Here is a 565,197-nt window from a genome sequence, read left to right as displayed (position 1 = left end):
CCCCCCCCCCACTTGGTAAGGCAACTTCTATCTTTTCATATGCTATGATATACAGTCTTCTTACTGGTTTCAGAGTAACAGCCGTGTTAGTCTGTATTCGCAAAAAGAAAAGGAGTACTTGTTGCACCTTAGAGAGTAACCAATTTATTTGAGCATAAGCTTTCGTGAGCTACAGCTCACTTCATCGGATGCATACTGTGGAAACACTTCTTACTGTATTTTTCACTCCATGCATCTGATGAAATGGATTTTAGCCCAAGAAAGCTTATGCCCAAATAAATTTGTTAGTCTCTAAGATGCCACAAGGACTCCTCGTTGTTTTTGCTGATACAGACTAACACAGCTACCATTCTGAAATCTGAAGTTACTGGTTTCCATGCCTGATTAAGAGGAAGAACATAAAAAGAGCTTAGTACTCACTAGCTGAAAGAGTGATGGGGGGAATTGCAGCTGGTAACTGTTAAGGACAAAATTGCTCTGTTGGGATGGAGCTAGCTCTTGCTCCCAGATTGAAAGGGCCAACTTGTGACACAGGAACCTCTTGATGCTACCTGGCAGAAGGCACAAGGGGGTGCACAGATCTCCTGGGTGGGTTATATGCATAATAATTCATAAAGGGTGGCATGTGAGATCTCTGCTAAGAGCCAAAAACACCCAGATCATCATAACCATTTCAAAATGTATGTAAAGATAAGATTATAAGGAGTTATGTACTTATACTGGAAATTATGTTCTTAAGGTCTGTGAGTTAAAGCAGGTCACCATGAGGTGACAAACATGTTTCTTTCAGACAGGCAGGAGACGCTTATCTATCTGTCTGGTTGTATGTAAAGTGAATATTGTATACTTCACAGTGGATGCCTATTTGCATACTAAGCAACCAGATAATCAAGATTAAGAAATTAACAAGAGATCATAAAATCTACAGGAAGGAACACACAGCCAGATGGTGTCTGGTTTATGAATAAAGATCAAAGGGCTCTTTTGATGTATCTAGGGTTGCAAAGGCACACCCTGGTATCTTTCACCTAGGACGGAAGCTGACAGTGGGCTTGCTTCATGACAGTGGGCTTGCTTCATGAATGAAAGATCCCAACCAGGCGGCTGTAATTCACTGAAAGGATTTTGCGTGAGCTTTTGGTCTTATGACATAATCATGTCCTATTAGTTAATTTCAGGCTCTGGTATGTGTGTCATGCTTTTATTTTATCTGTAACCCTTTGTTTTCAATATTGCTGCTTGCTATAATTTGAACTCTGGTCTTTGATCAATAAAATTATACTTGCTTTCTCTATAAACAAACAAAGTGCTCTGAGTTAAGCAGAGGTGTGTTTGGTAAGCTCTGGTGTACAGCTCCTTTGGGAGCAGAGGAAATGGGAATTCTGTGAGTGTCCAGTAGCTCAGGAGCTGGGCACTCTAGGGAAACACCATGGAGGACTTGAGGTTGGAGTGTGCCAATCGCTAACCTGTAAAGAGAGAGTGAGGCCTGCAGAAGGCTGGAAGTCAGGGCTTGTATTGCCAGAGGCTAGTGGTGCTGGGGAACTGGTTCACAGGAGGCACATACAAGGCTTCCTCGCCCGAAAGGCAGGTGGTAGTGAGGAGCCTCACAACCCTGGGTACCTCTGGGAACCATCACATAGCTATTAGGAGAGCATGCTCAGAAAGGTGTCCACGAAAAGTGGCATTGGTAGCTAGGCAGGGAAAGCAGGGAGGGAAAAGGGACTACATCTCTCAGCATGTCACCACTTGAACATTGACAGATGCTTCATACATATGACAAAAGAAACTTTATGTATCACCAGGACCAGCGTCTTGGCCCATTAATCTATTCACAGTGCTAAACTCTGAGGGTGCAATTCTGGCTCTATTGAAATCAATGGCAAAAATCCCACTGACGTCAAAGGGGCTTGGATTTCACCCAAGGCCTAGATTCAAAGACTCCCACTGACTTCAGTTGTCTTAGAATCAGGGCCTGAAATCCTCAAGAGGAAAAATATGTATTCTGCAGCTCAGTCTTCCACAGTTCAGACACGCAGTTTTGTAAGTTGGCCACTCCCCCTTGACTTGTGCATTTGTGCAGCCCTCTAGGACTTCTGCCACCAGGACAACAGTCAGTGGCAGTTTGCTTTGCTTGTGACCATTTCATTGCTAACTTTAATTTTTAAAACAGACTGGCTCAGCAGATGATTTGTCAGTAACTCTGACTAATGTCTGAATCAAGAAGTTTTCAGATCTGATCTGCAGAGGAATTTTAATGTATTGAAAAGCATACATTGCATATTGCACTTGCAATGGTTGGATCCACACAATACAACATGTAGATTAAATGAATTCCTAAATTTAGTTCATTAAGACATAACGCACTGTAACCTTAACAGACATCTTCATGGAACTTTTGTTTTTGTCACAAATATTGCTGCCTGGTCTTGCATTATTCAATTCCACTTAATTGTAATAATTATTGTTAGAGCCTTTCTCTAAATTATGATAGCATTTGTGTTTTAAAAATAAGTTAACATATCAGAAATTTATTATATTCATTGCAAACCCCTAAATAAAACAGCCTGCTATATGCTGGACTTGGTTTCTAAGAAAAAGCATAATTCAATCACGATAAATCAATGCCAAATGATCATGCAAATCAACACAACAATCTGATTTAAATTTAAGTGACAGAACATAAATTTAGCATGCCCAATGTTGCTTAAAATGTTACATATGTCTTTTAAAAAAATGCAATTAACTTTCATTTGTCTGGCAACAAACAACACTGCACATACTTTTTGCTACCAACCTGAGTAATAAAAATAGAGGCCATCTCAGTGTGTTTGTGGCAGTTTTAGACACAGTTCCTAACAGTTTCGTCTACACTGTGTTAGGAAGGCTTATCACATACATTGACCACCCCTTTTTAATGGTGCTTTTTGGTGAGAATGGAATGGAATCCTTGATTTATGGCAATAACTGAATGCATCTTGGTTTGGGGAAGAATTCTGAGATTCCAACAGATGTAAACATTGATTGTACAATCTTTTAAGGTAGGGATTTTTGGGGTAATGGAGAGGGGGAAGGGGATTGGTCACTTGTAAAAATTAAGAATCCCCAGTGCAGTGTTTTTGGGAAAATGTTTCCTCAGTCATGCTTTGTACAGATTAATTTGTAAGTGGGTAAAATTAGAACTCAGAACCAGATGGCCGGTGTTTTCTTTTTTTAAAACCAAATTCTGCCTGTCAATGTGGAGTGAGTGAGAAAGTGGCCATCGCATAAGTGAAATAACTTGGATATTGCTCTCTGATGAAGGAGGCCAGTTAATCAACCAAAAAAGGACGTTCAGATAAGATGGTGGGAGTCTCTGATGTAAACGCACAAACAGCTAGAAAATCCAGAGTTAAGGCTGCAAATCTATTCTTAACGCCCCCTGGTGCTAGCAATAGTCCAGCGCATACCCGCTATGTTAGACCAGGCACAGAGCCACAGTCCCTAAACACGCAGACGAGCGTGCCAGACTTTGTGGATCAGGTCCCGATCTGCGGAGTGGGGATTAACCCCCCGACAGACCCAGACACCCCGGGCCGCTCGGGTACATTTCCCAGGCGCTGCCCTAGGGGCACTGAACTGTGGGTGGTCGCACAGGGCCTGCAGCCCGGTCACTGCCCTATATAGTCACAGCAGCTACCTGCTGGCTCCCAGCCCTGCCCGGGGCGCTGCCTTACTGGGGCACGTGTCCGAGGGAGGAAAATGAAGGGGAACCGCTCAGCCCTGTCACTGCCACGACCCGCGCCAGCGACGCCCCCAACCCTACCTGAGAACATGGGGTGGGGAGCGGGCTCCGCCGGGCGGTGCTGCCGGCTGCTCGGGCTGCTCCTGTGTCTCAGCAGCGGGCTCCAGCCTGCAGGTAAAGGAGGGATCCCGGGTCCCATAGGGCGGGGGAGGATCGGGTCCAACTTCGGCTGCCCCTTGGCAAAGAGGGTATAGGGGCAGGGTCACTGGGGTCTGCGGATTCTCCCAGACCAGGTTCCTGGTCCTCCCCACCCCCGAATACTCGCCTGGAGGGGGAGCTGGAGTGGGGGTGGGACCGGGTCTGTCTGGGGGGGTAGGGGTGACACTTCTGGCATCCCAAGGCTGAAGCTGGTTCCTTAGTCCCAGGTCTTGATTCCAAAGGCCATCAAAAGTCACTGCTGTAGGCTTCTAGTTTTAGAAATTTCACCAGACTAAATGCTCTTGTATGTTGTAACAATATATATTCGACCAAGACCCCCAATCCCACATGGTGTAATGGCCTCTCACTTGCAATAAGTAACTGATGTCTGAGGGTGTATAACTGACAAATAACTTGACACATGCCTGCAACTATTAATCTGTTCTGAGGTAGATGGCACATGCCACTCCCTGACCTGAAGCTTTACTTCTGTGCAACATGCTGTATATATCACCCCCACCCAATTTTCCAATTTGCAAATGCTGCTTGAGTAAGGAATCGGCTTTGAATAGCTGTGAGAAAATAATTGGCACGCCAAGGGCCTCATCCTTATGACCATTAGGCTGTTCCAAAGTAACTGGCACATGCCATTCCCTGACACACAGCTTTATTTCTGGTCCCTTCCTTCCTTCCTTTCTTATTCAAAGAGCATTAGCAAACTGCAAGGGGGGTCGGGCTATGGGGTGGCAGCAGTTAGCACAAAAATATCACCTGGGGTCAGAAAGTGGCATGTACCAGCTCCTTCAGAACAGTTTAACAGTCTCCTCTCATTGACAGCAAAAGGTGCATACAGCCTTTAACAGCAGAAAGGTTAATTTGACACATATTCTCTATAAAGCTTCACTCCAAACTGTAATATGTGAGCAAACCTAAACATAGTGCCAATAGTATGGAATAAATATTCTATCCCAGGAAATGATTTCATATCTAAGAGACATCCTATTGGGAAAAACCTTAAGAATTAGAGCTGAGAAGCTCTCAGCTGAACTATTTTTAAGCCACAGATGGATTGTAGCCACTCAAGCTAGACAGTCACTAAAAATAGACATGTAAAAGGGAAGTACTATGCTAGCTATTCCTGGTGGACCAAATCCTCAAGGCTGGTTATTCAGTAACAGTGGATAGGGTAACCCCCCATTGCCACATAAACTGGCCATGAATTGGGCAGATTGATCCTCAGGACAGTTGGCTCAGTGTGGAACCGTTGCACCTCTTCTTCACAGAAGCAAGTTGAAGAAAAGGAGCTCACCTAAATCCTGACTTCTCAGATTAGCTCACAATAATCCAGTGCCTCTCCCTTACTTGGCCAGCAGGATCCCACAGCCACTCCTATGGGAAGGGGGATGGAGAATTCCTGTATTCCAAAAGATTTTTCTTTTTCTTTTGTTTTTCAATGCCCTTTTAATTGTCCACCTGACCTTATCACCTCCCCTGGTTGCCAATTTCAGTGCTGTCAGCTGAAAATGCTGCATTCAGGGAGCACAGTCCTTCTAAAGTTCCTCTGGGGACAGTGGGAAGAGAGAAGAAACCAACCCCCCCTCCCACATCATAGCACTAGGAGTATGTAGTGCCTCCCCACCACTTCAGGAACCATGAATTCTGTCCCGGAGTAGGGGGTGGGGTTGAATTATTTGGTCACCCATTAGGGAGGAGTTTCCCCCTCCATATCTGATGAAGTTGCCTCCATGACTGTAGTGCCCAATTTTGCTGCATAGGTATGGTGGGTGGGTTCCCCACTGCCTGAGGACTCTGTAGTAACAGTTAAATTCGTGAGACCACCATCAGACCTCCTACGGTCTGTATAGGTCTTCTCAATGCAATGAGTATAGTAAGGAAGTGATACAGCCTTTACTCTATCCCCTGATAATCTTCCTCAGCCTCAGCACATGCCATCTTGTGTCATCTCTCCACCTGAGGGAGTGTTATACAAGGATTCCTGAAGCTCCTGGTATGTGAGCAGTATGAGTCTGAGCTCAGAAAGTTGAAAATGAATAACTTTAAACCATGTGTGAATGCCCAACACTTAGGGGGAGCCCACAAATTTGAGAGGCTGAGGTCACGGTTCTCGTCATCATTGAGTGATGCTGCATTACACCGTCCTGTGTGTACGGAACACGGCAAATGGAAAATAGGGACAAGAGCAGAAATGTACCTAAATGGAGACCTAAAGAGTCCCCAAGCCAGGCCCATAGGCAGCCAAGCAAGAAAATGTGCATACGGTGCCATTTCTTTTACTGTGATCACTTAGATTTGCCAAAGATTGAGATCATTATCGGGATCCTGGAGTTGTTTCCTGGGTATTTTGAAACACCCAGTGAAATTCTGAGTAATTTCCAAAAGATATATTAATAGAATCATAGACTTTAAGGTCAGAAGGGACCATTATGATCGTCTAGTCTGACCTCCTGCACAACGCAGGCCACAGAATCTCACCCACCCACTCCTGTAACAAACCCCTGACCTATGTCTGAGCTATTGAAGCCCTCAAATTGTGGTTTAAAGACTTTAAGGTGCAGAGAATCCTCCAGCAAGTGATCCGTGCCCCACGATGCAGAGGAAGGCAAAAAACCCTGAGGGCCTCTGCCAATCTGCCCTGGGGAAAATTTCTTCCCGACCCCAAATATGGCGATCAGTTAAACCCTGAGCATGTGGGCAAAACTCACCAGCCAGCCACCCAGGAAAGAAGTATCTGTAGAAACTCAGATCCCACCCTATCTAGCGTCCCATCAGAGGCCATTGGGCATATTTACCGCTAATAGTCAAAGATCAATTAATTGCCAAAATTAGGCTATCCCATCATACCATAAACTTATCAAGCTTAGTCATGAAGCCAGATATGTCTTTTGCCTCCACTGCTTCCCTTGGAAGGCTGTTCCAGAACTTCACTCCTCTGATGGTAAGAAACCTTCATCTAATTTCAAGTCTAAACTTCCTGATGGCCAGTTTAGACTTGAAATTTCACAGGGTGGGGAAACTACGGCCCGCAGGCCAGATCTGGCCCCTCAGGGCTTTGGATCCAGCCCGCGGGATTGCCTCCCCATGGTGCCGCAGCCCCCGTGCCACTCTCAGAAGTGGCTGGCACCACGTCCCTGCATCTTCGTGGGGCGGGGGGCAGAGGGCTTCGTGCATTGCCCTTGCCTCCAGGCACCGCCCCCCACAGCTCCCATTGTCTGGGAACAGGGAACCGCAGCCAATGGGAGCTTCGGGGGAGGTACCTGGAGGTGTGGCAAGGGCAGCACGCGGAGCCCTGTGACCCCCTCCCCCAGAGGCCGCACAGGGATGTGGTGCTGGCCGCTTCCCGGAATGGCGTGGCGTGGCGTGGGGCCAAGGCAGGCATGCAGGGAGCCTGCCCTGGCCCCGGTGCGTGCTGCTGCCACCCTGGAACCACTTTAGGTAAGCGGCACCAGGCCAGAGCCTGAACCCCTTCTGCACCCTGCCCCACAACTCCCTGCCTGCACCTCACACCCCTCCTGCACCTCAACTCCCTGTCCTGAGCCTCCTGTCGCACCCCACACACCCCCGAACCCCAACCCCCTGCCCTGAGCTCCCTCCTGCACTCTGCACCCCTCCTGCACCCCAACCCCCTTCCCTGAGCCCCCTCATATACCCCGCAGCCCTCCTCTGCCCCAATCCCTTTCCCTGAGCCTGTTCCTGCACACCACCCCCCCCCCCCACACACACCCCGCACTCCCTTCCACATCCCAACCCGCTGCCCCAGCCCTGCATACAATTTCCCCACCCAGATGTGGCCCTCAGCTCAAAAAGTTTGCCCACCCCGGCTCTAGTAGCTTTCTTCCCCAATGTGATTTTTACCCAGACAGACTGTCTTATTCATTCCATCGCTTCTTATTTCTTTTTAGTCTACCTCATCATCGATATACAATGCTACTCCACCACCTTTGCCTTTATTTCTGTCTTTCCTGAACAGCACATACCCTTCAATACCTGCACTCCAGTCATGACTACTATTCCACCATGTTTCTGTTATCCCTATAATATCTGGTTTCACTTCCTGCACTAATAGCTCTAGTTCCTCCATTTTGTTACCTAGGCTCCTCACATTGGCGTACAAACATCTTAATTTTTGCTCTTTGGCTTCGCTCACATTCTTTACCCAATTAGGCACAGACATTCTACTGCCAGTATCACCTATTAGACTGGTATCTACACTACCCTTCCTCCTTATGTCCATTTTCCTACCCATGGCAGTATCCTTTCTTACTTCATTTTCTTCCCTTTCAATGTTAAAATCCGGTGTGGAGATTACCTGGACATCTCCCAACCATCTCCCCCAAATTTCTAGTTTAAAGCTCTCTTAATCTGTTGTGCCAGCCTCCATCCTAGAAGTCTATTTCCCTCCCTACTCGGGTGATGTCCATCCCGAGAGAAAAGTCCTCTGTCCATGAATGCTTCCCAGTGGCATACATCCCAAAGCCCTCCATCTGCCTGAGTCATCATGATCTTGTCACACCTTTGTTGCCTTTCTCTAGGAACAGGCAGAATCCCACTGAAGATCACCTCGATTTCCTTAAGCATCGATTTCCTTAAGCATCTTCCCCAGCCTGGCATAGTCTCCTTTGATACGTTCCAGCGAGAATCTAGCCATATCATTTGTTCCCACATGAAGGATAATCAGTGGATTATTTCCCGCTCCCGTTAGGATCCTCTTCCGCCTCAGGTCCACATCCTGTATTTTAGCACCCAGCAGACAGCACACCCTTCTGTTCTCTGGATCAGCTCTGGTTACAGGCCTGTCTATTCTTCTCAGTAAGGAGTCCCCAATCACATAGATCTGCCTTTTCCTGGAGATGGTGCGATTCTCCGGTCTATCCCCTATTCCCTCTGGCTGCAAGTCCTCTCAATTCCTATTATCCTTTGCAGTCCTCTGCAACCCATCCTGTATCCTCCTGGGGCTCACATTTGGTGTTGTTATCTCCATTGACTCTTCCCCTCTTCCTATAGGACTAGCTGCTCTTCTCTTCTTCATTGCCCTCTCACCATCAGTGACCACCTGCTGTGCCCCTTCTTCATTTTCCAACTCCGCAAACCTGTTCCTGAGCTCTATTTCGCCTTCACTAGCATGTCTTTTCCTCTGTCTGGTTCTCTTAGTCACATGTTTCCACTGTCCACTTTCCTTACCCAGCAGGCTTCCCTCAGAGTTCTTTGGTCCATCTGCAAGTCTGAGGTTTTCCCTTCAACCTCCTCATGTCTTTGCTCCATCGTCCGCTCGAACCCCTTTCTAAACCTGCATCTCCAGAGTTTCCACCTGCATCTCCAATTCTCGGATCTTTTCTTCCATCAGTTCTATCAGATTTTTACAAAAATTCTATCTGTATTAATTATTAATTTGTCTTTCTCCTCAAGGGGAAGGGAGAAGAAATAGGTGATGATGTGTCCCTCTCCCCAGCAGTGATGGGGAGCCAGCAGGACAGTTTTTCCTTTAAAGGAGATGGACAAGTGACTCCTGGATTAGGGCACTAGTCTGGAACTCACCTGCATTAAATTCTGTGTGCCACCTTCCTACTTGGATGTGGGCAAGTCACTGAGTCTCTCTGTGCGTCACATCCCCATGTGTAAAATGGGGATAATAGCACTTCCCTACCTCACAAGGGTGCTGTGAGGATAAAATACATAAAAGAGTCTGAGGTGCTCAGCGATTATGGTAATAGGGTCCACATAAATACTTGGAGTTGCAGGGATACATAGAATGCACATTTCCCTTCCATTAGGTGCTGCTGTAGTTCCACCACAAAGCTCCCGTGTATAACATGTAATATGCAGTGTATGCACTGCTAAAGTCCCTCCTGCACTGTAGTTCCCAAGAGCCAGGGCCACCCAACTAGCCTGCGTTATCTCTATTATTTCATTCAAATAAAAGCAAAGATCGTTATTTATAAAGCCATTAACAATTTAGGAAGGAAAGTGTTCATTAGATTACCATAGAGACAGTTTATAAAGTTTATTATGAGTGCGGAAACAGGCTACTAAAAAACGGCATGATCCTTGAGCCAATAATAACTCCTTTAAAAGGAACCTTTAGGATGTATTTCTTCAAATATACATTTTCTGTTTTTGAAGAAACTCTCCAAGTGCTGATGGGAAGCACCCCACAAATAGTGTCACTGAATGATAACATCTCCATACCATGCAATCTCTCTGGGTACAATACAGCAGAACTGGATATCAAGAACATGGGAGTTACCTGGTATCTTAAGACTCCAAGGGCAGACCAAGAAGAAAAAGTATTCACATTTCATGCTGGAGCGCATATTTCCCATAGAAATGGGGCCAGTATGTCTGACAATGACCTGAGAAGAGGAAATGCTGCACTCTCTCTCCCACAGATACAGTTTAAGGAAGCAGGAATATATAGGTGCTATGTTATTGTCGCCCCTTCTGATGCTCATGGAACATCTGTTTTAGAGGTAGTTGGTAAGTGACTTTATTGTACCATTTATTTTATACTGCATTACCTGGGGACCTGAAGGCAGAAGATTAGAGTCCATCTTAGTGGTACCAGTTTCCCCGCCCCCCTGAGCCTCTGTGGGGATGGGGTGGGGGTGTGAATTGCATTATATCAGTGGAATAGCCAAGGCACCTGGGTAAACTGTACTAACAGTTATGGTGATGGTGTGGTGAGCCCAGCCGTCTGCAGGAGATTGTATATGGGCATTAGCAGTCTTCATCAGGCAAATGTGTTTGGGGTTTAGTCTGGTATTTTTCATCTCTCTCCATCATAGTTGCCTTTAAAAGGGCACAGTCCCTATTCCTTATTCACTGTCACTTTCTTTGCCACAAGCAGAGAAGACTGCAGTTCATTTTCCCCTGCAACCTCTCCATAGTTGTATCAGTCTAAATATTCCCCTTCCATGAATTTTTTGCAGGTGAGGGGAAAATAGGGACCTAAATAGCCTGTTTGTCATAATCTCTAAGGTTTTGGCCAGGTAAGGTTTTCCTTTATCCAATCCTCAGACTTGCAGTGGCATTTTCAATATCCAGATATGCTCTAAATCTGAGAAACTCTATTAATTTCATAGATACTTATTTACAAAGAGCAGAAAATAATAAAACTACTAAAGTCCTAATGATCATAAATGCTATTTATCTTCTAAAGAATATTCACTCTTGTGATCTTGTTTCTGGGAAAAAATGACTCGATTAGCAAAAAACAAAAACAAAACAAAAAACCCCACTTTTGCAATGAACATTAAACATTGCACATATCAGACATTTAGGAAAGGTGTATATTCAGTGTGCATAAACACTGTTAAAGAGCCAGAATATCCCTGATGATGATGATGAAACTGTTCAGGAAGGACAGGCAGGGCAGAAAAGGTGGGGAAGTTGCACTGTATGTAAGAGAGCAGTATGACTGCTCAGAGCTCCGATATGAAACTGCAGAAAAACCTGAGTGTCTCTGGATTAAGTTTAGAAGTGTGAGCAACAAGGATGATGTCGTGGTGGGAGTCTGCTATAGACCACCGGACCCGGGGAATGGGGTGGATGAGGCTTTCTTCTGGCAACTAACTGAATTTACTAGATTGCAGGCCCTGGTTCTTATGGGACACTTCAATCACCCTGATATCTGCGGGGAGAGCAATACAGCGGTGCACAGACAATCCAGGAAGTTTTTGGAAAGGGTAGGGGACAATTTCCTGGTGCAAGTGCTGGAGGAACCAACTAGGGGCAGAGCTCTTCTTGACCTGCTGCTCACAAACCGGGAAGAATTAATAGGGGAAGCAAAAGTGGATGGGAACCTGGGAGGCAGTGACCATGAGATGGTCAGGTTCAGGATCCTGACACAGGGAAGAAAGGAGAGCAGCAGAATACAGACCCTGGACTTCAGAAAAGCAGACTTTGACAACCTCAGGGAACTGATGGGCAGGATCCCCTGGGAGAATAACATGAGGGGGAAAGGAGTCCAGGAGAGTTGGCTGTATTTTAAAGAATCCTTATTGAGGTTACAGAGACAAAACATCCCGATGTGTAGAAAGAACAGTAAATGTGGCAGGCGACCAGCTTGGCTTAACAGTGAAATCCTTGCTGATCTTAAACACAAAAAAGAAGCTTACAAGAAGTGGAAGATTGGACAAATGACTGGGGAAGAGTATAAAAATATTTCTCAGGCATGCAGGAGTGAAATCAGGAAGGCCAAATCACACCTGGAGTTGCAGCTAGCAAGAGATGTTAAGAGTAACAAGAACGGTTTCTTCAGGTATGTTAGCAACAAGAAGAAAGTCAAGGAAAGTGTGGGCCCCTTACTGAATGAGGGAGGCAACCTAGTGACAGAGGATGTGGAAAAAGCTAATGTACTCAATGCTTTTTTTGCCTCTGTATTCACAAACAAGGTCAGCTCCCAGAGTGCTGCACTGGGCAGCACTGCATGGGGAGGAGGTGACCAGCCCTCTGTGGAGAAAGAAGCGGTTCGGGACTATTTAGAAAAGCTGGATGAGTACAAGTCCAGGGGGCCGGATGCGCTGCATCCGAGAGTGCTAAAGGAGTTGGCGGATGTGATTGCAGAGCCATTGGCCATTATCTTTGAAAACTCATGGCAATCAGGGGAGGTCCTGGATGAGTGGAAAAAGGCTAATGTAGTGCCCATCTTTAAAAAAGGGAAGAAGGAGGATCCTGGGAACTACAGGCCAGTCAGCCTCACCTCAGTGCCTAGAAAAATCATGGAGCAGGTCCTCAAGGAATCAATTCTGAAGCACTTTGAGGAGAGGAAAGTGATCAGGAACAGTCAGCATGGAATCACCAAGGGCAAGTCATGCCTGACTAATCTAATTGCCTTCTATGACGAGATAACTGGCTCTGTGGATGAGGGGAAAGCAGTGGACGTGGTGTTCTTTGACTTTAGCAAAGCTTTTGACATGGTCTCCCACAGTATTCTTGCCAGCAAGTTAAAGAAGTATGGGCTGGATGAATGGACTATAAGGTGGATAGAAAGCTGGCTAGATTGTCGGGCTCAACGGGCAGTGATCAATGGCTCCATGTCTAGTTGGCAGCCGGTCCCAAGTGGAGTACCCCAAGGGTCGGTCCTAGGGCCGGTTTTGTTCAATATCTTCATTAATGATCTGCAGGATGGTGTGGATTGCACCCTCAGCAAGTTTGCAGATGACACTAAACTGGGAGGAGAGGTAGATACGCTGGAGGGTAGGGATAGGATACAGAGGGCCCTAGACAAATTAGAGGATTGGGCCAAAAGAAATCTGATGAGGTTCAACAAGGACAAATGCAGAGTCCTGCACTTAGGACGGAAGAATCCCATGCACCGCTACAGACTATGGACCAAATGGCTAGGCAGCAGTTCTGCAGAAAAGGGGTTACAGTGCACGAGAAGCTGGATATGAGTCAACAGTGTGCCGTTGTTGCCAAGAAGACCAATGGCATTTTGGGCTGTATAAGTAGGGGCATTGCCAGCAGATCGAGGGACATGATCGTTTCCCTCTATTCAACATTGGTGAGGCCTCATCTGGAGTAGTGTGACCAGTTTTGGGCCCCACACTACAAGAAGGATGTGGAAAAATTGGAAAACATCCAGCGGAGGGCAACAAAAATGATTAGGGGACTGGAACACATGACTTATGAGCAGAGGCTGGGGGAACTGGGATTGTTTAGCCTGCAGAAGAGAAGAATGAGGGGGGATTTGATAGCTGCTTTCAACTACCTGAAAGGGGGTTCCAAAGAGGATGGATCTAGACTGTTCTCAGTGGTAGCAGATGACAGAACAAGGAGTAATGGTCTCAAGTTGCAGTGGGGAAGGTTTAGGTTGGATATTAGGGAAAACTTTTTCACTAGGAGGGTGGTGAAACACTGGAATGCGTTACCTAGGGAAGTGGTGGAATCTCCTTCCTTAGAAGTTTGTAAGGTCAGGCTTGAGAAAGCCCTGGCTGGGATGATTAAGTTGGGGATTGGTCCTGCTTTGAGCAGGTGGTTGGACTAGATGACCTCCTGAGGTCCCTTCCAACCCTGATATTCTATGATAGTAATATAACCTTTATCTCCAAACAGCTCAACCGGAAGTCAGCCTGTCTCCAAAGGAAGTTACAATAGAAAGCGACAAGGAGAAGACCCTGTCGTGTGAAGTCAATAAGTTCTACCCAAATTTGGTTGATATTAAGTGGATGAAGGTATCAAAGAATAACCAGGACAGTAGCGTAGCAGCAGAGGATATCCGCACAGGAGCCTCTGTGGAAAATGAAGATGGCACATTTAATGTCACTAGCATACTAAGGCTGCAACCGTCTTTGCAAGATAATGGAAATGTCTATAGATGTATTGTGAGTCACAAAACATTTCCAGCCAAGTTACTTCTCAATAGCACCTTGACTGTCACAGGTATCCACCCCCTTTAGGGTCTTATCTCTTTTCTTTTTTATATATCATGTGTTCCGGAATGCTGTGGCTAGACTTCTTTTGAAGGAATTTGAACCGTGTCAACCTTATGTTTTCCCAGCGGTGCAGTGAGACCAGGTGTCATTTGAAATAGACAGCAGGGCAGGAGAGCTGGCCATGCAGTGACATTCAGAACAATTGGCTTGCTGACACGTCAGCTAGAATGGGAGTGGGAGGAGTGGCAGAGAAGCCAAGGAGAGTCAGTTCAGTGAAAAGAAGGGGCTGAAATGTGGTGGCAACATGTCACAGGTCTGACCTTTCGATATCAGGGCTTTTCTGGGTGCACCATTTTAGTGCCATATATTTGTGTTGGTAAGATTGTGTGACACATGCCACATTTTAGGGCCTCTCTGAGCTAATTGAGTTGATCCACAGGTATGTTTTACAAAAGCCTGTTTTGACCCTACATTTTATTATCCTCATTCTATAGAATGTTGTTAATATTTAAGTTTTTAAGTGGGCATTTTGATACCCTTAATGCTGTCTACTTATGGGGAAAGCATTTTGAAGCTGTGATTTGATACAACACAATGTGCCTGGCAGTTATTCTGTGCTTTCTTTAGTAGTGTAGTGGCTAGTAGAAGTTTTGCTCCTACTTTGACTTTCTTATGACATCAATTTCAAATACTCAGCCAGAAAAATAACCAGTTAATCACTTACTGTGAAAGTGTAGGTGCAGTCAACTAAATTTGTTTTTTTAATATGAACAAGCATAGAATCAGAATTTTCTTTATTTTTTTCATTCGCAGCCCCCAAGGCAGATTTGAACAGTATAATTGGAGCAGTCATTGGAACAATAATAGCCTGTATTATTGTGCTCGGTTTGGGTACTTTCGTGTACTGTAAGTGTTTGAAGAAAAGTAAGTAGTTTTAAAGATGCACTGTGCTAAGGATATCTTAATGGCAACTTAGTAGCTCTTGTGAATGCTTGAATTCTGAGCCTTAACACTACTAACAATAATCAAAACAAACTAACAATAATCAAACCTTAGAATGTTCATTATCCACTCACCCATTAAGTGAAGGTTAGTCACATCTCCCAAGAGCCGTGCACACCATGCTTTTGCTCCCTTGTTTATGAAAAAAACGTTTGCTAAATATGTCAGGTGCCTCTGAAGCCCTTTAGGAAAAATTGGGGTCATATTGTATGTGACTAGAACATTTTAAACAACCTGGAACATGATAGCTATCAATTAGGAGAAATGACAGGCTTGGTAAGAAATGCTCTGCTTTCATATACTGTCACATAAGGATTTGCTCTTAAAGTCGCCTTTTATTGGTTTAGTAGCAGGAAATTCTTCCACACAAACACAGCATCAATAGTAACTGGAACTAACTTAAAGTGACAGGTTTCAGAGTAGCAGCTGTGTTAGTCTGTATCCGCAAAAAGAAAAGGAGTACTTGTGGCACCTTAGAGACTAACACATTTATTTGAGCATAAGCTTTCGTGAGCTACAGCTCACTTCATCGGATGCAGTGAGCTGTAGCTCACGAAAGCTTATGCTCAAATAAATTTGCTAGTCTCTAAGGTATCACAAGTACTCCTTTTCTTTTAACTTAAAGTGGTAACTCTTAACAGTATGATGATCCATTTTTGTTAGTGTAACTGTGCAGAAAAAACACTGACTCTCACACACACACAAAGGGAGAAGTAACTCTTGCCCAAATCACTGCCTTCATGAGAGAGATTCATGTAACAGACTGAAAAGTCAGAGGCTGTAAGTAGCTGACCATATAGTCACTTATCTGCCAAGAACTATGGATAAGAAAGAAAAAAAAACAATTGAGGGATTTGAATCAAGCGAAATCAACTGGATGGTTTATCAGTACAAAAAATTAAAATATAAAATATGGCAGCATTGGCAAACATAAGTACATAAAACATTTAACTACATCAGAAGCAGGAAGCCTTCTAAACAACCAGTGGGGCCACTGGACGATCGAGGTGCTAAAGGAGCACTCAAGGACGATAAAGCCATTGTGAAGAAACTAAATGAATTCTTTGTATCGGTCTTCATGGCTGAGGATGTGAGGGAGATTCCCAAACCTGAGCCATTCTTTTTAGGTGACAGATCTAAAGAATTGTCCCAGATTGAGGCGTCATTAGAGAAGGTTTTGGAACAAATTGATAAATTAAACAGCAATAAGTCACCAGGACCAGATGGTGTTCACCCAAGAGTTCTGAAGGAACTCAAATGTGAAATTGCAGAACTACTAACTGTAGTCTGTAACCTATCGTTTAAATCAGCTTCTACAGCAGATGACTGGAGGATAGCTAATGTGACACCAATTTTTAAAAAGGGCTCCAGAGGTGATCCCGACAATTACAGGCCTGTAAGCCTGACTTCAGTACCGGGCAAACTGGTTGAAACTATACTAAAGAACAATATTGTCAGACATATAGATGAACATAATTTGTTGGGGAAGGATCAACATGGTTTTTGTAAAGGGAAATCATGCCTCACAAATCCTCTAGAATTCTTTGAGGGGGTCAACAAGCATGTGAACCAAGGGGATCCAATGGATATAGTGTACTTAGATTTTCAGAAAGCCTTTGACAAGGTCCCTCACCAAAGGCTCTTACGCAAAGTAAGCTGCCACGGGATAAGAGGGAAGGTGCTCTCACGGATTGGTAACTGGTTAAAAGATAGGAAACAAAGGGTAGGTATAAATGATCAGTTTTCAGAATGGGGAGAGGTAAATAGTGGTGTCCCCCATGGGTCTGTTCTGGGACCGGTCCTATTCAACATATTCATAAATGATCTGGGAAAAGGGGTAAACCGTGAGGTGGCAAAATTTGCAGATGATAAAAAATTACTGAAGATAGCTAAGGGCCAGACAGACTGCGAAGAGCTACAAAAGAATCTCTCAAAACTGGGTGACTGGGCAACAAAATGTCGATTCAATGTTGACAAATGCAAAGTAATGCACATTGGAAAGCATAATCCCAACTATACATATAAAATGATGGGGTCTAAATTAGCTGTTACCACACTAGAAAGAGATCTTGGAGTCATTGTGGATAGTTCTCTGAAAACTTCCACTCAATGTGCAGCGGCAGTCAAGAAAGCAAACAGAATGCTGGGAATAATTAAGAAAGGGATAGATAGTAGGACAGAAAATATCATGTTGCCTCTATATAAATCCATGGTATGCCCACATCTTAAGTAATGTGTGCATATGAGGTTGCCCCATCTCAAAAAAGATATTTTGGAATTGGAAAAGGTTCCGAAAAGGGCAACAAAAATGTTTAGGGGTATGGAATGGCTTCCGTATGAGGAGAGATTAATAAGATTGGGACTTTTCAGCTTGGAAAAGAGAGGGCTAAGGGGAAACATGATTGAGGTCTATAAAATCATGACTGGTGTAGAGAAAGTAGATAAGGAAGTGTTGCTTACTACTTCTCATAACACAAGAACTAGGGGTCACCAAATGAAATGAATAGGCAGCAGGTTTAAAACAAAAGGAAGGATTTCTTCAGACAACGCACAATCACCCTGTGGAACTCCTTGCCAGAGGATGTTGTGAAGGCCAAGACCATAACAGGGTTAAAAAAGAACTAGATAAATTAATGGAGGATAGGTCCATCAATGGCTATTAGCCAGGATGGGCAGGAATGGTGTCCCTAGCTTCTGTTTGCCAGAAACTGGGAATGAGTGACAGGGGATGGATCACTTGATGATTACCTGTTCTGTTCATTCAACTCTGGGTCACCTGGCACTGGCCACTGTTGGAAGACAGGATACTGGGTTAGATGGGCCTTTGATCTGACCCAGTAGGGCCATTCTTCTATTCTTATGTAATTGATTTTGATAGGTTTTTAGTGTATTGAAATACAGTGTAATGTTATGCTGCAGAGATAGGAAAAATTTCAGTTAATTTTTTCACTTGTCTTTCTTCATAATGTGGTGCACCAAGCAACTAATTTACATATTTTTCCTTGCAGTTCCACCTGTGACGTGACACTCCATATTAATTATAGAAATATGTCTATGATATGAATAGGGCATAACTAAGATAGATATTATACAAGATGACTCATGTAAGGTATAATTGGAAAGGTTATGATTTACTGAATGTGATTATCCAATTTGTATGCATGTATCATTTCTGTATCTGGGTGTAGGAATATTGACTATGTAACAATTACAACCGTGGTTATACTTGGAGATGCCCACCAGAGAGTAAGCAATCACCCTTGATGGACCATTAGGAAAAGACAATGAGTCTTTAAAGATGTGGATCTCCCATCTTCTGGGAGTTCCTTCCTGTGGACATGGCAAATAAACCTGGTTTCAGAGTTGCTTTGACACTGCTAGGTCACTGGATAATGTCACCTGGTACAGAATACCACCTTGGACACTGCTGGTACTTTTCCACTGGAGACAAAGGCTTCCCGCCTTATGTAAATTCTATTTAAGGCAGGGGAGTAAGACAAACAGGACTTTTCTCCATTGCCTTCCTGCCCAAGAAGAAAGACTGCTGAAAGTATCTGAAGAGATGAAGGAACTGAGCTGAGGGCAAGGCAATGGCTGAGTCCAGGCTGAGACAAGGGGTCCAGTCTGTAAAGAGAAATAACTGGAACTCTAAGCTACAGAAACTCTGCCACTTGCCTAAAACAACATTTAGGGTTAAAAATTACATTTTGTAACCTTTCAGAGTGGTAGCCATGTTAGTCTGTATCAGCAAAAAGAACGAGGAGTACTTGTGGCACCTTAGAGATGAACACATTTATTTGGGCATATTTTGTAACCTGTGTCTTGAGTGTATTAAGCTTCGTTTGCGTGTTTGGTTTTAGTTGCTCATTAATTGCCTTGTTCTGTTTGCTATCCCTTATAGTCACTTAAAATTTACCTTTTGTAGTTAATAAACTTATTTCTTGTTTATAACATAACCCAGTTTGTGCAATTCATATCGGGGGGGCGGGGGCAAGAAGCTGTGCATATCTCTCTCCACATTGAGGGAGGGGGCGATTTTTATGAGCTTACACTGTACATATTTCTCTCTACAGCGCAAGACAATATTATTTTGGGTTTACACCCCAAAAGGGATGTGCATGTGAGTGCTGGATATAATCCCTGAGCTGCGTCTTCCCACACAGAGCTGGCTGCATTCTGTGTCTCTAGCTTGGTGTGGCCTTACCTGTGTCTGTGTCAGAGAAGGCTTGAGAGCCTGGCACAGCAAGAACAGGGTGAGGAAATCCAGGCTTGTGGAAAGGGTGGGCTCAGTGGGACTCCAGCACATCAAGTGGCATCCCGGACATGGGGTCCAACCCATCACACCACTGACAATCAGGGCTGGCCTTACCATGAGGTGAACTGGGGTGGCCACCTCAGGTGCCAGATTGGGAGGAGGTGAGGCACCACTAGGACCCAGAGTTTCAAAGTTTTGGCCCAAGCGAGGGGGCATGGGGGCGTCATTTGAGCTCCCTGCCTCAGGTGCCAAAATGTTGTGGGCCGGCCCTGTCGACAATAATACCATTCGTAAGGAATGTGGAAGTGAAGCATTTGGAAGATGCTTTTTTGCATTGCCAGATTTCAGGCTTTTGTACAAAACCCTTAACTGTAGTCTTTTTTCTAAAAAAGTATCAACAAGAACAAAAGGAGAAATGTACTCTTGGAACAGTGAAAAGGGTGCCCTCGAAGGAGATGTGGAAAGTGCTGCTCTCCTGACTACGTCAAAGAATTTTCAGTTTCAGATACATTTGAAGTCACTAGGTAATGGCACTTTCGAAGTTCCATGCACTATTCGTGTATCTTCAGATGTGCATGAGCTTGACGAGGCAGAGCGCTCTCTTGAAGTGACACATAAGGCCCTTCAGCAATGTCCTGCTGTTCAGTCAAGAACACTGACGGTCACAGGTAAGCAAAATGCTTTAGAGTATGTGAAGCAGTTGGTTTAGCTTCTGCAAGTGCAGTAGGTTTCCTGTTGACAGGTTCATAGCTGGCATTACAATAAAACATTTATCAAAATGAATATTGAGTCTCGCTCCACACAGCAAATCCGCATGGTGGGAAATTCAGGCAGCAATTTATTTTTTTGCTTCATGGTATTGAGGCTGGGTGTTTTTTTCTGAGGGTAAGAGCCATTTGCTCTGTCCCCGGCTTCCTTTCCTGGGTGACCTCTGGGCTTTAGTTATCCTGATCTGAACACATAGCATTGCTGGTGGTAAGATAATAGGTCCTGCCTATGTGGCTATGTTGTTATATCAGTACTGAATTCCCTGGTATCTAGTCATTCTCCTTGTTCCCCGCCTCCCCCGTATAAGATGTTAAAGTCACAAAGTGCTTCCCTAGTTTGCATTTGAAATTCCTAGAAACATGGATACTTGAGAATGACAGGTCCTTTTAAATATCATGTACGTCTTGCAATGGACAACTCAAAGGGTACACTTGAGATGGACATAAAGTCTAAAGGAATTACAGATGGTGGGAAGTATGCCTGGCTAGTATACTGGCCTGCCACCTTAAAGAGGGCATGGTCTGTGAGTTGGTGGCATGTTTAACCTCTGAAAAAACCCAAATCACTGGCATATATGTTGTCATTAGCAAATGATGGCTGGTGACACTCCTTTTGCTACTTCTCAGAGATGCAGCGATATGAATTTCACAACACATCCCCCTATCCTGACCTGGGTCTTGATCTTACATGCCTGAAGTCAATGGAAGCTTGACTATTGATTTCAATGGGCACAGGTTCAGCTGGTGGTCAGAACACACATGTGGCAGCTCCCTTTTGTTATGTAAGTTAGGGCACAATTCAACCCTTACTCTGTGGTAACAGTGCCTCTAATTTGGTAGATGTGTGCATGTGAACCCTATTTTTTCATACATTTTTGTACAACTTAATGCTTATGAGCAAGAAGAATTAGCAGCAATGGCTTGAAGCAGACTGGTGTAGGTAGGTTCCCACTCCAGCTTTGCCAATGGACCTCACTACTGACTGGTAGCATCCCTGCAGTCCCAATTCCTTATTTTTCCTTGAGGGGAGATACACAGTTTTATTTGAACATGGTAAATGTACACACACATATATATATTTTGCATCAGATATAATTCAGCATATGACAGAACTTAAAGATGAATATACTACACAATAGTTGGTGGAACAGTGTCAATAAGATAGTATTCGATAACATTCAGATCTAGTATTTTATTACCTGATAATATTCAGGTGGAAACTCCTACATATATTTGCTCTTCCATTTAATAATACAGAATTTGACATTTAAATTTGTTATTTTAAACTTTGACTACTGTGGCCCCTTTAACTGGAATAAGATCTACATCTACCAACTCTCATTCAGAACCAGAGACTACTGTATATTGGGCTTAGATTTCACAGAAGTTTTCTACTGTGTCAAAGACAACATGTACAAGTTTGAGTTGCTTAAGGTAGATATTGATGTCACGGCATCACATATTCAATGTTGGAATGGCAGGAGTTACATGTAGATTCAGAATTACCCTGTCACCCAGTCACTGACATTGCATTCTTGATGCCAAGCTCTGAATCAGTTAATTGATCTTTTGTTTCTGCTTCTGAAATTAGGATATTAGGTCTAGAATTGAGAAGATAGTCAAGCTTTCTCAAACGGATTGACTGCTTAGCAGAACAGATGTGTAAGGGTGCCACTTCAGTGTATCAATGAAGCAAACTTCTGCCCAAAGTTAGAGGTATGTAATATTTGCTTTCTGTTCAGAGCCATAGGTGAGTAGTAGAGCCTTGTAGTATAAACAACTGCATCTCTTTGTAGGTACTGCATATGGATGTTTCAAACGCATATTGCAAAGTGCACGCTCACAGTCTATTTTCCATGCTAGCTTTCAGAGCTGTAGGTTGTGATTTGTGATTCAGAGCATAATTTTGGGAGTATTTTGTTCTAAATAAAAGTATATAGTATTGATAGACATTCAAAGGAATACTTACTGGTGGGAGGCAGTTTGATTTTTCCTGAACAGACATCAGAAAATATCTCATTTACAAATACATATAGAATACATCAGTGAGAAACTAAAATTTGACCTTTGTTACATTTACTTTGTGATTTTGATTTTTTTAAGTTCACTATGTGATGTACCTGAGGACAGCATTTCATTTGGCACAATGTAAAATGTTTTACTTTTGAGTGAAACTATGAAACTTGGGAAAATGCATCAGCCCTTATAAAACCTCAACAGTTGTCATTTTAAGAGATGCCCCAGCATAAGAGCTGATTGCGTGCGGTTTCTGGCAGGAGAGATGCAGCACTTTATAGGACTGAGACATATATTGTTCATCACATTTTAAAAAGTGTGCAAATCTGATTGTTTTCCTTTCTAAACTGTACCAGTGTTGGATCCAGTGCTGTGTTCCACAGATGTGCCAAGACCAGATGAGCATCTAACTTTGACTTGCACAGTTAATTCTTTCTTCCCTGAAACAATTGATTTGGTTTGGTATAAAGATGAACAAGTGCCAGAGAAACCCTTAATTAGTGATGTGACTAAGGGACCAGAGGGGCTTTTCTTTTGCACCAGTACATTAACATTTTGTCCTAAAGTTGAGGAACTTGGAAATAAATTCATATGCAAAGCTAAATTTAAAGGCTCACACCAGTATAGAGAATGTGCTTGGATGCTGAAAAATTTGAGTGACTTAAAATCTCAAAGCGTTATTTATTTTCTTTTAGTAGAATGAAAACTTGGTAACTGTCCCCACTCAAACCCTTTATGCATAATAATCCTAACCCCCAACTGCCCACTTCATTTCAAGTGCCTACCTTCAATGTGTGTTACCCCTTCCACTTAACAGTCTGTCCCAACTTGTATTTAGCTCACAGGAAGGGAAGAACAGGATGAGGTCATCCTGCCTCCTGAAACAAAGTAATTGAACTTTGGAAGATATAAGCAAGGAGAGAAGCCATCATTGGTATCCATCACTAGCCAGACACAGGGGCATAGAACTCTTATGAGCTGAGACAGATAGGTCCTTCAATGACAGAGTGGGAGCTGAAGTCTCTGGAACCGAATATAAGTGAGAAACATGCAGGAGAGAAGCTTGGCCTGGGTTTTACTTTTGAAAGAATACATTGCAAAAGTTTACTGATCTATAAAGACAGGGGGGCTGAAACTGAAGTGATAAGCAACTGAATCAACTGATTGTATATAATATTACTGTATTATACAAATATATAGAGTGAGGTCATTTCTGAAAGCTAATGACAAACTGGTGATTAATATCATTGTGAAATGTATGTATTAACACTTTATAAGGAGTTATGGATGCTCATTGATATTAGGCCATATGGTCTGCCCAGACAGGAGGGAATGTCACAGATGTCTTCTGTGTAAATTAAGCATAGTGGAATCAGGAACAATGGAAGTCTAATTTACATAGAAATCATTCAGAATGATGCATTTGTAGAACTTTTTCTTATTGCCTTTTGTGTCCTTTGCTCGGCATAACTCATTTTGTAGCCTTAGCCTTTCAGATTTTTTACCTACATGCTTGTGCTATTCTTTTGTCCTTATTTCTAGCAATTTGTCCATGTTCAACTTTTGTAGGATTCCTTTTTGATTTTCAGGTCATTAAAGATCTGATGGAGCCATATTGGCCTCTTACTATTCTTCCTATCTTTCCTTCACATTGGGATAGTTTGCTGTTGTGCCTTTAATATTGTCTCTTTGAGAAACTGCAGCTCTTCTGAACAACTATTTCCCTCAGATTTTCTTCCCACAGGACCGGTTCTCTGAGTTTGTTAAAATCTGCTTTTTAAAGTCCATTGTCCTTAATTTGCTGCTTTCACTCCTTCTTTTCCTGAGAATCATGAAATCTATTATGTCATGATTAGTCTCCCTAAAATTGACTTCAGTTGTCAGATTCTCAACTAATTCATCTCTGTTAGCTGGAATCAAGTCTAAAATGCTGTTTCCTCTGGTTACTTCCTCCACCTTCTGAAATAAAGATGTTGTCCCCAATACATCCCAAGAATTTATTAGACATTTTATGTTTTGCTGTATTACTTTTCCAACGGATGTCTGGGTAGTTAGAGTCTCCCATTACTACCAGGTCTTGGGTTTTAGATACTTCTGTTATTTGTTCTTGAAATGCCTCATCCACCTCCTCTTTCTGATTTGGTACTTTATAGTAGACCTCCACCATGATGTCACCCCTAGTTTAGTCTTGGAAAAGCCATACTTGAAGAAGAGCTCTATGTAGCTCAAAAGCATGTCTCTTTCTCTTACAGAAGTTGGTCTAATAAAGATATTACCTCACCGATCTTGTCTCTCTAATATCCTGGGACCAACATGGCTACAACAATACTGCAAGTAACATAGTGGAAAGTCTCTACTTTTACTCCTATGCTCTTTTACTTCCTAATCATTTTCCTTTTGCCTTATTTGTTGTTTTATTTTCAGTATTTACTCCAGAAGCCTCAAAAATTGTATGTGAGCCCAGTATCTCTGTGAGTGGGGAGGCTGTCACATTATCTTGCCAGGTGACAAATTACTATCCAGCACAGTGTCAGGTGTGCTGGATGAGAGTTGTTGAAGAGCTCACCGAGGCTGCAATTAAAACCTCAGCTTGATACAGCAACAAATCTGTACCACAGAGAAAGCCAAGTGACATTTACAGTTGAACCTGAGGACCATGCATTAGAGTTCACTACTGAAGTCATCCATTGCAACCAAACTATAAGAAATGCTTGTCCCCTAAAATTTAAAAGGTGACTGGTTTTGTGCAAGGCACTTCTGCTCTCTCCATTTTTCTGTTTCACATTATAAGGGCATGGCTCAGACCTAGAATGGAAGTTGATGCTGTTTGGGACCAGCATTAACTCTCATATGGATATTTGATCAGTGACTCTGGTGGGGAAATTCTGTTGAGCATAGCTTCACCCTGGCTATTCCAACCATAGTACAACTCCTCCTATTCTACAGAGCCCACCCCTAACAAACATGAGGTGTTGTGTGGGCTGAGGATAAGGAGTGAGCTTGCAGTAGAACTGCTGTTCCTGTCCTCTTCATCATCCAGTCTGGTTCCGCAAGGTTCTGCTCCCTTCCCCTTGTATGTAGAGTGGAGTAGGTATGTAGAGTATCTCAAACATGTAAAGCTTAAATTCAAAAATTTGTCCCAGTGTCAAAAGCCAGAGATTTCTTGCAAGCAACCCTACAATAGCAAGCCAATGTGTGCAAGGGAGGAAAAATATTCAGCAAAGAAAGATTTAGACTAAAAATTTCAAAGCTGCCAAGGGATTTGTATATCTGATTACCATTAACTCTAATGGGAACTAGGTATCCAAATCCCTCAGCTTAACTTCAAGCTTTCAAGAGCCTCTTAGGAACAACAAAGAGAAAAGAAACACACTTAGAAGCTATGGAACATTACCCTATCCATATCTTTTAGAAGAATAAAAGTATGAATATCTCAGTGAGAGCTGTACCAAAAAGATAAGAGGGAATTATTCTTTAGTAAAGCTTGGTAGTTAAAAATTATTTATATGTTTATAATGCACAAGTATAAAAGGGAGTCTGGGAAGTTATCCCTTGTGCAATGTGTTTTAAGCCACCAAGAGCAAAATCTCTCTTTTCATTAACAACTTCTTCATTAGCACTGAATCTTTGCTTTCCAGCTTCCTGCATATCAGACTCTGTAGCTACCAACTATATGTTTATTTGATATAAAATTCTTTCACACTCCTCTTTATATGTCTATCATGAGCACATACTACAGCATACCTAGTACCTTCCTTGAAGTTTAACTTTGTTTTTATAGATTTAAACATATTTATTTATTTCCACACTTTTTGCAGGTTTTCCAAGAATTACAAGTATTGTTCTTAGTCCAAATGATGCGGAGTATGGAAAACGCTTTCCCTTACTTGCAAAATCATGGACTTCTATCCCAAAGATATTCAGGTCCATTGGTTTCAGGAAGATGGTAAAATCAAAAAGGGTTCATCAGTACAAGAGCCAAAGCAGGATACAAGGGGCTTTTTCTATATGTCTTCTAATCTTCAGCTAACAGCCTCTGCTCTAGATTATGGCAGAAAGATTGGTTTAATGGTGCTGCACAAGACTCTGACAAAGCCCATTACAAAAAATGTGTACCTAAAACTCCCAGGTATGTATAACAAATGTATGGGTTGTTTTACTTTTAGGCATGATAGGGCAATATTTGAACTTGAGGAAAAAGAAGTATTTTTGTTTTATGGATAGCGGGCTGGATCCCCTAAGTGTGGTGCAGGAGGGTGTACATTATGCCTCCCAGCTACAGAGACTGACCCCAGAGAAGGGCAAACAATGTTACTAGCCACTGCTCTCCGCATTTATATTGTGCTGGAACATCTTTAGGCTTCAGTCAGGACTATATGGAAATTCCATAGGGGGAGTCTGATGAAAAGATCTAGGGCCAGATTTACAAAGATATTTAGGTGCCTAAAGATTGAAGATAGGTGTTTTTGTAAACCCTACTATGCACTGATGTTATGTCAGTGCCAAACCAATTGATTTTCAATGGCAGTCGAGTGCCTATCCTGCTTAGGTGTATTTGTAAATCCCTTTATGCATTTATCTGCATCTTTAGGCACCTGAAGTCCTTTGTAAAGCTGTCCCCTTGACTGTATCCCACTGCTGACTACTTTTGGTGTAGCAACAGAGCTCTCCCTTCTTACAAATGCTCATGATGTTTTCAGAATATTTTGGAGTATAATGTAGCCAGTTACAATTTCTAGCCCCAGGTAACAGGACTTTGAAGTGAAATTGAACAGTTTTACCTTTTATATTTATTTATTATATTTATGCTGTTGAAGAAACACTCTAAGAGTTATAGAAATTAATTTAAACAAAGATATCTTTCAGGCACCATATACATAAGCACAATGTACTAACTAGGACAGTTCTAACAGTGGAATGCTCACATGTAGACAGGGCCTCAGTTTTCCTGTAACAGTCATAGGTAAATTTCCAACAAGATTTTGCCTATTCCCTATGGTTTCTAGTTTCCTACTGCAAATTCTACAGACTTCAGACAATTACTGTAAATTGAATCTATCTAACATTAACACAGTCTTCAATGTTACTCCTACAGAGTAGATAAATACATTAACAGGGTTTTATTTTTGTGACCCTCCCTATCAAAATCACTATCACTTCAGAGAAACAATTTTCTGGACAATTCACTGACCTCTCCCTATTCCCTTATCAATCTACAGTCCACCTGGGAAATATGCTAACCTTACCCCTACTCCCCAGGCTGGTTCTCTCCTTTTCTTTACCAGACACCCACTATCTTCCCTTTACTGCCAATCCCTACCCTTTTGCCTTTCAATTTGTCTTCCCACTCAGCCTGTCTTCCAAGCTACTTGTTTTCAACCCAACAGCAGAGTTACTGACATCTCCACCCCAAAAAACACCTTCCAGGGCTAATTCTCCAAATCAGCAAAGGGGTATTGAGAGTAGTAGTCACCCACATCCTACCCCAGTGTTGTGTGTGCATTCCAGTAGCTTTTGGGGTTAAAAATTTAATTATCTTAAATGAACAGGATCTCAAACAAAAGACATTGTTCAATTTGTTTACATATCTGTGAGATTATTTACCGGCTTCTCAGGGCAAAGAAAAAAACCATACAAAAAGAGTTAAATACTCACAAGCTGGAAAGGTGAGAAGGAGTTACAGCCTGTAGTTGCTGAAGACAAAATTGCTCTTTTAGGGGCACAGCTGGCTCGCTCTCCCAGATTAAAAAGGCCAGCGATCAAGAGAGCATGCTCAGAAAGGCTCCCAAGACAAGGGAAGGGTCACATTGGTCACTAGGCAGTTAGAAAGCAGGGAGATTTCAGGATAAAGGGGCTAAGCACCTTGCCCCCTCCAAGGCAAGTCCATTTCCATGTAAATAAAAAAATATTTCTGCTCAGAAGTACATTACGTAGCTCTCAGTGTCCTCCACTATATCATGGATCGCAGACTGCTGCTGCTATAGCCCTGGGAGCCAATGGTACCATGGAAACCGGGGCAGCCATGTTGCCATGGCTGGCAGACTGAGAGAGGAGAATTTTGTGCAGCTGGTGCCAAGTCTGTGGGATTTGGCCAAGGGTTTCCCAAATGCTCAGTCTACACGTGTCTCTGCAGCAGGCCCTATCCCCGCCAAACCATTTTAGGAAAATGTATTCTGTGCTTACTAGAAAATTTCTTTTGAGTGCTCAGATCCATAGATCCATTACAATGGGTATTTCAGCCTGCTTGGGGGCAGAACCACCACCTGTCAGGCATTGGAACTGTCCCTTCAAGTGGATTAGCTTCCCAGACAGGAAGGTTGGGGTAGGGTGCTGCAGAAGCCCATGTTCTGTTAGGGGCAGTTGGAATGGAGAGGATCTCTTTCAAGCAACTTGGTCCCAGAGTGATTCCTGAACACCACACAGGGGAATGTCCCACCCCCTACAGCTCACTTCAGATTTTTCTGCCTCCTCAGTGGTTGGCAGCTAAGCCAGACTTCCCTGCTGCAGAACTTTGCTGGGGAAAATTCCAGACTTTATTTCAAATTTCTGACTAATACTTCAGCTCAAAAATGTGTCCATGTAATTCCCAGGCATGTCGCAGGGCTGCATTTGATTTCTGGGGTGACTTTCTCCTTCAGCTCTGTTTCTCCTTCTGAGGTGTTTGCAGCAGTTGCTGCCCCATCAGGCTTCAGGGAGAGAGCTAGGCTGACAAAAACAGGTGAAAGGAATGGTCTGTGTCCCTTGCTTCCCATATCCAGTGTCCCACTGGGAGCTCATCTGGCTTTGTGGGAAGAGTGCAGTTTTCCTCTGAGTCCAGTCTGGTGGTGGGGTCCCCCGGCCCTCCTCTCCCACTCCAGAAAGGCACTAGGCAGGACTGGAGAGGTCAGCTCTGACGGGATGCAGGATACAGGTTACAGCCCAGGGCAGGGCAAGGTCACCTAGACCCCCCTATCCTTGGCAGAAAAGGAGGCAGGTAGGAAACATAGAGCCCTCAAAGAGTTAGCGTCTGTGGGTAAGTGCAGATATTTTAATCTGTTGACTGAACTCAGTATTAATAGGTGTGCCAGAAGACAAACAGGAAATGGAGTAAAGAGAGACTGGAAATGCTTTGCCTTGGGAAATTCCTCCAAGTCCGTCATTGCAGACTCACATGTGTGACAGTTCTTTAAAGCTTTATTTTGTTTCTGCCTCTGAGTGGTTTGTAAATGTCACGGTAAACCAGAGCTGCATGTAGCATACAGCAACTCATAAACCCCCAGAACTGCTAAGAGATGGTGATATCTAGACACTCTCAAGAATGTCTTCTGCTCTTTTAATAGCACAGCTTGGGCAAGGGTGTATAGGTTTGTATCAGGTATCTTTCTCCTGTTGCTAACATCAAAAATAGTACACAGAGTCATTTGTTACAGACAGTGAACAAAACACCCACCAGACATTTTGAACACACTTCACATAATCTTGTAGGACCTAAATCCTGAAATATTTTCCTAGTTTTTCTTCAGGCAAAGTTCTCATTGATCTCAGCAGGAGCTTCGCTTGAGTAATGACTGCAGGACTGGCCCCTCCATCTTCTCTGTCTTTGGGTTAACTCCTTCCTACCACTGACTTCAATGAGACTATATGTTTGTGTGAAGTTAGACAGGTGAGGCCCTTTGGGTCTGATCGAAAGCCCACTGAAGTCAATGAGAGTTTTTCTATTGACCTCTATTGGCTTTGTATCAGGCCTGTTATGCTTCTGTATACTGTGGACATGGCCTTTTACACTTCTCAAATTGGGGCAGTTATATCTGACTGAATGTAAGCCAGTGTGTGAGGTCAAAATGCAGAGAGTACCACTAATCAGTTTTGATCTCACAAATTTGAGAGGAAACACAAGTGTGGCACTGCAAGAGAGGAGGGGGTGAGGAAGAGAAATGCCAGTTATTTAAAAATCTCTTCTTCCCATAAGTCCTGTCACTCCATCCTCATGGCCGCTTCGCTTTCATTGCTTCCATCTTCCACCTAGTTAAAAACATAAAATCTTATTTTCTCCCTGTTGTTCCTAGCCCCAAAGCATCAACTGCTGAGGGAAGATGATACACAGAGGGGGCACTATAGGGGAATCATTGACTCTTACCTTTAATTTCAGGGCCTTGCAGCAGGTCAGATTCCATTGCTAGTGAAATTGGAGTTCATGCAGTCCGGCATCTTCTAGTGTGATTTATTCATTCACACTATATATATTACATGTTGCTGGTTTTCAGCAGAGGGAGTCACAAGCTGCAAGCAGGCAATCTGCTTTACAGGGACTGACCGAGCTTATGTCCCCCCCGCCTCCACATTACCATAGTATCTGAGTGTTTCACACTTTTTAATGTATTTATGTTTATGGCACTCCTGTGTGGTTAAGGAGCACTAAAATACCAGTCTCACAGATGGGAAACTGAGACACTGCATGACTAAGTGACTTGTCCAAGGTCACACAGGAAATCTGTGGAGGAGCAGGGAATATGGCAGTAGTCCCAAACTATTGCCCTAACCACTAGACAGGCTTTCCTCTCTTTATTTCAGTCATCACAGCCTAGCTGCCCAGGAACAGCTCCCTTCAGTCTGTCCCTCTAGTCTCCAACTGCCTTTTTACACTCCTCCCTGACCACCCTCAGACTCCCTACCTCTCTCTGCAACCATCCCACAAGTGGCATGGAACCTGCGTGTCTTGGCAGCCTATAGCCCACCAGTGCAAGGGTCAGAAGAGCAGCAGATTCACTCCCTAGTATCATAGAATCATAGAATATCAGGGTTGGAAGGGACCCCAGAAGGTCATCTAGTCCAACCCCCTGCTTGAAGCAGGACCAATTCCCAGTTAAATCATCCCAGCCAGGGCTTTGTCAAGCCTGACCTTAAAAACCTCTAAGGAAGGAGATTCTACCACCTCCCTAGTAGAGTCATCACACTGCCTCTGGGACCTACAACTGCAGAGGCTTCATCCACATTTGTCCCACCTCCAAAGCCATCGTTCCTAATAATTCTTTTCATTCTGGAGGGAACTCATAAAAATCCACAAAGCCACTACTCTATCCTCCTGAAAATCCACTTGTGTTGTGATACCCACAAACTACCTGACTGTGGGTAGGCAGCTGATATGCTATGACTGATGCTTAGTCACTAATCACATGGCTGTCTCAACATTCCCTTGTGCTCCCTGTCTGTTTGTAGTATCCAGCTGTTGTCTCCTGCCTCACCCTTTGCTTGTAAACACATTTGAGCAGGGTCATTTTTTCATTGTTTGTGGCACACTAGGGCCCTGCCCCGAGCTGGGGCGTGGAGACACAGTACATATATTAATTAATACAACTAACAGGGCGTCTTTCATCCAAAGCTCACAGACTGCTAAGCATCAGCTAAGCCTCACAACGACTGTGTGAGGTGTGCAAGTGCTCAGACAGGATGGTGATAACTGGGGTTTAAACACCCAGACAATGGTTATCACCATTTTACAGATATGTTAACGGAGGCAAATCCTACACACTGGTGATCTGCGTGTTAAGAGCATTCCTGTAAAAACACACGCACAGACCCCTGCAGCAAGGTGGCAAAGAGCTCTGGGTGGACACAGAATCTACCTGTGCAGAACAGTTTGCAGGATTAAGGCTTCAGTGACTACAGCAAAGGCACCAAATAAGTAAATAACTGAGATGGGACTAGAGTGCAGGATTAGACTCCTTCCCTGACCTATTCCCCAGTATCTAAACCACACTCCCTCCCACAATGCCCTGCAACATGAACAAAACAAGATGCTTTGCTAGACCTTATTAGTATCCAATAGATATTAATAGGCCACTGATTCTTTAAGTTTTATTAATAAGAATCAGTGTGAGGTGAGAGGCTTGATATTTCACATAACTGTTTTCTGTGTTGCTGAAATCTATGACATTCTTATGGGTTTTTTTTGGAAACAAATTCTTCAGTGCTTTTTTCACAAAATCAGATCTGTGCTACAATACTTAACCAGCGTATGTTTGTGTGTGTGAAAGAGAGAGAGGAGGATAGGGAAAAGCTTAAAGAAACAATTACAACTTCAACGCGCATTCTGTTGATTAATAATTAGTATTACATTATTAACTAGGAATAAATAGCCAATCACTCAATGAGACTCAACTACTGCAGTTCCCTCCCAACAAGATTTCCAGCAGGGCTCCTCTGTGCAAAATGCAGCAATGCGTTTACTCACTGGATTGAGCAACTGTGATCATACTACATTGGACCTGCATTCTCTATTATGACTTCTATAAAGGATAGATTAAAAACCAGCAAGGCCAATTCAAAATCAAAGCCCATTACATTATGTAGGATCTGGCTTTATTTGGTACCTGCTCCTGTCTCCTGACCATCCCATCCACCTTTTCGGTATTCAGTCATCTCAGCTTAGGTCAGTAGCTGATCAAGCCTTTGCTGTGGTGACTGCCCAGGCATGGCCCTTACTACTCCTTGATATCTGTCTCAGTTCCTCTCCCCCCCACCATCATATTCTTTTAAAGAAGTATTTAAAAATATATTTGCTATGACGGTTATTTGACCTTCTCAGCCACCACATGCATCTGCCTGAGTTTGCTTCTGGTTTTTAATATTTTTTGTTGCAGATATTGTAATATTGAGATTTTTATTGTGTTTTATACTATATTATTATGACTTGTCCATCAGTGCTTTGTGGCAGGGTCATTTATAACTAATATTGGGCTCTATAATGCTATCATTTAAAAAAAATAGTGCCTATTGATTTCAATGGGGAGCTCTGCATAAAACTGACGGCACAACAGGGCTTATTATTCTTATTAACAGTGACTAAAAATTATGTTAAAACTGTGACAAATACCTTGACTAGCCTTCAATTGATTTTTTAACGATTCACCTGTTTTTTCTTGTGATCCCATCTGTTAAATTGAATCTTCTCCATCCCTTTATTGCTATAATATATTAATATCTGAGTCATGACACTTGGCTTTTCACAGAAACTTATTCAGGGTGTGATCCTGAGTTAAATGGGACTAAATGTATTTGTGAATAAAGTTTCTCGTGTCCATGTTTGCAGAATTGGATCCTTTCTTTCATCATTCAAACAGTTTCATTTACCCTGTTTAATATTGCCAAATAGAGTACTAGGCAGCATGAACTGTGAGCTTCTCATAACTTAATAACCATTAATGGGCCACTTCAGGGTACTTGCTAGGGATTACTCCCATCAGATATCCAGGGTACTCTTGGACAGTTCAAAACCCCCACTCGTGGACTGTAGAAGAAGTCATTTAGCTTCATGCTAAGATAAAGTTTTTTTCCATACAGAATGATAGCACTAAAGCTCTAACCGGATCACTCAGAAGAGAGAATGTGCTTGGTCAGTGTAAACCCAAACTCACAGAAAGCTTCAGATTTTGGGTGTTCTCACATCCCTTGTAAATAACAGTTGATGGCAACAAAATAAAATGTTCTTCACAAATTTTTAATGTCTGGAGGCACTTTTTAACATTTACCTTTTTTCCCCATGACATTTGACTTTGAAAATTCTTTTTGTGTGTGTTTAAAACCTTTAAAGAAGAAGGTAATTTAAACTGAGAAAAATAAAAGACTGGAAACAGATTTATGAAAGTCTTGGTTAAATTCATGAAAATCTTGGTTAAAGCCACAGAAACCATTATTTTGTGATTCCTTTCCTTTTCATTCTCTTCCTTGAGATTCCTTTCTTTGGCATCTGTTACTCCAACACTTGAGAAAACTAGATTTCTTTTAAAGATACACAAAAGATGGTCCTGAAAACAGTTCAGTAACAGCAAGCTCCTCCTCCCAGCTTTGCCCTCCTCATCTCACAGAAAACAAAGAGAATCCATGTAGCTTGAGTAATACAGATTCCCTTGAGGGAAGAATAATCACGGGCACTTGCATGGTAGTGTTGCTTAAATTGCTTCTCACGTAGGCCAAATCCTAAAAAACGCTTTAGTGTAATAACAGCTTCCAAACAATTTCCAATAAACATCTACAAGTATCTCTTATACACTGATATAAGGCGCAACAGAGAAAAGACAATGACTTTTCAGGTCATTTGAAATTCCCCTAGTGATATTTATCTATGCATTTTATAATGACAGGATGGTAGGATAGTGACAGGTAGCAAACAGAAGAGTAAATTTTGAAAGGGGCATACACCTTCCACCTGCACCTAGGAGAAACATGCAGAACTACCTTTCAGGAGCAGAATGGCACAGTAAGTAAAACAAAGGGTAGGCAAATAACTTTGCAATTAAATTGAATTTCAAAAAAGTAACTTCACCACCAGAAACATTTTTTAGGCTTTTCCTATTTTTTTTAAAAAAAATGTAGCATTTGTTTTTATTTTACCAAAATATAAAATGTATATGTTCAAATTTTCCTTGCATGTGGCTATACATTAGTCCTATTTTGATCATAAGCTGTTCCGGACAGGGACCTTGTTTTCTCATTGTGAAACACCTAGTATACTTTTAGCACTGTACAAATAATAAAAAGTTTGTTAACCCTTTGGAAAATTAGACACATATTTACATGCTCCTTAGCATTCATTTAGCTGGCAGCCTGGATAGGGCCAGTGCAAGTCTCAATATTGCTAAAATATGCAACTATTAACAATATAAATAGTATTTCTAATATTCTAAAATGGACTGAGATTTTGTTTCTGGAATTGCATTTCATTTTACCATAGATTCTTATTTCGTGAATATGCAACTTGCCTTTTCCCTTTTAACCTTAGCTTGCGTGACTGTGTTATGATACTGACAAGTCTAAAAAAACTGACCAGAGCAACGCTAACACAAATTGCTTTCGGAGTTGTCTTGTCTTAGTGCATAAGAGACAAAGAGTTGTCCCACTGAAATGCCTTTGAATAAAAGACCGTTAGTAATGTAACCTCTCACAGTTTCTTATGAAATATCAACACCACACAACTTCTGTCATGAGTGTGGGCCCAGTCTCTGTTCAGGCTTAGACCAAATTCCCTTTCACTTCAATGACAATTTGAGGTATTTGTAAACAATATATTGTAAATTGCATTATCAGGGTCCTATACTGTAAGCCTTCCACACATGGAAATGCTATTGTTGTTAATGGGGGGTTCCTCCTGTAGAGGATTTACAGGATCCGGCTAATAGGGACTGGCTATCCAGTTTTCTCTCTTCTATTTGTAAACTGAGTGAATTCGTTGTATGAATATGGATAGTTTGTTTTCCATTAAGTGCCTGATCCTGTATTAACAGCTCACACACAATTCAATATAGGCAAGGAGAATTTAAGGTATGAGGGGAATTTAGGCTCAGACCCTAAATGAAAAGGAAACAAAGGTGATATGGCACCCAGGAAGTGGATTGCATTGTCCCAGAAGTCCTTTTCATGACCACAAATCACATTAACATCACATTTAAACCTGAAATTTTTTTAAAAGGTGTTGCTGAGTGCATGCAAATACTGTTCAATGTAATTTGGGTCTGCTCTTCTGCAGATGACTTTCTACATAAGATCTCTGATTTTATTTAATTTCCATCTTATTTGATGGCATTTACTCTGATGTGTAGGACTGGGAAATGAATTTTCATAAGTGTCCTACTTCATTGTGGCAGGGTTTTTGTTTGTTTTCTTACATACAGTCACTTAATATATTTCATTTTTTTCTATGTACAGTACATTTCATTCACGTCATAGCAATTAATATCTGCTGTTCTTTGTAAAGACAAAATATTTTTAGAGCCATAGTTGCATCATTCACTGTCAGAAATGTATATTAAATATATTAAATGTTTATTTTGTAAAATGGTTTTAAAATTAACAAAAGCATGCAGTTTATATTGCTTTTTCAATCAACAGATCCAAACATACAATATGGACTAAATAATTCTGTAAGTTTATTTCTTTAAGACATAAAGCACCACAATCTAAACAGACACCTTCACATCTGGACTTTTTTGGGGTGCAAATCTTATTGCATGGTCTTTTTGTTGTTATTTAAACTCCATTTAACTTTAATAATTATAATTGAAGACTTTTTTCCCTGTATTGTGATTGTTTATAAAACCAGTTTTAAAACATTAACTTTCTGAGGGCATTGCAAGACCAAAAATAATGCAACCTGATAGGCTACAGATAAACTTACTTTTCAAGAAAAGGCATTATTCAGTGTGCATAAATCATCCAAAATGATCATGCAAATAAACAGGACAGTCTGAACTGAAATTACAAGCAACAGAATAAAATTTTTCCACCCCCAATGTTGCTTAAAAATGTTGCACACCTTTAAAAAAATAAAATTAACTTTAATTTATCCTGCAATAAATAATACTACACACACCTTGTGCTCCCAACCTGGCTAAGAAAAATAAGAGGCCATCTCAGTGTTCTTGTTTATTGCATCTTTCCTCTAAAAGGGTGTCAGGAAGGCTCATCAGTTATGGTAAATTTGGGCTTTAACCTGAAAGACCTCTTCCTGCTGGTGCTTTTAGGTGACAATGGGATGGAGTCTATGATGCTCCTGTCTTCCTCTAGCTGCCTGGCAGTGCAAGGGGGGGTGGGTACTCTCACCGTGTTGCCAAACTTAGAGTAGTCCACTGAGTACCTACCATCTTCCTCAGCCACGATGGGCACAAACCTTTGGCCCCAGAGGATTTCGTCGGCCAGATAGGAGGTCCTGGCTTGGGTGGTGATGCCAGTGGTCTCCACCACCCCTTCCAAGATGACGATGACTTCTAGGTCCTCATGGTGGTTGAGGTGTTGGGGGGAGATGTCGTAGAGGGGGCTGTTCTTGTCTATCACATGGTAGATGATGAGCGGGGAGACCAGGAAGATGTTGCTGCCCCCGACCGGGTTCTCCATCTGGATGTCGACCTGGTTGAGGGGCACCACCTCGCCCTCCAGGCTGGTGGTCTTCTTCACCACTTGCATGCGGATGGTGGCGCTGATGATCATGCTCTTGCGCAGGTCGCCCACCCGCAGCATGAAGCAGAGCCTGCCCTCCCGCAGGGCGATCACGGCGTGCTTGCTGAAGATGAGGGTCTCGGCCCGGCGGTGCGCCTGAGCCGTCTTCATGAAGATGCAGCCCAGCATGATGGCGTTGATCACCAGCCCCACGATGTTCTGCACGATCAGAATCAGGATGGCGGCCGGGCACTCCTCGGTCACCATGCGGCCCCCGAAGCCGATGGTCACCTGCACCTCGATGGAGAAGAGGAAGGCGGAGGTGAAGGAGTGGATGCTGGTCACGCAGGGCACGAACCCCCCAGCCTCCGCCTCCCCAGCCCCCCGGCTACCCCCTGCCTGCAGCTGCGTGCTGTGGTCCAGGTCCCCGTGGGCGAAGGCGATCAGCCACCAGGTCATGCCGAAGAGCAGCCAGCTGCACAGGAAGGTCATGGTGAAGATGACCAGCGTGTGCGGCCATTTGAGGTCCACCAGGGTGGTGAAAACGTCCTGCAGGAAGCGGCCCTGCTCCCGGATGTTCTTGTGGGCCACGTTGCAGGTGCCGCTCTTCCCCACGAACCTGGCCCGCCGCTCCCGGGCGCGGTAGCGGGCGTGATCCGGGACATCCTCGGCGAGGCGGGTCAGCACATACTCCTCGGGGATGATCCCTTTCCTGGACAGCATGGCTCCCCCGGGGCGCTCAGCAATGCCCCATGCCGGCTCCGGCGAGCAGACCGGCACAGGCGGATCCTCCCCACCCTCCTGCTCTCCCTTCCCCGGCTCCGCTCCCAGGCCCCGCTGCCTTCTTCCTCCAGCCCCGCAGCCCAGTCCTAGGCAAGCCCCAGCTGCTCACGCCAATCACCGCCCCGGGAGCGGCGCGGGAGGGTGGGGATAGGAAACGGGGAGGCAAAGGGTTAGCATCTGGTGCACGGCTCCGGATTGCAGCAGCCAGGGCTTCGGGCATGCAGAGCCTGCGCCCGGGCCTGTCCCCAAAGGCGGGGAGCTCCCCCCACCACCCGTGAAAGGGACGATGCACGGAGAGGTGCATTCAGCCCCCCTGCGCTCGGCACAACTGCAGCGCTCTTGCGCCGCCCAGTGCAGGGTGGGGAGCACCAGGGGGCGCCTCGGCGCCAGAGATTCCGGCTCAGGTAGATGGAGCGGAGCCGGGGGCACCGAGAGAGCGGGTGTCACGAGGCGGAGCGAGCAGGGGACACACAAATCCTCTCTCCTTCAGCCGGGGGGCGGGGAGAAACGCGCAAAGGGCCTCACCGTGCAGGTCCCTGTGGGCCTGCGAGTGTCGGCTCATTTCCCTGCAGCGCTCTCCCTGCACCAGCTCCGTGTGTGCCCTTCCTCGGGGACAGAAAGTGCCCTGCGGTCATCGCCAGCCTGCTCGAAGCAGAAGGGAAATCTGCCGCCAGCCAGGTGTAAATAAAGCTAGCGGAGTAAAGAGAATGGAGTGACCACCAGGGAATAGCCGCGGCTTTAATGCCGTGCAGTGCAGCTTTCCTTGCCCTAGTGAACAGGCTCCTGGTAGAGCAAGCCGTTCTGGGGCTTGAGCTTGATGGTCTTCTAACAAACAAACAAAAAATCCCCATCGTTACGCATGCTGCGCACTGCAATTAAAAAGGGGTGGTTTGGCTCTGTTTATATTTACATTCTGCTGCTGCACTGAAAGCTAGCTCTGTTCTGTGCAAGGCTTGTTTCCTTTTAGCAGTGGAACACGGCAAGATTATAAATAAAATGTTTTTTAAAGGGAGGTTTGGCAAGTTTTTCCAGGGGGAGGTTTCTAGTCAAATTGTTGCACTTCGTAAACCGGTTCAGATCAGGGGCAGAACAGATTGGGGTAATGCAGACCTAGACAAAGGTCACTGGGCAAATTCATTTATAACCTAAAAATTAAGATCATTTTTAGCACCATGATTCTCTGAATCCCAAATCAGTATGTTGGGGAACCAATCTTGTTTTTTCTATCAGTTTCAAACATTGTATCTTGTACAATTAAAAAAAAAGTTGACGTTTTGATTAAGTTATATGATATTGCTTTAGCTCAATGGGGCATAAAACTGCAGAAATTCTCAACTTCTGGTTGCTGATCCATGTGATAAATAAATACATACATCTCTGAGCTATTTCTGTGGCATATAGACTGCTGGTATGTAGGCTCCATAAATATTTACCTTAAATTTTATTAATTCTCTTGTTTATTGAGTGGTGGTCTTGATTGAGAGTATTTTGAGGATAGCTTTACCTTTGTTCATATTTTTAAATATGATTAAGTTTTGTGTTTGTCTAACTTGTGCTGACATATAAAATGGCTCTTTTTAAATAAATCTTTATTAAAAGGAAATTCAGAGGAGGTTGCATTGCAATTTTTATTTAAATAGTAGGAAAGGCTGCATTTAAGAATCAGATGGTTCAGCTGGATAATGAAGGATGGGAACTTTGTTTACAGAGGTCTTGATCCAGCAAAGCACTTAAGCCCAGGCTTAAATACAAGCTTGTAAATACATTTAAGCCTAGGCTTAAATGAATCAGTGCCCAAACCAGCTCTAATTGAATTGTCTAGAATTATTTATCATTTATCCCTAAACTTTTAAAAGAAAGGTTGCTGAATGGATAGCTAATAAAGCAGAAGAAGTAGTTTTCTAAAGCCAAGAACCAGTGCTCCACTATGAGAGGTGGAGAAAATGTGAGCCATAGCAGGAAGGCACATGCAGCAAGCAAGGGGTTGTTGGATGGACCCTGCAAATGCAGTAGAAGAGAAAGGAAGGAGGGAAGGCTTAATCGTACCCCATGTGTATTTTAAAACAACAACATGACTTCAAGAGATGTTAAAATTGCTAGAGGAGGTAACAAAAAAGAAGAACCCAGAGCTTATGTTTGTGTGTGCACACGTACTCACACACCATGTGCAACCAAGAGAATTTCAATTATTTAATTACAGAATCTGGAATGATTTTTCCAGAGTGTATAGTTAGCAATAATTTTTAAAGGGCACCATCAGAGGGTTTATGCTCAAAACTAATTGAATAAAGACAGTAAATAAGTATACTGTTTTATATTTGTGCCTAGATAGTAAAATGATTGAATTGCTTGAGTTTACCAGCATGTACGGCCTGGGGTGTCCTTCTTTCGTGTTAACATTAAAGAATATACACAAAAACAATTGCTTTGCCCTGCATTAAAAGGAAAGGGTTGGAGGTTTCCAGGGGTTTGCATTGGTCAGATCCCCCTTAAGCTTCGGAGGATTTAAGTGTTGTGCCATAAAATCTAAGCAGTTATGGGTATTGATTTACTGGATACTGTATCAATACTATAAAGCAGGTTAGTGGGTGGGAGCCAACCAGCATTTGAGGTTGAAATGAACTATGCAACTTCTGCATCTAATGTTCTCGTGACCTGACTATTGATTTTAGAATAAATATTGCTGACTATACACTCTTAGCCTGGAAAAATCATTCCAGATTCTCAAATTAAATTGATTAATGTTGCCTGGATAGTTTTAAAAATATGGATAAACAGTTATATACACACACACACACACCCCCCCAAACATATCTTAGATTGACGTACATAGTCCTTTGGGAGGCTCTATTTTCAATATTCTCTCTCTCTCTCTCTCTCTCCTGCCCCTGACATTCTGGGGCTGTCTTTCATACCTTTTTGATCTCTAACACAAAGATGGTGGTGAAATGCTCAGGCACCCTGGTTCTGTGGGCTGTGCTCTGAGCCAAGTATGCTTTTAATTTTCCTGTCCACTTTATTTTTCTTGCAGATATTTTGGTGCTGAACTCTAAAGTTCACCCCTTGTACATGGCAGATGAAAATCTTGAATGGTAAAGAATCTATGTTTAAATTCACACCCTTCACACACGTAATATGAATAGGTTTTACTCAAACAGGATTTTTTTCTACATTTTTCTGACTATTTTTAAAAATGGGGAAACTAATTTAAAGATCAGATGCTAAAGGCCCAGTTCTGCACCTCATTGCATCTTGTGCAGCAGTTACTTACACCTGTGTAACATAAGTGCAAAGTCCATGTAAAATGCTTCTATACTTACTTGGTAGCGTTTTATACTCACTTTACTAAAGCTATATATTCTCAAATAATAATAAGGTGCTGGGGCACTAGACAATCAGGCCCTTGTTGAAATCAATCCATCAATCACAAAATCATTTTCTTATTCTTTCCATTGTCCTCCAGAGGGCAGTAATTACATTCACTTGAAGTGAAACTGAAAAGAAAGAAAAAAATGCCTGACACCGTTTGTGTTAAAATAATCCTATCGAAAGGAAGCTAGCTCACTACTAGTGCACTAATTTCAATGCTTGGGGCAATAAACCAGCAGTGGAACTTTGAAATAGTTTAACATGAGCCAGAGTCAGATTTAGGGGCAGGTGACTGCCTGGGTTGCTGTGCTCAGGGTGAAATGGGCTACAAAGGCTATAAAAATAAGGCATTCAAAAGTTTAACAAATGGAGGAGGGGGTGGAGTGCTAAAGACATTCCTCACCATTTGGCCTAGGGCCAGCCCTGACACGAGCTGCACTATCAAGGATGAGCTGGCTTTCTACTTTCGTTTCAGGAATGCTCAGTATTGCAGATCTGGCAGAGGGTTTCAGTGTCCCTCACCTCTGGTGGCTGTCACCCACTTACTCTATTCTCCTCCACCTCCAGCACTGGTTGTCGGTGCACATAACTTCAGTCTGGGACAGTAAAACCCGTGGCTTTTTGATGAAGAATGTAAATAGCAGAATAAAGAGGTGCCCTGTCTCTATGTATCAAGTAACAGATATTTAGAAGAAAACAAAAGGTGGCAGTTCTTTATGCAAAAAGAAAAGGAGTACTTGTGGCACCTTAGAGACTAACCAATTTATTTGAGCATGAGCTTTCGTGAGCCACAGCTCACTTCATCAGATGTGTACCGTGGAAACTGCAGCAGACTTTATATACACACAGAGAATATGAAACAATACCTCCTCCCACCCCACTGTCCTGCTGGTAATAGCTTATCTAAAGTGATCAGCAGGTGGGCCATTTCCAGCACAAATCCAGGTTTTCTCACCCTCCACCCCCCCACACAAATTCACTCTCCTGCTGGTGCTAGCCCATCCAAAGTGACAACTCTTTACATAATCAAGTCGGGCTATTTCCTGCATAGATCCAGGTTCTCTCACTTCCCCCCCACCCCCATACACACACAAACTCACTCTCCTGCTGGTCTAAACTGACCACTCTCCAAGTTTAAATCCAAGTTAAACCAGAATATCTGGAGGGGGGGGGGTAGGAAAAAACAAGAGGAAACAGGCTACCTTGCATAATGACTTAGCCACTCCCAGTCTCTATTTAAGCCTAAATTAATAGTATCCAATTTGCAAATGAATTCCAATTCAGCAGTTTCTCGCTGGAGTCTGGATTTGAAGTTTTTTTGTTTTAAGATAGCGACCTTCATGTCTGTGATAGCGTGACCAGAGAGATTGAAGTGTTCTCCGACTGGTTTATGAATGTTATAATTCTTGACATCTGATTTGTGTCCATTTATTCTTTTACGTAGAGAAAGAAAAAATCCGCACAGACACACCCCTGGAACCCCGACCTGGGATATTCTATCTACTACCCAAGATCCATAAACCTGGAAATCCTGGGCGCCCCATCATCTCAGGCATTGGCACCCTGACAGCAGGATTGTCTGGCTATGTAGACTCCCTCCTCAGGCCCTACGCTACCAGCACTCCCAGCTACCTTCGAGACACCACTGACTTCCTGAGGAAACTTCAATCCATCGGTGATCTTCCTGATAACACCATCCTGGCTACTATGGATGTAGAAGCCCTCTACACCAACATTCCACACAAAGATGGACTACAGGCCGTCAGGAACACTATCCCCGATAATGTCACGGCTAACCTGGTGGCTGAACTTTGTGACTTTGTCCTTACCCATAACTATTTCACATTTGGGGACAATGTATACCTTCAGATCAGCGGCACTGCTATGGGTACCCGCATGGCCCCACAGTATGCCAACATTTTTATGGCTGATTTAGAACAACGCTTCCTCAGCTCTCGTCCCCTAAAGCCCCTACTCTACTTGCGCTATATTGATGACATCTTCATCATCTGGACCCATGGAAAAGAAGCCCTTGAGGAATTCCACCATGATTTCAACAATTTCCATCCCACCACCAACCTCAGCCTGGTCCAGTCCACACAAGAGATCCACTTCCTGGACACTACAGTGCTAATAAACAATGGCCACATAAACACCACCCTATACCGGAAACCTACTGACCGCTATTCCTACCTGCATGCCTCCAGCTTTCACCCTGACCACACCACACGATCCATCGTCTACAGCCAAGCTCTGCGATACAACCGCATTTGCTCCAACCCCTCAGACAGAGACAAACACCTACAAGATCTCTGTCAAGCTTTCTTACAACTACAATACCCACCTGCAGAAGTAAAGAAACAGATTGATAGAGCCAGAAGAGTTCCCAGAAGTTACCTACTACAGGACAGGCCTAACAAAGAAAATAACAGAACGCCACTAGCCGTCACCTTCAGCCCCCAACTAAAACCCCTCCAACGCATTATTAAGGATCTACAACCTATCCTAAAGGATGACCCAACACTCTCACAAGTCTTGGGAGACAGGCCAGTCCTTGCCTACAGACAGCCCCGCAACCTGAAGCAAATACTCACCAACAACCACATACCACACAACAGAACCACTAACCCAGGAACTTATCCTTGCAACAAAGCCCGTTGCCAATTGTGCCCACATATCTATTCAGGGGACACCATCACAGGGCCTAATAACATCAGCCACACTATCAGAGGCTCGTTCACCTGCACATCCACCAATGTGATATATGCCATCATGTGCCAGCAATGCCCCTCTGCCATGTACATTGGTCAAACTGGACAGTCTCTACGTAAAAGAATAAATGGACACAAATCAGATGTCAAGAATTATAACATTCATAAACCAGTCGGAGAACACTTCAATCTCTCTGGTCACGCTATCACAGACATGAAGGTCGCTATCTTAAAACAAAAAAACTTCAAATCCAGACTCCAGCGAGAAACTGCTGAATTGGAATTCATTTGCAAATTGGATACTATTAATTTAGGCTTAAATAGAGACTGGGAGTGGCTAAGTCATTATGCAAGGTAGCCTGTTTCCTCTTGTTTTTTCCTACCCCCCCCCCTCCAGATATTCTGGTTTAACTTGGATTTAAACTTGGAGAGTGGTCAGTTTAGACCAGCAGGAGAGTGAGTTTGTGTGTGTATGGGGGTGGGGGGGAAGTGAGAGAACCTGGATCTATGCAGGAAATAGCCCGACTTGATTATGTAAAGAGTTGTCACTTTGGATGGGCTAGCACCAGCAGGAGAGTGAATTTGTGTGGGGGGGTGGAGGGTGAGAAAACCTGGATTTGTGCTGGAAATGGCCCACCTGCTGATCACTTTAGATAAGCTATTACCAGCAGGACAGTGGGGTGGGAGGAGGTATTGTTTCATATTCTCTGTGTGTATATAAAGTCTGCTGCAGTTTCCACGGTACACATCTGATGAAGTGAGCTGTGGCTCACGAAAGCTCATGCTCAAATAAATTGGTTAGTCTCTAAGGTGCCACAAGTACTCCTTTTCTTTTTGCGAATACAGACTAACACGGCTGTTCCTCTGAAACCAGTTCTTTATGAGCCAACCTGTTTTTGTTTTAAGTGGTGTAGGACAAATAAGGGTTTACTAAGCTCACAGGAACAACCCCTCAGCCTGAGGGTTGACACATTGAATAAAGATGGGATAACAGACCTTTTGTTCCTACAAAATGGATTTCATATTTTTATACATTTTTCTTATTGGTTTGTCTTGCTGAATCGTTTCCGATGGGAATTGTGGTTTTATTATAAGGGACCCATAACTATAAAACAACATTAAAATGGCACTCTGATATTACTGTTTACTTTGCACTTATATTAGACCCTTAGTCCAAGGATCACAAAGTGCTTCAAAATATGAATTGAGCCTTGCAGCCCCCTATGAGGTCAAAGTATTATCAGTGTAGTTTTACAGATGGGTAAACTGAGGCAGAGAGAGAGCGTGCACTAAAAAGTAAGTCATTAGCAGAACTGGGAATAGAATCTAAGTGACTGATAGTCACATTATCCTGACATCAGTGGAGCCAGAATTTCACCCTAGGAGTCCTGATTCCTCTTGTCCACTAGACGGTAATACAGCCTCTCTTGAAATAGAATTAAATGTTATTTAAAGCACTGATTTTTATAATACTAATATTTATCCTAGTGGAAGCATTTCCATATTGCAGCACTATAGGACAAATCCTGACTTTGCAACACAGCAGGTATAGATTCCAGAAATAGCTTCATGCCCCAGCCAGGCTCCATGCCCAAGGATAGGTAAATTAGGGTGACCAGATGTCCCGATTTTATACGGACAGTCCTGATATTTTGGGCTTAGTCTTATATAGGCGCCTATTACCCCTCATCCCCGTCCCAATTTTTCACACTTGCTGTCTGGTCACCCTAAGGTAAATGGATTGAGAAGTGGTAGACCTCCCTCTGCACAGTAGCCTTTGAGTTAAATAATAATCCTGATAAACTCCTTCCAAGGAAAAGGGTGGTTGTGGAGGCATCAGACCCCCCAAGGCATGCAAAATAATTTAGTCTTGTGGGGCTAACGTGCTGCTGCCTCATGCATTACTAATCTCTGGGGAGACAGGGATCAAGGATCCCCTAAAGGACAGTGAATTTCCCAGCCTCTTCTAGGGTTTCACAGCTCTCACCACAGAGCAGCCACTCTGCATCGGTCACTGCATGTGCCTGACGAGCCCCAGGATTTTAACCTCACAGAAGTAAGGGCCCTTTGAAGCCCTTAGGATTTGGCCTTTGATATGGGTGAAGTATTTCTCTCTGGTATAACATATAGATATAGAGTGCTGGGAAGACATGCTAAGTCTATTAATCTTAAGTGGCATGTATTTAATCAGGCCTCTAAGGTCACACTATCACTCACCAGCAAGCTACCACACAGAAGGAAATTGTTAGCTATGAATCAGAGGCAACTGTCATATCCTAACTCAGGTGAAGCGACTCCATAAAATCCAGAAGCCATTTTGAATGCCCTCACACCAACAGTTTTATCAGTGAGAAATCTTTTTCTTATTGTATTTTAGTTGTATCCTCTCAACATTACTGATGCTATAGCAGATATAGTTGCTACATATCCTATGATACTTGCGCACTATAGAATACTTTTTTGTGGCACAGGACTTTAAATAATTTTACTGCTGTAACACACTAGTAATACTTGTAGTTTTGCCGCTGATTTTTTGGAAGTTCTCCTTGCCACCAAGTTTCTTTGGAAGAGGGATGTTTCCTGATGCTTGTTTTCCAGCTCTTCAGATATAGGTGGCGGTGACCGATCTGACACATTTTATTTATGTAACTGTATTGTGCCTCTCCATTTTTACTGTTCCTAGTGCTAGAAGCTCCTGTTGGTTGTATATTCTCACAATCCAGTTTAATGCCATTTCACATGCATTGTACAAATAACAAGCCAGTGGTGCAAGAAGAGCATCATTTCTAAACTTGAAAAACTTTGCATAGCGGAATTTGTAAGCCTCCACTTAAGCAACACAAACATTCTTCAGGTTTTCCTGCTCCTCATTGAGGCACTGGAAGAGAATAACTAGTGCATGAAAAATGTCCCATGATAAATTTGAGGTCACTGGTTGCAGAAAACAATCTTTTGAAAATGACAGTCTAGTGCACTACTCCATCTGGATTTCCCCAGGCATGCCTGATTTTCCAAATTCTATGAATCCCTACCAGGGAAGAAGATGACAAGGATGTGCAGCAGAAGTCACCTGAAAGACAATACCAGAATAACACTGACTGCAGCCTTCTACTGACTCATTTACGTTGAGAATGTTTAGAAGTTGGTGTATTCTCAAAAGACTGCTTCTTTAGATCAGGGAATAGGAGTGAGGATGGGTAGTTGCCTAGCAATTAAATAAATAGTAGGTTGATTATAGTAGGTGTCAGCGCCCTTGATAAAGGATAGTCCATATGCATGTATCACTTATTGATAAAAGTCACAGCGAACTGGAGAGACAATGTGATAGTGAGTTGAACATATGGAGGGCTTGGAGACAATGAACTATATTTTACACCTGGCTTTTCCACTCACTTGTGTTAGGCAGGTAACAGCCTTTCTGAGCCTCAGTTACCCATCTTTATGAGGGGCATAATAGATGTTTACCTGCTTCACATGGATGTTGTGAGGATTAACTAACATTTGGAAATAGTGTGCATTATGTATTGTTATTTTGTCACAAGTCTGGCCTGCCTCCGTGAAGGGGGTGGCTGAGAGCACTGGAAAACTGTAGTGGTTATATGGCCTTTTAAAAACTCAAGGGTCTTTATTGTTAGTATGATGAATAGTACCTGAACAGGCTTATCTAGCCCAAAGTCCCCCTCCTCATAGGTGGCTGGCAATCCTATGGATTTGCCCAACTGTTCCAAGTCTTGTTACTGGGCAGCATAGCAGTGGTGAATTGAAACTTGTGATGTGGGCTGCTACTTCAACAAAGCAGGTGAAACAAATAAGATGCATCCATGGAATTTATAAACTAAAACCACCCCTCCCTGCCTGGGGGATGTTTTAATTCCCCATCTAAATGGCAATTATAGGGCTACACAGTCTCTCAGAACTTAGTTCAGGCACTCACCGATCTGCCAACACTTTGGTTTTCCCCTGTAAACTGGGGGTTTCTGACCCTTTTACCAGAAAAAGCTGTTAGTCTAGAAAGAAATCTCCTCTGATTGGCTGTCCTGCCCACTCCTAAAGCAGTCACCTCTTCTGCTTCCCAGCTAGATTATGATTTCTACCATCCCATCCCAGCAGGTGATGACCTTGCTTTGGTTATTATACACTCCTTCATCACCTCCTATCTGGACTATAGCAATGAAGTGTACATGGGCATGAAGCCATCAGCTTTTGGGAAACCCCAACTAGTATCAAACATTGTAGCACGTCTCCTCAGCAACACTGGCTACTGCAAGCACCAAAACCAAAACCTTGCCAAAACTAAACACTGCACTGCATACACAGTTCTCTGTCGGGTGAGAGAATGAGAGAAAGAACAAACCACACATATCAGACGTCAGTCACACCTCTTAATGCATTACTGTAGGGTACTCAGGTACTACTGTGATGAGAACAGAATGAGAATTTATGTAGAAGAGACTAGAAAAATGGAGTGATGGGAGCTGGGGTTTTAGTTCATGCCCCTCTCTAATCAATAGAGTGTTAATGATAGCAAACGGGGGACATCAGCAAAGCACATGATCTCCCAGAAGATACATACATCCAATACATCTCTTGAATGTACTTAGAAGGGAGCAAGAGAAAAGGAATTCTATTCTCTAGCTATCCTGAGCTCACTCCATCTATTCGTGTGAGTAAAGAGATGGTTTCAAGGTCTTTCAGATCTCATCTTGCTAATTAATAACACCAGAGATGAGGCTGAATCTCAAAATTCAGATCTAGATTTCAAACATCCAGAAGTTTGGGCCCATGGTTTTGCTTTGACCCATTATGGGAACAGGGGTGGCAGAAGGGCTGGGAGTGAAGCTCTGAAGTTTGGATCAAAATGCTGGGCAGATTCTGAACTTCTTCAGTGTTTGGGAGGGGTCTTTGTATTGAAGATTTTGTCCACATTTCTAGATAGTACAGCTCAATAAAGGCTGAAATTAGCTTGAGTGAGAATAAGGAACACGGGCAGTGACCAAGGATGCTAACTGGATGCAATGTAGTAAAGAGGAAGCCAAGGGGACATGATCAGCATCAACAAATAACAGTGTACTGTATAAAGAAAGAAAGGAAATTATTAACAGCCTCAGAGAGTGGTAGGCTAAGGAGATCAATGCTTTAGAAAAAAACCTTTGATGCACCTCTTACCTGCTGCTGTCTAGGCTAGTACTTTGTGGTATACAGAGTAGGGATAAACTTAGCATCATCTATGACATAAAGGTCCAGTTACAAGAGTGAATTTACTGTACCAAATATCATTGTGGGTGTGTATTGGATAACCAGATCCTGAGAAAGAATGCAGGTGTAACTACTTCCCCCCATGAATTATAGATCTCAAGTGTCCCTCCACACCCAAACTGTGAGACACCAGCAGTTTTATTGTTTTCAACCATTTTTACTGTACTGTGGCATATTTTTTTGATATTTTCTGCTGAGCACCTATCCTACCCTCATCTTTGTGATGGTAGAGAAGGCGCCGTATTGAAATTGCATTGTTTCAGTGTATACTACAGATAGGAAAATATTTTCACAAGGACTCCACGCATGAACACTTGATATCTTAAGGCTGCAATGTATCTCTTTCTCTCCCCAATCCACTTTAGTCTCCAGAACTATTACTTAATAGGAAGTTGCAATTGGAACTTTTGAGACCGAGTAGTTATTTTTGTAAATATAGAGAGAGAGCAATTTCCTTCGAGTTGCACCTGCTATTCTCAGAAAAAAAAATGCAGTAATGAAATATTATCAGCAGAGGTTTCATTGTTAGTAATAAAACAAACCCTGTGCCAGTTGTTCATATTTGCTGTACATTGTGCCACGTTTCAGAAATCTATTTATCTCAAATCACCCAATTCACTAGTCCTTAGTACCAAAATAATCCAGCAAACAAAAAGGAAAGGCCCATGGATAATTCATTAAGAGTTAACAAAGACCCACTCAGGTTATTTCAAGAATGGAAAAACTCAGTCTTTTATTATGAAATAATCAATATTTTATTTACAGGTAATTTACATAATTAGAAAATGAGTAATACAATTGCACTTTGAAAGGCTTCATTTTATCCTATTATTTATCAGCTTGTACAAAAGAAGCAAACACACTCTCTTCTTGCTCCAGCAGAACCTCAGGCTTATCATACTCCAAAATAACCCCTCTCTTCATTACAATGACTAAATCTGCATTCAGAATAGTGTGTACCCTGTGCTGAAAAGTAAACAGATGAAATACAAGTTCAGTGTATTGAATATAACTATGCAAGATAAGACAGAAATTAGAAATTCTAGAAATCAGTATTCCTATCAAAGTTCAGGCTTTATGGAGATATCTTAATCCAATTTAGTGAAATCTCATTATTATGCCAATTATGTAGATATATATTTAGGCCCCAATCCTGAAACTGGCTCCATGGGCATGGATCCCTGTACCCATGCATAGTCAATGAAGTCAATGGAGCTCTGTGCAAGCCCGGGAATCTGCACGCATGGTGTCACGTGCAGGGTCAGAGCTACAGATGCACTTTTACAGTATTTTGATATTGCTAAATATAGATTAGACAAATATAGCCCTTTTCCTACAATTTATCACTTCATCTTTATTAAGATGACTGTGTTTCTAAAACAAATGCAGCTGCTGAGATTACATTTACAACTGGGGCTGTAATAAACTGGGTTTATTTAAAAATATTTATGTATGAATTGTGTATTTTAAAACCTGTTTTAGAACCCAGAGGCTAAATGTGCACGCACTGGCAACTTTAATAAAAAGACAAACAAAACCAAAAAACCCTCCCTCCACACATTCCCAAACAAACAAAATAAGGAACTCAAATGCAAAAAGCTCAGTGCAACACTACCTAAAAATTTTAATGAAGAGAAGTCATGAAATTCTAAATTATGATTCCTGCAGCAATTGTATATTAGACATTCAATGTGTATAAAATAACAGTGTACACTAATACGTAATATTACATACATGCAAGAAGGTCAAGTTATGAGTCCTGCAGTAACTAACTATGAATTTCCTGACTTTTGTTTGCATAAATGTCAATTATAATATAGTTTTAACATTTTAAAAAATATACAGTAACCTCTTATTTCATTGCCCAAAGACACATTTATCTTTAGAAAATAAAGGAGTGAAAGATATTTATCAATAATGACATGACTGTCAAGTACATTTCTTTGGTTCAGTTCAAATCTTCTCTTTATTAACTAATTCTAGTTATTACTATTTGAAATAATTATCTAATCATTTTAAAATACATTGATTAATAAATCTGATTATGTTTAACAATAAAACCAAATAATATTTTGAAAGCTGCTAAAATGCTTATTTGTTTAACTTATCCAACAGCAAAGCTATATTGTTATTTTTGTTCTTCTTAAATTAAAGTATCATGGCTTAATAAGGGCCAAATCTTACTCTCAGATAGGCATGTACAATTTCCATTGAAGATAGTGGAGTTACACCACAGTTGAACTTGGCCTAAAATGAATAAGTCACAGAAAGTACACAATATCCTTATATGTGGTCCTTTAAAGTCAATGGTAATTACTATTGTGGAGCACATTTCAGGATTACGCATTAAATATTTAAAATACAAATATATGAACTACTTTCTAAATGGTTTAAATGGAAAATAAATGTATTTTTAATTAAATAAGTGCCATATTAGAAAGCAATAGACTAGAGAAATCAGAAAAATTAACAAGGTACCTGATGCATTGTTTTACATTTCAGATACTTGTTTGCATTTGAAGAAGCCACATAGAGTGTACTTACTGCTATGGTTACCACAGTACGGTCAGCAAACGCCGTCATTACAACCTTCTGAAGAATGTTCTCCTACATAAAGGAACAACAATTATTATTTTTTAAATAACAGATTCTTCAGTGATGGGCATAACAATAAAAACAAGTGTCAAACAATTAATACTAATTTTTTTTTATACCTGTAAAGATATGAGAAATTAACAGTATGCTAAATTAGGGTATTCTAGAATGATCATCCAGAATGGGCCTAATTCTGTGAGGTACTGAGCAATGTTCCTTCTAATTTTTGACAGGCTGCGTGCACAAAACATTTCTTCTGTGCAAATTTTTGACAGGCCGTGGGTACAAAAAATGTCTTCTGTGCAAATTGTTGTGCGTGAGGCGTTTCGCTGTGTGTGGGGGGTTTAGGATCTGTGTGCATGCGCACACGTGCACAGCTTAGAGGGAACAGTGGTACTGAGCAACCTCAACTTACTGAATGTTGATACTACTACTTAGTTAGCTCTTACATAGCACTTTTCCTTTGCAGACCCTAAAGCACTTTACAAAGAAGGGTGCATATCACTATGTCTGTTTTAAAGTTGAGGACTACATTTTAAATCATGTTGTTGCAAAGGAATATTCACTTTGCTACCAATCCCGCTCCATTCTGGCATTCTTTCTGTCCCGCTGAAAGCATGGAACGTTACGACATACTCGATACAGTTGACAGCACTGGAGGTGCATTTTGCTAGATGTACCTGGCCGGTACAACAGCAGAGGAGGTCTTTAAGACAGTCTTAAAATACTCAGCTGTCCTCACAGAGTGTTCACCATTGCTGTTTATGAATGTATTGGTGCGTTCCAAGCTCAGCAAGGCAAGATTGTTAGAATAGTTATCTTCATATTATCTGTGCCCAAGGTACAAGTGCCCCAATGAATGGAGTGCTTGCTTAATACGTCAACATTCAGAATGTGTTTTAACTGGTCTGTGAGTAACTGCTAACTTGGCCCTCAGCACCACGGTATCAAGGCTTGACACAGCAGTAACTTACACCAACCGGTACTAAAGATATTTAGCTACTATAATAAACCACTGCAATAATATTCTGCACTTATGTAGTGTCTTCCTTCTGAGGATCTCAACATATCTTATGACAGCCTTTGATAACAGAGTTTATTGAAACTGGGAACAAAGCAACTTAGAATATTCTATTGTATTTGACTAAGACCAACCAGGGCAGTACTAGTGTGCAGTTTATCCTCTACTAGGGACTCTAGCTTGCACCTGCAGGAGGATAGATGCAATGATCTAACAGGTCTTTTTTATTTCTTATTTATTTACTTGACCTTACTTTCAACCCCCTGCAGGGTGAAAACTTCTTCATCACTTGTCCTCTCCATCATGCTGAAGAATTCACCAAGAAACTTGCTATGCTTGGCTAGTACAAGTTGGAGGAGGCATAACATTACCAGCCAAGTTTGTCCTCAACTGACCACCATAGCTAAGCCTCTGAAGACTTATTTACTTTAGGAAACTGAACTGTCAATAAAAAAAACATTTGCATCAATGCTTGAATTTAGTATATAGTGAGGGACTATCAAGATAGGTTTGTCAGACTAGTTAACAGTGACTCTCATATATGGGTCAATGTCTATATGGGGCATGGGGCCAGCCTGTAAACACACTTGCAAGGAAACTTGTGTTCACACATTATTAAGTAGAATTATTTTACCTAAGTTTCATCTCTGGTTACTAACAATAGCGTGGCTACCCTCTCTGAAAAATCATGTGCCATATAAAAAAACTTGAAACTCTGAACTCACCGTTGCCATGTCAATAGATGCTGTGGCTTCATCCATGATGAAGATACTTGTCTTCCGCACAAATGCCCGTGCTAAGCAGAACAGCTGCCTTTGCCCCTGGCTAAAATTTTCTCCACCTTCTGTGACTATGGCATCTGGACAACAAAAGTAATATTTAGGCTGTTGCAGGGGTGGGGAGCACAGAGAGCATGCTGACAAAGTAAGATCTCATACTTATATTAAGAATTTTTAAGATAATAATTTATAAGTCTTAAGTTGCTGGTGCCCAGTTTTGCCACTTTTACTCACATTGGGTAGTAACACTGGTTTCAGCAGGATTACTCATGAAGTAAGTTACTATTCCTCATGAGGATGGCAGAACAGGACATAGTTATTTTCAAAATGGATGTATCTTATGCACAGAAATGAAAACCCAAAGTCCATAACACACATAGTTAAATATAATTCTTCATATAAATAAAAATGGGCATAGTGTTCTGACATGTTGTCTGAAGGAACAGCATGACAAGAACTATGCAAAGTAAATAAGAAACTGAAATACCATATGGAACCCTCCCCTCCAACATATTTTGATGTACATCAAATGCAAAGGGGAGAAACTAATATATGAAATGTGTCTTCCTGTTTTATAAACCTGCTACAATGCCTGTGTGTAGATTAAAGCACTCTAACCTCATTTGTTGATATATGTCTCTTGCAAATCAGACAACAATCCCTGGAAGATCTCCCTTCTACAAATTTGGTTGAGTGTATCATTTTATCTAGCTTACCCCAATGCTGAATACCTTCTGTATATACACATTAAATTGAGGAAAAGGAAACACACTGTTAAAAATGAGACTGACTTCAAAGGAACTTGTCAGAACAACTAGTTGTTATAAGCTATTTTAAATGGAGTTGTATCTTTACAATGCTGCCTTCTTGAAAGAAAACAACTTTACGTGAGGCAGCACCGACTGCTTGTGGGCCCAACCCTGCAGTCCCTACTCAGGCAAAATCCTACTGGAATCAAAAAGAGCTTTGTCTGAATAAGGTCAGCAGGATCAGACTCCTTGTGCACTAAAAGAAAGGTACAGCAGGTGTCATGCAGCATAAAAAGTGACAGTAAAAGACAGGTAATATGCATTTTCCAAGAGCAGATTGATTTGAAATCACAAATGTATCCCTTGTAACATTGCACATTTGGGTACTACTAGTTACCTGGGATGTCGTCAATAGAGATTAAAGTCATTGGGATTTTGAACAGTTTGGAACTATGCTCCATGACTGCGCAGTCAGCTGCTGGTTGTGGTTAGGAATAGCATGGGTGATTAGGTTACCTAAAATTCATGTTCAGGAATTTTTTTTTCTTTCAAAAATGGATAGGGCTAGTATTGATAAATGCATAAAGAAGGGAAAAGTTTTGCTCTCACTAACTTCAGTGAGGTAGAACAGGGGTAACCAAGAGCAGGAGGTAGCTCATGATACCATTATTGTTGTTTGTTGAGCTTGGACAGTGTGCTCAGCCTTGTGCAGAGCACAGAGTATCAGATAGTCCCTGTCACAAGGAGCTTACAATGCTGTTTGTAATTTATTGTGCATTTCATACTTGATTTTATTTTATTAAAAACAGCTGTCTGGATCAATTTGTGCAGTACATTTCATTTAGCACACAATACCTGTTTCATTTGCCTATTCTAAGATTCATTTTATGTGTCTGAGTACTGCGCTCAAGTACTTAAATGCATTTGCAATAGTGAAAGTAGCTTACAAGAAATGCTGGAATTCTAAAGAAGACCTAATCACCCCACAGAAGTCCAAGGGCATTGCTCTTTCAAGGGAAAAAAATAATCTGGGGAAATGCTGCCTTCTCGTGCATATTAGAACACAGGGCAGCACTCACAAACAATTCCATGAATACCAACATTATTTTAACATGTTTATGTGACAGATTGTATCTCTCTCTTTAGTATATCTATTCTCAGTACCACTCCAACCATGCAGTATTCTTTGAATCTGTAACATAGGTGGGTGGCTGGACTTATTTCATTTCCTGAAACAGGGTCTTTCTTTGATTTTGTGTGTGGATTGGGGCATTATATCCCACTGCCAGCTTATATGTCCATCTTTATTTTCCATCCCACAAGACAATAATTTTCTCTAATTTGTTTTATATTTCCATTTTCAAGCTCCTTAATATCTCAATTACCTTTATACCTGTTTGCATACACTTGACTTATTAGCCACAGTCAGTGGTGTACCATTACATTTTTAGTAAGGCAAACAAATCTACACTTGCTTGCAGGGCGTGACCTTGCACACACTATGCTGTGTGGAAGATGCCATTTTGTTATACAAAACTGTGTACTTCATGTGCGTTTGGGGGCCGGAAGGAATTGTCCCACAGACACAGCTGGTCAGGGCTTCTGTATTCTTGTAGAACTTATTTCTGGGGCATGCAATGCATGCATTATATACATAGGCGGTATGCCACTGGCCACAGGACCAGAGACCAAGAGTGAAAATCTGGCCTTACTGAAGTCAATGGGAGTTTTGCTATGGGTAAAACAGAAGAGGGAGTTGGATGGGACCCAGCACATTTATCTGACTTCATACAGGGCCCCACAAAACCTTGGGCCAGCCTGCCTGATCCGAAGTTGCTTCAGTAAGAGCCATTTTGCTATAAGTTACTAACTAAATGTTAAATAGAAATGAATTTAACACTGAAAGCATTTTCCCAAAGAAAAGAGAAGTATTACCTAGACCCCCTGGTAGTGCTTTCACCACATGTTTGAGTTGTGCTATTTCCAAGGCTTCCCACAGCATGCTGTCTGTGCATTTCTTTTCTGGGTCCAAGTTAAACCTATGATTCAATACAGTTAAAAGTTAACTACGAACATCAAATTCACCCATGCACCTTTATAGTTGTGTGGTTAAAAACAAACACAGACATAATTATATATACATGGATTAAACACTTTGGGCCTGATTCTGATCTCACATCAGTCTAAGTCAGGAATAACTCCATGGAAGTCAGTAGATTTGCTCTGAATTTACACCAGTGAAACTAAGATCAGAATCTGACCCTTCGAATCCAACATGACCCCCTTTTAGTTTTTACAATACCAGTTTGTGGTACACAGAATGATCAGCATCATGCTGAATTATGAAACACAAACGAGCATCACCACAGCAGAACAGTAGCTATAAATTACTCAGCAGTTGTTATCAACCACTCTGAATGCATCCTTAGTCTATTATCACTCAAAATAGGCAGCGACAAGTGCTAATGTCCTTCATGTCATATCATGTTGCTTAAAATAAAACAAGGCTCATTCATTTTATTCAGGAATAAAAGACTCACAGCAGCAAATGTGATCTTTGATTTACTTTTTACTGCTAGTGTACATGAGGTGAATGTCCAGTGTTGGCCTAAATAAAATCTTGAATAAGTAAACAAACAAAACAAATATATACTGCCATTTTATCTTCTGATATAAATGATTCATGACCTATTCAAGCAAGTACAGCTTGAAGTCTTATGGAATCAGTAGGCAAATTGCAGCAGTTTCTAAGTCATTATAAATGAAACTCCACTCTAATTACTTTAATGCCAAAATTAGCCTATGTAGGCAGTATAACTGTTTATTAAGGGTCAGATTGTCCCCTTTTGTGGAAAACGTCATAGGAGGGGATGGCATTTGTTGGAAACTCTGTGAAGTTCTCTTCTCTGAGTTTCCATTTCATCTTCCCCACATAGGAAAGAGTTTTGAATCTCATGGAGGACGGAATGGGGCAAGGTCCTGGAAACCTAACAGAGCACTAAGCTCCAAATCAACAGAACCTGAACTCCATTTACACGGCTTCTCTGATTCCCTTCCACTCTCCTTTGTTATGTGCCATGGCTGTCGTCCCCCTCACCTACATCTTCCCCACTTCACCTCTAAAGGGCTGGTGAATGCCAGTCTCACACTCTCCTGAGCTGACTTCGGCTGGCAAACCCACTGGGTCCTGAGGGTAGCAGGTCACAGACGGTGACTAGACCCAGGCCCCACCTTAAGGAGCACCCCTCCCAAACTGTGGAGCACTGACCAGGTGCAGTTGCTCTAGAAGGGCTCCCCGGGCTCTGAAGAGGATGTGGGGAGGAGCACACAGAGAAGACAATGCTCCCCTCTTTTAATTAAAGGTAGTGGAGCATGAGGCCTCTTAAATGCATTGTTTGCTGCTGCTCTCTCTGTGAAAATCATAATCTGTGATAACACAAACCCTAGCTGTTTCTTGTTGTTTCTGCTTTATGCTTACCGGATTGTACCGCTGAACAAAATAGGATCTTGGAGAATGATGGACAGCCTGGATCTTAGCGTCTGTAAAGGGAGCTTTGCAATGTCTATGCCATCAATGATAATCCTCCCTATTCAAAAGAACATTGAGAGTCTGCTAGATTGTTCATCACATCATGTAGCTAGCAGCCAACAACACAACTTGATTTTAGTTTGCATTATATTACAGAGAAGCATGCAAGACTAACCCATGGGCTACATATTACTTTATTCACCAGTGAAACGAGTTACTGATAAGCGAGTGCAATTCCCTTGAGACTAAATCATGGAAGATGCCTGTTATATTTTATGAATATTGTATGTCACATCTGGTAGTTTGTTGGTTATTGTGTGGTTTGCTATATGATTACAAGGGGTAAATTCAAGCAAAGGTTAGGCACACAGGAAAGGGGACAATAGCTTCAGACTGCCCTATTTACTATACTTGAAGGACAATGCTGGTGTCAATCACTTTGAAGTTTTATATCTAGCTATGCTGATGAGTTCAACAGTCTGGCTTGGTAAGTGGGGGTGGGGCGTGGGGGGACTACAGCCAGCAAAATGGAATAAAGAACTTTTAGGAAGGATAAAGAGAAGTCCCTGAAGCACAGGGGATGAGAGTGCTGGGGAACAGGCTGAACCCCATCCCCTGACCTCTAGGGTTTCAGTTTGGTCCCCAGCACTCTCTGGGATGTTTAGGTCAAGCTCTGCCCACCTAAGCTTTAGGTTAGGTAGGTATGTGTATACACCTTTTATTGTGTTAAGCTCCCTTTTCTCTTGTTGTGCTTTGTTCCTGTGATTAAACAATGCTTTGTTTAGAAAAGGCTGTAGTGGGTTACTGTATATACCACTGGTCAGGGCTCCCAAAAGGAAGACTTGCAGGTAGCTGAACCCAGTCAGACCTGCTGAACAATCACAGTTGGTAATCGGGTTATTGTAGCCTTGGGCCCACTCTGAAAGTGGGAGAATCAGGGGATTCCACTCCAGAAGAGGCAAAAGCCTAGCACCCGGAGGGATGCACACAGAAAGACCTGGAAGGGGTCAGAGAGGACACTAGCCCTGAACAGTGAGAAGAGCCACACAAATAATTATATATTTAATTTGCAGGATGTCTAATAACCCAGAATAAATGATCAGATGTTGATTTAGTGCAATGTCATAAAGTTACCTGAGAACATAGCTAAGGTGCATTTGTTAAGAAGGGCAAGTGCAGGGTGAAACTTCTTCCCTTCAGGTCTCTAAGGTTCATACTCTGTATGCCATCCATGAGTTGCCCATGCCCCAAGCCACAGAGAGATCCAATTCTATTCTGTTCTAGTCAGGTTCCTGTAGTCCCTCCATCACAACCATATGCAAGTGCTTTCCAGAAGTGCATTAAGTGATGTGACTAACCTCTATCATGAGTGGTTCTTTCTTTCTTTCTCCCTCCCTCTCCTCTCCTCCCCATGTGAAAATGTCACGAAGAGTTTGTGATATTCTAGAGCAGGGCATAGAGGATGAGGAGTGTGCTCCTCAAGCTTTAGCACATGCCCTCCAGATCTTCCTGTGCCCTCTAGGCTTCCTGCCCTGCTTGGTTTGCTCTGGCAAGTGTTAGTCAGAGGGGATGGCTGTGCAGGAATTGTATGTGGATAGGCCAACCAGAAATGGATTGCAAATGAATGGTGCTTCTACAGAAAAACATATCCATATTTTGCTGAAAAGTGAACAGAGAGAGATTTTGGCTCTAAGAATATTCACAGGGGGAGAGCGCACCTCCTCCGAGTGGCAGCTAATATGCACTTGTAGCTTAGGGGGATGAAGGTTCTTTTCACTAGCATGACACAGGGGGTGTATGAGGACTACTCCATTGTGCCTGTGTTCAGAGTAAAAGGCAAATGAACATTATTTCCAGATGAGTTGAAATAGAGACATCTAACTCAGACTGGTGCACATGACAATTCCCCAAGTAGCCTCTGTACTCATAGTAGACCCAGGAGGTACTATTTGCTATTCTTACACATCAGCCCTGGAAATACTGCTTCACAAAGGAGATCATAGCATTGTGCAGTGATGGGAAGTGATTTTGAGATGGAAGTAACCACCTGTTTGGACACAGCATGGGTAGCAAAAGCTCCAGGTTATCCTTGGAGCCCTGAACAATTCTGTCCTTGGAGTAACCTGCACTATAGCATATCTTTTCAACCCTCCCTGCCACTGATAAACACTATGCTTGTTCGTTTGTGCTGGAGACAGAAATATGCTGCCTCTGCACCTTTGCCTACCCCTTTAATGCGTGCTGGTAAACACTTAAGAAAAATGACATGCAAGTCTACTTCTGGAAATAACTGTAATTAAAGGCTCAATCCTGCTCTCTCTGAAGTCGATAGGAATTTTGCTATTGACTTCCAAAGAAGCAGGTTCAGGCCCTATAGGAAATCAATATTGACACAGAATATGGATTTTTTTTTAAAAAAATACACATTTGAAGTCTTTTTCTATTTTTAATGGAAACACTTGCCTGAGGCTGCTGATGGCGTTAGAAAACACTGATCACGTTGAATGAGATTTTATATTGACCTGGGTTATCAATATGGCAGAAGCTGATGAAAGACAGATGGTCCCTTACTTGGAATAAGCCCAGCAACAATGCCTCGCACAGTTTTACCGTCTTTGTAATTCACAACTGCTAGGGTCAGAGGAACAAGGTTCAAAGTTGCTTCCCCAGGGATCTAACCATGACGGGATGGAACAGCTATGAGCCTACCTTCAAAGGTGTCAACCATTCTGAAAAAGGCGAGAGAGAAGGAGGATTTCCCACTGCCAGTTCTGCCACAGATTCCAATCTACAACACAGAAACAAGATGAGTAGAACATTAAATGAGTAGGAAGGAGAAAGCATTTGCAACAAACATCTTGGGGTGAAATTCTGGCCCCGTCTGAAGTCAATGACAAAACTGAATTGTTTTCAGCAGAGGCCATATTTTCGCCCTTTTGTCTTTTAAAAGAGAAACTGACATTCAGGGTTAGATTTTGGCTGGCCCTCCATGGGGATGCTAGGGAACAGTGGGTCACAGGGAGTCCTTCTGGAGCACAAGGAGAGTTGGCTAGTGCTGCCAGCAAAGCTTAGAACCCCAGAGGGGGTGTGTCTGGGTGGGAGAGTCCATTGTACGATGGGACACTGACACACAAGATTAAGGAGATGAAAGAAGATTGAGGGGAAAGGGACAAGTGGCGAGAGATGACCAATGAAGGGATGGGGTAGGGGAGCCATTTGGGAATGATGGAGTATATATCTCACATTGCAAGTGTCAGTGTCCCTTATTTTGGGGCCCTATGTCCCACAGCGGAGCACCAGAAGATTAAGCAGCACTGTACATCACTGTAACGGTACACATTTTTGAAGGCATCAGAGCAAAACTGTAAAGAAACCGGTATCAGGGATTAGGACTGGAGTATATTATTTTGGAGGAAGAAAAACTTGGTGGAGGAAAAACTTTGGAAATCATTAATAAAAAATAGCTTAGTACGTTCTCACCACTCTGTGGTTTCTATTACAAGCTGGTCTGACTGGGGAAAGAGTCATTTCTCAAATCATCTCCGCTTTTTTACCTTTTGCCCTGGAGAGATGTGAGCACTGACGTGCTTTAGGACTGGCTTTAGGTTGCTGTCATACCGGACACTCAGGTTCTGTATTTGGATCTCACCTCTGTCAGGCCAGTTCTGAGGAATCTGTGAAGGAGCTGTACCCGGAGCATAAAAACCCACTTGTGATCAATTCATCAATTCATTAAATGCTCTAATAAGTTATTTATGGCAATTCACTGTGAATCATTAAATATTTAACGAGTTATTTTCTGCAGCGATACTATACCACACTCACAAAGGAGCCCTTCATAATTTTCAGCTTCTGTTTTTAGAAGGCCATTGATCCTTTTCACTGCTCCCAGCTGGATCTCCATATCAGCCAGGTTACGAACCATCCAGTTCAGGTAATTAGACACCTGAAATAATATAAATAAATAAATTTCACTTTTTGCTAATATGAAATACTGGAAAAGAAACAGCATAACACTATTAGGCCACCAAGCACTTCCATTCCTCCAAGACAGCTTTTTAATTGTTTCGGTGAAGTTTATTCAGAGTACAAAGTCTTAATAAGCTGGACCACTGAATGAAACATTTGGTGCACATTAAAACAGTGGCAAGACTGGTTGCAAGTTAAATATTCTAGTCATGGTGCTCTGGTATTATGGTGCTGCATGCCAATATTCAAAAAGAAAATAAAAGCTGAGAGAGAGAGAGAGAAACAGATATAACTTTTCTATAAAAAAAAAAAAGCCTGAATATCTAGAATGAGAGATTGCAGCATAATGGTGAGTAAATTAGTGATCTAGTAATACTACTTTTCAATTAGTATGAATGATAACATTTTGATATATTTATTAATAACTGCAATATATATTACTTAAATGGGATTTAAGAACTCAGAAAAGAATATGCTTAACAAACATATCACCCACGCAATGTGAATTGAAGTTAATGTACTATTTCAGTGTTTTTTACAGCTTCCCAATAAGGATGTGTAAACAGCACCTTCTGTCCTTCCCATCTTTGTGTCCTGAAGAAAGCAGTGTGTGTGTGGGAAGCCACTCAATGCATGATTTAACTTACCATAAGAGCATAGGTTAGTCCTAAACCCACAAGTCCTGAAGAGAGCTGATTGTACAAGGAATTGGTAATAGAAGTCACAGCTGCTATGAGAACCACACATGCCCCAATGTATTCCTGAAGGAATATGAACAAGCTCCATCACTATATATCACACACACGCGCACACACATAGAGAGAGAGAGAGACACCATGCAAATGTTTCGGTAAGTTCAGTTTGAAACAATAAACCCTTTACACGGCTAAGACTGAAACACATGCAGAAGATTTTAAATAATCTGTGGGTAGAGATGGCCATTTAACCCCCATTTTTGTTTCAGTGTCCCATGACCCCTCTCTCACTTCTTGGTATTGTCGGTTGTATCCACTGTTGTGTCCCCATCCCATCTTAAATTAGGCTTGGTCTACATGTAATTTTTGTACCAATACAACTATCTCAGTTAGGTGTGTGATGTTTTACTGAAATAGTTATACTGATACAATGCCTAGTATAGATTCAGTTATACCCATAATATAAAGGTGCCATATATTAGAATAGCTTATTCCCTACATTTACAGGATTAAGCTATACTTGTATAACTGTGTCCACACTAGAGGTTATGGAACTGGTGTAGTTAAAGTGGTACAATTTTTGCATACAGATAAAAACTTTAGAATGGGAAGTCAGTGGGGCAGGGACTGGCCTCCTCTATGGCCACATCTATGCTGGCAACTGGACAAAGGTAAAGGCTGTGTGTACACTTGCCCACATAACCCACACCTGCACAGTGTCCAAATATGCTGTGCTGGACACGGGTGTATACTCTGAACCTGGGAATACCCATGTCCACACAGCTTTTTTTTGGGTAAGCAAGGTTAGCACTAGTATTTCAGGGGCAGTATCCCAAGGCTCTATGAGTCACAGAATACATTCTAGGATCTGCCTTGCTGTGTGTGTTGGTGGGACTGCAGATGCCTTCACACATTTGGTGATGGGAGCTCCCACTCACCCCTCTCCTGCCCAACTGGTGGAAGACATGGCATTAGTGACCGATGGTACCCTGCTCCTTCTTGTGAGACAAATGAGAGTGCATTGCAATACAGGACCGGTGACAATTTTGGGTGAAAGGATTCGGACCTCTCTCACAAGCCAAAGAATGGTGGCCAGGATGGGGAGTAATGCACTGTTGCCCCATGACACAGAGGACTACCAGCATTGCAACTGTAAGTCCATGGGAGGCCACCACTTCTGGACCAGGAGAATCAGCACCGTGTGTTGGGATTACATAGTGTTGGAAACTTGAGATGACGACCAGTGGCCACAGAACTTCAGGATGAGGAAGCCAACATTCATGGAGCTCTGTGAAGAGCCGGCCCCAACCCTACAGTGGGAGAACACAAGGGTTTGGAGACCCATCCCAATGCAGGAGCAGATGGCTATAGCCCTCTGGAAGCTGGCAACATCAGACCGCTATCAGCCAGTGCCAAACCACTGTGCGGGTTGTGGTGGTGCAGGTTTGTGAAACCATCCATGCACTCATCTACCCACATGTGGTTGCCATCACCAAAGTTCCAGAAATTACAGTGGGGTCCCAGAGAATGGCCCCATGCAATTCGGAAACACCATCAATGGCACCCACATCCCCATACTTTGCCCACTGAAAGGCATGAGTGAGTACATCAGTTGAAAAGGTTACTACTCACTCGTTCTTAAAAGCTTAGAGGACCACAAAAGCAGATTCCTGAATGCTGTCCAACACATAGGACAGGCCATGACACTGAGTACTGAGGAGATTGGGATTGTACTTGAAGGGGGAGGAAGGGACTTTATTCCCCAGAAGCAATGTGGTTCTCTTTGCCCACAGTTATTCTGGGGGACCCCCACATACTTGCTCCCACACTGCCTAATGAAACCCTAGCCCAGCTTTAAGCACCTGGCAAAATGGAGATTCAACTTCAAACTAAGCAGCTGCAGGATGATAGTGGGGAATACCTTTGAACGGCTGAAGGCTTGTTGATGATGCTTATGCTCTTGGTTGGAGGCCAGTGCAGCCAACACTGTCTGCATTATTGTGGCATGCTTCATAACATTTGTGAGATTAAAGGTGAGTACTTTAGGACAGACTGTGTACAGGACAAGATGGGCTTGCAAAACCTTTACGGAGCAGCTTGATCCAGTGAATGTTCATACTGGGTGCTGGACCACAGTGGGCCAGGGAAACCAAGGATGCAATTTGTGCCTACATTATGGATGAATGGGCGGGCAGGTAGGTAACTGCAGCCTGGTCCCAAACAAAGTGCCACACCCCATGCATCTACTGTAAAAATAAAAGAGGGAACATTTCCATTCACTTGTGTTTCAACACAGCTTTTTTACCCTCCCACTGACTGTCATTAGCCGATTGTTTAGGTAATGACTCATTACAGGTAACTGGGGCAGGGCACCTCTGCAGGTATAGCACCTTCTGTTCTGTGATTGGCCTGCAGATGGTATCTGGCCAGATAAATTGCACTTACACTTATTGTTCTTTCATTTTGTGTTAATGTTCACAACTGTTAGCCAGACCAGTTCAGGTGGATTACTCAGTCTCTGAAGGACCTTGAGAACAGTTGATGAAGCGGGTGGGAGGGGCTTTTACATCTCATTTCTGGTGACTGTGATTGTGGGGGGATTTACCCACCTTCTCTTCCTCCCCACTCCCCTGGCCCAAGTTAATAAAATTACTTGTTATTTCCATGCACACTGCACTTCCAACATGTCTCCAGCTTACTTATATTCACATATACTAGGACAGGGAGAGTTTTGGGGGGTGGGGGTGGTTCTGGGAGGGTCAGACTGGACTTTTCAGTTTTCTACCCCGGAGAGTTATATGACTCAAAGCACTGACTGATAGAGCCCAAAACTGAAAGGGAAAAAACGCTGTACCTTTACCAAAGCCCAAATGACAGGTCCACACACAAGTAAAAGAAACAAACATTTATTGAAACTAGTACATGTAGCATAACTCTGAACATTTTTTTAAAAGAACTGTGAATGAAAACGGAATGGATCAGACTTCCTGAAGAATGTTAAAACTTTATTCCCTATGGCCCCATCTTCCTGGCCCTGATCTTCCCCTACTTTGTACAAGGAGGGGGAATGTCTTTAAAACATTCAGGGGGGTGGGGGGAAGTGATGTCTCCTGAATGGGGTTTGGGGGCTAGACACACGCTGGCCTTCAGGCAGTCTTGAGCTCATTGTTTCCCTCCTCCACGGTCACAGAATTTCCCCGGGAGGGGTTTTGGGTGCCAGTACAGAGTATTGGGCCTGGAGTCTTGCAGCCTCCCAACCCCATCACAGAGGGTGGGGTTTGGGTCCCCTAACTCAGCAGCATGGTGGGCTGCAGGTGCAGGAGGAGTAGTAGCTGGAGGAGGAGGTGCCAATTTATGGATACTGGCACAGCTACTGCGGCAGGCAGGACCTGAATCCATTCCACCTCCCCTTGTATCAGGGACTCCAACAGGGCGTGCTCCCAGTCCCCTTGGGCAACTCCCATCCCCTGTACCATGTGTCCTGCTCCAGGAACCAGATCATTAATGACTCCTGCCTTTGGAAAAAACGTTCCTCCCACTCCATAGACTGTCGCTCCAGCCCAATAGCCATTCCTCTCTTGCCCTTAAAGTCAAACTTCTCCTGGCTCCTTCTGTCGACCCCAATGAGCATATCCTCCAGTGTCATGCTTTGTCTGCCCCTACCGCCCTGGGCTGCTGCTCCTGGATTCTAGGCAGAATGGGTTCACTCTTCTCATTCTTCCTGCCAAGTCAATCACAAGAGCAGCATTATAATTCATCTTTTCTTGGAAAGCAGGTAAGAAATCCTCCCACATAACATAACACTGCTGTGGAGGTCGCAATAGTGATACTTCTCAGCATTTCAGGAATGTGATTGTTTTAGTATCCTTGATTCTCAGACAACTTTTACAGCCCCCAAGAAAGGAACACCTGCTGACAATGGGAGTTAGCATCAACTAATGGTTTTGAAAAAATTAATGTCTTAAAGCGTATGATTGGGCTGGTGGGGGCATTTATTTCTGGGGCAGTAGTAACTGTTCTTAATTCCTTCTTTTAAGGCTGGCCAATGACTGGAGAACCTAGTAGTTTTAAAATTACCAGACTGGGAAGGGGAGATAGATTTCTAGTCCCGTGGTGGGGATCTGCCAATCTGTGACAGAGAGATGTTTGTGCTACTGGTCATCCTATTGATATCACTGAACAGGAGGGTTTGGTGAACTCTGAAGGTGGGCCAAGCACATTTGTGCTGCCTTTGAACTTTAAGAAACCAGTTGGAGTTTCTGCTGCACCAGAAATTTTTTTGACCTATGCTTACAGGACTGGGAGACAATCTGAATGGAAACAGACTGCAGTCCAAGATATCAGACTGAGCCTGCTTGGAGGGGGAGAAGCAAACCACTGCAATTGCCAACCCATCTCCAAACCAGGAAATCATTTCCCTTTTTCCAACAAATAGTGGAGAAAGGAACAGGGAAAGAATCATAGAATCATAGAATATCAGGTTTGGAAGGGACCCCTGAAGGTCATCTAGTCCAACCCCCTGCTCGAAGCAGGACCAATTCCCAGTTAAATCATCCCAGCCAGGGCTTTGTCAAGCCTGACCTTAAAAACCTCTAAGGAAGGAGATTCTACCACCTCCCTAGGTAACGCATTCCAGTGTTTCACCACCCTCTTTGTGAAAAAGTTTTTCCTAATATCCAATCTAAACCTCCCCCACTGCAACTTGAGACCATTACTCCTCGTTCTGTCATCTGCTACCATTGAGAACAGTCTAGAGCCATCCTCTTTGGAACCCCCTCTCAGGTAGTTGAAAGCAGCTATCAAATCCCCCCTCATTCTTCTCTTCTGCAGGCTAAACAATCCCAGCTCCCTCAGCCTCTCCTCATAAGTCATGTGTTCTAGACCCCTAATCATTTTTGTTGCCCTTCGCTGGACTCTCTCCAATTTATCCACATCCTTCTTGTAGTGTGGGGCCCAAAACTGGACACAGTACTCCAGATGAGGCCTCACCAATGTTGAATAGAGGGGAACGATCACGTCCCTCGATCTGCTCGCTATGCCCCTACTTATACATCCCAAAACGCCATTGGCCTTCTTGGCAACAAGGGCACACTGCTGACTCATATCCAGCTTCTCGTCCACTGTCACCCCTAGGTCCTTTTCCGCAGAACTGCTGCCTAGCCATTCGGTCCCTAGTCTGTAGCGGTGCATTGGATTCTTCCATCCTAAGTGCAGGACCCTGCACTTATCCTTATTGAACCTCATCAGATTTCTTTTGGCCCAATCCTCCAATTTGTCTAGGTCCTTCTGTATCCTATCCCTCCCCTCCAGCGTATCTACCACTCCTCCCAGTTTAGTATCATCCGCAAATTTGCTGAGAGTGCAATCCACACCATCCTCCAGATCATTTATGAAGATATTGAACAAAACCGGCCCCAGGACCGACCCTTGGGGCACTCCACTTGACACCGGCTGCCAACTAGACATGGAGCCATTGATCACTACCCGTTGAGCCCGACAATCTAGCCAGCTTTCTACCCACCTTATAGTGCATTCATCCAGCCCATACTTCCTTAACTTGCTGACAAGAATACTGTGGGAGACCGTGTCAAAAGCTTTGCTAAAGTCAAGAAACAATACATCCACTGCTTTCCCTTCATCCACAGAACCAGTAATCTCATCATAAAAGGCGATTAGATTAGTCAGGCATGACCTTCCCTTGGTGAAAAGAAAGAGGGACATCGCACCTGTACTGTGTTCCCTGAACTTCTTGATCAAGGCCGCAAACCAATGACCTCCCTACTGCAAAGTGAAACTGGATTGTTTGTGCAGCCACCAGCACAGATCCCAGACTCTTTCTCCCGGCTTATGGAGCACAGCACTGAGGGGGGAGAGGCAGGACACCAGGGCAAGGTAATGTTTGAAAACATTTATACTGCGACAGAGGGCTGCTGTTGTGTTCCTCAGAGAAGCAAAGGCTCCCCTTCTCTTTTCCTGTACATAACCGATCCTGATACTACACCAAAGCCCAGTTCTGCACAGCTCCCATGTGTGTGTTGTGCAACTGCGGGGAGGGATTATTGTAGTGAAAGTTTGTAATCTTGAAAGGAGCTATAACTCTGGAGAACCATTCATCTAGTACAAATGTCCTGTCCCCACAGCTGGATCTTTCCACCCCCCTCCCTCTTTGTCAGCCTGTTGGCCAATAAACTCACATACCCAGGGGCAATAGGTTAGTTCACGAATAATCCGCTCTATAGCTTCGGCAAAAATGCTTTGTAGTGGTTTACGGTCGTTCAATAAAATGGAATTTACAGTTGTATCTTGGTTGGGGACCATCTGGGTGAGGGTGGGGTTTAACTTACCAGCCTCAGGTTCTAGTTGCTGCTGAGTAGAGAGGTTCTCCTCTTGCTCATCAGGAGGGGCTTGCTGAGCCGTCTTCTCCTTGCAGAGGTGCAGGATGACATGCTCTTCTTTCTCCAAGGCCTCCTCCTCTGCAGTCCCCACCATGGCCTCCATCACCATCCCATCAGCTGATGAGGCTGGTGCAGGTTGAGGAGGGAGTCGTGCATCACCACAGGCTCGGTAGCGGGAGCCTGGGAGAACACTTGGTCCAGCTCCTTGAAGGATAGGCAGATTGGAGGACTTCTCCTGGAGCGACTGGTGGAGTCTTTTGCCTTCTGATACCAGAGCCTCAGGTGCTTTATTCCTTCCCGGGAGTGGGCCAGAGTACAGTGAATGCCCACCTGCACCAGCCTATCTGAAACTTTCAGTTACAGGTGTAAGTTCCTGATGCTGTGGGAGAAGTTGTGGAAAACAGTGAACTCCGACCACACATTTATTGGGACCTGGGTGTGGTTGGCTGACTGGGCGGCAGCTCGTGGAACATGTTCACTTGTACTGATGAAGAGAGTCCAGTGGAAAACTGTTGTGAAGGGGTCAGTGCAGCTCACTGCTACTGGTGAGAATGAGGAGGCAAGGACCTTTATCGATTTGGATAAGGGTCAGGCAGGAAAGGATTCAGTACATTGTGGGAACAGGACTGGAGGACTATTGAACTCAAGACACGCCCCTTACCCCATCCACTCTACGCATTGGCATGGGTACGGGGCCATGCGACAGCCCGAGGCATGTTCATACCCACACCCCGCAGGTCTACTAGCATTCTTTCCCTGGACAGGTCTTGAAACCTGTATTTCTGGGGTTTAGATGTGGACGCTAGGGGGGTTCTGGCACAACCATGTGCTTGGACCATGTCCAGTTGCCAGTGTAGATGTAGTCTATGTTTATACAGTGCCTAGTACAACAGGATCTCGATCATCTCTAGATGCTTCTTCATTATTATTCCTTATTTGCTGAATAGAATACAGGCTAGTTCGCTTTCCTCTGAGTCACCCAAAAAACTGAGTTTAGGTGGCAAATATACCAATATATGTGAAAGTCTAAAATTAATGTGCAGATTGACATGAAATAGACACACTGATGTACTTGTAATGTATATGGAAGAATCACACATTTATAACATGACTAGCAGCAGCTTTGCTACATCGGTGCCTTGCAGAAACAGATACAAATGCCAACACCACACAGCATAAGAAGCTCTCTGTATTGCCTTCCTGAAGACTCATTTTTAACAGATAATTTCTTTCACCTACCTGCTGTACTTGCACTACAAAGGGAACAAGACCACAAAAGGCAATAGCCCTGTCCTTTGGCTGACTCAGGAAGGGCGTAGGCCCAAATCCTCACACACCCTATTGGTGCAGAAAGCAGCCAATACAGTGGAACCTCAGCACAGGTAGCTGGATGGATGAAGCCCAGGTGTACTGACATGCGCAGCCCCCTGTGGGATCTTGATAGCACAGCTAGAGGATCTTTGGCTCTGATCATTCCTCCCCAAAAGGGGAAGGGCGGAGGTGGGGAGGCAGGCAAAAAGGGCCATGAATCCTATTCCTGCTCTGGAATAATTCCTCCCCTCTTGCACTCCATTGGACTTTCATTGATGGGGTAACTTGGGCAAATTTTCTTTAAAAAGACATGTACATGGCAAAGGTGTAGGCTGGATAACTCATATGCATCAATGGAGCGCCAAGATCAAAGCGAAGCATAACACTGCCCTCCCCCGCCCCAAACAGAGTAATGTACTTACCATGCGGACTTCCAGCCAACGATTGGCAGCTGTAAGGAAAAGGGAAGCAATATTGTTGGAATCTGTATATTCAAGAAGCTTTTGTCGGAACCGGCCTTCATACCTTCAAAACAGAAATGGCAAAGCAAGGAGTCAGTGTGTGTCATGAGGCCTTGGAAAAGTGTAAAAAAAAAAAAAAAAGCAAAAGCATTTAATAGGCTGCATTTTTAAGAGCAATTCAACCCAGCCTCTTAATCCGAATACCCAGATATTGGAGTGTATATATTAGACACACACAAACAGAATTTGCATGCCCAAATTATGGAGCTGTAAGTTGCAGCATGCTGCCACAGCTTCTAATTATAGATAAAACTTTAATTTTAAAGGTCTGCATCACAAAACAGTTCAAGAACTGGAACCTCCCGAGTGTCCTAAACATGACCATATGCAATCATCCCTCAGCCACAATGTCCTTTCTTTAGGAACAAATAAGATTTTGCTATCTTCTTAAACTGGAGCTGACATTTTATATAGGACTCTGGGACTAACATTGGCTAGCTGGGCAGTTCATATTAAAACTATAATTTATAAACGACAACAGACTCTGGCTAGTCATTCACTACCATGGCAGCAGTGAGGAAGGTGGCTTGAAATAAAGAAAAAGATAAGAGTCTGAGAAAGTGTGTGCACGCACACACGTGCACAAGAGAGAGAGCAAGAAAGTGAGCAATTGAAAGATGTGTTAGCTGTACAGAAAACACAACTCCTCTTTTCACGACCATATAAAATTGAGTGGGTTATTTGCTATTTGTATTGCAGTAGTGCCTAGGAGCCCCAGTCATGGATCAAGACCCCACAGTGTTAGCGACTGTCTCTTAATTTGTGCATAGACAATGCCCAGTACATTGTGGGAGCCCCTGAACTACAATCAATAAAAGTAGCAATAAGACTTTTATAAACCAGTTTTTCTCTCTTCAAAATAAACCAGCCGAAGAGTACAAAGGCTGTTAAATACAGCAAGTTTGTTTTACATTTACTACTGTAGAACTACACTGATGTACACTAACAACTAGAAGAACATTTGCTAGTTAGTGAAACTTCTGCATTAGGCCTTGATCCTGCAATGATGTCAGTGGGGCTCCATGTGGATGCAGCAGACTGCCCACTCTAGTGCTTTGCAGGATCAGGGTCTTAGCTAGTACTCAAATCAGCCAGGGTAATATACCAAAACATGCACTTTGTACATTTATTTTGATAGCTACTAATAATACTACACAGCATACCAGTAAATGGACTGTAAAATATTTTGTAAAAGAAATGAAGCCTTGGTTATAAAATACAGCTGTTATCAAATCATTACACCGACATGAGGAGAGAGACAGCCAACATTTTGTACAAATGATAAAGCCCGAGTATTAATGAAGTTTTACTGTGTGTCAATTACCAATATTCCTGTATCCCCTTCCAGGTACAGGCTAAAAAGTAATTACCTTTAAAAAATCACAGACCCTCTTTATTAAAATGTCCAGGCTGTTCACAGATTATCCCAGTGGTCATGACACTATAAAACGCTAGGGATTCTGGCAGTGTGCAGTCAGCAGCGGAATGTGTGTGGGCGGTGCAATTGCTGACGAGTACAATTTGTCATTAGAGTGCTGCAAATTTCTCAGAATCTCACTACAGAAATTGTCCCTAAAGTGAAACCCTTCCATGGGGAAACCTTGCTTACATTTTATTTATTATTTAGGACAGACCATGTCAAAGTCCTTTATACACCAGACAACATATGGAGAAGGTATATTTACACCCAGGATACTTGATGAAGGATTCTTTGTGGCTGCAGCGACAGCAGCTGCTGTCTTTCTGATATAATTCCTGGATTTTTATAAATTGCTCAAAATGGCCCAGAAAAAATATAGGACAGTAAGGGTGCCACAGGAACAACTGGTACCTGTTAGCCCTATGGCTGGATTCCTCCTATATTACTGTGTTATTTTTAGGAATGTAGGAGCTGGGTACTTTGTTCAAGCTTTAATGTCTAAACTTCAAATGCCACCGCTACTACTCAGTATGCAGCTGAAAAGCAATATACTCCTAAAAATAGCCAAGATACAAGTTGACACAGAAGCTTGGCATGTAGATGGAATACAAAACCTACTGAATGTCTCCTGCTGTTTGGGTCAAAGATTCATCAGTTATTCTGGGATTTCAAGCTGATGAAATCACAAACATGAGGCTCCCTAAATTCTGAACAGGCTTTGCTGGAGCAGTTCATTTCATGGTGACTGGGGATGGGGTATCACGAGGGAGTGTACTAAACAATGAAGGGTATCAGTGAGGTGGTATTAGGAGTGATTTATTGTAGCAAAACTCTTAAGCAGTGCAGCACTAATGGTCACAACATCTCTGTTAATTTCTGCCAGAGTAGAAGAGGATTAGGATAAGAGACAAAGAGAAAAGCAAGGATTAGAAACCAGAATGGAATAATAAATTTCCTTAATGGGGCACACAGGAGAACACATACCAATAAACTAGAGAAGACTGTTGGCACTTAAACAACAAGCATAATCATAATAATTAATACTGAGAAATACTATGCTGTTCTCCAAACAGCAGCAATATGCCAGCATACTGTACTCTCATTCAGCTACGAAGTTCAAAGCCTGATTGGGATAATTTAAATACCAACATAATTAAATACAGGCAATATGTTTTTGATCTCCATTTTTTCTGTTCTTAAAAAAATTAAACAGAAAAGAAAGGAAATTAAATGCTAAAGACCCTATAGGTTCATAACTTTGTGGACGAAAAGTATTATACAATTATGTAAATGAAACATTAAGGTTGTACAGGAATGACCACAAAGAATTATGGAATTCCAAAGGTGAGTTGTTAGCAGCAATGTTAACTTGCAACATATGTGTATGTGCAGATGAGACGGGGCTCAGAAGACTCAGCTTTGACTCAACCTAGAAATGACAGAGATAATGTTGGTTTGGGGAAGCAGCTGGTAGGTTTGGCAGAACTTTTACTGGCACACCAGGGAGATTATATTATATTTGTAATACAGAAGCACAACTCAGGTGTGTTATTAGATCTTCCTCAGCCGTTTCCAAAAGTCTAAATAGATGTTATGGACAAGGACCAGTCATGCAAGCAAGGACTTAAAAGATCGTTGTATTGTAATTCAAATTCTTCATAAATGCCCAGATTTGTAGCCACCAGCCTCCTTTCTTGCAAGTGTGGATCAAATAACTGGGGGTGCAATTTTACCCCCCCCCTAAAATTATTGGCATCCACATTTTAGATCACTTAAGTGTCCAAGAACTCCATTTACTGATGCAGTGAGGTACTTAAACTTCTAAAGTGACCCAAACCATAATTATCTGCACCTACAAACCGTAGGTGCAAAAGTGGGTGCCTAGTTAAGGGTAGGTTGAACATTTCATTCATGACATATATCCTATGTCTCGCATATATCAAAACAATACAATTTTTTTCTAAAAAAATATACCTGAAAGCTCGTATAGTGGTTAAACCCTCCATAGTCTCTGAAAAATGGCAAAGTAATGGCAGCTGGGTGCTGTCATCCAACTGTTGCAGGTCCCTGGAAACAGTTTTAAAAAGAAAATCAGTTTTAATAATACAGTGATCCTTTTGAAATAAGCACTACAGTGTCTTGGGGAGTAAAATGGAACATCTACAGAACAGAATCTCATGCCCGTGAGCCTAAAACGGCAGAATTTCAAATGCAAAGACTCTGAGATGTTGCTAATGGGACTCTTGCACTAAGACAGATACTCCTAGAAAAGCAAGAGGATCATTCTTACTAAACGCAAACACACAGTACTGGAGCTCTGAGCGGTCTTACTGCACTTCACCCCAACATGCACCTTGTTCCTACATTCCAATTTCTCATGTGGAATGATTTACTTCTGAAACACCATTCTGGCTTCAATTAACTCAAATGAATAGAAGCAATTAATTTTTGCTACACTGCTTAGCAATAACCACCAAATCAATGTAGGCATCGATGATCTATGTAAAGTTAAATTCTGTTTAGTCCTGTAGGAAGTGGGAAAGGGTACAGGTAGCCCCTTCTCAATTTGTGCACATATGCAGGATCTTGGCAGAACGCTTCCACTAGCACTCCTTGAACACTGTGGAGAGGGGATCTACGTGGCTTTATGGGCCTGATGGCATCTAATAGCAACTGAGGGTGAGAGTGCTGCATCTTTTAGAGGCAATCGTGGTACAGATGCGGAGTAAGCTCCACCCCTCAATTTTTCTCCTAGATCCCTGAACTTTTCATTTCCATCTGCCCTGGTCAAGCTAAATGCCTTTGGCCATTTCTGCTTTGCTGCTATATCTTCACACTTCTCCTAAGGCTCAACCTCACCGGAGAGGCTAGCATTTGGCCCTTGTTTTGTGGATTGTGAATTCTGGTATGGTCACTGGTTTAATGATGGAAACAAACTTTTCTCCCACTCAGAAATTCTAATTTAATAGTTATAAACAATGCAGCTGTAAAATGATACATTTTTACTGTGATAGACCTGACTTGCTTTCATGTACGGATACAGCCTTGGCAGGGCCCCGTTTAAAACTCTCTATTTCCTGGTACCAGATCATGAATTTCAGAGTACGTTTTAAATACCAGAATGAGCCCGGTCAATGCTCTTACCTTGAGGCCACTCGAAAGTATTTCTGGATGAAATAACATATGATAGCAAGAGGAAGCAGGGCAATGAGAAACATTGGTGTGACGTAGGAGATTACAGCAAGAGCAGATACACATAGCAAAGTGGAGCGGCTCAGGCACTCCAGGGTAGCAGGAATGTGCTGGATAAATAAAGAACATTTAATATCAAAGGTAAGGCAAACAAAGGAGTAACACACAAGTCAACATCTTATCTCATTCTTCTTCTCCCCATTCACAAAAAGTTACCATAACTTTGAAGATTAACATTTCTGAACTGGCTGATGGATTCTGGGCAAAACTGATGGTATTTTTATGTGGCTCCTCTACACGCATACATTGCACAGCACATTCCTCCAAAAGAATTCATGTCGCACAGCTAGCAATAGAGATGAGGTTAATAACCAGTCAGCTTCAAGGCCTGTGACTATCCTAGGTACCCTCTTTAGTTGGAGGTGCTCTAAACATCTTTTTAGTTCATTCTGGCGCAAGTGCTCCAACCCTGAGACAACGCAGTGTCCCTTTACATTTCTTTACAGAAGAAAAAACATACCCAAGACCCTTCAGCATCTGAAAAGCCTCTAACCAAACAAGTTTTTCAGCATGGATTTTAAAAATAGGATTCCCTTTTTCTGAACACTGCAAGTCATAATGACTTATGAGGAGAGGCTGAGGGAACTTGGATTATTTAGTCTGCAGAAGAGAAGAATGGGGGGGGGGGGGGAGATTTGATAGCTTCTTTTAACTACCTGAAGGGAGGTTCCAAAGAGGATGGATCTAGACTGTTCTCAGTGGTCGCAGATGACAGAATGAGGAATCATAGAATCATAGAATATCAGGGTTGGAAGGGACCCCAGAAGGTCATCTAGTCCAACCCCCTGCTCGAAGCAGGACCAATTCCCAGTTAAATCATCCCAGCCAGGGCTTTGTCAAGCCTGACCTTAAAAACCTCTAAGGAAGGAGATTCTACCACCTCCCTAGGTAACGCATAGGAGTAATGGTCTCAAGTTGCAGAGGGGGAGGTTTAGGTTGGATATTAGGAAAAACGTTTTCACTAGGAGGGTGGTGAAGCACTGGAATGGATTACTTAGGGAGGTGGTGGAATCTCCTTCCTTAGAGGTTTTTAAGGTCAGGCTTGACAAAGCCCTGGCTGGGATGATTTATGTGGGGATTGGTCCTGCTTTGAGCAGGGGGTTAGACTAGATGACCTCCTGAAATCCCTTCCAACCCTGATATTCTATTCTATGATTCTATGATAATGGAAACAAATATAAAATGCATTCAAAAACACAACAAAATTTTCAGATCAGTTATAGCTAAATGAGATTTAGTCCATCTTAACACAACATGGCGGCATTCAGACACGACATTTTCCGGGCTGAAGATGATAGGGGAAAATTGGCATGCATTTCTGGAGAACAGATTTATTTTGTCTCTGTACCTGGTCGATGGTGTTGCAATCAGCTGAAAATCTGTTCAAGATGCTTCCCAGTGGTGTTGTTTCAAAAAATCTAAAATGGACAGTAAATGGGAAAGGTCATTGCGACAGTGCCCCCCATAAGATTTTATGGAAATATGCTTATGGATATACATGACATAACTGGAATATGTTCTATGCTACATATACGATATTACATATCTATGTAAAGGTTATGATCTACTGAATCTATTAATCCTATTTGTATGCATGTATCATTTTTGTATTTGAAGTTATGAATATTGGCCATGTACTGGCTTGATTTCTAAATAACCTTAGTAGAGTATTTGGTCAGTTCCTGGAGAAAGGAATTCGCAAAGTTAAGCGCCCAATCAAGAAGCACTTAAGGAACAATGCATCTTGGAATGCTCCAATCCACATAAGAAGTCTTCCTGGAGACATTCAAGATACCATGTGGGCAATGGCTTCTGCATGTAAAAACTGAGAGTCATGTATGGACATGTGACTTGCCCAGGTGACTCCAGAACTCCATCTTGGAGCTGGACTTTGCATAGGAGAGAGGAGGGGGGTCTCCACCCAGAAGAGAAAGTCTATTTAAGCCCGTTTTGTCTTCAGCTGACTCCATTTTGTCTTCAGCTGGCTAAGGAGACAGCCACTCCACCCACAAGGATCCCTGAAAGAAACTGGAACAAAGGACAGTAACTACAGCAGGTGTGAGTGCTTGCTGGATCCAGACTAGAAGGAGGCTAGTCCGTAAAATAGAGCTTACTGGAACTGGTGAGGTTTTTATTTGTATTTAGTTTGATTAGACATAGACTTGAGTGCTTCATTTTATTTTGCTTGGTTATTCACTTTGTTCTGTCTGTTACTACTTGGAACCACTTAAATCCTACTTTCTGTATTTAATAAAACCACTTTTTACTTATTAATTAACCCAGAGTATGTATTAATATTTGGGGAGGCAAACAGCTGTGCATATCTCTCTATCAGTGTTATAGAGGGTGAACAATTTATGAGTTTACCCTGTATAAGCTTCATACAGTGTAAAACGGATTTATTTGGGGGTTTGGACCCCATTGGCAGTTGGGCATCTGAGCGTTAAAGACAGGCACACTTCTGTAAGCTTCTTTCAGTTAAGCCTACAGCTGTTAGGGGACCTGGGTCTGGGTTTGCAGCAGGGTAGCAGGTCTGGCTCAAACCAGGCAGGGCACTGAAGTCCTAAGCTGACTGGGCAGGAAAGCAGGAGAAGCAGTAGTCTTGACACATCAGGTGGCTGCTCCCCGGGGGTTTCTGTGATCCAACCCATCACAGTCAAAGTTAATACGCAAGTAGATATTAAAATACTTTCCCATTTCTTTCCATTTCTCTTGAGCTCTATACTGAGCTGGAACACAATCTATTGATAACAGTGGGGAATGAGTAATAGGTCTATAGTCTCTGTTGTGCTGAAGTCAGCCCTAACTTATTGCATTCCAAAACCAGGCATAATAAAGGAATAACTGTGTCCTAGCACTATGAATCATCACTCCAGATTTCACAAGACTTCCCTGCACAATACAAGTAACATAACTAAACAAAATATTTCATATTATAAATATATTATATATACATAATATTAACTATGTTGTTTATTTAATTATGTATTAAACACACACACAAAGCACTCCTCAGTGAGGAAAAATACAGACAAAATGTAATTGCAAGTCTTGCATGATCATATTAATTTTTCTTGGACCAGCAATATACCGTAGTCAAAAAATTATCAGTGTAAAAGGATTAATGACATTTTAAAATGAACCTGAAGTTATTGTGGGGACATGACAGCAAGGTGACCATAGGGAGGTGTCTATTTTAGGTTACAGTCCACCAAAGTCATTGGGACCCTTTTTAGTAGAGGAAGGAAAGGATATCAAATAATTTAGAAAGGATTTTTAAAAGGACGAAGAGAGGATGTTAACTCTATTGTTGCCTATTTCATTTTCTATTTAGTGTTCATTTTATATTCTATCCACTAAGTATGCATACATAAAACAAAGATTAAATGAAGGTTACACTTTTCCATCATTAGGGTTAACTTTAAAGTGTGGTTCTAGTCTGAAAAGTAAGTTTGCAAGAATAGTGTTGTAGGGTTCCATGCTTATTGTCCCTCAGTGACTTCCTTGTCAAATGAAGCTTGTAAACAAAAAGATGTTTTTCTAACTGCCAGCCCTGTCCTGGACTCTGACAGTGAAGCTGGGTTCTTTCCCTCTCATGCATCATCACCAGAAATAAAAATTATAAAGGCCAAATGAGGACCACAGCAACACCTGTGCAATCCCACTATCTTTAATGATGCCCTTGGTGATACTTCTTCCTTTCTGTTATCTTCAATAGAGTTGCTCAGGTGTAAATATTTATACCTCAGCAAATGTTTCCATTGATGATGAATATCATGGAATAGAATCTGCAGCTCATGGACTCCTCCTCCTGTTTTCTCTTGGTCAAAAGTGTAAAAAGAAGTAAAAAAGTATTTTCATCAGATATGACTCTGGGGAATCAATCTGTTGAATCAGAAGGTAGAATTTTTATATAGCGTAAAAATGGGCAGTGTCTATTGACTTTCAATGAGTCATGTCACATTTTTTAATTCATAGTAACTTCAGAATGGAACTGCACAGGAACAGCTGCCTTGACATAAAGAATATCAAGTCTCTACGCTGCACTACTGCTTGCATTAGAATCAAAGTAGTACCTCATTGGTGCCAAAATAATTTTATTCAGCAGACAATAGTGTAGTTTTTTGGCAACTTTTAGACCAGTCCACTCCACTGCTATTGACGTGACAAGACACAGTATAATCCCAAGGCAGCAGAGAATGCTGAACATCCTTGAATAGCGAGAATGATTAAATTCCTAAGTAGTAAAGAAACAGAAGCAAAAATATTATTTTTAATGTTTTAATCATTTAAAATACAGTTTGCGTTAAGAGAAGTGGAGGTGGGATTGACAGCCTTGAGGAAGAAGTTCTCTTTTCCTCTACACAACAGGGACAAAGAAAAGGAGGACTTGTGGCAGCTTAGAGACTAACACATTTATTAGTTATTATTAATTTATCATTATTAAATTTGTTGGTCTCTAAGGTGCCACAAGTCCTCCTTTTCTTTTTGCAGATACAGACTAACACGGCTGCTACTCTGAAACCTGTCACATCAGGGACAGTACAGGCAGAGGCAGCACAAGCTTCCCCATTTTGTTTTGCCAATGATTCTCTGCCATCTTAAGCCATAATTAAGTATTATTCAGGAAAAAATGCTGTTTGGATTAGATTAAAAATTCAAAAAGCCACAGAATCGCATAAAAAGTTTCCAAAGATTTTACGCATTAGTTACTTCCAGTTGGGGACAAATATACCTGTAAAGACTGTAATATGACATGCTAGTAGCCCTTTTTCAGCGGGAGCTGGAGAGAGGCCAGAAAATTTTTAAATAAATTGTTAATAACTTCACATTAAAACTTGGCTTTAATAAAATATTCTCTAGGAATGAAAACAAAGGCTTCACTGAAGTCAATAGCAAAACTCCTCTTTGGCTTTAGTGGCATCAGGATTTCACCCTAGATTTCCATCCAGCCACTACTTGTAATACCTTGGATTGAAAAATGTTGAAAACCATAGTCAAGACTGCTTCTTTATAGACATTAATCCCTTCATAGAAGACAACTGGAATTTTAATGAAATAATGTCATTGTTGTTAACTAATTAGATCCATGGGGATGGCTAATTAGTCTGCCTTAAAAATACGTTAATTATGACGATGTTGTTCAACACAAATTATGCCTTTTTTTCCTTGGCAGGATAGAATCTCCTGGGAGGTGATGCTCTGGTTCACCTGAGCAATTAGCAAGGTAAATTAGGGGTTATTGGTAATTTAATGCCAAAGGAGGCTGGGATGGAAATGTGCATGACTGCGCTGTACATGTCACATCTTGCCAGTCTTAGGCAAGCCTACCATTCTGTGCAAAATTAAGATGAAGTCAATCAAAGAGGAATAACCTGGAACAGAGAGTTCATTTTAAAAGATCTTTGTTCCCTCTTGTTATGAAACTCAGCCTGAATGCTCTACCAGCAGCCAGAATGCTGCAGCACAGAAAGAAAAAAAAAAAAAAAGAGCTGTGAGTTCTATCAAGACTATTTTAGAGATGCGAACATAGTCTATCAAGCAATGCTAAGGGTGGCAAAAAGAAAAGAAAAGCAGAGAGAGAGAAACTAAAAAACAAAAAACAAAAAAAATAACACCCCCTCCCTCAAAAATGTGATGGGCCTGAAAGCATTCTGTGATGTACATTTTAGTAGGAATATAGCATATTGCATGTTAATGGTCAAGCAGAAGTTAGGATTGGGCGATGTTTCTTTTTCAAATAAAAGAACTGACTTAGAAGTACGGTACCTGGCATACAGAACAATTCTTTTGTTCTAGGTCACTCTTTGCAGAAATTACATCAGATGTCCACTTTGCAAGCCAGTAGTCAATAGCCACCATAACAGTGTGTTTCAAGAACTGTGAAAGGATCAGTAAAGGCAACAGCAGAATCCCTGCCGAGCTGAGGTACTTCCCACAGGCTCGCCAAGGCATCTTTGCTCTCTGATGTAGCACAGAAGATAGGTTGTCGTCATCATCATCACTTTCTGTTATTTCTTCTGTAATCAGCAGGGGAAAAAAAGACTGTTGGATTGTAACGTTGCCCTGGAAACCTTTTATATTCATTTTTTCTATACCAAATAGCAGGTGCCAAATTTCAAAATAAAAGAACAATTCAAACTATTTCACATGCCATGAAGTTTTCATAAATGTTTCTGTCTGTTAGTTACACATTTTTATATATTACTTATGTAAGCCCCAAGTCAGCAAAGTCCCTAGGCTGGTGCTTAGGAGTTTTGCTGAATCCTAACCACAATGCTGCAAATTAACATGCTCTCCGATGGCTTAAATATTATGGCAAACAAATATGCCAACAAATTGCATTTTAAAGGAACAAGTAAAATGCAGTGCACAACACTCAGAAATTGTAGGGGGATTATTATAGCAAATATTCCTCACAGAACCAGCAGGGGATCAGAGTTGTTTTTTGAAGGAGTGGAGTGGGTGCTTGGCAAATATTCCAGGCATAAGGGATTGCATGAGATGGAGTGAAGTGGGAGACAGGAGAAGTAGTATAAGACAGCAGTCAAGACTGAAACTGAGGTAGAACGTAAAGAATGGGAGTTTGTGTAGAGGCAATAAGATCAGAGATGAAGGCTGGGGTGGGGGTTGCACACAGTTTGAAACTGAGGAGAGGAGCTTTAACTTAATATAAGAGGGGAGAGAAAGCGAGTAAAGGAGCACTTGCATCTGCATACATGGACATCATGCTTAGCTTACTGAATGGGATACAGTTTTAGGGTGAAATTACCTCCTCGGTTACCAGCACAACACCTTTGGATTCAGTATAGTTGCATGGTCATAAGTGAAGAAAAAGTTGGCCCTCAATAATCAATGTCTTTACACCAATGTATTTGTGATATTTATATCTTATTGGTTCAAGGTTTTCTTGATAATAATGAAATAAAACAGTGATTTTCTTTTCTAGGTAAAAGCATAAGCCAGTGTTCCCAGGCTATAGAGAGGTCTGTAGATTCAGCTGGCACTAGCTATTCATCTTTAATTCATCTATTCTCTCACATTCAGATAGGCATTTAAATTATTTAACAGGTACTCTGATTTTTTTTTCCAAGATGCCATGATTTATACATGATTGGAATAATTTAATCTTATAATCCAGAAGAAAATACAACCTTCGCATGACTCTTCTCCAGTCTATCACTATGAAAGAAATAGCACGGGTACATGAATGTTACATTATTATAGCTTCTTAGGCTCACCTAAAATTAGTTTTCATGAAACATAAGTTTCCTAAATAACTGCTAATAAATTAAAATGTGCACAGTAGGATTTGTGGGCATTGTAGAAAATTTCCCCTTAAATGATCAGGTAGGTTTGTCAAATAAACATTCAAATACTTTAATACACATGGATAGCTCTAAATACATTGTGGATACACTATTTCCTTCTTGAAAAAGGAACAGAAAAATCTCCAGCAAGCAGCCTATTTGAAATTTAAATAGCTTAAAAAATCATTGAAGCAAAGAGGGCAGATGCCCATGTGCCTCAGAACTCATCTTGGTGCATCTGAGCAGAGGAGAGGTATCTTAAAACCACTTTTGTGCTCCCCTGGTCCTGGGGCCAGCTCGGGGTCATAAGGTGAGCATAAGACGAGCAGCCTCATGTTTGCATCCCCCATCCTGAACTGCACTGTGTGCTCCTCAGTCATAGCCGATAATATGGGCCACAGTTCCTGCCCTCAGGCGCTAACAAATCCGTCAATTGATAGTGTGTGCATGGAGTGCTGTATCCATGCAAAGCTCCACTGAAGTCATTAGGGCTCCATGCAGGAGCAGTACTCAGCCCAGGTGCTAATTGCAGTATCAGGGCACAATATCTTAAATTACACAGTCTATAGTGCCATAAGGGTGGATGGCCTAGTACAGAGAGAATGGCTACACCTTCTCTGCCCTGAGGCTTCGATGATCCAGAACCATAAATTACAAGCTGCGGAACAACCTCTGTTATTTCCTATATTAACTACCAAATCAAGTATGGGATTCTTTTTGTGTGCGCATTTTTCTGACTGGAAAAAAAAAGACAAAATGTTTTCAAAATGTAGTGATATTTTTGAACCGCGAAACAAAGCAGTCCAAATAATATTGGCCTAGATTTTCTGCTAATGCAATTGGACAAAACTCCACTGAAGTCAGCAGACCTGTGCTCTTTTACACCATCAAAAAATTGGGCCCACTAACTCTTGTGTATTGTTGCTGGAAAGTTTACTAAAGCCCCAATTCAGGAAAGCATGTAACACTTTCTTAAATCTATCCCTACTCAGGAAAGCATTTAGAAGCCCAAGGTTATGCTTAAGCATATGCTTAAGTGTGATTGAGTTTGATGGGAGTTAAGCAGATGCTTAAAATGAAGTATGTGCTTTAAAAAACTTTCCTCACTAGGGACGCTTTTCCAAATCAGAGATCCTGTGGGAACAATTCTGACGGCTCTCACAAGGCCATGGCTAACCAGCACCTTCAGATTGCTCTCTTTAACTATCAGTTAAAGCCCAGTTTTAGTATGTAACACTTAGGAGCCATGATCCACACAAAGAAGCAGGCCACAATTCCTCCTGGAAAAGACTGATTTGGTTGCGAACTTGAAATTTGTGAATTGACTCTATCTAAAACAGTTTGAACTGTAAAACGACAACGCAGTCAGCACTGGGTTTCAGGGTGCCCTTTTAGAAAAATTACTTTACCTTCATCCTCTTCATCATCTTTTAGCAGAGCTTCTCGGGAATACCTGGTCCTCCGGAGGTTCTTCCTCTCCAAAACAGTTTTTCTTTCAATTATAGTTTCCTAAAAGCAGGACAAGTCATGTGGCTTCGCTTGATAAAGATTTTTAAAATTACATGTCACAAATGTATTTTCAAATCAGTGTGTCAGGAAAAAGGAAGGGAGAGGATTACAATTGGCTGTCATGAATGTCTGATGTGCCATCTATTTTTAAATCCAAAAGCCATAAATCATGCAAATGACAATGTCAGTGTGACAAACGCTGCAACCCCATGCAGTACCTTTGGGGGACCATTGTATTAAATCTATGAATCGTTTATTTGTGATTGCATTCTATTACAAGGGAGAGGGTTACTACAGCTCCTCCTGGAACTAAAAAACAAGCGTGGGCTGTATTTAAGGCTACCCTCTGAAACTATAAACAACCCAGGGAGTGGTACAATTCTGGAAGTGTCCTGCTTATTCTGGTCCAAACTGCGCAGAGACTGGGACACAAAGAAAGGACTTTTGGTGGAAAAAGTTGAGCTTGAACTGACACAGGACCTTGTTTCTGAGCCAGCAAATGGACATGAACTTTTCTCTGAGGGGCCTCGATTCTGCTAAAGCAGAGGCGGGCAAACTTTTTGGCCTGAGGGCCACATTGGGGTTGCAAAACTGTATGGAGGGCCAGGTAGGGAAGGCTGTGCCTCCCCAAACAGCCTGGCCCCCGCCCCACTTCCCACCCCCCTCAGAACCCCTGACCCATCCAACCCCCCCTGCTCCTTGTCCCCTGACCGCCACCTCTCGGGACCCCACCCCCTATCCAACTCCCCCTTCCCCCCCCGCCCCCCCTCCGGCTCCCTGTCCCCTGACTGCCCTGACCCCTATCCACACCCCTGCCCCTAATGACCCCCCAGGACCCCACCCCCTATCCAACCCCCCCGCTCCATGTTCCCTGACTGCTCCTGGGACTCCCTGCCCCTTATCCAACCCCCCTCTTCCCCTACCATGCTGCTCAGAGCAGCAGGAGCTCGCAGCCAGGCCGCCTGGCCGAAGCCAGCCATGCCGCCACGCTGCCTGGCAGGAGTAGCAGGCCAGAGCGTTGGCGGCGCGGCGAGCTGAGGCTGTGGGGGAGGGAGGACAGCAGGGGAGGGGCCGGGGGCTAGTCTCCCCGGCCAGGAGCTCAAGGGCTGGGCAGGATGGTCCCGCAGGCTGGATGTGGCCTGTGGGCCGTAGTTTGCCCACCTCTGTGCTAAAGGCTTTGGAGGCCTTTGGCCTACTAAGACCCCATAAGACTGATGGGTGTTCCATGCTGTGTTTAGTGTGTGTTTAAATCTGTGTATTTATTATGTTTTCTCTGTAATTCTTTTAATTTAAGATTAAATGAGAAAGCTGTGTGGGAACTTGCAACTGTTGGCAATACACAGTTCACAGTCCCTGGAAAGAAAGCAATGTACAGGTCCTTGCCATTAGGCAGACTGACTTGCCAGGATTCATAGTGTAAGGCAGGGAGCTGTGCAGCCTTAAACCCTCCCCCCTTCCTCCCTCTGCCCCCGGTCAGAAGAGAGTGGGACATGGGCCCGGGTCCCTCCCAGATTCAGGTCATGGCTGGAGTCCTGAAACCTGACTGCGTACTCCTGGAGTAGACCACAGAGAGGGAATACAGGTGACATCCCCCTGAAACAGTGACAGTCAGGACATGAATTCCTTCCACCTTTGGAGGCTGATTCTGCAGTCCTCACTCAGGCAAAGCTCCCACTGAAGAAAGTACGTGCCTGAGTAAGAACTATAGTGTCAGGTGCTGGATCTTCCTAACTCATAATATTTTAATTAACAAGATCTAGTCTAATTATCATTTGTGGCTTTTATATAAGAATTTTAAAAAAAATTAAAAACAGTACAATGGCTAAATTCAGCAACATTTCCATTTGCAGCGTAACTATTCCTGTACATGCCACTAACTCAATTTTCTCTGTACTGAATGGTCCAATTCCATACTCCTAATGCAAGAAAATTTCCCATGGGACTTCACTAAAAAGGGTGGGCGTATGTCCTACCTAGTATGGAGAAAATATGATACATTCAGATATAAGGTTTTTGTCTTAATAAATGGAACAAAGTTCATTCAAGCGAACTTCAAACACACACACAGAGTATGTGTTACTAATGTTTTCAATTTAAAATGCTTCACCACATAAGGAATAAATTTTTTTTAAGATGCTGAGAAAAAATACATAATAAACCTTCTCCAGTTCTTGGTCCTGTCGATTCATGAGTGTTTTCCAGTGTTCAAAGAGCTCAGACTCTGATTTCTGAATGTCCTTGAGTGTCCCCTCTCTTTGAATGGTACCATCCTTCATTGCAATGATCTAAGAAGTTAGGAATACAAACTGTCAAAGAGATATTTGGTTATATTTATGAAGCTCCCATCCAGTGATCTGGGCACTGTACAAAAAATTAAAAAAAAAACAAAACCAAACCAATACTATTCCATAGATCAATATAGACAACATGGATACATAGAGGGAGGAGGTTGATGTCCTACTTGACTATATGACTCAAGACACTTCCCATTTTAGCAAACCCCAGCCTCTCTGTCATTCCCACCTCAGAGTGGGCTGTGAAGTGCTGCCAAGGACTTAGCTACCCGTTAGTCAGTTGTTCCCCTTTCCCTTCTTTAAGAGAAACAAGCAACTCGCCCTTCCTCAGGGAGGCATTCACTTTTTACTTCAGAATGGACCCAATACTTCCCAATAGCTGGCACCAGCAGAATAAGACGGGTGTCTTATTTGCAGTTACAATCCCCAGAATCTTCAGAGCTTCGGCAAGCATCATGGCTGAAATCCAAGCAGTGATAACACTGGTTCAATCCTCTGATGTGCTGCCTGAGCTCAGCGTGGTGAACCAGAATGGGGGTTATGCCAATTTTTTGTTCCTCCCAATCCTGGGACTGGCTAGGGCTTCTTCCAGCTACCAGAATAAATTAGAGCAGCCCTGGCTGTTTTAAATTGTACTGTCCAGGAATGGTTCCTTGTAGGTTGCTCCACTGACCCAGGATCACTAAAGCATATAATGCTCAGGCCCCTCCCATTCTTGATAAGCCCGCCTACTGCACAGGGGATGGGCAGAAGGAGCTGTTTTAGAGCCAGCTCTTCTGGTTTTATGTCAGCTGAGGATTCCTTTATGGTAGAGGGGCACAAAAGGATTTATTGCAGGGCGGGATGGAGCCCCTTATGTTCATCCCTCCAAACATGAATTCCACTTTAATGGAATAAGTAAACTCAGGATATGAGCCCACAGAAAGTCTGCTGGCATTTTGGGCTCCTCATCCACAGATGACATTTGTTATTTCCAAATGACACAGGAAATTCCCTCTCCTCTTCAGCAGCCTCTGAATGCCAGGTTCCATATGCCTTCCTTTCCCCTTACATCATGGCATCATTTGCTTTGAACCCGTGCAGCATGTATGCCATAACGACATCTATTTTTTGCTTCATTTTTAGGATGACATGTATTATGTTTCAAGCACCATCAGTTGTAGTCAGCATGAGATACTCTTAGATGTGATGTGGCTCATTGATATGGCATATTACCTGAAAACGATTCAGTATGCAGCACAACCTCTCCAAAAGCCACATTCAGCTGAATTTACCTTATTGCATAAAGCAGATCTTTTAAAAAAAAAGACCTCTTTTTAGTTTTCACAGGTTGAAATATCTAAAAAAATGTGGAATGGGAGTAAGCAGCAATTGAGGCTACTCAGCAGAAGAGCTTCCCACAGTGAGTTTAAGGCAACAGATTCTCAGAATGTCTCTGTTTTATCACAAATGCATATTTCCCTTAAAAAAAATCCTTTGCTTGGTGTGATAATTTTTAGAATTAAAGAGGGTGGCATGAGCTAGTGGACTGAGAACAAGTTTGGGCACAGAAATTACATAACATGGCATTTGACTAACATTTGAATTACAAAAGTGCCCGCATCCCGCTTTGAGTATTGGGACCCCACCGTACCAGGTGCTATGCAAACATATGTGAAGAGATGGTCCCCAGCACAAGGAGTGTAGCTGGTCCTAGACTGTATAAAGAGAGAGTGAGCGAGCGAGCTAGCCAGGAACTCCTGTATTTTAATTCCCTGCTACTGACTTGCTACATGACATTGGGCAAGACAATTAACCCCACAGTTAAAGTGAGTTAATGATACCTCCTCTGTTGTGTGTCATGAGAATAGGGCATGAGTCAAATGCTGCTCTTACTTATGCAGTGAAGTCAGTGGCATTGTAGTAGCATAAAAGAACAGAATTAGGCATGCTGGGTCTGATTCTCCACTGCCTTACACCTGGTATACGCATCACCCCTTGTGCAAAGGGGGTGCAAAACACTATTATTCTGAACTGGTAATATTTTATACCCCTTTTTCATAGATGTAAAGAACCATACAAAGTGCTAGGCAGTGGATAATCAAGTCTGTTAATTGGATTTTATCATTTTTTATTTATATCACTTTAGTTTGAGGTACGGTGGTGCTGGGACAGATTTTTGCCTCTGCGTTGAAATAAGTTACTGTTTCTGAGAATTAATCCGTCTCTTAAAAAAAACCCCTGTTTATCCTTCAACTCTTATTCCCTTTAAAAACACACCTCAGCATTCTATGCCTCATATTAATGACACAGATTGCTTTTAATTCTTTGTTCCTAGCTTACCACTCCCTGGAGGATGACGGAAGATACAGGGAGCTTAGAACTCTCTCTAAACACAGTTTATTAACAAGATAACAATTTTCAAATTAGAGCTGTTACCACTGAAAAATGAAAGCACAGACTTCTACCTACATGCTGTGCCCAGCACCTTGGCCCTTCATGCAGGAAATTACATGTAAATATTCTGGTTCCACAGCCTGTTTGCCATCATGAGCCTTTGGGAAATGCTGTGGGGTTCTGGTTATTAAAGTTTTCCAAACAGTAAATGTTAGGTGGAAGAAACACACCTTTCTGCAGGAAATTATTATAGTCACATAGTCACACTGAAGAATGGGAGGCCCTCTGAACTCCTATTGATTTCAAGTCAATGGGCCTCCTGATCTCACTTGCATCAGTTTGAAAATAACAGAACTCCAGTCACTTCAGCGGAGTTACTTCTGATGAACACTGAGGAAAGCTGGAGGAAATGAAGCTCAGTGACTTGGACTGATAACTTCAGCTGAAGTCAATGGGAGCTGAGGGTGTTCAGCACCTCTCAGGCATAGGGCTAGTCAAAAAATTTCAGTCAAAACTGTTTTTCAGTGGAAAATTTGGCTTAAAAAACCAACACTTTTTCAAAATGTGTCTGTTTTCTATGGAAAAGTTCAATTTTTCATTGAAAAACGAATGCCTGAAAACTGAAAAATTTTGAACCACCTATATACTTCATCTTCCATGATGCATCACTGCCATGATGCGTCACTTCCCCTCACCACACGCTGGACTCTGGTGCATCACAGGAGATGTAGTCTGACAGGGAGTCCAGTCTACAGAGACTAGGAGCACAAGGCATCCAAACTACAACTCCCAGGAGGCACCACAGCAACATTTGTGAATTGAAATATTATAGTCTTTGACCAAAATATTTCAGATTTGGATTTTTCACTGAAAACTTGACTTCCACGGAAAAAACCTGAGTTTTTGTTTTGTTTTGTTTGTGCCAAAAATTTCCACAGGAAAAAAAGCCCTATTTTTTGATGACCTCTACTCAGGAAACACCTTCTAAAACAGGGACTTAAATTCTCTCAAAGGTTTTGCAGGAAAATTTAGGAGTGTCATTTGACATATATAGTTCACATTAAAAGTCTGAGATATTTCTAAATGAATAACAATAGCAACAACTAGTACAAGTCCTGTTGCCCTGCCTTAGACAAACTCCCACTGGCTTTAATGAGAATTTTGCCTGAGAAAGGACTGCATGATCTAGCTTAATAATAGATAATGATGACTAATTATAATTTGCATTTTAAAAGCCCCTTTGCACCCTGCATGCATTTGCCTATACAGTATTACAGTAACAAAAATACAAAAAAGAATTTCTTATTATTTTTAATAACCATTCTCATAACATTTCAAATTAGGACAACAGACATGTTTGACAAATGAAAAGGAGGGAGAGGTTATTAATATGAGGCCAACAGTTGTACTTATTTAAAACATCATCTTTGGAAAAAATGCGTATAGGTGTTTAAAAATGGGAAGGGACGGACTAAGACAGATGTCTAGAGGGAGGGAATTCCATATCTTAGGAATCACCACAGCAAAGGCTTGCTCAGGCCAGAGAATAACTGTGCTGCTGCATTACATATGTTTTGCAAGTGACTGAAGCCCTGCTAAGAGAATTAATTACAATAATCAATCTCGTGGTCAGGAAGACATGTGTTGCTGTTGCAAGATGACACAGTGAAGAAGTGTACAATCTGATCAAAAACCAAAACAACAAAACAAAACTTTCCACTCCATCTGACTCACGAAATCTTTGGTGTTTGTGGCTGTGAGAGTCATTACATAAAAATGCTACTTCTATTTTGTCTATCAGCTACAAGATATAAAATAGGTTTCAGAGTAACAGCCGTGTTAGTCTGTATTCGCAAAAAGAAAAGGAGTACTTGTGGCACCTTAGAGATTAACCAATTTATTTGAGCATAAGCTTTCGTGAGCTACAACAGACAACTACCTAAATAATGGAATTATTTTGAAAGGGAAAGTGCCCATCTCAATATGTTATTTACTACACATGAATTAGGCATGCTGTCCATTTCCCCCCCCTTGTGTCTTCCTTTGACTCAGTCTCCTTATAATGGTTTTCTTCTGTGGTAATAAAGCAACTGCATAGTAATGTCAAAAATATAAACAGATGTATCATTCCAATAGGTTCAGTTGTTTAAAGGACATCATGTAGACCAGATTTTCAAAAGGGACTTGTGATTTTGGGTATCTGTTTTTCGGTGCTCAACTTGAGATGCCTTAAAAGGGACCCAATTTCCAGAATTGCCCACCTCTGAAAATCAGGCCCCTTTAAGGTGTTTCAAGTTGAGAATGAAAAAAATTAAAGGCACCCAAAATCACTAGTCAATTTTAAAAATGTTAATAATGTACATTCTCCCTATGCAGTCCTTTGTTGATACCGAAATGCAAAAATATTATTTTCAGTAATGTTTATTTTATAGCAATAGAAGTTAACAAGTCACTTTTCGATTTCATCATTAAAAATGACAGCTTTCTTACCCAGTCAGCATGTGGCAGGTACTGTAGTTTGTGAGTGACCAGGATAATGGTCCTCTTGTCTTCCCTTAGCATTTTAAGGATCCCTTCCTGCATAAGATGGTCACTTAAGTGGATATCCAGTGCAGAAAACGGATCATCCTAGCCACGGGAAAAGAGATTAAGTACATGCCATATTGCTGCAGCCAAGTCTTTACAGGATTTAATGGAAGTGATATATTTTAACACTAGTGCTGTCTTCAGTCAAGTCAGTTAGATCAACACAGACAACCAGAGGGAGGAGAAGATTAACAGTAAATCAGTATTTTGCAGTGGCAGGGGATTCTCAGATGGATGGCAACAAAGCATGAATTATCTTTGTGCAATGACTAAGCTGAAAGATGGTAATTTTAGCTAGACTTGTGCTGTGGTTTACTGAGCCTTAGGGTAACTGCCAGTTTATTTACCTGCACATTTCAAATATTGATATACTGGTGTAACTAAGGGCTTGTCTACATGGCGCCGCAGTACTGACAAGCCCCTATTTAGGCCTAACATAGTGAAGTCAACAGTAGCCTAAAACTATGGTGTACATGACTTGAAGTCCTCCAGAGAAAAAGAGTATAAGCACATCTTGGTGCTTTTCTTAGTGACATACTTGCTCCCTTGTGAGTGATCTATTCCCACCTCTGAGAAAAATTTCCCTATTAAAAAACCACTGAGACAGAAAGATTGATCAGTTGTATGATCTTGATTAGCGGATTGCTTTTAAGGGCTAAAATTAGATTAATCCTGTCCTATTGACTCACTGATTTGTATTTAATTTACTGAGGAAAGATCTAACATTTATTGAGGATTTATTCATTTGATCCCATTTATATTCAGAGTTACAAACACAACATGTGGATGGTGGTACTGATATTACTGGTAGGATTTACATTGTTTTCCCACTGGATATTGTTTATTAAAGGAATTATACTGATTCTTTTTATGTGGAATTTTGCTCTCTGAGCATTGAGTTAAGTCTGCTCTCTCCCACTGAAATCAATAGGAGTTTTGCAATCAAATTCAATGGGGGCAATTAGGTCAAAGTTGGATGCTTTTGAAAATTTGATGTCCTTACTCCCTCCCCCCCCCGAATTTTGGAATAATGTCATATTGTAATTACATTTAATATATTTATTGTTGTATTGGTACATTTACAAAAAATCAATAAAAATAATTTAAAACATCTAGAAGCAATGATGATGTAGAGATGATGATTTTTGAGGGTGCAAAATATCAGAATATAATAAAATGAAGGAAATTCAAAGGTGCCAGGTATTGTCGCACATATTGTCACAACCTCAGGGGTTCCCCTGAGGAAGGCAAATTAGCACTGCATGTTGCTAATGCTGTTGCAAGCATTGCAAAGCATTTTGGGGAGGGTCAAAGGTGTAAGTGGGGAGTGAAAAATTCTTTTGCAGGTTGCAAAAGGAGGGGGAAAAATAAAAAAGCAAAAAGCAAAAAACGGGTTAACAACACTGCAGCTAGCAAGCTCTGTCCAACGATAAAACGCTGGCCCCAGTCCAAGGTCATGGCGCTAAACAAAAAGTTTATCTCTCACCCAGCCATAAAAAAACCAGGGCTGAAAAGATAAAAAACACAGGCAAGACGAGATGAGGTCGGGGGGGGGGGGGGGGGAGCAGAGCTTCATGTCCCTGAAGCTGTTGTGTTTTGGGAAAGTGAAGAAGACCACAGAAAGCCGGTTTGGACTGGCACAAAAAGCACCAGGAACAGAGGTCGCGGAATAAACCCCGCCCCCCCCCCCCCAAAACCCAGAACTTAAAACCCTCCCGAAAGCTGGAGTAATTCAAAGATCACAGCGGACCCTGGACAACCCGTGCACGGGACAAAATCTCCCATCCACCCCTCCCCCTCTTCTTACGTTACACCGAGGCTTGACCAGCCTTGGGTAGTGTGGGTGTAAGTATAAAAGCGGGTTAGGGCTTGGGGATTTTAGCGAAATATTTTTACTACAGGGCTTTGGAGCAACAGGAAAGGACAAGCACACCCACTTTTGGGGAGTTTACTTGGTACAACCTTTGGTATTTAATAGGTTTTTTTTTTTTTTTTAGCCCACTGGCTTGAGGTTTGGGGTAGCCAGAAAGATTTTATGTTTCATATGAGGAGTGGGTGAACTTTTTATATTTTTGCTTTTAGAGCTTGTTGGTGTGCGTTTTTAACAACAATTTTTTAAATTAAAAGGTTTGGCTTTACTAAGCCAGAAACATATTGCATTTATTTGTATTAATAAGTATTGAATAGTGATTTTTTTTGTGCTTTAGGAAGTATATTAAAACCTTAGTGTTTTATGATATTACCCAAAACATTTTGTATTTTAAGGTGAACAAAGCAAGTATTTGCATTTTAGTACATTTTATAGCTATAGCAGTATGTTTTTTTTATTGTTATTTGTTTTAGTATTAGGCTGTTTTGTAGCTGGGACAGAGAGCTTATTTTTAATTACCTTTAGGTTTATAGCATTTATAATTTTTGCTTTAAAACTAATTTTTTTTAATATGGTGTTTGCTACCTGTGGTGGTTTTTTTTTTTACAAAACAAAAACTCCTGTCCACCCCACCCCCTCTTCTTCTTACACTACACCCAGGCTTGGCCAGCCTTGGGTAGTGTGGGTGTCCGTATAAAAGTGGGTTAGGGCTTGGGGCACTAACGCTTTCTTCCTTTCTCTAAGTAATGTGGGAACCGCCCTCCCTCCAGCACTCTAAAGTTTTAAAATTTAAACACTTGGAGTGTTACATCATCTCCTCCCTTATCAATCCTGTGGCCTCGGCCTAATCACCTAACGCTTCAGGTAGATTGGTGGTAAAAATCTGTTACAATATGTTACAGTAACCTCTCACCCTGACAAAGTGTATATTCTCAAATCTTTCCATGGAGCTTTAGTCACCCAGTTCCAAGTGAAGTCCATGGGAACCATACATCTAAAACACTGAGCAGGGTTAAAAAAAATGTATATGAAGTTGTCAGGTGAAATGCTGAACTCCCTTGAGGATTCCCTTGAATCCCGTGAGGATTTGGATCAAAACCGATCTTCCTTAACTATAGTTTTTGTGCATGCCTGCTACATATGCAATGTTGTACTCTTCGTGATAGACAAAGGCAACTTTTGGCCAAGTATTGGCCATGCTCCACTGCAGCACTTGGCCGGATAATGCAGCGATATAGCACTTGTGCTATATTCACTGTCCGGGAAGAGCTACTCATGTTGTGAAAGGGTTTTCACTCATTGGGGCAGTCACATAATTGCTATGAGGCCTGCTCATAAAGACAGGCCTATGAATCTGCCTCCCAGGCTCTTAGGGACGTTTTGTGTGTGTGTGTGGCTGGGGGGGAGGGGATTACTTGATTCTTCCTCATACTAATCCAAGGACCTAATTCCTCTCCCCTCTCCCCATAGTACCTCCATTGGGGCAAAATATGCAGAGAACTGTTCAAGATGGCCAGAGAGATTGTTTCCACAAAGAAAAGAGATGCTTTAGGCACAGGGCAATATTAATTTTATGGATGAGAATTTAGGAATTTTTACAAATACTGCAGGCAATATTTGAAATGTACTAGCTCAAATAAAATCTCAAAGTACCAAAAATAAATGCACTGGTCAAAGCAGCATTTCAAGTAGAAACTGAGGAGGGCGTGTTTTTTGCAGCAGGGGTGGTGTGGACCTTGTGACATGGGTGATGGCATGGGTCAGCCACCCAAGCTCAAACCCAGTGGTCAGAGGGACTTGGACTCAGGCAGCTATCCCATGCTGCCATCCATGCCACCACATCCACAATGCTATTCTTAGTGCACTAACTTGAGCCTGTCTGCTTGGAGGCATGTTCCCAGCCCCAGAGTAAAGTGAATGATCAGATCCATGATTTCTATTTACATTTATTTATCCCAAGATCTATTTTTGGTGTTTATGGGTGGGTCCGTCCCCTGGGTATCCCAGCTATCACAAATGTAAAATAAAGTAGTGCACATTTCAGCTGCGACTACCCCTTTTGGTTCAGTGGAGCAGAATTTCCTGTGCTGCCCATTAAACATTCTGAATGAGTGTACTTGCTGCTGCAGTTTACAGCTCAGACTCAATGGCATCTACGCACCAGGAACACAACATTTGTCTGCTGGTAAAGTGCTCTTGCCACACTGATGCGCTGGCGCTGCCCTCCAGAAAGATTAATACCCTGAAAGTAAACAGATAAAAAAAAATAATCAATTGATCACAAAATCTCTAATCCAGCTCTAAAACCAGAATACTCAATTTTTGCTTTGTTAGAAGTTTCTGTGGAGAAGGCACCATGGAATGAAAGAACCCAGGCATATCCTTTTGAAAAAGTAGCCCAACTGTTCATTTGGGAAAGCAGCAGACTAATTGCCTTGATATCTGGAACGCTCTACCATGAATTCTGGGCCATATATACACAACCATAAAATTGTTAAAGCTTCCATTGCTATTGAGCAAATGCAATGCAGATTACACTGATTTGCTGAGATGTTCCAGATTTCCTCTTACAAGTAAGAGGAAACTTTTAGATGACCTCAGTTGTATGCTACCCGCAGCTGGAACTGACTTTTTAATGTTCTTTGTCCTCGCTCAAACTGTACTTCAACATCAGCGGAAAACTTTTAGTGCATTTGACCAAGATTTTTAAATTCTTATGTCCATATTCAGTTCCACGGGAAAAGCTTGACACTTTTGAAAAAGCAGACCATTTGTTCAGGTGCTAAAATAAGGTCTCAACCGTTTAAACTTTAGCCCTTAGACTCATTTTTCAGTGAGAAGGTCATGATGCGTTGGTGGTACCACTGAAGAGATCTGGGTTTGTGGATGATCTTTGGACTCTCTGTCCTTAAACTAACATTTTCAGCTTCTGGTGGGGTGGAAAGGAAGGGCAGAGTTTGCCCATAACACATTTATTTTTCTTTTAAAAGGTAGCAATTTTTAAAACTACGTTTTAACTGGCACTCCCCCAATCATTTATTCAGAAACATTAGTCTGAGAACATTCTTGAGGCATGTGAAGGTTTGTGTAATGCTGTGATGCTATATTATTTATCTAATGTATCATAATTATACTAGGTAACTGAATTACAAGAGGTAATTTTTAAATCACAATATCCGACTATGTTGAGATGAAGCATAATCTGGTGGCTATGAGAGATCTAGGTTCTATTCCCAGCCCTGACCCAGATTTAGTGTGTGTAGCTGTAGGTGTGTTGGGCCCAGGATGTATGAGAGACAATGTAAGTAAGGTAATATCTTTGATTGGACCAACTTCTGTTGGTGAAAGAGACAAGTTTTTGAGCCACACACAGCTCTTCTTCAGATATATACCCAAAGAAGAGCTTTGTGGCTCAAAAACTTGTCTCACTCACCAACAGAAGTTGGTCCAATAAAAGATATTACCTCACCCACGCTGTCTTACAGATTTACTGTGTAGCTTGGAGCAAATTACTTAATCTCTGTGCCTTGGTTTCTTCAGCTGCAATGTATTAGCATTTTCCTACTTCACCAGGGTATAGCAAGGCTTAATTCATTAATGTTTGTTAATTACACGATACCTTCAGATGGAAGGTGCTCTAAAACTGTAAAGTTTCATTTTTATTATTTGCCTGTAGACACCAAACTACAAAGAGTGACACTTGGGCACTGATATTTCAGATAGTGACTGTGGGACTAATAAAACATTCTGGTAGCAGAACATTTAAACCAGCACATTTCACACAAACAGCAATGTTCCCATATTTACTAAGCGATGAGCTTTCAGACTAATGATCCAAAAGTATATTTAACTCAAAGATTTATTTGGCAACTAGAGTACTGAAATGATTTAAAATCAAAACAAAAACAAATCCTGTAGATGGTTACTGACCCTCTCTCCAATCTGAGTTTGGTCTCCATGAGGAAGAATGTCAATATCAGGCTGAAGGGAGCAAGCATCAATTACTGCTTTGTACCTGTGGAAACAGAAAAGATAATGCAAAATCCACACAGATATTGCCAGAGAAACACACTTTCTACCTTCATAGGAGCAAAGATTAACCAGCTGTAAAAAGTCACACAGTGGAAAAGACTCGTTTGTTAGGCACTAATTGTTCTAATGGAATCCCTTTCAATCATAGTCAAGTAAATACCATTTTGGCAAGCAAAGCACCTTAGGCCAGCTCCCCAGACCAATTAAAAATATTTAAAGGCTAAAAATAGGCAGAATAGGCACTGGTTCTTTTATGATGCATTGTTCCCCTTTAAGGTTTACTTGTTTGCAGCATCAGGACCTTAGTTTCCTCTGTTTGTGTGGCCTTCACAGAAACAAGAGAGAAACAGTAAAAACATATACAATGTGATTGTATAGCCAACAAAATTGGGAGAGGGACTCAGGAGTGGAGATGGATGGGAAACGGTTTTCCTGTCCTGCAAATTTTTTTTTCCTTGTTCATCATTGGAACAAAATGGAGATCTTCAAAAATTTTCCACCAAAAAAACCCAGAATAAATAATAAAAAACCAATGAACAACAGAGAGAGTAAGAGACACCCCCAAAATAGCCAATACTTAGGGCACTTGGCTGGGATATAGGAGACCCATGTTCAAGACCCTGCTCTGCTGATGCAGAGATTCTGTTCTGGAGTTTCTCTCATTCTCATTCTCTCATCTCCGAAATCCTACTCTGACCCAAGAAACGCTCTTCACACCTAGTCCTTTCCTGCAAAAAGTTTCAATTTTGAAAAACCGACATTTTCTGACAAAAAAAGTTTCACTGGAAAATTCTCAGCCAGCTCTACTCAGGAGCAGGTGAGGCACCCAATACTATTTTTAACTCACTTTAAGAGACTTTTTAGGTTTCAAGTTAACAGGGAACTTGTAAAGATCTTATTCAATCAAGTGGGGTTGTTCTATCAATATTTCTAATTAAGCTTGTTCAACTGTTTTATTGGATGGAACCCAAGCAGCCAAATTAGAGAGTGCAGGTCACTGGTGGCAAAAATGAAGGGACACATGACAACATTCCTAGATTCAGAAGCCACCAGGGCCAGATTTGTCACTGACTTTTATTCCATGCAATTCCACTGGAGTCAGTGATTGCAAAGGGTATAAATCTGAGCAGAATTTGGACCATAATGATACTATTTAATCTCCTGGGCAATACAAAACAGTCATTTGGAAACAAAAATGTTGCAACAGAGCACTTAGCACGACCCCTTTAAATAAAAAAAAAAAACCTACTCAAACAATTTTTATTTTTCAAATAGCATTTTTTTTTTGCTATTCCCTCTTTCCTTTCCAAAGTCAATAATAGTAGAGATTCAATGCCAAATGCTATTTCAGAATGTAAAAAAACAGAGTTCAAAGATTAGGTGATCCACTCAGGTTAAGCACAAACATAGCATTTATCTTCAATAACATTTCAAATTTTTAAATTTTAAAAAAGTTTTAAGATCAGCTTACAAGAGAGTTTACTCAAAAGTGCCACTCTGGTCTATTAAATCCTGTGCATCACACATAGATGTTCTTTGGAAGGAACAAAAGCGCCTAAAATGATTTTTTGGGTGGATCTCCATGTGTGATGAAGCCAGCTGAACATTTACCGTACATACACTTTCACAACAAATTGATCAAAATACATCAAATATTTGGCTGAAGGAGCAGTTTGTAAATTTATGCCTACGAAACATATGGTCAGTTGTTCACCTAACAGATGGCCCCAGACCTGGAGCTGAAGTGTTTGTTTAATGTTTTCCTTTCAAAAAACACAGAATGGGTTGTCTAGTAATTACTTTTGCTGGCACACCAAACAGCATTATTTAAAGTGCAGTTACATTTGTAGTAAAAAAACAGGATTCCAACATACAACCTAAAAAGATTGTAACACTGATATTATTCCCAACAGTACTGAGCAGAAGCTGCAAATGCCACAAATATGGGAGGCTGGCTCTGGAAGTGTAAGACATGGGTAAATACAATGTCATGTATCTGGGAAATTATAAGGAGTTTCACAGTTTTCTTGTGAAGAGGTAGTTCAATATTGAATAATAAATGTCAGTAATGGTATGTGTATCTCTGGGTTAACTGAAATAATGTTATCATTGGACATTTATTGTGGTAATCTGATGTAAACACTGGATTCTTTTGCAATGAAATGAGTAACTTTAGTACCAGAGTCTCAGCCTTACATGAGCATAACTCTGTTTTCTTAGAAAAATTAACCGAATTCTCCTCTCCTCTATACAAATGCAACTCCCATGAAAGCCAAAGGGCTCAATTAAGCTCTTAGAGCCAAACCCCTGCTAGAGGGAGTAGGAGAGGAGGGGCATCATCTGAGCAGCTGTGACTGAAGGTATCAGGACCAATTTTGAGTTCGCTTATGCCAATATAAATCAGGAGTATCTTCACTGAAGTCAATGGAATTAAACCAGGACAAGTTGGATCAGCATAATGCCCATTGTGTCTGTCTCATATAGGAGCAGATAAAATATACCCAATTCTTCTTCCATTACACTAGTGTAAAATCAGAGTGATTAAGAACAGAATTTGGTCCACAACCACTGAGCCTGCTGAGTGGATGGCTATCCTCTCTCTTAGGAACATATGTCCACTGGGGGGGACATGGACCACTATCTAAATAGCTAGAATTTCCCTCTTGGATTCAACAAGAGTATTATGTCTGCTGTCAGTACAGAACTGCTGGCGAGAAAGAGATCCCTGGGTCACCTGACCATGCCGTACATCATACCAAGACACCATTATTGGCAAACCAAGTAACCAAGGAGGAGAATATGACTGGTTAGCCATAAACAGCCAATGCAGTTGTCTCTGTGAAAGGCAATTAATCTTTCCCTTCCTTTTATTGGCAAGGTGCTGAAACATGTTACCTTTGTTTGTTGAAGGGGCTTTCAAAAGTGATATTCTCTTCCACAGTAGCATTGAGCAACCATGGTTTCTGTGAGGCATATGCCACTGATCCTCTTTTCCTGGAAAAACAGGAATTCCCACCTCATCAGTACAATTAAAAAACAAAACAAAACAAAAAACAAACACAACACGCAGAAACTGGTAATGAGTCTTCACTAATGCAACCTTTCTATTTCCTTTCATTAGGGCAAATGAGTTTTCCACGTATCACATCTCTCACCAAAGAAATGTTATACAATTAGAATCCGTCTTGCACATTGCCATTGTTTTCCTAACAAAGGTTTTGAATAGGAAAACACATTTGTTCCCTAATTTATTTTCCTCTTTGACATGACTTTAAGAGAAAGCTAACACACTCCATATTCTGCTTGAGTAATGAGGGTATTGTGAGGCAAGCCAGCAAATGCAAGGAAGTCTGCTTACAGCATTGTTCCGAGAGCCTAACAGAAAGAGTATAGCAGCTGACCAGACAGGTATCACAGAGGAATACATATTACATCACAAAAGGGATATTCGGAAAATGGATATTTAAGGAGTTCAAACAAACAAACAAACAATAAAATAAACACACTGTTTCCCCAATATAATAATAGTTCTTTGGATTTCTCAGGTAAAATATTTTTGAGTCAGGCTGCCCCATAACATAGAAAAAGTAGTACGAGAGGGCTAGCAGTGAAGAAGACTCTGATAGATTCCCCTTGTGAAGTTGTCCCCATTTTGCCCCACCAAATGGGATGTTTGCCCTCACTGTGCAACAAGTAGGTAGGGGTCAGCCTCAAGAATCTGCAGGTCTCAGAGGGTACGCCCAGGGTATCATCACAAAAGGCTTGTTCTTCCACTCCACCCCCGCCCCATTTTTAAGAGGCATGGTTGCTAAGGGTTTCTCACCAGCAATAAACCATGGTGCCTCCTCCATTACAGGGTGGGAGGTTACCTCAGTGTGGAGTCGGCCTGACTGTACTGACTTTAATACAAGTTGAGGACTCTCAGCACCTTGTAGGATCAAGACCTTAATTCCCACATATGTAGCGCAGACAGTTCTTGGATAAATATAGGATACTGACCCGTGGTGGCCTTCCTCATTCAAGAAGTCAGTTTCAATGAGACTGCTCATCAAAGTAAGATCAGCAAGATTTGGCCTGATGTGTTTTATTTAAATTAAATAGTTTTTTTTCCCTTTTAAAATGTTGCCTGCCTTCCCCAGATCACCATCTTTGTCTGCTGGAGCAACCATTTCATCATTCCTCTTCTAGCTGGACATTAATGCAGTTCAAATCATGTGCTGACAGCCAAGTGCACTAGGCACCTTTCTTATCAGAAACTGAGGTCTTCTGCCCTGATCTTCTCTCAAGTATTCACCAGACTTGCCTAGAAATATTTATGAGACACAAGGTTCTTTGATGAGCTGTGAAGACTCAGTGTTATGCTACTCAAAAGGCTTTATTAGCACATTCTAGACATCATTTCGGAGCACAAAAAGTATGTGCTCAGTTGGTATTTTAATTATGTTTGATGAATATTCCTGGCTCACAGCTGAAGTGGAACATCCAAAACCCTTTACTCCTAGGTCTAACTCCTCACATTCATTCAGTCCTAACTCAAAAAGAAACCATTAGTTAAATTAGTGTGAAGTTTATGTATAAATAATTTTTAGAAGAAATCAGTGCATATGTTATAGGATTAATATGTATTCAGCAATTCACTTTAAAGTCCAGAGTGTCTTCCATTCACTTGCTATGGCTTAAAATTGTACGTGTTCTGAAGATTGCTGAAAGGTTACTGCAAATTAGTTTTTTCTGAATAGTTAATTGCTAGTGTGATTGTGATGTTTCAGGGGGGAAAGTCTTCTAGGAAATGTGTTTTGTCTTTCAAAACATTGCTACGGAGACTAGCACACTCTGGGTGAAATTCACCCATGTGCAGTGAACCAGCACAGGCAAATTGCTTGAGTCCCACTTAGCCCATATTTTGAGCCCTTTAGTGGGAGTTAAGTGGCTCATAGGACTTGTGTTGGCTCTCTGCACAGGGGTGAATTTCACCCTCTTTAAATCCAATTCTTCTTAACTGGAAGCTGAGATCAGGTTGACACACAGGGGTAGATCCTATATTTATTACATGGGCAAAATTCTCGTGAACTCTTACCTGCATGAGAAATTTATGCCCAAGCCCATAGTGTCTCTCATAAGGAATCCAACTGCTCATTCAAACCTCTCATTCAAATCAAAAGAATAATCATCTGAATCCAAACACAGGATCATAATATGAGAACACAAAATATTGTTAGTTGAGCCTGAGCACTTATATCTCTGAAAGTCAGGCCTGAACAACCAAACATTTCAGTGAAAGAGTACATGCAAACACAGTTAATTTAACAGAGAAAGACACACTGTGACAAACCTACTTTCTGTAGGTTGCAAGTAAATAACTGCAACCACTGGATAAATATCTCTCTTTTTCCAAGAAGTATAATTTTTCATGACAAAACGTGATGGACTGTTCACATTAGCTTAACCAGTGCAAGGAGGCTGATAGTCAAATTCAGCCTTAGAGTCAGTGGGCACAAGTCCATTAATTGCACTGGAGTGTACCCAGTAGACTCAGAGTCAATTCCATATTGATGTATCATATAGGAAAATGGGAAAATAATTCAAACTTTTGACCTAAGTCCATATTCAGGCCTGATTTTCAGAAATCAATTCAAGTCAACGTACATAATTAGCATCTCTGAAAATAAGGCCATTTATTCAGTTGTTTATATATGGATGCAGGTGCTTAAATTTTGGCCACCACATTTGACCAAACAAAAAACAACACACTTAAAAATGTTGTGGAGTTAGAATTGGTCAAAAGGTGAGATACAGTATGTTGCAAACCCTTTATTGTGCTTCTTGAGCCCTGGGTCAAAATTTAGGTTGAGTGTTTCTCAAGTTTTTGCAAAACTCATGAATGTCTACTACTGATACAACAAAAACATTACAAGTCAGCACTGAAGTTCCCTGGCATATCTGAGGGAGGAACATACACTGTGTTGGTCTTTATACCAGTCTGTGCCACTCTTTCATTTTTACAAAAAATAAAATGAGTCCCTGCTTTTTTTTCCCCTCTAGTCTGGCTCAGGTCCCAGGGTAGTAGAATGCTGCTGCATTACCACCTACGAATATGCAGAAACATCCATTTATGTCATTGTCTAATTTATACCAGAAAAGTCTACACACTTAATTGCTTTTCTGTTTGTTTTCATCTGTTCTAAAGCTTTCAGCAGCTGCACAGAAAGTAAAATAATTCAATCTGATTTCCCAGGAGGCTCAATAGTTGCTACTCATTAATAGGAGACTGATTTCTTTCCAATTAGGTTTTAAAATATTGTACCTGACTTCCATGTCAACAGCGGTTTCCTTCTCTGGGCTGCAGAAACCAAAATATCAGTTATTTTTTAAAATCTGTAGACGGCTCACCAGACACGTTAAAAATATTCTAATACAAAAAATGTGAAACTAAGTAAGTAAAAAGTTACATCACTTCTTTATGGTTAACATTCCAAATATAGTATCACAATTATAGCTATATATAGAAACAAAGCTCCTTAATAAGTACAATGATTTTCTTTATGATATGGAAATACAGCAGAGAAATTGGTAACTCAGGCCCCCACCTGAGAAAAGCTGTATACCCTTAATGGGAATTGAGGAAATGCTAATTACACAACACTGTTATATACATTGCCTTATTTGTTATTAATCTCTTTATAAAAATGTTAAAATCTTGTAGGTTTCTCTAATTCTGATCAGTTTTTATGTTCTGTTTCAAATCACCTTATTTTTTATTTAATGCAGATACTGTAAAGCATTCTTGTACAGAAGCAACTATCAGACAACTGAGTGCCTCTCCTCCACATTCTTGCAGCCTTTATGTACACAAAACTCCCATTTATCCAAAGGATATTGCTAAAGTATTGCAGAATTTGTATACTGTTGCACATTTAGCATATTTCTCAATTCAGACACAAAAAACATGTATTCAAAGTCTGGATTATTTAAACATTTTTAAAAACAGAAAGCTGATGGAGATGATAGCTGTATACTTGGAGCCCAATCCTGCAAGATCAGGACATTTATAAGCAGACAAATATCAAGTTATAGAAATGAGGACAAAAGAAACATTACAATATTCAGGTTTCTGAGTAGCAGCCATGTTAGTCTGTATTCACAAGAAGAAGAGGAGTACTTGTGGCACCTTAGAGACTAACAAACTTATTTGAGTATAAGTGAGCTGAATGCATCCGATGAAGTGAGCTGTAGCTCACGAAAGCTTACTACAATATTAATTGTTATGAAAACAGTAAAAAAACAAAAACAAACAAACAAAACCCCACAACCGCCTCCCCCCTGCTCAGTACCTTTTGACCAAAAAAGAGTAAAAGGGGGCTTAATTGCAAGGTACTGCAGCTGTTTTTCAGTATATCATATAATCCTGGAATCACATAATACACAGTCAACTTCTGCTCTCGTTCTCCCATGCAGTCACACTGGTTTTAGAGGGGTTGCACAGATGTGAATTAGGGCAGAATTTTGCCTATAGTGCAAACACACTGTATAAGGATTTCACAAACTGTTTAAAAATTCAAAACACAAACACAAAGGAAGATTAGAACCTTTAACAAACCATGTTCCGTGGGAATAGTAACAAATAAGTGCAGTTTTATGCTAAAAAGCCTCCTGAAATACAAGGAGTTCTATCTATATGTAGCTATCAATACACACACACACACACACACTACTAATGCACGACAAGATGTTACAAATTTATAACAAAATTCCTACATCTGAATGAAACATGAAGGTTATTCCTCTTGTTGTTAGTAAGGTTAAGGATACTCAAATGACTTCTAATAATTTGACAATTTAGTGCTAAGAATGAGCAGATATAGCTATTACAGCAAATGGTGCGCACTAAATTACTGTTTTTTAAATAAAAATTAATCTTTTCTACAGTTTGTCAGCGGCCTTTCTATTAAATTATTTACATTGTCCTGGCTGCATTTTGAATATAACTGATGACACAAATAATGAAATAACTACATTTTGCACAGTGTATTAATCCAGTGTAATGCAAACCAATAACGAATCAGCAAGCCATATGACTTCTGTCTCTTTATAAGCAGTCAATTGATAACCCTTCTTCACAAAGAAATATTAGTTGGTTTGACAATTCGGAACAGGTAAGGAGAACAGAAAACTTGAAATCTGGCTCAGAATTAGACATAAGGAACCGCTTTATAGTAGTGGCAGATAAAGAGGCTGTAAAGGAACATTGGAGAGTAAGAGGGAAATGTACTGAAGGTCAGGAATAAGATCTTGTCAAAGGGATCTATCAGATGCATACTTAGGTGGGAAATAAGCACAGTCAAAGGTACTCAATCTGATGGGTTGGGGGACAAATTTGAGAAACAAGCAAATCAGTAGTGGAGGAGCATGAGGATCCAAAAGTAACAGCAGTAGAGTAGTTAATGCTTCAGAGAGCCAGGAAGACATTCTGGTCAGCAGGGGATATACACTATAGGGAGAGTCAGAAAAAAGGACATAGGGTGAAATCCTGGCTCCACTGAAATCAATGACAAAGGTCTCATTGATTTTAAGGGGCCAGGATTTCACCCCTGATTTTTTAGAACTGTCACCTGTACAACATTCCAGACATTTGCATGCCAGGCTAAGATGCCAAGCATGGCAATGTCTGTTCCAGAATGAGATTTGAGAAGTATTCCAGAAATCTAAGCTGAACTCAGCTCTCAAATTAGCTATAAGGCAAACATGATTTCCATGTCAGGATGCCAGGCCAAGACATGGACTAATCTGGACTCCCCAGATATTTTTTAATTTCCCACATGCCCGAAGACCTGGGGCTGTGAAAATAAAAGCCTCATGACAGGATGAAGGAAATGAAGACAAGGGTAAAGGTGAAAGATTGCATTAACAAATGAGACTTTTAAAGTGATAGTGCTAGAAAGTGCTGATTAGTGCTGAAAATGTGGAATTAGGGAATAACCTGATTGAGGAATTTACAGTGGGATTCATGAAAGCACTTAAGTGATTTAGGAGCCTAAGCCATTTAGGTGCTGTGGAAAATTTTATCCTAAGTGCTTTAAGAGCACAAGCCCCACTGACTTTAAAAAAAACACTTCACCTTAAGTTTTTTCTTTTTAATAGTATTGAATAGTTTGACAAGCTGAATTCCCCTGTGGTTCCTTCCACTGTGATTAATTCAGTAGAAAGTAGAAAGACCAACAATCACATATAATACCATACCTGACATCTTCCCCTGTCTCGCTGTCAGGAATACTGCTGTATCACAAATAAAAAGCAGACAAAGATTGTTTACTTAAGTAAATATGAGCAATCTGCCCCAGAAAGAGTAACAATTAAATTCCACTTTGCGTATAGACTGCAAACACTGTTTATCACAGGCTGCTGCTGTTTGAAGACGGCAGCATCTGTTCCTTCTACAGAAATTGCACTTTGTTTTAGCAGTCATAAAAAAAAAGTGAATTTGTGACCAGCAGTGTTTTCCTCATAGTCAGCTCATTCAGCTCTGAACAACATTTGAGGCTTCTATAAGTGCCTAGGGGCATGTCTTCCCAGCCGGGGTCAGCACTGTTCTTAGGAGGTGTGTATATGTATGTAGGTGTGTGAGAGGGACGGAGGATTATTGCCTAGACTATTTTCAAATGTATCAAGCTGTCTAAAAACCAAGGTGTTTTGATACAGTAATCTATTACATATATAAATGTGCCATCCCTTTTCTGAGTCATGCTAATTTCAGGTCCAGTGAGAAGAATGGAAATCAGTGTGTGTGTCCAATGGGGAAAACCAAATGAAATTAGGAAGGAGCACAATTTTTGTGCTTTAACGGGAGCCACCTAATTACCCTATTTCTGCTAACAAATGCAAGTTTGTGCAGGCACATGGGAAAAAACTACACCTGCTGTTTAAAAAGCTAGGTTATGGTCCCTTTGAAAAGTTAGTCCATAATAAGCCATCATGGTACCTAAATTCAATTGCCTACAAAATTCCCGACTGCAAAATTCTCAACATGTTGTATTTTTTCTATGCATTATTGTACTAAAAAATTCTCTCCCACACACAATTAACGTACATTTTACTCACATAAGCCACTACATAATCAAAAGTAAACCCCACCACACCTTCCTGTCCAAAAGCCCATGAATCTCAATGCATAGCAAGTTTATTCATAGTATATTAAGTTTATTCAACAGCAATATATTGTTTATTGAAACACTGAAAGGGCTGATATATTGAAAATCTTCTCCATCCCTTGCATGCCCTGCACAAGGACCAGGGACAGTCTCAGTCCCTGTAGCACACATTGCCCCCAAATGGGGTCAGGGAGAGATAGAGACTTGGCCTCACTCCCCTATGTCAGCCTGTGGAGTGGGTTAGGAGCAGGATTATGCAGTCTGTATGGTCCTTCTCTGCACTGGGTAGTGCAGGAAGGGACTGTATCTCTCTCAGTGTGATGGGTAGTACAGATCCGTTCAGCCTCAGATGGGTCACTCATGGCCTGTATCATGCATCCTACTGAGTTCTCCCCTCAGGCAGTTTGTGCCACTCTACTCAAGGCAGTGCCTGAGTGGCACCATCATCCTCTGAACAAGAAACACATGCTGCAGCAATACACTGTGATGAGCCTGTATCTGACTTACTGCATTACCTGAATCCTGATCCTAGAAAGTGGTGGGTTTTGTACAAGTAATGCTCAATCAGGTCCTTGCTCTGTGTTTCTGTAATGTATTGAGCACATGTTCTCTAAAAATAATCTTGTCAATATACAGGGGCAGTCAAAAAAGCGACCAGAACATTAGGAACCTTTAGGAAAGGGGTAGATAAGACAGAAAATATCATAATGCCGCTGTATAAGTGGATAGTACGCCCACACCTTGAATACTGCATGCAATTCTGGTTGCCCCATCTCCAAAAAAAGATATATTAGAATTGGAAAAGGTGTAGAGAAGGGCAACAAAATTATTACGGGTGTGGAACAGCTTCCATATGAAGAGAGATTAAAAAGACCAGGACTGTTCAGTTTAGGAAACAGACAAATAAGGGGTGATAAGATACAGGTCTATAAAATCATGAATGGTGTGGAGAAAGTGATAAGAAAATATAATTTATCCCCTTCACATAACACAAGAACTAGGAGTCACCCAATGAAATTAATAAGCAGCAGATTTGCTTTAAGCATAAGGACGTACTTCTTCACACAACATACAGACACCCAGTGCAACTGATCGCCAGGGAATGTGTGAAAGCAAAAAGTTAACTGGGTTAAAAAAAAACACCAGATACATTCATGGAGGATAGGCCCATTAATGGCTATTAACCAAGACGGTCAGGAATGCAACCCCATGCTCTGGGTGTTCCTAAACTTCTGACTGTCAGAAGCTGGGACTGGATCACTCGATAATTGCCCTGTTCCATTCATTCCCTCTCAAGCATCTGGCACTGGCCACTGTCAGAAGACAGGCTATTGGGCTAGATGGACCATTGATCTGACCCTGTATGGTCATTCTTATGTTCTTAGGATAACATTCCCACAAATTCAGTCTTCTTTTTGCTTTCCTCCGTGTCCTCCGTCTTCTTCCCCTTGCTTTACCTCCTTATCCCCACTATTCTGCATATTTATGACACCTTAATTAGAGGGCATTTGATTTCAATTCTGATAGGGCCATATTCCAGCATTACAGCTGTGACCACTGCATCTAGGGCCAAATATTAAGATTTTTAGGCATCTGAAGATGCAGATAGATGCTTAGTGGGAGTTTCAAAAGTGAGTAGGCACTTAACTCCCATTGATTTCAATGGGAATCATACATTTTCTCTTTAATATATATGAAGGATAGACCTTCCAATTTCATTAGAGCAATGTCCTTGTGGGAAAGAATGTGGAGCGATGGAATTAAGAGTTATTTTGTAATGTGAAGCCAAGAATTGCCCTGTACTGTAACAAAGCCCATACTACCCTGCATGGCACATATCACTGCCTGAGCTAGTACAGCAAATGATGCTGATTTTTTGATGAGATTACCCTCTTTGAACCTGAGGCCTTGCCTACACTGGCAAGTTTCTGCATAGTAAAGCAGCTTTCTGCACTGTAACTCTCGAGGTGCACACGCTGCCAAGCCACTTAGTGCACAGAAACTGCACCGTTACAGCGCTGTAAGAAAAACACCCCGACGAGAGGCGTACAGCTGTCTGCGCTGGGGGTAGTGCGCCGCAGTGCCAGTGTAGACACCCTGGTCAACTACAGCGCTGTGATTGGCCTCCGGGAGGTGTCCCACAATGCCTGTTCTCGCCTCTCTGGTCATCGGTTTGAACTCTACTGCCCTGCCCTCAGGTGACCAACCATCATCCCCACCGTGTAAATTCCTTTGAAATTTTGAAAGTCCCCTTCCTGTTTGCTCGGTAATGCATGCAGTGGTCTCAGCACATTTTTCCAGGTGGCCATGCCTGCTCCACACCCCATGGACCTCATCAGCATTTGGGGAGAGGAGGCTGTCCAGTCCCAGCTGCGCTCCAGCCGTAGGAATTAGGATACCTATGGACAGATTTCACGATGCATGACAGAAAGGGGCCATGATCAGGACACACTGCAGTGCAGGGTCAAAGTGAAAGCTGTGGAACGCCTACCACAGGAGACAAACCACGCGGGAGACAAACCACCACTCCGGTGCTGTGCCCATGAGCTGCCAGTACTACAAAGAGCTGGACGTGATACTTGATGATGACCCCACCTCCACTGTGAAGGCCACTGTGGATACTTCGGTGGCTCGCGTGCCAGTCCAGAGTGGAGCGAGCCAGGAGGAGGAAATCTTGGATGAGGATGTGGAGGGGAGGGTGACCCAGAGGCAGAGGATGACTTGGAGGTCAGAGCTGCATGCAGCCAGGAGCTCTTCTCTACCCTGGAGGAGGCTAGCCAGTCACAGCTGTCGGAGCTTGGCAAAGTGCAAACAGGAGAGGAGGCCCCTGGTAAGTGGCTTTGATTTTGGGAACCACTGAAGCGAGTTGTTGGGGGCAGGAGGGTTGCAGAAAGCAGGCTTGTGTTTGTTTGATTCGCGTACCACCACATGCCTAGTCTGAGTGGTGGAACAGGCTGTTGATTGACTCCCTCACTTCACGGAGATCTCCAGGAAACTCTCGTGGAGATACTGGGCAATCCACTGCTGCAGGTTCTTTGGCAGAGCTGCTTTGTTTCTTGCCCCACTAATGGTAACTTTCCTGCTCCACTGTGCCATCACTGGGGCGGGGACCATTGCTGCACACAGATGAACCACATAAGGGCCAAGGCAGAAGCTGCAGTCTTGAAGAAGACCCTCCCTTGATTCCCTGCTCACCCTCAGCAGCAAGATATCTTCCATAATGAACACAGCCTGTGGAAAATGTGGGGACAGGAATGATCATCAGGCATCCCCTACAGTGTTGGATCTCCCCAAGAGCCATGTGCCCAGTGTACAGTAGGGTCCAGGAACACTGATTTACCCTGCCCCTGCAGCTACTCACCATTTTAGGGGGCTTGTAGCTCATGTGTGCTTGCCTGGGGTCAGCCAGTCAGTGAGAGGTATATGAATAGTGGCTGTGTTTTAAATCACTGAATCAGTGGTTTGTGTGTTGCAAACAACACTGCTTCTGTAAAATGTTGCATTTTGGCTTGACGGAGATGACCTTGAGAGCCCAGCCTCCCTCTTTGCTATAGCCAGCTGAACGGGACAGCAAGAAGAGGGACCGAAAGGTGAACGCAGCGCGCCAGAATGGAGCCATGGAGCGGCTCTTACACGTTACGGAGCGCCAAGCTGACACGCTCCAGGAGATACTAGCACTGCGAACCGAGCAGCTCCGCGCCCGCCCTCCCCTGCAGCCGCTGTCACAAAACCCTTTCCCAGGCGCCAGACACTGCCAACAGACTCTTATCAGCCTCCTGGCTCCAGTCTGTACCCACTGCATTCCACCCCTCCCCTGTCACAGTCCAGCACTGTGGACTTCACTAACCACTGCACTCAACACCCATCCGCCTGCATTTGGCCCTGCTAAAGTACTCCAAAGGAGAAGGTTGGATATGATCCCTAAACATACACAATCTTTAACGGTCTCGGGACCCCACCTCCTCCTGGGACCTTCCTTTCCCTCATATTGATATCCTCAGTGCTGATTTTTTTTTTTTTGGTCTCTCTCCTCCATTTGTTTTTTAATAAAAGAATTGTGTTGATTTGAAAACAATCTTCATTCTATTAATTGAAAGCAAACAGAGCCCTGCAAAGCAACAGAATTATCTTAAATTATCTTAAACCTTCATAGTGCATCGTCTGCACCAATCACAATCACCTCCTAGCACTACAAGCACTGCACTCCTGAGCATAGCAACAAATATTAGTGGCTTTCAGCTTCAAATTGCTGCCTCAAGGCCTCCCTGATCCTTATGGCCTGGTGCTGCACCCCTCTAATAGCCTGGTCTCTGGCTGTTCATATTCACCCTCCAGGCACTGAGCCTCAGCGGTCCAGCCCTGAGTGAAGCTTTCAGCCGTCCCTTCACAAATATTTTGGAGCGTACAGCACGCGGCTATAAGCATTGGAATATTGTCATCGGCCAGGTCCAGCTTCCCATAGAGGCAGCACCGGTGGGCCTTTAAATGGCCAAAAGCACACTGAAGCCGTTCTGCACTTGATGAACCACTCCCTGCTGCTGTCAAGGTGCCCCGTGTATGCCTTCATAAGCCACGGCATTAAGGGGTTGGTGGGGTCTCCGAGGATCACAATGGGCATTTTGACTTCCCCTACGGTGATCTTCTGGTCCGGAAAGAAAGCCCCTGCTTGCAGCTTCCTGAACAGGCCACTGTTCTGAAAGATGCATGTGTCATGCACCTTTCTGGACCAGCCTGTGTTAATGTCCGTGAAATGCCCACGGAGATCCACAAGCACCTGGAGAACCATAGAGAAATACTCCTTCTGACTAATGTACTCGGTAGCTAGGTGGTCTGGTGCCAGAACTGGAATATGCGTGCCATCTATCACCCCTCTGCAGTCAGGGAAGCCCATTTGTGCCAAGCCATTCACAACGTCATGCATGTTGCCCAAAGTCTCAGTCTTTTGGAGCAGGATGCGATTAATGGCCCTGCACACTTCCATCAACACAAGTCCAACGGTCGACTTCCCCACTCTGAACTGGTTAGCAACCGATGGATAGCAGTCTGGAGCAGCCAGCTTCCACGGTGCAATCGCCACGCGCTTCTCCAGTGACAGGGCAGCTCTCATTCTCATGTCCTTGTGCCACAGGGCTGGGGAGAGCTCACCACACAGTCTCATGAATGTGGCTTTCCTCATCTGAAAGTTCTGCAGCCACTGCTCATCATCCCAGACCTGCATGACGATGTGATCCCACCGCATCACTCAGTGCTTGTTTCCCGAGCCCACTGTGGTCAACACCTCCATGAATGCCACAAGCATTCTCATGTCGTAGCTACTACGCGTGGTGAGATTAATGTTGCACTCCTCTTGCCTTTGTCATTTAAGGAATAACTCCACTGCCACTCGTGACATGTTAGTCAGAGTGAGTAGTATACTGGTCAACAGTTCGGGATCCATTCCTGCAGACCGAAGAGGCAAAGCGCGCAGTACACAAACCATTGAAAGATGGTGCCAAATGTGGACGGAAGCACAGGGATTGCTGGGATGTGAAGCAATGCATCATGGGGCATTGGGACAGGACTCAGGATGCCCTGCGACCTCCCTCCACCTTCCCACAACTCTTAGTGGCAAAAGATGAAGAGCTTCTCTGTGGGATAGCTGCCCAGAGTGCACTGCTCTGAATACCGCTTGAAGTGCGCAAGTGTGAACACGCTATTGCGCAGGCAGCTGACAGTGTGAACACACAACAGCAGTTTCCCTTCAGTGCTCTCTGAGCGGTGCTGTAACTCTGCCAGTGTAGACATCCCCTTAGAATCTGCCTGGCCAGAAACTAGGGCAGTCTTATCAAATCAGTGCAGCTCCCATCTGGTAGCTGTACTGCAGGTGTGCACAGTTTATATACAACTGAAGCCAACACTCAAACTGGGACCCCTGCAGAATGTTCTACAGACAGTGGTTCTGAAAGATGAGAAAAGAATCTCACCCTTGGGAAGTCAGTAGGATCTGTGCTAAGGTTGTTTCAGTTGGAAGCTCCTGTATACACATGTGACAGATAGCAAAGCAAATGTGATAACTGCTGTATTTGAACCTGTCATACTTTGGCATAATGGGAGAAAAGAAATTGAAACCAGTCATGACCTTTACACTGTTATTGAGCACATACTTGGTCAACAAGCCAGTACTATTTATAAACAGTCTGATAAGACTCATAATTTCGTCGGCTTTAGTTTAGAATCTGCAGTGAAAACAACATTTTTAATGATATTTTTAAATAAAATATTTACAGTTTTACTGAAATGGAGTTATTTCAGCTAATCAGAGTGAAAGGATGCTGTACAGCTGCTGATGCATAACTTTCTTGTGGTTATACTCTGGTTTCTCTCCAAAGCTGTGTGGCCTAATAGACAGAGCACTGAACTAAAACTCCAGAGACCTGCTTTCTATTCTTGGCTCTGCCAACAGCCTGCTGGGTGACCTTGAGCAATCCACATCACCTATCAGTGCCTCAGTTTCCCAACCTGCAAAATGGGGATAATATTGCCCTCCTTTGTAAAGCACTTTGAGCTAGGTATCATCAATTATGAAAAAGAATATCACTCTGATTGGCTGAGGGTGAAGTTACTTCTCTGAAACAGTGCAGTATGTAAAATCCCTGTTCATTGATTGGCTGAGAATCATTATTAGCCAATCAGAGTGTCCTATAACTGCATGGTTGTTCCTTAATTCCCAGTCAGCTGGAAGAAAAAGTATTAATATCTGCTAGATTCCTCTGCAACTTGTCCATAGACTTCATGCAAGCAATTGTACCTTAAAGAGTTTTAGGACACAGTGCCTAGTAAAACTGAAAAAAAAAAAATCTATTCTTGCAATAAGCGCAAGATGAAAAACATTCACACACATTTCTCTGATCATGAGCAGAGATGGTGGGATGTTACTGAAAATCTTATAAAAGCATAGTATACAGTACATTAATTGAAATTTGACTTGATATTTAAAAGACCAGACTGACTATCCCTTATTCAAGTTTTGGGGTGCAGTCGCTTTCTCTCTGCATTGCCCATACAAAAGCCAGACATAATAACAGCCTGCCCTTGTGGGAGCACAGGAACAACTTCTTCTGTGTCCCCTTGAGAATGGCATATGGACAAGACTATGCTCCCCCAGCCTGGCCCACAAAGCAGGCCAGGTGCATCTGGGAAGTATCCTGAGCACATTGTGATTTATCCAATACCTAGGATGCGAGACTATGGATGAGACAGGGTGACCTTTAGGACTAACTTCTCCCCTTGGATACATGTCCACAACACGCACAGAATTCACAAGAGCTGTGTACATGGCTCTGAGGGTAGAATCTGGCCCTTTTCTGACCTATTACCATTCAGCACAAACATGAAATCTTTAAATAAAGTTACCTGTTCCAGAATACGTTCCCGGAAGTCTTCTGCATCTCCCCAAGTGTCGCAAGCAAGAGTGAAGACTTACCACAGCCCACCTGTCCTACGATCATTGTTAACTGACCTGGGAGAGTGGGAAGCATATTTGAGGTTCTGATTACCAGACATTTGCTGAACATGTGTTATTCTATACATCTGCTGTGGTTTTTTACCTTGAGGGATTCGGATATCAATGTTGGACAATGCTGCAGATCCTTCTGGTGTCCAGGTGAAAAATCCATTTGTGATCTATAGCAATACGTTGAGAAATGAAAAATGGAAAAAAAAACCCACCGTCAGGACACACCTGTTTGTTTTTGGCGTATGAGAGAAACATCTGTTGTCATCCTTACATTGGACATGGGACCAGAGGCTGCCTCTGCTCAAAGAAGAGAAGCTGAAACTTTCAGTGCCTGATTTTCAAAAAAGGCCCTCCTTTTCTGTGTCTGATACTCTGCACCCATGTGACTGCGAGAGCTGGTTGAAAAATGGTGAAAAGCTTTTGTGAAAAGTTTTTGAATTATTGTGTGAAACAATTCTGATGAAATTCTGAAAATTAAAACAATTTAACCCGCTCTTTATGTGCAGGTGTCAGCCTTCATGTAATTCTACTACAAATTCTGCAGCTTACCTTGTGGGTTTGCCACATCTTAAGTGTTAGGAATATATCAGCAAAACATGGGTGACATTCATCCCTGTGCAGAGAGCAAGCACAAGGTCTATGTATCACTTAAATGGTTCAGGGGCCTTGGCTGCTCTCTGTAGACCCCAGAATGTCACTCTTTTACATAACTACAGTCAGAGTCCCAGGTATAATAGGCTTACAGAATTTTCCACATAATACATCTTCTGAAGCAGAAATTAAGTATTGCTGCCAATAGTCACTCTTACGTTATTTTCTTTTGTGTTTCTTATGTATGATTCTCTGCCAGGTTTTGAGGGAACTTTTTCCCTCACCCGGATTTATCTGATCCTTTCTTCACTCCTTTTAAAAATTATTGTAGAGTAGTGCTCCAGGGCTTGAACTGGAGTGAAGCTTTCCTGCGATACTCCGATAAATGGGAACTTGGGGAGCAATTTTCCAGCACGGTAGATAAATTGGGCTGATTGTCCTCTCTTACTGAGTGCGAAGCAGGAATGACTCCACCAAAGAAGCCAACAGGTTTGCAGCGATGTAAGAGCTCAGAGTCTGGCCCAGCATATTTGGACCTGGGAAAGAGGTAGAATGGGGCACCTTTTTGTGTTGGCTTGCAACTTCCACAGGGGAAAAGTGACATTTGTTACCTTGGGGAGCCACCAAGAAAAAATGAGAGAAAGGCTTTGGGGTCCTTCCCTGTCTCTCTAGAAGAAAGGCAGCAGCCAAGGAATCCTCACTTGAAAAAGAGACTCCCCGGGGAAAGGAACAGCAAGGAACTGCCTGGGATGAAAGAGAAGCCAGGAACACCAGGGGCTTGGGAGCAGCCCTGGGTCACCTTGTGAGAATGGTAACAGCTGAGGGAGCCAAAGATTACAGTTGCTGGCAGCTGGCCCTTGATCAATTTTTTTTTTCTACCCTATTTGCAGTCAAATCCTGCATCCATAGTTTCTGGCTATATCACTACCGTTCCAGAGTCCTGGGGGCTGCAAAATTCTCTCTCTTGTCTCAGCGCTGCCTGATGTTCTTTTCCCCAGAAAGAGTTGATCTCTGAGAAGGAGCCTATCTTCCTGGCAGTCTGCCCCATGCTAGAAGGGCTCAAGGACTCAAAAATCAGAACAGTAATCCCATTTCACCTCTGAGCAGAGCCAGGATATGTACTGGATTCTTCCGAGTGTAAAAGCTAATGCACTAACCAGTTGTCCTACTTAGTCCCTTTAGTAGTAAATGAACTGGCACAGATATCACTCATTTTGTTGTGTCAGGGATGTACATGCTGTCGCAGACAGGCTAGATAAATAACTCCATCATTATAACAGGTATCAACATTTGTTACTGCCAGACAGTTCTATAGCAAGTCAGACACATCCATCTTTAAAGTGGATTGAGGGCTTCCAATCCTTTCTTAGGAGAAGCTGGAGGTTTTTGTTTTGAGGTCAGGGCTAATTGTTCAAAAACACATGAAATGTAGAAGGGCTGAAGGAGTTTTAAGGAGGACATACACACAATTATTCAAAAGCAATAAATTGAAAATCAATTCAGCAATCTGTTCTCTACTTGAAGCAAAATGGATGGCAACAGCTTCTTTAGAAAACAGTGGGGATAAAAATTACTCTTTGCTTTTGGTTTCTTTAAGTGGAATTAGGTGTCTGGCAGCTCTAGATTATCCAATAATTTTTGAACTTGTAGGAGTTTGAGAATGATTATTAGTCAAATTTAGTAATAGCATTGTTAGAAAGAGTGACCTTAATATCACCTTTACACAAAAATCATCTCCTTCTGTGATGTTAACAGGTCTTCTCATGTGAGAGCTGTAATTGTTCCAGTCTTCTCTCGCAGGCCTCTTGCGGTTAACAACTCTGAGGGGCTGTGCAAGATCAGGAAGACAGAAATACATGGTGAATGGTGATGGGACCAGGAGAGTGTCTTCAAAACACTCATGCTATGATCTACAGGAAACAGGATATTAAGATGGATTTTTGCAAATACAGCCATTAATTAATAGGAAGTGGACAAGATTATTGGAGTGATCTGCCAGGAATTAGCAAGGGGAGTAAATCAGTCCACCCACACAGTGTACAACTGAACATTACTACTTACAACCACCTGGTATTTGCTGTGGTTGTCTGCATTTCTTGACTCTGAACATTTATCTTGCTCTTCTCCAATTTCTTCACTTGATAAAAATTCACTCAGTTTCTGCACACTGAAAGCAGAGAAAAGGGATTGGGCAGAATGTAGAATGCAAAATTTTTGATCAGTGCAATGTTCATTAGAGGATACCCACTGCAGTGCCCCAGCTATTCAGTTTACTGGGTGGCTTATACATTTGTTCTCTATAAAAATATGCAGTAAGGGATGTTTCTGCAGTGAAATTTAAAAACTGTGCAGTGTTCTCTATCACAATCAATGACTTCATAATGATTATTTTAGATACTTCTTGGGTCCTTCTTCTACTCACACCGTCAGTGTCTAGGAAGGAGAAATTAGGACAAAATATTTCTTTAGTTTAAACAATGAGTCAGAGATTAAACTTAATCACAGCTAATTTTGATGCCACATGCTAAAGCAAAACCATTAATAGGTCACTTAAATTAATAAAGTGCCACACAATTAGTCCTGAGCAAACTGACAAGAATTAGGACCTCGAGAGAGTCTGTTTTACTTTCAATGGCCCAAATTCATCTATTGTGTCAGCTTCAGAGACGAATTTAGCCCACTATGGCACTAAGGATGAATCTGTCCCAGTGTGTTTACAGAGGCAGACCTGCCTAACAAATACAATTGTAAAAAGAATCCTGGAGACCAGCATTAAAGAAGAATGAACAAAATACTCCTTGAATATTTAACATTTAGTTTGTTAGGAGGCTAAATATCTTTATCCTATCACAGCCCATGAAGTTGACTCTCCTGTGTGCCTGCACATGCTTTACAATGTCCATCCATGTAAACTGCTAAGACAATAGGCAAATCCATTCTGCAGCACTAGAATAATGGGTTAAATCCTGAACAACTCAATACCAAAAAGACTGTGACAAAAAGGAAGGAGTTCAAATAGCAGCAACCAAAATGAGGAGGTGCTGGAGGTACCGATCACGGCTGGTCCACTCAGTTTGGCACCTGAAGCAGGGAGCTCAAATGATGCCCCCATGCGCCCTCACTTGGGCCAAAACTTTGAAAGGTCTCAATTCTGCCTTCTTCCTCTTCTACTGCTCTCATGGTACTGCTCTGCTACCTACCCCAATAAAGGAGAACTAACAACTTAAAATGCCTTGTTCAAAAATTTTAAGTAACACTTAACTTTCAAACACCTGAACAGCAAATGTAACTTTTCTTGTCTGCATAGTAAACACTGGCATTTTTAATCTGTTTCAATAATCAAAGTGGTGCTTTCCGTGTCTTCTTGGTTGCAAAGATTTGAACTGCTTCCTGCTGAAGGTCCACTGTCTGGGCCAGCTCATGCTCTATTGAGATGGTTGCAAGGCCGAGCAGCCTCTCCTGTGTCATTGCGGAGCGTAGATGTGTTTTTATTAACTTCAGCTTGAAGAAACTGTGTTCTCCACTGGCAACTGTTACAGGAAGCGTTAGAAGTATGCGCAGAGCATCAAAAGCTCTTGGAAAGAGGGTGGTCATCTTATTTGTGCACATAAATTCCAGAACAGCCTTTGGAGTTGATCCTGCTGAAATGTATCTTGAAAGGGCTTTCAGTTCATCACCTAAATCACTCGCATCAATATCGCGCATGTCATCAAGTGTCAACACTGTCTCTAGTGCCCTGCATTGCTGGTGTAGGTCTTCTTCAGGTATAGTGAGGAGCTTTGAAATATCATACAACATCCCAAATATACTGCTGTGTTCCTTGAGCTGCATGAAACGTTCTTCAACTGACTGTATTGCACAATCTAGCACCTGGTTAAAGAATTCAACTTTGAATTGTTGTTTGGAGTCTCTTATGGGATTATCCAGTGCCTTGTAATCAAAATACCTTCTTCTTTGGTGACTTGTATTCTTGAAGACCGTAGGTTTGACTTTGCTTTGTCCAGTTGTTCCATTGCTCCAGATATATGGAGGCAAACACCTTGGAGCCTCTTGCTTACAACATTTATTTCAAACAGTATGTCATGCCACAACACTAAGCCACACAGAAAATTTGAAGTTATGTATGTTTCTGGTGATTCCATTTCCCTCTGCCCCTGTTCTCCCACAAACAGTTCCTGTCATAGCATTATCCTCCATAATGGCAACTATGGCATCATCTATCTTCCCAATTTGGTGTTTGATAGGCTTTATCGCCTCCACTCAACTTTCCCATCGTGTGGCACTCAGTGGTTTCAGTGTCAGAGAGGATGTTCCCAGATGTTGCTTCAAAATTTGCCATTGATGAGTTGATGCAGAGAAAAATACATAGATGCTTTGAATTACATTAAAAAATTCAGCAGCCTCACTAGAAGCTGATGCTGCATCACTGACCACCAAGTTCAATGAATGAGAACTGCATGGGACAAAAAAAGCTCGAAGGTTTAACTCTTGGATCCATGTCTGCACTCCTCTGTTCTTTCTTCTCATGTTGGCACCATTATCGTAGCCCTGACCTCTCATGTCAGCTATCGCAATTCCCGTATCTTCCAGCTTTTTAAGAAGCACATTAGTCATACCAGCTCCTGTAGTATCATCAATGTCAATAAATTCTAGATAATACTCTCTGAAAGTCACCATTGCAGGGACATTTTCACTAGGTTCTGTTGTTGTTACAAAACACACCATTAAAGTCATTTGTTCCGTATGGCTGATGTCAGGTGTGCAGTCCAGAATAACAGAGTAATATCTTGCTGACTTCTGTTCTGCCAAAATCTTCTGTTTGACTTTTGTTGCCAGTAACCGTATGATCTCATTTTCAATTGTTTTTCCCAAGGTAGTGTTGTGTGTACATTTCTTGGGTGGTGACTCTTCTTAGATGCTGGAGTATAGCATCAAACTCAACCTTCAGCTCCACAGTTTTAAGGAAGTTTCCGTTGTTTGGCACATACAGCTGATCTGAAGTGCCACGCAGTGCTAGGTTTTGGGAAGCAAGCATCCTTCAATGACAATGAGTCTTTTCAGAACATTTTGCCAGTAAAGAGACTCTGATGCAATCTTCTCTTGATGCTGATCATCTATGGTGGCCTTTAACCTTAGTCTCATCTAAAGCTCTTTCCACCTATGGAATGATCTCTCGTGATTTGCTGCCTTCTCATGGCATGCCAGATTTCTAGCTAGATTTTTCCAGTCCTTTGTTCCTGTAGAACCCAATGTGGCTGGAACATTAGACTGGAAGAGTCTGCAACAAAAACACTATGCAGCATTCTGGGTTTTTGAGTACATAAGCCATGGCCTCTCCACTTTGTCACCATTGGGGATTTCACGCCAGTAATGTGTTGGATAGAAATGTCTATTTTCATTGTCTTTGGGGAACATGAAGTTTTTCACTTGCTGTGGCCCATACAGTACGAGGAAGTCCCTCAGGCTACTGCTCAAGTGGGTCCACAGTCTTGGATCACCTAGACTTAAGGAATTAAACTCAGCAGCAGCTGTTTCTTGCGCCTCCACCACACTCTTCTCTGATCTATACTTTCCTTCAGGAATGTGCATGGTTACATCCATTTGAGATGGAGACATGGATGCTGCAGTAGCTGCCAGGTCACCTGCACTCTGAGTAACTGGAAGATCAGGTATCTCCTCACACATTCTCACTGGGGCCGGAAGGCTCACCGTGAACAGATATCTCAGGAGAGCTCCTTCCTGCTTAGATAGAAAAGCTTCCTTTGCCTTCTTTCTTTTTCTGAATGCTGCCTCAGAGGGGCATTTTCTTCTTTCATGCATGACTGCTGTTCTGTGCCAGCTACAGTGGCTCTCAACACTCAAGTGAAGGGACAAATAAGCAGGCTGGTAGCAGGGCCTGAGTGAGGAAAGATATCAGCATCTTAAGGGCCTAACTGGCTCCTACTACTTCAGTTGACTACCTGTTCTCCTCAAGTGGGTTCAGGGAAGCAGCAGAAAACAGGAAGCTCTGTGAGAAGCTGGTGTTAATCAGTCCAGGCTCCTGGGGCTGCCAGAGAGGTACATAAGAGGCTCCTCCTCCTCTCTCTCCCTGCAGCTCCTGCTGCTTTCTGTTATTCCCTCTCACCTTTTCTCCTGCCTGCCTGTTATGTCTCTTGTGCCCTCCTTCCTCCAGCACAGCACTCCACCATCTCTGTGCATCTAGAGAAGAGAGAATACATATGCCCCAGCAGCAGACACAATTTTCTACACTCTGGGTCCTAGTGGTCCCCCCCACTCAGGCCGCCTCAGTTCGCCTCATGGTAAGGCCAGCCCTGGTACCGATTTATGAAGGAGGACTGAAATAACTGATTTAAATATGTCTCTCGGCTCAATGGGAGCAAATGTGGGGAGCTACACTGACTGTGCCATATTAGCATAGTGGGGTGCAAACCATGCCTTGGTGTGCCACTCTCAGCAGGGGAGCCCTTGATGAGGATAGCAGGTGGTATTTCTACTGCACTCGCTCACTGCAGGTTCCTTGTTGGGAGGTTAGCTTTAGTTTCCTTTATGGACTCCACTGGAGCTCCACTTAGCAGGTTGATGCTCTGAATCAGTTCATCTGTGGCTGCCTTGGACACATTCCCTGCACGGCCACCAGTGCCCGCTTTGGGATTGGTACAGGCCACCTGTGGACTCCCCAATACAGGGGTGATTGCTGGGCCCTGGTGCCAGCACAAATCCACCTTTCGACCTTGGGCAGCCTTCCTGTGGCCAAGAGACTGATGCAATAGTTTGCTTGACTAGGGAATGAATCTGGTCTAGTGGCAACAAGCATCTGAAGAATTTAAAAACCAAAGATGGGAATTAATTATCTAGTGTGGGGCAAAGGGATTTAGCTAGGAGTAATGATGGATACCAGGACAACAGTTCTCAATGGGGAGGTCTATTAGACCAAGGGAGGAGGTGGTAACATCCTGTCACTGACTATATTTATATCTAAACTGAACAAAGCAATAGAAAACAATGCTGGGGCGAATCCTGTCCTTTCAGTGGGGTGGACTAAATGATTTAGTAGAGATTTTCTAACTGACTGTGATGGGCCAAACTGTGGTTTTAACCCTTGTCCTGTGTAGGGGCTGGTGTGGAGCTGTACGCCCATTCTCCTTCTTGGGAAAATCAGGAAGAGACTGAGACAATCCCACCCCCCATGAGGTCTACCCCATGAGTACACAGACTACCTAGGCTGCATCTTCCTTTAGAATAATGCTGCCTGCTTCCTCAGGGAGGTTAGCCTGCTCTGCAGACTGATGCAGAGGAAAGAGTGAGGAGCATGGCCCCTCTGGAGTGCTGTGTGTCTCTGGAGATGTGCAGTTCCCATGCTCGTCCATGCACAGGGACTGCAGATAGGACAGGCCCTTGTGCAGTTGCACTGGGAACAAAGGGTGAGAGGCTGCAAGCATGTTTTTCTTCTATATATACCCATGTAAAGCCATGTCACAATTGTACCTTCTGAGCCTATGTTTTGCCCTCTCTGATCCTTCTTAGATTTTGCATCAAGAGGGAGGTACTTTGAATGTCAACAGTGTTACCTCAGAACATGAGACAAGTCTTCTAACTGCTAAGATGATTTCTAACAATCGGCTTATTCTCCTTCTCCTCCAACTGCTGCTGCAGCTGCACATACCATCATATACGGTAACTTAATCCTGTGAAGAACGATGATGGCTTGCTTCCCGTAGCATGACGCGGTTACATGCTTTTAAGTACTAAATGTATATGTGTTACAATGCTGTGGCTGACACAGCAGTTTCACAAACTGAAGCTATAATTTCTGGATTTCGGATATCTCCACTAGGGATCTTATTTTTAACCATCAGATTGGACAGCTGGATTAGGCAATGGTGGTTATTTGCAGAGCTAATTGCACACGTGGTTTCATATGAATCCCACTCAGATACCAAATACCACAGTTGCTCCTATACACCCCCAGTGAGGAAAAGTTGCATAGCTGTGCCCTTCACTTTTTATGTCTTCTCTCCACCTTTTAGCAGTACACCAGTCAGCTGCTTGGTTTTATTTTTATACCAAACACCCTGCAGATTAAAACTGCTTTTTAAATAGACACTTTTGAAGTCCTCACCTTGTTAGTGGCCTTTCTGCCACTAGGGGGTAATTGCCTTTCTGAATCATAAACAGCCTCCCTTTCTAAATCATACTTGCCCTGTGAGGTTTATGGATCCCATATGGTACAAAAGCCTTGAAGCTGGACTGGGCGCAACATGAATTTAACTGACATTTGTTTTGACTGTGTCAGTGAAATCCACTATGATGCTTTTAATTCGGACATTAGCTGAAGAATCAAAAAAGCTGTCAAGGTTATGAGAGAGGATACATTATCTTGAAGATCATCCTGTATTAAATATTCTGGCCAATGTTGACCTGCCTGGAGCTGTGAAATGGAAGTGTGAAGAGCCAACATCACTGCAATGTTGTCCCAGTTTGTGTTCCTCCTGGGCTGGTCCCACTCCTGGAACATATTTTGCTTCACTTAATCAGACAGTTTTTTTTCAGTTGCTGGCTATTTAACAAACCACAGGTGTTTGTTTAGAGGCCAGTTCAGGTTGTCCCAGAGACTGAAGAAAGCCAAATATACACTATCAGGTTAGGTTACCTTTATCTGACCTTATTGATAAGACGTTTATTAGTAGAAAGATGAAACAGAAGGGCACAATTACAGCAAACAATTGATTTGTGTGCACTCAGCAGTTGTGTTTCCACAAGTAACAGAACAATGGACTCAGATTCTTACCACACCGTCAGCAGGGAGGAAGGAGGACATGACAGCGTGGTTATGTAGTCTGAGCCTGTCCTGTCTATATTCCAAACAGGGCAATAACTTGGTAGCAAGAAGGCAATCAAATAGTAGCCAAGGGCACTGCTAACAAGAGTGACACATGGCTATCTGGGTCTTAATCTTACTTAATCAATTCCTGCCATTGTAGGCAGCTGCCTCAAGCACTGGTAAACCTCAGTACCTCCTATTCTCTGCCTGTAGCACATAATAGTGGAGTCTCCTAAGGGCTGTAATACTTTGGTCTAATTTCATTTGTGTTCAGTTTAGTGCACTGATTTTGGTGGCTTGTGATGGACAGGAGGTCAGACTAGATGATCTGGTGGTCCCTTCTGGCCTTAAATTCTATGCCTAATTCTGTTCGAAACATTTGTCCATGAACAGAAACCCTGTCACGAGACAACCATGCCATTAACTGTTTACAAACTGTGAAAAGTTCTACAGCGGAATCATTAGTTGTGCCCAAATATGTGCTTGATGCAGCTGACAGGGTGGGGTGCTGTAAAGGCCATTGGAATCTCCATGATCCGGAGATGGATCCAATGCAGGCCACAAGCCCAGCTCGCCAACCTGGAGTAGTCCCCTGTGGGCTACTACACCAGCTGGGAATTGCAGGAGAGGACTCTATTCCAGCCACTGCCCTTATACACTTGGAAGGAGGGTGTGCATAGAGCTGGCTACATTGCTGGATGATTTTGCCACACTGGAGGAATCCTCAGCTCTCTGTTTAAATCCCCTTTGCACTACTAGAATAGCACAAATAGAATTAAGCATGAGACAGGATCTGGCCCATTGCTTTGTTAAGGCCTTAGAGAACTATATGTAATGTCACAAAGAGGTAGAAAACATGAATTAATGTTTATAAAGCACTTTGTAGAGGATAAGTGCAAAGAATCATTTAATTCAATCCTGCAGTACTTGATCAGACAAAACCACCACTGAAATGAGTGGGAGTTTGGCTTGTTAAAGGCTGAAGTTTTAATTCTGCTATCACTATTGTTGGCCACAACACTCTCTTGCGTACAGCTGGCTATGAAATTGATGTGCCTTAACCACATTAGCCTGATGAGCCGTTGGCTCAGGAGAACTTGGACACTCATTAAGCACATTCATTATGAGAAAGAAATTCATCTGGTCCAGATTGAAAATTTATTCACTCAAATTTTTCCCTGTTGACTTCAAAATTTTTATTTTAAACTGTTCTATCACAGAGCTTTCCCTGCTAAAATCTAATTCTCCCTGGACTTACAGCCAGAATCAGAAAAGAATTCAGCGCAAGTGATACACATTGATGTTCATGTGCTTTTGTGATTATTTTGTTCCCTTCCACATGTTTTTATGTGGGAGGGAGAGATATAGCTGATTTTAAACAAAAAAAACCCAACCCTTAAATGAGCTTTTATCGCTTATTTCCTGTTTCTATATACACAGATGCATGCATGTGCACACACAAACAGAGCGCAGCACAGAATACACTGTAGCCACCACAGTGATGTTCATTTTACACAACAAAATCTATACAGTGGACCATACAATAATTTATTAACAGGCAAATCCTTTCACTTTGCAGTAACGATCAACTGAAAATACGCAGGGCCAAATTCTCTGCTGGTGTAAATGGCTGCCGTATCAGGCTAGTTAGCTCCATTTCACCTAGTTCAGAGAATTTGGTCCACATATCATAACATGGGACAACACTTAAGGTAAGAGTCTGGAAAGCAATTTCCAAATAATGATGAAAAATAACCACAGCATTATTTTTGAATTATACATTGGGGAATTGAACAATAATGGCTCTCAAATGGAGGGAGGTTTCATCCAGCAACTCTTACCTGACCAGAGCTTTGACAGTAGATCTGACCACACTGGAGAGCAGGAACAGTGGGGTGATAAGAATGTGAAAGAGGGAGAGTGAGGCAAAGGCCACTGATGGGGAGAAGTCAGCATTTCCAGTCAAGTGGGCATGGACCACAAATGTCTACAAAGATACAATGATTACAGTCTTAAAAGAAGCAAATGTTTCACATTGCACTGTATTCTCCATCTTGTAATGGTCAGTTTATTGTTTTAATTGGGAAACATCATGCAACCAACCACTGCAGAGCTCCTCCTGACAGTCATTATATAGTTGTTACAATTTGCTGTTCATACATCAGTTATGTAAGAAGATTTTTATGGTCTCAGCTTTTGGTCTCATGTTGCTGTAATTCCTTTCATCCAGTGGCAAGAGGCATACATTCGGTTGTGTGATAAGTAAAAAGAGACAAGCACACTAAGGGTCAGATTGTAGCATTTAACTACTAGTATACACACGGGTTGTTAATATGGAGCCACCCAACCATAGCAAGAGCTCCGGGAGGGATTGTGTCCGAGAGGTACTATCCCTCCCATAGTTCTGAAGTGAGAAGGGGGGACATGGACACTACTCCATCCCTTTGAATGGTGCAGCCTGCTCTCCGGGGCACCTTGCCAGCTCTATAGGCTAGCGTGTATGTGGGAGACAAGGTTCAGGGCTATGACAAATTGTGAGAGGGGCTGTAAGGGAGCAGTCCCAGTGCCCCAAGCACAGGGATTGTAGTTGTGCTTAGACACTGCAGTAAGTGAAAAGGACGGGAGGTGCCTTGCACCTCTTTCTCATGGCCTCCTGTCCCCTACTCACCCATGCAAGGGCAGAGAATTGAGCTGCAGGAGCAAATAAACAAAAGAATAAAAAAGCAGGCAAGACCCATATATGCTTTAATGGTGAGATCATTGATGACTGAGAAAAAATAAAATTTGCTAGAATGGCGCTTCAAATCATGTCACACTGCATACAGAATATCTAGTCCTGAATAACCAGATCCATAGTGGGCCATAGTCTGAGCTCCTTGCAGAGTTTTCAACCCAGTCTCATTCAAACAAAGTCCCCCTGGGATTCTATTTTCTGATATTTATTGCATGAGCTCAGTAATTACTCCTCAACCTGCAAATCATTAAGGTCTTTCTCTCCTCAAGGCCTGGTCTACACCAAGCTTAAAATTTTTCCCCATTGTACTGGCACCATTTTAGCTCCATAGGTTTTAGTCCTATGCAGAGCATGAGTGCAGACAAGGTGCCAGTGATTTTACAACCTTGTTTGTCTAGACTTGTTCTAAGCAGGGTTAGAGGATACAAAGATAAAAATGCCTGTGGGATTGTCTGCACTCATGCTTCCACTGTGACTACCACCAATGGAGCTGTGCTAAGGCTTCTGCCACTGTGGGAAAGGTTAAGAAAAAGCTTGGTGCACACACAGTCCCAGATCTGTGGTGAGTCTGGGAAGAATAAGGAGTTTTGTTCCATATAGTTCTGTTACTGTTGATTCAAAAGGCTTGACTTCAGTGGGAATGGGTTGGACCGTTACCGAATCATAGTAATGTAGGTCTGGTGAGGACCTTTAGAGGTCATCTAATCCAGCCCCCTGGGAACGTAGGACCAAGTATGCCTACAACATCCCTGACACTTGTTTGTTCTGTTCTTAAAAACCTCCAATGATGGAGATTCTACAAGGTTCCTTGGAAGCCTGTTCCAGAGCTTAACTATCCTTATAGTTAGAAAGTTTTTTCTAATATCCTATTTAAATCTTCCTTGCTGCAGATTAAGCCCATTACTTGTTATCACCTTCACCTTCCATCACCTTCAGTGGCGATGGAAAACTATTGATCATCGTCCTTCTTTATAAAAAGCCCTTAACGTATTTGAAGACTTATCAGTAAGGCTAAGATTTAATTATGGGTATTTTTAGTAAAAGTCATGGACAGGTCACGAGCAATAAAAAAAAAAATTCACGGCCGGTGACCTGTCCATGACTTTTACTATATAAATACCCCTGACTAAAACTTAGCAGCTCCTGGGGCCCAGGGTGCTGCTGCTCTGGGGGGCCCCAGTACATGGCTGCTGTGGGGGTCCAGGGGCCGATGCCTAGCCCCTGCACTGGCCGCGGGGGCTGACTACCCCCCCAGCCACCCCTGTTCCGAGGCCCCAGGGACCGCTGCTTGGGTGCTTCCCCCGGGCCAGCCACCCGAGTAGCGACTGGTGCAGCTGGCCCCAGGGAAGCTCCTGGGACCGCTGCTCAGACCCTCCCTCAGGGATGATCCTGGGACCACTGCTCAGTCGCCCCGGGACCACCTGAGCAGCAGCCGGTGTGGCTGGCCCCAGGGCTACTCCAGCAGCACCCGGTGTGGCAGGCCACAGGGCGCTCGAGCAGCTGGCCCAGGGATCAGCTGCACCGGCCATTGCAGCTACAAAAGTCACGGAATCCGTGACCTCTGTGACAGAATCGCAGTCTTACTTATCAGATCCCTCCTCAGTCTTCTTTTCTCAAGACTAAAACATGCTGTCCTCTGGACTCTCTCCAATTTGTCCACATCTTTCTAAAGTGTGGCACCTAAAACTGGACCCAGTACTCCGGGTGAGGCCTCATCAGTGCCAAGCAGAGTGAACAATTGCCTCCCATATCTTACATACAACACTCTTGTTAATACACCCCAGAATGTATTCAACTTGTGATCCATGTTAAACCCAAGATCTTCTGCAGTACTACCACCTCACCAGTTTTTTCCCATTTTGTATTTGTACATCTGATTTCTCCTTCCCAAGTGTAGTACTTTGCATTTTTCTTTATTGAATTTCATCTTGTTGATTTCAGACCAATTCTCCCATTTGTCAATGTCCTTTTGAATTCTAATCCTGTCTTTCAAAGTGCCTGCAACCCCTCCCAGCTTGGGGTCATACACAAATTTTATAAGCATACTCTCCTCTCCATTATCAAAGTCATTAATGAAAACATTGAACAGTAACAGACCCACGACTGATCCCTGAAGGACCCCACAAAATTTGTCCCCCTAGTTTAACCGCCAGCTATGAATAACTGTTCTTTGAATATGGTATTTTAACAGTTTTGCACCCATTTTACAGTAATTTCACGCTGACCAAATTTCCCTAGTTTGCTTATGAGAATGTAATGTGGGACTGTGTCAAAAGCCTTACTAAAAAGAAAGCTACATCATGCCTACAGCTTACCCCTTTAGCCACTAGGGAAGTAATATTTAAAAAAACCCTGAGGCACTTCTTTTTAAATTAGCAAAAGCAAGTGAAATCAGATGTTTCTGGTGCAGCATTTGACAGATCTCAGTTTGGAATCTACCAGCCTTCGCTTTACGAAAAATCAGGTCGATCTGGCTTCTAAACACTGCTATTTAGAAAAGTTCATACTTACTATAAGTACAGCTGCAATTGGTATTGCTGCATTCATGAAAACTGTGAAGGAAAACATGCATCACTATTTAGATAGTTTATACTGAGCAGTCGAAAATATTTACAATACAATGAGTATACAATATAAACTAGTATTTGACTTTACTATGGCATTTCCTATGTTTAGAATAGGAGAAATACACAAATATTGTGGTAAATTTAACTACTGCAGCCAATATATTTGTTGTTTTTTTTTATGGTGTCCACAGTATATTGCACTCCAGATTGTAAAAATACACAGCACCCATCAAATCACTGTATGGATAGATTATTGGTTTATACATTGCATTGCACTGTCAAGAGGAAGTTTTTCTTTTTTCTGGTACTCTTTTGGTGCGATAGGTAGCAATTGTGCCATTACTGACATATCCTCCACTCAGTAACATTCCAAAATAATTACAATCATGATTACAGTAACAGATGCATTTTGAGACAGGAGTTAACTGTCAGGTTACTGCTGAAAGATCATATTAATCCCTGGCTTCAATTGAGTCATTCTCTGTATACACCAGGAATGGATTTGGCCCATCCTATTTTGCTATATTTCAGGAGAGAATCATTTAAAGGTTCTATTATAAAATTGCAGGACTACAGCTTCCCTGTTAGTAAAAAATAACAAGGAAAGGGGCAGGTGTTGGGAAGAGTGACAGGTTTTTATACTGATATTTTCTTGTAACCATCTCTTCTGTGAGTCAGGGTTTGTGACCTAACAGAAGGGGAAAGGAGTGGGGTTGCTTAGGTACAAGAATCTGCAGAGAATGGTCCCAAAAGCTGTAGATCCCTGACGCTAGGGATAGAGCTGAAATTGCTTCACATAGTGGGGAAAAAAGGAGTTCTTGTGATTAAGGCTTGTGACCTGGGCTTCAGAAGACTTGGCTTCTATTCCAAGCTCGGCCACTGACTTCCTCTGTGACCTTGGGCAAGTCACTTGATTCTCTGACTCATTCTTCATCTAGGAGATAGGGATAATAATACTTGTTTTATCAGTCTTGTCCATTTAGATTGTAACCTCTTTGGGATGGGGACTGTCTCTTGATATGTATTTGTACAGTGCCTAAATATGATGGGGCCTACAGGTGCTGCTGCAATACAAATAATGAACTGTAGTTTCCTCTCTGTCCTCTAGCTGTATGGTCCCTCCTGTGGTATGGTGTCATTGATTTCCCCAGTATGGCCAGGTTATTAAGCACAGATGGTTGGGGACTGGAAAGAATGTGTGGCTTCTGGCTGGGGTCCACTTTCAGACCGGACATGAATATAAACTAACAACTTTACATAATGACTAATTATCTGTTTGGAAGCATAGGAAGAACCTTGCTTGTTTTTGTCAGAGTCAGCTGTGGTCACATCACAAGCTATTCACTCCTCTATCTAAACCCATTTACTTGAGCTTTTGTTTTGCCCAGTCTTATTTCACTATCTGAGTATAATTGAGAGAAAAAATTTAAAATCTATTGAAAAAATAAAGAAAACTAATTCCTTTCCCTTAGTTAAATATTTTTCTCACTATAGCAAGAGGTGAACTTAGAAAGGTCACAGATATCTCATTTATATATATTCTAGTAATTTGTTTTAAAGAGCCACTGATTTAATTAAGAATTTTGTTCTCAAGCTTCCTGCACCCACTAGTGGAAAGGCCTGGGATTTATGCAGCTATGCAATTTGTGCAATATGCAGTGCTGTTGTAGCCATGTTACAACATCCAAGGATATTAAAAAGACAAGGTGGGTGAGGTAATCTCTTTTAGTAGACCAACTTCTATTGGTGAGAGAGAGAAGCTTTCAAGCATACACAGAGCTTTTCTTCAGGTCACTCTGTGCAATAGTTAACCCACAAGGATGGGAAAAGCGGCAGAGTTGTGTGGCACCTTATAGACTAACAGACGTATTGGAGCATGAGCTTTCATGGGTTAATACCCACTTTTTGGATGCATGTAGTGGAAATTTCCAGAGGCAGGTATAAATATGCAAGCAAGAATCAGAACTTCTTCTCTGTACCCCAAAGGATAGTTATTGCCATCATTGAGACTTCAAACAAGGGGAATTTTTCTTCTAAAACTCTCTCTCCAGCCCCAGAATCCCGTATTTGCTCCTCCTTCACCTGGAGAACTCCCTCTCGAAACTCCCTGTCAGGCCTCAGATGATGTTATCTTGCCTTAGAAGCTCAGTGCTGTAGAGGTCCAGTCCAGCTGCTGATTAGTACCCAGAACAGGAAACCCAGACCAAACAGGAAGCACAAGGGACAATCACTCAGACCTTAAAGTTTCAAAGCATATCAAGAAGGCTGAGAATTCTTCACTAGTCATTTATGCAACATGCAGAAGTTTTGAGACAGTCATATTCCTTCTGCTGGGGGAAACAGTCCACTTAGTGCATTCAGCTGGAAGAGAGAATGTCAGCACACAGCAACCAGTTACAAAATGGTCACTTTAGGGCTGCAGCTGCTTGTCTCTCTCCTGCTCCAGCCACTGGACTATAAACTTATATTAAGCATTCTAATCAAGGAATTGAGGACTTTCCAATTATTTGGAAGCAGTCAGAGACTTGACTTAAGCCAGCAGTTTATTCCATCACTACTACAAGCCTGAACCAAGAACTTTGCATTTATTAGCTGGCCCTTTAAAAAAATGGCAGAGACATTTCCACTACATGCATCTGACGAAGGGGGTATTCACCCACGAAAGCTCATGCTCTAATACGTCTGTTAGTCTATAAGGTGCCACAGGACTCTGCCGCTTTCACAGATCCAGACTGACACAGCTACCCGTCTGAAGCTTGACAAGAATGGGAAAGACATCTGCTTGTTGTCATTACTGAACATAGCACTCTCTTAAATCTCTTTTAAGAAGGGCATTAGGCATATTAGGGATGAATTTATTAGTAGGGGAACTCTATATCCTAGTAAAGAGCACCGGGAAGAAGTTGGTAAAGCACACGTAGAAGCTAGTGAGGAACAGTGGGGAAAAAAAAGTCCTATTTAAATATAACACACGAAGGCAAGCAACAGAATATTGACAAAATGCACAAGTGCTTATATTTAAATGCTAGAAGGATAAATACTAAGATGGGGGAATTGGAGTGCCTGGCATTAAATGAGGATATTGATATAACAGGCATCATAGAAATTTGGTGGAATTAAGATAACCAATGGGACACAGTAACCAGGGTACAAAAATATATAGGAATGACAGAGTGGGTGGCATCAGTGGGAGAGTGGCACTATATGTGAAAGAAATCACAGAGTCAAATAAAGTAAAAATCTTAAATGAACCAAAGTACCGTAGAACTATAGAACTCTGGATAGAAATTCCATGCTTGAATAATAAGAATATAGTAAGAGGAACATACTACCAACCACCTGATCAGAATGGCGACAGCAATTGTGAAATTCTCAGGGATATTAGAGAGGCTACAAAGGCAGAAACTGCAAAAATAATGAGGGATTTCAACTATTCTCAGATTGACTGGATACGTGTCACTTTCGGAATGGATGCAGAGACAATATTTCTATACACATTATATGACTACTTCATGAAGCAGCTTGGAACCCACAAGGAAAGAGGTAATTCCTGATTTAGTCTTAAGTGGAGCACAGGATCTGGTCCAAGAGGTGAATGTAGCTGACCTGCTTGGAAATGGTGACCATAATGTAATTAAATTTAACATCCTTGTACGGGAAAAATTCCAAAGAAACCCACTACAGTAGCATTCAACTTCATAAAGGGGAACGACACAAAAATGAAGAAGCTAGTTAAATGGAAATTAAAAGGAACAGTCACAAAGGTGAAATGCCTGCAAACTGCATGAAGACTAGCTTAAAACATTATAATAGATGTTTTTAAACTAAATGTATACTCCAAATTAAAAAAAAAAACCACAGTAAGAGCACCAAAAATGCAACCATGGCTAAACTATAGAGTAAAAGAGGTGGTTAGAGGCAAAAACGTATCGTTTAAAAACTGGAAGTCAAATCCTAATGAGGAAAATAGAAAGGAGCATAAACTCTGGCAAGTCAAATGTAAAGTATAATAAGGCAATCCAAAAAAGAATTTGAAGAGCAACTAGCTAATTACATCAGAAGCAAGAAGCCTGCCAAACAGTCAATGGGACCATTGGATGATCAAGGATCACTCAAGGACTCTTCACATTAGTCTTTGCTACAGAGGATATTGGATATGGAGGCCCCCACAGCCATGCCATTCTTTTTATGTAACAAATCTGAGGAACTGTCCCAGACTGAATTGTCAATAGAGGAGGTTTTAGAACAAACTGGTAAATTAAAACAGTACTAAATCACCAGGACCAGATGGTGTTCACCCCAGAGTTCTGAAGGAACTCAAATATGAAATTGCAGAACTACTCACTGTGGTATGTAACCTATTGCTTAAATGAGCCTCTGTACCAGATGACTGAAGAGTAGCTAACATAATACCAATTAAAAAAAAATCTCCAGAGGCAATTCTGGCAATTACAGGCCAGTAAGAATGACTTCAGTACCAGGCAAATTGGTTGAAACGATAGTAAAGAACAATATAATCAGACACATAGATAAACATGATATGCTAGGGAAGAACCAATACGGCTTTTGTCAAGGGAAATTATACCTCACCAATTTATCAGAATTGTTTGAGGACGCCAACAAGCATGTGGACAAGAGTGATCCAGTTGATATAGTGTACTTGGACTTTCAGAAAGCCTGTAACAAGGTCCCTCATTAAAGGCTCATAAGCAAACTAAGCAGTCATGGTGTAAGAGGGAGGGTCTTTTCATGGGTCAGTAACTGGTTAAAAGTTAGGAAACAAAGTGTAAGAATAAATAGCCAGTTTTTACAATGGAGAGAGAGGTAAATAGCAGGTTCTCCCAAGGATCTGTACTTGGACTTGTGGTATTCAACATATTCATAAATGATCTGGAAAAGTGGGTCAACAGTGGCATGGCAAAATTTGCAGATGATACAAACTTATTCAAGATAGTTAAGTCCTAAGCTCACTGCAAAGAGCTACAAAGGAATCTCACTAAACTGGGTCACTACGTCACAAAATGACAGATGAAATTCAATGTTGAAAAGTGCAATGTCATGCACATTAGCAAAACCAATCCTAACTATATGTACTAAATGGTGGGGTCTAAATTAGCTGTTACCACTCAAGAAAGAAATCTTGGTGACATTGTGGATAGTTCTCTGAAAACTTTCTTTATGTGTTCAGTGGCAGTCAAAAAAGGTTAACAATGGTACAAACTATTAGGAAAGAGATAAATATTAAAACAGAAAATATCATAATGCCACCATATAAAACCATGATACACCCACACCTTGAATACTGTGTGCAGTTCGGGCCACCCCATCTCAAAACAGATATATTAGAATTGGAAAAGGTGCAGAGAAGGGCAACAAAAATGAGTTGGGGTATGGAACCACTAAAAAGACTGGGACTGTTTATCTTAGAAGAGAGACAACTTAGCGGGGATATGATCAAGGTCTACGAAATCATGCAAGATATAGAGGAAGTGAATAGGGAAGTGTTATTAACCCTTCATATAATACTAGAACTAACAGTCACCCGATGAGAATAGGCAATTTTAAAACAAAACAGCAGGTTTAAAACTACCATAAAGTAGTACTTCATACAACACACAGGCAACCTGTGCAACTCATTACCACGGCCTGTTGTGAAGGCAAAAGTATAAATGGGTTCAAAAAGGAACTAGATAAGTTCATGGAGGAAGGTCCATCAATGGCTATTAGCCAAGATGGTCAGGGAGGCAATCCCATGTTTCAGGCGTCCTTAAACCTCCAACTGCCAGAAGCTGGGACTGGATGACAGGGCATCGATCACTTGATAATTGCCCTGTTCTGCTCATATTCTCCGAAGCATCTGGCCACTGTCAGAGACAGGATGCTGGGCTAGATGGACCATAAGGTAATACATTGCTTCTTTCCTTGGGGGTTCCAAGCTGTTCCATGAAGCAGTCATTTAATGTGTATAGAAATTTTGATAGACAGACAGGCAGACTGGAATGGTAGAGTCATCCATTCTAATGTTCTTATATTTTGGCTTGGTAGAATTTGATTTTTTGGGGGGTTTTATTATTTTTATAGCTATCTATATTTATTTTTAAGCATTGTTTCCAATTATTGATTTACATTTTCACAGTTCAAAATTATGGGTTCTAAGCATTTTTTTCAATTTTTATTGATTTAAATTTTCACACTTATAGGAAATTAAAAGGGGTCACACAATAATTATTTAATGTTTTTAATCTCAATTTCTGCTGTCATTAAAGTTTTATAACAGTTAAAAACTCAACTGTTTGGAATAGCCTTCCAAGGGAAGCAGTGGGGGCAAAAGATCTATCTGGCTTTAAGATTAAACTCGATAAGTTTATGGAGGAGATGGTATGATGGGATAACATGGTTTTGGTAATTAAATATTTATGGTAAATAGGCCCAATGGCCTGTGATGGGATATTAGATGGGGTGGGATCTGAGTTACCCAGGAAAGAATTTTCTGTAGTATCTGGCTGGTGAATCTTGCCCATATGCTCAGGGTTTAGCCGATCGCCATATTTGGGGTCGGGAAGGAATTTTCCTCCAGGGCAGATTGGAAGAGGCCCTGGAGGTTTTTCGCCTTCCTCTGTAGCATGGGGCATGGGTCACTTGCTGGAGGATTCTCTGCTCCTTGAAGTCTTTAAACCACGATTTGAGGACTTCAATAGCTCAGACATAGGTGAGAGGTTTTTCGCAGAAGTGGTGGGTGAAATTCTGTTGTGCAGGAGGTCAGACTAGATGATCATAATGGTCCCTTCTGACCTAAATATCTATGAATCTATGAAACTGTCAACATCAGCTGTCATAATATACAAAGCAAATATCCTCAAATCAAACTCTAAGAAGATCTCAAGCAGTATTCTCTTACTTTGCCTATCTGTAAATTCCAAATATTATTGATGGAAATATTTTTTCTTCAGTTCATGTGTGTACAAAGAAGTCGATGTTTACTGACATTTACCGATAAAAATCTACTTCTTCCAAGCCTAAGCATATTATAAGATACCTCATTGCATCTATCATAGGAAAATACCAGTAGTTTCGTAACACTAAAGAAAGAGGTTAACCTCAATTTTTATTTATATCCATTCCTGTCTTTTCCTCTCACCAGGCTTAGTCAATGTTCAGACAGTAAAAATATTCCCAAGTTATTTTATCTTCTCCTGCGGAATGTCCTCATTTGACCCTCAAACAATTCTGGCTGACTCCCTGGCTGTCCTTTTTTGGACATGAACTCCCAGAAGGATTTAGTGTGCTGTTAGACATTGGTAGACGATCCTTCCTGTTTTCAAACATTAAAAAAGATCTGTAATGAATCCTGAAAATGTTCTCCATTTTTTCATGTTCTATATGTTTAAAAAAATGAATTTGTCATGTTAATGCAGCTCTAATTCTTATTTAGAGTATTTGCATTAATTAATATTGCATATATTTATATTTCCAGGCAAAAACTTGGTTAAAGCTAGAATTAAATTGTGAATATTGATCAATAATTAGGCAATTTTTTTGAAAGGAAAATGATTTCTCCCCTCCGTTCCCTCCCAAACAACCCACAAATGTTTAAAAGCCTGGAAAATTCAAAGTCAAGTTTACATTTAAAAAAAGATAAAATGAAATTTTTGTGCTGAAGTTCAAAACAACCTCAACTCTGTCCCCCATGACCTTCCTGCTGCACAGTTGTCACATGTATGAAATATGGAGAAATTATGATGCAGGATAAGGAATGTGTTCCTAAGGCCTTTAAGAAATTTGCATCCTGCAGCTGTTGGTTTCTTAAATCCACTAAGCCACTGTATTTGAAGTTTACCTGTGGGAGTTTTGAAGTAAATAGATTTGATTTTTGTGCATGTCTAGGCAGAGAACACAGCAAAGTTTGGTCATGGATAGACCCTCTTCTGCTGCAGACTGCCCACCAGCAATATTCTCCTCCAGCATATGATCATAACAGTGACCTATCCAACTGATTCACTTGCGGGTAGGGGGAAAATGGTTGTTGTGGGCAGGACTGGAGGTGAAATCCTGATTCTATGGAAGTCCATGGGAGTTTTGCCAGTTATTTCAATGGGGCCAACTAATTTCTTTAAATGAAACTATTTTAATGGTGACAGAGACAAGCTTTCTTGCAACCGACATGCTACAGCTGCACTGCATACATTTGTGAATCTCTCATTTACCAGCATTGTGTGAAAACTCACAGGAGGCGGTTGTGCTGCTGGTAACAAATTCATTGTTAAAAAAGTCAAAACTTGCTTTTCACTGAAAATACTTTGCATCACTGCTAAGCTGTCCTCCTTGGTTTGATTCTGACAGGGGCAATTTATCAAATCGATGGTAAGAGCCTATTTCCAAGAAAGTGCCTGCAGCATCCACTGCAGTTCCCTGCAAATGCAAAAAATGCATTTGTGTACATGAGTGAAGTGACAGACATTTAACTACCAATCTGTGTATTCAAATGAAGGTTCTCTTAAAGCCACTTCTCACTGATATACCCATAAATGTTGCAAATGCATTTATTGTGATCCACTGAAAATCTGTCCCTCAAAGGTGAGGTATACTCAACTGCTTCCTCCTGTTCAGGTTATTGGTTAAGTATAGATAAGATACCATCTTCAAGATTCAACGTTCAGAACATTTAAAAACAAATTCTAGAAAATATCCAATTTCTTCTGCTCCCATTGTCCTGAAAAATGTCTATCCTTCCTCTTACCCAGTGACACACAAAGTGTCTCCAACATATCTCTCACCCTTTTCCCTTTACTTTTAAAAATAAAATCTTACACAGGCAACACATAGCTTTATATAGAGAGAAAAAGAGTGAGGATGACATCATCATGTATTATTACTACATTCTCAGGTGCAATATATATTTTATTGTGGTGAATTATGGTGATACCAGGTATATAGATACCAACGCTTATATACCACAGGGATAACTACCTTAGAAATTTTGATAGGCAGGCAGACTGGAATGCTAGAGTTATCCATTCTAATGAATTATGTTTACCTGATCAAGTGTTCTGCAAAACTCACCAAAATTAATTTCCATTGCTTTGTATTGCCAGGATAATAACCAAGAGTCTCCATCAAGTTTATCTCCACCTAGTTAATATCACAATAGTGCTATTTTTCTGTGCTGTTTTGAGTCACTATTGTGATTCTTAAGTTATTACTGGTGCATCATTTTTGGAGCTAATTTGTATGGACACATACTTGTATTTTTACACTATTGCTTTGAGACAATGAGGTTGACAAGTTTTCACTTATGGATGTGAACAACAAATAAAGAATATATATAAAAGACGTCTGAAACCCAGACAGCAGATCTAATGTTGGTTATGCCTGTCATTCTATTTATATCTATATTGAGAAAACTAATGAGTTCTGTGCCTTTATAATCTCCGTATAGCCAGAGCGTCAGCTAATGTAAATCAATGCAGCTCTATTGACAGCTTAAGGGCAGGTCTACACTTAAAAAGCTGCAGTGGCACTGATGTAGCACTTTAGGGAAGATGCTACAGTGCTAATAGGAAAGCTTCTCTCATTGGCATAGTTAATCCACCTCCGTGAGAGGCCGTAACTATGTCGATGGGAGAAGTTCTCCCATCAGTATAGCGCTGTCTATACCAGGGGGCTAGGTCGTTATAACTGCATAACTCTGGGGTGTGGATTTTTCACACCCCTGAGCAACTTAGTTCTACTGATGTAAGTTTGTAGTGTAACCCTGGCCTAAGCTAAAGCAGCAAAGGTGCAGATACTCCTGACCTGAGGTTATAGGAACTTTTTACAACCTCTTCAATTATAGGCTTGGCTCAGCTCAACTCAAAGAGAGAGTAAATGCTTTACAGAAGGCTAAGAAATGAAATAAGATTGAAGAGGGAATAAAAAAAAAGCTGGAATGCTGAAAATTGCTTGGGGTCTCGCAGCTTCACACATCCCCAGAATGCTAGGATCCTGCTGAGAATCACCATAGTTTCATAAGGAAACCATCTAGGTTTTTTAGCTGTCTTCTGTTCATAGGAAAACTCCCTATGAAGTCACAGGCCCAGTTAAAGCAGCAATTAGGCAATTACTTCTAGTCTGTATATACAGGAACTTTTTACAACCCTAAATGATGCACAGCAAGACACTGTGTTGTCCTGAATAAAACCAAGTATCTCTGCTTTGCCTTTGGCACTTCCCAACTCCAGTAGGATCCTATTACTGTTCCTCAGGCAGCAATACAGACTGCTTCCGCTGAGAAACCTCAGTTACCCTAGCCAGACAATTCTCATAGTGAAAGTGCTATACAAGCAGGCTTTTTCACCAGTGCATCACAGTGCAGCAACAGGCCCTAAATCCACTATTTTACACAAGATTTTGTAGGTTGAAGTTCAGATAATCCTGGATTACTGGGGCTGTACAAGAAATTGTGATGACTTTTCAAATCTGCAGACCCACGTACAAACGCTAGCTTAATTTACACACATCACAAAACCATCACATGACTGACACTCTCCATTCCAGCGAGGCTCAAGACTGAAAAAAATAGAAAAAGTGATGCTACACAGGATTGGGGAGCATAGGCAGAGCCAGATGAGGCAGGCTGCACAGCACTAAACTCCCCCAGGGAGCCCTCCTCTAGCTGCTGCTATTTGTCCTTCACCCTGACCTCCAAATTCACATTTTGTAAAAGAGAAAAAATTCCATGGATCACCTGAACTGACATTTTTTTAGATATTTAGTTTCTTTAGCCCATTAAGGACCTAATTATTCAGGGCACACATGCATAAACCTCATACAGGTAGAACTCTTTTGAATCAAAGGGAAGATCTGTGTGCACAGTAAGGAGTATGGGATCAGACCCTAAAGTGGTAGGATCTATGCCAGCTGAGAAATGGTAAACTCATTAGGAGGTAATAATGTACCAGTACATGAGCTCATCAGTGTGATAAGGAAGCAACTTACTTGATACGGAGGTATAGAGAGCAAAGGCCTTAAGGCTAGTCATTTCCTTTTGCCGGGTTTCCTCCACACTGCTGTGAAAGATGTGTTCCCACGCATAGAGTTTAAGGAGTTTAATGCCCCGAAGCATCTCATTTGTTTTCTTCAGTCTCTCATTGGAATATTCCTGCAACAATTACATGTAAATTAATTTAAGGAGGATTACTAGAGCACCTTAGAATGAGGATCTGTGTCACCGTGTAAGCTGCCTGCAGTCAACAGCAGGTTGCGTACAGTAATCAGTCAATAATATCTTCAATGGCTCTGTCCATTCAACTTTCCCTTTCTAGGGGTGTGATTTTCAAAAGTGTCTAGGTGACTTAGAAGCACAAAGTCCCACTGACTTTCAATGGGACCAGTGCTCCTAAATCACCTAGTTCCTAATGACAGTCTCACCCCTACATGGGCTTTCAGTCACACCAAGGGGTTGGCTTCTAGTGCCAAAAGTGTTTGCTGAATTTTCACTGTGTAATGAAATATCCCCACGTAAGTAATTCTCAGTAACTGCTGACAATCTGAAATAAACATTTTTACATGGTAATTAAAAGCACAGACTGCTCCTGTATAATGTGCTAGTAATGATGTGCTAAACTGAACACATATGTCATTTCAAAATTCTTTCCTTTTTCTCCAAGGCAACCCATTATTGCTCAGATATGGGAATGAAGACCACACATCTAGATGAGTTGATACTACGAAAGGTATTTGGAGGTGGGGATACGTATGTATAACTCCCATTAATACTCAGTGCTACGTGTGCATACTGAGGGCAAAGTAGATCTAAGGGAGAAAAATCTTGTCCCCGGACCCCCTAAATGGGCTCACATGGCTGGAGAGGCAATGAACTAGTGATTCTACTGAGTATAGGGACAGGCTTCAGAGGGGGGCTCCACATTCTTTGTGCGGTGAAGCACTGATCCGTGGCAACTTGGGCTGCAGCAGTGCAGGCGATTGGGTGGGGGAGAATTTAAGTGCAAGTCCAGGGCAGGGTTAAGGGATGACCAGTGGCTATGCAAACTATGGGGTTCTACTGATCAAACCCCCGCATGTATCATGCTGCTAGTACTTTTCAGAGGCTATAGTAACAGCTGAGATGTGTTTGCACAGATACTCTGTGACAATGGCGCTGGAACATTTTTAATAGTGAGGGTGCTGAAAGCCAACCCCTTTACCCCTGTTCCACCCCACCCCACTGAACTGAGGCCAACAGCTGGGACCCTGGGCGTGTGTGGCTGGCAGCCGGGCCCCCGGGGGTGCTGCAGCACCCCCGCACCCATCGTTCTCGCACCTATGCTCTGTGACTTGGTTCTGAGTTAGAGTGAAGGAGTCCTTCTCCCTATGCCCCCCTCCAACTAGGTTCATTTTTGGGGCTTTCTATGGGACGAGCATTTGGCTCTATTATGTACAATAGCATTTCAGTGGACAGAATGATCATTGACTTAGTTTTAGTTTATAAGATGGGAAAGGAGAAAAATGATCAAATCTCAAGCTACTTACTGTAAAGAGAAAAAAACAACCCTGTTTAAGAGAATAAATCTAAGACAAATTGTGTCCTTACTGCTTCTCTTTTCATCACTTTCACATCCTGCCCTTGACATTCTAGATTGTTACAAAATCTTTGCCAGGTAGTATTTGGTCAATGTCATAGGCTTCGCTTTGCAATTCTAAATGCAGACGGATGAAGAAATACCAGAGATACTTACTAATGTGCTTCTTTGGGCCTGTGAGAGTTTTGTTGCCACAAAGTACTGGACAGGTGCAAGCACTATAATCACTACTGCTCCAATTAAGGCACTGATTCCAAGCAAGTAGTAGAGCAGAAGCACGCCTACAATAATCTGATGTAAGAAAGGGCGGAGAGACAAGGAATTACCTCAATGTATACGCACAACAAAGAATAAGCAGACAGTGAAGGCCATAAGTGCCCCTGGATTGTGTGCTGAAAAACAGCAATTCACTATGACAAAGCCTGCCTCAGGGTTTCATGTACAACCCTGGGAGTTCTGCTTGATATGCTGCATTGCTAACCTACCACATAAAGTGTTTAAAATCATCAAAGCTATGCAATCTCCAAGGAAGGCATGTGGTCTGAACAAAGATGGGCGGAGTAGAGGTCAAGCCAAAGTACAAAAAACCCCAAAAAACGAAAACCCAAACCAAACCCAGCATTATGGTCAATTTACTCTGCTCAGAGTCCCATTAACTTACTACTGGTAGAAAAAGCACAGCTTGGTGTGGAAAAATATGGATGTTCCAGTGTGACTCTAAATAAACATACAAGGATCTTCTTCAATTGGTGGGCTGTGTGTTTTTAATCTCCGATTGCAAGAAGTTTAGAAAAGCTTGCTGTACATTTCTGTACTGCCTGGATTCCCTGCTACTGATAGTACCATATACCGAATATTGCAGTGCTCTGTACTGCAACAAAGCACCATAGGTGCTACAATAAACAAAAAAAATAGTTGAAAATCTTTTCATTTGGTATTTCTTGCCATGCTGTTGACAGTTTCTACAGCCCTTCCCTGCCACACCCCCCGCCATGGTAATTGGATGACATGATGTGTCCTTTATTGCACGTGCACAGTTTTGTCACAATTTTTGGCAGATTTAAGGTCTCCCCCCTTTTTTTTTTTAAATTAACGGGAAACCTACAGCTCCAAGTTTGATCTCAATCTTTCAGTCCATGATGCGTCAAAAAAGTCTAATTTAATTCATTGGGTTTTATACACACAGAGTGGCAGTTTCCCACAATAGAGAACAGTATTAAAGAATGTTAAAAATACAGTTGATATTTTAGTCATTTTGAATTTAAAGCAGAGAGCAGGATATTATATTGTGCAGCGATGGCCCTGCTGCAGACAAAGGCCACACTGTACATTATAATGTACAAAGAAATAAGGAACAAAATCATTGGAGAATTCATGCCACCGAGAATCTCCACCTCAGATAAATTCCACTGTAAACTTGTAAGAAGTTTCATGATCCTACGTGTCAGACACACAATCCTTTAGCGAATGGAAACAGCCGAAGGACAAAACGTTCATTGCCAGTCTATGCTGTAGGTATTGAAGTATAAAACTGCAGTGTAGATTGGAGAGGAGAATTTTTCCCTTAGATCCTATAAACATCATTATAAATGTAACCCATCAGGCAAGACGTTCCCAGAAATGATATACTAATGTACAAATGTGTGAACAACTTGGGCCACTGACATTCTATCCACCACAGCTTGTATAAACTAAACTCTAACCTTCCACATAAAATGAGGGCATAGGACATAAGATAAGAAAATCAATTTCATGTGCCATTTCCCTTAAGTTTACTAAATTATATTTTTAATTATTTCCCTAATACTTTGCCTAATGTTTTCTCTGTATGGGTTCAGTCCTATAATGCTTACACATGTATAACTGCCACTGATGTCAGAGTTACATTCACGTTAGGAGAGTAGGATGAAGACCAAGCACATAGCTTCCACTGATATTAATGGGAGTTATGTGTGCATATGGAGAGGAAAACAGACTCTTTATTTTGCCCATTACAATCTGAGCTTTTTCAGTGGGTTAATGCAAAGCTTCCTTTGACCCTTTGCAGCCTTTCCTCCTCCCCACACCTCTGAATAATCCTTTGGCACATCTCTGCAGATTATTTAAAATGTATTAAAAGTTGACAATGCATACTTTAAAAAAAATTGCAGCGTTTACTTAGAAAAATACAGAGTCATGAAAGGTATAAGGGAGGAATAGTACACGCTGGACGGGAATCCTCTAGGAACAAAAAGTTAAATATTAATTGAAATACACTTTACAAACTGTTTGCAGTCATAAGGGTGTGATCCTACAAGTCTTCCATGAGCATGATTCATAGCAAGCTGAAGTCAATGGGATTCTTTCCACTGACTTCAGTAGGGTGTGTTTCACTGTAGAACTGCCACTGAAGACCTCAATGTCAGTTTCTTGCATGGAGTTGTTTGTAGGTAGAGGCCCTAAATCAGTAAGGGGCAGATCCTCCCACCCAAGAGAGAGTCTTGGAAGGCTGTGAACACGCCATAGAACTCTTTGTGAGGAGGAGCCTGGCAGCACAGCTTCAACGAAGGCCAGAAACCTCGTGTATTCTTGAAGCCAGTGCAAAGGCACAAGAACTCCAAGTAGACAGCCGTAACCTTTGTGGACTGCCAAGGTCCATACAGTTCTCAGGGGATCCACTGATTCTGGGGATGGAACAGAGAGAGGAGGGGGAAACCCATTTATTTTATCTGCCAGAGACAAACTTTGTGCTCTGCAAACTCATGAGATTCACTGTCCTCACTGTGGGAGTGGCCAGCATCTGGGACAGCAGGACTATGATCTTGTACTTTACAGTTGATTAAAAGTGATCCTATCCTCACCTTCTGCCCCATACTGTGATACAAGACATAAATGTCTTCAATATACAAAGCATACATTGGACAAAAATACCTTTGCAATACAAGGGTGTGGATATTAGTAGCTGAAACATCTAATTATCATTGCAATGAATTCTAATCCTCATCATATAAGACACCACATAATCATGATATGCAGGGTTGTTGTAGCTGTGTTGGTACCAAGGTATTAGAGGTACTATCAGTTGGTCCAATAAAAGATATTACCTCATCCACCTTGTCTCTCTAGAAGAGAAACTCGTCCTTGTTCTCAGCTCATTCAAATGTTATCTGGCAGCTAGCAAGTAGTTCTATCATAATTCCCAGAGGATCATGGTTTTAAAAAATCCTGTAATGAAACTTTACATAACTTCCTTTAAGCAAAACCTCAAAGCTCTTCTCTGCCCAGGACAGGGATATTTAGGACATTTTATCATGACCAAGAAACTCATTACTATGACTGATTCTGTTACAAATGAATAAAAACCTAGTGTTTTGAATATTTCACGAGGAGGGTACATATTTAGAGCCAGTGGGTAACTGCCTTTTGTATGGTTTTAAAAGTAAAGTATGTTTGTAAAAATATAAATTATCCTTCTCAATGACTCGGGGGTTTAAGGATGTGGGATTTTCCATAGAGAAAGACTGACATCTGTGGCAGAAAGGTAAAAGCCCTTACAGGGCCTAATACTGCTTCAAGGGAATCTTTCTATTGACTTCAATGGGCTTGAATCAGGCAGCTACTGAAAGCAGCAGCAAAACTCCCATTCACTTCAGTTGGAACAAAGATAGGCTCAAAGTCCATACACTTTTAGAAAAAAATATATAAATGCATAAATCTTCTAATCAAGGAAAAGTTATGAAGCTCATGAAAATGACTAAAATGTTGGTTAAGTTTCTCCAAAGTAAAAATTAATTTGCTTTAAATAATTGCTTGGTTTGTTTAATTTTTGATTAGAAGACTCTTTTGAGCATCCCTTAAAGTGCTCATGCTGTATTATTAGGAAAAGCAATGAATGGATGTAGGGCAAAGGCATCTTGGAGAGGAGTGCGACAAACCTGATGCAGAATTCATTGATTTCTATAGCACAGTGCATTCAGTATGCTACAACAACACAGGAATTATCCTGATTTGCTGCAGAACACTGTCAGATAATAATGCATTTTAATGTAGATATATTTTTTGCTAGGTTGACAGGAAAGTTAGAACACTCACTGATATTGGACACAATATTTTCAAAAGCTAAAGGATTGTTGTATCCTTTACATACAATCAAAACAAAATTATTCTGATTCTCAGTCACATTGAGGACCCTTGACACTGACTTGGCAGTTTAAAAGGAGCCTTAAAGTAGGTGTAAATGTAACTTACACCCATATTACAGCCCTTTTGCACTGCCAGACTAGTGCAGGAGGGGGCCAGAGTGTAACTGAGAATCTAGCCTTATGTTTTCATCAAAGACACGGACTCTTCTATGTGTCTCAAAGCTCCTTCAGCAGTGCCTTTTTATCTGGGTACAATTCACTCTGTGTGTTTGTTGCAGGATAACTCTACAGCGAATGGACACAGTGCTCTAACATCCAGATTTCTTTTAAGAGCGAACAACCAGCCTTTCGCCATCTCTTCAATACAGTTACTTTCAGTTATAATTGTCCTCACAAGCTTTGCTGGAAATAATATTCATGCATGCACATGGGCATGCACACACGGGCACACACTCTCTCTCTCTCTCTCCCCGCCCCCCACCTGCTCCAATAATGATCAGGTTCTCATTTATTCCCAGAATATCAGGGAAATTCAGGGTTTAAGCACTACCATAAGTTTAAAAAACATATTTCTTTGTACAAACATTTTACTTATACTTGTTGAGAGTCACATGTTAGGCCTTTTATACCCTAGAAAGTTGCACTGTTTTAATGATACAGGTATAGTTAAAGTGGAACATACTGATATAACGGCATCCACACAAGGGGGTAACTATAAAACTATGCTATAGTTCTTCTTTATACTGGTGCAAGTGCATTCACAATGGCGCTTGTACTGGAATAACTGTATTAGTAAAATTTAAAAAAATCAATCATACTGCCTAATGGACAGTTACTTTCAAGTGTAAACCAGACATTAGCGCATGAAGAGTCCAATGGAGCTGTCGTCATTTATACCAGATGAAGATCTGGCCCTAAACATGAAGGCAATTAAAAAAAATAGCTGCTACTTTGTAATTTGTTTACTACTTGTATTTTAGTCGGCTTTCTGCCTAGCCAGCCTCCCTTCTGTGCCAATAGACATTATTCTCAATTCTCATGCATTAACTTGACATCTGAGGTCTGATGCAGCTTCTGTTGGAGTCAATGGGAGTTTTGCCACTGAGTCACCCAGAATTCCTCCTATTCTCGCTCATGTCATGGCTTAGAAGAGCTTCAATCAAGCACAATATTATTAGAATGATAACAGAAAGTGTAAGGTAATACATTAGATATTTCAAAAGTGTGAGCATTCTCCAGGCATTTCAAGAGGAGATGATTAATTGGATTGCAAAGGAAGAAATAAAGCTTCCTAATCCAGAAAACATCACTTCTTCCTCTCCACATGGTCTTCTAATAACATTCAGTTCAGTAACACATGAAGTAACTTTACTTGACCTTTCCTCACTCCCAGCACTGACTGTTAAATATAACTTCTGAACTGCAGTAGAGGGAAATGGGTTCAATGAATAACATTGCTTTGCTTGCTCAGATAATTGTTTGATTCAACCCTCCCATTTTTGATGAGCCAATTAATTTTTCTGTACAATAACATCACAATTTATTCCTGTAGTCCAGACACTGGCAACAATAATCATAAATGGGGCAGATGAGGAAGTGCTGAAAGACACTGTTGTGAAAAAGAACTAGGTATAGCTGGAAAACAACAATCCTATTATGTGAAAAGTTTTGAGGTTTCAACATTTGTTTTTGGTCCACAATTGGGATGAAACAGAGATCTTTCAATTCACCCCCCCCCCCCCACAGTTAGGGCCCTCACCTGGAACAGAGCAGGAGTACTTATGCTCAAATAAATTTGTTAGTCTCTAAGGTGCCACAAGCTTTCCTGAGCTACAGCTCACTTCATCGGATGCATGTAGTGGAAAATACAGTGGGGAGATTTTATATACACAGAAAACATGAAACAATGGGTGTTACCATACACACTATAACAAGAGTGATCAGGTAAGGTGAGCTATTACCAGCAGGAGAGCGGGGGCGGGAACCTTTTGTAGTGATAATCAAGGTGGGCCATTTCCAGCAGTTGACAAGAACATGTGAAGAACAGTGTGTGTGTGTGGGGGGGTGGGGGGGGAATAAACACGGGGAAATAGTTTTACTTTGTGTAATGACACATCCACTCCCAGTCTTTATTCAAGCCTAAGTTAATTGTATCCAGTTTGCAAATTAATTCTAATTCAGCAGTCTCTCACTGGAGTCTGTTTTTCACATTTGGGAACAATGTATACCTTCAAATCAGCGGCACTGCTATGGGTACCTGCATGGCCCCACAGTATGCCAACATTTTTATGGCTGACTTAGAACAACGCTTCCTCAGCTCTCCTCCCCTAATGGCCCTACTCTACTTGCACTATATATTGATGACATCTTCATCATCTGGACCCATGGAAAAGAAGCCCTTGAGGAATTCCACCATGATTTCAACAATTTCCATCCCACCCATCAACCTCAGCCTGGACCAGTCCACACAAGAGATCCATTTCCTGGACACTACGGTGCTAATAAGCGATGGTCACATAACTATACCGGAAACCTACCGACTGCTATGCCTACCTACATGCCTCCAGCTTTCATCCAGACCACACCACACGAACCATTGTCTACAGCCAAGCTCTACGATACAACCGCATTTGCATTTTTTCAATGTTTTAATGTATAACCCCTCACATGGAGACAAACACCTACAAGATCTCTATCAAGCATTCTTACAACTACAATACCCACCTGCTGAAGTGAAGAAACAGATTGACAGAGCCAGAAGAGTATCCAGAAGTTACCTACAATAGGACAGGCCCAACAAAGAAAACAACAAAACGCCACTAGCCATCACCTTCAGCCCCCAACTAAAACTTCTCCAGTGCATCATCACTCATCTACAACCTATCCTGAAGGACGACCCATCACTCTCACAGACCTTGGGAGACAGGCCAGTCCTTGCTTACAGACAGCCCCCCAGCTTGAAGCAAGTACTCACCAGCAACCACACACCTCACAACAAAAACACTAACCCAAGAACCTATCCATGCAACAAAGCCCGTTGCCAACTCTGTCCACATATCTATTCAGGGGACACCATCATAGGGCCTAATCACTTCAGTCACACCATCAGAGGCTCGTTCACCTGCACATCTCCCAATGTGATATATGCCATCATGTGCCAGCAATGCCCCTCTGCCATGTACATTGGCCAAACTGGACAGTCTCTACGTAAAAGAATAAATGGACACAAATTAGACATCAGGAATTATAACATTCAAAAACCAGTCGGAGAACACTTCAATCTCTTTGGTCACTCGATTACAGACCTAAAAGTGGCAATTCTTCAACAGAATTGGAGTTCAAAATTCAAAATCTTCAAAAACAGACTCCAACGAGAGACCGCTGAATTGGAATTAATTTGCAAACTGGATACAATTAACTTAGGCTTGAATAAAGACTGGGAGTGGATGGGTCATTACACAAAGTAAAACTATTTCCCCATGTTTATCCCCTCCCCACCGCCCCCCACTGTTCCTCAGATGTTCTTGTCAACTGCTGGAAATGGCCCACCTTGATTATCACTACAGAAGGTTCCCGCCCCCGCTCTTCTGCTGGTAATAGCTCACCTTACCTGATCACTCTTGTTATAGTGTGTATGGTAACACCCATTATTTCATGTTCTCTGTGTATATAAAATCTCCCCACTGTATTTTCCACTACATGCATCTGATGAAGTGAGCTGTAGCTCACGAAAGCTTATGCTCAAATAAATTTGTTAGTCTCTAAGGTGCCACAAGTACTCCTTTTCTTTTTGCGGATACAGACTAACACGGCTGCTACTCTGAAACCTGGAACAGAGCAGTCACCCATATCCCAGAACATATCCTAGGTCAGTGCTCTAACTTCCTGGCTACTAGCTATTCTGGCCAATGGCTATTCTAGACTCATTCACACACCAAAAATTCCATCCTGGACCTGAGAAACCTATTTAATGAATCTGCATTTTCTGATGAAAAAATGTTTAATCAGTAACTTCCTAACTAGCTCTAGAAATAACATTTTCTTTACAACATCTAGCCTATTAATAAGTCCTTTTGTTCTTTTGACTGACAAACTTAGCTATAGCTACTTCAGTCTGATTTGAGAGTTGTGCAAGTGACAAACCAAGCTAGGGAAAAAGATTTGATGAGGGAATCCATTGTATTGTCCATGCAATGCCAAGCATTCTTGTGTTGGGGTCTTTACCATGCCCTTAATCTGCACATGAAACTCCCATTTATGGCAATCATTTTAAAGTGAAACATACATTTTAGTGATGCAATAATTAATGCTCTATTTGTGGAGAAAATGTAAGACAATTTTTGCACTTTTCTTTTTAAAACACATTTTAAAAATAATAAAAAGTAGTAAATCATTTATTTGCATTAAATTTTACACACATTTAGATCTTGGTATGAATTTAGGAACAGGCTTTGCTTGAGCTCTGCAGACATTATATTGTTTGACTGTTTCATTTTTGCCCTTGCAGTTTTCAAAATATTGGAATTGCAAACTAGTACCTCCCAATTCCCTGAGAAATGAAAGTCTATAAAGGCAGGAGCATAAAATAGCTGCCTTTTATTGCAAATTAGAATTCCAGGGAAGCTGAATAATAATGCTTAGATCTCCAAGTGCTTTACAAAAGAGGGCATAAGAATCATTATTCTGATTTTAAAGATGCAGACACATAGGAATAGAGAAGTTAAAGTGGCTTGCCAAAGGTTACAGCAGCAGCACCAAAACCCAGATTTATTGACTTCAAGGCCAGTGCCTTATCCACTGGACTATTGTGGTATCATCTATACAAAATGTTTTTTTCTGATCCAGTAGCCTTATTCCCTCAATACCTAATGGATGATTACATCATCAATACCCATATCTTCACGCTAGCTGCATCCTCACGCATACCCTCATGGAAATTATACCTGCTTGGGGCAGGAGTAATCACCATGAAGCTCAGAGCAGCTGAGTTAGACTACATCCATTCTTCTGACTTTTAGACTATCCAGACCATCCCCTACGTAACTGCTCACAGAGTACCTTTGCAGTATGAACAGAAATATCACTGATGTACTCGAAACTGAATTGTCTACTTTAAAAAGCAGCATATTAATTTAGAGTCTGTTGTTTCTTTCACTGTTGAGAATTTATATTTGTCAGGGGGGAATTCTTGGCAAAAACAAAAAAAGCAGCCCAACAAATACAATCGGAGTTGCTGTATTTATGTCAGATGAAATAATTTCCATACAGAGACACTGTAGTACCATCAACCTCCTCTCGAAATTCCCAGTAGGAGTTTGGGAGATTTCTATGGTTTTGTTAAATATGGACTTTTCCAAACTAAGTAATTTTCTCTCTCTCTCTCTGTTTTAGTGGGTTAGACACTTAGGAACTTTGTGCTTTCTTCGTCTTAAAGCCCTGATGCAAGCAAACCTGATTTTATTGGGCATTACACATGCATAAGAGCTTCAGAACTGGGCAATTAAGAGCCAACAACTGGTGGTGGCAGTACTGTACAAGTGGAAAAAGAAGAGTAAAGAACTGTGGACGGACATGTATATAGATCAGAGCAAGGAAACAGGAGAGGATAAAATAGCAAACTGATTTCATGTGGCAAGCAAAGCTGTGCAATTTCATGAGCATGAGCTGTGATTGGGATTTGCTGCTAGTTATAGTATCTGGATACATTAAAAGGCACCTGTGTAAAACAACAGCCACAGTCATTTGAAATTATTAGTACTACAATCCCACATATTACAGTGTGTATGTAGTGTAGCTTTTGGCTAGGCTAAATACTGTAGCAAATTAGGCCAAATAGGTATCCAAAAGAACACAGCTGTCTGTGTAGAAACAACTATGTTTTCTTCCAGATTTTTATTTGGTCTGTCTGGAATTCACAACAAGAGGAAAGAGTTGTAAAAATGTAATGGCCCTGAAGGATATTTCTAGGAGTAGGAATAGTGGGCGTATGTATTATCCTCTGGGGCAAGGCATCAAATAATATTTTGGGATATAAATGTAGTGGTCTGCGTCTAGTTCCTGTTAAACATTTATCCACAAAGAAAAGCCAGAACAAAATACTGTGCAGTTTGACAGGACCTTGGCACTCTATGACTGACAGAGATCCAGGGCTAAAATAGGAGAGGAATCAGGGTGGAATGAGCTGTACCAGGAGGGATTTGGTAGGAAGTATACACAGTGCCCATCTGTACAATACCCATGGTGACCAGTGCTATTAGTTTCCCACTTTCATGCACACTAACATTCAAGACGAATGTTTAAAATATGTTTTTGAAAACAGCTTAAGACAGGCTAATGAGCATAGATGTTCAAGAGAAAAAAAGCCAGCTCCTACTGTCCTTAGGCTTTCAGGGGAGTTTGGCATGCCCTGGAGGGCAGTTTTGTTGAATGACCAAAGAATGCAGGATTGAGCCTTAAGTGATTTCAATAAGCCCCTGCTTCCTTTACATCTTCCAGTGGGTCACCATTGAGATTCAGAAAACAAGTGATTGTAATGCTCTATGGTTAGCCCCTTTGTTGTTGTGTCACAATGCAGTGAACGTGATGGTGCATCAAAGTAATGCAACTGGTATAAGGGGCAGCACCTGATGGTATTTGTGGCAGAAAGCTAAGTTTGTTTGGCAACACTCCAAGAGTTAATTCCCAATACAAGTCTAACACACTGCCAACTTACATGCTATTTTCAACCACCACCTACACATTCTTGAGGAAATTTATGACATTCTAAATGAAAACCCTCTTTTATCCTTGTTATAACATTCTTATTTCTATCTTCTTGTTCTCCCTGCTTCAATAAAATTCAGGAGCGAATGATCACTATAGGTGTAAGTACAGTAACAACATATGAACATTCCATGTTCTTACCTGCACAGGCATAGCCCAAAGGTTAGGGCAGAGGAAGAAGAACCACATCAGTTGGTTTGTATCTATGGCAACCAGGTTACAGATCTGTCCTGCAGTCATTTCCCCCATAGACATGTTGGAAGTGGACAGTTGCATAATCTTATTGTATATTTTTGTCTGGAAATTAGAACATTAAGTTTCATGTTCAGAGAAAAATCTGACAGCGCTGACTGTTTTACGTTACCATTAAAACAGATTGGTTTCTGTATTTTAGAGACACTCCCGCCACGTGAAGGGCTGATCTTAAAATATAACCAATTTGTTATTTAGAAGACAAATGCAGCAAAGGTGGCCAAAAAGCGTGAGTGAACATACACAAAACAAGACCTCCAGTTACAAACAGAAAAATGCCCTAGTCCTGCAAACTTTAAATAACAAAAACTGTTACTTTCAGTGGGAGTTGTGCATGTGTGCAAGGAACTCTTTGTATGGGACTTAAAATTTCCGAACCTTCTGTCCTCCACTCCCATGGAAAACTGAGAGATCAGATTTACAACATTTTGCTGAATATTCCCCACTAGGGAGGTGAAGCCTCAAAGAGCCCGAGGACCTACTGGTAACTTTCATGGAAACCACCGATTCTGCAAGGAGAGCTGGTCCTGTCTGTGGTACTTTTGCTTCTCTAACTTTCTATGACGTTTGGTTCAGGCCTCACCCAGCCAGAGGATCTGCTTTGCTGTGCTGATCTTCACTGTGTTGGATCTGAGAATTTAACTCTAGATTTGCAATAAAAATTTCACAAGCTCACAGATGAATAAAATAGTTGGGCTAATGCTCCTTTCAATTAAAAACCATTGTTAAGAGAGGGGAGAATTAGGCTCCATGATTCAGAAAATAAGTAATATGCAATATTTGAGAAGCACTTTTTACCAATTGATTTTCAGTTTAGGTACTAAAGCTATACAGCTTGGCTTCATGGCTGTTAATGAGATTTATTTGATGAAAGGCACCCAGATTCCATGTATCCATTGCATTCAGTTGCCAGCCATAAATCACAAAGGATTAAGCCATGTAGGACAGGTGCAGATTTGTATGAGGGAGGAAAGGAAATGGAAGGTTGCCAGAAAATTGAGAAACTATAGCACAAAGAGAACGTATCCAAAAACCTCAATAGGCTGGAAGACTGCCAGGCAAATTGATGATCTTCATTCTCCTGCCGCCAGGATGTTTGCTAAAAGCTCTCCATTGGAATGGCAACAGAATTTCTTTGCGAGCTGGACTTTTGTGTAACATACAGTACAGGGAACAAAAATCTTAGCTTGTGACAACTATCCTGGAAGGAATGTTTGGCAAGCACACTCATTTCCAGCAACTCAGTAACCTTTTTAGGGAATTTTGTATCAGTTTCTGGCAATGATATTTTAAGTACCTTTCATAGTTATTGGTGGTTTTAAGGACAGCTAAAAGTAGTGGACAACGTGGGAAACCAGGCTGAGGAGGAGAACAGGTTGGTAAAAAACCAAACATTTGTGATTTCCTCACATTTTGGATCAAAATTCTGTTTTCACAGAAATTTTCTGATCAGCTCTAACCAGGGCAGTACTGGTTGGAATGGGTGGAATCCAGAGATCTGGCAGCTAAGAAGAATTTATAATGGATAATCAGAAGTGGATTAAATAATAAGGCAGCTAATTGTAATTGTCCTTGTAATAAATGGGTACTCTCAGTGGCTGTTAGTGTATTTGAATGGATAGGAGGTCTAATTAATGCTAACTATTATCGGGCTGACTTTTCACATCTCTTAGGGTATGTTTTGACCAGTGTATCTAGCAATATTAACTTATAACATTACAATTAATTATTCCATTTACTGTTAGAATTTTTCTAACTGCAGAACTCTGTATAGCAAATAAAGTCATTCTGATCCAGTGTTTACAGTTATATAATATTATGAGCCTGGTTCTGCCACTGTCACTCATGTTGAGTAGTAATGTATTTTTCAAGGTGTCCTATTGATTTTTGGAATAAGACATTTCTCAGTGGAATGGTGGCAGAATTATGTGCACAATACATTTAAGGGACACTTTAAAGGATTCATTGTTTACATAATCACAATTTTTAGAAGAGCTCTAGTATACTTTAAAATCTAGATCCCTCTAAGGTACATTCAACCTTACTATCTATAAATAACCAGTATTCCATTTAATAACAATCCATAAGTCCAATTATGGACTTCTTGAAAGAGCATAACTTTATTATGACTTGTGTAAATGATCCTTAGTCAACATGCTGAATGTATGCAAGGATGATATTTTAAAATTCGCTATCAAATAATATGTCTATTCCAGGACATAACATGGGGCTGAATATTCAGTGAGAATTTTTCTAGTAAATCTGTGGTTTTTTAAAATTTCTCTGCCGATTGTTTTAAGTCTCTGCTTCAGGTAAAATTTTGATGGGCTCTTTGCATTCTGCTCTTGTATCTTTTACAGCTTCTCTTTGGAATTAACTTCCCCAGTTAATCTAACAAACACTGAATTTCTTCACCTTTGAGATATATTGCAAAGCCCATCTGTATACTAAGACTTTTTGCAAAAGGGTGAAGGTTTATTTCTTTTTCCATGGAGGGAAGATTTCTTTTAATATTATTGATATTTTAATTCATATAGATATTTGATTTTATTATACATGACCAGAGATTACAGTACACAGTTTAAAATATATAAACATTCCATCGATAGCCATAGGAAATCGGTAAATAAGATGATTAAATGCAAATTGTAACAAAGGATCTTATTGTACAAGGCCCACATAACATCCTAATGGGTTCAATTTGGGTGATTATTTGTCTTTTATGGAAACCCACTCCTTTGATGACTCTCTCTGTTACGAGAGTCAGAAATTCTGGTCTTGGTTACCCTGCTGTAAATCCAGAATAACTCAGTGGCACCAATTAGGGGTATCGGGAGGGGAAAAGACCCCTTTCCCAAAGGTTTTTGCACTCAAACTTCCATAGGCCACAGAACTGAAGGTGGCGATGGCCCTATTACTTTAAAGCAGTAGTCCTGTACTAAATCAGCAAAGGCTACTGCCAGAGGCACGGTCACAACATGAGTGAAATTTGGCCCAGCCCCTCCATCCAGACAGAAATGTGGCTGGGCCAATGGTGTTGCGATCAAGTGCACAGGGAGTCTGTTCCAATATGGCAGAGCACAGGGGAGTCCTCTAAGAATTTGACTCCTGGAGGCACTGGGTTATGTACTGTGTGGGTGAGAGAGAGAGAGAGGAGACTTCCTGTCCGAGGGAGACTCTGGGTCCCAGCAAGGCGGTCTGGGGGGAGGGCACGGAAAATGAGCAGGGACCAGAATGAGGTCCCTGCTGAGAGGGAGGGGAACCAGAATTCCTCCCCTCCCCCCAAATATATCGGAATTGGTGCCACTGCACTCTCATGATTCAGAGCATACAATCTCTAAATGAGAATGTTAGGAATAAAGTTCTCCTATGAGCATATTACTCCATAACCAGCAACTTCTGAGGCCTTGTACTTCCTCTGCATCCATTACTGCCCATTATTAGAGGCCGAATACTGGACTAGAAGGGCTGATGGTGTGATGGGGGATAGGAACATTTTTGTTTCATTTATCTCGGTGGGACAGCTCCCAATTTACTATGATATAATTAAGTAGAATTTAAACCTATGAGTCTATTACAGCTGTTGTATTTCTAGTATGTATGCATTTTCCCTATGTAGACAGGTTACTTATCATCATCTTGGGTACCTGAATTGCTCCTCTCAAGTTAATTCCAGTTTCAATGGCGACATAGTATGATGCCTGGAGAATTGTCCTTTGCAATAGAAGGGCAAAAAATAGGAGGACAGCCAAAACATAAGCATTGGCCAGGAACTCTTGAGACGAAATAAAGAAAACACCAAGAATTTTAATCTGTAAGAAAAAGAAAGTTAAAAAACAGATTTAAATTGGAATTTTTTTCAGTCAAGCTTAATTTTGTACAACTCATGTTTGAAGAGTTCAAGTTATTACTTTGGAAGTTGTTTCAAATCTGACCCGATACAGTCAGTCTGAAGACTCAAGAAGACAGTGGTGTAGTGCATCAGACTGTGAAGTCTATCTTTGAATTCAGAAGAATTAGTAGATTTTTATTTAACTGCAAAATTATATTCAGCAGAATTTTTTTTATGGAATAACAGAAATCCATAGACACACCCAAACCCCTGTAGAATCCCTTAAAAAGCGGGGAGGAGGACTAACTCATGCAGAGCAGGGTTTTAAGAAACCAGCACCTAAGCTGCCAGAGGTGCTGGCAAACAGGGCAGTTTTATAAGAAGGTTGAGAGAGAGAGAGAGAGAGAGAGAGCGCGTGCGCGCGCGCACTCTAATCTTAGGCCAATAACCCCTCCACCTCCCCGCCGCCCAAAACCCAACCAAGCAGACAAACAAGCCACCCCCCCCCACCAATAAATCCCCCTCAAGAATAAAAATAATGCAGGCAGAAGTCCAGAAGCAGAGTGGGGGCTATACAGTTTATTGCACTGAATGCAGCATGTATGGTTACTTGCCTTGTGGGCAGGTGGTGTATGTACACATATGGTGAAAGCAGCTCATGGCCCTCAGAGATGCAATACGGGTGCTTGAGGCCAAAGACGCTGAAATGGAGGAGCTAAGGGACACAGAAGTATATAGCTAAGACTTTCAGGAACACAATGGAAAGGTCCCACCCTCAGTCTGACAGCCTCTTTGCTGTCAAGGAGGATGAAAGTCTTGGGAAAGGACAACATCAAGCTGGAGTGGAGGGAAACAATCCCATAGTTGGGACCTTTCTTCCAGATGATGTCATGGTATCCTCTTCCACTGAGGATACTTCACCCAGGGAGGGAACCCGAGTTACTAGCAAGAGCCAGCTATAGTAATGAGGGATTTAATTATTAGCAATATAGATAGTTGGGTTTGTGAGGACTGGGAGAACAGCATGGTAAATTGCCTGCCAAATGCGAAGGTTGCATATTTCACAAGACAAGGGAAAGGTAGGCGAGCGGTCCTGGAGGCCAAATTTAGGCTATTAGATAACAGATTAAAGGCCAGGACCCCCATGGTAACATTTTCTGAAATGGTTCAGGATCCACACGAAGGGCAAGAAAGATGCAGAACTGCAGGATCTTACTGTGTGGATGAGATGATGGTGTAGGGAGAAAGGTTTTAGGTTTACTAGCAACTGGGGGACCTTTTAGTAAAGGAGAAGCCCATACATGAAGGATGGGCTCCACCTGAAACAAAATGGAATTAGACTGCTGGCATGTAAGATTAAAAAGGTGTGGAGGATTTTTTTAAACTAAGGCTATGTCTACACTACAGCCAGGATCGATGCTCTGAGATCGATCCATCAGCGGTCGATTTAGCGGGTCTAGTGAAGACCTGCGAAATCGACAGCAGATCACTCTCCAGCTGACCCCTGTACTTTACCCCGATGAGAAGAGTAAGGTAAGTTGACAGGAGAGTTTCTCCCATCGACCCCTGCAGTGTAGACCCTGCGGTAACTCGACCTCACATACGTTGACTCCAGCTATGTTATTCAGTTGTGTAGCATAGGTCGACTTACCACGGTAGTGTAGACATAGCCAAAAGGGTAAGGGCAAAGCCAACAGTTGTGGAGCGACACATGGTTCAGGTGGAGACATCCCTTACAGATTAATTTATTAAAAGTGGAAACTCTATATCCTAGTAAAGCGGATAAGAAAAGAATTGGTAAAGAACAGGTAGGAGCTAGTGAGGAACAGTCAAAAGTACAAAGTCCCATTTAAAGATAACACATGAAGGCAAGAAACTGAATTTTGACAAAATGTGCAAGTGCTTATATACAAATCTCAGGTTTCAGAGTAGCAGCCATGTTAGTCTGCATCTGTAAAAAGAAAAGGAGTACTTGTGGCACCTTAGAGACTAACAAATTTATTAGAGCATAAGCTTTCATGAGCTACAGCTCACTTCATCAGATGTATCCAATGAAGTGAGCTGTAGCTCACGAAATCTTATGCTCTAATAAATTCGTTCGTCTCTACGGTGCCACAAGTACTCCTTTTCTTTATACAAATCTCAGAAGTTTAAATATTAAGATGAGTGAACTACAGTGCCTGGCATGAAATAAGGATACTGCTAGAATAGACATCACAGGAACTTGGTGAGATGAGAATAGTCAATGGGACGTGGTAATACCAGGGGACAAAATATATAGGAATCACAGAGTAGGTCATGCCAGTGGGGGAGTGCCAATATGTGTGAAGGAAATCACAGTCAGATAAAGTACAAATCTTAAATGAATTAAACAATACTACAGAATCTCTTTGGATAGAAATTCCATGCTTGAATAATAAGAATATAGCAGTAGGAACGTACTACTGACTGCCTGACCAGAATGGTGACAGTGATTTTGAAATGCTCAGGGAGATTAGACAGGCTACAAAGACATAAAATGCAGTAATGGGGAATTTTAACTATTCTTCTGTTAACTGGGTATGTCAGCTTAGGAAGGGATGCAGAGATAAAATTTCTGTACACATTAAATGACTGCTTCTTGGAGCAGCTTGCTGTGGAACCCAGAAGGGGAGAGATTTAGTCCTAAGTGGAGCACAAGTCTGGTTCAAGAGGTGAATGTAGCTGAACCACATGGTAACAGCGGCCATAACATAATTAAATTTAACATCCTTGCAGGGGAAAAAGTTTCAAAGAAACCCACCACAATAGCATTTAACTTCAAACAAGGGAACTACACAAAAAATGAAGAACCTAGTTAGACATAAATTAAAAGAAAAAGTCACAATGGTGAAATGCCTGCAGCCTGCATGGAGACCATTTAAAAACACCATAATACAGGCTCAAACTAAGTGTATACCCCAAATAAAAATAATAAAGGTAAGAGGACAAAAAAAAAATTCTGCTGTGGCAAAACTACAGAGTAAAAGAGGTGGTTAGAAGCAAAAAGCCACCCTTTACAAATTGTAAGTCAAATCCTAGTGAGGAAAATAAAAAGGGGCCTAAACTCTGACAAGTCAAGTATAGTAAGGTGGGCCAGGCAAGAATTGGAAGAGCAACTAGCTAATGACAAAAAAACGAACAGCAATTTTTTTTTTAAGTAGTACACGAGAAGGATGAAGCCTTCCGAACAGTCAGTGGAGGCACAGGATGATCAAGGTGCTAAGGGAGCACTCAAAGAAGGCCATTGCTGTGAAATAAAAATGAATTCTTTGCATCTGTCTTCATTGCAGTGGATATGAGAGTGATTCCCAAACCCAAGCAATTCTTTTTAGATGACAAATCCGAGGACACTCACCAATTTATTGAGGAAGTCAACAAGCACGTGGACAAGGGTTACCAGTGGATATAGTATACTGGGACTTTCAGAAAGCCTTTGACAAAGTCCTTCGCCAAAGGCTCTTAAGTAAACTAAGCTGTCAGGGAATAAGAGGGAAGCTCCTCTTATGGATCAGTAACTGGTTAAAAGATAGGAAATAAAGGGTAAGAATGGTCAGTTATTTACACTGGAGAGAGGTAAATAATAGTGGAGTCCCTGAACAATCTGTACTGGACTGTGCTGTTCAACATATTCATAAATGATCTGGAAAAAGGGATAAACGGTGAGGTGGCAAAATTTGCAGATGATACAAAATTACTCTAGTCAGTTTTGGATTTAACTACAAAGAGACCTCTCTAAATTGGGTGACTGGGCGACAAAATGGCAGATGAAATTCAATGTTAAAAGTGAAAAGTTATGCATATTGGAAAAAAATAATCCCAACTACACATACACAATGATGGGATCTGAATTAGCTGTTACCACTCAAGAAAGATCTAGGAGTCATCATGGATACTTCCCTGAAAACATCCATAGCAGTCAAAAAAGCTAATAGAATGTTAAGAACGATTAGAAAAATGGATACATATTAAAATAGAAAATATAATTCCACTACATAAATCCATGGTATGCTCACACCTTGAATACTTCAGTTCTGGTCCCATGTTAGAGAAGATATTAGTATTGGAAAGGTTACTCTTCTCTGCACCAAAAATAAATAGGCTACAGAACAGCTTCCATATGAGGAAAGATTAAAAGGAGTGGGACTGTTCAATTTAGAAAAAAGATGACTAAGGGGGGATATGACAGAAGGCTATAAAATCATGAATGGTGTGGAGAAAGTGAATAAGGAAACATTATTTACCCCTTCACATGACAAAAACCAGGGGTCACCATATGAAATGAATACTCATCTGGTTTAAAACAAGCATAACAAAGTACTTCACACAACACACAGTCAATCCCTGCAGCTCATTGCCATGGGATGTTGTGAAAGCCAAAAGAATAAGTGGGCTCAAAAAAGAATTAGATAAGTCCATCAATGGCTGTTAGTCAAAATGTTCAGGGATGCAACCCCATGCTCCGGTGCTCCTAACCTCCAACTGCCAGAAGCTGGGACTGAACGATAGGAAATGGATCACTTGAAATTGCACTGTTCTGTTCATTCCTTCTGATGCACCAGTAACCAGCCTTTGTCAGAGAGACAGGATACTGGGCTAGATGGACCATTGTTCTGACACAGTATGGTTGTTCTTACATTCTTTAATGGGCAACATGACCCCCTTTCAGCAAGGTACTGAAACACATGATTAATTTAACTGACTTCAGTGGGACTATTCACAAGCTTAAAATTAGGCACATGCTCAGTTATCTTGCAGACTATGGGCCAATATCCAAAAATTCTGTGTAAGAGTTTCTAGTGCCCAGGATAATCAGTAGAAAGTCTTCTGAAATCTTCTCTTCTTCATGCAGTGGCAGTGCACACTTCCTCACATGGTTCCCTGCCAGCAGTCCCCAGCTTTCACCTAGCAGGACTCCTTCCCATGGTAAGAAGATAGTTCAGCATCTATCCACACACAGTTCTTGGCATCTCTGCTGAGACTGTCAATGAAGTGACCAATCAGTACCGAATGTGGATTGTGTTTTTGTACTGTGGACACCTGTACACTGGGAATTGGACTGAGGCCAAACTCCTCACTAAACATTAGCCAAACTGAACAGCTATCAGATGGCAAGGACTTTCACTCAGCACTGACCTAGGCTGGATTTGAATGAGTGAAGGTCTCTTAGCCCTCCCATCTCCTAGTGACATAACATCTTGTAAACGGTGTTTGCTGACTATAGAGTATTGAGATTCCCACTGAGGCTGAGCTCAGCTTGCCACAAGTAACAAAAAAGTCTGCCCCGAAGACCCTTACTCATTCAAGGATTCCTTACTCACACGAGTAGTTCCATTGAAGTCACAGCCTACGTATATAATAAGTCAGTGGACTATTCACAAGACCATCGAATATTACATGAGAGTCCCAAGCTCCCGAAATAGGAGCATACACCATTTGTTTGTTTATTTTCTACCATCAAGACTAAATTGATAGATGCTGTTTTCCACAATAAAAACCAAGGACAGAAGAACAATTTCTGTTGCCACAGTAAAAGAAACATTAGGCCATTTGCCATCATTCAAGTGACATAAGTATTACAAACCACAGACGTTTAATCTAGCAGAAATGCATTATTTCAATTGATTGCTATAGAGTCAGATCTCTGTGACAAAGTTAAGGTTACATTTAGGTACACATAAAATCATTGATATCAAGTACTTGCATCCAAATTTTCCAAACTGCTCATCTTCTAATTTTAGGCACCTAAGTTTTTGGGTGATCAAAAATTGAGTTACCCAAAGTTACAAACCACTTTGGAAAATGTTTGCCTTCGTTTACAAGGGGCTACATCCAATATCAGAGCCAATTCATTCAATTATTCACGAGCTAATATATACTACATATATCAGCCAGAAAATCATTGACTTCAGTGAGAAAGCAAAGCCAATTTACAATCTTTTGTTAGGATTGGAAAGGACAGTTTCTGTAAGACTGAGAACTGAACTAATGAATAATGATGATGTAATGGAATTCATGTCAGGTATGCTCCAAAAATTTACTACTTTGTTTAATACAGTTTATCATGGTTTTTAGAAACAATTTGCAGGCAACTAAGCATAAGGCCCTGATTCATCAAGGTACTTTAGCACAGACCCAACTTTAAGCATTTAATTTCTCTCATTGAAATGAATGGAACCACTCACATGCCTAAAGTTAGTCATGTGTTTCAGTACCAGAACTTGAATGCTTGATCTTTCCAGTTCATTTGATACTTGATGGTGTCACTGAGTAGTGGAGAACAGACAACATCAAAGTTAAGGGCAATTAAAGAATAATAGCATCAGTTCTTTGCTTCACTTGTCAACATACTTTAGCAGCTATACTTGTGAACAGATAAGGAGACTGCGTGGAATGGTACTAATTCTGCATTTTAATCCATATCAAGAATGGACCCATTGAAAACATATTCAACCAGATGGAGTCTCCAAGGCATATCAACAGAACACAAAAAATCTTTGGTGATACTTGTTTTGCTAAACACATACCAAGTAGAAAATTTCTTCGAACAATCATGCTACATGCCCATCCATTATAGTTATGAAATTATGGCAAATGGGATATTATATTGTATTTTTAATTATCCATAGTTTTATAGATTTCACATTATTCTAAGGTAGTGTCAACATACATAGGCACTGTACATACATATAGTAAAATGAAGTCCCTGTCCCAGATTGCTTATGATTTTGGCATTTCAGGTAACAGTGAACTTCCCTCTAACTCTATGGAGATGGAGCTGCAGCTGCAAACTCAAACTCCCGTGAAAATCAAATAGAAGGGAAATTAACACCCAAAGTCCCACAGTTTAGCATGGAAAGCTTTAGCCCACAAAACAAAGGTACAAAGGGTTACTGTAGGTTACTTGTGCCTTATAGCAGGAATAATACTTGGGGGATGGGGGAACATGTGGATACGTCCCTTATTCACATGTTGAGGAGGGTGCTTAAGCCCAAGTGTCCTCAAACTTGCTCATTTTCCATCCCAAACTAGACCCTTTTTAACCTTGTGTTCTATAAAATAAAGGACTGGGCATATAGGTGGCTGGTGAACGGCTTCCACTTACTACAGATGACCATACCTAGTATTTAACTTCATATCTATGCATGTGTAGCCTCTGCTCACACTTAAACGAGAGTGCAAAAGCCTTGTGTTTCTTCCTGCACACTATGCAAGGACTTGCAAATTCAAGGCTGAATTACACTAGCAGAGAACCTGGGTCTTTGTTTTCCAAAGGGGCATTACAAAACCCTTTAAATGCAGCTATTGAAATACAACTACTTAAAACCACTGATAACTATTCCAAGGATGCTATGAAGGGTATCACAATGTTTTTTTAAAAAAGAAAAAAAAAAAAAGTACCCTAACTTAAACATAGGAGTTATTCATGGATTTTAATGGAGATATGAATGCATTCTATCCAGCAATATGCCGAGTGCTAAGGCCCTGATCCAGCAAAGCACTTAAGGAAGTGAAGTCCCATTGACTTAAATTTAAGCATGTGCATAAGTGCTTTGCTGGACTGGGACCAGAGTGCTCAGCACTTTGCCATGTCAAGCCCTATAATTGTTAGGGGTTTCCCCCCCATGTCTTTGTGGTTTTGCTGTATAAATCTGCTCTTGTTACTTCATCTATGATTTCTAATGTTCATTCAGGATGGAAGATACACATCCCATTGACAAACCAAACAGGTTGTCACATCATCAGGATCTTTTCTTCAATGCAAGATGACTGAGGTACATACAAGCTAAATATCACAAGAACATTCCGAGAGGTGAACAACAAATCATGATGCTACCGAGTTATAAACAAACATGAAAAGCTTGATAGAATTTATAAAATTATAGATCTGTGACTTGCTGTAGTACTGCCAACGGTAGTTACTACACTGCCTGTGATATCCGTATGACCTAAGAGCCCAGATATTCACTCTCTATGACTGAGGGCTTGAAAGATGTAGCAAATACCATATATTATCCTCATAGCTGTTTACTTTAAAGCTGCACTTAGTATCTTCTGATTGTTTCTGTAATTTTGCTTAAAACAAAAATGATACAGGCAGAAACTGTGGATAAGATAAGAATATTAAACTGTCCATGTCAGATTCTAAGGTTTTTTAACTGGTACTGTGTATACAATTTCATAAAGGAAAACTTTGAAAGCGATCATTAGCGTTGGTTCTCTGTGACATCTCCTCAGTGCAAGCCCTTTAGAACAAAGAAATGCTAAGTTATGGGACATCTTGTAGCTGCACCCTAATGCCCACACAGCATGTTTTGACTGATAGTGACAGACTCTGTATCACTACAGAGAACTTCCTTCTGCCTCCATCATATTCAGAAATCTGTAACAAACAAGCATCACTCACAGGATAATGCAAAACCTTAATTAAAGTCTCTGACTTCTCCCGCAACACACACAGCACTGCATACCTAATTTGTGAACACACCAGCCCCCAGTAGTTGCTAGTGTCGTACAGTTTGTAACTAAAGTTTTGTACTACACTTTGGGCCAGATTCTGACCTGTTACTTCAGCGTATATATGGAGTAAATCCAAGCAAACAGAGAATCAGACCTATTGACTTCTGTGGAGTTAATCTAGATTTGAAACTGAGACAGAATCTGGCCCTTCATAGACAAACTTCTCCTCCCCTCCACCCCCAAATTATCCTTATCTTCATAAGATTGTTTTCTAAAAGGTTTCTCCATCTTTGTTTTCCCACAGCTAAAACATTTCCTACATTCCCAGGAGCAAACTATTAATAAAGGTATTTACCCTTTACAAATAAAGAGGTTTTCCATTCAGCGGCGGTGCTAGCTTATTGGGGACCTTAAGCAGGAATACTGGGGGGGGCCTCTCCCAATACTAAAATAGACAAGTTATTATAAAAAGTGAATGGGGGCTCCCTTGAGCTGCTCGGGGACCCAAGCAATGGCTTAGTCTGCTTATATCTAGTACCAGCTCTGTTCCTGTTGCAAGGAAAATCACACATAAAAGCTTTTCCATAACAGACCTAGGCACATGCAGGTTTCTCTTAGTATATTGGTTTATTTACATACAGCTTGAATTGAAAGACATTTCTTGTTATTTTGCAAGAGCTAAAAGCAATTTTCACAGTTGAAGTCCAATTGCTGTTTTGGCAGTGAAGCTATGTGAAAGCCAGGCCTAATGAAAAGAGAAAGCTTCTCTGGGCATCATTGTACCAAAGGCAAGATCCTATCATGCAGTCTTTCATGGTCCATAGTGGGACAGTGGACCAACCGGCTTCATTCATTTGCACTCCAGGCAGCTGTTGGCATGGGCATTCTCAACTTGCAGCTTTAGCCCACCCACCAAAAAAGATTTAAGGATTTCATTAATAAATAAAAGAAGCTCTAAGTTTGGAACAGAAGTTTGTTTATCTCACTTTTATTAATAGTATACAAAAAGTGAACTATGGATAAGATGGGGAACAGTCTATACCTGAACTGTTGATTATACTGGAAAATGAATTCCTTCATATTTTGCTTTTGTTACCCCTTGGGTTCCTCTCTCACCTCGGACTCTGACAAGGAAAAGTAGCAACTAGAGGCTCTTTGACCCACACGCATGATGAGGTTGGGGTCAGATGTTCCAAAAGGACAGCTGAAGAATCATGATGTCTGATCAGCACCCTCCCTTTGTGAAAAGAGAACATGGAATTCAAGCAGAATTTGGATTGGGGGGAGGGGGAGGGGAGGAGGTAAAGAGATGAGCCAAACAGGAGGCAGCCCCAGAAAAGTGGCAGCTGTCTGGACCTAACCCAGGTCTCTATTGAGAGAGGGGAGCAGATGCTCTTGTGCATAGAGTGAGAAAGAGAATCCGTAACCTTCATGAGAAAATAAGGAAAACAACTAGTCTGGCTACAGAAAGAGTGGCAGAAAAACAGACAGGTGAGAAGGAACCCTGCTTACTGAGCCATTTCCAAGCAAGGGTAGAAAAGAGCCAGAGCCTGGCTACCAAGAGCCAGCTGTTACCCTGGGGAAAGATAGGGACCTCAAAGCAGCTGAGACCTTCAGAGGACTATACCCCTCCCGGGCTGAAGAGAACAGTTATCAAGGGACTGTCCCTACTACAATAACAAAAGTTATTTTTTTTAAAACTCTAGTCCGCCACAACAACAACAAAAAAAAAGAAAAAAAAAAAGAAAGAAAAAAAGCAGCGCTGTCTATGCTCTTGGCGGTTTTGCAAAACAAGTTTAACTCTGTTCACTACATTTTTGAAGAAAAGTTCTCAAGAATTTGCCCATATTTCATTACCACAACACTCAAAGTCTACAGGCTAGATCTTGATCAATGGCAAGGTGGCAAGAAGGGGCTTTAAAACTGCCTTAAATAGGCATACCCACAATGTGAGGGAATCCCCGGCTCGAATAAAGCTAGCACAGCTAGTTGTATGCCACTCCCTCAAACTTTGCATTTCCCTTTCCACTGGGCAGTGAAGGGGGCATGACCAGAGACCATTGCATTCAGGTGACCCCTAACTTGCATAATTTAGAACAGCCCAGAGGCTGCCCCTCAGTTGCACCCAATGATCGTGTCAAGCTATCAAGCACAGCTGGATGAGATTCCATTCCAAGTTTATCAGGGCCAGTCTTGAGATTTCTGCATGGGGGGTGTGTGTGTGGGGGGATCATTAGTCAAAGCTTGTTAGGGGAAGTTAAACAGAGCAGAATCAATAAATGCCTTCATTCCAGGCAAGTCAGCAAGAGTCACAGCTCATGATTAAGGCTGTGATTTTGTCACGGACGTCATGGAATCTGTTACTTCCAAATACCTCCGTGACTTCAGCCAGTGCCAGCTGGGAGCTGCTGGGTCCCCTGCCACCTACGGAGGCAGGGACCCCCACAGCTCTCCGGCAGCCGTGGGCAATAGGGGGAGACCCCTGGAGCTTGGAGCCCACAGGGTTGTGCGGGCCCCTGGAGTTTCCAGGGTGCCCACAGCTGCCCAGGCTCCCCATTTTGTCACTGATATTTTTGGTAAAAGTCAGGGACAGGTTACAGGCTTCCATGAATTTTTCATTGTTGCCCATAACCTGTCCGTGACTTTTACTAAACATATCTGTGACAAAATCTTAGCAACATCAGGGTTCGAAGGGACCTCAGGAGGTCCTCTAGCCAGTGCCAGCTCCAGGCACCAGCGAACCAAGCAGGTGCTTGGGGTGGCAAATGTAAAGGGGCGGCAGGAGGTCGGGTGCTGGGGCGGCAATCTGCTCTTGGCGGCAGCTCCGTCACAGTGTGTTTCGTGCTCGGCGGCAGGGACACGACTCTTCTTCGGTCCCCGGCGGCAATTCGGCGGCCGCACCATCACTCCGCCTCGGCAAGGTTTTTTTGGCTTGTTTTTTTTGCCGCTTGGGGTGGCAAAAACGTTGGAGCTGGCCCTGCATCTAGTCCAACCCCCTGCTCAAAGCAGGACCAATCCCAAGATTCTCCATAACATTTTGCAGCAATTTCAACAATCTTTCCCTATTATCTGTTATTTTCATTTGCATTGGCTGCTGTTTTACTGTCTTCCACTGAATTTGTTGTTTATTGTTTCCAATTAGGATAAGCACAAGATAAAGGACTGTTGTTGGATAAATGAATGATTGTTTCTAAGCTTAAAAACTTTGTCAAAAATCTCGCCTCTCCAACACATGCAATACATTTTAATATTTAGTTTGAGGCCTGATCCAAAGTACATTGGAGTCAATGGGATTTAGATCAGGCCCTTACAGGAAACAATGTTATATTAAAAAAGAAAAAAAAATCAGCGAATAGCACAAATAATGATCCTTTCCTAGAAATGACTTAGCAGTATAATGTGAAAATGCTCATTGTGCTTTTGTTCCTGAGAATAATCAAGAATGAAGTCTTTTTTTCTTGGATATTATTCCCTTGGATAGCATCGTCTAAGTCTCTTATAGTTGACCTTTCAAAGATGAGCTCCCTCAAGACTCTGATGGAAACTCTTTGTCATAGCTCAAATTACTTTGTCCTTTGGTTTTAGGATAAAAGCCTGCTGCTGCTTCAGTCCTTTAAGATAGCCCACGTTGTCAGAATTTAAAAACTGGACCCCCATCCTTAAAATAAACTTCTCCCTTTTCAGAGCGTAAGGTCACCAGGGCAGGCACTGATGCTCCAGGTCAAGAAAGCACTTAACCACATACTTAACTTCAAGCATATATTTAAGTCCTTCAAGGGGACTTACGTATGTGCTTAAGCACTGTCTGGAATAGAGATGCTTTCCTGAAGTAGGGCCCTAGACGTCTTATGTGTGTGGACAGCACCTAGTACATTCTTGGCATCACAAGTGTACAAATAATGATCATAAATAGAAAATTCCAAATGAGTAATCAAAACACACTTCAGGAGTAGCGTTCTGTTTGTGTCAGAGGCCAACCTCTATATGTTCACTTAGGGCCTGATCCAAAACCCAGGGAAGTCAACTGAAATATTCCAATTAGTTTTAGTAGGCTTTGGATCAGGCTCTTTGTTAAGATATTCTAGGTAGTACCTGTGGACGGATGGTGTTATTTCCTTTTCCAACGTGGTGAACAATCCCAGAGATACAGAGGGGACCAGCAAACCCAAGCAAGTCAGCCAGAATACGGAAAGTGCTGCTGAGAACTAGTGGTCTCCCAAATGCACAGCAGAGAGCACACCAAATTGATTTGGATCCTTGTGGATATGGAGACCTTTTGTCCTGCCCAGAATTAAAAAAAAATAAATAAAAAGAAGGTTATATAAACATTACAATATGTAAATACAATTGATATTTTAAATTTTAAAAATGAGCCTTGAGAGTAGATGATTCAGAATATTGATTTGATAAGCAGTAACCTCTGGGCTAGAGCTGGGCAGGAACTAGAATTCTGTTTCATGGGAAAATCCACAATTTAAAAATTCTTCAACAAAAAAACTTCAAAAACAGACTCCATCGAGAGACTGCTGAATTGGAATTAATTTGCAAACTGGATACAATTAACTTAGGCTTGAAGAGAGACTGGGAGTGGATGGATCATTACACAAAGTAAAACTATTTCCCCCATGTTTATCCCCATCCCCCCACTGTTCCTCAGACGTTCTTGTCAACTGCTGGAAATGGCCCACCTTGATCATCACGACAAAAGGTTCTCCCTTCCCCTGCCGACACTCTCCTGCTGGTAATAGCTCACCTTAAGTGATCACTCTTGTTACAGTGTGTATGGTAACACCCATTGTTTCATGTTCTCTATGTATATAAATCTCCCCACTGTATTTTCCACTGAATGTATCCGATGAAGCAAGCTGTAGCTCACGAAAGCTTATGCTCAAATAAATTTGTTAGTCTCTAAGGTGCCACAAGTACGCCTTTTCTTTTTGCGAATACAGACTAACACGGCTGCTACTCTGAAATTTAAAAATTGTATTTTTGTTCTGAATCAGAATGAACATAAAAAAATTTCCCATGGAATGAAGTTTGACCACAAATTATTTTTTTAAATCATTTCATTTCAATTTAGACTTTTAAATTTATAGTATAAATTGCTAAACAAAAAAATTGGAACATTCCATTTTAAAAAAAGTTTGTTTTGGGAAAAAATAATGAAGCATTCTATTTCAGCCTTATCAGAATGCTTCATTATTATTTTTTCCCCCAAAACAAAATTTTGTTGACATCAATATGTTTTTGAGCAAAGTTTCAATTTTGTCAAAACAAAATTATTTGATAGCAAAACATTTCACTGGAAAATTTTCAAGCAGCTGTACTCTTGGCCTTGTGCCAAAGAGGAGGGGAAATTTTCTCTAGTTAAACAGGAAGACTAAGAATGGGTAGCCACAAGACCCACTTATGCTGATTTGGCTTACGAGTTGCACAGTGAACAGTAACACAATGGTTCTACAACGTAGTGTTGTAAAAGCCATTTTGTGCTAAAAATATAGGGGGAATTTGTGCAAATTGCACATAGTCTATAGTGAGACTGGCATAAATTGCATTGCATAAATCTATAGGGAGCAATGAGAGGGGTTCTGTCTTAAAGAGGTAGAATTCCTCTCAGTTTGCCCACTGCTACATGGTGTGAATTAGCTTGATAGTGGTAGAATTGGCCTATTCCTCCTCTCTGCTCCTTACTGGATGCCAAAGGAGTAGGGAGGAAGCAGTTCCTGTTCTCCACTGAGGTCAAGCCTGGAATGCTGCCCTTAAACAGGCTGCACACAAATAGGGAGGGAGTCTCCTAACTACCTCTTATTCCACTGCACATACATATAAGGGCAGGTAGTGGTCTTAAGTGAAGACCACCAGGCTAGTTCATTTCATGCTCAATCCTGAACACTCTCTCAGGAAAACTCCCACTGATCTCAATAAAAATTACTCCTATAAAGCCCCTGTAAGATTAGTCAAACTTATTTTAGGTTCTTATTAAGAGGCAAGTTAACCATCTTCACAAAAGTATAATCCATAGTTGTGCAAACAACTATATTTCCATAATTGTAGATGCAAACCAAGCATTTGCACATGCAAATAACCATTTATGTGAACATCTGGATGTAATCATGCACAAAAACCACTGTAAATACAAAAGGTGCACATACAAATTAGGCACCCAGCAGCATGCCTAGCTTTACGCAAACCAGGCTCTTAATACCTACCATGTTTCCACTTTATATTTTTATATGACTTTATACGGTTACTATCAAAAAAGTAATGAGGTATTTTAAGCAATGTGTAAACAGCACAAACATTTGTAGATAATCCCACTCCTCTTTTTTTCCCCTAATACCTTTTGTGCTTCAAAAGCCTCATTAAGGCGAATGTAATTTGTCAGAGCTCTCATGGCAATAGGCAGCTTGCCTATGGCTTTCAAGTCTATTGGCTTTTTATGGGCGGTCTTGATGAAAGTATTCATCCACCAGTATGTTCCTTTGGACAGCAGATTCACAAAGGGCTGTAGGAACCGAACTCCAAGATCCTGAAGATCCTCGGGGGGCTTAACCTCTTTGGGGGTTTTGAAGAAAACATATCTCTGAAATCCAAAAAGCCCACAAAGAATCACATCAAGTACATGGAAAAGAAAAAGACAAATCTGTGTGGAAGGGGATACTGAGATAATAGAAATGCCTGTGATTTTTCAGGAGGAATAGATAGCCACCAAGTGTATGACTGGTATTTGCAAATAGGCTAATGAAATTAGGCTCCCTACTCCTATGAATTTCAGTCAAATTTGGGTACTTATTCCGTAAATTACTTTGAAAATTCCAGCCTAAAAAGGAGAAAGATATTCAAGCTCTAAATGAAGCCCACACAAAGATCAAAATTTGCCTGTGAATTTAATCCTGCACTGGGAAAATATATTAAAGCTCAGTGAATATTTGCAATATTTTATGTTAAAATCTACATTGAAGATTATTCTGTCCAATGCTGCAAACTGCATAGTACAACACCCAGGCATCCCCTGCAAACTTTCATAGAGAACCATTAAAATTAGATTGCCAGGGCACTAGCAAATATTTCCATTGACTTAAATGGGAGAAAGATCAAGCACCTAGACTATGATGTTTCATGCTGCAAGGATCAAAGCTCTTGTACAGTGTACCATATTTAAAAATATCTTGTAGTACTATCACTAGGGAGTTCTGCTCAGACAAAGATGACATGATATGGCCCATCACTTGCTCCTACAATATTTATTAACATGGAATTTAATACACTGTAGGGTTGTAGTTAATTATGTAAAGCCATATTGATTAAAATTCTGTATTTAATTAAATCCCATGCAACCCCAGAAAAATCAACAAGGTTAAATGGGTGTAAGCGAGAGGAGAATTTAGTTAATGTACTTCAGGTTTTTCCCTTTATCTAACAACATAGATCTATGCAGATAGGTAAATTTATTTAACAGATCCATTCAGGGCTTGAAATTGACTGCGAGCTAGTGGCCTGAAGCCCCACTTCCTTGCATCATATTCAGCAACAATAATTCTGTGTTTACAATTAAGCCTTATTTAACCTGATTTCAGTTTGTTGCTGCAATTTATTTTCTTCCCAGAAAATAGGCATTTCTGGGAGCAGGGAAAATGACTTTTCACTACTTGCTTTCTACTTCCATTTCTAATAAGGATTTTACTGGAAATTCAGTCCAGTGATCATTTAAAATAACTTTCACTCCTGGCTGCCGTGGAGGGATTTTTTCCAACAAATCAATAGGAGTGACAAACTGAACATTCTATTTAACTCTTGATTAAAAACTACAATCCCTGTGCTGTGTTTTGCTTCTGATCTGCTTGCCTTCAATCATTCATATTCTTAGTTGCCAGAAGAAAGGCACTTTTTGCCTCAAAGCTTGGAATGATGCTATATTATTGGTTAGTTCAAGTCACATGTAAAAAGTAACATCTTTTAATTATTTACTCTAAAGAAATATGAAACTGAAAAAAACAAAACTAAGCAATGGCTGATCATTTTAGTGGTTCATTTGATAGAAAATGTTGGGGCCACAAGGGAGACTATCTAATTAAATATCATTAGATTATAAAGTTATATAAAAAGAATCATATTTAAAAGAAAGGTCCTTCTGGTATCACAGCTGAGTCTCATTATTTCATGAGCTGACACAACAGTTGTCAGTCGTGAGATTAATATTTAACTTCCCATAGTCTGATCTACACTGTCTGTGAGGGAAGCGATAAGGCATTTTGGATTGTATTCCATGTAGCAATCTCCAAAGCCATCTATTAATAGGGATTCTGATTGTGGCCATAGCAAAGAGGAAATAACCAGAGACGAGTGGATTTGCTCTAGCACCATGATAATAATAAAATGATATTAATAATAATTTTAAAAAAATCACATTGTGTGTGATCTTAGAGACTGGAAAACAACAGATACTCTGTGTGGGTATCACTGACTATTGTTTTCTGATAGAACGGACTATCCATTTCACTGTATCTTTCCCTTTATGAAGATTAATGATTTCTGAAAACTGAAGTTGTCAGTCATATAAAAAACACCTTTTCAGAACAAAATGGAGGAAATTCATTCTGAATTGCCAATGCAGTGGAGTCAAAGGAGTTTGCAATAAAGATGAATTTGGCTTAATTACATTACTCAAGTGTTTGGTTTTCAAATAGGTCTCTATTTCAGACTGATTTTGTTTTTACATTTGGCAGCCAGATAAAAGAAAAGGAAGAAACAAATGAGAATTACCTGGAAATTTAACTTACCCTCACCCTGATGACATTAATTTCTACAGCTAGTAGCATTCCATATAGAATAACCAGAAGTCCCGTGAGGCAAAATCGAAGCTGAGAAAATCCAACCCCATTATCACAGAACTTTACAAATTTGATAGTTTTGGTTATAAAAGCTAAGGTCCAGTAGAACAGCAAGGCTGCCAATAAATAAATAAATAAAAACAACAAACATTAGTCAGTACTGATTGTGGAAAGAATTTATTTTAGACAAAATTAGAAGACTTTGTTAAATGGTTATGCAGAAGGGAAATGACAAGCATGCATGAAACTAGACAGTGCTCTTTCTCCTATCAAAATGGCAACCAATTCAGTTTCCAAGAATGTGATCCTGCTCCCATTACATTCAGTAAGACCATGGAAAATTTTGCAGGAGGATCTGCTGGTGGAAATTTCCATCCGCTTGTAAAGCTATGCCTGTATCAGTCCCTCCAAGGGAGTGATGCTGTTTCAGTGGAGGAGGCCAAGGGGCCCAACCCCAAAGGTTTTGGATTCTGGGGAATCCACAGTGTTTGGTTTGAATGTTGACCTAGATATTCTGCTTTCCTTACCTGTGTGGAACTCTACTTGATGTAAAAGATAAAAGCCACCAAATAGTCCTGAGAGCAAAATTTCCCCCTAACATTGCTGCTTTCCTCAGTGCGTGTGTACTATGCAAATTCCATGCAACACAGTTTATAACACAGAATACAAAAGCAAATAAAAGAAGGAAAATGGCACGTGAGTAGGAAACTACAACTTTTGAGGAATATTGATGTTCACAGAGCATTTTCTATTCAAGTGTACTCAGGCTGTAGCCATCTATAGACAAATAATTCCACCAAGAGGCTCTGGTGACACTGAAACCCCAATCAGGAGTTTATTTCATGTCATTCACTATGTCACGAGCCAGCTCTTCTGGGAGTAGTCTCACTAGCATCAATTGGATTCATTAACTGAGTAGGATGAGCCAGAGGTTGACCCCACATTTGGTTTTATATATTTAATAATATCAAATTGGATTGTTCACTCTGACAGTAGAACTGTATGGGGAGGAAAATGCTGAGAGTATCCATTTGCAGCATTCTCTCCAATTCTCCTGTTGCAAGGCTGGGGGGCAGAGGGGTTTGTTGCCACCCCAGGCAGAATCAACTGTGAGGCTTCATCAGAAAGCTGGATGGTCCCCAGGGGATCCATGTAAATCTTAAGCAATCCACAGAAGGACAAGGCACTCTGAGATATCTCAGCAAGGGGAGAGGGATGGAGATTTAGGTCCATCTGATCACATTTTCTGTGCAGGATTGAGATCCGTATGTGGAGAATCCCCTGCATTAACAGAACCTGGGGCCGTGATCTGGCCCATGGTCTCCAATCCCACTTTCACTGAAGTGAACGATAAAGCAACCATTTATTTCAATGGGAATAGGTGTAACCCTATCACAGGGGGCACCTGTAGAGTTTATATTACTGCTACAAGACAATGGAAGCTCTGTATTTCATCAAGACAGAACTTCCAGGGGCTACAATTACTTATCAAACTTCATGATCAATATTACGAACAGCTGTTACAAGGGAATGACTGTTGTCAGGGAAACCTGATCTTCCTATAGTAGGATCAGGTTAAAGTGTAAGAAAAAAGCCCATATATGGTAAGATCTTCAGGACTAGCCTTTGGTGGCTAGTGTAACTCAGGGCAGAATGGGGTGGGAGGGCCATGTGTTTCTCTCCTGCTTACAGGATCAGGTCACCCCTTCCTTGAAGCCCCTCACTGGCTTCCCAACACTTACTGAATCAAGTTCAGTCTCTGTCTCAACTTCAGGGCTCTGCATAATCTCACCCTTACCTACATCTCTGCTACTATTTCCTGCTATTCTTCCTCTTGGTTCAATTCTGTCTCTTTAATGATCTCTCCACTCACAACCATCTGCTTACTTCTTTCAAATTGACCCCTACACTTGGAAAATCTCCTACTCCTTGTCTGCCATGTGTCCCTGTCTTTCCTCTTTCAGATCCCTCTTTAAAATCCACTTCTTCTTGCAATACTTTATACCTTGTTCTACTCTTAACTTCCTTGCTTAATCTGCACTATTGCTCCCTCTTGTTTTGTCTAAATTATCTCACATTGTAATCCCTTTGGGGTGGAGAATGTTTTAAAAGCATTATATAAATGTAGGGTGCTATGTAAAGTATCATCAACTGAGGGCACCCCTTTTAAAAATAATAGAAATATCAATTTAGAGTAACTGTATTAGCAAATAAGGCCATTCTTCTATTGGGAATTAAAGTACAAGTCTATGTGACCAATTTTCCTAATTACAGGATAAATTTGACAAAGCTGTTCTTGTCAAGTAAAACGTTTGTATTTTACCTGAGCAGGTCAGCTGTGTTGTCTTAGAAGGTTCTAACCCTAACATCATGAGGTAATAGGTTGTACAAACACATGGTAAGAAACAGTGTCTGCCTCTAAGAACTTACAGTCTAAATAGACAAGACACAGAAAGAGTGGGAAAAAATGTGTTATGATCCCCATTTTATATGTGGGGAAATAAGGCAGAGAGTATGTCTACACTGCAATTAGACACCTGTGGCTGGCCTATGCCAGCTGACTTGGGCTCGTGTGGCTTGGGCTAAGGGGCTATTTAACTTCAGTGTAGACGTCCGGGTTTAGGCTGCAGCCTGAGCTCTGGAACCCTCCCCCCTCGCAGGGTCCCACAGTCTGGGCTCCAGCATCAGCCCGAATATCTACACTGCAGTTAAACAGCCCCCGAGCCCAAGCCTTGTGAGCCTGAGTCATCTGGCACAGGCCAGCCGTGGGTTTTTAATTGCAGTGTAGACATACCCAGAGAGATTAAATTACTTGCTTAAGATCACACAGGAAATCTGTAGCAGAGCTGGGAATTGGAGCCAGTCCAGCGCCTTAACCACAAGACATCTTTCCTCTCTAGTCTTCCTCTTTCTCAGCTCATTTCTTCTATGTTCACATTTTCTCACATCTTCATCTATTGGTTCATCCAGTTGCTGAATGCCCAAAATTCCTGCTGATGAGTTACAGGGAGTTGCGTGAGAGTAACATGCCCACAAGATCTGCAAGACCAGGCATTTAAGTAAGCAGGGATTAATGAACTATACGGTGTCTGTTTAGAGAGAAGTCCTGTGAATTAGGCATTGTTTAAGGGAAAGAGGAAGGATGTTCCATTTTACAAGACAATAATCTAATTCTGAGGGAATAAATTAGGAGTAACAGCCAAGTAGTGATAGTAATTAGTGAACCAGATTACTGTCAGGGACAGTGACTTAGCCCTTCTGCTATGAATACAAGTGAACTAGTACTCTATTAATAAAATATATTCCCCCTGTGCCTCCCAATTTAATGCTCCCTACTCAGGAAAACTCCAAATGTCATCCAAATCTTATCCTTGTTTTTAGGTCTAATTTTTAAATCTGTAAAGGCAAATATGTGTTTTTGTAGCTGTTAAACATCATGATTAGACACTATAATTCTGTTACATAGTCTGTAATATTGAGAAAAAGGGGGTTTTCAATTTATATATAATATTTTCCAGAACAAGACAGAATACATTTATGAATGTGGCACTCCAATTTGTGCTATTAAAACTGTATCCCTAATGTGTTCCCATTTTGCAACACAATCTAGACAGCAACCAAATTTAGCCTGATTAGTTCCCTATGGGCCTTATCAAAATCCTACTGGCATCTTCAGTTTTTCTATGGATTTCAGTAGACTTTGGATCAAGCCCTATAAGCCCCAGCTTTTGGTTCTGTTAACCTCCAAGAACTATTTGCAAATTTAGGGCCTGACCCTGCAATCTAATCTGTGTAGATCAGTGGTTTTCAAACTGCGGGTCTCGACCCAGTATTAGGTTGTGTACGGTAAGGCACTGGTCAGCACCGCTGACCGGGTCATTAAGATTCTGGTTGGCAGTACTGCCCCGCTAAGGCAGGCTAGACCCTACCTGTTCTGACAGCACGCTGCACCCCAGAAGCGGCCGGCAGCAGGTCTGGCTCCTAGGCAGGGGAGCGCCATGGGGCTCCACATGCTGCCCCCCGCCCCGAGCACTGGCTCCGCACTCCCATTGGCCAGTTCCCAACCAATGGGAGCTGGCGGGGGGCGGGGTGGATGCCTGTGGGCGAGAGCTGGGCGGAGCTGCTTGTGCACCTCCGTCTAGGAGCTGGACCTGCTGCTGGCCGCTTCTGGTGCGCCTTAGCGCCCCCACTGCGCTGGTGAATGGGAGCTGCAGCAGGTAAGCCCAAACCCCACCCCCGTGCCCTAATCTCCTACCCCAGCCTTGAGCTCCCCCAAACCCAGAGGCCCCTCCTGCACCCCAAAGCCTTCACCCCCGGCCCCACCCCAGAGCCTGCACCCCCAGCGCAGAGCCCTGACCCCCTCCTGCACCCTTCCCCCAGCCCACAGCCCCCTCCCACACCCTGAACCCCTCATTTCTAGCCCCATCCTGCAGCCCTTGCCCCCACACCCCAACCCTCTGCCCCAACCCTGAGCCCTTCCCACACCCCAAACCTGAGCTCTTCCCAAACCTCTCATCCCCAGCTCCATTGCGTCATGGGCATCGACAATTTTCTTCAACTGGGTCGCCAGAAAAAACAAGTTTGAAAACCACTGGTGTAGATGGTACCCTGAACCTGGGTGGAGCTCCACTGGGACTCTGGATGGGCATAAGGGTCCATTCATGTGGATCCTGTTGCAGAATGGAGGCTTTAATTTATTTCACTAGGGATTAAATTAGATTGGTTTGGTAAATCTATCAGTGAAAGATACCTCTTTCGGTTACTCTTCTTGTGCTCCCATTCTAAAACTTATCATGAGCTTAATATTTTGTACATTGTTCCAAATAATTTGTTCACATTAAGGACTGCAAAGATATGTTGCTTCATGGCCATGCTGCAATGTAGGGGGTTGATACTTAAGTAAATAATTTCAAACATCTCCTCTTTATTTGCTCATCTGCATAAAATCATCATCTAGCCTCACACTGTCAATCTATGCTGTCACATTTAAAACTGAAAGTAGAACAGTCTAAGAGCCGCTAATGATTAATTTGTGCAGTTGAGTATACAGAGAGGAGATCTTTAAAAATTTATTTCTTCACATGTCTCACTGGGATGCAGCAATGATAGCAAAACCAAACCAACCCCCCCCCCCCAATCAGATGACAGGAAAGTGATCTAGCAATTTGATGATCTTTTGGTCTGTTAACTGTTTAGACTCCAATTTTCAAAAAAGCCTGTTGACTATTGATGAGAATTGGGTACCTAACTCCCTTAGGCCCCTTTGAAAACCACAGCCTCAATGCTTTATTAATTATGATGATGATTATTACTAGTCAAGTACTTCCAGAGGCCTCCCATGGGATCTGTGCGCTAGGTACTGCACAAAAACAGAATATAAGATCCCTTTGGGGAATGGGATTATGTATAAAATGGCTAACCAGCTGCACTACATTCTCAGTGATTTAACAGAGGGAATGCGGAAGCAGTGCTGCATTATTAAACACTGCATTATACAATATGAAAAAAAATCAGGGTGACTGAATTTCTTCTTTGACCATAACAAGCTGGCAGTGTTTGCCTGAAACACCCCATTCTTGCGAGCAGGTGTCTATCCTGCCAGGAAAAAGGAATCTTTGGACTCAAAGCAGGTGGCTCTTGACCCCACCTGGCTCTAAGGGATGCAGAGAGGTTATCAGGACTGCTGTGCCTGCACTCTAGAGAGAAGAGACCTAGGGGCAGCCAAGCCTGGGGAAGAAGATTTGAACTCATTTTTATATGATCTCTGTTTGCTTTACCAATTAATCAAACGTCAGGAAGAGAGAGGAGTTTGTGGTTTTCATACTGTGTGGACTACATTTGTTGGGCAGGTAGGGAATAGTGCCTGCTTCTAATGACATACATTTTAATACGATTATCAGTGAAATAAAGGCTCTGGACCAAATTCTGCCTTTGGTTACATCTGTACAATCCCACTGCCTTCAATAGGTTTGCACAGATGCAACTGAGAGTAGGATTTGACCCTAATAGATGGGAACTGGATTTAGGAAAAACTATGCCTGCTGTACACTTAAGACTAAAGACCTGATCCTGTAGCATGAAGAACATTCAAGGGAGTGGGAGAGCTGCAAGCACATGTTGAGCAAGCCCAGAATGTTGCATTTCCCATCTCCACTGATCCTGCATGAGCACCTCCTCTGAAATGTATTTCCCCTACTCACCCCATTAAATCACTGGATAACTTTGGGCAAGAACAGGCCCTACATTAAAAAGTCTTACTGGCAGTTTGTCAAATGAAGATTCTATAGGCAACATACAGAGAAAGATCATTGTGGCACAGGTGGGGGTAATAATATATATGTAGGGAACACAACACATGGAGTTGTGTCCCAATTTCAGTACAGCCTCTCTCTCTCTCTCTACCCCATGCTAATCAGAGATGAAGAAAAGCAGGTTCTTTGATTAAATTTCAGAATAGTTTAAAATAAAAAACAAAAAGTATTATCCTATCTGCTACCCATTTCTGCTGCTCTGGAAAAAAACCCTCTGTTTAGTGCAGGCCTTGGCTTGGCTAGCAGAAAGAAAATAATTTCAGCCTTTAAACTGACACTGAATAAAATATTGCAATGATTGCTAAGCTCTTTCTAGACCGGGGTGGACATCATGGATGGACGGTATCAAGAGAAAGACAGAGCTACTGATATTCTATGGATTTGCTCCCAAGGTGCATATTGTTGCAAAATTCCCCACTGACATTAGTTAGGACGGCAAAATCCAGTAAGTAGCATAGAGGATTGAACTTTGCCATACCTCATTGCGGCATCCAGACTATTGCTCACCCCGTTGGGGGTTTGGGTCGTGTCTTTAATTGTACTTCTGCCAAGGTCCTCCAAGATGTTCAGCTTTTAGAACACTAGCCAGATGTTACCCACCCTTCCTCCCAACTACCCCTTACACACTTTTAAAAGACACAGTTGCATCATGGGACCACTTTACAAAGGCCCTGGAAAAACAGGTGTAATAAATGAGGCACCCCTGACTGTATCCCATTATAAGCAGAACTCACCATGGAATTACATGGGGAATCAAGCTTAAAAATGAATGGGATATGGATTTGAGTTATTGCTAGCAAAGAATCAAGATGGCCGTTTAAAGCACTTAACTCCTACAACCCTCCCTCTCCATCCCCTCTACTTCCAGCTTTCCTCTCTGATCTCCAATACCTTTAAAAACAAAAAACGTAGGTACTTTGTTACAGGTTTCTTTCTTACTCCCTCCTCCCACACCAATGGAGCTTATGTAGGAGAAAAATCTATTTTAATGTGATCCTGAACAGTGCAACCTACTCCATGTGGTGCTTATGAGTGTCATGTGGCTCCACTGCTGAGACCTGACTGCAGGTTGTGTATACAAAAGGGCTAAACAAATACATAAAATAGGGGAGGATATATATTTAAGCCATTTTTTTAAAAAGACTAGTAATTTTAGATGCCCAACTTGAGATACCTTACAAGGGCTAGGGATGGTATCCCTAGCCTCTGTTTTGCCAGAAGCTGGGAAATGGGCAAGGGATGGATCACTTGATTACCTGTTCTGTTCATTCCCTGGCATTGGTCACTGCTGGAAGACAAGATAGTGGCTAGATAGACCTTTGGTCTGACCAGTATGGCCATTCTTATGTTCCTTTTTCCCCCTCCGTAGGGTGGGTGCTTAGGCACTTTTTCAGCACCTCAAGTTGGGCCTCCAAATTTTTGAGGAAACCAAAATTGCTAGTCACATTAAAAAATCTTGGTCTGTGTTTTTGGCTTTTACTTTAACCAGCAAATCAATCTTTCCACGGGTTCCAATGCTGACTTAAGTGCTGCTTTACTTCTTTTCAGGTAAGCGGAGTGTTACTTCCCTTACTGCTATTCTAATGATGAGTAAGAAACAATGAATGTGCTCTTCAGTCAGTTCACAGTGCACCTTTCTATTAGAGTCCTGGTTGGAAAAACCTGCTCCGAGGATTTGCTGCTGATATCTAACTATGTTATTTGAATTACAAGGGACTTTCAGATTTTCAGTATCCCTGAAACATTGCTATAATGAAATGTAATTTTAGATAGAAAAAAAGTCTGCCATAGTAAAAGAAGAACTTGCTAAGATGAAATGGAAATGGAAATGATAGCTACTGAGCTGCATTCTGGGGAAGCGCCATCTCAGATGGATTCTTTCTGTAAATGTTTTCAAGACTCATGGGAAGTCACCAATTGACAATTTGCCTCCTATAATATAGAAAAAGGGTAATTCAAAGCCCCAGACAGCTCATATTAACATCTCTATTCAAGAAGAAGAAATCCCTCCCCTACTACTTTTTTGCATTATAACAGACTAACTTCAGTGGAAATGGCTCATCTGTTCCTGGCATGAAAGAAACAAAATGCATTAAAAAAAAAAAAAACCACCGGTGAAACATAGGCATAGTAATCAGATACACACCATGCAAGCTCTTCAGCATGAAAACCATGTTCTGAAAAAAGTGTAAAGAATTAGAACTCACAGAGACCTTGCTGGGATGCTGTGTAGGACTGCACTCCTACTTGTATGCCTTCAGCCATAGCAGGGGGCCAGGAAATGTGTAAGTAAATAACGAGCAGTTTCAAACCTCTTGCAGTCTGAGATTAATTTATCACACCTACACCTTTTTCAAATGGGCTTTCTCTGAAATCGACTGCTATACTTCATATAATGCACCCTACATGCATGTAAGGTTACCAACAGTAGTGTCTTTTCTGTAGCTACTTAGAGTTTGGATGTACCCTTGTTTCCACAGTAAGATACATAGTATTATTGTAACACTTGGGCTTATACAATATTTCCTATTCAAAAGATCTGAAAGCAGTTTACAAAGGAGAATTTTACTGACAAGGAAACTGAGGCACGGAGAGGTTAAAATGCTGAAGGTCAGTGTCAGCACCAGTTTCCCCTGATTCCTCCCCCATTTCAGACCACACCTACTTTTATATTGTTTAAAGCACTTGTTGATGCTCTATAATTGTATATTACAGTTTTTTATTTTATATTACACATTACACTAAGTAAGCTGGTTTAGTCAGCACCTGGGCTTTTGAGACTACAGTCGTAACAATTGCAACTCTGTCCTACCATCTAAGGTACAAAAGCACATGGCCCAATGCATCCAAGAAAACACTATGCACCCCACAGAAATTGAATGTGTTGGAAAGCTTAGGTTGCATAAAAATAGCATATATCATTTGAACTGAAGTTTGATAATGGGAACCAGTAGAACAAAACATAGCTTAATTTTATCCAATAAGCAAGCAAAAACCTAGCCGAATGAGAGTATGATGAGTTACTGCCAGAACCTGTCAGACCTTAGTTACAGAATTAACAGATAACACGAGCAACATATTCACACATCCACAGCTTTCTGTATTGTGGAACATACCTATTAATAACTTTGGAAAATTTGATGTTTCTATGTTATGATAGTAAACAACAGATGTGATGGCTGCCAAGAATGCCATACCAGCTGGCATGTACAGGTGCAAATGACGGGATTCTGAGACCCTTAAAAATAAAAATTAACAAAAATTACATATACACACACATACATACACAGCCATCCACCCCTAAACAAAGCTTAATCATATATTTAAGTATACACTGGTTTAATTGTCAGTTATTCACCTCTCTATTTACTTATCATTAGGCTTGGCAGAATTTGAGTCTCTCTTAAGAATTGACAGATAATTAAAATGTTTAAAGCATTTTTTATTTTTAACCATTTACATTTTTCACAAATGTGCAAAATTGTGGGTTTAAAATTTTTTTTTCAATTTAAATTTTCACAGTTGTGGGAAATTATGGAAGAAGGTCAGACAATTATTTAACAACAAAAGACAAATTCAAAAAGTTAAAACTTCATAACCATTAAAATACATGGTCAAAAATCACGTCAAAATATACAGTGCAAATATCCTTAAATCCCCAAACTCAAAAAATTCTCAAGCAGCATTTTTCTTACTTTGTTTATCCGTAAATTTCAATCACCATCTATAGAAATATTTTGTGTCAGGTCGTGTGTGTACAGTGAAATTGTACAAATTCTAGCTCATTCCATTTTCAACAATTACAATCAACAAACAAACCAACCCACCCAAATAACCAGGGAATTACAATATGCCTTGAAGACACAGTCCTGCAATGCAGGACTAAGGCAGAATTGCACTGACAGTGCAGTTTACTCTTCAGAGTACTGGTCAGACATTTCTGCCAGCTGGCGGATAGTTGGATGAGCCATAGCCCCATTTCCTCTTTTCCCCACAAGGTAGTAAGGGCAAAGCAGGCCCTGTGCTCCTCAGAAAGCAAGGGCTACAATTCAGCCTGGCTCAGTTCTGAGCTGCTTAAAGTGAGGGTGGGGACATGCAAGGTGAGAGGTCTGTGAACAATCCAGGAGTGGGAGAGTCAGGAGGATGTATACCTTCATCCCCCATCCTAATGGAAAACCCACTTGAGAATGAATGCTTCTCTGGCTCCCTCTGCCCCTCCCTTATATAGGGAATCGAGAGGCAGTGGAGGGTATGCATATGGGGTAGAGGTGGGGTGGAAAGAGCTGAACTGTCAGAGACCTGAACGGGCTACCGAAGTCGCTGGAGCTGAGTGTGCAAAGGTTCTGTCCTCCAAGAGATTGCACAGGGCATGCATTGAAACACTGCTCATTCCTAGGGTCTGTGCACGGGGAACGCAAAATCCTGCCCCCAAAGGAATAATCTGGGGAAATTCACACACATTGACATAAATGAGGTCACATGGGCAACCTTTGGCCTAAATGCTTTGCTTAATGACAAGTAACCCCTACTGGTAATAGGAAGACATGTGGATACTTTAATGCCACTAAATTTATAAATAAGGGCAGATTTTTATACAACAGAGTAGAATTCCAACAGTGAGAAGCCAATATTTTAGGGATCACATCTTTTTTACACAGATTTCAGCAGAGTTCTTCAGTTACTCCATGTTTTAGCAGATAATGCTGTAGGAGTAGGAGGTATTTTGCTATAACTCACAAATAGAAGCAAGCAGCAAGAATGCTACTATATAAGCATATCACTAAGCCATTATTACAACACAGTAGCACGGGTCTATTGCTGGTTGCCAAAGCCTTTGACAGCCCGACTACTATCAAGAGGGCTTTTAACAGCAAGACTTGTTTTGATTTTAGGAAGATGAGGAGTCTCTTTGCTACAGGAACAAAATCTGTTTTTATTCACAGAACAACTTGCTAAGCTGCCGAGTGCTCCAGAGATGTGATTGTGGGCTGGCAGTCCTCCAGTATGGTTAGGAGCTTTGATTTTCATCAGGAAGCACTTTTTATTCAACAGCAGTGTTCTGGGTCAGTTTAAGAATAACCTTAAAAAGGGGATTTTTCTACTTCAAGTCTCCACATCCTTATAATTAAAAGTTAAATCAGTATTAGAAAAGCTCTTTCTAAAATGTTTTTTGGGTGCTGAGGGATTTCCTGTTTAATGTATAATTACAAGGAGATAAAATATAATAATAGTGGGCAAAACTGATACAGATATAATTCAGTTAAACTAGGGCTACTGCTATGCAGTCCATGATGTTTATACATATATACTCTCAGCCTCTTATGGTAAAGAAAACAAAATAACTATTGGTACCATAAAGCACTCCTAGGATTCATATGACTTGCTTTATTCAGAAAATTTCTCTCATATTTTATTACATAAACTCTTATGCCAAATTTCAGGTCATAGGTAAAGGAATAGTAGAATTAAATAAGAATATATATATGCTAGTATAGTAGTCTACTCCTAATCTTGCTCTCAATGAATGGATAAAGTCGAACACACATTGATTTCAACTGGAACAGAACCAGTTTATGTTTCATTCTCTTTATATTTCAACTTTAGTGAATAGGCTTCGGTCCCATCATAGTAACGTGAATAGCTCCACTCAAGGCAAGAAGGCACTAGGCTTGATTCTTTTCTCTCACACACTGGTGGCACTCTGTTGAGGTCAATGGAGTTACTCCAGTGTAAAACATGTGTGAGAAGAGAATCAGGTCCAATGAGCCTTTGAGCAAGGCAAGCAGAACTTGGCTCATAGAGGAACATTTATTAGCTAATCCTGTACATGGGAGTTTTGTCTGAGCAAGGACTGTGGGATCAGGTCCTTAGACATTTCATTAAAACATCACCATCTGCTTGAATTGTCAGGATATTTCTAAGATTATCCTTTGGAATGATAGTGTCATTAAATTTAACTAAAAATGATTCAAGGCCAGGCCATTTTTATGTGTGCACATACTTGGCAAGGTCTATGGAATTTCTGATACGAAGTCTGTAGGTTAATCACCATGAGTACAGATTATATGTTTATAACAAGCCAAATGGCTTAGATGAAAATTTAGACAGGGGAGTAGTACTTACATTGAAACCCTTCAAAGATAGTTGGTGTTATCAAGAAGAACTATGCATCCACTTACCCATCTGACACTATGCCCTCTGCTATTTCACACACCAGCACAAACAAAAGGATGAAAGTCAAGATCCAACGTAAATTGTGGCCGGGAAAATGAAGCCAAGTGCTATGATGTATATGAACTTTGGAACTCTGACTTCCCCATCCTAAATGTAAAAGCAGAATCATCATGAGGATTTTTATGCGCAATCATAACCCCCCAATGAGAAAATGTTCTAAGCTAAAAATGTTGACCTAACTCTTTTCTCTCTTTCATATTTAAAAGCAATAACTGAGTTGGAAAATGTTACAAGTGAGGACGCTCACTGTGCAACTACACTATAAAAATGTGACATTGGGACTGATCCTACATTTCTTGTGCACTAAACACTTCCAAGACCAACACTGGGTGTTTTAGTTGTAAAAATAGTAGCGCGTAGGGCCCAAGTATAAAGGAAAAAAAAAAACCCCAAAAAACCCCCAAACTAGTGACACATTTAGACCCTAATCCTATAAACACTTGCATGTTTATAACTTTACTCAAATGAATCTACCCACTTAAATCAATGAGACTACTCATGCAAGTAAATTTATGCAAGTATTTGCAAGATTGGAGACTTATGTAACAACTTTATTATGGAATATAAGCCGAAAAGCACACAGAATATATAACTATCTTCCAGTAAATTTAATACCATGAGTCCAAATAATCTCAAACAATATTTATAACCAAATCTTTTAAAAATTCCAGTATTTTTAATATATAATAAAATCCGGTGCAATTAATTTGATCAATATAACTTAGAAAAAAGTACAAATTTCATAAAGTAATTAATTTTTCTTTTTGACAGGCATCTTTGCTCACAAATATCATTGCTTAAATTTAAAAATTAAAGCAGTAATGTTTAGTTCTTAAGAAAGTTAAATACTAGAGCATAGCATGGCATTTATGCTGCACAGATTTCCTGTTAAATAGCTCCTCAAATGACTGTTTTGAGCTTTTGTGAGCAAAGGACATCTATTTTGACACATTATGTTGTGGTTGTGTGTTGTGTTGTGACTGACTCCTGTAACTTACAAATTTATGCAGAATTGACACTCATAGTTCCAGTAATGAAGAAGTGTATTAGCCCCAATATAATGTCTGGTAGTAAATTCATGCTAAGATAGCTTAATTTTCAGGAAGTGGCTGTATTATTTGACAATATGAAATCAATTTGCTCTAAAACAGTAGCTTTCTGATTTTAGCAGTAAGCTTGTTCTGTTATTTCCTCAGTTTACAAAACTCACAGGGCAAAATTCTGGAGTCCTTATGAAGTTGCTACTCAATCCTTACATGGGGAAAACTTCCACTAACTTAATGTACTTGAAGAGGAGTTTTGCCTGCATAAAGGCGGCCAGTTCTTGTAGTCTATATGATTTTCCAAAGTCCCCTTATCACAGGCAAATCTGAGCTACTTGTGTTAATGGAAGCATTCACTCTTAATAATTAATGTAAGATTGATTGATAAGTCATCCTAAAAATATGCATCTAGTCAGTATTACTTTAAACATTTAACATTTTAGCTGTCTATTAATGTTTAAACAGTTTAGTCCAGAAGCAACAAACGATTATACTGGTACAGATAGCTTGATTAGTTACACTGTTTATACTGGGGTACCTCAGGCTCCTCTAACGCATTGGTAGGATATGCGTAATTCAAACTGTCCTTAATGAACATTTAAGGGTGTCCCTTTCTGTCAACTAAACTGTGTTAACATTAGTAGCTTCAGTGAACATGCTGAATAATCCGCAGCGACACGGGATTTTCAGAAAAGCTCACCAAGACCCAAGCCCTCCACCTTCCGAAGTAATGGACATGTTACCTTTGACTTCAACAGGAGCACTTAGGCGGAGTGCTTCTGAAAATCGCTCCTGTGTAATTCAACCGGGAAGGATTTTCCATCAAGAAACTCGCTCTCCCCTTCTCCTGCCAGTCTGGAATGAGCGACTGCAAACCACCCGCTCAGAGGCGACTGGCAACAATGTCAGACTCCTCTGTCAAATGCATCCAGTCGCGATCTTTGCCCCGACCCATGTGCCAGCTGCTCAGCCCCAGGCTAGCGCTTTGCAACCCAGGAGCGGTGGGCTCCTGGGGAATGCCCCGAGGCACACTACAGGGGGTGGATCCATCCAGCAAGGCAAGGTGCGGAGGTCTCCAGGAAGAGACAGATGCTATGGCTGAAGCAAGGAAGCAAAGGCTCCCTGCCTGGAGATATGGAGCAGGCTAGGCAGGCTGCAGAGCTCGGGGACCGCCAGAAAAACAATAAATACCCCCCCACACACACACACCCCCCCCCCAAACAGAGCAGCCCAAGCAGGGCCGTGCAGCCGCACTCACCTATGAAGAGGATCGGGAAGGTGATGAAGAGCAGGAAGACGTGCGGCACCACGTTGAGCGCGTCCACAAAGCAGCCGTTGTTGAGCACCCCTTTGTCCACGTTGTAGGCAGCCGAGTTATTCTCATCGCCACAGAACGCCAAGGACATGGTGGAGGAGCCGGGACGCGGCGCGCAGGGAACGGGGCGGGGGCGCATCCACACGCAGGCAGACGGTCGCGGCGGCGCTGGCCTCTCTCCCCGGCATTACCTGGGGGACACGGTGCGGAGCCCCGGCCCCGGGGGCAGAGCGCGCGCCCCGCCAGGCATGGGAGAGGCCGCCGGGGGCTGCGCCCCGCAGAGGCGGGCGCGGGTCCCCTCCGCGGGAGAGGGGCCCCCCGCGCGCGCCTCGCCCAGCTCCCCGCCGGCCCGGAGCCCTTGGGTCTGGCTGCCCAGTCGGCCCTAGGCCAGCCGGCGGGGGGGATACCGTGCCCGCTCCTGGGGGGCTGCCTCGCTCCCCGCAGCTGCTAGGATGGGAGCCGCTGAGGCTGCAGGACGAGCAGGCTGGAGATTACGGGAACATCTGGCGGCGGCAGCATCGCAGCCAAGGAACCAAGAGGAGGCTTCGCCCCGGTGGCCTCGCCTCAGCTACTGCGGCGTGAGCGCAGCGGCAGCTCCGGCCTTAAAGGAGCCGCCTTCCTTCCCCTCCCCTCTCCCGCCAAGGAGGCAGGGGCAGCAGGCTCCCCGCATCTCCTCCCCTCTGCACTGTCCCGGGCAGGCCTGGGGTCTGTGGAGAAAACGGGCCGGGGTTTGGTTTGTAAACATTTTTGCATTCCGCCGGGCCTGCTCGGGCTCTCTGGGGGAAATCTTTCCAGTCCTCTCTGCCCCAGGCCAGAACTGTTGGCCAAAGAAAGCCCAGATTCCCTCTGGGAAAGGACTAAGCGCCCAGGAGAGATCGTCCCCTTCCCCACCAAGCACTCTGAGTCAGACCCATCCTCCCCCAGGCACTGGGAGAGCTGGCTACTCATCCCCAATCTCAAGCTAAGAAAATCAGTGCCCAGTGCAGGCAGGTGCTGTACCTAGCCCTTTTATTCAGGTTCTTATCCTGCCCTCATCATCATGTTACTCCCTCTCTTTCCAATGGTGCATTAAGTGATGTGACTAGCATCTGCGGCTCTTTCTCACATCCTCTTCCCAGCTGTCTCTCATGATCCCCCTCCTCCCCAACCAGCTCTGCCCAGGCAAGTGACTGCCTGCACACCAGCTATTGTAATTCTGGGCCCATGCTGGAATCACACCAAAATGGGTAAAAAGAAAAGGAGTACTTTGCACCTTAGAGACTAACCAATTTATTTGAGCATAAACTTTCGTGAGCTACAGCTCACTTCATCGGATGCATACTGTGGAAACTGCAGAAGACATTATATACACAGAGACCATGAAACAATACCCCCTCCCACCCCACTCTCCTGCTGGTAATAGCTTATCTAAAGTGATCACTCTCCTTACAATGTGTATGATAATCAAGTTGGGCCATTTCCAGCACAAATCCAGGTTTTCTCACCCTCCCCCCCTTTTTTTCCAAAAACCACACACACAAACTCACTCTCCTGCTGGTACCAGTTTGTGTGTGTGTGTGTGTTTTGGGGGGCGGGGGGTGAGAAAACCTGGATTTGTGCTGGAAATGGCCCACCTTCATTTTCATACACATTGTAAAGAGAGTGGTCACTTTGGATGGGCTATTACCAGCAGGAGAGTAAGTTTGTGTGTGTGTGGAGGGTGAGAAAACCTGGATTTGTGCTGGAAATGGCCCAACTTGATGATCATACACATTGTAAGGAGAGTGATCACTTTAGATAAGCTATTACCAGCAGGAGAGTGGGGTGGGAGGAGGTATTGTTTCATGGTCTCTGTGTATATAATGTCTTCTGCAGTTTCCACAGTATGCATCCGATGAAGTGAGCTGTAGCTCATGAAAGCTTATGCTCAAATAAATTGGTTAGTCTCTAAGGTGCCACAATTTCTCCTTTTCTTTTTGCGAATACAGACTAACACGGCTGTTACTCTGAAACCAAAATGGGTGCTGCTTTGGGGATCTGGATGGATGTCCATTGGATATTAGGTAGAAATCACTACTGTAATTACATTTGTGTTTCACCATAGCCTTGAAATTAAACCCAGCTCTCCAGCCGTGAAAGATTAATGCACGATTAACGCACTGCAGCACCAACCACTCCAAAGTAGTAAGAGCTTGTGGGGTTCAGAATGAGAGCTCATGGAATCTGGATTATCTCATGGGATTTTTCACGGAAATCCCAGAGATATTTCAATGTAAGCCTCAGAGCCCCCCACTATTTTTCAGTTGTCAGCACATTTGTAAATAAGTATCAAAGAAGATCAACTTTTCAAATTTTTAGCGTGAAGCAAAAATGTGAGCCAACTTCTGAGCGTTCAGAACAGCATTTGTTTTGTCATAAAAGAAACTTTTTTTAAAAAAGGAAAGATGGTGTTTTGTAGAGGCTAAGGGTGGAAGTTTCAGAGCTGGCTAGAGGATGGATACTCATTTCCCATGAAAATTAGTCATCCAGATCCCCTAAGTGCCTTTGAAAATTGCTGTCTAACATCTTGTATTTATTATCAGGAGACCACGTACAGCAGCAGTGTAAGCATCCTGGTGGCCTGATAGTATTGCTCATGCCTATCCTGGAAGGATCCCTTTTAGGGATGGGAGACTTCTAGGGGTTGGGAGACAAAAGACCTGTTTCTCCACTACTTTGTACAATCACTTACACCCTGCAAAGTGCAGGTAAGACACTGGCAAATCAGCATGGGAGCATTTAAATCCAGTTTGATAGCATAAGGTGCAAGGCAGTGGAGAATCTGCACCAGAGTCTGCATTCAGGCATTAGCTTCTTTGTTGAAATGTCCAATCAAGTTGTAAATGAATGCTAATTGAGATGGTGAATTTTATCAAGGTACAGACACTTCTTCTCTAGGATGTAGACACTTTCTCTTAGGAAGGTCTGTTAGGATATAATATTCAGGCCTGTCTGTAAAGGCCTATACTCTAAGAATTTAGGTGTATTCTTATCACTTAGCCAGTTTTAGAGGTATAAAACAAAGAATCAAAATCACTGTCTGCCAGTGTAAGGTCCTTCTCTTATTGTGACAGTCTGAGGCCCTGTTCTTAGGCTAAGGCCTTTGGCTAAGCAACAGAGGCAGCCATAAGCTGGGAAGCGACCGGTCACATCCTCACATTCCAAACTAGTCACATTGAAAGAAGGTGCTATTGGGCTGTTAGGAATACAATCCTGTCCTGATAATGCCTATCCCCTCCAGAGAAAGGGAAGTGCCTAGAAGATGTAAAAGGAAACTTAGTTTGATAGCATCCTGTCTGGCAAGAACTCACTTATCAATAGCTGGGATGTGAAATCCTCACTCCTGTATTGTTTTGTCATTATAGTTCCCACTTTGCTATTGTTTGTCTGTATAATCTCTGTCTGGTTCTGTGATTGTTCCTGTCTGCTGTATAATTAATTTTCCTGGGTGTAAACTAACTAAGGTGATGGGATATAATTGGTTACATAATCATGTTACAATATGTTAGGATTGGTTAGTTAAATTTCAGGAAAATGATTGGTTAAGGTATAGCTAAGCAAAACTCAAGTTTTACTATATAGTCTGCAGTCAATCAGGAAGTGGGTGGGTGTGTGTGGGGGAAATGGGAACAGGGAATGGGGGTGGGGAAATTGGAATCATGTTTTGCTGAAGGGGGAAATGGGAACAGGGAATGGGGGTGGGGAAATTGGAATCATGTTTTGCTGAAGGGGGAAATGGGAACAGCGAATGGGGGTTGGGAAATTGAACTCATGTTTTGCTAACGGGTGGGGAGAATGGGAACAGGGACACAGGTAAGGCTCTGTGGTGTCAGAGCTGGGAAGGGGGACACTAAGGAAGGAAATTGGAATCATGCTTGCTGGAAGTTTGCCCCAATAAACATTGAATTGTTTGCATCTTTGGACTTCAGGTATTGTTGCTCTCTGTTCATGCGAGAAGGACCAGGGAAGTAGGTGGCTGAAGGAATAAGCCCCCTAACAAGGTCTTTCTCTCTTTTACCACCCCTGCCCCACAAACCCTAGATAGATCAAAAAGAAAAGGAGGACTTATGGCACCTTAGAGACTAACAAATTTATTTGAGCATAAGCTTTCGTGAGCTACAGCTCACTTCATCGGATTCATTCAGTGGAAAATACAGTGGGGAGATTTATATACATAGAGAACATGAAACAATGGGTGTTACCATACACACTGTAAGGAGAGTGATCACTTAAGGTGAGCTATTACCAGCAGGAGAGCAGAGGGAGGGGGGAATCTTTTGTAGTGATAATCAAGGTGGGCCATTTCCAGTTGACAAGAACATCTGAGGAACGGGGGAGGGGGGATAAACATGGGGAAATAGTTTTACTTTGTGTAATGATCCATCCACTCCCAGTCTCTATTCAAGCCTAAGTTAATTGTATCCAGTTTGCAAATTAATTCCAATTCAGCAGTCTCTCGTTGGAGTCTGTTTTTGAAGTATTTTTGTTGAAGTATTGTCACTTTTAGGTCTGTAATCAAGTGACCAGAGAGATTGAAGTGTTCTCCAACTGGTTTTTGAATGTTATAATTCTTGACGTCTGATTTGTGTCCATTTGATTCTTTTACATAGAGACTGTCCAGTTTGACCAATATACATGGCAAGAGGGGCATTGCTGGCACATGATGGCATATATCACATTGGTAGATGTGCAGGTGAACAAGCCTCTGATAGTGTGGCTGATGTGATTAGGTCCTATGATGGTGTCCCCTGAATAGATATGTGGACACAGTTGGCAACGGGCTTTGTTGCATGGATAGGTTCCTGGGTTAGTGGTTCTGTTGTGTGGTATGTGGTTGCTGGTGAGTATTTGCTTCAGGTTGGGGGGCTGTCTGTAAGCAAGGACTGGCCTGTCTCCCAAGATCTGTGAGAGTGATGGGTCATCCTTCAGGATAGGTTGTAGATCCTTGAAGATGCGTTGGAGAGGTTAAAGTTGGGGGCTGAAGGTGATGGCTAGTGGTGTTCTGTTATTTTCTTTGTTGGGCCTGTCCTGTAGTAGGTGACTTCTGGGTACTCTTCTAGGTCTGTCAATCTGTTTCTTCACTTCAGCAGGTGGGTATTGTAGTTGTAAGAATGCTTGATAGAGATCTTGTAGGTGTTTGTCTCTGTCTGAGGGGTGGAGCAAATGCGGTTGTATCGTAGAGCTTGGCTATAGACAATGGATCGTGTGGTGTGGTCTGGATGAAAGCTGGAGGCATGTAGGTAAGAATAGCGGTCAGTAGGTTTCCAGTATAGGGTGGTGTTTATGTGACTATCGCTTATTAGCACCATAGTGTCCAGGAAGTGGATCTCTTGTGTGGCCTGGTCCAGGCTGAGGTTGATGGTGGGATGGAAATTGTTGAAATCGTGGTGGAATTCCTCAAGGGCTTCTTTTCCATGGGTCCAGATGATGAAGATGTCATCAATGTAGCGCAAGTAGAGTAGGGACATTTAGGGGACGAGAGCTGAGGAAGCGTTGTTCTAAGTCAGCCATAAAAATGTTGGCATATTGTGGGGCCATGCGGGTACCCGTAGCAGTGCCGCTGATCTGAAGGTATACATTGTCCCCAAATGTGAAATAGTTATGGGTGAGGACAAAGTCACAAAGTTCAGCCACCAGGTTTGCCGTGACATTATCGGGGATGCCGTTCCTGATGGCTTGTAGTCCATCTTTGTGTGGAATGTTGGTGTAGAGGGCTTCTACATCCATAGTGGTCAGGATGGTGTTTTCAGGAAGATCACCGGTTATTTCTCCTACAGTCTGGAAAGAATGATTTCATTTTTGTTATTTCTACTTTTAAATACTTGAGGCATTCAACTACTATGGTGATAGAGAGGGCCAGATTAACCTTTCATGGGCCCGGCGGCAAACATATTTATGGGCCCCTATGCGGGCAAAGGGGCATGGTGTGGGAAGGTCGGTCCCCAGAGCAATGGGCCAGCCAGGGGCAATGGGGAATAGCATGGTGGGCCCAGTGCAAGGTCACTGTATACAAACCAGCAGTTGCCAGACACACACTGGCCTACCCAGACCTGTGCTGCCAGCATGCCCCTTCCCCTCAGGGCCAATGCTATGCCACACAGCCCCCAACTCCCTCTGCCCAGTGTCCCCCAGAACTGCTATGTCCAGCAGCCCCCACCACCACAAATGCACAGTGGCCTGCACACCACCACCCCTGCCCAGCACCCCCCCCCCACAGACACACCACTACTCCCCAGTGCACTTCCCCACAGCCCACCACCACAACTACACAGCAGCCCACTCAGTCCCCCCACTGCCCAGCATCCCAACACACAGACCTTCCCCACCACCCCCCAAGAGACCCCCCACTGGCCAGCAGCCCCCCACACCCTGGCCACACTCACCAGCCCTGCTGGAAGGTGATAGCGTCTGCCAGGCTGAGCTGGCAGGGTGGCCGGGGCTGGTCCAGTGCCAGGGTGAGGAATCACTCTGGCCTCTCGGGAGTGGCGCGATTAGCCAGGCCAGGCTCTGCCCCAGCCCTGGCTGGACTCCCTCAGGACCCACTTGCCTGGAGATAGGGTGACCATAAGTCCCCATTTGGCTGGGACAGTTCCCTTTTTAAGCTCTGTCCCGGCCATCCTGACTTTCTTTTGACAAAAACGGACATTTATCCCGTTTGCTCTTGCCAACTGATCAGTTAGCAAGAGCAAATGAACAAATGTCCAGTTTACCAAAAAAGCCTGGTGCGCCCCCCTAGCAGGGCATGGAGGAGCGTGTGTGTGTGTGTGGGGGGGGTGGCGATGTGAGGTGTCAGGCAGCAGGACTTGGGGATCAGCCCCAGCCCGAGCCAGAATGGAGCTTGGGGGGGTTAGGGGCCAGCCCCAGCCCCTGGCAGCGGTGTGGGGAGGGTCTCAGCCCCATCTCCTGGCAGTGGTGTGGGGAGTTGGGGTGAGGGAGGGGTCAGCCCCTGTCCTGGCAGCGCACATGGAGCTCGGGGAATGGGGGGTCAGCCCCTGGCTGCGGCATGGGGAGCTGTGGGGGAGGGGTCAGCCACAGTGGCGGATTTAGAGTTAGTGAGGCCCTGTGCTCAGCTTCGTTTTTGGGGCCGCTCCTTGGGACCCAGCCAAGAAAAAGAACATTCTCTCTTATCTCCCCCTGGACCCTCCATTTTTCATTCTTTTTTTCTTCATCCTCCTCCTATAAGTAATAGCAAGTAAATGAAAATAAAGTGAGGTATCTTGATTGTTTTTGTAGTCTAACTTATTTTTCCAAAGACCACTTGAAAATTGCTGGGGTTCTCAGCAGACCACTTAATGATCTTTCCAAATATTGTTTGTACCATTAGCGAACGATTGTAAAGAGCTTGGGATAAGAGCGCTTTATAAACAAAATGTAAAAAAATGTTGGGGTATGGGGTCTGGCTAGGACTTAGGGTGAGGGAGGGGGCTCAGGGCTGGGGATGCAGGAGCAGGCTGGGGCTGGGGGTGCAGGGTCTGGCCAGGACTTACGGTGCGGGAGGGGGCTCAGGGCTGGGGGTGCAGGAGCAGGCTGGGGGTGGGGGTGCAGGGTCTGGCCAGGAGTTAGAGTGAGGGAGGAGGCTCAGGGTTGGGGCAGGAGGTTGGCGTGTGGAGCGCTTACCTGGGGCAGCTGCTGTTTGGGGTGCGAGGGGTGCAGGTGGGAATGTGGGTATGGGTGTGTGTGTGTAGGAGCTCTGGTTTGGTGGTGGGGGTGCAGGAGTCAGGGAAGGGGGCTGGGGTTGTGGGGGTGCTCCCAGCCTCCTGCCCTTACCCCGTCAAGCACTCTGCCATGGGCCACTATGTGTAGGGGGAGTGTGGGTCCCCGCCTTCACTCTGCCCTGGCCCGATTGCACCCCCTTCCCCAAGGCCCCACCCCCACCTCTTCTCCGTCTCCTCCCCCGAGCCTGCTGTGGCCCCGTTCCTCCCCCTCCCTCCAGGAGCACTGGCAAACAGCTGTTCGGCGGCGGGGAAAGTGCTGGGAGTGGGAGGGGCGGGAACACAGCATGCTGGGGGGGAGCTTGGCTGTCTGTGGGTGTGGGCGGAGCCTGCCCTGCAGCAGGAGCCCCAGGAGCGGGCAGGACCACGTTTCTTCCCCCACAGGAGAGAGCGGTGGGCGGAGAAGAGCTGGCGGGGCCTTCCTGCAGCGTAAGCAGAGCGGGCTAGGCCAGGGCCCCTTTGGAGCCTGGGCCCGGCGCCATGGTAAATCCGGTACTGGTGACAGAGATACCTAGATCGGGGAAAAGATTTGTTTTATCTCTTTAATGATGTGTGTGTCACCCAGGATAATATATCTCAACCCTTTACCAATGTTTTTATAATAATGAAAATTATTCTCTCTGGACCATTGGACCCACTCTAATGTGAAACTAAAAGTGCCTGTATATGGGAGGAGGAGAAGAGCCAAGAAGGAAGAACAAGTGAAAAAAGCCAAAATGATTAAAGTGTTGTTAGAGCTGTGTTGGTTCCAGAATATGAAAGAGACAAGATGAGGGAGGTAATATCTTTTATTGGACCAACTTCTGTTGGTGAAAGAGACAAGCTTTTGAGCTGCGGAGCTTGAATGCTTGTCCCTCTCACCAACAGAAGTTGGTCCAATAAAATATATTATCTCCCCTACCTGGTCTCTCTCAAAGGGATTAAAGACAAACTGAACCATGCAGAAAGTTCTTGCACAGTAAGGGGTAAATCTTGCAAATGGATCTGTCCTGCCTGTCTTCAGAGGGGCTCTGCATAGGCACAGGGATGTGCAGGGTGCACCCATTTGTTGGATCTAGCTCTAAACCTTGAAAAGAGCCACAGAGGGAATTCCAGAGAAGGGGTTGCTGAAATGAGGAGGTTGTGCCCTTATCTTGATTCCAGTAGAAACAAGTCAGAAAGCAAGGACAACCAGTCCTTGCTCTCTGACTTCAGTCACTTTGGAGTGACAAAGGAGGAAATAATCACTCAGACAGCTTGGATATAGGATTTTTAGCATCTTACATGCTATCAGCAAGAGCATATCCTTCATTCATTTTCTATAATAAAACAGCACTACGTTAGCAATGCCAGGGGACCTATGCGGCTGTAATAGACTACAGATTTTATTATATGTATATACTCATCAGTTCTTGGGTTTTGTTTCTTCACCAAAATGATGACATTATTAGATTTAACCTTTTTAACAGCTGCACCCTGGGCTCAGTGCAGATTTCTAAATGAGTGTAATCATATCTGAAACTGGTGTTATCGAATTTACTCCCTTGGCTATTTCTGTCTGAAATGATTGCAGATGAAGTTTAAATTCTTCGTGAATGGGCTTTGGTAAATGGCTTGCAAGTCTTTTAATGGGCTTAGGTAAATGTAAAGTATCAAAATACCTGATAAAATTAAATCAAATTCTCAATAACTATTGTGGAAAGCAAATATTTTCTCATTACAGATGGGTCTGTATAAAACCCTAGATACAAACAGGCCCAAGCAAGCAAGCAAACCAGTTGTTTGTGAGTAGTTCATGCAGGTAGTCACATTTTAAAAGTTGAAAAGCAAGTAAATAAAGTAATATATATCTTGGCTTGTGTTTTATGCTTCAAAATGCAACCAATGCAGGATGCATTTCATCTGCCAAATCTTTTTCATTTGCACAAGAACTTAGTAGTAAATACTGTGCCCTTACAAAGAGAGAGCAACTTCTTGATCTTTTATCTTGATTTGAAGAATCATGCCCTGAATGGTCAAGGTAATGGATAGGACAGAATAGATCTGAACTCTGAGGCAAACAACTTCATTAATATGCATGCAAGTTACTGTACTCTCTCTTTGTGAAAGCACAGTATTGTTTCACTTATGGGGTTCATTTGGACAAGAGCTTAATCCTAAAGAGCTGGCAGATGAAATAGTGTCTATACTGGTTACATTTAGAAGGTACAAAATCTAAGCCAAATCATGTATGTTTGTTTATTTTCCAACTTTTAAAATATACTTATTTAGTATTTTATGTGTTTTGTATATAGAAAGTCCCTGCCCTGAAGTGAAATAGAAAAACTGACAAAGAGTAGGGAAAATAATTATCATTCCCATTTTACAGATGAGGCATGAAGGCACAGAGAGATTGAGTGACTTGTTCAAAGTCATATAGGAAGTCTGTGGCAGAACCGGGAATTAAACTCAGATCTCAAGTCCCAGTCCAGTCTCTGAATCACCAGTCCATCTTCATATGCTAAAAGTATCAATCAAGATATTGTAATTCTTGAAGCATGGACGTTTCACAAAATAATCTGCAGCAGGGAAGTAGGTGGCTCAGGAATAGAGGATTCAATATGTATCCTTTAATTGGTTTCATTCCAGCAGAGAGCAGATCACTAATATGGCTGTTTGAAGTTAGCAGCCTCAGTCCAGGTCCACACATCACAGAACCACCATTTCAGTTAGCAGTGTATTGTCATTCTTGAAGGAGAGGCTACAATCTCACCCCTAGAAAATGAGTAAGGCAGAGAAGCTTGGGTAAGCTTTTATTATTGCTACCCAGCTGTACCTACTTTGTAGATATATAAACAATTTCTGTCTCTAGTATTGTTGGTCAGGTAACTTTTGCAATCATTTAACTCACTTAAATATAACCCTTTCTTCTCCAGATCCCTTCCACAATCATTTTTACTGGTTGCTAGACTGGATTGGATTCTGAATCAGAGTGTGGAGTTTTCAGTAAATGGTAATAAATTGTAGCTAGAGTGGAATTACAACAAAATATTTAACTGTTTTAAAAATAATTTAAAATGTAGCAAAGTATGCTTCAAAAATCAAAACAACTGAAATTAATTGGCATGTTGATGCTTTACGGATGAGCCATTCAAACAAAGACAAAATATGAGACCATGGAAACAACAGAGTACTTACCTGTATGATTCTCCAGGAAAAATACTTAAAACACAATCAGAACAAAACTCAAAACATATATTAAGAAACTTTTAAATTTCGCATTTTTATGAACAATGCCACAATTTTGTCCCTGGCATAACCTCACTGAAATCAATGGACAGCAGTGATGAATTTGGACTAATATAATTTCTTGCTTACTAGTGCATCAAGTGGTATTCTCTTTCCCCTCACAAATGGTTACAGGTTCTATTGTCTCCTTGGTATTTAACAGGTATCATTAGTGGGTATTATATAAGCATATTAGGGAAAGATAGACATCTGTAGGCCAGATTCTGAACCCTTTACTCATAATGGTGAGCAATTGTTCATGCAAGTAATCCCCTTGACTTAAGTAGGACTACTTGTGAAAATAATTTCTCACCAATGTGGGTCAAAAGGGTTCACAGTTTAACGCTATGATAAGAACCAAGATACTCTTTGACTTCATTGGATTTTGACTCATGCCCAAAATAGATAAGCTTTTCATTTAAAGTTGACTTGCAAGTCTTTTATTGAGCCTTATAATAGGAGGGTTAGCTGATGAATGCCCTCGAGGAAGAGTAAAGGAGCAGTATGGTAAATTCTTGTGGGTTACATGAACCCTATAGTATCTTCCCATGCAGTAGCTATTACCTAATATTTCTCAAAACTTCTGCAGAATGCCTTTTCCCACCCTATATTCCCTATTTCCACAATGCTATCTTTCTTCCATCTTTTCACATGATTATGGCTCCAACTATTTAATGAAGGATCAGTGTCTGGACAGCAACGAGCACATTTGATAGCTTAACATAAATTTTTACTTGGCAAGAAATGCTACAGAGGCTGTCCGAGGGTTTGAAATTGAATTCCAAACAAGTAATGGATAATATCGTAACATAAAACAATCAGAATTTGTTTACCAATGATGTAAATAGGTAATTGACTTAACTGCCTTTCAGAATGTAATACCCAATTGCTGAGTTTGTTTCCAACAAACCAGAAAACATGCAGCATTTAAATGAAAGTGTTCACAATTGCTTCCTGCATTTTTTATTGTTCCTCACTCCTTAATTCAGTTCTTGTATGCGGACTCCTCTCTCTTTACATTTATCAGCAATACTAAATATCAGAAGTGGTTCTACAGCATAAAATTGTGCATCAGAGGGTATAAACTATATGGATCATTATTCAGGCTTTAGCTTTTGTTTGAAACTTAAATACATAATTTAGCACATAAATAAGTCACCTGATTTTTCAAAAAGCACTTGGCAGCCACGGCTCACATTCATTTGAAATATAAGGCCACTTATTTAAGCATCTAAATGCAGGCATTCAAGTTGGAAAAATTTGGATGTGGGATTTTGGAATGTTCAGAGGACCAAGGCCTGAGAAGAAATTATCGTCTGAAACTCTTACTAAAGTCATGGGATTTGCAGATGCTGAACACATCCCTTTCTGCAGTGGACTCATAGAGATTTCATAAATCATATATCAAATATTTATACTTCGGGAGAAATTCTTCTCTCTGATGCGGAGGTGAACAGCAGTTCATGGGAAGGGGAACTGTGTGTGAGTATCCAGTGGCAAATTTCCTTTCAAAAGAAGAAGGGTTCATCATCACAAATCAAAATCCTTATTGCTCAGCAGCAAAAGATGCTATTTCATCATTTGATAGAAAATATTTGGTAACAAAACAAGTAAACTGTCAATGTAAGTGCATTGCTATTGTAACAAGCCCGGATAGTCGTAACAGCATATGAACGGAGGTTAAGAGCGATGCATATTCATTCTAAATAAATAATAATTTTATCCATTTACAATTCGTGACCTTCATTAAAAATGAAGAAAGGACTTACGAGTAAGTCAACCTGTTTTAGAGGGAAAAGGAAACACATGCTCTTTGTGATGGCTGATGCCATGTTATATGCATTAAGAGAGTGGGAATGATGATCCTGTCTGCAATTTGTTATGCCTTTGGGTATTGGATCCAATTTGTGGGAGTAAATGGGCTGGAGGGCCATTCACGTCCCTGTTCCATCTATGCAGTCATGAAAGAAGGGATAAAGCAAACCTGTTTCTTGGACCATGATGCTGCCCAAATTCATCACAAATATTATAAATACAGGGAACTCTGGTCTTTGATGTGCAAATCAGTAGTGCTCTCACCCCCATAATGTTTCTGATTAGTATTGGCTCTTCTTCTGGGGTGTACGCCACAAATGCTTTGCACACTGAAGTGTACCTTGACCTGTCATGAATGCAAAAAGCAATGGGGCTTTCCAGAACGTAAGGGAAAGTGTTACTAAACTATGACAAACATTTTGCAGTCTTTGTCAAATGAAACAAACAGTCTTGCTTTGAACACAATAACTAACTCAGTATTTCAACTGGGATGAGTACACACATACTTTCAAAGCAAGAATGTACAACTCATAAGCTCAGCTGGAAAAGGGGAATGTATATTGTAAAATGAGATGTGTATAAGAAAGAGATATTAAAAGGGTACCATTACACCACAGTACAAGAGTTTTGATAGGACCAGACTGTGAATCTCTCTGGTGAATTACTCACACGAGTAGTCTCATTTACCTCAGTGGGACTATTTGTGAGAATAATCGGGCACCAACAGGAATAACGGGTTCACATAACACGTTCTTAGATGCTCCATTAGTTAAATCAATTCATGTGAATGTTCTGATTAAAGAGTCTACAAGAGAGGGATTCTTCACAGGATTTTTTGTTTTACTTCATACAAAAATATAAATAATTGTGAATGGCTGCATAATTTTATGGTATTTGTGTGCAAAATTACTGTGATGCAACTCACATTCAGATACTCAAACAGTATAAAGTAAATGAGCTAATAATGAGCTACAGTTCCATTGTTTGGTATATATTCCAAGTTACAAATCTAAGATTTGTTATACATTCAGTGGATCTGATTCTTCTCTGACTTACCTCTGAGTGTATCTTTATGGAAACCAATTGAGTTAAAGTGGTTTTTGTGAGATCAGAGTCAGATTTATTTTTTTAAACCATTATATGTCATGAGAGGATGCAAAACTAAAATATTATTATTTAAATACCTCGAAACACAGCCTGTTTAGTACACCTGCCTTACATATATAGTTTTGCAACCAAGCAAATAGTGTTTGTGCATTCTCCCTCTGGTATGTACCTCACACATTCACATTCTAAGAGCCTGATTCAATGCCTGTTGAAGTCAATGAACACTCTCAATAGGCTTTGGATCTGGCCCTAAAAGAATTTCTACTTAAATGATCATGTAGCTTCATATTTTTCCCAAACAGGAGTTTTTCTATGAAATACACATGAATAAAGGTACTGGTAAGTCAATTGTCAAAGCCAATCTAACAGTGCAGTTCTTTTCGCAATGTATACAGCACGTTAGTCATACTCAGGTGTCTTGTTGTACAGAAGGGATTTTTAGCTTGTTTGGAAATCTACAGCATATATTCTCCAGGAGTCTGGACATTCTTTTTTTTCTACCAGAAAGCTATTTTAGCTCAAACGAAGTGGGCATAATCTACTTGCACATCATTACTTAATGCCATTATTTAATATTTTCTATTATAAGTGACATTGTCAAATATATTTGTGAATAATCTGAGGTATCACATGAGATCTTAACCACTCCACAGAAGAAAAAGGCATGTCCGTATACGTTTTATCTGTAGCATGAAACTATGAAACAGGCAGCAAAATTCAACTATATATTGTAATAACATAATATTTGTGTAGCATATATCAGTATTTTTGCATTAGAAGGACTAAGGGCCAACACCACCATTGGTGTTAAGTCACTATAGTTTCATTGATTTCAATAGACCATTTCTAATTTACACCATCTGATGATCTGGCATTAAGAGTATCGCAATCTTTTATTAGATACCAATACACGCCAGACCTTGCAATTTACGCAAACTAGTATAGGTAAATATCTGTGACCCCATGAATTTGCAGTTAAGTCTCTGATACTAGAAAAAAAATGGCTGGACATGCCAGCATGACTGCATGCATTCAGCAGTTGACATTTACAAATATACTTCTTACCTCTTTAAATCAGGTCCCCATGTTGGTGGAAATTGTAAAATCTACTTTCAAAATGAAGCTGTGTGATGGTGCCAAGCCAAATGAAAGAATTGTTCTGCAAATAGGTCCTACAATTTTAGTGATGGCTTACAAAGCAATCTGTCCTTCTTCATAAAACACTAGGTAAAGCGTAGACACAATGCTATGCACACCTTTAATCCTTCGAGTATCCGTTTCTCGCAGCTTTAGATGCATACATGACTTTTATGATTAAATGACAGTACAAAGCATAGATCCGGATCCAACACAGAGCAGAAAATTTAGGCAGTAGCTGCCAGGAAAATATCCTAATTCGTGTAATGTTCTTCAGTTTGTTTTAGACTAGCTCCTGTACTGAAGACTAGTTTCCAAGTTCAATCCAGCCAGAGTTGTGACAACCTGAAGATGCTGTGGCACTCATGGAAATATGGGCAGAAGCCATCTGGGAAAAGCCTGCTTTTCTCCCAATACACTATTTTACAGTGTTAATTAGGCACTCAGATAACTAGCAATAGCTGGCAAAAGTGATGCCTATAAGTTATGTGGCAGCAAGGCAACTGGATGGTAGGTTGGATGGATGGTTGCAGGTCCTTTCCTTCAGTAACATGACATAAAGGTATTTCAGATGCTTTATAACCTTCCTTCAGCCTCAGGGTTCCTTTCTACAATGGGAGCCGAGTGTATGTGCAGAACACACTAAAGGTGCAGGGTTTCATTTGAGTACGTTACTTTATAGCTTCTTAATATTCAGTACAAAGGTTAGCTCAGCAACTTCCACATCACGCATCTTCCTCCTCCTGCATATGCACATTCAGTCCCAACATAAGAGCTGGTAGCATATTCAATAGGGTTTTTTCCTGTCTCATTTGTCCATTTTCCTACTTTAGGAAAGAGTCAGGAGTCCAGACTGAGATACCTTGTGCTGCGCATGCCTATGCTCTCATTGATTTCAGATGGCTTTGAAGGTACTCAGCACCTTTGAAAATTAGGCCCTGTGTGTTTCAAGTTGGGCACCAAAACACGCAGGCAATCAAAATGGGTGGGCACCTGTGAAAATTTAGACATAAAGCATCTAATATAAAATGATCTCAACTAACCTCCCATTCCCTCCTAACCACCCCTGTATTCTCTCATAAATGAATGTACTATTGAAATCCTTGAACTATCGGACTGTACCTGGTTCATTTGATGGCATTAAATGGTCACTGTTTTGGGTACTTCTTGCAGTATGTTCAAATGCCGTGTATTTCTCAGGAGAATAAACTAAGAACAAACTCATGCCAATAAACAACTTGTGCTCTGGCTTAAGTGTGCTCTTCTTTTGTAAATGTTGTAGTTACTGACTTAGTTCAACGCTTCTGAGATTAATTTACCATGTAGTGGAATCTCTCATATTCAAGAGTTTCTGCATGCTTATGCTACAGGAGGGAATCATATACAGTTCCAAAGAAATGGATATCAATTTATTAATTTCTAAGAGATTTAAGGGGCAAAAGTCATTGACATTTCTTAGAACTGGTCCCAAAAATCTCATACTAAATTTAAATCTAAGATTTGAATTATTTGTTCAAGATTATTAGGAACACAATGAAACTACCACCTTTCTTCTTCAGAAACAAAGGACGGCTTTCTTTTAAGTACACATGAAGATTAGAGTTAGTTGCTTTGTTTCTTTGCCATCTGGGAATTGACCCAAGTTATCTTTTAAATTATCAAGTGAATTATCTCTGCATTACAATTAAAAACAAAGCACCTTAGATTTGGAGTTTCATTGTGTACTTTAGCTGTGCCATTATTAGCCAGAATTAGGCACATACTTATGAAAAAGAAAGCGAGAAGTATTACAGCTGGGTGAGCTTTTATGCACAGCAAAATTTTTCAGTGTTTAACCATATAGATGACAAAATGAAAACTTGGTGTTTCACATAGCTCAAAAATCACATCATTGCAGATCATTTTAAATGAACAGGATTACAAGTTTTCTCAGAAGAGTTTTACCCTGAACATTCTAGTTTTGTTTTCCTTGACGTGGTTATTGTATTCATAATGAAATGACTTTATGGTTGTAGTGCTGCAGTCCTACCACAGGCAACATTAATCTTGGTTTCAGTATCTTAGCCCACACATGGGCTGTGGCTGAAGTTTCCAGAGGCCTAATGGGAATTAGGCACACAACTGCCATTGCAAAATCAATGAAAATGGGATGCCTAACTTCCTACGCTCCTTTGGAATCCTCAGCCTGTAGGCGTAGCTCTTATTTTGCATAGTGTTTTCCATACCATTTTTAATCTAAAGTGCACTAGAGAGTATAACTCTTTGAGACACCGCAGATTTGTCTGTATCTAGCAAATCAGTGTTCAGGGTCATTGGGGTTTGGAGAATCTAGATACAAGTTTTAGATAAATTCATTCTAAGCATGAAATGTGGAAGGTGACCTGGCAGCAGTAAATCCTGGGAGTCCCCATAATACAAAGTAGGACCAAAATTCCTATGATCATCTCTGTGTTCCAATTAACAAGAAACCCACTGCTTTGAATTGCAGGTCCCAATATGTCCTTATCCTATGGGGAGAATTAGGTATTTGGCATGTGTGAGAAGCAGGTTGCTTCACACCTGTCTCCAGGAATATGCCTGATCCCACATCAATGTTATAACTCTGCTGCACCCTCACTCCTTTCTTCCCTCATCTTTAAATTGTCATGAACACTGCACGCAAATAAAAAGGTTTTGTTGCTACAAAATAAGACAAACTGGGCACCCAGCCTCCTGGTCACTTCACTGACAGCTGCCTCCTAAAGGGTCAACACTTAGACCTGGTCCCAGTTTGCCAAACCACCAAACTGTTGCTGAGAGGAGCAACAGTTTTCCAGCAGACACATCTAAAGAACAGGGTAGGGACCAGGAGGTTTTTCGGCATGGGAGATATTTTGGGTTGCGTGGCAAGGGACATTATTAGGATGTTTCCACTCAAATGAATCAGCCACAAAATAGGTAATAATATAATGTTCACCTTTAAGTGTCAGTGCTGGGCTTCCCCCTGAGATGAATGAGGGACATCACCTCTCAGAACCATCACTTCAGGCAATATAAAGACAAAACTGCAGCAGTTAACGTTTTGAAGGTTATTTTCACAACCAAACGGGTTAGAGATACATTTTCTTGCAATGAAAGCTTAGAGTCTGGAGCGCAATTCTGTGGCAAATCCCATGGCTATGAGATTGCAAAATACTAGAGGCTCTGATTAAGGGATTTACAGGAAGAAAGATGTTTTTAGATGAGATTTTAAATTAGATGCAGAGTCAACAACGAGGGAGAGAGAAATAGACAGTTCCAAGGAGCAGCTACTACAGAGGAGAAAGCTGCCACGGTAACAAAGAAGAAGCAGAGAAGAGGCTGAGGAACAGTGATGCTATCCTTGTAATTAGAAGTTATGTGATATGCATTAGCAGCTATAAGGAAATTCCTTGTGGAGGCTAGAGCACAGCACTAGGAGTTACTGCAAAGGATTCTATTTCTGACTGTGCCCCACACTCGTGTATCAGTGACATGATCAAGGTCAGTGAGAATAATATCTACCTCACAGGGATATTGGGAGTCTTAAAAAAAAAAGTCATTGTCAATCTAAAGCCCATGGCTCTGATACTCAGCTGTGCTTGAAGCAGGACCTAAGATGGGATGGGCAAAGTGACTGCCACAAACCTGGGACCAGTTCAGCACAGGGCAATACTGGTAGAAGTAGCCCCACAGGGGCCATTTCACCTGCCAGGCTTTGCTGGAGTTCAGCAGCAACAAGTCTCCTGCAGTGGAAAGCAGGTAGGTAGTGGTGTAGCTCCACCCAGTGATTCCCCCATACTAAAGGAATCCACATCCCTTTTGTGCCACTGAAACGTGCAAGGGGGTCAGTCATATCAGATATAGCCCCTTGTATTTTGAACACATTTTTTAACCTCTCTTACTAGTAATTGCTTAATCTATGGGGCCAGGGGGCAGGAATGGTGAATATCTAGTTTACAGTTTTAACTAGGGTGAGCAGATGTCCCGATTTTATAGGGACAGTCCTGATTTTTGGGTCTTTTTCTTATATAGGCTCCTATTACCCCCCACCCCCATCCCATTTTTTCACATTTGCTGCCTGGTCATGCTAGTTTTAACCAATTATGCAGTGTGTTTACTTATTGGACAATGAAAATCAATAGTTTTTCTGTACAGTCAGTTTCACTTTCAGCTTCTCAGTGCAACTGTGTGTGTCACAGACATTGCAGAGGAATATTTGTTTCTGAACAACTGTGTCCAAAGGAATTTGAAATAAAATAATGGGAACATTTTTTACGAATCTTAGGTTTTATATAAACTTATTTTAAAAGCATTTAATTTTGGGGCCATATTTAGTATGTTTGTACAAGGCCCAGGACAATGGAATCCCAATCCTGGGTGATGCTTCTGGGTGCTTTCATACTATTGCTAACCACAACAGTACTAATAAATGTCCTTTTAACTAATGCTTATAAAGCAATTGCAGATTCTTCATTGAGTGATGCTATAAGAGAAATATAAACTAAACATCCTTTTAAGTGTAAGAGTGAACATGCTTGTGTGGGTTGTAGGTTTCTAAAATGATCTTTTGTTCACAGTCCAGATTTTTAAACAATGCAAGCTGCAATGAAACGGAAATTAGTTTTGTCTGATTATTCCTGTGAAGTGGATAGTCTCCCTTTCCCCTGAGAAATGATCAAAGTCCTCCTGTACATGCGTAAGTCCTTTTTGCTGACGGCAACACTCTTTGCTGTAATGATCTGTCTGATTGGTTTCTTAAAGACACATCCATTACTTTTTCCTCTATCCCTTGTTCCTAGGAGATTTTCCAACAATCCATTTTCACTTGCTGACACAGACCCTCAGACTTGTTTCTTTCAGTAATTTAAGTAAAGATGATGGGCCTGATTCTCATTTACACAAAGGCCCCTTTCCAGCTCTGTCAATATAAAGAGGCCTTATGGTGAGGTGTTAATATAATTGCATGTCGTGTAAATGAGAACCATGCCAAATTTTATAACTAGGAGGCCAGTTCCTACGGCTTAAGGAAAATGCTTTAGCCAGAATTTACAGAGTAATTTGTAAAAGCTGAGTCTCGCCTGCAAGACATATGACTGAGCAGAGCCCCAGGCACTTCTCAGACTAATTCCATCTATCTGGATACCCAGGGCCTGTCCACATATAACCTGAATCTTCAGCAAAAGGCTAGTCAGCACAATGCAGATCAATCCTGCCTGCGTATATGAAATTGCAGAGAACTTTTGAAATGCTCAGGTGAATGGTGCATACTTCAGATTCTGATCTTGCTCCAGATTTGTGAATGCTTCTGGTTCTGAATTTTGGTTCCAAATTCCAGTGGCTGTACATTGCCTGTGTCAAAGTGCTTTCCCCAGGCTCACTGTAAATATACATGTAGGGTCTGTTTTCTTCTACCTCCCAATAGCATGGAAGACTCATTTTCTTGGTCATGGGTTTGATGGTTGTGCCCAAGAATGATTCTTCAGACCTACATGCAGCAAAAATCAATCATCTGTAAAATCAGCTCCGTCACTTCCAGAGATTCATAAACATCCCTCACTAAAGCTCTGGGGAGAATGGAGCATTTGTGTTTACAGAATTAATGGGGCACTGTCCTTTTAAAAGAGCTGGTGATAAGAAGGTGAAGCAAAGGTCGGTTGACATTTTCTGCAGGGCCTTTGTTTAGCTGTCAGAATGTGAAAGGAGGCATCATGTTCCGAGGTTCAGCTGAGGAAGGAGTTTTGCCTGCATAATCTTCTCAAGTCTGTTTCTCACCTATGGTGTCACAGCAGGATATTGAAGACGGCAAGATCACACTGTGTTCAGCTGGAAAGCAATCAAGGGGCGATGACTTTCTCATGCGTGCCAGTGGTATGCCAACAGCACAAGTTCATTTCGCTCTGGCCAAAACGTGTGGGGAAGCACAGGTGACTTTAAATCACTTTTATACTTCTCTGAGCATGGAGCCAGTCATGGCTGTCCTAACTTATGCCCAGTTACCTCTGACCCCAATGGTGTATTCCAGCAACCAGGGATCACCAGAGCACAGAGGAATGCTGGCCATATACCTTTTTACCCAGATACACCCTCCTAATCTGGGTCAAGGATACTCAGATACTACAGTGATGGGTGCCATATTATAGATAAAAATTCCATCCTCATTTACTCCTGAGCAACACAGCTGACTAAGTTCTGCAACTGGTCAGTGGTCTTTGATTAAGAGAGTGTATAATCAATGAACAATAAATACTTTGGGGCCTGATTCTCTGGGCCATTCTGGCTCCTCTGCTCATAGTTCTAGAGAATTACATGTCATATATAAATTCAGTTGTGTTGCCCTGGTGTAAACTAGCACAGAATTTTTCTCTGTTTAATCTGTATATCTAGGTACCTAGCCATCCATTATGTTAATACTTTGAATATATTTGTTCACTTATACATTGGTTTAGTTAACTATTTAAAAAACAACATTCATAATCTAGAAGGTACTTTTCATTCCCTGTTTTTGTGGTGCATTTCAGTCACTTACAAAATAGCAGAAAAAGTCTGATGTAAGAAACCCACCAGCAATAAGCCAGGCAACTTAAAATCTCATATAGCCTTCCCCCTCCAACAATTCCTCTTCTTACACTCTTCCCCACTCCCCACCTTTTGTTGTCCTTATCCAATGCAAATTAATAAAGTAAAATGTCACTGCAATCAGATCTTCTATTCCACACAGAACAATATTTTACATATTACTTTTGCACTGATCTGTCAACCCTAAAGGGACTGTCAAGATGTTTATATATTGGTGGAATAAACTTTTGTTTCTATGTAGTACCAATAGATTGGGCTGCCTTTCTCATTCTCTGCGTTAGTCATATTTTGATTCGTGTTGTTTATCTTCCTTTCCTACCACCAACCTTCTGTAGTCAGTGCCATGTGCACTCAAATTCCTTTGCAGTATTTCTGAATTCCTTTGAGTGAAGTATACAGTGAATAATCAGTTCTCATTAACAAAGGTGTACCATGTGATAGGTGAAGGGAAGGGTTCTGTTATGGGCTTGGAAGAAAACAGTCCACAGTCAAGAGCACTATTGTTAAGACTATGCAAGTTCTGAATCTGACTTATCCTATCTTCTTCTCGTCATTTAACTGTTCGTGATTATTTGTATGCAGGACACGATGATTACATTATAAGCCATTGCACTGGAATGGAATTGTCTTAGTAGCTCTACAATTTTTCACCCCAGTTATGAGGTTCATTCCTTGCACTGTGGTTGCTTGGGGCTGTCTGATTTCCATTATCTTTGCACATTTGGCAAATCCCTCTGTTCTAACTGGCCAACAGCCAGTGTGAACTAGAATACAGGGATTTGCAGAAACACTTATTTCTGAATAAGTATAATGAGAACATGCAAATTTCTCTACTCCCATTGGCTGTCACAATTATAGCTGGTCAGAAAATGTTCCCCCTTCCCAGGGATATTTTGAACTTTTTTTTTTTGATCAAAAAACGAAAACATTTTCAGTTTGGCGGTGTTCAGTTTTTTGATTAAAAGTCAAATTTTTCCTCAGAAAGCTGACACTTTCTGCAAAAATTGTCATTTGATAACCCCTCCCTCCAATATTCAGTCAAACAGTTTTGACGAAACAATTTCACAGAGCCCTAGTTAAAATCCACCTGCTTTTGCTGGCACCTCTGCTCAGAACTCTCAAGCTGTTTGCCAGAAATAAAGATGCAGGCTCAGTTTCCCTACTGCTGTCATCCAGAACTTCCAGAAAGGAGGACAGAACAAAAAGCCCCCAAACAAGGACTCTCAAATGTACTGCAAGAGAAACTTCGTTTTAAAAAGAAGTTTAACTCTTTTGATTTCTCTCCTGCTCCCTTCCCCTACAGGTCAGTAAAGTACTTGTCCACGAACAACTGTCAGATTTGTATCTATGCCAGGGGTGTGCAAACTTTTTGGCCTGCGGGCCACATCTGGGTATAGAAATTGTATGGCGGGCCATGAATGCTCACAAAATTGGGAGTTGGGGTGCAGGAGGGCGGAAGGGCTCTGCCTGGGGCTGGGGATGAGGAGTTGGGGGTGCAGGAGGATGCTCCAGGCTGGGACCGAGGGGTTTGGAGGGTGGGAGGGGGATCAGGGCTGGGGCAGGGGGTTGGGGCATGGGAGGGGGTCAGGCTCCAGGTGGCGCTTACATCAAGCAGCTCCCAGAAGCAGCGGCATGTCCCCCCTCCAGTTCCTACACGGCGGCAAGGCCAGGCGGCTCTGTGCACTGCCCTGTCTGCAGGTGCCGCCCCTGCAGCTCCTATTGGCTGTGGTTCCCGGCCAATGGGAGCTGCAGGGGCGGCACTTGGGGTGGGGGCAGTGTGTGTAGGAGCCGGGGGGGGCATGCCACTGTTTCCAGGAGCCGTGCAGAGTGGGGCAAGACCCCAACCCCATTCCCCCACTGGAGCAGGGCAAGACCCAGACCCCACTTCCCGGAGAAGCTTGAGGGCCAGATTAAAATGTCTGTAGGGCCAGATGTGGCACCTGGGCCATAGTTTGCCGACCTCTGATCTACGCTCTTTGACCTACGCTTTCCCTCCTAAATTCACTTTTAAGCACCATGTAAACAAAATCCCATTACAGCTGTTTGAGGCTGAAAAGTCTTGCTGGCTTGTTAGAAGGGAAGTAGTTAGAGGAAATAAGAAAAGCTGGGGGAAGGAAGACGAAAACAAGTTTTTGGGTTGTTTTTTTTTTACACTCAATTTAAATTCAGCTCATTTTCTGCTTTCACTTAAAATTCAAATATTTAGAAATTAAGTGTAACCATAACAACTTTTTATAATAAGCACTTGCTGGCCTAATAGACCTTGGTCTTGGACTTTAGGCCCTGATCCAGGAAAGCACTTAAGCATGTGCATAGTCCTATTGCAATAAATTGACTTCAATTGATTGATGGTTGATGGGCCTAAAATTATGGAAGTAAGAGCTTTGCTGGATCAGGGCCTTATTAATCACAGGATATGGTCATTGCCTTGTGAACAGGAAGCAGCTTCTAGCCATGATTATGTACCATTGTAAATAACCTTTCAAATCTGCATCTCCCACAAGTGATATCCACTATATTAGTAACTATGTGTTGAGTTTTTCCACTGCTGGAAAATAAATCTATGTAGAACTGCAATGGATTAGAGGCTGTATTTTCTCCAAGTTTCTAAATAGTCAAAATTTAATGCCAGCATTTAGCTATCCAGCAGCTGCAAATCTGCAGTGCACTTATTACAAGTTAATACCGTATAAAACTTACCTTCTTTGTTTGATGCACTAGCAGTATTTTAGGACACACCTGAAAACACAGCTCTAAGGACATATTTATGTTTTGCCTCTGGTGTCTGAGCCTCTCAGTACTGAACACAATTTACCTTTCAAAGAGGTATTTTTTTATTGTGAATGGCTTTCCCGTCTCCTTTTCCATTTAGCAGTTTCTCTTCTACTTCAGTCATGTTTTCAGTGAAAGAGGAAAAGGCCGTGGCTATTTCCGATAACTTACTCCAAATGTGCATCATCCCTGACCACACCAAGCTACTATAACTTTATGATTTCAGAGAAAAAAGATAACATAGCTCTGGGAACAGAGTTTTTGCCCCTAGCGTTCCAGCAGAGGGCACACAAGAGTGCAAAATATTTTTGCAGGTCTCTCAAAGACAGATACTATTTTTCTTATGTTAATTCCTTGGCAGTGTTGCGGCAGTCCTGAAATAAACAAAAAACTGGGTGTAAGATTTTTCAAAAGCACCTAACATTATTTAGGAGCACAAATCTCCCTGAAATCCAATAGGACTTATGCTCTTAAATGACTTAGATTCTGAAAATCCCATCCAGGGTTGTGATTTGAGGTGTTGTAAAGGAATCTGGGTTTTATGAGTCTGGTTCAAACTATCTGCTCTGGTCCTACTGAAGTTTAAGGCTAAACTTCCATTGACTTTGTTAGGAGCAGGAACAAATCTTCACCTAGTAACAAAGAATAAACACAGTAAAAGAAACAAGAAGAGAAAGGGAAAGAAGAAACGGGGGGGGGGGGGAGGGGGGAGGGGAGGAGGAGTGGGAGAAATGAGAAAGAAGAGAAGCACTAAAAATAAAAATGGAAAAGAGGGGAAAACAGAGAATAAAAATAAACGGAAACAGAGTGGGAAGGGCATTTTCTGGGGACCCAAAGCGGTTAGTGAAAAACACAATTAATTAAAACAGCCACAGTATAATTTCAGAGTCCCCCACACAAAAATGAGCATTGATCCCCTGGCAGAGGCATGTGCATCTCTCACCGTTTCTCCAGAATGCAAACCTTCACACGAGCATTTTGGCAAACAGAAAATCCTTAAGGTAAAAAGAGAAGACACACAGAAATCAACTGAGAACAGGAACAATTATATAGCATAAAGTGGGCAGATAAACACTGAAGAAACATTTAGACACTGGGACCAAATTTTACCAGGATTGACCTATGGTGACAAAGGGAGATTTTGGGGTCACAAACCTGGTGAGTCTAAAAACCAGTTCCTCCTGAAAAAGAAAAATAGGGTTTTAGCGGGTCAGATTCTCAGCTCTGGTGCCAGCTCCTCTGTGCTGCCTGAGTGGTGCAAAGGGGTCAGAATCGGGCTACATCAACCCAGCTGACAATTTCCCAGGGTGCTGGGGAACTCTCCTTTAATGTAAAGTGGCCACAGCTGGCTTCTGTAGCGACTGCCCTGGCACAGCTTTGCCAATTCACAGCTGACATATCGTCTCTTAGGGACCACATACATCAGCTGTCGTATATTAATCTCTCATAGCCTCAGTGTGGCTGCTTTGAGTATCAGGGAGCCATAACTGGCCTCTGAGGTGACACAACCCTTGTTCAGGGCAATGGTATATACTGACAGTCTAGCCCACTGTTTGCAAAGTGCTGAGATTCTTGGAAGGAAAGTGCTACTTAATCCAGTGTATTGTGAATGAATGCAACCAATTTAAAGGAATCCACCATATTGATGTGTACACACTGAGAATATATATAATACTGCTTTTAAAGAGGCATGACCGATTTAAAAAGCATATTCAGAGGAAAATATGTATCATATGCAAAAGCCATAGCTAAATTGTGCTTTTTAAAAATATAATCTGTGTTGTGGTAGAGCCTCGGGACCCTGATCAGGGCTCCTTAGTGCTGGGTGCTGTACAAACACGCAACAAAGAGATGGTCCCCTGCCCTGAAAAGTTTTATGCCTTCTATCCATAAGACTTCACATTCTTTGCCTGCATACAAACACACACAAAGCAGACAGAGAAGCCACAAGTCACTCCTACAACTCGTACTTCAGCTCAGAGATTGCGAGGATGAGCTGAAGACAACTGTGATGAACTGGGCCAGGAAATTCCTGAGAGAGTAAGAATGATTGCTAACAGTTCTGAGAAAATCTTCCTTGGACGATTATCCCATAGACAGTGATAGTGGTTTTAACAGGCTTAACCAAACAAACAGCTCTGAGAAACTAGAAATGTTCCCCTGGAGATTTGAGTAAAGGAAATTTTTAAAAAAGAGAAGTTTACGTTAAAGGCAGTTAGACACACACGCAATATTGTCAGTGTGGCACTCAGACCTGTTGCTATTTAGTGTACCTGATCAGAATTTCCATACTCTCAAAGAAGACACCATATCTCAACTGGATAAAAGAGAAAGTCCCATTTAACTTACTGCAGTCGTCTAGCAGCTGGTTTGATTCACCTACATAAAGACAGGAATCCCCTAATATGAGATATGTAATCATGTAAAACCTATTACAGCAGCCAGGAAACAATATGATGTCAGTTCAAATGGTGCCTTTGACTCATTTAAGCACCTTGGAAAATTCTGCAACAAGATGTAACCAATGAGAAAATTACTTGAAAACTGTATTTATTTCTAGCTTAGGATCTTTAGCATGAATGGCTGGAAGAGGTGAAGAAATGACTCAGCTCCTAGATTTGTGAAAGCTAGAATGAACAAGAAGAAAACATTATATGGCCAATTGTTAAAAACAGACTTGAGGTTTCAGAAGTTTCAGCTGCTTCTTTTGAGTGCTCCCAGGCTAGGTTCCCTGCAGTGGCTTTGCCACCATGGTATTGAATCAGAACTAGCAGACACAACTCCTCCTCTGAGAAACCCGTGCTCAAACATCAGTGCTGAATGGCAATAGAACACCCCTCAGAGAAATGCGGTTTTCTCAGCTGCCTCTTGTGCATTGTAAGTGATGTCTGACTAAATCAGCTGGTTGGGTAGAAGTGGACAGGAAATATGGGTTTTATGTTAAGGAACTATGCTTTGGGTTCAATTTATAGTTCCCCCACAGACTTCCCAGGTAATCTCATTCACTAATTCTCTATGCCTCAGTTCCCCATCTGAGAAAAAAAAAAAAAGGGAGATATTTCCCCTCTCTCACACTGTGTCTGGTCTTGTCTACTTAGATTGTAAGTCCTTTGGGTCTCTCTGTTATGTGTCATACAGTGCCTAGGGCACTAATCACAGTCGGGGCCTCAATCTCAGTATACTTCTACTCTATATGCTACAGGTGTGTCACAGAATACACTGAGGGTATTTTGAGTGTTCTACTTTTGATAGCATCACCAGGCTGCATGATACTTTTCACTAGACAGTGCAGAGGGTGGTGTGGGGAAAATTACTATTGACCTGACCCCTTCCCATTCTGCGGCACAATCTATGCACTATATGCAACATATGCAAGAGCTGTAACGTAAGAGGCCTGCAGGCCTGTATGCTGTAGGACTTGGCTTAAGCTAAAAGCATTTACGTATGCTAGGCTGTGGCACTTGACCCAGATAATGGACGAGGCCAATCTCTAACTAGAAAAGAGCCAAAGGGCCTCCGGAAGAGTCCCTAGCTGTCCATTATATGCATCCTCCACCCTGCAAAAGTCCCTAGTCAAAACACTGCCACAGCAAACCGCAGATCTTGATAACAACAAGGTGTGTCAGCACAGTGCTAATTATGAAACTGTATTTCCATTATCTCCCTATAAGGTTTTATTAATAATGCTTGAGTGGTGAAAAAAAATAACTAATAAGGAAATGTATCATTTGGCTTGGATTTGGACCTATATAAGACTGGTATTATAGGGGCAGGGCAGACAGAGACCAGAGTGGCACCTGCGTGTGACCATCTCTGTCTCCCTCTCCCTGCATGCTTGTATTCAATAAAAGGCCTCAAACTGTTTGAACCAAGCAGATGGTGTGACTTGTTTTCCACAACAGTGGCAACATGTGGCAAGCGGGGAGCCAGAGCAGAAGAGGGAGCATGCTCTGCTGCATTCTCCTCTTGGCCCTATTTTGATGTGCTTAGGTTATTCCATTTGGTAGGGACTCTACAACTCTGGGAGAGGATGTAGAAGGGAGCAGCCGAACTCTAGCATGCCCCCAAGCAACTGGGCATATCTGAAAATCTGGGAGGGGGTTACTGCTGCTCAGACCAGCCATAGCTCCATCTATCCATCAACATCTTTCCCTCCAGCCGCCTGAAGCATTTTTGTTTTGCTGCAAGGAAGCTTATTATTCAAGATTGGCTTGGAAAAACTGTATCCTCAGCAGATTGCTATTATCTGCTCTTACACCCCACCCCCAACACATGTGCATAAAGAAAGAAACAGAAGTTCTTGTGTTTGGCACGAACAATTTTATTCTTGTGCTATTTATTTGTAAGACAGTGATTTAAAAAGTTTAACATGTATCCTACCCAGATACATAAACTGGTTTATTAATAGATTACTGCATGTGAAACCAAAGAGATCAGCTCACACGTAAAGATATCAGTGCACATAGTGGTACGCCATTATGATTCAACTTGGAATTAATACTTTGTTATTTTGTCATGTTATACATTTAGGGCCCAATCCCATATGCCTTGAGCATATAAAATTCCTAGTGTGTATGAATTATGGGCTTCAGCTCTTAGTAAATTAGAAAGGAAAAACCTAAAGACAACATGAAATGCAATATACAGATAGGAATATACATAATGTCTTCATGTTAGGTGTCTTTTGAAATCTGATGTAATGGAATATTTAGACGATATAAGGTCTGATTCTATAAGAGAGCTAAACAAAGTTACCCTGCCAAGGATCAGGCCCTCTGTGTTATTAACATCTACCGGGTGTTGAATCTGACAAGATTTTGCACTTACTTAAGAAAGTATTTGATTGAGAAATAAAATCTATTAGTTTCATCTTGATTTTCTAGTTGTTAAAATGTCTGTGAAATTAAAAACTGCTTAGATCTCTGTGCATGTTGTTATTTAGGGTAATCTAAGGAAGGCAAGATGAACTTTTACTGTAAGAAACGTTTAATGGCTTTAAAAGAGATTCAGAACAAGTTCTAAAAAGTACAATTTTATCAATTTCTTTTAAAATCAGATGAGTTACTATAATCGTTAACTGTAAGATACTGAGTCATTGATAATATGAGGTTATATTTTGGGTGTGATCTTTTAGCCTTAACATTAATAGTCTCGTTGGGTACTAATCAAACGAGTAAGGGTATCCTTAACTGGATCTCTTCACCCATTGATACCTGAGGGCCTGATTTGCTACCAATATTCAGGCTGAGTAGTACCTCACTCTGAACAAGTGCATTGACGTCAATGGGAATCCTTGCTGACTAAGATATTAAGCAATGGATGAAACTCACCTCTGTACAGAATCAGCATAAATCCTTTGCAACATTTAAGCCCCCGCAAGCGTTCAAAATCAATCTAGGTCAGTGGTGGGCAACCTGTGGCCTTCATGCAGCCCATCAGGGTAATTCACTGGCGGAACGCCAGTTTGTTTATATTTGCATGGCTGCCCGCAGCTCCCGGTGGCCACAGTTCGCCCACCACTGGTCTAGGTCTTACACACACTGAGTGAAATTCACCGTTGTGCAGAAGGGAGGCAGAATTGGTCTTTGATTGATTTACAAGGATAATATCTATTCATGTTAACAGGCGTTACAAACACTGATCCCTCAGACCTCAATAGAAAAATACAATATGTAGGGTAAAAATGCCAGACAATCCCCTCCAAGCTGACTTATGAAACTGCTTGTGAGAAAGTATATGATTTTCAACTCCTCAGTTGTGCATACTGATGTCCATTTCTAGGCAAACTGCAGGTGCACTTTTGGAGCCTGGTTTTCAAAATTTGACCCCTAAACCTTATAGAAAAATGGATTTTATAGAATAAACTATTTTGCATTGGCAACATTTCTCAGGAATTATCTTTCTCCTATAAGCACATGTTGCTCTGGATCGATGCGAAGATCCTGAAATTACATACGTTGCCCAAAGAGTCTAAATATGAGGTTTCTCTCTAGTCCAACTGAATTCTCAGTACAGTCAAAAAATCATATTTCTCTCATATAAAAGTAGATTTTGCAATGGTATTGATTTCATATTTATGAATCAGCACCTTTCTTCAGGGCACAGACTTAGTTTCTTCAACTTTACCTTCTTTACTTTAAAAAAAAGTCCTGCAATAAAAAAGAAACAATTAGCTAGAATGCATCTGTAGGAGTTTGTGATAAGCACCATATAAAATAATGAAATCACAACTGGCTGATTTTGGTTTGCATTTTATCTAACCAGAGAGAGAACGACCACAAAATCTTCATGCAAGCCTACATGAGAAGGCTTACCTTAGTCCTTCTAGGGGCCTGTAATCATATTTAGAAAAACCATGCATGAAAAGCACACAGAAAGTTTACACTATAAACTGGGTTTGAGAAGCAGTTAAGGATAATTCTTGGGACAATCACTAAATGACAGTACAGTAATAGAACCAGGCCCACAATAAAAAGGCAAAGAGACATGAATGGTTGTTGACAGATACACCAAGGTATAATGTGAATAGTAACTAGGGCTGTCAAGCGATTAAAAAAAAGTAATTAATCATGATTAATCACACTGTTAAACAATAATAGAATACCATTTATTTAAATATTTTTGGATGTTTTCTACATTTTCAAATATATTGATTTCAATTATAACACACAATACAAAGTGTACAGTGTTCACTTTATATTTATTTTTATTACAAATACTTGCACTGTAAAAACAAAAGAAATAGTATTTTTCAATTCACCTAATACGAGTACTGTAGTGCAATCTCTTTATCATGAAAATTGAACTTACAAATGCAGAATTATGTACAAAAAAATAACTGCATTCAAAAATAAAACAATGTAAAACTTTAGAGCCTACAAGTCCACTCAGTACTACTTCAGCCAATCGCTCAGACAAACAAGTTTGGTTACAATTTGCAGGCGATAATGCTGCCTGTTTACAATGTCACCTGAAAGTGAGAATAGGTGTTCGCATGGCACTGTTGGCATAGCTGGAGTTGCAAGATATTTACATGCCAGTGCGCTTAAGATTCATATGTCCCTTCATGCTTCAACCACCATTCCAGAGGACATGCGTCCATGCTGATGATGCATTCTGCTTGATAACAATCCAAAGCAGTACAGACCAACACATGTTCATTTTCATCATGTGAGTCAGATGCCACCAGCAGAAAGTTGGTTTTCTTTTTTGGTGGTTTGGGTTCTGTAGTTTCCGCATCAGTGTGTTGCTCTTCTAAGACTTCTGAAAGCATGCTCCAAACCTCGTCCTGTTCAGATTTTGGAAGGCACTTCAGATTCTTAAATCTTGGGTTGAGTGCTGTAGCTATCTTTAAAAATCTCACATTGGTACCTTCTTTGTGTTTTGTCAAATCTGCAGTGACGGTGTTCTTAAAGTGAACAACATGTACTGAGTCATCATCTGAGACTACTATAACATGAAATATATGGCAGAATGCAGGTAAAATAGAGCTGGAGACATTTTCTCCCCCAAGGAGCTCAGTCACAAATTCAATTAACGCATTATTTTTTTAATGAGCGTCATCAGCATGGAAGCATGTCCTCTGGAATGGTGGCCAAAGCACGAAGGGGTATACAAATGTTTAGCATATCTGGCACATAAATACCTTGCAATGCTGGCTACGAACGTCCCATGCAAATGCCTGTTCTCAATTTCTGGTGACATTATGAATAAGAAGTGGGCAGCACTATCTCCTGTAAATGTAAACAAACTTGTTTGTCTTAGCGATTGGCTGAATGAGAAGTAGGGACTGAGTGGACTTGTAGGCTCTAACGTTCTGCATTATTTTGTTTTTTAAGTGCAGTTATGTAACAACAACAAAAATATACATTTGTTAGTTGTACTTTCCCAATAAAGAGATTGCACTACAGAACTTGTATGAGGTGAACTGAAAAATATTGTTTGTTTGTTTGCCATTTTTATCATGCAAATATTTGTAATAAAAATAACAATATAAGGGAGCATTGTCTACTTTGTATACTGTGTTGTAATTGAAATCAATACATTTGAAAAAGTAAAAAAAAAATCCAAAAATATTTAATAAATTTCAATTGGTATTCTATTGTTTAACAGTGTAATTAAAATTGTGATTAATCGTGATTAATTTTTTTAATCACGATTAATTTTTTTGAGTTAATCACATGAGTTAACTGAGATTAATCGACAGCCCTAATAGTAACTCTTGTTCTTTGGACTCATGGAAGGAGTCATTTTTAGCTGCCTAAATAACCATAAATTCCTAAAATAAGAAAAGTGGTGTTGAGATATAATTCATGTAATTGTTTTCACAACTGCCTATGTAACAATAGGCTCTCCCATGCCAGTGTGGGTGAGGATCTAATCCTGTAAACAGCTGTGCCCCTTCTGAGGAGACCACTGGGGCATGAGTGCAATCAGAACGGACAGGATCAAGCTATATGTGTATATGCACAAGTGCAAATGTTTGTTTTGGGGTGGAAAGAATGAGAACTATTCCAAAGACCAAGAGAAAAAAAAATATCAGCAGAGGCACCATGATACACGAACAACAATCAAATGTGCATGTGATCACACTGATGCCAAACAAATATCAGCTCCAGTTTATTGCAACAGAACCCTGGAGGGTCTGATTGTACAACAGGCATTTAACTAGGGTGACCGATATATTAGATAGAAAAATAGTTTCCTTCAGCAGGAAGCATTATGTCTGTTTGCTGAGGGAACTTGTTTGCTGCCGTCAATACACACAGAATGCTACTCTTTGTTTAGGTAAGGGTAGAATTTTTCTGATGGAAAGAACCGTAGCTCCATCAAATCCCACGATACCTGCCTCTGGCAGACGAATCTGCTCTTAACTGGCTCACATAGATATATTATTTTATGGGATGCTAGATAAGCCTCTATCTCGTTATTAGTCAGTTAAATGGACTGTCACACTCATAGTCTTGGATAAAAACTAGATCTGCAGAGGGCTAGAATGTGTCTTTAGGAACAGCCCTGAGCAAGGGTAACTAGGCCCATCCAGACCAGGCAGTGGACCCTGCTAGTGACTCAGTTTCCCCTTAGATTCAGTCAGTCACTGACTCCTGGGTTTCTGTAGTGACCTAGGCCCAGACACTGAAAAGGTATTTAGGTGCCTAACTCCCACTGAATATTAGGGCATACAGAGATTATCTTCAATCTCCATCCTGTCCTCAGTGCTTAGTGGTCCCATTTCTTTCCAGGTTTGCTTTTTATTTGTATGGCTAAAGAACCTTGTACTATTGATTTTAATTTTCTTTGCACGGTTCTTTGTTCTGCTCGGCTTTCGGATATTCTCCTTTTATCCCTGCACTTCTTGATCTGTTTTCCCATAACACGCACATGCTCATACATGCTGATAATAATACAAATCTTGAAGTTATGCACTTGAACACTGCCAGTTTTTGATATAGATTTAAGGATCTGATTTTCACAGCTGAAAAGCATCTACAGCTCCCACTGACTTCAGCTGGAGATGGGATGCTCAGCACATCTGGAAGTTTGGCACTTTAAATGTGCTGATTTTGTTGATCTGACAAAACTACCACCCACCCAAAGGGCCAAATCTGCAGCTGGCATAAACCAGTGTAGCTCCACTGAAATCAATGGAACCATGCTGATCTATATTAGGTGAGAATGGGGTCAAAAAGGGCCAAATTCTGCTCCCAGATATTCATGAGCATCTCCAAGCCAGTGGTGCTGTACAATTTGTCTTATCTTGTGCAAACTAGTAATGTGTAACAATTCACATGTGTAAGCAACATGTAACCCTTTGTCCTACATCTCTCATGCAAAACATTTCAAAAAAATGTACTACTAATTTTTGGAAGATAGTACAGTGACTGGTCTTCCACAAGTGCCTAAAACAGATACATGTAATCAGACATGTTTTGCTTAGCTTAACAAAAAGGAGCTAAAGCAATATAATTTTTTTTGTTACTTTGACAAGTTAATTCTAATCCCAACCCAGAGAAAGGCCCAAATGTGTGTGCTACTGTCTCTTACTATATCTCTGTACAGTGTGGCGCTGATCCTGGTTATTGCTTTTGGTTGCTACCATAATATAAATTATAATAATAATTATTATTCAATTATGATCACTAATACAATTTATTAAAACATAGTTTAAATTTTATCATTCTAAACTGTAAATCCTTGTGCTCTAGCAAAATCAGACAAGGCAAAAGCGCAAAGGACACACCAATACACCATGTGAGACCCAAGTAAGAAGACAGGCTGAGGCATGCAATGCACAGGCAGGCACATGCTTTAGAAAATAATGTATCCTCACAATGAAACAGTATGTATCAACCCAGATCTGGCTATTCACCACTGCAGTGGCTACAGCTGCAGGAGATACCCTTGTCTGTACACAGTTGCACTGCCTTCAAAACCCTTTCTGTTTGTGTTGGGGCTGATTGCTGATGAGGGAATAGTAGGGCCAAATGTACAGGACATGAAAACACACAATAATGATGAAAGTTATTTCCTTGCTTGCTGGTACGTGTATAGGTATTAAACATTTTTACTACAGTTTCTGGGTCAGATCCAGAAACCAGCTGGTGTAAAGCAGTGTAGCCCCGCTTAAGTCGGGGCAGCTACTGTGATTTACACCATCTGAGGATCTGGATCCCTGTAGGCAATGGGAAATCAGGCTTAATAAGAACTATATAACTTCCCATTACCAGTGTATTTGGCATACACCTGCAAATATGTCTCATTGGGGCAAATTAGAAAACCAGGCTCTGTTTTTGAAAATATCTGTCCGAAATAAAACAACTGGTTTCAATATAATGTGCCCATTTGGTTTTAACTCACCTGGTCCTTTGCTTAATTGAATATACTGATTAGTTTTGCATTATCTCATTGCTTTAGATATTTGTAATATTCACTAAGGTACTTGGGAGCCTAAGGATATGTCTACACTTGGAACTGTATCAAATGCTTTACTGAAGTCCAGATAGATTAAATCTCTTGTATTTCCTTTGTCTAAAAAAATCAGTTCTCTTCTCAAAGAAAGAGCTCAGGGTGATCTGGCATGATCTACCTTTTGTAAAACCATGTTGTACTTCATCCCAGTTACCATTTACCTCTACATCTTTAATTACTCTCTCTTTCAAAATTTGTTCTAAGACCTTCCATACAACGGAGGTCAAATTCCAGCTCCAGGAGAAAGACCCACGCTAGCTCTGATTGAGTTAGTGTATTAAAAATAGAGCACAGCCAAAGCGGTGAGAGGGGCTAACCACCCTAAGTATGTACCCGTCCAAGGTCCTTGGCATGTATTTGGGGCAGCTAGTCCTTCCTGACACTTATGCTGCTCTGGCTACACTCGGTTTTGAGTGCACTAGCTCGATTAGCACTATGTCTACGCAAGGTGGAATGTATACCTTCCAGCTCAAACCGTAGAGATACCCTTCGTCCCAGTGAATGCCCCAGTTGCTTTTGAAAATGGGACTGAGGTGCCTAAGTCACTAAGGCATTTCTGAAAATTCCCCCAAGTGGCTAATTTATTTAATTAGCCAAATATAGTAGTTGCAGATTAAGAAATATAATTAAATCTTCAGGCTTGAAAAAGGAAGTTGATAGTGTATAATAACATCTATGAGGAAGGCAATTAATGACCATGCATACAGAAGGGATTAGAGTAAGAGTTAAAATAAACAAACATTCCTTAGTAACATTATCTGTATGTTAAAAGGCAAGCTAGCCAGACTGTTGTTACTAGCTGTTTAACTGCTGGGGAAACAGAATGTACACACTTACATTTCATCATCATATTCCTTTGGAGGAGACACTGCAATGACTAAGTCAATCCAATCCTGTAAAAAGAATGTATTATCGTTACAAGAGACTTAAGCAGCCAGGTAATTCTATCTCGTTACATGACCCTTTGAAAGTGGAACTTTGACAGAAAGCTTCAACCATATCAGGATTAAACACAAAAGGGACAAACTCTGCCCACCCTCAGACACATCCAAGTAACCTCATAGGTGGAAAGTCGATGCGTCAGAGATATATTGAAAGGCTACTCCACATAGCAGGAGGTGCAGAGGGAAGGCTACAGTACCAACATGGCAATATCATGGGAAGAGTCACAGAGGAATCCATTGCTAGGAGGGAAAAGGGCAACAGGAAAAAGATCTATTTGATACTGGCTGAAGTTAGTCTCAAAAGTCTAAGGAGTGTTTTAACAATAAGCTGGTTAATTCTGAGTTACATCCCAAAATGAACAAATATTTTCTCGACTGCTGTGTATCAAACTCTTACGATGATCATTTATACCCTGCACTGGGCAATTTTAACACTTGATATCATTCTTCTTTAGAAGATTCTCACTGTAGCCAAAACAGTAGTTATTTGTGCATCCTTTGTGAAGGATTAGATAAAACTATGATGCTGTGATAAAGTCCTTGACAATTCCCAATTCATCTTCAATGTTAACATCTTGGAGAGTCTTACCATGAAATGCCCAGAGCGGAATACATTTAAACCAAACAACTCACGTGGCCACTGTGTCCTTCTCAGGGGGAAAAACACCCATTCACTTACCCCACCCACATTCCAGGCTTTGGCTAGAGCTGTCTGGGCTTCTGTCAGTGTCACATCGACTAAAATCTTGCCATTCACAGCCATTATTTCATCCCCTTTCACGATGCCTCCTGGTGAAGCAAAGACAGGGCAAAAATACCATATCAGCAAAATCATTTCTGTCACAGACTTCTCTCCCAGATGCCTCTTCTTCATGCACATTCAACAAACATCCTTATGTAAATTAGCTTGAAACCTTTCCTAGATGCCCAGGTGTACACTGAAGTAGTGCAGAGAAGGTGGCTTGTTGTAAATGAAAATCACTGGAAGCTGGGGCAGTGAGTATAACATTCTTCTGTTGGTTGTGGTCAATAAGGGCTAATCAGTCCCTGGCTATGAACAGACTATGGTAATATTAAGGGGGAAAGTTTCAAAGGCACGGATGGCAGGTAGGTCCTTAACTATGGAGATGGGTTCCTAACCACCACAGTGGCTTTGAAACTTGCTGACAGTGAACTCTCTTAAACAGGGCAGTCAAAGGTATTATAGGTACTTTGCTAAATTTTGCCATCATTTACACCCAGATTCTCATGGCTGCTAATGAAGTCACTGCAGGATTGTTTTGCAGGATCAGGGTCATTCTTAGGAACTAGAGAGTTAAATTCATATGGAATAGAAGACTAAGGGCTTGTCTACACTACTGCTTAAGTCGATGTAACTTACGTCGCTCAGGAGTCTGAACCCCTGACCCAAGCAACGTAAGTTACATTGACACATAGCTTCCGCCTCTCATTGAAACAATCATCTGGGGCCAGACTGTGCCACCCTTGATTTTAATGGGATGACTTACACTGCAAGGGTGACAGAACTGGGCTGATAATAATGAAGTAGCTCTCCATCTTCCTCCTCTTCCCCAATTACTGGCCTTTGGCTGCTGCTGCTAAAATGACAGCAGCTGTGGCTTTTTCTTTATACTTAGTGGAAACCTGCCAGAAAATCTGACCAGTTCCAATTATTTTTAACTATAAGCACCATTCCCCAAATGAAGGACCTAGTTCTGAAGTGGCTTTGAACATAAAACTCTTGGGGACTTAATCTGCTTCAAGTATTTCTCTGGCGCCTATAGACATCAGCCACAGTCATGAAGAAAGCGTAAACTTGGGAGGCTAACAGATGAAGTGCTTTAGAACCAGGTTCAAAATCCCCCTGACTTTCCCCAGGTTACTCACCATGTTTGTCTGCGGCACCACCCTCATAGATAGCAGACACTACTATTTTTCCAACTGGGGAATCAATGCCTCCCTCTACTGCAAGATCTAATGGTCCTTCCTATTAAAGAAAAAGTTTTAGTTCAGAATACGCTACAGATAGACACCAAAATCAGTAGGGCCTGATCCTTCCACCCTTACAGTGAATAGGACTATACACATAATCATTGCAGGATCGGGTCCTTGGTGTATTCTGTAGTAGTACCAGTGGTCAAGGTTTTAATAAGTGCTCAGTGATTTTGAGTGCCTCATTCTTTGAGTGGACAGTTTGAGATAGGAAAGGCTGGATTTTCAGCATCTTTAGAAACTCAGGCCTCTTTAAGGTGTCTGAAGTTGGGCACTAATCCCTTTTGATAATCTTGGTCTGCATCAAACTAGTTCATAAAAGGTAATGGACATAATTCTTCCATGTTATTTCATTCAAAGAATGTTATTTCATTCCAAGAATGACCACTGTTATGCTGAAATGGTCAAATAACGTCAACAAAACAAAACAATGTCACATTATTGAAATAAAAATGTATGATTCGTTACAATTTGAACACGCTTTTAGCAAAAGAAGAAAATCAGAAAAAAATAGTTGGTCTCTTCAGAGAGTTTGAACTGTGCATGTTACCCAGATTGACTTAAAATTTAAAGTTATGACTAAATCAACAAATTCAGATTTATTTTTGTTAGCATTAAATACTGTGGTGACTTTTTACATGAAGACCCATTTTTGAAGTGGGAAGAAGAGGTAACTGTAAGAAGGAGATTCAATCTTGCAGGGATTCATAGATTTTATAGTACGCCAATGCCATTGCTATCTAAGGGCAGGTCTACACTACAAAATTTATTCGACTTAGGTTGAGCTACATCCACGCAATAATTAAATTGGCTGTTCATGTCCATACTCTACTCCTTCTAATGGCGGTGTGCATCACCAGGAGCACGTACACTGACTGACGTGGGGCATTGTTGGGCACTGACAGCTGGAGTCCTGTCATCAAAGGCAGCGTCGACCTAACTACATTGTCCTAAGCGCTACGCCTCTCATGAAGTTTTTAGGTTGGCGTAGCAGGTGGATTAAATCGGTGGGAGGAACATTGTAGTGCAGACATTTAAAGAGTTAGGTAAGCTTCCTTATGTCGCCCTAACTCTACTGTAGACCAGGCCTAAGATCCTATAACTACATTGTCTAGATGTTACCATTAATGTCTACTGAATAAGAGTTAAGGAAACTAATGTTTTCCCTGATTAGCAATTTGTCTGGTGTGAACCGTAAAGTGGGGCACAGGAATGGGAGTGTGGCTTGAGGAATCTGAGTTTTCAACCTCTTTATGGCCCTGATTCAGGAAGGAACGTCCTTCAGCATGTACCTAACTATAAGCACAAGAGTAGTTCCAAGTCAATGGAACTACTCGTGCTTAAAATTAGGCACATACCTAAACAACTTACCAAACTGGAGTCCATGCTTTTGGTTAGCATGGAGATAAAAGTTTCAGAAGCACCTAAGTGACTTAGAAGCCTCAGTCCCATTTTCAAAACTCACTCACTTTTGAAAATTTTCTCCCTAATGTTAGCATGAGGGAGCTGGAATCAGTACTGATTGCTCTCGAACGTGTCATTTATACACACTGTCCCATTTGTGTATCACACAACTTTGTTTTGGGCATTTTTTCATAGGTACATGTCTCTAATAGTAAGTGTCGTGCTTTGTGACCATGTTAATTTTTGCTCTTTTCACTCAAGTCCTCTCCTTTCATGATCTGGGTGCATGAAGATGGGCTAGGGAAACATATGAACTCTCCGTCTAAAATGACGCGCAGTTAGCATCTGGATTGTCATAGGGCTTGACTCTGAAAGGTGGTGAGTAGCAACTATATGTTGAGTACACTCGGAATTGGGCAGAATTGGGCCCTCAATAACAACTGAGGAGTTAGGCTTGTAGGGGTCCCCTGACCTGTGCATGGACTTTGTTCTGTGTACCCCCATGAGTCCTAGGGGTTTGGGAGAAACATAAGAACATAATGCTATTGAGGAAATCATGGGGAGTGCTAGCAGGGAGCTGGTGCAGGAGAAGGTTGCAGTGGGGAAGCACCAGTGTTTCCCTCCCTTCACCACCCAAATCTCCTGTCTTTTGTCAGAGAGGAGACCCAATACTGTTATGTACAAGAGATTCATCAAGGATAGACCATGACGATGTAATCATGTGCCCCATATACTCTGAAAAATCAAGAGCCCACCAGACCCACAAAATGTCTCAACCCAATTACTGGGGTTACCTTTTTAATACGTAACAGCCGCACATCTTTTCCCATGATCTGATCTGCTGAAAACTATCAAAAGACACATCAGTTACTCATTTCCACCGTTACAAAGCAGCTGCATGAAGTCATTCAGACGATGCACCTCTTCTAAATCACAGCTATGGGAAGAATAGAACACTAGTCCATTAAGGACCATCTGCTTCCTTAGCAGAACTACCTCCGGTCTCAAAGGGAGCTCTACAGGCACATCACAAATCAAAGATAGTATGTAACCCTGTGTTTCCCCACATCATTTAATCTTAACCTCTGTGCCATAATTAAATCTTCTTACCATTGTGTAGGGGTCAAAATCTTCCACGTACTTCTGGAAGCCCTGAAAATAAATAAAAGTTTAATTATATGCAGATCACACACACAACATCCCACCAAACTCACTAGTGAAAAAACTACTCTAAACTACAAAAGACGGTTAGAACGTAACATGGAGAAAGACATACAGGTAGCTGATATGCCTCCTGACAAAGATATTTAAAAGCCTTATTTTAAGACGTTAGAGAGACCAGGTAGGTGAGTTACTATCTTTTATTGGACCAATTTCTGTTGGTGAGAGAAACAACTTAGGGTTTCTTTTGAGCTACAAAGAGCTCTTCTTCAGCTCTGGGAAAGGTACTGAGAGGGTCACAGCTACATACCAGATCGAACAGATAGTTTAGCATAAGCAGTTAGCATATATTTTAAGGGACAATTTAAGGTGAAGTGGCCCATTAACACCCCTGTAGTACAGGACAATAATGGGGATTAGTGGGTAACAGATTGTTGTAATAAGTCATAAATCCAGTGTCTTGATTACGACCATGATTTTTCTTGTCTAACAAAGTTATGAATTTAAGCTTCCAAGCTCATCTTTTGAAAGTGTTGTACAGATTTGTTTTGAGGATAAGGACTGACAGGTGAGATACAGAGTGATCGCTTTGCAAGAAGAGTTCACCCACAGGTGATAGGGTGTTTTTGTCTTTTATCATTTTCCTGTGAGAGTTCATTCAAGAGCATAGTGATTGCCTGGTTTCGCACGCACAATAGTTATTGGGGAATTTCATGGACTGGATGAGGTACACCACATGTTGTGATAAGCATGTGTAGGACCACAGATCTTGAAAGGTGTGTTGTGGCGGGCGTTGATCATTGTAGCAGTGGAGATTTGTCTGTAGGTTTCGCATCTGTTGTTCTTGCAGGTCTTGTGCTGCTCTGAGTTGGTGTGTCCTGGTCTGAGGGGAGCTTGCTTCTGATGATGGCCTCAGAGAAGTTAGGGGCTTGTTTGAAGGCCAGAAGAGGGGGTTCAGGATGGCAATTTGAGTTGGTAAGATTATAGGCCACATTTGGAGAGGTGAGGAAGATCATAGGAATGCGGGGGAGGGAGGTAGACTCACCAACCCTTCCGCACCTCTCAGGATTTGGCCCTATATGGTCAGCATTTTCTGCCTCCCTCGCTCTCACAGAGAAAGGCACTGCTTGGCATGACTCAGGGTGGCAGAATCTGGTGCTCTATAATCAGTCACAGTGGCTCAGTGTGCACAGGACTGAGTCCTTTACAAAGCTGCTCCATTCTCCCCTACCATCACTGAAGTCTCTGGGATGATTAATGGAAATAGATGTTTGATAATTTTTGGTTTTACTTTCATGGTACATTGGTGGGGATGGTGTTAAAATAAAGAGGAAGATGCTGTGGGACTGGAGATGGGTCTGGTTCTGTTTTTGTTGGATGTGGTGGTGGAGTGAGAGTTATGTTGAGACGGGTTTGTTTTAAAATTTTTAGGGGATTCTCTGCCTTTTTAGCTTTCAGGCCCAAGCCCATTACCTTAAGCAGAGCATCTGGGGTAGGAAACACGATCAACTATCATTACTGCACAGGTGGCTCCTGGATGGGCAGGTGGTTGTTTGTGATGATCTCATTTCAAGAAGGTGAGACATCCCTTGTGATATCCCGGGAGCTGCTGGGTGAGCAGCGTGGGTAGGGGTTTGAGGTGTATGGAAGTTTGGCATTAATTCTGTTTGAAAGGGGGGGGTGTCGTATTGATAACTTTTGCAGCTTGGAGAGCCTTGCTTGTGCACCCAGCTCTGGCAGCGGCAACACTTCCGTGACCACTTTAAGCTGCCATCATTTGGGGCTATAGAGACTTGGAGACAGGAAGATCGATTGTGGGAGTCCGGGTCCTTCAATCATTGACACGGTAGGTGAAGGGATACTAGGTATATGCCAGGGGTGCCGTGCTTAACATCAGTCTCACTGGTCTAATTTGGCCTCTCCATCTACCCTCAGACTCAGTCTCTATTTCACTGAATACAGGTGACAGAGTTTCTTGGCTACCCTAATGTCTAGCTGAAACAGAGGTTTCTTCACCTTTTGTTAAAAAGAGGAGCGCTATGTTGTGCCCATTGTCTTCTTGGCTGCTCTTAAAAGCCCAAGTTGCAGCAGTAACCAAAAGTGCTTTTGTCCATCTGAATCTGTCTAAGCTCTTGTGATCTTTCCTCTGGGGCATGGACCGTATCAGAGTCATACAGGCCTTGTTCACCCCCAGCGTGAATTACTCCAGTGCACTATGCTCAGGGCTGCATCTGAAGAATATTCCAGACTCAGCTAGTGCGACTGCCCTCTTGTGTAGCAAGTGTTTCTCACACAGAGCCCATGGCACCAGTGCTTCTCACTCTGCAGTTCCAGCACTTGACTCTGCTCCCACTGCTCTAACACAGTTAACCCTTCAGCACACATAGTCAGACCCTGTCCATTATTAGAGGCTTTTCCCTGACAGGATGATGCGTAGGGGTTTAAGACCTCTTTTGGTGAAAGGGCTATGGGGAGGTCTTGCTAAATCTTTTAGTTAACAGTTAGCCAGCTCACCCAGTACTTAGCATGTTCAATTAAAATCTTAGGAGATAAAATCATGACCTCACTGAAGTCAATGGGAGATTTGCCATAGATTTCAATGCAGCTAGAATTTCACCCTTAAAATTGTATTCATGCACCTAGACAGCATGTTAGATACTAGATAAATTAATATTATGATTATATTTTAATTATTATTGTAAATTTTACAATGAAAATGGAAACCAAACTGATCCAGGTGAACCACTGATTTTAAATAATTGATTTATGTATCTGATCTGAGGAGGAAAGGTTGGTCTAGACAACCATAGTGTTGGAGCAAACAACCTGGAGCAAAAAACCGGAGGAGTCCTTGTGGCACCTCAGAGACTAACAAATTTATTTGGGCATAAGCTTTCGTGGGCTAAAACCCATGTCATCGGATGCATGCAGTGGAAAATACAGTAGGAAGATATTTATACACAGAGAACATGAAAAAATGGGTGTTGCCATACCAACTGTAATGAGAGCAATAATAGCCCACCTTAATTGATTAGTCTCGTTACAGTTTGTACGGCAATACCCATTTTTTCATGTTCTCTGTGTATATATATATATATATCTTCCTACTGTATTTTCCACTGCATGCATCCGATGACATGGGTTTTAGCCCATGAAAGCTTATGCCCAAATAAATTTGTTAGTCTCTAAGGTGCCACAAGTACTCCTCGGGTTTTTTGCTGATACAGACTAACATAGCTTCCACTCTGAAACCTGTCACCCTTGAGCAAGGAGTTCTAATTTGGTCAGAACCACTGCTTCATTATGTAACCGAGGTCAAGTCACTTGACCTTCCAAAACAGATGTTGCTCCTGAAGAAAATTTTCTTGGGAAAATATATTTTAAACAACAACATAAATAAATAGGTAGACAGATACTTTTGAACAAAAAGAGAACACAATCGGGATCCAATAAGCACACAAATGCCACACATTCTTTGAAATATATTAAACTTTCCAGGAAAAATGGCACCACAGTCATTCGCAGTGTATTCAGTGCTCTGAACATTGCACATTCAGGAGAGGGCTAATATTTCAGTCAAGTGGCAAAACCAGATGAAAAAAACCCTCAATGGCCCAATCTTGCCCTCAGGTTACAGAAGTGCCTCTTTGGGGAAGAGACTTGCCACCTCTTATGGGACTAGAAGGTAGAGTGAATAAAGCATGGATTTTTTTGGTTCATGAGAAATTCAAAAAATATTTAAAAAGTTTTGTTTTCGGTCAACTGAAATGGGCATTTTTCAAAAATTCTAGGTCAGCTGAAAAGTCAAAAATGCCTCAAGTCAAAACAAAATGTTTCATTGAAAACCAATTGTTTAAATTTCAGGCATTTTGACCAAAACGAGAGAGAAAAGGAGGAGTAGATTCACAAGGTTGCTGGATGAGGAGAAGGAGGTAGTGGTGCCTTCCTTATAAGCCCGGCGATTAGGGCACTCAATTGGGATGTGGGACAACTGGGTTCAATTTCCCCCCTCCCCCTACAGCTGATGTGTAGAATGGATTTCAGCATGGGTCTTCCACACCACAGGAGCGTGCCCTGACCACTGGGCGATGGGATATTCTGGGATGGCCTTTCTCAATCTCTCCTCTTGCAACTGTTCCACTTTTCAGAAAGAATTAAAGAGTCATTGCAGTATGGAATTGAACCTGTACCACCCACATCCTAGGTGAATCCCCTAACTACCAGCCTGTAGAATTATTCTCACTCTCTTTGCCTGGCCCATTTGACTATCCACTGCTATTCACAGTGGCAATTTATAATCATTCATTCCCACTTGCTGAATCTAATCCTCCTTTCCTTTCATCAAAATGCCTGAAAATCAAAATGAAAAGTGTCACTTCAACATTACTAAAACATTTAGACGTTTTTTGGTTTGCTCAAAACTATTCTGCAAACTTGACACAAATTTGCAAATAGTTGTGATCGACTCAAAACTGTGTTTTCCAGTGAATGAACTATTAGTCCGAAAAATGTTGCCCAGCTCTACTGGAGGGTAGGTAGTCAAAGTCTGTTCATTTACTAAACATGCAGCTCCCTTTGGGTTCATGGGATTGAATGCATGTAACTATGAACAGAATGACTCTAGAAATGCTGTATATTTGGTAGCCCAAGCAGCCATTTGCATAGACATATAGATGAAGCATAATGTTGAAAGTTGCAAAGGGCCTAAGCCAATGGGAGTTGGCCACTGAAATCCCATCCTACATATTTAGCAGCAACCAAGCAATTTTAAAAAACAACAACAAGTAAATAAAAATCCCAAAACAACCAGGGAGAACTAAAATTAAGTAAAAATAAATGAATAGGTTTTCTGAATATGCTAATGTTATACAAGCAGATTATAATATCATTCAGTAGCAATCAGCCCCAGAATCCGACTTCTTGTTGTCTAAGACCAATCCAGTTCTCCTTGCTCATCCAAAACTAGATTTTTACAAGTAGATCTTTGCAACCTTGTGGAGCCACACTGAAGGCAATGGTGCTCTGCATGGCTGCAGAGGTCCTTCCATGTGGATCCAATTGCAGGATCTGGGCCAATGTTTCACATGTTACTAATCTGATGATCTGAGAATTTTAAAAACCACAAGGGAAAATATTAATGATTAAAATATGTTCACCCGCAAAGAATATGCTGTTTAATTCTAATTCATTCTCCATTTTTCTAGTCAATATCATATCTGGAGAAGAGTAATAAAACAGAAAAGTGCATGCTAAAATCATGGAAAACAATAGCCAATAGAACATTTTAACCAGAGATTTAATCTTTTTTGTCAGTGCATGATTGTCCTGCTTGCTGTGGATTGAAGGGATTTGTCACATTTCACAGTTATTCAAATGGTTTATTAATTTGACAGCACTTACAAAAACACAACAGCTCTCAATCAAATGCATACAACCCTAAGTCTCCATTTTCCTGAGAATATATTATATATAGTGTAAACTTTTCCAACACCGAGAATTTTTAGTTTCCTGATATCTAGTATATTGCATTGAAACTGGGTTGTTCTCCAAGAAAAAAGATCCATAAAACCCTTTCACTTTTTAAAAAAGCCCATGTAAAAATAAATGTCATGAAAGGCACACAACTACTAAAATCAAAGAAAACAGTTATTATTTGCTCTTCACTGCTGGTTCTGAATTCAAGCAATTGCTCGGTCATGTTCTACTGATGTTCCATAGAACATTGTAACAAATCCAACATAACTGGCAATAGTAAAGATGCTTTGTACATGACCTGGTACATTTAACAGCAAAGAAAAAAAGCAAATTTCCCTCATGTTAAGCAATGACCAGGGATTATTTCATCATGGTGAAATGTGACCAAACTGTAGTACACCATGCAATAGCTTTCCAAGGGAACCTCATCACTTGGTTTATTTGAAACTGGACAGAAGCACTAGGAGTAGTATCATGGGGACCAATCCTGTATTGGAAAAGGGTTGGACTAGATGATTTAATAGATCTTTTCCATCTCCATTTCCTATGATTTCATTTAAAAATCTAGTCAATCAATAATAATTCTATACCAGTTAGCTATTTGCTCTGGAAAACAATACACCTATTGCAACAGATGGCACAAGCAGCAGAGTATGTAACAAAGAGAAACAACCAGCACTGGAATGTCAGACAATTGATTATTTTTTTATATTTTGACCTTGGTTATAGATGCCCAACTATCCTAAAACTATCAGCGAGCACATGAGTAGCTGAAGAGAGAATTTGTCCTATGGTATCTACTCTCTTCTCATTCTCTATATTTAGCGTCTGTTTAGGAGAACACATGCACGCATTGAAAGATTATAAAGAGTAATAGTTTCCATGCATTAGGGCAATAGTGCATCTTTGGTCTGAAAAGTTTGTCAACAAAAAAGGAAAGAGAAAAAGAAAGGGTTATCATCTATGAACAGTCAAAACAAAAAAGTACCACACAAACAAAGAGGGAAAGTGTTATTTTACTTGTTTTTTGTTAGATCTAAATGATGAATTGTAAACCACCATCCTTTTAAACATCTCTTGTGGCTGCAAAAGAAAGAAAATTGCCAAAGCAGACATTAATCTTTTTCCTGTAAATAAAAATCAACCAATCTATCTAATTTCTCTTCATCCTTCTTCCTTATAAAGGGCGTGGTTCACTCTGACATTTAGTAGTACTAATTCCATTGAGTACTTTCAATGGAGAGTACTCATGGAGTCAAGTATTACTGAATGGGGGGCTGGAGGGAAGAATCAGGCCCTAAATAATTAATGCACATTTCCATTTCAAGAGATTTCTTAAAATCATTTTGTTTATCAGGCTTCATTTCACCCCTAAATTTTCAGAGAGAGATCTGCTCAATCTATGTTATGCAATTTCCACTCAAATCTATGGAAACTTTAATGCAAAAAACTTGGCCAATGTTTTGAAAATGTATGGATGAATGACAACAGAGTTATTTTAAGATTTCTCTTTCCCATCAGGCTACTCCCCATCTTGCATGGTTAATTCCACGGAATAACACACAATTCTTCTAAGGAATGGGTAAGCTGTAGGGACATCAGGATTTGGTCCTGGATGGGGGCATTCTTCAAATGTCTCTGCTTGATAAATTAGTTCAATTTGATTGTGGAATTCTGAGGTCTATTTCGGAGGAATAGTTCTATGGTCTAAGGATCAAATGCTACTCATTTTACTTAAATGAAGAGTCCCATTGACTTGCTTGGAATTATTCACAGGAGCAAGTCAAGCAGATGCTGTTTTTACTCTATTTTGCCTTCATTTGATTGCCTAGCAGCACTTTCAAAGTATTGGTTAGTAACACTTAAATGAGATTTAACCTCCTAATGTTTTAGGGGCTATCTTACTCCAATGTGCACAAAAATGTAAACACAATTTTTTGTGCCAAATCTGTGTCTCTTCGTACATTAAGTATTCTCAGACTAGGATGAGGTCCATCTTTCCACATTGGTTTTATCATCATGCCTGTTGTGGTTTTTCAGAGAATCATAGAAATGTAGGGCTGGAAGGGACCTCGAGAAGTTATTAAGTTCAGCCCCTTGGATGGTGCCAGGACCAAGTAAACCTAGACCATCCCTGACAGGTGTTTGTCCAACTTTTTATTAAAAGCTTCCAATGATGGGGATTCCATGACCTCGCTTGGAAGCCAATTCCAGAGCTTACCTACTTTATAACATTTTTCCTAACATCGAACTTAAATCTCCTTGCTGCAGATTAATCCCATTACTTTTTTATCTTACCTTCAGTGGCCATGAAGAACAATTGATCACTGTCTTCTTTATAATAGGCCTTAACATTTTGGAAGACTCTTATCAGGTAGCCCCCCACACACCCAGTCTTCTTTTTTCAAGACTAAACATGCCCAGATTTTTAACATTTCCTCATAGGTCAGGTTTTCTAAACCTTTTATTATTTTTGTCACTCTCCTCTGGACTCCTTCCAATTTGTCCACATCTTCCCTAAATTGTGGTGCCCAGACTTGGACACAGTACTCCAGCTGGGGCTTCACCTGCATCGAGTAGAGTGGGACAATTACCTCAGGTGTCTTATACACAACACTCCTTTTAATACACCCCAGAATCACATTAGCCTTTTTTGCAGCCGCTGCACATTGATGACTCATATTCAGTTTGTGAGCCACTGTAACCCCCAGATCCTTTTCAGCAGTACTACCACCTAGACAGTTATTCCCCGTTTTGTAGCTGCGCATTCGAGTTTTCCTTCCTAAGTGAAGTACTGTACTTTTCACTTGTCTTTACTGAAATTCATCATGTTGAATTCAAACCAATTCTCCAATTTGTCAATGTTATTTTCAATTTTAAACCTGCTCACCAAAGTGCTTGCAACCCCATCTAGCTTGGTGTCATCTGCACATTTTATAAGCGTACTCTCTCCTCCATTATCCAAGTCAATAATGAAAATAGTGAATAGTACCAGACCCAGGACTGACACCTGCAAGACCCCATTAGATACACCCTCCCAGCTTGACATCAAGCAATTGCAACTACTCTTGGAGTACGGTCTTCCAACCAGTTGTGCACCCACTTTATAGTAATTTCATCTAGACCACACTTCCTTAGTTTGCTTATGAGAATGTCATACAGAACTCTGTCAACAGCCTTATTAAAATCAAGGTATATCACGTCTACTGCTTCCCCCGATTCACTAGGTCAGTAAGCCTATCAATGAAGGAAATTAAATTGGTTCAGCATGATTTATTCTTGACAAATCCATGCTGACTATTCCTTATAACCCTATTATCCTCCAGGTGCTTACAAATTGATGGTTTAATAATTTGCTCCAGTATCTTTCCAGGTATTGAGGTTAGGCTGACTGGTCTATAATTCCCTGGGTCCTCCTCCTTCCCCTTTTTGAAGACAGGTACTATGTTTTCCCTTCTCCAGTCTTCTGGGACTTCTTCCATCCTCCAGGAGTCCTATAACAGGGTTCAAAAAAGAACTAGATAAATTAATGGAGGATAGGTCCATCAACAGCTATTAGCCAGGATGGGCAGGGATGGTGTCCTTAGCCTCTGTTTGCCAGAAGCTGGGAATAAATGACAGGGAACGGATCACGTGATGATAACCTGTTCATTCCCTCTGGGACACCTGGCATTGGTCACTGTCAGAAGGTAAAAAGAAAAGGAGTACTTGTGGCACCTTAGAGACTAACCAATTTATTTGAGCATAAGCTTTCGTGAGCTACAGCTCACTTCATCGGATGCATACTGTGGAAACTGCAGAAGACATTATATACACAGAGACCATGAAACAATACCTCCTCCCACCCCACTCTCCTGCTGGTAATAGCTTATCTAAAGTGATCACTCTCCTTACAATGTGTATGATCATCAAGTTGGGCCATTTCCAGCACAAATCCAGGTTTTCTCACCCTCCGCCCACCCCTGTCTTGGGAGACAGGCCAGTCCTTGCCTACAGACAGCCCCACAACCTGAAGCAAATACTCACCAACAACCACATACCACACAACAGAACCACTAACCCAGGAACCTATCCTTGCAACAAAGCCCGTTGGCAACTGTGCCCACATATCTATTCAGGGGACACCATCACAGGGCCTAAAAACATCAGCCACACTATCAGAGGCTCGTTCAACTGCACATCCACCAATGTGATATATGCCATCATGTGCCAGCAATGCCCCTCTGCCATGTACATTGGTCAAACTAGACAGTCTCTACGCAAAAGAATAAATGGACACAAATCAGATGTCAAGAATTATAACATTCATAAACCAGTCGGAGAACACTTCAATCTCTCTGGTCACGCAATTACAGACATGAAGGTCACTATCTTATAACAAAAAAACTTCAAATCCAGACTCCAGCGAGAAACTGCTGAATTGGAATTCATTTGCAAATTGGATACTATTAATTTAGGCTTAAATAGAGACTGGGAGTGGCTAAGTCATTATGCAAGGTAGCCTATTTCCCCTTGTTTTTCCCTAACTTCCCCCCCCCCCCTCAGACGTTCTGGTTAAACTTGGATTTATGCTGGAAATGGCCCACCTTGATTTTCATACACATTGTAAGGAGAGTGGTCACTTTGGATAAGCTATTACCAGCAGGAGAGTGAGTTTGTGTGTGTGGTTTTTGGAAAGGGGGGGAGAAAACCTGGATTTGTGCTGGAAATGGCCCACCTTGATTATCATGCACATTGTAGGGAGAGTGGTCACTTTGGATGAGCTATTACCAGCAGGAGAGTGAGTTTGTGTGTGTATGGGCGTGGGGGGGTGAGAAAACCTGGATTTGTGCTGGAAATGGCCCACCTTGATTATCATGCACATTGTAGGGAGAGTGGTCACTTTGGATAAGCTATTACCAGCAGGAGAGTGAGTTTGTGTGTGTGTGTTTTGGAGGGGGGGGGGGTGAGAAAACCTGGATTTGTGCTGGAAATGGCCCACCTTGATTTTCATACACATTGTAAGGAGAGTGGTCACTTTGGATAAGCTATTACCAGCAGGAGAGTGAGTTTGTGTGTGTGGTTTTTGGAAAGGGGGGGGAGAAAACCTGGATTTGTGCTGGAAATGGTCCACCTTGATTATCATACACATTGTAAAGAGAGAAGTCACTTTGGATGGGCTATTACCAGCAGGAGAGTGAGTTTGTGTGTGTGTGTGGGGGGGGGGCGGAGGGTGAGAAAACCTGGATTTGTGCTGGAAATGGCTCAACTTGATGATCATACACATTGTAAGGAGAGTGATCACTTTCGATAAGCTATTACCAGCAAGAGAGTGGGGTGGGAGGAGGTATTGTTTCATGGTCTCTGTGTATATAATGTCTTCTGCAGTTTCCACAGTATGCATCCGATGAAGTGAGCTGTAGCTCACGAAAGCTTATGCTCAAATAAATTGGTTAGTCTCTAAGGTGCCACAAGTACTCCTTTTCTTTTTGTGAATACAGACTAACACGGCTGTTACTCTGAAACCTGTCAGAAGGTAGGCTACTGGGCTAGATGGACCTTTGGTCTGACCCAGTATGGGTGTTCTTATGTTCTCAAAGATAATTGCTAATGGTGCCGAGATTGCTTTATCTATTTCCTTAAATATTCTGGGATGAATTTCATCAGGCCCTCATGACTTGCATATATCTAACTTATTTAAATATTCTTTAACTTTCCCTATTTTGGCTTGCATTGCTTCCCCCTGGTTGTCTAAATTAATTGTGTTGAGTATCTGGTCGTCATTAACCTTTTTAGTGAAGACTGAGGCAAACTACGCATTAAGCATGTCAGCTTTTTTGATGTCATGCGTTATTAGAGCTCCTTCCCCCACTAAACAGAAGACCTACACTTTCCTTCATCTTTCTCTTGTTCCTAATGTATTTAAAGAACATCTTCTTATTACCTTTTATGTTCCTTGCCAGGTGTAACTAATTTGGTGTCTTAGCCTTTCTGATTTTGTCCCTACATACTTGTGCTGTTCTTTTGTACTCATCAATTTGACCATGTTTCCACTGTTTGTAGGATTTTGTGTAGCAAAAAAGTCACTTAAAAGGTAATGAGATCAGTTGGACCCCTCAATGGTAGTCAATGGGGAAAATAAAAGTACTACACTTCCAAAATCTTCGGGGGTCTTTTGAACTCCAAGCACATACAAAAATGTAAATGAAACATTGCCTCTTCTTTAAGTATTCTCAAACTATGATGCGGACAACCAATTAGCATTGGTTTTATCTGCATACTTGTTGTGATTTTTGTGTAGTGAAAAAATGACTCAAAAGGTATTGGGGTCTGTTAGATCCCAATTTAATTATGCATTCCAACATCAGATTGCTTTTATGTTGAGGCAGCAGTAATGATATGATTATATGAATCTTTCAGCATTGTTTTAATCAACAGTTTCAGTGGTTTTTATTTAAAAAAAAATGCACCAAAAGCGTCCTGGGGGTCTGTGAGATCCCAGTTAATGTTCCCCACAGGTATCATCACAATTGTACAGCAAATTGAGTTTCTTTCAAGATAATCCCATCACACTGATCTTCTGGGAAGCCTACACTTGCTAGAAAGTTTCTGAGGAAGCCACAATTGTGAGATACTAGTTTCTGGCAAGTTCACACTTGACAGATGCTGTTGCTGTGGCAAAGACTTACTGTTGCATTGCAAATGCATATTGCATGTCTGAATGCATATATTGTTTGGATTTTGTTGAATCACACCTGACATAAGCATTTGAGGAAGAGACGGATGTTTCACAGGGACCTGAGCACAGAAATGGTGAAGCCACTGGTGCAGGAAAGGAACATAGCAGCCTTGCTTCAGGCTTCTAGGAAAGTAGTATCTGTGTGCTGGGTACTGATCCAGAGCCTAAGAAACAGGGAAGATGCTACATTTGTTCTGGAGAACGAGGCAGGAAAACACATAACAAATGTTCAAAATGTAAAAATGTTGTATGCTCAGAATATATGTCAGCTTATTTGCTCTATTTGTTCAAAGTGGTAAGCCATTTACTACCACTTTGCTGCGTTTGTGCCTTTTATAATGCTGCTGTTGCTATCTGTTTTCATTGTCTAAAAACGGGGTCTGTTAGACGCGACACCCGTGTAGTGTGTAGCTATTTTTAAAATGTGTGTGTTCACCGGGTCAGTTAGACCCCAACACAAATACTGTGTAGTGTACTTCTGAATCTAGGAATGTTTTAACTTGTTCATAGATTTACAGTTCACTGGTTACAATGAAGTCAGTTTCAAATGCATCCCATGTATTTTTCCAATTTTGACATAACTAGGGGGTCTCCAAGACCCCAATATGGAAATAGTTGGGAGATTTTTGGTCCAAAATGAGGATTAAAATGGTAGTTCCTATATTTTCCTGAACCCAATACAATGCTGAATTGATTTTGTTATCCTCAGACTACTACCTGCATGCTAATAAAATAGAAATGCTATAGTTTGGAATAATTTCATTCTAAGTGTCACATGAAATTACAAAGACTTTGTGATAAAACATAATGAAAAAAGTCTACCCAATTAGGGGAAGAGATTGGGGTCTTCTTTTAAGAACTTTCCACTCACAGGCTAAGTGAGGGTATTATACATTTCTAAATTCAGAAGGTGTATATGTTTATTGCCCCTGTCTGGGCAGCTTTTCAACAAGATTGCAAATAAATGTGGCTACTTAGGAAAATGTTCATTCATTTTCAGTATTAGTGTTGTGGGTAAAACCAGGGCACCAACATCAGTGCAGCTGAGCAACTGAGGTGGTGAAAGACACCTACATGCTTTAGTGTAGGCCGGGTACAGGCTAACAGCCAAGGATCTGCTTCACTCCCATCGACTTCAGTCGTGCAGAATCAAGCCCCAAATCCTGAAAACTGGAACAAAACTCAAGTAATAAATCTTTCCCTCAGGAAAACTGTGCTCAACCACAGGGGATTTGAAGGTAGGACTCATTAGCACAAATGCCTCAGAGCTTTCTAATAATTGCAACAGGATTGTTTAAGGTATGTGGGAGACATTGCCTGCAGCTCCCTTCAAACATGAGGTTTTGCCTTTGGAAATCCCCACATCCCCAGCACTGTTTCATTGCAGCGATCTATCGAGTTCTCTGTGCCAAACTGTGTGCAGCTCCTCCATGAGTTGCTGCTGTATTCTCGATAGCACAGCACAAGCAGAGCATTCCCACTGCATTTGCCCACATATCGGCATATAGGCACACTCAGGGTTTACCTTCACATGTATTTCTCCATCCATACATTCAAGTAATTTATCTGTACTTGAGTAGATGGAAGACTTGGGTTTACTGGGCTGAATCCAATTAATATGAAATATATGGTAATGCTGCAATAAAAGACCTGCAGCACAGCTGTGGCTGGCTCGGATCAGCTGACTTCGACTCATGGGGCTCAGGCTGCAAGACTTAAAACTTGCTGTGTACATGTTAGGGCTGGAGCCCAGGCTCGGAAACCAGCCTGAGCCCAAATGTCTACAATGCGATGTTTAGCCTCGCAGCCCAAGTCCAAGTCAATTGACCTGGGTTCTGAGACGTGGTGCTGCAGGTTTGTTACAGTAATGTAGACACAGCTGTAGACTTAAATAAGAATAGATAGAGAAACCACTTCTTCTACTTGGAAGACTTCTTCCCTTGTCGACTGGAAGGCATTTTGCCCTCAGTTGGGTTTTTTATTATTATTTTCTTGCCCCCGTTGGGCTGCCTAGCTAATAGTTTGCTTGACTAAAATCCAAACCTCTTTTTGACTGTCAGAACACAATTCAACGAATTCCTCAAAAATCAGTCTCCAATGATTGATACACACAACTTTTTACCATATACAGAAACAAGGTGGGAGGAACTATGTAGGTTGTACTATATACAGAATCAGGATGGGAGGATCTTTATAGGTCATGTGCAAGAAAATAAGAAAAGGCATTAGCAAAGGAAAACTATCTTGCCTTTGGTGATTTCACACAGTGAATTGAAGAAACCGATGAACTAGTCCTATTTCTAAACATTTACATCAATCAGAAATGATGACAAACATTATTCCCTCTATGTGAAACAAATTTATTTTTAGACTTTTCAGGAGAGATCCTGTATAAACTCTGCCTGTTAAGCACGTGGTAGCCTGCATTTTTCCTGGATAATAAAAAAACCTGTTCCATCTTTTTACATTATTTAAATATTAAACCCCAGTTTACAATGTACTGAGACCCTACCTGCGGACAGTACAAACAACCATAAAGGACTAAGTCATAGTTGGAAGTTAAAAAGTGGAATTACAAATGCAATTTACAAAGTAATTTGCTTTGAAAATCATATCAGAAGAATATTTTCTCCTCATATCCACGAATTCCCAACTAATAATATAAAGCAATTTGGGAATAAAGAAGACTGACACCTTATCATTTTGGTCTTTTCTCCTGACCAATTTCAAATTGCTTGGTAAATGATTGAATTATTAGTTATTTCACACATTCCAAACTAAAATGAAATTTCCATGTATACAATTGAATGGAATATCTATATTCACAGTCTTTTTACCCATTACAAAATCACGGTCCTGCCTCTTGATGCATGGGCAGGAATTAATATTTATCTTGTAAAAATCAGCTCTCTTATGCACATAGTGGCTTGAGAACATGTATAACATAGCAGTTCTGGGCTGAATGTGTTTTTGATAAAAAAAATGATCATTAAACAGCTACTGTATCTGTTTTCACTGTAATGTTAAAAACAGAGGAACAAGAATCACGACTTTATTAAAAAAAGAAAAGGAGTACTTGTGGCACCTTAGAGACTAACGAATTTATTTGAGCATAAGCTTTCGTGAGCTACAGCTCACTTCATCGCTCACAAAAGCTTATGCTCAAATAAATTGGTTAGTCTCTAAGGTGCCACAAGTACTCCTTTTCTTTTTGCGAATACAGACTAACACGGCTGCTACTCTGAAACCTACATTATTAAAGCAGAACATTCTGAGTATTTTAATACATGACAATTTAATATGCAAGTTAATTTTTAGAGTTTAGAATTCATAACACAACCCTGTAATTCAAGAATTTTAAGTGCTGATGGGATTTATTTTTCATCATTAAGGAGACTTTCTACTGATCTCAATGGGCATTGGATCAGGGCCTACCCTACTAGCATCACTCATGATGTAATAGGCAAAACTGCAATAAAACTATACATATAAAATGATGGCGTCTAAATTAGCTGTCACCACTCAAGAAAGAGACCTTGGAGTTACTGTGGATAGTTCTCTGAAAACATCCACTCAATGTGCAGCGGCAGTCAAAAAAGCTAACAGAATGTTAGGAATTATTAAAAAAGGGATAGATAATAAGACAGAAAATAGCATATTTTCCATGGTATGCCCATATCTTGAATATTATGTGCAGATGTGGTCATCCCATCTCAAAAAAAGAGATATATTGGAATTGAAAAAAGTTCAGAAAAGGGCAACACAAATGATTAGGGGTACGGAATGGCTTCCGTATGAGGAGAGATTAATAAGACTGGAACTTTTCAGTTTGGAAAAGAGACAACTAAGGGGGGATATGATAGAGGTCTACAAAATCATGACTGGCATGGAGAAAGTAAATGACGGAAGTGTTATTTACTCCTTCTCATACCACAAGAACCAAATGAAATTAATAGGCAGCAGGTTTAAAACAAACAAAAGGAAATATTTTTTCACACAATGCACAGTCAACCTGTGGAACTCCTTGCCAGAGGATGTTGTGAAGGCCAAGACCATAACAAGGTTCAAAAAAGAACTAGATAAGTTCATGGAGGATAGGTCCATCAATGGCGATTAGCCAGGATGGGCAGGGATGGTGTCCCTGGCCTTTGTTTGCCAGAAGCTGGGAATGGGCAACCGGGGATGGATCACTTGATGATTACCTGTTCTGTTCATTCCCTCTGGGGCACCTGGCATTGGCTGCTGTCAGAAGACAGGATACTGGGCTAGATGGACCTTTGGGCTGACCCAGTATAGCTATTCTTATGCATCCATTTAAGAAATTTAGTCAATCGGATTGTTCTCATGAATAATTGTCACTAATGGTCGCAGCTCTGGGACATCAATTCTTACTCAGGCGAACTTCCATTGACTTAAATGGTAGTTTTTCCAGAATAAAGACTTCAAGATTGAGTCCTTATCTTCCAAATTACTCATGATCTCTTCTGCTCTCAAAAGGCCAAACCTCGTAGTCCTTAATACAACAAAATTCAGCCCAAACATTTTTAGTCTAAGATTTTGGTCAGAGCACAATACATCTTTATATACACTGGAAACAGATGTGAAAAAAAATCTACTTGTGTAACACTTAACAGGACAACCACAATACTAGTCTATTGTATGGTCCAATTTAATATTAACAATCTACATGTTTTCCTTGGGAAGGGAAGAATTTGAAATGTGTATAAATCATATAACTTTTGTTTCTTTGTAAAGGCAAAAATTAACATTGACAATCTTGCCACTTATGAAAAATTTGACTTTTTGAATGAATGAACACAAAAATGATCAAATCAAAACAATGTATGAAATAAAAATAAAAATATATAAAAAAACCCTCCAAACTTCTTGCTGTGAGATAGAGTGACTCTATTCACAAAGCCACACAGAGACCTTTAACACTTACCACGTCTGATTATTCAGAACAATTCAACGTGGTTTATGGTTAGGAGAACACAAGGACAAACTTTAAAGACAATTCAACAAGAGAAATTCCTACAACTTTACCACACTCAGAAAAGAATATTAGAAAAGTCTTACCAGGGCCTCCGGTTTGATTATTGGCCTGACCATAAAGTTAGGATCAGGTTGCAGCATGACTGGCTTAGAGACTATAGGTACCACTGGCTGACGCTGGGTAGGTGGGCTTGGAGCAAATTGCTATCGGGGTTCAATTTAAGAGAATTATAGACAATGCAATTTGTGCAAACCACTCATATTGCATACATCACTTCATTGCTATGAACTTATTGCCACTAGTATAACAAAAAGCTGTCAGAAGTATTTTATTAACTGATCTATAATGATAATAAGATAAAACATAATGTAATTCCTGGTAGAGCTAAATAATGGCTTCTCTTCCTTAAACCATGACTTCAGAGGGATGATGGAAAATTTTATCCCTGCATTTGGCACTTATCCCATAAAGGCAGTGAACTGATTTAAGAGCTAAAGAAGTAATGCTAAAACGATTAATGTAATGAGACAGCGAACCTGAATTGGAATTGTGATACTGTTAAAGATATACTGCAGTCAGGTGGCTAAACTGATCTTCAAAAGTGAAATTCACCAGGCCTGTAATTTATTATTATTATTCCATTAGAAACATATTAAAAATCACACATCTTGGGCTGAGATCAAGAGTTAGTCACAGTACTTAGTCCCTTTACTCTATGAAATACAGTGGATACTCTGAGGCATTTCAGAGTTAATCATCTGACATGTACAAATTAGGTGCCTGATCCTACACTCCTTATTCAGGCAAAACCTCCACTGACGTCAATGAGAGTTTTGTCTGAATAAAGAGTTCAGGACTGAGCCCTATGGGTTTAGGTTCTGACTCAGCTCCAGCTACTCCGGTTGACATTTCTCATAGGAAACATGATGTATTCCAGATATCATCCATGTAGTACAAGCTGTTATTATGGAAATGATCTGAAGAATTTCCAGTAAATTGGTTACACAATCCCATTTTTACAGCAAAAAGGAGTATTTTTTAGAATTTAGAGAAAAGTTTTGGAGCCAGGTCTTTGAAAGTCACGAGAGAATTCCCTTGAGCAGTGTAGTGTTTACCCACACAAAATCTATTGCTTAAATGATCTCAGAAGAATCTGAGCGTTCATAGTGATCAACTCTCTGAAGTTGCACTGGATCAGGATAATATCCCCAGGAGTCACACTTACTTCCAGAAACCTGGCTCTACAGAGTGACCTAGTGGAAGAAACTCAGATCTGGCCAGTCTTGAATCAAAACCAATACGAGCCATTTTCAGGCAAACGGGTGTTCTGAAAAATGGCTCTTTATCACACTCGCTTAAGAATATGAGTAGTTGTATGAACCATCACTTTTTTGGAGAGACCAAAGTGAATTTCTTTTTCCTTTATTCATCCTTTCTGTGACAAACTAGTGATGTTTTCACATTTGAAGACATCAAGGGGATATGAAGAGATACTTATCTGATACTTGGAACCACAAGTTGCTTATCACTGATAGACCTTTCCCGAATGCAGGAACCTTGGAATATCTCTAGTGCTAGCTTACAGACTCTTTAAAATATTTGCTATGCAAGTCTCCTTCACATCTTCAAAAATGTCCATTTTTTATAGCTTACCAGGAAATGAGTCTGAAGTTTTAGATTAGTTATCATGGGATAATGAATACCTGAGGACTTTTAAACCAATAATGAACTTCCTCATTATCCATTTCAGGCTTAAGTGTTGCCTGAGCCTTGTGTTGGCCCTATGCACAGGAGTGAATGTCATCCCTTGTGAGAAAATGAAACTTAACCATGGCACAGTATTTATCAGTGTCTTTGCCATATAAAAATGGCAGCTGTACTGAACTTTGTGAAACAGTCTACTCTAATCCAGTGGTGGGCAACCTGCCCATCAGAGTAATCTGCTGGCAGGCCACCAGACAGTTCGGAAATGGCGAACCACGGCCACTGGGAGCTGTGGGTGGCTGTGCAAATGTAAACAAACTGATCTCCTTCTTTTAGAAGGTAACAGAGTTTTTTAGACAAAGGAAACGCAGTGGATCTAATTTACCTAGATTTCAGTAAGGCGTTTGATACGGTGCCTTGCACATGGGGAATTATTAGTTAAATTGGAAAAGATGGGAATCAATATGAAAATTGAAAGGTGGATAAGGAACTGGTTAAAGGGGAGACTACAGTGGGTCATACTGAAAGGTGAGCTGTCAAGTTGGAGGAAGGTTACCTGTGGAGTTCCTCAGGGATCAGTTTTGGGACCATTCTTTTTATTATTGACCTCGGCACAAAAAGTGGGAGTGTGCTAATAAAGTCTGCGGATGATACAAAGCTGGGAGGTATTGCCAATTTAGAGAAGGACCGGGATATCGTACAGGAGGATCTGGATGACCTTGTAAACTGGAGTAATAGTAATAGGATGAAATTTAATAGTGAGAAGTGTAAGGTCATGCATTTAGGGATTAATAACAGAATTTTAGTTATAAGCTGGGGATGCATCCATTAGAAGTAACAGAGGAGGAGAAGGACCTTGGAGTATTGATTGACCACAGGATGACTATGAGCCGCCAATGTGATATGGCCATGAAAAAAGCTAATGCGGACTTGGGAAGCATCAGGTGAGGTATTTCCAGTAGAGATAAGGAGGTGTTAGTACTATTATGCAAGGCACTGGTGAGACCTCATCTGGAATATTGTGTGCAGTTCTGGTCTCCCATGTTTAAGAAGGATGAATTCAAATTGGAACAGGTACAGAGAAGGCCTACTAGGATGATCCAAGGAATGGAAAACCTGTCTTATGAAAGGAGACTCAAGGAGCTTGGCTTGTTTAGCCTAACCAAAAGAAGGCTTAGGGGAGATATGATTGCTCTCTATATCAGAAGGATAAATTCCAGAGAGGGGGAGGAATTATTTAAGCTCAGTACAAATGTGGACACAAGAACAAAAGGATGTAAACTGGCCGTCAGGAAGTTTAGACTTGAAATTAGACAAAGGTTTCTAACCATCAGAGGAGTGAAGTTTTGGAATAGCTTTCCAAGGGAAGCAGTGGGGGCAAAAGACCTATCTGGCTTCAAGATTAAACTCGATAAGTTTATGGAGGAGATGGTATGATGGGATAACATGATTTTGGCAATTCATTGATCTTTAACTATTCATGGTAACTAGACCCAATGCCTGTGATGGGGATGTTAGATGGGGTGGGATTTGAGTTACTACAGAGAATTCTCTCCTGGGTATCTGGCTAGTGGAACTTGCCCACATGCTCAGGATTCAGCTGATCGCCATATTTGGGGTCAGGAAGGAATTTTCCTCCAGGGCAGATTGGAAGAGGCCCTGGGGTTTTTCACCTTCCTCTGCAGCATGGGACACGGGTCACTTGCTGGAAGATTCTCTGCACCTTGAAGTCTTTAAACCATGATTTGAGGACTTCAATAGCTCAGACATAGGTGAGAGGTTTATTGCAGGAGTGGGTGGGTGACATTCTGTGGCCTGCATTGTGCAGGAAGTCAGACTAGACAATCATAATGGTCCCTTCTGACCTTAATGTCTATGAGTCTATGGTGGCCAGCCAACGGATTACCCTGACGGGCTGTGTGCGGCCTGCAGGCCTCAGATTGCCCACCACTGGTCTAATCTAATAGCCATAGTATAGAGAAACTATTTTCCAATCAAATAAGTTCCTGATATCCATTAAACTATGATCTCCATTAAACTCAATTTCCAATGTTTAGGAAATACTATGGTTTCATATGTGGTTTCTTTCTTTAAAAGCACACATTCCTGAAGCTTCTTTTTTTAGTTTGTTTTTATTCTACACACACGCGACAAATCTAGCCCTGGCCAGTGCAACATTGGGAAGTGGGGATGTAGACTGGTACATTCCCTATCAGACAGGTGGGGATTGACAAAAGGTGGAACGGCCATCTCAAGAAGGAGGTAAAAATTACTGCTCCTCTAAGCAAGGAACCATGTGTATCTGAGCATCTGCCAGCTACTACATGCTGCTGTGGGTGGCATATGTATTAACCCACCTAGTGGACAAGATACACCCATAACCCTCAGACCATGCTTCCTGCAGGTATATTATAAGGGCCAATGCATCAGCTGGGTCTTCTCCCATCTCACTCCTGTGCATAAAAGAGGGATCCTGTTCTGCTGTCCCACAGGAAGGTGAAAAGGTTCTCCATCGTCTTTTTCTTTTCTACACATTCTCCACACCAGTGCTATACAGTGCATGGGTAAGCCCATAACAACCTCTAAGAAATGTATTCCAGAGACTTTTCCCTATATGCCAGTCTATCAAACTGGACACGTACTTTTTCAAGTGTTTATTCACTGTATCTAGCAAATATGTGTGTATTGTATCATGGAACATAAAGGGGGACTGAACAGACCTATGTTATGGTAGCAGTTTGTGAGGTTTGTGAATTTATTATAGGAAGAAATTTAAAAAATACCTTCCACTAACATAATACTTGCATGCTACTGGAAATTGGGGACTACATCCTTTCTTAGCACACATATCTTTTCTAATATGACCCAATGTCTACATACACTTTCAGTAAAACAATCAAAGACTGGTTATATTGGGCTATATTTTTCAGCTGTGACGCTATCCCAAGCTGCATTTAAAATACATAGGATTGTAACTATGTTGTGTGTCACCCTGACAGAAACACAAATACACAGTACATAGAAAAAATATCGTACATGCAACATGCATGCTTCAAGCTTATATTTCTGAGACTGTTGAAAAGTGAAGACTCATTGTAGAGAAAGTCTTTTATACTGTTAGAGCTTAGCACTGCTAATAGGTACATGGAGGGTAATATTACCGGTATCTTGTAAATGCAATGACTGCCTTACACACCTGAATGTAAAGATATGATGGCCATTTTTCAAGGGGGGGAATCATATCCTGCACCCATCTGAAATCATCCCCTTTTTAAATTCCTTGACACTAGCATTACATTGAAAGCTCATTAAAAAAACGTATATTAATTATTAAACATTTATGACATACCAGTGGATTGCTTGATGCAGATGATATTTTGCCAACATGAGAGGCGTTTCTTAAACCCTAAACAACAATACCTTCATTACTGCATATCTACTAATGATACTTATGATGCTCAAATCAATTCATGCCACATCTATGAACAATTCATAGCCAATAATTTTTGACAGGGAATTTGACTCCTTCAGCACCAGCAAGCACCTGGCAGAACTTGCAATTAAATGGCCAAGGTGAAGAAAATTATTGATGCTGAAAAGATTTAGAAACCTATGTGTATAACATTAGGAAAGGAAGTTTATGAGACCAGAGTAATACATCTCTGTTTACTTCAACTTTGGCTGGTCTAACAACAGGGTCTCGTATTTAAAATCAGATAGATTTATTCAGTTGATTGGGAGTAACCTAGCCAGAGGATGAGATATGAGGAAGGAAACCAGTTACTTCTTTGGGAACATCAAATGTTTGTGTTTAGCCCAAATAATATAAACTAAGCTATTTAAGAAGGAAACAGGCACAACAGGCCAGATTCTGAACTCAGCTGGACCAAACCCAAGGTCCAGGTGTTCCACTATCATGTCTAGTGTTTAGTATCAGATATGTAGGAGGAAGGTATAAAAAACCCCACAATAGGCAGAATGGGATAATCTACCTGACTTTAGTAATGGAACTATATAACTAGGCCAGATTCTGATGTGAAACCCCACTGAAGACAAAACAATGGATATAATGCATATAATAGAGTAAGATTAGCTCAATATTAATATTTTATTAAGAGCTAAAATCTCCTCTCAGACCTACCTGTTATTGAGTTTGGTTGGCAGCTGGTGGGGGCTTAGAACTTTTGAAGATTAGGTCACTTATTTAGCTGCCTAATGTGGATTAGAAACCACCCAGGGCCTTCACCCCCAGAATATTTATTGGGTTACGACAAGCCATAAAAATGTATAAATGGCTCCTGAGCCCAAAAAGGTTGAGAACCACTGATTTAGAGAACATTTAGAAAACCCATCTTCCATAAAAAGATGTAGTTGTCATTCTAATTCCAGAGAAGCTTAAGTATTCTTGAAATGTGATTATAAACTATGTTTATGGAGTCCCTTTGTTAATCAGACTGTTTATAACAAAACAAAGATTCATAATTCACTCTTTTAAAACTATCCATCAAATAGAAATAATCTACACATTTTCACAAAGAACTAAGAAGTCATTTTAATCCTGTGCCCTTCCCCTGTTCAGCTGCAATACCCACAATACAAAGTCATTATTATTCCAAATGATCTTGCAGAAAACCACAGCACACAATGCAGTGAATTCGTGCAGAAAAACATGCAGAAAAACTACCCCAAAGGGTCTCAGCTGAACTGTTTGAAACTAGTATAAAATATCTGCAGAAAGATCTTTTATTACAAAGATTTGAGTATGTGCCTGATGTTATAGTCCTTAGTAAAGCAAAATACTTGTATGATGAAGTCACAGAAATATTTTTCCCTGAATAACGGGATTTAATATATGAATTTTTTGTAATATTCAGTATAGATCCTCTTTTGGAATAAACCTAGTGAGTTTGTAATAAGGGACAATCAGAGTATTTCCCCAGAAAACTAACTACTGAAAGGTCAAACCATTCAGATTTGTAGTAAGAATGTTTAGTCTTGTTCCCATCAAAGGACTACTGTTGGTGCTCACTTCAAAAGTTTCTGAGCATGTGACTTCAACCTAGTGTTCTCTGTCCACTACTTTCCCTGAGTAAAACAATTCAGGGTCATATTTAAACCATATTAGCTGAATACTAATATTCTGCTTTATAGATACTTTATATCTCATTCAACTACAAAATAACCTACTTTTTGTGTTTCTGTAGTGAAATAGGTCACATGATTTCTTTGTATTTAAAATATGATGGGCTGTAGGTAATAATGGTCAAGCACAAAAGATGCTATTAACTAATGCATTCTGCAAATGATATTTGGATGCAGAAGATCTGGAACATTATGCAGAGCAAACACACAAGGCATATTCTCCACCTGCTATTTAGATACATCACTAATGAGAATGATGTATATTCAATGAGAGGAGAATATAATTAAATTATACCTTTGGGCTTGATAAGTAGGTCTTTTCATTATTCTGAGAGCTAATGGGTCCAAAAGTAGATCTTCCTCTGTAATTTTTTGCTTCCCAGCCATTCAAGGACTCTGTAGGGCCAGAAGAATGGTAACTGTGGTTTCCCATTCTTTCTTCTAAGAGGGTGGGTGGACGACAGAGAGATCCAATGGGTTGACTGGGTAAGGAGGCAGTGGGAGGAGGTGCGGGAGTATGCATCCCAGTGGATGATGATAAAGTCACCCGTGAAGCTGCAGAAGGTGAAGGGGCTGGACCTCTTGAAGATGGGACATTTGGTGAAGAAAGTGGATGAGCTGCTGATATTGCAGAAGTTGTGTGAGGTTGTGGAGGGAGAGGTGCTATGCGTTTTGTAGGCTTGTCAACTTCATCCAGGTTAATATCATCAAGGTCTGTGGTGTGAAGCTGCAGACCACCTGCAAACCTCCGCACGGATGTAGCAGAAGGAGAAGCAGAAGTATGTCCACTTGTCAGCTAGTGTGATGACAACAAAGACCTGCCTTAACTGTGCACTTGCCTATAATGGACCTGAACAAACTAAAAGCAAGTAGCAGGACACCACAAGCTATAATTAACTCAGTACTGTAAGGTCTTGGGTTCCTAATAAAAAAAAAAACATGTACACAACTTTTTCCTGGAGCCTTTTTGTGTACAAAGAGCACTTACCCCAGTTTTAAAAAAATACAGTGAATAGAAATACAGTGCATAATTGCTGTGCAAATAAAAAGAGCAGACACAAAAAGCAAAACAAACAGGAAAAAATGCTCATTGCAAAAGTGGCTGATGTAAAAGGAGAGCACTTTACAGGCAGCTCCTGAAATTCTAGAGTCATTTAAAAGGATTTCCAGACCAGATTAAAAAAAAAAAAAGCCATGAATCTGGAGTAAAGGTTGTCAATACATATCAATAAGAGGAACATCCTTAATCAGCACTAAAGTTTAAAGGACAAAATAGAGTGCTAGGGAATTCAGAGTTACAATACCCCAGCCAACCTAATACCACCCTAGAGTCCGGAGTGTCTGATAAGCAGCTCTGGGAATACATCCACCTGAACTGTGTATGTGACGGCGGTGGTGGTGCATGTCCTGATGGGTGGAAGCTGTATGCATGATGGTGGCGCACACATGTGGGAGGAGGGGAAGTGCTTGATTTAGTCTTCATGAGTTTGGTGTTGTTCAAGCAAATCTACGCAGAGCTTAGATAATGCTGAGTAGCCCATGCAGAGCTTGAGTCCTTGCTGGGCTTAAGAACTCCAAAGGAGTCAATACAGGAACTAGCTGTTCTGCAGAAGTGAATACATTAATCCAGATTTGGAGCAGTGGAGAAGGGATTCTATATGTATGTGGTCTAAATGTTTCCAGTAGTCATTTGTCATGGATCATGTTAAAATGTTTGTGAAAGTTCACTTAATCAGTGTTCTCTTATCCACTATTTTGTCCACTCCCTGGAGGAACAATTAAAGAGGCATAAATTATCCCTAGAAAAACCAAGATATTTATCCTAGTCTTATTTGCTTTACTTCTTCAGGTGGATTACTGCTCTGTCCATAATGATAGTCTCAGCTAAATCTGTCAGTACCATAGAGTGGCTCCACCATCTAAGAATGGCTACCGCATTGGCTGCTCTCCAACCCTTGGGAACTGCTTCTTGTTTTAAGGATATATTACAATTAATAACAAATAATAATACATAATGGCTGTTAGCTTAGACAGGTTAATTCCTCACAACCAACCTGTTCTCTCGATTTATACCAGTTTAATCTCCTCAAATAGTTTTACGGTAATAAAGTAATTAGTGGCAGCGTAAATACAGTAGTGTGCTAGTAAACAGTTCCGAGCAACAGAGCTCTGAAAATATGTCCAGGAGTCTGGCCCTAGTATCATGCCCCCTTCATTTCCACCACCGAAGGGGACTGCAATCCACCAGTTTGCAGCTAGTGAGTGCAGAAGGTGTGGGGAATTTCTGCAGAAACATATCCCTCTCCTCAAGAGACTCTTCCATTGGAGAGCCATAAGGCTTTGGGCACTGGGCCAGGAGGAACAGAAGACCAGATGCTCTCTGCTGACTCTAGAATGATTCAAGTAGGAGATCGCCATGGGTCCCCTCTGCAGCTGTTATTGTTCATTCCCAAGGGAAGTCATCAGAAAGCTGTGTTCCTCCTGAAGCAACTGTGCTGGGAGGGGAGCCAGATCTGCGGGATGGTGGGAAAACCTCTCTGTGGGTGTGGAATTATAAGGCCATAAACCTTTCTCTGTGTGCCCCCTCTCCTCAAACTCCTCCCCTTTAAAGGGAAGATTTGAATAAAAGTTTATTAAGTGACTCTTTTAGAGTTCTCTCAGCTTTTGTCCCCTTCCCTTACATATTTTCAAGTGAGGCTATGATTTGGCTCTTTGTTATCCCTAGCTCTCCACGGTACTAGGTTGCATTCAAGATCCTGAATATCAATGATTCCATCCTCAGAGTGTTCTTGCCTTACCGTTCTTGGTGGTAAAGTCCTCATAGCCTCGAGTTTTAATATGGCTAGCAAAAGCCATCCTAGCCAATCTAGCAGGGTCAGCTAAGAGGATACAGAACTGTCAAGTGGTCATGCTGCTTTTCAGTGGATGTCATGTGGTCACATTTATCAATGGTAATGCATTTTCCAAAAAAGATAGCACCCTGAAAAATGTGCAGATGTCAAATGCTAAATGCTGTCTATGTCAATCTTAAAGGCTGAAATGGGAAAGAACGGGACAGGTTTTTCTCACTGACACCCTGCAAAATCTCCCTGCCAGTCTATGAAACATACAAAAGTAATTTAGATATCACAGTGGAGGGATGAGCAAGAGCTTTCTTTTACCTCAGGAGAATCATTCTCCACAGAGGAGATTTGTTCTAACCGTGTCTGACAAAGTCTTTCCACCCAGTGCTGAACCTTTTCTGATTCCTCCAGATCTTCTCGCTCTGTCTCAGATACCTTAGTCATATCACCGTGGTATAAAAAAAGATTAATGGGTTTACACCACACACAAGATTAGAAGATACAAAATGTATTTGACTTTAAAACACTTTCTGCAAAAAACAATTATGCTCTTGTGAGTCACTTTCTGTTTCACTGCCTTCCATTAGGCCTGTCCTTGAAAACCCCTAAATATCCCATGTGAGAGTACTGTAGTCTTTAAACTGGTAGAACTACCCATCTGAGGAAGAACTGCTCTTGTGAATAAGAAAGCTCAGGATAGGGTTCTCTGTCATCCTTTAGCAACAGAATAGAGTATTTTGCTATCCTGTGTTTTTAAAGTATTTAACACATTGGAACAAACTCTCTGCTAACCTATCTCCACTGAAACCAACAGCATTATACTAGCAGATAAAACATAGTACTATGCTTTGTTACCTCAATTTAAACATTTTCTTCATTTGCTCAGGTCGTATTGTTTCTGATTTTTAGTAGTTCTTTATTTTCTATGTTTGTCTTGCACTGAATTCCTGCTTTTCATTTTTACAGATATTCACATTTTTATTACCAAAAAAGCAAGCTAAGGAAAAAGGTGGGCACTGATCTCAACATAAGCTTACTATTCTTTACCTGTTGCCAGGTATACTGAACAAGATCTGTAATTTGTTATTTTAAATAACCCATGAGATACCACTATCTGCAGACAAGGCAAGGGCCCACCTCAGCAAGGTACCTGAAGTACCATAAGGTACCTTTTAAGTCAGTGAGATTAAACATATTTTGAGTTAGATACATGCTCAAATACCCTGCTGAACTGGGTCGCAGACATCCATGAGCGTCAAAGAGTTTTGCGTGCAGAAAGAAAGCAGGATAAAATAGGAGGAAATAATAAAATCATAAAGAAATATAGTCCAACATTTATCGCAACATACCTCTTGTACAAGCCGGTTGATTTTCAGCTGTTTTTCTTTTTCCAACATCCCTTCTTTTTCTTTGGCAAGTTTTTGCTCAAACTCCAGTTCCTTTTTACACTTTTTCTGTTCATGCAAACTGTCACTCTTCAACTTCTTTCTCTCTTTCCCTTTCTGGGAGGTTTTTTTATTACACAAAACAGTAGTGTGTATACTTTACAATGGCTTAGAACACTGCAAAACTCGGCGCTTGATTGAGCCTTTAGATACATGAAAACCTGTCTTGGAAAATTAGCCACTTTCCGTATGTGTGCATAAGTGTGGTGGCTGTTTTTAAAACAATTCTAAAAACCAGTCCCCATCATATTGGGTGAAATTCATTCTTATTCAGAAGGCAAACAGAAGGCCTATACGTCACTTATGGATCATGCAATGTTGGTAATGTTAAATACCTTTTTCCTCTAGTAAGAGTTATGATATTCATAAATAGTTTACTATAACGTCATCATTTCTCACCTTTCTGTTTGTCATTAATTGCATGATGGCTTTCACATAAGTGCTCATGTATTAACATGTAGGAGTGAACCCTTCCTTTTAACCTATAAAAAGCCTTTGTTGCGTCACACACTTCCAAAACACCGCATACCATGCATTAAGAAAGACAGAGCCAGCCACTGCAAAGAAAAGGCTTAGATCAGTGCAGTGTACTAAGGAGGCGGTGTGTCTGGATCTTAGAGATGGCAGATGGGCATTCATGGCAGCTACAGGATTAAATGTTCTCACATGCACTGGCCACTTAAAGATGTGCTAACACTGCACAAAACAATCATACGAGTTACATGTCTGATCATTTTGGGGGTGGGGTGGAGGCTTTAAAACAGTGCAACTAAAGGCCCCTGAAACTTCTGGAGAGAGACTTTGAAGTCCGTGCTCTTGTTGTTAGAGAAAGAAAACCTCCTCCCCTGATTACAGTGGCCATCAGCTGGGTTCCCTGAGGCCAAGTAGTAATGTAGGAGGATAGCCTGCATTCTCCAGTTTCCCCATGCCCAAAGCTGCACAGTGAAGAGGAGCTGGCTGGTGCAGTGAGAGGCTGTTCTCCAGGCTTGGTTGTGGGAGGAGACACAGCACAGTGAGGAAGCATGAGCTGTTCCTCTTTTCAGCTGTTCCTCTTTTACTGTGGCTTGGGGAACCCAGGGCACAGTGACAATCATGCTACAATCATTCTCTGCATAACAGGATTAATTTATCAGCTCTGCAATACTGGAGTGACATGTAGCAGCTCACACCCCTAATCTAGGCAATAACCATTGGGAGGATTTTAAAAAATAGACAGATTCTTCTTGCTGGTAAAAAAAAGACCTGCCCTGATGTGGGAGCAATTAGAACCTTCCACTGCTGCGATCAGTGAGGTTGTATGGTATTTGCTTCACAAGTAATTTGGCTATTGTTGCAAAGATTAACCCCAACAGGTACAATGACTATGTTGTGAAAAAGATTTAGTCGCATCAAACACCTAATTTCTAATGCCTGTGTTTTAGCCATGAGGTTTAGTTTGTATTACAAATGTTTTCATGTTTTGTTTAGAGCTAGTTACTGTTTACACCATTCACTGGGGACATCATTCTTTACAAAGAACGGTAAATATAGCATGGCTCATATGATAGATGTTAACGTTTTATACCTGGAGATGAAGACTCACACTGAGCTCTCTGTATGATACTAGTGCTAAAGAATAGCAATATGTTCCCATTAATCTTAGCTGAATGCACTAACATAGCTCAAGTCAAACTCTACAGAGCCTGAGTCATCCCTTCCATAGATAATTTTTAATGGATTCAGAATTCACCGTTCGCAATTTGCTCTGTATTAAAAATACCTTTAATAGGAAGTGAATTTCTTTTACAAACATTGGTCTGTTGTTTTTGTGTGGGCTGAAACATTTTAAAAACACACAAAATAAAAATATTGCAGTTTAGATTAAAAATACATTTTTTCAAGCTTTTAGTCTACAGTGTGCGTAGATTTCAATAGTGGGTAGATTAGCCCTTTAATATTTTCCACGTGCTTTGAGAACTTCTAAACATATAAAGGTGCAAAGCATATAATTATACAGAATAACTTGGGCAGTAAAACCAATTTGCACTTTTACAGCACACCTTATGTTTTTCTGCCATATAACCTACTGTATTGATGTTGGCTAGAGTATGAGATACAGTTCTGAGTCCACATGGTGGTCAGCACTGACATGCCAACATTAACTAACAGCACAAAGTGGTATCTGAGATGTTACAGATGTTTCCTATCCTATGCATACGGAAATAATTGTGGCTTGTGGTAAAAGATGACCTTTTAAGTGGTGACTATGGTAGATATAGCTGACAAGTCCAGGCTGTGATCCTGATTTCCTTGCACACCCAAAACTCTAAATGAATTGATGTAGAAGCAATGCAGGATCTGCTCTGGCTCTAAGATGGCTCCACCATTAAGTCCCTAATTGGTTTTGATCATCAACCTGGTAGTAATATAATGTTCATCATAGTGTCAAAAGATACTGAGAAGGAAATGAAGATGAATGTATCAACAGGACTAGAATATTATCTGAAACACTACTGCATGCTTTAGAGATGATACTTATAATATACTACCCTGTTTAGCAAATTTTAAAAGTATGTTTTGATTGTTTTCTTCCATTATGAGTCAAATTCATTTCTGTTTAAAGGTCTATTCACCACGTAAGCTCCCACTTACTGGTAAATTTCTAAAGGCACAAATGGATCTAGGCACTCAATTCCCATTTATTTTTTTCCTCTGAAAATCTTCCTTTTAAGCACTATTTCAAAGGCTTGTGGGGAACATAAGATTTGCAAAGGGGAGCACCCCATTTGTCCAGTTTTCCAAATGTGTTGAGCACCTCCTGAAAGGTATGTCTAGGTATCAATTCCCATTGCAATCAGTGGGAGTTGAGAGCACTCAGTACTTCAAAGATCAGCCCCTCTAGCTGCACTCCAAAGAAACTTGCTTGCACATGCACATGTTAAAGGAGGAAGCATTTGAATATACTGAATCCATATGAAGTAAGACAGTTGGTCACGTATTGCCACACTTAGAAATAAATGTACATGGCTGTACAACTTATTTAAAAAAAAAATACAGAGGAGAGAAAGGAGTCATTTCAAATGCAAAACCCACAGCAAATTTTCATTTATAGCTCCACACACTTTGTACCTTGCGAATTGTGGGAAATTTCCCTTCATATCGATAAAACCACCCAAAAGCTATAAAAAAAGCAAAGGAAAAATATTTGATGGAGAAAAATCCAGAACTGGTTTAGATCAACCCATGTCCATATGTAACAGGTTAAAAGCTATTTTAAGGCTAAAATAATAATGGTATTAAATGTCTGGAGTGTTGTATTGTATGATTAAATGATGGTGTTAAATGACAGTTCCTTTATCAGATTTGATCAAAAAGCAGCATCTGTACATTTACTAACATGCTTACCTTATTGATACACTTTTTATGTGAAACGAAACTGATGCAACAGCCAGCTTCTATACAAAACCTGACAGTGATTCTCTTTATTGTTAGATAAACATTATCATGCCTATTGCTTTATATTAATTGTAACAATTTGTTAGCAATAACATATAGAATGAAATCAAGTAAATGATTCAAAAACATCCAAACTTGTGCACAACATTTAGGGAAACAACAAAACCTTTCATTCCCCATATGAAATATTTTTGTTCTGGGGGAAAAAAAAACGATTTTCTTAAAGCCAAGTTCATAAAGTTTAAAACCATACTGTTGGGTAACACACAGGACATTCAGTAACTCTATTATTATATATAAATCTGCTGATGATCCAAAGCTTAATTAATAGCATCCACTTTCTTTATATTTACTGACAGTGTTTGTATTCATTTCAGGTGTCTCTAGGGCACAATAGCAGCAATACATATTCTGAGCTCTGTAATTTTGCTAGCGTTTACCATCCAATGGACTGTGGGTCCTGCCCTAGCAATTGAAAACAGCAAGAATAGAAAGTGTTCAGTCCAGTGTCAAGACTGACTGTCAGGAGGAAATGAAATGTAGGAAGAATCTGAATCAGGATAGGAAGCCAAGGCTGAAGAGCAAACCTGTTTGTTCTGCTTCGTGATCACTCCATCCATGTCATCTGCTGCAAGTTGGTCATGCGCAACTCCCTTTAAATCTACTAAAGAAACAAAGGAGGAAGGAAATGAGGAGATAGAAGTGATAGGGTAACTGAGGTTTCCACAAGGTAAAAAGGGAGCCGCACTGAGATCCGTAATATCATGAAAAAAACAAGATATAATCAATTCCTGGTTTACCCTGAAGAAAATAAGGTCTTCATACAGCCATCACGGCCTGCAATGCACTGAAGCTAGGCTGGGTGAGGAACCTGGTGGCTACTCTGAAGTTTGACCATCAACAGTTATCTGGGGTCTAACTTCAGAGAGAAATGCCACCGCTTTCCCGTATACTATAGTAGCCCCTAGATTGTGGCTCCTCTGTGGGAGGCACTGCACAAACACAGTAAGAACAAATCCCTGCGCTAAAGAGCTTCCAATGTAAATAGACAAGAGAAATGAACAGTGGGAGAAAGAAAATATCATCACCTTCATTTTATGATTGGGGAACTGAGGCATAGAAAGATTTAAGCAACTTGCCCAAGATCATGTGGGAATACTGGGGCAGAATCAGGAATTGAACAAAGATCACCTGAGCTCCAGCCTAGGGTCTTACTTTCCTACTTCCTGTTGTGCATAATAGTGCTTCAAAGCATCTGGGTTTTTTTAGTTTAATCAACAGTTCCTGATTTAACCTTTTATCTAGAAGTTAAGCTTCAAGCCATCCTAATTAACTTTTAAAAGCTCAGTCCAGCAGCCAGGCTTACAGTTAATGGGCATTTCTATGAAAAGTTAGAGCGTACAAACAGCACCTTCTTACTGAACAGATCTGCTCCCTGTGATAAATCCTCTGACTTCAAGGGCACAATAACCTCTGACTTCAAGGGAGTTTTGTCTTAGCAATGACTACAAAATTTGCACAAATTATTTTCTGGGGACGGAAAAGGAGGAGTGAGGAATAAGAGAGGGGGAAAGGATGGAACGGGAGCAGAAAAGCGGGTGGTGGGGGGACATGGGAGAAGGACACCACAGTGTGAATGGATTAGACAACTGAAAAGTGAAGAACGCATGTGTCCAAGCCTTATGGAATCCACAGTAGGAGATGTGTTTGTCTCCTAGTGTCTGATCCACATAAGATATTAATGTATTTGCTATATGTGCCAGAAAAAGCTCTTAGGCCCCAAATCAGTGCACACTTACGAGCATGCATAAATGTAACCATGTGAATGATCCCACTGAGAACTGACTAAGTAGATCTGCTCACATGCTTAAAGGTAAGCCGATTCTTAAGTGCTTTGCTTTATCAGGGCCTTAGCATAGAAGAGCCTAAGCTCAATTCTCCTTTTTCAGTCTCATTTTTCATACCACTTGCAAAATCATCAGGATGCCCACTGCAAACAGTCAGCAGAGCAGTCAAAACCCTGAGTTCCAAAAGTCATTCTTCACGTAAAACTCAGAACAGGTTTCAGCAAAGGATAAAAACTGAAGGGAACAATTTGCTAAGAACAGATTTTTTTTTACAACTGTTGGAGAAATTCAATGATCCCTGAGATTATATCTGTATTTCACAAAGTTGAAAATTTCAAACTGATCTGGATTTGATTTGTCAAGCAGAGTAGGAATATTGTAGATTTTTTAAAAAAGATCTGCTTGCTCAGAGGTTTACTGCTGCCCTTGAAAGGTGTTGGATCTTTACAGTGTAATTTACAAGCTTGTACAGGAGACTGGGACATTTTTCAGAGTTTTGTTATAATTTCTAAAGAAATAAATATTTGCTGGAGCCTGTGCTGCATATTTGCACAAGTGTGTCACAGTAGCCACCAGATCCCTTTATTTATTTAGGGGACAAATGTATAAAGCCAGGAATTGAGCATGGGAAAGGGTCTATAGTCATTCCCTAGAGGAAAAGGGAATTGGCCAGGGACAAGGAGAAGATCAAGTCCTGGGCTCCTGCCCTGGACTTGAGAGTCTTACAAGTGGCCTAGAGGGATGAAGCAGCTATAGGGACTGATGGAAGCTCTGGTGGTAAACCAAGAGAGGTGTGGCAGGAAGGCGTCCAGGGAAAAAGCAACAGGTCAGATTGGGCAGACCGAGGTTGCTAGTCACAGGGTCCCTGGGCTAGAATTTGGAGTAATGGGTGGCTCAGGTTCCCCTACTAGCCACTGGGAAAGTGGCACTGGAGGATAGACTTGGAATAGAAGACTGCCTAAGACAGCATGTGGACAGTTGGTCCAGTAAGACTTTGTTACCCTGAAAGGAGGGAGACCATATAGTAACCTGGCCAGAGGGCCAACTCAAAGAGGAAGCACCCAGTTCTCAGAGAGAGATGGGCCACGGCATGCGCAACTGATGGAAGAGGTACCAGATGGTATGAAAGCTAATTCCCAGACACAAGGATGTGCACTTGTGGAGAGCCGACCCCTTCACAATCCCATGTGGAAAGCAGCAGGAGGAGAATTTATGCTTGGAAATCTCATGGAGATTTCCCTTACAACATTCCCATAAGGCGAATTGCGCTTATCTGCTCCTGCAGAAAAGGGTCCAGGACCCATCCTCAAACAGAGCAGATCCCTAGGAATCTGCAAGGATTGGGGCCCATGCATCACCTTTGGTATTTGGTGGCATCCCCTGGCATTCCTTATGCAGAAAAGATAATGCAGCCCCAGTTAAGGTCGACAAGGGTGGGCTGGAGGTAGGGGTGGAAAGAATATGCATTCCTTTGGTCCTGCCCTGGCTCACTCAGTCTCCTCCCTCTCCAGTCCCCTAGCACAGAGCTCATATGCATGGAGGGGGCTCTGCCAGGTCTGGGCAGAGAGGGATGAGGGTGCTGTTGGTGAGTTGGCATTCCCTTTCTATGCAGGTCAAGATGGAAACTATCCGGGAACCACCTGGAAGCACTCTGCAGACTGCTGTTAAAGAAGTTTTGAGGGATAGCCTTAAAATATCACTGGCATGAACCTGTCATCTCACATTATTATAGCCACTCTTTGTAGGAGTCCTTATCTGTCCTCTCCAGTTAGCAACATAGAAATCCTCACCTAGATATAAAATGTGCAATATAATCCATGTGGAAGAATTGGTAGTTACCAGGGATGTCATGCACATTAATGGCACCAAGTTATCATCCCATACATGTACAACCAACTTGTGTGACCTTTCAGTTTGGAGGTAAATTCTTGGGAGGTTTGCATCTCTCAAGCTGAACAAAGCTCTATAACTAATTCAGTGCTCTATGTACAATGGTAGGCAGTATGCCCTTTCCCAGGACTCTGCAAACGGTGCTCTGCTGGGCTGGGAACCATGTCAGAGTCAGCAGACGGGTCAGGAGGCAAGCAGCCTCACAGTGGGCCTGGATGGGGTCAAGGTGTTCATTTATTATCTTCCTACCAGGCAACACCTGAAGGTGCTGGAAGATGGATAATCATTCTCTCCTCAGAGATAAGTAGCAGGAAGGAGTTTACAGGACACCAGGCAGCCATCCTCACATCCTCCAAAGACTTACAAAGTGAGGAGTCTGGGGTCCTCGTTGAGGGAGAGGGGAAGGGTTGGCAGTGGTTTACACAAACCAGATACTTCATGTGCACTTGGACCACGGTGATCCACATGTCTCAGCTGGTAAAGCTCAGATGAGCTGAAATCTACATGTTGCCCTCAGCCATAGAGGTAGCTCAGTCCCTCTTTGCCAAAAGCAGGAAGTTCTATATAGATTTCTCCTTTACAAATAAAGCGAACACCCTCCCCTTTTCTCCCAATAATAAATCCAGAGCACCAAGCCACTGTGTCTCCAGCTGTAAGTACAGCATTACGTCTCTGCATCCTATCCCTCATCTTCCAAGATCTCTTCCAGGTCAAAGATGCCAAATAGGGAAATGAAACCAAGACACCCGTGGCATTTTTCTGATTATCTACTGAATACAGACAGCTCAACAGTCATTTAAAGTAAGAGATCAGAAAAACTTTGAAATGGGACCCAAGTAGCAAAATACCAGTAAATCCTGTCATCCATTATGCACTGACATTTTATGCAAAGAGATTAAAATAAGACTATGAATGCAACATATTTCCATCTCAGTCATTCACACATATATATACACACGCACATACACGGTATATAAGAATTTTGGGTAGATTTTCAAATGGGAGCTGAGCTTTTTTTAGGCACCTAAATGAAGTGGCTAGACTTTCAAAAGTGTTCAGAGTGAGCACACAGCAACTCTGATTGAGAACAGCTCAATGAAATCTTGCTTTTAGTGCACATGAAATGTGCCAGGTTGACATCTCTGGAGACTGAGACTCTCTGAATAGAAACAGGCTGGACAACAGCAAATTACACCTAGAGGGCTCATCGTCATGGTATGAAGTTCAGTCTCCATATCAACACATTTTTTGGCTGAGACTGTGAACATGGCTGACAGTTAGTGTGGTAGTGAGTTTTTGTGACAGATGTCTATTAAGTAGGAACTGGATGGAGACAACTAAACTCATCTCTCATAGACCTCCAAACAGCCATCAGGTGTTGCGTTTTAGTCATGGCTGACATGGGTTAGGTTTGAGCTGGTGAAAACACGCCATATTATGATTCAGAAATAGTCATGGATATTGTTCCTCAAACACAACTGTTTCCCCCACTGACTAGGATGGAACCAGTCAGTCACTTACTTCTGTGTTTAGGAGTAGGGGCTGGATGTACGTCTTCAGTTACAGTTTTTACAGGCTTGGGTGGCTCTTTAGGCCTCCAATCTTCTTCCCATTCCTTTTTAAATTTCTCTTCCTCTGCTGTTATCCTAAATAAATATAGAAGAAAAGTATTCCTTGAAATTCTCATTTAAAAATATAACTTTGTAAACCACAAATTATTTATTTTTCTTAATTTAAAATACAAAACCATTTCCTTCCAACTCAGCTAAAAACCCAAATTTTAAACATATAGAAATGGCTGCTATTTCTCTTCTGGTCCAACTAATGCATTCAACTGAACAGAAAACACACTGAAATAATAAGCAAACACTTCTTGTTTGTTTTCTAATGATAATATATACTTTATTGTGTTTCAATACTAATGAGATACGGAGGTAACTCATGCAAAATGAAAGTCACTGCCTTTATACAAGCATGACAGACCCACATATAAACTGGTTGAATTGCACACTGGGGTAAGGTTTGGAGAAGCCAATTCTGAGCACCTTGTAGAATCAATGATTTTTAAGACCGGAAGGGATTATTATGATCATCTCGTCTGCCTGTCTGAATAAACCAGAACAAGGAACTTACCTCACCCAATAATTTCTACATCAAGGCTGTAACTTCTGTCTGAGCTATAGCATATCTTTTAGAAAGACAACCTGTCGTGACTTAAAAACTTCAAGTGACAGAGATTCCATTACATCCCTAGGTAGGTTATTCCAATGTTTACCTGTCCTCACTGTTAAAAATGAGTGCCTTATTTCTACATGATTTATTTCCATTTAAATTATTGCTTCTTGGAATAGCTAGTCCTAGAGCACACAAAAAAAGTAGCTGAACCCTGACAGGAGTTGGCTCAAGAAATAACTATAGCTGAGACAACTAAACAACAGTGACACCACTGTATAATTAAATTCAACACGTCTGGAGAAGGACTTCTACCAAAAACGAACACTGTGACACTCTAGAAAGGGAGAGTTCAGAAAAATGAGGAAACAAGTTAAAAAGAATCCATATGTGACACCTTGGCAGCACAATATTCACCACTGTAATGTAATTAGGATATGTTTTGTACAAAGAATGCCTTGTGAGGTATCATTCTAAAAGTCTTGATCTGCTAGACGTTAATATCTCGTTGGATTGCATGTGCTATTGTTGTATGCGAAGTTATGAAGTTTGGCTGTGTGTGTGTTACTGAAACATGTTGTGAGGTTGAAAACACCCACAAGCAGCCTTTCAGGTACAACAGTAAAAAGGCCAAACAATGTTAGTGGCTTAATGAAGAAGAAAAAAAAAAAAACAAGCACAAGGATTACCCCAGGAACGGTGTACAACAGAAAGCTCTCAGAGATAACACTACACCATGGGAACTGTTTGACCCAGGTCACAGCAAAAGACTTTTCCAGCAAGTGGAAAGAAGATATGAAAGGGGGAAATGACATCATGATGGGACCTCTCTCTCTACAACAACACACCTGGAAACACCTGAGTGGCAAGGACTGAACAGGCGGAAATTGACGGTCCCAGGCTAAAGGGATTTCTAGCCTGTGTATGAAAACCTGGCCAACTCAAGCTACAGAGCCAGGGCAGCTTGTGCCTTAAGAATGTGCCAGCCTGTTTATCACTCAGGATGAGAATTTACTAATTCACATCCTGCCTATCTAGTGTGTTACGCTCTAGTACGTTACGGTTTTGTTTATTTACTAGGTTATCCGCTTTGATCAGTTTGCTATCGCTTATAATCTATCCTTTTGTAGTTAATACACTTATTTTATGTTTTAATCCAAACCAGTGTGCGTTTGACTATGGTGTCTGGGGGAAATCTTAGCTTGGTTACCACACGTGTGCATGGTCCTCTTCACATTGAAGGAGAGGCGGACTGGGTGTTAAACCCATATACTGGCCAGATTTGACCAGGGCAGGATGGTACTGCTCTGGGATCAGAGGCCAGTAGTTAGAGAGCCTGCATGTAACTTGAGCTGGATGTGTCCCTACCTGTGTGAATGCTGGTCAAAGTGCAGGCTGGAGAGCTTTGCAACTTGTCACAACAGCACAGTGTGAGACGGAGCCCAGGCTGGTAGGTCAGAGGGCTCAGTAGTACCCTAATTCCGGGTGGTACCCTGGGGGAACCCATCACACCATGATCAGAAATAAGGAGATCTGGGAGAGGTAGGGGGAACATTGGCACAAATGGGACTTAGGATACCATGTCCCATTAACCTTCAGTGGGAGTTGGGTGCCTAACTCTTTAATGCTCTTTGGAAAAACCCTGCTTAAAATCCTTAGACCCCCCCATGGAGATTACTTACAACATACAACAACGAAAGTCCAAGGTGATGTACACATAACCATCCCCCCACTTGCTCTACAAAAAACCTAAACAATAAAAGGAAGCAGGAAGGTTTGAGGGGTTATTTATGATAAGCAGATATTCTTCCAAAAATGGAAATCCAGCTCAACACAAAAGTGCATGAACAATGGCAGTAAAATGGCAGTTGGAGAGCTAAATGGGGATTTACATCAGGTGTGTGGGGTAGGCTGCCTACTGACCTGAACTAGGGTCAGGACCAACCTAGTCATGTATTCGGTGCCTAGAAGCAAAAACATCTAGATTGATGATGGAGAATTTAACACAGTATAGCCCCTACTATTGCTGATATTAGCATTACATGACAAATAAACAATGTTTGACTGAAACTGCAGAGTCTGTACAATATATTTGACATATCCTTCCTCAGGAGCCACATCCTCCATGGCAATTACAAGAAATGAATCATAAGGATTCCACTTTCCTTATATTTATTAAAACAATTTTTGCTCCACCATGTTGTCCATAGCTTTAGCTGAGTAACCCTCTAATCCTCTTGATTTAACTCTTTCCATCCTCCCGCTCTCTACTGTTTTATCAACTCTGCTCACATCTGCAATCAGATTGTAAAACCACGGAGATGGAGATTATGTTTTACCTGTATGGAAACATGCCAAGCACACTCTTGGCCATTGTGTTAATAAATAAAAATAGATAGTAAAATAAAAATGTGTGAACAATAACTGTATAGAATGTTTCTTCCCATTTCTCTTAACCTGTTAAAGATTGCTGCAATCACAAGCGACAAACAATCCAATAATATATTGCAGCATTTCTGCTGTTGCTGAATTTTGTACCATAGAGCACAGCTCTCAGTGACATAAAAGATATATTTTCAGCTGTGGCATGTCACAGTGTAATTCACTGGTTTATGGTAGCAAAGTCCTCCAGAGTCACAGATCCACATGATATCCCTAATTTATGGACTTTGCATTTGGATCTCATCTAGCCGATGCTGTTGTTGCTATTTGCATTACATGACAAATAAACAATGTTTGGAGTTAATTAAAAGACTGAAAAGAAGATTTTAAAAAGGCCCACGTGTAGGCAGAGGACTCTACTGAATATACATCAGAGGAGGCTAGTCTAGTAATTAAATTATTTGGTAGCAACAGGGTCAAGACCAATAACTTAGAGGTAGCCCTGCATGTTCTGGCTAATGTAATTGCTAGCAGAGTAGACTTTAATATTCAAACAATATGCCAATGGGGCCAGAAGGGTGATTCATAAAATAGTACTAACAACATATGACACAGAGCCAACAGTTTCCTTGGAGGGTCCATCTTCCTAGTTTCTGTAAAGAAATTGCAAACTACAGGGCATAACTCATTCTGTACAGTTACAGATTTTTGTTAAATAGATTTTGCTCTGCTAGGAAAGGCTGCAGGCTACAGAGAGATGCTAAGGCAAAGACTTGTGTTCATGTTCAGAACACAAGGATTGATAAGAGATTTTCAAAGTACCACCCCACTGAAGTGAGAGTATTGGTGACACTGCTTGCTGAAGCCTTTGAAACTCTTCACTGAAACCAGCCACGTGGCCTGAAATAGTTATTGTGGGTAATATGCTCTAAAGCACCCAGGTGACTTGGGAGCATAAGTCCAGAGCCTGAGCTCCAGTGTAAGTTGCAACTTCAGAGCGCTGTCCATACAGCAATTTTTAGAGCCCTTGTGTAAGCCTGGCTAGCCCCAGTCTGTTGACCTGGGCTGGGAGGCTCTCTCCAAAATGCTCTGTAGACATACCATAAATCACGTAGGTGCTTCTGAAAATGTTACCTGTCATGTGCATGAACATTAATGATAGCAGAGCTTGTAAGCTGCAAACTCCACTTGCTGATGTTGCATTTGTGAAGTGCTGAAATAAAGCTACTGAGATTACTTAAAGGTACTTCAGGTATGACGATACATCAGCTTCACAATAATTTAGGCAGCAGAACCGGATAACTGCAGCAATTTTAAGGAAAGAGTTTCAGAGAAAAGGGTCTTAAGTCTTTAAAAGGGGTGAAAGGCTACTCAAGCTATTAACACAGGAAAAGAGCATGTTCTAATGGATTGAGCCTGAAGCTCGTAGTCAGGAACTCCTGTGTAGTAAAACCTACTCTACCTCTGACTTGATACATAATCTGAGACAAGTCATTTATCTTCTCTCTCTTCTCATATTTAAAATAGGGATTACAATAGTCTCCTACCATGCAGGGGTGTTGAGGCTTAATTTGTTAACTTTTGTATTGTACAGCACTTTGAAACTATAAAAGCTCTATATCGAAATGCTTGACACTATTACCAGACTTCAAGACAGACTGTAATAGGAAGAGAGATGTGTGGGAACAAAGGTGCAATGGTTACGATGTTCAGATGAAGTCTGCAGATACCAGAGGCATTCATCATGACAGTGAGGCAGACAAGCTGGCTTTGGAAAAGGATTTCTTCGTTTGTTTATGTAGCATCCTTCACTGTTATTGCACCAATTTGTTCAATACAGTATGAGAACGGGAAAACATTGCAGACGGAAGTCGTCCCTGTGCTGACACAGACTCCAGTGCGGGGATGGCTGGCATATGTATGGGCATTTTTGGACCCCCAATCCTGGGGTTGCAAGAAGCTGCTCTGGTCCCCGATGGCCCTCGTGGCAGCTGGGGAAACATACTCTGTTCCGCATCCAACATGCCATCACTGATTCAGAGAGCCCTGTGCATGCTCTGTCTGTTGTGCAGGATTTCGGCTTCTAATATAGATAGCTCAAAAGCAGTCAAATGAAATGATGCACGTGGAAAGCTGTTTAATGTGACAGGAGAGGCATGTCTGAACATTTCAGAGTAAATTACAGTTACAGAAAGCTGCATCAGAACAATTATGGAATATGAAATCTGCCACACTAATTTTCCAATTTCATACTATCATTTAATTTGCCAAAATTGTTCAGAAGAGAAAATAAAGTACATTAAAACAGTGAACCACATAGTGATTGGTTGGTTTTCCCCCCTCCAGTTCTAAATGTACAACAATATTTAAACTACATTGATATTTGCATCCAACTTGTTTTCAGTACTGTTGATGGATGGGCTGTCAGAAAGCCTTCATAGATTTTAAGGTCAGAAGGGACCATTATGATAATCTAGTCTAACCTCTTGCATAAAGCAAACCACAGGACTTCCTTGAATTAATGCCTGCTTCAAGTCCAATAGCTGTGGTTGTAAGTAGAGCAACTCTTTTAGAAAAGCCTCCACTCTTGATTTACAAATTTCCAGTGATGAAGGATCCATCACAGTCCTTGGTATGTTGCTCCAACGATTAATTACCGTCACTGTTCTAAATTTGCATTTTATTTCTAGTCTGAATGTGTCTAGATTCAAATTCCAGTCACTTAATTTAGTTATATTTTTGTCTGCTAGAACAATGAGCCCTCTATCATCAAATTTTTGTTTGCCATGTAATTACTTATAGACTGATCAGAATCACCCCTTACCCTTTTGATAATCTAAATAGGTTGAGCTCCTTGAGTGTCTCACTATAAGGCATATTTTCTCTTCCTTTAATCATTCTGATGGCCCCTCTCTGAATCCACTCCAATTTTTCAGTATCATTCTTGAAGTGCAGACAGCAGAACTAGACACAATATACCACTAACAGTTGTACCAGTGCCAAATACATAGGTAATTTCCCTACTCCTACTGAAAGCTCCCTGTTGTTTACATCGAAGGATTGCATTAGCCCTTTTAGCCACAGCATCGCACTACAAGCTCATGTTCATCTCAGTATCCCCCGGGTCCCCAAGTCTTTTTCAGTCACTGCTTTCCAGGATAGAGTTTCCCATGCTGTAAGCCTGGCCTATGTTCTTTGTTCCTACACGTACTAGGAATATACAACATTAACATCATAGTTAGGGTTCCTTCTGTTCTTGTTATCATAAAGATGCTTCCTCATTGTCCTTAACTCTGCTGGCCTTAGATTTTTCTTTGAGTTCTTTTGATTCCCTTACCAATTTTCTACAATTTCTAGCTTCTGACATATATATTGTTATCATCTTTCCCTTTCTCCCCAACCCTTGTGTTATATAATATCTTTTTATTTTTATTGCTGCTTTCAACTCTCTCTCTAAGCCAGGCTGTTTTTCTAACCCGTGTAACCTTAACTCTCAGTTCTGGCTTTTGGGGCATCTAATAAAATGTTCTAAAACAGTTCTGAATGATCATTTACATCTTTGTGGGGTTTTTTTCTCCCATCTGCTGTGGCTCACAGTTATTTTCAGCTTTGTAAAACAGGCCCTTATAAAGAACCCAGTACATAATGTCACTGCTTTGGACTTTATTGTTTGCATACAACAAATATAATCAAGTCTTGATCACTGGATCTCACAAACCACTAACTTTAAGTGCTGCAATCAATTCCTCTTTATCTATCAAGGTAAGGTCAAATAGAAAATTCCCCTATGTTGGATGCAACACTTCTTGAGTTAGGAAATTGTCATCTACAAGTTTAAGAAATAACTAGGATGTTGTACAATTGGCAGAGATTTCCAGCATATGTCACTCAACCAGAAAGAACATTTTATATGACCTACATTTGGAATGATCATAAGCTGCTTTAAAACAGCACCCTCGTAGTCCTGAAGATAAATTTCATTCAGATATGAAATGTATATAGTAGAGTAGATAAGGAAAGGTTGATTTTTTTTCCTTGCCCATTTATTCCTTGATGAAAATGGAAAACTGTTTCCTTTTCATCAAAAATTTTCTATGAAGATTTTGCGGGTTTTGTTGAAAACTGAAACATTTGAGATGCTTCGGCAAAAATATGAAGTTTTACTGAACTTTTTCACTTGACTATACAATTTTTTTTCAGTTTTTGGTCACTCAAACTTGAAAAAATTCTATTTTCATTGAACCCCAATTTTTTCATTGAAGACAGACATTTCCTGTAAAAAATTCCATTTTGACAAAATTGCCATGTTCTGCTGGAAAAAAACGTGGACAATTTTTTTTTTTTTGCAAACTCTAGTATTTAATTTCTCTTTACATGCATATTACACAACATATATAGCACAGGATTACTTACTGTTCAATTTCTTTTCGGTATCTTTCTTCTTCTTCTGCAGCCTTTTGAGAAATTTCCAGTTTCCTTCTGCAATACAGAGCAATTTGCATTTAGAGAAAAATAAGTTGCCATGTGTATGCTAGTGTAAAACAAAAATATATATTGATGAGAACAAATATGCACAGGGAGAATTTAATCAAAAAGTTTTAGCATTAGCTGAAGAAAGCATCATTCTCCACCGTTGATACTGTGGTTTTTAGAGTTATTGAAAATATACTTTCTACAGTAAACGTAACCACAAGCTTAGCAGAGTAGACCAAATGCAAAATATGAGCGTAAACCACTCTAGTGAGCTGGAGAGTCAAAAGATTTGACTTCTAATCCGGGTTTCCCGCCAGTTAAGAGATAATAATGCTTATCCACCTTTGTAAAGTACTTCGAGATTCTCAGATGACAGTTACTGTATCAACTCAAAGCAGAGTAATATTTTTATTTCACCTGCACTACGACTTGGTTTCTCTCTTATCATCTAACTAAAAAACATAGTAAATCCCTTGATTTGCGCTATTCTCTACACACTATAATCCAAGTACTGTCATCAGTTCTGTGTGTAGATCAAAGTACAGGGAGACTCTGGTCACTTATCAGGTGCAGATTTATCATGTCTTGAAATCCCACTATTTTTGTTAACTTTGCTATGCCTAATTTATGACCTATACTGTTGAGAGTGAATTAGAGACAGCATCCAGATTAGAAGAATCGGAATATAGTAGGGGAAAAATGAGGAAGTGCAGGTTTCTGCAAGAAAAGACAGTAGGGAAAGGAATAAGGATAAGAAGTCAGAGAAAAAAGAAAGAACGGGAGACAGAGAGGAACATAACTTGTCTATGCTCTTGCTCCATTGGGAAGAGCAGATGAAGGAGAAAAAAGCAGTCAAGGAGAACATGTGTTCTCCCCACTCTCCTTGACCTAAGTATAAAAAGAGAGAAGACTCTAAGGGTATGTCTACAATGCAATAGAAGTCCTATGACACAGCTGTGGCTGGTCTATGTCAGCTGACCTGGGCTTCCAGGGCTCAGGCTGTGGGGCTGTAAAATTGCAGTGTAGATGTTTGGGCTCTGAGACCCTCCCCTTTCAAGGAGGAGGGTCCCAGAGCCTGGGCTCCAGGCCGAGCCTGAACGTCTACATTGCTATTTTTAGCCCCACGAACCAAGCCTTGCAAGCCCAAGTCAGCTGACCCAGGCTCTGAGACTCAGTGCCATGGGTTTATTGCAGTATAGACCTGCTCTAAGAAGTTAGTAGTAAGCAGGCAATGAGATTTCACTTTTAAGAACAAAGTAGCGGAGGACAGGGATATTGGGAAGAGGCGGTGTGTCGGGAGGAACAACAGAATGAAGCAATTGGAGAATGCTGTTTCATTTTTTTCCCTTTCAACAACTGTAAACTGCCACGTTAATAAATCCCTACAGCAGTGACCAGTATTGTGTTCATCTGGTTCTGCTGCCCCGTTTAACCCATCTGTTGTTTTATTTAAACTGAGAACAGATAAAGCCTGGAGTCTTAGGGCACATCTAAACAAGCCTTTACCCCATGACAAGCGGGGGTGTAAATATACAGTGCTCCAGCACAACACGCGTTAACTGTCCATATATGTAGACTGTAGAAACTGCCAGGGCTCACATGGATCACCCATATACAAGCCACGGATGCCCGGAGTTGGCTACTTTAGGATTCTGAGCACTGCCATGACTGCTGTGGCCAAGGATAAACCTTCAGATTTAGCTGGTCTTATGTAATAAAACAAAGCAATTTTAGTTCTGATCATTTACGTCTAGACTGCTGTGCTCAGACAAGTCAATGCAATGCTACTCATGTCCGTTTGGAGATGCAGTGTACAGTGGACATAAATAGCTACCTTTTATGTATTTCAACATTTCATAATGGCTCACCAGAAACAGGGCTGCTACAGCTGTTGCAGACCTTGTGAAGGCACTGGACTCTGACACAGCCATTTCTGTGCCCGGGGATTCTGGCAGAGTTTTACAATTTGAGTGATAAATAGAACACTGTGAAGGATATTGATGGGGAGGTTACCCGAGAGATGCAGTAAGAACCTGTTCTATTGCCTGGTGAAGGTGTGAAGAAAACAAGAGCGACAGCATCCAATTCCTTTCAAAACTGGGCTACAGTAACCGTGTTCCACAGCATTGATCACCCACCATAGGACGCACCTTCTCCAGCCAGTTGGTATTTTCAGTTGTTTCAACTGATCATTCTTCCTAAACAGTTAGCAAGTCTGCCTTAGATACTGATTATTAATAGACACATAGTAGAGCACACGTAATAAGAACTAGATTGTGGTCTGTGTAGTGGGGCAGTGCAAAACTGCCCCCATCCCTGGAGAAGCACCTGAGACACTGTGCTCCACAATGGTGTGCACTTTTGTGGGGCTGCTTCTTGCGGACAGGGCTGAGCAATCAACACCATCCAGGAGGATGGATCTAACAGCTCCCCTTGGTATGCTGCTCCGACTCTGGGTCAGTGAGGGAGGGATCGTGGCCCAGTTTCCTCCCCAGGCCCTTTTCACTGGCTAGCTCCTTGGAGGAGGGGGGAGATGGAGCAAGGACTCTCTGCACTGTCCAGAGCACGCTAACGGCTATTGTGAGGTGTACTACAGCTGCAGGAAGTGGGAGGGGAAGAAGAACTCCTTGCTTGCCCCTTTTTCCCTATAAGTACGCCTCAGGATGTAGCCCTAAGAGTCTCTCCAAAACCCTCCAGGAACTAGATGCTTTACATGCTGATTTCAACCATATAGGTGTTTTACTGAGAAACATTTTATGGGCAGAGATTTACCTTGATGTCACTGTATTGAATTTTATATGGGTAGAATGTTGTGACCCGATACTTACAAGACCTCGGTAAAGGTAAATGGGGCTGTTTAAAAACAACCAGTTTGCCTACAATGCAATGTCTGTGGGGACAGCTGTTGTTAGAGTTCTCTTTGTATGACATATCCCCTTGGAAAAAGGCAAGTCTTCAAGTACTCGGGCAGCCTGCTTTGTGTGGTAGTGGGCACTTGAGTATGGTCCAGATATCACCCTTCACCCTATCACTGCTCCCCAAAACAGTCTTGTCCCACCTGCTGTGGCTCTCTCCTACCATGTCTTCTGATCCTACCAGGCCCCTGCACCCTCATTCTCCTGCTGGTCAGATGACAATCCTTTCCCAGCCCCTCCCACTTTGGTTTCCTACTGCCAGGAAGGGATAAGAGCCAGAGAGTCTTCAGACCCACTATCTCCTGAGGCTGCTGGTTCCCTCCCTCCAGGTTTGGTATCTGCAAAATACTGACAGCCCTCATTTGTTACTCTATGGTTTTATAGATACAGTTTGTGCGTGTGTGTCTTTTATTTATATATATTCCCTTTTCTGTTGGTGTTGTGGGCACTTTGGAACTTCAGAGCTAAGATCCTTCTGTATTCATTCATTCTGTATATATATGAGAGAGAGAGAGAGTGTGCGTGTGTATCACTGGCACATTCCTTGAGATGATGAATACAGAAGGATCTTAGCTCTGAAGTTCCAAAGTGCCCACAACACCAACAGAAAAGGGAATTGGAGGAGAGTCTCTCAGCAGCAAAAGAATTAATGTTATTCGAGAGTGTCCTCACCATTATTTCGCAGTCATTATTGCCAGTTCCAAGTGGAAGGAAAGTTGAACAGATCTCCCTCCATCTAAAGCACTTACTGTCTCTCTTTCTCTTGCTGCTCTTTGAGGAGTTTGTTAGTCTCTAATGCAAGCCGTTTCTGATGCATTAACTCCTGGCGCTCCTGTTCATGAAGACTCGCCTCTCGCTGCCTCTCGTCCTCAGTCATGAACAGCTCTCTCCCCTTCAATCACAGCATAAAAACAAATTCATCACTAAAAATCTGAGTTAACTTATTTCCCCTAAAAAAATCACAACCTCCAAAGCTGCTACCGTAAATGTACATTAAATTGCTTCCTCCCATCACTTCTACCAAGTAACACCTTCTATAACACAGTTTCCAAATAACAATGACCAAACATGTCAGGGCTGTGAGCAACTTGTGTCCCAATCTGTGATGTGCTGAGCACCTCCTACATGATGCTGTGCACCCTCAGTTCCTGCTAAAGTCAAAGGGAAGAGAGAATGCTCCTAACCGAGACAGAAGTGCTCAACATCTCCCAGGAGAAAGCCCCCCCTTTTCTTCAATACCAGTCATTTTACTTTATAATCGGAGCATGCACACAGTGTGGTGAAACACATCCATTCTCACACCTGTTTTCTATTCCTGCCTATCCAAGTGGTGTGAAGGCAGTGTCAGAGGTGTTATGCCTGCGTGGATGTGCAAGCATCACTATCTCAGTATGAGTGAATAAGGATCCAAAGGGAACAGGAGTGGGAAACAAGGCTAGTCACATCATCTTGTCTGTTTCTTTGTTCTCTTCTGTTTGAATTTATAGTTCAAATAAAACATATGGAATATTTTCATCTCAAAACAACAGGGGTAACATAATGGAGCTGTTTGATGGGGGCCTTTTGTGACTGATAGGGCAATTTCCTGCAAAGTCCTTGCAAAAGCTTCTTGTATTAAGTTTATGTGTTATGAGGATTGTATGTAACCTCTCTGGGGGGAGATGTGACAGATATTGCAACCCCAAGCAGTGCCTTTCGGGTCCATTTTTTAAAAATGAACAGGTTACATCTGACTGCGTTCTACTCCATCGGGGAGGGCTACTACAGCTCCTCCAGGAATTAGAGACAGTAGGTGGTGATTAAGGCAAATCAGCCACGTTGCAACCCCGCCTTCTGGGAAGACTCACATTTACTAGTTCAAACTAGATTCTCCAGACACCAACAGACAAAGAAAGGACTTTTGGATAAGTAGCCTGAGTTTAAACTGACTCAGGACCTTCTTTCTGATCCAGAAAACAGACAGGGCCTTCTGTCCCTGTCCCAGCCCCGCACCCCCGCATCCTTGCAGAAGGGTAGGAAGGACTTGACCTACTTTTGCCCCATAAGTCTGACGGGTGGCCTCTGATAAAATTTTAGCACACACATAGGAACTTTTATTGTTTTCAATATGCCTTCTTTGTAATGCTTTCACTTTAAGAATAAATATGCTTGCTCTGTATGGTAACTTGTGACTGCTGGCAGGTATGCTAGTCATAGCCTTAAGAGAGAAATCAAAACAGAGGCACTGCCCTGTGTGGGCAGTCTGGCTTGCTGTTGATAGTGCATTGTAAACCAGAGAGCTGTGCAGCCTTAAAAATCCTGGTCAGAAAAGAGTGAGACACTAGTCTCCACCCAGGAGATTTGATGTCTAGGAGCGGGAAGCCTAAAGTGAGTACCCTTGGTGGATCACAGACAGAAATACAGGTGCAGTTGTCTTAAAACTGTGATGCTCTTGAATATTCAAAGGCTGGTCATATGTGCCTGGGTTTGCTTCAATGAAAAATGTGTGTTAATTAGGAGGGCTGGATTCTCCACTTTGCTCAGGCTCAAAGTGGATGGATCTGGAGAAGAAACAGAAGAGAACTCACCATAGCTCCTATGGCAGCCCCCCTCATCCCTAGAATAGGGGGTGTGTCAGGAGACAAAGGGGGCATGTCCGGGGCAGGGGTAAGGTGTAGCAGAGCAGAGTTCCACTACAGAAAGGACCTAATGCCAATGGCATAAAAGTTAGAATAGGTCCCCAGTACCTCCAGAGTCTACTGGCGCTGATGAGCACTGGATGTAACTAGCTCCTTAAGCCCCTGTGTCTGCTGTTGAGAATCCAGCCTGGAATGTTTATTTAAATGAAGTTTACAAGGCCTGTGGACTATTATATTTAGTAGGACAAAAGTGAGTTATTTCGATAAATCCCCATCTCTCTGGATGAGGCTACTTCCCATGAATGTTGGATGGCCAAAGTCATCCAGGGGATAGAATTCTGGTCTGTGCATGGTGCTTTTTTTTAACTCCACATATGCTTTCCTGGTGCTGCTAGAAATGTATGATTTGCACATATTTACATTGGGCTAAGTGTATTGACTTTTAAATGGATAGACTCTTGAGGAAAAATGATCAGATATGTACAAAGTGCTCAGATACATTGGTGCTGGAGACCAATATAAAACCCTAAGGTACAGTAGATGGAGTATTTGGTTCTTCTACCAATGGCATGTACATTCTGGTCATTCATAAATATTTCTAGTGCTTAAAACATCAGGGAGTTTAGAAGTGTACATCTAAAATAGCTTTTTAGCTTTCATGAGAGTCACTTATATAAAATCATTGTGCATGAAGCAGAGTATGAAGCCTATTACCCACTGTGCATGACCAAATACTAATGGCTGAATATTGGAAAGATGTTCACAGAGTAGTTAGACAACAGATGGATTTCACCCAACTATACTCCAGAAAACATCACACATTATCCCACTCCTAAGTGGCCTGCATTTTAATTGTTTAAATGAGTATGCTGGTAGGGGATTGAGGTGACTAATCTAATAGTATTTTCCCATCTCTAATTTCTAAGACTCTGTGATTTTATGACAAGTGACAGTGAAATTCTTATTATGCTATGGGCCAAACGTTAACAGTATCTGCATCTGTTTGTGTTTGCAAAAATCTGCATTTCTTTATGCACATCTGTTTGTTCAGTTGGGTACTGTCCATGCACAGCTGCCCTTTGACGTTTTTGGCCACATCATTTCATTTCCATAGAAGCCATTTTTTGGCTCTGCCCTCAAAATATCCTCTTTTAGAGCCCTCCTTCAAACAATCATTCACCTAAGTGCTCTGTCCTTCAAAATTGCGTCAATGGAGAGACTGAGAAAACAGCAGAACAGACCTTTCAAATCCTCAAATGGCAAGAAAAACATTTTAGTTTGGCACTCTGATTTGTTGAATGTTCTCTTGTATAACTGCAAAGGTAATAATGCTCTTGGGAATGGAGAATGTCAGCAATAACTGGTTTCTGCTGTTATCAAAGGCATTTAATCAGCCAAAGAATACTATTTATTGTTTTGTGTGCTTATGCCATGAACATTAGCCCTTAGATACTGTACTAGATGTTGTTTCCCCTGTTTATTTCAGCTATACAAGAAATGGTAACAAGTAAATATTAAGATTCATGTACTGCCTGTGATCTGCACGTGTTACTTCAGGATTTTATTGTATGGGGCCCTAAAGTTTACTCTGAGAGGGTTTAAACAGTTGAACAATTATTCAAATCCCATTGACGTCAATGAAAATATTCTAATGGACTTCAATGGCATTTAGATCAGGCCCTAAAAGGGCACACTACTATCGTACAAAACATTAGAAGTGGCACATTATGTTTATTAGTTGAGAAAAAGGACCAAATTCATTTCTGATGCAATGCCACTGGAATTAACATTTACGATAGGAATTAATTGGTCTAGGACTTTACTGAGGCTCGATCCTGCTCTCAATTAAATCAATAGGCATTTTGGCCATTGGTAAATATATGGGAACAGGCTCACAGTCCCAACGTTATTCTGCTAGAGTACACTTAGCATAATTCTCAAACAAATAATTAAAAAACGATTACAAACGATACTAGCTTGGCCAAATCTAGCAGTGCAAAGCAAATTTTGAGACCATATAGATCGTTAGATGTGCACTATCCCAGTTCCTGTCTGCATCCAAGCAGAGCTCAGCACAGCTCTGGAGCTCAGAGTGCAAATGTGGCTTTCAGCTACCCTGATCTTGGGGCTGTCAAGCCATTGGTCGGGACCTTAGTATATGATAGAAAAGCCTGTGGCTTGCTCTGTTTTACATTGGCTACACAGCCACTAAGGGCTGTCCCAACAGCCAGGGATTACCAGGCAGAGGGAGATATTGGTTGCATCCTCTTTCCCCTAGAAACAGAGAAGTAACATAGGAGTCACTATTGCAGTTCTGCACCAGCAGAGGATTTCCTAGACAGAGGGAATCCACCGTGGACCAGTGAAGCTGGCTCAAAGGCTGCTTCATACCACCAAAGCATTCCAAAGTATCCTTAGTAGACTAGAAAATGTGGACCATGAGGTCACATGAACTAGTTTTATACTACAGACTTCAATGGATTTACTTGTGATCTAGACCAGTGTGAGAGTAGTGTCTGGCTCCCTGACTTCAGTAGATTTACACTGGTGCAAGTGAGTGCAGAATTTGACCCATTGTCTTGCATTAACTTGAGTTAGCGTTCTAGCTATTTTCTTTGCTGGCAAAATTGGATTTGATTTTTGTATCAGGCCCTCTTAGTGACTTCGAGCCAAAGCCTATTGAAGTGTACGGAAAGATTCCTATTGACTTTAATTGGCTTTGGATCAGGGCATTCAAAAGGGAATATGAAGTTATGTTGAAACAAAGACTATTGTATTATTTATTATTGCCTACAGTTTTTTCACATGCTTTCCGCTTCTATAGGTTCGTTACTTACGGCTCCTGATACAATGGAGATAGTTAGGGTTCGACTGCTTTTTAACACTCTCACAGCCTACAAAAACAAAGTGAAAAAGTCCGTTTCAGTGTAAAAATGTTATGTATATAAAGAAGAAAGAGAAAGAAGAAGTAGGATAGTTTTCCTACTCAGAGTTTTATAGATTTTAAGGTCAGAAGGGACTATTAGATCATCTATTCTGACCTCATGCATAACGCAGGCCACAGAATTCCATCCAATTGCACTTGTGTTAAGCCAAATAACTTGCTTGGCTAAAGCGTATCTTCCAGAAAGACATCCAAGTCTTGATTTGAAGACATCAGGAGATGAAGAATTCACCATTTCCCTTGGGAAATTTGTTCCAATGGTTAATCACGACCATTGTTAAAAATTTGTGTCTTATTCCTAACTCGAATTTGTCTGGTTTTATCTTCTAGCTATTGGCTCTTGTTATGCTTTTCTCTACTAAATTAAAAAGTCGTTTAGTACCCAGTATGCGGAATTTACACATAACTGCTGGGAACTTTCCATACACAAGACACTTAATTTAAATAGAATAATGGGGCAAAATAAAAACTCTTTTCCCACCTCTTTGTGGTCCACATTAGAGAAATCCACTCCATTTACTTCAACAATCTGATCACCAATCTATAAAAAATAATTAAAACATAGCATATGACTCTTTCTTTGTTATGAGTATCCTTACACGTTTTTCCTCTCCTGCTGAAAAAGGTCACAGAACATGACTTCACCAATGGATCCCAGATCACTGAATGAAATTACTACAAAATAAAATGACCCTGTAACATCTCACTTGGAGGACAACATACTCACCTCCAGCCCCACCTCAGCAGAAAGAGAACCTGGTTTAATATTGCTGATAAAAATGCCTGGTTTTTGTGTTGGACCACTGGAAATGCTGGGGTAAACAGAGAAAACAAATGATATAGGATAACACCATACAAAAAAGACATCATACATGCTGAACCATTGTCTACTTCTAGGTTAGGTATTTCTTGATATTTGCCTCCTGTATTTCTCACTGATTTTTGAAAAACACACTGGGCCATATCCGCAGCTGATGTAACTCACCATAGTGGGGGGAGGGATAGCTCAGTAGTTTGAGCATTGGCCTGCTAAACCCAAGATTGTGAGTTCAATCTTTGAAGGGGCCATTTAGGGATATGGGGCAAAAATCTGTTGGATGATTTAACTGGGGATCGGTCCTGCTTTGAGCAGGGGCTTGGACTAGATCTCCTGAGGTCCCTTCCAACCCTGATATTCTATGATTCTATGATAGCTCCACTGAAATCACTGGAACTATGTTAATTTCCATCAGCTAAGGATATGACCCACTGGATTTAATATTCTCATGACAGCACAGCCTGTCACAGCCAATATTGTTTTCCCAGTTGGTCACAATGCCTATGCACGACACTCATCACAATAAGCTGATAGGAGAGCAACACTATGATAAAAATATTTTTGACCAGATCCTTTGCTGATGTAAATTGGCACCGAAGCCAAGAGAGCTATCTCAATCTACGCCAGCTGAGCAACTATTCCACATAAAGCACGTTAGTGAATGAGTAATTGCTTGCATGTTCATTTAGGGTGCTGAGGACATCTGCACTATCACTCGGTTATGTATAACAGAATACCATTCTTCAGAACTATGGACCACACCAAGAGGGAAGTCACAGGCAGGAAACCCTCTATACCCCATACTTCTGGGGTAAAAATCCTCAAGCTGCAGCTAAGAAAATGTGTTGACCAAATATGGCAAAGATTTCTGAAGCATGCTGACTGACTGCTGCTTCTCCTGCCATCAGGCAGATGCACTGTCCATCTTTCTAAGTTTGCAACCAGCTTTATTCCCTTAATTGGCTGCTTCAAGTTGTTCAGTGGCTGGGTAACAAATGAAAACATGAAGAGTGCACAGAAATATAATGCTGGTCAGTACAATGTGAATGCACGTTGCATAGAAATGGTATTTCATCTTATAGCGCTGGAGAACCAAAGATACAGAGACCATCTGAATAAAGGTAAGTATAAAAGATAAGGGGCCAGATGTACTAAAAGTATTTAGATGCAGATAGGCACCTAGCGGGAATTTCAAAAGTGCCTCAGTTAGGTGCCGAACTCCCACTGAAAGTCAATGGGAGTTAGGGGTCTACTGAGTTATGGTGCTTTTGTAAATTCTGTTAGGTGCTCAGCTGGCAAAGTTTCTCAAATGCGGCCACTGTGGCCGCATGCGGCCACCAGGGGGTTTCCCTGCAGCCACGACAGCTTCCTGAGCAGTGATGGTGGGGCAGGAGGCAAAGCATTGCCCCCTCCCTCCCTGTTCCTCCTGGATGCACAGCCCTGCACGGCCCCTGGAGACAGGTGGGGCACAACACAACACTGCAGGAGCACAGTACCGGGGAGGGGGAAAGGGGGAGCAATGAGGCTCAGGCTTCAGCCCTGGGGTGGTTGGGAGGTGGGCTCCAGCGGTGGGACTTAGGAAGCCCGGCTGTGTGGACCAGGGGCTCCAGCCATGGGACTTCAGGAGCCAACACTTGGCTTTGGCTGCACTTCAGGCACCGATCCCCAGCTCCAAGCACCGATCCCCAGCCCCAAGCGTGCAGCAGCAGACGCTGGCCTCAGGTGCCAATCCCCTGCAGCAGGCGCTGGCTTCAGCCCCATGGCAGTGGGCACTGACCCCTGGATCTGGCCACGCAGCGCCGGAGTCCAGCACCTAGCTCCAAGGTCTGGCCGCATGGCAGGAGGCACTGGCCCGGGGCTCCAACTGCCTGCCCCAGCCGTGCAGCTTCTGCTCCAGGCACAGGTACTGACCCCTTCCCCAGCCATGCAGCTCCTGCCTCCAGATCCAGGCTCTGGCCATGGGTACTTGGCCACACAGCAGTGGGCACCAACTCCCGGCTCCAGTCGCGCAGCTGAGGGCTCACCACCCACCCTCCTCTCTCTTGGCCCCGCATCCATGCCCCCTTCTCCATCGCCCCTGGACTCCACTGTCTACCTGGCTCTGCATCTACTCCTCCATCGCCTTGTGCCCCCATTACCGCCCCCGGCCCATATCCATCCCACCATGTCCCCACTGCCTCTGACCCCTCATCCAGGGCTTAATTTGTTCTGAAACTTGCTGAGAAAAGTGATATTAACAGACACACAAGTATCACTTTTCACAGCCTTCCAGATCACTACTAAGTGTCCTGTAAAAAGTGATTTTTTAAAAACATACAAATATCACTTTTCACAGTAGTATTTTTATTATTGAGTCTGCAAAAAAACCCCAACCCTACATAAATTACAATGATGGGGATGTGTATATGTGCTATTTATCTGTTTTTCCTAAAGTTAATCAAGTATTTTAGGAAAAAGTGTCAGTGTGACCACCAGCAAGACTTAGTGGCCGCACTCTGAAGCCACCAAAAAATTTCTTGCGAGAACCCCTGCGATGAAGTCAAGAACTTAACTGAACAGAAAACCAATCTAAATGTATTTAATCTTCAGGGACTGAGACGTCAACAAAAAACAAAAGGGGATATATTATTTCATTATGTGATTACGGACATACAAAGATTAAAAAGTTTAGATTCTCCATAATTGGATTTGCTGTTAGTAATTCTGTAAACTAAAGCCATAAACAGCCTTAAAACACGCCGCCTAGCTTGAGCCAATAACATGTTAACATCAGTCATTTATATGCATATGCAGAAACCATCAGTGTTGGAATGCTGTTATAAACAATTAATACATTATAATAATTACTATATTACAGAGAATCTAGGAGACTGCTCTGGCTTCCTCACTACCAGGATCTAGTCAGCATTCCCCCTCCCCCCACCCCGAGACACCAGGGGCACAATGCTGGAGGAGCAGGTAGCCAGTGAATTCCCCACCTTCCTGGGGCAGTGGGACTCAGCCTTTGGGCTTCAGCCCTGGGATGGCAGGGCGGGAGGCTCCAGCTGCGGGGCTTCGAGCACCAGCCTCAGGCTCTGGCTGCACGGCAGCAGGCCCCAGGCTCCAGCCATGCAGCTTTGGGCTCCGTCCACCAGGTGTGGCACTTCAGGCTGCAGCCTCCTGCTGCCTCCCCCGGCCACCTCTCCACCCCCATTGCCCCTGGTCCTCGCTGTCTCCCCTGACCGCCCATCAAGGGCTTAATTTGTCCCCAGCCTTGCCAGGGCTGAGTAAGTCTACTCTGAAAAGTGATACAGTACTTGCATGTTTGTTAATGTCACTTTTCACAACAGACTTACTAGCTAGCAATAAATGAACTACAATGATTTGGACGTGTATATTTGCATATTTATTTGTTTTTCCTAAAACTAATTAAGTACTTTAGAGAGAAGTGTGATAGCGGCCACCAGCAAGAGTTGTTGGCCGCACTCTAAGCCAACCAAATAATTTGTCCTGAGAACCCCTGTCTTAGGGCATCTAAATATCTTTGTAAATCCGGCCCAGAGTTCATGTGGCAGGAGTGTATTTTCATACAGTTATAAACAGAACAGTACAAAGAGCATAAAGTTGTTTTTTCTAAGCCATAAAAAGTCTGACCATAAAACATGAAGTAATATGATATTTTTTTCCTCCTACGCTCCTCTAATGTCTATTACTAATTAGAATATGGCAAGCTGGAGAAATTGCTATATTCAATGTTCTAAACAGTTTTCCCCCCATAAAGTCTGCACTGTTTCCTAAAAACAAATGAACCAAAACCAAACATCCCTTCCACATTTAGTTAATTCATATTAATACGGAATAGCTACTTTATGAATTCAAAGTTAAATATGATAGTATAAAAATTACTTCCGTGCATCATAAAAAGGCTTAATGGGTATTTTATTATAGGTATATGGTACATTTGAGGGAATATGATAAATCATAAATGCTAACATCACATCTACATGGTGGACCTGATTCTCCACTCACAACCAATTTACACTTGGGTAACTCCACTGATTTTAGAATTGCTCCTGATTTACACAAGTACAAATAAGAGAATCATGCCCAGTCAGAATAAACTTTTTTTTTTAAACTCATCCCATCTGTGCAATTGTAACTCCAACAGACCCCAGTCGTCGGTGGGCGGGATAGAACTGGGGACCTCTGGAGCTTAGTGCATGAGCCTCTACCGCAAGAACTAAAAGCCAACTGCCTATTAGCTCAGGCTGTAGAGCAGACTCATTAACCTCTCTCTAAGTGGTCTTGGTGCCACTAGATGGGACAGAACACCACATCCAGAAGGTGTGTGGGTTACACAATGCTTTGCCATATAACCTTATATTATCATTCTTTCTAATTATCTGATTTAAATTTTGTAAATCATACTATCATAGAAAGGGATGGTTCTTTTTAAAATAAATGTTATGTTCTGATTGCAGAATCATTTTGTGTGGGGATAGAAAGATTAACCCCTTTACTGCTGCTACCAGCATTTAAAAAAAAAAATCTATAGATCAAGACATACTATACCACATATGTTCAGCAGCGGCAGTAAATGATCCCCAATAATAAGGTAACTGATTATTCTTAATTTCACAGATGATCCTTGAACAGTTCTTTGTTAGGGTATGTCTACACTATGAGCTGGGGGTGTGACTCCCAGCTCAAGGAGACATACCCACACTAGCTCTGATTGAGCTAGTATGCTACAAATAGGGTAGCTATGAGAGTGTGAGCAGCTCAAGGGATAACTGCCCCAAGTACATTCCCGTCTGAGACCCCAGGCACATACTCGTGGCAGCTAGCCTTTCCTGTGACTTGTGCCACCCTGGCTACACTCTATTTTTAGTGTGCTAGCTCGATCAGAGTGAACGTGAATATTTCTCCTCGAGCTGTGAATCGCACCCCCACCCCAGCTTGAAGTACAGATATACCCTTAAGCATGAAAAAGAGGTCAGCGTATTTATTAAGCTTTTTCTGACCAAAAAAAAAAATCACATTCAGTGCAAGCGCACAAGATCATAGAGAGTATTAAAAGATGTTAAGTATGGCGCCTGTCTGGCTAAGAGCTGGTCTGTACACAAACTTGCACCAAAATAATTATATGAGTTTTAAATCATACTTTTTGTTTTTTCAGTGCAAGTCTAGGGGTAGGAACTCATTTTTGAATAAAAGTGCCCTATTTTGATTTTGCTTAAGTCGATTTAAAAAAAAAAGTGTGAATTAAGACCAACTGAGTAATTTTGGTGCCAAAAGTAGGATGGAGAGATTTGGAAAGAGTGAATAACATTATGAATAAGGCTGTAAGAAAGTTGTGATCTTTTTTTTTTGGTTCAAAAGTTGCAGTCACAGTTTGTTAAAGTTGCAGTTTGGGTACATTCTTCCCAGGATTGCAGCCTGCTTTCCAAAGCAGGGCAGCAGCACAGAAGAGAAGCTTGGTTCTCAAAGACAGATGGAGGGACAACTGGGCCAAATTTGAATGGCAGTGTGACCCTGTGCACCGGGACAACGAAATCAATGGCACTCAGGCACTTTTCAAAATTCCACTAGGCACCTATCTCCATCATTAGGTATATAAATACCCTTTAAAAATATGTAGCCCGTAGACACCTAAATAATGTACCTGCTTTTGAAATTTGGACTTAGGCTCCTAAGTCACTTACATGCTTTTTAAAATTTTACCCTTAGACACATACACTGTCAATAAAAATAAATAATTCTTTTATTTTGATTTATAAGTAACTAAAAGAAAAAAAAGTTCCTATACTATGTTCTAGGTGTCTTTTTGAAATAAGCTGGTCACATTTTCCATTTTGAACATGGTTAAACACAGATCAACAGTTGTTCTTTTGTAGTGACTTAAAGAGGCACTAAATGGAGGTGCAAAATTTGGCAAGTAGACATTTATGCTGCAGTATTAAGTGTTTAAATAACACATTGTACAAAGGTATTCCCACATTTTTGTCAAAATATTAGCTTGTATGTATCTTGTGCTGATACTACACAACTAGGGGTGTAAACAAAGACTGTTCTGCATTTCTCACCCCACAAATTACCAACGTTTCTTGCAAACCATATTAAATGGGACTCATCTACAGACCTGCATCCCATGCCCCTGGAACCAATCAAACTAATGAAGACTTTCTTCTCTTTATTGTCCCTTCCTCCAGATGAAGCGAGTCCAGCAACACTGCCTTCTCCCTCCTATAGCAAAAGAAAGAAGGGGAAAAAGACTGCAGGCGAAATCCTGGCTTCACTGAAGCCAGTAGTAAACTCCCATTGATTTCAATGTGTCTGGATTTCACCCTACATATTTACAGGTTACACTATATAGTCCAAATTCAGCCCCAATGTAAGGAGGAACAAATACATTGACTTCAATGGAGCTGTGCCAGGACTGAATTTGGCTCTTTATTCGAAGAGGATTATCACAACAGTCAAGATCCATCTCAGGAGGAAAGTGGAGAAAAAGTTAAAGCAAGGGCATAAGAGAAAAATGATTCGCTTGTGCATATCATGACAAGAGTTGCCCAAAAGATATTTATTTGAGCTCACAAAAGCTTATGCTCAAATAAATTTGTTAGTCTCTAAGGTGCCACAAGTACTCCTTTTCTTTTTGCAGATACAGACTAACAGGGCTGCTACTCTGAAACCTAAAATATATTGATAGCCCTCATTACCTATTATTTTAAATGGAACCTTCCGTGATGTAAATCTAGGGAAAGACAGTTATGGGCTTTCTTAGCACTGCTGTAACCCATGGATGTCATTCATAGACTTATTTGTTCTTCCATTAGTCTCCCACACTCTAGGAATTTTAACTTCTAACAGAGTCAGGGTATATCAAATAATCTATTAAAAATTACCTCTTGCAAAATAAAGCACTGGCTTGCTGAGTCACCAAACTCAACAGAAGTTATTGAGTCTATTGGTAGAAACATTTCATTTCTATCACACATTTTCTGTATTACCGCTTCTAGAGCTTTTAATTTTCATATCTGTCTGCTAAACTTTAGCAGTCTATTTACCATGTGCTCATCACTAGAGCATCACAGCAAAAATATACAAAAGTCTACATTTTCCAGGAGTAACTAGTGATATTGAGTGTTCAAGCTGAGACCACCTGAGGGGGCTGATTTTCAGAAAGATTGAACATCTGCCTTCTGAAAAAATCAGGCCCCATTAAAAGCCACCTCAATTCAGGTACCCAAAAATGAAGGCACTCAAAACCACAAGTTACTTTTGAAAATGCAGAAGATGCTGTTTAGTTATGTTTTCTAACGATCAACCTCATCCACTCCCATTGAAGTTAATGGAAGCTTTTTCTATTGACTTCAGCAGGAGATGGATAAGACCACATAGGAGCACACTGGTAGGACATTAATAGCTGTTTGTTTCAGATTTCACTTAACAGGTTTTTGTACCATAAAAATAAATGCAATCACTCAAAAGATAAGTACAGGGGGGAAAGGCAAGCTAAATATCGCTAAGTGTTCCCAGAGGGCATATTACTAAAATAAGGTATTAGGTGTCTTACCCCAGAATCTGACACAAACTGATCCACAAATTGCCACTTAAGAGGCTCATCTGGAGAGCTAGAAGTAAAACAAAACTAAAATGGTTAAATATGATGAGGAAAATAGTTTAAAAATGATGAGTATATTGAATGTGGCTTCAATCCAGCCTTGTATTTTGATTCCACACATAAATGTAGGTACTATTGATAAAGAATTATACTGATTTTGTAGTCAAGTACTTAGACGTCTAAAGGACATCAGGTAAACATGCAATAATTTACATCAGTAAAGATGGAGGTAGAGCTGGTAAAAAAAAAACAACCTGTATAATTTAGCAAACTTTTTGAAAAATTATTGGTTTTTGGAAACTTTTTTCGATAGTCAAAAAATCTCAACCAGTTTATACAGCAAGTCAAAACATCCCTCAAAAACCTAAAAGTTTTTTTATCAGAACACCTCAGTTTCCCCCTACCCCCACTGAAATTCAAATTTTCAACAAAAGTCATCATAGACCAATCATGATTTTCAAAACTTCAGACAGCTTTAGACAGAGACTGCTTCTAAAAAACAACCCCTGAAAGTTAGGAAGATGCAAGAACCTTGGAGCATTCTGCTAAGTGAATTTGGTGATGGAATTTGTCTGAGTTCCAGACTGATTCCACTGATAAATAAGCAAGCTTATCTTTCTGCATTAAGACCGCGAATCAGATGAGGCAGTACCCTGCCAAATCAGCCAATGTGTATCATTTTAATCATTGGTAAAGTTGGCCATTATCAACTTTCTAGAATATCAATGATAGATAAGAGATTGCAGAGGAAATGAAGAATCTAATTTGTATGTTGGATATGAAGTTAGGAAAGGGACTGATTGCGTTTACCTTTTGACAGGTATCATGCCGACATCTGCAAGAGAAAAATATGTCAGGTAAATCTTCCTGCAGATTATGAATTAGCTACATGACATTCTCTCTGTCACTGTGGGAATTGTAACAACCCATGTGAATTTTGCATTACTTACGTCTTACTTTTATGGACACTATTTTCTTTGTGCGGATGAGATTTATTACTTCCTCGTGAGTGCATGAAGAGATGGAGTATCCATTTATCCGAACTATCTCATCTCCAATCTTAGAAATAAGAAATAGAAGGAAAATCTGTTATATGATTTGTTTAAAAAAGGAATCAGTGTAGAAAAGTCTCTAAGCAACTTGTGTAAACTGATAATCTCTTTGATGTAGAGGTCTTGTGACTGGGAAAAGAAATGTTTTGGGGGGAGGGATAGCTCAGTGGTTTGAGCATTGGCCTGCTAAACCCAGGGTTGTGAGTTCAATCCTTGAGGGGGACATTTAGGGATCTGGGCCAAAAATTGGGGATTGGCCCTGCTTTGAGCAGGGGGTTGGACTAGATGACCTCCTGAGGTCTCTTCCAACCCTGATATTCTATGATTCTATGATTCTATGGATAGATAGCAGAATCCTTGAATACCTCTAGAATCTCAAGTAAAGTCCAGAGTGAGATTTAACATAAGAATATAAGAACGGTCATATAAGGTCAGACCAAAGGTCTACCTAGCCCAGTATCCTGTCTTCCAACAGGGGCCAATGCCAGGTCCCCCAGAGGGAATGAACAGAACAGTTAATCATCAAGTGATCCATCCCGTCACCCATTCCCAGCTTCTGGCAAACAGAGGCTACCAAGACCATCCCTGTCCATCCTAGCTAATAGCCATTGATAGACCTTATCCTCCAGTGATGAGCTGCCAAAATCTTAACAACGAGTTCCCTCCTCACCCCACGAAGGGGTCGTTGCCCACCCCCACCCCCTGGGACTCCTGCCCCATCCAACCCTCCCGCATTCCTTGACGCCACCCCCCTCCCCTGTCCCCTGACTGTCCCCAGAACCGGGCAGGAGGATCTCGTGGGCCACCGTAGTGGGTGCCCACCCCACCCCTAAGAGCCAGAGGCACCTGCCGTGGGCGAGGTGGGGAGTCCCAGAGGTGCTTACTTGGGGCAGCTCCCAGGAAGCATCCGGCAGGTCCCTCTGGCTCCTAGGGGCGGGGGAGCGGCCACTCCCTCACTGATCACATCAAAAGTGGGGCCTTAGGCGCTGACTCCCTGGGTGCTCCGGGGCTGGAGCACCTACGGGGAAAATTTGGTGGGTGTAGAGCACCCACTGGCAGCTCCCCGCCCCGCTCCCAGCCCCAGCTCACCTCACCTCCGCTCCACCTCCTCCCCTGAACGCACCGCCCTGCTCTGCTTCTCCAGCCCCTCCCCCCGACTTCCCGCGAATCAGCTGTTCGGCAGGAAGCCTGGGGAGGCTGAGAACAGGCGGTGGCTTCGCGCTCAGGCCCAGGGAGGCGGAGCTGAGCTGGGGCGGGGAGCGGTTCCCCTGCGCCCCCCCCCAATTACCTGCTGCGGCATTGGCAGCCCTCCTCGTGCCCCTCCCCCACGCCATAGCTCACCTCCGCCTCCCTGGGCCTGAGTGGGAAGCCGTGGCCTGCTTCTCAGCCTGCCCCAGCTTCCCACACGAACAGCTGATTCGCTGGAAGCCTGGGGGGGACGGAGAAGCAGAGCAGGGCGGCGCGTTCAAGGTAGGGGGTGGAGGCGGAGCGGAGGTGAGCTGGGGCCGGAGGTGGGGCAGGGAGCTGCCGGTGAGTGCTCTGCACCCACCAAATTTTCCCCTTGGGGCTCCAGGGCTGGAGCACCCATGGAGTTGGTGCCTAAGGCGCCACTTTTGGCTGATTAAATTTAGAAGCCCTTTTAGAACTGGTTGTCCCTCGTGAAACAGCCAGTTCTAAAAGGGCTTCTAAATTTAACAACCAGTTCTAGCGAACCGGTGTGAACCTGCTCCAGCTCACCACTGCTATCCTCCATGAACTTATCTCGGTCTTTTTAAAACCCTGTTATAGTCTTGGCCTTCACAACATCCTCTGGCAAGGAGTTCCACAGGTTGATGGTGCATTGTATGAAAAAACACTTCCTTTTGTTTGTTTTAAATTTGCTGCCTATTAATTTCATTTGGTGACCCCTAGTCCCTTGTGTTATGAGGAAGAGTAAATAACACTTCCTTATTTACTTTCTCCACACCAGTTATGATTTTATAGACCTCTATCATACCCCCCTTAGTCATCGATTTCCAAGCTGAAAAGTTCCAGTCATATTAATCTCTCCTCATATGGCAGCCATTCTATACCCCTAGTCATTTGTGTTCCCCTTTTCTGAACCTTTTCCAATTCCAATACATCCTTTCTCAGATGGAGCAACCACATCTGCATGCAATATTCAAGATGTGGGCGTACAATGGATTTATGTAGAGGCAATATGATATTTTTTGTCTTATTATTTATCCCTTTCTTAGTGATTCTCAACATTCTGTTTGTTTTTTTGACGGCCGCTGCACATTGAGAGGATGTTTTCAGAGAACTATCCACAATGACTCAAGATCTCTTTCTTGAGAGGTAATAGCTAATTTAGCCCCCATCATTTTATATGTATAGTTTGGATTATGTTTTCCAATGTGCATTACTTTGCATTTATCAACATTGAATTTCATCTGCCATTTTGTTGCCCAGTCACTCAGTTTTGAGAGTTCCTTTTGTATCTCTTCGCAGTCTGCCTGGGACTTAACTATCTTGAGAGTTTTGTATCATCTGCAAATTGCCACCTCACTGTTCACCCCTTTTTCCAGATCATTTATGAATATGTTGATAGGACTGGTCCCAGTACAGACCCCTGTGGGACACCACTATTTACCTCTCTCCATTCTGAAAACTGACCATTTATACCTACCCTTTGTTTCCTATCTTTTAACCAGTTACCAATCCATTAGAGGACCTTCCCTCTTATCCCATGACAGCTTAATTTGATTAAGAGCCTACTGTGAGGGACCTCATCAAAGGCTTTCTGTTTGTTCTGGATCAATTGAAACAGTTTGTTATCACAAAATTAAAAATATTTTGTTCTGATTTCAACTTTTTATATTATTATGTAAATATAAATATAATAAAATAAATTTCAAAACAAAGTTGTTTTGAATAAAAAAGTCAAAATATCTTATTCTAATAAGGTCAAAACAGAACATTTTAACCTTATTGGAAAACTTCTTTTGCAATATTTTTCAAAACAAAATTTGATCTGAGTCAACATGTCCCCACAAAAAGTTCTGATTTCAGTTAAACAGCATTTTCCAACAGAAAACTATTATGTTGAAAAATATTCAGCCAGCTCTATCACTAATGCAGAGCTATGTGAAAATGATCAATTGCTACTGTATTGCGTCCACCCCTTTCCTGAACTGAAGCAGTCATCAAGTTGTCTTGGCCGTATTGTGGCTATTATGCATTATACTAATTCAAACTGCATCCTTCATCTATTTTTCACTTTTTCACTTTCCTGGATCACCACCCACTTTTTTTGGTTCACAGGTCTCCAGATCCTGCAGAAAGAGTCCTGCACAATTCTCTGCCTTTCTTGCTTATGCATCCAAACATGGGTTTCTCCATGCTTATTCACGTTGAAACTCTGGCCTGATATGGCTAACATCAACCATAATGGGGCGTAAAAATTTTCCTCTGCTTGATTCCAGGACCAATTCTACCCATGGTTCCATTAACACTCTCCCCTTAGGCAACTACAAACTAATCCTCAGTACAGAAGGGCATGCAAGTGACCATCAAGAAATGCTTTTACAACAAACTACCAACATTACTCCCTACTTCCAATGTATTTTGCCTGATCTCTACAAGCAACACAACTAAATTCCTTGGGTCTATTTCTTGTCTGGTCTTCCATGGCTGTCCCCATAAACTGATCTCATATGTATTATTGTTAATAATGACATTTATATAAAATGCGCCATTGAAATCAATGGAGCAGGACGGTGCTCTTACCATCAAAACTTTGTGTGGCGTTTTACAGAGAAGACATACGCACATATGGATTATTGTTTGTAGTGCCACCTATAATTAAGTTTGCTTCACACTTTCCATTTTAAGACCCTGTTTTCAGTTGCATGTAACTTTGACAAACAGCAACTGTTTGAGCCGAAATTTTCCATGCCAGGTGTCTGTCTGAGGCTGACTTTTGTGGTTGAAAGCTTCAGTAAAAATGGTTCAGCTGGTTCAGAGAGCAAAATTAGGGGAAAATATTTTGTTTCGTCAATGTTTAAAACAGTCATACAACTGTGTCATTTAGAAGCTCTTGCATCCCTATGATCTGGAGCAGGTATTGAACTTTGGCAATGGAGCAGGGGGGTTACCCAGATGCTTAGTGGAGGTTTGTCACCCTGATTCCATCTGTTCCAGACATGCTCCATCACAGGGCTGCAGAGACTGAGCAGGACTTTGCCTTCAGTTGTTCTCCCCAGCTGCCTGAGCCTGCAGTGGTACCAGGCCCTGGAACCGAGAGCAGTGTGGAGAAGGCAGCAGCCTGTCTGCAATACAGAGATATAAGGCATTTACAGGTCAGGAAGACAGACAGGTGGGAAGGGTGGGAGGAGCATCATCCATCCTGCACAGTGAATGAGGGAAGGAGCTTGTGGAAAAAATACTATGCAATCCTGTAAATAGAGATTGTATCATAATGCACACACATGAGGAGGCCACATTAAGGTTCCACAGGCAACCTTAACTCTGGCATTTCCTAACTTTTGAAAGCTTGACTTTATACCCTTAGCTTTCTTTTTATTGTAGGGAGATTTTTTTAAAAAAATATTAATAACACAAGTCATTTTATTCAATGGGCCTGATTCTACCACTTTTACTCATACTGAGAATTATTCCTGATTTCTCTGGGAGTAGAGTATGGTACTACTTCCATGCTTACTCATGTTGAAACTCTGGTCTGTTACGGCTATAAAGACTTAACTGCACAACCCTTCCTCTAATGGGTGAGGATATGCTCACCTGTTTTCATTAATGGGACTCCTTGTGTCACTTTATCATGTCTTCCTATGATAGCCTCCATGCAGCAAACAACATTTTATTTTGCCTCTAAAGTGCTGTGCTGTACAATAACAATAGCATACTCTGATAGACTGAGTGTAATTGCCTCAATCGTCTCATTATTGCTTTTTTTAAAACACTGATTGGATGATACAGTAGTGCAACAGAAGAACATAAAAATGAAAACGTCAGTTTCACACATAAAAGTACAGGATTCCTGAGGGAAATAAAGATGTTTTCACACACAGAATGGAAAAAATCCTGTCTGTTCACAACTATTAACTGATGTGCTTGCTCCACCTACTGGGCAAACAAAATCATCATCTAGGGGAAGATAATGGGTGGAATTTTCAAAAGGATCAGAACTGGCTTCATGCTGCTTTCACTGAAGTCAGTGGGAGTTTTCCTACGGGCTTTAATAGGAACAGAGCTAGGTCAGCACTCAGAGCTTTGGAAATCCCATCTGCAATAAAAAAAAAATTAAAATAGATGGAGCCTCCAGTCTGGTCACCTAAATTTTTGCAGGACTACTCACTACATGGTTTCCACTACTGCCTACTTGACCTGTTCTTAAATAATCTGACCCAGATTGCCTGACCCACATTAGGCTTGTGGAGGTATACATGACAGTTTAGCATACATGGCAGATACTCCGCGGCACCATTGCTCGCCACAGATTCAAAGCTATAGAGGGATGGGCCAGGGAGGGATGCCTACGAGATAAATCTGAAGCGAAATTAACTCATGTGGTCTCCTTCACTCTGAAAAATAAAGGAGGCTCTTGGGGAAGCAGTGGCTTGGATTAGCTCTGGCAGCATGACTGCAATGAGGCTGCACTGCTAAGAAGTGCAGCAGGAGGGCTCAGAGATCATGAGAAGGCACAGGGCTTCTGTGCAAAGGGAGCTGGACTTGTGCAGATCCTCTGGAGTCTATGCAGATCCTTTGGGAAGGGGTCTGAGGAATCTTCAGGGAATCACTGGTTGTTTTAGGCAGGTGGGATAGGTGAGTGATCCCTGCCCCCCAGCGGAATGATTCTAGGAAAACTCAGTAATAGAATCTTTGCAAGGTTTTCACTCATCTCAGTCCTGCCTCCCATGGCTATTTCTGTAGGTCAGGGTGATCCATTTAACCATAAACATGGTATTTGAATGTCTTTGGACTTTTGGGTTTATCCCACGTATAATCTTTACAAAATAAACAATTTCCATTTAGAATAAGTTATTTTCCATTGGGTTAAATGGAGCCTTGGTGAGAATCAAGATAAATCAGTCCAAAATAAAAAGAATTCAGGCCTAGTGCTACACAAAATATCCTCACAGCCTTGTGAGCCTTGCAAGTTGCAGAAAACTGTAGTTCATAGAAATCCAGTATATCCAGAGAAAGGATGAACCTAGTGTGATGGAGTGCAATGCCACAGTGAAAAATCTCAGTTCTGTGGTAGCACACTGCAGAGCCACTTAGAGTTTGGTCTGGCCTAAACAGAATTTTTGCACGAGTATCACTCATGTCAATTAGAGGTGCGATTTTTGTTTCAATTGCTCTTGACAGTCCTCTGCCACTTCTGGTTTTGCAGCTCCAGTTCTACTGGTGCATCAAATCCCTGAGGGCCATGCTAGTTTATTTTCCTCCTATTTAGCTGCCATCCCAGGTAAAGGTAGCTAGGAGAGGGGTCCTCCTTGTCTCCAGTTGCATTTTCAGATCTCCAGCCTCTTCACACAATGCACAATATGGGAGTGTTCCTAAGAGAGGGGATGTAGGGCAATAGCTGGGGACTCCCTATATTCTGGCTATTCCTGGCTGCTGGACTGGCCCAAATTAGGGCAACCTTCAGGCTACTTTAATCTGCATTAGGGGTCAAAATGGCCCCTAGCTGCTTCTAGACCAGGAGAGGTGCAAAGGTGATGTAAAGTCACTTCTCCTTGAGCCCTCTGTTGTGCTTAACTCAAGAAGAGGGATAACCTGACCTACTTGTGTTTCAACTCTGATTTACAAGGACCAATTGTAAGGGTGAAAGTCGTTCACTTTCTATGTATATTCTGCCCTTGGTGTCTCTGATCAGATTGTAAACAAAGCTCTGCATTCCCAATTTTGATGATGCTTTTCATGATATAGAGCAGTGGTTCTCAAATTTTTGTATTGGTGACCCTTTCACACAGCAAGCCTCTGAGTATGACCCTCATAAATTAAAAACGGAGGTTTTAATTTAATTTTTATTTAACGGGGGCTTGGAGCTGTCAGCCCCACATATGGCCTGCTCAGGGCTGACAGCCCCATGGAGCCGACAGCTTGTGACCCCCCTGAGGTGCCATGACCCCTAGTTTGAAAACCCCTGACATAAAGGCTTCAAACTGGAATCAGAATCACCAACTCTTTTTTTACATAGACCACAAAATCACCATCTGACTGTAACAATTTTCAGTCACCAGTGGCCGTGGTCAAATCCAAATCAGTGACCTAGAGATTAAAGTCTTCATTATCCCATTACAAATCCCCTTACAAATCCCCTGAGTCAACAAGACCCCATTTTAATTGATTCATGGTCTTAAAACAAAATAAAAAACAATAATGCAGGTGTTTTCACTGAGTTTAAAGTAACAGCCCTGAAAGATATGCTTCAGGAATATATATTTTAGCACCTCCTGATTACTGTACATATTTAACCCAGTTATTAGTTAACATATTAAAAACTTTTCAGTCAATGGAACATTGCTTACACCAATGCTGAAACTGAGCCACTCTCTTTAATAGATAGTATCTAGCCATTCTAATGTACATTATTAGTTAGATAATCTACTCCTGTTAAATCTAATGCTGTGTTAGGAGATGCGTAGGCATATAGTGGCCCTACTTCAGGGTAGTCGTTATGGCCTGGAAAAAGGGGGAATGGCCAAACCACTGCTGTGCTTTGGCTGTTTCATGAATTAAAGTCTTCAAATCAAGATTGGATGTCTTTTAAAAAGATATGCACTAGTCCCTCCACTAGTTACTGGGCTCAATGCAGGAGTGGTGTGTAAATTCCTATAGCCTGGGTTATTCAAAAGGTCAGACCAGACAATCATAATGGTCCCTTCTGACCTTAAAATCTATTAATAGACTCCTATCAAAAAATGCACATTATTCTTAACATTGGTGGAAGTTATGTCTGCACACAGAGAGGAACTATTTAAATACTTTTTGAAAGGGTGAACATATACTGAACGCTGGAAAGACGCCCTCATTTCAGCATTCCTTTACTTTCTTGTGTCATTATATTAGTTTGCTATTTGCTTTTGTTTTAATTCAACTTCCTTCTGATCTATTTTGAATCCTTACATGTTTGAGATCAGTAGCACAGTTTCAGGATACTGAAAGGTTAGTCTACATCTTTATGGGGTTAAGTCACACTCAGGTGAGTCCATACCATCCTAGCCACTGAGGATGTAGAAGCCCTCTACACCAACATTCCACACAAAGATGGACTACAAGCCATCAGGAACGGTATCCCCAATAACATCATGGCAAACCTGGTGGCTGAACTTTGTGACTTTGTCCTCACCCACAACTATTTCACATTTGGGGACAATGTATACCTTCAAGTCAGCAGCACTGCTACCGCATGGCCCCACAGTATGCCAACATTTTTGTGGCTGATTTAGAACAACACTTCCTCAGCTCTCATATCCTAACGCCCCTACTCTACTTGCGCTACCTTGATGACAACATCATCATCTGCACCCATGAAAAAGAAGCCCTTGAGGAATTCTACCAGGATTTCAATGATTTCCAACCCACCATCAACCTCAGCCTGGACCAATCCACACAAGAGATCCACTTCCTGGACACTACAGTGCTAATAAGCAATGGTCACATAAATACCACCCTATACCGGAAACCTACTGACCGCTATACTTACCAACATGCCTCCAGCTTTCATCCAAACCACATCACACGATTCATTGTCTACAGTCAGGCTTAACTGCATTTGCTCCAATCCCTCAGACAGAGACAAACACCTACAAAATCTCTATCAAGCATTCTTAAAACTACAATACCCACCTGCTGAAGTGAAGAAACAGATTGACAGAGCCAGAAGAGGACCCAGAAGTCACCTACTACAGGATGGGCCCAACAAAGAAAGTAACAGAACTCCACTAGCCATCACCTACAGCCCGCAACTAAAACCTCTCCAGCGCATCATCAAGGATCTGCAGCCTATCCTGAAGGACGATCACTCACTCTCACAGACCTTGGGAGACAGGCTAGTCCTTGCTTACAGACAGCCCCCCAACCTGAAGCAAATACGCACCAGCAACCACACACCACACACCAAAAACACTAACCCAGGAACCTATCCTTGCAACAAAGCCCGTTGCCAACTCTGTCCGCATATCTATTCAAGGGACACCATCATAGGGCCTAATCACTTCAGCCACACCATCAGGGGCTTGTTCACTTGCACATCTACCAATGTGATATATACCATGTGCCAGCAATGTCCGTCTGCCATGTACATTGGCCAAACCGGACTGTCTCTATGCAAAAGAATAAATGGACACAAATCAGACATCAAGAATTATAACATTCAAAAACCATTCAGAGAACACTTCAACCTCCCTGGACATTCAATTACAGACCTAAAAGAAGTGGCAATTCTTCAACAAAAATACTTCAAAAGCAGACTCCAACGAGAAACTGCAGAACTGGAATTAATTTTCAAACTGGACACCATCAAATTAGGCTTGAATAAAGACTGGGAGTGGATGGGTCATTACACAAACAAAAAATTATTTCCCCATGCTCATTTGTTAGTCTCTAAGGTGCCACAAGTCCTCCTTTTCTTTTCCCCCTACTGTTACTCACACCTTCTTGTCAACTGTTTGAAATGGGCCATCCTGATTATAACTACAAACGTTTTTTTTCCTCCTGCCCACCTTAAGTGATTTGTCTCGTTAGAGTTGGTATGGCAACTCCCATCTTTTCATGTTCTCTGTGTATATATCTTCCTACTGTATTTTCCACTCCATGCATCTGATGTAGTGGGTGTTAGCCCATGAAAGCTTATGCCCAAATAAATTTGTTAGTCTCTCAGGTGCCACAAGTACGCCTCATTCTTTTTGCTGATGCAGACTAACATGGCTACCACTCTGAAACCAAGGTTCTAGGTTGTCTCAGAATAGCTCTTGCCATTCTAGTAGTAATACTAAAGCCCTGACTTACAAAACCAAGGAAGTTCAGAATTAAGACTGATACCACAATGTTTTTATGTCCCATTGAGCCCAATTATTACGGCATGTAGCATCTCTCATTAAAGAGGTAATGTAATGATGGGATATCTGACCAAGTTTTCAGTTTCCTTCTCTATTACCTTACATCTTGTGTAGTCATTTACAACATGCAAAGTGAGAGTGCCGTGTGTGTAAAATGGAGTGGCAGTATTTTTTCAAGGTGCAAGGCAATGGAGAATTAGGTTGTATAGTGCATCCTATATACTTGTCAACACATCCAATGCATTGTAGAAAAATTCCTAATAAAGGCTGTAACAGCATGAAGTTAGATAATACCTTTATTTTGCCTTTACATTTCAAGAAAGAGAACTTGTGTCATGATTAAAATAAGATAGTCACGCTGACCATTTCAGATTTCTGTTTTTGTATATTTCTTCTCCTTTCATTATTCATACTAATCTCAAAACCTTTCTTTTCAAGAGAATCCTCATAGATATGAGTATCTGAGAAAGCAGCACAAAACAGAGAAGAAACAATAAAACATGAAAAGGATAAATGCTCTTCATTCAGAAAAATCAAAAAGTCATAGAAAAAAGGTCAAAACTTCAAATGTTTCAGTCAAATTCATTGACTATACAAACATTTAGAAATGCAGAAACCACTTCAAGGAATAATCATCATGAGAAATGAATTAGGATAAAAAAAACAGGGGCTAAAACTGATTTTATGATAAAAGATCATTAAACCTTTTCTCAGACTGCATTTTTGGAATAAAAAAGTGTAGAGATTTAGCTAAATAATGCAGATGGGTGAAATTTCAGAAGCAGTTGGCTTTACCATGAGACAGCAATTTAGAACAATGAACAGCCTGTCAATTCTCCTTATTCACTTGGTTTTAGAAAGTGGCTAGTGCTGCCTATTATGGAGGCACCTTAAGCTGATCCTTACCACGTAATATCAACAAACCCAAGCAAGACAGTTAGATTAGCAGCAAAACACCACCTGTTCATATTAATACATATAATTGAAGTCTAATACATTCACAGTAACATATTCAGGGATCTTTTTTTTCTTTATTCACACTTTGTCTGTGTCTGAGAAACAGAAATGGAGTTCTGAACTACTGTGTGCTTGGTACAACCTGGCTCAGAGCTCCTGCGAAGACTCACAAGAGACAATGAATCAATGTGGAATACTAGGGCAGTCAAATATTAGGTGAAGCTATTGCTGCCCTTCCCACTTGCACTTTCACCAAGAAGAATGAATGGGTTGCCTTAACAAGCTTCCATCTTCCAAGAGCACAGCATCTGAGTGCATTTCCGAATCAAGGTTGGCTGAAAACAACCTTACCTAGACTGCATCAAATGACTGGTATTGGTTTGAGACAACTGGTGAATAGGAGACAAGTGATTAGTAGCACTACATGAATGTGTTAGTTCGACAGCTTATATAGTTGCCATTAAGTTCATTACTGTTCAGTCACATTAGTATCTTCCAGATGTGACTGTCCTCTGTCTTGCTTTCCCTGTTCTTGCAATGAATGAAGAGAAGAGTGAGAACACTTCGAATGAACTGACCACAGGTTGAGAATGTGTCAGCTGTCCACTCTCCCCTTTCTGAATGCCTAGAACAGCTCACACGGCTAGCTCCTGAATGATAGATTAAGATCTGCTTCTGGTATTCCTCTTCTAGCAAATTCCTGATGGAGAAGTGAGTTGTTGATTGACCACAGTCCACAACAAGTGTGCCTCAGGCTTGATTCTCTTGGCAAATTTTTCTGCACCAGCCATGAAGGAGAGCTACAAAATTAAGATCTTGGAGCTGAATCACTTTCTCTATATCAGTATATGGGACTAATCTAACAGTGACTCTGGTTTAGTAGATGGATATATATACACACACACGAACATTTGTTTAAAATCTTAAAAAAAAAAAAAAAAAAAAAAAAGTCTCTGGGTGAATTACCTGAATTGGGCAGGCCAATTGTGACTACATGTAGCCTGTGATGCATATGAATCTTCGGGAAAGGGATTGTAAGAAGGTGCACTATTTTATTTTATTCCATTTAAATATCAAATTAAGAAGTACCTAATCTGATTCATTTGGGGCAAATATTAAATATAATCCATAGAAGCCAGCTCGTCCAGCAACTTATTCCCCTCATAATCAAAATTAGCCAGAAAGAATAAATCAGCAACACTCCATCCTACTCACAAACATCTATGCTTACCACACTCCCCTCCAGTTAGATAGTTTAAGCATTCTTATGTCTGATAAAGAGAGGTCCAGCATATGGCTTGATAGACATTTTCATTCACAATTTTCTCTCTTTCACCCAGTTAAGATGTATGTGTGAACAAGGAGGAGGAACAAGAAATGATGCACATTTTTCTACTCTTCATTTGGTATTAGCCCTTTTTTCTTTGTACATCACCACATCCATATTTTTTGTCTTCAAAAGAACTGGTTTTACTGCATTATTTATCCCAGGAATTTATCCACAGAAGAAGCTATTATTATGTGTTTTTACAGTACCTAGTGCACTTGGGTTCTAACCTGATTTGCTTTTCGACATTACCACAATATAAATATTAAACAATAGTAAGATATAAATGAAATTTAAAATTAAAATCTAATTGCATTTAAGAGATTATTTCCCTATTAGGCAAAATTTACATTTTTTAAATGGTTATTCCTGATTTTCATTGTTTATCCTTTATTTTAAGTGTTGTGTCCTACATTTATTAGGCTTTTCGCAACTTGAAAGGTTCTTATGTTTTCCAGTTAGAGAAGATCTTCTGTTGAATGTATTTTACATTTGGATATTGCTGGATATAAAGCGTGAATTCAGGTGCCTCACATAATCCTCCTTTTATGCCATTCTTCAGAACTGGCATATACAATCAAACATGAAAAAGAATTTTTGGTTTACATAATAATAAGGGGTTGGGAGGAAGAGGAAAATATTAATAGCACTGGCTGATTTACCACATTTCATGAATTTGATTAAAAAGGAAAAAAAACTTAAAAGCGTAAATTCCTTAGTGACAGTTACATAAAGAGATTAAAGAACATTTCTGACTGGATTCTTTCCTCAGATCATAATAAGAGGGCTTGTTGCAGCAGTATGACCAAGAATGTGTTTTCTTACCTGAAGCCCAACACTGTCTGCTTGTCCACCTTTAATTAGTTGGGAGATAAAGAGGCCACAAGTAAATTCCAGTCCTCCTCGCACACTTATTCCAAGCCCTTCAGGATGCAAACGATCCAGTCTCACTTCCTTCAGCTTTCTGTAAATGTGGAATGTATCGCAATGAACAACAGTATGACAAGTTGTGACAACTGAAGCTTCATTTTAAGTATTTAAGTTACTGCTTAAAATATTTTCAGTTGTCATGCTTAGACCTGAAAAGAGAATATGTGACTAATATTTTCAACAGACACATTTCAGTCCAAACAATAAATTCAGTCCCCAAAGAACTACATCTAAGACAACTTCAGTGTCTGTGATAGCATGCACAGGATATAGATATTTTATTCATCAAAACGTGGCTGAATAAATTACTTTTCAATCAAGGATTCCTGCTTGTGTTCATGTGACCTACATTGTTCTACATGTACCTTGATCGTTTAGGCGTCAGCTGATCATATTCCACCTGATGTTTTAATGGGATAAGGGGTCGGATGGCGTCAAACAGCGGCAATCTACTTGGTTCATTAATCACAAGCTTTAGGTCCCCTACCAGTACTGGGAGATTCATGGATCTATAAAAATACATTGAGAAAACTGGACTGGGTGATCAAAATACTAACAAGATTATATTTGCTGTTTGTACCTCATACTAAGACTGGATTTTATGAGAGAGAGAGATTTGTTTAAAAGGTTCTTTATGTAGTTCAAGACCAATCATAAGCAAGGGATATGTTTTTCCTGTATCATTTAAAAATAAAACTAGTGTAAAGATATTTTTCTAATTCAAGTAAATTCATGTCCACATAGTCTGTGTAATTCTTTAATCCACAAATGTCTTGTCAATACTGTAAGGAAGACATCTTTAGTTAGCTTTATTCTCAGAAATACCAACAGACCTATGTAAATCTTTGGTCATGACATTCAAAAGCAGGTAAACTTCTTCACCAGGTTTTAGATTTCATTTCAACCCTGAAACTCTGTCCACATTTGCAAACCTTTTTCGTGAACCTGGGCCATGTTGTCAGCAAACTTCTTCTCTCCATGGATTCAGGAGATAGATGTATAGTTGCAATCCGAAAAAGCCACATGGAACTGAGTGGTTGCAGCTAAGTATGTTTGAATTTCCAGCTCATTTGAACTCAAAACAAAGTGAAATTCAGTGGCGGTGAAATCATATAACTCTATCAGAGGTGGGCAAACTATGGCCTGCAGGCCACATCCGGCCCATGGGACCGTCCTGCCCAGCCCCTGAGCCTCGCCCACCTCCCTTCCCCCGCCGGCCCCTCTCCCCTGCAGCCTCAGCGCACCACACCGCCAGTGCTCTGGGCCATCACTCCTGCTGGACAGCGTGGCTGGCTGCGGCGGGGCTGTGAGCTCCTGCTGCTCTGAACAGCATGGTAAGGGGGGTGGGGGTTGGATGGGGCGGAGGTTCGGGAGGGGCAGTCAGGGGACAGGGAACAGGGAGGTTGAATAGGCATAGGAGTCCCGGGGGGGGGGGGGCTGTCAGGGGGCTGGGGTGTGGATAGGGGTCGGGGCAGTCAGGGAACCGGGAGCAGATGGATGAGGCAGAATTTCGGGGGGGGGGCAGCGGTCAGGGGACGGGAGGATAGGATAGGGGGTTGGGTCCCGGGGGTGGTTAGGGGACAAGGAGCAGGGGGGATTGGATGGGTCGGGAGTTCTCAGGGGGGCAGTCAGGGGGTGGGAAGTGGGAGGGGGCAGGGCCAAGCTGTTTGGGGAGGCACAGCCTTCCCTACCCAGCCCTCCATACAGTTTCGCAAGCCCGACGTGGCCCTCGGGCCAAAAAGTTTGCCCACCCCTGAACTATGTAAGACAGTTGGAACCAGCATGAACAGAAAACTGCTTATTTTCGTTGAGTTCCACCTAAGAGTTCTTGTTACTAACTTCATCAATTTTGAGACATAGTCATAGGGCCAGATTATGTTGTCATGTCACACCAGTGTGAATCTGGAACAACTCCATTGGCTTGAATGGAGCACAATAGACAACAGAACTTGGCCCATATCTACCTATTCACTATCAGGTATCTATCATCACAGCATTTAGGTACCCTGCATATTACTTTTCTTGATGTGCATGTAACCCACTAATATTAATAGAAACTAATACACATCATAATAGGATTATATCCCCAAATATTTAAACTTATTTGAAAGGAGTATTCAGAGTGAAACAAATCCTAGCTGTTGGTCACAATATGTATTTGTCTTACTTTTTTTGTTGCCGTACTTCATAATAAATAAAAAAGTTAAGATCATTCAATAAACCTCAATAGTAGCATTTGATATTTTACTTAAAACTCGGTACAATTTCTGAACTTGTGGGGAAAAGTTAATGGTGGAGATATTTGTTAATTTTGTAACTGTAAGGAAGTTTTAAATAATTAACAGCTACTGTTTCATACTGGTTTCACAAGCAACAGGCAATGCTTTATGAATGGAGAAGCAATTAGACAGACCTCAGTGAAACTGAATCGGATATGCAGCTGAGGGCATACAAAACGGTACCTCAGTACAAAGACCACATGGAAATTTGGAAACTTCTACATTTCACTCCATTGAGATGCTATTAATTAAGATATGAATGGAAACTATGTCCATCAGAACCATTCAGCTATGAAGTGTGGAAAAAATATTCTCATCTTCTTTAAGAAACAGTGGCCCAGATGCCGATCTCAGTTGCACTGACGTTAATGCACAGTAATTCCATTGATTTACACAGGTGTAACTGGAATGAATAATTGACCTGATATCTTGTAACTGATGTTTTTGTCATTATGTTATAGAAAAACAAAACGCTGCAACGTGCAGGACAAAGATTTCCAGGTTGAATTTATTCATAGTCTTTCTGCTAAAACAGTCCAAAGTATTTTCGCATGTTGGAGAGATTTATAAAAATAGTGAATCTAAAAATCAAATAAAATAAGCAAACTGACTGGTCAAACAATTTTGCTCTTTCCTATGAAAGATGCTCATGATTTTTTCCTGTTATAAACTATCAAGTTTCCATTTATTTATGTAACTGGTAAGTCATCACAAACAAAATAACTTTATGATCAAACTTAAAACCATGCTCATTTCTTATGTACCGAATTGCAGAAGTATAGGACTTTGTTAAATAAAACTAGGAAGTATTACTTCAGCTAGTTTTCTACAGACTACATTTAGGATTATTGTTTAAATTAGATTTTAGCTGTTTAATCTTTAAATAACAAATGCAGTGGATCTATAACTGCTTTTAAAAGTCTGATGTTAGAGCTTACTGGTGGTACATCCGTAGCACATCATAAAGGTAATCCTTCTCTGCTTCATTGTCAATAAGCAAGTCAACCTGAAAATACAAGAACATCCTTGTAATTCTATGACTAAATAGCTACAAATGTTGAATGTATATGACAGTCACAAATTCCTGAGCAAAGGGACAATGATGTCAATGGGGAAAGTCATCTAATACACAAATAAGATCTCTGAAAGGCAATATTACTTTAGAATTTGAAACCTAAGGCAAGGCTGATTTTTTTTTTTAAACACTGACGGATTTAGTACCATGTCCAAAACCTGTCACCACAGATTTTGAAAGCTAGTATTCCATTTAGTACAGCATGCTGTAATATCACAAGCTTATCTTACCTTATAACGACTGTATTGTTGAATAAATATTTTCAGAAACCTTTTTGGCCATTCATTAATATAGCACATGCTTTCACAACCAGAAACGTCACAATCAAGATAACTATACTATATGTTAAGTGGCTTTAAAGTTCTGATTTTCGCATCTCTCAGATATTGTTAGGTAAACTACCCACTATCCTAGATTCTTCCTCTTGGCTCTGGTACTGTGACAGAGCTGGCTGCTTGCTATTCATTAGTTCCTCACTCTGTAACAGTGCATTCACTTAAACTAGTGTCAGATTACAAGGCTTCCACTTTGCTACCTGCACTAAAATAAAATTTTTAAAAAAGTTCAGATCTGTCACATGCCAATTTCTGTCTTCTGTGAAACCCATGAAAACCCACTGGCCTCCTTTGCAACAGCAGATTACATCACAGAAATTTTGCTTTTAGACAAGATTAATGTTTATGAAAACATAATTTACATCTAAGGTAAAGGAAAAGTTACTGTGACAAAAAGTCCAAGGACAAATGTGAATGTTTAAGCATATTCCTTTTATTCTAGGTTTTCAATATCTTTGCATTACATTTTTAGTTAAATGAATGCTTCACGTTGCATTATAAATCTCTTCTTGTCCTCCAAAACCAACATGATTCCATATATAATTGATTGTCTGGGACTTTTTTCCCCTGCAACAAAACACTTAATGCACAATTAAAAGTTAGACACCTATGCACAGGGCAAGATTGTTTGACTGACAGTATAAATGAGCAAATTGCACCAGTGAACTTCAGAATCCAGGAAAGAAAATGTGTGTAAAAATCTAATAACATGGTCGCACTCATAAGTTGGTGCTATACAATGAGCCAAATTCTCCACCGATCAACTGACCTCCACGGGTTTTCACATTGGGTGTAAATTCAACACAAAATCTGGTACAATGGACCTAAGCACAGCTTCTAACTAAGGTGCCATAGAAGGGTGCTTAAGACTCTTGAGAAATATGTCCAAACCACTAATAAATTCTCCCAACAGACCTCAGACCCAAAACAGCAACCCTTCTCCCTGTCTGACTGGAGGACAGACCCTGTAGAAATGGTACACTACTTACACAATGTACTGTGCATCATGGGTAGGCTTGGAAAGATGGTCAATAAATGTCAATTTCACCGTACACACAAACGGACAAAAATATATTTCCATTGACAATAATAGAAATTTACAGATAGGCAAAGAAAGAAAAATGCTGGTTACTAGAGTTTGATTTAAGGATATTTACTTTATATATTTTGACATGCGATGTTGACAATTTGTGTTTTAACAGTGACAAAGCTTTAACTTTTTGAATCTCAACATCAAATGTCATTAAATAATTATTGTCTGACCCCCGCATTGTCCCACCTCCATAATTTCCCAAAACTGTGAAAATTTAAAATTCATAAGAATTGGGGAAAAAAATCTTTACAAATAAACATTGATATTATCCATCAAAATTATATATATATAAAAAACCAAAACTGAATTCTGCCATGTCTAGTCATGGGGCTGTAGCTGCCATATGTTTAGTTTTAGGTGGAGGTGGCATGTCCCCCTCTCCTCCCAGTTTTCAGCAGTGGGAGGGAAGAACACAAGTGTCTAAATCTTGCTGTTTATTCTAACACAACATCCAGCCTTTTCTCTCTGTCCATTCCACCACAACTCTCATCAAAACCTTCATCATTTCATGACTTGACGATCACTACCTCCTTCTCTCTGGCCTTGACAAAGGCATGCTTGACAAAAAGGTAGTAAGTCCATTCAAAATGCTGCTTCTGGGATCATTTTCTTGGCCTGTTGCTCTGACTGTGTCACACGCCCCCTCCCAATCTACAACCCTCCACTGGCTTCCACTTTTGCACTGCAAACATACGCTGCTTTTTCTTCACCTTTAAGATTTTCATGGCTGGGGTCTGCCCTACCTATTAATGATCCATTCTGGCCTTCGATCTATGAAACTCTACCCATAAACTCTAAACCCTCCCAGCAATACCAGCCTGTAGTGCCTGCTCATCAAATTTTCCCCTCCAACACCTTTGTCCTCTGTCACATACTACCTCTTATGCAAGGAAGAAACTCCCCATAAAAATCTGCACAGCCACACCTGGTATCATCTTTAAAATTCCTCTCTCCTGTGATATCGACAAAACACTTGATTGAAAACTAGGCAGCTCGTGTGCTGCAACTGCAGTGTTTTCCATTCAACATTGCCATTTTCCAGCAGCCTTGTCTCCCCCACTCACTGGATCGTTGTATCCATCTGTTGTCTCTTGTCATTTGCTTATGTTGTAAGCTCGTTGGAACAGCCACTCTTTTGTGACACGTGCACTTTGCCTATCACAATGGGTGCCTGTTAGGGGCTCTTCCCAGAATGGATTTGGCCTAACAACACAAAATATCAGCCTTTTATACCTATCTAATCCTTAAGAAATAAAAACATGGAAGACAATTGAGAGGAGAAACAGGGATATACGGTTCCATAGATTTTAAGGCCAGAAGGATCGTTAATATAATCTACTCTGACTTCCTGCATAACACAGGCAATATAATTTCACCCGGTGATTCCTGCATCAAACCCATAACTTCTGGTTGAGCGACAGCTTTTTATTTTTATTTTTTTAGAAAAATCCAAGACTTCAAGCGATGGAGAATTCACTACATCCATTAGTAAGGTGTTCCAATGGTTAATACCCTCACTCTTAAAAACCTGTTCCTTATTTCTCATCTGAACGTGTCTAGCTTCGCCTTCTGTCCATTGGCTCTTGTTATGCCTTTGTCTGTTAACTTAAAAAGCCCTTGACTGCCAGAAATCTCTTCCCCATGTAGGTATGGGGATCAAGCCACCATCCTAACAGTCTCTTTGATAAGCTAAACAGATTGACCTTTACAGCCTCCCGCTATACATACAGTTTTTTCCGGAATTCAAATAATTCCTTTAGTTCTTTTCTGAATCCTTTCCAATTTGCCAATATTCTTCTTAAAAAGTGGGGACACAACTGGACATGGCATTCCACTAACGGTGTCCCTGATGCTATATAACCAGTGGTAATAATACTTCCCACTTTTCTACTTCTACTAGATAGTCCCCTGTTTAAATGTCCAAGGATAGCACCTGCTCTCTTAAAGCCACCACATTGCATTACAAGCTCATATTCAGCTGGTTACCCACCATGAGCTTTATTCATTTTCTGAGTCACTGCTTTGAAAAATACACTCCCCTAACATGTGACCTAAATTTTTGATTAATTAATTAAACATTAAATAGATTTGAATTAAAACATTTTGATTTTAATTAAACATTAAATAGATTTGCTTTTATTTGCTGCTGTAAAAAAACATTTTATTGCAAACAAAAACAGACGTAAGAAGCAGCAGAAGACAACATCAGCCTAAAAAAAAACTTCTAGGAAAAGATCCCCCACACGCACTTAAGGCTACACTGTCTGGCCATACAGATTTTGCTACATACCGTTTTTAATCTTTTTACTAACGTAATTCCCACACATCATATTTTCACTGATGGTCATGGATTTTGCATGTTCACAAAGAACCTCCTTCTGCTTCAATGGAGAAAGAAACACACTACAAGTTCATCTCCATCAGTACAGTGTTCAACTCAGACTTCCACCACAATCACATAACACACTGCATACTTGTGCACTAGGGTGACCAGATATCCTGATTTTAGAGGGATAGTCCCGCTATTTGGGGCTTTTTTTTATATGGGCTCCTATTACCCCCCACCCCCGTCCCGATTTTTCACACTTGCTATGTGGTCACCCTCTTGTGCACAGATGTCTACCCTGCTTATTTGCGAATGTTGTTGAAATTGTAATTAAAGTTTTCTGTTACATGTGTTGTAAGGGAGATTAGTATGTTTCCTTATCTGTTGGAGGTAAAAGATGTGAAAAATGTATTATGTGAGTGTTAGCTCATGGTGAAGAGATGTCCCATAAATTGACATTTCCTTGCTTTTAAGAACATAAGAATGGCCATACTGGGTCAGACCAAAGCTCCATCTAGCCCAGTATCCTGTCCTCCGACAGCGGCCAGTGCCAGGTGCCCCAGAAGGAATAAACAAAACAGTTAATCATCAAGTGATCCACCCCCTGTTGCCCATTCCCAGTTTGTGGCAAACAGAGGCCAGGGACACCATCCCTGCCCATCCTGGCTAATAGCCATTGATGGACCTATCCTCCATTAATTTATCTAGTTCTTTTTTTAACCCTGTTATGGTCTTGGCCTTCACAACATCCTCTGGCAAAGAGTTCCACAGGTTGACTGTGCGTTGTGTGAAGAAATACTTCCTTTTGTTTGTTTTAAACCTGCTCCCTATTAATTTCATTTCGTGGTCCCTAGTTCTTGTGTTATGAGAAGGAATAAATAACACTTCCTTATTTACTTTCTCCATACCAGCCATGATATTATAGACCTCTATCATATACCCCCTTAGTTGTCTCTATTCCAAGATGAAAAGTTCCAATCTTATTAATCTCTCCTCACATGGAAGCTGTTCCATAGCAACAAAAATTATTAGGGGTCTTTTCTGAACCTTTTTCAATTCCAATACATCTTTTTGAGATGGGACGATCACATCTGCATTCAGTATTCAAGATGTGTGCATACCATGGATTTATAGAGGCAACATGATATATTCTGTTTTATTATCTACCCCCAACATTCTGTTTGCTTTTTTGACTGCCACTACACATTGAGTGGATGTTTTCAATGAACTATCCACAATGATACCAAGCTCTCACTCGAGTGGTAACAGCTAATTTAGACCCCATCATTTGATACGTATAGTTGGGATTATGTTTTCCAATGTGCATTACTTTGCATTTATCAGCACTGAATTTCATCTGCCATTTTGTTGCCCAGTCACCCAGTTTTGGGAGATCCTTTTGTATCTCTTCGCAGTCTGCCTGGGACTTAACTATGTTGAGCTGTTTTGTATGATCATCTGCAAATTTTGCCCCTTTTCCAGACTATTTATGAATATGTTGAATAGGACTCGTCCCAGAACAGACCCCTGGAGGGCACCACTATTTACCCCTCTCCATTCTGAAAACTGACCATTTATTCCTACCCTTTGTTTCCTATCTTTTAGCCAGTTGCCAATCCATGAGAGGAGGTTTTTCATTGGGTGGTGAGGAAGAGTAGGATGTCACACTTACTCAACCTATAGTATTTATTGATATAAAAATTAGCTCAGTGAAAACCAGTGCAGTCAACAAACCCAACCAAACAACATGTCAGGATGCATAATACTGAAAATGTTATAATGTCATTGTATAAATCAATTTATTTATATGCTTATCCTATCTCAAAAGGATATAGCAGATATAGAAGGCAATCAGAGACAGATGATGAAACCTGAGGCATGGAAAAACTTCCATATGAAAAGAGACTGGACAGATTGGAATTGGTTAACTTACTTAGGAGTCCAAGTCAGAGATTTAGGACAGAATTATAGAGAATAATGAGTAGTACAGAGAAGATCATCTGAGTACTTCAATTTGCACCCTTAAAATACAAAAAACAAGAAGGAATTCCATGCAATTAAAAGGAAGCAAATTTAAAACTGATAAAAGAAAACACTGTTGTCACATTGCATAATTAATCAGTGGAACTTGCTACCACAGGATATCACTGAGGCCAAAAACCTGTAGGATTAAAGAGTATCGGACGTTTATATGGATAAAGAGAACATTCACAGTTACGTTAGACACTAAAAAAACAAAAGGAATGTAAACCCTTGTATTTCAGGGAGTAGGCCAACGTCTGGCAGGCATCAGGAAAAAACTTCCCCTAGGAGCAGGTTGTTCCATACTTGCCCATTATTGGAGTTTCTTTCCTCAGAAGCATCTAGTACTGGCCACTGTCAGAGATAGGATTTTTGACCATTGGTCTAATCCATTCTAGCAATTCCTGTTACTATCAGTGCAGGCATTACAGGTTTAAAAATCAAATGCATTATTACTAGACCAATGCAGAGACAGAAAGATACTTTATGTAAGTATGAACACACCGTGGCATATAGAAATTATTATTTTTTCCTAAATGAACTTCAATAAATGCTCCATTAAACCTAGAAGGGATGCAAACAAACCAATAATGAACAGTGTGATATTTCCTGCCCTTTCTAAATTCTGACAAATTGGAAAACAAATTGATTCTAAGGAGTTTTGGTACAATGAATATCTGTGGCCTGGTTGTTTAACATAAGTTAATTAGAGCTGTCCTTTGCATAAGGGTATATATAAGCTATTACTTGAAGTGTCAAATGTCACAAGATCACATGTCTCAGAGTTCATATTACCTTGATGCAGTTACAGAGAATGCTTTGAAAAATAAATGCAGACACTTTCATTAAGAAATAAAACATTATTAACAGAGTCACAAAATAGGGTTTGTTAATATGGAGATACTATGCACTCATTATTTCAGGGAATACTTACTACAGTTGTGTAATTTTAAATCCTAGGATACAACTAAGTAAATAATTTCCTTGTGGATTGTTTTCACACTATTTAAATCTATGACATTTCTTTGCTTGTAATTTACAATATTAATAAAATGTATCACTCACAAAATATTTTAATTATATGTGCATAGTAATCTGATATTCAGTTGAGATTTATTTATTCTGTAGAAAAAATATTGTGAAAAATATCAGAGCTATGTGATCTCAAAAACTGTAATGCAACTGAAATAATGCAACTTGAAAGTTAAACTTTCAAGGCATACTGCAGGGTCCATTTGTTTCTCCTGGCCTTTAAGAAGAGTTAGAGGATACCGAAGCACTAGGCAATATGTTGGGATATAATTTACATTTAGGGCTTCTGCTTGGTAGAAAGGAAGAACTGATTAACATTACAAAATCAAATACAAATGTAATTTGATTGATAGGAAACACAGAACCTGTGTAAGGGCATATTTTACTGTTCTAACTCAAAAGAATAAATATTTGAAGTTATGGGTGCAAAACAGATTAAAATTAATATTACTGCATCACTAAAACCATGCGGTTTAACAGTTTAAGCAAGAGGCCTCATCCTGAAACTCTTTATTTAGGTGGGTAGTCGTTACTCTCACATTCATCCTATTTACTTTCACTGAAGTATGTTGACAGTAAAGATTACTTGCATGAATATTTGTTAGCAGAACTGGACCCAGGATGATTTATAAATTATTGCCAACATGAAAGGGAATAGGTCCACAGTCCAAGACCATAATTATTGCCTCAGAGACACAGGCCTATCAGATCTGTTGCCCAACCCAATGCAGAGTTAGAGACAATGATGGTTAACAAGGCAGACATTTTATTAGACATTTGTAATCATTGTCATGCAAATTGGGCTGCTAGATACATAAAGAATATTTGCACATGATTGCGCATGGCCTACTGGACACATAAAAGTAAAGACCAAACAGAATTCCTCAACATCACTGGCCATCAATGCTGGTTCCTGCAAATGTTGATTATTTGGCTTTGGGCTTTCAGGCCTGGGTTTACTTTCCCCATTGTGAACTGGCTAGTATTGATTTGATTTGACTCAGATGAAAGAAACAAAACAACTTTTGTTTAATAAAGGCAGCCCTGCCAACTTGCCAAGTCTCATATCTTCCAAGGGACACTTATTTTTTCTGAAGGATTTTTAAATCAACTTGAAAAGTCTCCTCTTCTCTTGAGGGAGTATGTTGTGTGTTTTTCTGTGACATTTATCAAATTAACCGTGTCTGTTTTACACCGCCCCGGTTTGGGAGCCCTGTAATCCAGGTCAAATTCAAGAGATAGAAGACGGAACCAGCCAACTTGTCCGGCACGTTTCAATCAAGCCAGCGACTTTCTGTGCTTTGAACTAGAAGTGCTGCCCGGGAGTGAAGTCCCAGGGCTCTGGGAGAAATGCTTTGTTCTGCTTCAAGCACTTCACGTTCACTCCCCTCCCCAGGATCCGGGTTAATTGATACCAAGAGTCCACAGTCCCAGCAAAATGTCCCCTCGCCTCTCCCAGCGAGCAGCAGCCACCGAGTGTGGTGAGAAAGTTACCGATTGCAAAGGGCAGAGCGGGGCTGCCGCGCGCGCTGCTCTCTTACCTTGTGCCTGAACTCCCGGGCCACCTTCCGCTCCATGACAATGGGGGGCCCCGAGGCTGCGGCTTTCCTTGGGCTTGTTTCCTGCTCGCGGGCAGCTGCTCCTGCGGCTCCGCCTGGTCCCCGGCAGACGGGCGAGCGGTGCAGAGCCCGGGCCGTGCGCTAGAGGGAGCGGCGCGGCAACAGGGCACCTGCAGCTCAGCAGGGCGCTCACCACTTTCAGTCCCCTCTCCACCGCCAGTTCCTCCTGGCTCCCCTCCGCGTCCAGCCCGTCTCCCTCCTCTCCCGCAGGTAACCCGTGGCCCGCAAGAAGCCGAGCGAACGAGCAGAGAGAGCCTTGACCAACAGAGAGCTGCTGAAGCTCCGCTCTCCTTCTCACCCATTTTTGTAACTCTTTTCCTTTTCCCTGTGGCCAGCAACAATCATTTAAAAAAACAAAAACAAACAAACACGAATCGGGCTGCCCAAACCGGGATATTGACTTACAAATCATGAGTGTTCTTTTAAAAAATACGTTTTGAAAGGGTTGTTGTTTTTTTTTTTGGGTGTGGGGGGGGGGGATTGAACCTTTAGGGTATACTCAGCCAGGTCTTCAAGCATTTCTCTGCATCCATGACAGCATTGCCAAATCTGATGGATTTGATCAATTTAGTGTTTTTCTTAAAGCCCTAGGTGAATACTCCAGACATTTCAGCTTTCATAAAAAACAAGAAGTTTTTAACCTTTGTAGTTGAAGCTCAAACGCTCCAGCACCAGGTGGCAAATAAAAGAGAACCCAGTGTAGGTTTCTGTTTGTTTCTTAGGGCTGCACTGATTCGTGATTTCTGAATGCTTGGGGTTGTCAGTACTACCACAAGAACAAAGATATATTTTTTTAAATCGATGTTGAGATTTTTTTTAAATGGATGTTGAGATGTTGAGAGAGAGCCCATCTTTCCAGGGGCTGGGGCTTTAATAAAACCAACAAACATTGCCAGACTAATGACAAAAATCACTAGAGCTGGCAACACTGTGATAATTCTCTTGGGTAAGGCTGAGAGCATGAAGAATCCAGTGAGAGTTTATTGAACCAAAAACCTTGGCAATTTCCCATATGAGTTTTAAATCCTGGCATTCTTGGTATGCTGCTCTTTGACCACACTAGAGTGAAGAGGCTCAGCACCTGGTACAATCTGTTTGGCAGTTTCTAAAGCATTGGTGACATCAGTAATATTATTTATCAATGCAAAATATTTGGGGCCATAAACCAACTTTTCATCTGAAAAGAGCAAGTCATAAACACCGTGGTGTAATTTAAGTGACTTTTCTTGCATCCTATCAATACAAATCAGATACAAAGTTATGACAAACTATAAAAACAAGTCTGCCAAAATAAGGGAATTTAGATATATTTGTTTGCTATTCTTTCAGTCCCTCCTTTAGTACTTAGTTATTGCAGCTGACATGGACCTGATCTTAATTATGAGAGCAATCCTTATTCAGATGAGCAATCCCACTGAAGACAGTGGTTCCTCATGTGAGTAAAGTTACGTACATGCTTAAATGTGTATAGGACTGGAGCCTAGGAGCTTCTAAAAAGAAAAGAAAGATTGGGCCCCTGGTCAGGAGCCCAGTTTGAGGCTCATTTATGTCAATAGCAAGTTTTCCATTGATTTCAGCAGGCTTTGGATCAGGCCCCAGATGCAATTCCTAAACACAATGGGAAGAATTGAGGTAGATATGATAGCAGCCTTACCTCTGCATGCTTTGCTTTCAAACCGGCCCCACTTTAAAAAAACCCAGTTTTTATGCTTTTTCAGCAATACACATTCATTTACTTAATAAATATGACCTAATAATATGCATTTCTATAAACAATGTTACAGGGAAGTTACATTATTATAAATAGATTAGCCAACAGGAAGACAGCAGGGGTGGTGATGTGGGATTCTGATTGCCGCACAACAGCAATGCAAATAAATAAAAACTCAACTTAGATGGTCTCCAAAATACATTTTGTTAAAAACTGTATACTTATACATTATGAAATGTGCTATATGCATATAAATTGTTCAATTATAACATATACTGTACTAACAGGAATAAATTGCAGACCAAGAGAAGACTAGGCTGAAAATTCTGGTCGCCACCACACTCTCTTTGCATTATTCTGGAACGATAAATGGAGTTGGAAACTGACCGCATCTCACAGAGTTGACTCCTGCACCACCTCCTCTGCATCCAGAGAGAGAGAGAGTGAGTGTGTGTGCGCGCGTGTGTGGCTGGCAGATAATTTATTGGAGATGTTAAAAGTTGTCTGAGTTTAAACCTGGTTGGGGTAAAACCTGTAACTGGCTCCTTCTCTTCTGCCTCACTACACCAGCAAAACACAGGCATTGCAGAAGATGTGGACCTAGGGCTCTTACTAATATTTAAGAGGACAAGAATGACACATTCAATATATCCACAGATCTTTAGTAGAGACACATAATATTTTCCTGAAACATAGTCAAGAGCCTGATCCTAATGAAAGCCAACACACAGCTGAATGAAGAGTAAATGCACACAAATAGTTGACAGAATATTTGATGCAGTTTATATTATAGATGGAACTGGTGGCACTGCTTATAGTCAAAGCTGCCTTACACTTTCAACTATAAGACCCTGTTTTCAGTTGCTTATAACTTTACCAGACTTGGACAATTGAAGCTGTAATTTTCAGTGCCTCAAGCTGATTTTTTAAGTTTCAGATAAAACAATTCAGCTATTTCCAAAAATGAGATTAGTGGAAAAAACGCTATTTAGTCCAAATTAAAAAAATCCTGACAACTGTTTGAAATGCTCTAGGACCTCCATGCTTTGGAGCAAGGACTTTACATTTAGCAAGAAAGTTGCACCTTGTACTGTTCCCATGAAAAGTCACCCAAATTAGGGCAAATTATAAGCCTCTGAAAACCTCAGTTCTCACATGCTCATTGGAGATTTTGGGAGTTTGGTGGCTAAATCCTGTGAAGATTCTCCTTGCACTGAGCATGCACCATCTCACAGCAGTAGTGGCTGAGAAGGACTTCCCTGAAATTACTTCTCTCAGCTAGTGGGAACTGATAGGCTGCTCTCAGTCCTATGCCCAGTACCACAGCTGCCTTGTGCCCTGCTGGCACCCAGCCTATGTGGAGAAGAAAGCTGCCTGAATTGAATGCAGAAGGGACAAGAAGTGGGCCTAGCGGAGGGCATAGATGAGGCAAAGAGCTTGGAGTGGAGAGTCTAGGCCTGGGACATGGATTTCATGAGAGGGTGGGGCTGGGTGGAAGACAGACTGGAACTGGCTGGGCAAAGAGCCTGGGAGCCGGGGTGGGGGTAAACAGAGACCAGATTGGGAGCCACTGAGACCAGACAAGGAGCTGACAGGGGAGACTAAGACTGGAAGCCTGAGAGGACTGAGATAAATCAAGAAGTTGGAGGTGGGGGTGCAGGGGAGCCTGGGTTAAGGAACCTAGGAGACTGGGGTGTAGAGTTTGGTGTAAGAGTGAGATTGGATGAGGATCCTGGAGAGGGAGTCTGGCAGGCAAAATGAGAGGAAGATTGGGACAGTCCTGGAGCCTGAAGAGAGAGTTTAAGACAGGAATTTGGAGCATGGGGAGGAGAAGGAAGAGGACTGGGACAGGGCCAGGATGGAGGAGACAGGGTCAGGCTTGGGAAGCACAAGAGCTGAAGGATCTGTAAGCACTAAAGAACACTCCCTGCCAAAACGTGGGGTCAAACAAACAAACAAACAAGCACACCCTTAACTTTATTGCAGGTTGTATCTTCGTTAAGCCTAGGAAGTAAGAGAGATGAGAGAGGTGAGTAAGATCCTTTATTGGACCAACTTCTCTGGCGGAACCAGGTGGAAGGTACAAGTTTTCAAGCTATACAGGGATCCCAATTCATTTCAAGCGACTGCCTCCAATATGTCTTGTCCCTTCTCCTTAATCTGTCGCAACTTGTATTTAGCTCAGGCATTCTGCTTCCTTCTCCAGACATGAAGAAAGACTCTATGTAGCTCAAAATCTTTGCCTTCCACTAACAGAAGTTGGTTCAAAAAAGATATTAACTCACCCATCTTGTCTCTCTCATACTTATCTTTAGGCACATGGGTAGGCTGAATGCCTTCAATGAGACTACTCATGCATGCAGGACCAGGGTATTAACATGGGATTGTGCCAGATAAATGATTTTAGTGGGAATTAGATGCTTAACCAGCTTAGGCACCTTTATACATCCCACTAGGTGCCACTCTGTATCTTCGGTTTCAGAGGAACAGCCGTGTTAGTCTGTATTCGCAAAAAGAAAAGGAGTACTTGTGGCACCTTAGAGACTAACCAATTTATTTGAGCATGAGCTTTCGTGAGCCACAGCTCACTTCATCAGATGTGATGAAGTGAGCTGTGGCTCACGAAAGCTCATGCTCAAATAAATTGGTTAGTCTCTAAGGTGCCACAAGTACTCCTTTTCTGTATCTTCGGGTGCCTAAATACTTTTGAAAAGCTAGTCCCAAGTAAACTGATAGTATGCATTGCAACACACTGGCAAGTAGCTTCTAAGCAGAGAAGTGATTAATATGGCATTTCGGTACACAGACTTTCAAGCGAGACATTTTCACTGCAGAATGCAGAAATAGGTATGCAATATATTTCAATTCCATCTCATTCAAATGTGACACCTTCCACAAAGTTATAGTCAATGAAAAGTAAAGTAATTATGATAGTAAATTATTTTTAAACACTGTATATCTGAAACCACAAGGCCTGATTTCAATCTTGCCTGCCCCAGTCTCTCCCCTGCCTCCCCAATCAGCATAGCTCCATTACCTAATTGGGATCAGAATCAGGCCAGCGTGTCCTAACCCAAATCTGCTTCAGTCCTCCTAGGCTGATCTCATCTTGGGAATTTACCTTGCTAGTATCATTTAAGGCAGCAGTTCTCAAAGTGTGGGTTGCAACCCCGTTTTAAGGGGATTGCCAGAGCTGGTGTTAGACTGGCTGGGCCCAGAACCGGAGCCTGAGCCCCACTGCCTGGGGCTGAAGCTGAAGCCTAAGCTGGAGTCCCACTGCCCAGGGCTCAGGCTTCAGCTTCAGCCCTGGGCAGCAGGGCTCAGGTTACAGGCCCCCCCACGGCCCAGAGATGAAGCCCTTGGGCTTAGGCTTTAGCCCCACTGCCTGGAGCAGCAGGGCTCAAGTAGGCTCAGGCTTCAGTCCCCACTCTTGGGGTCATGTAGAAATTTTTGTTGTCAGAAGGGAGTCATGGTGCAATGAAGTTTGAGAAGCCTGGATTTAGGGTTTATTCTCCTGTCACTTGCACTGGTACTACAGCAGGGTAACTCCAATAACTTTAACAGAGCTACTCCTGATTGACACATAGAAATGCAAAGAGAACAAAACTTATAGCCTACTTGCTTCCTCCTGTAGACAGAATGGCATTTTGCATAAAAATATAGATATGATAAAGCAAATACCACCATACACAAGCTGGAAGGAACAAGAATCAGTCAAATTCATTCTATGGGGAATGCATTTATTCAACTCCTTTAGAAATTGCCCTAAGTCCTTCCAGCTGATAATGCCAAATTGCCTATTGGTAGATCAATGCTAGCCAAACCTACTTCCTTCTGTATGTTATTAAACTGTGCTAATGCCCTCAAAGCCTTGTCAATGCTACAAAAAATTATCCAGTGCTGACACTGCATGTCAGCAAGGGGAGCAGCTGAAGATGTTTTAATTTTAAGTGTAGACCAGGGCAAAAATGTATTCAGCACCATTTCAGAAATCATTGTTAGAGCAGAGGTACCTCCATCATACAAACCTCTTGTCTTCTCCCTATAGCAACCCCAGCACCAAGGGGCACTTTAAGGCTACTTTTCCCAACCACAAGATGCATGATCTTATCTTTCCCTTGTCTCCTACATAGATAAAATAACATGAAAGGTAGCAAGAAGGCCAGTTATACATAATGTATAACTTATCTGCAGAACTCACAGCTGCAAGATATTATGGAGGGAAATCTTTTTGTAAGAGGATTAGACATATAAGATTGAAAGATAAAATAACTACTTTTTTCATGCTTCAGGTGATAAATTGGTCAAGTGAAGTCAGAAAGAGCAGGGGTAATGCAGTGTTAGATGTATTATGGAGATTTTATACCTCCTCTGGAGCATCTGGTAAAGAACTCACTGGAGACAGGACAATGGACTTGATGTACTATTGGTCTGTTCTGGTATGACAGATGTCACGTTACTGTGTGTATAAGCACAAATATATATGTATACAAGTCCACAAACCCATCCCACCTTCTGAAACAGCATGCTTGAGATCTGTAAGCTAGTTCTGAAGGTTACATTATTTCAAATATAAACCATATTAAAATTTGATGCAACTCTTTTTTCCTTGTTAGCTTTGGGGAAGAAATTCTGTCTTAACAAATATAGCACACACAGACATCAAAATGGGCTTGCTGTTGGTTCCAGACGTTGTTTTTTGATCCTTAAGGAAGTGGAAAAGATAGACAATGCAATCCTTATTACTTACAACCAGTAGAAAGGTTTCAGTGAAAAACAACAACCCTGCATACTTTTATAGTTGGTCCCAAAAATGGATTGCATTATCTATTTTGCCTGTGTCACCTGGATCCTGCTGCTTTTGATCAGTTTTCATAATTTCCATTGATGTCAGTGGAATCAAAGGCAGTATACCCTGTGGGCCAGTGAGAGGAGATGGTGAATATGGGTCCTACCTTGGACTGAAGGCAGTGTACAGCCTAACATACCTGTTTGGGATTATTCAGAAATAATTGTGGAGAAATTAAAGAGGAGAAACCTTTTCCTGTCTGTCTTTCTCACTTTCAGTCTCCCCAATGTTTACAGATTGATATTTTCATCAAGAACTCCATCTCTTTTCCATCATTTCAGTAGAAATGAAACAATTGTTGCGGCAAGAAACACAATCCACAGAGACAAATTACAAAGGCAGAAAAAAAATCTTTTTAATGACTTACTGTTAACAGACTTCCTAAAGCAGTCAGAAAAGGACTCTTTTCATTTGAGACAGTTCTCACCTGGCACTGGCAGCCTCTAAAGACTCTGTTATAAGATATGCAAACCTGAAGAATAAAGGGGAGTGAGGGGACAGCAGATGGAAGAGGGATAGAATAAAGAAGAAGGGAGGGAGACAGAGAGAGAAGGGATCAAAAAGAGGAATGATAGAGAAAAGAGGGAAAGATAGAAGAGATGAGTGAGAAGTAAGAAAGAGGTAGGAGAGAGGGGAAGGTGGGTGTGAAAAGTATTTCCACACAGAGGCAATGAGAGGGATGGAGCTCAGGAGTGTGAGTTTACAATGAGAAAGGAATAGGGTTACCAGAGACTGTGGAAGTCACGAATATCAGCCTAGCCCTACCTATATCAGCTTACTCTGACCTACTCTGTTCTCTCCACACCTTTCTCCCTCTCTCACTTTGATGTTCAATGATAAATTTGCAGCTGGGAAACTTTTATGCTGATGCTAGCATAAGTAATCCTTCTACTAAGCCCTGAGGAATACTTGCTGGAAGCTGGTGATAATTGCTTGAAGGTGATAGTGGCAGATCCTTCTAAATTCTCAGCATCTGGGTCTGGTGCTTGAGTTTAGCCATGACAAGCTCTAGCTTCTGTGAATTTTTTGTGTGGGTATGCGCTTATAGGGTACAGAGGGTTGCATTCTTATTTCAGAATTATGATACTGCTAAGTATTTCTGAAATATTAGGAATGTCTCAGCATGAAACAAATGAATGTGAATAACCTGAAAGAAAATTCATCAGCAGAAACCATTTTCCTGAATTTACAACATATCTAGGTAGGAGGAATTGCAGGTTGGTGAGTAAAACACAAAACCCACCATATCTTCATTTATTCCCACTGTTTATTCTCTCTCTTTAGTATGTGGTTTCCCTCTTACAGGAACTTTTCCCCCTCCCATTATGCCTTCCTGAGACTGGCCTTTTAAATTTGGCAGAGCTAAACAGCTCCACCTTTAAGTAGCCATTTAGTAACTGGATGCTTGTTGTATCTTTCTCTCTTTACTTTTTTTTTTTTTTAATATTTCTGAGAAACTGGTATATTTGTACTTGAATAATGTACTGATATGTTATCAGCTCTCTTAAGTGTGAGCTTTATAGAAAGCTTCCTGAATACAACTCTTTATTCATAGTGGATTTATCTAACTACTTAGCCATGTATATATGGTGCATGCTACCAATGTGATTTGCTTTTGCCTGAATCCAGCTCTTCTGAAATAGGTATTAGTTTTTGATGGATTTTATTGTTAAAATTTTTCATGTAACTTTTCCATCTCCTCTCTGACAACATTTGATCTTGTAGTCCTGGTAGGGCTATTGCCTTCAATGGGAGTTCTGCTTGGGTTAGGACTGCACAATAGGCCCTTACTGTGAAATGAAGGAAAGCTTGGACTCTCTTGCAGAAAGACTTCTCTACGTGTTCTTCTATTTGTACAGTACTTGCCCTTACATATGGCATCTGCTATCAATAGGAATAGAACTGCTGACCAGCCCTTGGTGTAATCTAGAAAGGATAGGCAGCAGAGACATCTCCATTCAGTCACCATTCTCAATTATTCTGGAATGCATTTCCCACTGCTTGCCAGAATACAATTGTGGCATCCTTCCAAGTAAGACTCAAAGCTTTTGTCTCCTTTTTAATTTATGCTGTTTTGCCCTTTTTTAGTATCAGGTGATCTTCAGGGCACAGTGCAAGGCTTTTGTTTAATTAGGGCCTTTAACTAGCTCCTGCAATTTGTCACTAAGATTCTCATCCCAGAATTCTGCATTCAGTGCAGCTGTAGGCTTGGGCCCTCACTGCTCATGGTTACATGCAGAGTATACATTTATTAACATGTATTGTACATTGGAGTGGGTTGTTGGGGTTGTTTAGTTGGTTTTACTCCTGCTGTAGGATATCTATGGCCAAGTTAAAGTTTTACTAATTTTGAAGGTATGTAAAAACCCTTGAACACATGCACATAAGGAATTTTAGTTTTTATCATGTTTAAAATAAAAACAAGGAAACTTCTAATATTTCCATATATTTGTCTTTAATAGTACTTGCCACTTCTCTAGTAGCTTGTATCTCTAGTACCAGATCAGAGGATCTTGATGTGCTTTACAGGTATTCGTTAATTTAAATTCCGCATTCCTCTGGGAGATGTAACTAAGGACCTACTCCTGTTCCCATTGAAGCCAATGGCAAAATTATAATTGATTTCAATAGGAGCAGGAATGAGCCCTAAAAGCCCAAATTCTCGCAATGAACTCCTACTGTCCAAGCCCTGACATCTGCATGGATCCAGGTGCAAAATCAGATCCTAAATGATGTGCTGAGGGTCACACAGTAAGTCCGTAGCAGAATGGAGAAGAGAAACTATACCACTGGACTTCTAGTCCTGTTTGACCACTAGACTCTCCTCCCTCTCTGATATTGTTTATACAAAGGAAGTTTCTGAAAAGATTTAGTGAACTCTCCCTCTGTACTCCTAGAACCAAAGCATCCCATAGTGTCTTAAAATAACATATATAGAAGATGGAAAAATATCTCAGAACGTAAGAACTGCCGTACTAGGTCAGACCAATGTTCCATCTAGCCAAGTATCCTGGCTCCGGACAGTGTGCAGTACCAGAGCTGCAGAGGGAGTGTATGCAACAGGGAAGTTGGAGTGATACACCCCTGTCTTTCCTTCCTGGCTTCCGGAAGTCAGAGGTTTAAGGTTGCCCTGAAAATGGGGTTGCGTTCCTGACAATTGTGGCTAATAGCCATTATTAGATCTATCCTCCAAGAACTTTATTTCTTTTTCTGAACCCAGTTACATGTTTGGCCATCACAACATCCCATGCCAATGAGTTCCACAGGGTAATTTGAGCTGTGTGACACAGTACTTCCTCTTGTTCTTGTTATACCTGCTGGCTATCAATTTCATCTAACACTGCTGTATTCGCTTTTCCCATATCATTCCTGTTTTAACAGACCTCTTACCATATCCCCCCTAGTTGTCCCTTTCCTAAAATGACAGCCCTAATCTTTTTAGGTTTCAGAGTAGCAGCCGTGTTAGTCTGTATCTGCAAAAAGAAAAGGAGGACTTGTGGCACCTTAGAGACTAACGAATTTATTTGAGCATAAGCTTTCGTGAGCTACAGCTCACTTCATCGGATGCATTCAGTGGAAAATACAGTGGGGAGATTTATATACACAGAGAACATGAAACAATGGGTGTTACCATACACACTGTAACGAGAGTGATCAGGTAAGGTGAGCTATTACCAGCAGGAGAACGGGGGTGGGGGTGGGGGACCTTTAATATCTCACTTTACCTGATCACTCTGGTTACAGTGTGTATGGTAACACCCATTGTTTCATGTTCTCTGTGTATATAAATCTCCCCACTGTATTTTCCACTGAATGCATCCGATGAAGCGAGCTGTAGCTCACAAAAGCTTATGCTCAAATAAATTCGTTAGTCTCTAAGGTGCCACAAGTCCTCCTTTTCTTTTTGCTAATCTTTTTAGTCTCCCCTCATATGGAAGCCATCCCATCCCCTTGATCATCTTTGTTGCCCTTCTCTGAATCTTTTCATACAGTGCAGTTATGGTCCCAGTGATATATAAAAGAACATCTTACTCAACTGTTTTATGTCTATTTGATTTAAATAATGAAGAAGATGCCCCTACACAGCTCTAAACACCCCCATGTGTACAGTACTGAATATTACAATGTAACCCCAACACCACTATTTTGGGGGCTGGACTAGATGACCTTTTTAACTCCCTTCCAGTTACTCCTACTTTTCTATGATTGTTTAGAATCTTATCTGCTGACCTTGGTACCAAAAATAAATGTTTTAGTCCTGTTAGGACTGTAGAGCAATAGGGTTATGTGAGAACGAGCTCCTCCAGACTCAAATTACAGGGGCAGACTCTTTATTACTGATCATGCACAGGCCAGAAAAAAACAATAATTTTAGCTCCCCAGGTGTGTTCGTCTGGCTGGGTGGTTAGAAAAAAAAAATCAGGTAGTTTTACTGGTAAACAAGGCCAAGGCAGTCTGGAGTCACTGACACTGGATGAGGATAGAATCCCATGTTACCGGGTCACTGTTCAGACTAGAACCGCCCTTGAGGTCTCAAGTGATCGTGAGGGAGTCACCGAAGAGAAGGAGGGGGTGGGACCAATTGGGGGCCTTTGATAGCGGCCGAATGATGGTAATTAGAGGAGGAGTCGCAGGGCCCCGGGCGTGGGGGGCTGCGGAGAGGTCTGAGTTGGAGGAAGGGACCGGGGAGAACAGCCAGACGTAGGAAGAGCAAGCGAGGGCTTGTCCGCCCCGCTCTTCCCGCCGCCCTGCAGAGCGGCGCGCTCAGCCGCGCCGTGATGTGCCCGGCGTGCAGGTAGGGGAGCAGGCGGAGCGGCTCCACCTCGCTTTCCGCCGGAGCGCGCCTGCCTCTTTCTCCGGGGGAGTTCAGCCTCCCGCTCAGTCCGACCGGATGGAGCCCCACTTCCAGCCCAAGTGGCTTCTCTATGTTGGGCTCTCCTGCGTCTGGATCTCCCAAGGTGAGCGGCGCCTCAGGAAAGGGGGGCGCTCTGCTGGGAGCGCGGGGGGGGGGGGTGGCTTCGTCCCCCGACCCCTTGGGTTAGCGCGCTGCCCGCTGCCTTTCTCCGGCGGGGGAGAGGAGCCGCAGGGTACGCGCAGCCGGTGGACAGGGGATGGGGCTAGAGCTGTGGGGGAGCCGGGGAGAAAAGTGGCCCCGCGAGAGCTCCGGGGGAAGCAGCCCTATAGCTAACCCTGGCTACTGTCTTACAGCCCGGTCTGCATGGAGCGCCGGGGCGCAGCCCGCGCCAAGCGGGAACCCTCTGCTCCCCAGGTAAGAGGCTTCAGCGTATTGGCTCGTTATCATCTCCGAAGGGGCGGGCGGGGGCTGCTATGGGGCTATTGGCGCCAAGCTTGGGTGGATTTTTTTCTGCGCCCACTAGAGCTGCTTCAGCTACCCGGGGGCTTCTTGGGGACCCCCGTTGCCTCCCTCTCTGCTGCCCCTCCAGGGACACCAGGAGCCTGATTTGAAGAGCAGATGGGATTCTTCCCTCGTCTTGCATGGCAGGTCCGGGGGGGGTCACAGGAGCCCCCTGTGCAGGGAACAGCCCGGACTCTCGGTGCTCTGCCCTGTGCGCTGTGCAGCTGGTCATAATTGGGGGCGCGCTGAGCAGCCGTCAGGGTGGGCTCAGTGGCTTAGGCGGGCCGGGCCTGTGGCCTCAGAGGCTAGAGAAGCCCCCGGGGAGCTGTGGCAAGGACTCTGGTGTAGCCCCCCGGGGTCGCCTTTGGAGCCTGAGAACGGCCGCAGCCGTGTAGGGCTGAAGCGCAAAGTCGCTGTGTGAGGGTTACGCCCGAGTAGGAAAGGTGCGGATTACCTCCGCCGAACAGACCCAGCCTTGTTCTTCTCTTCCCCAGGAACGGCAGCCGTGCAGCGCCGCGGAAAGGAGATCCCGCTGCGCCGGCAAGGCAGGTAGGCGAGGCGCAGCCCCTCAGCTGGGGGAGCCCTTCCATGCAGGCCGAGCTAGTGCACAGCTGCAGCTCGGGCCACGCGTTAGCTATTCATGTGTAAGGGGAGGGAGTCCGCCCGCTGAGAGCGTGAGCTGCGCTTATATTCCATCATGTTCTCCCGGCCTGGGAGACAAACTCCCTTTCCTTGTCAGCTGGGTCAGACAAGCTGTGCTCTCACAGGCCTGCAGTGAGCTCGGATTGTCTTTAGCCCTGGTTTTTTGTTTGGTTTTTTTTTTAAATTTTTTACGGGGGTGGTCTTTTGCCTTTATGATTTATGGAAAGGTTAGTTGAGGGTGGGCAGAACTGTGAATGAACCCTATCAGGAAGAGAACAGTTACATCGACTAATCTACTTAAATGTTAGACATCCTTAAAATGGTATTTAAGAGTACTGTTTCTGGTTGTTTCTCTAATCTGGAATCATGGGAAATTAAACTAAGATTTTAGAAGGTGCAAATTAATGGGAGTTGCAGATTATTGAATCAATTTTTTTAAAATCGATTTTCAAGCGTGCTAAGAAGATCACATTTTATATTTCTTCCACTAAGCATATTTAAATGATGGTCTTTAGCAAGATTTCATACAGGGCAGTACTTCAAGGATTAATGAGCAGTGCATAGGGAAGAGTGTTGTTATTGCTTTCCGCAAATGATGCCAGCCTTGGAAAAATTATATTTAATTTGAGTACTGTGTAATACTTTGTTCACTGAGAGGTACTATCAATCAGTGCACTTGAAACATTTTGTTGGATCTGATGATTCTTTAAGAAGACTGACAAACAGATTTCAAACACACAATATAATTAAACTAAAGTAAATTTAATTTAGTTCAAATTTGGAGTCTATAAACTCCTCCTTTTTTTGTACTTCAAACCTGTCTAGCAGGATTAAAAGTCTCCCTATTTCCTTAGCAGCAGAATGTCAATAGTTGAATCAAGGGAAACAGATAAACTATAGGTTGAAAACCTCTTATTAACAGTGATTGGATGTATTTAGAATTTCTGGGGAAAATAGGCTCCTTTAGAACATAATCTTACAGGGTGCAGAGTGTCGTCAATTCAGTAGGAACTGAGCAATGTCCCACAGTGAGTGAATCTGGGCCCTTTGTTACTAAAGCAAAACAGTTAGCTAATTGCAATATTAAATAAAAGTCATGAGCTAGCAACATTAGATTTTAATAAATCAGTGCTGATTTTTTTGTACATATTTTACTTTAGCAACAGAATACTATCTTATTCAGCTTGCTGCTGACGTGCAATTTCCCTTATTACTTTGCATGCTTTTCCATCTTTGATTGGGGGTGTGGGAAAATCCCATTTTGCACCCTTTAATCAAGTTCCCAGAAGGGAATCTGATTCTTTCTCTCCACTGTTTGTTTCTGGAAAAGTTCAGTGGAGAGAGAAGTATGCTACACAGCCACAAACAGGTAATTAAGTCAACCACAGATAAAGTCAAAGGCTTCCTTGCTTTCTTTAAAAAGGTATTCAGGGAACAGTAACTGGTTCTTTGTTCCTTCTGTGTTAGACTACTGATCCTAAATCACTTAGCACAATCTTTTGTGGGAAATACTGTGTATATCTGGTAGATTTAAAAAAGTTAGCTATGGTCAGCATTTAATTATTGAGATGGGAACACTGATTAATTTGTGATACGAACAGTAGTTATCCTACCTCCTTCTGAGTCTTCTAAAAGCGTGTTACAAAATGGTAAAAAGGATTTGAATGTTAAAACCCTTGAGCATGAAATATTGTAAATAATAAAGTTAACCACATTTTAAGGTCATTGTGGACGTATTTGTTATGGTTTAATTATATTTAGGAAATTAAGAATGGCGATTCTGGGTCAGACCAGTGGTCCATCTAGCCCAGTATCCTGTCTTCCAACAGTGGCTGTTGCCAGATGCTTCAGAGGGAATGAACGGAACAGGGCAATTAATCAAGTGATCCATCCCCTGTCATCAAATCCCAGCTTCCAGCGGTCAGAGGTTTAGGGACACCCAAAGCATGGGGGCACACCTGACCATCTTGGCACGTAGCCATTGGTGGACCTATCCTCCATGAACATATCTCATTCTTTTTTAAAAACCAGCTGTACTTTTGGCCTTCACATATCCCCTGCAACAAGTGCCACAGGTTGACTCTGCCTTGTGTGAAGAATTACTGGTTTATATTTGTTTTAAATCTGCTGCCTGTTAATTTCACTGGTACTTGTGTTATGTGAAGAGATAAATAACTCTTCCTTATTCACTTTCTCCACAACATTCATGATTTTATAGATCTCTCTCATCTCCTATTTTAATCATCTCTTTTCTAAATTGAACACTCCCAGTCTTTTTAATCTCTTCTCAGATGGATGCTGTTCCATAACCATAATCATTTTTGTTGCCCTTCTCTATTTCCAATCCTGATGTACCCTTTTTGAGATGTTTCAGAGTAACAGCCGTGTTAGTCTGTATTCGCAAAAAGAAAAGGAGTACTTGTCTCTAAGGTGCCACAAGTACTCCTTTCCTTTTTGAGATAGTGATGGCCAGAACTGCATGCAATATTCAAGGTTTGGCCATTCCATGGATTTATATAGTGGCATTCTGATATTTTCTATTTTATTATCTATCTCTTTCCTAATGGTTCCTAACACTGTTAGCTTTTTTGACTGCTGCTGCACATTGAGCAGATATTTTCAGAGAACTGTCCATGATGATGCTAAGCTCTCTTTCTTGAGCAGTAATAGCTAATTTAGACCCCATAATTTTGTATATTTAGTTGGGATTATGTTTTCCCATGTGCATTACTTTTCATTCATCAATATTCAATGCCATTGTGTTGCCCAGTCACTCTTTCATTACATTCATGAATAATATAATTTTTCCAAATTTGGCAACACATCTTAACTGGGAATTGTTAAGATGACATACCAGGTATCTTTATGTCAAATGAATGATTAACTAGATTTTAATACTTCAGATGAGCACATTCTATACACTACAATGTAACTGGCACTGTGTGAAATAAAAATCACTTCAATTCTTATTTGTCTCAAGTTCTGCTCTTCTGTTTTCTTAAGCACAAGACTAAAATTGGGTTGATGGCTGCAATTTGATACTTTGAGTAGGAGGGTTGATGGAACTCCTAACAGATCTGAAGGACGTTTTAGAGCCTCAATCATAGTTTTATGATGATACTGTCCTTCCTTCTGTATTGCTCTTAGCTGTTTGCAATTAAGGCAGAAGTGACTTGGCACTTTGGAAAATTTTCTATTCTGTGAACACCTTTGTTCACACCAGCCTTGAAATGTAGTGTCTGATGCCTTTTGTATATCAATACATTTTGAACAAAACTTAATGGCCATGGGTGCATTAAAGCACACTTTTTACAAGAGCTGATATAAAAATATTCCCTATTTATAAAGGGTTGCAATAGAAAATAGAAAAAGAATGGATGGTCATTTTGCAACTTGTTTCCTATACAAAATTGGACAGAAAATAGTCTTTAACGGTTCTGAAAATAGGTGTTTTGGTTTTATTGCATTACAAGCACTGATACCGCATCTGTTACTATGTTATCTGACTATCCCATTTCATGTAGACAGTCCCTTGTTAACCATATATTACATCAGAATCTAGATACTAGAAGCCACATCTTCAAAAGCAAATGGATACAATTGTATCTGCAGTTTTTTCATATCTGTATCTACAAAAATATTAGTCGTACATGCAAGCTACATTTTTCCTATAAATTGGGCAAATACCAAATCACAACATATGCAAATTATATTTGCCTGTACATCTCCAAGGCTTTGCACTTTCAAGAAGTTATCAAAATAATTAAATGCATAATATAGGACTATGGGTTTAAGCCCCTTTGATTATATGGTCCTAAACAATGTTGTCTCTTTAAATTTTCTGGAGGCTGTTAGATTAATGATGGCCAGGGCTGAAAGGTTAGACTGTACTCCTAAACTGTTTTTAAAGTGCTGGCATGAGCTTCTATTGTTAGATTAGACCAACTCCATTTCAAATTCAAAGATATGTGATACAGATGCCCACTATGGAAGTAAGTGAAGTTCGGAGCAGGGAGTTGTTTGCATTGTGAATAGTTAAGTTACTTGATGGGAGGACAGAATGCAATCTGGGGAAAGAAAGAAACTGAAGAGATTAATATTGAAAGAATGCAAAAGAGAAAAAGGAATTGAAAGGGTAAAATAAGAGAATTGTGGCGCAATGGGAATTCCAACAAAGAAGAACACGTGAAATGGACTAGAAACAATGAGAGCCCTTCGTGCCCCCAACCCCCAAAAGGGTAATTTATTGGGAAAGGAAACAGGATCTAGAGGTATGTAACTCATAGTAACTTTGCAAACATGGAATGGGGGGGGGGAAAAACAAGACAAATTAGAAAGCTTAGCTGCCTAGTGGAGATGACAGCAGAAGTATTCATGAAAAAGGGAACATAAGAAGAGAACCTGACCATAGTTTTGAGCAATACATTATGGAAATTTACGGAGTTGGAGAGAGGGATTGAGACACAGATGATGGGAAGCTTTTAGGGCCTAACCAAAAGTTTACTGAAGTTGGTTGAAAGGCTCCCATTATCTTCAATGGACTTTAGATCAGGCCATGACCTTAAAAATGGAATATATGTTTACTTTAAGAAAAGACCTTGCCTAACTGTGTCCTGTTAATAAGGGTTATTTTATTTAGGAGTACAGCACACATGCAATGGTAAACAAGTTTGCAGTAGTAAATTCCTAGGTTTTCATTTCTTGGACTATTTCATTTGGTGATAAGAATTTCCAAAACAGGAAATTGTTTGCACTCAGTGCCTTTGTTAAATAAAAGCATTAAGGTGCAGAGGCTGTAATTGTTGGGAGGTGGGGGAAAGAGGAGTGTGTGGATACAGTTTTTGTGTAGCTCATATTGGTATTTTGGAAGTTGTTACTATGGTTTTTTTTAAACCTCTGTATAATAACTGGAACATAATGTGTCTGAGGTCTTTTATAAGAATCCTTTATTCCAATCTATTTAAAGTCCCTTAACCCTGCTAAAAAGTTGATGGTATAATATGGCCCTAATCTATTTGACTGCTCAGAATCATTATCTAGGTATGAATCCTAGTAAAAAGGTGAGAATTTACTATTTGATTTTAAGAGGTGAAAAATAGCTTGAACAAACAACAATATAATTGTTTAAATGAGTGTTTTTTTTCTTGTTTTTGTAAAGGAGCCTGGAACTTCAGTTTATATCTTTTCATCTACTACAACATCCTCATCCTGGGAAAGAAGTTTTCGTAGTATGAAATGTGAAGGATCCAGTAAGCTACTTTTCTTTTTGAATACGAAGAGTAATAGACAGCTCATGAAATAGTTTGATATAAGTATTAAGTCTTACATGGGGAATTAGAACAACATGTGGAAAAAAATGTTTTTACAGCACTTACCATAATGGGGCCTGACCTGATGAATCTCCAGGTGCAATGTAACTGTTATTAGTAAATGTCAATAAACATCAATTTCACTATCTACACCCAAACTGACAAAATATTTCCATCGATAATCAAAATGTACAGGTTGGCAAAGTAAGGAAAATGCTGCTTGAGAAATTTAGTTTGATTTAAGACTAAAATTTTGACATTTTGACAGATTGTATGTTAACCGTTATAAAACTTTAAATTTTTGAATCTTAACATCTAAGGTAATTAGATAATATCTGATCCCCCATCATTTCCCACCACTGTGAAAATTTAAATATTTATTGAAACTTTAAAAATATTGAGTTCTGCCAAGACTAATAATAAGGGATACAGGCCTTCGTGCTGTATTGGATAGTCACAACTCTTGAGAAACAGGCTAGAAATCAAAAATGATTTGTATTTAAAGAACCCTGTTTTTAAAAGTTAAACATAATAAGTTAAACTATATAATAAGGCATCAGGGAACAGTACACTAAATATTAAGATGGTCAAGTAAACCCTAATGTTTCTTCTTATAAGGTTCTTGGTGTTGGTATTGAAAGGATTGGGAATGGAAGATATCAGCTATCCCAAATACTTCCCTGTCTGGAAATGTAATAAAACAGTATCAGAGCTGCCTGGAGGCTTGGTGGTGTAGCAGCTGTACACTGAATATTACTCTCTATATTCAGAAGAACACTGGACCAAGTAGCTTTGTAGAGAATGACAGACTAAGGCTACTCCAGAACATGGCTACAAAAATCAGACAGACTCAGGGATCATAAATTAGGGGAGAAAACTAAAAACATAATCCAAATACAGGGGAGTGATTGTGGTGTCAATGTGACAGGTACTTGTGGGGGGAGGGATAGCTCAGTGGTTTGAGCATTGGCCTGCTAAACCCAGGGTTGTGAGTTCAATCCTTGAGGGGGCCATTTGGGATCTGGGGCAAAAATTGGGGGGATTGGTCCTGCTTTGAGCAGGGGGTTGGACTAGATGACCTCCTGAGGTCCCTTCCAACCCTGGTATTCTATGATACTTTTTTCTATTCCAAAGCCCAGAATGTGGGTGAGATATATTTACTTGAATGATCAATGACTCATCGAGAAGTGATGAGGGAAATTTAAACAAAACCAGGGAGGAGGGAGATTTTTGGCTGTGACAGACCTTAGGGTAGTGGTAATCATCCTCTTTTATACTTTGGAAACACTTGTGCAGTTAAAACACAAAAGCTGCATCTTCACTAGGAAAAAGATGTGTTCTTAACTAATACAAAGTAAAATCCCATGAGATATATCCCCTGTAGACTCACTAATTCAAGTATAGCTTTGCAGTGTTACTGCTCATACTCCAGATAGACCAACTCCACTGTCATTCACTTGAGTGAATGTGGTTGTCAAGGTGAGGCCCCAGTGAAGACCGGGCAGGCTGTAGTTTTAACACAAGTTAGCAGGTCAAAGTAAACTCTGAGCTTCCCCTTAGTCTTTACCTTGACCTGCTAACTTGTGTTAAAACTACAATCTGCCTCGTCTTCACTAGAATTTTACTTTTTAAATTTACTTATTAGCTAACAAGTTAACACCTGTTTTCTTATGGAAGACAAGACCAGTCATTAAATTGACCCATCAATCCATCCTCGGCTGCGTGTCAGTCACTGGGGTACCTAGGACATGCCATTACCCAACACAGCTCCAGGCGGTAAAGGTGGAATGCAGAGAGTAGACCTGCTGAGTGCCAACAAACTTTGAAGTTCAAACTGATTCAGCTGCGGTGGCAAAACAGCATATTTGAAACCCATTTCCCCTTCATCTTAAAGCCATTTTGTATACTAGTCTTACAATAGATATTCTGTTTTTCATATTATAGCAGTTATTGTGTTGGAATGTTAAAATTTCCCCTCATCCTATCTATAGAACCATAACTTTCTTCAGCTTCTGTCTTTCCTTAGACCATGTATAAACACTTTTCATACAGTAGGTGAAAAATATCACTTTTTGCTTTCCAAATTGGCTTTTTTGAATAATAAGGGAAAGGTAATACATCAGAAATGCCACCCTAGCTCACCCTGACTTTTTCTATGGAAGAAAATGAATCTGGTACAATAGAAATGAATCCTTGCCACAAAAGATAAACTCATTGTAAATTAATTATTCACCAGAAACTTTGCTCAAAGCATTAGCACTGTTTGCAATACTTAACAAAGAGTAATTTTATATCTTCATGCCCCCTTCCCAGCTATCTAAACCTCCAGCTCTCTCCCACCCAATGCAGTTTTTTATTTTCAGTACAAAAACCTGACACACTGAGTATTTAGCACTAACATAAAATTATTTTTTTTTAAATAAACATGGGATTATTGTATTTTTCATATTTTAATTTACTTGAACTTTCCTGAACTATAAAATGCTGCAGAATCTGGGGGACCTGCATGTTTTAGGCCAACTTTGCCATAGAAGTGATAGAGGCCTTGCAATATAGCATGCTTAGGAACTGGCCTCTGCTCCTGCACAACTCAAGAGATCCACAGGAGTGGAGAAGTCTACAGCTGACTGGAGACTTGTGGGCAGTAGGTGAGAGGTGTGGGGCAGGGGATCAAATAAAGTTCCACTCTTGTGCATCTTAGAAACCAAAGAAGAAAAACTGTATGCACCTGAGTGGCAGTGAGTTCTTCATCCTCATTTGGAGGTCATTCTGTAACCTGCCAAAATGCACGATTCCAGAGAACAAGAGAAAAATGAAAACTTGCACCATTACAGGGCAGTTACATTCAAAGACCATAAAACAAAGGTAAAAAATAAGGCTAATCATACCCAGATTCTTTGCACATTTATTGGATTCCTTGTTTAACCAAAGAAAATTGAGACTAATTCTGAAGTCCTACACGTTAAACTACATTAAAGAATTATAGAAAGTAAAATAAAGCAAGATTATGACAAATAATAAAGTTAAATCTATGAATTTAACATAGAATAAAGTTTTATCAAGTAGTGACAATGAATTTAATTAACTCCTTTCACAAAAGCATCAGAAGTGGGGATCTTCTCAGGACAGAATAGAATTAACTACCAGTACTAAAATAAGGGCTCTTTTAATATTATCCATTGTTCAACACCTCATTGTGTGAACAGCTTTATACAATTGCAACGTTTTAAAAAGCTAGAGGATTAAGGGATCTCTGTGGTCTGCAGAAATGCTAAACTCATGAAGTGTTGCTGGGAATTTCTTAATTCTGCATTGTCCTCTTCATCCCAGAGTTTGGAAGTTTGCAGGATAGTAAGAGCTAAGGTAACCAAAAAGGTTCTGCTTCCCTATTGAGCTGAAAATTAAAATCTCATAACTTTCAAATATCCATTTGTGCACTCCCAGCAGGAAATCAAGAATAATGAGCTATGATTATACAGCATTATTGTGTGTTTAAGGTCTTTGCATTATAGATTCACAATTATTCCTCAGTACCATGTGAGGAAACTGTTACTGAAAAACAGATGTATACTATATAATTGAGTGATTAATGCTTTATGTATGAAGGAACACATTTTTTAAAGAAGTGATTTAGTGTTTTAGATAAAAAACAGTCACCTAGGCAAAAACATTTGTTTGAACTATTTTGTTACTTATCAAGATTCAATAAATAGTTGATGCAAATTCTCCAGTTTTGTTGATCAATTTCTGAGTGGCCAGCATCTCAAAATAGGTAGAAAACATAGTTCAGTTCTACATGACATTATCGCTATGGCACTGTTTTGGTATCAAAAGTGGGGGTTCTTATGGATTGAGAGAAAAGAGATGGGTTAATAGGGTGCCTACTAGCAATTGGTTTTTCAATTTACTTTTCCAAGTGGCCTTTCTAAATGATTCTACGGCTCAGAAAAACTTGCTATAACCAACGGAGACTTAAATAATGTCAAAATGACTATTTGCTAACCTTAATAAAGCCCAAATCTTCAAACAATAACATCAAAATGACTATGAAAGAATAGTAAAGAGTGTTTCATAATTTAAACCAAAAATATGTCCTATTTTTCTACCACCATGAATGCACAACACACAAAGCATGCTTTATAGGCTCATTACTAAAAAGTTTTCTTGGGGGACTATCCATGCTTATTAGATAAGATGCAGTGTTGGCATGTTCTCACATTTCAGGAAACTTATTTAGTCATCAAAGTGTTGTGATAAACATGAGTTGGCATTTGATAGGTGACAGATGTTAGTCATCTGTTTTGTTTCATTTATCCTTCCAAGGCACTCAGCTGCCACAGGGCTGGATATGATAATGACCTGAAGAGAATACAAAAAGTTTTTTTTGTGTTTTTTTTTTTTTTACAAGTCACATAAGTCCTACTTACTTTTGCTTTAGAAAACCTATTAATGCATTGTTAGTTCAATTTTTGTTCATAGGTGAGACTATTGTAAAATTTTACTTTGGAAATATTAAATGGATTCATAGTGTGACAGGGTTGGGCCAGATGGCTATAGGAGAGTATTAGAAGGCAGATATATTAGCCCCAGGTTAAGTAGGTCCCTTTTCCTTGGGTAAGGTAACAGAGAAGGTTCTAGAAGAATCAGGAACCTTCTGGAGACAATTAAGACAGGCTGATTAGAACACCTGCAGCCAATCAAGAAGCTGCTAGAATCAATTAAGGCAGGCTAATCAGGGCACCTGGGTTTAAAAAGGAGCTCACTTCAGTTTGTGGTGCGCGTGTAAGGAGCTGGGAGCAAGAGGCACTATGAGCTGAGAGTGAGAACACATACTGTTGGAGGACTGAGGAGTACAAGCATTATCAGACATCAGGAGGAAGGTCCTATGCTGAGATTAAAGAAAAAGTTGGGAGGAGGCCATGAGGAAGTAGCCCAGGGAGTTGTAGCTGTTGCACAGCTATTTCAGGAGGCACTCTAGACAGCTGCATTTCACAGGGCCCTGGGCTGGAACCCGGAGTAGAGGGTGGGCCCGGGTTCCCTCCAAACCTCCCAATTCCTGGTCAAACCCAGGAGGAGTTGACCTGGACTGTGGGTTCACGAAAACAGCCAAACTAAGGGCTGCCGTGAAGCTCCAAGGCGAGCAAATCCCCCAATAAGTGCAAGACCCACCAAAGTAGAGGAGGAACTTTGTCACAATAGATACTGTGCTTTTATCAAGTATTTCTCCTCGCCTTCTCGCCAGTCGCCTTTCCTTCTCTGTCCTTCCTTTCTTTTTTCCACTGGGTGCTTCATTCCTGTCATCAGCGTCATGAGGCTAGAAAAAGCATTCAATACAGAGTTCAGAGTTTTAACAAAATTCAAATGGATTTCAACAGAAAAATTAGAAGCATGTTACATGATTTTAGGCAGCATAAACAGAGTTTCAGTTCAATGATTAAAAAGATACTATAATTTATTTCAGGGGGAAAAATGGTTTCTTTTCATACTAAGTAATTCCAAAATGTAATAAAATGACACAATAAAGTCAGGGATCGATGCAGAAGTTAAGGTATTATCAAAGAAGTAAGACTAAAGTGTACAAGGGGAATGATAAATATTGATTGAATACAGTTAGAAAGTACTTTAAAGGAAGAAATGAATTAGCTGGAGAAATTAGCACAACACCAAGAAAGGAAAATAACACAGGAATGTTCTGAAGTAAATTCAACTTCAAGTCAAAGTCTCTAGATTTCCCATTAACACAGTGCAGTTCACAAACCTTAAAAAATAAAGGGGGGGGGGACTAGAAGAGTAAAGGGAGTGTGAAATTAATTGCAATATATTCCAAAGTCCACGAGAAAAGGAAGACTGCACTGATTGATTTTTTTCCGGAAGTGTCAGAAGAGCCTCTCTTTTTGAACTGACAAGTGACTGTTGCAGAATCTTCTCTCCAACAGCAAAGTGAGACACAAACCAGGAGGCTTGACTGTAGAATTCCAGACAAGTTAGAAAAAGAGTGCTGTAGGACAGGACTCTGTGCACAGTTTCTTGGGGACGTGCTCAAAAGCTCTCCTCGGGCACTATACTCTGCTTACTGGGGGGCTCATTCTGAGCAGCTGGCCAAAGAAGCATCAAACCAAGAGACTAAATAAAGGACAGCGTCTCAAATCCTAATTGCAGGGAAGGGTACAGTGGCAGAAGGGCAGAGAACAAACCCCTGCTTATAGGAAAGTCCCCCTCTATAATGCACCAGAAACCTCAGTATGTCCCATAGGGTTGTCACACTAACTAGAGTGTCAATAGGGTATAATGCCAAAAGGGCAGAGACCGAAACTAGTTACAGGGAGTCAACCTGTTGAAGGTACCAAAAGGCCCAAGCTGTCCTGGAAGAGAGAGTGTTAGGACATACATCCTGATCACAGAGTTGTCACTCCCACTGCCAGCTAAAGGAGCGTAATGTAGAGAGACCCAAATACCACAGACCTGAACCCTGTTTGCAAGGTGGTCAACCGGCTCAAGAAATGAAAATGCTCAACATCCCCTTAGACCAGGGATCTCAAACTCAAATCACCACGAGGGCCACTGAGGACTAGTACATTGGCCCAAGGGCTGCATCACTGACACATTTTCATACAAAGATACAAAAGCCACCCCCCCTGGCCCTGCCCCCACTCCACCCCTTCCATGTGGCCCTACCCCTGCCCTGCCTTTTCCCACCCCTTCCCTGCCCCCATTCCAACCTCTTCCCCAAAGTCTCCACCCTAACTCTGCCCCCTCCCTGCCCCTATTCCAACCCCTTCCCCAAATTCCTGTCCCAGTCCCACCTCTTCCCCTGAGTGCACCATGTCCCTGCTCCTCCCCCCTCCCTCCTGGAAAGTTCTAAGCACTGCCAAACAGCTGTTTGGTGGCAGGAAGTGCTGGGAGGTAGGCGGAGGAGTGGGGACGCGGCGCGCTCGGGGGTTGGAGGCGGCAGGGTGGGGAGTGAGTGGAGCTATGGTGGGCTGCAGGAAATAACTCTGTGGGCCGCCTGCGGGCTGTATGTTTGAGACCCCTGCCTTAGGCTGTTCATGAGTGACCCTAGACCTAGTTACAGGGATGTCACTGTGCTCAGAGACCCCTTCCTTCACCTCTATCGTTAGAGACGTTTTTCTTTCCAGCCTTTCCCTAGCCATTTCTGAAATGTTTTCTTCTTCTTTTCCACTTCTGCTTTGAAGTGTTAGAATGTGTGTGTGTAAGTCAGATAGCCTTAGGACAGGGCTGAGCAGAGTCCCCTGAGCGTCAATAATAAGTCAATGTTCCTTTCCTGGGTCTGCTGACTTCCTGGAATTCTAGCTCTAACAGAGTTCTAGCTTGTCCTCCTATTCTTCTGTGGGGCTCTCACTTCCTCCCAAGCTTCCCCCAGGTGGCCAAACTACCAATTCAATCCTACCCCAAAGCCAAAATCTCCAAAATTACCCTACACAACTAAGCAAGTTCTGAGCAGTTCCAAATTTTTAAAACAAAATCAGCATGTTAGATGATTAAAAGCAGAATATGTGACGTATTCCAAAGTCAATGAGAAAAGGAAGGCTATGGTGATTGCTTCGTTTCAAAAGTGCCAGAAGAGCCTCAGTTTTTCAATGTACCAGCAAGTGCTGCTGAATCTTAACAGCAAAGTGAGACCGGAAGCTTGGCTGTAGAACTCCAGGCAAGTTGGAAACCAAGTGCTGTGGGACAGCTCTCTGTGCACAGTTTCTTGGGGACATGCTCAATAGTGTCTGAGGAGAGCCTGCTTATAGGGGGCTCATTTGGAACAGCTGGTTCAAGTAGCATCAAACCAAGGGAATAAAGGGCAGCAACTCAAATCCTTATGGCAGGGAAGTCACACTGCTGAAAGTACTAGCATGCCTCTAACCCCTCTCCTCCTCATAAACTAGTGCCTCAGTACAGGACACTCAGTTTTATTAGCTAGCTACAGAAGCATAATGCCAAGAGAGAAAAGGGCATAGACCCTACCCTGAATTACAAGGAGGCCACATTCTTCAAGGTAGCAAACGGCTCAATATGTCTCATTAAAAAGAGGCTTGTGACATTTGCCCTTGTTACAGGGATGTCACACTAACTGCCGTGCCAACACTGCAACCCCAGCACTGAGCCCACGCCCATCCCTGCCTCCATGGACCTGTGCCCCAGATCTGCCCAGTCTTCCCTGCTGCCACACCGAGCCATGCTCTTATCTCTTGCCACCCAAGCTCTTGCACCAATCCACCCCTGCTTCTTGCTCTAAAGAAACAGGCCATCACTTGTTGCCACCCCTGTTCCAGTGCAGAGTTTGGCTTGTCCTCTTTCCTGATGTTTGACAAGTCTCCTGTCCTCTCTGTGCTTCTATTTACTTGTTTGAATTGTACTTTCTTGCCTAACAGGGATACTAGGAGACTTCATAAACTGATCATGTTCTTCATATTAAAGGTGATATAGAACCACAAAGCCTTATTATTAGTATTTGATATTCTGCTGGGTTTAATGTCTATTTTAGAATTAGGGCCCTCAACTTTTTAAAATCTCAGTTTATTTTAAGTGCAGGTACTGTTTTTATGATTTGTATAGATGGATATATATTTAGCAATTAATTTTCAACCTTACAATTATTTGTTGTCTGTAATATCTCAGACTCAATATTTTTGGCTATTAAGCATCACTTTGAAACTTTATAAATATAAAAAGTTCTCATGGATTATTAATACACTCTTGCAGGGTCTAGGAAGGACAGGGGTAATGGATATGGAATGAAGAACCAGGCAATATTTGTGTTCCTACAGTCTTAAAAAAATTGAAGGAGAGCACATTAAAAAGAAAAACAACTGTCAGGATATTTTTAAAAACCGAAGACACAATTCTAGTAAAGAAAAAGGAATGCTCAGTCATCACATAAAATCAAGATTAATTCATTATGTGTGGGGTTTTCCACTCATTCTCTCTTTCTAAGATACCCATGTGATAATTGTACAAGCATGTCATAAATAAATTGATCACATACTTTTACAATTTATCTGAGCATGTCTATGAACACATCACCTGTCCACTAAACCACTTTATTGGGATTTATTCTAGCATCTCAGACTCCTGAGCAAAGGGATGCCATAGTCCTAATACAATTTTTAAAAATTTCTACTCAAACTATTTAAAAAAATAGTATGTATGAAACACTTGACATCTATGCAATATATAATGGCATCGGGTGGTGGAAGTGTTTTACAGGAGCTCGTTTGGGATCCAAATCTGCATCACTATTGTGGTGGCATTGCTACTCATAAGTGACGTGAGTATCTCAAACACATGCCAATAAATCCTTTAAATCAAACCTTATCATCAAGTATTCTCTCTAGTCTTGTCCTGTAAAATGCTGAACGCCTCCTGGGTGCTGCTGAGCATCTCCGATTTCTATAGATTGCAGTGGGAGCTGCGGCCCTTGGCCTTCTTAGAATTGGGCTCAGGATGTTAGCCAATAACCGAGTTACAAGATATTGTTGTGTCTTGGAACTCTGGAGAAACACACAAGCAAGGTAGCATTTCACTGAGGATGAACTGTGGGTTTAGCATGTGAAAACTATGGGCCAGGTCCTCAGCTGGCGTAAATCAGGGTAGTTCAATTGAATTCTCTTTCAACCCTCACTGTGATTACTGTTGCCCTCTTAATGAAGCCAGTTACTTTCTTCAGAGTGTGAAGGTGGATGCTTTATACACATATATACAGACAAGATCCTTGCTCCAAAGAATTAAGAGCCTAAATAGGATGAAATTCGCCGCCATGGAGAGAGCCAACACAGAGTCTATGCACCACTTAAGTTTCACTTTAGATCTACAAGTGGGACTTAAGTGCTGCATACCATAGCCCTCTGCACAGGAGTGAATGTCACCTGTGATGATCAGTGTGATGGTGCTTCACCTGCTTTATTCAGAGGTACTCCAAAGCCTGAGTGAATATACAGCTCACAACACAATACTATATGAGATTTAGTTGTTGAATCCTGTAGCATAGAACCTCCTGCTTCTATGCAAGAAAATCCTTTCACTTTTCCTAACAGAACATCCCAAAGACACACACAGTTTTGTCAGTAAGAAATGTTAATGGATAAATCATGTGTCTATGTGCGGGTATGTGTGGTGTGTATGGGGAAGAGGGAAGGGTAGTTTCTTTTGTAGGGTCTCCCATCTTTCTGTTCCATTTTGTATAATGCTCTTCCAGGTACACACAATCAAAAAACTGCCTGCCAAATGCAGGAGGTTGCTTTGTCTTGAAAGTCTTGCCATGGGCTATTTTGAAAATTGCATTGCTGTTGAGACACCAGAGTGACACATTTATTTTGATAGCTGCTTTCAACTTTCAACTACCTGAAAGGGGGTTCCAAAGAGGATGGCTCTAGACTGTTCTCAATGGTATCAGATGACAGAATGAGGAGTAATGGTCTCAAGCTGCAGTGGGGGAGGTTTAGATTGGATATTAGGAAAAACTTTTTCACTAAGAGGGTGGTGAAACACTGGAATGCGTTACCTAGGGAGGTGGTAGAATCTCCTTCCTTAGAGGTTTTTAAGGTCAGGCTTGACAAAGCCCTGGCTGGGATGATTTAACTGGGAATTGGTCCTGCTTCGAGCAGGGGGTTGGACTAGATGACCTTCTGGGGTCCCTTCCAACCCTTATATTCTATGATTCTATGATTCTATGTCACTCGAACGCTGGCGAAATCCAAACCCAATGTATCTCACTTTGTGCAATTTGTAGCACTGGATTTTGGAGAGGGTCAGAAGCACTTAAATACATGCTGAGATGACACCCTCAACTCCAGCTTGAAAAGATTCACTTGGCTTGAGAACATGTTGGGGTTTTTAAGATGATTACAAATTGAAAGGAAGCTGAATACTGGCATGAGATGTTGTTCAGTGAAAGCCTAAAGAGCTTCTTGATAGGTGCAACAAAATTAAAGTAATCCACGTTTCCACTTGCATGGTATCACAGGCCTTCTGAGTGACTACCTAGTGAAGCAGGACTGAAATCAGGCTGTACTGCACTGGTAATACTTAACTGCTTTACACTGACACAGTGCTCTATATGTACCCACCTTTTTGTGAAAGGAAGGACAACCTGAAGCTTGTCAGATCACCTGACTAGTTTTGTTATCAGTGTAAACTGTTATCTGGGGATTCACTCAATTTTCAGAACACAGCAGCACCTCAGCCAATTCAGACAACCCAATCAAAGTGGACATTTGCATTTCATTTAGCTTATCGAGAAGGACAGATGCCTAATGACTTTCACACTGAAGACTAAATTACTCTTGTTGAAGGCAGTAGCTCATCACTTTACTAAAGGCACTGGCTAGTGCAACATGTTGGGAGTCAGGATTCCTGAGTTCTATTCCCAATCTTGGGAGACAGTGGGCAGGACCAGGAATGAAAGGTGCCAGGCTATTATGCATAAAATTCATCCTACTTCAGAGACCCATTAGTAGGCTTATGCACCACTTAAGTTTTCCAAAAAGGGTTTGTGGTGCAAAAGCCTTGTACAGATGTAACCCACACACATTCTGGGTGTGGTGTTCTGTCCTATCTAGTGGCACGGAGATGACTTAGAGAGAGAGAAAAAATGAGTCTGCTCTACAGCCTTAGCTAACAGCCAGTTGGCTTTTCACTCATGCAGTGGAGGCTCATGCACTAAGCTCCAGAGGTCCCAGAGTCGATTCCGCCCACTGATGACTGGGGTATGTCCATGTTACACAGGCCCTATGTACAGGGGTGAATTTCCACGTGGAGGGATTGAGGAAGGCAGCTGTAGAGTGCAAAAGGGATTAATTATGCCATTATCAAAATCATTCTTGATTTATGTGCATTTTCAATCATCTGGGTTGTATTTTCCAGTGCCAAATTGCTCTTTACTAAAATGCTTACAGGAGAATTCCTCTTGTGCAGGTGGATTATCCACCATGGTAAAGCTAGCAGAGGTGGTGTATTTACTACCCATGATTGATGCTCACCCTATCCCCAGTGTAAGGGGGAGAAGGATGTAACCTGGGGGCAGGAAGGGGCGCAATGGAGATGAGCTCCACTACAGCTGATCTGCTATAATAAAGTCTTTATGGAGTTTCCCCTGGGGAAATTGGATTAGGCCACCTGCTGCTCTAAGTTTGGCAGGGGCTGGGCATCTAAGGTTCGGTGAGTCTCAAGCAGCTTCCTCTGCCTGCCATGGTCCACAACAGCTGATCATATGCAATGGAGAATCGGGGCCTCTGTGTTTGTTAGAAACATATGTCATGATGATGAGCAAACAATTTACCTGCTGCATTCGTCCTGCCACAGTGATGTTTGCAGCCTGGCGAGTATTTTCAGTGGTCTTTACTCACGCCTAATGGGCAAAGTGTTGGAAAATGGTGAAAAAGCTCATGTTTTCGGGTGGGGGAATTGTTCCCAGCCAGGATGAAAGATAAAAAATGGAAGGTTTTCAGGAAAAAAAAACTCATGTGGGGAGAACCATCACGGAATTTTTCGGCTTCCCCCGGAAGGCTTTTGTCAATTTCACAAGTAAAACTGACAAGCTTTCAGCCCAGCTGCTCAGCCTCCCAGAGGAGGAGAAGAAGAAGAAGAGCAACCAAGTTCTCTGGCTTTGGAACAAAGTGGGGAGGCTGAGGGTTCAGCCTTCGTTTTTGTCAATTTGACTGGAAATAATTGAGCTTGACAAAGGGGCAAGTTACTGGGAGATGTAAACTATTTCTGACCCAGCAGCCAGATGTTCATTTGCAAACAGTTTAAAGGCAGGTTATATATCTAGGCAAGCTGGTGACCAATAACTACCCCTTTTTTCCAAATGATTGTTAACTTTGCCTCTTGATAAAGCAGAAGTCCGACTATTAATGTAGGCTGGAGTGCAGCACAATACACAGCCCGTAGAGCTTGCCTTCCACCCTCGAAAAAGCTCTCCCAACTCTGACCGGTCATATCCTAGTGTTCCAGTCATGCTGACCTCTGTGGCCTCTTGAGTGGTAACTTTGTGACAAGGGCAGCTGTATTGTGCAGAAGCAGCATCCCAGGAAATTATTTTAACCAGGGCTTGAACCCAGATATCCAGAAATGGGAATATAGGAAGCTGACCCATTGTTCTGCCTTGCCACTTAATATACATCTCAAATAAGTTTGTAATTGAAATAGTTCCATGTAAATGTGTGTATATATACCCTCTCAATCACTGTCTCTTGTCTCTAGATCTGGTTGGAAAATGGAATTTCTGTCCTGCAAACATTTTTGAGATTTTGAAATTTGTATTTGTCCCAATTTGGAACAAAAAGTCAAAATCTTGATTTTTTTCCCCATGGAATTAAATATTTCACTTTGGAAATGTCAAAATGTTGCATTCAGATATTGTTGAAACAATATAAATCTATTTATATTATATAAATATAACATTTATTATATTAAAATCAATTCCTCAGGTGACAACTTCTAGATAAGGTGACATTTACCTTACATACACATACGCTGAAATGTCAGAGTCCCCTTCATGAAAGTCACTGTGCCTAATATGGAAAAGGCACAGCTTCTTTCCGTAGACTAACTGTGAAGGTATTGTGGAAACACTTGCAGTTGAATGTGAACATTTTCATAAATAATAGCCTAAATTAGCCTCCTAAACATAGATTTAGGTGTCTAATTAGCAAAAGTGCTGAGTATCTAGCAGCAGCCATTGAAGTCAATTATAGTTAATGGGAGTTGCTAGGTCCTCAGCAGGTTTGCATATCAGACCATTTACTTAGGTTACCAAGTATGGATTTAGGCACCTATTTTTAAAAATATTGGACAAAAAGTTGCTCCTGTGCCGAGAAATCTTATAGGTGCCAGCGTAGGTGCGATTTTAAGCAAAGGGACTAATTCTTAAGAAGATAAAATCTTACAAAACAGAAGAAATTTGAAGTGTGAGCATTTTATAGTGAAACCTCTACTGTGATCAATAAACCAACTCCATGCAGTTTTAAAAGGTGGGATTCAGACTGGTTATGCTCTCATAGGACAATCCCTATATAGCCATAGTTCAGTTTAGCCCACATGTGATAGTTATTTAGAAGGGTTATTAATGGAAATTATATGCACAGTTACCTGGTGTACACATTTAAAGGCAGTTGTATGTGCATATGGTTGCCTATGCAAAACTTCTGGGTGTCATTTTTGAGGCCCATTTGAAAATCAGATCAAACTCCAATTAGAGTTTTAAAATGAATATGGTCTGTTTTCGTTAAACTTGAAATTTCTTAATTTCTGTTTGCTGTTGAATCTGCAGTTACTTTTGTCTGGATCACTCTCACAGGATACCTTTCAATGCTCATCTTTACTTCAGATTATTTTTTATTAGTAGAATTAAAGTTTTTAAAAGGAAGAACTATGTGGCTCATTTTATCTATAATGGTATTTGTACTGAAGTTCTCCAGTGCTGGCATAACAAACTGGGCACCTGCTATAGCAGATATTTGTATAAAATTGGCAATGAAAAATATCAATAAAATGAACTTCTAGCTAAGGACAGGAAATGAGGCAGGAAAATAACATTTGAAATTTAGTTTACTGGTAAATTACTCTTGCTGAAGTCTTTAGCTTGCTATCTTGCTAAAGACAGCCACAGTAAAGTAATGGGAATGCATCCTTTGAATGTTCCTTTCCTGGCTTGTCAAGACATTTTGATTTGTGATCTTAAAATTAGTCTACAGGAAATAGAATTCAGCCATTCTAGTAAAATAGTTCAGAATGAGCTTATGGTGGTCTTTGTGTTTTTTGTATTTGTGTGCAGTGAATGCCAATATTTGGAAGAAAACATAATGCATGGGAGATGACTTGGCATCATAAAACATGGGTGCAAATCCTTGAAGCCTCACTCACGAGACAAGCCCATTGAAACCAATCACAGTACTTGCATGTAGGTTTGCAGGGTTGGGCTTCATACTAGTATTTCTAAGGGGAGTAAAAGTTCAAACTTAAAATAACACAGTTGTCCCTTTCAAAAGCTGAAGTGAATCAGGACACTCCATGATTTCACTGTACACACTGTTGATTGTGATTTGACATTTCAAACATTAACGTTCCCTAGAAGTAGGAGAGAACAGTACCTGTTTCCAGTGAAACCTTGACCTTATATTGTGTTTCAGTGCATGACTTGTGAGTTATAAGTATGGTTTGTTTTTCAAGAATTGTGTGAGCAAAAATATGCTTCTATCTAAAGACTGAAGTATTTTTAGAGAAAAAATAAGTAAAACAAAAAAAGGCCAAATCCAAATGCTGTACTACCTGAGGTTATTTCTTTCAAAGTTCAACTTGCCTGCTTAGCTCCAGTCTTTTAAATGACAATGATGCATTTATTTTCATACAACAGATATGTTCTCAAGCTTTTCTTCTCTGGATATTATAAACTATTTCTACTTTGTATACTTGTGGAGATAAAATTGACAGATTTGTAATTGGAGTTACGTACGGTTACTAAAAGTCAGTGATTTTTCCAAGTAAGCTCAAACTTTGAAGGATAAAGATGGGCAAAATAGGCAAACCCATCAAAATGCCCATGCAGATATTTTGGCCCCCCAAAGCTGCATTTCAGGGTACTAATTCGGTAGTTAAATGCATATTTCTGCTTGTGTACCCATTACATCATACTTTGAAAATTTGGCGCAAAAGATTCTGATAGAGATCCACTCTGGATAAACCAAAATTGTCATTACAAATCAAAATGTTTCTGCTTTCTATACTGTAGTTTATGAATAGAAATACTTTACATAGAAAAGTTGGAGAGTATCAATATGGAAACTAAAGCATCTATCTCTGCTCTGATTCAGGTCTATATTTGTAAGATTGATTTGTGACTGGTACCCTTACAAGTTATCAGAAGGAATGGGAATTACTAGTGGCCTAGCAGTTAGAAATATCTAGACTCCATGGAGTAACAGGTTTGAATTTTGGCAGGGCTGACTTAGCTCTTCATCCATTTTAGGGTTCAGGGGTCTTTTAGATTCTAAGGTATCCTGCTATCCTTGTGTTGACTCCCAGATACTCCAGTGATAGATGGGTTACAAGTGCCTCGAGATGCCATAGCCTTTTAAATCAGAATATAGATCTTCTCTGGTGAATTTGGCATGCCTGAATTGTAGTATATTGCGTGGTTCATTTGGCTCCAGTCCTCCATGCCATATGCGTCTGCATTCCAATAGTGAAGTTATTCCTGTATGAATACTGTTTGTGAAGCTCTTTCGGATCCTTCAGGTTGAAAGTTGTCAGCCCATCCAGCCTTCAGATGCACAGCTAATACCCATTGGCTCACATGCAAGGCCTTGTTAATTTAAATTATTATCACACTTAGTTTTTAATAAGCCTTGTTTCTTTACTTAGGTGCAGTCATGTGTTTTAATGGAGGTGAATGTGTGCACAGAGAGCTCTGTGACTGCAGTCGATTTAATGCAAGTGGATCAAGATGCCAGACAGGTGTGTAGAAAAAAAATTCTATATTACAATGCAATCTGTCCAGGGTTGGGTTAAGGGTATACAGGCCCCACAGCCACAAGGACATCCTTCCTTTGTCAAAGACATCAAAGCTCATAGTCACTCTCTGCCCGGTGGGCAGCCAGTACACAAGCAGAGCTGGAGTTGTACAACTCCTAGCCACTGCTTGCTTTCCTGCTGGCCTTGAGTTATGCTGAGACATAACTGAAGATTTGGAAGTGTTAGCTCATATCTACTCCGCCCTGAGTGTTGCAGGTATCCTGAAGTGGGACTGCAATCCCAAGGACAAATGCATTGTGTTTCTTAAACTGTCCTGTTCAATCAAAAAATAAAAGGTTAATGCTTTTCAAATTGCTCTCCTTTTGTCTGCCCAGTGCACAACACAGGTGCTGAAAGGGATAACATATGCCGAACATGGGGTCAATACCATTTTGAAACCTTTGATGGACTCTACTATTATTTCTCTGGGAAATCCACATATGTACTTGTGAGACAGAATGAAATAGATGAACAGAGTTTCTCTATACAGGTGGGAGACTGCATTTTTAAGTTAGTTTCATACTATCACAGGGCACATAAATAACTTGTGAGTTTAAAGTGGAAAAATGATCTGTAGACAAGTTACAAGGGTTATCAATGGCGTTTACATGTATAGGCATGATCAGGTGAGGTGCTGACCACCAGAGGTGGATGCAGCACCAAATTCAATGGGGGCACTGTACTAAACTCTTCTGGGACATGATCTTGAGTTGTAGTCAAGAGGGGCACCGACCATCTGCAGCAGCACCCGCTGCCCCAGCACCACAAGCCTAATCCCAAGCAAGCCCAGTGTGGAGTGGAGGGGAGGCCCGGGGATGGGGGAACTGGAGAGCGAGCCCACCCTGCACTCATACCACAGTGGCAGCTTCTGTCCTGTGGGGCTGGGCCTGGCTCCCCATTCTGGGTATTGTGACCTGGTGCATGGGCTCACAGTGCCACTCAGGTTCAGCACCTGTGCTTTCATGATTTCTGTGGGTGCGATTGAACATGTGAACCATAATTAAAGCTGCATGGTCAAAATTCCACTCACTCATATTTGGCCCAGCTCAGTGAGTTCCCACAACTCCCAGTTGCAGTACTCAGCACCTCTTGGGATCAGGACATGTAATACCAGATAATCAAACTCATTTTAAATTCTACAATATATCTGTATTAGGGTTTCTGTAGTACCTGTCATTGCAGTATGTAAGCAGCATAGTTTCATAACAATGAAATGCATTTTTTAAAAACATCAAAAATTTTGAATATTAACTCATCTTTAATGGAAATAGAGCTACTACTGATAATATAGAAGAAGCTGAGCCATTATTGACCATCTTTCAAAAATAGTTCCATCAAATACATAATTTCTAACATAGTCTCTTAACTTATATCAGATGTGTTATTTTTTATATATTAAAAATTTAAATAGTCTTTCCCACACATTATTTCAGCCACCTAATCCTTTGCCCTTTGCTGAGTCACTTCACCAGCTTCCCACTGCACTGCCCAGGAAGCTCAAACAACTTCTCCTTGCATGCAGTACCCTACTTCATTCCGCTTTTTCCTGCATCTTTGATTTGGTCTCTCTTATTCTTCTCCCTGCCCTTTATGCTCTGCCAGTGATACCAACCTTTGATCTTCCTGCACAGGCACGTCACTGCTGTGTACTTCTTTTTCTGGGTTAGTGTACTGCCATTGTTTCCAGTGACTAAACTCTAGGGAAAGCAGTAACTTTCATTGCATCATTTTGTCAACTGCAACTCCTATAGTCACCAGTTCCTGTTAGATCATTGCATCTTAAATAGAATTTGCTTTGTACACTGCAAAATTGGGAGGATATGATCAGGCTCAGAGTCTGGAGAGAAGATGATGGCCAAATTAGTCCTGGTCTACCGCTAAATCTTAGACTGAAAAATTTCACACCCTATGCAACATAGTTAGGTTGATCTAACTCCTACTGTAGATGCAGCTAAGTTAATGGAAAAACTCTTTCCATCTCTGTAGCAAGTGTCTACACTACAGCAGCGTAGCTGTAGTGCTGCATATCACAATTGTTGTGAGTCTTGGAGAAACCGAGGACTGAAGCCATGGTGACCAAACTATCCTGTTGCCCACTGAGATCATTGCTAAAAGTCATGATCGGGTCAGAACGTATTAGTTGGGCAGCACAGAGAATGTTGAGAATGTTATTAAAATGTTACTTCTCCCCAATAATATCATTTGGCAGGTTAATAATGATCCGGAATGCAAATCTTCACCCTATTCCTGCAAAAGGTCCGTTAGCCTATTCTTTTCTGGAGATGAAGAAATAAAGTTGAGCAGTGAGGTCATCTACAAAGGATTTGGGTAATTATATTCACATTTATTGTGGTATGTTTTGTTTTTACACTGGATCAATTCTCATGACATATCAGTGTACATAAAAGCAACATCACTTATTGGCAGCTAAAAGGCAAATACGCCATGCATATTGATAGTAACATTTCTGCAGTTTATAAAGTAGTGCACTAGGAGAATGACATTTAAACTATGTTGTGGTATTAGAGGATAAAATTTCTGCATTCATGTTTGGAGCTGGATGTGAATCTGATACAACTCCGTTGGCTTCAATTGAGTTACTCCAGATTTACATCAGTGTTACCCAAAGCACAGTTTCCCGCAAGTTTATAGGGAAGTCATTAAATCACTGAGTAATAATTCCTTTACATGGAGATTTTTTTCATTTAAAAATTCTTTGTTCTTTTGTCTTTAATTATACTTCCTTCACAGAGTTCAGTTACCTCGTGCTATAGGAAATGTGCACATCCAAAAACTAGCTGGGTACATCCTAGTTAGACACCGGTATGCATTCACTCTGGCTTGGGATGGTACATCTGCAGTCTATATAAAGTTGACACCAGACTACTTGGGCAAATCACATGGGTTATGCGGGAACAACAATGCTATCCTGCAGGATGAGCTTGAGACTAGTTATGGTGAGTATTTTTACGTATATGTTATGATGTTAATATAGGTTTGCTTCAGTTCACTTTAATTTTCCTGGTCAAAAATGAACTCCATTCAATGTAGTTTTTATGGTAGTCTTAATTGTCTTTAAAAGTAGATCTGTATTTGAAATTAAAATAAGATATTGTAATTCTTCTGTCAGCTGTTATCTGTAAGGATATCTGGGTTCAATATCGTCTCAAGGTTTATGGTTGGGGATCCCTTTCAAAATAAACTAAACATTTGGCTCAGGCACGCAGCTAGAACTGTACTCATATTTTGCGTTCTAGGAACCTAAAAAGTAGATAGGTTTTTACATTTGACAGTTTTTACATTTTCCCTCCTCTCTCTCTAAGTGCACAAGGAGTCTCTGGCAACCTGAAAATACCACACTATTTTGGGAGGATAAGTCAATAAAAATTAAACTTTAATTTTTAATTAAAGAACACCACAAAAAATTCAAGTGATGTGTCATTTCATTTCAACCAAGATTTTCATTTCAGTGATTTTCAGACCCTTGGTTTCTGGGCACCCAACCTGAGACATGAGAGGGTCCAGATTTTGAGAGGGTGGTTGGTTGGTACTATTTGAAAATCAGGCCTTTTTAAAGTATCTCATGCTGAGAACCCCAAATCACTAGTCACTTTTGAAATTCTTGCCCTTAAGCTTTTTGTGTCCCATTTTCTCCAAAAATAAAAATGAAGATATTATTTCTATACCTTTAAAATTGGCTTTCAAGTTTAATGGCTTATTGCAGAGTGCAGCCCTTAGCTCCCTTCTCCCAGCTGGCCCTTTAAATTACCTCACCGAGCTTGACGAAGAACGAATGGTCTGCCAGAGTCAGTTTCAGCCCTTACCTCAGGGTACACTTTATTGGTTAAACCAAAAACACAGGCAAAAAAACATATATAAAATACTTCCTGCGCCGAACATGGCTATAGTTCCCACAGGTATTTTCCTCACCTCTCTCAGACATTCCAAGTCTTTGCCCTCACCCGGGGACTCCTTGTTATCCTCATTCTCCAGTCCACCTTCCTGGGAGCTTCATATAACTGGGTTCTTTCCCTTAATCCATGGTCTTCTGTAGAAGACTTCCTGCTCCCTGCAGCTCTCACTTTCCAGGTCATTTGCCTGGGAGACACCAACCAGTTGGGCTATTTCCAGAGCTCCAGAGCCTATCACAGGGCCTCCCTAACCAGCTGAGATCTTGCCGGTCAAGTTATGGACCTTCAGGCTATCGACTTCACCTTGCAGCCTCAGATGGGAGGCCACTGATTAGTCACAAGTGGGGCTGACCCAACTCTTAAAGAGATGGGCACTTTGACATGGTTGTTAAGATCTGAGGTTCTCAGATGGAAGAGGCTATACAAATGCAGTTATTGTTCTGTGTCAAACTGATGCTTTAATATTTGTGTATATTTCTTAGGAAAATTGACTGAAGACATTGCAGAGTTTGTAGAGAGCTGGAGGGAAAATCGTCCACAGGGCTCACCTGACTGGGATAACTCTTTTAACTATGAGCCACCCTGTTTGACCCAAAGCCAAGACTCTTTGCAGGTGTGAATCAAAATTAATGAGGGAAATTAACAATCTGTAATTCTTATAGGATCTTGGTCAGTGCATCGAGGAAGAATAGAGATGCTGCCCAGTGTGTCCTTTGCTACAGGAATGCTGTGGTGCAGAGCAGGACTCTTCCCTGCAGGCTGTGAGGAAGGGGGTGAAGAGAGACTGTGAAGCAGGAGCACACTGCAAATCCCTGTTTGCTAATCCTAGTTTGTGCTCACTGCAGCTTATGTACTAGCTGGCTGAGGGGTTAGATATGTTTTTGGGGGCATATGGTGTGTAGTGCAGGCTGGTGTGTTTAAATGTCGCCTTTCCCAGCTCTCAAGTGTTATAGTGAGATTTTGCCTTCCTACTTCTATGGGAGGGGTGGGGGATAGTACTGAGTTGGGGGAGAATTGCTTCTCCTACCATCTCCTTTCCCTCGCTCAATACTCAGGGTGCAGGATTTAGTCAAAAACCTTCAGTACCAGGTGGGGTGTTTATGCTAGTGTCCTTTGGTTAGTGTCATCTAGTTCCAGGGTACATATTTTTTCCTGACACTGCCTCAAAGACATAGACTATGCTTAGTTAGAAAGGGGTTTGGAGTGGTTGATGGAGTGGTCCGTTCTCGTGCTTTTTTCATCTGCCTTCTCTTTTAAGTTTGTAATATAGACCTTGATCTTCTGGCACATTCTGCTGTCTCATCATAAGAAAAGGTGCAGCCTGGAAACCAGGCCAGTGGATTCCTCTAGATCTGGTGCCAAAACAGCTGCTTAAAGAGATTAAAGCACTTCTCTTCTCACTGGGGACCAAAATTTCATCTCTGTAACCAAGGAAGTAAAACTCCGGTGACATTCTTGAGCAATATTTTATCAAGTTGTACCAGTGAAATGCTGCAAACCAAAGGGCCAATCCCGGAATCTTTCCATAGGCAAAACTATTTTTTTTTCTGAGAAAGGACAGAAAGAAATAGCCCTTAAGAAGACAGAAATGAAATGCATCATAGGTGGCAGCAACAAGGGTTTAGCTATTACCCTTTTTGCCCACCCCAATTCCAATATTTTTTCCCTCTATATGATGTGCTTTGGGGAAGGCCTCCTCCAGCCCCCCAACCCTGATGAAATATTTTGTACTGAAGCCAGTGACAGATAACTTGAGACATCACATTTTGGTTGTGATGCATTTTATTGTATATTTTAATTGACCTACATGCTGGGTGTCTGCAGTGAGGGGATGCTGGAACTTGCTCTCTAGGTTGACAGAACCAGAGTGTATTGACCCTGGGGCATGTTGTGAAGCGTGAAGGTATATTTGAGAGAGGTTGGCTGGTCCTTTCAATTCAGGGCGGGAGGTGTTTGAAGCCTTTATTGATGACAGGTAAATGTTTAAAATGTGCAGAAGTTTTTTGTGGTGGTACGTGCACTGAGCTTAGAACGGGCCCTACCAGAACACTGACTACAACTTTGTGTGCATTCAGATTGAGCTCTAACCCAGAGTCTAAGGTTCTCATCTTGGTCCATATCCAGTGATTGTACAGACAAGAACAGACAGCACTGAGGAGTCAATGTGGCAAGCTTAGGATGGAGAGCAGCCTTGTTGAGAGAAATCTGGGGTCCTGGTACATCATGTTTGCTGCCCCCCCATTTCACCTCAGTTACAGGCAATTTTGTGTGGGACCCTAAACTAAGGCCCTGGTACAATTAACCCCTCACTCCCTTCTTCCCTCTCTAGTCAGCCCTGATGGAGAGCAATATGCTACAGGCAACTGCTTTTAATTGTTGAGAAGAAACTGTTTTCTAGCCTGAGCATTCCACATGTTTTGCTTTTGCACCATGTGCTATGCTGCTTATGTTTTTAAGAACATTCCTTTCACAGCAGCAATCTCTTTCTTTTTAGAAGGCATATGCTCTGTGTAATACACTACTATGGCCCCCATTTGAACAATGTCATGATTCTGTGAGTCCTCTTCCTTTCATGGCCAGTTGCACCAATGACCTCTGCATGTAAGTAGGCATTTTTTGATCATTCAAAAGCTGGTAGATAACACATTTTATTCTCTTCAGAAAATATATCTGACCCTTCAGTGCATGTCTTTTCTGCATAACACTTTGTATCTAACAGTTCTTGTGATGTAATAAAATGGGCCTGGTTTTATACCCACATACCATCACAGATTCAGTGGAGTTTTTCTTAGTTTCTCTGGTTTAAGTGAGAAAAGCCTGAGGCCCAGTAACTTTTAATGAGTTTTAAATTACCCAATTTATCTGTCCTCGAGTGTGTATGTACTTTACTATATATGATATGCCATTAATCAGTATGTTCTATTCTAATGGTGCAGGATTGCTGCATCAACAAACAAAAAAAAAATCTTCCACAAAACATTTGTTAGTCCGACAAAGAGAGACAATCAATGATTTTTAAAAAATCTACACTCCTTGAAGATTATTCTGTCATCTGGCAACCTGATGCATTGTTTGTCTGAACTGTTCTGACTGTGATTTAAAATGTAAGATTGCTGGGGCAAAGACAGCCTTTTGCATCCTGTACCATGCTGAGCACATTGATGGCACTCTTAATGCTTTCCTTTTGTTCCCTTGATCTTAATAACTTTTCGGAGAGAATTTCTTCTCTTAGTTAAAAATCAAGAACCTGATTGTAATCTCCCTCTCATTACTTTTACATTGCAAAAAAAGAGCATTAATTGTAATGGAGTTGTTCTTGATGTATACCAGTATAATAGATCAGAATCAGGTACCGTGTATATTGATAAGTAGTCTCCCAAGCAGGGTAGAATGTTTTATTCATTTAAGAACTTTAGGTTATTTAACCAACACAGTATTTCAAAATGTTATTACTTATTAGTATAAATTCAAATACCAGAACATACGTATTGTTGAAACAATGCAAGACTTATTTATGAAGTTATGGATGCATATTTATATGATTATAGGGAGAAAGTAAGGTCATGCCAATTTTTATTTGTATAAGGTCAGCAGCTGAAAATGCAACTTGGTGTCGAGCATTAACTGAATATGCTAGGGCCTGTGCTCAAGCAGGAAAACCCCTTCATGGATGGCGGATGCACTTTCAGCAATGTGGTATGTTGGCTAGTCCCATACTTTAAAATATTACCCAATAGCTGAACTTTGATGAGAGAGTTCTGCACATCTTTCTTTCTGTTATGGTTCAGTGTGCCTTCCACAGACAATATAGAGCTGACTGCGCTTCAGTGCTAGATGAACTTCACTATGTCTAATTTTTGCACATTTAGTCTGTCCTTAGGAAACTTTCATTATGAAAGGTTCTATATAAATGTAAGACTGTCATAAATTATGAAGCATATTTTTTAATTACTTAAAAATGTTTTAAAATAAATCATCCTGTTAGAAACATTGCAGGTATTTTTAAGAAGGTTGTGAATCTTATCTATTGTAAACTTTCTGTCTCAGATATTGATTAATACTCCTTTGATTTCTGAAATATAAAATTTGCAAGGACTTAAAATGTTTTTTTCAAGTAGCACTTGGATAAACCTTCACAATTCAGTACGTCAGATTTGATATGTGAATTAAAAAAAGTAAAATATATGAAAACAGTGTGAATAGTACTATCTTCCACTGAGGTGGTAGCATAACGCCTTTTCATTTCTCAGCTTGTTTCATTTTTCAGTTATTACCTGTGAAGAACATTTAATCTACAATGAATGTATCGACTGTTGCCCAGTTTCATGTCAGCAAAAAACACAGTGTATTGACAGTGAACTTCCCTGTGTCGATGGATGCTACTGTCCAGATGGTAACACAGCCTTATTTCTCAAACTTGTTTTATCCTATGGCTAAATTTGGCCTTCAGATATGTGCATGAGCCTTGGTGAAACCAATGGGAACCAGGCTGGGGAGGCAATCTGGGGATCTAGGCACACGCTTGCATGGGGGACTCATCATGGCTGCTGCCTCAACAGAGAGAGTACTGGGGGGGCCCTTCTCCCACTCTTGCAAACAGTAGCCAGGTGGAACCACCCCTGTGCAAGAGGCACTGGTTTGCTCTGGTGCTGGTTTTGGAGCTAGGCAGCTTCCTCCCTGGTTCTAGTGGCTTCTGCTCATCTCTCTGCTAGAGGCTGTCTGTAGACTCAGGCAAACATCATGGCATTGGTTACACTCAAGTCACATTTTCAAGCTCTCTTTTGCAACCATGAAGGCTAGAAACATACATAGTTATGTTTTTTTTGTTAATGAAAGCTGAGATTCTGCTGATGCTGGGACCTGGGGTCCTAGATGTGTCCCTATTTGTATCAAGTCTATTTCTTAACTTGGCCTTGTGCACATACCTAAATGCAAAAATCTTGTCCTTATTCTCCATTTGCTACTGCCAGTTATTGGATATGTAACTCTGTCTGGAAGGGACAGATGAAACAGAGTAGTGATGTTCCATGAATCTTAAAAGTGGTGCCCCTCAGTAATTCTCTGCTGGTATGTAAGTGTAATAATCTCTGTTATCTGCTTAGTTTCCAGTGGGTTGGGCTATGGGTTCTAATACTAGAATACTTATAATTTAAATTAGTCATTAAAGGAACAAAATACACAGCAAACAGTGAATAAAATGTATGGCTAAAGGCCAAGAGTGTCAAACAATGAGTGCTTGACATTAAGCTCCAAGATCCATAAGACACTTAAATAAAGCAGTGTGACTTTCAAAGATACTGAACTTTAACCAGCAGCTCCCAGTGACTTCAGTGTATCTTCAACAATAAAGGGATTAAATCTAATATTTAATTATATATAATTTTTTTCTGCAAGATGAAAGGAACTTCAAGCTATTCTAAAATATTTACTCCGTAAGGCCATTAGTTTTATTATTAGAAGTACTAGTAAGGTAGACAAAGCTCCAGTCACCATTAATAAAGCTCATTCACATTTATTTCATGTTGGATTATTCCTTCTAGGTCTAATTTATGAAAATGGATTATGTGTCAAGCCTACAGAATGCCCATGTGATTATCATGGAAATTCCTATAGAACGGGCTCTGTGGTTCATGAGGAGTGCAATAACTGGTTAGTAACTTCCCTTTTCATACTGCATACTTCGTTAATCATTTGATCATGAGACAAAAAACCCCTTCTTACATCCCCTACTTTTATGAAAATACAATCAGTTTTTCTATAACATATTTTGTCTGATTATGGAGGGGCAGTGAATGCACTCTTCTTTCCGCTTATGGAAGGCAAATAGAAAAATAAAGCAGATAAATGTTAACAAATTAAATAAACTTAGACATTTTTACATAATTGCGTCTGATTTTCTGTTGGGGTAAATTGGCACAGCTCTATGGGCTTCAGTGGAGTTATACCAATTTATACTGGGATAAAATTTAGCTCAAACCCAAATTCAGATAATCTCAAAATAAGTGTCAGACAGCTTGTTTTAGAGTCTAAAATAATCTTCTCAGGTATCCTCATTTAATTTCTGTTGTGTTGTCAACACTTCTTTGAATCTAGAAATTCCCTAGGGACAGGCAGAATCTGAATTTGGATGGTAGATTAAATATTAGGATAGTGAAACTGTTAGGACAATATCAGAAAGAGTCTACTTATACGGTCAGATGATAATCTTAGATGGGGAAATTTATATAATTATAGAACCCTTAAAGTTTCACAGACACTTATGCTGGGCTCACCATTCTTTGCTGTGATCATTAATTCATTTTGCAGCTGCCCTCTGTGTTTACCAGTTGCATGACTTGTACTTGGTGATTTATTAATCACCTACACAAGGTTGGATTTTTTCAGAGCTGCTGAGTACCCATGTCTCCAAATGAAGTCAATGAAAGCTGCAGTTGCTCAGCTCCCCTAAAATCCCCTATGTCACTAATGTACTACATGCTTTTTTTAACAACAGTGTTATTGCATGCAAAAGTAATTTCTATCTCAGAGCAGAGACGTCTGCATTTTTCAGCCAAGAGCCAAACATATTACTTTAAAAATGGCAAAGGGCCACCATGAGTTCTTTGGGGCAGATTTTCTGCCCAGTTCTCTTCCCTTTGTGTACTCAGGAAGCACAATGGAGTGGAAACCATGTCTCCTGCAGGGGATTTCCAGGTATGGAGGAGTTTTCCTTGGACACTCATTGAGTATAGCTGGTTCCTTCACCTCTACCTGCAGCCGCCGGTGCAGCCGGTGTGTGTTCTTTTGGGGAGGGATTATGGCTGGAGCAGGCTGCACTCTGGTAATCCCCGTTTAGTGTATAGTCCCTTGGGGACTATAGTCAGCTGGAACAAGATAAAGCAGCCCCCAAGCTACTCTAACCTGGACTTGGAGCCATAATTGGAGCCATAACTGTTTTTGGTTCTCAGTTTTTCATCCTCTCCTCAGCCAAGGCTGTGTAGGGGAGGGGAACCACCCTTTGCTAAATATTCCTTTAGGTTCAGGCAGAGCCAAATCAGCTTCTGTCAGCTCCTCTTCAGGCTCCCATAACCTGGGAGGTAAGTAAGCAATGGAGCAATCCAGGGGCCTCGAATCTGGGTTTGTAGGACAGGAGTAGCCATGTTCCAACCCGCCACTTGGTAGCCTGCTGACAACTGCCTACCCAGGACCTATGAACTCCAGTTTGAGGCTCTTCCTCTGAGGTCCTATTGGTGGAGTGACAGAGTAGCTGATTGGCCTGCTGGTCCTACTTAAGCCAGCAGCAGGAATAGGAAGTTGTCTGAACAACTGGGATCCATGCTGTTCTGGACTGTGTGCCTTGTGCTTCCTGCTCCTGCTCCCCTGGCTTGACTCCTGGCATCTGACTTGTGGTTCCAATTTCCAGTTTGTCTCCTGCTTCTGAACTCCTGGTATCCTGACCCATCTGATGCTTGACTTCTGTCTCGTGAGTGTGGACTCTGGCTCTGACCACGAGGTCTGGCCGCCCACTACCCTTCTGTGACACAACCAGAGCTACTCCCCTCCCCCCGCAATCTAGTAGGCAGCAAGCCGGGGAACTGCTGAACAGCTGCAGCAGGGAAGAGACAAAAGCTGCTCATGAAGTTCTGGCTCATAATGGAGCTGCTTCTGGGCTGCAGGAGAAGGAGTGGAAGACAGCTGGGGAGGCAGTGTCCCCTAGCTCCTTCCTGTAGTGACAAAGCTGATTCAAATGTTTCATTTAAATAATTGCAAGGCCTGGCTTGGGGAATGCATTTTCAGTTTATAATCAAGACCATATTTTAACGTTGTGAAACCTGAGGGCCACAATTTAGAGCTTCAAGAGCCACAGGTTGGACACCAATAAAACAGATCATTCTGTGGTGTCGAGCACAAAAATATGAGACTGTATTTTAATAAGGCTGATTAGAGAAACTTGTTTCTGCTGTTCTGGTAGCTCTGGTATAGCTGGATTTCACAGGTCTTATGGGAATTACATCTGACACACTTTGAAAGCAACAAGACTAAATCAAACCATTGCCTTTTTACGTGTACTGTAGTCTGGAAGGTGGAAGAGTCTTAAAGACATGTCTGGTGAGCAGACAATGCAAAGTGGTGATGTATAGTGAGATCTGTGCTCAGGGATCTCTTCCTTCCCTCATTCTTGTAGAGATGTAGATGTTTGAGATATGAGCCACACCACTTTATAGTTACAGTACAACCTGAATATGCTTTTCCACAGAGAAGCATTAAGTAGACTGCACATCTTACCTTCAAGGCCAAAGGGAAGATGTTCTATCTTTGACAAGATCAAATTGTTCTGATGAGCAGGATAGATACAGGTTTCATTTTAATAAAATGAAAAATTGAACAGATTTCTATTTTTTTTATAAACCTCTGTTACAGAAAAAAGACACCTTCAGTCTTTGCCTTAACATTGGTTCCCTCTTATTGCTGTAGTGTTATTTACAGATTGCTGTCCTTAAAAATGGTGTTTAGAACTTCTATTTCATAAACGTGTTTGGTCATGTTCTTGCATACCATAGGCCTTGCAAAGTGACTTCACTCCCCCTGCTCCCCACCCCTGTTTCTTCATGAGTTGAAAACAGGACGATTCTGAACTGTAATGGCACTCCATAACTGCACCAACTACTGCTTTCTGTACTGGAAAAAAACTGCTAAGGGAGAGATCCATGATGCGGGATACAGCACGCACCATGATAGCAATAGCATTTAAGATGCAAAGCCTCCTATTTTATCAAGAGTGGAAGGCATGTTACGGAACAGACAAGTATCTGATATTTCCCATTTTTTCTTCAGACTCGTATATTCAGAAAAGTCTCTCAGTGTAAATATTTAAGGGGTTCTGATGCTGCAGAGAAACATCTCGTGAGTGAGTCTGAACAAAAATCTTCGAAAGTGAGACTTCCATGCCTTCTTCCCTAAAACTCAGCCCTCTACAATGCAGTCCTTTTATTAACAGAATTGATCCATGTTGTCGTTGTTGTTGTTTTTTACTAAGGAGAGGTGATCAAGTTCAGATTAAAAAAGAAGAAGAAGAAGGAAATAAAAAAAAAAGGAATTGACCTGAACTTCTGTATCAAGCACATCCAACAGGTTCAGATAAAGTCTGGATAAACATCCACATTTTCAAGTGATTTATCCAAACTGAAGTTCCCTGACCTTTTGAGGTTCATTCATCATTAGTTTTTATAATGATCATTAACGAGAGAAAAGCAAGACTAATCCAAGATTTTGTGGGCATCTATGCAAAGTAACAGATGGCACTTCTTTCAGCAACCTCCCCACTTATAATCAAGTCCAACCATTGCACACAATATCTGAGTCTGGGCACCTTCTGCTATTGCAGGACCCCTCCATCCCACTTACTCCTTTGGTGATGTCTCCCTGGAGCAGAAAACCAGGAGGTGGAACTGATGGACAACCTCTGAATTTTTTTTAATATGCAACTTTTGATTTTTCTTTCAGTACTTGCATTGGAGGAAAGTGGACTTGCACAAATCTTACCTGTCCAGGTATGTGTAAAGGACCTGGGGTCAGGTACCTCATAGAGTCCAAAATATTATGTTAGTTTATAATAGCCAATTATTACTTAAGGCCAAATTCTGCCCTGAGACGTATTTTAACAAGATTTCCTATTGTACAACATGTGTGTCTCTTTATATAACTACAGATACACATACACACCTATACACACATTGTAATAGGTATTACAGTGACCTTCATAACAGCCATCTTCATTTTTCTGTTCAGCTAGATAATGCCCTTCACAATACGTTCGTTGAGTGTTGTTATAGGCAGAGCTGGAGGCACCATCTTTAGTTTATGCTGACCAACACTTCCCATTATAATTTAAACTGTTAGAGCTGAAATTTTTCATGCCAGATGTCTTCCTCAGATGATTTGTTTTTCCAAGAACATGAGTAGGGAAAAATACATTCTTTTGACCACATTAAAAGCATTCTTATAGCTGTTTCATTGTCAATCTCTAGCACCACTTGCTTCGGAGCAAAGACTTAAAATTTGGCAGTGGGAGTTGCCCTGGTGTGTCAGGAATTACATTTTTGTTGTTCCTGTGAAAGAAAAAAAATCCCAAATCTGGCTGAATTATAAACAGAAAACTTTATTTTAATGTTGGTGTTTAACTTTTAAATGCTTGACTTTGCAACCTTAATGGTCCTTTAACACAGCTTTTTGTGTATAATAATATATAAAGAAATAAAAATAATCAAGAATCCAAATTTTACACATCAAATTACCCACCTGTCTTAGGGTTTTCTGTAATGCTCACCACTGTGGTATCTAAGTCCTGACAGTTAATAGCCTGACAAATCTATAGAGCAGTGATTCTCAATATTCAGTGTTGGTTTGCAGTGAATCCCAGGAGAATTTCTAAGGTCAAGTGTTCATATTCTAAGCGCTTTATGGGGGCTCGGTTAATGCATTCCCTGTCACTAACACTTGAGTACAGCACATTAATAACATTGTTAATCAGTCATTAAAGTTGTTCGATCTAGACCAGAGTATTTGAATCTTACAGTAATAATAAAAGTTGTAGAGTATTTACAACAAATACTTGCTCTATAATAAAGGACTTTATCCTTTTTTTTAATATCAGCTGAATGCTCTGTCTCAGGAGACATTAACTTCATGACATTTGATGGGCGCAAATATACTTTCCAAGCTACCTGCCAATATATTTTGGCAAAAAGCCACAGATCTGGCAAGTTTACAGTATCTCTGCAAAATGCTCCTTGTGGACCGGTAAGCCTTAATGCTTTCTAATTATATCTTATATCTTCTATTTTCTGTTACTGGAGTCAGAAAAATGTGTTCAATATGGGGGTGGGGGGGATCCAAAACCAACTACCTGTACAATGTAATACTTTAAAAACAAGACTGTAGCAATGATTTTCTTTAATTAATTTATGTTTAAAGGCATTTAAATAGATTTTTTTGAGGAGGATTGTGGAGAAAGCCTAATACATCTGCATCCAGAGAGAGTAAGAGCTGTGCCTTGGGATCTTGATCCAGGATCCATTAAAGTTAATCAAAAGCCTCCCATTGACTCCAATGGACATTGGATCAGGTCCTGGGTGAGGGGGGAAAATAGAAAAGATGTGCTTACTCTGAAAAATAAATGTTGGTATCTGATTGTCCTGGAGGCTTCTGGGTGTGGTGGGCTCTTCTCTCTCTCCAGGTCTGCCATAAGCACATAGCAAACATAATATAGCAGTCACAGAACACTATTACCATTCTCAGTGCATTGGGTAGGGGCTTCTCATTTTGTGTGCTTCTTGTAACTTGTAAAGAATTTTAGCTGTGGTGTTTGGAAAGCTGCATAAAGTTTTGGGGGCACCTGTCAAGAGTGTTGATGGTGGTGAACTCTCTCTCTCTCTCTGTGTAAAGTATGGCTGAGTCTAGGAGTTCTGCTGTCTTAGGCAAATGGCCAAACATCTGCCCATCAGTTTGTAGTCACACACAAAAGTTGCATGTCTGTTCTACATGTGTGAAGCCAGTCCTGTGTGTATGTATATCATTGTAACATTACTTGTGCTGATGAAATACAGTACATTGGACAAGGTTTTTATTACCTTCATGATATCTAATACAACCCTGATTAATATAGTCAGCTGGAGCATTTAACCTTGAGTTGTGGTCTTGTTAGGCCTTGCAATGTAAGCAAAGTTGGGTCAGGTCTGTACTAGTTTTCCAAGGAATACCTAGTTCCTATGGGAAATGGTCACAGCACACATAAAAGATATTAGATAAAAACATAAATACTCTTGCTGAAAGGGTGCAACATAACTCTACTTTATTTCTTAGAATTTATGACAATAACACAAAGAACCCCAAAACAGAGAGAGAGAAAAAAGGCTGTTCCTTAAGGCAGAGCGGCACAACTCACCCCACCTTGCCGTAAGCTGGCTCTTTTCAGACTGACTCCAGTCACACACTTTACTCCAGACCCCTCTAGCCTGCAGATGGGATCATGAACCCCTTGCCCCCACGACTCATTCTTCAAGTGATAGCTTGTAATTCTAATACAGTCCTGAATACACCACATTTCTGAGTGTCCAACTTCCTTTTTTTGGATGGTTGCCTTTCCACTTACTTCAATAGGTGCTATATATGTACACCCAAGGGCAAAATTTGTCCAGTACTTCACATCTGTTCTGAACTAGTGCTCCAATATTGTGTCAGGGTCACAGTGCTATGGCAGTTGCCATGTTTGAGACGAGATAAAAAACTGAGCTGCTGGCCACCTGTTCTAAGAGTAGAATAGGTTAAACTTTGTGTCCTGGCCAGATTCCAACTTGGGTAATTATATTCGGAGTCTGATTTTGTTCTCACTTAACTAGTTTAAATCAGTAGCAACTCTACTGATGAGTCTGAACTTTATATAAGCTGCACAGACTTTATTATTATTTGCTATTTGTATTCCAACAGTTCCAACAATGTGCTGGCACTGTTCAAAGACAGTCATTTCCCCTGAAAAGCTTACAGTCCACTGGAGTTACCTCTGACTTACACTGAGTGAGATCCCAATCGGATCCTCTGCCCTCTATTTTCCTTTGTAATTCCATTTGCCTATAGTATTCTCCTTCGCTTTCTATTCAAAACTGATGTGCATTTCTAAATAGTCACTATGTTTCACCCCTGAGGGGGCTGCATTGATTACTTTCTGTAAATCCGGAGGTGTTGCTGACTCCAGTATTATAGTCTGAAAGAAAGCTCAATCCTCATTTTTAGTGCAATTAAAAAGAGAGTGTAATAAAAAATAGGAACATAAACATTAAAGATTACATACGTCTGCTTCTACAGGGTTTGTAGAATCGACCAAACTTGAGAAAGAGGGATATGTTGCAGTTGTGTCCCATGTTGCTGGACTAATGGCTAGCAAAATGGGATCTCCTGAAGAAACACTGTCAGCAGTTCAGTTAAGCAAATTGAGGTGTGATGGCCTCCCTGTTGGCTGGCTCAGCAGGGACTGAACCAGGTCATAAACTGCTACAGCTTGAGCTCTGTAATTGGGGGAGGAAACAACTCTCATCCTCTGTGTATTGGGACAGAGAGGGAAACTCATAACATTTGCTCATCAGTAGGTTACAGAAGCTGAGGCCAGATTAGGCCAGTTTACAGTGTCTTGGCTAGAGGGAGCTGTTTCTAAAGATGTTGGCAATAGACAATGAAGGTCTTGGTTCAAGTTTCTGTTATGATAATATGCAAGATGCTCATTATGGGCTTTATTCTCCACTCCCTTGGAGCACTCCCTTGCCTCTGTGCAAAATAAGCAAGAACTTGGGCCTTGCTTGCTTCGGTGGCTTTGTGCTGCTTCTACTTTGTAATGTGACCATAATGTTGCTGTGTCTGACCTTCTGGGGTAATCCTGAGACTGCAGACAGCCGTGGGAGCTGTTCTAACATCACCCTCTTCTTGACTGCAGACACAGGGGTTGTGCCTAATTTATCTCTGTGGCCTGGTGATTTATAGGTGCCAGAATAGCCTCTTGGGGCAGTAAGCAGCCAGGTATAAGTTGGAGCAGCCATCAGGCCATTCTAGTGTATGTTGGGACCCACAATCAGGTCCAAGATCAGGGTCACTCCCACAAACTTGTGTCTTGTGCTGAGTCCAGACCAGAGGATCTGTTTCCATGAATCCAAAGTGGGTGTAAACTCTACTGCAGGTATAAGTGAGTGGAGAGTTCTGAAGATGTAGGCTACTGGAAAATCAGGACATATGTGGTGTAAATCAAGAGTAACTTCATGGAAGTTAATCCAGACACCATTGGAGTAGGGGTGTGAAGCATCCATTAATTTGCTTAACTATATGCCCCCCACTTGGCAAATAAACTGCTTTACACTAGGGAACATTCAACATGTGTTTCCCTTTTAAGAAATAAATCTGATTTGTAATCTAAAAGATGTGTGTTGCAGAAGCTCTTATTTCTCAGGTTTCAGAGTAGCAGCCGTGTTAGTCTGTATCCGCAAAAAGAAAAGGCGTACTTGTGGCACCTTAGAGACTAACAAATTTTTTGAGCATAAGCTTTCATGAGCTACAGCTCACTTCATCGGATGCATTCAGTGGAAAATACAGTGGGGAGATTTATTTAACAGAGAACATGAAACAATGCGTGTTACCTTACACACTGTAACGAGAGTGATCAGGTAAGGTGAGCTATTACCAGCAGGAGAGCGGGGGAGGTGGGGAACCTTTTGTAGTGATAATCAAGGTGGGCCATTTCCAGCAGTTGACAAGAACGTCTGAGGAATGATATGGGGGGGGGGGGGAGGGTGAATAAACATGCCTAGAGTTGCAATTCTTCAACAAAAAAAACTTCTAAATTGGAATTAATTTGCAAACTGGATACAATTAACTTGGGCTTGAATAAAGACTGGCAGTGGATGGGTCATTATACAAAGTAAAACTATTTCCACATGTTTATTTCCCCCCCCCCCCACCCCCCACACTGTTCCTCAGACATACTTGTCAACTGCTGGAAGTGGCCCACCTTGATTATCACTACAAAAGGCTTCCCCCCTCCCCGCTCTCCGGCAGGTAATAGCTCACCTCACCTGATCACTCTCATTAGAGTGTGTATGGTAACACCCATTGTTTCATGTTCTCTGTGTATTTAAATCTCCCCACTTATTTTCCACTGAATGCATCCGATGAAGTGAGCTGTAGCTCAGGAACGCTTATGCTCAAATAAATTTGTTAGTCTCTAAGGTGCCACAAGTACTCCTTTTCTTATTTCTCAGTGACCTGAGATTTTTGGTCCCTTTTTTTAAAAAAATGACTATTACATTTTTTTCACTGATCAGTCCCATCACATTCAAGCAGATTAAAAAATGAAGAAAGAAAATACCTGAAGAGATTCCAGCCCTTTGAATCACAAAGACACTAGTCAGCTAGCGCCTTAGAGCTGGTGACATAAACAGTCATCAGGCAACAAGTGGTTTCAGAATGATGTGAAATTTTGTTTAAGCACTTTTTGGAAAGTGACTCAGGAAAGTGATAGGCACAGCTTAACCTTATCTGAGTTTCAAGTGACAACATCACTGGCTTTGTAGTTTGTATGATGAGGGATTCTGAATATAAGAATTTTTGTTAAGTGTCTAGTGAGAGAGAAAGCAGTTCATGTGAAAACACCTGCTGATAGTTGGCTGAGGCAATGTTATGAAAGAAACAATTCACTGAAACAGAGAATTATTGTCAGGTAAAATTTCTTCTATAGAATCTTTGGTGGAGATAGCAAACCTTCTGCAGAACAATGTTTGATAGTTAATAAATATTAACACATTATATGGCTACAGTTTGTTGTACGTAGAAGCTGGGAGGCATTATTTGCAAGTTTAGGACCGAGTGTTCAGCCAATCTCTGAAAATATGTCTGAAGATTTTATGGTACAGCCATTTTCATGTGCAACATTCTGAATTTACATTCACAAATAAGAACAGCCATACTGGGTCGGACCAATGGTCCATCTAGCCCAGTATCCTGTCTTCTGACAGTGGCCAATGCCACTCAGAGTGAATGAACAGAACAGGCAATCACTGAGTGATCCATCCCCTCTCATCCACTTCCAGCTTCTGGCAGTCAGAGGTGAAAGACACTGAGAGCATGTGGTTGCGTTCCTGACCATCTTGGGCAGTGGTGGGCAACCTGCGGCCCACGGGCCGCATGCGACCTGTTTGTAATCTGCTGGCAGGGCTCGAGACAGTTTGTTTACATTGACCATCCGGAGGCACGGCTGCCTGCAGCTCCCAGTGGCCATGGTTCGGCCAATGGGAGCTGTGGGAAGCGGTGGACAGCACATCCCTTTGGTCCGCGCCGCTTCCCGCAGCTCCCATTGAACTGGAACGGCAACCGTGGCCACTGGGAGCTGCGGGGGGGGGGGGGCGTGCCAGTGGATGGTCAACGTAAACGAACTGTCTCGCAGTCTACCAGCAGATTATCCTGACAGGCTGAAGGTTGCCCACCACTGATCTTGGGTAATAGTGATTGATAGGCCTATCCTCCATGCACTTAACTAATTCTTTTTTTGAATCCAGTTATACTTTTGGCTTTCACAATATCCCCTGGCAATGAGTTCTGTAGGTTGGCTGTGCAGTGTGTAAAGAAGTATTTCCTTTTGTTTGTTTTAAACCTGATGCCTGTTAATTTCATTGGGTGACCCTGGGTTCTTGTGTTATGTACAGGAGTAAATAACACAAAATCATGAAATGACATGATCTTAACATAAAAATTATTGAATACATTTTTATTAATTCAGTGAATATTGTCAATAAGTCAACATGAATAATATTAATTTTTAATGCTGGCACCATGACCATGCTATTGAAACACTTTATATCCAGTGCACACCATTTATATTGGCTTAAAAATGGGTTCCTACAAAACTGAGCCCATTCTGAACCTCTTTATAAAAGAAGAAGTTAAATAACTCAGTCATGAAATGAATTTAACTTGTTTTAATAAAAATAGAAGTTTAAAAGTAGGAAGATAGAATTCTGAAAGGCCAAGTAAGTATAATTTAAAAGGGAGAAAAGGAGTACTTGTGGCACCTTAGAGACTAACCAATTTATTTGAGCATGAGCTTTCGTGAGCCACAGCTCACTTCATCAGATGTGTACCGTGGAAACTGCAGCAGACTTTATATACACACAGAGAATATGAAACAATACCTCCTCCCACCCCACTGTCCTGCTGGTAATAGCTTATCTAAAGTGATCAACAGGTGGGCCATGCTGGAAATGGCCCACCTGTTGATCACTTTAGATAAGCTATTACCAGCAGGACAGTGGGGTGGGAGGAGGTATTGTTTCATATTCTCTGTGTGTATATAAAGTCTGCTGCAGTTTCCACGGTACACATCTGATGAAGTGAGCTGTGGCTCACGAAAGCTCATGCTCAAATAAATTGGTTAGTCTCTAAGGTGCCACAAGTACTCCTTTTCTTTTTGCGAATACAGACTAACACGGCTGTTCCTCTGAAACCTGTCATTAAAAGGGAGAGACTGCTTTCACTGCATCTATTTTAACTATCATTTAAACATGCTTACCAGTACTGCACTAGTACGAATATCCCATTCATTTCTTTCCACCAGTAGTTTTCTGCAGCACATTACATAGCTCCATCTTTCAAGGAAGAATGTTTAAAACATATTGTTTTCAAATTACTCTCATTGTTCTGTTTACAAATCATGGCCCCTGCAATGAGCTCTGTATGGGTGGGCCCAGTACCCATGCAGAATTCTGTTGAAGTCACTGGGGCTCCACATGGGTGCTAGGATCTAGCTGCAGGTTGGATTCTAAGAAGATGATACATATGTTAGGTTACACATTTACAGCTGAACAAATAATATACAGCAAATTGTTATTCGATTAATTGAGCCTCTTTTTCTGCTGGTTGAGACCAGATCATTATTTCCTCAATTTTTGTGTTTGAAATAACTTGATAAAGTTTTTGCTATTATTTGTAAATTCTGGATAGGTCACAAACAATTAGCTATGATAATTCAATACTTGATATTTGGTATTCTAGCCATGTTGGTTAGTTGATTAGTCACATAAGCAATACGGTATTGTTTCAGTTTCTTGACTGGATGAGAGTCACTTTTATAAATAAGAGGGCATGAAGAAGCCAGTCAGGCTTTGCAATAACATGTACAAATACTGAACTGTGTGCGGAAAATCATCCTTTACATGCACAGGTATTTAATTTGCTTGTGAAGAGGCATGTTTTTGTGTGTACAGATATGTGTTCAGTATATGTCTCTATCAGTAATCCAAATAGTTGGTAGATCTGAAAAAATATTTCAGCAGTTGTGTTTTTTTTAACTGCCTCTTTTAGGTAAAATATCACTGCTGGTGCTTTTTAGTGGTACAAGGAAGTCCTTGAATGCAATTGGTGTTCCATATGAATCTGTTGCAAATCTACACTTTAATGGTGCTGCATGACCCCATAAAACAAATTATGGATGTGAGTTACTGGCAGTTGCTTTTTCTAGTAACCTCTTAACATTCAGTACCCTGACTTCTGCCTTGCTATTTGTCAGAGGAAACAGTGGACTGGGGGTGACATGTCTAACCTAGGCACTGATGTGAATATTTTAAGTTCATTTGCTGAATCATGTCTGCAATGAACATTGTCTGGATTGCATGTCTAGAAAATATGAATTCCATGTGCATTATTGTAGCACTTGATGTGTGCTTGGTGGAATAATAGTTGCAACAAACTTTGCAAATAGTTCTGTCCATTTAAATGATGTCTAGGCAAGCTTTCTTTTCTGCACTGGTTTTCAGGCACTATTTCTGATATCATTGGCTCCTTAGATTTGTTGTAATTATTTCTGTGTTTGTACAATGCTTAGCACAATAGGGTCCTTGGTTCATGACTGAAACGTTATAATAATCTTTTCAGCATCTGTTCATGTTTGGTTAATAAGCTTTTTCATGAGCTAATCAAATGAAAATGAGTCAATTACATTACATGAAGGCAGACAGCTAAATATTGACAAAAGTTATAAGTGCTTGTGTACAAATGCAAGACGTCTAAATACTAAGATGGGTGAACTTGAGTGCCTCGTATTAAATGAAGATATTGATGTAATAGGCATCACAGAAACTTGGTGGAACAATCATAATCAACGGGACATGATAATGCCAGGGTACAAAATATGTAGGAATGGCAAAGTAGGTTGCAATGGTGGGGAAGTGGCACTATATGTGAAAGAAAGCATAGAGTCAAGTATTGTAAAAACCTTAAATGAATCGGACAGTGCCATAGAACTTTCTATGAACAACAAAATACTATGTACTATTCAGCCTACATACTCTTGATTTCATTTGCTTAGTCACAGGTATGTCTTGAAAGCAACCTCTTCTCATATGGTTTTCAGTTTGTCTTTCAACCTCAGTGGTTTTATGGAGGTCATCAGATTTGCTTCTACATCTGCACTGAATTTCAAGTTTGATTAGGCCATGATCTGCTATAAGCCAGCACTTAAAGTGTTATGTGTATACTCACTTTTTGCTTGCAGATTGACCCAAATCCTTTTCCTGTGCCCAGCCTGAGTAGCTGGGTTGGATGCTGGGTTTCTCCATGGACGATGTGTAGGAAGTGTTGGTGGGACAGAATCCTTCTTACCCTAGTGATAGAGAAACTGGAGAGCTTCTCTATGGCTGCCACTCTAGCTTCTGGGTTGGAGTATCCCCCACAGCCTTTGTGATTCCCCTCTGCATGTAGTGATCTGTGGGATGATGTGGTCAGTGGTTGATCCACCAGCCGTGTCTCAAACTCCCACCCTGGTGACAGTGGGATATTTCTCTTGCCTTCCTACAGTCTCTTATAACCACTTCAAGTGAGACACTTTCACCAGCTCTTGCTGCAATGCCTGCCTCACACTGAAGATTTTTAATATGGTTTGCCAGATTTCTGTTGCATCATCATGCTTGTGCTGCATCTTCAACACTTGAAGTTTAATCAAGTTACATGAACCTAAGGCCAAAGGTAAAGGTTTCAAACATCTCTCTTTGGCTTTGTGTTCTGTTGTAGAAGATGAAATGTTTATGAAAATACATACATAATAATATATTAAGAAAAAAACTGAACAAACATGATAGACCAGGTTACTTTGGAGTCAGTGAGTCCTACTGCTTGCCTGCATAAGAGAGTAAGAGGGTGCAAAGAGTCCACTTACTCTCCTGAGTGGGTTACTTGCATTGTCAGAGTTTGTACTGGGGGAGAGCAGCACCTGTGGGCTGCAACTTCCCTTCCTGGGTAGGTGATGGGGAATGGGCAAAATCTCCGCTCTGCTGGTCCCAAAACATCCCAGCCTTTTCACTGGAGCCAGTGCAGAAAGTGAAATAATCTCTGCTGGCAAAAGGCCTGATACAGATTACTCCCATTCTGAAGCAAAGAAACAGCAGAAACCAAACTGTGACCCTGCTTCACAGTCTGGTTCCTATGCTGCTCAGATATGTACTTAAAAATGTAATAAACAACTTTGTTACCACAATTGAAAGATGGAAAAGCCATTGCAGGTCATCTGTTCCATTTCACTTCCAGTGTAGGATTGGCCCCTACCGTACATTTTCTAGGGTTTTATCTGATTACAAAAGTACCAGTTGCTGAATGTTATTCTAACAAGTAAAGTCTGTTAGTTCTATTTGACTTATCAAGCATTTCTTTCCCCTTTCCCAGTGCTATTTCTTTGAATGGGAGGCTAAATGGGTTCAGCTACTCACAAAGACAGAGGTACTTGTCTGGAGACTCTGATAGCTATTGAATCATCTGTGTGGATAGTTGCCAGGTTATTTAGCACATGTGTCTGTAACTGTGATACATTGGAAAAATTCAGTGTTCAATGAATCTTGAACTCATACTGCCTTCCACCTGTTTGGTGTAGTATCTAGTGGTAGTTCACTCTACTGTAATATAAAACATGCTGGAATATTAAGTGCTCAATACTTGATTGAGGTACCAAGTGGTTTCACTACTTGCTTTAGGTTTTTTCTTACACCATCTAGTTTCTTTATCTGGCTATGTTTCTTTGTGCAAATTTACAAAATGTGGGCCAGGTAGGTTTTGCATGTCTAGCTTGGATCATGGGAATCTTTCACACTGCAAAGGCCATTACTAACAAGCCACAGGTGTACACTGCATGAGCATAGAACTGTCTCCATTTGACAGTTTTTATGCCAAAAGCACATATTTCGAAGTCCAAAATGAAAGGCTGCAGGCCTGGGAAAAGTTTTCTGACTATCCATGCATACTACAGCTCCAAAAGAAGCTTACTAGAAACCCTGAAAAACATGTGACAAAATCAAACATTATTTTTTAATAAAACCCAACCTGTTACAAAATTGCACGATAGAATTGTGAGAATAATATTCAGTAAATAATTTACTTGACAAATTTTGCCTCTTTTTCTGTTCACAAAGTATTCATGAGCTGCCTACAATGTAGTCATATTTATTAGTTATTTGAAATTATTTGTGCAACATTTTCATTGCATAATTATTGGTCTTTCAATTTCAGAGCACTTAGTTTACTGCAATTCAAGTATTCAATTTATGAACTTTTGAACAGTGTTAGTTGGTTTTACCATGTATGGCACATGGCATGTTCCTATTCCTAGATTAGATTTAACACAATTCTCTGAATCAGGTTTCTGCTGCAGAATCCTGGTGATCACTTACAATACAAAGTCTGATTATTTAGATCTTTTATACCATTGATCACTGTGTGTCACTGACCTGAGTGCAAGGAACTACCAGGGGTCGATAGATTGTTTTAGAATGATTTTGTTCCTTCCTTTGGTGTAAGATTTAGCTAGTGTCCATAGAGAACCAATACAACTCCCAAGTATCCTCCTATATGTAGTCCTGGCTGTGTCATTCCTATCACTGTTTTCGTTCAATCAGTATGTGGTTGGATAAAGTGGCACAGCAGGCATGTGTCATCAAAGCCCTGTTGCCAGTGAGTCTGCAGCGTGGTTCTGAGATGAGCTTTAATCAGCTAGATAAAAGGACTGCTTGTAAGACATGGCAAATAGGTTAGGCCAGTGGATTTCAGATCTCTTGCCTGGGAAAAAATGAGCCCAAATGTACTTTAAAATCATGTATGCCATGGATCCTCTTTTTATATACATCATATATTGCTATTGCTTTCAAAAGCATTCTAGGTTTAAAATGTTTAGAAATAACTTAGATATGGCAAAAACCCATTTCCATTTAAATGGAATGACTGACTCATATTGTTTCTTTGCATTATAATGTGCAGAATGTAATTTTGTTTACAAGCATCAACTTTCAGTAAAGTTTTTCTGGAAATAAATGAGCCTGATCCAAAGCCTACTGAAGTTAATATAATGTCCCATTGATTGCATAGGGCTTTGTATCAGGCCCTATAAAAAGATTTTGCTGTATTTGTTTTTATATCTCTTACTTTAAGCTGTATTTGTCTAATATGTTACAAGTGTATTCAAACATCTATATTTAAATATCTCAATATTAACTTTGTTTTAAATTGAACTTCGAAACCACATATTTTACAAATACATTTTTCTAAAGAGGCAAGATACAATTGAAAATTATTTACAGATTCCCCCTCTCCATTCTTCTGCTTTAACATTTAACCCAACTTAAAATGTTTCTTTTACTCCTATTTGCAGAACCAAGATGGATCATGTATCCAATCAGTCAATCTTATTCTTAATCAGGATCCCAAGAGGCAAGTGACTCTGACTCATTCAGGAGATGTTTTGATATATGATCAGTACAAAATTAGCCTGCCCTATTCAGATGGTAAGGAATAATAAATACATAAGTAAATAATGCGTATCAAGTACCAAAGCCGTATTTTAAAAACCATGTGTATGAATTATGTTGTTGCCATTGACACATTGCTAATTCCCCATAGGATGGCACCAACTGGTGTTTCACTAACTGCAGTGGTATTTAATGCCTTGATGACAAAAATATTCAGTATTAGTATTATGCCAAAAGCCTCTTACATGAAGATAAAGTGAATTGTACCTTTGACAGGCCCATAGTCTATCACTCAGACTACAAGTTCCTTTAGTTCTGTCCTAAAAGCAAAATTTTCTCCAATCGTCATTGTATGTCTTGACTCTGACTTTTCTCCTCTCCTTACTCATACAGAACTCACAGCAATGTCAGTGGGAGTTCTTCTTGCTCTACTTACATAGCATATTGGTGTTGAGATCCACCTGAGATCCACCAGAGGAGTTCTGCCTTAAGTTTGGGTTTTGTATTTTCTTGCCTCAACCGAGTGCATTTTTAATATACCATTGTTGGGAGAGTCAAGTATTTTGCATATTAAACCATAGCCCCATCCTGCAAGGATCTGTGTTGACTTCAGTGAGAGCTTAAGGGCACTTGGCATCTTGCAGGATCAGGCTCTGTGAGAACTGTCCAAAATGTCTGTGCTTCATGCAGTACATTGCCACCAGCATGATGATGTCACCTGCCTACAGCTGATTATCTGAAAGAATTGTGTTTTTAAAACTATTTGATTCTACTTACTCTTTATGAAGTTGCAGTGATCCTTTGTTGTGTTTTTACACAACTTGAGAGAATGTATCAAACATTTAGTTTGCCTTATAAGACAGTAAAATACATCCTATTCTCCTGTGATATATCACTGTTGCTTTTTTGGGGGTTCAGAATATGGAAAATGTAACTGACATAAAATAAAAAGTCTTGAAATTAGAACAAGGTTCTTAACCATTTTCTTTCAACTTACCTTTTTTCTCCTTCCCCTCCCAACCAGATTCTTTTGAAATCAGGAAGCTCTCCTCTGTGTTTTTGCAAGTAAAGACCAACACTGGACTACAGATACTGTATGACAGGCAGGGGCTAAGGCTATATCTTCAAGTTGATGACCGATGGAAGGATGATACTGTGGGCCTTTGTGGAACCTTCAATGGGAACATGCAGGATGACTTTTTGTATGAATGACTACTGTCTTTTTTCATATATTTAGAGTGGTATAGAAAATATGCATGCTGAAGATTCTTGGACAGATACCAAGAGTTTGACTTCATATTTCCCCCTTCTCTCCCTCAGAATGCTGGAACTGAGAAGTTGGTTTTGATTTGCTAGAAGGGGAAACCTTTAAGACAATATAAACCTCATTGATGTTGATGTCTTTTTTTAAATGAAAATAATCATATAAAAATACACTAGAATATAAACAAGTTCTAGTAGCTCCCAGACCTAGTTTGTTTGGAGATTTGTGCCTGAAAATGTCTCCTTCCTGAAGGACTTTCTGCTTCCTCGCAAGCCTTTCCTTATCTCTTTCCAGATCCTAGTCTCCACTACCATTCTAATCTCCTTTCTCCAACAGAGTTCCCATTGTGCTGAGTCTTGCAGCACAGCAGTAGATTTCAAAATGAATTTGCCTGTTGTTTGAGCTTCACTTTGTTGTGAATGCATTGGAACACAGTTAGAGCTGCATGAGCACTCCAGTGAAACATATTAAATCTGGTCCGTTTTGCCCTGAAGTCTGTGTGCAGTCTTGCAGACCCAGCACAGTGAAGTGGCTTCAGGATGAAGAAATAGTCAACTATAAAGAAGGAAGAAAGTAAAGTGGAAAGGAATGAAAAAGGATAAAGAGGAGTTAACAGAGCAGAAAGGAGTTGAGCTCATTTAGAGCAGGAGGGGACGTTCCTTTGACCTGTCAGAAGGAAAGAAAAGAAGTGTTAATTTTTAAATTAAACTGAATACTTTTTGTTAAAGCTAGTAAAAAATAGGAACATTTTTTACACAAAAATGTCCCTAATTTCTTTGAAAAGTTTTAGAACTATTTTTTCCCTCCAACTAGCTCTACTTTTTATTTTAAAGATGCAAAGAATCATCAGGTAACACTGCCTAGATCACACTGGGATGTGCCATAAATTTGCCAACGGTATTTACAAGATGCCACGATATTCTTACATTCTTAAAAGTTTAATTCACAATCATCAGATGTTTGCAACACACCTCTCAATCTCCAAACCTGCCCATCTGTAACACAAGCCATCCAAATGGGTGACAAATGGCTGAAATGTGACAGCTGCACCATAACTGGCAGATTACAGTGTTTAAGTAAAAAACCATAATTGAGATCTAATGCCATAATTGACAAATTATAATGGTTTTTAAGGGTCTTTTCTCACTGTGTGAAGCACATGATCTGGTTATGCAATCTCTTAGGGTACATCTACATCGCAATAAAAGACCTGCGACACGGCCATGGCTGGCCCGGGTCAGCTGACTTCGGCTTGCGGTGCTCTAGCCATGGGACTAAAAGTTGCTGTGTAGGGGCTCGGGCTGGATCCTGGGCTCTGAATCCCGGCAAAGTGGGTGGGTCTTCGAGCCTGGGCTCCAGCCCAAGCCCTAATGTCTACACTGCAATTTTTAACCCAGCAGCCTGATCCCTGTGAGCCTGAGACAGTTGAGCCAGGCTCTGAGGCTTGGTGCTGTGGAGTTTTTATTGCAGCATAGATGTACCCACAACCTCCTGCCCATCCCCAATTAACCTGTAACAGATTACAAACCTGGTTGATTTGCTTTACACAGTGATAAAAGCTCCTTAAAAACCATTCGTCCAACAAAACATACAGGTATCATACAGAGGCGAAGCTCAAGTGAGAGTGGGTGTATGCATGGCTATGGCAGTGGGGTCCTGGCCCAGACTACCCCCAAAATGAATGAATGCAGCCTCCCTCTCTACAGAGGATGCCGCCTACTCCATTCTTGTGGCTTTTCCACAAAAAATGCTGCATGTCCCCACCCCAGTTAATACAATCCTCCCACACACTGCTCCAGCATTAGTGCAACTCCCCTGCCCCCACAATACACAAAAGGTCCCCCTCACATATATATGAAATAAATGCAATTCTAGTTACTGCTGGCTGACTCCTTTATACCTTGCAGCTGCTGCTGCACCTCTGCTGTTTTTTCTGGGGCCAAGCAACACTCAGCTGCTCCTTCTGTCACATCTCTGGGCCCCTTGCTTCTCCGCCCCTTCCCTTTTTCTTCCAGGGACCAGAGAGAGTCCTGGCAGGGGAGATGGCCAGGGGCAGACAGAGGATTCTAGGTAGGGGAAAGATGAGGAAGGAGTGGAATGGAAAAGGTACTATTTTTACCAGAGGAGGGACAGAGGAGTGAGCAGGAAAAGCACAGGGTATTTCTACACAGCAATTTAACACCTGTGGCTGGCCAGTGTCAGCAGGCTCAGGCTCACAGGGCTTGGGCTGCAGGGCTGTAAAATTGCAGCATAGACATTTTGGGTCGGGCTGGAGCCCGGACTCTGGGATCCATGCCAACATTGCACTTTTATTGCCCCTCAATCTGAGCCCCTTGAGCCTGAGTCTGCTGACACAGGCCAGCCGTGGGTGTTTAACTGCTGTGTAGACATATCCTCCTGTTGGAGCACTGCCCAAGAGTGCAGTGAGACAGGGATGCTGACCAACTTCATTGCAGGATGTGATGCAGTTGAGCAGTCATGTTGTAAATTTGTGATGTTGTCAGTGACTGACCTTTGTCTTACAAAAGATCTCCAGTAGGAGTACCTGAAAGCACCCCACAGCTGTTTGGAAACTCCTGGAAAACTTCATCGGCATGTGCCCCTGGGTATGACCATTCACCAATGGACCCATGTGATATTCACTTACAGGCAGGTGAGCAGTACAGATCAATCATTATTGATTTGACACCAAAATGTTTCATCCTGCTGTATCTCTGAGCCCAAGCCACAACAGCTAAACAACTCTTTTTAGTGCACTAGTACGAGCCCCACTAGCACAAGTGTGTGGATCCAGGCTGGGAGTCTTGGTCCCAGATGCAGTATAGACATGCCCACAAGGCCCAGATCCGGAAAGGTTCTTAGGTGTCTAAGTCCCAGTTTTGAGCTCCACTGTGATCCACAGAACTCTTGCTTGGCTATTGTCTAATCCTGTAGGCACCTGTGTTTCTGCTTCTGGGCATGTGCACTGCTGCCTTACTCTAGGCCACCAGGTACCTCTCTCATACCTACAGCCCAAAGCAATTCACAAATTGCAGGAGAAAAAACATTTGTCCACCTAACTCACCTGCAGGGGCTGATCCAGTAGGTGTGCTTAGAGACTGCCTGCTGGATTGAGTCCCATTCGAAATGGTTGTGGTGGTGATGCCGACCCTATAACTTGTAGCACAGTGGTAAGAGCTCTCATCTGGGAGGTGGCAAAGCCAGGGTCCAGTTCCCCATCTCCAATGACTATCTAATTGTTTATCCAAAGCAGAATAGTTTCAACACCAGAATATCCTGTAGCTCAGTGGTTACAGCACACTCCTCAGTGGTGGGAAGCTGCTGTTCAAATCCTTTCCATGCTTCAGGCAGAAGGGGGGACCTGGGTCTCCAACCTCCCAGGTGAGTGCTCTAACCACTGGGTTAAAAGTTCTAAACTGGGTACCATCACCACCACCCATTTTGTGTGGTGTTAGGCAGATACCACTACCACCTTCTCCTTCTCCTATCATTTGATGTGGCGTGAGGCAGGTGCCTAACGCATTCTCACAAGAAATGACTTGAGTGTGTAAGCTGCTTGACTCTAGGAGAGGGGTTCCCTTCTGTGGATGACTAGCAGAAATAGCCATCTCCCTACAGCCTGGACTTAGTGCCTATCTCTGTGAGAGGGGCAGGGCTTAGGACACATCCCTCTCATCGGCATCTTCCATTGGCTAGTTTGGCTTTGTGGATCGCAGTGTTATTACTGTGTTTTTCTAGGCTTAGCATCACAATGCCTAAATCCCTTTACGGAGCTGGGCCTGACTGCTTCTCCAGCCATCAGTGCAATTTCTATTGATAGCAATGGAAGTTACACATACAGATCTACTATAGAGTAAAATATGTTCATAAATCTCTTGCTATGGTCAGCTTCAATAAACAGTACTACTTCCTCCTCTAAGAACTCTACCAAGTGTTAATAGTTTTGGAGCTAAAATATGTTTGTTTTAATGTATTACCTTAACAGCCTCTTATGCAGCAGAAGCTTGTAGCATCGTTACAAAAGAACTCTTTGCTCCTTGCCACACCTATCTGAGTCCTGTTTCCTATTTTGAGCAGTGCAGAAGGGACACCTGCAAATGTGGCCAGATTTGTTTGTGCTCTGCTTTAGCCAATTATGCTCATCAATGCCGAAGATATGGAGTAATAATAGATTTTAGGTCTAGCATCCCAGACTGTGGTAAGTTGTCTTTCAGTTCAGGTCTAATAACTTAATGTCATAGGTTTTATGCATGGTGGTGAACAAACTAAATGGGATGTTGCCTATTCCATATATGGGACCAATGAATTATAGTCCATTCTTTTTATACACAGTACTAGGATGAGGTTCCTTTTCTCACCAAATCAGAATAAATGCTGTAATTTATCAGAAGGTCATTTCTAATAGCTCTTTCTCTGTTCTCCCACTCACACATCATAACATATAATTCTCTTATCTGAGAATCAAGGCTAGAGAATCAAGGCTGAATTGTTTTCAAAACAGGCTAGGGAAGACACATCTTCCACTATTTTTGTGTGTCTAAATCTCCTAGACTACTTTGAATATCTCATCCCAAATGTCTGTATTGGTGCAGTTCATGGGATGGATAAATAGCTTCTGGTTCTCTCTAATCAGAGTAGGGCTCTGTGGATTTTTTAAACTAGATCATTGATGAATTAAGGTGTTGATATCATAGCTAAGGTAAGGTAGCGGAAATCCACATTTGAAAGATTTGAAATCCTCCAACAATTCTTCAAGAACCTGAGTCTCTTTTTTCCCCCATTGATACGTGGCAGTTGTGGTCGATCCCTCAGTTAATGGAACTACACTAGACTGCATGTGTTCTTGACTGTTGCAAACAAAATTTCAGACTGTGTGATTCAACAGCTGTAAAGCACCAACATCTTAATCAGTTGCTTCATTGTGTTTTTGTTTGAGATGTTGTGCACTGTTCAAAGCACTCACTTGAGAGCCACGCATGTTGAGAGTTATAAAGACAAAAGGCCAGAGTCTGGTCTCAGTTACACCAGTGTAAATCTGGATTAACTGCACTGATTTCATTGAATTGACACTGGTTTTAAATCTGTGTAATTTATATCCCTTGGTGTTATAATAGCAATTCTAATGTAACTGGGATCCAAGAAATAATGATGTTTTATCAGAAAACATGTTGCCCTAAAAACGACTTATGAGATTGGAGTGTACTTGAATCTCTTGCACTGTAATTAGAGAGATCTATTTCATTTGGATAGCTCTTTCATGTGAGGACACAAAGGAGTACAGTACCTGTGTATCTACCTGTGGCCAAACTTGCCAAACATTTTCTATGCCAGAGACGTGCAGCGGTGATTGTGTTGAAGGTTGTGCTTGTCCTCTTGGAATGTATTTGAACAGCAAGACTGAAAGATGTGTACAGAGGTAGGTATAACTTGCAGCGTTGACAGTGAGTCTAAGTACCACTTTAAATGTGTACATTTATATTTTCAAATCCAAGAGAGAGTTTAGAAACTATGAGTGCTTTGTGTATTCTGTAGAACAATATACATCTCCCCTAGATCTGGCAGGTTTTTAGTATCACACAGAATCATGTTAATCAGGAAACTTGCAATCCTTTGATTCTTAAACTCACCTTACACAATTTGGTGTGCTGTTTTGAAAGGCCAATTCTTAGCAGTGCAAAAAGCAGAGATAAAGATGTTCTTTCAAAAGACAGTTTTTATTATAGTCTCCACTGAATTTCATCATTGCTTTATCAATGAATTCCACATACAGTTCTGGAGCCTTAACATTTCACCTGTCCTGCAGTAAGGGAGTGCCTTATTTATGGACCTTTTTGTTATTCAATAGAGTTCTCCCTGCAGAGCAGACAGTCCCCATGAAAGCTAAAATTGTAAAGCTCCAGGTCTTATAACGTGGTATTGATGATGATCAGTCTTTACATGCTAGCTGTTTTTGAATATTGGAGAGGTAAAAAGGGTAGGGACTTTGCTAGTGCTATTGATTTTATATGGAAAGCACTCATATACTATGGTGATGGGCATCAGTATGAAACCTAGATAGATAGATAAGCAATGCCATGCTGTGCCCTGTTTTTATCTATCAGCTTTACCAAAATTGTGCATTTTCAGTCCTGAGACCACATCCACTTCTACAAACATTAGAATGAATTCTTTTAATCTTCTAAATAAATGACTGCTGACAATACTTGGTGACACTGAACCAGATCCTCAGTTACACTGGTGTAAATTTGGAATAACTCCCTTGACTTCAAATGAGTTACTCGGGTTTTACACTGATGCAGCTGGGATCATACTGCCATATATTTCTTTCAGCATAAAAAAGCATATGGGGTAAAATACTAGCCCCATTAAAGTCAATGGCAAAACGCCCATTGATGTCAGTAGAGTCAGGATTTCACCTATGGAGTGGAATAAAATAATCCAGGTGGCTTCTGAGAGCTGGTGCAATATTCACGCTTCTCTACTGTGGGACCAATAGAGATATAGAACATTCAGAGGTTGGGAATCAGTACCATAAAAAACAAATGAAAGCCAGGAATTTACATGATTGCAGTCTTAGGTTTTCATGGATCTCTCGATGCGTAGAGAGTCTTACCCTCCATGCCTTCTAGTTCTTTCACCAACAAACAATGACCACAGGGGAACCCTAGAGTCTGTCTTCTGATGGGAGTCACACAGAACTAAGGGGATTCTTAATTTCACTTAATACATTATTAACTAATTCCTGATGAACATGGAGTTAGGAGAGGGAACATGCAGTGCAGAATGCCTCTCCCCCATGCTCCATCTCTTTCCATACATCCCAATCAGCTGTACAGATTTTATATGGAAGGAAAAGTGTTGGCCTTGTTTGCTACTCTCATGGCATTCCCTGTGGCTGTGATCCCCCTTTTCCATGCCGTAGGCTGTAGAGACTTGCTTTGCTTCTTTACCTTTAAAAAATCTTTTTTAGAGTATAAACTATGATTTTAAAAAAAACAACTAGTATATTAAAGTGATGGTGATGGATTATTATCATTCCTCTATTACTGTCTGAAGTAGCTGCTCCAGATTTCTTTCCTATTGCTGTCTATTATACGAACTAGACCTTTGCACAATAGATAGTGTCAGAAAGCTGCTGACCTTACCTTCATGGAGACACATCTCAATGCCCTCATGGTAACAATACCATGCTAAGGATCCAGACCAATACACCATGCAGAATAAGATCATCAACTTTTTGAATGGCAGTAATTAATGGTTAATGTGAAGGTTTTTTTTCTTCCTTATGTCTGTCTTCTAATGTATGATGTACATGTTCCCATATGATTAAAATTATTTGTTTTTCTCCTCTGTAGGAATGAGTGCCCTTGTTATTTTCAAGGAATTGAATATCCACCCGGAGAAAATATTATCACCTCTTTGGGCAAATGGTAGGACATGCCCCTTGTTTGGGTTTTTTTCCCCTGTGCTCTGTCAAGTCATTCGCACTATCCTGTTTTATCTTTTATTGAGAATTCTGTAAACTAGCTTTAAAATGTTCGTGACTTTCTGCCTCTCTTTGGACAGCACTGTTCCTGTGAAATGCATGCTTCTAGAAATTCTCTCTGCTGTGCTTACTCTCAGAGCCTCCTGTAAGCGGGCTCCACAACACTGAATAGATAGGCATGCAAGTTAATGGTGCAGAGAACCTTGAGGACTTCCCTGGCATCCCCAACCCCTTCCCTGGCTTTCCTCTTCCAACCTGGCAGGACTAGACCCTTGTTGAACCCCCCTGGGATCAGGGGAATGCTGTGGAGGCAGAACTCCAATCCAGGCACTTGTTAAACTAATCTGAGTGCTACCAGACACATCCTTTTCACCCATTAATTTTGCCTGGCAAAGTTAAATTAGGGGATGAGTCAAATTTCAACCCCCTTCCCCTGTATCGAACATCCTATTTTACTTTCACTGCCTTTATTTGCTGGCAGAAGAGATTGCTTTGACTCTGGAAAAGTCTGGCTGGTTAATAAAACACATCAGTTAATCTTTAAAGTCTGATTTCCCATTTACCTGACTAGGCATCAGTATTGGCAAAAACCCAGTGGTATAGTGTGAATACATGCCAGTCCTTCTCATGCACTCTTGAACCAACAAGTACACCGATCCAGATAAATATATAAACTGTTCTTTGATTAAGCCTGTCTTCACTTTGGGGCCAATACTGTCTCTGACTTCTTGCCCATGGGGAGTGTACCCTGGCAACAGAGCTAGGGCAGTTCTATTGTGCATGCAAAAGAAAGGAGTGCACAGAATTTAGTGGAGGGGTGCACAGCCCTGCTTTTATGAAAGCATTTTGGACAGGATTTGCCTCTCTGTGCGTATACTGGAATTATCAGATGGTTGAGATCCACTGACTGAAATGTTTTAAATTCTAAGGCCAAATTCATCTCTTCCTTGACTTCAGTGGAGTTACATCAGTTATGTGGCCCCTTGTGTTTTAACTAAAAGAATATTGTGAAATGTAGCATATTGGACTATGTATAGCGGATTTTAAAATACTTTGCACTGGTCTACATTGTGAGTAGACCTCTTAGACAGTTGTAAGATTATCTTGCTTACCTTCTGGTTAGTCATGATTTTTCTCTGGCTACACTTTAACATGGATTTTTGCAGGTCAATTGATACAGAGACTGTCTTACATATGAGTTACTATATGGACAGTGGGTCTAGAGGAACTAGTCAGATTTAAGAGACATTTTAGGGTAATAATATCTGTATATATGGGAGATCACTAATAAAACTGCAGCATGTAACAGAATGTATTTGCCTACTGCTATATACTTGTTAAAAATGGTTCGGGTCTTTCTCAGGCTCATCGAATCCTCTTTGTCCTATTGTTCCCTTAGTCTCCTTCCACTTTTAGACTTGAGTTCCTTTCATGCTTGAAACAGCCTTTTATTGTTAACTTTCTTCCAAGTGCTCTAGCGATCTTTTTTTCAACCACCTCCTCAAAAAACCCCACTTCCACTGTGATGCAGTTCCACGCCCATAACAGCACTCTCCCTCACCATTTTTGTCCTGTATTGTTTTTCCATATTTTTCTCTCTGAATTAGATTGCAAGCTCCATAAGACAGAACCTGCACCTTTAGTGCATTTGGATAGTTGTGTAAAATATATGTTGCTCCAAATACAATATTAAATAAGCAGTAGCACAGACAGAAGCATTTTTTATATTTTATTTACTGGCTGTCTAGCAGAGGTGAACTGGGGAGACCACAACTGTCACAGAAGAATAAGTGAATAGTACTAAAGTTCACTGGCTGAAATTCTCCTTCAGTATAGAACAGAATATGAATTAGAGCCAACACTATTCTTTTCTTCCCAGTGACTGAGTCACTATCTAATTTGCTACTAGAAAAGGAGGACTTGTGGCACCTTAGAGACTAACAAATTTATTTGAGCATAAGCTTTTGTGAGCTACAGCTCACTTCATCTGATGCAATTTGCTACTGTTCTATAAAGTAGTAGACTATTTTGGCTGGAATTAGACAGGTACAGAAAGTGCCAGTGTTCAGTGCTGCTTTACATAATGTTTATTGCAATTATGTTTTGGGTTTAAGCAGTTCATTGGTTTTCTTTGCACTTGTTTTGTTGGCAGAGGCATGAATCTAATCACGCCTCCTCCTGTTTAGCCCCACCATATTAGCGCAATAGCATGGGAGAAGCTTTCACGGTGACTGTTCTGCACCACCCCAGTTAGTCAGATGATCTCTCCCGATGGTGTGTGCACACTCAAAGCAGTGGGAGATACTGACTTAGATTTTTTTTTCTTTTTTTAGTAGTAAGGATATATTGAGTTGTGTTTTTCTCCAGTCCTTCTGATGCTGAAAGCTTGTCATGTAAGCCCCCCTCCCTCTCCCAGTACACTCTAATTGAAACCTTTCTTCATAAGAGTCATAATAAAAATGAGATGTAAGTACAAGATCCGGTGATCTTGTGTGTGCTGGACATTTCTTTAATGATCTAGGTTAGGAGCAGTTGAGAAATATCAGCAACATTATGATGCTGTAACTGAGCTTTGCTTGCATTTGGAAAAAGAGGAACATACACAGCCTGAGAGACTGGAACAATTAATAGTTGTGGTTATTAATTTTTTCTGTGATTTATTTTCCTTTTTCATTGTGTTTCAGCCATGACTGAATTTTGCTTTAGTAGCTTATGGTGGCAGGACTGGGGAAGTGAAGTCCAGTGATTTTATTTTGTACAACACAGCATTTTATCTTACTGAATTGACACTGTTTTGAGCTATCTTTGGAGTCATTTGGGTTTCCATTTGACTTGCCAGTCCACTCTTCAGCATCTTTTTGGGCTTCTAAAGAGAAAAATCAATCCACTGAATATTTACAATAGTTAACCAAAAGATTTTTTTCTAAAGACTAATAGTTTACTTTGTTTATTTAGAAGGGGCTTTCTCTTACGCAGAGTTGAAGTCTAATGAATAGCTTGCTATAGCTGTGTATATGGTTTTTTTTGTTTTGTTTTTTTACTGTAGTTACATATTTGAATGTTTACTGTAAGATACATGTAACACAGTTTCACATACAGGGTCTGCTTTTGCTACCGTGGCAGTCAGTGATAAAACTCCCATTGATATCAGTTGGAACAGGACTCGACCTAGTAATGTCATCATATTTTTGAGTTAGTTCTCCATGGGCTCTATTCTTTAAACTTAGCATTTGTATTATGTAGTGTTTGTTTATTACAAGGACTGTTCTATTCTTTTATTACATATATAAGCAGCAAGATAGGCTGAAACTTGGATATACATTAAGAACCTTCTGATCAAGACACCACAAACTCCCTTATTGGTTATCTTCGTGCATACATATTTATATAATTTTATTTTGAGTAACATTTTACACATTTTTTTCAAATATACATGAAGGGTAATATTTGAAACCTTTCTGGTTTTAATTACAGCTTCATATATTTTTTGTTGCAGCCATTGCCAAGATGGAATGATGAGTTGTGAGAACAACATTGGTAAGTGAAGAAGATGCATTAAGGCATGAAGAAGACAGACCCTGCTTCTTCCATGATGTCTCATTGATTATTGTGGGACTCTGTGAGGGCATAAAGGTCCATACAATCATCACTTGGCAGGACTGGAGCTTTAAATTAGAAATTTAACCTATAGTATAACTAAAAGTAGGGTTAGAGTAAAACAATAGATACTCTGTTGAAACTACTGGCTATCTGTGAGAAAATGCTTTTTATCAATATTTTAGTATAGCAAAATGTTTTCAGATTGATAATGCAACCTAAGTTTATTATGTAATGTAAACAGCAGATCTTCACATGGAGCAAACGTAGGCCAGATTTGTCTGACAAAATGTTGGAAAAACTGGACATTTCCAATGTTTTTACAAACTGAGATTTTGTTCCCCTCACAGTTCTAGCTAAGTGCTGTTTCTGTACTATCAGTTTTTACTTTCTCCCCAGAGTGGTATAAATGTCATAAGAATTATAATGTTGTGTATGGTGCATATGTAAAAGGAAAACATAAATAACAATTGCTTCTTGTGTTATAGTATCTTTACTCTGACTAGCAGATCCTGAGGGGCTAAGGGCTGGACTTTGTGAAAATGTTCCCGTGCATTTCAGATTAAAAAAAACTTAACTTGCTGTGAAGTGCAGGATGTTTCAGGTTTTTTTTGAAACTGTGGGTCCTTGACTCTTTGATGAATACGGTTACTGATTGCATTGCAGGGTGTCACTGCAAGTAGTGTTGGGGTACAGCAATCTCCTAGATGTCTGCTACCACACTCCGAGTTTGAGAGCAAGCCCTGTAGATGCTCCAAGCACTAGGCTCTCCAGGCTCTATCCTTCAGTTCCCCAAAACACTTACACAGTTCAAATAATGGAGAATTCCTTTGCTACAGCAGCCAGAATAAACAAGGCAAATACCCAAGGTGTGATTTCCTTAGTGGTTAAAACAAAAAAGAGATAAAACCAACAGTTCCCAACCCAGTGCCTAGGAACAGGCCGGTCTAGGGGTATACAAAGCAAAAGGCTGCTGTGTAACCTGGCTGCACCAATCACTTGCCTGCAGTCAACAGCCCTGTGTTCTTGCTCTGACTGCCACTGGGCCCCTGCCAGCAACAGGAGAACCTCAGCCCAGCTGTCAGGTCCTTCAGATCCAGCTCTCAGGCTACCTGCTATCCACTATTCCCTCCACAGCCAGCTCCCAGCTTCTGCTCACATGCAGCCTCTGGCTCCCTCCTGAGCCAGGTAGTACTGCCCTTTCCTGTGTTTGGGGGATTATGGAACCTTCCCTGGGCTGGTTGTTAAACTTGGAGGGAACAGTGCACAGTAATGAGCAAGTAGGTTCATTAGAATACATTTATCTTTTTTCTTCTTTTCCAACTGGATCAGATTCATAGTGTCTGTTTGGGGTTAATTGTCTGACCAGGAGTTATAGATGAACCCACCCCCATGATTGGTCAAATTAATCTCTGGTTTAAATCAGCATTTATTAATTTTCAAAGCTTTCTACCAAATCTGAAATTTCAGGAATGATGAACATCCGCAATATTTTGTTTTCCAGTACACAACTGCCCAGCGGGCCAGATTTATGTTAACTGTAGTAATCCACAAGCTAACATGGAGTTTAGCAGAGAGAGAACCTGTGAGAATCAGCTGCTAAATCTCACCTTCTCAGGACATCTTCCTTGTCTTTCAGGATGTGTTTGTCCACAAGGGTAAGTCCAAAGTACCCGTGCCTTTCATTGCACCTGCAAAGATGGCTGTACTCTCAGTAGTGACAGTTGAATAGCTTATTGCTTTGGGTTGCTTTTATAGTGGTGAAAAACACAGCAGTTACTACTTAGAGAACTTTTGTTGTCAAGGGGGAGCAAGTTCTGTTCTTAAGGACTCACCAGACAAAAGGCATGATCCTCTGGAGGCCTAAGATGGACGGGTGGTGTCAAATCTCTAATACCTCATAATAAGGATGAGGCCAGAGGGGTTCACAAATACAGCCAGGGCTTCTTCTGATACTGCACCAACAAATGTGTTGAACTGTTTTGGCATCAAATATGGTGTATTGGTGTGCGAGGGAAAGCTGTTATAAAAGACAAAGGAGGAGATTTTCAGAGGCATGATTAGCAGTTAGGTGCCCAAATTCTATCATCTTTCAATGGGAATTAGGGCTTGTCTATACCTGAAATGACCTCACCACACATTAAGCAGTGGGGACCATTGTCTGGCTTTTTAGGAAAGGTGTGCGCCTCTTTAAGGGCTAGAAAGCTAGGGAGTGACTTTCTGCTGCAGATCAGGTCTGGCGATGCTGATCCATTCCCCCAGCTGACTGGAAGATGAGGGGAGAGGGGGCAGGGGGCGGGGTAGGGCGGGGGGGGGGTGCGGCAGAGAGAGACCATGACTACACAGGCCCATACTGGTGCAGGAAAAGCTCTCTTTTTATTTGGACTAAGAGGAGCAGCAGCCACCCTCCCACCCATGGAAATGGTGGAATACTGAGTTTTGGCAGGATCTGCTGTGGACACTGTGCTAGTTGCTCCTTTTCTGGGGAGCTGGGAAAGATTTTGGCCAACGTGAAGTGGTTTGTTTGTTTGTTTTTTGCCTTCCCCACAGTAGGTTTTGGGGGGCTTAGTTGGGGCGAAAATGAAAATGCATAATCACACAGTATTTTTTTCCAGGTTTCAGAGTAGCAGCTGTATTCGTCTGTATCCGTAAAAAGAAAAGGAGTACTTGTGGCACCTTAGAGACTAACCAATTTATTTGAGCATAAGCTTTCGTGAGCTACAGTTCACTTCATCGGATGCATACAGTGGAAAATATAGTGGCAGCTGGGAGCCCCCGGGGCTCCGAGCAGCGGGGCTCGGGTGGCGATTTAAAGGGCTCCGGAGGGTAGCGGCAGTGGGAGCCTCAGGCCCTTTAAATCACCACCCAAGCTATTGCAGTGGAGCCCCGAGCCTTTTAATTGCCACCAGGACCCCCGGGGCTCCAGCAACAGGGCTCGGATGGCGATTTAAAGGGACTGGGGCTCCAGTTGCCACTACTGCTCCGGGTCCTTTAAATCATCCCCGGAGCCTGCCGGAGCCCTGGGGTAACAGTGGTGGGGCTCCGGCGGCTATTTAAAGGGCCCGGGGTGGTAACGGCAGCCGGAGCCCCGGACCCTTTAAATCTCCGCCCGAGCCCTGACTCTTTAAATCGTCCCCGGAGCCCTGCTGCCACTGCGGCAGCTATTTAAAGGGCCTGGGGACCCTTTAAAGGGTCGGTAGCTGCGACAGGAGCCCTGGGCCCTTTAAATCGCCACCCGAGCCCTACCGCCGCTTTACCAGGGCTCTGGCAGCAGGGCTCTGGTGGTAATTTAAAGGGCCCGGGGCTCTAGCCGCTGCTGGGAGCCCCAGGACCTTTAAATTGCCGCCTGGGGAAGCCGATCCGCCCCGGTACAGCGCCTGGACTCTTGCCGGTATGCCGTACCAGGGAGTACCGGCTTACTTTCACCTCTGCCCCCAAAACTCTATATTCTGATGAATGAGAATAACTTTGACTCATCAACAATTAAGCATGTTGAGGCCTTTTTCTTTTTGGTGGAGAAAAGCTAAGGAGAGATTTTACCTTCATTCTTTGTGCCAGAGAAACATCTTTGATTTAGTGGCGCATAGTGTAAACATAAATGAAAGCTGATAGGACATTAATTCTGCTGTCTTTCCTCAGTGAATCAGACACGAAAACTAGATCGATATAATAGATTGTGGTTGTCATGAGCTTCAGTTGGAATATTGTTTTCTGTGGAGTTCAGGAAGAATCTTTATACTTGCTTTAAAAGTGATTGGTTGATGCAGTTGTGTTCTGCCCCAGGTGTATTCCCCTAGATGTAGAAATATTTCCAGATGAAGTCATTTGGAGCAGTGCATGATCACCAATTCTGACTACTAAGCTGTAGCATGTAAAGTTGGGTATCCCAAATTATAGGCCACTTTTGAAAATTTGGCCCAGTATCTCTACTGGTGCCCAGCGGAGTTGACCACGATAGCTGGAGAGTGAATATTGTTCTGTGAATTAGACAAAGTAGTGTTTCTAATATTCTTATTTTTGGGGAGAAGTACTGATGTAACATTCTTAAATTTGCATTACACTTTATATAAACTGAGCCAGAACATTTGTTCTGAACTATGAAATTTAATGTTGGTCTGAATCCAGCCCCCAAAATGATTTTATGTTATAATTCCTTCTTCTAATACTCCCACATTTTAAATAAGAGTGCTGAATTAGAAATCCTGATTAGCTTTTCCATAACAGTTGTTTCCTAAAGTCCAAAAATTCAAGCAGTTAAAGTTGATGCAGAAAAATATTGGTCAAAAATCAAAAATGAAAAAATAAAGATTTATAGACATGAGTTATCAATATATTTAAGACAAGACCTACTGACCATATAAAGACATGCAGTCTTAGATACAATGACAGCCAGATGAGCTTAATTTTATAGAATACAGAGAAGATCTAGTTTACCTAAATAATATAAGGAGAACAAATGCACACACCTGAAAATTAAAGATAAATACACAAAATTTAGAACTATTTTTTTTTCTGAGAAATATCAATTTTTGGAATATTCTTTCCCTGAAGTAGTAGAAGTACAAAATATAGACTGATCGCTACATTTGGGGTCAGAGTAATTTTTTTCCATACTGGTAGGGACATTTTGGAACACTGAACCATGCACTGAACATTGAGTTTCCTTTAGTGCAATGAGCAGAGGTTAGGAGACAAGATGTCATGGGGATAAATTAGAGTAATTACTAGTAAAAAATCAGTCATCCTCTTCTGACCTTGTAGAGGGAGCAGATGAATGTTAAATGTGTGATACAGACCTTGAGTCTCACTGTGCAGTTAAAACTCAAAGGAGGCAAATAGATGAGAATTATATATCTTTTAAATGTACAAAAGAAAAAAAAAACAAAATTCAAAGCCTTCAAACAAGGGGATTATTGAACAAAAAAATTAAGGAAGAGCTCTGACACCAAGGAGGAATCAGTATAAATTGTCTTTTTAATTTACAACTAAATTAATGTCTTATGACATATTAATATTGTGTCAGTCCACGAACTAAGTGAATCCATACATATTACCAGTCTGACAACGGTAATTATGTCAGCCTTTACTGTATTGACAGACCAAGTCAATGCTAAATAATTGGTAGGATTTCTCCCAAAGCTCCTGCATACTTTGTCTGAATGTAGTTTGTATCATCATCATTAAATATGAAAAAGTTACTATGCAAAAAGAAAGGAGATGTCACAAGGTTGAAAAAATAAGGGAGATATATTAAATACCTTCCATTAAGGAGGTAATCTGTTAATTGATTCAGTATCATTCATCTCTTCTTTTATGTGAATACAGAGTTGTGTTATGGTTCTCACAGTACGTATATAGAATTTTACATGACACCAGATTGATTTAGTTAGTTAGTTAGTTAAAATTTCTTGCATCTGTTTGGTTTCTTTCATAAAGCCATTATTCATCTACCCACTGGCATTTATTTGTTGTGATTTGTGTTTGCTACGTGTGTTTGTGTGGGTATTGCTTTACAAAATTAATAAAATATATGAAATTTAAAGATGAAATAGTAGTGTGATCTCAAGTATCATGGTTTGTGATTATGAACAGTAATCCCAGTAACAATCATTGCTACACACAAACTGAATTATTGGAGATATGTCTTTATTATGTGCAAATTATATAGGGTTGTTTGCTTGCTGACAATTTGCATGCCAATCATGTCTGAGGCTTCTTGTACATATTCTTCTAAAATGATCATATATTACATACATATGATGTTCATAATTGAAGTCACTTTAGAAAGGAAGGGGATTTTTCTTAAGGCTCGTCTATTACGATCCAAGACATACATTTACTTCTACTCAAACCATGATATCATCTTTGTGAGGTTTCACTTAAATTGGTTTAGATTAATTTGGTAATTTACTGTTAAAAACTGACGTGATTGAAACAAGGGTTAAATTAATTTAAATGTGTCTGTATTAGGAGTTTGTATCAGTTTAACTAGATTGATATTCTTTAGTTGACCTTGTAAAGTGGTGCAACTTTCCTAGTATAAAAAAGTTCTGGAATTATTTAAAGCAAGTATATTGTAGATTGAAGCTGTTTCCAGTTTTTTCACTAATACAATTGGCCAAAACATTAAAGTTGGCTACATCTAACACACAGACTCTCTTGATGCAGTAGGTGAAGAGTTGGAAATATATTTAAAAATAATTTTAGATCCTAGCAGACAGGTAAGAACTTCACATCACTTGTTCTAGGATTCTTTCTTTGTTGTGCTCAGAGTATTCTGTTAGAGCTCTTGATCGAATAGTACAACATGAAATCTAAGATGCATATAAAATAAGAGAGTGGTTTACGATATCTGATAGTATAAAGTACCTATATTTTCAGTATCTCAGTCAGTTTACATCAGTTACTCTTAGGACAATATGAAATTTTGTACTGTTAGGACAATATGAAATAATACTTCTCTCCCCATTTTTAAAAATATGACTTGGGGAGGAAAATTGTTACAGGAATATAGTCTATGTAATGTTGCCATACCTTGTGCTTCACTGGCAAACTAAGGTCCCGCTTCTTTTATATTTCATCCATAGTTTTCATGATCGAATATCTTCTCAGAATTTTTAACATCAAGATTTTCTCCTCTCTCTCTCTCTGATTATTTGAATATTTCTGTACATCCGCGCTCCGTCACAAGAGGGAAAATAATGTCCTGTTCATAACACAATTAGTTGTGATTCTTCAAACTAAAACTCCAATTGTCTGCTAAAGAATAGATATAAGTCAGTATAACCCAACAGTATTATATGATCTTTAATCAGAACATAGAGGCAGAAAGCAATAGTGTGTTTCTGTACTCCTCAGCTCCTAAGTGTCCCAGTTTAACATAATACAGTTTTGAACCTGATCCACTGCAAGCTTTCCGTTGACTTGAACAGGCATTGGATGGGCCAGATCCATAATCATCACTGGAAAAGGGAAGCTCTCATTTATTATGACTTCAAACCTATTCTTCCTGTTGCCTACTAGATAAGTTATCATCTGGTTTATTGAAAGAACTTCCCCTTTTTTCCCTCTGGCATCAAGGCTTTAGCTTCAGTGGGAGCAGGAGATATGGGTCTTAAAGCATGAATAATTATTTATAAGCGGATTTTGTCAGAATGAAACTTGAGGATTAACTGGAGTTTCAGTGCCTATTTTAAGTAGTTTAAAAAATATGAGAGGGCAACTTTTGTGTGTGTGCATGCCCAGGAATTGGCTAATGATATTTATGCAACAAAGAGGCCATCATCATGCTTTGCATGCAATTATTTCCCCTTTCTTAGACAGACAGCCTTTGTATTCCAAAGTTTGCATAGAAACTTGACCTAGTTTAGTCCTTCATTTTCCCCTAAAGCAGCTTTTTGTACACAGCAATAGTTTAATCTTCCTATTAATTTTCCCATATGGCACACAGCAGACTTAACTAAAGGTAAACTGTATTTTTACTTTTACAGTAAGTTTTGCTCCTCTCTCAGTGAGAGATGCGTGTTCCTTCAGTATTCTCAATTCCTTCTTAAAGATACTGAATAGAAAGTACCTGTATGGATATCTGCATTCTGACTTCAGAAGAGCAGAAGTCTCCTTTCCAGTCTACACTGTGTATATTCTTTAGTCATTTCTCAGGCAGAATTTCCACTCATGCAAATAGGAGCTCCATGTACAGAATATGTAAGGGAAGTCCAGATCACTGATAAGAGATCTGTGGAACAGAAAGGAAGCTTCCCCTTGCTCTGTGTGCAAGTGCATATATTCTGTTTCTCTCTGAACATGTTGTACATATTTTTACATAAATGCTCCTCCCCTTTAATTCATGAATAGCTCTGGCGTGTCCATTGCCTGCTTGGCTGTTGGTGCTCTATTGGGCCAAGATAGAGACTCACCAGGGCTCTGCCTAAGCCTAAGGAAGCATCTAACAGAGGATGATTTCCCTCCCTCACACAGCTATCCAAGGCAGCCTGGGAGAAGGGAGAACAGAGGAGAAGCCAAGAATCAACAATATGATGGCTGCCTGCTTCCCTGACACAGCATAGATTAGAGTAATGAGGGGACTCCTCTAAGTTGTGCCAGCTGAAAACAATGTTGTGGGACCCATACACTAGATGGCAATAGCAATGCAGCGAGCTCCAGCCCCCTGTCCTGATCCCTCGCATGTCTCATCACACCCCCACTATGTCCCACTCCAGTGTGAGCTGTGGGGCAACGGAGGAACTGGCTACTCTGCCTTTGCAGCTGTTGAGGATTCCCTTAGCATGGGGGAATCCCTGTCAATAGACTTGTAGATGTTTTCTGCTTTTTGTGCTGCTCAAGCAACGCAAGAGAGTGGAACACGAGAGAAAATATGCATCAAAATATTGATTTGTAGCTCCTTGATCTTTTTGAAATAACATGTTTGGCCCTTAGGTCAAAAAGGATGAACATCACTGAATTATGGGGTCATGATCAGTCTTATGCACCTTGGTGTATAACATGCAGATTTAACTGGTACAATAAGGGGAAGATAATGAAAACAGCTTCAGGTGAAGAGAATCTCCACTTTTTCCAAGAAGCTCCTTTTCCATATCTTAATAGAGGGGCCTTGGGATGAAGCAAAGGGAAGTTTAGTGTGTGGGATTTTTTTGTTTTGGTTTGGTTTGGTTTGAACATGTAAACATGTCAGAGGAGGCACTGTTATTTTACTTGGGACTGTAGATCCAAACTCATTAGGAGGCATGATCATAATTTCTCTACCTCATGAAATTTCTAACCTCTCCACTAAACCTGAATGACTTTGCCATATACCTGTGCAGTATAGCCAACAGGATTTTATGCATGTTCCAAGCAGTATTGGGTAGATGATTTATGGATAAGCTGCATACCCCAAATCATTTGACTTGGGTATTCCAGATACCTGTGCCAATTAAATATTTCTTCTCAATGTTTTATTCTTGACTAAATATGTCAGATGCTGTCAGCACTTAAAGATTTAAATAGAGGACAAACATACCTCCACTATTATAAACTGAACAAGATGAAAGCTGGGAACAGCCAAGATATTCTCTCAGCTGTGTTTTCTGATACCTTCTGATGCTATGAAAAGAAGACAAATAGGTATGTATTCCTTTATAAAGAGAGCTTTCACTCTTCCTTACAGGTGAGCTTTGTGGAACGCTTTGTAGGTAGTTCAGTATTTTAAATAAGCATGTGCTCATGTCTTCCAGGACAGAGAATTGACTATCAGGATATTCTCACTGTATGTTCCTTTTTGACTATCCATTTTCTAGTACTTCATATTGGAAAGATTAACAAGGAGCAGGAATAACAGGGTCATCTATTTTTTTAAAAAGTTATTTTAACTTTATCATTATTAATACAGATGAACTGGGAAAATCTAATAATTTACATTATACAGGTGTTTATTCTTAATAACATTAATCTAGCAAATTCACATTTCCATGTGAATCTTATCCAGAGCCATAAAACAATTTCCATATACCTTGCATACTAATTTCATTGTATTTAACCTGAAAAGAATCAAGAGGACCTCAGGCCTTCTGATGACAATGCACAAACACAATTGAGAAGGTGTAGTCAATAGTTTGTAGAATGCATTGTCCATAATATCACTCCATCTTCTTTGCTTGGTTGTACCTATTTATTAGATCTTCCAGAAGTGTTTCCCTTCTGATATTTTTCCATCTCTACATCATTTAAGTCATAATCAGCTGCTATATATGTCCCTTCATATGGGAATCATTTGCTCTGCTCAGCTTCTGCTGAATATTTGTCACCTTTACAACATCCATTTGTGTTTGATCAGCCTCATCGTTATCTGTGTATGTATTTTGTACAAGCTCCAAAAATGATAACCACACATCATGAAATCTGCTTGATCCTTGTATAAAGTTAGCTGTGATTTTTTCCATTGTAATGATATTCCATCCCTTATTTCTCCATGTCACTAATCTTGGCATCAATCTTTTTTCAAAAAATGAACTGTCACACAACTGCTGCTACTAGTGATTGTGTTATCAATGGGTCCTGATGGGATCATCATCTACCATCTCACAACTAAGCAATGCAAGTGAAAAACCTCAGCCCTTGGTCTTGGAAGTTGGAAGAAAATTGTGATCTATGTTTATACAAAGGTGCGCATCATTGTAGTATTGCTTCTTCACAACTACCACCCTGTAGTCCTGCCACTCATCCCTTTCCCATAGGACTTCAGTGATACCAATCGAATGATATGGAATTGGCTCTTTCTTAGTTCTGCGCTATTTGCTGACCATCTAGAGGTCTACTATGTTACTAAAATTTATCTGGAAGAATTAGTAGGAGTGACCTCTCTGAGTGAGACACTACAAAAGGGTCCTGGAAAGGAGGCTGGGATTCTATATCAGTAAAGGAAGGTGAAACATCTGATTCTAGAATCTGTCTCATTTTTGTGTCCTGGACATACTATTACTTGATATAACACCTGAATATTCTGGATAAATTGTGTCACTATATACAGTTAAAAATCTCAGTCTGCCTGTGATGACATTTCCCCCTTTAAAGGCCCTGACCACATTAGCTGCAGCAACCGTGTCCTGACAGGCCATAGGATTGGCTGTCACACCTTTTACCTGTACTTGACTTACACAGATTTGCTCCAGATTTATATTTATAAGATAGCCTTACATGTAGCCTGTGTTTTGGGTGGCCAATTTTTTCAGCTCTCTCTAAATGAAGGGGTATTTTATGTTCCCTCATTTAACCTAAATGGAAAGTAGCTGTTATGCCCATCAGCTTCACACCAGTGTAAAAGAGATAAAAACCATGACCAGTGTGCCCAATGGCCATTCAAGCATGTCCTCAAGGAATAATCCACAACATGATTTAGTCAAATGTTGGTTAAAACCAGCCTTAATGCAGGTGACCATGCTTGGCACTTGCACAGTACAAGAAGCAGACTTGGAATATATTTTTCCGGGTAGTATAAATCCCCAAACAATTATTTCTGACTTGCGGTGCACCAACTCAGAAAATCAATAAGATATGTAGTTTCATGGTACTATGCTTTGACATTAGTGTTTCCAGATCATACTTTTTCATCTGTTAAACAGTAGTGAGGCGGTTGTTTTTCTTTTTCCAGTCTAGACTAGAACACAGTTCATGAAATGCTTTCTACTATAGCTAGACCTGCTTTGCACCTTTGGAAGGAGATATATTTAAAAACGGTCCCTGAGAACACTCTTTCTTGTATATATGGCTAACATTGGGCAACGTTGACCAATTGGGGCATTTTTTCCTTAGGCTTAGGCTTGCTCTTATAAATTAGAACCATGAAAAAGATGATATTAAGTAAACTGAAAATTGCAGCATTCCAAATTTAATGAGATGCTGTAATCCATCCAGAAATATTGTGCCTGCTTTCCTCCCACCACCAAAAATGAGAAATTGCTTCTTATTGTATTTTTGTAATAAACAGGTGGCATACCAGATCAAATAACACGTAAGAAGCTTAAATGAATTCCGGGAAGGTTTTTAAAAAAGAAAAATCATCACTTTTTAATTTGCACAAAGTAAACAATGCATTTAATGTAATTTTAAAAATACCTGTCTATGGCCAGATAAATTTAACAATGTAGGAGGAATGTAATTTTCTCTCCAATATTTTATAAAGCCACCTTTTATGACAAATATACTTTTGAGTGGTGTCATGGTGATCATATCCATTGCGCCAGGCACAAGATATAAATCCTCAAAGCTCAGTTGTAAGTCCTGTCCTATTGATACATGTCAAAATATCTTCTTTTCCAAATGTCTTGTTCATGTTTTTTATTTACACAGGATTTAAGGAAAGAGCATTTAATTTTACATTCTTAATGTGAAAAAACTAAAAACAATATGCACTCTACCTCTTTGTTAACGGGTATTCCAAAACTCCCAGATGATTCACCCTTATTAATCTTTCCCCCCTCATTGTTCTTTTAGGTTAAACAGAGATGTGGGGTGGCCACTCATAAATACTTGAATTCCTCAGGAAAAGTGGATACCTGTCTGACTAAGTGTTGGAGGCGTGTTTGGCTCTGTACCCCACTACCTGCCCATGAAGGCATTATACTATTACATATGCTGAATTAGGGTGACCGGATAGCAAGTGTGACAAATTTGGACAGAGGTTGGGGGGGGTAATAGATGCCTATATAAGAAAAAGTCCCAGAAATCGGGACCGTCCCTATAAAATCGGGACATCAGGTCACCCTATGCTGAATCAACATCTGTTGAAGTAACACCTCCGGTTGGGTGCTTCCAGATCTGGTATTCATACTGGTGAAGTGCTGTTTGCTGGTGTTGACTTCAGTTTTTCAAAAGTATTGTTCTAGGATGACTGAAGGGATAGTACGCTATTGAGACAAGGAAGGGGACGTAAGGAGACTTTGTTTTGTTTCCTTAAGACTGAATGTGCCTCTAGTGCTATATATAAAGAAGCAAAAGTAAATACTTTTGTTTCTCGTACAATTTGCTGTGTTTATTTGCTGTTCTCTAACATGCTGCAGTGCTTCTGGATCTCCCCAAAATGCCAGGTCTGTTTATTTTCTAAGCACCTCTTTCCCACTAGTGGTGCTAATGAATTCCAGAAAATGCTTGCAGTATATCAGAGATAGACTTACCATTACATTGTATCCTGTTCTAATGACATTTTGAGACTTCGAAATACATTGTTTGCATTTTCAGGTTACACTTTTTAAATGCTTATTACAGTGATCACCATTTAAGTCAACATTTGCCAACACTTATCACACAGAATTTGAGAAGCCACATTTCTTTCCCATTGTGAGCATAGGAACATATTATATCTGTGTTACTGATTGACAACTGATTGTAAATGTTGACTTTTTAATGTCCACCACTACAGTGCTTGATATTATTGTTACCTCTTTTGACCCTAGCATTTAGCCAAAATTCAGGATCTAGCAAGTTATTTCCATGAGGAGGAGAAACTGATGACACAGTCAGTTATTTCGTTGGTTCAGTCCTATTTCATTTACAAAGAAACTGTCCTGTTTCCTGGACACAGCAGGAGGCAGTTTCTCTGCTCACAGTTCCAAGTGTCTTTCCAGACAAATTTAGGGGAAAACTCTCAGCTTTTTCTCAGGATCATGCTACAAGCTGTTCTCTGGCAGTCCTTGTCTTTCTCCTGCCTTCTCTGTGTGCTTCTGTGGTGCATCTGCCCCTTTTCTCTCACACACAGACACACAGCTGCAATCAAATCAACCCTCTACCTCAAAATTTACATTCAGCATGCAGTGAAACACTTCTATCCACACAGTTTGATTTTTGAGCGGCCTTACATGTAGCATATATTGTGGATGGCCTATTTTTTCAGCTCTCTCTAAATGAAGCTCTCTCTAAATGTTCCCTCATTTAACCTGAATGGAAGATAGCTTTGATGCCCACCAGTGAGGTTGCTCCCAGCCCCTAGCATAACAATATCACCTCTACAATCTTTTAACGTTCATTTTACTTCAGAAGTGACACATTTCATTTTGTTGAAGGTAATTACTAACGGCAGGAAATGTATCTATGATATTACAGGTTTCAGAGTAACAGCCGTGTTAGTCTGTATTCGCAAAAAGAAAAGGAGTACTTGTGGCACCTTAGAGACTAACCAATTTATTTTACAGTTATTATAGTTACAATTATTTTACTTTTTTCCCCTCTGTGAGTGTAGTTGAAGAACCATAAGCCAGTCAAGCCAACACATGGCTGGATGTCTTTTTTTTAATCCATATTACAGTTCAAATGGTTCTCATGCTAACATTGTGCAAAGTACAAAGCAGGCAGCTATTTGATCTGAATCCAAAAAACAGCTGCCATTTATTACCTGGCAAAGATGGGTGAATCTACTGATCTGCTAACTGTGATTGAATTGTCCTCCTTGTTGAAAACTACTTCAACCATAAAATAAGGTTGGTCATTTAGCAGATAACTTGTTATTCTGCTATGCTACAGCTAAAAACTACACAAACTCAGAATATTTCATCTTGCACATATACATATACACACATTCATACAAAGAAAAGCATGATTCATTTTTTGATTAATTGTATGTGAACAGGAAGTTCAGACAACCACAGCTCAGGAAAATCTAATATTATCCTCTCTGTCAGACATGAATAACAGAGTTCTTTCTGTTTTTTCTCTCACACAGACCTTACACTCACTGAAATACTGACTCTGACTAAACTCTGGGCTGAATTCTGCCCTCAGTTTACATACATGCAACTCACACAAAGGCAATACTGTGGCTGGTGTGTAAAGACAAAATTTAGCTCAGTGTATTTAATCAACACAATTTCCACACAAGAAACACTCCTGAACAGTCACTAACTTTCTGAGGGCTTGTCTGGATGAAAAGTTAGTGCACAGCAAGCTGAGGTGTAAATTTGAAGCACACTAGCAGAGCAAGAAGATGCTCATAGGATAGTGGGATCAATCTGTCTGAGCCAACAACCACCTCCTGGAACAAATGGAGGAACTGAGAGAACTGAGGTTGATCGTCCAGGAAAGGGCAGAGAGGTGTGAAGAGCGCAAAAGCATGGACATGGGATCAATCTGTCTGAGCCAACAACCACCTCCTGGAGCAAATGGAGGAACTGAGAGGACCGAGGTTGATGGTCCAGGAGAGGGCAGAGAGGTGTCAAAAGTGCAAAAGCATGGACATTGAAATATAAAGCATAGTGACCGCTAACCAGGAAGCTTGAATCCCTGCAGAAGAATGGAGTAAGGATTCAAGCACCAGGAAGATGGTGTAAGGATGTGAATTCACCATCCAGTGAAGGATTTAGTACTGACAGCCACCATTACGGTGTTTGTGTCTACTACTGCAGTACTTGTAGTAACTTTTATCGCCACCCAACAAACCCAACTCCTACTGGAATAGAAAAAGGTAGAAGATAAAGTTGTGGCAGTGGATAGGGTCAAAGAGGAAATGGCACAAATGCACATGCTAGAGGTCCAAAAGGTTAAGGCCTTGCAAAAACACAAATAAAGCACTCCTCAAGGGAGCAGATCCTAGCCCAAGCTATACTGCAGGAACAGGACCTGGCCCATCTCAGAACTGAAAAAGACACGGTGGAACAGCAATGTTTGTTGCTGCAGAAGGACCTGACTAAGCTTCAGAACTTGCTTAAGGTCCAGCTGGGGCTGAAGTCCAGCGTGGCTAAAGTTAAAGACCTGGGAAGGCTGAAATAGCCATCCTGAAAAAAGGCTTAGAACCCTGCAGAGTGCAATCACTGCAGCATAAAGATGGATTGAGCCAGCAGGGACCACAAGCTGATGAAATTCAGAGCTGCCCTGCCCTAGGTCCAGTGATATGGAATCACAACAAAGCTGCAAGGAAAAGCCACAACCCACCCTCTGCTAAAAAGAAGAGCTCTACCAAAGGAAAAAGGATAATTTTTATCTTCCTAACCTACTGAATGCCATTCATAAAATAGCATGGGCAGAAAAAGGACAAGAAGTGGATGTTGCCAAGTCAGATACTAAAAGCTGTGGGTAAAACGGTGCAATCCCTGGTTTTTGGTAACCCTGAAAGGGGTCTGAACCTCAATAAATATATCCTTAACTCTGAAGGATGTTATCCCAGGAGGCTCCTCTCCAGGAGGTCAGGAGGCCACGTTAGAAAAGTTTCTTTGTGGTGAAATCTCCGTTCTGTTAACCACACTGGAGATGGTAAAGAGCTTCACCTATCTGATAATTGCACAGTAATTATGACATGCCATGGACTATGGAGGACTCTCAAAACCCACCAAAGTTGGATAGTAGCCCACAGGGGGCGCCAGGGTTGTAAAAAGGACTGTGGTACCACACCCAGCGGCTAGGAGGCACTCAAGAGGTGAGTCTCCCCATTACAGATACAAAATGGGAGGGTTGCAGAAGATGCCTGACACTTGGCAGCCCTGTCAACCAATTATAAAAAGTTGACTATTCAAGAGTTCTAAAGTGCCCTGACAATTAATTAATGTTACAACAGCATAATTCCGCAAGCAGGAACATTATCCGGGAACAAATTAACTCCACTAGGCCAGCAAGTGAATCCTCTACAATGGGGCCACTAGGTCCTACAGTAATGCTAATAATAAGCACAGGGTACATCAGTTTTGTTGTACCTCTCTTTCCCCTGTCAGCTAGTAGGGATGTTGTTCGTGGCATTGGCGTACACTCACAATAGCTGGTATTTGCAGTTTCCCTCCTTCCTGATACCCTTGCATCATGAGTGGATCATTGCAGGCAAAATCTGAGGAGTTTGCAGAGGGGGTGAGAGAAACCCCAGAGGCAGGTTTGTGGGTGGGGCCAGGGTATTTCACTGGCCATATGACTTTGCATAAAGGAGGGAAGCGAGTGTACCATGCACTGAGCCTACAGAAGGCCAACACTACAGTAGTGACCATGGAGTGACTCTTTTGCTGGTGTAGCCTGTGGAGATGATTCTTTACTTCTCAAGCTCAGGTACTTGAGCTTGGCAAAAGTGAGAAGCATTTATCCCTTAGGCTTTTGTTCACTCAAAAATGCCATTTTTGCTTCTAATAATTCTCCCCTCCACCCCCATGGACATTATTTAAATGAACGCAGGAGCCTAGTAGGGTGGCAGTGAATTTGATTCAGTACAAGTTGAGTTTGTAGGAAGCTATACCCTTAGCACTGATCTTTAGGTTGCACATAAATAGGTGTTAGAAATAATGCCTGATACTTCAGAAGAAAAGGGAGAGTTCTGGGCATCTCTAGATGGCATATTGTTATGAATTCTTAGATTGTTGAAATCAACCTAGTTCTTTGGCTTTACAAGAGAGAGAGCTGTTATCACTTATTTTATCCAGTGTAATATTAGAGAGATGGAACTTGCATTTGGTCTTAGCTTGTCAATGTGATTCTCTTTGTCTCTGAATGTGGCCTATTCAGTTTGTAGCTTAAACCAGTGGGAATTTTGGTCTTGTAGTTAAACTGTCCAATAAGCGACAGAAAACTTGAAATGGGTATAACTTACAAAGGACATTTCAAATGCTCTAAAGAAAATTACAGTCTTTCAGTTTAGTGATTTCTTGTTTTCCTGATGTTGTTACTGTGTTCCCAGTAAAAGAGCCCCAGAGTGGAGAAGTTCTTGTTGTTTTTTGTTTTAAATCATACTGAATTGGGGTCTAGGTTATAGTCACAGAACTTGGTTTACAAAATGCTAATTCATCCAGTATACACAAAGAACAAGTGCTGCGATGAATGCATTTAATGCAATAATTTAATTTTTCCTCTGCGTTCCTGCAGAGAATAAAATGGTGGCACCAACCAGTTTGTCCAGGATATGACTGCCAATGATGAGCTGCTCCCTTGACTCAGATAATCTAGCTCACATATATTACAATGGTGAGCAACAGATATGACTTTTCTGAGTAAATTGGACTAGTCTAATGGATTTTCTCAGGCAAATTCTCTGCATGCATGTAGCAGAGAAGAACTTTTATTCTTAAAAAGTACTTACTTTTCAAAGAAACCAACATCAGCCTGGCAGCAATACTTAAACGATTATTTCTTGCCCAAAGCCAGTAAATGTCTAAACTCTCCTTTAAAAAAAATTAAGATAATTTTAGATCTTATGGGGCCTTCAAGGGATCCCTCTCCCCTTTTCTATCCAATTAGCATGTTTTTCTCCACAATTTCTGCACAGGAATAGGGGTTTGCACTAGTAGAACTCAGTGCAATCTGGAGTCATAAGGATTACAAGGAAGGGTCTACTTCCTACTATTGTATATAACTAAGGATTCACGTTTTTAAAAAAATTCTCATTTCTCATTCTATAAATCTTTTTCACTGGTGGCAACTGAAACTTCTGAAATCCATTAATGTGTCTTTGGGACCTTTTTGAATTCCCATCACCAATGGTACATCAAATTGTACAAGAAAAAAATTTACACATAACTTATGTTTGATTCATTGGAGAATTGTTACTCTGTTCTAATAACAGGTTTCAGAGGAACAGCCGTGTTAGTCTGTATTCGCAAAAAGAAAAGGAGTACTTGTGGCACCTTAGAGACTAACCAATTTATTTGAGCATGAGCTTTCGTGAGCCACAGCTCACTTCATCAGATGTGATGAAGTGAGCTGTGGCTCACGAAAGCTCATGCTCAAATAAATTGGTTAGTCTCTAAGGTGCCACAAGTACTCCTTTTCTTTCTGTTCTAATAGTTCATTTATCATTTACTGTGTATTTTCCCAGTATTTGTGTAAATTTAAATAATTCCATGTATTAAGTCCATCTTTACTGTTTCCATTTATTTATCCCTGGTATGTTGGTTTCAGGGTTTTATTTTAAATTTTGTATTTGTTGCTATATTTTGTGTTGGTGAACAAGAATTCTCCCTTTCTTCCTTTGTTGTTAGAATCCCCAGACATTTTCCCGTACGCTTCTTGAAGTTCCAATTTTTTATCTATTCCATCAGTTACTACCTTTATAATCATGAGTAAGAAACGTAAGACCTGATTCTGTAAATATGCATGCATGTGATTAATTTTACTCTTGTGAGTAGTCCCTTTGAAGGCAATGGGGCCACTCACAGTGCAGAAGGTTAAGCACGTGTGAGGAGAAAATACTGGGTATCAAAGAGCTCTTTAATCTAGCAAAAAAAGAAATAAGAACCAGGGGATCAAATTCAAGTTAGAAATAAGGGACAATTTTTTAACAGTGAGGGTTTTAACCATGGGAACAAACTGCCAAAGGAAGTGGTGGATTCCCCATCTCCTGATGTCTTCAAAACAAGACTGGATGCTTTTCTGGAAGATATGCTTTAGTCAAACACAAGTTACAGAGGTAAAAACTTGTATTAGGATCAAAAAATGTATTTTTGAGTTCCCAAAAGGATTTAAAATTCTGCTTCTGCTGCTGCTTTTTAAAGAAAAATGTTGTGGAGTTCATTACAAATTATTTAAAAGAGCAGTGAAAAGATTTATAAATGTATAGATCTGAAAAATATATTTGCATTTAATGCATACTTGATGTTTTCTGACAGCCTTGTTAAACATGGTGATGCATGCTTTGAGCCAGATGAATGCCCATGTTCATGGAAAGGAAAGGAGTACTTCCCAGGTGACAGAGTCGTTTCTTCCTGTCATACCTGGTAAGCAGAAAGCTATCTGGTTGTTTAATCTCATGTTAGAACCTCCCTTATCTGATGATTAGTTATTTTTCTGTTTTGCTTTACTGTTCTTGATTATATTTTTCAAACCAGTTTCTAGCATTTCATCTCCAGTAATTTTATTTTTACATTTGTTTCAAATAAATGTTAAAAATAGAACTGTTTTTTAGAACTGGAACATTATCACAAGAGACTCCCAAGTGACTGAATAACAGCATATTATTTGGAAAAAGGGAGTCGCATTATAGGCAGGAGTTAGAAGAATCATAATCTTGACTATCAGTATCCCAAGGTATAAAACGCAAACACATAGGGCCAAATTGAGAGGTGAGGTAAATGGCAGGGTAAGTTGCACGTTGGTAAGACAGCCTAAATGGGTATATATTGGTATAAGTTACATGCCAAGGGGTCAGAAAGGGAGACTGTACTGCAACTAACAAGAATTAGAGCTTGCTTCCATTTGCACCCACTTCTACCTTCCTGACAATTGCTTCTCCTGTTAAAACCATTCACTTCTACTCCTTCAGTTCATAATATATGAATCAGTATAATTCAATATGATTAGTCACCATATACAGTACTATCTATTGTATCAGATATTTCACAGGATGAATCCATCCCATAGTTTATTCATGAAATGAGACTTCCATTCATTTAATCAACAGGTATATCAGAGTTATGCATTTTCAAACTAAATATATTACATGTGGCATAGATACATATTAAGAAAAAGAAAATATATAACATACTATATTTAGTTTAACTGTTGTTGCTATGCTACAATTATATCAAGGGGCTGAGTCCTGAAGGTCTTTTTTTGGGAAAAATTTCCCAAAGTGCCCAAGTTCCATTTTCAAAAGAGACTTGGGGATTCTAGCTCCTAAGTCTCATTGAAAGCCTTCTAAATGCTTAAGTCAGCTTTGAAAATGGAATTTAGGTTCTAAGGCTCACATAATTAAATATACTTAGGTGCCTATCTTTAGTTAGGCATCTTTGAGGATGTGGGCCTAAATCGCTTAGGCAAATCTCAATTTTTTCTATCATGCAAAACTCCCTTAAATTAAGGATGGAGTAAGGACTGCTGGAACTGGACTGACTACAAATGTGTCACTAGCTGATTCCAAGATTCAGGCTCTGTTCAAACAACTATATTGTATACAAGCTATTCCTTGTTACATGTATTTGATTTTTTGTTGATGTGAACTACTATGTAACATATTAAATTGATAGTGAGGCCATTTTCTTTTTACTGGTTCAATATAAGAAATGCCAGTGTGTGATACATTATGGAACCTACAGATTCAACGTACAGTTCAGTGGATGTAAATTCAAACTGTATCAATTCAACATGTAATTTTTTTTTCAGGGTGGGTTTTATTGATATCATTACTATATAACATTTCAGTCTGCAATCTATCCACACTCCTAACACTTTTTAGAACTATATTTTTACTGGTTTTGCTTTTTTATTAATATTTCTAATCTTTGAAAAATGATCAGTAAAATAACTGTGGATTATTTGTCAGTTTCTACACTTGATATTACACTATTGATCATACTTTTTCAGTATCTGCCAGCATGGGTCATTTCAATGCATCTTCCATCCCTGCCCATCAATGTGTACTGCATATGGGGATCGGCATTACAGGACATTTGATGGACTCACATTTGACTTCATTGGAGCTTGTAAGGTTCATCTAGTTAAGGTGAATTTTTTTTTAAAGTCTCCCCAAATCCAGATAAAAAATTAAATAGGGGAAATATCTGCAACTTGCAAGTCTTGTAAAGATTTTTTTGCTACTTTTTCAAAAATCTTCACTTTATTTAATATCACATTATTGTTTCGTTTGTATGATTAACATTATAGCGTATAACACATAAAAATTATTTGCATTAATGTTGAACAAAACATACCAGCAGGAAAAAGACAAAATGTACACATCTATGGAAACAAATGAAAGCAGATGGGGCCTGAGGATCTCCAAGTTTCTGTGATATGCATTCAGCTTCCATTCCAACTCTTGCTTAACTGTACATTATGTTGATGTTTCACCTGTCACTTTATGAACTTTGTTGCTGCTAAAACTTTGGACCATGAATTAGTTAGAATGGTCTGAGGTTCACCCACGCCAGTAAGGGGTTCAGTCAACATCTGTCTTATAATCCTGGGTATCTTGTGGCTTTACAACTTTGGTCCAGAACTCTTACCCCAACAGCCTACCAACAACCCACGAGCCTCAACCTGGCTTTGCCCAACTTGGTTACTTCTTGAAGACTGACCTGAGTACCCTTCTAGCCCTGAATTTGCCCCAAAATCATCCTACTGCAGGGACCAGTCCTTCTCATTAGAACCTCACAGAAAATGTATTAGTGTAACATTCCAACTTGTCAGCTTACTAGAAGGACACGCTTTACTGAATTTATGCAGCATCATTGATTTATAATTAAGTCAAATGAGTTTGTTCACAAAGGAGCATGGCTTAAGTGATACCAAGTAAAAGAGATAAAGGGTAGAGACACAAGCACATAAAAGTGTTTACAAGCACATAAAAGTGAAAAACACACATCTAAAAGTCTAAATCATAATCTAGCAAGATCCGGTCTTTGTTCAAAATGATTTCTCTCACCCACAGCCTCCCTTCCAGTTCTTCACTGGCTGACCTGGCCAGGACCCATCACAGAGATCAAATTGCTTGGTTCCTTTGTTTCCTTACAGTGAAGGATAAAGATGGAGTCTCTCTCTGTCCCTTATATTACCAAAGGAATTGTCTTTGCCTTACAAGTCAGGAAAGCCTCCTGGGGATTCAGTCTCCTGTGTCTCTCTGGGGTGCAGGAGCCATGTTAATTCTCTGTCTCTTGAGTTCAGACTCTAGATAACTCCTGCTGGTTTAGCTTGATGGCTTTGTTTACTGCTAATATGTAAATTGAGGTAAACCCATATTCCTTTGTGTATGACAGATATTGACCTGAATTTGATGGGTTAGTTGCTATGGCTCGCCACTGATTGCATTCGACCAGGAGATTTATAGGTTCTTATCCAATTCAAACTACAGAGTTCAAGAACTCAGAGAGTTCTATATCAGGAGAGGACTCTCAGGGTGCTTGGCAAGAACACGTACACTGAGGACAATACCAAATTGATAAAACCTTTATTGGAATTAACATAAAAATCAGAAATGCAATGAAACTTATAACTGCAAAACAGTAAAAGAATTCCCAAACTCCTGGTGGTACCATTTCTATTATAAGTACCTTGACCTAACATACTCACCCCCTTCTTTGAGGGCCCGGTAATAGGAAGTGAAGGACCAGCTTCACTCCTGGCATGCCTGATTATGTGATGGTGCTGACTTCCCCAATGGTTAGGGAATGTTGAGTAGTTATACTATATTGCACAAACTGAGCTGATAGTGTGATAGAAGATAGTCTCTAGAGTATAAAAGAACTGGAAAAAGCACTCCAAGAAACCAAAGCTTCAGGAGTTAGAAGAGCCTAGAACTTAGAAGAGCCTAGAAGATCCCTCTTACAAGGTATTTTATAGGATCCTGACCTATGAAATTCAGACCCAACCTACTATACCCAAATCTTATTTACATACACTGAGAAATTTATGGGTACCCTTCTCCTTTTGCAGTGGTTCACAAACTGGGGTTTGTAAACCCCTGGGGGTTTGTGAAATGTTACAGGGGTTCTTGGGAAAAAATTCCCTAATGGTGGCCAGAGCTCTCCCTAGGGACTCCGGGCAGCACAGGGCCAGCAGCCCAGAGCCCCTGGACTTCCAAGGGCTAAGCAGATCAAAGCGAGCATATCTATCACAGTGAGGAGATTTAAACTTCAAGACTCCTTATAAGAAATGGAAAGGGAGGTGGATATTTTGCTGTTTTTAAATTAAATAGGCAGCTAGTATTGTTTTTTAAATTATTATGAAGAACAAGTTTAAGCTTTATTGTAACATGCGTTGTTTGCCTGGACTGCTCAAGACCTGAATGCTTGTATAGGAGGAACTCTTGAGTTGGCTTCTTAAATCCCTTCATGCTGTTTCGCATCTGACATTCCTTGATGAAACATAGGAGCCTTGTCTTATAACAGGCTTATTCAAAGTGATACATGCTACAAAAGTGAGATCTTGGAAGCGTGTTGCCGTTTTCATAATGTAATATAAATACTATAATGATAAATTATAATTTATAATAAATAGTGTGTAATAAGCATGTCATAAAAACAAATGTTATATTTCCAAGATCACTGCTTTTATAATGTATACTCAGGTAAAGGAGAAAATCCCTGGAAATATTCATTTTTAGGAGCGGGTTCGTGAGACTTGACATTTTAGTGAAAGGGGTTCACAGGTTGTTAAAGTGTGGGAACCACTGTTTTATAGGTTAGTGGATTATGACACTTACTTTCTAAATATATTAATAAGGATTATCTCACTCCAAAACTGCCAACCTAGGCTCTCTTGATGACCTCCAAGTTGTGGTGTACCCTGTGGTTACCAACCAGTTGTAGATGCCAAATAAACCTGGGATGTGATGTGGATAGTTCCTCCCTTTGGTTCTCCAAAGTTCAGGGACCATTCTCATCTGTGCCAAAGGTTGCCAGCTTTTATGCTGACATATTCATAACTGATTATACTTTTTGCTATATAGCAGATCTTACTGGAACTTACAGGCTGGTAAGCTTCTTAAATTGCATCATTTCAGCAAAACTTATTATTAGGAAACACATGCCTCAACACATCCTAAATTCCAAGGAATTAATACTGATAAAGTATAAGAATAAAATGGATTAATTTCAGAAAAAGAAACATATTAATTGATACTGCTGGCTGGATTAGTAGGATATAATAGCTAGCAAAATAACCCTATGGGGTAAACAGACCTGTTTATTACCTTTACCTAGCCTAGGCTGCCTTTGTCTTAAACATGTTCTTGTAACATCATACAGAGGGAACTAATAACTTCACATATAAGGTTAACACATGCATTTTACAGTTATATTAATAACCAACATGTTATTAGCTTTCATATGATACATCACAAGGCATATTTTGTACAAATATTATTGCAGTCGTGTGTAGGGTGTGAATACAGGAATGCCTAGGGTGAAATATACTTATAGCACATTGAGGTTTGTCAAGGTTCCTTCTCCACTCTGAACTCTAGGGAACAGATGTGGGGTCCTGCATGAAAACCCCCTAAGCTTATTTTAACCAGCTTAGGTTAAAAGTTCCCCAAGGTACAAACTATTGCCCCTAGACTTTATTGCTGTCACCACCAAGCCTCTAACAAATATATAACCGGGAAAGAGCCCGCTTGGAAACGTCTTTCCCCCCAAAATCCTCCCAAACCGTACACCCCCTTTCCTGGGAAAGGCTTGATAAAAATCCTCACCAGTTTGCATAGGTGAACACAGACCCAAACCCTTGGCTCTTAAGAACAATGAAAAAGCAATCAGGTTCTTAAAAGAAGAATTTTAATTGAAGAAAAAAAGTAAAAGAATCACCTCTGTAAAATCAGGATGGTAAATACCTTACAGGATAATCAGATTCAAAACATAGAGAATCCCTCTAGGCAAAACTTTAAGTTACAAAAAGATACAAAAACAGGAATATACATTCCTTTCAGCACAGCTTATTTTCTCAGCCATTTAAACAAAACAGAATCTAATGCATATCTAGCTAGATTACTTACTAAGTTCTAAGACTCCATTCCTTTTCTGTTCCCAGCAAAAGCATCACACAGACAGAAAGAGCCTTTGTTTCTCCCCCTGACTCCAGCTTTGAAAGTATCTTGTCTCCTCATTGGTCATTTTGGTCAGGTACCAGCGAGGTTATCCTAGCTTCTTAACCCTTTACAGGTGAAAGGGTTTTTCCTCTGGCCAGGAGGGATTTAAAGGTGTTTACCCTTCCCTTTATATTTATGACAAGGTTACTGCTACAGAAAAGAAAAAAATAATCATGCATAACTATAGCAGTGTATTATTGATTCAGTTTATATATTTTGTATTGTTGTTTTTTCCTGCAGAGCACTTCAATTACTAGTTTTTCAGTCATTACAGAAAATGTAAACTGCTTTAATACTGGAATAATTTGCAGAAAGTATATTTCCATTAATGTTGGAAAATCTTTTATAACATTTGATGACGACACCGGAAATCCAGTAAGTTTCACTTTTTAGCTCCGCAAAAAGGGAAAATGTATATTTGGGACTGGATGGTCTTGTTTATATACAAATACTTAAAAACTACACTAATTAACCTGCAAGTGCTTGAATCTATTATACAGTAAATGCTGATTGCATTTGGCTAGTCCCTTGGAATCGTTGGGTGAAATCTAGGGCCTGTGTTATGCAGAAGGTCAGACTGATAACCATAATGCTTGTTTCTGACCTAAAATCTATGGGTGGAATCCTGGCCCCGTTTAAGTCAATGGAAGTTTTGCCATTAACTTCGCTGATCAGGACACGCAAATGCATGAGGACAGACACAGGGATGGGCTTTAAGAAGCAGGTTGCAACATTATTCAACTAAGTGCTTCTTTTTGGTGTTAATCTATCCCATCTTCCCATAATAGGCATTTAGGTGGATCCACTGTGGGATTTATAGGGCTCCTATCATAAAGCCTATAACTGTCTACCCCTATGATTCAGCTTGCTCTGCTGAATCCTCTTACACTTCCCCTACAAAGGAGACTAAAGGTACCAAAGAAGAACCTTTTTCTATGAAGACTCCAGGTCTCCCCTTTTCCCTTAGGCCTGAGGCCAACCAGCAAAATCCCAGATCTCTTATTTCTGGGCACTGGCCCTTTTTGTCCATACTGGATGCCGGCTGCAATTTATGATGTACTAAACATTTATACAATTTCCAATATTACATTTCTAAATCCTATTTCAATCCTTTCCGATCCATGGTGCTATGAGGAAGGTGAAAAAAACCACCAACTGTTAGGGGGCTTATTCCTTCACCCACTCATTTCCCTGGTCCTTCTCGCATGAACAGAGAGCAACAATACCCGAAGTCCAAAGGTGCAAACAATTCGATGTTTATTGGGGTGAACTTCCAGCAAGCATGATTCCAGTTTCCTTCCTTAGTATCCTCCTTCCCAGCTCTGACACCACAGAGCCTTACACCTGTGTCCCTGTTCCCATTCCTACCCTTAGCAAAACATGATTCCAATTTTCTTACCCCCATTCCCTGTTCCCATCTCCCCCTTTAGCAAAACATGATTCCAATTTTCTTACCCCCATTCCCTGTTCCCATCTCACACACCCACATGCCCACCCCCACCCACACCCACTCACTTCCTCATTGACTACAGATTATATAGTAAAACTTGAGTTCTGCTTAGCTATACCTTAACCAATCATTTTCCTGAAATTTAACTAACCAATCCTAACATATTGTAATATGATTATGTAACCAATTATATCCTACCACCTTAATTAGTTTACACCCAGCAAAATTAATTATACAGCAGACAGGAACAATCACAGAACCAGACAGAGATTATACAGACAAACAATAGCAAAGTGACAGGCAAAGTGGGAACTATAATGACAAAACAATACAGGAGTGAGGATTTCACATCCCAGCTATTGATAAGTGAGTTCTTGCCAGACAGGATGCTATCAAACTAAGTTTCCTTTTACATCTTCTAGGCACTTCCCTTTCTCTGGAGGTGATAGGAACTATCAGGACAGGATTGTATTCCTAACAGCCGAATAGCACCTTATTTCAGTGTGACTAGTTTGGAATGTGAGGATGTGACCGTTCGCTTCCCAGCTTATGGCTGCCTCTGCTGCTTAGCCAAAGGCCTGAGCCTAAGCACAGGGCCACAAACTGTCACAGTAAGAGAAGGCCCTTACACCGGCAGACAGTGATTTCTTTCTTTTATACCTCTAGAACTAGCCAAGCGATAAGAATACACCTAAATTCTTAGAGTATAGGCCTTTACAGACAGGCCTGAATATCTATATCCTAACACCAACTTCAGACAATTTGGACCCAATGGGAAAAATTCCTTCCTGACCCCTAAAACAGAAAGTCAGTTGGACCCACAGTATTCTAAAAAACATTGTTCCTGTACTATATAACTATGGGGAGGGGAGGGTGGCTTCAGCTAAAGTGGGGCAAGGAGATTGAGAGGTCCCAGGCAATGGTTTCAGTTAATGATTGTGCGGAGCAAGAAACCAGTTGGTGCCCATTTCTCTCTGGCCAGCCAACAGGCAACATAACACCCAGGGAAAGGAGAGGCCTACCTCTGCATACTCTTCTCCTTTAATTCTAAAGCCGTCTGGCACCTTGTGGATCCAGTCAAGTCTCCCATCCATTAAAGTGGCAATTCATCCTATAAATCTAGATTTCAGAATACTCCATACAATTGCATAAAATATGTGCCAGTTTCTCCTGTGCTCCACCATTTGGGCTGATTTTTCACTACTATAGGTCAGATTCTGCTATCTTTATACAGAATGTTATTGCTAATATAATTACTATAATTAATTTTTACAAGTTTTACTCAGTGTGAGAAAGGATGGCAGACTATGTCCCTATATAGTTCAAGAAAGCACTCAAATATATGATTTCATTAATCTTTATTCAGGAAAGCACTTAAGCACATGCTTAAGTCTTGTTGAATTCAATGGAAATTCAATCACTTTTGAAAATCTCATCCTATGGAACAGCTGAGTTTAATTTTGCAGCTCTTGGGCACCTGTTCAGCATTTTTAGTATCCTACCCACTCATACTCTCATTGACCCTGAAAATGTGAAAAATCATAGATGTTTGTTTAAAAAAATCTCAAACACTCAAAAAAAAACATATAAATCAGGTAATCCACAAAAAATCCAGCATTAATCATGGTAAAAATCCTCTCTACATTTATTCCTCTGTGATAATCACTCAGTATTGGGACAAATTTTTAAATCATCCCCATCGTTCATTTTATTGATGTCATTTGTTTCCTGACAAGCAGACACCCTTTAAAGACTTTACTTATATTATGTGATGGCTTATTTTGTTTTGAACAGAATCCATCTAGTTACATAGACAAACTACAAAAAATACACTTATGGAAAGCTGGATTTTTCACACTTGTTCATTTTCCTAATGAACACATCACCATTCTGTGGGATCAGAGAACAACTATTCACATACAGACTGGACCTCAGTGGCAGGTAAGCAGAGATCAACACTTTTAAAGTCATTTATACGGTACTGGAAGACTAACATAACTATCTGACCATGGTTCAGAGAATAGACTAGAAGATCTATCAAACACATCTGCCAACTCAAACAGTTCTATAGTAATTGAATTAATATGAAGTAACTGATCAAAATTTGGCAAAATTATAAGCAACTGAAAATGGGTGATTATAATGGGATATGACAGGCAACCTTAAAAATAGATAAAGCTAGTAGCACTGACTAATACATATAATTTTTTTTAGGGTGAACTGACTGGATTATGTGGAAATTTTGACTTGAAAACAATAAATGAAATGAGGACTCCAGAAAATTTTGAGTTAACAAACTCTCAAGAGTTTGGAAGTAGCTGGTCAGCTGTAGAGGTAAATAATAACAAGAATGGCTTTTCTAGTAAATCCTTGTTGTGTAACGCTTTACAGCTCATCAGCCTCGGAACCAGTAATTCCTTTCCTGGAATCCCAGCTCAGTTGCAAACAGTATTTACAATATCTACTGACCTTGTTATAATAATTAATTAAAGTGAAGTAGGAAAAAAAGGACAGGAAGTTTTTTCTTCCTAAAACACTAATACATGGAGGATTGATGTGCAGTATTCTGTTTTATGACAGGTTTCAGAGGAACAGCCGTGTTAGTCTGTATTCGCAAAAAGAAAAGGAGTACTTGTGGCACCTTAGAGACTAACCAATTTATTTGAGCATGAGCTTTCGTGAGCCACAGCTCACTTCATCAGATGTTTACCGTGGAAACTGCAGCAGACTTTATATACACACAGAAATCATGAAACAATACCTCCTCCCACCCCACTGTCCTGCTGGTAATAGCTGATCTAAAGTGATCAACAGGTGGGCCATTTCCAGCACAAATCCAGGTTTTCTCACCCTCCACCCCCCCACACAAATTCACTCTCCTGCTGGTGCTAGCCCATCCAAAGTGACAACTCTTTACATAATCAAGTCCGGCTATTTCCTGCATAGATCAAGGTTTTCTCACATCCCCCCCACCCCCATACACACACAAACTCACTCTCCTGCTGGTAATAGCTCATCTAAACTGACCACTCTCCAGGTTTAAATCCAAGTTAAACCAGAACATCTGGGGGGGGGGGGGGAGAAAACAAGAGGAAACAGGCTACCTTGCATAATGACTTAGCCACTCCCAGTCTCTATTTAAGCCTAAATTAATAGTATCCAATTTGCAAATGAATTCCAATTCAGCAGTTTCTCGCTGGAGTCTGGATTTGAAGTTTTTTTGTTTTAAGATAGCGACCTTCATGTCTGTGATTGCGTGACAAATCTACTGCAGTTTTTCATTACATTTAGTACTTTGCTCAAAGAGTAATAGAAACATTTAGAGAAACAACTCTCTGAAATATTCCCATCTTTTGCACTATAGAAAGACTATATTTAAAAACTTGTGTATTTTTAAGTATTTTATATGCACTATCTATATAAATATTTATTTTAAATGAATTAATGTTGAATATTTTGTTTACCAGAAGGAAACCATGCATTACCAAATACATATGCACTTCTGAGATTGCTATTCAAAAGTCCAATTGAAACTTTTTAAAATAAAACATTAAATAATGAAAAAACTCAAGGCTTGCTTACATGCGTAATCTTTATTATTCATACAAGCAGGACTACTTGTGTGAGTAAGGCTTGGACCCCAACAAAGTCAATGTGTACAACTGTTGCTTTGTTATTCCTTTTCCTTCAGAACAAGTGAAACATTTTTCCACACTGGGCTGTTCCTTCTTCACAGATTTACCTTCCTCTATTGAATAATAAGGCTTAGGCTGTCTTGACTACTACGAGTGCCTTAGAAACAATGCATTTGATCTGTGCTCACATGACTTATTTGAAGCCTGATTTTTGTAAAAAAAGGTTCGGTTTTGAAAGTTCAGATAGCACAGTGGTTGTGAAACAAGTTTCGAGGGGGGTGACAATTTCACTTTCTGGTTTAGTGTGTTGACAGCTCTGACATTCGAAATCCATGCAGTTTGAACCCACTTAGAGAGCCATTTGCCAAGAAGGAATGTGGGATACTGTTAAGTGAAATGTTTGAAGCTTGCCATCCAGTGGTGAGTAGTGATGACAAATAAAATGATGTGAAGTTCTGTGTATATGATTAAAAAGAAACCTTACATCACTTTAAATCCCAGTCCTATCTAACATGAAAGAGTGAGAGAGAAAACGTGAACAATATCTGTTCTGATTCCAATCCATTAGCACTTGCTCATTTACATGTTTCATAATGATCACATGCTCTCAGCTGATCTCCAGTTCATCTAGACACATTTAACTAATTAGATATACTGTAGGGCCTGATTGTGCAACTCTTACATTAAGTAGTACCTTGCTTTAGTCCCATTAAAACTGATCAATAAAGGGAGCCAGATGGGGCCTCTAGGGGTCTTACCCTCTCCTCCATCCACCAGGTACATATGCATCCATACATCTACCTGCTGGATTATTTTATTTACATATATATATATTAGATATAGAATAATAGTCACCGATTAGACATTTTCTGAACCTATTTAAATAAGTACAGTGCATTGCTGAGCCACATGAGCCCTGAAGAGTTGCCTTCTAGAATAAATTAAATACATCCCCTCACTCAGGCAGAAGCCAAAGAAAATAAATGAGCCATACAAATTGCCCTGAAAGTCAGCAGACTTGGGCTCTGGAGGAGCAATACACCCTGCCCCAAGATGTTCAAATCTAGGAATGGTTAGTGCCCTGGGCCATGCTTAAAGGCCTTCTGCTTATCTTAATTGTTTTAATGGCACACAGGGAGGAGGGTGGTCCCTTCATAGAAGGGATAGTTAAGACCCATATAGGGGTTATAATGTAATTTTAGCTGGTACAAATATAATGATGCAAATGTTGTAACATTCTCCATGTGGTTTGGTCCATTAAGCTTTTTGTTTTGCACTAGGTTCTAAATATCCCACAAGTGTAGATCCATGTAGATAGCACTTTACAATATTTCAGTGAGAAAACTTAGCACTGGTAATAATTGATTTTTCTTTTACGTTTGGTTACACACAGAAAGATGTCATGACAATAAGAGAACAAAAAAATCACAGAATTATTTTTATGCAATTGTCTATATGGAGAACAGTTAATCACTAATTTCACCACATTTGATCACTTATTAAATGATATGTGTCCAGTAGTTCTTAACAAGTTCTTAAAAAATTATTTATTTATGGTTAATTTGAGGAAATTAATATTTCTAAGTTTTAGCTTATTAAAGTTTAAATTACAAGTAAACACTGTTACCCTATCCCATACTTCAAGTCAACATAAATATCATATTACTGCACTGATTCCTATGTATCACTTGATTAATTCAATTGTACCACTAAACAGTGTACAAGTTTCTCATGACTATGATGATACTTTGTGTTTTAGGCAGACACTTAAAATAACACCTAGCATATTTTGAAGTCTCACTTGTTAAATTGTCAAAGTCTGATAGCTCTGTATTGAGATCACTTGTCAAAGTCTATGTGAATTATTTTATGTTATTACAATAACATTTATGTTCTTCAGGTGGACGTCACCTGGTTTTATTCAAACTGCTTGACAGACACATGTGGTTGTAACCAAGGAGGTGATTGTGAATGTTTCTGTACAAGTGTATCGGCGTATGCACATCAGTGCTGTCAGCATGGAGTCATAGTAGATTGGAGGTCCCCCAGAGTGTGTCGTAAGTTTTCTCAACCAAGTACTGGGCCCAGCACATTGCCAGTCTATACATTGGATCAAGTTCTGACAAAGCAACCAAAGTTTGAGTCACATGAGCACATCCCTTTTAAAGTCAGAGCGATGGCAGCAGAGCTGTTGGTTGGGGTCTCTAGTTCCAAAATGGAAGTAGATGCAGCCCTCTGCTTGGCTTCTGTTCCCAATTTGGGCCATGGGATTTGCACTGTGTGAGAACTGCTGGTCACTTCTATGTTTGTGGGTGACACACCAACATTTTCTTCTTTTACCATTACCTTCTGGAGACCCAGCACAAGATATCCTATGTGATGTGGATGGATGGAGTCACTTGTGTAGATTTTTCACTGCTCTCGACATGTGAACTGTCTCCAAAATAGCTGATATGAAGCTAGCTGTACAGAATATAATCACAGCATAGTCCAAGTCCAAACTCAATTATTTTGGGTGCAAGAGATAAGAGGAGCTCCAAGGGTCAGATCTTAGAGTCCCCTGCAGGAGACAACAACTTTACATGCTTTAGAGCACTGTTCTGCACCTGCAATGTGGAGGTGGGGAAGGATTATAGAATGTTCTGAACAAGTGTAATTCAGGATTTAAAATATTGCTATATTATTGTTTGTTGTTACAAATACAGTTTTGACAAGAGGCTGCATTGTACAGCACCCATCACAAACACATAGTAAAAGATAGTCCTAGCTGCAAGGAGTTTATGGTCTAAGAATGCAAGACAGACAAAGGGTGACAGAAAGGAAGTATTTGTACATTATGATTGAGAAGGGAGGCACAGAGAGATTATGTGAGTAGCCTAAGATGGACACACAGGGAGCCTGATAGAGTGGGGAAGCTACATCTTAGCTTCTGATATTGTAGATTATACACAGGTATTTTAATGTCATCAAGGAAAGATTAGGAGTACTTGTGGCACCTTAGAGACTAACAAATTTATTAGAGCATAAGCTTTCGTGAGCTACAGCTCACTTCATCAGATGCATCCAATGAAGTGAGCTGTAGCTCACGAAAGCTTATGCTCTAATAAATCTGTTAGTCTCTAAGGTGCCACAAGTACTCCTTTTCTTTTTATGGGTACAGACGAACACGGCTGCTACTCTGAAACCAAGGAAAGATTGTAAAGCTGAGACTTGACCACTAGAGGTCACAAACAGATAGCCTTATGTGTTTGCAGTGAATGTTGCGCTGAGTTTAGTGCATTTTTACTCAAATGTTATAATTAATGCTTTGCCAATTAATTAAATTTTGTGCAAAATCTAAGTTAGTTGGCATTTGGTTTTGAGCAGCTTTGATTTGTCCCTTCGTTAGTGGGTTAAAGGAAAACTTGTTTTTCTCTAAATTTCAAATCTGCAAAATGTCTGTAGCTAAGTATTTCTTTCCTTTATATTTTTTTAGCTTATGACTGTGAATATTTCAATAAAGGTAAGTCCTACAATAATGATGAAGAGTTGATAAGAAAGCAAGAAAACATTTTGTTATGGTGTATAATTATTATCATTTTGAATAAAAGGAGAAACCTTTGGATCCATGTTCATGAAGAGAAATGGAAGTTGCAAACACTATATTGTTTTAATGTTCAGGTTACTTTATTTTAGGTTTGCTTTGCTGTTTCCAAGAGCTAGTAATCATGGAATTTACTTCATATTGAACATAGCCCTGCTTCACTAATATATAACTTATTTACAATTAATGTAAATGTTTGAAGATCATAAATAAATAACTGTTCATTAAGTAACTAATGGCATATTTTATCTAATAGAATTTGTGCCAGCCAATCACATTAGTATTATTGTTGACTATTTCTCTTATGTGGTTTAAAAAATGTAACCAGTGAAAACTATTGTATTGTGGAAATGAATCCAACTCCAAAGTGAGGGGTGTTCAGCTTCAAGATTTTGGTTTAGATCCATCTGTAGTTTATTAATAAAAGAACAGCTAGTCAAGGACTAGTTTACTACATTATAAAGTGATAATAGCTTTAATAGTAATGTGTTTTATAAAACACTGAAAGATATTATTGATAAAAGAAAATGTGATGGAAATACTGAGGTCATAATATCCTAGATGTACTTTAAGAATCAATTCTCTTTCCCAAGACAGATGATGCAGTCACCACCAAACCTGATGTACTATGTTAGAATCAGTCCACATTGTAAATAAATAAAAATAAAATTAACAAAAGTGATACATAATATCAGGGAAGAAGAGATAAAGGAGAATATATGGAAAATATACAGATAATCTACAGTTCATTTTGTCTATGCAAACCCCAGTTTTGAAACAGATTTGGTTAATTTGTTTCATACAGGAACACATTCCATATAATATGAGGTCCCTCAGTACTGTTTCATAATCTAAAAACAACAGATTTACATACATCTGAGCCTAGGAAATCTATTCTTTTACCAAAGGCGGAGCATAATCTGGAATAATTTTACCGTGGGTTTCCCAAAACGAGTTACCTCTAAAGATGCCTAAAAATTGAACTGGTATTTAGTACTTAGGACAATAGTACTCTCTAAAACAGATACCTGATTGCTAAATGATCTAGTCTCCCATTTGTTTTTCCCTGGGCAGCCTCAAGAGGTAGCTAACTTTCAAGAGATAGCCACAAACAAGCAACTAACTAACTAAGACAATCTGATCTGAACAATTTTCAGGATTCAGAGTACCTTGTAAATCTGCCTGTTGAACCTATGAAGATATTTGTTTCTTTATGGATAGGCTCCAGACACTGCATTGGGATCAAAATGGAGCCAGATCTCCAGAGGGAGATTGGATTGGGCCTCCAGTAGAAGAGGCTACTTGTGCCTCTCTACCCTCCTTGCTCACCATACGAAAGGGCCAGAGAAAATCTGACTAAAGGATTTGCCTGGTGATAGGGATTTTTGAAAGTGTTTTCAATTTGAGCTGAATTGCTTAGACAAGTGTTATATAGTAGGTTTTTAACTGATACAGGAAAATGCAGTATTAAGGGATTATTGCCATTTTAAATTTCTTTCTTGTATTTTTTTTCACAAATGAAGTACCATATGACTGAATGACTGCAAGTTTGAAAGTGTAATGTTCAAAATTAAAGGACTGGAAACACGCCTTACAGTGATTAAAGTCAAGGAGCTCAATTTGTTTAATTTGAGAAAGTGAAGGTTAAAGGGTAATTTGATCACAATTTATAAGTACCTAAATGGGGAACAGAAATTTATTAACGGCGTCTAGCAGACAAAGGTATAACAAGATCTAATGTCTGGAAGTTGGAGCTAGAGAAATTCAGACTGGAAATAGGGTACACATTTTTTACAGTGAGGGTAGTTAACTAGAGCTGGATGAAATTTTTGTCTGAAATTTTTTTCAGTGAAAAATGCAGATTCAGTCACTCTGAAGCATTCTGTAAATTCATATCAGTTTCATTGAATTGTTTCAGTTGAAAAAATCCTAAAACAAAAATTCCAAATATTTGACATGTTGTATTTTGACATTTTCAAGAGGAAATGCTGCGAATTTTTTGGTTCGAAATGACTTTGTTTCAAAATTATTTTTAATTGTATTAAAAATGAATCATAAATGTTTGAAAATAATCCAAATTGAAATAAAACATATAGATTTTGTTGAAATTAAATGTTTTGTTCAACCCCAAATTACTTTTTTTTTCTTTTTACTTTCAATGTGCCAAAAATTTTGAAAAATGCGGTTTTTGATCTGACCTGATTTTTTTCTCCAATTTTTTGGAATTGCTAGCAAACTAAAAAAATCTGTTATTGCTCAGATCTATAATTTAACCACTGGAACAATTTACTAAGGATTGTGGTGGATTCTCCATCACTGGAAATTTTTTTAATCAAGATTGGATGTCTTTCCAAAAGACATGCTATAGTTCAAACAGGAATTATTTTGGGGAAGCCCGATAGGCTGATTTACACAAGAGGCAAGACTTGATTATCACAACGGTTCCTTCTGGCTTTATAATCTATGAAAAATGATTCTAATGATCCTTGGATGTAGCAAAGTAAAATTAGATAATAAGGGGTACATTTTCAAATTGCGATGTTAGTTTTAACTGTTATTAAAAGCTGTGGGCAGATAATTACTGCAAGTTTGAGTATGCCTGTGTGTATATCTATATGCCGATATATCTACCACATTTGTATTAGTAATAGCCATGTGATAAATACCTTTATCAGATACCTTTCACCCCCTTCACCTGCTCTTTACCTACTAATCCATCTAATCAGGACTTGTTATAATAGGCCAAACAGCTGCCATTAAAAAAAAATCATCCTGCCACAAAAACATATCTTCCTTCTCCCCAAAAAGGTTAGCCTGGCCCAAGGCTCAAGAAGGCTAAGATCTAGTCCTGGGCCAGTGATGGGCTTTCTGTGCTTAACAATGTTCTGAACGTTGAGCTGAGTATTTCACATCCCCCCAAAGCTGGAAACAGGTGCTTTTTATATTTCCAATTTATTAATGGGATTCAATACATATTTCATGACTTGAAAGAGCCTGAGATATCAGACTTTAATTCATGATAATTATTAGTTATAGAAATGCCATTTCAGGACATTTTATGGCTTTTTCTGACCCCTGTACTTTGCATGCGGTATGCAGCGGAACTCAGAGACCTGGCTTTAAGGAAGAAGGATACAAAAATAGTCCTAGTTAATTTTTTTAAAAATAATTCTAAAAATATGTTTTTCTACAATATTATTGGTATAAGCAAAATAGGTGATGGTGTGACATATTAGGAAGTATGTATCAGCATGTGTTTGAGATGACAATGTAACTTGCCCTTCGGCTTTGTCACTTGTGAACAAGACACCCAATTTCAAATTCATGCTGATAATACTTTTATGCCACACTACTACACCACTATGTGTGCATGTATACAAAAAGATAACATTATACATGCACTCTTACTGTCCAAGAAGTTCATTTATACATGATGACCACTGTTAAATAGAGACGAGATCGGTGAGGTAATATCTTTTATTGGACCCATTGCTGTTCGTGAAAGAGACAAATTTTTGACATTACCAAGAGCTCTTCTTGAGCTCTGAGAAAGGTACTCGGAGTGAGTATTGTTAAACGAGGTATTTATCATGTGATTTCAATCATGCTGTGAGCTAGTGAGTGGTAGCGTCTTTATAATACAAATACATTAATCCTATAGCTGAAAATCGTCTAATAAATGTTCACTATATTTCAGCATAGGTATTTAGCATTTAAATATACATTTGCTATAAGATACTACCAAACATATACTAAATAAATCACATCAGTTGCAAAAAATGTTTGTATTATTTTGCATCTGTCAAATAGTTAATTTTCAAATGTAGAGGAAGTGGTGTGAATCTTTACAAAACCTCAGAACATATGTATATGGATAATACACCCATTTCAAATTCAGGCTGATAGGAGCCTTTTATACTACACCACTCCAGCATTGTGTGTATGAAGATATAGGTAATATAATTAGGGTTGGCAGAATTCCATTTTTATATTTTTTGTAATTTTGATGGATAATATTAATATTTATTTTTAAGCCTGTTTAGATTTTTATAAACCTTTAAATTTTCATAGCTGAGGGAAATCATGGTGTGAGGGGAGTCAGGCAATTATTCAGTAACAGCAGACATTGAGATTCAAAAGGTAAAGCTTTATAAATGGTTAAAACACAAACTGTCAAAACATGCAAAATAAATATCCTTAAATCAACAAATCATACCTATGTTTATTATTCATTTGTTAGTCCATTTGTAACAAATCTAGTCTAAATCATTAGATTTTGACTGTAATAAGTTCTTAAGCAGCTTTTTTCTTAATTTGCCTATCTGTAAATTTTGATTATTAGTAGAAATATTTTTTCTGAGGTTTGTGTGTGTACAGTGAAATTGATGTTTACCGACATTTACTGATAGAAATCTAATCCTTCCAAGCCTAAATATAATATGTTTATTCTTATTATCTATATCTATCCATAGATTCTAATGCCTGAAGGGATCACTTAATTATCTAGTCTGGCCTCCTGCAAGATTATTGTCCACATGCAAATTTTGCTGTTGGGCACATAACCAGGAGCACAACTGAGGTGTCAGCTACATTTTATATTAGTTGAACCCAATTAAAAATGAAACCTAGAGGGATATATGGAGGTAGGGAGGAAAGGGGAAAGTTCTCACAAACCTTTCTGAAATGAAGTTGGAAATTTTTGTGCAGTCTAATTACAACTAATAGGTGGAAGTGTTTGTTTTTTGTTTTTGTTTTTTTGCGGGGTGGGGGTTGCTTCGTAAGGCACTGCCATTTCATTTTAGCACATGAAGCCTGGAATAGTTTTCAGGCTGGAGTTGTTCTTGTTTAATTTGCTACTACATGATTGCCTAAGATAATATATGAGAGCTCAAGCATTTGTGACACTCAACATGAAAGTTAATTTTGGTTTCTCTCTCAACAGTTCTGGGAAAGGGTCCCTACAAACTGGTCAGCTACTTGGATGGAGAAGTTGCAATGGCAGCCAAACTGTTGGGTGGCTATGTTTTCCCAGTGAGAGCAGAAGATTTTGTTCCGGGAGATGCCATGAGCTTTATGCTGACTTCAGGATGGTATAAGCCCAAGGCACATGGTAAAGTCACTGGTTTCAGAGTAGCAGCCGTGTTAGTCTGTATCCGCAAAGAGAAAAGGAGGGCTTGTGGCACCTTAGAGACTAACAAATTTATTTGAGCATGAGCTTTCATGAGCTACAGCTCACTTCATCACTGTAACCTGAAAATAAACATAGATAAAGACAAAGACAGAGTGGGTAGTGAACACACATAGCAAATTCTCCCCTTGAATACAGTCCTGTGCCTGAGGACAGAATTGCCCACAGACCTTTCCTCTGCAGCTATCAGCTGATTCTAATTTTAACAATGTCCACCAAGTGCACTCAGTGGGTTTTAATTGGATGATTCCAGCTTTATAAATAGATACTTTTAGTTTTCAAAACATTGTAACCCCCACATTCCTAATGTGCCCTATGGCAGGAGAGGGGGATGGGGAAGATTGGAAGGAGTGTTGTAATAACAGATGCTCCAGCCCATTCCTTGCTCTGTCACCTCTCATTTCCTGTGTCCTGGCATAGAGAGAGCCATTTTGAAGCAGAGCCATGCCTTTCACAGGGATTCACATCCCCTGGGTGGCCTCTTCAAATCTTGTCCACCTTTGCACACCAGAATTTCACCAGTTCAGCTGCCAGGGAGGCCCTCCACTTCTTCAGAGGAATATGCAGGGTTTGCTCTTATGTTTTCAGTACTTTATGATGCTGATGAAATACTGCAGGTATTTGCGCATCCAATTTCACTGCCACGGGAAAGTTTGTTATAATAAATGTTTTAATGATCCTTAACGCCAGATGCACCAGAAATGTCTGATCCTGCTGATCAGGTCCCCAGAGAGCCTGTAAGGCGTAGACTCTGCACCTCCTGCTTGCCATAGAGCAATGTGCTTCTCTAGCTTTTTGTGTGGGACCATAGAATGGGGTATTATGGGCTGGCTGAGGGAATTGCAGGGCTCTAACTAGTGAGTCTGCTCTCAGTGTAGAACTGGCCCCAAATTATATGTAGGAGAGTACAGAGGGACAGGGCTCTTACTTCTGCTCTTCGTCTGCAGCAGGAATCTCAGTTTTTCTGTACTAGTGCCCTGTATCCTGTCTTTGATTTGGGGAGAAAGGTTCTGTCTCCTTTTCCAGCCATGGACAGACCTCATCTACTCAGGCTTTACCCTGCCTACCAGGATTGGCAGACTCCATTATAACATTAAGAGGATGTCATTTAGTCATCTGTCCTTGGAGGAGTCTACAAAATCTGTATGACAATTTCTTTGCATCATCAGCCCAATTATATTGGAATTTCCTTCATGGTTATCCACAGCAGCCATATAGATATGTAATGTGTAGTTTTATAAATTAGATAGTAAATTGTATCCCAGAAAAATGGGTACATTTTGTTAGCTTCAGACCAGTGATAAAAGAAGACTGGGAGGTTTTGGTAATAAAGTAACTGTTGTATACAGAGCAGGTGATACAAATTGCATTGCAAATGTACCTGCTATAGCCAGTAATAGAAAAAAAACTCTCTTCCATGCTATTCAATGTTTCAAATAAATAAATGTTGTCATACTTGGAAGATACGTGGTGCTCCAGAAATATGGTACAGAACATAATAAAACATCTGTTTAATGGAGATTATTTGTCCTCTGTACCCTCTTTTAAAAGAAATACTATCCAGTCCTCGGGGGATAGTTGATTTTACAGTTGTTCTATGGTTATTTTAAACTGAATACCACAGTTTACAGAAAAATAAAATGAAGTAATACTGTGAGCAACAGGTGCTCATAATGGACTCAGTTCTTTCATTGAGCTGGACCTTACTCTGCACGTGGTCCCACAGAAGTCTGCTTGAAATCAGTGGGACTGTTCTAGTGGTAAAGTACTGGTCAGCATGTAGAAGGTCGTGACAATAGAGCCGTTACTAGTACAAGGGCAGGCACATTGCAAATCTGCTTTTAACATGATTTGTCCTGAGGATGGCTGGAGAGCCTACTGCTTGGAAACTGAAAACATGACCCTACAAGCTGAATGTAAAATGCATTTTAGTTACTCCATTTTAAATGAATAATTGAGCTTTTGATCTATAACTTCCAAATGGGTAAGCATAACTTCGTAAAACTGGTGAGACTATATTTTAATTTTGGATAAGAATAAGGCTAACAAAAGTAGTGAACTGAAGTTATATGCTCACGGTGGGCTAGATTACTGCACCCTCGTGTTGACAAGGACCATACCATGCAGTATAGTCCCAGTGAAATCATTGGGGCTACCAAGTACTCAGTATGAGGAAAGCCAGCAACATGTATGCATATTTAATATTTTTTCTTCAAAAAACTGGGCCAAGTTCATCCTTACTGTGGACTCAAGTGGTATTGACTTTAGTGATGTTACACCAAAGATAAATCTGGCCCACTCTGCTTAGTCCAGTGAATACGTTGTTGTGTTTTTTTTCAGATCCCAACTTGGTTTCATTTGAAACAGCTGACAGACCAAATTATTTTCTTCATTTGGCTTCCAACGATACCCTGCTTCTTTCCAAATGGGAAGACAGTGAAGAGTTCCGTAACAGATCAACCTTTGCCGTCCACAAGAACACATGGCTCCCAGGATACAGTTCCTTTGAGTCATTTGCAAAGCCAGGATTCTTCATCCATCTTTCAGCTTCTTCAGTTGATCTTTTGAAATACAAGCATTCAGAGAAATTCAGGCTGTCTACTCTTTTTAAACTTGTAGGTAGGTACTAAAATTAATATTTTATAAACTATAGTTTACTACTTTAACCACATTTTGAAAGCGTGAGAGCTTTGTGGGCTGCATTCTGCCCTCATTTGCATGATCCAGCATTACTCTTTTGACTGGAATTACTCTAGATTTACATTGGTATAACTGAGAATTTGTGGTCTGATTCTTCTTACACGCCATTGCAAATTAGGAATAACTCAGTTGAAATTAATGGAGTTACACTTATATAAAACCAGTGTAAGTAAGAGGGAAATCAGGGGTTGTTTGACATTATAAACAATCGGGAAACGTAAACTGAAATTTAAGGGAGGATGTGGAATAGTAATGTAGCAGTGGGGAAGATTATTTTATTTATGTCCAACAGCTTGTAAAATACAGATTATTTTATAGCGTCACACTTGCTATGGAGAGAAGTGGAATAAAGAAAACCATTTGCAGAGTGGGGTATAATAAAGCACATATAGACTAAAAATGTGAAAATAAAGCAGCTGAAGGAATGTGAACCAAGTTGTGGTAATGATTATAGTGAAGATGAATCTAGAAGGATGAAGTAAAGAGACACCATGTTGAGTTTCCCTGGAGAAAACATTTTTTTCTTTTCCATTTCCTTTTAGGTTCAGGAATCTTCTTATTTAATTTTTTGCATAAAGATTCCTGAATAGATTTTTGCGGAAAGTTGTTTGGGCTGACATGACTCTAATGTCATAGTAGAGGTTGAAGTACAGCCTGGTTCATGAAACGTAAATCAATACAACCTGAATTGATAAAGAAGAGTAGAGTTGTTCAGAATTTTTTTCTGCAGAAAACTGTGAATTTTGTCAAAAAACAAAGACAAATTTTTTTTGGGGGGGGAGGTTATTGATTTTTCCATGAAAAATAAAAAATGGAGGAAAATGTTTTATTTGTTGAAACCCCAATTTTCAATTGGAAAAAAGTTTCATTGGAAAATTTTTGATCGGGTCTAAAAGAAAGTCTGGGCTTTAACATGGTAGTGGTTAGTACCTTTTTCATGTATGTCAGTGAGGGGACTCTGTGAAGATAGATCTCCACAGCATTGCTCCTATTCCTGGGACAAAAAAAAAGGCTTTTGTTCAAAGTGGGCAAGGAATAAGTGGGGAGGAGCAGAGGACTGGCTACACTTTGCTGAATTATTTCCTACAGACCCTGCCTATGCAGAAATTCAGTCAGGAGTTCATGTAACTTGGAACTGGATTAACTGTCTCTGGGTCCCCACAGTGGCTGCCATTAAGCAGGCACAAGAGGACCCAGTCAATAGAAGCTATGTTGCCAAGGTAGCGGAAGGTCAGTGGAGCCATGTGGAGGATTGGATGTTTGGCTGGTAAGCTCCTGTCTCTACAGATGTGAGTCTGGGAGGTGTTATTCCTCCTGTACACTTTAATGCTTCCCAAATCTCTCACTGTGGGGGGTGGAGGGGTCCTTCCTAGTAAATTCCGTGAGGTGAAACTCTGTTCCTCCCCTCCCACAGGAAATTTCTCTGGGATGGAGGTGATCTGACCAATGGATTTTAGCTTTAGATGAGGGAGCCTAGTTTAACGTCCTTCTATGAGTTTGGTGACTCTCTGAACTCAAGTGCACATTCCCCATGGGAGCAAACCACAACTGGCAGTAAGACTAAGAAATGGTAGAGAAAATGACATTATTAGCCCAATTCTGGTAGGGTCTTGTGCCTAGGCACAAAAATCCCATGGACACCAAATAATTTATTCCACACTGGTTTTGGCTCCCTGCAGAACTTACAGTGAGGAATTTCCACTGGCCATGCAGAAAAGGAGCTCCAGAGGGACCTGTTGGGCTGGTCAACAGGTTTCTGTATGGGCACCTGTCTCAGCAATAGCACTCATGCGTGGAGTATTCACACTTGTAGGAGTAACTTGTGAAGGAACTGCTGCTGGCCAAGGCTCAAGTACACAACAATGCCACTTTAAAGAACAGACAGTATTTCATCAGCTTGTGTGCTAGATACTTCAGAAGAGGAAGAAGATAATCACTCTGCATTTGTCTCCGTTGATTTGTACTGCCATTTTGTAAATTATAGATGGGCCTCAAATGTAAAATTCAGATCCTGAATTCAACCTCCTCATTCCCCATTACCCAAAAGATTCAAGGGTGTTTGGATGCAGAGCTTTTGTTCAGGCCCATATCAAATGTACCTATAATGATTTTATTCCTGTGGAAAGGTAGGAGTAAAGAATGAAGCAGCACTTGTAATACAGAGGGGATTCCTCTGAAAAAGCGAGAGGATCCTTACAAAGAAATGAGTGATAGAGTAAAAGTTTTATTTCCCCCTCTGCCAAGATTTTCTCTGCAGGCGTTATTTATTATCACTTAAACTCTGAGCTGTAAATGTGGATAAAACCAGAGAAAAAAGTCATGCTATAGACAAATATTTACAGCTTAATGGGCCTGATTTTCTGATAGATGCTGAGTACACTTAACTCCCACTGAAGTCATAGGGAGCTACAGATACTTAGGCTCCCTAAAAATCAGGCCAAATTGCTTTTTCACAGAGCTGTGCATTGAAGGGTAAATCCTGGCTCTGTTATGTGGTTGTAATCCCTTGCACAACCTAGTTGTATGCCAGGCCAACTGGTTCTGAGGCTGCTCAGCCTAGTGCACAAGGAATTGTGCAGGGTATCTGCTCCTTGGATTGCATGCAGCTGCTCAGGGGTATAGGGAGCTCATGCAGATGGACACAATGGTTGCCCCAAATAACAATACATAAATCCTGTAAACCCCATGGAACTGCTTCAGGAGAGTGAGAGAGAGAGAGAGAGAATGTGTCACTGAGAGAACAGTGTTTGGAGGTCTCTCCCTTTCTGCTGTCCTGTGATTGCCATAGGGGATGGTGAATCTTCTGCCCAGTTGTTCCCATCCTTCAGTCCCTGATGACCATTCCATTTCGGAAGGGTCAGCCAAGCAGTGCTATGGACACTGGCTATGGATCACACAGCCCATTCATTATCACCAGCTTTGACTGCCCTGAAGGAGAACCTGTCCCTCTAGCCCCTTCCCCACCCACTGGGATCTCAGAGAGGCTCTGCCTTTTGTGATGTCATCCCTCAGTTCTTCAGCTGCCATACGTGGCAATTGGGGCAGGGGAGGGGAGGGATAGAGACACAGATTTCTTATTTGGGGCCCATGCATCTGTTTCTGTAGGTGATTCTTAGGCAGTTACAGATCCTGGTGAGACTATAAACTGTTTCCATCTCTATGCTGCATACATGTGTAGGGCCGGGATTTGATGCTGAATGCCTGGTACTGAAATATCAGGAACAGATTTTTGAGATTTTGAGGGTGCAAAATGTATATGAGAGAGTTTTTAAAGAGTGAGACAGGAAAAAGATGGATGAGAGAAGATCATGATGGGGATAGTACAGAGAGATTGGGAGGAGAACTGAGAGGGAAGGAGTGTTGGAGGAAGAGAGCCTGGAAACTCAGGAGGAAGAAGAGAACACAATATAGGAAAAAGAAGAGAATGAGAGAACAAAGATCACATACTGTAGAAAATTATAATGAGTGGAAAATAGAGTGAAAGACACAGGAAAAGATGGTAAAATACATAGGAGAAGAAAAGAAAAAACAGAGTAAAGGGAAAGACAAAAGAACAATGCAAGGTAAGCAAAGTATTTTTTTAAACAATGGTACTTAATATAAAAATAGGTGCAACATGATCTAATAAATAATGAGAATTGTAATTTTTTTAATGAGTGGAACAGAATTCAGTTAGATTCAGCCGTGGCTGGTTATGATGCTTGTCTCTTGATTCTGCCTTTTTTATGTGAAATATAATTCTGCTTCCTGTAGTTGCTACACTCCTCCCCACCGATCAACCCCCACTTCTTCTCTCTGTGGTTGGAGCTATCAGTGTCCTGGTTTTTATTTTGAAAATATGGTTCACTTTACACTAGTAACTTCTTTAGTCAGACTTAATTTACAAACTGATTAGTCAAAGTCACAAAGTCTTTTCAGCCACACACCCTGAAAAAAGCTTCAGCAGGTACGAAATATAGTTGCCTGTCTTCTCAGCAATACAGGTTTCTGTGAGCACATCCACCTGGTGCTGTGCTCTTTGCACCAGCTCCCCACTGAACAGAATCCAGTTTCAGGTCTCTGCTCTGATATTCAAAGCTTTCCATGGAACTGGCCTTAGCTACCTGAGAGATCACCTCCTCCTCTGTGATCATGACCTCCCATTACATCTATATTGTAATGGAAGAATGGAAGTCTTGAATAGTAGCAACCATGAATACAGGAGACATGAGACCTTAGGTGCTGGATCTAGACTATGGAAATTACTCCCACTAGAACTGACAAAAAACAAACAAAAAACCCAAAAACTAATCTACCTATTTCTCCCGTAGACTTGGAAGGGAAGGAAGATCATTATTGTTGTTAACTGTTTTTAAATACTTGGAAGTTGCTATTACATACAGGGGACCTTCTAACAGCTTACTGAGATATAAGAAGCTATATTGGCCTGCAAAATAAAATAAAGCCGTGTGTTCATGAAGTAACATTTAGTTCAGCATCAACTTGCATTGATCCAAATCAGTTACTTTGAATATGTTTAATCCAAAAATTCTTTATGGACCTCAGTGGCAATAACTGCTTCCTCAACGTGATGGCTTGCATGGTACTCTAAAGTCATTACAAAATGTATTATTTTTTATATGGTAAGGATTTTTATGCTATAATTTTAAATGGCTCAGTAACTTGTTCACTGCTGCTGTGAACATACGTTCACAGATATCCCTGCAGTGCAAATATGTGATATATCAGTCCTTCATATTCTGTTTCTGAAATAGGTTTTGCAAGTAAAGGAGGAAAATGAAATATTGCAACAAATGAGGCATCATTTGGCAAGGTAGTACAGTTACCATTATAAATGTCTAGTGTTAGGCACAGTCAAATCTGAAACAGGCACTCACTTATATGACAGAAGAGACCAACTGTATGCCTTATGGAGCACCCTGTTATCAAAACATTGAATTAAAGTGTTAATGGTGGCATTGTGAATCTGCCCATGTTTTGCAGTGCATTATGATGACAGCCTAATGCAGCTGTTGACTGGCACACTCCAACTTCATGAAAAATGACAGATTTTGTCATTGCCAAATGCCTGTTGCCTCCTGACAAATGCCTTTAATCACTGAGCTGCTGAAGTTTTGAATGGCAGAGTATATGGAGCTAATGCTATTACCAGAACGTTCGTAAAACATCTCAAGCAAAGACCCCTTTTTTGGACATAACAAAAATGTTTCCTTGGTCTTTTATCTTTGAGGGGGGAATGGAGAAAGTTAAAAAGTGCTACAATTCTCAGTGGTCATGCATTAACGCAGAGTGGTATGTCTTTTCAAGTGTGAAGTCTTTGCCCTCCCGTCATTATGCCAAAAAATCCTATCTATGCTCATGGAAAACTGAAACAATTTACCTCAGCAAGTGGGATCGGATCAAATGATCAAGAGGCATTTCATTAATCACCACATCCGAAGGTTTGGGTTTCACAGTTTTATAAGCAGAGAAACACAGGGCTCGAATCTTTCTCCAGCGTACTTTCACAGGGCTCAGTCTGCTGATGTAGGGTAATTACATGGTCTAAAAATACAGCCGCATTTGTTTAAGTTAATGGAAAAGTTATACCAGTTCCAGAGTGCAGAGGCAAAGGCAGATTGAGTTTCCTGCTGACTATTCTAAATGCTTTGCATATTAGATCAGAAACTTTCCAACTGGGAACTGCTATTCCTGAGGAACCAGAGGGTAAATATTGGGAGGAGAATAATAGGCCCTCTAAATCCCTTGGCCAGAAAACTCTTCATGAGTCCTCTTCGTGTTCTATGACGCGCATTCAGAAGGAAGAATTTGTAATGACCCAATTGCCACAGCAGTAGACACATACATATTTGTCTGAAGTCTGCTGAAGTGTCACTCTTTCTAGTTTCATAGTAATAAATACTGTAGTATTGAAATGCATTAGATATAAATTAAACAGATGTGACGGAATACTGCAATAAATTTTTCACAAATGACCACATGAATTTTTAAATGAAGTTGCTTCAACCATGCTCGTGTTTGTCTGCTGCTCCTGTTCCTGCAAATGTTTGAGTGATCATGTTGTTCATTGAATTTTAATATTCTGTGCACATGTGTTCACAGGAAAACAAATTTTAAATTTGCATGTGCCAGAATTTGCCCTAGCAGTGGATGCATGCTCATCCAATTGAGTAAAAGAAAGAAATCTTTGAGATTTACCTCACAAATCACATCTAAGTGCACAGATCAAATGTCAAATAATAGCAATCAATCCATAGAATAATTTGAATCTTTTGAATAACAAATAAAATGTGAGGAACTCATAATCTTTTCATAGATATATCTTTTGTTCTTAATAAGACACTGCAATTTCTTACAAATAGCTTTTCATCTGAGTATCTTAACGCATTTTACTAATTTATGTGTTTAACTATCTAACACTCCTGTGAGGAAAGCGGGAATATTCTCATTTTACTGATGAGGGAACTGAGGCACAGAGAATTTAAGTGACTTGTCTAAGCTCACAAGGAAATTCCAGAATAGAATTCAGAAGAACTGAGTGCTAGACTTTTGCCGAGTGCATAAGTCTTCACTTTGATAAGTTGCTATTTTTGCAAATAATAATTTGAATAACTACTCAGACATATGCATGGAATGTAGTCAATGAGGGTTGTATGTATTCCTGTTTGAGACAAGAACTGGGTCTTTCTTAGTTAATGTTAATGATTGTATATTATACACCAAGAAAGGATGGTACAATTAAAATTAAATTGATTTTTAAGATATAGAATTACTTTTTTTGATAAAAGCATCTTTTATATTTAGTCAGACTGTATGTACATTTTGATGATCAGTTTTCACTTCATTTTTCTTTGTCTGTTTCCCTCTGAGAGACAAGATGGGTGAAGTATTATCTTTTATTGGACCAACTTCTGTTGGTGAAAGAGGCAAGATTTTGTGCTTACACAGAGCTCTTCTTCATGTCTGGGAAACATACTCAGTGTCACACAACAATGGAAGATATCCCTCTGTATAGGGCATACTTTTAAATATCCTTTTTTTAGTTATAATGAGGTGCTTTTGAGTTTACACTGAGCTCTTCTGTTTTGTTTAAGTCCAAGTGATCATTATTCTGGGCCTGATGCTGAGGAACTACAGTGTACCTGCAAATCCCAAGTAAGCCAGTGAGAACTACAGGTTCTCAGCATCTATCAGCATTAAGCTGTCTTAACAGTGGCATCAGAACCATCTGCAATTTATATCACAAATGGGCATTTGACCTCCTGTATTTGTATCAATAAGCAAGAAGAGATTAATCTGTTGTGATAGCAACGGTATATGCCTCAAAAATCACATCACCAGCTGTGAGGTAGCTAAGGCAATTATACCTGAGAGCTAGATAACTATGTTTCGGTTTTGATTATATTTTGACTGGGCAAGCAGTTCTTTCTGCCAGTATTATTTGATTACATGCTTCAGTGCAGGAATTTAAAGCACATGAGCAGAGGTTGTTAGTGCTTGCATGTGAGTGGGTAGATTCATGCTCCTAAGCATGTAGCTGAGGAGCTAGCCAATCTAAGTGGTGGAGCAGTGTTGAGCTGCTGTTAAATTGATAGTCGTGACTAGCACTGCCTGGATTCTGAGAAGAAAATGAAAACCAGTAGTAGCAAATTGTAACCTTTCACAGTGGAAAATCTAAAGCAAAAGAAATAAGGAAAGAGTTTGAAAACCTGAAAACAAAGTGAAGGCATTATCTACACATATGAAAAGAGGGGCAGGGATGTGAAGCAGTGAGTCCTAGACTAATGAGAAAATAATCATTAAAACAATTAGGCATGTGCCTCCTGTGAGGTTTTCTGGCTGTTTCCCATTACTTCCAATATTCCTCCAGTCTTCCTGCCTGCCTGTTCAGTTTTCTCAGATGCTGCCTGATCCTCAGTACCCTTTCCTATGTACTTTTGCACTTTGTGGGCTTTTTGGATTTGGATTTTGCTTAGGCCAAGCCAGTGTTTAGCAAAGCAAGGAAATGCTGTATTTGCATGTGAGTGCTTTTGCATCAGATATGGGCTTCCCTGAAAATAGAAACTGTGCATTAGATGAATATTTATAAAGTTGTACAACGTAGTCACTTGCTGACCAATTCTGACTATATTTTACCTTCTTATGTGTGCAACAGAAAAATTGTAATAGAAGCAGACCAGGAGAGCAGGCATATAACTGGATTGCTGTAGGCAAGCTGATCCTTCCATGTATTGAGCACTCTCAACTCCCACTGCAGCACTTAAGTCCTAGAGCCCAGCTTACTTTTGTATCTGTGATTTGTGCAATACATTTGGATGTGAAATCGCACATTTAGATCCAGGTTTGGTCTGACTTTCAATCAGTCCTGTGTGCTGCCTCCCCTCCCTAATTATTGCAATGCCCCCTATGAGGTAGGTAAATTAATATTATTATCCCTGTTTCGAATGGGAAATAGAGGCCCAGAGACTGGGGTCAAATTTTCAAGAGAGGACACCTATTTTGAGTGTTTCAGTTTTTGGGTGCCCAGTACTGTACACCTAGGACCTGATTTTAAGAAGTGCGGCGCAGCCCAAATTCTGGTTGAAGCCAATGAGAATGTTGGTTCCACAGCACCTCTGAACATTAGTCTCTACTTGACTTAAGCTGGATACTCAAGATTAGTGAACACTGAAAAATGTGGGTCTAAGTGACTCAAGAGAACATCAAAGTGCATCAGTGATAGGATTAGGACACAGGAGAACCGGGATCCCAGCATCATTATTTATTCACTAGGTCAGAGTATCAAAAAATGGTAGGATACTTATTATCAAAGAATTAATTTCAGAAGTCAGGAAGAAAGGAATTAATATGTTAAAACTTAGGGCCTAGTATATAGAGAGCACAGTATTTCTCCACTATCCAAACCGCTGTGACAGAGCTAAATATGATGTTTAATAAAATATCTTTATATATATTGCAAAGTATATGCCCTGATTCACATTAGAAATTTCTGTACTAACACGTTCATCAGCTGTGACTGATGTACTAAGGTGCTCAGCTCTTCCTCAGGTAGTAGAAACATGGGCTTGGTTGGCATGTAAGCTGGAATGATTGTCATCCAGAGAATAACTCCTTATTCTGTTAAGGATATATCATTTCACTGGATAGAAAGCAAATTATGACAGACTTCATCAGAAGATATGTGGTTTCCTTCAAATGCCACGACAAATCCTTGATAGAGAAACATATAAAAACTCTGATGTAAAAAGCTTAACTCATTGTCAGTAAACTGAACGTCACTACTTTGTTGTGAATGAACTGCAATATCACCCCAAATACAATAAACTGCTCAATATTAGAGAAACACTGTAAGCACTGTAAACATGGGAAGCATGACATGGAAATGGCTGGTTAGTGTCATATGGCAACATAAAGTGCTCGTACCGTGACACAGATGAAATACACAGTTTCAGTGGCACATATAAAGAAGTTACATTTTCTGTTATGGGGGAACAGTAACTATAAGTGACAATAAAAGTCTAGGTCCACTGTGGAATTTAATTTCTATAATTGATATAGGAGAGTGAGAAAAGTATCAGTACCAGGCTGCAGAAATGGGTGTATAAGTGACTTTATTGATTTTTTTTCCTGGTGTTCTTTAATCCTTATCCATATTACTGTTCATAAGATGTAGAGAGCAGTGGCAAAGTGAAGAGAGGCAGAGTGGTTGAGTGAAGACGGTACTGGATTAGGAGTCAGGAGACCTGAGTTCTGCTGTGTGACCTCAGGCAAGTCACTTCACCTCTCTGTGCCTCTGTTTCCCATCCCAAGTTTGGTCTATTTAGACTGGAAACTCTTTGGGGCAGGGACTGTCTTTTACTGTGTTTGTAGGGTGCCTAGAATAAGGGATACTTAATCTGATTTGGGGCCTCTAGACATTCCAAATAATAATAATAATTAATAATTAATAATTAATAAAAGTAGAAATGTAATTGGCCTTATGTGACTTACAACTGAGAAACACTTAACACAGTTCCATGCTGGCTCAAGCACACCATGGATTACTGCTGTGGTTACATTCAGGGTGTGGATATAGTAGGTGGGCTCATTGTCTGTGTGCTTTAATCTTATGAGGTGCAGCTGAGCATCTCATAGAATGCGCTGATCTCCTGTTGCAGTTGGTGGTAACTTAAGGTGCTCTGTGCCACACTGGATGGAAGGACTCCACCAGTTGCTTAAGTCTGCTCCAGGTTCTGGCCATCAGTTTGTAGACACAGATGTAAGATAAAGCTGCAGTGGGGGAGGTTTAGATTGGATATTAGGAAAAACTTTTTCACTAAGAGGGTGGTGAAACACTGGAATGCGTTACCTAGGGAGGTGGTAGAATCTCCTTCCTTAGAGGTTTTTAAGGTCAGGCTTGACAAAGCCCTGGCTGGGATGATTTAACTGGGAATTGGTCCTGCTTCGAGCAGGGGGTTGGACTAGATGACCTTCTGGGGTCCCTTCCAACCCTTATATTCTATGATTCTATGATTCTATGATTCTATAATGCCTAAATGTCAAAAACTGTATAATGCAATGCAGTGATCAAAAACCCAGAGAAAATGAGCATGATGTGCCTGGCAAGAAAACATGAAGCTTCTCAAGTTGCAACATGAGCTGCTCAGGGATAAAACCTGGTAGAGAATTTATTGCGCTCATTTGGAAATGGTGCTAATTAAGGTCGTCAAGCGATTAAAAAAATTAATCACGATTAATCATGCTGCTAAACAATAATAGAATACTATTTATATAAATATTTTTGGATGTTTTCCATATTTTCAAATATATTGATTTCAATTGCAACACAGAATACAAAGTGTGCAGTGCTCACTTTATATTTATTTTTTATTATAAATATTTGCACTGTAAAAATAAAAGAAATAGTATTTTTCAATTCCCTTAATACAAGTACTGTAGTGCAATCTCTTTATCATGAAAGCTGGATTTACAAAGGTAGAGTTATGTACAAAAAATAACTGCATTCAAAAATAAAACAATGTAAAACTTTAGAGCCTACAAGTCCACTCGGTCCTACTTCTTGTTCAGCCAATTGCTCAGACAAACAAGTTTATTTACATTTGCTGGAGATAATGCAGCCCACTTCTTGTTTACAATGTCACCTAAAAATGAGAACAGCCATTTGCATGGCGCTGTTTTAGCCGGCATTGCAAGATATTTGTACCAGATGTGCTAAAGATTCATATGTACCTTCATGCTTCAATCACCATTCCAGAGGATATGCATCCATGCTGATGATGGGTTCTGCTCGATAACAATCCAAAGCAATGCAGACTGACACATGATCATTTTCATTAATTGATCGGTGGGTAGTGATCGATCTATCAGGGATCGATTTATCGCATTTAGTGTAGACGCAATAAATCGATCCCCGATCGCTCTGCCATCGACTCCGGAACTCCATCTGGGCAAGAGACAAAAGCGGAGTTGATGGGGGAGCAGCGGCTGTCGATCCTGCGCCGCGAGGATGCGAAGTAAGTTATTCTAAGTCGATCTAAAATACGTCAACTTCAGCTACGCTATTCTAGCGTACTGTAGACCAGGCCTAAGAGTCTAAAATCAGCCTGAAGGTAGAGATGTTAGTCCCAGAAGACTTGGGCTGGGGAAATAAACTGTATGGTTTCATTATACTAGATCCAAAGCTTGGAACTTTATGTTGTTAAAAGGGGGCAGGTAGTCTGATTAGAAAGGATTCTACTGGAATATGGTGCTGTGTGCTGGTCACCTGCTTTGGCTGTGTGGACCTGCCTTATTGTATCTTCCCCACCCCATGATTCTGTTGATTATCTGTAAACTTGCCTCCTCTAGAGTCTTTCATGAGAGCCCAACGTTCAATTGTACTCTTACATTGTATTTTAAAAGGAATCCAGTATTTTGATGGTAGATTCCACAGTGGTTGAATTGAAGGGTGCATGTATGATATTAGTGTATGTTTGCACAGTTTTCCCAACTAAATGCTTAACTTAAAGCTAGTAGGGAGAAAAGCATTTGTGTTACCTTTCCCCCGACTTGTCTCTTTAGTGTTATAAAGTGTTCTAGTGAGTGATTTGAGAATAAAGTACAGCAAAATGTGGGTAAATAAATGTTCATAGTCATCTAGAGCAGGGGTTTTCAACCTTTTTCTTTGTGAGGCTCCCCCAACATGCTATAAAAACTCCACGGCCCACTTGTGCCACAACAACTGTGTTTCTGTGTATAAAAACCTGGGCCAGTGTTAGGGGGTAACAAGCAGGGCTGTTGCCCTGGGCTCCATGTCACAGGGGCCCCTTGAAGCTAAGTTGCTCAGGCTTCAGCTTCAGCCCCAAGTGGCAGGCCTCGGGGCCCTGGGCTTCAGCCCCATGCAGTGGGGCTTTGGCTTTCTGCCCGGGGCCCCAGCAAGTCTAATGCCGGCTCTGCTTGGCGGACCCCCTGAAGCTTGCTCGCAGGCCTCCAGGGAACACTGATTTAGAGCATCTAATAATTTCAGAAGAGCTCTAATTTCTGTCCCCTTCTGGAATTATAAAGTGCAGAAACACAGGCAAAAATAAGTAAATATTTTTTCTGGGAAATAGGAAATAAGGGAATATTTAAGGTATTTTCTCCAGTTATGGTTACTGTTTTAATAGAATATTTCAAGCACACACTTTGTCTGTCTACCTCTCTTCATTGTTACTTCTGCTGAGGCTCTACTTTGCTCATGAACATCTTAAAACAGGAAATAACATCTTTTTTTTGGTTGAGTTGCTTAGTATGTTGATATGTAAGATTGGTGGGATATAATTCAGGGCTTTATATTTTGTAAAACAGTCAGGGAATTCAGTTAGGATGCGTTTTTTTTATGTGAGCATGTCTGGGTTATATATGGGCTTGGCAGAATTAGATTTTTATTGGTAAATGTCCATAAATATGGAATTCACTGTACACACAAACCAATTAGAAAATATTTCCATTGATAATAATTGAAATTAACACATAGGCAAAGTAAGAAACATGCTGCTTGAGAACTTATTAGAGTTTGTTTTAAGGATATTTACTTTGTATATTTTGACATGTTGATGTTGACAATTTGTGTTTTAATGGTTATAAAGTTTTAACTGTTTGGATCTCAACATCTACTGTCATTAAATAATTATTGTCTGACACACACCCCTTCCATAATTTCCTGCAACTGTGAACATTTAAATACATAATCATTTTAAAATATTGCTTACAATAAACACCTATATTATCTGTCAAAATTATAAAATAATAAAAATTTAATTCTGCCAAGCCTAGTTATATAGCAATCACGATTATGAACCTGGGACATTGGGTTTACTACACAGCTATGAAACCCAGACATTACTTGGTTAGAAATATATGCTTTCTAAAGAACTTTGGGCTTGATTTTTCAGAAGTGTTGAATGCTTGCAACTCTGTTTGAAGTTACTGGGATATGTAGGTGCTCATCAGACCCAATCTGTTTGGTTTTTATCTAATTTTGAATGTAGCACGTATAACTCTTGTACTTGGATCAAAGACGGTTACAGTGGCCCAGGTCTTGTATAAAGAATCACACTGGCAGATTATGGAGTCTACATGGAGCCTCTTTGCAGGATTAGGACCATCTATTGTATTGTACGCATTCTAACAATGGAAATGTAAGCCTGTTAACAGTAAAGAAAGAGATGGTGAAAAATTCAAATATCAATTCTTTTGATTGTTTCCTCTTCTCATTTACTTTATTTGGAGGGAAATGGATTGAAGGGCAGGTTATTCCAAGTGCATGACATTTCCAATAAAGCAAGAAATAAAACTTCAGCGAGACCTTCTATACATGCACAAATAATCCTCTATGATCTCCTCAGATTATCCATATCTGTTGTCTCCCTATGTCATATTTCCATCCACCTCATGGCTCCAGCCTGCATATCAACTCTGTTAAACAGAATATAAAAAACCTACACATTAGTGAAGATTGTAAGTAAAGTATTCCCTCCTCCCATCTCTATCAGATTTAAGCAAATGCAGATTCTCCCACTGGAACAGGATACATATGCTTAATAGTTTATAGCAAATGTAACTTAGTGAATTCACTTGCTACTACAATAAAACCAGTGTTTCTCATAGAAATAACAATTCAGGGATATCATACAGACTGGCATTGTTAGAGGATAACACTAGATGGTAACAGGTACACTCTTTTAGTAAAGAAAATGGGGAAGATATTAGAACTTGATTTACACATTCTCTTCTGCTCTATGAGAATTATTATTTTTATCAAGCAAGAGGGGACTTATATTACTAGTAACAGTATAACAACTACTCATAAGTGCAGATGTACCTAGGCTGAAGAGAGAAAAAAATTCTGAAGTCTTTTGGAAAAGAATCGCATGTCTCTAAACGAGTGTAAAATAGAAGTGAATTAAAGAGCCTGATACTTCACTCCTCACTGAAGCTAAGATCAGTGGGAGGTTTTTCAGGGTAGAAGTCCTGAATATCACCCTAAAAATATAATCATACATGGTAGCAAAACATATTTTCAAGTAATAAATGTTACTCCCCAATCACTAACACAAACGTTCTGTGTGGTGCAGCTGCCTGCATCAAGTTGCCCAGGTGGCATAATTGGCCTGGTGTCCAGTTTAACCTGCTAAGGAAGGATTGCACCAGTGTAAGAGTGACCCTTTTATTGCATAGAGACAACAGAGGGGCTCATATAATGCACTCTTTCCTTGCTCCCACTGCCAGTGCAACCAGAGAAAAGGGGCTTGGGCTAGGACACCAGAATGATATGCTGACCCCTGGATACATTTGTGGTTCCTTATAATTTTTGAAGTCTAGCAGAACTTTGAGAAGCCCTGGGGCTCATCTGACATGGCACAGGGGGACTCTCAAACAGATATCACAGGATCAGGCTAGCGCAAAGGAGAACTTTCAGCAGTGCTAAGTTTGTAATGAAAGAGATGCTGGGGCTCAAGCAATTTTTTTATTTTCATAACTGATGCAGCAAATCCAGAGGTGCCGGGCTATGAACTGCCAACCTTAGAGGTGCTGGGGCTCAGCCCTGGCAAGCTCTGGCACAAATTAAGCACTGGCCTTCAATTATCCTTGTGTGCACGTGTGCACACACACACAGCTGATGTGAGGTTGCTGGTTTATACTCCCCCTGAGGTGTAGGCCACTTTATTTGTTTTCTTCTTAACACTTCCTCTATGAAATGGCATCATTATTTAATAAAACTGTGAAGACACTACTTATTAATGACAAGTTCACAATTTTCTTCTCTGGCCCATGCACAAGAATTTCACACTTTCCCTAACTTCTTTTGCTATTTGTATTTCAATTTTGTGATTTTAATACCTTTTAATAAACACTATTCCACAAAGATGCTGTGTAGGTGGTGCAGGTAGTTTTTAAATTCACTATAGTATCAATGTCATTTAACAGGACACTCTTTTTTACAGTGACGTGAACTATGATTGTAGTTTTGCAAGACTTGAAGTGGTGCTTCATCATGATAAATAAGAGAAATCTGTACTGCACTCCTGCATATATCTCAGTTGCTTCTGACATTAAGGGGCACATATAATTTGAGTCTGAAAACTATTCTCTGATTCAGTTATGGTCCTCTTTTAAAATGTTGGCCTTTTGCTGTTTCTGAAAAGATTAACCATTAAGAATGTATTTTTTAAATGTAATGATTTCTGGTTATTTGCTTGTTTGAAATGGTGTTTCATTTTTCCTCTAAAGTAAAAGCAGTTACACTGTACAAACTTTCTGGAAAGTCTCCTTGTATTGCCTAATTTTGCACAACAAATAAACCACTCTTTCTGATGCAACCCCTTTTAAAAATATCATTAATGTAGCACATTAAATAAAGTAGCATGTTCTTGTAAGTCTTTCATAGTAATGATCCTACTGAATCAACATTACTCACACTGGTTTCATGTTGTTTCCCCACTGAAAATTCACAACAGTTCAGCCAGAGTTATCAGAAAAGTTATATAGTTTATTCTTTTATGGAGATTGTTTTAAAAATATTTCTGAATTGTCTGTTAATTCTTGCTGTACTGTCAGTCTTCAGATTGTTTTAGTATGCACTAGAAAATAGATATGTCAACTAGAATACAATGTCACATTTTCTACTGCATAGTGTAGAACAGTTTGCATATGCATTACTCTGCATGTTAATACACAGTGGATACACTTAATGTTCATTCCAGTTTCAGAGATAGTAAAAGTTTCAAAGATATCCCCCATTTTAAATATAAGCAATAGAAATAGTAATATTTTGGAAACCAAAATGAACTTTTTAAGTGTGCCCGCTATAGAGTGTGTACGTGCGTGTGTGAGTGTGTATAATGTATATATGTAAATAATATATATGTGTGCATATGCATATTGGTGTGTATATATGTCTCTGTATAATAAATCATGTATTCTTCCAGATTCCAAATTTAAGTTTCCAGCCCATTCTACATGTGAGTGGCGTTATGATGCCTGTACAAGCCCTTGTTTCAAAACATGCAGAAACCCTTTGGGACAAAACTGTCAGGATGTACCAAAGTAAGTATCTGCATTTTTCTAGAATAAAAGTATATGATTCTAGTAATATTTATATAGCATGGTAAGTATATACGGCACTAGATATAGTTCAGTGCCATGGCACCATATTAATTAATCAAAATTCAGTGGAGGAGGAAATAGTGGAATTGTAGCCATTGTGGCAGCTACAGTAAAATGATGTCCTTGAATGGCAGTAATGTTTCAAGATAGTGGGTAATCCTAAATTAAGAGTATCATTGAAAAGATGTGGTAGTCAGCTGACGTCAAATAGTTCTGGCCCTGCTCCTCTCATGATGGCATTGCAGCAACCATGTCTGTCCCTAATAAAACTACTGAACAAAATTTTGTTCCAGAGGGCAATGGCTCTCTGGCACTTCTAAATGAAAGTCTCTATCATTGGAAGGACCAACATTCATTCCAAAGACAGAGAGTTACATAGTTCACGTTAGCTCAGATCTGCAGGAATGGAAACAAGGTCAGCTGCATCCTGAAGAAATGTCCTGAGCTGATGAGAAATAGAAAGGTCCATTATCAGGGTCCTCTGCCTTAAATTATTTAGAAATGTAGACTGCTTTCCTAAAATTAAATACTTTGTCTATAACCGACTGCTTGAATAGTTAATACTGTGTTTCTCTTTTAGAGTGGAAGGATGTGTTCCCATGTGTCCTCTCCATATGGTGTTGGATGAAGTCACTCAAAGATGCGTGTATTTTGAAGATTGTATGTTCAAAAATTTTTACTTTATTATGTTTAATTTGATATTTAACTTATGGCATTACTAGATACCAAAAGTAGTATAGCCAGAATTTTCAAACATGGGGGTCCAAAGTTAGACATCTAAGCCCATATTTAGGGACCCACATAAATGGCCTGATTTTTCAGAGATGTTGAGCCCTTGCAATATATCTGTGAAAATTAGGCCTCTTACTTAAGTGACCCAGTGCAGTTTTTACACATCTAACTTTAGATGCCCAAGTTCGTAAATTTTAAGTTATCATTTCATGTGCTTTTCTGTTAAAAACAAATTTCTTTTTCCTAAAATCTAAGACAAATTATAAAGAAAATTAAGAGGTTCCTTTTCCATAAAACTTTCAGTAACATGAAATACATAGTCAATGCCTTCCCTAGAAGCTCTAAAAATATTACAAACCTGAAGAAAGGGGCGGGGGAAGATAGGGATACATGACTTAATATGGATCCCTTCCACCTCTAATAGCTTAATGATTCTAGTATAATGAGTCCCAACTAACATCTGTTTTTGTCCGGTTTTAGGCATTGAGCCTTCAGCTGATGTTCGACCTTCACCATCCAGTATGAGAACACCAGCTCTTTCACATGTAACTTCTAGTGCTTTCAATGTCTCAGTTGCAGCAGTTCTGAGTAAAGTAGTAACTTCATCTCCTATACCTGAAACAAAAGACACAAAAACAACACGTGCATCAAAGTGGCAATTCAGTGCAACCATAGAACAAACTAAATTTTCAACTGTTCTTATTCCTAATACAACAGTTTTAACCACAACTGTATCACCAAAAGTTTCGGCATATTCAGCTGGAGCTACATCATCTGGCAAAAGCACTATTGCAATGTCTGTATCACCAAAATCTAATATAAGCTTCCCTTCAGTACTTGATGTTTTTCCTTCGACAATTACAGCCACTACAGAAATCTCTACAGGTATACACGCAACGAGTAGTATCACTGCTAAGGTATTGGGTGCAACAGAGCCTCAGACTGTAACTACAACACATGCAGTGACTAAAATCACTGACACAGAAAGCAAACCAATTTCTACTTTTATTTTAACTGGGACATCATCAATAATAAGAGTAACAGAATCACCAGTCGCAGCTACAGCAATATCAGAAACATCAGAAATAGACACTACGATACGTCCCACAGTGGAAACAAAACAAAAACCAGAAAAAACTACTGCCCCTTCCTTTGTATCAGCAACAGAGCAAACAACCACATATTTCACCAAATACACTATGTCACCCTCTTTGGAAACCCCTTCTTATGCACCAACAGCAAATCAAACAAGAACTTCAGAAGGAACAAAACCAAGTACAAAACAAACTTCTCCTACAATAGCTAATGTCACTGAAACTTCATTTTCTCCTCTGATCACTACATTATTTACACTGAAGCCACCAATGACTTCCGAAACAACAAAAGGAACGGTTGGTTTAACCAAAGAGGAAATAAAGACCACATTTTTTCCACTATCTACACACCCTGTTCCATTATTACATGTAACACAGTCAGTTACTGAAACTCCTACATACATGGTTCAAAACTTGACAGGTACTGCAGGCGTATTCCTTTCCACAACTCACGGTGCAAAGATAGCAACTCTGCAAACTAAAGCGATGTCATCATTGTCATCATCATCATCCTCAGGAATAACTGGCTTCCTATTTACAACTGGTAAAAAAGAAATAATACAAGCAACAACAAGTGCGGAGCAGCCATCAAGTTCATATTTTTCTCCATATTCACTGTATTCTAGTTCAGCTACAACTGCAAAACCCAGCACTCTTCCTACAAAAAGGCCTTCACTATCCAATATAAGTGCTGCTTCTCCAGCTTTAGCAGAATCAAAAGAAACTTTGCAAACAGCATCAACTACTGAATATCCACCATTCATAGTGCTAAATATGACAGAAACCCTGACTACTTTGTACACTAAATATCCTGTTTCATCTCAGACTGCCAGAGCTATTCCTTTGACAACAAAAGTAACATCTAAAATAACAGGCCCCTATGAATTATCAGCAAAGCCAACTACATCCTCACAAAGAACATCATCTGAATACAAATCACCTCTATTTCTAAATACAACAAAGATGAGCATTGCACCCTACACTATTAGAATGACATCAGCAACAAAAACAACTGCTTTAGCAAAAGAAATAATGGATTTGGTCCCTACAATTCCATGGGTAACTAAACAATTGGAATCAATGCAAACAACATTAGTCACTGAATCTCCATATACTCTTCTTAATGAGACTGAAACAACAAGGATGATTGTCCATCCTGATGAAGCACAAACAGAAAAAATTGCTAGTGTACATACCAGAAAGCCAACTACATTTGCTTCATCACCAGCAAGCTCCCTAACACCTTTCACTACTCTGCTTCCACTATCCACATTTAGAAAAGAGATATCAACGACAGCCACTAGTTCTATGAGTGCATCATCTGAAGCTACTGTTACAATGACCATTACTTTATACCCAAGAACATCAGTAGTAAAATCTACTTTTTCAACAGAAGGAAAGACTCCCCATTTGACAGCCTCAACCTTATCCACGATAGAAGAGCAACCAAGTTCATTAATATCACTATCACCTGCGGAACTGCCAGCAAAAGTCACTTTAAATATTACTGATGCCACATTATCCCCATACTCTGAATTCAGCAGCAGATTAATAACTAGTAAAAAAGTGACAGTAGTCAAAGAAAGGTCAACGTTGCCAACTTCTGTTACACCTCCATTCACAAAGTCACCTGACATATTCCCTACCACTCAGTATCTGGCAGAGACATCGGTTTCCCCATACATTTTAACACAAAAAATACCTAAGGAGCCGGCTGCTACAAAGCACCCAGTACAGACTGAAACAGTTTCCACAGTCTCAAAGCCTACAGTTAAAACCATCAGAGAAACAGTAAAACAAACAGCATCTACAACTCAAATATCATTAATCAAAGATTACTCCTCCTCTGCTACAACTTCAGTAGGTACTTCCTCTGTTCAAACTTCATCAGCAGAGATGGTTTCTCCACAGATCAGAGAGGAGTCTGCTATACCACGTTTCACTACCAAATTGACAATAGAACATGTTCCTTCAACTTCCAAACCTTATTTGGCAAGCAAAAAAAGTACCACAATTTACCAGCCTCCAACAGAAATTTTGACCACCACTGTTCATCCAAAAGGTCTCTTTAGTACAACAGAATCTATAGGAGAATTCACCACCTTGTACCCATTCGTAACTACCTCCCAACCTGCAGTGGATCTTTCAACGTTATCTCCTACCTCAGTAGTTCCAGCTAAAGTTCTTTTGACTACTGAAAAAGAGTCATCCTTAACTGATGCCGTCTTACTGACTTATGTATCAGGAACTACCTCAGCTTTGCAGACAAAACTCCCAACTTCAACCAGAAAAAAAATGGATTTGACTGTCAGCACAAGACCCCTCTCTTTTTTCACAAAAGTAATTACAACTTCATCACCAGTAGCTACAATGAAAAAAGAATTTCCGTCATTTCCTACCCAAAAGTCAGATTCCAGTTTTGAATCCACAAAGCAGACAGCCGTTACTGAACCACTCGTTTCTAGTCAGACACCTACAGTCTCTATCGCCGTATTTCCTTTGTCGAAGTTAACATCTCCATCACTTATTCTATCGGAAACATCAGAAACTCCCATCACAGCAGAGAAAGAGTCATTAGCAGGTGCCCTTTTAACACCAGTGATCTCAACAGCATCCACGTCAATGGGCAAAAGTGCTACAGAGAAGACTGTGGTGTTGTCTCAGCAAGTGCCACTTTCAACTACTTCCTACGGTTCCACATTCCCAGCAGGAACAGTGTTACCAGCCACCACACGTTCTTCGACTACAACCACTGTTTTAGCACCTTCATCAGTGAGCAGTGTGACAGCACAAAACATCACTACAGCATCAGCTACTTCAGGGAAAACAGCAGCAATCAGAGAAGCCCTCACCACCTCATTGTTTTCAGGGGAACCCATCTATTTTTCTGTTGCTTCAAAAACAGAAAAAGCCATCACCTCCGAAACAGCAGAGCCTGCAGGGCCAGTACTGGTTACACAACCACAGTCTCTTCATACGCCAGGCATCACAGATTTGATCACCCTCACCTTAAAAACAACACAGATGTTTCATTCTCCATATTTCACAAATATAACTGCTGTGCCTCCTAAACTAGGTGTATCAGTTTTGTCCACCATCTATTCATCCTCTGAGCAAAAAACTGCCTCTTCTAGTGTCGCAGCATCAGGCACCACTATTCAAACTCCAAAACGTGTGACACTGGCTATAACTGAGGTCCACACACCCTCAAAGAGTTCGTCGTTAATGATGCCAACCCACTCAAATGCTACAATGGCTGCATCAGTTCCTCCATTTGCCTATTTATCTACCCAACCACTTTATGAGTCTGCTACAGAGTATTCTGGTGGACTAACAACAGCTGAAGCTATCTCAGGAGGCACAGCATCAGTTTTCATGCCAGCTAGAGAAACAGCAACACTCCAAACTTGTGTAGTGAGTAACGTTCATGGTTATCTCTCTGCCCATCTGTAAATAGACAGGAATGTAGATTTATGTATGGATAAGTTCCCTTACCACTAGTGCTGAAATAATTATTTATGTGCCATATGGTTTTGTATTCAGTATTAAAAATATCTATCAAACTACAGGGCCAGATACCTATCTCAATTACATGTGGGTAAATCTGGAGGAACGCCATTGCAATTAATGGATTTCATAATTACTGCAATCTAATGCTGCTTTGGACCTCCGTTTCCAAAAGGGGTGATTTTTCATGGAATACCTTTGGCACCATGTGCCATTTCATGTTCCTCAGTAGAAGGGATCCTTTGAATCACAATCTGCCACTTTTTGGCAGATTGTCTCCTGACATGACTATTCCTTAACCTTACTCAGCCATCTTTGCCATCTCTATGATCCTTGCATACTTCTCTTCTGTATTTCTGCCTGATGTATTGTCTAAAATAAATAATATTGTTCTGGAATTTAGAACAGAACCATGGTTTTGTACCATTTTCACAAATTGTCTAATTTTCAGTTGTGCTGAGCACTGACAGCTTCCATTGCCTTCACTGGGATTTGTGAGTGTTCAGTGTCTCTGAAAATCAGGCCTGCTTTTCTTTTCAGTAAGCATTCTGCAATGTTGTGTCTTTAGTTTGATAAGAATGGTGACCTATGTCTTTTAAATATGCCTTAGCCAATCACAGAGAATGAGTGCATAAAACACATTTGCTTGGATGGACAACTAATCCAAGTTAACAAGTCACAGACCTGCCCTTACAATGCAACTCAGCCCAGCTGTGGAATTCTAGGGCTTGCTGTTCAGATCAATGGTGACAAATGCTGCCCAAAATGGGAATGTGCATGTAAGTTTTACTTATGCAGTACTTACATTAATTCACTTTTATAACAAATTATTGAATTTATAAACAGATTAAGAATTAAAGTTTCTATTTTCTGGACTCTGGAGTAGGAATAGAAGATGGAGTTTATATACACCTTCTCCAGGTTACTCATTGCTTAATACAGCATAGAAGCCTAATTCTACTACTGAAGTCAAAGGCAAAACTTCTGTTGACTTAAGTGAGAACAGCATTAGATCCATAGTAGCAAACAACTGGTGCGAGGACAAGCAATGCAAGTAACTACTCAGGGTCTTTTGATTTGTAATGTCTGGGAGTAGAACTCTGGGCCCTTTGAAGCACAAATACTTTAGCAGTAGGATTGGAAAGGAAGATAACTTTCCACTCGCGCTTCCCATCCTGGAACAAGACTAGAAGGGGACGCAACTCAAGGTCCAATGTGACTCCTACCCTCCGTAGCTTTTAGTAGCTTGTGGTCCATGAAAATCCACAGACCAGTCCTGTATTAGTCACATGAGTCAAATTCTATTCTTGGATGCCTGCAAGAGGCTCCTATTGAAACATGCAGAATTTAGTTCTTTACTGTCCATTTGTAGTTAACTGTTAGTTAGTGGCTACAAAAAATAGCTGAAAATGGTTTTTTGAGTTAGTAAACCCTTAGAGGAAATAAGGTTAAATCATACAAACATCTATGCTATTTTATTTGCATGTTTTATACTGCTTACCAAAAGAATGAAATAAGTTAGGAAATGCCTTTATTTTATTTATTTTTAACCAGGTCGTTGTACATTTTTCTCTGATCTGAGCTTTGTAACCTTTGATGGGAATCATTTGGCTTTATTTAAAGAGGCAGCCTACATTGTTAGCCAAACTCAAGATGAAATTATAACCATCCATATCCTTGACTGCAGAAATACCAACATGGTAACTAACTCTTTTTATTCTTTATGACTCTCACTTGCTAAACAAGGTTAAACAGTACAGTGAATAAAAGTATATTCTACAAAGTTTTTATTTTATATGCTTATACATAAAGTAATATGGGATTTTTAAATTACAAATTATTAAAATACATTTTTACATACATATTAAAATACATATTAAAATATCTCTGATTAAAAGAGTATAGTGCTTTTCTTTTTTCACCTTATTGCACAAGCATAATTCCTCATGACGTTACTGCAAGGTTACTGGTTAGTCATAGTATAGATGGCAAAACTGAAATATTGAGAGGTTAAATGATTACACATATATGTGTGTCGCACACAAATATCCAGATCTATAATAATGTGTTAAATACTTCAGTAGACTAAATGCCAACTTTGTGTATCTTTCTTTATATGGCTTTACTGTGGGAAACTCCTGTACTTAGAATTAAACAGACTATAATGATCCCCTCTATATTCTGTTGTATAAAGTCTTGCAGGGTGATAATTAACACCTGAACTCCCCTTGGGCTCTCATATATTTGCAGGCAACAAGCATCTTACAATATATGAATCTCAACAGGTAATGCAGAGACTTCTGCATTGCAAAATTGCCAAACTCAAACTTCAAAGACAAAGGTTCATAGGAACTGCCAGACTGCATCAGACCAGCAGTCCATCTAGTCCGGTATCTAATCTCTAAAAGAGGCGAGTGCCAGCTGTTTCAGAGAAGAGTGCGAGAAACCCTGAAGGAAGCAGTTACAGGAGAACTTGCTCACTGGGATAGTTCTCTCCTGATCCCCAATAGTTTAGACATTGGCTTATGACCTGAAACATGAGAGTTTGTACTTCTTCCCAAACTCTTCATTTCCTCCCCAGTCTTTACTATTATAAATGGATATTCTTGTTATCCATATAAATATCCAGCTCGTTTATAAACCCTTCTAAGTATTTGGCCTCAATGATACCTTGTGGCAATGAGTTCCAGTGGCTAATTATGCAGTGTGTGAAAAATTATTTTCATTTATGATGTTTGAATTTGCTACTTATCAATTGAATGTCCCTAATTCTTGTGTTACAAGAGGGTGAATAGAATTATGCATACATGCCTGATATGACTTTTCTAGAAAATTTGTTATTTTGTGTATATTTATCTTTCCCTCTCATATTTGTGTCTACCCTAAGGCAAACAGTTTGAATCTTTTCTATTCCTCTTCATGTGATTCTTTTCCATGCCCCGAATCAGTGGTGTTGCTGTGTCTGAACCCCTAATATTTCAGCTTTTTGAAATGTGATGGCTTAACACAGTTTTCTAGAACATAATAAATTGGCACATTTCATGTAGACATCCTGAAGGAATGTTATTCAAATGAACATTATCCCACAAACATAGCTCATACAAATAAAGAGTTCTTAGTTAATCTGTATAAACTTCATTCAACAGATGTGTTCCTCTTTCAAAAACTGAACATACAAAAATGCCCCTTATGTTCCATTACTTAAAATACTACTTAATTAGCATGTAAAAATTATTCACATCTTAACAGAAGTTCACAAATTTTGCTTTCTCTGCAGGGTCACTTAAACTTGACTTCACTGTGCCTGGCAATGCTGAATTTAACCTATTTATCAAACCAAATAATCGTTGATCGTTTAAACAGAAAAGTAAGTTATTGGGGATTTTGTTTGTTTATTTATTTATTTGGTCTTCTCTTGCTACTTACATAGTATTTTACTTTCCCCTTAATAGAATCAGAGATTTTAAGGCCATTGTGATCTAGTCTGACCTGCTGTACACCACAGGCCATAGAACATCACCAAAATAATTCATGTCTTTCAGAAAAAAACATCCAATCTTGATTTTAAAATTGCCAGTGATGCAGAATCCACCACTATCCTTGGTAAATTGATAAAAATGTTAAATACAGTAGGGCCAAGATTTGATCCTTACAGGACCCCACTGGAAAAAGACCCGCTTGATAACAAATTGCCATTACATTTATATTTTGAGACCTGTAAGTTAGCTAGCTTTTAATGTGTTCTATGTTAATTTTATATTGTTTTAGTTTTTTAACCAAAATGTCATGTAGTACCAAGTCAAATGCCTTACAGAAGTCCAAATATAGTATGTCAATGCTATTGCATTTATCAACCAAATTTGTAATTTCATGGAAAAAAAAAAGATATCAAGTTAGTGTGACAGCATCTATTTTTCAAAAACCCATGCTGATTTTCTATATTTTCTAATTTTCTATGTTACCTTCCTTTAGTTTTTTTTACTAATCAAGTCCTATATTAGCTGCTCCATTATCTTGCCTGCGATCCATGTCAGACTGACAGGTCTAAAATTACCTGGGTCATCCCGTTAACATTTTTTTAAAAATGGCACAGCATTAGTTTTTCTCCAGTTTTCTGGAACTTCCTCAGTGCTCCAAGACGTATTGAAAAATCAATGTTAATGGTCCAGCGAGCTCCTCAGCCAGCTCTTTTAAATTACTTGGATGCAAGTTATCTGGACCTGCTGATTTTAAAATGCCTAACTGTAATTGCTTCTGTTTAACATCCTCCAGAGATACTAATGGGATGGAAAGAGTGTTATCACCATGTGATGAGCCTATATCATCTCTTTTTCCTCTAATACAGAATAGAAATATTTATTGAAACATTTCTGCATTTTCTGCATTATTATTGATAATTCTACTATTTCCATCTAGTAATGGACAAACACCATTATTAGGATTCTTTTTCTTCCTAATATATTTTTATAATGTCTTATTCTCCTTAACTCTGCTGGCCATAGCTTTCTCCTTGTATCCCTTAGCTTCCCTTATCAATTTTCTACAATTCCTAACTTCTGATTTATATTCAATACTATCAATCCCCCTTTTCTTCTATTTGTTGTAAATGATTTTTTTATTTTTTACCTTCACTTCTCTGAACCAGGTTGTTGGGTTTTTTTAACCAGTACAGGTTTCTTTCTCAATTGTGAGATTATGACTTTTTGGGCATTGTTACCAGTCATTGATGTGATCTTTTGAAGGGTTTCCACTGCCCCTGACTGGCTGTGGTTAGCTACTGGTCAGGACAGTTCTTGGCCCCGGCTTCTAATTAGCAGTCTGCTTCAGTCTCTTTGCCTCTCTGACGGTAGCCTAGTGCAGGACTGTTGCCCCTTCACTGTCCCAGACCTTTCTACCTCCTTTTCCTTCTCTGAGCTCTCTCTTGTTATAGCAGGCTTTGTTTTCCCTATTGGTTGCAGCTGTGGGTGCCTGCTCCATGACTGGCAGTTGTGGGGGTGTGGTCAAGCTGCTTGCCTGTAGGCAGGAGACGCTCTCCTCCCCCTTCTGCCTCTGCTCAGTTTGTGGTTTGTAGACCCTATTACAGGCATCTAAGATGTCCTTAAATGTTTCCAAATTATCATTCACATTTTTCTGATTAAATTATTCCTTCCAGTTGATTTGGCTCAGAATTGTTTTTACCTTTGTGAAATTGGCCTTATTAAACCACCAAGTATATATATATTAAGGTTCTGGACTTTATTCTGCTTGCACATTATAAATGTGATCAAGTCATGATCACTTGCACTTAAGCTACCATTAACTTTTAGTTCTGTGATCAGTTCCTCTTTTTCTGTCAGGACAAGGTCTAATATAGAGTTCCGCAATGCTGGCTGCAACTCTTTTGGAATTAGGAAATTGCCATCTATGATGTTTAGAAATCCCCAGGATGTTTTGGTACTGGCAGCATGAGCACCCCAAGTATATGTTGTTCAAACTGAAGTCCCCCATGATCACACAGTTTTTTCTCCTACACATTATAGATAAGTGCATAATAAACCTGTTTTATACTGTTTTAATTATTAACATTATAGATTGTCAGAAATTTTCTGGTACCTCCAAATAGGGATTACACACTTGCTCATTGGTCTTTTTCTCTGCATGCACAATGGAGTTTCTATAATACTAACAGTTTGAAATATGAGAAAGTAACTCATAAAATTGAAGCAACAGATTGAAATGCGTGAGTCCATTTATGAACCAGAGCACACAGCAAATGAGAGCCATGAATCTTTAATAAGGCTCTTCATTCATTCATTTATCCATCCCATTTACAATCGTGCTGGACATACCTCACTTTCCTGGGGGTGCCCTTATAGTTCCATTCATCTCCCCTTAAAGAGAAGTGTGTGAGAAGCTTTATTTCATTTAGAAACAATTTTATCTACCATAATTTCCCACTTTGTTCTTATTACAGAAAACATTTCCATAAAACAGTAGCTTTTTATTATCTGAAATGTTCAGTTGCTCCAGTAGTTTGATCCTAGACGGGCGATCCCCCTTAGTGATAGGATGGTCATTTCAACAGCAACTAACTGAGAGCCTTTTTCTTGTGTGTATATATATTCAAAATATATTTTTAAAAAGAAGAAACCCAGTTGTGAAAAGTTAGTTTTGAACCTGGGACTCACCGCATACTACAGTCAAATATGTTGCCAATGTTATATGAAGAAACCATAGGGGCAGTCTCAAAAGATCAGTGACTTAAAAGTTGTTTGAAAAGAATCGAACATTTTCATTTTAGCCCCCTCACTGAGTGCTTTTGTACAAACCGTCAAAGTTTGTCATGGCAACAGATGAGTTTTGCGTGGTAAAAGATTTGACTAGGTTTTGCATGCCTGTCTCTTCAGACCATAAATTGGGCTAGACTAGTTCAAAAGTCAGACCATGGGCATCTTGGAAAACCTGGACTGTGTTTCTGATGAATAACAAAACCAGTTCATGTTTCATTCCAAAAGTTTCATGGACATATAGCGATCACATAAAGTAGAAGAATAGCTTCCAATATAATGAGGTGTTCAGATTACTGCTGTGCCTTTGTTTATAACATCTTTTTAGATAACTGTAAATTCAAGATATGCCTGGCCTACAGTTAGAAAATATGGATTTAAAATTGAGGACACTGGCTTCATGTATGTAATTGAGACACCAACAAATATCAGGATTCAGTGGTTTCACAGCACGGGTGTGGTGATCATAGAGTCAAATACAACCAGTGAACCAAAAGCCTTGGGACTATGTGGTAAGTAGAGAGTACTGTAAGCATTCAAATGTTCAAATGCTTTGCTGGAGAAAGGAAAAGCTTTTTTCTGGTTACAAGTAATACCATGAGCAGGTTCAGGCTTCCAGGTTTAGGTATGGAGCCTAAAAGGATGATCACAGAACAATTTAGATAGTTGTGAATGTTAAAATAGTGTAAATATAAAACTGTTGTTAACCATGTTAATTGTTGAAATGCTGGTTGATGCCCAGTTGTTGAAGTGCAATTGTTTTTTCTTTTGCAATTATGCCTTTGGATTTAGGCTATTTGAATCACAGGCACAAACACTGAAGTAATGTTCAAACAAATAGCCCAGTCATAAGGATGAAAAGTGTCTTACATTAAGCCACCCTTGGCATCAAATGAGGTCATTAATAGATTTAGTGTTTGCTATCCATCAGAAAGGAAATACAATCTTCTATTTTCACTTTCTAAATACTTTCACTGTATTTATTTAATGGGAGGGATAGTGATAGCTATTAACTTCATAGAACCAGTCTAGGTTGGTCTTGTTGCTGAATTAGTTCAGAGCTGTATATATGTGTGTGTGTGTGTACTCTAATAACTTTTAAATTATGATCACTATTAGGTTTCTATGGTATGTACACATGGTTTCATTCTTTCTGGAAGTTGTATGGATGAGATGTTAGGTCTATAGCATTATAAACATTGATATAAATTTTCACTCTGACATTTGAATTATCCTCTGCTGTAAAGCAGAGCTTGAAATCAGGAATACAAAGTTCATCATTACTCTATCTTGCCAGTTTCAGAAAGGGCAAATATGTGTAGCACAGTATCAAATACCAATGATAGCTTAGTCAAGTTCCATGTCCCACAGACAATAACACGCCCCAAATGGAGTAGGAGAGCTTGAAATTAATATCAGTCTAAAATTGATTATTATGTTCACTTTATTCTGGTTTTCTTCTTCCTTTTTTCTGACTTAGTCCTAATCCTTTTTTAATGTCCATCTTACTTAGAATAAACAGAATCAAGAAGATAAAGATAAAATATTTCATTTGGCCTAGGATTAGATTTAGCCTGCAGGATTTCTTTGTCTTACTAGCCTGATTGCTATCTCAGAGAGAACTCAGCAATACATTTCCAGTGCACATTGCCTGTTAACAACATTACAAGACATTTATGTGTTCTTTCTAGGCTTGTGCTTCAAGCCCTTCTGCTGCAGAGGATTGCTCCATATTTTCCTGACAGATTTGCCCCTATGACTCCTGATTTCTCCACTTCACCCCATGGAGGAGCTATTTGGTGCTCCTGCTTGGTGGCAAAGTATCTGTCTTGGAACAAGCTCTGTCATAGACAATAGGGATTTGTCCAATAGGGGGATCAGGTAGAGAACCCTCTGCCCCTCCCCTGCAAATAAATAGTATCTACTGAGGCATCATGGGCTTAGGGAGGATCATGAGGCTCATTGCCTGAAGGAGACAGGAAGATAGTGGGAGCTTGGGTGCCTCAATAGGAGCCTTTCAATAACATGTGTTTCAGAATTGGAGGGGTCACAGTGGGATGAGTTGCCCCCATTCCCTGATGCCCTAGGTGGGAAGATCTTTTGGTCTGTTTGCTGCTGAAAGCTACATTTCCAATATTACTTTGGGAGCCGGGAGGCCACACCCCAACACAGGATACAGAGGACCCACTTTCATCCCTGACCCTCCCAAACACAGACTGCTGACTGTGGGATGAGGGGCAAGGCAGAGTCTGAATTACACTAGTGTTTCATAGCCACACAGCCTGGCCAGGCTGCAGAACTGTGGCGAAACTGAGTGCCTACTGAGCACCTCAATGAAGCTTCAGCCTTTTATTTGATAAATCTCTTTTACAGTGCGAGTTACTCCCCACCTGTGCAGATGTGAAGGTGGGAGAGACTTGCCAGATTGGACAACATTCCTGCAGAAAGTAACTCTTTTGAGTCTTATCATATTCATCCCTTTTTGTTTCATAAACTCCATCTCCTCACAAGACCTCCTTAAGATGACAAAAGCTTCATGGGGGAAACTTATTTCTGGCTGAACTATTTGCAACTTCCAAAAGATTTCTTCTCTCCAAAGGCCTGTTCTTACCAATGAAATCAATAGGTGTTTTTCCAGTGGCTTCTATGGGAAAAGAATCTGGACCCATGTGTGGGTGAAAAATGATAAAATAGAGCCAATTTTCCTTTCATTGAGAAAGGATTAGATCCCTCTTGAATTACTGGACAAATCTCTTTGGAACTAGTCCATATAAGTGCAGAGACTGTGAGAAAAAGGAACTTTCTAAAAGCTCTTTGCAACAAACAGTGCTTCCTAGAAAAAAGGGATAGTGGATTTGTCCATCATGTTGCTTTTATAGTCGATGGCCCCAAAAATAGCTTCCAGAGCTGATTGATGGAGCACCCCACCATTTCACATTGACCAGATGTCTTGCCATAATCTTTCCCACCTTGCCACAATATTGCCCCTGTTCCAAGATCTTTCAAGGTTCCCAACTATTTTAGTTTAAAACAAAGATGAAATATGATGCTCCTTTCTGAGAAATAAATGTAGAAAAGATTGGTTCTTTTCAGCTGAGGAGTGATATTAATGTCTCTGTGGATGCCAAAAGCTATGCTTCAATATGCTATCTCTTAAGCTTATAGATGTTCAACTCAGCCCAGAGGTAGCAGCATGTTTGGGTGTGTGTGTTGTGACAGAGTCAGGCCAGATGGCTACAAGAGGCTGGTCGAAGGTAGATACATTAGTTCTAGGTTAAGCAGGTCCCTTTTCCCTGGGTAAGATAACAGGGACTATTCCAGAACACTCAGGAACTATCTAGAACTAATTAAGGCCAGCAGGCTAATTAGGACACCTGTAGCCAATTGGGAAGCTGCTAGAATTAATTAAGGCAAATCAGGACACCTGGTTTAAAAAGTCTGTCACTCCAGTTAGTAAGCTATGCGAGTAAGGAGCTGGGAGTGAGAGGATGTGCTGCTGGAGGACTGAGGAGTACAAGCGTTAACAGACATCAGGAAGAAGGTGTTGGGAGGAGGCCAAGGGGAAGTAGCCCAGGGAATTGTAGCTGTCATGCAGCTGTTCCAGGAGGTACTCTAGACAGCTGCAGTCCACAGGGCCCTGGGCTGGAACCCGGGGTAGAGGACTGACCAGGGTTCCCCCCAAACCTCCCAACTCCTGGTCAGATACAGGAGCTTCCACCAGAGGTGAAAGTCTCTGAGCTGATCCCTGACCCACATGGTGGATCAGCAGAAACTGCGGGGATTGTTCTTACTCTATTTTCCCCATGCTGGCCAGTGATGAGGTTATCTGAGTGAACAGCAGATTTGAGCCACGAAAGTGGCCAAACTGAGGGCTGCCGTGAATCTCTGAGGTGAGCAAAATCCGCCAATAAGCGCAGGACCCACCAAAGTAGAGGAGGAACTTTGTCACAATGTGTAAAAGTTAATACGGTGTCAAATGAGTATGTCTAGGCATTTCACGGGAACTCCTTTTTACATCACAATGACATTTGCACTTTTTGTATTTTCAATTAAACAGAGAGCTGCTTTTATGTCCTTTGAATTTTTTTAATGAATTTTTGTTTAGTGCTTATGAAACTGAGTGCTCGGAGCATGGGCAGTCACTCTCTGAGCTGCCCTAAACAGCTCTTCCAATGGATCAGTGCATCCCTCCCTTCAATCTTCATGCCATTCAGGATGTGAGTCTCTCCTGAGCAGAGGCTGCCAGTGATACCAGTTTATGTTGAGGATGGATGGTTTATGCTATAGGCAGATGCCCACTTTGGGCTACAGTACATTATGGCAAACTGGCCAGACTGTGGAGGGCTCCTCCTCTTTCACCTTTACACACAGGCTGACAAGACTCGTGGGATTGTGGGGTGTTAGTCGCAGCTCTCCACTAACATCCTTATGGAAGTTCTCATATGCGTGTCAGAGTTAACTGCCAGCAAATGGTGGTAGAGTTCACTGGCTGCAGAGCAGGGCGCAAGCTGCACCTTCTGTATGGGTGACATAGGCGCTGACTCCATGGGTGCTCTGGGGCTGGAGCACGCACAGGCAAAAAAATAGTGGGTGCTCAGCACCCACGGGCAGCCCCGCCCATCAACTCCTTCCCAGTGCCTTCTGCCTGCCAGCAGGCCCTGGTCAGCTCCTCTCCCACTTGCAGGTGATCAGCTGTTCGGCGGTGTGCAGGAGGCGCTGGGGGCGGGGGAAGAGTGGGGGCAGGAAGAGGTGGGGAAGGAGTAGAATGGGGGTGAGGCCTGGGGCAGAGTGGGGGTTGAGCAACCCCGGGCAAATCACAAAGTCAGCGCCTCTGATGGGTGACAAAATTCCTGCTCTGAAGTCCATGCCAGGAGGATCCAGAGGAATTCTTATAGTACTTCCTTACTTAATAGGGGTTTGTGAGACAATATACATCAAAGATTTTGAGCACAAAATTATTATGTTAATGGGGGCCATATTAAGTTCCTTAGTACCTAAGAACTCGTAGGTAGAGAATTCCTTCTGGAGGCTCTAGATGCAATACATCTGCTTTTACCCACCTTTGGTACACCCGAGCAGAATTCTGCCTTTTCTTATTTTGTGCCCCTTCTTTCTTCCATCCTTTACATTTCAAATATAATATTCCTTTTCCTTACTTTCACTTTGCTTAACTTGTTTGTGGATGAATAGTTGTGTATTTGGGTCCTACTAGCAACCTGCCACATTTTGTTAGACTCTGATACTAATACGCTGCGTATATAGTTAAATACTGGGGGTATGTCTACATTGTAATAAAAGACCCACAGCAATGAGTCTCAGAGCCCCGGTCTTGACCTGGGCTTGTAGGCTCAGGCTGCAGGGCAGTAAATTGCAGGATAGACGTTTGTGTTCAGACTGGAGGCCAAGATCTGAGACCTTCCCTGCGTGGGATCCTGAGCCCTGTGAGCCTGAATCAGTTGACCCAGGCCAGCCACGGCAGTGCTGCAGGTCTTTTATTGAGTGTCAACAAGCTCTGTGCTCATTGATTTTAATCAGAAAAGCTAGATAATGTATTTGAACTTCAGTTATGGATGAAGATAAAAAGGTGCACAACCCACAACAGTGCTAACATATTGTTTACTATGATCATATGCAGGTTTCTGTGATGGAAGCTCAGCAAATGACCTGATGCTACCCAACAGAACAGTTTTAAGCAAAACTGATGCTCCATCGAATTTTATAGACAGCTGGCAGGTGCCAAGCACATTAAAGTATGTTGGAGAAGACAGGCACCAGGAAACTAATTGTTCAGTCATGGACTGTTCCAAGTGTTTCAGCTTGGTGATGAACCAGACCTTCAGTAGCTGTCATCCTTATGTACGTTAACTATTTCAGAGGTTTACTGTATTAGAGAGATTTAATTTTGATAGATTTTTATTTACTTGATATGATGTTTTTAATGTAGCTAAATCCAATAATGCATGATAAATGTCATGAGTGGTATATGTGCATCCTATTATAGTTCTCCATTTGTTGTAGGTTAGAAAATTAACTGAAGAATGGAGCTGATCAAGATGAGACTTGCATTAGGGCAGCTGACATTCAAAATCAGTGGCTGCCATGTGGGTTTAATATTAATAATAACAGTTCTATTTGAAAGTGACCCCAGTGAAGGCACTCCTATTTCTGCATCATATAAGACAAAAACAGTCCACTTAAAATCAAACAGATGACAGTAGATTAGTAGATTTATGACAAAAAGTGCTAGAAAGGTATGAGAGGGAAAGACCATAAATGTGGGTCCTATAACGGTAATTCTAAGAATACAATATATATAGATAAAGGAGAAAAGGTTTGAGGCTCAAATAGGTCTCAGATGTAGCCAGCAGTTATGCTTTAATGTGTTTTAAAGACCAACATTGTCAGCTCACGGTCAGCCAGTATATAGCAGCCAATTTAATGATTGCACAGAGAGTGAAATATGCTCATGATTGTTCAGACTCATGAACAAATGTGCTGGTACATTTTGACTGAGCTGCAGGCCATGGACAAGCATAATAGTCAATCCTCTTGGTCAAGGTGGCATGTAAAGCTGTCATGGGATACATAATGACAGAAGGTACAATTTTCCCAGTCACTTAAGTCCCATTTTCAAAACTGATTTAGGCATTTTGGAGCCCTAAGTCCTGTTGACTTTCAATGAGACTTAGATTTCTAAGTGAAAATGTGACATAGGGGCTTTTGAAAACGATACCCATTGTCTGTGCACACTGTGCAATTTAACCACTTTTATGACACATCCAGCACTTAGAGCAACCTGAGTTATCCATTCCACGTTGGCTGAGCATTACTCAATGGGAGCCAAGGAGCCTTTCTGAAGGAACAAACCTATGAGGTGCCTTCTGCCACCTCCAGGCCTTATCTCATTTTAATGGGTGAGCCTGATTCAATACAGTCTTACTGAATTTTTTACATAATTAATTATTTCAGTGGAGTCTCACTGGTGTAGAAGTAGAATAACATGGTGGTGAATTGGATCTTGTATACTCAAGGTTGGTAGCTGAACTCCATCTGCCATCCAATCCATCTATCCCACAATAGCCCCACTTGGCACCACCTTAAAGCAAATAACAAACACAATACACCAGTTAGACAAAACCATATTTTTGACAAACTGTGGAGGGAAATCGTTTACAAGGTAGAAACATATTGGAAAACCAATGAGAGCGATAGGTAACATGCTGGTATGTGTCCCCATCTACCATTCTTTCCAGCTGTCTTCTGGATTAGTCTGGATTCTCTCCCAACCGTTCATGAGCAGACACTGGAAACTTACCATTGCTTCTAGGTGACTCTCTCTCAAAAGGAGACTATACCTAGATACCCTGCATTCTCACACATGAAATAAGAGGGTAATGGTAGATGAGAGGCTAACATCTAGATGGAAATATAGGGGGGAAAGGAAGAAAAACAGAGAATGAGGTATTTCATGACAAGAATGATTGTGCCTCCCATTGGGAAGCATAGTATTAGTTTTTGCCCTAAGCATCCCAAATTACTTGGTTCAGGGAAAATAAGAGTTCCCTGCATTCTCTTTACATTCAGGAACCTTCATTTTCAGATGCCTTTGGAAAATAAATCCTCTTCATTTACTCAGGAAGGCTGGGAGCCCAATGCCTCTTCTGTACCTTCAGTTCAGCCTGGCAGACCTTGTGATTTCCCTGTCACTAGCTCATATAACTGCCTGATAGGATCCCCAAAGTAGTGGAGATATTCACCCTATTTCATCACTGTATGAAGGTACATTCACAGTGCAACATTAACACATGTATTTATTATTTATTAGGTTCCACCTGAATTATTCTGTGACCTGTGGGTTCAAGATGTGGAATACATTCGGAATCCTTGTATAGCACTGGCTGCCTATGTGGCCATGTGTAACAAATTTAATATCTGCATTAATTGGAGAAGTTCAGATTACTGCTGTAAGTACTGTGTTCTAAGGTGTATTGCATGAGGTTTCTTTAAAGAATAAGTTATTGCATGTCAAAGATAATGCAATGTGTTTTAGTGTGGTGTGTTTATAGAAATAGATCACGTTAGCTGATCTGCCTGTTTTGCAGCATCACAATGCATTTAGGATCAGAGTTCTAGCTTAATAAGTGCTCAGCTGTCATGGTTATGAATGATCTATCACCTAGAATCTAGACAGATAACTAGAACAAAGACAGGTGGTAGCCTAAGCTAGTTGCAGGAGAGAGTGGGCAATGGAAATATTTTTTTTTTCTTGTTGCTCTGGACTGATCCTCTCTGGCCTGTGCTCAGATTCACACTAAAGAGCTTTGAAAAAAGCTGCACCCAGCCTTCTTTGGATGGAGGAAGGACTGCAGCAATAAGAGGGTGTTTGGAAAGTAAAGGGCCCTAACTGGAGCAAGAGCATCATCCTGGATGAAAGAATGCATCACAGACAAATATGGTCTGTACATACCAATATGAATATACGTGGATTACAGCTACCATCTGTAGGTGCTATGGATGAAGGAGTGCATGGCCCAGAAGAATGATATGATAGAAATGGAACAGGGAAAGTTCTGTGGAAAACAGTACTTTAAAATCATGACATATATGATATTTATATATATATATATTCACACGTACACAGACACACACACACACACACACACACACACACATATATGTATATAAACAGCCACACAATATTTGGAAATCAGATAAAAAATCTTTCGTACAGGCATATGTGATATCTTTGTAAATAAAAGGGACTGGTTTTTCAGGCAAGGATTTTTAAGTAAAAATACAGACCGAGTGTAGAAAACTGTGAACTATAAAGCAGATTGTATTGTTAGTAACTTTCTCAACTGATATTGTTCTTACTTGCAAATTGTTATTTTACTATAGAGCTCACAAAATAAGTTTGGAAATATAGTCAACTATGTGAAGCTTGTTGAAGTGACATCACCCTCTTTTATTGTTATACCATAGTGACCTCTGCTGGGGGTACGTAGTAGGCAAAAACAGTGAAGTCATCTTCATATTTTCTGGTCACTAGATGGAGATGTGTTGTGATCCAGTTTTTAAGAGCCCAGAATCCTGTGATTATAGGGGCATGATGGATATTTCCTGTGTGGTATCATGAGTATTTTTAGGAGTGATGAGCTGAGTAAGATCAACTCCCTCTTCAAACTAATCCTTAGGGTATTTGCTTTAATTTGAGCCTTCCCCATTCCTGAGCAAACACTCCCACTGTGAACTGAGTTCTTCTCTTCCATCATGGCCATCATTCCAGTTAGCCACTTTCTCTAGGTTGGGCATCATCACATCGAGGGGAGTAGTGAGCATGCTGCACTCTGTGCTGACCACACTGCACAACTTTTTAGAACCGGGTCCTTTCCCCACAGCTCTCAGACCAAGAAGATAACAATCCATTTTTAGGCTAACCTTAGTAGCCTTGCACCATAGATTCTTCAGGAAATATGTATGCACAATAATCATATAAATCATTAGACTAAGGAGACTGACCATTATTAAAAACTAAAAATCTCTCCCTTCCGTGCTTTGAGCTGGTTGTTGCAGGACAATGGCCTTCCACAACACTCATTTAATAAAATTTCTCACTTATGGGTCAGCACAGTGTGATGTTCCCCTCTGGTGTTGTCTGGACCAGTGATCTGCTAGGCCACTCCAATCCTTCACTCTGGGAGCCAGCCTTACCCTGCTGTGCTATGAGAGACCACACTCCTGGGATGTTCATACACAGCCTCTGGCATGTAAGTTGCTCCCAGCTGCTTGCAAGCGAATGACACTAGCCAATATCTCCGGTCCTAGACACAACCCTAGGAACCTCCGTCTTGCAGTGTCTAGTTATGCCCACTGGCCGCTGCAAGCTTATATAAGTTAGTCATTTTAACAAAGAAATTGATATGTACCAGGCTTGTTATCCCAAGGGGAGCCCCTGGCACACTTCAAACCAAACTCACTGCTTCAAGTAGAATAAACAAACAAATTTATTAACTATAAAGGTAGATTTTAAGTGATTATAAGTCAAAGCATAACAAGTCAGATTTGGTCAAATGAAATAAAAGCAAAACGCATTCTAAGCTGATCTTAACACTTTCAGTGTCCTTAAAACTTAGATGCTTCTCACCACAGGCTGGCTGGTTACTTTTCAGTCAGGCTCTCCCCTTTGATCAGCATTTCAGCCTCTTGGTGGTGGTGGTGTCTGTAGATGTAGGTGGAAGAGAGAGAGCATGGCAAAATGTCTCTCCCTTTTATCATGTCCTTTCTTTCCTCTTGGCTTTGCCCCCCCTCCCCCATCAGAGTCAGGTGAGCATTACTTCATTGCAGTCCCAAACTGCCCAAAGGAAGGGGGTGACTCCCTCAAGGGTCTAACAGATTCTTTTGTTGCTGCCTAAACCAGTGTCCATTGTTCCTGTGAGGCTGGGCTGGGTATGTCCCATCCATGCCCTGATGAGGTGTGAACTGCCTCTCTGTTCTTGGAGAGTTTTTGCATGGGCCTGCTTTAAGCCAGGATGATACATTTTCAGCCTCATAACTATATACATGAAATTATAACCTTACTGTAACATTACCGTAACAATTACTATAACATCACTATAACAACCATGCTCAATGCATTATGAGCCTTCCGAAGACACGCAACATGACAAACTTTGCATTGGATACCACACAATCATTTTATAAAGATGAACATGGGGATGCTGGGTGTTCCCCCGAGGTACGGAGCATCAACACAGATAAACCTGTAAAGATCTACAATATATGAAAGAAGAGTGACATTCTCCCATGGCTTTCAAGAAGTATGGTTAAAGTAAGCACATTGTTTTGTACTGAAAGTGAAAATAGAAGATTTGAGATTTTAAAAAAAGAGTTATCCCCAGCTGCTGTAAATTTGTGAAAACTGAAGTACTGATTTTCACTAGCTAAGGATCTCATCTTTGGTGTTCTGCAGACAGAACTACATCAAAGTGAAATGCTGTAAACTAGAGACTATATGTTGTCATTTAAATCGACTGCCAATGCACGCGCCTCATGTAACCATATTTACAGCTGTTAGAAGAGAAGAACATGAAAAAGCAGTTTGTACTGGATAAGAAAGACAGCACCAATACGTATTGTCCAACAGAATCATTAATACCAATAGTTACTAAGTATGGCAGCATATCAGTAGTCCCATTCATAATCATTTGGGTGAAAAGGTGTTGAGTTTGGTTGCCTGCACATGCAACTTGGTGTAGTTGATGAAGATTTGCCAGATGCTACAGTAATCAAGATATTTGTCATTTCATTTCATCTGGGAAATATTCAAACTATTTCAATAAAACATAAATAAAAGATAAACCTACATGTTTAAATGTTTTAAAAATCTGAACTGGTTTGTGAGGAAGAAGAAATTGTGTGTTGGGGTGGGTTCTCTGGCACTCTCCCCACTGCCTCCCAGAAGGCTAGCTTTTGCCTGGGGAAAATATTATGTGGGAGGGAAAATGAGTTAAACTGTTTACAAAGTTTGCTCTTGACAATTCTGTGCAAATTTGTTGATCACTTCTGATTGCATATAGGAGCTGAGCAATGCATATCAATGTAACAGAGGGGAATTTCACACACCCTGTTTGTGCCCTTCTGTACCAGACAATACCCTTATGTGCTTCAAACTGTGGTCTATTTTAAATGTTTTATTTCCTTGTTAGCCTTTCCCTGCTCAGAAGACACCTTCTACCAGGCCTGTATAGCTGCCTGTGACATTCCAAGAACTTGTCAGAATGGTGAGCCCACTCCCCAGGATTCCGAGTCCTGCTCAGTGCTGACAGAGGGATGTGTCTGTTCTGAAGGGACCACTCTTCACCGTGTTCACGCCAGTCTCTGCATTCCAGAAGAGAAATGCGGTATGTATTGATCTCCCCTTTTTGGTTTTTGCCATCTGTCAAATGATGACCACCTTCTTGAGCAGGCCTCACTAATTAGTGGAGCTCCCTGTCTGATGGCTGGGCTGATGCTGTGTGATTTCTGCGCGCGATCTGAGCTGATACTCAGATTAGTGTTCTTGTGGTCCAGGATGCAGAGGCTCTACCAGGTGAACCAAAAAAAAAGTCTCCTCCTGCCCCACCACTATACTCAGGTTCTCTCAAGAGGAGGATGCTCTCGCAGAGAATGCTTTTAGCTTGTTTTACAAATGGACTGTCCTGGGCCCACATCACGCAAAGGAATCCATCCCCCCAGAGTCCCACTGGGAGGGATCCATGAGGGTAGATTCCTTTTCACGACTGGGACCCACCTGAGAAATTTTATCCATGTAAATATTTTGTATTCTGTACATAACATTCAGTGTGCAAAGCAAAGCAGCCCAATATTCTAAGCATGTCAGGCTTTTCTCAGGCTCCTTTTCAGCATACAATAGCCAGAAAACATTAATTATTCATTAGTTAGCTGTATATACCCACTGGTCTTGTTTAATGGGAGGTGGAGGCAGTCGTGCTGCAGCAAGAACCACCAGAGGACATCTGCCTAACTCAGGGGTACTCTGGAGGGACAGCTCCACCATTGCATCATGTCCTCCCAGCCATGCTGACTCACACCCATCCTCCCTCTTCTATTTGGAGTGGTCAGCGCTGGCCATTAGCCCAGATCCAGACACTAATTTGCAATCGCACACATGCCACAGAACAACAAGATGGTCAACTCTGAAACAGCATTAAAAATTTCTGTCTTCTATTGCAATAATTTAGCCTGCACAGACAGTTCGGGAGCACCCCACGCAGTAGGGGAGATTTGGAAAACCTCCCTTAGCGGATGCTGCATGCACAAATGTGTTGACAATGAGACCATTATTCCTGTGGAATACAACTGCTCAGATGTGCACGATTTAGACTGTCAGCGCTTTGGGGAAATGGCCCTGATTGTTCCTGATGATCAGACCTGTTGTCCTCAAAAGATCTGTAGTAAGTATCCTTAACAAAGGATATGAAAATATGAAGTGTCCTTTCTGGCAATCACACTTCCTTTTTGCTATGGTTTGTTTTTATACTATACATGCTATTTTGGAGGACAGAATGATGAGAACTGGTTTGTTATGCAGCAAAATTCTTATAGTGGCTGGCTGGCTTCTTTATGTGGATTTGAATTTGCAGCTGGATTTGTTGCTTTTTTGAATGAATCATATATCTAGCAACTATTGAAAGCAGTTATAGGCTAAAGCCTATATGTTCTTTTAATTAGTCAATAAAAATATATCATCAGAATAATCCCTAATTTAGAAGAAATATAGAGATCATTTACCATCTTTGCAAAGTAAATTGGTAGCAAAAAATCATACCAGAATTAGGGGAACTTTTTATATCCATACTTTTCTAGAAGATCCCACGTTCAAAAGCAAAGGTTACAAGTTACTATCATTGTTGATGCCTATGAGGGATTGAGATCAGATTGTTGCAAAGAGTTCTCCATGGGGAATAGATTTTTAAAGTTGGATTTTCACAAGTGCTCAGCTCTAGCCTAACTCTGCTTCCAGTGAGAGTTAGGCTAATGCTGAGCCCTTTTGAAAATCCCACTATTAGCCTTTTTGCACGTGTTTTATTATTATTTGGAGTTCTTTAACAATGAACCAGAAACACAACTTGATGTTTTCCATTTAACATAAGAGACCTGTACTGAATATTGTAGAAGTTCATCATTTCTTTTTTGTGTGTGTGTTTTTTTTAAATAGTTTGTAATCAGAGCTTTTGTGAATCCTTTATCCCTGAATGTAAGGGCTTGGAAAAGCTAGTCACTTACTATCGTGAAGATTCCTGTTGTCCCAATTACACTTGTGGTAGGTATTTTATGAAGAAGTAAAAACATACAACAGAACTATTTTTGGCAGAAATGTCTGTATTATAACAGCATTTTGCAATATTCAAACTTATTCTTATGTGCTACAGATTAGAGGTTCTTGCAGGATTTCATTGTGTGAAAATTTTGGAGTGAAACTGTAAACCGTTTGCAAAAATGGATGGAGTTTCACAGGGAAAAAATGTCAGTGCAGATATCATCATTATGTCTGTAGACAGAGCTCTCTTTCACTTGTAAACCCAGGGCTGGATTCTAGTTCTTCTTGTGCAGGTGCACTGGCAAAGGAGTCTTCTGTGCAAGGATCAGTCAGAAAAGTGACCTAGCACTCTGTGGAGTGCTGAGCAAGGGCATGACTAACATGCCTAGTTGTGTTCCTCTGCTCTAAAGGGCTATGTCCCAGTGACTTGGGGTTGCAAGACTATGGTCTCCTCTCTGCCTGCTGGTGCCTGGAAGCAGGCATTGAGGTTAGCACATGCAGCTCCATCTTTAGTTCAAATGTAAGGCCTGCTGATGAGTGTGCTACGTCCTGAGCTATTCTGTCTGTGACTGTCCTGCTCAACCCAGATGGCTCAGGGAGCCCCACTCAGCTGCTCTCCTCCTCCCAGTCTTAGGTAAGAAGAGGCAGAATTCCTCCTGGGTTCTCCCTTCTCTTTATTTTCTGCACTCAGTTTGCATGATGTAGTTGTCTACTTACCTTCCTCTGTGGTGTATTTACTTGAAGGGATGAAGATGAGCAGTTACAGAGAATGTTATTTACATAAAAGAGTCCAGAGTCTGGGATGTAGGTGCCTTTTGGTTTATTATTTCATAAATCTAAATGCATAGATACATTGTTCTGAGATTGGCTTGGCCTTGATGATGCTATAATACCTCCCCTCTTTGCTCTCATGGGAAAGGGGGAGAACCATACTTTTTCCCAAAGATTGACATTTAACGAAAAATGTTTTGTGCTTGTTTTAGAATGTGACCCATCCAAGTGTGAACCAGTGGAGCAGAGTCAGACCTGTCGAGAAGACCAAACTCTGATTGCTGCTCGTGTGGAGGGGACCTGCTGCATATCTTATATATGTGGTATGATATCTTCACTTAATGTGACTGTGCATGTTAGCATATAGGCAAGGATAACTGGATAATCATTTATCATTTAAGGCCACAGTGGGGCACCCACCACAGCTGCGTAAAGCCCAGACGCCATTTAAAAACTGTTTGTTGTCTCTATAGGACAAGGAAAATGGCAGACACCATCCCATGCGGGGGTTTTTGGGGAGCTGCAAAACAGCACTGTATGAGGTTGTAGCAGAGCTGGGGATTGAGGGCTGGGCCAGTGGGGTCCATGCATAGTGTAGATCAGTGGCTCTCAACCAATGCCGGGGGGCTGCCAAGGGAGGCACAGGAATGTGTCAAGGGAGACATAAGCAGTGTGCTTTTTTTTATTTTTATTTTTTTAAGAGCTCTGGCTGTCAGCCCTGGGTGGCTGGGGCTCATGCAGAAGGGCTGTGCACACCTGTGAGGCGGGGATAAAGGGGACAGCTGGAGCCCCGCCACCCGGGCTCGGGCTTTCCTTCCCCCCATTCCCTCACCAAGAGGCAGCCTGGGCTCAGGCTCCCTCCACCCCAATTCTTCACCTGGAGGTGGCAGGGTGGCAGCAGCAGTGCAGAAGTGGCAATGTGGCACTAAGTCTGCTGTGAAAAGTGATATTGACGAATATCACTTTTCACATTGCCTCCCTTACTTCTGTGCTGCTGCTGGTGAGGCCCTGCCTTCAGAACTGGGTTGCGGTATATGTACTTGCAGTGGGGGGAGGAGGCGCATAAATGATTACAGACACAAAGAAGGGGGGCCTGATCAAATAAGTTTGAGAACCATTGGTGTAGAACAATAATAAAATAACACTCTTGGCATCATGCAAGATTTCCACTTGCTGCAGTATAGATCTTTGCCGTACAGCCAATAAACTGTCCTGTATGTGTCCCTCAAGTAGACTCATTGTTTCTGCACTCTGTTGATTTCAGTGGAACACAGAGTGAATCTTTCTGGCACAGTATGCTACATGCAACTATTAAGGCATTAAAGAAAAACTGTCAAATAGCTGGGGTTTCAGTAAGGACTTCTACCTGGGACAAACCTTAAATACATTTGTACCAAAGGAATTTTCATTGCTGACAGTTTTCTGTGCTCACTCTGTTAGCAGGGAAGCTATGTGTTGAGCGTGGAGCTTTCTCCTGCACAACCTGTTGTCCTTTGGCCTATGTTTGACATCATAAATCTTTCAACTAGACATGCCTGTGATACCAAAAATTCAATACTGTGGTTTTGCTGCAAGTTCAAGTAAGAGGATACAACAGGTGTCAGGGATAAAGCCTTTTGTTGGGAATCAAAGATTTCCTCACAATAAAGCCTTTCACAATTACGAACCTTGGGCTATTGCAAACCTGGTCCCTGGATCCCACCTGGAGCCCCACCACTGCAACAGGGAGCTGAGAGCTCCTCTGGCCCCAGGGCTGCAGTGGGTGGCAGAGAGCTGTCTGCTCAGGCTGTGGCCCCAGGGCTGGAGGAGCTCTCAACTTCTGCTGCAGGGCTTGAAGTGTCAGCCCAGCAGTGCTCTTTCAGTATAGCGAACCCCTGGCTATAACAAACAAATGGCTTGCATCCCCAGGGATTAGTTATGGCTAGGGTGTGCTGTATTTATGTTCAGGCAGACTGAGGGTGCCGTAAGACAGCTGAGTGACTCAGCAGGCAAAATACAGTTACAGTTAGTAAGATCTTGTGTGCTATGTCTCAATAACGTTTTCAGTTCCCTTCCTTTCTTGTATTTAAATCTGTCTTCTTCAGCATGTGGGGTTTGCTCTGATCAGATACCAAAATGTCAGGAAGGAGAAGTGCTTACTGTGGATGGCAACACTACGGATAGATGTTGCCCTGCATACCAGTGTGGTAAGTTGATTTGATTTTTTTTTTTTTTTTTTGGTGATTCTTAAATGAAAATAGTAGAGTCACTGCACTGAATTTCCTAGTAATAAATGTTCAGGGCTATAACTGGTGGAATAGATATATCTCTCCTGTTGGGCATATAATCTGTCCTCTCCAGTGCTGAACTTATACACTTGTCATGTTTAAAGTTTCATGTTCATAAAGCAGCATCCACACACCTATGTCATGTATGGGTATTGGTCATTCCTGGCACTGTACAGTGGAGATTGATCAAGATCAACGCGGAGCCTTGTAAAACAATTTTAAATACAACCCCCCCCACCCCACCCCATCCTACCCCAGAGTTCTCCAGAGCTTTTCATGAGTGAGCAATTCATTTCCTGTGGTTTGTATTTCTGTTCATCAAAAAAAAAAAAAAAAATAGGACCACATGTTTAAGGTATTTTTTTCTTTTTTTTAGTTTGTGAAACTTATCGTTGCCATGAATTCGACTGTGCAGTGGGGATGTCTTTGGTGGAAGTTTGGAGCCCAGAAAAGTGTTGTCCATATCGTACATGTGGTAAAATGATCTGTTTTAATTTTAACTGTGTTAGATCCTGTTGAGCTGGCAAGATCTCTGTGGCCTTTTAGCCTGAAGGCTACAAAATAATCAAAGGTTTCAGAGGAACAGCCGTGTTAGTCTGTATTCGCAAAAAGAAAAGGAGTACTTGTGGCACCTTAGAGACTAACCAATTTATTTGAGCATTTCATGCAGTTGATAGATTTCCACTCCATACGGCTAAATGCAGTGAATAATCAAATAATAATCAAAAAATAAAATAAAAAAATAATCAAAGTTATTCAGCTGTTAACCTGCCCAGGGTGCAGGCTGTTTTGGATATGTCTCCCATGGAGAGGTGCTGGTGCGCAGATGAAATGAGGAGTAGCCAGCTCAAAGCAAGGAATCTCTTAATCTACCAGATTTTTTCTTTTTTTCAGAGAGATCGTAAAATAAGTAGTTCTAATAGCTACACGGCAAAGTGGTATATGGGATCCATTTATTTGGGATTGGGGGTCAGGCTGGAAGAGAAGTCAAGTGCAGTTTGTCTCCACAGTATTGGGTTCAGCAGGAGATGTTTCAAAAGCCAGCAGAGCTTCTGTAGTGACTACTTGGTGCTGTTTGACACTTTTTTTTGTTTTAATGCAAATGGCAAGATACTTTTCTGAATGATAATTTCTGTTTTATTTTAGAGTGTGCATGTGATACAATCGCTAAACCTCAGTGCAAACTGGTATGGAATCCATCCTGTTAAAATGAATTATTTTAGAATTTTCTTGGCAAAAATATTTAAAGTGTCAGTAAATGATGATGGTCTTCTTTATCTTCTCCTCTTTTCAAATTGCTTTAGTGGATAGATTAGATAATTATGGCATAATATAGCTGAAATGTTAGTCATGAACACTTCAGTTGTTATTCAAAACATGGTTTAAAATCTAAGAGAAAAATATCATGCAGACTAAAATGACTATCAGGTATCAATTTGCTTTTCTCTTTTAGGATCAAATCCTGCTCTGAAATATACATACATGGGAATTGCATGTACACATCAGAGGGCAGCATTTGGCCTTTATTCTGACAGAAATTAAACACTTAAATGATCATTAATTTAATACTATCCTGTCATGATGAATATGTCAGTGTTTTTTAAACATCAGGCTCTGATTCAGTAAAACACTTAGTCATGTTTCAATGGGACAGCTTATGTGCATTCTTCTCATGTGCTTAAGGTTCAGCACATGCTTAAATACTTTGCGGGATAAATACATTTTGAATTCACTGTGATTATTTTATCCAGAAAAATGTATTATCCTTGGAATAATCAATAACAAATGTAATTTGACATCTTAATGAACAAATAGTATTTTTTTCTCCATGAAATATTACAGTCTAACTATATAGAAAAAGCTAACAATAAAGCTGTTATTAATAGGTTTTTAGAGGTTTGTTGCGGGGGCGGGAGGAAGGGATGAATTTGATTAATCTTAGTGCATATGAAAGAAAATTGGCCAATGTAAAATGTAGGATCATATTCTCTGCTTGTGTAATTCCATTCACATCAGTGGAGTTATCCCAGCAAATGACATGGCCCAGACAGCAGGCAGACTTCCATTAACGAGTGTGCCACTGGATTTCACCCTCTTGACCTGCCATGGTCTTTCCACTTCAGTTTCGAAGTCTTCTTACACTGTAATCATTCTCACTTTGGAGGCATAAACAAATGTCCACTAAGTCACAGCCACTAAACTAATTTTCACTTGTGGGTAACGAAAGTCAGATTCCAGACAAGGCTTCAAGGGTTAAAGACTAGTGTATTGACTATGCTACTTAGCCCTGAAGTGAAAGTTTAAGTGAGAAAAATCAAACAGACAAACACTTGTTTGTGACATCACATTATCTTTTTTTCTTTTGTGTGGATAGGGGGAGAAACTGCAGATAGATGACCAGTTTCAGAACAGCACAGAAAATGTTTGTGGCTGTATTAAGTACAAGTGCGGTAAGTAGGAGAAGAGTTTGTGTCAAAGACATATCCCCTACAGTGCTAAGGGTGGATCACCTGCTATGGACCATGCATTCACTTCTGATGCATGGCACTGGGGGGAGAGAATTCACTGAAATAACCCATACCTAGGGTTGTGGGATGAAGCAGAGGAAAAGGAGGGTACATGTTAGGCTCTCTCACTAACTGTATAGTTGTGCACAGTCTCCCACTGCATACCTGGAAATAATTCCCACAGCAGGAGAGCAGGGCAGGGCAATCGGGGACATGAGTTGGAGGCAGTGGTGAGATGCTGATGAACAGCAAATTTAAGCAGCATATTTCTCTTCACAGGGCTCAGTCCTGCAGTACTGAGCACTAGCCCCAGCCCAGCAAAGCATGTAAAGAATATGCTTCACTTCTAGCCCTTGAGTAGTTCCATTGATCCATTATGAGACTGCTGCACAGGTGCTGCAAGTTAAGTATGTGCATAAGTGCTTTGCAGGATGGAAGTCACAGTGCTCAAAACTGTGCAGAATCAATCTCAGAAAGTACAGAATGGGGCCAGAAGAGCCTCAAACTTGTGCTGCCCTGTGGAGCAGGAATTCCCACAAGGCACTCAGTAAGCCACTATTAAAGGGTTGCAGGTATGTGCCTGTCTGAATGGAGTCAGTGGCACCTGCTGCAAAGACATGTTGTTATTTCTGGTCTAGGGGCTTGTCTACACAAACATTTAGTTCTTGGCAAGCTGGGGTGTGATTTTATCCTGCGCTAGCCTGCCATGCTCTACTCCCTGCATTCACCCTGCTGACATGCATTAACTGTTTAATTTGCTTTGATCCAGTCCTGTTTCAAAGAGAAACAGGGCAGATGCAAAGCACAACACTGTACATGAAATGCAATCTGTTAGGTCTCCACTTTCAATTCCTGCAGATCTCCAGACTGCAGTATGTGTGAAGTTCTTTGGATTTGGCCTCAAACTCTTATGTTGCACCCTGATAAGATAGTATGTCAGAAATTCTTCTCCATTATATAAACTTCAATGTGTCTCCATTTCACTTAGCTACACACAGCCAGAGGAGTGTATACAGGGCTTAATTTGTAACGAAAGAGGTGCTGGGGCTCAAGCAATTGTTTTCCTTGCATAACTGATGCAGTAAGCCCAGAGGTGCCGGGGCTATGAACTGCCAAGCCTAGAGGTGCTGGGGCTCAGTCCTGGCAAGCCCCGCCACAAATTAAGCACTGATTGTATGGCCTTTTGCCGACAGTCATTTTAAAGCTCCTTATAATGGAATATTCTATCCATTTCTACGTCTCAGGCATGATTATGGTAGGAACAATTTTGGGGCTGTAGTGAATGCCATTAAACATTCTTATTAAAGCTGTAGGGCTAGGTCCTCAGCTGGTGTAAACTGGTGTCACTGTATTGAAGTCAATGGAACCATGCCAATTTCCTTCAGTTGAGAATCTGACCCCAATTTAAAAAAAAAGTTATATTAAACACTACATTAGCTATTGTCTTCCTAGTTACTCTGTAATAAACATTACGTTTTGCTTAGCTGTTGTAAAACCAAAGTGATTTGTGTGAGTGTGTTGTATATTTTTTATGTATTGTTGCAGTGAGAGACAAGGTGTGTCTGACTAACGAGAGAGGAGTACTGCGTCCTGGACAGACAATTGTGGAACACACACCTGATGGCATTTGTCATACTTCATATTGCACAAACATGATTGATCCCTCCACCAAATACTATCGGATAAATATCTCCTGGATAAACTGTGTCATCAAATGTGAAGCTGTAAGAAATTCTGAATTTTAAACGTTCATATTGTGTTTGGTAATCTTGATTAAACTATGAGTTTTCATTGGTAATTAAATTATATTCATAGGAACTGGGTGCTGAGATTAACCAACTGTGAGCTCCTTCCTTAATGATCTATTGTAGCTCTTCTGATTAAAACTGTGTAATGTTAATAATAATGTAAACTTAAGGTCAAACTCTGGACCCCATTAATGCAGCAAACTTAGTACTTCTGTATGCTGGATGGCCTAGACCTATCCAGTGCTTTCCTGTGCAAATTATTATTGCAAAAGTAATCTGCATGAGTTGGGGGTATAGGAGGCTGTGGCTGGCTGAATCATAGAATATGCATGGTAAACTAAGCAGACTTAACGTTTGAACCCTAGACCTCACCCCAGAATAATCCCTGTTCAATTCTACTCATGGAGGACATGTGGATCAGCCACTCTGTGAGTTGGGATTAGCCTTTGCCACAAAGTTTAGATCCACATTTGGAGCTGGACTTCCTCAGGGCTGCTTACATAGGGTTTTTGCACTGGCCCATTATAGAAGTAGGACCTAGCTTGAAAGTTCAGATGAGGATCTGAGCTTCCACAGAATGCAAGGGTGCTCAGAACTGGTTTCAGAAGAGCCCATCTCTGGTTTCAGAAGAGCCAGTACTGATGTGTAACACTAAGATACCATGATGAGAGGTATAAATTCATAAAGAAGAAATAGAACACTACTACCCCACTTTCCCCTCTAGCCTCAGCTTCTTTGGGGTGAGCACATACCAACTAGAAATTGGCTCTAGCTGAATATTTGTAAAAATGAAGAAAAACTTTACTAGAAATACTGTAAAAATGGACTAAATAACCCCTCATCCCCATCCCCCACACATCCAAAGTCTCATGTTGTCTCTGTACAAAATACTGTGAATTAATCCACAGCAAAAGTCTTTTTCTATGTCTTTGGTGTGTGAATTTTCCTGAATACATATTGATTACAATTTGTAATACATCAGAATTCAAAAGCACATTGATTGTTGGATAAGCAGTCACATGCACTATTTAAAAATTGTAAAGGGCTCAATTCATCTCTCAAAGTCAGTCTCTTCGCATTGATGGCAGTGAAAGCTGGATCAAGCTCAGTAACATCTTACAAAAAGTGAGTGTATAAGCTGTAGACTGAAATGTACAATAATAATTCTCAAAGCTTCACACCAGCCTGAAAAATCTAACCCGTGATGCTAACGTGGTATCAATATATTAAAAACAATTATAATATCTATTCTCTGTCTTGTTATATAGCAGGAATAACATGTTTGATTTTTGCAGAATCAAGTATATGAGCCTCCAAAAGATTTAACAACCTGCTGTGGTCACTGTAAGAATGTATCTTGTCTCCACACTTTCAGCAATGGGACAGTCTCCAATTTTAAGGTAAGTTTTTGTAAAAAAAAATTTACCTTTGAAAATACTGAGAAGTGACCCAAAAGTTAATTAGATGCTATATCCAAATTCTGACATCTGACTTGGGCATGGTTCCCATTGTATGTGCATTGAAGGACATATTTGGCCTTATGCATTTATGTTTCAACAATAATAATTGAACTGATGCCTCTTTCAAAAAAAATGTAAAACCAAATAGAAAATAGGCTCTCTTGCTGTGTCACTGAAATAGATTACACCTTGATTACGCTTTTTGGTGAGCCTCAGTATAATTTTATGCTTAAAAAGTTCCATCTAAATTGAACTTTTCAGGAGGTTTCTTTGTGTTAATTCAGATAGGACTGTGTTTAATTGCATTGTTTTAAAAAATAAAAATAACACCTTGTGACGTCTTGTCCCAAGTTCTGATGATGGTGATATTTTAAAATGTTTAAACAGCCTGGTACTACTTGGATTTCAAACTGTGTCAAGTATGACTGCACAACCACAACAGTAGGACCAGTTTTAATTACATCTTCCATCAGCTGCCCACCCTTTAATGAAACTGAATGTGTGAAGGTTAGTGTTTTTTAGACAGTTTATTTCATTGTTATGGTTTGTATTTGCATTTGAAGTTTTATTTTTGACAGTTCTAAAGTCTTCCAATCATCTCAAAAAGGGGAAAAATTATTGTGTCTGCTTTGATCTTTAAAAGCAAAATGTCGACTGCTCTAACTACTCTAACTATACAAAACCTTTGCCTGCACATTCGCTGGGTCAGTAAGCTTCCTGAGCTACAAAACTGTAATGGACATTCCATATTTTGAGAGGATATGTCCCCCTTTCAAGCAGGTTTGTAATGCCAAGCTTAGCCTGACACAGCTGTCCAAACCTGTAAGCACTTCTGGGTTTGATCATTGTCACAGCTGGGTCATGGGTGACTAGACCTAATAGTCAAAGCCACGAGCCTATACCCACGAGATAAGAGTCAAGAGTTGGCTTGGTCAGCATAGCAGGGGGTCAGAGGCAGGAGAAAAACTGGAGATCAGGAACCACAAATCATATGCCATTTGTCAAGACAGCTCAGGATGCCAGGAAATCAAGACAGGGGAGCAGGTAGCACACAGTACACAGCAGGGTGGAACCCAGTTGCTCAGACAGCTTCCTGTTCCTGCTGTTGGCTTAAGGAAGGCAACTGGGCCATTCAGCCACTCTGGGGCTTCTGCCAATCAGACCTCAGGACTGGAGCTTCATACTGGAACTGGACTTTGTGGGTCCCAGGTAAATTATTGTCAGTAGGCTGCCAGGTAGGGTTGCCAACTTTCTAATTGCACAAAACGGAACACCCTTGCCCTGCCCCCGCCCCTTCTCTGAGACCCTACCCCCACTCACTCCAGCTCCCCTCCCTCCATTGCTTACTGTCCCCCCACCCTCGCTCGCTTTCACTGGGCTGAGGCAGGGGGTTGGGGTGCAGGAGGGGGTGAAGGCTCCAGCTGGGGTGTGGGCTATGGAGTGGGGCTGGGGATGAGGGGTTTGGTGTGCAGGAAGGGGCTCTGGACTAGGGCCAGGGGGGTTGGAATGCAGGAATGGGCTCAGGGCTGGGGCAGCGGGTTGAGGTGCGGGAGGGGTGCAAGCTCTGGCAGGGGCTGTGGGCTCTGGGGTGGGGCTGGGGCTGGGGATGAGGGGTTTTGGGTTCAGGAGGGGGCTCTGGGCTGGAGCTGAGGGGTTTGGAGTGTGGGATGGGGTGTGGGGTGCAGGCCCTGGGAGTTTGGGTGCGGGAGGGGGCTCTGACCTGGGACAGGGGGTTGTGGTGAGGGTGGGGATGCTGGGATTGAAAGGGGGTTTGGGTGCAGGAGGGGGTTCCGACTGGAGCAGGGGGTTGGGGTGCGGGCTCTGGCCAGGCGGCACTTACCTCAGTTGGCTCCCAGTTGATGGTGCAGCAGAGCTAAGGCAGGCTCCCTGCCTGCCCTGGCTCCACACTGCTCCCAGAAGCGGCCGCTATGTCCGGCCCCTAGGTGCATGTGCAGCCAGGGAGGTTCCATGCGCTGCCCTCATGGCTGCAGATGCCGCCCCTGCAGCTGCCATTGGCCATGGTTCCCAACCAATGTGAGCTGCGGAGGCGGCGCTGGGGGAGGGGACAGCATGCGGAGCTTCCTTGAAAACCAGATGCCTGGCAACCCTACTGCCAGATGGAGGGTTGGAGTGTGGTTGCTGGGGACACTGGGTCATGACAGTCATAGACGTCTCTTTTCTAACTGACTTACTGTATATGGCAATTTAGCTCATAAAAATGATGGAGAATTTAGGCTGAATATCAGGAAAATCTTCCCAATAGTAAAATATATGAAACTGTGGTATAGTCTTGCAGATGAAGGGAGGTCATGAAACCTCCATTGGTCTGAATGCATAAAATTAGGCTGGACAAAGTAACCAGAAGATATACTGTATGGAACAATCTTGTATAGTTCTCTCTTAATTCTGTGGTGGGGTGTGCGTGGGAGGGTACTAAACCAGGGAACAGTCTTAAAGGAACTATGCATCTTTAATACCCCTTCCTAGATGACAGGAATGGAGTGGTCCATCAGAAAAAAGAGGCCCAGTTAGGTAGAAGATATTTTCCATTCTAGCCCCTAAAATGGCAGATGTGGAAGAGCAAAGAGGGTTTAGCAAAAGTCAAGTTAGTAGAAAAGTCTTCTCCTTCTTTCATCTTTTGGAGTTTTTGAGAAAGCAAGAAAGTTTCAGTATTTTTTCGGTGATCACCATGTGAGAGACCTGATGAAGAAACAAGGTTGGAGAGATCACTATGGCTTGTAGGAGTGAAATTGGACACTGTAACTGAGCCAGTACGCCAGCGAAATTATTTGAGAATGCTTTGACATAGACTGTAATTATTCTGTCTACTTTACTCCAGTTGGTGCTCCATCTTACAGTGTCAAAGACAGTGAGCCGTGGCTAGAATGGGCCTTTTGTTGAGCAGATTCTTTTTTATGAGAATTAACTCCAGATCAGTTTTCTGTGACCATAAGTGTGCTCTACAAAGAATCAACATTTACTTTCAAGAATCACATGATAGAATCTGAGATCCCACAGTTGTTTTCTGTTCTAAGTTCTGTTCAGGTACCACTCTGATAACAGTTGGTGGATGATGATATTTAATGACAACTACTGAATATTCACATGTGTTAATAGACTCAAGTTAGATCATTTAAGGCCAATTTCTTCCCTGATCCAAACCATTGCAATTAATGCAGTTGCATGGAATTGTAGATCAGGATAGAATAAGGGAAGTCACCTCTAATAGCATTGGTATATAGGTGCTACGATTAAGAAATTATTCTAACGTTTTTGTTTTTCTTTTTTGTTTAGATTGGAGGTTATATTGTGCCCTTTCTAGAGGGATGCTGCAAAACATGTGAGTGACTAATAAGACTTCAGGAATCAGAAAAGTCCATTTAGCATGTGATTATAATAGGAGTGAGACTGGTTTACTGTTTCATGAGGGCTTGAGTCTGACCTCATTGACTCTAGAAGAAGGATGGCCTTTACTAGTATTTTTCAGAAGTATATTGACTGGAGCTAATGGAGTTAAACTAGAGTAAAACTGGTGTGAGATCAGACCCAGGGTCCTTTTTATGGTCTAATATTTTACTTTGAAAATCCAATGAGACAAACTCTCCATTAAAGTTACAGAGGTTTTGCCATTGACTCTAATGAGGTCAGTATTTGGCCTGATGGCTTTGAAGTGCATCAGACCTCTCCAAATTAACCTCCAAATGAGTGTTTAATTCTACTTTAATCCTTCAAGATCAGTGTTTTATCTGGTCAGATATTCTTGTCGTAAGTCACAACAATTTAATAAAATTATTTGTATTTCCTTTAACATAAGTTTTTAAATCCTATCTTCATACAAGTAAAAATTTAAATGAATATAAATTTGAATATAATATGAGTATAAATAAATAGACTTTTGTGGCAAACATTATTTAAACTCATTTTACAACTCCTATGCACTTGGCTCAAGTAAAATGGAGTTTGAGGAGTCAAATGCTGTGCAGATTACCTTTATGAGAGGCAGCAAGATCTGGGAGACTGACCAACAGGTTAGGAGGTAGCAAGTCCTAAACTCTGCCCCCAGCTCTCCTAGTGACTTGCTGTGAGGAGTTGGCAAGTCACTTTGGGCTAGGTTCTGTCACTTTATGGATGCTGCGCAGTGCCTTACTCATCAAGTAGCTCCAGAGAAATGAATGGAACTACTTGTGGAGTAAGGTATTGTACTACTCAATATGAGCCAGGTTGGTGGAATATGGCCATTGCCTTCTCTATCTCTGGTTTTTTATCTGTACAGTGGAGATGCCCCCCCTCACGGTTGTGTTGAGGCTCACAGGAGTAAGCAAACTTTCCAGAGGGTTGAGAGACTCAGTTAGCTAATATTTGTGCAGCACCTTGCACATGTAAAATGCTATAGAAGTGAAAGAGATGTTCCATATCTTAGAAGTCACTATTAGTTTTAATCTTTACTCTGAAGAAAAACCTTTTTTCTTTCTGCTTCAGTAAAGTTCCCCAGTTGCCTGGGAGGTATAATAAAATTATGAAACTTATGGCAGTGACTTCTAAAATATGGAACATCTTTCACTTGTATAGTACTTTACATGTGCAAGGTGCTGCACAAACATTAGCTAACTATCATATGTAATTGGTTTAAAGGGACATAACAAATATTACAATAAGCAGTAATGTTTCCCTCAAAATACGGTGCTGATTTATATTATTTAGTGTTATTTTAGATTCTACTATATAAACATAAACACTTGGTCTCTTTTCCTCTATCCTTATTTTGCTTTTTAAAAAACAACAACAACAACAACAAAAAACTAGAAACTAATGATCTTTTTTTTCTGAGAAGGAGGGAAATTGTTGATTAAAAGGAGGAGGAGGAGGGAAATCTGCTGGCAATTTTGTACTTTACAAGATATTGGTTAAATACAATTAATTCTAGCCCTGACTTAAGGCAATAAAGAGAGGCTTTCCCATGATTCCATGTAATGACACTATAGGCTCATCAATGCTCACATGATCTCATAGATCAACATATTATCTGAGAGTCCTCAAGTCTTCTTTCTTAAATGCAGAATTGCACTTTATAATATAGTAATACCACACATTTATTGCGAAGCATCTCATTCCATACTAGAATTTGTTGGGAAATTTTTTAAAGATATAATGGAACTTGTAAATTCTCAACATTTTGAAGTTGTTGAATTTTAACTGAAAAAGAATAATTAGCCAGGATACTGAAATTAGCATTATAAAGAATACCATAGGATCTTTACAGGGTACGTGAGTTAATATGTTTTATTGGACCAATTTCTGTTGGTCAGAGAGACAAGCTTTTGAGCCACACAGAGCTCTTCTTCAGATCTTGGAAAAGTACTTCCAGCAACAGAGCAGAAGAGTCTGCACCCACTAGAGCACACTCCCCTTCAGAGCCTAGAATGGAATCCAGGATTCCTGAGGGTCTTCAGCAATTCCATCATGTAGCATCATATTGAGACACCTGGGTCATCAGCAGGCTTGGAACCTTTAGATCCACCCCACAGATCTCTCCCCTTGAGCTAGTGGAGTAACTGATACAGTAGATTGTCATCTTCTGTGTGGACCATCACTAGAGAGGGATGGGATGCTTTGTAGAACAATGATGAGCCTCAGGAATCCTGGGTTCCTTTCCAGGACTGGAGTGGGGAGTGTGCTCTAGTGGTCACAGACTCTTCTGACTATTCCCCCAAGCTTGATCCCTTCTGCCCTATCCCCTCCAATCTGTCCCAGTCTTGTCTTTTTCCCCACACCAGGCTGATCCTCCCAGTCCCATTCTCCTCACCTTGGCAGTCCCTTTCTCCACTCCTCAGGATTGTCATTTCAGTCTCAGTCTCCTTGCCCAGCCATTTCTAATTTCCAGCTACTAGTCCGCAGTATCTTTGCCCTAGTATCTTAGCCAGTCCTAGTCTCCACTCTACCCCTTTCCTGACTCCTCATCCGATCTGTCTGTCTCTCTCCCATCCTGAGCTCTAGCAGCTGTTTCCCATATTTCCCATCACCGCTGACTCTCAGTCCTAGTATCCGTCCCTGGCTCCTCATTCAATCTCAGTGTCCATTTCCCCAGTTCCTTGTCCTAGTCTCTTTGCCCAGGCAGATCCAGTTCTCCCCCCACACCTTATCTCCTTGTCAGATCTATCTCCACTCCCCCCCTCAGCTCCTTCCTCACACGCCAAAAGTTTTCAGTTCCAGTCATCCTCCCTGGCTACTCAACTGATCTCATGCCCCGTTCCCACTGGTTCCCAGTTTCCCTGTCCCCTAGTCCCTCCCCAGTTCCTAGTCCCAGTTTCCTGGCCCTGCCAGATCCAGTCTCTCCACCCTGGATCTCAGTTCTATTCTACCCTCCTAAGCCCAGTCTTTACTGCAGGCTCCAAATGCCAGTCATGGTATCCATTACTATTCCAATCCCCAGCCCCAGTTTCCCTCTCCCCATCCCTGCTAGCCTCCAGTCCCAGTTTCCACCCCCATCCCCGAGGGGATCCTTGTCCCAATCCACTTCCCCTGCCTCCTCCTGCAGGTTTTGTTCTTGTCCCCGCTGCATTAAAATCAGCTTCTTCCTCTACACTTCCTGGGCCCAGCAGGGAGGTCATTGAGAGCACAGGAGAGAGAGTCTCCCTGCCCTCAGATTTGGTGGCTGGACCCAGACCCAGCATGGCCTGTAACAGCCCAGAGCTGCAATTGTAAGAAAAGTCCTGCACAGCCCCAGGCTGCAGCATGCTTAGTGTGGATGGAAACCTCAGGGAATTTAGCTACACAAACCTAAGAAATATGTGTTAAAGTGAGAACTGCTGTTTTTGAAAGGCTTATAATTTAGCCAAAATGTGGGTGGATTTTCATGGGGACAGCCACTACCCTGCCAAATGTTGAGCCTCTCATCTAAAGAATAGGGGCTCTAGAGCTTTTAAAAGAAAAGGTCACCAGAACTTTGTAACATGGGCAAAACAATGTATTTTTCCTAATTATTCTCAGAAATCACTGAACATTTTGTCTGAAGATTTCCAAAAAACTTCAGTCTGAGGCAGAAACCTGGCACGGCAAAATTCAGCACAAATGTTTAACATTTGGCAAAGTTATAGGCAACTGAAAACAGGATCTTTTAATGGGCTGGATCAGCCAATCACAATGGTAGATGGTACTACCAGACCCACATATAAGAAGACAAATGAAAGTCCCACACATCAGCATAAGTAGGTGGAATAATAGCCTAATCAGTTCTGATGATAGTAGGGATTCAATGTGTGGGAGCGGGGTGGTGGTGGGGGAAATGAAGATGCTACACACCTACTCCATGGAAGAGAAGCACAGAGATCTTTCAGAGTAACAGCCGTGTTAGTCTGTATTCGCAAAAAGAAAAGGAGTACTTGTGGCACCTTAGAGACTTCATTACCTCCCTGGGCTGCCCTCCTTGGATTCCAGTCCTCCTGTCTGCCTGCGCTGGGGTTATCAGCCGAAGAGCTGCTACAACAGAAGATGGGTAGGCAGGATAAGGGTTCCTCATGTTTTTATTTAAGAATTACCTTTTTTCGTGTAGTGGTGGTTGGAGATCACAGTAGGGAAGATCAGTTTCCTCTGCCAACACTCTTGTTTACTTGGGGAAGAAGAGAAAGGATTTTGGGGTCTTTTGTCCTGATGGGCTCTGTCCTTTGCATGCCAGAAATCTGTTTCAGACACTTGTCCCTGGTTCTGAAATAATTTTTTCCATAGCTATGCACTCCATTCAATCTTCCCAGCTGCCATTGGCTCCTCTGACCTTATACCTCAGGGCACTGACTGCCATTTAAGTCAGCTAGTGGACAGACAGTCTCTTCAAAAGCCTTTAAAAAAGCCATGTACTTTCTTGTCAGCTGGTAAAATAACTGGATATTATGCTTCCAGAAGGGCCAAAATTAGAACCTTTTGTGGATTTAGACAAAACAGGACGATTCCTTTTGGGCATCATTTTCCAAAACAAAATCCAACCAGCAAATTAGTGCCACAACTTTTGAAATTTGCATTTGCAATGTGTAATACCTATTCATATTTTTCAATGGATACAAATAAATTTATAATTTGTATTTCTAATACAACTGATTGTATATCTGTATAATCTTGTAGATCCAGCATTTATTGTATGAATCAGATGGCCCAGATGGAATATAAAAAAACCTGTGGCAATAAGAATTTCATGATCAATAGTGACTGCATAAGACATTTTATGAATAAGATCACTAGCATCTTGTCTTCATTTTAAATACCTTAATCCTCATGAATCACTATGATTTTTCTCTCTAATTTTTGCAGTAAAACTGCAGTTTAAAACATTGCCCTGAAATGAAATCTACAGGAATTTCACAAAAACATTGAGAACTTTCAAAAATAACTCTTGTGGGAAATTACATTCCTTCCATCTCTTGGCCCTAAGTCTAACAGTAAGTTCAAAGGCCAGATTCACCACTCACTTACACCAGTGTAAATCAGGAGTAACTTCATTGAAGTTAAAATTAAGAGTTAAAATTAAGGTAAAACTGGTGTAAGTGAGGGGAGGATAGGCTCAAAATAGGTCACTAGTATCTAAACAATATTGTTTGAGTTCCTCTTATTCTTGCTATTATTTTCTAGATATTTTATATTTAATAACTACTGCATCATAACACAATGAAGTTTTAAGCTGATTTTCCTTTTTTTAAGTTCCCTTTTTAAACATGGGTGAATCTGACCATAAAATGTTGACTAATGATAGAGGGACCCTTTTGTTTTATGTGTAATATGTTCAAAATGTAATATTCTTACCAGGTTCCAGAATGTCATTGTTGATCCCATTTCCCGTTAGCCCAGTCACACCTACAGCTAGTGCTCACTGTAACTCAGGTACATTCTCTTGGAAATCAGTAGGAACAAGTCAACCGGCACCATTGTTGATTTCCAACAATGTACTCCCTGATAAAGCATCAGGCCTCATGTCATCAAATCATGTTTGAAAGCTGCATTGTAGTATTAACTTCTCATTGTTCAGAACAGCTCACGTATGTTTTTTTTTTTCCATTTTGCACTGTAAGGGCAGTGCATTGTTGTTAGCCAACAATGTACTGTTGGTAGTAAGCATTTGCATAGTATTTAGTTTACTGCATGTGTATTTGCTACGTTTAGAAAGTTGGCTAATCGCTTTATGTTTATAGTGCTGTAGAACGTAGAGACTAATTGCTTTGCTCATTAAAGCTTACTGTTCAAATAACTCTTTAGAAGATTATGAGGCATTCAGTGGCATATGTACAATAAGAAGTTCCTATTTTCTAGTCTATTGTAATTAGGACGGTATACTGGAAATATATACCATAATAATTGGAAACAGACAATAACAATCATAAGTATCTGCCTTACAACACATGGTATGAATGCTAACCTTCACTACATTAATCTTGTGAAAACACAAGTACACTTTGCTATGTAGCAAATGATATTGACTGTAACTATATAAATGATATGTGCTGTAACATCACTGAAGGCCAGATTCTGCATTCATTTGCACTAATGTCAGAGTCTGGAAGAACTCCATTGATTTCTGTGTCATTCATCCTTATTGACACCCAGGTAAATGAGAATAGAATTTGACCATCACTAATGTTACAGCACATATTATTGTGTATATAGTTATACAGTACCCATGGAGGCACTCATATAACGTGTTTGAACCAAACAGAATGCACAGAAGAATCTCATTACAGTACATATAGTTACCTACAATGTCATATGCTATCTATATGAAAGTTGTTCTAAGGCAAAGTATGCATGTCTGTCAGTAAGTCTTACTAAGAATCATCAACACACACATGCAAATACTCTGCATTCTGTACTTGTTTCTGAGAAGTGACACACTTGCAGTGCAGCCAACGTTAACTCAGCCATAATTGTACCTGAAGAATTCCCTACCCCAGGCATCATCTACAGTGTGGTAACAGAAGCAAAAAACAGGATTACAAGTGACCATTTTCGGATATGATTCAGTTGGCTAAGAGCCAATTCCTTGGAGACAAAAGGAACATGGTGAGTTGTTTCTTTTTAAAAATGTTGTTTTATCTTTTCTCTGTTTGACACACTTAGTGGGCTTATTGCTTGCCTATTCAATGTGCTTTTATCCTATCCAAGATATAATTCACTGATACTTTTCCTATAGTCAGTAGCTAACTATTTTTTATTGGAAAAGTAAGGGGAGGAAATAATCCTCTTAGAAAAAAATCTACATTCTAAAAATCTCTACTGTACTTGGAGTCAGTTGTTTGTCAAAACTTACATTTGCTTTTCTTAGAGAAGCAGCATTTCCTAGTGGTTAGAGCAGGGAACTGAGCACTGGGGCTCATGTGCTAATCCAGTCTTTGCCATGACTTAATATATGATTTTGGGCAAACCAATATGTCTTTGTTTCCCTGGGGATATTAATATCCACCTTTTGTATAGAGCTTTGAGTTTCTTGGATGAAAGGTACTACCAATGTATAGGTGGAAAGTATTATGAGGCCCTAAGGGCTAAAGGGATAGCTCAGTGATGGATGCTCAGTGGTTTGAGCATTGGCCTGCTAAACCCAGGGTTGTGAGTTCAATCCTTGAGGGAGCCAGTTAGGAATCTGCAGCAAAAATTGGGGATTGGTCCTGCTTTGAGCAGGGGGTTGGACTAGATGATCTCCTGAGGTCCCTTCCAACTGTGATATTCTATGATCCACAAAGATGACTTAGGCTCAGAGTTGTAACACCTAACTTTAGGTGTTGTGACGCCTACTGGAATCTATAGGCCTGAGTTAGCCACCCAGGCTACCTATACAATACATGGGGAGAGATCAATGCCTAAGAATGCAATTCACAAAAGCCAACACTCAGAGTGGAGAGCTGCCTAAGCTTTTTCACAGGAAATGCCAAGGAGCGGGGTGGGGCCAAAGACCTGCCTCTCAGATGGAGTTATGCACTTAATTGGAGACTGGAGGGAGGCAACTGTTTCTGCTCAAGATTCTCAGCCATGAACCCTCTCCTGGAATTAAGTGGTTAAGCGTCCCCTCCACCCCCCAAAGGAGCTATTCCTCCCCCTTCATTTGAACCTTTAGTCAGTGACTAGAGCACTCAGCCAGGATGTGGAGCACTGGGGTTCATATCCCCCCTTTCCCTGATGTGGAGTAGGGATTTGAATCTATGTCTCTTATCTCCCCAGCAAATGCCTTAACCACTGGGTTTTTGGATATTCTGAGATGGTGCTGTCTCAGTCCCTCTTGTTGAAACGATTCAATTTTGTATAAATAACAAAATAGTCAGTTTAACAGGGAATTGAGCTTAGGTCTCCTGCATTCAAGGTGAGTGCCCTCACTACTGGGCTAATGGTTATAAGGGGTGCACCAACTATCTCCTCCATCTGTTGTGTTTTGTGTAGGGCCTGATCTCGGAGAATGTCCCCTGGATTAGGCCTGGGGAACGCCTAATTTGAGAATCTCTCCAGGGTTTAGGTATGAGATAAGTGCCAGGTGTCAGGATTTAGGTGGCTGAGCATTTGTTCATTGGCAGATTTTTATGAGCCTAGGGGACTTTTCAGTTTAGGTGTCCACAGAATTATGTGACTGCTGGGCTGGGGTTCTGAGGATCTAAACGTTGGACTTAGGTACCTAAAGTGGCAGTTAGGTGCCAAAATCTATTTGTGGATCTAGACCTAAGCGTTCTACAGTATGATGCAGTATGGGACTGCAGTAGTCCAACTAATAGAATGGACTTTTGATTTCTCTTTTAGATCTCCTTTGTGATGTGGCAGCAGGAAGAAGATCGTTCTCCAGCAGGAAGAAGATCGTTTCCTTTGCAATCAGACACTATTCTTTCACTCCTGCAACCACTGAACTTTCTGCATGATCTTTCTTCTTCAAATAGTCAATATTTCCCCCTTTAATTATGTTTAACCCTTTGTTCATTTTATATATAAACAGATACTTTAGAATGTGTTTTATCTAATGTTTTGTATCTTTTTTCTTGTAAAAATTAAAAAAGAGGTAATACAAATAAAAATTGGAATTAAGTATTTTCTCTTTTTATTAGGGCTTGTTTCTCTGTCTTTTTACATAGACAAACCTTCCCCCAAACCTGCCTTACATAGTTGGCAAATCCGTGTGTTGTAAGGTGTTTATTACCAAAAATTACAACTTTGATTAAATACAGTGGTTTGATAGTGTTATGGCAGGAAATGTATTTAAATGTACTATCAATAGTCTTCTCCCAGGAATGGTTACTTCATTTTATCTTCAGAAAACATTGTATTAAGGTAACGCATTTTCATGACAGAGGCTACAATACTGCTTACATGGCTTATGGATTTTGTCGTTAAAAATTTATATATCTGGAATAAATACACTAGAAATATAATTGAATATATAAGAGACAGTGGACACGTGGAATAACTGACACGTGGAATAATTATACATTTTAAAAGCCAGGATTTAAATACAAATTACCTCTTTGTCAAAGAGGTTTTGGTATATGCTGTGATGTACTATTTATTATCTTCTTTTGTATCCTTTTAGCCCATAACACATGTAGGAACGTTGCTATTTCTGAAATGTTCAGAATTGTGAGCTGATATTTTTCAATCAATGCATACTTTGCAGGTAGGGAAGATGGGAAATTTTGTAAAAAGGTGACTGTTAGGATGACTATCCGCAAGAATGACTGCAGAAGTAACACACCAGTAAGTAACTATCACAATTTGTTTCAGGGGAAGGGGGGAAACTAAGGAAAGGTGGAAATGAGAAAAGGTGTGGTGGGAGTTTAACTTTGCTGTTGTATGCATTCTATTTCTGATTCAGCCTCAGGGCAGAAATTGGCATGTACCACAAATCTATCTGTAGCGGCTCACATGCAGTGGTCATCATTTTAAAAAGTCAACATTTATTAATATTTACAATGTAATAGTATCTCAAATACCAGTTATACCGTACATTTAGAATAGGAAATACAGATCCAGACCTGCAAAGCAATGAGCACTTGTCTGTCACGGAAGTCAATGGGAATTGAGGGTGTTTAGCACTTTATAAGCGATACCCAGTGCCTTACAGGATTTGCCCCTGGAAAGAGCTGTCTTTTTTAATAGTGATGACAGTAAACAGTGTATTTAACCTGTAAATGCCACAGGATAGGGATCATGTGTCCTTAAATTCTTCAAAAGCATCATGCTCACCCATGGCACTATCTGTAGGAAGAATGAGTCCATAATTTCTGTGCTAGTGTTTGACTACGTAGACTATAATGATGCTTACTGAGACAATCTTAAACTGAATGTTTTGTTCCAAGGGTAAATGAACATGGGAAGAATAGTTCCAAATTGGCCCTTGGGGTGGAACTCTTCATTGCTGCTCCCCTGAGAGACCAGCAGTGCCTTACTGAGCAGCATGGCAGCAAGGTGTGTGTCAGGGATGGGGAGTGGGCAGGAAAGCAGACCCAGGAAGGCAGGGTGTGTGAGAAGCAATCACTATTCTGAGGGTATGGGGAGACAACTGAGACTTTCCCCCTCCTGAGTTAATGGTTGAGCAGTTAGAGAAGCCCATCCGTAAGGTTAAGAAGTGTTCTGAATGGAAGGGATAGCCCGTGAACATAAAGGAGCTACCAAGTGAAGTTACCGTAAGTGACTGTTACCGTATTATTGGTGTAAAATTCTTCAGTTTTCCTAGGGAGTGTTTCTGTGCCCGAACATTCCTCCCTGATGTAGCAAAGAAATTGCAAAGGCCTCATCATGGACTACAGCCAGCCAGTGACACCAAGTGTTGCGTATTAGCCAAAGTACCATTACGAATTCTTTACAGTTAAATCTCAGAAATCCTTTTGTTGGAGCTGAGTATGTCGCTTAGTGGCCAAATCTTGGTCTTATTGAAATCAGTGGAAAAATGCCCTTTGACCTCAGTGAGGTCCTCAAAATGTAGGCCTAGCTGAGTCATTTTATTATTCACATAGGCTGAGATTTTGAAAGGGGTGTAAGGTAGTTTGCTGCCCAGCTTCCATGTGAGAATTGGGCATCTAACTCCTTTAAGGCCTCTTTGAAAAATCCCACACTCAGGTTTTTTAATTGTTTAAATGCAATGATCTTTTAAAATGTTCATTAACAGGTAAACATTGTTTCATGTGATGGAAAATGCCCTTCTGCTAGCATTTATAACTACAACATCAACACATATGCAAGATTCTGCAAATGCTGCAGGGAACTTGGGTTACAAAGACGAACTGTGCAATTGTATTGCAGTGGAAACTCGACATGGGTCAACTATTCAATCCAAGAACCTACAGACTGTTCTTGCCAATGGTCTTGAAACAACATTTTATAAAAAAGCAGCCAGTGAGTCCAACTATGGAAGATATACAATTATTCTCAGTATGATAAAGATTTTTTTTTATATCTTGTCCTTAGAAAATACAGTTATCCATCAACTGAATCCTATAAGTGTTTAATATTAAAACAAAAAACCACAGCTATTTTGGACTCTTCTATATTTTGAAAGAATGGATTTGCATCACCCATTTTTAAATTATCTTAATGATCACTTCCTAGGAATCATCTCAAGAGTTCTCGTGATATGTGCCAACATAAAAAGGAAAGGTATTTCCTTTGAAAGAGACAATCAGAGGAACAATGCTTTATATTTTATTTCTGGAGGTTTGATCCATTCTGTGAAAGCTACCCAATGGTGTTTTAAATACTTGATACATAAGATGATCTGGCAGTGGTCTAAGACCTTGAGTGTGTTACAATAGTGAAAACACACTTGATGCGTATGAAAGAAAATGATATGGAAAATAATAGAATATTCAGTTTAAATCAAATTGATATTTCAAAATAAGACACTCATGAGGAATTAAATTATAGACATTTTAACCAGAGAAACATTTTCAATACTGATAATTGTATATAATATTCCCTGGTAATAAGTTTGATTTTTCTAATGTATTTTACAATGTAGTGTAAAACCATTATGTCAAATGTGTAATGTATAGGAAATATAGATTTTTTTTTTTAGTTTATCCTGATTAGATATTGGTAATAGATTTATCCAACATATAAACTGTATGATGTAAACTGAAAACATACAAGTTTATCAAATGAAAAACACATTTCCCATTACAATTATAGAGATGCACTTTATCTAAACAAACCCTTGCCTTCTAAAGTGCACCATATATTAAATGTGACTTGTACAGTTTGTTTAGGAGAATGAACTTTACATTGAATCTTAACTTTTTAAAGAACATGTTAAATTATTTTCATAAACACAAAAGAAAATCAAAATTCTATTTGGTCTCGTATATTTTAATAAAGAGAAACAGTTAAATCAATAAAAATTGTTGTAACGAAGGTAACTTCCTATGTCCAATGAATTTTTTATGTTGCAAAATGTTCAAATTGTAAAGTACAGTGTTCACAAACAAAATTGCTTTTTAAACTTGCAACAACTGATGATATAATGAAACCAAATATTTTGTTAACCAACCCTCACCACAACCATGCCATCTGAATGCAGCAAAATTCCAATTGCTTTAATTTTAAGAAGTAAAGCTACATGAGCATCTAAGATTTTAAACGCAGGAACCTAAAAAGAGAAGTGTGTTGTTGCATAATAAATTGTAAAAAGCTGTTTTTCTGCAGTTAATCCAAAGAAGAATGTTTTGTTAAAATCAATCACATGAACATTTTTGCTATTAACATTTTTTATATACTGTACATGTCATTCCTGTAACATCTAATAAACAACAGGAAGGCTTATTTTGTTACAACTTGTTTTCTTATTAATATTAACAATTCACTTTTATGTCATATTTACTACCATTTTGTTTCAGAGGTATTAACAATTTATTCATTTGCTTTTTACTGTAGTTAGTATTAATAGTCCAAGCGTCTGATGGTCTGACACTAAGCTGTAGAAGAAAAGAGTTTAAGCGCTAAGTTTTAAAAAACAGCTTCATGTAAATGTTTTCATTTTGTTCTGAATCATTCAAACACATTTTCAACCCCAAAAATTCAAATTTCAAAAATTTCACATTTTATGCAAAATTAAAAAAATCTCCGCTTCTCACTGATATCACAAGATGACTTGTGCCCTGATCCTCACCAACATACAGTCCCTTATTCTGGAGAGAGAAAGCTATCTGTTATGGACCTATCTCTGAATCTTTCCTTCAGAAACAATTTATTCCAAAACTGTGAAACAGTATTGAATTATTGTAATGAATAAACTCTACCCTAAACAAACAGCAAGTTTCTTACAGTACAAAAGTTGTACAGTCAATTCCTTTAACATTTCACTTATTAGGGATTGAGACATTATCTTTAGGCTGCATTGTGGTAGGAACCAGACAAACACATACAGTAAGGGACATTCCCTTTCCTAAAGAGCTACTTTCTAAATAGATCAGACAGACATAGGTTGTGAATACAACAGACAAGCAGAAAATTGGGAATTAAGACGCAGGTAAGCTAAGTGACTTTCCCAGAAAAGCCTTTGCACAGCTAAAGTCTCAAATTCCAGTCCAGTGCCTCCACCACAAGATCATACATCCCCACTTGACATCTAGTGACAAAGAAGAGGCATATACAGGTAAAGGAAATGTTCCTTTCTCCACCAAGGGACACATCCACCGGATATGAAATGGTGATCCCTAAGCCTAAAGCGTTAAAAAAGTGGGGTGACTGAAGGCCCAATTCTGTTCCTGTTGAATTCAATGCCGAAATGCCCATTGCCTTCAATAGTGCAGGACAAAGCCATAAAGACTTTGAGAACATTACATGAACTGGAGCAGCACTGAGCTGTCTAAAGGTCTGCAGTTAAAGGTATTGGGAAAAGGAGTTAAAATCTGAGATATGCTACAGCTGCAGTAAAAGCTAGACATCTGAGCACATCTGTAAATAGGAATCGAACTTTCTGTCATCTCTTCCTCTTGTTTACACAAAGCAAAGTAATAAATGTTGTGTTAAGTTCCTACTTTTGATTTTGTAAACACGGGGCTTACGCTGAGAAAAGCAAAAGGAAAGATCCATGGTAGCAGTAGCTTGACATCGGAAGCCACCTTTATCCTATTGTCAACACTAAATCCCTCCACAGATGCTTCTCTCTTCTCTTTTCTGGTTAGTTCAAAGCAATCCAGGCCCCTACACTGCATTTACAGTACCCTACATTTGCACAAAATAACAGAAGAAGAAATGGCCAATTTTGCAAAAAAGTCTGGTGCCAGCCTGACACATTAACATCACTAGGAAAGGCAGGTTGTGCCTGGAAAACTGATAGACTTTTTCCCTTACAGTAAAGTATAATCTATAGTGACTATTATTTAAAAGGTTTCAGAGGAACAGCCGTGTTAGTCTGTATTCGCAAAAAGAAAAGGAGTACTTGTGGCACCTTAGAGACTAACCAATTTATTTGAGCATGAGCTTTCGAAGTGAGCTGTGGCTCACGAAAGCTCATGCTCAAATAAATTGGTTAGTCTCTAAGGTGCCACAAGTACTCCTTTTCTTATTATTTAAAAGTCATTTATAACCAAATATTGATGACACTCTGATATCACCTTCCTTTAAATTTAGGAGATATCTGTGATAATGGTGGGGCAATATTGACTTCAGTTGTGACCACTGTACATTTAGATTCTAGGGTTGCTGTTTTTTATGAGTAACTTATATGTTTATACACAAATGTTTCTTCCAAGCACAAACAACATTGTCTCACTTACTTTTCTTCCTATTTGCTTTTCAAGTAGATCTGTCACTGCTGTATTTATGTGGCGCTAACACACAGAGTAAATTTAGTGAAACTCTTTAAACTGATCAAATAAGACCAATATCTAGATCAGTGGTTCTCAAACTGTGGGTCAGGACCCCAAAGTGACCCCATTTTAATGGGGTAGCCAGGGCTGGCTTAGACTTACTAGGTGGTGGAGCTCAGGTTATAGGGTCGCTGCTTGGAGCTGAAGTCCTTGAGTTTCAGCTTTGGCCCCCTCTCTCAGAGTGATGGGGCTTGGGCTTTGCCCCCACCCCCAGGGCAATGGGGTTCGGGCAGGCTCAGGCTTCGGTCCCCCCTCCTGGGGTTGTGTAGTATTTTTTGTTGTCAGAAGGGCTTTTCGGTGCAATGAAGTCTGAGAACACCTGCTCTAGATCTTTTGAGTTTTCATGGGAACAATGAGACAAGAGTGGGTAATTCTCACGATAACCTTCAAGGATCATGTGCACAAAATAGGTTGAGCAACTTTCCCACCCTTGTCATTGAGCTCTTGAGCCAAATCAGATAACTCCTTTTTAATACGGAAAATATTCCTTGAGGGTAAAATCCTGACTCTATGGAAGTCCATGGGAGTTTTGTTATTGACTTCAACAGAGCCAGGATTTCACCCCTGTTTTGCAGACTAAGGGTCCAATTCTGGTCACAGCTATATCTATTCCTATTAAAGGAGTTACTCTGGTTTTATGGCACTGTAACTGAGAACAGAATTTGGTCCTTTTATCTTATTTAGAATTAAGAGATACAGTGAATAGCTCTCTCATTGCTGAATTGTCTTACAGTTTTCTAGGTAGGAGTGAAACATTTAATGAATTATTTGAATATAGAATTGGTGATTCTTGAATTGGTTATTGATTGCTCATCATTCATTGTATTTCTTTTCTTCTTTGAATTATTTCAATGAATCCTAGATGCACAGACACTGATTCCCAGGAATTATATGTGCAATCTGTTATCTGGAACCTAGAACATGATGAATTTTGGTCATTCAAAGTGGTCTGTTAAAAACAAATCTGTCATCTCATATCTGATGAATTGTGCCATCTAGCTTCTCATCCTCTGGATCAGGCATTTGGAGGACAGATTTTTCCTGATTAGCATTTTTGCAATCTGCTGAGTTAACATGTTGACTAATCTAAAAACTATGGTATTGGTGAATCCACAGGCTAACATGAATTGCTAGTCAACAGTTTTTCATTGTTAAACATTCTGTATCTGCCCTGACAGCCTCTGTGGCATGCATTCCATGCAGTCATACAAAAAACATTCACTCTTTCCCCACCCTCACCTCAGCCCCCCAGCAGCATCCCTCCCCCTTGCTCAAGTGGCTAACCATGAGTAATTTCAAAAAGATGGCAGCTGTTACTCAGATGGTGATAGCTAAAAATAACCCCAGTCATTGTCTCCCAAATGGCCTAGTACCTAACAGACTGTTGATCTTCACGTAGCATTTTATGTAGATTTTTGGCCCGAGACTAACAAAGTCATGGAGATAGCACAGGTAGAGGGTGGAGATTTGAGTAACTGCCATTCATGAAGCATATCATCAAGATTTTGTTTCTTTTGCATGTTATTTAGCCTCTCCTGTATGTATTGCCTTCACCCAGGGCAATTCTTGAATCTCACAAAGCTGGCTGTGATGTAATTTATTTGGCATCTGTTCAGGTAGGCTCACACTGTGCAATAGATACAGCTGTTCTGGAGACCTTGCAAAAAACATTTGACCACATATGATCAAGAGCAAGGACCCACAGTTATCCTGCTTACCTGCTAGCTTAACCCACAGGCAGTCTAATGAGTGCAGCTGGGCCCCAGTTGAGCCACCTGATTGGCTTAGGGGATCATAAGACCTGTTCTAATGAGCAGCAACAGGCTGCTGGTTGCCCAAAGTATGTGAGTGCAGCTGTGTTACTTTCTACTTCTGCCTTAATCTACCCCTGTCTAAGCCTTGGATGCAGCCCAGCCCTGCTCTTGTCTTCCCTAACTCCAGGTAACTCAGTTCTGATCTTTGGTTCTGATTCCCTGCTCCTGACTCCTGCTGTGGCCAACAGCCCATGTCCCACTACCTACCACATACATGATCTAGTAGAATGAGTCTGCGTGGGGGTTAGTTAAACACTCTCACCCTATGCAGCTAATGGAACAGTTGATTACATTCCCAGTATTTGATTACATCATGTACCTGATTCAAAGGTATATGACTTAATATCAAATGGTTTGTTTTCACCAACTGTGAGGCTATATGCATGTTGTCCATGGTCCTCATTCTGGCTACTGCCCCAAATTTGAATATATTAAATTAGTGTAAGAACTAAATGCAAAGAGGACTAAAAAGGATGAATAAGCAATATTAAACACTTTTAATGGTCTGTCATTGTAGCCTTACCTCATCTCCACACTGTGAGGTTTCAGCTTCAAGAGATACACAACTGGGCAAGGTAAAAGGGTGGAATAACCCAAGATTAGAGCTTGGAGAACAATGGAAAAATGTATTTGAGAATAATTGAATGAACTTGGAGAACAATGGAAAAATGTATTTGAGAATAATTGAATGAATGACAGGAAAAAAACTTGCCAAAATCAGTCCCAGTGTGTCTATAGCTGTTTGAAGAACAAAAATAATTATTCACAAACAATGAATTCAAAGAAAAAGCCAACGTTTTTGAATAATCATAGTGAATATCTCTCAACCAGCTCTAGTGAATGTACATCCTCCTCAGACAGAAAAATCTGAGATGACCATGGTTAATTTAGTGCCAAAGCACTGTAGCACGTAAGCTTGGAGAGGTTTTGAAGGTGTGGGGATTTCAAAGTGCCACTGCTATATATGCCTTCGTTATACAGACTTTAGCCTAAATCTTGAAAGGTAATTAGTGATTTTGGGTGCTTTAGTTTTTTAATGCCCAAGATGTTCAAAGGGCTTGGATTTTCAGCAAAAGCTGAGCACCTGCCCTCTAAAAATCAAGCCCTTTTAAAGGAGTTTCGAGTTGAGCATGCAGTCGCATAGAAACTTTTCAACATGCTGGCCTTTACTTTTCTGGTCATTTTTTCATGTCATGACCAAACATTAAATTCTGCCCTCAGTTACACCCTTGAAATGAACATCAACTTCTGTGGGATATGGGTGTGTGTTTCCAGTGTCTGACTTTAGCCCAGAGACCTAGCAATGTGAGATTTGTCTAGTATGTTACTCAAATGCTAGTTGTTCCTCTTTGTCATTATTATGTAGCAGAGACATTTAAATAAAATTACATTTGCTGACTAATACACAAATCTGATTTTGAAATGTGGAGTGCAGAGCATTTTTGAACAATATTCTTTTTCGTTTTTTTTTCTTTTTAAAGCACACTTGCTCTTGGTCTCTTGTTCTTAATCCTACAGCTGTGTTTTCTGAACCATATTCCCTATTGACAGCTATATTGTTGACTTCTTGCTTCCTAAAGGGGGAAAGGCAGACAAATACCTTTTGAAATAAGGGTATAGAGAGGCCTAATAAGCCTAATCTCTAGCCTGGATGTGTGCAGGGTGATGTCTTTGGAGATTTGCATGTTCATAAGGTTTTTCTGAGGTGTAACTAGATATGACATCTGCAGTCTGTTCTCCCTTTAAAAGAGATGGCCCTTAACTATCTGACTGGAATATCTGAAATTCCTCACTGGGGAGTGGTTTGATAACTGTGCATTGCCCCTGCTTTCGTGGTTTATGTTGTTACCAATATGCTGACTAGTATGGGAATTATAGCTAAATAAAACCTGTAACTGTCATTGTGAAACAAGTAGAGAGAACTTTTTAAAAAATTAAAAGGTACAGTAAATAATTATTTAGCACATCATCAGTCAGCCATGAAAGTAAATCATTTGCCAGCTAGTCATTTAATGTAATAGATGACCCTTAGCCTTAGCCTTGATAGAATTTATGAGATATCAGTTAGTCCAGTTAAAGGGACACAAGAATTGCCATATTGGATCAGACTAGTGGTCCATATAGTCCAGTACCCTGGCTTCAGCCAGTTGCTTCAGAGAAAAGTTCAAGAAACCCTGCAGTAGGCAGTTATGGAATAAACTGCCTTTCCACCCTGGAGCACTGAGGGTTTACATTCCTTTCAAAGCTCTTGTTTATTTAAAAATTGTTACTATTATTACTGTGCACATTTTTGCTCTCAGAAAAAAACATCCAGTCAGTTTTTGCATCATGCTAAGCTCTTGATTTAAATTACATCTTGTGTCGATGAGTTCCACAGGCTAATTGTATGTTGTGTGAAACTATAGTTCCTTTTATCAGTTTTAAATTAGTTGCCTTCCCATTTAATTGCATGTCCCCTTATCTGGTATTGTGAGAAAAGGTAGATGCCGTTCACCTATCTATGACATTTATTATTTTCCATTCATTTATCATATCCCTTCTTATTCATTTCCCTCACTGCAGCCTCAGTCATAAATATGCTATAAAAATCAACGAATCTAAATCTTTTTACTAGACAGCTGGGTGCCTTTAAATCCTAGTGAAGCTGGAGCACTAAATACAAACTAAGTTAAAAGCTTGGATTTATAATATTAAAGGTATTATTCCTTTACAATCTAATGGAGTCTCTCAGAGGGACGGTTCCATGGCCCGTGTTATACAGGAGGTCAGACGAGATGATCACAGTGGTCCCTTCTGGCCTAGAAATCAAAACTCCAACAGCCACTAAAAGAAGGGGAATGAGGAGCCCAGCCATCACAACGAGGGGAGGAAAATGTTCTCTCAGTGAACCGAAGCTAAATCCCCTGTTAACTCCATTAATAAACCTACTTCCCCACAGGAGCTCTGGGCAGGACCCCTGAGCTTTGTGATTGTTTTAGAGAGGGAGACAGAGCTTCCTCTTATCTCCTCAGGGGCTTGCCCAGTTTACTAAGAGCTGGATCATACAAGCCATCTCTTAGCCTTGTTCTGCCATTTGGAAGCCTCCCTCTTGCTGCCCAGAGGGAATCTGAGACACTCAATTGCCAACATGCCCTGATAAGGTCTATGTTCCTAAGTCTTACTTCAAATGAGAGGGCAGGATGTCCTGCCCACAACTTCTAATCACCATGATCTCAGCAAAATTCCTTCAGGCATAGATTCAACAACCTTACTGAGAGGATAGAGACTAAAAGTGTGTGGGTACAGTGTGTCTTGGCTACTGCCAGTTTGTTTCCCTGAGAGTCCATGAGACAATAGTGGGAGTCTCCAGGAGAATATGGCAGACAAAATGGGAGACTTAATAGTAGGCCTAGAATTATGCTGTATTTACTATGAAAATATTGGAAAGGAAAGAAATCCTTTCTCTTTACTTAAATTCTTTTGATTTTTAAAATTTTTCATTAAACCCTCAATTTTGTTTCAATTTAAAAAAAAAAAAACAGTCCCCTTTCTCTCCCTTCTCTTTCCATTGGAAGTAAGAGCGGTTGAGGGAGAAGAGGAAGGAGACAGTGGAGGAGATTAAAACAAAGGAAGAGAAAATTTGAAAAAAATGTTGGTTTTATTTCTCAAAAGAATTAAGCAATACAAAAATGTTGCAAAAAAAGTTCATATAATTCAAAAATCCATTTTTCCTTGAAAAAATGACCTAGTCTGCTTATCAGGTGTGCAGATATTTTTTGCATTTTCCATATGCCAAATTAAAACAGTCTCTTTGGATGCAGTTTACACCCCCACCCCTGTGGAGGGAGAACCAGTTGTAGACACCATTAGGCATCACTTCAACCACATTTTCAGAGGGCAAGCGGAAATCAGGATTTCAGAAAACTCTGAATTTCAGCTTTAGACAGTACTCAGTAAAACTTCCTGAATGTAGAGAGAAAATAATGCTAAAACTATATCTTTAGTGATAAGCCTGAGTCAAACCCTGGATCTGGTGGTAATATTTGTGTGCAGTTATGCAGTTCAACCGGTTGATGTTGCTGTGCTCTGTGGGTAGTTCTCGAAAAGGGTGCGGTCACTAGGAATAAACCAAAGTGGAAGTCAGACTGCTTTCTTTGTAAATTAGTGCTGTTTTCCCTGATAAATGCCTGTTTAAGAAGACTTCTGGCTCAACATATTGACAGATCTGAATGCACCTGAACATTCGGATACAGATTAAAATATGAAATTTGGAGCTTGTGTGTGGAGGAGCTGTTGTGGGGTATGGCTGCAGGGGTCAAAAAGATTTATCTTCATATCGGAAGTTGGGTCTATTTGGCTTCACAAGAGAACAGGCGGCTGCAGCTAACAGCAGGCTCTGATTTCTGCAATATGAGTTAAATAGCTTATGAATAAAATAATGTAATTGTTAAAATACAAGCGCTCCTTGCTTCACCACACACCTCAAGCCTCTGTGTTTTTGCAGAGATTTCTTGAAATATTACAGTTCTACTTCCAGAATGTACTTTTAGCATTTACTGCAGTTCTAATAGCATTCAGTACTTTTACTTCCCTAACTCGCTGGTTTGTTGTGAAGATAAATACACTAAAGATTATGAGGGAGTCAGATGTTATGATAATATGCGCCATTTTGGGTAATATCTAAGATAGACAGATAGCAAGTGGAAGAAAACATAAAGATGTATGTACAAAAAGGATGGAATTCATATAATTAATCAACATTTGTTTCTCTGCTTTCTTCTCCTTGACACAAGAAAAAGGGAAATGGAAACATTCTTAGGTTTTTGGCTTGACCATCTTGTAGCACTTTTAAATCGTCTGTCAACACTGTTATGACGTTGCATTTATTTAAAAAAATCCCTCTCTTAGATCCATCTGTTATATAAATAAAAATAATGCAGCCCTATATTTTTATGGTACACTAATCCTGCATGGCTGTGGTGTGATTATCAAATGATTTCATGCTACCCTGGTGGTAGGCAACATCTAGACCACTGAACACTTGCTGTGGATCTCTTATTAAATCCCTCTTGCACAGTTTCATTCACAAATTTACCATGGCTTTTAAAACAAAATAGTTTGATGCTTATATGGTGATATCAAATAAGGGCACTGTGTTTCCAGAATATGGCAATGTTTTTCAGATGCTCCACTTCACACTTGATTAAATAACTATTGGCAAACTGCACTGTCTCCTTTAGCTTTAATATTTAATTACAGCCATATAATTTTAAGGACAGTGCACTGCTACTCATGCTTAAGAATACACACTCTCTGGGCACAATTCACCCCTCCCTGCAAGAAGCCCAGATGTTTGGGCTTTGTGAGTGGAGCTCCATGGGCTGGAAGGAATGGAATATACTTGCCTGGAGACTGTCCTGGATCCACAATTCCCCTGTTCCCACTATTTGGAGCTGGCACAGAGGTGTCCCTATCTATGATATGCAGGTGGCTCCCAGGTCTCCCTCAATGGCCCCCAGACACAGCTCCACTTCAAAGATACACCACTTAAGAGGGGCAGGTGGTCTTCTGATAGCCTCCTGCTCCAGGTGAATAACACCACGTCATACCATGATAACCAAAATCCAAAGAAAATAAGATTTGCATTGGTCATGTTGTTAATTTATCTTCTGAAAGACCTTAGAACTTTGCCTGGCAGAATCTGCTGTTAGTTTCTACAAGGGAGTTTTACCACTGGCTTCAGTGGGGCAGGATTTCTCCTCAAGTGTCTATGCAATTTGATGGGGCTGTGGTCTCATAACCTTCCTGGCTTGTGGTAATGTTATTTAACAGATTACAGTCCGTGATCTCTGAGAGAGTCTATGGGAAACAGTTATTGGAAATATTAGCTAGGTAATGGAAATAAGTTTTTAATCAAATAATTTAATGGTGGAGTTAATCCATTTAATTGTGGAAACAGTTAGTGAGTTGCCTCTCTTAACCCTATAGAATTAGACATATTTGTCCAGACTTGATAGTAGGGTGGAATTTCTGCTGGACTCTTTTATGTAATGTTGATTTGCCTGAAACTTTCACTCTTGGGATGGTGTTTGCTATGAATAAGAAGAGGGGGAAAAATTCCATCTGGTCCAATGCACAATTAAGTTCACTGTTAAACAACTCTATTAAGGTTAAGAAATCTTCCAGTGCCCTAGAGAGTCTGGAGCGCTCTAATAAAGATGTTTTCTCTGGCTTTGCAATTTCTCTCATTGTATTTTTAATACACTGTACATATCAAACAGAAATGTTTGTATTGGTCTCTGGGTTTTGTCAAGTATCAAAAATTCCTTGACTTAAAAACAAAGGAATTATTATTACAATTTTTATAAATCAAATCTGCTCCTGGATATAAACATTTGTCTCTGGGCAGAAATTTTTCTTCTACTGTTAAGTTTTATTTTAATAACTTCCTGAAATAACTCTAGCTATTTGCATTATGTGATGTGGTTAATAATTATTGTTTCTGGGAGGACATTGCAGATTAGCTGAGAGCCTTACTTCCTGGTGAGATTTCACATAGATATATTTTTTATCCTATTCTTCTTTTCTTTCTAAATTATATTAGCTGCTCATGCATGCTGGGGGCTAATGGCACTGGCTAAAGTTAGACCTAGTAAAGACAAATTTCGCACATGCACAAAATGGAAGCTGCCTGAAACATTGAATCCCAGATCCTATCGATCACCTTGGAATCAAATGTTGAAAGAAAACCAAGAATTCCATGGTAGTTCCTTGTTAAGGGCCACGTTCTACTACCCCTTTGTCATGTTCAGTTGCATGTTACTCTGTGAATAGTCCTTCTGATTAATAGACCCATTGATGAAACGTTCATTGAACAAGGACCTGCACAATGTAAGAAAGGGGAGCAAAATTTAGCTCTTAACTGGATGCATCTATTACTATTTATTTAGAATAGTAATGCTCAGATGTGTGATATAGACATTTAGGAAGACACTCTGCCCAGAAGAGCTTACCAAAGACAGGTGAAGGGTGGGGTGTGTGAAAGGGATGTGTTATAAAGGCAAAGTCCTGGCAGTGGTAATAGGAACATCTGGAGGGAATGACAACAGGGGATGAGTTAGCGGGGGTAGGATAAAAGGGAGCAAGGAAGAAAGGGTAGAGAGAGGAAGAGGAGGAGGAGGAGGAAGGTGAGGTGCAGAGAGAGTGAGGCTGACAGGTGAAGGACTTGAGTTGGAAGGTGAGGTGAGGAAGGGGGTTGGGGGGAAGGCAATCGGCAGAGGGAGAAGAATGTTCACAGATCAAGCTATAGAGGGAAGAATTTTCTGTCATCGCTGGCATCTTGAGGTACTTTCTTTATGTCTGTGGGCCTGGAGGAGGAGGGAAAATGCACAGAGGTCAGAGCAGTGGGACATGCCCTCACAGAAAGGCTCTCTGCTGGTGTCTGTATCTCAGGATCAGGGGGATCCAGGCTGAGCCTCACTCTGCCTTACCACTGCTTCTGGTGAATGCCAGAGAGTCTGTGGTGTTTCTGAGGATGCCTCTGCCCCTAAGGGTTGCTACCCACGTGGTTGGGAGGGGGATATTTCTGCTGGAGCCTGGTGACCTTTGGAAAGGGTAAACCTGGGAGAGGCCGGTGTCTAGGTCTGGGAGGAGCTGGGGTGCGTTGGCTGTTGTAAAGACAGATCAGGTTTCTGCAAATGTACCCTTGTGCCCAAATCTGGCTCTTTAGCAGACCCAAATCTGTGATGGTGATCAGCTCCAGGGAGTTGTTTTGGGTCCATCTCTATATAGTAAATAGAATTTAAAAAAATATTAAAATTCTTGTTCGCTTAGTGATCAGCTAGTGAGGGATTGCAGCCCAAGGGAAACCTTTAGTGTCAGCTTTTCTCTTCAGACTAGAATCCTTGTCCAAATGGATCAAAAGCTCCACAAGGTTTGAGCTGAAAAATCAGGAAAAGTGAGTTCAGTGAAACAGAATAGAGGTAAGATGCTTACAGCAGATGGTGCTATCCCATCTCCTTCCTTGCCATTTAGGGACCTGGTTATCTGGCTGGCTGGTACAAGTGATTCCCATTAACTTCAATGGCAGTTATTCCTACCCTTGAGCTGAACATTAGGCCTCTGGATTTTAAGCTGCCATATAATGGCTGCCTCTTCCACAGATGCACTGGAGCAAAGGCCTCTACCTGCTCCCTAAGGGTATGTCTACACAGCAACTAGACACCTGTGGCTGGTCCATACCAGCTGACTTGGGCTGGGGCTGTGGGGCTGTTTCATTGCTGTGTAGACTTCCAGGTTTGGGCTGGAACCTGGGCTCCAGGACCCTATGAGGTGGGCGGTTTCTGGAGTCTATACAGCAATGAAACAGTCCCGCAGCTTGAGTCCCATGAGCAGAGGCCAGCTGTGGGTGTCTAGTTGGTGTGTAGACATAACCTACATCTCCTGCACAGGGGACCTATAATTTAGCCTTTATTTTGACTAGAGATGGTGGTCAGAAAGTGGGGGGAATTACCTTCATTGTCAGAGATGGCTGAAAATACTGGATTTGATAGAATGAGAGGAGACATTGTCCTGAGGTAAAGGCACTGAATGGAGATTTGAAAGATCTATGATAAATTCTACATGTGACTTTGGGCAAATCATTTAATCTCTTTTTACCTCAGCTTTTCATCTGTAAAAGTGAAGGGTAATACTTCCTTTCCTCCATCCTTTGTCTGTTTAGCTTCCAAGCTCTTTGAGGCAAGGACTGTTTTTATGCATGTGCAGAGCACCTGCCACCATGGGATCCTGATATTAGCTGAGTTTTGGAGATGATAGCATAACACCAGTCATAACAAAAACAACTGAAATGTATGGCAAATCCTATATTTGGGACTGTTACACTTGCCAGTAAAATGGAAGTGCCCAAGAAGACTTTAAATGATTAAAGAGATGCAGTGGCTATTCCTTCAAGTGGTGGTGTGTTCAGCTGTGAAATCAACCTCCTCCATTTATCTAAAGTCTTCTTCAAATCAAATAAAAGCCAGATACTTTTGTCAGAGGGGCTATTTTTGCCCATATGTCGCCAAAGGCACTGGACTTTTGTTACGTTTTGTGAATTCCCTCTCCTCTTCTCCGATACAGTTAACTTACAATCTCGATAGCTGCAGTAGGCTAGAAACCTAGATGAGTTACATGTTTACCAAGTACGTGACTCACTCATTGCTCACCCAGTCTATTTTTACTAATGTCATTTGAAGTTCAAAATAATTGAAGATGTTTACAACATATTATTTAAAATAAGATACTGCTGTTCTCCCTTTTAAGAAAATCCTCATCAAGAACATTTAAGATGTGCATCTAATATGTGGAATTAGGTCAAAATCCTACCTTAATTACTTGAGCGAGAGGTGCCTGGGGACAGATTGGGAAGTGGTGCCAGGTGCATATCCAGCACCAGAGCCAGCTTACAGATCTTTGTTTTAAGTCACAGGTTCATGTAACCATGTCCAACATCATCAAGTAGATAGCCAGCCAGCAGAGATTCCAAAAGAAATTATATATACACACACACACACAGCAGAGATTTAAAATATAAAACAAAAACAGAAGCAGGCAGTGGTTTCTCTCTCTCTCTCTCTCTAACACACACACACACACACAGTCAGTGGTTATTGAAATGTTTTGGAACAATGGAGTCAGGCACATTGTTAGCTTTTGTAATTTTCTCCTCCTTCCTATTGCTTATTACACTCCACAATAGCACCTTGTCTTGTGCAGGCCTAGGCTGTAAGCTCTTCAGGGTTAGACCTGCTTTTTAATTATGTGTTTATAAAACACAAAGTTTAATGGGGCAACGATCCTGAGTGTGGCCTCTGGGAGCTACTGAAACATAATTACATTTAAAAAGCTGGTAAAAGAAAATTAAAGTTGCGAAGTTGAGCAAGTTCCCCCTCAGTGTGTGGCCCCCAGGTCTTGACTAATGCACACCACCCAAACCCAGCAAACTGACACTGAAGGAAGAGGATTCAAAGAAATACTGATTCTCTGCAAGAGGCTGGGTTTCTAGGAAAGAACTGTAGCGTAGTGCATATTCACAAAGGGGCCAAATTAAGGTTGCACCAGGCAACCTTATGTCCGGCACTTACTAATTTTTGAGTGCTTGAAATTGCAACCTTAACATTCTCTTAGCATTTTTTTGGATGTAATTTCCTAAGAATTAATTTTTTTTCTTCAAAAATTAATTCAATCACATGAAACCATCTTGACCCCCAAATTGGGTCATCAGCAGGGTTTTGACCTTTAGATCCACAGCAGGGTTAACGGATGCTCTTATCTTCTATGTGGATCGGCCACAAGAGGGTGATTAGATACACACTTTGCCAATCACTATCACCACTATTTGCAGACAGCAGAGGAATGTAGAGACTCAGGACTCCTGGGTTCGATTCCAGGTTTTTGAGGAGGGTGTGCTCTGGTAGTTATAGACTATTCTTCTCCTATGACCCCAGCCTGTCCCTCTGCTCCTATCTGCTCCGCACTGGCTCCTGTCCCCCTTCTACTCCTATCCACCCCCTCATCCCAGCTCCTGCCAAACTCACCTTCTGGTCCAATCCAACCCCCTTCCCTCTGCTTCTGTCCACCATCCTCCACCCTGGTTTCTGCTCCTTCCCACTTTGCACCTATCTACATCCAATCTTCTGCCTCCTGTCATCTCCAACTCTGAGCATAGCCACAAACCCCCATGCCCTGGCTCCAGGGCTGGATTAAGGCATAAGATAACTAAGCTACAGTTTAGGGCCTCGCAATATAAGGGGCCTCTAAAAAAGAAAAAACTGGCTCCATTTCAAATTGTATCAAAATCGGTTGATAAATAAAGGAGATATGGGGCAAAGAAGATTCTCTCTAAATATAGACATCTGGCTACACAAATACCCTTACCCTACCCCTTACCCTTCTCTAATTGTTCATTATTGACAGAGGGGAGGCCAGGACTGAGAAAAAAACAGTAATTGCACTTACACAAATTAGTATTTCTACGAGTAAGTCTTCTTTCAGTCTCCTAAGGCAGCATTTTGATGGCCAGCTGCTACTGGTAAAATTCTGAGTGTGCCTTCATAACTTATTTAAATAAATAAATAAATCTCACTGCTAATAAAAGTGGGGAAAATATGAGGTCGGAGACGGCAGTGTCATGAAGCAATCCTGCCAAGCTCATGACTCGTCCTAGGAGTGACGTCATGTACAGCGTCCCCCTTGGCCGGTAATAGTTGGAAGGCCGCCATCTTTTGTTTACGGTCCAGCACACTCAGTCACGTGGTGCCTTCACTCCTGTTTTTCTTAGTTTTAAGTGTTTGTTCTTCTTTGATCTGTATATACGTACAATTGTGTATTTTAGTGCGCACTCCACTTTCTGCTTCATGTGGCTATCCATGCTTCATGTGATTGAGTTTGCAGGTGATCGTCTTATGGATTTGGGTCGAGTGGATCATAAATTTGTGTTGGCTTCCCTCCGTCAGTTTCAAGAACCTTCACAGTAAATATCAGAGTGCTGATGAAAGGATAAATAGAGGGTTTTGAGAGAAGTGAAAGATATACATATATATCAAAATATTCTGGGTACTTGGTGAGCAAGTTATTTCAAACTATGTGCATATATGATTTATAGGCAATGCAAGCCTTTAATATTCATTATATTTGCTCAAATAAAGGCTAGTTTTTCTCCATGCCTGTCTAGAGATTACCAGTCTTTTTTCTGGTAAATTCTTTCTTCCTCTTTCACACATACAGCTTGTTGTCACTCTGTGTGTCCGAGGTGTTGACTCAAAATTAATTAGTGGTCCTGAGAGAGACAGAGGATAGAGAAGCGAACAGGAAGAGAGAGAGCTTTTCTTGCAACATTTTCTAGGCAGCCATCTGCCCTAAGCATTCTGTGCATCGAAAGTGACAAACTCCATAGCTTATCATTTGAGGACATCATCAATGACTTTGCTCTCCAGAAATCGTGGAAGAAAATGTTTTAAAGGTCAGGGTTAAAATTAATGTGATGTGCAAACAGAAATGCTGCAGGTTGTACTGCTTCCATTAAGTAAACTGGTCTGTGTAACTGCTTTTGTGTTGCTGTAGATATAAAGTTTTCGTATCTACTCATTTAGAAATCCTAGACGAAAACTATTTTATCATGCAAACAGGCATATTGCGAGACAAGTTTTTTAGTTAGATTATTATTCTATTTTTACAACTTCACCTTTGTATATATGCAAATATAAATTTTTTGTGTTTATATATTCAATGTCCTTTCTGTGAAAATAATAATTTTTTTTAATGGTATGGGGCCTCTTACACTTGACATTGTTCAGAATGTCATAATCCGGCCCTGCCCTGCTACTCTCCCTCTCTTCTCCTACCCAACTGTCTCTTCAGGGGCTCTTGCCTCTCTCTCTCTCTCTGCTGCTCCTTAGCCAACCTCCCCACCCTCTGGCTCCTGAATTCCACACCCACTCGTCCCATTTCTCACTCCTACTGCATTCAAATCAAGTGGTTCCTTCTTCATCCTGCCTGGGTGCCAGCAGGAGGAGCATTGAGATTACAGGAGAGACCACCTCTCTGCTCTTTGTTCAGGTGCCTGGCACCGCAGTGGCTCCTAAAGCTGGGCCAAGCAATTGCAAGGAAAATCCTGTCCAGCACTTGTAGCTTTGGGCTGGAGTATGCTCAGTTGCTCTGTACGAATAGATTATGTGGAGTCCAGTTGGCATGTAGGAGCTGAGAGGGACAGAGCATGTGCAAGCTGAGATTTTTTCAGAGATCTATAACTTGGCCAAAATTGGGTGAATTTTTACAGGGAACAGCAAAAGGCCACATCCCAGATCCAAAGCACGGAGGCACCATAGCTTCTCAGCGAAATGATTATGAGAATTTTTTTATAGTATGGGCAAAATAATGCATTTTTCTTAATCAGATTCTCAGAAACAGCTGAACCGTGTTAGCTGAAACTGAACAAGCAGAAAAATGTAGACAGCCAGAGTGAGGCAGACACCCAGCCTGGACAACTTCAGCCCAAATGGTTTGTTTGGCCACAGTTATAAGTCCCTGAAAACAGGGTCTTTTAATTAAAACTGGATTAATTTTTTTCAGCTGAACTTTAGCCAAATTGTTTCAGCTGGGGTGGGGGGACCGAACAAATTCAGGAAAACATTCAAACACTTTTCAAAATGACTTTTCATTTTGAATTTTATTTCAATTTCATCTATAAAAAAGTTGTTTTTTTTTTTAAATGAAAAGTTTTTTGCTAAATGAAATGATTCATTTAGGGTAGAACAAAATGTTTTGGACAAAGCACAATTTATTTTTTTGGCAAACCAAAAAGGTTAAAAAAAAAATCAAAGTCCTGAATAGTTTTACATTTATTTTTCTGTTCCACCCGCCAACAACAAAAAGTGATTCACTCCGCTCTACGTACAGTGGAAAGTGTCCGGAAACCTTAACTATAGGTGGCTTTACCAGCTCTGTCTGTAATAATGAATGAAGAATCATTGTAACGGATTCAGTAGTAGCCTGCTGCAGCTTCCACGGCACGCACCCGATGAAGCGAGCTGTAGCTCACGAAAGCTCACGCTCAAATACATTGGTTAGTCTCTAAGGTGCCGCAAGTCCTCCTTTTCTTTCAGTAGATGAATGTAGGACCTAAATGTGTACACTCAACTCATTGCCATATGATATCCTCAGGTGACAGGCAGAGCAGGTACCAACACCTGTAGTTAAGTTTGCCTAACATTTCCATTAGAAGACCCTGTTTTCAGTTGGTTATAACTTTTTACATATAATTACTATCTACAGTGATTGTCATGTGGTACTTCTAAGACCATTGAGTGATAACTGTTGACAAATAAGGACTTTTGAATGGCAGCCACTATATATGTGTGTATAGATAGACAGTATAACTATGCAATGTGTATATATACGTGTGTATATATAATGTGATACAATTTTTTACTCAGAAAGGACTAGGTACTAGTTAGATTCTTCAGTTCCTCTATCTTGTCTCAAGACTGTTATTTTCTGAGATACCAAGAATATTTTCTAAATGGTGAAATGTCGTGTCTAAAATTTTAATGTATTTTGCATAACCTAAAAGGTTTTTAGCACCAGAAAAATTCCATTTTCCTTAGTCCAGTCTCAGGTTCCTAACCTGATTTTCTGGGCTTAATCCTCTTCCTGTTGAAACCAATAACTACATTGTAATACAATGATTCACGTTCAAGGTTCAACCATAGAAAATTAAGGCTACATGCTGATTTTACTGCCATTGTTGAAAGATGATCTCTTAAAATGTGTAGAAGCACAATGAACTCTTTAACTCTTTCAACGCTATTCTTTTTTCTGGCAGTCCAATCACTTGCTGGTGGAGCTGTTTTATACATAAACAATGCCTGTGCCATAAACACATTTTAGGAGAGCTGTTTGCATTTAGAAATAGAGAAGAGAATGTTATAAATGTGGTGTGGGTGGGTAGTTGATCCTAAGGATGGAGAATTCTGGCACTTGTGACTTCTACAAGTACCATTTGAAAACAAGTAGTAAGCACCAGGATTCTCCATCCTTTTTTTCTTGTTCCTGATTTCTCCCTTCCCCACACTGGGATCAAATACGTACTATTGCCATGGTAGAGGATGATACCAAATGAAGCTCTGACAGGTGTGAAAATCCTGCCTCTTCCCCCATGCATAGGAGGATGTGAACAATTATACTGCCACCAGCTCCTCCTTCTCCTCAGTGCTGAAGGTAATGATGAAGGGGTGATACTCCTGTAAGGAGCTGAAAATTATCACACTATGTGCCCCTTGCTGGTGGTTGCAGATTGCAGCAGTGGAGAAGTAAAGCAGTATCTAACTCTGCTGCCTTTGAGGGAAGCCCCTTGAGACACAGCTGTGAATGGCCAGAGTGAAGCCCAGTGCCTCAGAGCCGGTGATAAGGAAAGGCTATATCTCCAGGGGTTAAGGGATGGGGAGAGACTGTGCTGGGCCTTGGGAGTGAATGTTTCTTTCTGTGCCTGCAATAGGGTGGGGAAGAGGAAGACAAAAGAGGCTTTCCTCCCCTTGGGAGTGGACATTTCCTGCAGTCTGCAGCAGAGGTAGAAACTGACCAAAGTCGTCTTCACATTTGAGTGATTTAAAAATAAATAAATTTCGTGACCTGTGACTCAAACAGTTTGATGAACTTTCTTTAAACTTTGCAGAAACACTTTTCTTTGCCCTTAGAGTAAATCTGGAAATTTTCAGGCCAAACCAATTTTCCAAGCCAAATCTATGGGAAGAAAGGCTAAAATAGAGCTTTATAATGGAAGACATTTGTGATCTTAACTATGGAGAGGATAACTCACAGTATCCAGACCTATATACCTCTAGAGTACAGAGATAAACACATGCATAATATATGCCCCCAAGCCCTACTACCACCTTGTAGCTTATTAATGGAATAAACACATCTGAAATATCAACCCTGCAAAGGCTTTTCCAGTGTCCAGTGAGATCCACACCCCAAGATGCTTGAAGACCATCCCTGGTTGTTTCTCTTTTTCCTCCCAAATTTTTAACGAAATAAAAATCAAAACCAAACTGCTGAATGTATTAAAAAATATATCCAACAACTTTTCTTTGCTTCACCAAGGTTCCTTTTGAATCAATGTTGGTATCTCCATATCCCCCCTACTGCTCTAAGCTGCCTTCTCCCTTTCACCAGTGAGTGGGGAAAATGTGGTGCTCCCTGCTGAAGCATAAAGCTACCATCTTATTCTATTATGTAATAGAAACATTAGGAACTTCCCATCCTTTCCAGCTTTCTGGAACACCCAAAAGAAAATGCGCAAACCTGTAAAGTAAATTCTATAGCATGACATTAGGGGGAGCCCTGTCCCATGAAGAAGGTCATAGAAGTGTCTGTGTATTACTTTCCTCTCTATACTTACAGTAAAACCTCAGAGTTACGAACACCAGAGTTATGATCAATCACACACCTCATTTGGAACCGGAAGTATGCAATCAGGAATCAGAGACCCAAAAAAAGGCAAAAAGCAAATACTGTACCTTACTGTGTTAAACATAAACTCAAAAAATAAAGGGAAAGTTTAAAAAAAAAATTGACAGGGTAAGGAACCTGTTTCTGTGCTGGCTTCATTTAAAATTAGATGGTTAAAAGCAGCATTTTTCTTCTGCGTAGTAAAGTGAGCTGTAGCTCACGAAAGCTCATGCTCAAATAAATTGGTTAGTCTCTAAGGTGCCACAAGTACTCCTTTTCTTTTTGCGAATACAGACTAACACGGCTGTTCCTCTGAAAGCTGTACTAAGTCAATGTTCAGTTGTAAACTTTTGAAAGAATGACCTATAATGTTTTGTTCAGAGTTACAAACATTTCAGAGTTATGATCAACCTCCATGCCTGAGGTGTTCGTGACTCTTAGGTTCTACTGTAGTTATGCTGACTGCTTCCTATTTCCTGAAACTCTCCCTTTTACTTTGCATACCAGGCATGGGAAGAAATTAGATTGACAAAAAGCATTATAGTGTCCTGTAGAGCGGTTTCTTATGAAAAAGCCATGTCTTTGTTTAGCTTGATAGTCTGAAATGTGACTGTTTGTTTATAGCATCTCACTGATTCCAGTTCTCATGTATCCATTATACAGTAAAAAAGGAATTTTTTTCTAATCGACAGCCCTGCAAATGTAATCTAAAGTCAGGTTTATAGGGGTTTGTTTTGCTTTTTTCATGGGCGGCTTGTGCAGCATCACTAGTAATAAAAATTATGCAGAAAAAATATTGTCCTCAGTTACAGTGACACAAACCCCAATGTCTTCCAGTTGTGCCCTCATGAGTTGTATAGGTGATTTAAAGACAGATTTTAGCCCTGCCATAGAACTTCGTCAACAATGTCGTTAGTGATGCAAGAGCCAGAATTGGATTCAACTCCCTCTCTCGTAGCAGTATGCTAATGAGGGTAAAAAGTAGTAACTGTCCCTCTCTCCAAATCTAAAGTAGACACGGCTCTGATTAGGAAGCAGATACTTTGAGTAAGGTGCTAATTTTACGTAGTCCTTTCTTGCAACAAAACTACATTTTAAAGGGATATTGGCAAAGTTGAGAGGTCACAAATTTAATTCCCATACTTCTAAACATCATAATCAAAAGCAATCCCTCCAGATTAGAAAAATATCACCCTTACAAATGGTTACAATCCCAGTTTTTCTGCTGAAATAACCCACAGGAACAAACACAGAATACTAAATTTGATTGCAAATGTGTGCTTGCCATGCTTTTCTGTCAGGGTCTATAACTCCTCTCTGCTTCCCAGCTCCATTCTTTTGAGCCCAAGGTGTTTATTGACATTTACAATCATCCTGCACTTAATATTATAACTGAATATTCCAGAAACTGACCAAGAAGGTTTTTAATGTGATGTGACCAACCAAAACAAAAGCTGCTAGATTTAATTTCAGGATTAGCAGTCTTGATAGTGTACTTTCAAAGTACTCCTAAAACCCAACTGTTCAATGATATCACTTGTTCCTCATGGAGGTAGTAGACAGTCTCTGTAGTGATTCATTTTTCCTTTTACATTTAGCCAGCACTCATTTTGAAGGAAGATTCTTACCTTTTGGTTATGGTGCCTGGAAGATTGCTTGAGCTGTGTGTTTTTTTGCTTTTTCTTTCAACAGTTTGGGTGCTTTTTTGCGTTGCTTTTTAAGATACAAGGGATAATCTGCTCATGTTCATAGTGACTTATTTTTAGATTTGTTCCTGGTTTGGCTGCAGACAGTTCATGCAATTTAGGAACTTATGTTACATAGTTGTACTAGTAATTTCTAACCCTTGGCTTTTTCAAGGGTAACACAGTATGACCTAGATATGAGAATAAAAGTGATGATGATCTTTGATTTAAAGTACAAGTTTCAAAACAAATGGGAACATTTCCTAGACAGAAGTTGCCATATGCATTTGAGAAATCAAGAAGCTAAGGTATTTGATTATATCTATCTTAAGTTTATTTGAGGAAAAAGGATCCTGAAATCATACATTTAATATTTCCTTGCTGTTTCCAATTATAGTATTGTGCAGAAAAAAGTGGCAAAAGAATAAAAGTATCTGAATAGTTAGGTGTGCAATATGTTTGTTTCGAGGCATATTGGCACTGCATTGTCAGATCACACCATCAGGTACAGTAGTTGCCTTTGTCAGTGGCAATATCTGATTGTGTCAAAGGAAGGTGAAAACCAGTGGTAATGCATCTTACCAATAGTACAAAGCTGTATATGCTGGAAAAAGGCTTCTTGACCAATGCAAAGATTAGCTTTTTCCCTGAGAGATGGGATTTGGTTATCATTATCTTGCATAACTACAAGTAGGTTATTTTTTTGCTATACTCCAGTCCTTTTCAAAATCCATCCGCAGCTCTCCATCATTCAGCTAAAAGGGACACCCCTTCTGTCCTATGTATCACAATACACAGCCCGTGAGAGAAAGTTCCTGGAGTACCTCAGGAAGGTAATGCCAGACAGAAACAAGGGAAGAAAGTACTGGCACTTTGCACAGCTTGCAAGGGTTCCTCTTTGGAACCACATTTTGAACAGTGGAACAGGGAAGGTAGTATATTGCAGTGACCAGTGCCAAATAAAGAGGAAATGTGTGTGGTCAAATGGATAAAGCACTGGACAGGGCTCCATAAGACCTGAAGTCTATGCTTGGTTCTGCCACTGACTCTTCGTGTGACATTGGGTAAGTCACTTTGCGGCTCTTTCCCCTGTTGTCTGTATAGATTATAAGGTCTTCTGGACAGGGGCTGTCTCTTGCTAATTGTTTGCATAGTACCTAATACAAAGGGGACACCAATCTCTGTAATATAAAAATAAGGGGGGGATGTAATGGGTGTTGGAGAGAAAAGAGGAGCTAGACTGAGAAATAGAGAACAAATGGGGAGAGGAAATGGAGAACGCAAAAACAACTCATTCCTGGTTTGGTTAATCCATTTAAATGTACAATCTGGGCTATTGTGACACATTTCCAGGCTTCATTATGGTTCCCAATGTTTCCAGGTTCCATGGGGCAATTTCTCCTTCCTGTGTTGTGAAATGTATCTCCAATAGAGTTTAGTGTAAGGATCTCAGTCTCTGCGGAACTGTAAGTGTGGGTGAGGAAATGCAAGTCCACATGGTGACTTCACAAACAGACAATTACAGCAGGAGTAACAATGCATCTCAGAGCCCCTGAGTCAGATAGAAAGCATTACATTTATGATGATGCGCATAGTAGGGGTATGTGGAACATGGAGCTCAGTTTGGGAGATGATCAAAGAAATATGCAGCGCCCACTGAAGTCCCTGAAATACCCTTCGTACTCACAGACATTCAGCTAGCCAGGAACACTTTGCTATAGAAGCATCTGGGTAACTGTAGCAAGGTTTGCATCCAAAAAACTGGTTACGCTCACTTCACTAGGCACAGGTGAAAAACTTGCTCTTGTCTTGAGCTTCAGTCCTGTGTGCCCTATCCCAGCACCCTCTATTTTAAGACCACCCATTATATGCGGTGTGCTAGCTTCTCTGGGCTCCAGATGTAGTGGATGTCCCAGGTTCTCTAGGCAGACTCTTTGGTGCCAGGGTTCTGCGGTTGCTTTTGCCACTGGATGGGAATCTGGCCCCAGGCATACACTTTCATGTACCAGATGGATAATTTGGCAGCACTGAGTGATGCCTGAATGAATTGGGTTTTTCAGTCCGTCCTTATGTTTAAAATCATCTAGAATTATCCGTGCCACCCTGACTCGGACCCATATTATTTGGCACCCTTATTAACTATACAACAAAAGTATGACTAGACTGAGCCATCTTTCTGGGACTTGTCATTGTTCAGGAGGGTAGAATAGGGACAAATAGATGTTTCCCTTGAACACTGCATTAGAAAAAGGAAGAAGAATTTTACCACAAATTGAATAGAATAAAGAAAACACTTTGGGAGCCCCCGAAGCACTGATGTTTCTCCCAGCTAGCCGAGGTACAATGGTGATGGGCATGGCAGAGAGGCAGAGATTGAAAACATCTGAAAATGTGAAACTGTCGGGAACTGTTGAGGTATAGGACCAGCTGGTGTCTGAATTCATGTGGCCATTGTGGAGGGCTCATAAGGGCCAGACACAATTGCAGGACTCAAGGGAGCAGAGAGACCGCTCCCTCTGTGTCCCAGAGGTGCACGGTGCCCCCAGAGGTGGCAGGGAGGAGATGCAGCCTGCACGCACACACATATACAGCCTATTAGCTAGGGAGGTCAGGAGGAGGATAGTGCTGCACTTTCTCCAGGTCAAAACTGTCTTAAAATCACAATCTGGCATTTAATTGCTGGGCAGGAGGATGTTCAGCTGTCAGCTCTTTCAGCCACTTTGCACATCTGGCTGGGATGCTAACTTTTGCACCATGACATGAGACAATTAGACTGGTGCTTACCAAAATAATAACTCATTAGAGTGAACTGGAGAAAATCACAATTAGCTGCACTGAATTTTTATTTCTTATCATACAAGTTATCTTTGAATGCCCAATTCTAGTTGGCTAGCAGGTGTTTAAACTTTTAAGCAGGCATCCAGCCGTAAATGGAAACGTTGACAAGGTTATGAAAACTCCTGCCTGAAATTAGGTAGAAATACATTATTTCAATCTGCCAAATACTTTAAAAAATGCTATCAAAAAGGAAGGATTCCACATGGGGAGTAATTCTATTCCATTTTCCAACTTTTCTGTTTTGTTTTTGCTTGGTTGATTTGCAGATGGATGTCTCTCAAAATGTGTTAGCATGTTTCAAGATGCTATTTGCTGTGAAGCTCCAACTAACATACAGTAGGCTGTCTCGTACTTTGAGTAGCCAAGATAATGGGCAATATCACTGCTAGATGGAACACCACTGAAGCCATGTGGTCCAGTGTTTAACTGTGCCATTAATTTTCCAACAGAGGAGATGAGTCGGTGTAAAGGGTAATACACAAAGCTAAATAAATCTGACTAAAGCTAAGAAAAGACTCCTTTATGTAAGGAGTGGGACACCTGCATAGGGCTTTTCGTGGGAGAGTATGTCATAGAGAGGCAAGAAAGTGGATTTATCTTCAAATTGTCAAAAAGTATTTCTCCTTCCTAATACCCCTTCTACTTTTTTTGCTTTTGTGCTCTCCCCATTGTTAGATTGAGTCTTGAGAAGCACTCAAGAATCAGTAAAAAGAAAAGGAGGACTTGTAGCACCTTAGAGACTAACGAATTTATTTGAGCATAAGCTTTCGTGAGCTATAGCTCACTTCATCGGATGCATTCTGTAGCTTACGAAAGCTTATGCTCAAATAAATTTGTTAGTCTCTAAGATGCCACAAGTATTCCTTTTCTTTTTGCGAATACAGACTAACACGGCTGCTACTCTGAAACCTGTCAAGAATCAGTGCTTCTCAAGAATCAAGGCACCAGTTTAGGAATTAAGGAATTAAGGCACTGGTTTAGGACTCAAGTGTTCGGAGTTCAATTCTTGGCTGTGCCACAGGCTTTCTGTTTGACACTGGATAATGTTCTACCTACCCAGAGTGAGTGCCTGAGATTAATTCTATGCTACTGGAGTGACATTCATCAGGAGAGGAATGGCGTGCTTCCACTCTGCCAACATTCCCTACCATTTGCATTTGAGTCTAGAGGAAGATTTTTGGTCATCCTCCATGCAGTGAGAGCTGTGAGAAGTGCTGTATACGTGGTGAGGCCTGAGGATGCTGCATTGGAAAAGTGCTTCTTGGCAGGTTGGGAGAAGTACAGGGAGTGATCTAATGCTCATTGATGCCAGTGGAAAGGCTCCCCATGGTGGTTGGGTCAGGCCCTAAAAAGGGGAAATTGGTACATTTTCATGAAGGCTTGGAGGTGAGGAGGGAGGCTGAAAGTTCCCAGTCTTCCATAGTCAGAGCCCCAAAGACTTGTGTGTTCTCTCCAAATATGGGAAGCCTGTGAAAAGCTCTGCTGGGAAAGGGTTAATCCACCAGGAAGACAGAGGCTAAAGAAATAGACCAGGAAAAGGGCCTCATGCTTGGGCTGAGGGTGGCCATCTTAAAATATATATTACCAGCTAGAAGTGATTGATGACAGCAAAATTGTCTACATGTCTGAGTTTATAAATGTCTCTGGTAAATAAAAGGTTAATAACTGTGTTTATGGTTAGAAAAGACCCCTGCCCTCAGATACACACACTTCACTGTACCCAGCTAATCCCTGGAGCAAGGAGGTTTAAGGTAATTTGTGGTGCAGCTGTCCTTTTCTGGAACACAAGCAAATTCTCCTGCATATGGTCAGCTGCAAGAACAAATGTCTATAGCAAATGAAAAAACAAGATGTTCAACCGCAGCCTTCTGCTCATGCAAGAAGGGCACGTGAGCAGGGTGTTTGTATGGTCTGAATCAAACTACACAGCACGGAGGGGTTTACTGCACGGCTTATGGCCAAGTGGAAGCAACGTGTCAGTGGTAAGGAAAGAATGTTGGTGATAGAAACCCAACTGATTGACATACAGTGGCTATAAAGTCATAGTAAATCTATTGTTTCGCCAGAAGGAAGGAGGATTAGAAAACGTATAATCATTACAATCCCTGCACGATAAAGCATCGGATCGTGGTCGCTCTCCCATTGCTGATGTGGGTCTTAATGGGCCTAATTCTGCAGTCTGTACTCAGGCAACGCTCCCATTGGCTTCATCTGACTGAAACTGTAGTCCATGGACATTGTACCTGAGAAATACCTGAGTAAGAACTGCGGAATTTAGCTCAGTAATTTTAATGAGCCAAGTTGTTTGCTATACCCGAGGGCAGGACCTTCCCTGCAGTGTAATGTACAACCTAAAGCAGGGTGATAGAGGAGAAAACTATGGTATATCTCAGACTTTTAAGATTGCAGGCTTCAGTCTCCATGTCATGTTCCTTTACCACATTTTTAGAGTTCTTGTCTAAGGTCTCATCTTGCTCCCATTAAAGTTAATGGCAGAATTCTGATGTACTTCAATAGAAGCAGGATTCAACCTTCTGAGAACCCTTTTCTTTTATGCCCTTAAAATGAAGAATGAGTCTAGTCAAGTGGGGATTTCATCAGAAATCAGAGGCCAAATTCAATCCTGATCTAACTACATTGAAGTGGATGTGCTCTCTCTTACACCAGGCCAGAATTTGGCTCCACACATTGAAATCTCTTGCAAGAAAAGTGTTTCATGGAATCGTGATGTCCTCTGCGGATTTGCCTACATTGCAATCAGACACCCACTGCTGGCCCATGCCAGCTGACTCAGGCTCTCAGGGCTTGGCTAGGGGGCTGTTTAATTGCTGTGTTGACCTCCAGGCTTGGGCTGGAGCCTGGGATGTAGGATCCTTTAAAGGTGGGAGGGTCCCAGAACTTGGGCTGCAGCCTGAGTCCAGAAATCTACACTGCAATTAAACAGCCCCACAGGCCAAGCCTTGTGAGCCTGAGTCAGCTGGCATGGGCCAGCAGTGGGTGTCTGATCGCTGTGTAGACATACCCTCAGGTACTAGGATGCATACTTTGATAATCAGCTTACTCAGGCAGCTGGATTTTTTAACACCTCTTCTTAGGAAAGACACTTAGCTGCTTTTATATTTATTTATATATTGCCACAAATATGGTGTTCTAGAGCCCTAACATTCCACTAGTCCTACAGGATGATTCCCACTGAATAACGCTGAGTTCCTGTAAAACAAAACCAAACCTCCTTTCATGCCAAGCAGGAGGAATGTTAATGTCCCAGGTCTGTACACAGAACATGGCAACAGCAAAAAAAGGAGTCCCCCATCTGAAAAGAACTTCAACCAGTGGAATACTTGTGAGTGTCTCCATTGTTAATGCCAGCAAAGGAGGGGGGATTGAATTCCTTAAAAATGTTTTCAAACCTTTCAACATCAATGAAAATGTTGATATGAAATGTTTGATAAAGTATGTTAGGGAAATGACTGCCTAGGAAGGAGTACTGCAGCAAGGGATCTGGGGGTCATAGTGGATCACAAGCTAAATATGAGTCAACAGTGTAACACTGTCACAAAAAAAGCGACCATCATTCTGGGATGTATTAGCAAGAGTGTTGTAAGCAAGACACGAGAAGTAATTCTTCTGTTCTACTCTCTGCTGATTAGAACTCAACTGGAGTATTGTGTCCAGTTCTGGGCACCACATTTCAGGAAAGAAGTGGACAAATTGGAGAAAGTCCTATGAGGGAATACTGGAAAAAAAAATGGGTTTGGTTAGTCTGGAGAAGAGAAGATGGAGAAGGGACATAACAGTTTTCAAACACTTAAAAGGTTGTTACCAGGAGGAAGGAGAAAAATTGCTCTCCTTAAACTGTGAGAGTAGGACAAGAAGCAATGGGTTTAAACTGCAGCAAGTGTGGTTTAGGTTGGACATTAGGAAAAACTTCTTAACTGTCAGGGTGGTTAAGCACTGGAATAAATTGCCTAGGGAGGTTGTGGAATCTCTATCATTGGAGATGTTTAAGACCGGGCCAGCTCTAGGATTTTTGCCGCCCCAAGCAAAACAATTTTTGGCAGCCCCCCCCTTTTTTTTTGTGTGTGTCCCCCCCCCCCGGCTCCACCCCAACTCTGCCACTTCTCAACCCCTTCCCCAAATCCCCGGCCCCACCTCCTCCCCAGGGCGTGCCGCATTTCCCACCCCCCATTGCTTCCTGCGGCTCCCCCCCGCAACCTCTCACCCTAGCTCACCTCCACTCTGTCTGCTCCCCTGAACACGCCGCCACTCCGCTTCTCCCCACTCCCTCTCAGGCGAGGGAGAGGCAGTGCGTTCAGGGGAGCAGGCGGAGTGGAGGTGAGAGGAGGGAGCGCAGGAAGTAATGGGGGGGTAGAGGACCCACCTCCGCTCCGCCACCGCCTCCCCCGAGAGTGCCGCTGCTCAGCTTCTCTCTCCCAGGCTTGCCACACAAAACAGCTGTTTTGCGTGGCAAGCCTGGGAGGGAGGGGGGAGAAGCAGAGCAGCCGCAGCGCACTCAGGGGAGGACGTGGAGCGGAGGCAAGCTGGGGTGGCGGGGGCACATTTCTAGGGGTGGCCTGGCCAGCGCCGGAATGCCGCCCCTAGAAATGTGCCACCCCAAGCACCTGCTTGTTTTGCTGGTGCCTAGAGCTGGCCCTGGTTTAAGAGCAGGTTAGACAAACACCTGTCAGGGATGGTCTAGATAATACTTAGTCCTGCATTGAGTTCAGGGGACTGGGCTAGCTGACCTCTTGAGGTCCCTTCCAATCCTGTGATTCTGTATTTATTCATACCCCCGTAAGAGCTTCCTCTTTACATTATCATGCTTTTGTTTGGGTTGCACAGCCAAAACTACACCTTGCAGTTTTTTCCTAGGGTCTAGGTATTTATGGTGCTTATTCAGATCTCATTACTGTAGTATCTGAGCATCTCATCATTTTATAATGTTTTTATCCTCACAACCTCCCAGTGAAGTAGGGCATTTTACAAATGGGGAACTGAGGCACAAAGAGGCTAAGTGACTTGTCACAGGGGAGAACAGGAAACTGAATATAGGTCTCCTAAGTCCCAAAGTAGCACTCTAGCCGTCAGACAATCCTTACTGTAGTCTCACCCATGCTACTCACATGACAAATCTAATATAAGAAGAGATTTTACTAGATTCTCTATCTCAGGAGTATAAGATGGAATAAAAAATCTCATTAATATTTTTTATACATTTTACATTTCAATAAAGAATTCTACTATTGTACATTCATCCTAGTTCTGGTGGTATTTGGGTTCAGACTCATGACCTGGAACTTGATTATTTCCCCTAGCTTCAGGGCTAGTCATGAACTAACATTACCTGGCAGGGGAGGTGATTTCAGGTATTGAGACCACCATGCTCATAGCTAATTTCTCCAAGCTCTCCCTACAGCTCACCCTCCCCTCTTGGCTGCCCAGACCTTACAAATGTCCAGTAGCCCCTCTCACCTGCCCACACAGGCCCTCTCACCCCATTCTCCTGTGGTGTTTATGAAGGACACATGGCAATCTTCACCCCTCCATCTGCTCCTGGAGCACTTCGCTGTCACTGCAACTTTGGGGGAAAGAGGCTGCAAGATAAGGGCCAACTGCTTCCTATGTCTGGTGTGGGGTGCTACAGGTCTTTCTGCCATTCCTGGGAATACAGTCTGCTCAGTGTTACAGCGGTCTATGTGGCTCTTTCATGGTCACAAGGTATAGTGTGCTATGTGGGAAAGAGGCTGAATATGAGGCCTGGCTATGTGGGAGAGTAGCTGCTTGGAGGTTGTGGACCTAGAAGACCTACATGTCAAAGAAGTGCAGGCTGGGGTGGGACGGGGAGGGGGAGGGGGGGCTGATGGGAGGGTGCAGTGTTTGAGGCTGGTTGGATGACAGGTCTGGGTAGAACTGAGGGAAGATGTGGGGTCTGGGTAGAAGGGAGTGTATCTTTGGAGGGATGGGTTACTTTGGGGCCTCAGTGCAGATGAGGTGGATGGGTGAGAGGTAGCCAATCAAGAGAGAAATGGAGGTTATCTGCATGTGGTTGGCAAGGGGGTGCAGGATACTATCCATTCCCACAAAACAATAGAGAGAGAGGTATAGCAGGCCACCTGTACTTCCATTCCCAGAGAACAATACCAGGTGGGGCTGCTGAGCTGTTGCTTTCTGGGGCGTGGGTGTGAATCTATAATAGTCTGTTTTTGCGAAAGAGTTCTTGAAAGATGGAGAGCTGCATGGATCAACAGGAGAATGTGTAGGTTTGGACAGTTTTCATCACCACCCGAACTGGTAGATATTTATCTTAACTTGTCAAGTATCAGGAGGGTAGCTGTGTTGGTCTGTATCCACAAAAACAACAAGGAGTCCAGTGGCACATTAAAGACTAACAGATTTATTTGGGCATAAGCTTTCGCTGGTAAAACACCACTTCTTTAGCTCCATGCATCTGAAGAAGTGGTGTTTTACCAGCGAAAGCTTATGCCCAAATAAATCCGTTAGGCTTTAAGGTGCCACCAGACTCCTTGTTGTTTTTATCTTAACTTGGTTTCCTTGATTCTTAGTGCTTGACTTTTGTAAATGAGGCAACTGTGTTTTTGTGACTCAGCAACCTTACCTTGATTTTGAAACAATGCCTTTTGTCTTCTGGATTTGAAGTATTCATTTTTTTTTTGCCGTCTTCTGCTAGTTTACTACTGTGAGTTTATGTAACAAAAATGGATATGAATGTGTAGTAAAATGGCCCTAAATAAAAATAATGTTCATTTGGGGGGCTCTTCCCTTTGAGAAGCCATTTTTAAAAAAGAAAAAGTCTGAAAGGACTTAAGGGTTGCCACATACAGATGTAAATATTTTCAGTGAGGTTCTTTGCCTTGTGTTATTCTGGAGGTCAGACTAAATGACCACAATGGTCCCTTTGGGCCTTCAAATCTATGAATCTATGAAATGTTGTCACTGGATTTCATTTTATGTTTTCTTTCTATCTTTATTTGGCAACATCTATGTTAAAAGAATTGAACTGCACATGTGATTAACACCATTTAACCCCCTGGCACTGCCAAATTTTCCCTCGTTACCTGGGATTTCTACCAATATTGTCGGAGTAAAGCAGCAGTCATTAGCAGTCATTTTCCTTGGGCTAAATTGGTTCTCAGAAAAACATCCCAATAAAGTGGCTCTCCACACTGAGTGGAGTATACTGTATTTGTTAACTGTTGCCAGACACCTAATTTCTTTCCTTAGACAGCATAATGAGTTTAAGCATAGAAATTTCATTACAGGTGATTTTGCAGCATATATTTACATGTATTGGTATATTTAAAAATAAGTTTTAGTTATAGGACCATAGGGAACTGCCAGGAGAGAACAACGAAACATCTAATCCAGAATCCTGTCTTCTGCAGTGACCTATCCCAAATGCCTCAGAAGGCGGGGGAAAAAAAATCCCAGAATGTACCATACTAACTGCGATAATTTACCAAAGCACCAGGATTCACATGTTAGTGTTTTCAGACACAGCTACCTTTGCTATTAGTAAGCCATCTTTTGACAGCTGGTCCTATAAAAGTATACAAGTTCTCTAGCTTAATGGATGCTGCTGCAAAAAATGGTTTTAGTGCTGAGTTTATTGACATGCAGGGTCATATTTTGTTAAAGGCGGCTCTCCTTGTGCAGATCCGTTAGCTCCTGTAAAATTTACATCCTTATTTTGCACCCACCATTCAGTTTGCTCACCACCACTATTCCCTCTAACCTGTGCGTGTGTGTGCGCACACAGATCCTAAACCCCGCGCACACTGAGAAACACTGCGTGCACAAAAATTTGCACAGAAGCACAACAATTTGCACAGAAGAAATTTTTTGCACACATGGCCTGTCAAAAATTAGAGGGAACATTGCTCACCACCCTGGCTGAAGGGAAGAGGTGGACAAGGACAGGTGACAAGAAAGATAGATAGGGAAGAAAGAATAGAAATAATTTATATATATTCTGCTACAAATGGCCTATTTGTGACAAATATGTGTCAGCTGGGTTTTGCTTGGGAGAAAGGAACTGGAACTGAATTTCTTTTACTACTAACAGGGCCAACAGGCCTCCATGTACAGAGATTTTTTACCCTAAAAATTGGTCTAAAACGTACATTGTTTTGAGAATGGACACTTCTAAACACGTCTTCTCTTAAATATGCTAGGAAAACTGAGTTTATCATCAAGAAAGCCCTAGATACATGAGAGCTACAGTAACTGTCAGACAACCACCTACAATACATCCCAAACTACGCAAAATAGCTACGCTGGTTGAAAACAAAAATTCTCAGCGTTATTCAATAATTTTGGCAAGATTTCCTGGAAATGTCTCTCCCATCATATTTCTATCAGACATTTCTTGTACAGCAGATTCTGCAGTTGTGAGGTCATAACGTCTCTGAGCAGCAGCTCTGGAAAATAATAATAGTAATTGGAGTGAGAATGCATGTTAGAAAATAGCTGCTGGATGAAAGAGAGGAATCCACACACATGTTAAAAAATGTACATTTGCAATGGGAATGTCTATGCTGTGATTTCTCCAAGGCTACTTATGAGTGAGAAGGTGATGATTCAACCCAAGCTACTAAAAGAGGTGGAATAATGTGGCAAGAAACCACCTTTGGACTAAACCTGTGATATTCTTTCATATTTATTCCTTCATCTTTTTGGTCTTAACAGATGTGTTTTTTATCCCTAATTAGAATAAACACTAAATGTGTTAGCTAGTAATGAATGTTTATGACCACAGTGACCTTTGCTTGGAGAGAGAGGCTTTCCCTTGAACCCTGTCACTGCTGTTCCTTCACTGGCAGGACTGTTGTAGAGCTGTGTGGAGGATGTTTCAGCTGCCTCAGAACTTTTCATTCCCCCCCCCCCCCAAGAAAGTGTTGCATTTTCTGAATGAAAAGGGTTCCATCAGAGTTTTTTCTCACAAGCTTTCAGCTATAGTCTCAAATGTCATGAAGTCCTTCAGAGCTAGATCTGGCAAAGGTTTAGACTTGGGAACAACTTTACTCAGGTGAATACTATGTCTGACTGTCTACTTAAATATATGGCCTTCGTCTCTCTAGTACCTTGGTCTCTAGAACTCAGTCCCATTGACTTTACTCAGGTTAGTAGACAGTTAAAGTTGCTCATACTTAAAGTATTGAGACTTTAGTCTCCAAACTCATTCTTCCTGTCCCTATCATGAGAGGATACTGACAACACTTGAACTTTTATATGGATAGCATGCACCAGCCAGCAACAGTCACTGTCTAGTTTTTCACTTTGAATTAGAACTGGTCAGGAATCTTTCTTAGGGTTGCCAACTTTCTAATCGCACAAAACTGAACACCTTTGCCCCGCCCCTTCTCTGAGACCCTGCCCTGCTCACTCCATCCCCCCCTCCCTCCATCACTCACTCTCCCCCACCCTCACTTATGCGCTCATTTTCACCAGGCTGGGGAGGGTCCCTTTTCGACTCGGTGTTCCTGTTGAAAACCGGACACCTCTTGGAAAGGCTTCTCAGATCCAGCATGGAATTTCTTCTCTCGAGACAAGAGAGAACCTGGGTCATCCAGGTGAGCATCTAACCACTGGGCTATTGACTATTCTGCAGTGGGGTTGGGGGGCACTGGTGTGTCTCTCACACTCTTCATCAAAAATTTTGAAAGGTCTCATTTTTATTCCAATGTGAAATGAAAACAAATTTCAAAATCTTGACGTTTTCCATAAAATGGAATTCTTGTTTCTGACCAGCCCTACTTGAAATGACTTTCTTTCAGTAACACTTGTACTCTACTTTTTTTTTTTAAGCCATTAAGCCCTTGTATTTCAGTAAATTGCAATAAGGGTTGTCAATATGTGATGCAAATGTATTACTTGTTTGTTTTTCAGCTGTTCTTCATCAACCCTGGAATTCTGAGATGCACAGGACAGAGCTCTGGGAATGGAGAAGTTTAGCTTATATGTCTAAATTAGTTGCAGAGGGTCAAATTCCTCTCTGTTGCAGAGGTAACTCCTTCAACTTAATTTACGTCTTTCTGGATTTACACCAGTAACTGATATCGGAATCTGGTCCTAAACTTCTGTGTGACATGGGACAAGTCATTTAACTTTTTTTATTGTTCAATTTACCCATCTGTAAACTAGGAACAACAATTGCCTATCTCATGGGGTGTCTTGAGGCTTAATTAATGCCTGTTTATAGAGACTTTGAGATCCTTGGATAGAAGGTGCTAAGGAAGAGTTAAGTATAACAATGCCCTGGAAAAACAAAATGGTAAAAAGACACAGAGAATTGAAATAATTCACACTTATCACAAAAGCCTTGCAAACAACTTGATTTATGCAACTTCTGAACCCCACCCTGTTCAGCCCTATAAAGGGTTAAAACAGCAGCAGCTGGCCTCAAGAACTCTGGCTTGCCTGGTCCTTATCTCACTGTTATCCTGAGCTATTAACTGGCCACAGTTACGAAACATATCAGTTACTGCCATCTGTTTTTCAGGAGGCACTCATTGGATCATGGCCAGCAGAGGGGATTAAGTGGAGAGAGGCAGAAATGACAAAATGATTCTATAGTATTCTGGTTGTACAGTTGGAGTCCCTCATACTGTTACTTGCATGTACAGTCTGCAGTCAGCAACAGCTGCAAAGAATTAAGCGTAAAGATAAACTGTGAAGACTGTTTCAAAGCTGCTATAAAGGAAATGCATTTCTGCATGCAGTTGTAACATGGGGATTGTGCAGAGAGAAGTGAAGGTATATAAAGCAAAAGTGTATAAGTAGATGTATGTGTTATGTGTATTTTAGCTTTTTATATTTGGTATTTATCACTCTGTGTATGTGTATTTTGGCCCCCCACAAGAAACAAAAGCAATAGATTCTGAATGTATTAATTCAAAGGAAAATTCTATGAATGAGTTGAATAAAACTTCTCCTTAGCAACATTCTTTCTTTTGTACCCTCCCCTCATACAACTTATGATCCAGATTCTTTTTAAATAGCAAAGAGACAAATTAGAGACCGCTTGTGAAAGCGAAGGCGTGAATTTCAGCACAAATTATCTGTGCTTCAAAAAATACTGTGAGATTTTTGGCAATTAATAATTGACTGGGCTTTAAAAATATTCTTTTTCACAAATGATAGACCATCTCATGATAATGGGAGAAAGGAAGAGTTTTCAGTGTGATTCCTGAGATTCAAGAAACATTATGGTTCAACAGCTGTACTTTTGATTCTGAATTTTATTAAAATCAGATTAATTAAATTATTCCAAATGATGCCATTCTGCCAGAATAAAGCTCTTTGGCTTTTATTATCTTGGTAAATTAAATTAAGGCTAATACAGATTTTATTTTCAGGAAAAATACTACTTTAGATCTTTCAGTTAACTAATGTTTAATATCCTTCCTTAATATTTAATTAATACATGACAGTCAATATCCTAAGATTTAACATCAATGGGAAAACTAATCAAAATTTTTATAACACAGAAGATAAAAGAATAACTATGGTGCACTGTAGTAGCAATATTAACTCCTCCCTGCTATCTGACAGGTTTCAGAGTAGCAGCCGTGTTAGTCTGTATCCGCAAAAAGAAAAGGAGGACTTGTGGCACCTTAGAGACGAACAAATTTATTTGAGCATAAGCTTTGCTGTAGCTCACGAAAGCCTATGCTCAAATAAATTTGTTCGTCTCTAAGGTGCCACAAGTCCTCCTTTTCTCCCTGCTATCTGCGCTTGATTCCCTTTGCTGTTAGCATCCTGTACTTCAGGATGGGCCATACTGATCTGATTATGCCTTGCTCCAACTTTGTGGAGTTTCTGTGCACATGGGTGCATCTCCCTTTGACATTCTGACAAGTAAATTCTTAAAGAATTGGAAGGAGAACTAAACCAAAGTTGATGCATTGGAAACATTTTGGTAAAATGGGTACCATTAAAACTCAGCATTCCCTGCCAAAGGTACTTTGTTTCTTCCTATACTTTGATTACAGTACAACCGTACTTTCTATTCTCTGCAATAGCAAATGCTGAGATTTAATAGTGCTCACTGTACTTGGTTACTAAACCAATTCTCTGTTTTTGCTCTTTCATATTTAATTGGAAATTGTAGAAGTAAAATATTCATTGGTTTCTGAGAATGAAACTTCTACTTGTTGATTAGGCAGCGAATTGCTATGCTGCCTAGCTGCTACCTATCAGTGTGGATTTGGATAGCAGGACTTGTTTATAACAACACTGTGATGGCTATTGTTTGTGCACAGCTTTAAAATAGGCAACAGCTACTCATGGCACATGCAGAACTAATAATCCCCTGCAATTCCATTCACTCTATAAAACCTCACATTATTTCATGGTAACGCTCACAAGTTGTGGTGGTTAATTCCATGCTAACTTAGCACACCTGTTCTTCAGTTATTTCAATCAGCAGAAGAAATGTTCGCGATTCACATGGTTAGGCCTTTGCACAGCCCAAGCAGCACTGAGCTGCAATGTCCGTTTAAACGGACAGCGGATGACCTTCTGGGGGATCCCTACGTGCTGAACAGCTTCTTAGGCCATATATAGCCGGGCATAAATTAGAGCAGCTGTGAGGTTTCTCTGACTTATGCTGGGAACTGGCCTGAGCCACCTTTGCCCATCTACCTCTACTGCTCAGATGTAGCCTGGGATTGGGGTGCAATGTTTTTCTATCCACTCTTCCCTAAAGAGAACATGGCTGAAGATAAAACCCTGAGAGAGCCTGGATTGCTCCAAGCAGAAGAGTATATAATCAATTCCTAGGGGGAAAATAGGTAGCAATAAACAATACCTAGATACAATTGAACAAAGCAGGTGCTTTTGTCCCATGCAATTCAATGTCCATTACTGGTGCTGCACAGCTACCATGTAGCTACTCCTTAAAAATTGCTTTGTAGCAAGCCTTATGAATGTGTTTTGTGGTCTCTTTGCAGTACATGAATGACCCAGACTGTAGCAGTAAGTGTGGCTTAGATACAGAAGATGAACATATTCATCATACTGTCAGATTCTTTTGCAACATCCCCCACCTCAGGGTTATGTTAATTTCTCTTCTATTTTAACAATCAGTTTGAACCATATTAAGACACCAAGATACTTTTCAAGAGGGCAGCCTTCCTGAGGAATTTTCTTTACTGCTGGATTTTCAAGTACCACAATAGTAAAGGCAATTGCTTTTTGTGTGTGTGTAAAAGATGATGGGCCAAATTCACCCCTGGTTTAACTCCATTGAGGTCAGCTCTGTTACATTAACATAGTTTAAAGCAGGGATGATTTTGTCCCAAAGTTGATAAAAGTCCCACGATAAACATGTGTCTTGAAGGGCCTGGGTTATATGCAGCTCTCGTGTCATATGGTGAAAGAGAGCTAAGGGAGCACCTTGGAGCTCACAGAACTACCTAATTTGTTATGAAGTATCGTTTCCAGATACCGCCATTCAAATGCAGAAGCTCGCTACCTGACCAGAAGACTCAAATGTAGGGCCTGATAAAAAAAAAAAAAATCCCATTGAAGTCAACTGAATTTCCATTGACTTCAATGGGCTTCGGAGCACATCCCTAAATTATCTAATTATTTCTAATGCATGACTTTGCAGACATTGGCATGTGAGTTCCACTTGGGTGGTTTGATCGCAGCTCAAGATATACCATGGCAATGCAACCCCCGTGTTCGCTGTGCATTTCACAGCCTTGCACACACACATGCCTGATTATTTCAATGGCTCCATTCCCATAAATACAGTCAGGTCTTTCAACATTTGCTGCTTCTTAAAGCCACTTGAAATACAACAGTCTGTCTAATGTCAGGGTCACAACTGTAGCTGATAATGCCTTCACCACAGAAATAATATAGTTCACCATTGTTTATGCAGGCCAGAGAGGCTGCATTAGCATTCTGCTAGAAAGTGCTATGGTTTTAACATAGTTCAACAACAATCCAGTGTGATTCTTTCATTATTGTAGGGAGAATCTGTATGTGATCTGATTCATGTCCCTTTGTACATAGGAGACTGTCATCTATGCTGGAATACAGATAACTGATATAGTGATAGAAATACAGGCTGATTTTTAAAAAATGAATATGAAGGTAATGGGTTAATTTTAATAAGAGGACAGATGGGTATCTGATAAACTCAATACATGTAATTACAGTTGGTGCCAAATTCTGCCAGCACTACTCACATTGAGAAGTACCTTACTCTGTGAGCAGTCCCTCTTGGGACTGGCAGAATTGGACCCCCAGTTATTATGGTTGGGAGTCTCAAAGGGGCTTAAAGGATTTAGGCTCCCGAATCTGTTTTGGACCCCTCCCAACCTAAAACAGTCTCTAAAACAATGATTTCATTCACCTTGCCTAGGGGTAAGACAGTGGCTCTCAAACGTTTTTACTGGTGACCCCTTTCACATAGCAAGCCTCTGAGTGTGACCCCTCCCCCTATAAATTAAAAACACATTTTTATATATTTAACACCATTATAAATGCTGAAGGCAAAGTGGGATTTGGGGTGGAGGTTGACAGCTTGCGACCCCCCATGTAATAACCTCACAGACCCCTGAGGGGTTCCGACCCCCAGTTTGAGAATCCTGGGGATAAGATGTGTCCCATTTGGGATAGTATTCGTTCTGCTGCATGATAGATTCAAATTCTGTCATTTAAAAAAATAAAAGTAAGTTTCTGGTCCTAATACTTATGACAATAACCTTCCAAGTGTAGCTAACTCAGTGTTTTCTTCCTGAGTCTGCAGACAGTCCTAAACAACAGGTCTAAGAGAACTGCAAACTCACATCTAAAGGCATATTATGCATATACCAATGTTTTTCATATACCAAAATTGTACACAGTCAGCACAATAGTGTACACAAATTAGTAACTGTTTGTGCAACTAGGCAAACAAAGGCCAGAAATAGCAGCGGACCTAAAAGTGGCCAACATATTCTTTCCTACTGCACCATCTATAACAATGGTTTTCAACCTTTTTTTCCTTTTTTGACCCCTAAAAAATTTTGAATGGAGGTGTGCACCCCTTTGGAAATTCAACCTGTGGTCTGCAGACCCCTATCACAGATATCGTAGACTAAAAACTGACTGAACAGAATTCAACTATAAATGTTGCACGTGCTCGGCATGACACTTGACACAGCGCGAGTAAAGGTGCTAAACTGTGAGCTTCAGTGGTAAAGACAACACTTCCAGGTTTTGGCCTGTAGGTGGGCGTATTCACATACTTTTGATTGATCAGAAAAATGGAATGCCTTTTCTAGGATCTGAAACTTGATTTTCATGATCACCTTTTGCAGACCCCTTAGATATCGTCTGTGGACCTCCAGGGGTCTGCAGACCACCGGTTGAAAACTACTGCTGCGTAAGTTGGTCACTACATAAAAGCCATTTTTGTACTTCATACTCTCGCAAACAACTATTGTTATCAATGGGAGCTCCGCTGTGTGTTGAGAACATATATAGCCTTAATGCTGTAGACCTAGTGCAGAGATCAGAATTAGAAATGTAATTAGGCCCTCTCCCCAGAATGACTTTGATGCACCTGTTCTAGAGCAAGGCTAACTTTTGGGTTGCAGTAGCATGTCTTTCGGTGTATAAAAGGAGCAAGAATTTAGAACGGGTATTCTACACAGACAGATATTAATAAAAAGGAAGATCAGATTTTGTCCTTGAATTCAGTGGGAGCCATAAACATGCATCTGAGTGCAGAATATGACCTACAGTCTAGAATAGGGTGTATTCTGGGTTATTTTAATTTTAATAGTGAGGGTGAGTCTTTCAAAGGCAAAAGACATCCGTGGGAGCTGGGTGCCTAACTAACCATTCGTACCTTTTGAAAATCTTCCTCATAAATATTTGCATTAAATCCAGGCCAGGGGAGTATTTTCAGGACAGTCTATTTACACTTAAACTGATTGTTTAAAATTAAAATTGTTCATTTTAACAGGTGGCAAATTTAACTTATCACTATGCCCTATGTGGAAAGATTAATTTGTGGTCTCAAGGGAACGGGTACTAACAACATTGGTTTCAGTTTACTTAGAAAGGTATAAAAGGTTATCTTCAACCTTACCTGAACCTTTTTGAAGTAAAGACTTAAGCTGGTGTTTATACATCCAGATCTAAAAACAGTAATAACTTAATTCCATAACACGAGGTCAAATAAAAATAAAGCATTTGCTCTCACAGCAGCAATTAAGTGGAACACCTTCTCTGTGGTTTTAAAAATGGCTACTAATCTGGCAAGCCTTGGAGCTTGCTATTGGGAAAACCTACACGTCAATTCACTGTGCTGTTGATGTCCTGCTGAAACGAATTACGTTGTTTCATCTGCATTCAGGACCACAACTGATACAACACTAGTGAGGGGGAAAATATGAAGTTTAACTGAGCTGATAAAGAAGGTAACAATGATATGGTGGCAGGTTATATGAACATCCACCTGGTCAGTTAACATTGCACATTATATATCTATATATATTATTTTTATAGTAGGGCCTAGAGAACCCAATGTGCTAGGCACTGAACAACCATATAAAGAGAGTCAGTCTCTTCCCTGAAGAGCTTATATGTATTACCCACATTTTACAAATGAGACATTGCGAGACAGACATTGTGACTTGCCTGTGGGTACACAGGAAGTCTCTGGCAGAGACAGAAATTGAATTCAGATCTCCTGATTCCTTAAACCCATGTTGATCCATTTTCAGCTGGCCTCTACAAATGCACACACATTGTGTGATGAATACAAGACTCCAGATTTGGGTAACTGCACAAACAGGTAGGCATTTCCAAGCCCCTTTACCCAATTTGTGTGCACAAGTGCCCATTTCGCATTACTGAAGTGACTTAGGTTTATAATCAAGTAAAGTTCTTCTAGAAAAATGAAAGTTAGTACTGCAATAAATTGTTCAATAACAAAGGAAGCAAATAAAGTGGTTACTCTTAAAAGACCATCATCTGACAAGTTTCTGCACAGCAATACTTGAAATGCCATCCCACCCTGTACTTAGAACAGGAAATAATGTTGATAACTCTGTAGAATCTCTTATAAATGCTGACTTTTATTTGTTTTTTTTAATGGCAGTTTCCATATATAGCAGTGAAGGGCCAAATTCTGCTCTTTTGATTTAGACCTTAACCAGGCAAACTCCTATCGATTTTTAGTGTGAATTTCACCTGATCAAGGACGGTATTATTTAGCCTGGGACTTTTAAAACTTACAGCAATCATTAAAGCCATTTGTGTGTCATATACATGTGAGAATCACTTTGGAAAAAGGGGCTGGTAGGGAAAGTTCTCAATTCAATTTCCCTCTCTGTAAAACTCTTACAGAACTGAATAGAAAATAATGTTTCGATAGGATTTTTCAACTCTCCTATATAATTTGACAGAAAATGATAGTACTTTATATAATTTAATAGGATTCAAAAAATCTATAGAAAGGTTAGAATCTCTATTAAATTCTACAGTGTTTCGCATAATCCCTATATATAATTCAGCAGAAATAAACCTAAACTTTTCCATGAGAGCAAACAAACTGGGTTTGGTCCTGGAGTACCTTGTACCTTATGTAGTCATTTACATCTAATATAAAGTAGGTGTAAAACACTATCAAATCACAATTCTCCACTCACTCATGGCAGTGGTAATATTTAGTCCCACCTTGGCATTCACTTTGCTCAGATATAAATGACACCCCAGTGTACAAAGCATGGAAGACTCAGGCCCACTGATTCCACGAAGTTTTAATATACATTACAAGTGCAATCATTTTGGTTCAAATATTGGAGAGATGTCTGTAGCAGGCAGGATTTGGTCAGATTGTCACACATTCCTGTAGCAAGCGGCAGCCATCTCAGCTGTGACACAGTTGGCTTTCCAAAGTGTGGAATTAGTGTAATTGGCAGATGGCATTCTGATAGATTCAGGGATCATATCAGGCCACCTGCAGAGCAGTACAATGGGGTTAGGTCATGGCAAAGTCATTATGGTTTGGTGGTTTTTTTTTTCCCCTACAAAGCCGGACAGTGTGGATTTGGAGAAGATACAATATGGATCTGTGGAATTCTAATGTGTGTTAAATAAAACATCTGGCTATTCCACTCTAGGAAGCCAGGCTGTGCTGTTGGCAACTGGGGTATGAGGTAGAACTAATTAATACCCATGCCGCTTCATGTGTGGCAGTGTCTTATAGCTATGGATTTACTGGTAGCACAATAAGGTGGAAATGATTTGTGAATGACTAGAGAGTTCATGGCTATTAGGAGTCCCCCTAACAAGATGCCTTGTAACCTTGTGGTGTGTAAATAAGGCTACAGCTTTTCCCCTCCAGTGTGACAGTGAGTTAGTCTGAAGCAGGCCCTAGGGGCAAGTGCAGGAGCTTGCGAATTGTTAAATGAGAGTGCCTCCACTTATTGAGGTATAATATTTCATCTCCTTTTATTAACAGAGAAAGGCACATTTTTATTTAATTAAGTTGATTGCTGTAAGAAACTGTGGACCAAACCATTAGCCCAGAACTCAGCCTGAGTAGCTGGTCTGGGTGGAGGGCAGAGGTGAGTTTAGAAAGGGGGATATTGAAGTAGCTTCCACTATCAAGCACATAACAGGATGATTTATATGGCAGTGCATCCTTGGACCATGCCCCATCCCCACCTTCTGCCTTATCCATGTGCAGTCCTTCATAGGACCTGCCTGGCATGAGAGTCGCACCCATTCTTTTTAAAAATTGTTAGGGGCGAACATGAACATATTTCATGAAACTGATACTGATTGTAGACCTGAGGGGAGCACCAGTCCTGTGAAACTGTTGTCAGAGTTTCTACAAAATCTAAAATCAAGTTTATTTAATAGAATCTTGGTTAGCATATTGGACTGGGAAAAATTGACTGCAGTGGGAAATGGAAAAATGGTGATCAAAGTTTGATGTAACCCTTTGATTCTATTGAAGCATCAGAAATACTGTAAGTGATACCAACTCTCAGGTATATTCATCACTGGTGTATGTGGGCCCAGCCCTGATTAAAGACCATATAGAAAACTGTCTTGTCCTTATGTTTATCCTTTGCCTCCTGCCTTCGCAGCCACATGTACGTATCAATTTGATGAATGTAATAATGTATCACTGAAATGCGTTTTTGATTAATCCTGTTTCATAGCAGTTCTTTTCATATCATTGGTGTACAGTGAAATTGGCTGAGTAGTGTTTACAAAAAATCTGTATTAACAGTTTGCAAAACAGACAAAAACAAACTAAGAAAATATAGTGAGTTTTCCTTTCTGGCGAATGTGGAAAATTGCGCAAGTTTTGTAGTAAAAATGTCGCTGCCTCCCAAACATATTTACGACACTCATATTAACTCTGTACACAACCCATACATACATCATGCAATGATTTTCACGACCGGCATGTCGCTAGTTTACATCTGAGAACTTACATGACACCTTTTAGATGCATATCATGAGAACAGAATGTTGGGGGTAGTGAGTGTGTCCAGCCTGATATGAGTTACAATACAGTGGGTCCTCTGCCAGCTGGCATTGAGGGGCTCCCAAGGTCACACCTTATCTACCAAGGAGTTCCCTCCTACAGCTGTTGTTCTGACTGCTGCACAGTAATTTATGCTAACTATTTCACCATGAATCTAACAATGTAAAACAGAAGTGAAAACATCATATTATGATAGGGTGACCAGATGTCCCAATTTTATGGGGACAATCCTGATATTTGGGGCTTTTTCTTATATAAGCATCTATTACCTCCCCACCCCAGTCTTGATTTTTCAAACTTGCTATCTGGTCATCCTATATTATGAAGATGTACAAGGAACAAGTTTTAAAATGTCAAAATATGAGTAGGCCTTTAATTATACATGGCAGGATGGAAAGGAGTTACTATAGGCTTCACTTACTAAAGGGAGCTTTAGCTTTCAATTGTTTGGGAAATGTTGCTCTAGGGTTTAAAATCTGGAGTTATAACCCCAATGAAAACTTTAGAAATCCAAATACCAAATACCTTATTTGAAACTGACAGTTTCAAAGCACCAACTTTGGGTTAAATCCTAGGAAAGAAAGTGTCTAAGTCAGTTAATTTTGAGACTTAACTTGGGAAGGTAGGACTCTGAGCCCTCTCCTATTGAAATGAGTGGGAGTTTTGCCATTGATCTCACTGTGTGCAGAATCAGGCCCTAGCATTGTAAATTCTAGCTTCAATAAAATTAGAACTTATTTTGATTTTCATGTTCATAAACTGTACAGATAACGTTAGGGCAGTACCATCTGGCAAGTCAGGATAAATATTGATTCTCTTTTTTAATTTCATTGACTGCGTTCGTGATTCATTATCTATGGAAAGAGAACTGCTGCTCTGAATAGGAAATAAAGGAAGAACACTTAAGAGTTACAGTGCTACTCATTCTTAGTCCCACCTCTAAGACCATTGCTAATCAGCAAGTAACACTTATCTGAAAACTGCAAGCTACCAAAAACACACTTTTCTATTGCAAGATCATTTAGCAGCGTGGAACCTAGAGTGCACCATACTTACTAGGTGCTTAAAAATCCTTTCCATACTCACATCATTGTATGATCCTTAAAATAATATCCCCATCAGATTGTCTACACTCAACCTGCTCTGAAATACTGCACAACAGACAAAACAAAGTGAAACCACGGGATGGGTGGTAATCATCCTGCCCTAGGTTTGGTGGTGGAAAGGGTAAATCTTGATCTGTGACATGCTTGCCTCCCCTGCAGGGATTACAGTGAAACCCTGACATGGAAAAATGTGGTTGATTTCCCTCATCAGGAAGGATGTCTAAAAGGCAAGGGGTAGGGGAGAGAGGTTTTTCCTTTGAGCCCTGAGACAGGGAAACCAGCTTCATTTGAAAGTATCAAAGGGTTTAGAAGGAGGAACCTTAACCATATTTGTTGGTTTTCTTTGATATCTTCCTGTAAGTAGATATTTTGTGTTATGCTTTAACCACAGAAGGACTGATTAGCACAATACAGGCCACAAACTGGTCTCATTTCCACCCATGCAACCCTACTGATATCAGTGAGCTTGCATGGGAAAGTATTCTAGCATTCAACAGGGGTGCGGCCAATATGATTCGATAGAAATTGCTCAAAAAATGCTATAGGATGTAATAGAGAATGTTCCTTCTTCAGAACTGTTAAACCATCCAGTAGCAGTTAAGGAGTTATATCATTGCAATGGAATTTTATATGGTATGTTTATAAATTCCATCAAAAGGCTGTATCATTCTAGAAGATCATAAAGATGGATGTAATTGCAGGCAGAATTTGCCCCTACAAAGGTAGGCCAATCTATACCTGCGAGGGAGTGATACATGCATTCCTATCACAAAACTGCTTGGAGCGAATACGGACAGGGCAAAACTTGGTTTAGAGAAGCAAAATAAAAGCCCCAAATTGTTTTGGGGTCTTGTAGTGTGGCAAATATAACTCTGGTTAGAGAGAATCTCTGCTCATAGGTGTAGAGGGGCAAGGAGGAGAGACTTGACAATCAGTGAGTTTGTGTGAATTCAGTGCCAGCCTTGCTGACCATGACTGACCTTCATCTTATGTTAGTGTTATGTGTCATCTAAGAGGTTTGCATATTATTGTACATGCTATTTTATGCACATGATGTTGACCAACTGATCTGCACTTTCCTGATGGCTTCTGTGTTCAGAGCACAGGTACTGTTCCAGTGTCAAGGGCCTAAAAGCCCTCACTTAAAATAATTTGTCAGATAGAGACCAAGATCATATTGCTCTTCCCAGCAAAAGTACTGTTAAATTCTTTACACAAATGGGAAATCATCATGATTCATTTTAATCTATATAATTTCTCAATTCAGTTACATAGAACAGGAGGAAGCAAAAGCAACCAATTAAAAAAACCACAAACTTTGCCAGAGCGTTGACCAGGAGTGGAGATTTCTTCTGATTGCCTCTTGGACAAAAGGAGTTGGGTTTTTTTGTTTGGTTGTTTTTTTTTTAAAGAACACAACTCTAGTTACATCCATGTTAAAAAAAAAAACAACAACGGAGAGTTTCCCATTATACAACCTGCCATCTGAAGTTATTCCTATCTATGGGCAAGTTTAGAGAGTTTAAGGGAACAAAACACGGGTATAAAAGGGGGAGGGGGGGTTGGAAAGAAAGAGATGGTTAAAAAGAGCTCTCTAGAAAGAGAAACCCTGAATTGCTTTTCCCCTTTCTTTGCATTTTTGGAAATTTAAAAAAAAGAGAGAGCGAGTGAATTGGTCACACTGTGTCTACAGTGCAATTAAAAACCCTGGCTGGCCCATGTCAGCTGACTTGGGCTCCTGGGGCTCAGGCTAAGGGGCTGTTTAATTGTGGTGTAGGCTTTCGGGCTGTTTTTTCACTTATAATTGCTACCTATCTGTGGTTTGAGTGAAATTTCTTTTCTTGTTGATGATGTCACATAACTTTCAAAGGGGTGAATATTCAGCTGTTTTATTCTTCCATGCAGAGCTTCTTCATTCATAAGTAACTTTGGGGCAGTGACTGTCTTCAGTATGTCTGTACGGTGCCTGACAAAGTGGTGCCCTGATCCCTGATGGTGCATTAAGGAGCTACCTGTAATACAAATAATAATGCCCACTTGAATGTACAGCATACTTTGAAAGACATGTGCATGGCAATATGAATGCAACAAGGCCTTTTTTATCCCCAACAAGCAGAAGGATCTTTCTTTTCCTTTCCCTTTCTGGATGTTTTTATCCATTATTTCACCTGTTAAACATGAAGCTTTTCAAGTCTCATTTGGAAGGCAGTGGTAGAAATCCCAATGACTTACACACAGCACAGAGACAGCAAAATAAACACTTCCTATTGTGCTAAACATCTGTCTTCAGCGCTGTACTGTTTCCTGTTGGCAGTATTAATCGTATTAGCCATTTGACTGACATGTGAATGTGGTGGTGCGGTTAGAAGCTGGGTATTAGAGCAGTAGTCTGCTAATGTGACCCAATTTCCAGCATTCACAAGCAAAAAAGGCTGAAGAAAAATTAGCCAAAATTTGTTACCAACTGAATATATTGAGAGCATCTCCTCAGCTGCTGTAGTTCATCAGTGCTCCATTGAAGTAAATAATATTGACCCATAACTTTGTGCTGCTTTGCTCTATTTTCATCATTCCACTATCAAAATACCTTAACTCATTATATATATTGTATTGATTATTATACGCATTTATATGGTGCCTGTTATGGTAGTACCTATGTGGATAATAAGGCTTAAACAGAGACATTTGAGACCTTGGTAAGAGAGACCAAACACATAGGCCTGGAACAGATGCATTACTGTCTGTATTTTGGAATAAATGTATTATGGACTGAAAGTATGATCAGATTATTTTTTCACTAATCTTTTGTGTGTAAACATGTAGCGCCGTATTCCATTTTTGGTTGTAGAGTGAGTGATTCATGATAGGTATACAAGCTGACCTTTCTCTAAGAAAGAAAGACATCAGTATGTGCAGAAAATGCAGGAATCCCTGGTTAGATAAACAGATAAGCTTAGAGAATGTGTGCCAGAATGAAATCAATGGAGCTGTGCCAATGTACCGCAGCGGAGGATCTGGCCCAATAACTATAATGTGGTTTTATTTAGAAGGTTATAATTTTTTGAGCTCTATTCTTTCATGGATTGGCAATGGAGTTTTTAGGAGCTTGGATGGTAACTCCCAATGTGCATAAATTCCTTATAGGTTGATTGACCGAAAGAACTGACCCTCCCCGCACTCCAAATTCTGTTGTTTATAGATTTGTTGAACAGTATTTAAGGATAGAAAAATTAACACTGCCCCAGCACATTTATTCATTTTGGGGAAAATTCTTCTAAAACATGCTTAACTCTGTCTATTTTTGCACCTGGATTAGTCTCTCTTGAGTATGAACAGCTGTAGTTTGGGAACAATTACATATAAGGGAAAAATTCAGTACAATGATTTTACATGATAATTTTATGAATAGCACCACACAGTTTAAGGACCGATTCCCAGCTTGTATCACTTGTCATGGTGCCATTTACCTCAATAGAGTTCTGACAATATACACCATCTGAGGGCCTGTCCCTTAGTCTTCAAGTAATAAAATGTATGGACTGCACATACTTTCAGTTTATAAAAGTTCAGTGACTCATGACCTGTACATCAGCTGCATACAGTTCTAAAGTAGGCTACAATTTTACTCAAGCTACATGTCTAATAAGTACTATTTTCTGTACAATGGGGAGCATTTTTAACATGATTTATCTATCTTCGGTACGCCTAGTATGGAATATAAAGATCACTTCCAATGTTAAACAGTGTGTTGAATTTGAATATATTCCTCCAGACATTGAGTGAATATTATATGTTAAACTGGGAAGAATAGCACAAGTGGTTAAAGGGCAGGACTAAGTGTAAGGACACTTGGTTTTCCGTCCTGGCTCTGATACTAACTTGCCCCGTGACCTTGCACTTGATCCTGCTTCCACTAAAGTCCAACAGCAAAATATCTATTGACTTGAAGGGTACAAGAGGCCCAGAACCTCAGGAGGCAAGTACAATCACAGTCTTTGCACCCCAGTTTGAATTTAGTCCTGGTGTACTATTCTAGAGGCGTGGGGAGGAAGTGATGGAGTTGTGATGCTGTCTCCCTTAGCACTGGGCTGGCTTGGTTCATGAGGAAGTGCATGCTGCATCCTTTCAGGATGTATCGATGGCTGTGATCTCCATGTTTCTGGAGGCAATATCTGTTTCAGACAGAGTACTTTTACTTTGGGGTGCTATTCCTTTGCTCTGACCCTAACTCTAGTACTGGATTGAGTTAGAGGCTAACTCTCTGCATCAGTTCCCGTTAATAATTTTTACCCCCCCCCCCCACCTCAAAGGGTGTGCTGAGAGCTAATTGATTAGAAAAAAGTCCACCATTCGTTCGTGCCCTTGGGCAGGAGGTCGGTTGATCAGGAGGGTCTTCTGTTGGGCTATTCTTATTAAAGGGCTGGCTTTTTTGCTCTTGGTAGTCTGTCAAGCATGATGCTGACCTTTTAGTTTTTATATCAAGTATTGTTTGTTCCAGTTGCTCTCAAGAGCTTGGGGTGTTGCTGGAAAAATAAACAGAAAAAACTAAATTAATAACAGTCCACACACACACACACACACACACAGCTGTGAGGCAGCTGTAATCTCTGCAAATATCAGAACACTGAGGCATCTTCTCCTGGCACTCCTGTAACTCCATATGAGACATTCAGCAACAGTACCCACCCATCATGCAGTGGCAAATCAGGTAATTTCATGCCCACTGCGATGGTCCTGCAACGATTTGAAATAACTCATGTCACCATTATATCCTTAGGCAAAATATAATTTAAACAAATTGACTTGTTTATACTTGTCTCTGTGGCTAATTTATTGAGATTTACAGTAGCAAGCCAGGTTCCCCACCTCACAATCATTACTGGTTTACAGCTTTTAAAGCCATTTGGAAAGTTCAGATTATAGACTCTTTTTTTTTTTTTTTTTTTTTTTGAGGAGGTTAGGTATTTCAGCTATGGCAGGACTGAATTTCATGCTCCTCTGGTGTCAGACGCTATTACTTAAAATAGTTCCATCCCCCCTGTGGGCTTAGCTGGTTTCTCTTACACTTTAAGTGAGTGATAGCTTACTGAAAGAAGAGGAATGCAGGATTCCTGGGGGTTGGAGGCTCTTTCTGCATCTAAGTATATAGATACATACCTAAGGTATATACTGCATACCTACATTTTTCAAGAAAGATTTAGCTAGACTTAAATAGCAACCTACGGATGAAAGTTAGGGATTGTCTGTTACAAAGATCGATCATTCAGCCTTTGATGGGATCCTTGGTAGAGATATTTGCATGCTAGTTGATCATGTTTTTTAACATTGCGAAGATTGACATTCGTAGCTGTCCAGATCAACTATGTTAAGTGACTTTCTTCAATAGATCCCCAATGGGTCAACTTCTCTGCTAGGATAAATTGGCACAACTCCTTTGAAATCAATCAATTTACACCAGCAGAATATGCTATGAAGCAGAGCCTCCACTGCAGTAAATTGTCATTTCTTCATTCACCTCAATGAAAGTGTAATTTTAGAAGGGCATTTACTGCTTAGGTACTTCCTTTTACCTCTGGGCCCAAGTGGTAGGATGTATGACAGCAAAGGCAGGACACAAACAACACACTTCTTTATTCTGTGTACAAGTTACATTCTAACAAAGCTGGATTGTTTTGGGAAACAGGTTTAATATGATCTTAGTAAAAAAGAATGAGTTTGAGGTACTAGGCATAGTTTCCATGTGCCTGTGTGCTGAGGGAGAGAATACTCTGTAATTCAGTGAAACTGAATGGAAGCAGTGACCAAAGCACTGAGGTTAAAACATAAAAATTATGTTTTATGTAACCTGGGCATAGTTTTCTAATTCTTCCATATATTTTCTATTCAATGGAAAAATTAAACCTACAGATACAGACTAGCATATAGCAGGAGAATCCTATACCAACTGTCAGTACATTGTACCTGGGCAACTTTTAATAGCCAGTTTTTGCTACAAAAGTGTTCTTGGCCATGTCTAAGAAAGAGGGGGTACGCGGAAGGCAAACTGAATTGGAGAACATGCATCGGGCCTGATGCTGAAACCCTGAATCATCCAAGTTTTTCTTATGAGAGAAGTTCCCATGGGTAGAAATCAACAGGATTATTCACATGAATAAACACTACGTGTGTGATTAAGGGTTACATGATCGAGCCCTTAGTTGGGCTCTGTGCTACTTCACGGCTTGATCATCAAAGCATGAATGTTTCTTTGCTAACCATGCTGGCATGGAGAAAGGTATGTCTTGAGGTACGCTGTATTTCAGACTCGTGCTCCCTGATCCTGCTTTCCTTTCAGTGCTTCATAAAGCAGGATTATACTGTAATGAACTGGATTGTAGCCTAACGTATTCAGAAAGCAAACCAATAGTAGCCATCACATGTAAACCATTTCTGTCTGGCAGTGTCCATTAGTAGGGACCTGCTGGACTGTTCACACAGCAGTCTTCTGTTTTAACAGTGCACCACTTCCAAGCATGATTTTAGTCCATGTTATTAATTTATAGATGGCTATAAACTGCAAAATTTGGTTCTGTATCTTGATCTCAAACACCCCAAATTATCACCCAATGTAATGTATGAATCATCTTTCCACACAGCAAAGCTTATTCCCCCACTACCCCCCCAAAAAAAACCTTGTGTAAAACACTTTCAGATAGTCACTACTTCATCCACCACTCACAATCAACTCTTTAACTCAGTTGACAGATTTTTGCCAGTTATTATGAATCCTCAGACTTGAAGTTACTAGGTCTCCAGGCCATTGCAGTTTTAGTTTTTTCATCTGTGGGAGAGTCTTGGCTAGTGCATTAAATAGGAATGAGATAGTAACTCTCTAAATATTCTGTGAGCCCTCCAGTGGCACTCGCTGTCTTCTGTGTTTCAGAAGCCACCAGACCCTTCCCAGAGCTAGCAGCAGCTAAGCCTTATATTGTGTGTATCGTTAGCAAACGTAATTATTTGGAACACACCCTCCATGCCCATCTTGTTCCTTCCTTACACATATATTGTGTAAAGTGCAAAAGACACAAGCAGTGGGTGACAAAGATAGGATTCTAATCACAGAAAACAGTGGTACAGAGAGTGACTGCAGAGGCCTAGTGAAATTGAAAAGAAAACTGCAGCCACTAGGACTGTGAGTCACCCGCTCATTTAGAGAACTTAAAAAACGGTTAAAAATGTCTGGCTGTTTGAGGAAAATGGACTTGTTTAATAGCTCAGTAGAGGACTGGCTCACCTGTACCGGAGAACGGACTGGTGCATAAATGATGGGGAAAGTGGTGGCTTTACTGAGTGTAATGGAGGCTAAAACATACAACCTGTTGCATTGTGTAACAGCTCCTATTAAACTGGCAGAATTTGCTGAGATTGTGGAAATCCTACAAAATCACCCACCTCCAAACCCACTGGAGATTGCAGAGTGTTTCTCCCTTTATAAACAGAATAAAAAGAAAAAGAAACAATTTCTATGTGTCTGAATTGGGGAAATTAACAGATTATTGCCAATTTGGAGAGAGTTTGTGATGGATTAAGGGACCAGTTAGTGTGTCATATGCAAAATGAAGCAATCCAAAACTAGCTGTTGACTGAGACTGATTTAACCCTAACATGTCCACTAGCAATTGCTGTATCAATGGAGATAGCTATTTAAGATGCCAGGAATCTGCAATAGCATGATGTGATCTGCGCAACATATAAACTGAGGGACAAGCCAAAAGCACAGCATGGGCAACACTCACTGTGTGCTTTCGTTGTGGGGGGGCCTCACAATGCAAATGACTGTTGGTTCAATGACAAACCCTGTAGCAATGGGAAGAAATTGAAGCATACACCACCACAGGATTGGAGATTCATCAGTATGTAGCTGACAACACGGAGTCTACTGAAATTGCTATAGCCTCTCTCCAGCGCTTTAGTTTAATTTGAACAACAAACAAATGTTTGGATTTTTTTTTTTTTTTTTTTTTTAACGAGTGGAAGGAGTAAGACTTAAAATGGGGCTTGATACACAATCAGCTGTTTCTGTAATTTCACAGCAGGATTGTCAGAGGCCGCTTAAAGATGTGAAGCTGCATAGAAATTCAGTGTTCCTAAAACATACAGTGGAAATCCTCACTCCTTGGGGGTGGGGGTTTACAGTGAAGGTAACCTGTAACAGTAAACAGCATAGGCTAAATCTCTAGCAAGGGGGTCATGCATGATTGAGATTCAGCTTCACTGACAAAGTGTGAAGTGCCTGCCAGTTTAAAAAGAAATTATGAACTCAACTGCAAAACTAAAATTAGCTGAATTTTTGGACAAGGCAGCTAACGTTTTTCAGGATGGTATCCGATCCTTAAAATATAAGAAAGCAAAAATGATACTTGAAGAGGGAGCAATTCTTAAATTTAGCAAAGCTTTTCCAGTACCTTTTGGCATTACAGTCAAAAATAAAGGCAGAATTTCAGCACTTACAGGATTCTGGAATTCTATCCAAGTTTAGCTGGAGTGAATGGAGGACCCATAGTGCTAGTGATGCCAAAGAATGGGGCTGTTGGTTTTGCAACTGAATCAATATCCTTTACCTAGAATAGATTATATTTGCCTCATTAGATGGTGGCAGGAGCTTCTCCAAGGATGTAGCCCAAGCCTGTCTACAAATGGAGATTGCATATTGTGACAATTATGACAATACTTCACAACACACATACGGGCTTGTTTCAAGATGATAAACTTCCAGTAGTGTGGGTAGGAATGCATAAAAAGGCCTGATTCGGTTCTCACGCTGGTTCACACTAGTTTATATTATTACTTAATATTTCTATTAGGGTAGCACTTGGGAACCGCAGTCAAGAATCAGAGCTCCACTGTGCTAGGCTCTTTACAAACAAGTTACAAAGAAGACTGTCCCTACCCCAGAGAGCTTGCAATTTGGCAGAATGCAAGTGGAGGACAAAACGGACAGACGAGGTAGGGATGAATGGGAGGATGAGAGGTAACAGAATTAAGAGAGTTTAGCAGAAATAAGTCTCATCTTATTGCTTGCTTAACCAGCGCCAGATGGTAGTGGTTTGTAGAAATTAACTTCAGTGGAGTTATTAAGAAACTATTCTAGGATCTGGTTTCAAGTCCTGCTCCACAACAGACTTCCTCTGTGACCTTGAGCGAGTCACTTAGCCTATCTGTGCCTCAGTTTCCCATTTGCTACTCAAGTTCAGGCAACATTAAAATGGGACCTTCTGAGACTGAATCAGTCTTTAAAATATAGTATCCTCTACAGTAAGAAGACACGTTCTGTTTGTACCTTTTGGGCAGTGTTTTCAAGCTATCTTTTTGGACAGATAATGTTGAGATTCCCTTTTCTTCAGATAGAAATCTGCCTATCAAAATCAAAGAGCTTTGCTTTTGCTTGATAGTAAGAACACACCGCATAACCAAGGGGGGCCCTGCTTTCAGCACACTGCTGGCTGTTTGATGGAAAGAGTAGTTCCATAAATTCTGCAAGTAACGTTTGCTGTTGGAGTTGGTGACATTATCAAGTTTCCTAGTGCAGATTCTTTTCAGGGGGGCAAGCTTTCAGCTTTTCTTCGTATGGAGACTTAATGAGTCATTATTTACTTTTGTTACACAGTAACATGGAGCTTGGTTTCTGGAAAACAAAATGTGCCAGAGCTGCAGCGAGACAAGAATAGCCGATTTCCCGTAACGACCGTTTGTTTCAGTTCATCCACCCCGTGCAAAGCTTCCCGTGATTTCCAAAATCACATGTAAGTTTCATTCCCTTTGCACGCTTCCCCATATCAGGAATCTGGCCTTTCAGACCCAGGGACCACTACATCACCCACGAACGTGTAGGTTTCTGGGGTAGAAGGCAGAAGCCAATTAGCAGCACACAGCAACACTACGTAACAATTTAGGATGAAAAGTGAAGTATAATTCACTTCAATTATAACTATAGAGAAATGTTACGATGGCAGGATATAATGGCAACTGTGATGAAACCAGGACACTGGGGCTAACACTCCTCATGGATCTTTTAAAGACAAGTGGTCAGGACCTCTGTTGTATGTCTCATCCAGACGACTATACATTCAGAAGCTTAGCATCGTCTGGTGACACTGGTTCAGTACTGACCTGACGGGACATATGAACAATAAATAAACTTGCTTGGTGTATGTTTTACTGAACTTTTTTCCCAAGCAGGGGAACTTTGGGTAATTTAAGCCAAAATAGTAAAGTAAAGGAGTCTGTTTGCTTAAACTGAACCTTCAAATGGTGACCGATTTTTGTTTCAAATTGATGAATGAACGTTCTCTTCAAACATGTGTAAGGACTTCAGAAGAACTGTTGGCGGGGAACATTCCCCAAGTTAGGAAACTTGGGACAGAATATTTTCAGTGCATAGCAAAATCTCAGTGTGAGGAAAGATGGACATTTGGACGCCTAGTTGAAGAATATATTGCGTAAGATGGAGAACATGCTGCCCCTCATGGGCAAGAATGAATTGTAGCTTTCATTCAAATTGGGAAATTGCTCCTCTATGGAGATGTGTGCCAAAGTCCTTTAGGAGAAGAAGCAGGACACGGGGCATTTTGTCTGGAATGGCTTGAACAGCTTGGCTGCTGAAAGACCAATTTTCCCCCTCACATATACACATCCCACTTCCGTTAACTCAGTGGAAGTTCCATGTGCACACCAGCTTCATTAGTTTCCACAGTGTGAATATAGGGCTAGGTCCTCAGGTGGCTTCGATGAAGCTATCCTGATTTACACCAGCCGAGGATCTAGCTGATGGTGTCCGAGTTTGATAAGGGTAATGCATTTACAAGAAGGCTCTTCCAATTTTATTTTCAAGGATCCCAAATTCAACAACTAGCACTTGTTATCGCTTTTTTTAAAAAAGTCTTTTTTTAAAATCTACTTGCCACTCAAGTGTATATTTAGTGTGTGCACTATGGAGATGCATGCGCTTAAATGTGAGTAGAATTTATCCCTAAATCAGTTGTGTGGATGTCACTAAAAGCATTTCACTGAACTCGAGCCTTTTATTTCCGCTGATGAGCTGTGAGCTGAACACACACCCCTTTTTAGGATGTTTTTTTTTTCTCTGAAATAGCTCCTTTAACTTGACATAACATCCCCTATTTAAACATTATGCATCCCTGTAGGTAACTCCTACAGGTTCTTTGGATGTTGGGCCAGAAATATTGGGCCGTTTATGGTGTTATGTACTATGTAATTGTCAAGGTTCCTCCCCCACTCTGAACTCTAGGGTACAGATGTGGGGACCTGCATGAAAAACCTCCTAAGCTTATCTTTACCAGTTTAGGTCAAAACTTCCCCAAGGTACAAAATATTCCACCCATCGTCCTTGGATTGGCCGCTACCACCACCAAACTAATACTGGTTACTGGGGAAGAGCTGTTTGGACGCGTCTTTCCCCCCAAAATACTTCCCAAAACCTTGAACCCCACTTCCTGGACAAGGTTTGGTAAAAAGCCTCACCAATTTGCCTAGGTGACTACAGACCCAGACCCTTGGATCTTAAGAACAATGAACAATCCTCCCAACACTTGCACCCCCCCTTTCCTGGGAAATGTTGGATAAAAAGCCTCACCAATTTGCATAGGTGACCACAGACCCAAATCCTTGGATCTGAGAACAATGAAAAAGCATTCAGTTTTCTTACAAGAAGACTTTTAATAAAAATAGAAGTAAATAGAAATAAAGAAATCCCCCCTGTAAAATCAGGATGGTAGATATCTTACAGGGTAATTAGATTCAAAAACATAGAGAACCCCTCTAGGCAAAACCTTAAGTTACAAAAAAGATACACTCATGCTCAAATAAATTGGTTAGTCTCTAAGGTGCCACAAGTACTCCTTTTCTTTTTGCGAATACAGACTAACACGGCTGTTCCTCTGAAACAGACAGAAATAGTTATTCTATTCAGCACAATTATTTTCTCAGCCATTTAAAGAAATCATAATCTAACACATACCTAGCTAGATTACTTACTAAAAGTTCTAAGACTCCATTCCTGGTCTATCCCCGGCAGAAAACAGCATATAGACAGACACACAGACCTTTTGTTTCTCTCCCTCCTCCCAGCTTTTGAAAGTATCTTGTCTCCTCATTGGTCATTTTGGTCAGGTGCCAGCGAGGTTACCTTTAGCTTCTTAACCCTTTACAGGTGAGAGGAGCTTTCCCCTGGCCAGGAGGGATTTCAAAGGGGTTTACCCTTCCCTTTATATTTATGACAGTAATCATCACTAGAACTAAACCAAACCTTTCTATTCTGAAAGGGGATTCTGCCACTTTACCAAAAGGCGTGCTGGGGAAAAATCTCCTACCACAAGCAAAAATATTTTTTCTCTTAGCAGAATGGCCTTGCCTGCGGGATCAGGGCTGATGATGATTGCCAGATGATGGTGAATTTTCAGTCTCTCACACCTATGTGGTACACTATATTGCAGAAGCTTTGACGGCAGTTCACAAAATGTCACCATGAAAACTTGACTGTTTGCCCAACTCTGATTATCACTCAGGAAGTCCATGTTGAGTAGGCTTAAGCTCTAATCATGGAAAGTGAGAATACCCACCTTTTATGGCATGGCATTTGTTGGCAGCATTGTCTGATATAACCAAGCCAAGATTAAAGGCTTGGAAAGTAAGCCAGCTACCCAACTGCTGCTGCCATAGTTATAACTCGCCAGTATATTGATTACAGTGGAATCTTTTTAAAAGCCTTTGAAACAGTGGCCTGAACATTTCTCTAGTAACCTGTAACTCTGGAACTTGAATGAGATGGAGGCAATATTTCACATGAAACGTGTTGAATGTCCCACTGCAGATCCATTAGACCACTCAGGTTCTGAAACATGCCAATGTAAATTTGAACCCTTCCTCTTTTTTTTCCCGCACAGTGTTTGTGATTTTCTTAAACATGCCAAAGTGGAACAGCCTTTTTCAAAATGTTACTTCAAGTAAAGAAACCTGAACCTGATTCTCTTCTCATGAATCCTAGGCTACAGCAGGAAATGGAGATGTCCCAGGGTAGAATTGGTGTGAGGGAAGAATCATGCTCCATCACTCTTAAATTCCAATGCCTTCATAAGGATAGTAGAAGTACAGTCACATGTCTGAATGTAATCCATTTTTAGTATTTAGAGCCAAGATTTTCAAAAATAGGATCCTAATCTTAGGCTCCCAAATCCTTGTATAGAAATCTGCCTGATTTTCCAAAGTGATGAATTTTTGTAATGCATCAAAGAGCAAAGTGGTGATAAACTGTAACTTTCTCCAGCTTTCTACATCATAACTGTATATTCACATGTTTTATTCTAAAAGAAGTCCAGGGGAATTGCTCCATCCAGTGTTGAAAGGTAAGACTTGCACTGAAAAATAATAAAGTTACAGCTCCTCTGTGATTCCAGCCCAAGGTGTTTGAGATTAGCTGCTCTCATATATTTTAGGGAAATTCTGGCCCTGCTGAAGTAAATAGCAAAACTCCCACTAGCTTTAGTAGAGTCAATAGTTTCCCAGTGAGCTATCCATCATTATAAAGGACATCCTTCATTCTAGCTCTATATTTGATCTCCATTTACACTTTTTTAAAACTTTTATACAAAAATGGCAAGAACATGAATCTGATACTACAGAAGATGTTTCTAATGATGAAGTAATCTCTTAGAACAATCAAAAGTAGTTCAGAATCATTCTAAACTTCCTTTGCTACTAACTGAATCTTTACATATATACGAAACTGTCCTGATCCAGCACTTAAGCACATTGACTTCAATAGGACTGTTCAAAATCATTTAAGCACGTGCACTTAACTGTTTTGCTAAATTAGGGCCAATATGCCACAGATTCAGACAATTGCAGAAGGAAATCTCCCAGCCCTAATGGTGTGTGAAGTCGTCCTAAGGAACCATCAAAAGTAGGTAATTATCATGTCTTGGAATAATAATATCAAGCTACACAGCTCATTCTTCTGTATCCTCACTACTGTAATTCCAATGGTCATATAAACCCTCTTAAAAACTCTGCACTGTTTAATATGCACATTTCCTCACTTTTGAATGCTCATGGTTTGATATATGTGCATCCATGTTGACTGGTCTAAAGTGCAGAAATGGAGAAAAGCAAAGTCCATTCATGAGGACACATACTCATTTCAGAAGACAAAAAGGGTGTATTGGACTATAGTTGTATATTTCATCCATATAGGTTAGAAAACAATTCTTCACGAGAGAAGGTGGATTTGTAAAGCATTTGACAACAAGTATTCTATTCAAATTAGGTTCTTTGGGCCATCATCCTCTAATGTAAAAGTTTGCCCATACAGAGTCCCAGTGCAGTAAATGAGATTGTACAAGGTATAAATCAGTCCAGAATTTGGCTCTTAACTTCTCCGAACTTTAGATTGTAAGATCCTTGAGGCAGGAATTGTCTTCTTCTGTCTTATGCAGATCTCACTGTTGAGATTTACTCATAGAAATAATAATTATTAATAATAATCACTAGGGGTGATTTAAAAATAAAAGCAACAAAATTTCACAACTTCTTTGGAAACTTTTCATTAAAAAGTCTAAAGTCAAAAAAGTGTTGACCAGCAGTAGTAGAAATAAATCTGCTTTTAAGCCTCTGCATGTTGCCTGCTCTTGGGGCCAATGAGCAGTACGTGTGCACATTTGAGGGCAGAGTTTTCCCTTTTGTATCTGTTCTTTCCTGTGTGTATATTTGGTGCTTGCTTTTTGCATTCTTTATTTCCAACATTTTAATTTTTCTGTCTATCTTGTTGAAGTGCCATTTTGAGGGGGTGAAAGGATAAGTAGTATTCAGTGTATAAAGTTTGTTCTGGGTTTGTTTATGATAATGGTTTTGCACAGAGTAACATCGTGAGTGAGGCCAAAGATTTCACTTATTTTAGGTAGGTATTGCATTTCCATGCACCACAAAAAGGTCAGATGTTTGATCAGACTGGGTTTCTGATGGCACAGGTTCCCTGTGTGACGTCTGTGACTGAAATAGAGTGTCACAAAGCAGTGTATCAGCACTAGTGTGTGAAAGGTGAGCACTGTGAAATCTCACTCTTCTTCAGAGAATTCATCACCTTGCAGATGCCAAACCAAAGTCTCCCTTCTTAGCCAGTTTTCGTGACAGCAGCTAGTATTTGGGAGTTTTTTGCATGCAAATGTCTCATTTAACCTGAGGATGCAACGATTTGTTTGCTTTTTTAAAAATCCTGAAATGTATCATAAGATTTGTGAAGGTATACTTTCATTAGACTTAAAACTCTCATTAACACCCTTTTAACAACACTGGATTTGATTATCACCTTTTACAATCCTGAGAAATCGAAGGGCTGGTCAACATTTAACTTTATGCCAGTAAAATAAAATTGCATCAGTATAGTTAAAGTGGGAAAACTTGAAGTGTAAAAAAGCCCTAAGCTGCCGACTCCTTGGCTTCTCTGCCACAATGAAAATCAGGAACAAAGATTTGAGAAAATCATCCTGCTCTCAGCCCCTATTTCCATCCCTTTTGTTTTGTATTTTTGTAGAAACCCAAATTTCAAAAGTGTGCAGCATCCACAACTGGTTCCAGATTTCGAAAGTGCTCGGCTTCCATTAGGAATGGTTGCCTAAATAGGAGCTGAGCACTTTTTGAAAATCTGGCCTGTGAAGTCACTCACTCGTTCTGGCAAAGAAACCAGGAAATCCACAGCTAAGATGTCTCTGAATAAACGTGAGACAAGTTTATCAAAATACCATGCCACCTGTAATCACCTGTAATTTTTATAAAACATCCATATAGCATCTTCTCTTTTTTTTTTGAACTCTTAAAACCCCACGTTATTTTTAAAATTGCAACTATATTCCGAAAAGTTATTTTTAAAAGCTGACTTGCCATCTCATGTTACTCCGTAGATCAATGGCTTCTTGGCTTCAGAATATGATACAGAATACTCATCTTGCCCCAGAATTGTCCTCCACAATCTAAAATGTTCATTAAACATGTCTACTGATTTATAGCTGCAGATAGAACCTTCCACAGCTGAACTGAGTGTAAATCATGTGGTGATTTGTGCCTGAGTCTGCAAACAGCCTGAAACCATTGTTTTGAGAGGAGTGAGCTATTCTATTCCTCCTGATGGGATATTAACTCTGAAACTTATGTCCTGTTTCAGGAAAGCACTTAAGCACATGCTTAATGTTAAGCAACTGCTCAAGCGCTGTCCTGAATAGGGCTACTTTCCTGAATCAGGGCTTACCTGGTGGTGATGTATGGTCAACACTACAAACTATTTCATGGTGATTAGCTGACCCTACCAAAACCTCCATCTCCCAGAACCTAGCTGGACCTAAACTCATAAGCTTGGTTCTGGGAGCACAAGGCTCTGCCTATGACAGTTACATGAAATTTCATTTATTTTAATGTAGCAAGCTTTTGAAATGCTTGTGGACACATGACACTGAGGGACTGTACAGAGGCGCAATACAGAGCCCGTTCAGCTCTGTTGTGACTTCTATTTTCACCACCATGGTTGGGGACTATTGATGAGAATTCCAGGATGAGGTTGGCTTGATGAGAATTCCAGGATGAGGTTGGCTTGGAAGTATTTTACCAATACAGTACGAGCAACTTAAAAAATGATCAATGCAGCATCACATACCTGCAGGGTGACAATCGGAATTGCATAGGCTTGAATATCTGTTAAACAAACTGATATATAGGGAAATAGGTGAAATACTTCTTGACAACCAGGTTCATCTGTGGGATTTATGAATATTAATCAAAATATTTCTCTTTATCCCAGCAGTTACTTCAGTCTGCTCGCTTTCATGCTCCCTCCGCAGTCAGTGGGTGTTTTGCCATTGACTTCAATGGGAGCAGGAGCAGGCCCTCTACTGGGACTTTCTTTAGCTGCGTGTTTCAAGATTTGAGGTTGAGAACTTTGAAATAGAGGGAACTTTTTCCATTTTACCTGCATTTCCTTTCTTTCCTGAAGCATCTCTTCTGTTTGGACATTTTGTAAAAACAACAGAATTCCACTGCAGTGAAGGGGTGTGTTGGGTAGGAAGGGAAATAGGGTGAAATGAGAAAAATGAGGAGGAGAATGAATTCTCTGTTTCTACTGGATAAGCACAATGAGGTCATGATCCAAAGCCCACTGAAGTTGCTCCAAAGATTCCCATTGACTTCAATGAGCTTTGGATCAAGCCCTAAATCTTTAACACTTCTGGGTAAACAAGATTTGATGGCTTCCACTTGTAATTTGCAACAGAACAGTTTTTGTCTTTACTCGTAACAATTTCACAAGAACCAACCTGGGTTCTTATTTCATGTGGCTCTTTGTCTGTTTCATCAGTAGAACCCAGGCAGTATTGATATACAGGCCCGCCGATGGGGTGGAGAGGGGGCAATTGCCCAGGGACCCGGGCTATTTAAAAGGGTCTGGGGGCCACCACTGCTGGCTGGGAGCCCCGGGCCCTTTTAAATTGCCTGGGCAGGCCGCAGGGCTCCTAGGCTCACACGGATTGGTATCAGCAGGAGCGAAGGCAACCGGGAGGGCATGTGGAAGCCCTGAAGAGCACCCATTGACTGTTCTGCCCTAGGGCCCAGAATTGCTGTCGGTGGACCTGTGGATATATTCTGCCTTTTCCTCCCCCATACTAAAGTCTGTTGACTTAAAGTGGGAAGTGCCAAATTTTCTTTTAAGCCTTTGTGACAGATGCATACTAATTGAGCTGCAAATCTGCCACCAGTTAGTGGCTGGAGCAGAATGGTTCTCCGAACTTATACAATAAGATCACAATCATCACTTCATCTTGGGGCTTAATTTAATGGATCTTAAGAAACTGTATAGCAATGAAAAATAAAATACATGAAGTGATCCTTAGTGTCAAGATCAGTTTAGACCAGGGGTTCTCAAACTTCATTGCATTGCAACCCCCTTTCGACAAAAAAAATTACTATATGATCCCAGGAGTGGGGACCAAAGCCTGAGCCCCAGGTGGGGGGTGGAGGGGAGGCCAAATCTGAAGCCCAAGGGCTTCGGTTCCAGGCAGGGGCCTGTAAACTGAAAAAGCCCTCAGGCTTCAGCCCCGGGCAGCGGCGCTTGGGCTTCAGCTTTGATCCTGCACCCCAGCAAATCTAAGCCAGCCCAGGTGACCTCATTAACATGGGGTCCCAACCCACTTTGGGATCCCAACCCACAGTCTGAGAACTGTTGGTTTAGACCATTTTATTTTAAAAAGTGAAACTGTGGTTGCCCTTAAACTTTTCAATTGCCTTGGGTAACATTACTTTAGTATTTGCAGTCTTCCCAAGATATTCCCTATAACTTGTTCACAGAGATATAGTCTTATCCAAGAGAAAACTGCAAAGTTTTGAAGGGCGATCACTGTATACGCTCACTAAGGGCCTAATTGAAAGTCCATCCGATTCAACAGAAAAACTTCCGTTAACTCAGTGGACTTGAGTCAGACCCTTATTGTATAACTTAAGGCCTCTGTCAATCCACGAGAAGTACACAGTGAGCTTTTTGACTTGTGCTATTTTAGATGGCTGTACTACTCATACTAAAACTGATGACTTTGCCAGTCAGGTGCTATAATTATGAGTCTGAGGTTGGCTGAATGTCAGTGAGCAAGATGCTTATAAAATATACAGGTTTCAGAGTAACAGCTGTGTTAGTCTGTATTCGCAAAAAGGAAAGGAGGACTTGTGGCACCTTAGAGACTAGCCAATTTATTTGAGCATAAGCTTTCGTGAGCTACAGCTCACTTCATCGGATGCATAAAGTGGAAAATGCAGTGAGGATGTTTTATACACACAGACCATGGAAAAAATGGGTGTTTATCACTTCAAAAGGTTTTCTCCCCCCACCCCACTCTCCTGCTGGTAATAGCTTATCTAAAGTGATCACTCTCCTTACAATGTGTATGATAATCAAGGTGGGCCATTTCCAGCACAAATCCAGGTTTTCTCTCACCCCACCCCACTCCACAACTACAATACTCACCTGCTGAAGTGAAGAAACAGATTGACAGAGCCAGAAGAGTACCCAGAAGTCACCTACTACAGGACAGGCCTAACAAAGAAAATAACAGAACGCCACTAGCCGTCACCTTCAGCCCCCAACTAAAACCTCTCCAACGCATTATCAAGGATCTACAACCTATCCTGAAGGACGACCCATCACTCTCACAATTCTTGGGAGACAGGCCAGTCCTTGCCTACAGACAGCCCCCCAACCTGAAGCAAATACTCACCAGTAACTACATACCACACAACAGAACCACTAACCCAGAAACCTATCCTTGCAACAAAGCCCGTTGCCAACTGTGCCCACATATCTATTCAGGGGACACCATCACAGGGCCTAATAAATTCAGCCACACTATAAGAGGCTCGTTCACCTGCACATCTACCAATGCGATATATGCCATCATGTGTAAGCAATGTGACTCTGCCATGTACATTGGTCAAACTGGACAGTCTCTACGTAAAAGAATAAATGGACACAAATCAGATGTCAAGAATTATAACATTCATAAACCAGTCGGAGAACACTTCAATCTCTCTGGTCACGCGATTACAGACATGAAAGTTGCGATATTACAACAGAAATACTTCAAAACCAGAGTCCAGCGAGAGATTGCTGAATTGGAATTCATTTGCAAATCGGATACAATTAACTTAGGCTTGAATAGAGACTGGGAGTGGCTAGGTCACTATCCTCCGATCCCACCGAGGAGTACCAAAAGAAACTACACCATCTGCTCAACAAACTACCTGCTACAGCACGGGAACAAATCTACAAAGACATATCCCTAGAGCCCTGATCAGGAGTATTCTATCTGCTACCCAAGATCCATAAACCTAGAAATCCTGGACGCCCCATCATCTCAGGCATTGGCACTCTTACAGGAGGATTATCTGGACTCTCTCCTCAGACCCTATGCTACCAGCACTCCTAGCTATCTTCAAGACACCACCGACTTCCTGAGGAAACTTCAATGCATTGGTGATCTTCCTGAAAACACCATCCTGCACATCATGGAAGTAGAAGTTCTTTTATACCAATATTCCGCACAAGGATGGACTACAAGCTGTCAGGAACAGTATCCCTGATGAGACCACGGCACAGCTGGTGGCTGAGCTTTGTAACTTTGTCCTCACCCACAACCACTTCAGATTTGGGGACAATTTTTACCTTCAAGTCAGTGGCACTGCTATGGGTACCTGCATGGCCCCACAGTATGCCAACATTTTCATGGCTGACTTAAAACAAAGCTTCCTCAGCTCTTGTTCCCTAGTGCCCCTCCTCTACTTGCGCTACATTGATGACATCTTCATTATATGGACCCACGGGAAGGAAGTGCTTGAAGAATTCCACCTGGATTTCAACAATTTCCACCCCACCATCAACCTCAGCCTGGACCAGTCCACACGAGATCCACTTCCTGGACACTAGAGTGCAAATAAGTGATGGTCACATAAACACCACCCTATCCAGAAACCTACTGACTGCTATTCTTACCTACATGCCTCCAGCTTCCATCCAGGACACATCACAAGATCTATTGTCTACAGCCAAGCCCTAAGATACAATAGTATTTGCTCCAATCCCTCTTGATTGAGAGACACGGACAAACACCTACAAGATCTTTATCAAGCATTCTTAAAACTACAATACCCACCTGGGGAAGTGAGGAAACAGATTGACAGAGTGAGACGGTGCCCAGAAGTCACCTACTACAGGACAGGCCCAACAAGGAAAATAACAGAACACCACTGGCCATCACGTACAGCCCTCAGCTAAACACTCTTCAGAACATCATCAACCTATCCTGGAAAATGATCCCTCACTCTCCCAGACCTTGGGAGGCAGGCCAGTCCTTGCTTACAGACAGCCCCCCAACCTGAAGCAAATACACACCAGCAACTACACAGCACAGAAACACTAACCCAGGAACCAATCCCTGTAACAAACCCCGTTGCCTACTCTTTCCCCATATCTACTCTGGTGACACCATCATTGGACCCAGCCACATCAGCCACACCATCAAGGGCTCATTTGCCTGCACA

The 565,197-nt window shown here is 40.9% G+C and overlaps 6 protein-coding genes across 19 annotated transcripts; 3 read left to right on the top strand and 3 right to left on the bottom strand.

Annotated features, from left to right (window-relative positions):
• Positions 1 to 3,481: 3,481 nt before the first annotated feature.
• NCR3LG1 (natural killer cell cytotoxicity receptor 3 ligand 1) lies at positions 3,482 to 19,268 on the top strand. The gene is made up of 5 exons (XM_075129364.1): positions 3,482 to 3,895; positions 10,058 to 10,411; positions 13,991 to 14,317; positions 15,124 to 15,234; positions 18,321 to 19,268. The coding sequence occupies exons 1-5, from the start codon at positions 3,739 to 3,741 to the stop codon at positions 18,335 to 18,337; spliced, it is 966 nt and encodes a 321-aa protein (XP_074985465.1). The 5' UTR covers positions 3,482 to 3,738; the 3' UTR covers positions 18,338 to 19,268.
• Positions 19,269 to 33,810: 14,542 nt separating this feature from the next.
• Positions 33,811 to 38,401, bottom strand: KCNJ11 (potassium inwardly rectifying channel subfamily J member 11). Its single transcript, XM_075129363.1, has one exon. The coding sequence runs from the start codon at positions 37,978 to 37,980 to the stop codon at positions 36,775 to 36,777; it is 1,206 nt and encodes a 401-aa protein (XP_074985464.1). The 5' UTR covers positions 37,981 to 38,401; the 3' UTR covers positions 33,811 to 36,774.
• Positions 38,402 to 41,078: 2,677 nt separating this feature from the next.
• LOC142072329 (uncharacterized) lies at positions 41,079 to 44,812 on the top strand. Its single transcript, XM_075129017.1, has 2 exons — positions 41,079 to 41,132; positions 42,854 to 44,812. Exons 1-2 carry the CDS (start codon positions 41,117 to 41,119, stop codon positions 44,476 to 44,478), a joined length of 1,641 nt encoding a protein of 546 aa, XP_074985118.1. The 5' UTR covers positions 41,079 to 41,116; the 3' UTR covers positions 44,479 to 44,812.
• Positions 44,813 to 50,107: 5,295 nt separating this feature from the next.
• ABCC8 (ATP binding cassette subfamily C member 8) lies at positions 50,108 to 189,971 on the bottom strand. Of its 12 annotated transcripts, none has more exons than XM_075129353.1 (39): positions 189,622 to 189,965; positions 187,266 to 187,407; positions 184,203 to 184,324; positions 174,725 to 174,891; positions 172,285 to 172,527; positions 170,037 to 170,225; positions 157,282 to 157,446; positions 153,524 to 153,679; positions 142,656 to 142,790; positions 140,917 to 141,079; positions 129,887 to 129,927; positions 126,483 to 126,628; positions 117,882 to 117,987; positions 117,538 to 117,648; positions 115,321 to 115,396; positions 115,127 to 115,232; positions 106,827 to 106,862; positions 103,894 to 103,929; positions 100,485 to 100,583; positions 97,488 to 97,572; positions 95,719 to 95,799; positions 91,592 to 91,729; positions 86,591 to 86,716; positions 84,332 to 84,431; positions 81,382 to 81,632; positions 79,689 to 79,849; positions 76,961 to 77,030; positions 75,505 to 75,662; positions 74,335 to 74,427; positions 70,842 to 70,944; positions 62,666 to 62,779; positions 61,875 to 61,995; positions 61,604 to 61,734; positions 60,759 to 60,837; positions 57,999 to 58,107; positions 56,456 to 56,559; positions 53,718 to 53,851; positions 51,921 to 51,983; positions 50,108 to 50,342 (listed from the first exon to the last, which is right to left on the bottom strand). In XM_075129353.1, exons 1-39 carry the CDS (start codon positions 189,815 to 189,817, stop codon positions 50,205 to 50,207), a joined length of 4,794 nt encoding a protein of 1,597 aa, XP_074985454.1. In that variant the 5' UTR covers positions 189,818 to 189,965; the 3' UTR covers positions 50,108 to 50,204. The 12 variants fall into 12 exon arrangements, 10 of the variants coding, with proteins under 10 accessions (XP_074985454.1, XP_074985455.1, XP_074985456.1 ...); XM_075129354.1 differs by having other exon boundaries at positions 117,885 to 117,987; positions 189,622 to 189,950; XM_075129355.1 differs by having other exon boundaries at positions 117,888 to 117,987; positions 189,622 to 189,936.
• Positions 189,972 to 218,358: 28,387 nt separating this feature from the next.
• USH1C (USH1 protein network component harmonin) lies at positions 218,359 to 318,202 on the bottom strand. 3 transcript variants are annotated; one of them, XM_075129351.1, is made up of 21 exons: positions 317,989 to 318,200; positions 309,503 to 309,570; positions 306,651 to 306,794; positions 306,181 to 306,319; positions 292,903 to 293,011; positions 292,763 to 292,787; positions 291,905 to 291,962; positions 290,468 to 290,571; positions 284,257 to 284,341; positions 284,011 to 284,070; positions 283,423 to 283,479; positions 278,717 to 278,859; positions 274,993 to 275,058; positions 267,547 to 267,671; positions 262,876 to 262,949; positions 230,480 to 230,521; positions 230,164 to 230,217; positions 227,861 to 227,960; positions 226,653 to 226,762; positions 225,867 to 225,922; positions 218,359 to 220,210 (listed from the first exon to the last, which is right to left on the bottom strand). In XM_075129351.1, the coding sequence occupies exons 1-21, from the start codon at positions 318,022 to 318,024 to the stop codon at positions 220,198 to 220,200; spliced, it is 1,668 nt and encodes a 555-aa protein (XP_074985452.1). In that variant the 5' UTR covers positions 318,025 to 318,200; the 3' UTR covers positions 218,359 to 220,197. The 3 variants fall into 3 exon arrangements, with proteins under 3 accessions (XP_074985452.1, XP_074985451.1, XP_074985453.1); XM_075129350.1 differs by having other exon boundaries at positions 262,876 to 262,952; positions 317,989 to 318,196; XM_075129352.1 differs by lacking the exon at positions 306,651 to 306,794 and having other exon boundaries at positions 262,876 to 262,952; positions 317,989 to 318,202.
• An 11,049-nt stretch (positions 318,203 to 329,251) lies between these two features.
• On the top strand, positions 329,252 to 499,088 carry OTOG (otogelin). The gene is made up of 56 exons (XM_048854861.2): positions 329,252 to 329,584; positions 329,835 to 329,895; positions 330,477 to 330,531; positions 335,783 to 335,873; positions 352,302 to 352,394; positions 352,787 to 352,941; positions 354,661 to 354,779; positions 355,203 to 355,408; positions 356,845 to 356,975; positions 358,857 to 358,963; positions 359,949 to 360,058; positions 360,630 to 360,755; positions 361,903 to 362,011; positions 365,846 to 365,892; positions 366,996 to 367,141; positions 378,558 to 378,690; positions 379,679 to 379,856; positions 382,447 to 382,571; positions 383,904 to 384,116; positions 385,169 to 385,334; positions 387,274 to 387,348; positions 390,901 to 390,941; positions 392,506 to 392,659; positions 410,057 to 410,164; positions 411,750 to 411,888; positions 416,209 to 416,343; positions 419,213 to 419,359; positions 419,633 to 419,752; positions 421,357 to 421,473; positions 422,954 to 423,110; positions 424,529 to 424,555; positions 429,579 to 429,746; positions 432,165 to 432,443; positions 448,973 to 449,090; positions 449,731 to 449,810; positions 450,363 to 454,390; positions 455,094 to 455,262; positions 456,038 to 456,183; positions 457,761 to 457,850; positions 461,078 to 461,261; positions 466,385 to 466,605; positions 468,575 to 468,713; positions 472,455 to 472,649; positions 473,490 to 473,702; positions 474,467 to 474,571; positions 475,552 to 475,662; positions 477,424 to 477,525; positions 477,983 to 478,081; positions 478,753 to 478,793; positions 479,981 to 480,056; positions 481,659 to 481,837; positions 483,157 to 483,261; positions 483,709 to 483,828; positions 486,616 to 486,661; positions 495,944 to 496,023; positions 497,435 to 499,088. Exons 1-56 carry the CDS (start codon positions 329,518 to 329,520, stop codon positions 497,633 to 497,635), a joined length of 10,953 nt encoding a protein of 3,650 aa, XP_048710818.2. The 5' UTR covers positions 329,252 to 329,517; the 3' UTR covers positions 497,636 to 499,088.
• Positions 499,089 to 565,197: the final 66,109 nt, after the last annotated feature.

The sequence above is a fragment of the Caretta caretta genome, chromosome 6 (assembly GCF_965140235.1).
Source record: "Caretta caretta isolate rCarCar2 chromosome 6, rCarCar1.hap1, whole genome shotgun sequence".
Classification (NCBI taxonomy): Eukaryota; Metazoa; Chordata; order Testudines; family Cheloniidae; genus Caretta; species Caretta caretta.
This window is presented reverse-complemented; position numbering and strand designations above follow the sequence as displayed.

Bases quoted from the DNA above. Each gene is read 5' to 3' on its own strand.
- OTOG (XM_048854861.2), top strand. From the start codon at position 329,518: ATGGAGCCCCACTTCCAGCCCAAGTGGCTTCTCTATGTTGGGCTCTCC. The intron at 384,117-385,168 runs GTAAGTTGTCTT...TCATTTGGATAG, and splicing joins GTCTAGCATCCCAGACTGTG to CTCTTTCATGTGAGGACACA. The intron at 481,838-483,156 runs GTAAGAAATTCT...TGATTTTTGCAG, and splicing joins GTGTCATCAAATGTGAAGCT to AATCAAGTATATGAGCCTCC.
- USH1C (XM_075129350.1), bottom strand. From the start codon at position 318,024: ATGGAGCGGAAGGTGGCCCGGGAGTTCAGGCACAAG. The intron at 306,795-309,502 runs GTAAGCTCTAAC...GTATTTTTATAG, and splicing joins GTGCTACGGATGTACCACCA to ATCCATGAATCTCCCAGTAC. The intron at 292,788-292,902 runs GTAAGTAATGCA...TTTCTCTTGCAG, and splicing joins AGTGTCCATAAAAGTAAGAC to ATGTCGGCATGATACCTGTC.
- NCR3LG1 (XM_075129364.1), top strand. From the start codon at position 3,739: ATGAAGGGGAACCGCTCAGCCCTGTCACTGCCACGACCCGCGCCAGCG. The intron at 10,412-13,990 runs GTAAGTGACTTT...ATCTCCAAACAG, and splicing joins ATCTGTTTTAGAGGTAGTTG to CTCAACCGGAAGTCAGCCTG. The intron at 14,318-15,123 runs GTATCCACCCCC...TTTCATTCGCAG, and splicing joins TAGCACCTTGACTGTCACAG to CCCCCAAGGCAGATTTGAAC.
- ABCC8 (XM_075129353.1), bottom strand. From the start codon at position 189,817: ATGCGCCCCCGCCCCGTTCCCTGCGCGCCGCGTCCCGGCTCCTCCACC. The intron at 75,663-76,960 runs GTACAGAGACAA...TTATTTATCCAG, and splicing joins ATTGCAACACCATCGACCAG to CACATTCCTGCTACCCTGGA. The intron at 50,343-51,920 runs GTAAGTACACTC...TTTACTTTTCAG, and splicing joins GTACTGTGGTAACCATAGCA to CACAGGGTACACACTATTCT.
- KCNJ11 (XM_075129363.1), bottom strand. From the start codon at position 37,980: ATGCTGTCCAGGAAAGGGATCATCCCCGAGGAGTATGTGCTGACCCGC.